Source organism: Mesoplodon densirostris, chromosome 5 (assembly GCF_025265405.1).
Source record: "Mesoplodon densirostris isolate mMesDen1 chromosome 5, mMesDen1 primary haplotype, whole genome shotgun sequence".
Classification (NCBI taxonomy): domain Eukaryota; kingdom Metazoa; phylum Chordata; class Mammalia; order Artiodactyla; family Ziphiidae; genus Mesoplodon; species Mesoplodon densirostris.
This window is the reverse complement of record NC_082665.1, coordinates 130,330,546-130,907,261: the sequence shown is the minus strand read 5'-3', so window position 1 is coordinate 130,907,261 and position 576,716 is coordinate 130,330,546. Positions and strand designations below refer to the sequence as shown.

The 576,716-nt window shown below is 41.0% G+C and overlaps 2 protein-coding genes, 2 non-coding genes and 1 pseudogene across 9 annotated transcripts; 4 read left to right on the top strand and 1 right to left on the bottom strand.

Annotated features, from left to right (window-relative positions):
* Positions 1-92,847: 92,847 nt before the first annotated feature.
* On the top strand, positions 92,848-92,979 carry LOC132491488 (small nucleolar RNA SNORA11). The gene has a single exon (XR_009532703.1). It is a non-coding gene; the product is annotated as a small nucleolar RNA SNORA11 (small nucleolar RNA).
* Positions 92,980-167,929: 74,950 nt separating this feature from the next.
* Positions 167,930-555,141, top strand: THRB (thyroid hormone receptor beta). Of its 6 annotated transcripts, XM_060099497.1 has the most exons (12): positions 168,021-168,111; positions 168,442-168,534; positions 236,333-236,397; positions 322,896-322,967; positions 445,315-445,378; positions 478,953-479,213; positions 523,743-523,843; positions 528,765-528,912; positions 532,150-532,355; positions 541,345-541,491; positions 546,833-547,091; positions 551,263-555,141. In XM_060099497.1, the coding sequence occupies exons 5-12, from the start codon at positions 445,357-445,359 to the stop codon at positions 551,502-551,504; spliced, it is 1,386 nt and encodes a 461-aa protein (XP_059955480.1). In that variant the 5' UTR covers positions 168,021-168,111; positions 168,442-168,534; positions 236,333-236,397; positions 322,896-322,967; positions 445,315-445,356; the 3' UTR covers positions 551,505-555,141. The 6 variants fall into 6 exon arrangements, with proteins under 6 accessions (XP_059955483.1, XP_059955480.1, XP_059955482.1 ...); XM_060099500.1 differs by lacking the exons at positions 168,021-168,111; positions 168,442-168,534 and adding an exon at positions 167,930-168,006; XM_060099499.1 differs by lacking the exon at positions 168,442-168,534.
* Positions 445,522-445,633, top strand: LOC132491501 (U5 spliceosomal RNA). The gene has a single exon (XR_009532711.1). It is a non-coding gene; the product is annotated as a U5 spliceosomal RNA (small nuclear RNA).
* LOC132491301 (ubiquitin-like protein 5) lies at positions 538,403-538,768 on the bottom strand. The gene has a single exon (XM_060100176.1). The coding sequence runs from the start codon at positions 538,723-538,725 to the stop codon at positions 538,504-538,506; it is 222 nt and encodes a 73-aa protein (XP_059956159.1). The 5' UTR covers positions 538,726-538,768; the 3' UTR covers positions 538,403-538,503.
* Positions 555,142-571,491: 16,350 nt separating the features above from the next.
* Positions 571,492-572,005, top strand: LOC132490559 (histone H2A.N-like; annotated as a pseudogene).
* The last annotated feature ends 4,711 nt before the right edge of the window (positions 572,006-576,716 follow it).

Sequence of the window (576,716 nt, the reverse complement as noted above, 5' to 3'; positions counted from 1 at the left end):
TATTTGCCATTCATGGCGAATGTGATTAGCAACCTAAGAATATAATAAAATTTCTGTAATATGATAAAAGGTATCTATTCCTACCCCGAAAAAAAAAACCCATAGCTATGGATAAAGAAGATTTGGTACATATATGCAATGGAATACTACTCAGCCATAAGAAAAGAATAAAATAAACAAATGGGTGCTCAAAACCCAAAGGGAGGGTTTCCCTGGTGGCACAGTCGTTGAAAGTCCGCCTGCCAATGCAGGGGACATGGGTTCGTGCCCCAGTCCGGGAAGACCCCACATGCTGCAGAGCGGCTGGGCCCGTGAGCCATGGCCGCTGAGCCTGCGTGTCCGGAGCCTGTGCTCCACAACGGGAGAGGCCCCAACAGTGAGAGGCCCGCGTATTGCAAAAAACAAACAAAAAAACAAAAAAACCCAAAGGGAAACTCCAAAAAAAAAAAAAAAAAAGAATGTCATCTGCAGCAACATGGATGGATCTAAAGATTATCATACTAAGTGAAGTAAGTCAGACAGAGAAAGACAAATATATGATATCACGTATAGGTGGAATCTAAAAAAATGATACAGGTGAACTTTCTTACAAGATAGAAGCAGACTCACAGACATAGAAAACAAACTACGGTTACCAAAGGGGAAAGATGGGAAGGAGGGATAAATTAGGAGGTTGGGACTGACATACACACACCACTATATATAAAATAGATAACCAACAATGACCTACTGTACAGCACAGGGAACTCTACTCAATATTCTGTAACAAGCTATATAGGAAAATTATCTGAAAAAGAATGTATATATGTATATGTATAACTGAATCACTTTGCTGTACACCCGAAACTAACACAGCATAGTAAATCAACTATACTCCAATATAAAATAAAAACTAAATTATAAAAAACCCTATAGCTAACATCATAAAGTTAAAACATTGAAAGGTTTTTCTCTGAAATAGGAAGCATGGCAAGACTGACCCCTTCTCTTCAACATTGCCCTGGAGGGGACCTAACCAAAGTAAGGAGGCAATAAAAATCAAAAAGGAAGATTAAAGAATTGGGAAAGTGCTTCCCTGGTGGCACAGTGGTTGAGAGTCCGCCTGCCGATGCAGGGGACACAGGTTCGTGCCCCGGTCCGGGAAGATCCCACATGCTGCGGAGTGGCTGGGCCTGTGAGCCATGGCCACTGAGCCTGCACGTCCAGAGCCTGTGCTCCGCAACTGGAGAGGCCACAACAGTGAGAGGCCCGCATATCGCAAAAAAAAAAAAAAAAAAAAAGAATTGGGAAAGAAGAAATAAAACTGGCATCGTCTGTTGATAATACGATGTGTACCTAGAATACCCAAAAGGATCTACAGGCAAGTTATTAACATTAATAAGTGAGTTTAGCAAAGCTGCTGATACCATGTCAATATATAAAAACCAACTATATTCATATGGCATCAAACAGAACACCGAATTTTAAAAAGATATTTGTAATAGGTCTAAACTTTATAATACATATTTTTAACCAACGTACATGTGTAATTGTGATAAAATTAAGAACAAATCAACCAAATTATCATGCTAAAAATTTATCGTTACGGTTGTCATAAAATTTTCTTTTTAACAAAAGAAGAAAACTATCAAATGTGGAGTGCTTATCCCCAGAATCTCTGCTAAGCAATTTGTTTTATTTACTTCTCAAAACAACAACGTAGTAGAAGCATTATCCTCCTGTGTAGATTAGGAAATGTGACTGCAGTGTGGGAATCCTACTGGAACTCAAGTCTTTCTGACTTGGAAGCCCACGCTCTTCACACTGTTTAGTTTTTCTCAGTAATCTATGTAAGAATGGACAGTTCTCATTTATGTAAATACTCACATTCACCCAGAATATCCTTTTCACATTTTAATATGTTTTTTTTCCAAAACGCCAAGATCATTTCACCATAATGCTTTCCACACTAAATGAACACCATGTTTAAAGAACATGATGATGTATCAGCCAGGAGATAAAGATAAAGATGTATCAGCCAGGTATTTGTTGACAGTTCACCGATATTTTTCCCCAAGTAATTATGATGAGTCTTTGTAGTTTTGTCTTTATTATGAAGTTATTTAATTACATGTTTTCCAAAATTTACTCATAATATTCTGTACATTGATATCTTGGAAGGAGGTGAGGATGGATAAAAGACTCTAAGTACTAATGCCAGTAGGTTATCACTGTCCTGCCTTTTCTACAGAAATTTATTAAGCGATTTCACAAATAACCCACTACATCTATGTACAAGGTCCTAATTCAATCATTCATTCATTTCACAAATATTTATTAATGCTCCAGTCTGGGGATAAAATTGTGGACACAGAGACCAGGTTTCTGCCCTCATCCTAGTAGGTTCTTACATAGCTAGAAAAGCTACCAAATCCAAGTGTGGCAGGATTTCCAAAGCCACATAGGACATTCCCTGCAGTGCTTTCTGGATGCATAAACCACCTCTCTCTCAGCAAACACCTAACTGGCCAACTGATGATGCTACAGATTCTGTCTTTTCAGTTTGGAGTGAAATCTCATCATTAGAAAGAATGAATAATGGCTCTGCCAACTGATCCTTTGATTAAGAAGAATTAAATGTAAAGTAACTAAAAGGGGTATCCCCTAAGGAAAAGTCTTACAACAATCCCTGTTTCAGACTTCTACCTGGATCATACTTGAACAAATTACATAAGGAAACCTGTAGAAACATAAAGCGGAATTCATGTTCACACTTCAGTCATTTTGTGTGGAATAACAAGAGAGTGTTAACAAAAAGTATGTTTGGATTGTAAACAAATCCTAAGTTCTAGTTAATGAAATGCATGCTGAAGTATTTAGTGAGAAGTGCACTGAGGCATCACAACTTACTTCGAAATACATCAGAAAATATGATGCACTGATGGATGGATAGAGGCTTGGATAGATGGATGGATATATGATAAGGCAAGTATATTAAAATATTAATTGTGGAATCCAGGTGGTAAATGTCTGTGTTCACTATATAATTTTTTTAAACTTTTCTTTATGTTTGAAAATTTTTATAATAAAATGCTGGGAAGTTGTGAAGGACAAAATGTTAACCAAAAAAATCCATATTTTTAAAGCATATATTACTGCTTTTCTGAAATTAAAGTTTAACTTTTAATTATACAATATGCACAAGTACATTCTTATAAAAGATATTCAGGGGCCTCCCTGGTGGCGCAAGTGGTTGAGAGTCCGCCTGCCGATGCAGGGGATACGGGTTCGTGCCCCGGTCTGGGAGGATCCCATATGCCGCGGAGCGGCTTGGCCCGTGAGCCATGGCCGCTGAGCCTGCGCGTCCGGAGCCTGCGCGTCCGGAGCCTGTGCTCCGCAACGGGGGAGGCCACAACAGTGAGAGGCCCGCATACCGAAAAAAAAAAAAAAAAAAGATATTCAAACATTACTGGTAACATCTTCCTTGATCAACACCCCAAACCCTGGACCATTCTCTATAACTAAACCTTGTTACAAAATTCATGTACATGCTCCAGATTCGTATATGCATAGGGACATATGCTGGTCTTTCTCTCTCTTAAGTAGGCTACAAACTCTATGAAGACAGGAACCATTGTTACATTTTTCAGTTCTATACACAGTATCTAGAGTTGTATTTGACACATAGTAGGTGCTCAGGAAACATGTGTTAAATGAACATAAAGTCTAAAATCAGACTGATTAAATAAACCATAAACTCCAGCAAATAGCAGATAGTAGTAGTATCCTGTATACAATCACTTTTTTTGTGGTTTCCCTACACCGGTAGAAACTGCACATGGAGTTGAGTACAATACTGACTTGACAGAGTAATCAGCTTCTTAAGTTAGGTAGTTTAGTCACTTGCTCAGTCACACATTCACTGATGCAGGCAATAAGCATTCATTGAGTGTATCTTGTGTACAAGGCACTACGCTAAGCCTTAAGGTTACAACACGATTTTTCAACTTTCACACTATTGACATATTGAATTGGACAATTCTTTGTTCTGAGGGCTGCCCTGTGAACTGTAGGATGTTTAGCAGCAACACTGGTCTCTATCCACTTCTTGCCAGTAACACCATTCCTTCCAGTCATGACAATCAAAAATGTCTCCAGATATTAACAAGTGTCCCTTTGGGGGAGGCGAGTGCAAAATCATTCCCAGTTGAGAACCACTGGGCCACCAGAATGCTGTGGCCTGTCATGGGCAGTGGCTTCAGGGCTGTGTACAGCTGTCTTCCCTTGAGTGCACACACCACCCCCATGAGATCAGGACTTAGGCTACTGTATCTGTAAGGACTCAAAGACCATACCAGATCTCTCTGCTGTCTAGAAACGTATCTTTTTAGCATCATACACCAAAAAAAAAAAAAAATACCACAACAGTACACTTCCAGTCAATACAGCTACCATCTCACCCTTTTCCATATGTCCTATGCTTCTGAGGGAGTACAGATGGGCTAGAAGTGAGATCAGAAATTATCTTCAGTTCATCAAAAGGGAATTTTACTCTCTTCTGATGGGGAAAACTTCCTGGCACCTCTCTATAGAGTTGAATAAAATAAGCACAAGTTTGATCTTCACTAGGGCATCGTGGTATACACCTAACCTCCCTAAGCTATGGGAATGCCCTGAGGATCACTTTACAAACTGACCTCTAACTCCTCAGATACGATTCTTAAAGCACAGTACCTAGCATACAGGTGGCATATAGCAAACACTCAATAAACATTTGTTGAATGGATGGATGAATCACACTACATAAAATGTAAGACCAATGTGATACCAAACTATTACTATTGTCTATAGAAATATTGTTGACCCTGTTCTGTGATTAAAGATATATACTTTTTCTTTTAATTTGCAATACCACCAAATGTATTAGCTTTTTTCATTGGGCGTAGCTTACTTTTCCATGACAGTTAACCAACCTTCAAACAAATTTAATGAAGGATATATTTTAAAAGGTAATTAAAAAATAGAGTTTTTTGAAATCTGCATGCTAAAACCTAAAAGTTTTCATAAAAGATATTTCAGTTTAATTCCATCAAAGGGAATATTCAATTCTCTATTGTTCCATATCTCTGTAGAATGTTAAAGTGTGATTCATTAAAACCTCATTTGTTCATTATGAAAATAGAGTAGCAACTTATATTCATTGTAAATGGACTCGTTACAGGAGAAATTTGCAAATTATATTAAGTTTTTACTTTTTAAAGGAAACCACATATTTTATTTCCATTGAAAACTAATTATAACTTTCAAAGTCCTAAACTATATTCCCTATTTTACGAATTTTGTTTTGCACAAATCTTTCAAGTTAGTTATCTCTTACATAACAAATTATATCATGTATATCTGCCCAGCAAAATTATAATTTAATGACTCACATGAAGCTTGAAATAAAGGTAAAAATTCTCAATACATTCTATATTTAAATGCAATTTTCTTTCACTCTCTGATTTGTATATTCCTGCCTTGACCCTGGGGAACTGTGAAATCATTTTCTATTTTTGTACTGTCATATTTTAGACTCTCAAATGCAACACAGAATTCTAGCAGCCTGGTAAGCACTTTACATACAATGTTGAACCCTCTTTGGAGACATAAAATCCATCATCCAAAGTAGGTTTTATGTATTTCCCATGTAATAAGAGTCATAACACTGTTTATTACTGAAGACAGACCAGCACAATTTAGTTTCCCAAGGGAAAGAAAATAGCCCCATTTATTATCCATAGAGATGCCTCATGCAATAAAGTCCATCATACTTCAGTGGCTCTTTGAGCAGCCAGAAGATGTTATTGCTGGAGAACAATTTACCACCAAAAGCAATAGCACCAGGTTGCTTAGATATAGCATCAACTTGGACTGGCAATGACTGGGAGTGGGTGTCAAAGGATGCAGAGGGCCAGGCTCTCTTCGGCTGCTTCTTCCCTTCCCTGTAGCACAGAACTCCCCTGCAGACGGATGACCAGCAGTCGGAATTCTCAAATGGAAAGATCTGACCTTTTAAAGTTTTTATGACGTAGTTCTACAAAGCACCCCGGTTAAAAAAATGGATGGCATTTAAATAGTATTTGGGAACTTGATGAAAAGTTTAATGTTGGAAAAAAAAATCCCGAATGTCAGTGTAGCTTAATAGATGCTAAACTTAAACAGTAAGAGTATAACCTAGGCATTGCTTATAAAGATAACTAAAACCTTAAAATTTGAGTTAAAGTGTGGATGCTTTTGTCAATGAATGTTTATTGACAGAGGAAGAATAGATGATGTCAGACATAAATGACATGTAAACTTAGTCGACTGGGTCAGTTTAAAATGTTTAATTGTCTAGATGGTTAAGGTCAATACCAGTGTTATTTTCTTTGGCATGTATCTACAAAGTATCAGATCACATTTAATTATACTTCATCTTTATTTTTCTTCACAGGCCTCTTAAAATGCAACCTGTAGGTAGGAATAGAGTAGGCAGTAACAAGATGAACAAGAAAACTTGCTGGATGTGAAAGGTGGCAATGCTTCCATGACAGCTTCAAGGAACCTAAGATTTTTGTTTGTTTCTCTTTTATGAAAACAAAGAAAAAATGTAGCCAGTCTCAAGCCACAAAATCAAGTATGCAAAAACATACCTTAATCCTATGTTCTTGAAATCAATTTTCCATTCTGGTAAGGCTATTCGACCTCACCCATTCTAAGGCTCCCACCAGCTCCCCTGCCCAGCTCCAAAGGCTGAGCCAGTGTTTGGAGGTGCACTGGAAGGCACCCAGGCTTTGGAAAAGTTCCCGCATCATTATCAAACCAGTTTGCATAGTTTTCCTTCCAGATGCAAACTGTCCTGGTTCACACAACACCTCCTAGTCTGCAGTGCCTTTGGGGCACAGAAATATTTGCAGACCTGAGAATCCAGGGTTAGGATGTGGAAGCCCTAGACAGACCACATGACCATGCCCTGCTGAGGTCTGGCTACCTACCAGGGCGATGGTGAAGAGCATTTGCTCTTATTACCAGCAACACTCATTTTCATGGAATCTGGCTGGGACATCATCAATGGCCCCTGAATAAAGCAGTAACTAGCCTCCAAAGCTTGTCCCCATAGGAACCATGGCTCCTGGTATCCAGACCCTTGTGTAATCCCTTCTACAATGAATGGGGCTGACCTTGTAACTCACTGCAATCAACAAGACAGAGCAGGAGTGATGCTGCACCAGACCTGGCTTAAGCCCAAAGCATGGTTGACTTCCAGTATTGTAGTTTGGGGAGCCCTGTCTCAGCTGGCGGCGCCCTCAGGGCCAGGTCCCCAGAGCCTGCCCAGCCGTTGTCACTGAGGGAGCCAGGCGCCCAGGACCCCGCCAGCCCTCAGGCTTTTCCTTTAAACTGGAGAGAATCATTTGTATCGGATTAACAGGAGTATCTGCTGTAGCAAACACCCATCAGGTGAATTCCCAGCTCACGGCAACTGCCCTCCTGTGAGGACAGCCCCATCACAGAGGGGGACCTGAAGTAACGATGTGCAGTGTCCTGGCAACTTAACCCTGACCTCCGGCCACCTCCTAGTGGGGGAGACAACTGACCTAAGCTGGACCCAGTTTTGAAATGAACGGAAAGACCGAAGCTGGCGGAAGCTGGTACCTGAATGGCCGTGTCCGTACACGTCAGGGGCTGAGGCCTCCGTGGACCGAGGAACCCGCGGAGACCGCCGCCATCAGGTCACGGAGCAGGAGAGGTTCGCGCTGCTCCCAGGCCTGGGTCCGGCCAGCATGCGGCCGCGGCGAGGGCTCTGGGGCTCCGCGGGACACAGCCCCCAGACTGTTCCCCGGTCCCCCAGCTCCCCAGAGGGCCCGGGAGGCCAGGGGAAAAGGCTGCAGACTCCTCTCCTCACATTCTCTGCCGCGAGGCCCCCTGGGAGCCCGACTGTGGGCGGAACGGGGCTCCTAACCGCGCTCAGAATCTCGCGATAATGGCTTGGTGCCTTCCCAGCCCCTAAAACAATCCCCCCTTGTCTCTGATACACCTCAGTCTTGAGGAAAACAGTGGATATAATGTCTTGCATAGAGACGTTAATCATAAACCCGGCAGAGGAACTCGGTTTTAGGGGGACTCGGTTTCAACCTCCAGTCCGGTTTCATCCTTCTCCAGGGCTTTCGGAGAATGGGGTGACAATGGCTCTGGCTACTTCATGCTGAAATGGGGCGTAGTCCTGCTTCAGTTTGGGGAATGGACACTGAATTGAAAGTATTCCCCAAGTTCCAAGTCCTAGATCCGAGTCTTATATAACACTTGTATCTAAGTAGGTTTTAACCTCTAATGTGGTATGAACACGTACATAACGGGAGCTGTTGGCCACTACATGTCTCCTTTTTCTGCTAATAGTTACCAGTGGAGACCCTGAGGTCATAAGGTTGCAGCTGCCATCTGCCAGCAGACACTGCTTTGAGAATGGCTGGTGGCATCCCGAGTATGACACAGCTCAGAAAATTCAGGTTCTCAGCAATACAGGGATGCATCTGAAATAGCATCCACAACGGCCACCTAGTTTTACCTTGGATGTCTGAACCACAGCTATTCCATTTTTGACTTTCAAATGTATTCTCCTCCTCAATGGCCAAGGCAGATGTACAATGCATGTCCGAAAGGCCACAAAACGGGCTGCTCTGGTCATTAAAGTTTAAGGTAAATCATGTATCGGCCTGAATGACTTCCCCATAACTCAAAATATGTGCAGATTTTCCCATCATCTCCCTTTTTAATTGCAAATCCTTCAACAGACCGAAACATGCCCCCTGATGCCAGGGTGATTTAGCTGCTTGCCCTGGGTCTAGATCATGTTCTTTGGTGCTAAGCCTCCCTTCTATTTGCCTAGATATTTACGTTGGGGGGAAACTGATCAGATATTGCAAACAGGCTCAGAAGTACATTAATGGGGAAACACTTTATAAGCCATACATTTTGTCACTTACACCCCATTGTCACACAAGCATTGTACATGTGATTTTAGCAATAGACTTAAAGCAAGCAGTGTTCTCCACAGACATGCCACAACTCCTTATCAGCTCCATTCACCTTTCACCCACAGGATTTCACTCTCTTAAATAAGAATCAGGGAGTTCACTGGTGGCCTAGTGGTTAGGATTCCAGGCTTTCACTGACATGGCCCAGGTTCAATCCGTGGTTGGGGAACTGAGATCCTGCAAGCCTCGAGGTATGTCCAAAAAAAAAAAAAAGAAAGAAAGAAAGAAAGAAAAAGAAAAGAAAAGGAAAAAGTTACACCTGAAACTAACACAACATTGTAAATCAATTGTACTCCAATAAAAATTTAAAAAAAAGAGTCAACCATACTTTTCTCACCATATCTTACTGCAATCAAATTTTAAAGCTTTGATGGTATGGGTCACTTTTACAAATTTTTTCTCCAGTCTGGGCATTTTCAAACTATATATATTTACATACACAGCACATATTTTTAATTACAGCTTTGTTGATGTATATTTCACATACCATAAAGTTCACCCTTTTAAAAAAGTGTACAGTTCAGTAGTGTTTAGTGTACTCATAAAGTCATACATCATCTACCACCACCATTTAATTCCAGAACATCACCAGCCAAAGAAACTGCATTAGCAGTCACTTCCCACCCTCCCCAGCCGCCAGCCCCTGGAAATCACTAGTCTACTTTCTGTTTCTATAAATTTTCCTATTCTGGATATTTCACATGAATTGAATCATATGTGTGGCCTTTCATATCTGCTCTTCACTTAGTATAATATAATGTCTTCAAGGACCATCCACATCAGAGCATGTGTCAGAACTTCACCCCCCTTTTTAAGGTTGAATAATATTCCATCATACGGCTAGACCATATCTTGTTTATCCATTCGGCATCTGACAGACATTTGGATTGTTTCCACGTTTTGCGTCCTATGAATAGTGCTGCTATGAACATTCGTGTATAATGTTTTTGTGTGGACATGTATTTTCAGTGCTCTTAGGTTTATACCTAGAAGTGCAATCACTGGACCATTTGGCAACCCCAGGTTTAACTTTCTGAGGAACTGCCAAACTATTTTCCAAAGTGGCTTCCCCCAGCAATGCACCAGGATTCCTATTCCTTCACGCCTTTGCCAGCAGAGGTTACAGTCTGTCCCTTGGAGCAGCAGGTGTGAAGGGGTACACCATTGTGGTTTTGATTTGCATTTCTTGATGTCCAATGATGCTGAGCATCTTTCATGTGCTTCCTGGCCATTTGCAGATCTTTAGAGAAATGCCTACTCAAATCCTTTGCCCACTTTTGAATCAGGCAATTAATGTATGGTTTTCATACTTACAGGATACAATAACAATCATTATGGCCCAACACAGAAACCTCATTCTTCCTTGCACCCCAGCCCGTGCACTTCAGAGTGAGCTGACTGCATTTGAATCTTTTCAGAGGTGGTTCTGACCACCTAGAACACCTCTTCTCACCTCTCCAGCAAAGCCTTCTTGGTAATCTTTCTCTGATCATAGAGTGATAACTGACCGAGTTGCAGTGGACCAGCATCAGCTGTAGCCCATGGCTAAGAACTCAGGCTCTGCTGCCTGGTTCATACCTAGACTTGCTCAAGCCTCAGCTGTGCAAACCTGGGCACCTAACTCCTCAGTGTCCTGCTCCGGGAGACGGGATGGCAATGCCTTCCTTGTAGTGTTGTTGGAAGGACTTGCTGAGAATGTACACGTAAATCCCATTGCATCCTGTACTTGATCCATCCTTGGTGGACTTCCCGCTGGGCAGAGCACTTCCAATGGCAAAGGGGGTCAGAACAGGACTGACTTTCTTTTCTTTTTCATTGAAGTACAGCTGATCTCCGATTCTATGTTAATTCCAGGAGCACAGCATAGTGATTCAATATTTCTACCTGTTACAGAATGATCACTGTGATAATCTAGTTCCATCAGTCACCGTACAAAGTTATTACAATATTATTGGCTGTATCCCCTGTTCCTCAACTCCAGAAACCTTCGTCCACAGAGGAGCAAAACTGACATCACCTGGGAGCTCATTAGAAATGCAGATTCTCAGGCCTATCCCCATCCTTGCTGAATCAGAATCTGCATTCTAGCTATATCCTCAGATAATTCATATGCGCACTGAACTTTGAGAAGTACTGCCCTAAAGGACTGGAAAGCAGATAACTGGACAAAGTGGGAATGGGTTTGGTGGTAGAAGTGGCTGGTCAGGCCCTCACTCTGTCTGCTATACCATTCATTTACAGAAACAGTGCTTCTGAGTATGCATTTTACAATGAACAGAATGTTTGTGTTCCCCCCAAGTTCATATGCTGAAATCCTAACTCTTATCGTGATAGTATTAGGAGGTGGGGCCTCTGGGAGATAACTAGGATATGAGGGTGGAGACCTCATGAATAGAATTAGTGCCCTTATAAAAGGGACCCCAGAGAGCTCTCTTGCCCTTTTTCTGTCATGTGAGGACATAGTGAGAAGATGGCCATCTGTAAACCAGGAAGAGGGCCCTCAGCCAAGAACCTGATCATGATGGCACCCTGATCTCTGGAAAGCTCCAACTATGAGAAATAAATTTCTGTTCTTTATATACAACCCAGTCTATGGAAATCTTAATTATAGTAGCCCAAATGGACTAAGACAAGTTTCTAAAAGTATATGGACTTAATAAACCCTCCAACCTTTTAGGACCAAGGGTACTACTGATTTTTCCTTAATATTGGTGCTTTTTAATCCTATATGGTGGTTACTGAGGGTCAAGGCATATTTGATAGCATAATAAATGAACTGAAAGACTATTGTATTTTTAAGAAATGCAGTTTTAAAAATACACTTTGCACCTTCTGTCCAGTACTTTTAACAATAAAACCTGGGAGAGAAATCCTCTGCTGTGAAATGCAAACTTTCTTTTTGTTACTAACATTGATGGAGGTGTTAATGGTGATTGTGTTATTTTCTTCCTCTGCCTAGTTCGAACTTAAATGTAGGGGGTATGAGTCTCAGCTCACAAGTTTACGAAATAGCCTTATTTTGTTAGAACTAAGCCTAATTTCTGTGCTGAGCACTCAACCCACTAGACGGTAAGTGTGGTAGGGTAAATAATGGCCCCTCAAATATATCCATGTCCTAATCCCTAGAATCTGGGAATATGTTATCTTACAGCAAATACAAGGACTTTGCAGGTGTGATTAATTAAGGACTTTGTGATGAGGAGATAATCCTAGGTTATCCAGACAGGCTCAGTATAATCACGTGTCCTTATAAGCCAGAAGGCAATGGGATTATGGAAGCAGAGAGAGAAGATGCTGCGCAGCTTTGATGACAGAGAAAAGAACTTTGAGCCGAGAAGTGTAGGCAGAAATGTAGAAGCTGGAAAGACCAGGAAATAGGGTCTCCTCTAGAGCCTCTGAAGAAACACAGCTCTGCGGAGCCCCCCCCCACTTTTTTTTAAGGATTATTATTTTTATTTACTTATTTTTTTAAATTTATTTTGGGGGGGCAGTTCTTTTTCTTTCTTTTTTTTAAACGTCTTTATTGGAGTATAACTGCTTTACAATGGTGTGTTAGTTTCTGCTGTATATAACAAAGTGAATCAGCTATACATATACATATATCCCCATATCCCCTCCCTCTTGTGTCTCCCTCCCACACTCCCTATCCCACCCTTCTAGGTGGTCACAAAGCACCGAGCTGATCTCCCTGTGCTATGCGGCTGCTTCCCGCTAGCTATCTATTTTACATTTGGTAGTGTATATATGTCCATGCCACTCTCTCACTTTGTCCCAGCTTGCCCTTCCCCCCTCCCCGTGTCCTCAAGTCCATTCTCTACATCTGGGGACCCCTTTTAGACTTTCGACCTCTAGAACTGTAAGATAATACATTTGCATTGTTCTATGCTACTAAGTATATGGTAATATGTTACAGCAGCAACAGGAAACATACAGTGCTTTAAATTCAGTCTTACTGAGGATCCTCCCCTTCCAGAGGCACCCGTCAAGATCCTGGGGTTCTGTCGTGGTGCTACGATGCTGGAAGAGAGACCCATCTGGTCTTCAAGCATCCAACCACATGCAGCTGCTGACAAAGTGCCATTTCTCCCTGTGTGGCCCCTTCAGCCTCATGAATTCCTCTACTGCCTCCGAGCACAGAATCTGGAAGAAGCTACATGGATAACTGACCACCTATTTCCAGAGGCAGCAACATAATTTGTAGGAAAAGCAGGAAAAAATGTCATTAGATATCTTAAATATAAAACTGTTTTCTTCTTTCCACTGGCTTTCACCTTGTCATAGTGTATTGTATTTGCTATTTAATGCAACTCTAAAATAGAAAAATTTAAATGTGAAATAATTGCCATGAATATCACTATCTTCTTTATACTGTGCAATGCCAGTTTTAAGAGCAAGTATAGGAACATTTAATGCCTATGCACAATCCCTAAATTACACAATTTGTCATTTTCAGCTAGTACATACACATGTATTCTGTTTTTACTGGAACAATGGAAACCCTGCAGAAAACTAACTCAACTGCTTTTATTTCACTTCTAGATACGTGTACATCCTACCAACAGACTCTACCTTCAGGTTGCTGATGGGTCAGGAAGACTGAAAGGAAAAGGTACTATGGGTTGTCCTGTCATTTCCTTTCCTTCCATGTCATCATTTTCAGCCCAAGGGGTTGACTACCATAGGGACATATGCAAGTAGGAGAGGATGTGTCAGGTTGCTCAGATGAGGTCATTCCCATTTCTTACAGTACCACTGCCTACCTTCTGCATTTGAAACATGTTCTGGGTCTGATGGGGAGCATGGTCTCCCTGGGCTGTCCATGACCCCAATTATTCATTCACAGACTTAACACACTCACTCGCTTCGAGTCCCCTGGAATTTTGAGCTCTGGTAACACTGCCAAATGGTCCTCGACTCATGCATATGCTCTGTTTCCCCCCCAGATGTCACTTACAAAACACAAGTTCAAAGATAAAATCATTAAAGTTCTTCTTGAAAGAAGATAGCACCAGAGCATTAAACCAAGCCCATGGCTGGGAATCCCTGGTGACATAGTGGTTAAGAATACGCCTGCCAAAGCAGGGGACATGGGTTTGATCCCTGGTCTGGGAAGATCTCACATGCCACGGAGCAACTAAGCCCATGCCCCACAACTACTGAGCCTGCGTTCTAGAGCCCACAAGCCACAACTACTGAAGCCCGCGCGCCTAGAGCCCATGCTCCACAACAAGAGAAGCCACCACAATGAGAAGCCCGTGCACCACAATGAAGAGTAGCCCCCACTCACCACAACTAGAGAAAGCCTGCACGCAGCAACGAAGACCCAATGCAGCCATAAACAAACAAACAAACAAACAAATAAATTTGAAAAAAGAATAAAACAAGCCCATGGCTTTTCTGAGAGTTACTTCTGCTCTGGATTCTCACCTCTTCCCTAATGTTTCTGCCCAGGATGTTGGGCTCAAGGACCCTCTACTTCATTTCTCCCCCTCACCTCTTTCCCAAGTCCAAAGGAATCTTTACCTATTTGGGGAATGGAAGGTAATCCTTCCCCTTTATTATTTCTAAACCTTGTGTCTATGCCCAGAATCCTCTCCATCCCCTAAAGACTTAGGCCATTTGCACAGCCCTGAGGAACACAAAGGCTTTGTATGGCTTTGTCTCTGCCCCTACTCCTGACTCATTCCCAGGGTGGCCACCGTCCAGCTTCCTGGGATCTTCACTGTGTTTTCTGGATCCTCACTCCCTCTCTGGGCATGTCTGGTCTTACTTGCTCCCTAGATGGGATTAGTAAAGGTCACTTAGCCTAACTTAGCTTTCTTTTTTTCTGGGGTCTGTGGTCCTTAACATTTTGTTTCCAGTTGCAAAGTCACAAGCCAGGCTGTACTTCTTAGGACCATAAGTTTTCTGATGTGAGAAGAAGCCTCTTTAAGGAATTTTGCTCTCCAGGGCTGCTACATTATGGTTAAATAGAGCTGCGTAGGTCAGAATAAGCTGATTCTATGAGGCGCTGAAAATCATGTTATCTATCCCTATGACTGACACAACATAAATTCCATTATCTTCCTTCATGCATTCTTTTTATTTTATTATTCACAAAAAAATTTTAATTGAATTGATTTACAATGGTGTGTTAGTTTCAGGTGTACAGCAAAGTGATTCAGTTATATATATATATATATATATATATATATATATATATATATATCCAACACACATTCCTATAAAAACTAAATAAAGTAGTTTTTATTGAGAAGAACAGGTTTTGTTATTTCTTTTAGCTTCCTCAGTAAGTTGCCAGATTTCTTTCACACATAAATAACATGGACACCATTAATTATACACTTAAATGCTTAGATGCAAATGTATTTAAAATATTTTGTTATTACTGTCTAAGTAATTACTCAGAGGCAATGCAAAAACTGTATGTAATTGCATAGAATGAAGATATTTTTATTTTAAGGTTTCCTGTCTTGAGGAAGGAAACTGACACAAACTACTGAAGAAACACTTCTCTCCTAAAATATTTATCAGAGTGCCTATGAAGATTAAAAAGAAAAATTCCCCTGTGTGAATGTATGTGTATTTAGGTGGATGGACGGACCTTTAGAATCATTTACAATCATTTGTTTATGTAGTCACAGTTCATAGATGAAGGGAAAAATCCCTGGTGAAGTAAAATCCAGCTTAACTGCCTTTCTCTCCTGTATGATCTCATCAAAATTCTCAACGCCTGATTCTTCCAAATTACTTTGCACTTACATCGTTACCTGTTTATTTATTAAAATAAATTAAAATCCCAATTGGGAGCATATAACATCAAGAAGGAAAAGAACGCTTAGTTTTCAGATTACAGGAGTAACGATGACTGACAGTGGTGTATTTACGCTCCACTCCAGGGGGCGCCTTTGACATTGCACTCTGCGCCGGGCAGCAGGGCGACTCTGGCGTTCCCTCTCCTGTTAGTTCTTCACGTTTCTTTTTATTTCTAAATTTGGAACAGAGGCTAGGAACATGGCGACTGCTTAGTTTTGAATCTTCCTACTTCTCCTGCAAACCAAATAGAGCAACAAGGAGAACAAAAATAAAGCCATGAAATACATCTTCGGTGAAAGCAGGAGACAGAAAAATCCACAAACTCCAAATTATGTGTAAGCGTGGCCAAAAGAAACTAAAACCAGCAAGTCCTGAGCAGGAAGCTGCCAGATGTAGTGGGGAAGAACAGAGAGTATAGAGGAGGCCTTTTGGTATCAAATGTTGGAAATCAACAAATAACCCATCCTGAGTAAAACCTATTTGGACAGAAATTAAATATACGAGCATAATTGCTGGAGAAGGTGGAGAAGGGCATGAAAATTAATGAGTGGAACCCAGAAAAGGCAAATCTCAAAAAGTACTCCCTTTTGAAAAGAGAAGAGGCATGCCTTGGAAGAGAAAGTCTATGTCTCCTGGAAGATCAATTCCTTTGAAATGGGAAGAAAACTAAGCAACAGATCTTTCCTTTTCACAGCAACGTTTAATACCTGAGCACGGTGGCCTAACAACTACAAAATACGGTACCCATGAAAAGCATGTGCAAGCCCAGCGTTTTTACAACCAGCCAAATTGTCTTTTAAGAGCAAATATAGAAGAGTTTTGAACATGAAAATTAGAGTGGGTGGGGGAAGTGTGGGCATGGGGGGTGGTGAGGGTATGGTGAAGGGGAGGACCAGCCATATTTCACTGATTATTACCAGCAAAGGCTCAACTCTAAAATTTTATCATAATTATTGGATGAGAGACCTGCAAATGGAAAATTGCTGAGAGAGGTTATAAAAAGTTTTAGATAACCTTATAGCTTCTGGTAACCTGCAATAATAAAATAAACATGATTTACTGCTCCACACCTGCCAAGGATTACTCAAGAGGCAAAAGACTTGTTGACTTAGGATTCTTGCAAAAAATAAATTGACAGCAGTGTTTTCTGGATTTGAAAGAGGTCATAAACAGACTTGGGTAAGTGACTCACCTATTTAGTTTATGGCCCACTTATCTGTAAGGAAAATACGTAACGTAAAAGCTAAGCAGTAACAGCAATAGCTTTAATTTTTCTGATAATTAAATCTAACTATGAGTCTTAACTTTCAACATTACTGATACAACAACATCAGAAGTGTTCTTTTTTTCTTTTTAATTGAAGTATAGTTGATTTACAATGTTGTGTTAGTTTCAGGTGTATAGCCAAGTGGTTCAGTTATACATACATATATATCTATCTTTTTCAGATATTTTTCCCTTATAGGTTATTACAAAATATTGAGTAGAGTTCCCTGTGCTATACAGTAGGTCCTCGTTAGTTATCTATTTTATATATAGCAGTGTGTATATGTTAATCCCAAACTCCTAATTTATCCCTCCCCCCTTTCTCTTGGGTAACCATAAGTTTGTTTTCTATGTCTGTGGGTCTATTTCTGTTTTGTAAATAAGTTCATTTACATCTTTTTTTTTAGATTCATATACAAGTGATATCATGTGATGCTTGTCTTCCTTTGTCTGGTTTACTTCACTTAGGATGATAATCTCTAAGTCCATCCGTGTTGCTACAAATGACATTATTTCATTCTTTTTATGGCTGAGTAAAATTACATTATATATATATATATATATATATATATATATATATATATATATATGTCACATCTTCTTTATCCATTCATCTGTCGATGGACATTTAGGTTGCTTTGATGTCTGGGCTATTGTAAATGGTGCTGTAATGAATATAGGCGTGCATGTATCTTTTGGAATTATAGTTTTGTCTGAGTATATGCCCAGAAGTGGGATTGCTGGATCATATGGTAGCTCTGTTTTTAGTTTTTTAAGGGACCTCCATACTGTTCTCCATAGTGACTACAACAATTTACATTCCCACCAGTCAAAGATCATTATGACTGTGAGTATTCTTAATTCATGAAAAAATAGAATATGCTGGGTAGAATGTTGAAGAATGCCTTTCCAGTCAATGAGTTACATAGGAAAGAGATTAATTTTGTAATTTTCAACACTCATGTAGGAGGGTTCCCTTTTCTCCACACCCTCTCCAGCATTTGTTATTTGTAGACTAAGTGTTCTTGAGAATGCTTTGACAAGATAAAGGAAGTTTAGTTTTAAATGTTATTAAGTTCAACTGTGTTTGCAAGTCCAAATCTTTAGGTTCACATTATCAAAATTGGGATTTTCTCTTGCCTGATGATTTAAAACTGAAATAATCTTCAAGAAGATGAGAGCGTCTGACCTCTGTCTGAGTAAACGTTTGATGATCTTCCGGATTGTGTATCATCACAATTTTATCTGGGAAACTTGCCAGGTAACAATTATATAAAAGTGGCAATTTATTTAGGTATAAATGATTTTTAAATGGGGGACCTTCTTCATTTACAACTTATGCTTTTTGTCCTTCATATCAATTTACAGAATGATTTTCTGTCATTGTATTCAGCATTAAAAGAAGAAATATATACACGTCTTCACCTTAGTGCTGTTAACAAGAGCTCCGTGAAGTATTTTATCCACTAGTTTGTAACTTTGCAGGGAGAGGAGGGATCATGTGTGGACCCTTTTGAGAATCTGATGCTAGCTAGGAGTCCTCTCCACAGAAATATTTCCTCTTTGCATGGACTGTGCACATAATTTCAGGGGGGTCAGGGACCCCAATGCCCACATGTAAAGCCCTCAGAACAGGGACTTTGGGTTACGTGTCCTTAATCTAATCCTTCATTAAAACAGAACTGAGAAAAGAGGGTTTTAATCATGGATTTTTAGCTCATCTCAGCCACACATTTTAGTAGGCCATTTTCTTGAAAAATAATTCCCTAAAGAAAACATAAATTACATGAATTTTTATATCTGTTTGTCATTTTATGGTGAAAATCCCCTTTGGATATTCCCCTCAATTTGGAAGCTTCTGTTAGGCTGCAACTACACCCTCTCTTCTGGGCTTATCAAGAGATTTAATTCCTTTAACCTGTCTTCTGATCTTTGTATAAATGGTATAATATTTGTGAATGAACTTAGTAAATTGTAATAATCAATTTTTAGATACTGATAATTTCAGTGATGCATATTTTCTGAATTTGAGGAATAAAACACTCCATATTGCCTTTAACTGTTTTCTTTCTTTGCCTTTAACTTTAAACATAGTAATCCCACTGTAGCTGCACATTTCTGTTCAAATAGTGTCAATTAGCATTCTGCTAAATGACAATTTTCATAGTTTTATGAAAAGTGCTTAGGACTAGGGTTCATTTCTGCCAGAGGTATAAAGAAAAAACACTTACTTTAATGTGCAAACCACATGATGGGATGACTTTATTCATAGTAATGCCTGAGTGAAATAACAGCATATATATATAAACTCATTCTTTAACCTCAGCAACTGATGTTTATTCTGTACTTTATCCATTTTAATCAAAAAGAATAAAGGAATTACCTATCTATGATGGGAGATGGCAGAAAGAAGAGAATTTAATTATATCAGATTTTATTGTTCTAGGAAAAGAATAATATTATTTTGGAAAATATATTAACTCTTGTACATTGTTAGTATTATACTTTTATGTGTGTGTATAAATAAATATATCTGTAGGACTTAAGGTAAGATATTTAAAAAGATCATTATGACTGTGAGTATTCTTAATTCATGAAAAAATAGAATATGCTGGGTAGAATGTTGAAGAATGCCTTTCCAGTCAATGAGTTACATAGGAAGGAGATTAATTTTGTAATTTTCAACACTCATGACCTTAAGTGCAAGATGAGTCAAGATCACAGTTGGAATTCAACCAAGTAGAGCCAAGGTCCCAGGAAAACTGAACTTGCACATACCAGTCACCTCAGTAAATCACCTCAAGCCCAATTCAGGAAAAGGGCACCTTCTGCCTATCATGATACTAAAATGAGAAAAGCTTTATATAAATAACATGAAATGTGAACCAAGCACGGACAACAATTAGCCTTGTTAGCTTCATCTTGGGGCAAAGATTGGAGAAGAGACTGGGAGAGGTTTATGCAGCAGACAAAGGGCATGATTATAAGGGGTGGGTTTGGGGGTTTGCATAAAAGTGGTTAAACTGGGCCTGTGTTCAGAGAAGCTCTGGATGCCAGCTGTACTTTTTGCTTCTCCCACATCTTGGTTGCAGCCCGGGCGACTAAATCATGCAGTCTCAAATATGTGTTTGTCCCACCTATTCTATCTCATGCTATCACTGCAAGACGTTTATTCGTGGGTTTCTGCAAAAATTGGCTGGGATTATGGCAGTTTCTTTTACTGTCCTTTACCAGCCTCTCCCTACCCCCTCACCATATTCCTGGGGAGCTGAGCCCAAGACAGTGTGGGCACAGACCTGAGGATAAACTATCTATATTTACCATGTTTTCTCAGTATGCTTTTTTAGCAATTCTGTGTATTCAAGAAGGTATTTTTAAAAGGATTAAATGCATTTTTAAAGACAAAAGCTTTTATGAGAAGATTTTTAAAGTCACTTTACACAACTGGTATACACTGACTGCCCTGGGCCTATCAACATTAGTTTATAGGAGACAAAATTTAGAAAGCCATATTCACCAGAATTCTGCCTAAATATTTTCATGGAAATTGATTTATCAGCTTTCAACATAATGGTAGAGACATGGATGATTTGTAAAAATGAGTCTTGAAATTCTTGGATGTGTCTTTGAATTATGGGCAAGATGATCGTTTATAATTGTGTCCAGGAAGGTCATTTATGACATGTATGTAATGCCTTTGCGCAGAGTGAATCAGTTTGGGGAATGTGATAGATTTTAAAGTTGTCCTTATAATGTAAATTTTCAAAAACAGTATCTGATATTTGTATTAAGTACAGAAGATTCTGAGTTTAAAAACCACATGGAAGATAAGAATGACTGGTGAATTGTATTCATTTACATTTAAAGAATTCTGAATTAACTACTGCATTATCCTTCCTGTGTCAAAAGGCTACCAAGACTCTTATTTGAAAAGTGTACTGTTTCCTTCAAAAATGGCCTTAATCTCATTTAGTTGAAACAAATGAGATTTGTTAAAATTAAAAAATGTATTTCTTTTGTTTCCAGATATGACAGAGTAGCTATTATCAGACCAACACTTTTGTCGAGAACATCTGTAAAAACGTGTGTAACATGCAAATAAAACAAGACAAAAGACATTGGAAACAAGACAAGTCAGCCAGGGATTTGTTAAAACATAAGATCTTACAGCATGTTGTTTACAAAAGTCACACTGAAAATAAAAGATCAGAAAGACTAAAAATAAAAGGATGATAAAAGGTATAAGAAATATTAACCAAGGGAAGGCTAGAATAGAAATCTTCACATTTGGCAAAATTTAATTAAGGCAAAATATAGAATGAGAGATAAAAAGGAAATATTGCGTACTAGTAAAAGCCATAATAGAACAAGAATTTTAGCCACCATAAACCTATACTTGCAAAACAAAATAGCTTCAGAACATCTGCAGAAATTTAGAGAGAAAATATGTTTTCCAATAACTGTAGTTGAGGATATTTATACATTAATGTCAGAAACTTGGAACTCAAACAGACAAAAGATACATGAAAAATCAGAGCAATTCAATTAATATTCAAGGTATTAAATGTATATAGAACCCTGAATTTGAAAAACTAAAAGCAAGGAAAACATTCTTTTGGAGCACATGAGAAATGCTTGTAAAAATTGACTGCACATTAGGCCACAAGGGTAATTTCAATAAATTCCACAGACTTACTGTCATATTGACTATATTCTCATAATGCAGTAAAATTAGAAGTTAATATTAAAAGGCAAGATTTTTAAAATTCCTGTATGTGTAGAAACTAAATTATATATTGCAAAATAACCCTTGGACTAAAAGGGGAATGACAAAATGCTTCACATCAAATGGCAATAAAAATCCCATGTCCAAATGTATTTGACACAGCTAAAGCAACACAGAGAGATATTTATAGCTTTAAATACATTGACCAGGAAATAAAAGAAGTTAAAAGCCACAAGCTAAAACTTCAACTCAAGAAGTTAGAAAAATAGCAACAATGGAAATCCAAAGAAACATGATTGAAAGAAATAATAAAGATAAGAAAACAACAGAATAATATTTTTAAATCAATAGAAAATATTAAAATTAAAATATGGTTCTTTTAAAAGATTAATAAGACATGGCAAAAGTGGTCAATAAAACTGGAACATATGAAAATAAGTGAAATAGAAATAACCACAGATAAACATGTTTTAGATGGCAAGAGGGAATTTGTGAAAAATTATGTGCTAATAAATAAAATATTAAATGCTAATGAAAAGCTAGACAGATAAATCAATTCTTTTAAAAGCATAAAAAGTAAAAATCGGAACAGAAAAAGTACAAAGCCATTTCATTCATTCAATAAATGTGAGAATCAAAAAATTCCAAATAAAATGTAAACTAAATAAATCAAAGAGTGTAATTAATCATGATTAAAAGTAATTAATCATGATCAAGTAGGATTTATCCTGGGAATAAGAGAATGGTTCCCCCTCAGAGTATCAGTGTAACTCTCCACATTAACAGATTAAAAGAGAAAACTTTGAAGATTTAGAAACTGTCTCAGAGTATTTAGAAAAAGGTATTTGATAAAGTTCAACATCTATTTTTGAGTAGTAAACCCAAAACTCTCATCTACTCAGTAATGTTTATAAAACAAGCAAAAAAACATAGAGGAAATGTAAGTTCATGGATAAATCTCAAATACATTCTCCTATGATGGACAACAGGACAAGGATGGCCATTCGCATCACTGCTGCTTAAGTGCCCACGCATGCTGTGAATTAAAACTAAGCAGTCTAAGAATTGGAGAGTTAGAGATAATACTGTCATTATTTAGAGATGATAGTGATGATGCAGCTAGAAACCCAAATTGAATTTTTAAACTACCATACATAATGATAGAGTTTAGTAAAATTGGTGGATACAATGTCATCTTAGAAAAATCTGTCTACCATATAGATAACCAAATGAAAGTTACAAACAAAAATAAAAAACCAGTCTTGATAGGAACAAAAATTATAAAATATCCAGAAATAACAAAGAATATACAAATAGTCTAAGGAGAAAAAAATTTTAAACTAATAAAAGACAGAAAATTACCTTAAATGGGAATATATTCCATGCTATTGGATTGAATAATTTCATATTATAATAATGTCAATTTAAAATAATTTGAATCCATGGTAGTCTTATTCATAATAGCCAAAACCAAAAACAGATCAGGTAGCCACCATCTTTTTTAATTGAGATATATTTGACATATAACATTGTTTTAGTTTCAGGTATACAATGTAACCATTCAATATTTATATATATTGTGAAATGGTCACCAAAATAACTAGGTAATATCCATTACCTACACAATTACAATTTTTTGTGTGTGTTCAGAATTTTCAAGATCATTTTGATGGGGGTCCAGGGCTGCACAAGTTAGGTTTATGCATTTGCAATGTTCATAGAAAGGTTGACTTGTATTTCACTGTACTATGTACATTTTACCTAAAAAAATATAAATAACCTTAAATAAATCTTGAATTCTGATTAACAATATGCATGTTGAAGTGCTTATTGGTGAAAATGTTCTGATGTCTGTAAAAACTTTGAAATGCATTAAAAAATGAGATTGAATAAATAAATAAACAAATAAATAATAAAATAATATGAGTCAACTGCAATCCACATAAAAATTTCTTGGATTTTTCTTTGAAGAACTCGATAAACTAAAATGTAAATGAAAGAATAAGGCACATGAATAGCTAAGTTAACTTTGAAGGAGAAAGTAAATTTGTCTTACCACATATTAAGATTATAAGGCCAAGATTATAAAAACAGTGTAGCATTGGTTCAAGAACAGAGAAATTGACCAATAGAACAAAATAGGAACTTCAGAAAAAAACAATTTATGTGTATAAGAAAACTTTATTATTAAAATGAAATAAAAAACAAATATTAAAAAATAAACCCAGTATAGTGCCGAAAACACTGTCTTATCCATGGAGAAAAATAAAAATGTGTAGTTAGCTAATCTTATCAAGACAGACTCTCAATATATTGAAAACCTAACCATGAAAATTAAAACTTTTAAATTTACAGAAAATAACCTGGGGCATGGGTTTTGTGACTTGAAGTAGAATTAAGGAAAATAACTCAATAATTAAAACCCTAAAATTATGACTCATAAGGGCAAAAAGAGATTAATTTGATTATATCAAAATTTACAACTTCTGTTCAATGACTATGGACAAAGGCAACAGCCAATTGACAGACTGACAAAAATCATCAAGCCATCAATATCCAGAATATACAAAGAGCTCCTTTAAATCAATAAGAAAAAGAATTCAGCTTAAAAAATAAGCAAAAGACAGGAAATTTATAATCAAGGAAACCTAAAAGGATGGTTATCTCTGTGCTGGTTTTTGGTGGCAAGAAACTGAAGGCAATCATTAAAGAACGGATGAAAAATGTGGACACCTATTATGGAATTTTAAAATTCCAAAAATTTTCAGAAGTTCTTGAGTCACTAATGGCAGAAAAGACCAGAGGATATGAAGGGGTGTAAATTATAGATTTTTTTCTTAAAATTACAAGAGTGGGAATTGTGAAGGGAAGAAATACAGATGTATTACAGTACCTTCCATTTAGAGCGCATTTGATATATATTAAGAAACAGCTCCTATGTGCCAAGTACCCGGGATATAATTATATGCTGACTGTCAAATTGGTGTTTATGAGGTTTTATGATACAAGAAAAAAATAAAAGGATTCTTAGGATTCTCTGCCATCAAGATCATCGTTTTAGCTCCAAATTTTAAATATTTTTAAATTTATTGTTTCACTCTTTCCTTTTGCTTTTTTTCCCTTTAAGATCAACACACTGGTTTCTCTGCACCTTTGCATGTATTTGCACATAACCTCTATATGGTAAATAAGAACTTTATAAGAGTCTTAAGCTGGATTTTTAAATTATCAATAACAACTTTAACATTAGTATTTAAACATTATTATTTTTTTTTTTTTTTTTTTTTTTTTTTTTGCGGTATGCGGGCCTCTCACTGTTGTGGCCTCCCCCGTTGCGGAGCACAGGCTCCGGACGCGCAGGCTCCGGACGCGCAGGCTCAGCGGCCATGGCTCACGGGCCCAGCCGCTCCACGGCATATGGGATCCTCCCAGACCGGGGCACGAACCCGTATCCCCTGCATCGGCAGGCGGACTCTCAACCACTTGCGCCACCAGGGAGGCCCTAAACATTATTATTATATAGGTATAAAAACATATGCATGTATATACACTTGTATAACATACTATATTTTGAAAAGCTTTAAAGATAAATTGTTTCACTCAAAAGCATAGGAAACTTTTATGAACTTTTTTTAGCATTTTTATTTAAATAAAAAATTTTTAACATGTTTATTGGAGTATAATCACTTTACAATGTTGTGTTAGTTTCTGCTGTATAACAAAGTGAATCGGCTATACGTATACATGTATCTCCATATCCCCTCCCTCTTGTGTCTCCCTCCCTATCCCACCCCTCTAGGTGGTCACAAAGCACCGAGCTGATCTCCCTGTGCTATGAAGTTACTTCCCACTAGCTATCTATTTTACATTTGGTAGTGTATATATGTCCATGCCACTCTCTCACTTTGTCACAGCTTACCCTTCCCCTCCCCGTGTCCTCAAGTCAATTCTCTATGTCTGCATCTTTATTCCTGTTGTGAACATTTTTAAGTGTTTATTATAAAGCTTAACATCATTGTGAGTTCTGAACCTCAGGTATTTTCAACTTAGCTACAGAAAGAAAAGATTTCCAATTTTATAATACAAACATAGGTTTTACCTCTGCATGGACATCTTTTCAAGAACGTGTTTGCACTTATTCTCCCAGCTTCTTTGCAAGGGTGACACCATCGTTTGCTCAGGTTCTGACTGAACATAGTGCCACATCTAACTGGGCACCTTTGATATCATTAATATCTTTATTATTTTGAAAAGTGTTCATTACAATCAAGCAATTTTATATCATCTTTTTGAAAACTTCTGACAGATGGCAGTTAACTTCTTCTAGCCAAATAAGTATATTTTGCCAGTTTTCTGGTTGATGGAAATAGAGTGCTTAACTCTACAAGGGTTACAATTTTTGGAAAACTTCATACTGAACAAAGGAAAATGTACAAAGTAGGAACAAGCTTAACAATTAAAACATGTTGTTGAAATCATAGAGACAGAAACTGGAATGGTGGTTACCAGGGACTGGAGGAAGAGGGAATGGGGAGGTAACATTTAACGGCTGTAGCATTTCAGTTTTACAAGGATGAAAAGAGATCTGGAGATGGATGGTGGTGATGGTTGCACAACTTTATGGATGTATATAATACCACTGAGCCGTACACTTAAAAGTGGTTAAGATGGTAAATTTTATGTGTATCTTATCACAATAAAAAATGGAAAAAAAACCCTCATTGATCTAAAATCTCAAGGAAACTGTGCCACTAAATAAGGAGCTGCTTGCTGTTCTTCTGTGTTGCTATTAGTGCCTTGGCTAAATTCAACATCTCAGATTGCTATTTATACATTCTGCCATTTATATATATATACCTGAAGGGAATTGTTGAGTAGTACCAAAATAAAGTTTACAAGGACCTTAACTGTGTCATGAAACATCATGTAACAACTTAATACGTTTACCTTTAATAAGCTATAAGTAAACACTGTATAAACAAAATTATGCTAATTATATTGTAGTAATTTTTCATGGAAATTCCACTGATATAAAAATTAATCATTGTTAAAATTAAGCAGGTTAAAGTGTTATAAATTCTAAGATAAGCTATTTTTCCTGAGGTAAAATTGAAGATTTTGAATAGAATCAGAATATAGAATCAGAAAACAGGAAATGGTAAGGTATTAAAGAGGAGAATGAAAAATAATACTTGTATTATTAAATACATTTGGGGGAAATAGCTGGAAAAAAATTTACAGCTGATTTCTATTAGATTATTTCCAGAATTTCTATTTTTAGAGCTAATAACTTATAGTTTATCTCTAATGGAGTAGATACAAATTTATTTTCTAACTCGATCTCAACCACAATAGATGAATTTCAAGGAAAACTGATCAAGAAAAAAAAAAAACCCATTAAAATCAATATTCTGTCTGCTTATAGAACTACATGACAGTGTAGTTCAGGTGTTAAAAACAACCCTCTCATAGACTGTTATCCACTTCAAGCATGAAATTTTAATTTTCCAAAGGACCGAACAGGTTAAAAAAATTCAGAAACATATTAAACACAAATCTACCTCTAAGAATTCTGTATACTAAACTCTTTGGGGATTAAAAAAGACTCAAATATTGGCAACAGCATTTATCACAACCTCTTAGTAAAATAGAGAAATCCAAGTGTCCAATATTAATCCAAGTTAATATTCAACACTGAATTTTAAAATAGCTGTCTATTGATTCTACAGAACAAGAAAGGTAAAAAGCACACTGTGTTACTGTTAAGCCTGATTCATTTTGTTGTTGCTGTTATACACATAACATAAAATTTACCATCTTGACCATTTTTAAGTGGACAGTTCATGGGATTAAGTATATTCCTATCATTATGCAACCATCACCTCTCTCCATCTCCAGTATTCTTTTCATCTTGCACAACTGAAACTCTGGACTCATTCAGTAGTAACTCCCTACTCCCCTACAGCCTTGACAACCATCATTCTACTTTCTGTCTCTATGAATTTGACTGCTCTAGGTACTCATATAAGAGGGATCAGACAGCATTTGTCTTTTTGTGATCGGATAATTTCACTTAGCATAATTCCTCAAGGTCCATCCATGTTGTAGTATATGTCACGATTTCCTTCCTTTCTAAGACTAAATAATACTCCATAGTATGTAAATACCACAGTTAATTTGTCTATTTACCCATTGATGGACAGTTGAGTTGCATCTACCTTTTGACTACTGGGAATAATGCTGCTATGAACATGGGTGTACATTTCTCTCTCTTACACCCTTCTTTCAATTCTTTTAGGTCTATATGGAAAAGTGGAATTGCTGATTCACATTATCACTCTATGTTTAATTTTTGGAAGAAACTTCATTCTGTTTTCACTGCTGCTGCACCATTTTACATTCTCACCAACAGTACACCAGGGTTCCAGTTTCTCTATATCCTTGCCAATATTTGTCATTTTGTTTTTTTGTTTGTTTGTTTGCTTTTCTTTGTAGTAGCCAACCGAATGGGTGTGAAGTGGTATGTCGTTGTGATTTTGATTTGCACTTCTCTAATAATTAGTGATGTTGAGCATCTTTTCATGTGTTTATCGGCTATTTCTTTGGGGAAATGTCTATGTCCTTTGTCTATGTTTTAACTGGTTGTTTGTTTTTTGTTGTTATAGTTGAGTTGCAGGAGTACTTTATGTGCTCTGGATAGTAACCCCTTATCAGATATATGATTTGCGAATATTTTCTCTCATTTCATGTGTTGCCTTTTCACTTTGTTGATTATGTCCTTTGAGGCACAGGTGTTTTTAATTTTGATGTAATCCAATTTATTAATTTTTTCTTTTGTTGCTTGTGCTTTTGGTGTCATAGGTAAGAAATCATTGACATGAATCATTGACATGAAGCTTTTACCCTATGTTTTCTTCTAACAGGTTTATATTACAGTTTCAGCTCTTTCATTTATGTCTTTGATCCAATCTGAGTTAATTTTTGATTATGGTGCAAGGTAAGGGTACAACTTTATTTATTTATCTATTTTTTGCATGAAGATATTCAATTTTCCCAACACCACTTCTTAAAAAGACTGTTCTTTCTCCACTGAACCACCTTGAAACTCTTGTCAAAAATCACTTGACTATATATGCAAGGCTTTATTTCTATTCCATTGGTCTCTATGTCTGTCTTTATGCCAGTACTGCATATTTTGATTACTGTAGCTTTGTAGTAAGTTTCAAAAATCAGAAAGTATGAGACCTCCAACTTTGTTCTTTTTCAAGATTGTTTTTGACTACTTGAAGTCCCTTGAGATTCCATATGAATTTTAGGATGGACCAACTCAGGTTTTGCATGCTAAATTTCTAGTAAAGAAATGCCAATAAAATTACAGGAGCATAATAATGATAATTTTCTTCAGTTGGCAGAAACTGTAAAAAATTTGATTTTTTTAGGTCAGAATATTAATTCAGAACATCAACAATGAAACCAAAATATTGTAATAGTTGAGCATATAAAATGAAAAAACAAGTAAATAAAATCATAGCATATGCAATGAGTGAAATCTCTTAGAATAAGGTAAAAATTATAAATATTTCTGTATATCATTCTCAACATCTGTCATAAATAATGTAAAACAGATAAAAATTATTGGTAGAGTTATGGTTTCCTCAAAATATAAATATTTCATTTTGGGAACATCTGGGTTTTTTTTTTTCCAGTAGAATAACATGATCATACATACACAATAGTAAATAACTTCCATAACCAAATCTAGACAGAAATAGTCTGCGGGTCCAGGCATACAACATGCCAAAAAATGTATGTGGAAAACATAAGAGCTTATAACAAAAGATCCTAAAAAAAACCCAAACAAATGAAGAAAAAATCTTATAGGAAATTCTTTCTTGATTTTCTGCACATTTTAAAACCTGATAAGTGAACAATAAATCACAAGTCTCAACACCAGTCATTTTTTTTTATAGCTTGCAATGACTACACAATGAAATTTGATCTTTGGTGAATTATTGGAGTATAGTGAGTGAAAATACTGATTTAAAATGCATTTACCAAATATAAATTTGAACTATTACCAAATACACAATGGGGAAGTGGAAATGATGCTGTCCTATCACTGAAACTTCAACTAGAGACAGTGAACTGTGTTTTTTCTTTACAAATTATTGATGTTATTTAAAAGGTGTAGACTATAGAATGTATACTTTAGAAAGCATGACCAGATTCCTTTTGAAAGTTAATTGCTTAGGACTCATTTGGTGTAATGACCAAGCATTATACACAAAATGATGCAAGAATAAGAATTCAGTATACCTAATCACCTTGAATACATCAAAGCGTTAAGAAAGTATGCAAAGAAGGATAAAGCTAGCTGTCCGAGAGTATATTACTGATGATGCAGTGGGCTCCCAGTTGTGCTGGCAAGGTTCCTCCATCTGCTGTTGAGGCTGGGGGCTCTCAGAGCAGTACTCTCAGGTGTCAGCCCTCTTCCTGAGCTGCCTTTGCTGAAGAGACCCACCTCCTCCAAGGACAGACCTCCTTCCTGGGGCAGCCAACCCTCCAGTGCTGATCAACAGAGGGGTATGATGGCCAGCCTCTCTGGCTCCAACTCCAAACAACTATGAAGGACCACTCCAGTTCCGGACCCTGCTGTGTGGTCAACTAAGGCCTCGTTCAAACTACATCATGATCTTTTCCTTCTCTTCTTATCTCTTCTCTTCTCTTCCTTTCCTGTCCTGCCTTTTCCACCCTTCTTTCTCTTCTAAAGGTGTTCATCTGAAGAGTGCTTGACGATAAACTTTTTGCCTGCTAATCTGTCTCTCAGAGTCTGCCCAATTGACAATATATGCTAAACAAATTGTCACACCCTGACACTGACAACAACTTCTCCTATGTAGAAAATACTAGAGGAAAAAGGAGAAAGAAAACTCAGTTCTGTTGCAAGTCTGATTATCAACCTACATATGATACGACATCACCTTTAAAAGAAAAGTTTAAGAAACTAAAAGAATGTCATGACCTTTTCCATGTTTCAGATGACATGTGAAGTTTGAAGAATTCAAGTGAAGGTGAGCTAGTATTGCAACTATGTAAAAATGTACAATTTAATTGACTAACATACTGAGGAATGCATATTTATGAGATATTGAATGTATAAGAAATAAACAACTTTTAATTTAAAAAAGTCTAATATGATGCTTGTTAAAGTACTACAGTATATTTAGTGCATGAAGTTACCTGACATATTTGTGAATACTTTATAGCTTTCAGGATATATTTAACTCCATCAGTGGAGGATGTCTATAGCTTCTCAAAATTGGAATATATTAGAAATTATGTAAAGTTCTACTATAACTTTGCAAGAAAGACTGTTATATCTAGTCACTTTAGGTGTCAGAGTAACTACAGGAAGTCCCCTACACATGAACGAGTTCCGTTCCGAGAGTGTGTTCCTAAGTCCAATGTGTTTGTAAGTCCAACAACGTTAGCCTAGGTACCCTACTAACACAGTCGGCCATATCGTACTGTACTGTAATAGGTTTATAATACTTTTCACACAAATAATACAGAAAAAACAAACAGAAAAAATAAAGAAAACATTTTTAATCTTACAGCACACTACCTTGCAAAGTACAGTAGTGCAGTACAACAGCTGGCATACAGGGCCTGGCATCGAGTGAACAGGCAAGAAGAGTTACTGACTGGAGGAGGGAGAGGAGGTGCGAGATGTGAGAGCTGAAGGATCGTCAGCAATAGGAGACCGAGGGCAAGCTGCAATGTCGCTCACGCCTGATGTGGATGGAACGCACGTTGGCATCTTTGAAAGTTCGAAACTGGAAGGTTAGTATGTAGGGGACTAACTGTAAATTCTGAAACTATCATAAGGAATTTTATTTCCATGAAAGCAAGACATGTCAATATTTTAAAATGAATTGTTAAATCCTAAGACTTTGAATGCCTAATTATTGTGACTAAAATTTTGCATTTTAGGATGAGCTTGTGTTTAATAAGTTGATCTGTGTAATTCATATATAATAATACTGTTTGGTTATTATTGACAATGCACCAACATTTTGGGGTATTTTGGGACTAGTAGTGGCCTTGCTAATTACTGCGTATTTGAGATTTTTAAGGGGCTAATCAGGAATTCTATACTGAATGAGCTATTTAAATTAGTCACATCTTTAAAAGATAAAAAAATTAATTCCCACAAATTATACAACTTCAAGCCTTCAGTTACCTGTATCAAACTTTGTTCTGATACAAACACAATAATGTCACAGAAGTTGAGACAAATTAATTGTAATGGATTGTTATCATATGAGTCATAGTACTTCTAGGCCTTTCACTCATTTAGTCACCACATATTTATTTAGCACTGCATTAGTGCTGCATACTAAATTACCCCAAATGTAGTAGCTTAAGTCAACAAACATTTATTACCATACAGTTTCTGGGGGTCAGGATAAAGACACCTTAGGTGTGTGGTCCTGACTCAGGGTGTCTCCAGATGGCGCAGTTAGCTGTGGGTATGTAGCCTTCTCAAAATTCAACTTAGGCTAGAGACTCCTCCTCTAAGCTCTCTCCAGTGTGGATAGGCCTCAGCTTCTTGCCACATGGGCCCCTCCACAGGGCTTCTCACAACATGGCAGCTGGCTTTCCACAGAGAGGAAAGAACAAGTGAGAGCCCAAGGTAGCAATCGCAGTGCCTTACTACCTGATTTCAGAAGTGACATACCATGACCTCTGCAGTATTCTACTGGTCACACAAATCAACTCTGCTACATGTGAGCAAGGACTGACAAGGATGCAGATGCTGGCAGCCAGGTACCCATGGGGCCATCTAGGAGAATGGATCACATATCCCCTTCTATTGGCTGAGTAATGCATGAGGTACTGGGGAACATGGACATGAATCTGCCGGGAGCAAAACCTGCCCCTCCCTCAAAATGTGTCTCTTTGGCATGAGGATTAATCTAGGCTGATTATATTTAAGAAACAGAAAACTCAAGAAGTTTTTTTTGTTACTGCCCCCCTTAACTGCCTAAAAGAATTTAGATAGAGGGCCTGTTCCCAGAATAGTGCTACCACCAGAGATGGCTGCGAAGAATATGGGTTGGGTGTCCTGGAGGCATGGCCCAGAAAACGCTTGTTTACCAAACCTTTGCTTCTCCATTTCCATGTGAATTGCCTTCCTCTCCCTTTGAAGTCCCAAACCCCTACCCCTAACATCCTCTTTTGTCTTTAGCTAAAGACGGTATTTAAAGTGAGAAGTTCAGCCATTTTGGCCAGTTACTCACTTTTCCTGGGTCTTTTCCACATATGCATGCTATTAAACTTTTGTTTGATTTTCTCCTGTTAATCTGTCTCATGTCAATTTAATTATTAGACCAGCCAGAAGACCCTAGAAGGGTAGAGGGAAATTTCTTGCTCCCTGATAAATCCTTCTTTCATGGAGCTTCCATTTTGAAAGCAGAACTGATCTGAACAAATAATTATGTTTCTACTCTTATTAACCGTCAACTTAAAAAAATGCACAACGTGAGAGCTGCGAGTTAAGTTTTATTTGGGGCAAAATGAGGAGTGCAGCCCGGGAGACAGCATTTCAGATAGCTCTGAGAAACTGCTCCAAAGAGGCAGGGGGGAAGGTCAGTATATATGTGATTGTGGGGAAGGGAGAGTACCTGAAATCGAGCACATATTCTTTTGGAGGAGGTTTCTGCTAGTCACGAGGACCAGACATCACCATGAAGGATTTTAGTGCTTTTCTAGATATGAGGAGATACAAGAATTGGGCTCATAAAATCGGCTCCTGAGAATATCTAACTATCTGAAGACCTGTTCTGCCAGTTTCTCCCAGAGCACAGAGGGCCTCATTTCTGCTCTCCACCCTGAACTCCTTTCAGGGGGTGTTGAAGGTCAGCAGCTGCAGCAGCCCATGATTTAATCCTTGTAGCGGTAGGTGGCAAGCGCCAGTGGTGAGTGCCAATTGTAGTTGACAAAAACTTGTCTGAAAGAATGAGCTTATGGTGCTATAGGCAAGTATAACAGGGAAATCACTGAAGGCTTCACTGAGGAAGTGTCTTCTCAACTAATCCCTGTGGGATGAATAGGAGTAGTTGGGAAGAAGCTTTAAAAGCAATATGGGGGATTTAGTTTTGAGGAAAGATTGTGTCGAAATAAGCTTCAAAATTGAGAGAATGTAGAAGGAAATCTTATATGCTCCTCTTTAGAAAAAGATAGGATCAGAAACATGTCTCTCTAAGAATGGAAATCAGTTTCAGAACAATAAGTAGCTTGGGAGCTAGATTTTGAATGCTGAAAGACTCAAAGCAACTACAGGTCTGATTTGACTAAACTTGCTCATCTTAAGCTCCTGACTCCCAAGGACAAGGTAATAATTTTCCCAGTGCCAATAAACCTGTTAATTTACGATCTCACTACACACATTAAGGCCCTTGATGTAACTAGTTGTTTAAAATGCTTGTAAAACATTGTTTAGTTAATTATTTGAATCATAAAACCACAGCTATTTTGAATATTAATGACGGGTTAAAAGCTGTATCTGTTGTTGTAAATGATTCACAGGTAAGCTTACTGAGCTCTTTCTAAAGGTGTATTATACTCAAAGGCTATAAAAACACAATTTGCAAATAGGTCAGTAAAAGAGCCCTCCTATACTTATCTTCCTGCTACAGCAGAATTTTTTTTAATTAAGGCAATTTCTAAAATCTTTTTATCCACAAAACTGAGACTTGACACTGGGCAGGTGGGAGGACATGTGAAAAAATTTCTCTTCCAATTTATAAACCTTAGCAGTTTTTCATATTAAGTATTGCCATATTTTTAAATGAATACCTGACCTCCTGACCTCTCCACTAACATGAAAATTCTGCCGTGTGTGCACGTGTGTGTGTGTGTGTGTGTGTGGCACCCCAGAGACTGCAGTAGTTTTCAAAGGATGGCCCTAGACCACCAGCAGCAGCATCAACTAGGAGTTTGTTTAAAATGCAAATTCTCAGGCTTGCCCCAAACCCACCACTCAGAAACTTTGGTGGGAGAGTCCAGCAGTCTGCCTTTTAACAAGTGAAGTGATTCTAATACACTAAAGTTTGAGAATCACTGAGGTCTAGATCACTCGCTATTGTCAACTGTTTGTTATCATGTCTGTGACTCATCATGGATGATTGGGGGTCCGCAGTTCACTAACATATGAGCTCCACAGGCTGCTCCCATGCCCTCTCAAAGGTGCGGGCTCTATGAGTCAAGAGCAGTGGACTCCCTCATTTCCCCTGGGTCATCTTCCCTGTATATGTGACATATACATGTTAACAGACTTCTGGTTTTTTTCTCAAAAATAAAGAGATGATACAAATGAACTTATTTACAAACAGAAACAGACTTACAGACATGGACAACAAACTTATGGTTACCAAAGGGGAAAGGGAGGGGGAGGGATAAATTAGGAGTTTGGATTAACTAGTGTATAGATACACAGTACTATGTATAAAATAGATAACCAATAAAGACCTACTGTATAGCACAGGGAACTATAGTCAATATCTTGTGATAACCTATATGGGAAAAGAATCTGAAAAAGAATATAGGTATATGTGTAACTGAGACACTTTGCTGTACACCTGAAAGTAACACAACATTGTAAATCAACTATACTACAATTTAAAAAAAAAGAGAGGTGTTGACAACAAAGGATGATTCACAGCTCTCCCATGCTTTCCAAATATTTAGCATTAAATTTGGGAAAGATACCCTTTCTAGCACACAACGATTTAGTCATTTTCGGCCTAGGAAGAGAGGGAGATAAGGTATTGAAGAGGATCGTCTGGGCTGAAGGTCAGGTGCTCCGCACAGGCTAGGTGTGACCCTGAGTCCACAGTGTGGAATGACTCTGCACAGTTCTCCTCTGAAGGCCTCTGTTTCTTCACCTGTGAAAGGAATGTTTAACCACTGTGCGACCTTTTCCACAAATGTTCACTCTTTAAAGAGATTTTCTTCTTGCATTTAAGTATTCCTTTGATGTGATTTGATTCTGAGTTTATTCCAAATTCATATAAATTTTTTTAAGGAACTTTAATTTTAAAGGGAGATTTTTGTTGTTCTTCTTTTTAAGACTATAGATTGAATTAAAATGAAGGCCACTCCAGCACTGGCCCTTTAAGGCTCAATATATAAACCTAAATACAACAAAATCATATTTAGGTTTCGTAAAAACGATGTGACTTTTATCCTGACTACCTTCCCCAGCCATTTGGGAAATTAAGCCCTACTCTATCAATACACCCAGATATTTGGGTGACCAGCCTCCTGGTTGGCCCTGACGCTCCCTGTTTTGGTACTGAAAGTCCTGAGTCTCAGGATACTTGGTGACCCCACCAGTATGTTTGACTGCTGAGGAAGATGATCTAAGTTTTAGAGCTAAAACTTCTCTTCTTTTTTAAAAAAAGTCCAATTGGCTAACTAGGTTCATTTTCCCCTGGGTTGAGTAGACTTTAAACTAGGCAGGGCGGAACCAAAATGTGAAACACTGCAACTCAGAAGTGTGATGTTAGAAACTCGTCCCCTTCTTTGATTCCAGTCAGAAAATCCTACACTGTTGGGGGGATTGTAAATAGGTGCAGCCACTATGGAGAACAGTATGGAGGTTCCTCAAAAAACTAAGAATAGAGCTACCACATGATCCTGCAATCCCACTCCTGGGTATATATCTAGAGAAAATGATGACTTGAAAAGATACATGCACCCCAGTCCTCACAGCAGCCCTATTTACAGTAGTCAAGACATGGAAGCAACCTAAATGTCCAATGACAGATAAATGGATAAGAAGATGTGCTACATATATCCAATGGAATATTACTAAGCCATAAAAAAGAATGAAATAATACCATTTGCAGCAACATGGATGGATCTAGAGAGTATCATCCTAGTGAAATAAACAAGACAGAGAAAGATGAATATCATATGCTATCGTTTTTATATGAAATCTAAAAAAAATGATACAAATGAACTTATTTACAAAACAGAAACAGACATAAAAAACAAACTATGGTTACCAAAGGGGAAGGGGGGATGGATAAACTAAGAGTTTGGGATTAAAATATACACACTGCTATATATAAAATAGATAATCAACAAGGACCTACTGTATAGCACAGGGAACTCTACTCAATATCCTGTAATAACATATAATGGAAGAGAATGTAAAAAAAGAATATATTCATTTATATATATATGTACACCTGAAACTAACACAACATTGGAAATCCACTTTATTTCAATAAATTTTTTAAAATGACAAATAAAATAAAATAAAAAGTGACACCCAGAGAGACAGGAAGAGAGACTGATGCCAACCCCCTGGCTGCCTACAGAATGTCCCAGCAGCTTGGCCTCATCTGTTAGGAGGGGGCGGGGACCACAGCTCTCCGAAGTGGAGACGGTAGCTGGCACTGGCCCATCTTGGGTGGCCTGCTTGAAGTTTTTATTGCTTAACAGAGACACTGATAGCCAGATGCTCAAAACACTGACCTCAGTGGTAAAATTCCTAGTTTCCATGGGTGGGGGTGACAGTATGATGATGGTCCCGTGTCCAGTCACAGGTTTCATCTTGGCAGATGGCATCTGTTTATTCCTACTTCCGGTAGTTTCTAAAATGAGTGTGTCTTTCTTTCCCATATACTCCGACCATATGAATAACTTTTGGCATTCAATTTCCAATTATTCATAATCTTCACAGACTGTTTTCAACCCTCATAAGAGACCCTTTTAAATCAATGGTGGAATTAGTACATGGTTCTGTGAATAGTTGGAGGAGATCCGGGTAGTGGTAATTTCTTCACAAACTGCGTTTCCTTAGAGCACTGTACCCAGGGCTGAGTATTTTGAGTGAAGTGCTGCTTCAACTATGCTAATTTGATGAGTCATCTGATTTAAACTTGGCACGATAACTGCCATGGTGGAAAGAACACCTAACTCAGAAGATCTGAGTTTTTATTCTGATTTTTCAGGTCATTTAGCCAGTGTACATTGGCAAGGCATTTCATCTCTCTGGGTTTCAGCCTATTATCATAAAATGGTGAAATTAATCTTTGCTCTTATGCCCAGATATTACAGTATGAATTGGAAGCAGTATACACAATAGGAACAGTATAAATGAGGAAATTATCAAACCTTAGAATGATTCAAAACAATGAAATTTAAGATTACTGTGTTCCTTTTAGAAGTACAGAAGTCCTAATCTTTAGAAGTAAGGCAAAATAATCTGTTAATGTTTGATGGATTTTCCAAAATCTGGTTAATTGGCTCTACTTCAAAATTGCTCCTACATAATGAAGTTACAGGGTCAACTTGGACAGAATATTCCTGTTTGGGCATCTCTTCTAGGTAGAGAGAAAAAATATAATTGCTTGTGCCCATCCATTCCATTCTCATTTTATTTTTATTTATTCTTCCTCAAGGCAGTACCTGTAGCTTGGCCCGTGTTATTTCGAAGTCTGCACCTCTAATTTAATAGTGGTCATGGTATATGGGGGTGGAGATTTCACTCCGTGAAAATCTCGATGGGTCTGTTCCTTCCTCGTTGGCACCCCTGACATGTGTTCAGCCTTCCATGACTTGATTGCAGTCTCCATTTCAGGTTAAAATTTCCATTTGAAGGTGCAGCCACCCATGTTTTCACCTGGTAAGCACTTACTAAGGCTAGAAACAACTACAGTTTACTCTGTTACTGGGCAACTACGCCTGAGCTTCCAGTGAGGTTTCCCTCACTACCTGGAGAAGGTAAACCAGAACTTGAGAAGTTTCTTTTGGGGCTGGCCTGAGTCGGGAAGGGTACTAGTCAGGTATGTACAGCCCATGATTCCTCAAGAACCATGGCAGCTTCTGAGGTCTCCCGTGTGGGGTAACCCAGCCCTAACTACCTTCTGTCCTTGTGTGTCTCCACTCAGGATTCAAATTCCAGGCAGAGGGGATGTGGGTGGTGCAGCCGGACCCACGTGACCACTGCTGTGGGGAGGGGGTGGAGGACACATGACTTACAGGGGGGCGGGATGGGGATGGGGATGCCGTTACTCAAACCAGGGTGTGATGGAGAAGTTTCATCAAGCTTCACACACCCACTTTCCATCCTCAGATTCTTTACTTAACAAAACACAAGACAAGAGACCAGCACGCAGACCCTCCCAGGCAATCCTGGATCCCGAATCTTGAATCTCAGTGGAGAACCACTATCTTAAAGGGAGAAGAGTCATCACCCTTATTTCCTTCATGGATTCTCTCCTTAATTTTGGTAGGAAAAAGGAAAAGAGGAAAACTTCTTTGTGAATCTCAGAAAAAAAAAAAAAACCCACATAGATCATTCTTTACAGAATACAAAGGATAAGAAAAAAAATTAACACAGATTTTGAGGGGAGAAATACTGAGACTGCTGACACTGGTGGGTTTCCATTCTCACATTAAACTAAGAAGTGATTCTTCAGCTGGAATGGAGGTGTGATGAGGTGAGTGAGGAATATTTGTAAGACTTACTATCTGTTTTCCACTAGGAAGGTCATTAAACCTTTGTCCGAGCGTTAGAACAGCCAAATTTAGAAGCATGCATTTTAATGATTTTAATTATCTATAGGCACCTAACTGTTAGTTGAAATCCGGGATTTACATTTGAAATAATTTCTGTTTACTTCGTTTCTGATTACAAAATTAGTATGTGTTCCCTCTAAGGAATTAAGAAAATGTAAACAAAAACAAGAAAAATCTTAATGCTAAGAAGTAACTATCATTACCATTTTGTTTTATATTCTTTCAAGATTTTGTATTCGTATGTGCAAATATTAAAATTTAAAATATCTGTGTTTTTCTTTCATGTAACTATTACATGTCCATTGTCCAAAAATTAGAAAAATACCAAAACACATATAGTATAAAACAGACAACACTCGTCATTCCAACACTTAATGTGTACCCATGTATAGATACAGGTTTTCTCAAATAAAAATAGGATTTCCGGCTTTCAGATATCACCTCACTTTATAAAATGTCATCCATCTCTACTCCAGTGGCTCTCAACCAGACGCGATTTTGTTCAGGGGACATTTGGCAATATTGGAGACATTGTTGTCATCCTGGGGCAAGGTTACTACTGGCTTCTTCGGGATAGAGGCCAAGGATTTTGTGGAATATCCCACAATGCATAGGGCAGCCCCCAACCCCTTACAACAGAAAAGAATGACCCTCTCAAAAATGTCAATAGTGTGGAGGTTGAAAAACCCTGCCCTGTTCCCCAAGGTCTCCTTCTTTGCAGGTGTAAGGAATCAGAGAATCATTTCAGCTTCAGGGACCAATGGTGAGGATCTCTGGGATTCCAATCGATCTTGCAATTCCTGCCAAAAATCCTCCTTTCTCCCAACCCAAGAGCAAACTTTGCAGGGATCCTGATGGGTGGAGGTAACAAAGCTTCCAGAATCTCCTATAGCACATGTTTGCTTACCCTGACAAATACCTGGATTCCTGGGAGGACCAACAGGTGTGCAACTCTGAGCTGTCCTCAACACAGATGCTTGCACTGAAAATATCAGAAGCACTAGAAACCCTCTGCTATTGTTCCCCCTTTTGACTCCACTCAGGAGTCTATGTGGTCTCTATTTTCTGTACCACCCACTCACTGCATCGATTCCTGAGCTCCAGTGAGGGGTAAAGGACCACCTTCTTGTCCGACTGTGGCATAACAAGAAGGTCTGCTGTTCTGGCATGCCTTCCTTAGTCCCTATGCTGTCCTTCCTCAGTGATAACCTTAATTATCAAGTGATTTTCTTCTAAACATGTGTCAACCATATCAAGCTCTGGGACCCAAAGTTTACAAAGAACTACAAGTTTTCTTGTCATTATTTCTTATAGCTTATAGAGTTCCATAGACCTAACTTTTTTTTTTAAACGTAAGACTGTTTTCTCATCTAAGTACTTATTTCTGACAGGCCGTTGGTCTGTTTTTATTTCATGATATTTCTCATCAGTGTTACTGGTAAAATAGAATTTCATTATATGGATGGATTAAAATGAAAAAATTTCTCATTAGTAAATATACTGGACATTCTGTTATTTTGCTATTATAAACAATATTTTGACAAGCATCTTTGCCCATATACCTTTACGCAATATCTGATTATTTTTCTTTGATAAATTTCTAGTGTGGAATTATTGATTCAAAGTTATGCCCATTTTAAAGTCTAGTTGTAACCATATACAGACCCATCAAACTTGTGCAAAAGTTCCTCCTTCCCCATGTCCTTCCCTACTCTGAGTTTCATCAATCTTTTAAATCTTCAGAAATCTATTAGATGGAAAAGTTATTTGATTGCTGTTGTGAATATGCACAGTTTCAATATTTATTATCATTTGTATTTTTTGTGAAGTTTTAAATTTTTTTCCTGAGCTGGTATTTCATTTTTTAATTTGTCTTTTCTGTAGATACACACCGCAAGTATATTCTTGACGTTATTTTTTTAAACTTTATCATATGTTTTTTTTTCTGTATAGAGGTTAAAATTTTGTAGCCAGATCTACCAATCTTTTCTTTTTTTTTTTTTTTGTGGTACGCGGGCGTCTCACTGCTGTGGCCTCTCCCATTGCGGAGCACAGGCTCCGGACGCGCAGGCTCAGCGGCCATGGCTCACAGGGCCCAACTGCTCCACGGCATGTGGGATCCTCCCGGACCGGGACACAAACCCGTGTCCCCTGCATCGGCAGGCAGACTCTCAACCACTGCGCCACCAAGGAAGCCCCAATCTTTTCTTTTATAGTTTCTAGCTTCTGTGTACTGATTAGAGTGTTCCTACCCTCCCACCATTTCTACCTGTGGATTTGGGGGAAAGGGGTGCCTTATAGGGTTAAAGTAAGGCTTTAAGTTTCTGGTTTTGTTTGTCTTGGCTTTGTCTTGTGTTTTCTTTCTTCATTTTTATGATTGCCACTTGTCTCTGTATCAATTGTGGAATACTTTGTGTTTATTCATTGATTCTAAATGACCCTTTCTGTACCATTGATGTGTCTAAGTACTGTGCCAGCTAACATGTTGTATGGTAGGCAAGTCTTTCCTCATCTTTCTGCCTTTTCATTATTTCGTTCATTTAGTTTGCCCCAAGTATCCTTTATGCAAAACAGAAACAGAGCAAAACAAACAAAAAAACCCTCCACTGATTTCTATTAAAAGTTCAAATTTTGGTCAGTTTAATGGGAATTTGACATCTGTACAGTATTATGTTTTCTTAACCGATGCTTGTATGTAGATATTATAAACAGCTATTAAAAAGTCATCATAATTATGTAATGAATCTATTGTTTAAGCAGAAAAAGGAAACTGTGGTGGCAAAATGCCCTCCTAACATGTCAGACATGCCCTCTGTGCTCCCAGGCCTCCCTCTCCTCCCACCTGCTGCTGCATCTCTGAGCACTCTCCACAGCAAAGCACCGTAAAGCACACAGTTGCTAGCTGCAGGCTCTGCTTTCCAGGAACCTGGACTAAGACAATTAAAAAAGCCAACAGGTAATTATTGATAGATATGTATTTATTGCCATTTTAAACCTTGTTTTCCAGTTGATTTTGTATTTCTTCTTTGCTCCTTTCTTTTTCTGTTTTTCCTTTTGTGGTTTGATGGTTTTCTTTTGTATTATGCTTGTGTTCTCTTCTTTTTGTTTTTTGTGAATCTACTGTATGTTTTTGATTTGTGGTTACCCTGTTTTTCAAGTATGTTAACCCATTACTATATCTACTGCTTCCCAACCTAAGTGTCTATCAACAGATGAATGGATAAAGTAGATGGTACATAGATACAATGTGATATTACTCAGCCATAAAAAAGAATGAAATATTACCATCTGCAGCAACATGGATGGACCTAGAGTTATCATACTAAGTGAAGTAAGTCAGACAGAGAAAGACAAATACTATATGATATCACTTATATGTGGAATCTAAAATATGATATGAATGAACTTATTTACAAAACAGAAACAGACTCATAGACATAGAAAATTCATGGTTACCAAAGAGAAAAGAGGGTGGGGAAGGGATAAATTAGAAGTTTGGGATTAGCAGATACAAACTACTGTATATAAAATAGATAAACAACAAGGACCTACTGTATAGCATGGGAACTATATTCAATATCCTGCAATAAACCATAATGGTTTGAATATTATAATATATATATTCTTTTTCATATTTTTGCTGTATACCAGAAACTAACACACACTACAAATCAACTATACTTCAATAAGTTTTTTTTTTTTTAAAGCACCAACGGGGAAAAGAGTAAAGGACTTGAAAGGGCACTTCACGGTAGAGAAACCTCAAATTACCGATAAACCAATTAGTCACCAATAACTCAATAAACAAAAATATTTACTATGCTTCACTAGTATTATCAGGGAAATACAATTTGAAACCAACTGGAGAGATCATTACAAACACCAAGTGTGAGTAGGAAGGTAGGAATTCTCCCTCATGTTACCTTTAACACTGTGAAGTGTTACAACCACTTGACAAAACAGTTTAGCATGACTCAGAAAGGGGAAAAATGTCCATATCCCATAAGCCTGCGATCCCACTGTCAGGCATATACTTAAAAACACAAGTGCATGTGCACATCAGGAGATGCACTCCAAATGTCCACAAGAGCCTTATGAGCAATAGCCAAGTCCTGAAAACCAGCCATGTGTTCATCAACACTAGAATACACAGGTAAACAGTAGTACATTCATATAACAGCATACTACCCAGTAATGAAAATGAACAAACTACAACCACACACAACAACATGAACAAATTTCACAACCATAACGTTGTGCAAAAGACAAGACACAAAGGAATAATATGGTATGTTTACATAAAGCTTAAAAACAGGAAAAATGAAATAGTATTTTTAGAGCTACATATATAGGTGATAAACTATAAAGAAAAACAAAAGAATGATTATTCTTAAAAGTAGGATACTGGCTATTCTTTTTTTTTTTTTTTTAGTTTCTGTTTTACAACAAAGTGAATCAGTCATACATATACATCTGTTCCCACATCCCCTCCCTCCTGCGTCTCCCTCCCTCCCACCCTCCCCATCCCACCCCTCCAGGCGGCCACAAAGCACTGAGCTGATCCCCCCGTGCCACACGGCCACCCCCCACCATCCATCCACCCAACGCCCGGCAGTGTATACACGTCCATGCCTCTCCCCCGCCCTGTCACAGCCCCCCCATATCCCCAAGCCCACCCCCAGTAGGTCTGTGTCTCTATTCCTGTTTTACCCCTAAGTTCTTCATGACATTTTTTTTCTTAAATTCCATATATATGTGTTAGCATACTGTATTTGTCTTTCTCTTTCTGACTTACTTCACTCTGTATGACAGACTCTAGGTCTATCCACCTCATTACAAATAGCTCAATTTCATTTCTTTTTATGGCTGAGTAATATTCCATTGTATATATGTGCCACATCTTCTTTATCCATTCATCTGATGATGGACACTTGGGTTGTTTCCATTTCCGGGCTACTCTGAGAAAACCATAATTCAAAAAGAGACACATACCAAAATGTTCATTGCAGCTCTATTCACAATACTGGCTATTCTTAAAGGGGAGTAAAGGGAATACACTCTAAGACAGACATGAGGCTCGTAGGTTATTGCTAATATTCTTTATGCTCACTTTCAGCAATGGCAAGATGCATGTTCACTTCATTATTATTCTTTAAAGGTCATATACATTTTATATGCTTTCTGGTATGTGTATTACATTTTGCAATTTTTACTGAGAAAATCAAAGTACCCAGTCCACCACAATCTTCCCCAAGCGTCTCATCAGATGTGAGGCATCTGTTTCCTCCACCTTCTCCTTCACACTTGGAGTCAGACTTTCAATCTAATATAGAAAAAGAAACAACACCCAAAATAATTAATGCATAACTCTGTGGGTAGTGCATGCATGGTTTAAAGAAAGGCAATGGGAAGAGGGCTCACATCCTCTAAAGCAAATATCTCCTCAGCCCATAAATTCTCCAGATTTGGAGGACACAAGATATTTTGAGCAAGATTACTGCCTCTCAGTGAAAAGGTTTTAGGGCTCTGGACGCAGGTCAATCAGTCACTCCATGGTACAACTTCTGTGGGTTCCTTTAGGGGCCCAGGGAAGACCTCCCTCCCCCAGGGACAATTCTGGCATCTTAGACATCTTCTGTCAGGTTAAATTTATCCATAACTTAGACCAGATAGGATAATCCAAAAAATTTCTACTTCCAATATACATAAATAAAAGCCATAGGTGTTTTCTTACTTGGAAATCTTAACTGCAAGACACAGAGGCTGCCTCTCATTTATAAAACAGAAAAGGAGTCTATGAAAATAATACTGGGTATCTCACAGCATCCTTGTGAGGAATGGAGAGCCCTATCCAAGCTAAGCTTCCAGGATCAGTGCCCCAAACCCTGCAGCATAGCTGGCCTGGTGAGGAGTCCAGGACCCCTGCCACTGCCACCTAACAATGCCCCTCCTCAGATGGAAACTCAGGCTCACAATTACAGCCACCTCAAAGCTAGAGGCCTCTGCTGTCACCATGGTGGAGTCCAGATGGCACTGTCTTCTCAAGATGCTCACTCCCAAACAGAGGTCTCATATTCAACGCCTCTGACTGGCAGCACTTAGGGTACACGTACCAGCTACAAGGGAAGCTAAGGAAGAATTTTCTGGGTTCCACTGATGTACTGTGCAGGCAGAAATCATGACGATGTCTACTTCATGGTAGATGTCCGTGCTCTTTTGCTTGAAAAACTTTCTGTCTGGTATAACTTATGGAATCACAGAACTTCAGTTACTGCCAATTTCTAAATACATGATTGTTGATATTTTTAACTCTCCAGAAAAAGCATGAAATTACACCATCTGTTTTGCTCTTTTGTCCCTGGTGGGCAATATATTTCACAGAGTCCCCATGATTCAGAGGAGACAGAGGTGGGGTCTTTTTCTGAGTCTGTATGCATATTTTATAACCATTTTCCACATCACTTAGAAGGGGCTTAGTCACCAGAAATGTCCCATTCAACCATTTTGAAGGAAGTGGTTGGTGTGGAAGAGCCTTGCCTTAGTGAAAACCCACTTTTTGGTGATTCTGAAATCCTGGAGTTTCGAGGTGAGGGCTGGTGGAGAAGGTCACAGGCTGGATTGGATGCCAGCTTTATGGCTACAGCCATGCTTCTCTCTCACAAGCTGTTGTGTTTTGAAGCTATCAACAGCTTGGAGGAGGATTTAAGATGTGAAAGTCAGGCTACATTTTTTTCCTATTCTAGTTAGCAATTTGCGACATTTGCTTTCTACCCTGGGACCTTCAGCTTCAGAGGACACCACCTCTGCACATTTAAAACCTATTTTTATGTAGGAACATAAGGTACCTGGTGGGAGTGGAGTGGGGGGCAAGTAGCAGGGGGAAGGGAGGGAAAGCTGTGGGGATGTTTTTTCTTACTGGAAAACAATTTAAAGCAATTTTATCTATTTTTTGGTGTATTATTATCATCATTATTATTAATATTACATGTTTTACCTTAGAAACTGGAGTTCAGAGGTTGTCATTAATCCAAGTTGTAAAAATATTTTCACAGTAGGGCTTCAGATAACATGGGGCATTTTTCTTTATGTCCCATTTTAACTTTCAAAGCACTCAAGGCAAAAACTTTGAGTTTTGTGGGCTCCTTACATTCTGTAGTGTCTGATTTATAGGGATAGTAGGGTCAGGGTGCATTGAATGGGTGGTTGAGAGTACTTGTGGGGTGGGCAAGACTTCAGATGCAGGCCATGTCACCTGGAACCGATGAGATTAGGGAAAGCCTGGATGCAGTAGGGAAGAAGAAGTTTGATGGAATGAGCATTTTGTGAGAAGAGATGGTGCCCTGCTACTCACTTTCCTAAGACAGAATCTCCCTGTGTCCCCTTTTCAGACCACTGAGATGGAAAGTCAGTGTTTACTGGAAGTCACAGGGAAGTAGTAAAACATCTGTGTATGTTCCTAAGAAATATATTGAGTCCTTTGGCCTCCAAACAAAAATGAGAAAATGTGTTACCTAACAAGGTCATCCATGAAATAGGAGTTGGGAGCCGGTAGAAGCTTCTACTCTAGAGACTTTTAAGAGGAGGCAAATGAACCAATAAATTGATGAGTGGCATGTGAAGGGTTCAAATTATATCCTGTGATATATGGGAATTGAATACATGATATATCCACTGTTCCAATTCAGTGGGAAAGGATATGTGTTTACATGCCTATCCATCTGGAAGAAATAAAAGTAGTCCTCACACCATATGTAAACAAAAATAGCAGATTGATTAAAGATCTAATATTTTAATATAAAAATATAAAAAGAAAGTAGAGGAGATAATGTGGGTGACAAAAAAGTAACGCAAAAAACAAGACATCACCAAAGAAGTTGGCTAGTGCACATCAAAATGAAAAATTATATAGCAAAGATAATATAAACAAAATTTTTTAAATGCTAGATTGGGAAAAGTTATTTGCCACCCATATGATCAATATCCCCGATACATTAAAAGCTACAACATATTGAAAAGTAAAATACAAAAATGAGCAGAAGATATGCAATAAAAATAGTGGCTACAGCTAAACCTATGAAACATTGCTCAGTATCACTCTAGTTTGGGAAATTAAAACAACAATAGGATGCAACTTTTTACGAGGAACAAAAGCAAGTTATAGATTTTTTACTATATGTACAGTATAATATGTTTTTTCAAGAAAGGAAGGAAGAAAGGCCCTATCTATAGGCATAAATATGTTTTGAAGGATACATACCAAAATGTAAAATTAATTATCTCAGGGTCCAGGGGAGTTACTGAGCCAAAAGATGAGAGATTTAATTTTTCCCTTCATATATATTTGTAGTGTTTTACTTATCTTAATGAGGATTTATTAATTTTGTGATTAAAAAAATCCAACAATGAAGCACTGTCTTAAAATTAACTGTTGTGATGAATTAGGGCAAATAAAGAGTCAAGAAACCCTCCAAACTCTGGTCTGGCCAATTGATCATCTAGGTTGTACCATTCATTGAGATAAAGACGTTTCCAGTGACAATAAACAAATATTTTAACACAATAAATACCTGTTTATTTATACCAAAGGCAAATGTCAGTTTACATACTAAGATTCAATAAATATTACTTTATTTCTTTCAAATCAAACTAATTTTGACCTTGAGTTCTTCATCACATGAAGGGATTGGGACACTCTATATCCATCCTGGTTGGGCCCTGACCCCATCCAAGGTCTCACCAGACACCTGGAAAATGAAAGGGACTTGGAGACAGAAGATGTGGGTGGAGACCAGTCTTCCACCCTCCAGATGAGCTTGAGCATATGGATGCAGTTCTCTGAGCCTTGGGTTCCTCATCTATCAAATAGAATTGATTTGTCCTGGGTGGCTCACAGATGTGTCACAGGATCATGGCTCTTTAATTCAAATCCCAGAGCCTTCATGATCCTCTTAAAATGCCTTGCTCTGAAGCTCAGGGTAATCTAGAACTTGGCTGAATGACTGCCAACTGGACTGCATGAAGAAAGCCATGTCTTTGACAGGATAATGTGTTTACAATGAAATCTCAGAGGATCGGGGAGAGTTGAAGGACCTGGCGGTGGCAGAGGGGAGGGGGGTAAGGGCAATCTGTAATTCAGGTCTCAGAAAGTTAAATCATCAAATGCCTCAACAGACCTTCCTCGGACCTACGATCTCTTAATATCTCAGTGATTCCTCCAATAAAACTGTTGTATGGAAAGCGTTATTCTTAAAAAAGAAAAAATATAAATGAAATAATTTTGGGTTTTGTGCTCCTCACAGAAAAATTCTTGCAGAATGACTAAAGACTTCATTTAAATATCTTGGATAGCTCTTTAGAGAGAGTTTTATCATCCAGATCCTTCTCTCAAATGTCTTGGAAAATGAGGGGATGGCTTATGAAATGTTCAATGAATGTTTATAATAGCATTTCCCTGGGCTCAGTGGGCATTTCCTGGACGAGGGGCACCTGTACTTATAGTATTTGAATAATGCTCTGTCCCCACTGGTGGGGATGTAATGTCAGGGGAGGGTTATGTGCTGCTTAGGAAATAGGAGCTCTGGTTTTCTCCTAAATTGGACACTGAACCAGTGACTCTCCCTAGGTCTTTGTTTACCCTCATGGTAAATAAGACAATTCTACAACCTGACATTCAGATCATTAGTCTCTGCTGTCACATGATAATAGAAGGTGCCAACTCATGCATAGATTTTAGCTTTTGAATTGATTGTCTAGGTGTTGCACTTTGTATTTGTAGGCAACTTGCAGTTCCTGCATATCCTGGTTTGACTTCAATATCCATGACATGTGATTTTGTATTGTATGTGTTAGGGAATTGTTGCTTTGAAACTGAAATCAAAGCAATTATGCTCTTATTAGTAATGACCAATAACAGGGGTACCTGAAGCAGACTCTAAGGTATACAGAAAGGCTCATTGATAAGTTGTGACTTCACTTGACACTCTCTTACCCATTGTGACCCACTAGTGTACGGGTCAGGAAACTATGCCCCTTGTTGCTGTTGTTGTTGTTGTCATTGTTTTGGGTTTTTTTTTTTGGCCACGCAGCACGTGGGATTTTAGTTTCCCAACCAGGGATTGAATCTGTGCCCCTTGCATTGGAAGTGCGGAGTCTTAACCACTGGACCACCAGGGAAGTCCCTCAGAGACTCAATTTTTTTTTCACCGCTGTGGCCTCTCCCGTTGCGGAGCACAGGCTCCAGACACGCAAGCTCAGCAGCCATGGCTCGCGGGCCCAGCCGCTCCGCGGCATGCGGGATCTTCCGGGATCGGGGCACGAACCCGTGTCCCCTGCATCGGCAGGTGGACTCTCAACCACTGCGCCACCAGGGAAGCCCCAGAGACTCAATTTTTAACTGTTATTTAAATTAATTTAAGTTTATAAAGACACATGCAGCTGGTGGCTACCATATTGTAGAGTACAGCTCTAAACCATACCCTCAGAAAGGGATCCTGGGGGAACACTTGTAGTTCATTCCCATAAGCCTCCAAAGTCACGTGGAGCATTCCAGCATTGGTCTGAGCCTGGAAGAGGATATACCTCATGGGACATCCAGCAAAGTCCCTATGGGGTTCTATGGCTGGACTGCTCAAATTGTCCCCCAAAGCCTGAGATAGGCAGGGACATTGACTATGTGTGGGTACTCAAGGGCCAAATCCTCCCAAGGCAACTATTGGTCCCAGGTAGCAGTTGAGATATGGGGAGGATCAAGTCTGAGGATCTCTCCCAGGAGGGTGGTGCTCAGAGGAAATACCTCCATCCAACTGGTATATCCAACTGAGGGGGCCAGTCCATAAGACAAAGTCTTGCAGGCTCAGAACTGGCTCTCCCCTTATCATAATCACACAGGCCTAGGGACCAGAAGGCCGCAACCATGAGGACCTTTACAGGTTAGCCTGTGCAAACTTTCTATACATGGTTGCCGTTGCTGAGGTGCTTAGAGGGTGAGGAACTTATACAGGTACATGCAGGGAGTCAGCAAGGGGTGAACCTGGATCATTTTTTTCACAGTCTCACAATTCAGCATGTCCACCTTAACACAGAGCAAAGACCTCCCTCCATCCAGTCTGGCTCAGAGTCTATATCCACACTGAGACTGGGTCCCCCTGATCCCCACTATCAGCGCCTCACACCCTTTTGTTCCTAGTCTGGGAATTGCTATTAAAGAAGGCAGCAGGCTCTAGGTGCCTGATTCTTTTTTTCTTTCTTTTTTTTTACTGGAGTATAGTTGATTTGCAATGTTGTGTTGGTTTCTGCTGTACAACAAAGTGATTCAGTCATACATATCCATATATCCACTCTTTTTCAGATTTTTTTCCTGTATAGGTCACTACAGAGTACTGAGTAGAGTTCCCTGTGCTATACAGTAGTTTCTTATTAGTTATCTATTTTATACACAGTAATGTGTATATGTCAATCCCACTCTCCCAATTTATCCCTCCCCCACTTGCCGCTGGGAACCATAAGTTTATTTTCTACATCTGTAACTTTATTTCCATTTTGTGGATAAGTTCATTTGTACCCTTTTTTTAGATTCCACATGTAAGCAATGTTATACAATATTTGTCTTTCTCTTTCTGACTTACTTCACTCAGTATGATTATCTCCTGGTCCATCCATGTTGCTGCAAATGGCATTATTTCATTCTTTCCAATGGTTGAGTACTATTCCATTGTATATATGTGCCACACCTTCTTTATCCATTCATCTGTTCATGGACACTTGGGTTGCTTCCATGTCCTGGCTATTGTAAATAGAGCTGCAATGAACATTGTGGTACATGACTCTTTTTGAATTATGGTTTTCTCAGGGTATATGGCCAGCAGTGGGATTGCTGGATCATATGGTAGCTCTATTTTTAGTTTTTTGAGGAACCTCCATACTGTTCTCCATAGTGGCTGCACCAACTTACATTTCCACCAACAGTGCAGGAGGGTTCTCTAGGTGCCTGACTCTTATCTCTTCCCAGAAGAGCCGTGCCTACCATAAACCCAATGTATTAGTTTCTCAGGGCTTCCATAACAAATTACCACAACTTCTTCGCTTAAAACAGCAGAAATTTATTCTCTCACTGTTCCGGAGGCCAAAAGTCCAGAATCAAGGGCTGTGCTCTCTCTGAAGCTGCTCCAGGAAGACCCTGCCTTGCCTCTCCCAGCTTCTGGTGCTCCTTGTCTTGTGGCAACAAAATAGCAGTCTCTGCCTCCATCTTCACATGGCCTTCTTCCTTTTGTCTCTCTGTCTTCTCCTTTTCCATCTCTTAAAGGACCCTTAGGGTGGACCTAGGACCCACCGTAATCCAAGGCGGTCTCGTCTTGAGATCCTTACCTTACTCACATCTGCAAAGATGATATTCACAGGTACCAGAGTTTAGGATGTGGACATGTCTTTTTGGAGCCACTATTCAACCCACTATACCTAGTGACTAGGATCCTTTCTAGAAAGTCTCAGTGCCTTCCCTTATGTGGGTTTCAGCCTCTTTCTCTTCTGGTGCTGTCTTGTCTGTCCTCCAAACACATGGCAGAGGCTCTACGAAGCTTGCTCCCTGGAGCAGGGGAGCTAGAGCCCCTGAAAGGACTCTCTGGTTTCCTTTGCTGTGCAAAAACTTCTAAGTTTGATTAGGTGAGAGATGCCTTATCACTTTCCACGCTCCTCACTCCCTGCACTTTATTCCTGAATGTATCCATTAGTTTTCCAATAATCCCCTTCTAAGTCCAACAAGGCTGAGTGGGTTTCTGCTCTTTGTAACCAATAAACACCCGCAAAACATGTCTGGTTTAAAACCTGTTACCATGTGAAAACCAGCACCATGGGAAGAGTATCTTATAAGAAAGAGTCATTCAATTAGTTCGTTATTGAAAGAATAAACAGCAAAAAAGAACAAGATCCAATGAGCAAACTCTTCCCAGGCCACTGTAATCAAACAGACTGGCATTATGATTTATGAATTAATTGCCTATGCATTTTGTCAATACGAGTTGTTCTTCCCCTCAAGAACCTGATCCTTTGTGGATGAGTTCATAAAGTTATGCTTTTGAATCTGAAATTTGAGGTGACTGCCACAACAATCACAAGGACTTGATTAAGCATCTTGGCAGCTCTACACATTCTTACTACATCTGCTACCAGAGGCTCCGCCAGAGAGCAGATGAGAACGGGAGGAAAGAAAGACAGAGCGTGCTTGATCCTGGCTGAAACTGACCTACCGAAGGCTCAAGTTTAGACTTTTACATTCAGGTTATTATTTGTGTTTTGAGGATGCCGAAGAGCTAAGACGCCCTTGATAATATTTTGTCGTTCAACATCCTCCTCTTATCCCCTAACACAAATGAGGAGCACAGAGATTCAAGGGAAATACCCAGCCATGGTAATGGTAGATATATAACAGTTTATACTGTCCATTTTTTTATGGAAGAGATTGAATGTCAGAGAAAACTGATTTGAAATTTTGTTTTCTATAATGTTAAAATACACGTGGAGAAAACTGCAATGTCATCTTTTTGTGCCCTGTTTACAAAGTTCACATATTGGACAGGTGGGGAGGACAAGAGAAGCTTGGATACTTCAGTGCCAGCTTTTTCAATGTGACATTATATAACCAAGTATGATACATTAAGCTTTCCATCAGGGCAAACGTGTAGCACTTCAGAGAATTTGCTAAGCCTTAAATAAATCTTCTATTTTTAGCCTAGCCCCTAGAATTGAATTTTCTTTTCCCTTTCTCTTGCAATAGTTATCAGCAACTTTCTATGAAAGTTCTTTGATCTCATTAGAAGTCTTAGGAAACGTGAACTGATGAGAAAAGCAAAGACTTAAAAATCCTAGACACACGGGTTCAACTGTTAGCCTTAAACTGAATGTCAATTTTTGGATATGCAAAATTGTAATGGCAAAGCCTACTTACTAAGGAGATAAGAAGGATGGAATGAAATAGCATTTATCTGTGGTCTCCAACCTTAGGCTCTCATTACAATCACCTTTAAAATATCAGAATGTTCAGGCCCTGTTCTAGCCTAACTGACTCAGACACTGTGAGACGGGGACTGGAATCAATATTTTCTAAAACACTTCAGGTTTTAGAATCTTTAGGCATCCAGCACAGAGCAAGAACAAGGGCCCAGTTTTTAAACCACTTTTAAATTGAGATTTTTTTAGAAGGAAAAAAAAATGTGTGTGTGTGTGTGTGTCGTTTCCTGATTAGCGAACTCCTAGCGAGGGAGTAGGCTATAAAGTCTACTAGTCGATGAAGCTGGGAGTAGCTTATCTCATCCACATGCTTTGTTAGCAAGATTGCATCAAGTGGTACTTTCAGTTGACACTGAATATAATTAATGATGTAATTTCTAGTTGTTCCAGTTTAACTCCCTTAAAATTATATCGGGGAAACTAGAAAATTATGACACATTCCTGACTAAAGCACAATAGATGGGATTAAACTCCTATGGATACTTCATTTCCATTTGTAAGCAGCTCTCTGCAGGAGGCACCCTTTTGTTGTGTCACTAACCTTAAACCAGACACCACCATGCTGTACTCCTTCTGGCCCTAGCACACCTTTCCGGCCTTTCGATCACACAATACCTTGCTTAACATGTTGGTTCTTTCCGTAGAACCAATGGAAGTAGAAGAATGGACGTAGAAATTTCAAGAAGTAGAAATGAAGAATAAGTAATTAACAGATGATCAGATCTCTTCCTTAGCTTCCCCTTCAGTAATCTTGAGAACAAACTGGGTAAACAAGATAGCATCTAAAGAAAAATCACAAAAAGTGGACGAGCCTGCACACAGTGAGGGATGTGATGACCCCCTATCTCAATGATTCACTGAGGTTACGTCTCTTTTTCCCTTTAAAAACTTAGCCGAGCAGAATCTTTGGAGATGGTTTTTGGGGGACACTGAGTCCACCATCTCCCCAGATGGCCGACATTCTGATTAAAACCAACTTTCCTTTCTACCGACATTTTGCTCTCTCAGGTATTGATTTTTGAGCAGCAAGCAGCTGCACCTGATTTGGTAGCACTTGAGGTCATGGGTTATATTTCTTTACTAATGTGGTGTCCTCTTAACACCAGTTTAAAACCTCATGCAGCTCGAGCATACATAGGTTTCTGATTCTGTGAACTCCAGTAGTATATCCCCAAGATTAGACATCAAAAGTGTGATGCTGTCTTCCCTCTTCACCTTTCCCACATAGTCTCCTATAAATCAACAGATAAACTCACCATGGACCTGAGATGGATTATCCATGGGCTTTAAGTGTAGTAACTCATAGCCAGAATTGTATGAATGCAAACCCAAAGTCATCTGGGTTTATGATTTCTCTGAACCTAGGGGACCTCCAGTTCAGCAAGGTGTCCCTAGTTAATAGATTACACAAAAGGGAACTGAACTGTGAGTTTTGGTGAAGAAGCTCTTGATCTTCCTCTGATTCTAGAAAGAAATTAAAATCAAACTCAGCCTGTTAGAAATCTCTGCTTATCTCTAGTAATATACCATACATTGAGAATATCAAGTTTTAGATGTTTCTAAGAGAGATGTCTCCTCTCTCTCTCTCATCTTTACCAAGCCAGTAGCTCTTCCTTTTTAATACCCTTTTTAAAAAAAAGCACAGTCACTGTCTTCAGGAATATTGATTTTCTGCATGTGCTTTGGCACAGGAATGATTCCAAAAGCAAAGCACAAGCTTGAAACTCACCCAGGTCATGAACATCACATGTGATTCACAAAATGCTACTTTTTGCATCTTGAAAATCTTTAAATAAAATTCAAAAACAGAAATGAAATTATTGCTAGCAGTATCTATCCCCTACTAACAGCTAATCAGTATGCTTATAGAATAATTTAATTCAAGGGAAGAAATATCCCGTTTCATAAATCAATCTATTGTCACCACTTAAGGGAAATAAAATACCAGAGTTTGAATTTTCTAAACCAAATAGTTTTATAATTTCAGTTGCTAGGATAAGACTGTGTTTATATAGTGGTTTATTATCTCAAAGCACTTTGCAAATTATTTTACAGCTTTCTTGGTGAATGGATCTGATTAAAAACTCACTGTTGTGATAAACACTCCATATTATCCTCACATTTATTTACTGAAGGTGTTACTAGCAAATTGCCTAATCGAAACTCCTGTTCCTCTATAAACATTCCCTGTGCCTTGACCTTTATCCCAGTACTTGTAAAATGACTCCACTCTCATGAGCAGTATATTAATTGCTAAAGGAAAGGAGGAAGGAAGGAAGGAAGGGAGGGAGGGAGGGAGGAAGAAAAGAGAGAAAGAGACAGTGGGAAAGAGAAAGAGAGGGAGGGAAAGAGAAAGAGAGAAAAGAGAAAGGAAAAAGAGAAAAAGAAAGGAAAGAAAGAAAGGAAAGAAAGGAAGAAATAAAGAAAGGAGAAAGAGAGAGAAAGAAAGAAAGAAAGAAGAAAGAAAGAAAGAAGGAAAGAAAGAAAGAGAAAGAAAGGAAGAAAGAGAAAAACTATTGCTAAATTTTCTCAGTTACCTCTTCCAATCTAAACTTGCTAACAATCTCTAACCCTGCAATCTCTTCAATAGACTTATTTTCAGAAAACGTCTTTCTTCCTTACATCTTTATCCAAGTAACTTCTTTGTTTTTATTCCCCACCTGATAATATCTCTCAGCGTTTTATACCATCTCCATCTTACATTCATGGCTTTTTGCTGCCTTTTTTCCTGGTTATTATTCAGCACCTTCCATTACAAAGTCCTCTCAGCTCCATTATTTACTATCAGTAAGTGACATCATTAACAGATGATCAAACACAAACTCAAGGCGGTCCAGTTGACAATGGTGTATCAGCTTTCGTGATGAATGTCTGAGTTCATCTGCGCAAATTCGTGGTTTTAAAATACTCAGTCTCAATAGTTTGCAGCCATTTCTAAGACATTGGCCAACAACAGTCATCTTGTTTGATTAAAGGAGAAAAAGCTTAATATCTGTAGCATAGGCAAAAATGTCTAAGAAAACATTATTGTGTGCTTACAAAGGCCAGGCACTGTACTAGGAGGTGGGAATCAGTGGTGAATAAGAAAGACCCAGACCTTTCTCTCATGAAGTTAACAGCCAAGTGTAGGAGACAGACTTTAATAAGCAATGACATATTGTTCTTTAATTACGTGGTGAAGTTATGGGTAATGCTAGGGAAACGACAGAGTGCTATGAGAGTGTATAACCTGAGGGTCGAGCTTCCTCTGGTATCATGGAAAGTTGCTCTAAGAAACTGACATTTAGACTGAGCCCTGAAGGATGATTACCAAGTAAAAAGGGAGAAAAGGAGGGTTCCAAATGAAAGAATAGCAAGCTCCCAGGTCCTGAGGCTGGGGAGTAAGAGAGGTCACAAGAGAGCCAGAGCACCTTGAATAAAGAAAGCTTCAGATAAGCTGAACTGTGGAGAGAGGCAGGGGTCAAATCTGACAGCCCCCAGTGAGCAGCCAGTGCAAGATTTCAGGCAGACAAATGAGATAAGATCTGCATTTTAGGAACACAGCGGTTGTGCTGCAGAGAATGGATTGGCGGGGGCCCAGGGTAGAAACAAGGAGAACAGTCAGGATGCTGTTGAAATCTGGGAAGGAGGGGATGGTGAATTGGACTAGGTGGGAACTGTGGAAACAGAGAAATAGAGGATTCAGGAGATATTTAGGAAATGAAATCAGTAGAAGCAAATGGCAAATGTTTGATTCTTCTTTTTTTTAACAGAGGTCTTTGCCCACATTTTATAATTTTTTTGTTTTGTTTTATTAAATTTAGTTTTCATCTTATACTGGAGTATAGTTGATTTACAATGTTGTGTTAGTTTCAGGTGTACAGCAAAATGAATCAGTTATACATATACATATATCCATTCTTTTCCAGATTCTTTTCCCATATAGGTTATTACAGAGTACTGAGCAGAATTCCCTGTGCTATACGGTAGGTCCGTGTTGGTTATTTATTTTATACACAGTAGTGTGTGTATCTTAATCCCAATCTCCTGATTTATCCCACCCCACACAAATGTTTGATTCTATTGATACTACTTCCCAAACATATTCCAAATCTATATTAAATGTAAAGATTAAATTTTCTCATTAGTGTGTGTGTGTGTGTGTGTGTGTGTGTGAGAGAGAGAGAGAGACAGAGAGACAGAGATAGAGACAGAGAGATTGAGAGGGGTTGGGGGACCAGCATGGAATCAGTGAAGTCTGTATTTAACTTGGCTGTGAGCCGTGGTCATCAGCCACAGTATCTGCCCTAGACTTCCACCTCCAGAAGACTGTTGGTCATTAGAGGACTCTGAGGGGGAGATGGCCAGACGCTGGATGAATAACTCCACCCAATCCCACCATTAACACTGGAAAAATCATTTGCAGCTTGTGCTCTAGGGACCATGGTGGCATTACACGTGCACAGAGGAAGCAAGCAGCATACATAAGTACAAATAAATATTCTTATCTAACAGGATTGAACATGAAGTACTCTTTTTTTTCCTCCAGTTTCATTGAGATATAATTGACATACAGCCCTGTGTAAGTTTAAGGTGTACAACATCATGATTTTGACTTACATACATCATGAAATGGTTATCACAGTAAGTTTAGTGAATTTCCATCATCTCATGTAGATACAATACTAAAGAAATAGAAAAACAACATTTTCCCTCATGGTGAGAACTCTTAAGATTTACTCTCAACAACTTTCATATATAACATACAGCAGTATTTATTATATTTATCATGTTGTACATTACATCCTAGTCCTTAGTTATCTTATAACTGGAAGTTTGTACCTTTAAAAAATTTTTTTTTTAATTTTTGGCTGCATTGGGTCTTCATTGCTGCACACGGGCTTTGTCTAGTTGCGGTGAGCGGGGGCTACTCTTCATTGCGATGTGCCGGCTTCTCATTGCGGTAGCTTCTCTTGTTGCTGAGCACGGGCTCTAGGTGTGCAGGCTTCAGTAGTTGTGGCTCGCGGGCTCAGTAGTTGTGGCTCGCAGGCTCTAGAGTGCAGGCTCAGTAGTTGTGGTGCACAGACTTAGTTGATCCACAGCACGTGGGATCTTCCCGGACCAGAGATTGAACCTGTGTCCCCTGCATTGGCAGGCAGATTCTTAACCATTGCGCTACCAGGGAAGCCCGGAAGTTTGTACCTTTTGACCACCTTCATCCAATTCCCTCTCCCCCCACCACTGGCCTCTGATAACCACGAATCTGATCTCTTTTTCTGTGAGTGTGTTTGCATTTGACATGTAATTGACCTACAACAGTATGTTAGTTCCTGTTACACAACATAGTGATTTGATATTTCTACACATTTCAAAATGATGACCATGATAAGTCTAGTCACCCTACAAAGATATTACATACTATTCACTATATTCCCCACACTGTACATTTCATACCCATGACTCATTTATTTTGCAACTAAAGCTTATGAAGTACTCTCTTTTATCAAAGACATATCAGCTAAGGATTACCAGCTTTCCAAAAATGAGCACTTAACAAAGTTTGGAATGTAAATGCTCCTAGGATGTAGGACAACACAAATATACCTATTTCTCACCATGGGACCCTGCAAAATTACTTTTAACTCTCTAAACACCATTTGTTTCATCTGTAACATGGGGATAATAAAACCTATTTCATAGAATCCTTCTGTTACTTAAATAAGATAGTATATTACATTAGAAATGATATTAAGGCTCCTGGAATACAGTGGGTATATAAGAAATGGTAGCTAAGACTTTCATCCTGACAGTCATCACTGTGAATATTAATTATTACATTATAATTTTCCAGGCTGGCTAAGAGCTCCAGCTGACTAAATGTTGGATCGCTCAGTCTTTACCACATGTGTATTTTCAACCCTGACTCTGGTATTTGGGAATAACTAACTTTGGGAAATTATAAATCTGGTTGTTTAAAGCCAAGTTTGTGGTATCTTCCTGTGATCTCTGGTACATCCCCACATTTTCCTGAGAATCCTTAGAATTTTGATTTTCCTCATCTTTGCACTTTAGGTCAACGTCAAAAACTACCAAACAGGGCTTCCCTGGTGGCGCAGTGGTTGAGAGTCCGCCTGCCGACGCAGGGGACACGGGTTCTTGCCCCGGTCCGGGAAGATCCCACATGCCGCAGAGCAGCTAGGCCCGTGAGCCACGGCCGCTGAGCCTGCACATCTGGAGCCTGTGCTCCGCAACGGGAGAGGCCACAACAGTGAGAGGCCCGCGTACCACACACACACACACAAAAACAACTACCAAATATTACAATTTATGGAGCTTGTGCAGTGCTATGTATGTTTCCACCAGAAATTATGCTACTGAATGGGTTCTTCTTAAAATATATAATAGGTCTGAGTGGAAAATTTTCAGAACATGCTACTGTATCTAATAAAGACCATGTATGTATATATAATTTATATAACACTAGTCTGTTTATATAGTCAAGGTAACAGCTTATGAGAGTTTAAACCAAATATATATACTTTATACCATTTATATGTATTATATATATATACTTAATAATATACATTTTAGGTATGAAATTATTAAACTGTCTCATGCAATTACTAAATTTTAAATTATAATTATTTCATGTATTTTATTTGTAGAAATTAAAACAGTGATCAAAATTTATATTGGTATTTATATTTTGAAGTTTAATGTTTGATGTCAGATTCAAGTAAATAAATACATTATTTGGCTTTTTTTTTTGAAATCGACAAATACACAAAGATTTGTGGATATCCTTTAAAACAAGTTTCTATCATTTTATTTCTTCGTGCTTTACTGTAAAATGCCCATTTCCACTCCTTTGATTATAGATAACAAATATATAATATAACAAAGAATAATATAATGTAATCCTATTTTAAGAGGGGGGAAAAGTAAATGTAAAGTGATTTTTTCACTGAAATACATATATTTTATAAAATCATTGATCAGATGAGGATTATTCAGCAAAATAATAAACTCATTTTGAATATAAGCTATTTCCATGAAGCAATAAATTCTGGAGTCTCCCTGTCATGTTTATAAACATCCTTCTACACTCTAGTCCACCCAACTCTGACTGCCCAAACCTATTTTTTTCCCAAGTGATCTAGACCTCGCCTCTAATTCCTCATACACATAAAAAATCCTGTGTTCCACTCAGCCATAAAAAAGAACAAAATAATGCCATTTTCAGCAACATGGATGGAACTAGAGATTATCATATTGAGTGAAGTAAGTCAGAAAGAGAAAGACAGATACCATATGATACCACTGGTATGTGGAATCTAAAATAGGGCACAAATGAACCTATCTACAAAACAGAAACAGAATCATGGACATAGAGAACAGACTTGTGGTTGCCAAGGGGGAGCGGGGCAGGGAGAGAGATTGAGTGGGAGTTTGGGGTTAGTAAATGCAAACTATTACATTTAGAATGGATAAATAACAAGGTCCTACTCTATAGCACAAGGAACTATAGTCAATATCCTGTGATAAATCATAATGGAAAATAATATTAAAAAAGAATGTATATATGTGTATAACTGAGTCACTTAGCTGTACAGCAGACATTAACACAACATTATAAGTCAACTATACTTGAATTAAAAAGAAAAAATTCCCATGTTCCATTCTCACCAGACTCTGGCCTGGGAGGCCGTGGTGGCCATGGTTTCTAATCGGGTAAATGTGTCCCTTATGATGTATCAGCCAGCTAACATGTGACCCCTCCCAGGTGGCAACATGCACACTTGTCTTTGGTAGAATTCTAAGAAATGAAGCTGATGTAACTTTCAGACAATATGGCAGGCCAGGGAAATAAACATTTGGGGTCACACTGGTAACAATCCAGTACTGGAGAATATGTTACCTTCTCTTGGAATCCGCATGAGCCTTCATCATCTTTAGGCCTGAACCTTCTCCCCTAAGTTCAACCTGCATGCATCCTCTATTCCCTAGACTGCAGGTATTATCTTCATAAGCATGATCCCCAAATCCCTATCCCTAAGTTTAACTTCTAGTATGTTCCTGTCTCCAGTTTCTTACCACCTGCTGAGCATTTCCACATAGGTGCCCTGCTGGCACCTCAAACACAGTATGTCTAAAATGGAACAACCCTCCATTTCCTTATTTTAACTTTGTTATTTTACATTAATGGTATCTCAATTTTCCAGACAGCTAAGATTATACACTTGGTGCTGCCACTATGGAAAACAGTATGAAGGTTCCTTAAAAAACTAAAACTAGAGCTACCATATGATCCAGCAATCCCATTCCTGGGCATATATCCAGAGAAAACTCTAATTCAAAAAGATACATGCACTCCAATGTTCATAGCAGCACTATTTACAATAGCCAGGATATGGAAGCAACCTAAATGTCCATCAACAGATGAATGAATAAAGAAGATATGGTGTGTGTATGTGTGTATATGTGTGTGTGTGTGTGTGTGTGTATGTATATATATATATATATATATATATATATATATATATATATATACATACACACACAATGGAATACTACTCAGCCATAAAAAAGAATGAAATAATGTCATTTGCAGAAACATGGAGGGACCTAGAGATTATCATACTAGGTGAAGTAAGTCAGACAGAGAAAGACAAATGTCGTATGTTAATCACTTACATGTGGAATCTAAAATATGATACAAATGAACTTATTTATAAAACAGAAACAGACTCACAGACATAGAAAACAAACTTATGGTTACCAAAGGGGAAATGTGGTGAGGAGGGATAAATTAGGAGTTTGGGATTAACAGATAAATACTACTATATATAAAATAAGTAAACAACAAGGTCCTACTGTATAACACAGGGAACTATAATATATTTAATATCCCGTAATAAACCATAATGGAAAAGAATATGAAAAAGAATATATATGTATATATATATAACTGAATCACTTTGCTGTACACTAGAAACATCCACAACATTGTAAATCAACTAAACTACAACTAAGAACAAAAAGATTATACACTTATCATTGATTCTTCCCTTTTCCCTTCTTTCTTTTCTCTTCCACATACATTCAACTGCCAAGAGCATTAATGAAGTCACATGTGTATCAGGTAGAAACACACAATTTTAAAGGACTCTGGGCTGGCCAGACTCTATTTGGAGCTCTATGTCTGATTCTAGGTACCTTATTTTAGGTAGAATATTGACAAATGGAAAAGCATCTAGAAAATTGTAAATATTCAGAAACTGCATTACGTGGAAACAGTATGTTTGCCACAGAGAAGGGAAACATGAGGATGTATTGTAGTTCACGAGATGCCAAATTTAGCTGTGAACACAGACACCAAGATGCAAGTTTTCAAAAGAAATATCTAGAACTGGTTACAGGATACATGGCCTTCACCCAGACTGAGAATGTAAGCGAGCTAAATTATTGACTAAGGATAGAGGAATTGTGAAGCAAAAGAGAGTTATACTGTCAGTTTTAATCGCTCGTTCCAATCCCAGGCCTAGTGTATCATTTTCGACAGCTCTGTGGGGAGAACTCCACACGCATTCCCTACATCTGGAGGACAGAGGGGTGGTGCCTGATTTGTCATTTGGGAAGTTACAGTCCTCTGTGGCTGCCCAGCAAATGCCTAGGAAGTAACTGTGTTTAGGTCAAAATGAAGGTCAAAGGTATTCGAGACCCACAGACCAGATGAATTACCTGTGGAAACTGAACCTGACGATATACTGAAAGGTATTCTGACTAAGGGGGTGGCCTGTCAAGGTGAGGGTCCCCAGTGATAAAAGGCAATGACGTGTCCCATCAGGGGCTATAGTTGAAAGAGGGTTACCTGAACTAAAGGAATTGCATTAATTAGCTGCATTAAATGGGGAATCTCTAAATCCTTCTTACTCAAAGTATGGTCCATGGCTTAGCACCATCTGTGTCACCTGGGACCCTATTAGAAATGCATCCTAGACTTACTGACCCAGAATCTTCATTTTAATGAGCTCCCCCATGTGATTCATGCACACATTAAACTTTGAGACTTCGTAAACCACTACTGTACAGCACAGGATATTTAATATCCTGTGATAAACCATAATGGAAAAGAATATGAAAAGGAATGTGTATATATATGTATAACTGAATCACTTTGCTGTGCAGCAGAAATTAACAACATTGTAAATTAACTATACTTCAATTAAAACAAAAAACAAAAAAACCCCAAAACTCTGAGACTTAGGAACCAGTATAGAGTGGCACCAGTCAAGTAAGAACTTTCCTGTTCCCCTTAACTTTTCTTCCACTCACTGTTTAGAGCTCCATGTCTGGAAACAGCAGGTACAGAGTGGGGGAGATGAACGGTAGAGAGAGTAAAAGCCTGGCGCTCAAAAACAGGAGGCAGGAGGGTGGATAGGAAGATCTCCTTCCAATGGAAACTGAAGGACAGTAAGGGAGTTTGGGATCGACATGTACACACTGCTATATTTAAAATGGATAACCAACAAAGACCTACTGTATAGCACAGGGAATTCTTCTCAATATTATGTAACAACCTAAATGGGAAGAGAATTTGAAAAAGAACAGATACATATATATGTGTAACTGAATCACTTTGCTCTACACCTGAAACTAACACAACATTGTTAATCAACTACCTTCCAATATAAAATAAAAAGTTAAAAAAAGAAAAGAAACTGAAGGACCAATTAACAGATTTGATTGGATACTTTAAATCATAAGACTGTGCCTGTGTTTACAGCTTAACATGACTATAGAAAATTTTATTTCCTGAGATTGACTGGAAATGTCATGGGACCACCTTGGCAGGACAGAGTATCATCTCTAGAGCAAGCCTGAAAGGAAAAAGTTCTTGGGAGACTCAGAGTCTGGGAGTTTCTTGTTACCATTCTGCACTGGTAACACTGGTCTCCCGATATTTGGATGATTATCATGTAAAAAAAGCACTGAACATTGGCCAACTGGCACACATCACTCAGAGAGAGATTTTGCTTAGCAGACTATAAGAATCTTCTATAAATGTTAACAACTTCTAACCAGAAAAGAGATGCACATCATCATACTCCTGAAATAGCTCATGTAGAGGCAGGAATGACCCTCTGGTCCAGGATGTTATGTTGATAATTTCTCCTTTGGGTGGGTAATCGAGTTTACATTGACTCTTAGGGTCTATACATTGTGCTATAATACAGTCATGCCTTCAGGAACTAGTAAAGTCTGTGGGACTGTCTGTCCCTATGTTAGTGGCCAAAACTATTACTGACACTTCTTGACTTCTTATATCTCTGGCTCTTTACATTTTCCCATCTCCTCCCTTGATGTCAGCTTGTCAGCTATTAGATCTCACTTGCTTCCCACTCATTCTTGACTTGTTATTTTTAATCGTCGGCAGACAGCAGAAACATGTGGCCCAGCTTGAGGGAATTGTGTACAAACAAATCAAGCAGAACTGCTTGTGAGGTCCTTTTTTACAAATAGAGAATTTGTGTCATCTATGTGCTCACTCAGGGATCTTCTCTGTCTGTCCACTGGTTCTAGTGACCTCATTCAATAGGCAAAGCAGGTAGTCAGCAAAGACAATTGATTGCCACCTGTATGTTCAGCAAACCACAGGGGAAGTGGTAGATTAAACTCCTTTAGGCATCCTTGCGGTGCAGGTAGTTGAATAAGTGAATCACAGATCTTTGGGGAAAAATTCAGATTCTACTCATTGTAAATGATAATCACAAAGGAGATCCTTAGTCTCCAGGGCCTTATTCTTTCCATCTCTAAAACAGAGGTAATAATACTTAGTTTGCAGGATTGTGGGAACTAAAGGACCCAATGTTTGTGGTGCACCTGGCATGTTTATGGACCCAGCAACTTTTAGGTCTCTTCCCCCACTCAACCTCACCTTGTCTTTAACTCTTGGCACTACAATGCCCATAGGATAGAAATCAACCGAAGTACTTGTAGAGAGGGATGCAAAGCCGTGACATGTGAACAGCAGTTCAAAGACCTGCAGGTGTTTGCTCTAAATAAGACTCAGCCAAGGACTGTTGTCTTCAAAAGGTTTGGCGGAGAGGCTGGTGACAGAGAGAAAAGGATTTCCTCCTTTTATCCTGGACCCTATCCTGAGCCATCCATCCCCAGAGCTACCACCTCATGGCATCTCATAGCATCATGGCCTCTCCCCTGGGCCACTGCAGCCACCTGTACTGTGGTCTCCCTGGCTCTACTCTTGCCCCATCTTCCTCTAGTCCATCCTCCAGGGTCAACCTCTTAAAGACACCAAACTGGCTGTGTTTTCCTCTGTCTAAAATTCTTCAGGCCCCTTGGACACAAGCCAAGCTCCCAAGCACTCAGGGCCATCCGAATCTGTTATTTGGCCTCATTTCCCATTGTTCCATGGGTTCCTTCCCACTTACTGTTCACCCCCTACTTACACATACCTCACGTTCACCAAAACCAAACCATGTGAATTTCCCTAGAAAGGTTTCTATGTCTCACTGCTTTCATGTCTGCCTGCCTGGAACATCTTCTAACTTGCCCATGGGGTGAAATGTTCAAAATCGAGTCATCTTCTCTGAGAAGCCTCCCTGTTCTGTCCTCTGCCCCACCTTCCACCCACAGAATGAATCATTCATCTGCCCTACTTCTGTATACATCTACCCGTGAGCTTCCTCACCATGCGCGAACCTTTTCTCCACTCCCAGGACAGTGCCAGGGGGTCACCACATCAGCACCACAGCACTTAAAACCTCGAGCACAAGCTGAGCTGCCAGCAGGATGCCCCACAGTAAATGCAACCATTGCGGTGCTTCTACCTTGAGGACTCACTATCTTCCAGTTATTATGGTATCTTCCTTAGATACCATAATTTATAAAACCAAGCTCTGAGTTCCTTTGCTTTGGAAATGCTACCATAAGGTGGAAAGATTAGGTGAGAATCGAGCTTCTCAACTTCAATGTGCACAAGAGTCACCTAAGAAATCTTGCTAAAAGGCAGATTCTGAGTCAGAGGGTCTGGGGTGGGGCCTGAGATGATGCATTTCTAACAAGCTCCAGGTGATGCTGGTGCTGCAGGTATGTAGGGTTGGGTTTAGATTAAAGCAGAAAAACTGAAAGTCATTTTAAAAATCCAAGCCAAAAGAAATCAGTTCAATGATAATAGCCATGATAGAGAAATGAGAACTTCTTTCCAAAAAAGGTATTTTAATGCAACATTTCAGAAATCCAAATATTGAAATATTGAGTAAGACAGAAAATTTAAAACATGTATATGATCTGTAAACTTTTGACTGGTTGACTGAAATAATTCTTTTCCAGGAGTTGGGAGACTATGTGTGGAGGTGAAAGTTCAAAGAGACTAAAAGCTGGAAAAAAATAGGTAACTAAATGATAATTTCCAACTGTTAAATCTTTTCATTTGACTAGAAAAGAAGTTAAGTGAATTGCTTGTTTTTAAAAAGAAATAGAACTGCCTCTCCTCCAGGGGTTTCTATGGTTTCATTTAATACTTTGGCTATTAATAAACACATAAAAATGGGTTTTGAAACACAATAGACACTAATTAGGAGGAGAGTAACAAAAGGGTTAAATAATTTAAAACTGAAAAACTGGTTTATGCTCCTGGGGTCAATGACTCATACACAGAAAAGCTGTGCAAAGTATTATTCATTCATGTTGCCAGGTCTTCAAGTGATAAAGAAGCATTTTCAGATCTTCTGTCTTGGAAAATTCTTGGCTAGGTATAAAAAGATTGAGAGTCGGAGGCTAGGGAGTGTATAACTTACCAGACTGGAAAGACAGTGGCATTAATAAAACCATTCAGAGTACAAGAGTTTGTACAACTTTCATCAACCACATTTCTATTAATAAACTCCTATAGCAAACATCTCTCATATGGAACCAGTGCTGACATGAAGACTTTGGTCAGTAACACCGAACCACAAAGGACATCATTTGGAATGTCCAGACAAGGATGTAAGAACACCCTGAAATACCCAAAGAACGATACAAACTCCTTATGGGAAAATGCCACAGGCTGCTATCTCCCATCAGTAGCAGATATGAACTCCTTCATGAGAAGATGTGTACTTTGAACACCGCTCTGAAAGCTGAGAGTTTTTAAAAGACATGACTATTGTTCTGTTCTTTTTCAGATCTCCTAAGCCCACAACAGGTCTCTGCTCCAGGAAGAAGGTATTTGTTTACTCACCAGAGTCACGTATGTTTTCTCGCAATGGTCTGTTGACATCCACAAACACATTCACCATTGGATTCTAAAGTAAAATCCCTTCGTCCTTGATCTGAGCTATACTCTAGATGCCCATAATGAATCCCGTCATGATGATGCCAAGTGGGATTCTGCTCCAAACTTCTGTCATCTACTTTGGAAATCCTTCCAAATCCAGGGCCAGGAAACAATGATTATTTCTAAAAAGACTGAATTTACTTAATCGCGTCTTGACAGATGGAAAAGCCAAGAGCATTTACATAAGACCACATGAGATTTTGAACTGCAGATATCACCAAAAACACTGATTTTAGAAAAAAAAATGAAGGTAACATTTCTTTCCCAATACAAATGCAAACAAGTCTCCTTGATTTTTCTCCATCATCCAAGTCAGGAAACTAGAACATCTTTCCTCAAAGATCTGCTCCCAAAGGAACAGTTTATCAAAATTGAGAAAATAGGAGACTTGTCCCTGCTGCCTAAAGTGTTACACTTACCCACGTCATATTTTTCCCATTAGAAAATCTGGGTGCATTTTACTCTTTGGAAACAATCTTTTTCATTGTTTTCTTTTTTACTTTCCAGCAGAAGGTATTAGCACGAGTCTTTGTTACTCCACAGAAGAAGTGCTAGTGTAAATGCTTATTAGCTTAGTTAGTGACAGCCAGAGGATGAGGTCAACACCATGAATTCAGTCCTGGGAGAGATAAGGAAAACTTCGGTTCAATCTCCATAACCTAAACCTCCTGTCTTTTGAACACCCAAACCTGTTGTCCTCAAACTTCTGTACTTTAGAATCACTGGACCTCTCCCAACAGTTGCACTGAGTCAGTCAGTGGTGGTTTGATGAATTTGTTTTTCAGCCACGATCCCATACAGTGCTAATGCAGGTAGTTGAGGACCTTGCTTTGGAAAATTCTGCAAAGTCATTGGTCTGCCCAAAATTACATGTGTTGGGGACGCACATGACTGGGGAAGAGTAAATGCAGCTCATAGCAAAGCTATGGTCCCCATTGAACAAAAAGTTTAAAGAATGATCCGCTTGGAATACAAACAATATGTAGGATAAATCAGAAGGAAGATAGCTCTTCCTGATTTACATCCAAAAGTACCTGTTTGGAAATGAATTATATACTCTTTTTACCCAGTTCTTTGCCTTCAAGATTTTCCCAATTAGAGAACCCAGAAAGAGCTGTCAGTTTTATTCAGAATTATAGCAGTTGGTTTAAGCATTAGGCATCAACAGTTCCAGGAACTGATGGGCTAGAGGAATGAATGGAAAGCAATAACAGAAGCAATATATCAGAAGGGTTAAAGCAAAGTATTTTTAAACAGTTTATTATCTTGGAGTGGGGGAAGAGCGGGCGGTGGGTGTAGAAGCAGATACTCGGTCTGCTTACTTTTATCTGAGCTGCAACAATCCAAGGAAATGTCTGGATTTCCGGATGTTCCTCAGAAATGCTGGGCTTAGTGAATTGAGAAAGGTGCATGGCAACTTCCTGCATCCATCCTGTCTTTTCCAGCTGCTATTTTATCAGTGCAGCATCGTTTGTTTAGAAGGAGAATTAGCAATGCTTATCCTTCCAGGAGGAGTTTCGGCTTACAGGTGGGAGGTCAGGAGTTGGGTCAGGGAGGTGGGACTGAGGTTACAGGTGGGGCTGTACAAGCCAGAAGAGAGAAGGCAGTCAAGGACTCTGTTTCCACCTTAGGCTCCCTAGATGGTTGGAGGGGGGAGCTGCAGGGAGATGGGTGATGGAATGGGGGAAATTGGGCTTTTCAGGGATATCTTAGGTGGGGTTCCCCCAAAACATGCCCTAAGACAAGGATGTGGCACAAGAGCTGATTCAGCAAGTGGCCGCAGATGACCACCACAGAAAGAGGAAGCAGTCCTTTGGGGAAATCTAACTCTGCAGAATCCCACCAGAACTGTCCTAACCAAGGAGTCGGGCAGTGGGGCTATTTTCCCATCAGCTTTCTTCAGTCACTTGGATGAAGGTGGATCCAGAAAGTGTTACCTCCTAGGCATTTCTGGTCAGCCTCAATCAAGGATTAGGTGGACGCACAGCTGGAGAAAACCCCCAAGGAAGGAGTCTCGGGGAGCATCGTGGTTGGAATGCCCAGAAATGTGGGAGCTGAGGCCACAAGGGAGGGACACCAAGAGTACCTGTTACCGTGGAAGATACAGGATGGATTGTAAGTGAGTCAAATATTGAACTAGCCAGAGAGGGTATTCCACTTGCCCAGAAAAGATCAACAATGTCTTCTGTTGAAAGTAGGTATTCAACTTAAATTCATTTTTTTCCACTATTTTTTTCTATTTTAGAAAAAGAAAATACTTTCAGTGGTCAATCTTCCCCCATGGTTTTTCCCTTGGAGAAATTCTGTAGCCAGCTGTATAATTTTAATATGGCATAAAATATTATAATATAATACAAACATAATGTAATATTTCATTAGCTGCTGCCATGGTAGAAAATGAAAGCCACATTATTTGGTTGTTTGATAGACATAGCTCCTTCACTACCACCATCATTTTAAAAATGTTGTTGATGATAGTAATATTTAATAACAAATTAAATTGTTATTTAATAACAAGTTTTAAAAACTAGCTAAGGACATCCTCTGGGTAGTTTCCTGGTGGAAAGGCATTGTTTCCTCCGGAAGGGCCGTCTAGTTATCATTTTCAGATTTTGTTTCTTCCATATTAGCTTTGTAATTTTAGCCTAGGCAATAAATTATTTCAGCTTCTTCCTTCTTCCTTTCTTCCTTTATTTGTTTTGATTTGCTTTTAGGTTGAAAGAGTTGGGGAATTAGAAATCATCTTTGAGTTTCTCTGGGTTTCTGGTTTCAGTTTGGGTTTGGGTTTGGAATGGAGACGCCATTCCAGGTTTTCAGCCCTTCCCACTGGCCTCTTCCTGACCGTCGATGAGTTGCCTGACTGCTGTCATCAACTCATATCCAACAGGTGTATGTAGGGTGCTGACGGGAGCTAAGACAGCCACTCTGGGGACTGCCCGGAGTTTTATGTAGACTCTGGAAGAGCCTCCTTCCATTGCAGCCCTACACCTCTGTTACCAGACTGTCTGCCAAGGCAGCTCTGTGGCTGAGACGGGTAGTGGGTAGAGAAGCCCAAGGAGATGACTCACGTAACCCTAATCCACAATGAGAGGACCCCAGAGGATGCACTGGAGGGAAGAAATCACACGTCAGATCCCCCTAAATGGACATTTCCTAAAGGACTTCATTTACCACTCACTGCTCGGTTCCCATGGAAATTCCCCAAGACAACAAAAGGCTTGGTGGAGGCCGTATCAATTGGAGGGTCAGATTTTAGAGGGACGGTCCCAAAAGCCAGATCTTAGTAATCCCCATAACTCCTTGCAAATTCCAGAAGGTTTAAAAGCTGAAATGATTATAATGACTCCAATTTTCTCTGGGTACCCAGCTATAAAGCAGCTTCAGTGAGCCAAATGTACTGAGATTTGGTCATTCCACATCATTTCATTTTCCTGGATACAAAATTTTCATTTTGTTTAAATGCTTTCAATTTTTTTCATTTGCTTCTCTTAATAAAAATCTCAAGAGCAGACACATTTTATTCATGAGTCAGTCATTTCAGTGTTTAAAAGGGATCACTCTGAACATATTTTTCACCCTCTAGCATTTTTGATGCAATTAGATAAATCAGTGGCATGTTATTCTGAATAAACACCAAAGTCAGTTTCTGATGTGTTGTTCTTTCTTTCAAAATCTAGGTGATTCAGGATTGTGATTAATAAGGTTGTGAGGAATTGGGGTTTTGCTGTGGTAACGTTGCCCTACGTTGATTTGTCCTTGCTTATGAACTACTTTAGACTTTAGTTTTTGAATTGTGCATTGGTTCATTGATCAGGTTATATAGTCAGGCACCTCAAAGGCAAGGCCCCGACTTTAACTCAACGCCGCCAATGTCTACTGGATGTCTGTGTGCTGGGCACCTGCCTTCATCCCTTCTCTGCCTTCCCGTCTGCTTTTCAGCATTCATTCCCTTGGGGTTTAATACATGTGTTTGGCAGTCACACAAGCAAAGTATTAGAACCATCCTGTGGTGTCAGTGATTTGTCACTTTGTTTCTTTTACTTTCACTTCTCATGAAAATCTCCCCAAGTCCAAACATTGCTCAGACTGCTCTTCAGCTCTGCGCTCGAGGGGTTAGTATTTTCATCTTTCAAATATTATGGCACTTTTGGGTGCCAAGGATTAACAGCCAGGCCCAAAAGAATCTGTCTGCACAGCCAAACCGTGGAAGCACATGGGTATGTATGCTTCAAAGGAAGGAGATGATCTGACCCCTTTTATAATGTCCCCTGGTGCACAGATGGGGTAACCAGTATTGAGTCAAACTTTTTTAACTTATTCAAAAAACTGAGGAAAATGTTTCTTTTATTCCTTATTCTCTAATACCAATGTTAAAACTATAATATAAACAAGTACCCTATCTGGGCAAAATTTACCTGGGAACCTCAAAAAGCATAGCAGGCTCCCTTACTTTGCTGAATTATGTATGAAATTCTTTTGAGAAGAAGCATTCAGAGCCTCTTAGCAATAGGTAATAATATAATAATTCCACCTCTGCTCCAGGGAAAGGAAGAATAATCACATGGGCCATGTTATAAAACCCCTTTGCCTGTAAAGGATGTTTTCAAGAGTTTTCACAATGATAAGTCAGTCGTGTGGAACTTGAAACACATTTTCCTATAGAAAGTAAGTACAAATAGCAGTGTTTTCAGGTAGGAATTCCTTCCCAGAACTTCAGGAGAAATGGTTTTACAAGTTCCAAATTTCAAGAAAAAAACCGTTGAGAAATCAGGAGAAATAATTTAAACTCTCTGCAAGAATTACACCTTAATAATCAACACAGAAACCTTACTGGTTCTAAGAAATTCACAGATATCAAGTTGAAACCAAGAGAAGTGAGAGCTGACACTTAAAGTTGAAGGTCAAGGTTCACTTTTCCAGGAACCAGGACAGGGCCACATTAAAAAAAAAAATCAGTCTAATCAGTCATTCTGTCTTGTAGCTCTTGCCATATTGTGTGTTTACAGCCTATATGAACAGGGTACTTCATACAAATCCCATGGAAGGTGTTCCAATGAACAGTAAGTACAAGAAACAAAATAAGGCCTTAACTGGGCAGTTCAGACATGTGATTTGGTGTAGTGTTGTTAGCCTTGCTAGAAGATCTAAATATTACATTATTTGAATACTACCTAATAATGTTTGCTAGCATTGCCAGTGTTTAAATATCCACTATAGGCTATGATTCTTGGTAAATAGCTTCTGAACTTAATATTTCTTCTTAATCAAGTATTTTTAGATATCTATAATAATGAGTTTTAAGGGTATCAAGAACATTGGAGATATTTTAAGAATGACATAATTTTGAAAATTCCCAAGAATTCTAATTTCTTATTCCTGAATCCCAAATATTAATATAGGTCTGGAACTTGGAAACCTTAGTGGTTTGCTTTCGAGGTATCAGAAATAGACATTTATAGTATCATGTGCCCATCACCTCTGCCTTCTCCTGGGAACGACGCCCTTCTCCTCTCCTCCATCACATGGTCATAGTGGAAGCTGCCCCGTCTCTCACATGGCCATACGTGATCAGAAATGATGGCTGAGTTCTTCTCTGAACTTTTTCAGATTGCAACTGGGAAAAGTAGTCTATTGCTGTCTCATGGCAGAAGCTATAAACGATATAAACAGTACAGAGAAACCTCGATGAGAAGCATGGAGAGAAAGGGGAAGATGAAGATGTTCGAGGACTGAGTTCCTGTTGTCGGTGAATCCACCTCCACCTGTCTTTCCCTTGGGTTGTTTGTGCAACCTTGTTCTTGGCTATTATCGTGGTCTCCTCCTCTTTGCTTAAGCAGTTCAGGCTGGGTTCCGTTTCTTACAACCAAAGGAGTCCTGATTAACATATAGAGGGAACTTATTTAATTGCAATGTAGTTGATATATTTGACCTCTGAAAAGAAGTAATCATAATAAGTAACCTAATAGTTAATAAAAAGAGTGATTTTTTTTTTTAATGGCCATGCTGTGAGAGCTGTGACACAGTAACTCCCGGTACTAATGCCTTGGGGTAGAGTGTCAGAACTCAAGGCTAGTAGGGTAAGCTACAGGCTCCCTGAGCACTCTGTCTTCCTTTTTTAAAACACGAATTAGGCTCATTGTTTGTTTAAGCGTCTGTCTCACGCAGAGCCTTTAAGCAATGTTAATAAGCAATGTTAAGTGTCAGGGTTATGGCTGTTGCCTCCAACACTGTACCCCCAGGACCTCACACTACGTTGACACACAGCAGTTGCTCAGTAAATATTTCTAGAGTGAAAACTAGTGAACACATGAGCAAACAAAAGTGTGAGGGGTCTGGTCTGTGGGTCAGGAGGAGGTGGGAACTGGAGATTAATTAGACTTGACCCTGGTACCTTGATTGGAAAGGGGAAGGAAGTGGGCCTGTGCGCTGATCAAACTGAGGAAAAGCTCCGACAACATCACGATATCAGCTGCCTGAGACCCAAGGACTGTGATCTTGAAAGGAGAGATGAGAGCGTTGCCCACAGAGCTGTCGCCTACTCCACAAGCCCCTGGATCCAGGCCTCCACAGAAAGTCTCACTCAGGAGCTGGAGGAACCCTTCCCTCAGCTCCCGACGCCACCCCACTGCACGGCGAATTGGACCAGGGAGTCAACAGAAGTGCAAAGACTTTGCAAACAAAACCCCTTGGATTCATTTGAAAGCAAAAGCCACAAGAGGGCAGAATGGATGCTGAGGTTGGATTTGGCTGCCTGTCATGCCCTGGTGGCCTCTTAGTGACGGGATTGGGAGGGTTGACAAAAAAGCGATTGAAATTTTAACTGTGGGGTTTCAGCTTAAGTGAATTTTTTTCACACACATGCCAAAATTGATTGACTTAGATTGGAGGGTCTAGAGAGAGGATAAGCAGCTTCAGCAGATTAGAGATGAAGGAAAATATGTTGTAAGGCCGGGAGCTAGACAGAGGCCAGACCTTAGTGAATGCCACCCTGGGAGGTGTGTACATTATCCCTTACACTGCTCCTATTCAAAATATGGTATGGGGCAAGCATCTTCACCACCATCTTTTGAAATACAGAATCTGGGGGTCCAGACCTACGGGATCAGAATCTGCAGTTCAATAAGATGCTCAGATTATTTGAACTCACATTAAACTTAGAGCAGCACTGTTCTAAGAGATGTGGAGTCATTAAAATTTTGTATGGGAAAGTGTCATAAACACATGTGTGTTTTAGAAAGGGGACTGTACAGGGTGGATTAGGGGACAAGTATGGAAGCAGAGACCAGTTACAAGAATATTACAATAGTTTAGGCATGAAAGGATGTGAGCTTGACCATCAAGGTAAGATGAAAACAACATCTAGAATTAAGACATATTTAAGGGTAGAATCAGCAGAACTTGGGGGTTCATCAGATAAGGGGTCTGGAGTTGAGAGAGGGGAGAAGGTGAGGGGGGTAGTTGTGTAGGTCGTCTCCCAGGCAGGCTGATGGGGCAAATGTTGGCACAACCGTCTCTAAGCTCGAGAATATGGAAGCAAATAAAAGTACAGAAAGGAAGGATTGTCATTTTAGCTTTGGACATGTTGACACTTTGGTGTGCTGGGAAGAAAACGGAAACAGTCGTTGGAGAACTCATAGGGTCACTGTGAAAAGTAAATAAGGTATTGTAGCCAAATGATATGGAAAGTCATAAAACACTATATAAATATGTTAAATAGTTGTTTTAAATAACTTGTAGCTTTTTTTCCCACTGTGTTTATTCTGATTTTGGCAAGGTAAGAAATGAGTCACAGGCATAATTATTGTCCTTGTAAAATCCTAATTTGGAGCCTAACAGAGGACATGAAATTGAAAAAGCAGAGATAAAGGCAAGAAGTAAGAAACCTAGAAGATGGGAAACAGTAAATGGTTGTGTTAGTGCTGATTGAAAGAGGTAATGTGTACACAACCATAAGTCACTCAGAGTATGTAGTATTGACCTACGTTGTTTAGTATGGTAGCAACTAGCCACATGTGGCTAGAGCACATGGTGTGCCACTTGTCAAATTGAGATGTGATGTGAGTAAAAAATATATACAGAAATCCAAAGACTTAATATTAAAAAAGAATATAACATATTGTTGACATTGATTTCACCTGTAGCTTCTTGTGTATGTGGCTCACATTTGTGGCTTGCATTTTCTTTCCACTCAACAGCACTGGGGTAGAATATGACTATGAAACTGCCTGATACTGAGTGTGGGTTCTTGCACCTCATTTGCATACATTTACCCTGTGTCACGTGGACTGGCTCTCCAGACACTCCTGGTTCCACCTTGATTCCCCTCTTTGCTCATTGCTTACCACCAGAAAGTACTATAAGTAAGAAAGAGCTGGTCTATGGTTGCATGATTCTCTTGGACAGATCTTCTGTCTTCTTCCTACACAGCCTGTCCTTTGGTTTGTCCATTGCCATAAGTGACCTCTTGAAACTGGTTCCAGATGATAGGATTGGAAGGAAACCTCAAGATAATCTAACCCTACACCCTTCATTTATGCACAAAAAAATCCAGAGGTCCAGAAATATGAGTAAGTACACCTAAATTATGTTTTTTCTACTACCCAACACTTTCCCTCCAGAGAAGCTAGTTGACCTAAAGCAGAATTTTATCTTCAAAGACATTGGTATGTATAAAGATGTGGAAGGAGATGCGATGCTCATTTGAACACTTCTTTGAAGATGAAAATACTTGAGGGGATTCATTTTATGAATCCTCTGTTTCATAAAATGCATAGGAAGGCAGGTCATCTGGGGAGAGTTTGCTTAGAAGAGTATAAACTAATAATTTGCAGAGTGAAAAAGATATGTAGGGGAAAAAAGTGTGGGAAAATGGAAAGGGATTCAACAAGAGATAAACAAGGTTTCCAGGCAGCAGTGTAGGCTTTGTCTCTAACCATGCATCACAGTTAGTAGGTGTCCAAATAGAAAATGTTATCAAAAGAAGCATGTGGGAGGTTACTATCCTGTCTTCCCACCTCTAGAAATAATTGTTCATGGCTGGTAGCACTTAATTTAGTTATAGGCTAGGAAAATATGTGATACTTCTGTGATGCACCAGTAGTTCAGTCTCGTAATCAGACCATATTTCCTCTGGCTGGAAGCGATTTTCAAAATATAGGGTGTATTATGTTCCTGGAGCTGCTATAACAAAGTACCACAAACTGGGTGACTTAAACCAGCAGAAATTTATTGTCTCACAATTCTGGAGGCTGGAAGTCTCAGATCAACGTGCTGGCAGGGCTGTGTTCCCTCTGAAACCTGCAGGGGAGGATCCTTCCTTGCATCTTCCTGTCTCTCATGGTTTGCCGGCATCCTTGGCATCCTTTGACTTGCAGCTATAGCACTTCAATCTCTGCCTGTATCACTAGAAAATATTCTCCCGTCACGTGTCTGTATCTCTGTGTCTTTTCCCCTCTTCTCAATGACCCCAGTCAGATTGGATTAAGGGCTCACCCTGCTCCAGTAAGACCTCACCTTAATTGACTACAACTACAACAACCCTATTTCCAAATAAGGTCACATTCTGAGGCACTGGGGGTTAGGCTTTTAACATATCTTTTTGGAGGATAAAATTCAACTGTAACATAAGGTGTTCCTTCTTTGTACACGCAGTGTATCTGAATTAAAAGTTTACCTAAGACTTTGAGTCCAAACAAGATGCTATAAACCCATTTCTCTTTGCTCCTTCCTGTCTCATAAAACTATAAACTCTGAAAATAACAAAAGAGGCAACCAAGGTAGAACTCTAAAAGGTGATAAAAATAAGGCAAATTGGTTTGGGATCCCAGAACTGGAGGAGAAACACAGCAGCAGGATGTCTTACATTCTTCCACCCAACAGAAAAGGATGATGCAGACTCAACATTTTCTGACCCCAAACTAGCAAAGGAAGACAGTGTAGGTAGGCTTATTCTTCCTGAAGATCAAATAGACCCTCTGACGACACCACATGTACCTCCAGCACTCCTAGAATGGGGAATTGGTTGAAAGTTCCACTAACACTAAATGGCCAGGAGGAATGCTCTCCTTTTCTGGTTGGGCCTGAGACTCCCCTTCCCCACCAAAAGATACTGAGGGGGCCCAGCAGCACGAAGATGACTCTCATCACAACAAGCCTGGCCAGAAGTCTCACTGTCTCCCCAGGCCTGAGACTACTCCACCCAGAGACAAAGCGATGACCAGTGGGTACCATTAGGGGAGATCCTGCCACAACAAGAGCCTGGACTGAGAAATGTTCTTCATCTCCCACAGGCAGGAATTTTAATACTATTACTACCTAGCCTGGCCAGGGAAGCCTTTTTGACCACATGAGCCTGAGACTCCCCTGCCCTACTAAGAAAAACCTGGTGGCCCAGCATGGAGAAACCCTTCCCACTCCTTAGGCAGCATCAGTAGGGACCCATGGGGTCCCAGTGTCACCAGCTAAACCAAACAGACCAAAATAACACCATGGACACTTTAAAAATTAAACTGTCATTGGGACCACAGCCCACAAATGTAGGCGGGACCTGCAGATAAACCTAAACAGAGTGACTGCATGCTAAATTAAAAGATTTGAATAGGGCCCAGAGTTTCTTGGCATAATAGACAAAATGTCCAGGATACAATAAAAAAATTACCTGTCACACCATGAACCGAGAAAACTACAACTTGAATAAGAAAAGACAGGCAACTGATGTCAATACTGAGATAAATTTGTTGTTGGGATTATCAGACAAGGGTTTTAAAGCACCTGTCAAAAATGCTTCCACAATCAGGTATACGTTTCCTTGGAATGAATTTTAAAATACCTAATATCAGCAAAGAAAGAGAAGTTATTTTAAAAGTGCCAATTGTAAATTACAGAGCTGAAAAATTGAATAACAGACATTAAGAAAATCACTGCCTGGGCTTCATAGTAGAGTGATGACATAAAATAGAATCAGTGAATTTGAGGACATAAAAGTGGAGTTTTTGCAATCTGAGAACACAAAGAAAACTGAAAAAAAAATGAAGAGAACTTAGGAATCTGTGGGGAAATAACAAAAATCAACATTTGTATCATCTGAGTTCAAGAAGGAAAAGAGGGAGAGTGAGGCTAAAAAGTTAAAGAAATAAAGATTGAAATCTTTCTTAATTTGGTGAAAGACACAAACCTATAGATTCCAGAAACTGAGTGAATCCCAAACAAGATTAACCCAATTCCATGCCAAGATACATGATTATTAAACTTCTGAAAACTAAAAACAAAGAAAAAAATCTTGAAAGCAGCCAGAGAGAAATAACATATTACTGACAGAGAAATGCCTATTTGAGTGACAACAGATTTCTCATCTGAACCCATGGAAACCAGAAAGAAGTGGCACAACAATTTTCAAATATTGAAAAAAAGAACTGTCAACCACAAAATTTATATTTGGTTATATTAGTTTGCAAGGGCAGCTGTAACAAACTGAGAGGCTTACAGCAAAAATTTATTCCTCATGATTCTGGAGGACAGAAGGCCAAAATCAAAATGTCTGTACACCTCTGAGCTTTAGAGGATAATTCATTCTTTGCTTCTCCTGATTTCTGATGGCTCCAGGCATCCTAAGCCTAGGGCTGCATAACTCCAATCTCTTTCTCTACCTTCACATCTGTCTCTCTTTCTCCCTATTCTGTCTCTTATAAGGATAATTTTCAATGAAGTTAGGTTCCACTTGAATGATTTCATCTCATGATGCTTACCTTAATTACATCTATAAAACCTTTTTTCCAAATTAGGTCACATTCACAGGTTCTGGGGATTAAGATATAGACACACCTTTTGAGGACCACTATTCAACCCAATATATTTGCAAAACTATCTTTCAGGAGTAAAGGGGAAATAAAGACATTCTCGGATGAAGAAAAATTAAAAGATTTTCTTACTAGCAGACTTATCCTTAAAGATTAAAGGAAATTCTTCAAACAAAAATAAAATTAGGAAATAAAGAAACAAAGATTTATTCTTCATCAGGAAGCAAGAACCACAGAGACCAGAAATATGGTTCATACAATAAACTATCATTTTTCTCATGAGTTTTATGAACTATATTTGGTGATTAAAACAAAATACATAAACCATCTGGTAATCAATATAATGATATTTAAATTAAGTTAGGTAAAGGAACCTAAATGCAAGTGAGCTTTCCATACTTCCCCCACAGTGGTAAAATATTTATACCAGTAGTCTGTGATCAGTCTCATGTATGTATCGTGTTGTACCCAGAGCAATCACTCCGAAAGCTACACAAAGAGAGATGCTCAAACACACTGTAAATAAATCAAAATGGAACTCTAAAAATGTTCAAGTAACTCATAGGAAGGCAAGGAAAGAGAAACATAGGAATGGGAACCAGAGGAAACAAACCAAAAAAAGTATATAAATAAAATGGCAGGCAATTCTATGATATCAATAATTACTGGGATGTAAACAATATAAATACATCAATCAAAAAACAGATTAGGGCTTCCCTGGTGGCACAGTGGTTGAGAGTCCACCTGCCAATGCAGGGGACACGGGTTCGTGCCCCAGTCCGGGAAGATCCCACATGCCACGGAGCGCCTGGGCCCATGAGCCATGGCCACTGAGCCTGTGCATCCAGAGCCTGTGCTCTGCAACGGGAGAGGCCACAATAGTGAGAGGCCCGCATACCGCAACTGCCCCCCCAGAAAAAATACAGAGTAAAGAGTGGATTTTTTAAATGACGCAGTTACATGTTATTTACAAGAAACTCACATCAAATTCAACATAGATAGGTTGTAATTTTAAAAATGGAAAAAGGTATCAGGCAAACATCAATTTAAACAATAATAAAAGAGAGAATTCCTTGGCAGTCCAGTGGTTAAGATTCCACACTTCCAGTACAGGGGGCATAGGTTCGATCCCTGGTTGGGGAACTAAGATCTCACAAGGTGCATGGCACAGCCAAAAAAAAATAAATACAGTTAATGTTAAAAATAAAATAAAATAAACAATAATAAAAGAGCAGGAGTGATAAAATTGTATAGAACTAAACACACACATGAAGGATCCAAGTACAACTAGGGGAATATGAATCAGGCAGGTGGGCCATAGCCATATCAATATCCATATTTTGATATTTAACTGAGTTTTGCAAAATATCTCCAGTAAAGGAAACTACTAAAATGGTGCATGGGCTCATTTTATAATTTCCTACTGCTGCATGTGAATCTACAATTATCTCAATGAAATTTTTAATTAGAAAAAAAGTTTATCTAAAAACAAAACAGGGACTTCCCTTGTGGTCCAGTGGTAAAGAATCCACCTACCAGTGCAGAAGACGTGGGTTCCATCCCTGATTGGGGAACTAAGATCCCACATGCCGCGGGGCAACTAATCCCACATGCCACAACTACTGAGTCCGCGTGTCTCAACTAGAGAGCCCACATGATGCAAGCTACAGAACCCACATGCTCTGGAGTCCCCGCACCACAACAAGAGAGAGAAAACCCGCACATCACAGCTAGAGAGAAGCCTGCGTGCCACAACTAGAGAGGAGACAACATGTTGCAATGAAGAGCCTGTGCACTGCAACAAAAAGATCCTGCATGCCACAATGAAGATCCTGCATGCCGTAACTAAGACCCGACACAGCCGAAAATAAGAATAAATAAATAATTGAATAAATAAAGAATGGCCAAAGGGAATTGAACCTTTAAAAAAAAAAACAAATCTACAGAGCTGAAATGAAAATTCTTCTAGCTCTGTTTTAGAACAAGATGGCAAGAGCAGAGTTAGTGTTCACTTTCTCCCCCTTTATTTAAAAAGTCATACAAATCATATTGAGTTAACATTTATTTATTGTTTATATGCACCATCATCAAGAAAACATTTTTACCTTAAAAGTAAGCATTTTGATAAAGAATCTCTGAATAAAATAACAATAATATTATAAAGTATAACTATCTTTGTGGGATAGATGCGTTACAGCAATATTAAATAGAGCCAGAATGAGAGGCTGAAAGAAAGCCCAGTCTGTGAGGGTTTCTCAGGTTCCCAGCGCATTACTAATTTTGTTTTAAAGGATTCAGATCAAAACCCCTTACCTAGACTTGATATAGAGTGATAGATTAATATCTTTGCTTCTGTGTAATGCACTGAAATACAGATATCCATGTTTTATTCAATATATGAACCGAATCCCCTTTTTTCTCCAGGAATAATTCATAATAGAGAACCATCTTCACTTCAAATCTAAATTAATGGGAAACTAGTTTTGCTTATGAATATTGGTACTTAATCTGTTTTCCATGGTGAATAGTTTAATCTACGATATCACTTTATGGATTTTTGTCTCTTTAAATTATATTACCCTATTTAAATTATCATATTAACACAAGCATGTAACTAAAAATGCTCTAAAGATGTAAACCAAATAAACTCTGAGAATAATGTGTGCTGTCAAGACTAACGAGAGTCTGCCTTCTGAAAATGTTATGTGCAATAATGCACAGAATGAACAAGGAAATAATCCCACACTGCCCTTACTAGAAGGACTCGTGAAGTGAGTCAGGGGGTCCCCACCCCGATGCTATGGACTCCCCGAAAGAACCTGAAACTGCTCTATGGCCAATGAGCAGGACCGTCCAAGGGAGAGGTGGCAAATCTGCACTTTGTTTTTCTTTACTTAATTCTGATGCACGTGGTCTACTGAGAAAATCTGGGGCAATCAGTGTACTAAATCAGAGTCTGCAAAGTTTTTCTGAAAAAGTCTGGATAGTTCATAGTTTAGGCTTTGGGGGCCAAATGATCCCTCTTGAAACTACTCAACTTTACGTGAAAGCAGACAATATGGAAACAAACAGTTGGGACTGTGTCCCAGTGAAACTTTATATGGACACTGAAATTTGAATTTCATATAATGTTCACATGTCATGAAATGTTCTCCATTTGGTTTTTTTCCAGCCATTTAAAAATATAAAAACCATTCTTAGCTCTCAGGCTGAACAAAAATAAGTGGTAGGCAGATTTGTCCTGCAGCCTTGATTTGCTGAACCCTGTGTGAAATTATCAATGATATTAATACTTCCTTCATGAGTAATAATTGTAATTTACTTAATATTGTTTCAGATCTACCAGAACTCAGCATCCATTATAACTTTTTTCCTTTTTTTTGAGTTAATATTGTGAAAATAGCTCAAAATCTTATGTAACTTAAAAGTTAAGGGTAGAAAAGATTGAAATAAATCTGTCTACGTAGGCAGCATGGCCTACCAAGGCATTATCTAAATTCTCTGAATGACAAATAAGTGGTATTTTGTGGCTGAGTCAATCAATTTAAGAATCTCCAGTGATACTTTTTTAAAAAATTCTGTTCAGTTCTCCATTGTATCTGTATCATTGTAGTTACTACATGCTGTATAATGGTCCATTTCATGTAATGGAACTTTAACTGGTGTTGGTTTAGCTTGAATAGCTTTTTAATTAAAGTAAACCAACATTTGCTGCTTCATTGCCTAACAGAATAAATTGGGAGTGAGCATGATGCATGAATATGAAAATATGGATAATCTAAGGATGATGAATCAAGATCCTTCTTCCATATATTTTCTCTTAATGAAATACAAATGAGGCTTTAAATTGTTCTGTAAAACCACAGAGTAGGGCTTCTGCTGCTTCTTTCTTTATGCTACTGTAGTTAAATATTTAACCTTGAGACAAGGAATTCAAATCACCAAATGCAATCTAATCTGCAGCTAAACGGTCTAGATAAATTAAAAATACAGACAAGTAGGAGACGTGTAATTATTGAGGAGCTATTTGGTTTTTTTTTAACAGAATTCACATTAATGAATCCCAAAATTTATTCAACAAGCACTTATTGATTGCTTACTATGATTCGGACAGAGTTACAACACAGTTGAGCTCTGTCCTTGTAGACCTTGCACTTTAGTGGAAAGAGCCACATAAAAACCAAGAAATCAAACAGATAGTTTGTCTTATGGTGATAAATATTAATAACAGGGGGGAAATAATATGGTATGGGGATAGCCACTATTTTCTATAGAATAGTCAAGACATAGACTCTGTGGTCATGATATTAGAACATAAATGAAGTGAAGGAGCAAGCTATGTGGATGTTTAGGAGAAGAGCATTCCCAAACAGAGAAAATAACAAACACAAAGGCTCAGAGATGGGACGGTGCTTGGAATGTTCCAGAACAGCAAGAAGAGCCATGTGTATGGAGAAGAGTGAGAGAGGGGGGAACTTCACAAGGACAGGTCTTTTTCTCCGCTTTGGTCACTGCTATACTCTCTGCACATGAGACATATGTCTAACATGAGACAGTGTCTAACATATAGGAGGTACTAAGTGAATATTTGCTGAATGAATGGATGGATGAACAAATATATAAGAACAAGGAGAAAAAAGGGGTGTAGATGACATATGGCCTCATAAATCACTGTAAGAACTGTAGATTTTACTTAGATAAGAAGAACAGCCACTGAAGGTCTCCAAGCGGAGAATTGTCATGATCTGCAGGATTTTTAAAACACCACTTGATTTCTCAAAGAGGAAATCAAAAAATACCTTGAAACAAATGACAATGAAAACACGACAACCCAAAACCTATGAGATGCAGCAAAAGCAGTTCTAAGAGGGAAGTTTATAGCAATACAATCCTACCTCAAGAAACACGAAACCTCTCAAATAAACAATCTAACCTTACACCTAAAGCAATTAGAGAAAGAAGAACAAAAAACCCCCCAAAGTTAGCAGAAGGAAAGAAATCATTAAGATCAGATCAGAAATAAATGAAAAAGAAATGAAGGAAACAATAGCAAAGATCAATAAAACTAAAAGCTGGTTCTTTGAGAAGATAAACAAAATTGACAAACCATTAGCCAGACTCATCAAGAAAAAAAGGGAGAAGACTCAAATCAATAGAATTAGAAATGAAAAAGGAGAAGTAACAACTGACACTGCAGAAATACAAAGGATCATGAGAGATTACTATAAGCAACTGTATTGATTTCTAGCAGATTAAACTCTAGGAGGAAGGACAGAAGCAGGGAGAACAGGAAGAAGAGTATTTCAATAATAAATAGCAACAACAGAAGTATCTCCACATGCTGTGAAACAATTATTTAAGATATGAATTACAGTGGTATGTAAAACTGGAGCAATATTATATGTTAAACATGGAGTCAGAGCTCTATAGTAATGAACTGGGCTAGCTGAGAATTCCAGCTAGATTTTCATGGGACTGGGAGTACAGCAGGTGATCTGAGCTTCAGTATTGCAAACTTAGATTCTTTGATCAGTCACACATGGCTATCAGGCTCTTGAACTCAGGTTAACGAAATTCCCACCGAGAAGACTGTCAGCATATCCTGCAGCAACTAGTACAGGTTACTGGCATGAACAGAGCCTGAATAAGGAGAAGGACAGCTAGGTGGTTTCCAAGATGCCAATGATAAAGGCTTACAAAACCATCACTGGAATTATATCAGTATTGAAAGAGTTGTTTTTATCCATACTCCTCTCAGAGAGACTAGTCTTTAACGATAGTCACCCAATGAACCATGTCCTCAGCATTCATGATCTTGTGTATTCATCCACCCTGTCTTTAGATCTGGGCTGGGCCTGTGACTCACTTTTTACTAATAGAAAGAGGTGGAAATAATCCTGGGTGACTTCAGGGACCTGTTCAGAAGAAGTTTTCCTCTTTCTATCTTCTTCTCTCAGAACGTTCATTCTGGGGAAGTCATCAACTATGTAAAAAGTCCATCTACCCAACAGTAGAGACCCCATGGAGGGGCTTTACACCAGCTGTTAAGGCAGCTGGCATGTCTTGGACCCTCTAGAACAGACGAGCTACTAGCTGAATGCCACCGAGGGACCCCAGTCAAGAATCAGCCCACCCAGGGACTTCCCTGGTGGTCCAGTGGTAAAGAATCCACCTCCCAATGCAGGGGACTAGGGTTTGATCCCTGGTTGGGGAACTAGGATCCCACATGCTGCAGGGCAACTAAGCCCTCGTGCCACAACTACTGAGCCCGCACACCACTAGAGAGAAGCCCTAGTTGTGTGCCACAACAAAAGATCCCACATGCCTCAACGAAAATCCCGCATGCTGCAACTAAGACCCGACACAGCCAAATAAATAAGTAAATATTAAAAAAACAAAAAAAGAATCAGCCCACCCAATCCTGCCTAAATTCCTGACTCACAAAAATCATGAAAATAAAATGGTCATTGTTTTAAGTTTTGAGGTATTTATACAGCAACAGCTAACCAGAAAAATAGTGTGTGTGGTCAGTGATAAGAATAATTTAATAAACCCCTTGAGTAGAGGGAATATACCTATGAGGCATAATCAAATGGCCACTGAGGATCATTAAACCAACTTCTGATGAAAAGGGCTGGGTGCAGGTACCTACAGGCAGGGCAGTAGAAGAGAGGAGTCATTGCTACCAGAAGCCTTTATCCATCTTTCTTTCACAGCACAAAGTGCCCTCATGTGTGGGTCTAACCTGGTGCATCTACCATTGCTTCTCCAGTCAGGAGACCCATGCAGAAGAAAACAATCAGACTGATATCTTCTAAAACAGTATTTTCCAAACCAAATGATACTACATACTAATAAGCTGATGTGTTTTGCTCTTTGGATTAGCACAGGAGAGCAGATATCTTTATTGGAATAATTCTTCCATTTTGTCATTTGAGGTCAAAACCAGATGTTTGAGATGAGAACAAGATCTTTGAAATTCCCAGAAGGACAAAATTCCGACTGATCTCTAACAAGAGCTTATATTGTGTATTCCTAATTGGTTTAGGATGGAAATACTAAGAAATGGCTATTGATTGCCTTGTTTCCAAAAGCTGTATGAACTTTCATTCTCAATACAGGAAAAATAACACAATCGCAATGTGATTTGCCATCATCCTCTAAGATTTCAAGGAGCAAGGAGATTTTATGATTTTCTAAGTTCCCTCCAAGACATCCTTCATCAAAACTAGTTATGTTTAGATTTTTTTTCTCACTTACGGATCCAGTGTGTAGAAAACTTCTTAGTATGTAGTATCATTTGGTTTGGAAAATACTGTTTTAGAAGACATATAAGTAGAAAACTTCATTGAATCTTTGGTATAATTCACAAGGCAGTAATACTTAACAATAGCCAACTTTTAAGGGATGTCCATTTATGGCAAGCACTATGCTAAATAAGTCTTGTACGTGTCATAAGAGCGCTATAAGGTAGCTATTATTATAATTTACAGTTTATGTCTTAGAACGCTAACATTTAGAAAGCTTTAATTATTCACTCAAAGTTAAATAGAAGTGACTGATTGCTAAGTCTTTGCTCTTAAAATGCTGTCCTATGCATCATTACAATAAGGCAAGTCCTCCCTTGCTGCAAGAGTTTATCAAGATAAACTTTGGCCCCTAAAAAGACGGATTTTTTTCAGTTTAGAGAACCCTATTTCAGTCCTCAAAATATGAAAGATAAAACATATTTGTATGAATTATTTATTATCAACACTGGAAACTATGGAAATATTAATTTTGTATTAGATTACCATCACATAGTATCATATATAGTTGAAAAAGAATTTCTATTGATTGAAACCACAAAAGAGTTCACCCTCAGGAAAGCATTTAACCGAACTACTGATATTATACTCTTGGGATAAATATAGAAAAACAGTAAAATCTTGAAAAACATCCAAACCCATTTCAATATCATACGTGATTCTGACAGGATTCTCTTCATTTATTTGGCCTGTAGTATTGATGACATGCCCACAAAAAAAGGAAAAATAGCTATGACTGAAAATATGGATCTTATTTAAACACTCATAAAAATTCCTATTTCAACACCCAGTATCCTGGGTGTTTTGTTTTTATTTTTTGGTGGCCAAAAAACATAAATTTACTTCATGTGAAAACTGGTAAAGTTGGGCATTTCCATTTAAAAGAGTGTTGAGCTAGCCGCTTTGCCTTCCAACTAAATATCTTCGAAGTTAGAAAAGCTTACAACAATGATGAAAATGAATACTACTGATTGAAGGCCAGCGTCTGGAAGGAGTTCCTAACTATAAAGCTATGGAACTGGATGGAGAAAAACCAGAGTGTGAGCAACTGATGCTTTGTCCCATGGGGTAGAGCATCCCTTCCTGCTTAAAAGAGTGGAAAGAACGGAGTAAATACTTCATCCCTTTCCCACTTTCCCCAGCTGGACCTGGTGCAATAAGAAAAATGAGCAACACTGTCCTACATGATTCTGCCTTTCAGGGTTTCCAAAGGAATAACTTTTGATTTTTTACAACCGTACTGAAACTGTAGCTGCCAGAACATGGTAGGATGGGGACTAGGAAGGTGTTCAGCTGGAGGAGGGTTGTAGCTGGGCTGGCAGCGGTACATTTACCTCTAGTCCTAAGACACAAAGAGTACAGGAGGGAAAGCCTGGTATGCTGTGGACTGAATTGTGTTCCCCCAAATTCATATGTTGAAGCCCCAGCCTCCACTGTGATTAATTTTGAAGACAGGGCTTTTATGGAGGGAATTCAGTTGAAATGAGGTCATAAGAGTGGAGCTGTGATCCCAAAGGATTAGTGTCCTTATAAGAAGAGACACTGGAGAGCTTTCTCTCTCTTCCCTTCCCCCTCCATCCCTCACTTCCTCCCTACCGTGTGAGGACACAGTGAGAAGGCAGCTGTGTGCAAGCCAGGAAGAGAGCTTTAACCAGAAATCCAATCAGCTGGCCCCTCCATCTTGGACTTGTAGCCTCCCCAAAACTGTAAGAAAATAAGTTTTTGTTGTTTAAGCCACATAATCTATGGCATTTTGTTTTGGCAGCTCAAGGTGACTAAGGTGAACTATATAGAGGGAGTCATCTCGTCGTGTGTTTATCACTTTAGCCCTACAACGAATTAGGCAGTGATGGCAAGAACAGACTCCAGCTCAGTGCCCTAAGTGATCCCTGGTATGCAAAGAATTATGGAAATTTAGCAAATAACATTAAAGAGTACCACAACACATAAGGAAAACAGTCATGTTCATGAGTAGAAGATGTGATGTTGTCAAGATGCTAGTTTGAGGCATTCCAGAAAAGAAACAACAAGATTTTCTGTAGCTCAACAAGCTTTTTCTAAAACTTATATGGCAGAACAAAGGACCAAGGTACTCACAAAGAACACTCAGGAGGAAAAAAATCTCTTAGGAGGACTTGCTGTACATGATATTAAGACTCAGTATAAAACTAATAAGTAAGACCAATGTATTTGGTGCAAAGATAAACAAATAGAACTGCATAGGGATCCCAGAACCAGTACAACATGTACGTGGAAACTTGTTATTTAACAGAGCTGACATTTCAGATCAGTGGGGAAAAAAATAGATGGTTGACTCTGTGGAGAAAATGTGAAGTTAGATCCCTATCTCACACTATGTATAAAAATCAATTCCAGGTGGATTAATGATTTATACATAAAAGGCAAAATTTCAAAACTTTTAGAACAAAGATAGGACAGTACCTTTATGACATCAAGATTAATAAAGTAGAAAGCAAATCAAATGAAAGCCTAAGTAGCAATGTTAATATCAGACAGAATAAAGATCAAGGCATAAAAGGTAAAGAGCAAAAATATATGCTAGAAAAAGGAAAAGCATGAACATATGCACCTAAGAATATAGACTCAAAAAATGTAGAGGAATAACTGAGAGAAATAAAGTGAAAAATAGATACGTCAACAATTGGAATTGGAATTGAAGATTTCAGCATATTTCTCTCAGAACCAAATAAATTAAACACAGCAAAAATAGGGGGAAAATAGCTATCAAAACTAATGTATAGATCTATATGAAAGTTGACACCCAAGAAAGAGAGAAAACAGATTTCTTGTAATAGAGAACACTCACAAAAATTAATTATATAGAGTAACACAATGAAAACCTCAATAAAATAAAAAAAAATTAATATCAGGACATGGAGGGGATGAGTGAAATAGGTGAGAGAGATTAAGAGGTACACACTCTCAGTTACAAAATAAATGAGTCACAGGAACGAAACATATAGCATAGGGAATATAGTCAATAGCATTGTAATAACTTTGTTGACAGATGGTAACCAGGAATATCATAGTGATCATTTTGTAATGGATAGAAATACTGAATCACTGTATTTTACACCTGAAACTAACATAGTGTTTTAGGTTAATTATACTTCAACAACAACAACAAAAAAATGGTAACTATGTGAGTTCATGGATGTGTTAATTAACTTGATTATAGTAATCATTTCACAGTATATACATATATTAAATCATCATGTTGTACACCTTTAAAAATCACATTGTACAGCTAAGTATACACAATTTTTATTTGTCAATAATACCTCATTAAAGCTAGAAAAAAATTAAATTAAAAAAATTAATACCAAATCTATTATATTATCTGAACATTAGGAAAAAATTGGAGAACAATAACAAAACAATACATTTAAAATCTGCGTATGTATAGAAACTAAATAACTTGCTACTAACTAGCCCCTCCACCAAAGGAAAAAAATCATAAGGGAAGTCTAAAATCACTAAGAGGTGGAAAACTATGTAAATATTTAATCAAAAATTTTAGGTCAGGGCTAAAGTGATATGCAGTAGGAAATTTATAGCTGTTAAATGAATACAGCAGAAAGCAGAAAATATTTTTTTTAATTAACAATGAAGGAAGTTGGGAAAAGAGCAATAAAGAAAATCCAATGAAACTAGAAGGAAGGCAATAATAAAAACAAGTAAAATAATTAAAGAAATAAAAAACATGGAAATAATCATGAAGATTAATAAAATCAAAAACTGTTATTTTGAAAACATTAATAAGGTAGCATGCTGACAAGATAATTAAATATCCCATTCACTTATGAACATGGATCCAAAGTTAATTAAATAGATGATAGAACAATGTAATCTAGCTAATGTAATCAACAATATTGTTTTTTTAAAAAGCCATGAATAAGTAGGGTTTATCCCAGTAATGCAAGAAAGTTTTGATATCAGGAAATCTATCAGTGCAACATACCATAGTAAGGAATTAAAGAAGGAAAACGGTATGATTACTTCAATAGATGCTGAAAAAGTAATGGTAAATGTTTATCATTATTTTTTTATTAAAACACCCAGAAAACTAGAAATAGAGTGAAGCATCCTAAATTTGTAAATATCTGTATATCTAAAAAACAGTAACAAACAATATACCAAAATGGAAAAACCATAGACACATTCCAATAAAGACTGTAATCCAGAAAAGAATGCTGTCACCACAACCATCAAACATAGGACTTAAAGTCTTGTCCAATGGTATGTGCAAAGCAAAAGAAATAAGAGGTGTAAGCATTATTTCCCAGACATGATTATTTCCATTGAACACACAGAAGAATCAATAAACCTTTAAATTAATGACAGAGTACAGCCAGATTGGTAGGTATACAGTTATTCCTCTAACCCTTGTGCACTGTAGGTGGGAATGTAAACTGGTGCAGCCACTGTGGACAACAGTATGAAGGTGTCTCAGAAAACTAAAAATAGAACCCCCATAGAAGCCAGCATTTCCACTCCTGGGTATACATCTGAAAGAAACAAAAACACTAACTGAAAAAGGTACATGCATCCCCAGTGTTCACAGCAGCACTATTTACAGCAGCCAAGACATGGAAACAACCTAACTGTTCATCAACAGAGGAATGGATAAAGAAGATGTGGTACATGTATACAGTGGAATATTTACTCAGCCATAAAAAAGAACAAAATAATTTCATTTGCAGCAATATGGATGGACTTAGAGGGCATTATGCTAAGTGAAATAAGAGACAGAGAAAGACAAATACTGTATGATATCAGTTGTATGTGGAATCTAAAAAAATTCCACAAACTAGTGAATATAACAAAAAGGAAGCAGATTCACAGATATAGAGAAAAAACTAGTGTTACCAGGGGGAAGGGGCAACAAAGGGGGGTGGGGGGAGATACAAACTATTGGGTGTAAGATAAGCTATAATGATGTTGTACAACATGGGGAACATAGCCAACGTTTTGTAATAACTGTAAAGGTAAATTAACGTTTTAAAATTGTATAAAACATTTAAAAATTAAATTAAAAACTCATTCCTCTATACCAGCAATAACCAAATAGATGATAAGATATAGACTATAGATGAGAAGATATAGACTACAGACAATATAAGGAAAAATAAGACATGGCTCAAAATAGCAATTAAAAATGTAAAGTATGTATCAGGATCAAACAGGGGAAGATAAACGATTTTTAGCTTTTCAAATGGAGAAAATGAAAGTGGTGGATTAGTTTCAAAAGTGAGGGAAGAGCTGAAGAGCAAGATGGTACAGGGAGCAACTCAGACACCAGCGTCAGAAAGAACCCACTCCCACTGCTGAGTGGGGAAGGGGTGTATCACCAGGCAGCAGCTGGGACCAGGGTGGCCAAGGGAAACTGCAGCCTGAAAGAGGCAGAGGGAATCACTGTGGCTTCTCTCTCCCTCTTGCCCCCCAGTCTCCCAGCCCTGCTTCCGGTCCCCTCATCCATCCGAGTAGGAGCCAGAAGTCGCAGAGCAGGGAAAGCAGGTCTCATCTCCTGGCACTGCAGCTCCTTTCTGGTGGAACCACTTCACAGCTCTTGCCTCTGTGTTCACTGACAGCTTCCTGCATCACCTGGAAGTACAGGCTTCCAGCTCTTGCTAAGATCTTGATCCTCCCCATCTCTTTTTTGTTTTCCTTAACCCTGCCCACAAAACTGTAAATAGAATCTTCGCTAAACTTTTCAGTCCTCTGAGGGGCCATTTGTTTCCTGAATTAGAAATGCTAAGTAGGAAATGTTAACTAACACATAGTATACTAATAAATCAGAGATTCCTCACACTCTGCTCCTAAACTGTATTTTCCTCCAGAATCACCTTCCGCTGTCAGGAAAAAAAAAAAAAAAAAAAATTCAGCCCCTAGATGAACAATGAGAGGATTCTTTCCTAAAATTTGAAATAAGGTTTAATTTAGTCCATTAAAAATGCAACTCTCTGGGATGTGCTCAGAGCAGGGGGCCTGAAGAAATATGGCTGTTCTGTTTACAACACACCCGACAGGAATCTGGGTTCATTGTGATAAGGGGCACAAAACTTGTGGCCTTCCTATGAACAAATACCCAACACGTGTCCTCTGAACCTCCATATGGCTGCTGGGCAGGACCAGTGGGACAGGGCTCAACATTGGAAGGAAAACTACAGTATTTAGTGGGGGAGTTTGCCACCTAGAGCCTGTCCGGTCCATGCGTGGGTGGGCCATGGGTGGTCTTATAGACATAAAGGCTTCAAACCTCTCTTTTCAAGGAAAAGAAAAAGAAACAGAAAAAGAAAAATAGATTGTGTATGCCAATCTGGAAAAGGCAAAATTATGGAGACAACAAAAAATCAGTGGCTGCCAAGAGTTTGGGGGGAGAGGGGAGATGAATACACAGAGGACAGAAGTTTTTATGAGCAGTGAAAATACTTTGGATGACATTATAGTGACGGATGTATGTCATCCTACTTTTGTCCAAACCCATAGAATGTGCAACAGGATTCACTTCACTGAAGTGAGCCCTAAGGTGAACTACGAACTTTGGTGATTATGTGTCAATGCAGTTCATCCTTGGTTTAAAAAAAAAAAAAAAAGTACCACTCTGTTGATAATGGCTATGCATGTGAGGGGACGGGGTACATAGGGAATTTCTGTACCTTCCTGTCAATTTTGTTATAAACCTAAAACTGCATTTAAAAAAACTCAAAAAAAAATTAACACTCAGGGTAGAAGTTTTTGGCAAATCTTTTGTTTCACTTTTATATATGTATACATATTATATATGTGTGTGTTTGTTGGACTGTGATGTAAAATGTATTTTTTAGATCAAAAAAGTTCACAGGCCACTGTAGTTAAGTTATACTGGCTAATAAAAGCACAAATTAACCTCAAAATAAAAATGCAACTTTCTTTTCAAAACTTCTTCCTCCAGTTAGGAAAGTACTTCAACGGCACTTTGACATTTGTGTTTCCTTAAGCAGCACTGAAAGGGTGAAGAGCTTTAAAAAACAACCAAAAAATAAATAAAATTGTAAAAGTCCTCTGTAGGACACACTGCACCAAGAGCTTCCAATCACTGGTCTCCAATGACTATCAAACAAAAATTCTGTTTAATTTCTTTCACTGTTTTTCTCTTTTTTAATCTTCTTGACTTTGAATTTTTAAAAATGAATAATTTAGAGAAGGCTGAAGTTGTCATCAGTAAATTTTATTGTTCCTTCTTTAGATAGCTATACTATGTGGCATAAGTGCATTCATAATAGATATTTTCATTCATTACAGATATTCTCAATTTCTGAGCAAATTCCTTGAAAAGAGTGAAGAGTTATGTGTCAATTTCATAGAAGATATTGTGAATTAAATCATTTCTGTATGCAGGGAAAAATCCAAATCTACCAATATTAATGCTATGTGTCACTTTTAGTATTAAAGTTTTACTCCTATTCTTGAAATACTTCCATCTGTACTCTCAAGACCCTGCTACCAACCCAAACAGGTCCCTTATCTAAATTGTTTTTTCTACCTGTGTCATTGACTGGTATCTTGATTGTCAATTTAGATAAAATTAAATAGATTTTATAGAGTTTGGTGGTATATGTTCAGGCTACTTCTGGCAGAAATTTTACTATATACCTCCTTGGTGAAAGTTCAAGCCACTTAGGTCATAAAATGGACAAAAAAAAGTCTCTGGATCCCTTGTGAGTCTCTTTATTTCCTTAAGGGAATACTCTCAAAGGCCTTTTTCAGTGAAAAAAAAAAGTTGGTGATTAATTTTTTTAAAAAACTAACGCAGTATCTTCATTCTATGTTGTAAAATGTCTAAATTCAGAGTCACTTTCTTCATCACAAGCTGTATGTTCATCATAGAGTTTGATTTGTACATATAAGAGTAGCTACTAGATAGAGCTGAAAAATTTTTTTTAAATCTGTGAAAGAATAATTCAACCTTGCAAGTTACTCTCTATCATTACGAAGAAGAACTTCACCCAAGATTTTTCCTTATGATGTTTCATCACTTTTCCTCCAAGAAGGACAATAATTCAATTCTGACTTGAGAGATTCCAAGTAACTCCTTCACCTGTCTATGCTATAGAGTAGAGGAAGAATTTAAGGTTATTTTCCATTTTCTAGAAATGTGTTGTTTTTGTGTGTGTGTTAAAAATATCCTATTAAACACTCTGAGAAGACAGAGAAGCTAATGTTTCAGACAAGGTGTCCCTTTGAAGGGTGCCGCATCTGTTGATGTTTTCAAGGGCACTATGTCCTCACAGTCAGGAATCACACCCACAGTAAAATCTTACAGACCTGGCCCTATCTGTATAAGAAAACTGACTATTTTTTTTTTACTTGATTCTGTTGTTTCTGGCAAATACTCACATATTGTAGAAAATTACTTTACACAATTGGACTTTAAGTATATCTGTAATATATAATATTCACTTCAAAAAGCTATTGCCTGGTGTTTCTCAACACAAAGATCAGCAAGCATAATTTTTTATCTACCATACTTTAGCAAATGTTTAAATACGTATCTAAGTTCAAGGTCATAGGCTTCTGTGGCTAATAATCAAGTCACAAGTTGGGATAAGAGAAGCGTTCCCATCTGCTTCGTTCACTCCCAAGGTCATTGTGAGCAGCTCAGGGAAAAGCTGAGTCTGTTAAAGATCTTAGTAATTTTGGGTGGGGCATAATTTTCATCACCATCATGTGTTATTCAGCGATATAAGTGGAATTTAAGGAAACGAAGCCAGCAAGTATTGACTTGCATTCTAGAAGATTGTTAGTGAAAAAGTGGGAGGCAGAGGAAGGTAGAACACAAAGAAGTAAACATAGTCATAAAAACATATTATTTAAGTTTCCTGGAGAAGCGAAATTTCGATTTGAATTAGACTTAGAGCAAGGTTCTTCCACTATGGCCCTAATGACATTTTGGACTGGATAATTCTTTGCCTTGGGGATCTACCCTGTGCATTGTAGAATGTTGAGCAGCATCCCTGGTCTCTATAATCAATAGGAAACAGTAGCGCAGATTGTGACAAACACATCTCCAGGCATCGCCAAATATCTCCTGGAAGGACAGATCACTCCCAGTTGGGAAACAGTGGCTTGGAGAAGGGAATATTTCCTTAGATAAAGGAATAGATGAGTTCAAGAAAGTGACCATGGAAGAAAGGTAAGTGGTGGAGCAGCGTTCAAAACATACGGATGAGATCAAAATTACTTATGTAAGAACTCATATTGGAGGGGAAAAATGACAGAATAATAGAGGAACAATGGTAGAGGGAGAGGATGGGAGGATAAGTGAAGAGGTTTTAGATAAGAGAGGTGACAAGCTGAAGAAACTTCTTATTTGAGAAAAGTAGACAGAAGGGGCCCAGGTGGGAATCAAGAATTGAGATAGGAGTAGCCCCTCCTGGAAACTAAGTAGGAGGAGAACTAGTTGTCGAATGGGTCACGACTCTATGAGAACACTGAGGCTCTATGGACAGGAGTCAATCAGAAGAAATAGGCTGACCCTCTTGGAAGACTCAGCCAATCATAATTGTCCTCTCACCTTCTCCTGGAAAACTCAGCTTTGAGAAGTACAGCTAAAGGAACCGATTTTGTTATTCACCAGAAATTGGAAATTAGCAAAGCTCACAAGCCAGAAAGTCAAAGGAGAAAGTATTTCTGTGTAGCTATCACAAACATTAATTTCAGTGCTACACCAGAGAAGCAGGAAGGCTTAGGTAAGTAAAAGAGGGGTGGGAAATAAGGGAGGGGAGGTTTCCCAGTGAGGGAGAAGGACAGGTTCTGTAAGAGTATCAATGAAAGACAGAAATGGACATCATGGTCCAAAAGCTGCATATCAGAGCTAGGAATCTTCACCAGTTCCAGGTGAAACAAAGAGCCAGAGAAGCTGTTACAAAATGAGAAGGAGTCAACATATTGGAAAAGTCATAAAAACTGACACTAAAATAACAACAACAACAACAAAAAGTTTAGGAAAAGAAGGGTAGAAAAATAAATATAAATGATAATAACAGAAACAATGCTCTTAAACTCAAGAACATTTTAAACTTCCAAATAATTAAGTATGTTGACTTCTAAAAGAACTTTAATCCATCATATGTATCCAAAAATACTAAGTCAAAGTGTTCTATAAAGTTCCCACAAAATAAATTACTCAAACTTTAAATACAGTTAACAATTTTTCTTCAAATTTGGCTTCCTTTTCATTTCTCATTAAGAGCTGAAATCCTGCCAAACTTGAAATGTATAGTTTTACCTATTTTTAGTTAAAGTTTAAAAGACATTTTCATGATTTTTTTTCATTGCCTCCCATGCAAAACGATTTTGGATAACCTGTTCAAGGTTCCCTCAAATAGGCTAGGATTTTGTTCAAGCAAGAAAATTTTAACCTCACTACCATTCTTTAGTTAATTTTTCCAGTAAAAGTTTTTGTTTCATTTTTCTGATCTCTTCATCAGAGAAGTGGAGCAATGTGGGGAAAATAGTGTTTAAGTTACTTCTTTAAACTTATTCCTTTACATTTAAGTAAACTACTTTGACTTTTAACTACTGTTAATGCAACATTGAAGACTAGATTTCAGATGAGACTTAGCTATAGAGGTAAGAGCTGACCTCTAAACTAGGCAAGTAGGAAGGAAGCTAATATGATATTTCTGTTTAAACTGTGTCTATAAATGACTACTAAATCAGACTCTCACTCTTAAGAAATGCTTTCAATTTTTACTTTCTATAGTTTGTTAGAAAAACAAAGTCTATTGAATGTGCTTTTTAAGCTAAATATTCTCCTACCCTTATTCTGATTCTTCCCTGTTACCCTCCTTAACACTCATCACATTAATGCCAGTCTGTCTTTTGTAGTGATTTCCATTTCTTCAATTTTGATAAATACCAATTAATCACTAATAAATAGAGGTCATAATCACTAATAAATAATTCAAACTGGCCATTGCTACAACCAAAGTATGGAAACAAAAGCAAATTATCCAAACTGACTTACAGTTTTACTGAAGGTATGTTGACTACAGTAAGATCCAGAAATTCCACATAGAGATATATATCTGAGATAAATAAGTATGTATGTTCACCAAAAAGCATGTTCAAAAATGTTCATAGTAGTGTTATACAGAATATCCAAAAACTGAAAAGAATCCAAATGTATCTTTTTTACTGCAGTAAAAAAGGTTAAATAATAAACAAATTTGGCAATGTGGCAGGATACAAGATAAGTGTTTTTTTTTTTTTTTTTTTTTTTGCGGTATGTGGGCCTCTCACTGTTGTGGCCTCTCCCGTTGCGGAGCACAGGCTCCGGACGCACAGGCCCTGCGGCCATGGCTCACGGGCCCAGCCGCTCCGCGGCATGTGGGATATTCCCAGACCGGGGCACGAACCCGTCTCCCCTGCATCGGCAGGCGGACTCTCAACCACTGCGCCACCAGGGAAGCCCCAAGATAAGTATTTTTAGACTTCTAACAAGGGGTTAATATCCAAAATATACAAGTTGACATAAAAAATCAATGACCTGATTTTAAAATGGGCAGAGGACCTGAATAGACATTTTTCTAAAGAACATGTACAAATGGCCAACAGGCACATGAAAAGATGCTCAACATCACCAATCCTAAGGGAAATGCAAATCAAAACCACAATGATAGGGAATTCCCTGGTGGCCCAGTGGTAAAGAATCTGCCTTCCAATGCAGGGGACACGGGTTCGATCCCTGGTCGGGGAACTAAGATCCCACGTGCTGTGTGGCAACTAAGCCCGGCGCGCAACAGCTACTGAGCTTGTGAACCTCAATGAGAGAGCCCGTGTGCTGCAAACTACAGATCCCCCGTGCTCTGGAGCCCGCGTGCCACCTGGGTGCCACAACAAAGAGCCCTCGAGGCAACAAAAGATCCCGCATGCCTCAGTGAAGATCCCGTGTGCTGCAACTGAGACCCAACGCAGCCAAATAAATAAATAAATTATTTTTTTAAAAAAAGCACAGTGATACACCACTTATACCTGACAAAATGGCTATCTTCAAAAAGACAATGAACAACAAGTGTTTGTGGGGATGTGATGAAAGAGAACCCTTGTACACTGCTGGTGGGGAGGTAAATTGGTGCATCCACTGTGGAAAAGAGTATGGAGGTTCCTCAAGCAATTAAAAATAGAACAATAGAAAAATACAATCCAGCAATTTCACTTCTTGGTATTTACTCAAAGAAAACAAAAACACTAATTTGAAAAGATATAGGCACACCAGTATTTATTGCAGTCATTTACAATAGTCATGATACAGAAGCAACTCAAGTATCCATCGATAGATGAATGGACAAAGAAGAGCTGGCATGTATATGCAATGGAATATTAGTCAAACATAAAACAAAAAGAAATTCTTCCCATTTGAGACAACATGGAGGACATTATGCTAAGTGAAATAACTCAGACAGAGAAAGACAAATAGTATATGATCTCACTTATATGTGGAATCTAAAAATCAAAATAAGCAAAGCATAATGAAAAGACTCACAGATACAGAGAACAAGCGGGTATTTGCCAGAGGGGCTGGGTGTCAAAAGGGCAAAATAGGTGAAGGGGATAGAGTAAAAGGTAGAAACCTCTAGTTATAAAATAAATAAGCCATGGGTATGTCATATATAGCATAAGGAATATGATCAGTAATATTGTAGTAACTTTGTATGGGGAAAGATGTACTATATGTATCATGGTGATTATTTCATAATGTATTGATATTTAAATGTCAAATCACTATGTAGTGCACCTGAAACTAACATAATATTGTGCATCAACTATATTTCAACAATAATAAATAAATAAAAAATAAATATTATCAGACTCTGGGAAAAAAAGTGAAAAGACAACACATAGAATGGGAGATAATATTTGCAAAATATTATCAAGACCCAAAAGGGACTTGTATCTGGAATACAAAGAGAAACTTAAAACTCAACAATAAAAAAAAAACAGAAGTGAAAGAGTGGCATGGACTTATAAATACTACCAAATGTAAAATAGACAGCTAGTGGGAAGCAACCACATAGCACAGGGAGATCAGCTCGGTGCTTTGTGACCACCTAGAGGGGTGGGATAGGGAAGGTGGGAGGGAGATGCAAGAGGGAGGAGATAAGGGGATATATGTATACGTACAGCTGATTCACTTTGTTATACAGCAGAAACTAACACACCACTGTAAAGCAATTATACTCCAATAAAGATGTTAAAAAAATGTTAAAAAAAGTTTTAAAATAGGTAAATGATCCTAATAGATATTTCTCCAAAGAAGGTATACAAATAGCCAATAAGCACATAGAAAATGCTCATCATTAGTCATTAGGAAGATGTAAATTAAAACCACAGCAAGACTCCACCTCACACCTACTAGGCCTGCTATAACCAAAAAGATATACAATAGCTACTGCTGGTGAGGACATGGAGGGGTTGGAACACTCACACATTGCTGGTGGGAATGGATTATGGTGCAGCCACGGTGGAAAACAGTCTGGCAGTTGCTCAAAATGCTAACCATAGATAACAACACAGCAGTTGCCCTCCTATCGATGGACCCTAAGAAATGTCTACACAGAAACTGGTATAAGAATGTTCACGGCAGCATTATTCATAATAGCCAAAAAGTGGAAACAACCCAAATGTCCATCAACTGGTAAATGAATAAACACAATGTGGTACATTCATAAATTGGAATAGTATTCAGCATTTAAAAATACTGATATTATGCTATAACAAGGATGAATCTTGAAAGCATGGTGCTTAGTGAATAGAAGCCAGTCACAAAGACCACATACTATACAAATCCATTTATATGAAATATCCAGATCGGGCAAATCTATAGAGATGGAAAGTAGATTAGCGGTTTGGGAGGGGAGTGGGGAATGACTGCTAATGTGTGTGGGATTTCTTTGGGGATGTTAAAAATGTTTAAAATTAGATTTTGGTGACAGTTGCATAACTCTTTGAATATACCAGAAAACACTGAACTCTGTCCTTTAAATGGGTGAATTGTAACCTTTGTGGAATAAATGTCAATAAAGCTGTTTTTTAAAAAAAAAAATGAGACCCAGCTATGATATACACATTAGAAATGAATCTTACAGACATTTTTGTGAGCAAAAGAAGCCAGACACAGAAGCGTATGCACAGTATGAATCCATGTACATGAAGTTCAAGAACTGATCTGGGAGAATAAATTTTGGCCAAGAAAAGGCACAAGAGAGCCTTCTGGGCTGCTGGAAATGTTCTATATCTTGATTTGGATGGTTGTTACATAGTCATAGCCATATATATTTCATCAGTCTCTATTCAGTATTAGTACACATTATACTCTTTACAGTTTACAAAACATTAAAAGAAATAAATAGCTACTGTGTGTTAGCACTTTCTTGGTCAGCTAGATGTAGTGAAATGGTAGATTGGTGTGCTGTTAAGAAGACAAGATCTAGGGTTAAAAATCCTTTATTACAGTATTGGTTTCCCATTCCCTGACTAGGAGATCTTGCATAAGTTACTTAATATGTATAATTCTCTCAGTGTTAAAATGAAAATGATGATAACACCTGCCTGAAAGTTGCCTTGGTAGAGAAGGCATAAGAAAGTGTTTTATAAACTGCAAATATTAGTAGATTTATTATAACTTCATGGAGAATGCAAAATTCACATATTTTCAAATAAACATGTAAAGGAGTTTTCTAGAACTTTCTTAATTTAGACTCCTAGTATAACAACATTTACTAAATTATGCTTTGTACTAATACGATTAGATTATAATGAAGACATAAAAGAAATAGTCCAGTGGAACTCATTGTTGTATTTTTTGGTAAGGAAATTTTTTGCTCCATTTCCTAATGAAGATCCTTTCATGAAGATCCATAGGAGAAATTTCCATATTTTTATATCACCTGATAACTGATTGATTCTTTTTTTATTAATTTATTTATTTTTGGCTGCATTGGGTCTTCGTTGCTGTGCGTGGGCTTTCTCTAGTTGCGGCGAGCAGGGGCTACTCTTCATTGTGGTGTGCGGACTACTCTTCACTGTGGTGCGCGGGCTACTCTTCATTGTGGTGCGCAGACTTCTCTTTGAGGTGGCTTCTCTTGTTGCGGAGCACAGGCTCTAGGTGCACGGGTTTCAGTAGTTGTGGCATGCGGGCTCGGTAGTTGTGGCTCGTGGGCTCTAGAGCGCAGGCTCAGTCGTTGTGGCACACGGGTTTAGTTGCTCCGCGGCATGTGGGATCTTCCCAGACCAGGGTTCGAACCTGTGTCCCCTGCATTGGCAGGTGGATTCTTAACCACTGCGCCACCAGAGAGGCCCTGACAGATTCTTTGACTTCTGGAAATTGATGATATTTTTATCTTTAGAATGTCTACAAAAAAAAAAAAACATAGAGGAAAATGCATGGCCTGTGCCTAACAGGGAATGGGGCTTCTCTACATGCATTTTGTACATTGTTGTCACTCAGCTTTATTCTACTTTTCCTATTTGTATTCTCCCTTTGCTTCGGTTCTCTGACTTACTTTAACTTGTTTTACCACCTTGTATATACCTGGGAAGTCTATTTCAAGTCATCTTTAGAAGTGGATGTTATAATGAACAAACAACAACAACAAAATAATTTAATTAAATCATAATCCAATTTGTTAATTCTCCACTACACAATCCAAAACACAGATAATGATACAGTAAGAAATACCCAGATATAAGCACAGGTACCCTATTTCACAGAATTTGCTGAAGGAGGTTTTTTGGTGCCCTTTATGCTTATTTTAATATCAGAAGTCTACTGCCTGGACTGAAATCCTCAGAAGGCCAGGGATTTTGGGACCATTCTGTTTCAGTACAGTGCCTGCCTCACGGTTAGTACTTAATTAAGGCTTGTTAAATTAATTAGTACTGCCTCTAAAATGTAGTCTTTCACTTCCTCAGAGCCATGGCTACAATTACACCAAGTTTCTTTCAAACTACCATGAAAACGTAAGTTATAAATGCATGGTTTGTGTGAGAGGGAGAATGAAGGGCAAAGTACCTCACTGACACTGGGCATACCAGATATTCTTTTAGTTTTCTTTGTTGTTTGTTTGTTTTTTACTGTAGATTATAAAACCGTATGGTTCCATATGGAATTTTCCATGTAAAACACTTGTTAAAGTCTACAAATGAGATGCTTGATCATTCTTTCCTGACATAAGTATAAAGTATTACTATTAAGTAACATACAACTTAATTTTTTATAAAGTAAGTCATTCCTTTATCCTTTATATCAGGCAGTGATCTTGATATTTCAATTTCACATGAAGTATCCAGGTTGTATTTCATGGAAAAGATGGTGAAGAAATTTCTTAAAAAGACATATACGGATGGGAGAACAGGAGAAGAGAGAACAATAAAAATATTGTAAGCTGGGAAGCAGATGGATGAGCAGTGATTGATTTAGCAGGACTGGAGCCTGAGCTGGTAGCGGGGAACACTGAGAACATACTTCATCCCCTCCACAGAATTCTCAAAGGACGCAGACACTTTGAGAGCAACAGCCCCTTCTGGAGTAGGGTGCAGGACAGAGGGGCCTGGGTAAAGGGATTGAAAGAAGCAGTCACCCTCCCAGAGAACCCAGTGCTCCCTGACATGGAGGGAAACCCAGAAGACTATATCAATCTATTACCCTCAAGAGAAGGTAAATGGAAGGCCTTTGTACCAGGGATGCCAGGCATAGTTGAGGGTATAATCTTTGAACCAAAAAAGTGGGGATTAAGTGAAAATATGCCCCCTGAATATGCTGAAATTCCCAACCTTCAGAACACTGGCAGCCAGACCAGAATGTTCTAGACAGAAGATTAGAAAACTCTTCTCTGAGGAATCAACCAGGCCAAGAGTAAAGATATAAAATATTTACATCAGGATGTCCCAATAAACAAACAAGTAGACCACCCTATACTGAGACTAAATGTCAGCCAGCTCCACTCTCATGCTAAAAGTTTATAGTCAGCTTTTAGTATATAAAAATGCAACTTTTTGTATATTCACCTTTTACCCTCTCTAAATTAGTTTAATAGTTGTAGATAATAGTTGTTTGTAGATTCCTTAGAATATTCTACACAGTTAATCATGACATCTTTGAATAGAGATAGTTTTACTTACTTTTCAGATCTTTTTGCATTTTATTCTCTTTCTTGCCTAATTGTGAAGGCTAGGCTTTCCAGTACAATGTCGAATATAAGGGGTAAGAGTTAGCATTCTTGCCTTGTTCCTGATCTTAGGGAGAAAACATTTAATTTTTCAATTGTCAATACAATATCAGCAATAGGTTTTTCATATATACCCTCTATCAGATTGAGGAAGTCCCATTTTCTAATCTGATGAAATGTTTTATCATGAATGAATATTGAATTTTTTCAAACATTTTTCTACATCTATTGAAATGATAATGTGCTTTTTCTCCTTTATTAAGTGAATTATATTGATTGATTTTCAAACATTAAATCAACTTTGCCTTCCTGGACTTATTTGTTAACACTTTGTTAAAAATCTTTCTGTCTCTGTTCACGAGACTTACTGGTATGTATGGATGTATGGATGTATTTTTAGTGTTCTTGTCTGGTCTCAGTATCAGGGTGATATTGACCTCAGAACTGAGTTTAATAGAGCCATCATCCTCTATTTCCTGAAAGATTTTGTGTAATGTTGGTATTATTTCTTCCTTAAATGCTCAGTACAATTCACCAATTGAATCATCTGTGTCCGAGTTTTCCAGTCAGTTTTCTAGTCTTCTGTGCTTAAACACAGACATACAGACATCCAAGGAGTCCTCCTGATCTGAGCAGAGAATCAACTAGTAAGCTTTGAAGAAACATGTCTCAATAACAGAGGTTTGGATTTGATTGGTCTGTGGTGGTCCTAAGCATCAGTATTTTTTTAAAGCCCCATAGGTGACTTTGGTTATACTCAGAGTTGAGAAACTTGGCTATAACATAAAAGCTAGAGACAAAAACAACCAGAAAAGAGCAAACTGGAAAAAAATGGAGACTGTAAAAGGAAGTGACAACTCTAATGAAACCAGTACTGATATTATCAAAGACATCAGAGAAGATATTGAGACCATAAAACAATAATAAATAAATAAATACATTAAAAAAACTGATTTCAAATACTGGATCTCCACATTTTACTGGCTTTGTGGCCTTGAGCTATTTACTTCAGTTCAATAATAATAACATCTACCTCATGGGTTGCTGTGACTAGTAAATAATATTTGGAAAGTAGTTAAGAGAGTGCCTGCCACATGTATTAACTAGTAGTATGTAGCAGTTATTCTAGCTGAAACTCTTTTTACTGCTACTTGTTATATTGAGTCAAGTGGGAAAAATGCCACTGGCAGCATTCAATTAAATAAGCTATCTAAGTAGTGAAATTACTATCCAGATCTAAAGAGCAAACAATGTATTAGTCAGTGGAGAAGGGTGGAACCAGGGGAAAGGATGTAAATTTAAATCAGCTTAATGTAGTGATTATTCATTTCTAAAATGTGTCTTCTTTTATAAAAATGAGCTTGGAAGTTGCTTGCTCACGTTTCCTCAGTATTTGGTACAGGTTCAAATGTTCACAGAACCCCGGACAGCTAACAGCATCTGTGCAGGAAATCATAGAACAAACTAGAAGGGTGTCTTTATGGGTGATTTTCTTAAGCTTTAATCTGGCTTCATTTTCAGGATTCTCTAATTCAGAAACATTTACATTTTAAAGTAAAATAAACCACCATTAAACCTACAATTCTCTACCTCTGCTGCAGATTATTCAGATGTCTCAAGGCTACAGGGAGGATTAAATAATAATACATCTTTTGGTACATACCCTCAAAAAATGTTCATTGACATCATCATTGTCACCATTGTCAACATATGTCACCATTATGATTCAGGGTAGGACTAGCTAATGATGAACTTGAAATCCCTCACGTGCAATGTGAGAATGTTAGCTGGGAACAGCTCTGTATCTGCTCACCTCAAAAAGTTCACTTAGAATAGTTACTTAGGACTTCACAGTGGTTTATTTTCAGATATATTCTGTTTGTGGCCACTCTGCAGTGTTCACTGTGTTACAGAACTCAAGTTCATGTGCCTGACACACAGTGAGGTTAAACAACCCAAAACATCAGAGTCTGGAGCAGAGAAAGGTTTATTGCAGGTCCAAGCAAGGAGAATAGGTGGCTTGTGCTCAGAAAATCTGGAGCTCCCCGAAGGGTTTCAGCAAATCACTTTTAAAGGCCAGGTGAGGGAGGGGCATCCCAGGGTACGTGATCAGCTCGGGCACAATTCTCTGATGGGTTCATGGTGATCAATCCTTAGGAGCCAGAAAGTCTGGGGATTACATGCTCGTGATCATCAAGTAGTTCCTTTCTTCCATTTGGTGGTAGTTTTAGCAACTGAAAAACTCAGGAAACATGCATCAGATACTATTAACCAGGTACTTCAGAGAGGAGCTAAAGCAGAGGATATGGGAGAAGGGTTTGTCCCGGGGAGGCCCCATAGGGTCCTGCTTGGTTACAGTTGCAGACATGCAGAGTTTGCAGCCAGCATCATCTGGTCAGTCCCCATTCATTACTTACAACACTTTGCCTTGCAGAGCCAGCCAAAAAATGTGAAAGTAGCTTGTTCAAGAGTTACTTAGACTAAGAGAAGAGAAACTTTCTTATGTTGGACTTAAATGGCAAGATGCCTTTCCCTGGTAGTTTTTATCTATTGGAACATTGGAGGCAAGGAGGATTCAATCTCCTGAGGTGGCATAAATGTCAGCAGTGTTGTCATCTCACGTAACTTGACGTCTTTGCCAGGAATCTATATGCTGCCTCTGAACTCCTCATGGGCTATTAGACAGAGCAGGTATCAGCAAAGCTCCATAAACCTCAGAAAGAGCCTTGGCCGTCAATCAACTTCACTGGGAATTTTCAGACCTGAAATTAATAGTGCTTGGATAATCAAAAGAATGTGTTTCAGAATTGTCTTTCCCAGAAATTGCCAATAAAGGAAAATTATAAAATTCCTCAGGTTACAAAATACTAACAGGAAATGGCCCACTCTTCACGCTCCAACTGTGACCTGGGAGAATGTGGAAAGTCTAGAAATTGTCTGTTCCAAATAATCTCTTCTGGCAATCAAATAAAAGCATTGCTCATAAAAAGACATATTCTTAAAGGCTTGGTTAGTGTCCCTTGCAGGAGGTGACATCACTTTAGCACCTAAAAGGGAAAAATGATCAGTGGAGTGAGGTTATTACACAACAGGTATCTGGGCAAGTGCAGGCAATTTTCTTCTTTTCTTTATCTTTGTATTCTTAGGAGTTTCTGGCCTATTTAGAAAAAGTAAAATATAACACCAGGAATAGAACAATCATCTTAAAGTTAGGTGAAAGGCCTGAAACAATATTTTTATAGCTACTCAAATGAAAAATACAATTGTACATTCTCACATCAAGAATCTTAATTTTGAGATTTCATTTCTGCTTAGAAAGTATGTCTTTGGTGACTCAGAGTCCTTTTTCTCTGGAGGGAAACTTGTTAACTTTTAGATCCAATACTTTTCATTCGTGGATCTCCTTCCAGTGCCTGTGGGGGACAAACAGTTCCTACAAGGGCTCCCAGAGGGATACGCCCACCAAGAACTATCCAGAGTCTAAATCACCCAAAACACTGGAAAGTTCTAGAACCACTGTTTTCGCCCAAAGTTTAGAAAATGTGCAACTATTTTTTCCCTTCTACTCCTAGGGTGCTTTACTTATTCTTTCTGAGCTTTCATTTCCTCAGACAATCTCTAAGGAGAGGTTTCACTAAGATGAGTAGTTGCACTGCCATTTGGAAGATTCCCATCCAGTGGGAAAAAACTGGGGCAATACCTTTTGCTTGCATGACTTCTCTCATTGATAGCATTTTTCTTGGAAAATTATTAAGTAGATGATTTGACTCTTTGTACTACGGATATATCAAACATTGCCATACTTCCAGTTGTCTGACAAGAAGAAAAATCTTATTAGAAAACTTGGAAGGTGTTCCTTGCTTTAAATAGTGGTGGTTTTGTACATGGGCTGTAAATCAACATGGAAAATGATTCTTAATGGGCGGTTCCCTTAGAGAATGACTTCCTGTTTTGCTCTTCAGATAAACAGCAACTGTGTTTCACATGGGTTTGGCCAACAGTGCAAGGATTCCTTATGGCATTCGATTTGTTTGTAACTCTTCCACACTTGCCATGTACTGATCCCTCTGAGACTCACCAGAATGACAAACTAATTTCCAAAAACAGCCTTGCAGATAGCGGAGCAAATTTTTTTTTTTTTTTTTTTTTTTAGAGAAGCCAGAGGACATACTCCCACATAAAGTAAGAGGTCAGCTGGCCTGAAAAACAGCCAACTCCTGTTGTATAATGAAAGCTGACCCTGGCTCCAAAGGATCGCTTGGAGGCTTCCAGCAAGATTTCATCATTACACGGGCTATGGCATTTATATGGGATGGGCTAGTTTAATGAGCTGTTTCACCAGCTTCTTAATTTTCACTGCAAATATTTCTCCAGAAGCCAAACACTCCAATCCTGCTCATTTTGTGGGCTTGAAGTATTAATTATAACTTAGATTCTACAAAAAACAAGTAGGAAAGTCATAAGCTTCTATGTCTATTGGCTCCTAAATTGCTTGGCCATCACTATTTTTTCTACTCTGTTAGTCTCAGTTAGCAGGATGTTCAGCATTTTAGAGAATTAATATAATCTATAGATCTTGGAGTTTTCCACAAACTGAATTCCTTAAGGACCACCTGTATCATTTTACAATTTATGCTACTACTTCAGGGTTAAAAGCAAACAAAGGGGAAAGTTAATTACTCCATATGCATAGACCAAATTTAGTTCCAATCTCAATTTATGTCACTTAAATGTGACTTTTATGTCAAACTATTTTTATGACTCATTGTTTTTAAATTTTTATGTCAAATATTTATTCCTTTTATTAAAAGAAAGAGTAAACAAGAAATCTTTTACCATCTTGCACCAATTATATGAGAATAGTTTTTTCTAAACCTCCATTGTTATATATATATATATATATATATATATATATATATATATATGCTTGTAATCATTGTGTCCATACCATGTGATTGCTGTTTATTATTTAGCAAAGAGTTTTCTGTGTATCTCTAAAGTCCACATATTTTTCAGATTCATAGGTAATCAAATATTTTACTGACCTACCACAGTTAACTAACTCACTTCCCAATATTTAGACCTCTGTCATGACTTTTAACATATATGCACTATGATTATGTCATGTGGTAGTTTCCTAGGGCTGCTGTAACAATACCACAACTGGGCTGTCTTAAGACAACAGAGGTTTATTCTCTCACAGTTCTGGAGACTAGAAGTCTGAAATCAAGTTGTTGGCAGGGCCACACTCTATCTGAACCCTAGGGGAAGGATCTTTCCTTGCCCTCTTCCAGCTTCCGGTATCCCCAGAGGTTCTTCGGCTTGTGACAGCTTAACTCCGACCCTCACCTTGATCTTCACAGGGCCAGCATCCTTCTGTGTCTCTTCTCTTTTTTTTTTTTTTTTTTTTTTTTTGCAGTACGCGGGCCTCTCACTGTCGTGGCCTCTCCCGTTGCAGAGCACAGGCTCCGGACACGCAGGCTCAGAGGCCATGGCTCACGGGTCCAGCCGCTCCACGTCATGTGGGATCTTCCCAGACCGGGGCACGAACCCGTGTCCCCTGCATCGTCAGGCAGACTCTCAACCACTGTGCCACCAGGGAAGCCCTCTTCTCTTCTTTTTATCAGGACACCAATCATATGAACTAAGGATTCACCCTATTCCAATACAATCTCCGACTTAACTAATTATATCTGCAACAGCCCTATTTCCAAATATGTCACACTCGGAAGTTCCTGGAAGGACATGAAATTTTGGGGGGGACATTTTCCATCCCAGTGCATGTACCCTAAACCATTATTTATAGATGTGTAACATTCCCCATTTCCAAGGGACAGGAAAATAAAATGCTCTCACACTTTCAAAATACATGATTTCAAAAAAAATTATATATATGTGTGTGTGTTGTCCTATGTCTCCAACCTGTACTTTCTGTGAGAAAAGAATTCTGCTTTTTACATTGTTTTTTAAATCCTGATTATCCCACAGCCATAAAAATTCAACACTATATATTTGAGGGAATAAAAAATGTCTTACGATGATCATGAATTTAGTTTCATGTCCTCTAATCAATGCTCTAGAGACAACAAATTTTCCCACAGATTCCTATCTTTGATGGAGATTTATTATAAAATAAATAGTTTTCTATTCCTTAAAGTCTATAGAGGGGATCCCACATCCCCAAAGAGAAGAGAAGCTTATAAACAGGAAAAAAAAAACCCAACATTTGTAGTTCGCCCTTCACCTTTATTCAACATTCAACAGAATTTATTGATCTTTAAGAAACCCCCATGCACTCTCGTCAGAAAAGGGAACACTCACAATCTAACAAGAAGCAGTAGATTCTTCAATCTTGAGACTCTGAAAAGGCAAAGTGTCCAAGTGCCTCAGCTTTGCAAGTGTCCCATGATAGAGGGGGTCAGCCATATGCATTTCCGTCAACCGTCTTTAAAAAGGAGTAGACAGTGGAACCCTCATTCCTTTCTCCCCAATTCACCTCCTATCACCACATCAGAACATGTTTTCAAGGGTCTTGAAATAGCACAGGACAGTGTGTGAGCGGAAAGGAAGAGTGACACCACAGTTACTCTGAAGAAGATCAGATCACTGGTAAAATATTACAATTCATTGGGCTTTTAAGCTAAGATTTTATAAAGCAGTTTAACATCCCAGCAAATTTGAGGGTCAGATACAGAGATTTCCTATATAACCTCTTGTCTCCATACATAACAGCCTCCCCCAGTACCAGCATCCCCCATCAGTTGGGCCATTTGTTATAACAGATGAACCTACATAGACACATCATAATCACCCAAAGTTCATAGTTTACACTATGTTTCGCTTTTGCTACTGTACATCCTATGCTTGGACAAATGTATAATGACATGAATCCATCATTACGGTATCATACAGCCTATTTTCTGCCCTAAAAATCCTCTGTGCTCTGCCTTTTCGTCCCTTTCTCCGCCCTTCAATCCCTGGCAACCACTGATCTTTTTCCTGTCCCCTTAGTTTTGTCTTTTCCAGAGTTGGAATCAAAGAGTATGCCACCTTTTCAAATTGGCTTCTTTCACTTAGGAATATGCATTTTTAAGTTTCCTCTGTGTCTTTTCACATCTTGATAGCCCGTTTCTTTTCAGCACTGAGTAACATTCCATCATCTGGTTGTGCCACAGTTTATTTACCCATTCACCTGAAGCATATTTGGTCACTTCCAACTTTTGGCAATGCTGAATAAAGCTGCTATCATAACCTGTGTGCAGGGTTTTTTGTGGATATAAGTTCTCAGTTGCTTTGGGTAAATACCGAGGAGTCTGATTGCCGGATGCTATGGCAATAGAATGTTCGAGAATTATAAGACTCTGCCAAACTGTCTTCCAGGAAACCCTCAGCTTGCTTTGACAACACTGGGAAGGAACACGCCTGCACGGGAGTACTTTCAGGACTTCACAAATACCAGCAGCTGTTTTCTGGATAATGCTGATGGTATTTTGTAGATGACTACATCCTATGTCTGTAAGTTGCCATTTTTCCAAAGAAATAAAGTTACCCTGTAGCCCTGTATAATCACTGTGCATATGCTTGTACTACCTATCTTACTTCCAGGCAGACCCATATGTGAAACATATATGATACTTGTAATATTTTCTATTTCAAAATAATGGAATCACTTTCACTGGAAGACATTTTAAAATGCAAGGTCAGCGACCATGGCTGCACTTCCCCAAGTGCCACCCACGGCACTTCCAAAGACAGGGCACTTTCAGAATGAGAGGCCAAGATAAGACCTGCCACTCTGCAGGGAATTGGCAAAATGAACCTTTGCACAGTTGCTGGGGAATCGGGCTCTCCAAAAACGGAACAGCCAGTCTCTTTATTTTCCCTTCTCAATAAGAAAAGTAAATGCTCAACTTCAAGGTATGCAGTGTTCTATTTGTTTTGGAGGAGTTAATGTAAACTTTCCACGGTTGCATTGCTCAGAAGAAACAGAAAAACAAAAATCAAGAGTTCACCAGTAAATAGATGGCTTACAAGCAGAATTCTATAAAGCTCAGAAGTAACTATTTCCCTGATATTTCAGACCAATATGGAGCCCTTTTCTTAGACCATGAAAAAAAATGTATTCTTGAGTTATTCTGGTCAGCTTACTAATTCAGCTGGATCCAGTGTAATAGTGAAATAAATTTTACTTTCTTATCAGCAATTACGATGGCCAAAAAAAATCCAAAGCAACAAGAAGCTTGACTACTTGGTCAGGAACATGAGTTCCTACCTTCCCCTGTCCTTTTGTGGAAAACTGTTTCTCCACTCTGACACCACTTAAGTCACCATGTAAGTCTCTGGTTCCCTTCACTTAATTTATTTTGAAAACGTTTCCTCTTTTCCATTTATTTGGTTTCCCACCATTCTCTTCAAACTACTCTCTCAAAAGGTGCCAGGATCCTCAGATGCTGAAAGACTGCCATGCGCCACGTGACCCTAATGACTGTCCCCTCCTCCTGGAAGCTCCCCTCTCTCTTGGCTCAGGCCAGGCTGTCCTCTCCCTTTTCTTCAGGTTTCTCTGAGGATTTCCCCTGTGTGCTCTGCTGAGAGCTGGGTTTCTAGGCACACGTTTCTTGGGTTTATTTCCCCATACATGCTACACATGACTGTCAAGTGCCTTTTACGTGCTTGGCAATGTCTTAAGGTTCTGACTTCAGCCCGACTTTCCCCCTCTTCTCTGCAGTTATTATCTCTGCTATTTCACCCAGCCTCAACGCTTTAATGATCCACTCTCTTTATCTTCTCCTTTTTGGTCACTGCTTTAATATATAGCCTTATTTTTTCTTTCCTGGACTTTCACAAAGCTGCCTAAATAATCTTCCTGCTGACATTTTTTCTATATACATTTTTTAACTTTTTATTTTATACTGGAGTATAGTTGATTAACAATGTTGTGTTAGTTTCAGGCATATAGAAGAGTGATTCAGTTATACATATACATGTATCTATTCTTTTTCAAATTCTTTTCTCGTTTAGATTGTTACATAATATTGAGCAGAGTTTCCTGGGTGATACAGTAGATCCTTGTTGGTTATCCATTCCTGATGACAATTTTATTAACTACCATTCATCCTTTAGAGGGTATCTTTCCCCTGCCTTTCTCTCCTTCCTTTATTTCTCTTATGTTTAATATAAAATGTGTTTCAAAATTTCCCAAAATTTTGATAACTAGAAAGGAGAAGAATCGATGATAAGCCTTTAGTGTGCTTTCTGCCAGAATTATTTCAGGTATACATTTTTTATTTTTTTTAAATTTTTCTTTATTATTTATTTTTTGCTTTATAACAAATTTAAACAGTTATACATATACATATGTTCCCATATCCCCTCCCCCTTGTGTCTCCCTCCCACCCTCCCCATCCCACCCCTCCAGATGGTCACAAAGCATCGAGCTGATCTCCCCGTGCCATGCGGCTGCTTCCCACTAGTTATCTACCTTACGTTTGGTAGTGTATATATGTCCATGCCACTCTTTTGCCCTGTCACAGCTTACCCTTCCCCCTCCCCATATCCCCAAGTCCATTCTCTAGTAGGTCTGTGTCTTTACTTCTGTCTTACCCCTATGTTCTTCATGACTTTTTTTTTCTTAAATTCCATATATATGTATCAGCATACAGTATTTGTCTTTCTCTTTCTGACTTACTTCACTCTGTATGACAGACTCTAGGTCCATCCACCTCATTACAAATAGCTCAATTTTGTTTCTTTTTATGGCTGAGTAATATTCCATTGTATATATGTGCCACATCTTCTTTATCCATTCATCCGATGATGGACACTTAGGTTGTTTCCATCTCCGGGCTATTGTAAATAGGGCTGCTATGAACATTTTGGTACATGGCTCTTTTTGAATTATGGTTTTCTTAGGGTATATGCCCAGTAGTGGGATTGCTGGGTCATATGGTAGTTCTATTTGTAGTTTCTTAAGGAATCAGGTATACATATTTTAAAAAAGGAGTTGGGGAGGGGGAAATTTTTTCACCCTTCAAAAATTAGACAAATCTTGTCTATTTGAATTGCTCCAAAACATGAAAAAAAAAAACCTTTTGTCAGCTACAAATTGGCACTTGCCGTCCACCTCTACAAGGATTAAATCAAGCGCTGCTGCTGATTTTCAACACCCCCTGAAAGGAGTTCAGGGTGGAGAGAAGGAAGGAGGCCCTCTGTGCTCTGGGAAAAACTGGCAGAACAGGTCTTCAGATAGTTAGATATTTTCAGGAGCCGATTTTATGAGCCCAATTCTTGTATCTCCTCATATCTAGAAAAGCACTAAAATCCTATACGATGATGTCTGGTCCTCGTGAGGAGCAGTAACCTGCACGAGAGTAGCAGAAACCTTCCGTAAAAAAATATGTGCTTGATTGCATGTACTCCCCCTTCCCCGAAATCACATATATACTGACCTTCCCCTGCTTCTTTGGAGCAGTTTCTCAGAGCTATCTGAAATGCTGTCTCCCGGGGTGCAGTCCTCATTTTGCCCCAAATAAAACAACATGCAACTCTCACGTTGTGCATTTTTTAAGCCGACACTTTCAAATACTTTTCTTGAAGCCAGCAAAGTACTGATAAGAAACCTGACATAGATATCTCACCCCCCACAAAAAAGGAAAAGAAAAAGATCAATCTCACTTGTGGAAATTATGCAAAAATAATAAATAAAATATGAGCAAATATAAGTAGAAAAATTAAAATGGTAAATAAAAGACTGAAAAATGATTTAATAGTAAGAATTTTATTGAATTAAAATGACATGTTAATAGGACAAGGATAAATTTTAATCACTGTTTCAAATAATGCCAAATTAGACCTTTGATAAAATCCAAATTGCAGTCCTAACTTAAAAGAACTTTGAGAAAAATAGGAGCAAATGATACTTTCTTGACATGATACTAATTTCATTTTAGCATCATGCTTTATAGGTAAAAATGAGAAAAATTTCCCTTGATAACAGAAACAAGAAAAGAAATTTCAGTTTACTCTTGTTTGCAAAGTAACAATGCATTTACAGAAGAGAAATATAAGGTACAAATACAAGAAATAAAGTAAACTTAGAGCTATTTGCAGATGATTTGTCAGTATACATGAAAAATTTAAGGTTATCAACTGAAGGAAAATAATAGAAACATAAGATTTTATTCAGTATTTTTGCATAATTTTCACAAATGAGACTATCTGTTGTTTCCTTTGGAGGAGCTATCTATGAAATAGTGCTTGTTGGCTTTGCAAATAGAATTTGAAAGTGTTTCTTCTTTTTAATTTGGAGCCATTTAAATAGACTGAATTTATCTGATCTTGGAAGGTTGAACAATTCACATGTTAAAAAATATGAAAAGCAAAAGCCTATGTCTGATAAAAGCTTGGTAGGAAGCTAGTAAAGTAGTTACAAAACAATTATACAAAAGACAATATAATGGATTTAACAGTACTGTCTAAAATAGCAAAAGTCTAGGGATAAACTTCAAATGACTAATGCAGAATGTACACACACCTGAAGAAAGAGAAGAAAACTTTAATATTCTGCTGAGATTTATAAAGGTGATGAATAAATAGAAAAGTATATCTCGATATTGGTTAGAAAATGTCAAAAATGTAAAGGAATATTAATAGTTGAATTTCTAAATTTGATGGGATCCCAATGAAAACTACTAAGAAGTTTAGAATTGGAAGAAGCAGGGCTTTAAAAATATTGGGTGTGCAAACTAGTAATTTGATAGGTGATTAATATCTAAAATACATATATATCATGCAACTAAATAGCAAAAGAAAAATGCAGTTGACCCTTGAACAAGATGGGTTTGAACCGCATGGGTCCACTTATATTCAGATTTTTTTCATTAAACACTACTACAGTATTACATGATCTATGGTTGGTTGAATCCGAGGATACAGAGCTGCAGATATGGATGGCTGACTGTAAAGTTAGACACAAACTTTCAACTGTATGTGGGTCTGCGTCCCTAACCCTCTCATTGTTTCAATTGTGTCAATTGTCATATGATTAAAAAATGGGCAAAGGACATGAATAGACTTTTTTCCAAAGACATGCAAATGACCAACAGGTATATGCAAAGGTGCTCAACATCACTAATCATCAGGGAAATACAAAGCAAAGCCACAATGAGATATCACCTCACACCTGTTAGGATAGCTATTATCAAAATATCTAGAGCTAACAAATGTTAGTAAGGATGCAGAAAGAAGGGAACACTTGTACACTGCTGATGGAAATGAAAATTGGCACAGACACTTTGGAAAACAGTATAGAGATTCCTCAAACAATTTAAAAAGAAAGAACTACCATATGATCCAGCAATCCCCCGTCCAGGTATATACCTGAAGGAAACAAAATCAGTACTTTGAAGAGATAGCTGCACTCCCCTGTTCATTGCAGCATTATTCACAATAGCCAAGATAATGAAACAACTTAAGCGTCTGTTGATGGATGAATGGATAAAGAAAATGTGAAGTACACATACAATGGCATATTAGTCTGCCTTACAAAAAAGAATATCCTGCATTTGTGACAACATGGATGAACCTAGAGGGCATCATGCTAAGTGAAATAAGGCAGAAGAAGAAAGACAACTACTCTGTGATCCCACTTATATATACATAGGGGGAAAAAGCCTAACTCATAGAGATAGAGAGTAGAATGGTGGTTACTAGGAGATAGGAGAGAGGGAAATGGGGAGATATTGGTCAGAGTGCAAACTTTCAGCTGTAAAAGGAATACGTTCTGAGGATCTAATGTACAACATGAGGACTAGAGTTAATGATACTATAATCATAGTAATGGCAAACTTGAAATTTGCTAAGAGAGTAGACTTTAAGTATGCCCACCACACACAAAAATAAATAAAAAGGTAATTATGTGAGTTGATAGATGTATTACTTAACATGATTGTGGGAAATATTTCACAATGTATATTTGCATAATATCATCATATTGTACACTTTAAATATATGCAATTTTATTTATCAATATACCTTTAAAAAGCTGGAAAAAAGAATTTTTTTAATTTAAAAGTAAAAATCCTGGATTACTCTGAAGTTCATCTGGAAGAAATGAATATGTGAGAAAAGCTAAGAGAAACCTGAAAAGATAGGAAGAATGATGAAAGAATATATATATACATATACATGTATATACACACATATACACACACACACACACATATATAACTTAATCACTTTACACCAGAAATGAGCACAACATTGTAATTAAAAAAAAAGGAGTAATGAGAAAAGACAAGCACTGTCAGCATTTTAAAATCTTTAAAATCATAATATTTAAAATAACATCATACTGGTGGAGGAGTGAAGAGACACAGCAATGAAACAGAATCCAGAAATAGATCCAAATGCATAAGGTGATTTTGTCTATGATAAAGACAGAATTTTTAGCTAATGGAGTAAAGATGAATTATTTAATAAAGGGTATTTGAAAATAGACTAATAGTTGGAAAACTTAACTGGATTACTGTTCAATTCTTTACAACAAAATTAATTCTAGAACAATAAAAAATTTCAGTACTTTTTTAAAAAGACTTTAAAATAAAAGTCTTTAAAGACTTTTAAAAATAAAGACTTTAAAATACCTAGAAAAAAACAGGTGAACACCAAGAAGCCACATAGGCAGTTTTGTTCTATTTGGTAAAAAAATACACTATCAATTTTTCAGGCAAAAATACAATAAACAAAGTCAAATGACAAATGAGTCAAAGTATGTGTGTTTATAATACATTCAACAAAGTGCTAATTCTGAAGATATATTTGACAAAGTGTCATTTTAATAGAAAAAAGCATGGTATCTTTGTTTTAACTTTCAGTTCTGTAATTATGAGTGAAGTTGAGCTTCTTTCCATGTGTTATTGGCCATTTAGATTTTTGACCTGTTCTTATAATTTGCCCACTTTATATTGTACATTTTTATTGCTGTGTGGGAGCTCTTTGATTATTAACAATACTATTGGTCTGCTAGATTTCTTTGCTTGTATTTTTGTACCAGCTTATAATAGTACAGAATTATAAATTCTATCAAATCTGTAATCTCTTTCCTCATGGATTCTAGATTTCATGCTTGTTTAAAAAGGTATCTTTTCCTATCCATGTTAATAATATAATATTCAGCAGATATGTACTACACATGCAATATATTTATGTATCTTGTGATGTGAGGGGTCTAGGTTTATTTTCTTTGCAAAAAGCCATATATTCTAACACAATTTACTGAATGATCTGTCCTTTCTTCACTTCAGGCAAACTTTGTGTGTGTGTGTGTGGTACGCGGGCCTCTCACTGCTGTGGCCTCTCCCGTTGTGGAGCACAGGTTCCGGACGCGCAGGCTCAGCGGCCATGGCTCACGGGCCCAGGCGCTCCACGGCATGTGGGATCTGCCCGGACCGGGGCACGAACCCGTGTCCCCTGTATCGGCAGGCGGACTCTCAACCACTGCGCCACCAGGGAAGCCCAGGCAAACTTTTGATATATTCAATTGCTATACCTTCTTAGATCTGTGTAGAACTCTTTATTCTGTTGCATGAAATTATTTGTCTGTTTTCATGCCAGCATTATAAACATTAAATTATAGTAACTTCTTGTTTTCTATAATGTCCCAGAGGATGAATGCCACACTCATTCTTATTTTTCAAAATATTCTTGTCTATTTTTGCATAGGTTTGTTATCAGTTTTTGTTGTTGTTGTTTGTTTGTTCTTTGCAGATAAATATTTGAATCAGTTTGACAAGTTCTCCCAAAATTCCACTGGTGCTCCATTAGAATGTCATTGGATTTAAGAGATTAACTAAGACTGACATTGTTCCAATATGGTCTTCCTAACTAGCAGCATGGTTTGCCTATACATTTATTCAGATCTTCTTTCACATCTCCCTGTAATGTTTTAAAGTTTTTTTTTCCCCCAGAAAGGTCTTGTACCTTAAATTTATTCTTAGATATTTGGTACTTTTTGTGGTCGATGTGAATGGGCTGTCATTTCATTTTCTGAATATTTATCCCAAGTATAGAAGGAAGCCAATGATTTTGGATATTTAGCTTATGCCTCTTTAGTGAATTGTCCATGAGTTTTAAATACATCATCCTACCTCACCTTGTATTCAGTATATTACAACAATTAACCATGTCTATTGAACTATTTGTAATATCTCTGTGTCCTCCACAGATAATGTCTGATTTGCCTTTGTGTCGGTAAAACACAGAGGTGCTAAATAAATATTTATTGGTTTAATGAGTGGTGTTTCCTGAATATATATTCCAATCTGTCCATAAGCTGCAGATTGAATATCCAACTGCTTGCTGGACCTCTTTATACTGGTTTTCCTCTGGCACTTCACATTCAACAACTGTCACTAGACATCTCAACACCCTCCTTCTTCTCTCTTTCTAGCCCCTCTCTCACATCCAATCATATATTACGTCGTAAAAGTTCTACTTCTGTAGTGTTTTCACCTCATTAAACTGCTATCAAAACTGCTACTCAAAAACCTTCAGTGGTCAGTTCCCTACTGCCTAGCCAACAAAACCTAAATTCAGCATGGCATTCAAGACCCTCTCTAGGCTGCTTCCATCTGCTTTCCAACTCAACCCATCTTCGCTCCGACTGCCTATAAGCAGAGGCTGAGACAGGGATTCAGGTGTATGTGTGTTATTGGGGGAACTGGTGCTCTCAGGAAAAAGGAATCAAGGAAAGTAGGATGGGGAAGGAAAGGAACCAAGGAAGGATGTGGTCTCAGCTGGAGTCTAGCGTCAGCCTAGACTGCTCCAGAGCAGGAAATTCACAGTTAGTCCCACCTTGCAGCAAAGAGGGTTGCTCTCTTGTACCCACATGCCAGTCAGTCACATGGGCTGAAGGTGGGGCAGGGCGAGTAGGTAAGCTCTCTGTTGAGGTGCTTTCCATTCCCCTGAGGGTGGTTCTCTGAAAAAGGGCAGAGCCGTGACCTTATTAGAGCTGGGAGAGGGATGACCTGCTAGCGGGGATCTGGGCAGGGCAGCAACAGTATCTCTGGCCATCCCTAAACCTGTCTCACCTTGTTGCCCTGAGCACCAACCACTCAAGAATGCTGATGTTTCCTAAACATTCCCGGCACATCCATTCTTCCATACCTTTCCTGGAACAACCTTCCTACCTTGTCCAACTATAGAACACCTGCTCAACGTGTTATTATATTCCAAACACTTTTTCATCTGTGAAAATTCCCTGTCTCCTCAATTCATTAACCCTATGTTCCCCATGGGAGTTTCTTTGTACCTCTCCTGTAGCATTTACTTTGCATGCTTTTTTTTTTTTTTTTTTTTTTTGCGGTACGTGGGCCTCTCACTGTTGTGGCCTCTCCCGTTGCGGAGCACAGGCTCCGGATGTACAGGCTCAGAGGCCATGGCTCACGGGCCCAGCCGCTCCGCGGCACGTGGGATCCTCCCGGACCGGGGCACGAACCTGCATCCCCTGCATCGGCAGGCAGACTCTCAACCACTGCGCCACCAGGAAAGCCCTTTGCATGCTTCTTAATAGAGTTCAATGTTCACAATTTTTTTCTCCCAAATCGAGGTGGAATTCATTCATTTTATCTGCTCTCATTTTCTTCTGCTGTTTGTAACAAATAATTAGAAACATCTGCTTCCTCAAAAGTTTACAAACGCCTTTGGTGTGAAAACAGCCAAAGCCATCTTTTTTCATTAGTACCTAGTATGAAACCAAAGAAATGTTGAATTGAGTTGAATCCAGAATAATATCAAAAAAATAAAAAGCAACCTTCTTTTTCTCTGTGGCCCATCTGGCATGGAGATAAAGAGACTGATTTCTTGTTTGCTGCTCTTCTTTCATTTTGTTCTTCTCCTCTGTTTTATGATTCTACTAACCCTTTACTATAAACATTTTATTCACTGTCTAGTTTTTTTATGTACTGGCAAATATCATAATGCAATTGACTACCTTCTTTATGAGTCAATCTTTTACATCTTTTAATGGTCATAATTGAGAAATCAAAGGTTTTGTGTTCTGTTTTTAGAGTTTCACCATCAATTTCTTTTATTGTGTTGAGATCACTTTACCTCTCAGAAAATATGTGGTCCACAAAGTTGTTTGAAAAGCATTATCTTTTCAAGGACCTCTTATATTAGGCATTTGACATTGGCTTTTGATATAGATACAGACTTGAATCCTCACATTAAAAAGTAGATCATTGGGCTTCCCTGGTGGCGCAGTGGTTGAGAGTCCGCCTGCCGATGCAGGGGACACGGGTTCGTGCCCCGATCCGGGAAGATCCCACATGCCACGGAGAGGCTAGGCCCGTGAGCCATGGCCACTGAGCCTGCGCGTCCGGAGCCTGTGCTCCGCAACGGGAGAGGCCACAGCAGTGAGAGGCCCGCATACCGCAAAAAAAAAAAAAAAAAAAAAAGTAGATCATTTAGGAAAGAGATAATCGTTGCCATTATTTCCAACATGCTCATTCTATAGGCAGGGATGTGGAGATTCAGAGGTTACGATCAACTTTCACGATTGCTTAAAATCCTTTAATAGCTTCCCAAAGCCATAGGACAAAGCGCAGACTTCTCAATATGGCTTGCAAGGCACTCTATGACTTGGTCTCTGATTTATCACACAGTATAACTCCAGCCATAAAAAATGATGTATATTTTGCCATACTCAGTGCGTGCTCTGAGCCTCTCCCTGAGTCTTTAAAATACTCTATTTCCAATATCTTGGAACACACATCAGCACTCTCACATTCTATCCCATCGACCAGTTACCGCCGACTAATCCCTCAGGTCTTCAACTAGGTATGACTTACTCTGTGCAATCTTCCCAGACACCCCTAGGTCATTTAGGTGCCCTTTCTTCTTCAGATGCCCAAGGTACTCTCTGCTTATACTCATCATGATGAACTGTAATGCCTGTTTCCTGGTCTGTAATTCAAGACTGTACCTCCTTCACCCAGCATTATCCATCCTCCTTACTTTGTTCTATTGTTTTTTTTCATAACGTTTATTACCTTCTAACATACCATTGAATTTACTCAGTGTCCACTCCTGGCCATGATAGAGTAACTGGTATCGAATTAGCACTGCTGACATAAACACCTATAAAACTGGAAACAAATATATGAAACAAATATATTCATATATTGGACAACAGGCAGCACAGGGTTATAGTCCCTGAGAGAAGGAGAATTCCAAAGCGAGCTCCACCACATCCCTGGCTTTCTGTCTGGAGTCACTGTCCAGACTGCAGTGCAGTGGGGTGCAGCCCCATTAGAGCCTGGGGGTCTTGCTGGCCTGAGGAGAGAGATTAGACTTCAGGGCTGCTGAGGGGACTTGCGTTTGCAGGACAGGGTACTGGAGAAGAGGGAACTGTGCAGAGAAGGAATTCCAGAAATTTTCAGACATTCCCATTAGTCATTAATGGAATACCAGGCTGTGCACATGAGGACAAGACTCCACAAAGCTTAAGAAACAAATGCCAGAACAATGAGCTGAACACAGATTCTCGAGTGGCCCAGGGCTGAGAGTCATGGGAATTCTGACAAGCCAGTGACTCCCAGGAAAATATCAGGCAGGCTAGTATACCTGCAAATAGGTTTGCACAAGGAGGGGAGGAATGGGGACAAAAAATTTTCTTTTGGAAGAACTAATGGCTGAGAAAAAAAAATACAAAACCACCAATCCAAAAATCTCAATTAATCCTAAGCAATATTTTTAAAAATAAGAAGAAACAAAGAAGAAGAAAGACTATATCTAGGCACATTCTACTCCAATGTACAAACCAATGCAAAAAGAAAAATCTAAAAGAAGCCCAAGGTGGGGAAAAAAGACACATTTCAAACCGGGAATGATGGTAAGAATTACCAGTGACTTCTCACCAGAAACAATGGAAGGCAGAAGACAATGCTGTAATATCGATAAAGTGCTGAAAGGAAAATGCTGTCACCCGTGAATTATCTATCTAGTAAAAATATCCCACCAAAATGAAAGCAGACTAAAAATACTTCAAGATGAACAGATGCTGAGAGAATTTACCACCATCAGATTTGTTCTACAAGAAATGTTAAGAAGATTTTCAGGCTGTAGGAAAGTAATAGCATGCAGAAACTCAGATCTACAGGAAGGAATGAAGAGCACTGGAGACTGAGTAACTATGAAAGGGGGAGAGAGGAGACCCCAGAGGAGCAGAGTCTGTGATGTGAATTTGGAGGCTGAGTGAAAGACAGCATCCAGTACAAGAAAAGAGACAAAGGACTTCTTCCAGCACTGGGTAGAAGAAATAATAGATGAACTCAGAACTTCTGTTGTACCAAAAACAAGGACATGGTCAAAGAAAGATGGCGACATGTCAAAAGGACAGAGAAGCCAACTAGAAAACCAAAAAAATAATTCTGAGCAGCAAAATGAATCATGACAATCATTCATTATAACCCATTAATTAAAATGCGAAGCCACGAGTCCATACTGATATAAAGAAAAGAATGAATGAATTCAAAATTTATGAGGAGCTGGACATCTGCTTAGTGCAAAATATATCTTCATAATGTGCTTATGAATCATGAAGGAGAGAAAGTAACTTCACAGTAGTGTGGCAGACACCCTTGTAATCAGGTAACCAATGTGAACATCATCAGTAAGGGACAAACTGAAATTGTGTGCCACCTGATTTAATACAATAAGAACACAGTATCACCTCTGTGGCATTCTTGCCAAAGATGCATTCTCTGAACCACCTGAGAAAACATAAGGAAAAAAAATCAAAGGGCAATTCTATAAAACAGAACGAATGACCTTTCATCTTCGAAAGTGTCAAGGTTATGGAAATCAAGGAAAGACATAAAAACTAAATACAACAGGTGATACTAAGTGGACCTTTTGCTCTATATAAAGGATATTATTAGGACCACTAGCAAAACCTGACTGAGATTCGAAGATTTGGCGGCAGTAATAAATCAGTGTTAAGTTCCTGATCTTGATGGTGGTATTGTAAATGTGTAGGAGGATGTCCTGATTTGCAGGAAATGTGCACTAATGGAAAGTGTAATTGGACTAAACACTCCAAAAGGTAGAGATTGTCAGACGAGATAAAAAACCAACATCCTACTATACGCTGTGTACTAGAAACACACTTTAAATAGAAAGAATGTCTTCGACTATTATGTTCATTGTTTGTCTTCCCCCAGTAGTATGTAAACCTCACAAAGACAGGGGTATGGCACATAGTAGCCACTTAAAAAATGTTTATTGAGTGAATAATTAAGTACTCCTCTTGGACTTTAAGCTTGAGGACAAAGCCCATGTTTCTGCATCACTGTTTCCCCATGGCCTGGCAAATAGAAAGCCCTCAATAAACATTGGTGGAATTATAACGGAAAGTGAGGGTCTGGCTGCTGGCCACTCAAAAGCCAATAAAGAGGCAAGGTTGGTGGAAAGGAAAGTTTGCTTTATTTTGGAGGCCAGTAACCTGGGCGGGAGGGCGGACGCCTGTCCAAAGGCCAACTCCCCCCCACTGACAATCAGGGGCAAGAGCTTTTATAGACGGAGGGAGCGGGCTACGTGCAGAAACAGCACAGGCAGCTCTGACAGTCATCTTGCAATTGGTCATGCTGTGGTCTGATCAGGGTCCTCTTGATTGTTTTACGTACAGCATGCGGGATCTTAGTTCCCCAACCAGAGATCGAACCCGTGCCCCCTTATAATGGAAGTGTGGAGTCTTAACCACTGACCACCAGGGAAGTCCCAACTCTTGACTGTTTTAAGTACAGTTAGTCTTTAGTTCCAGAGTTGGTTTGTTCCCATTTCTTTGAGGCCAGTTCTCGGAATTGTGGCAGCTTATGTCATGGCTACAGCCTGGTCATCATGTAGTTAACGTCTTCCACCTGATGGGGGTTTTAGTATCTACAAGACAGCTCACAGGAGAGGGCTCAGAATATGATCTCTAGCCCTTGAGGAGAAAGTAAAGGTCCTTGACTTTGCTTAGTGACTAGACTATTATTATTTGATCTCCTTTGTCTGTTTTCCTCTGTTTCTGCATTTTCTCACTTCTCTGGTTAAACTTATTTTTTGGTTAAAGTGTTTCTTCATACAAAAGGCAGGCTGAGGACATGGGGGACACAGACCATAGGGCCCTGCTCCATTTCACAATGAATATAAGAATTAAGAACTAAGTCATCTGCCTTGCTGCTATGGAATGAGGCTAAATTCACATGGAATTTCTTGCTGTTTTTTTTAAGAAATTAGAACAAATAAAAAATTGAGTTAAGCCATTATCTATTAAAAATTATATGGCTGTTGCCACCCTACAAAAAAAAACTATAAATGGAAACATTTTACCAAGGTTTTTATTTCTACTGGAGTAGATATCCCAGGTATTGATTACCAGATGGTCATGATAATGACCGTGAAACTTCATTACCACTGAAAGTGCTGGGCCCAGCAAAACCTTGCTTACAGAGGTTTTAGGTTTCTTATAAGATATACTGATAACATGAATTAAAATATCTTCTTAAGTATACCGTGCCCTGATTTTATTCTTGCCTGGACTTTCATGCATGAGAAGAAAGAATTCACTTTCCCACTGCAATCCAATATATATTAAACCATTTTCTTTCATAGAAAATGCAACTGTTTTTAAAAACCAAAATGGGGAGTAATCTCAATTTCTTTAAAAAAAAAATCTTTGCTTGGCTGACTCTGTATTTTGTGACTACAAAGCTAATATTTGGCTCAAAAATGCCTCACCCATACTCATTTTTATTAATATCTTCTTTCTGATGTCGATCCAGATATTGAGAACAAGAGTAGTTAAATCAGGTTATAATAAAAGCATTCAAACTAGTGCTTAGCTAAGTGACCGGCAGCCTATCACCAAGACTTTGTTTCCATTGCAAACCATTCTACCTAAAAATTATTGCAGACATATCACATGATATTTTTTTCAAGGCTTTGTAGACTTCATTGCTCTTTGGTGTTAGATTTGAAGCTGGTTCTTTGCAGCAAGAACTGTGCCTCTGTGTATCACTCAAGTAACATATACTCTCTATTGGCCTGTCCCTTTCATTAGGCTGTCACTGCTACTACAGTGCTTTACAGATTACAGGTTTTTCCTAAAGCTCCAGTCTGCTCTCTTACCCAGTAATTGGATAGACAAATTCGGCTCAGCTCAGCAAGTCTGTACCTCTGCATGAAAAAGAAGCCCTGAATTGAAATGCAGTGGCCTTGCCAGTTCAGGATAAATAGACCTGCAAGGGGAAGTTCAGAAAATTTAATTCATCTTAAAGAGCATTTTGGGTCCCATTTCTACATCTTTACCAATCTAATTTCATAGTTTATGAATACATATGCACCATTATATATTAAAAATAAAAATCCAAAACATCGACTTTGTTGAAAAGGATTTCTAAATTTTAAATTTCAAAATGTTGGCTTAATTAAAAGTCGATGTTTTCTAACTTTCTGCATCCCAGTGTGTACAAACCTGCAGCTCATTTTCAGACCATGATTTTTTGTCATTATTTTCAGGACAAAGCATTGCTATAAAAGAGAAGCAAATTACATGGATGCTACGAGCTGCTATTTAATTTCAAAAAGTCTAAAATCTAAAGTTAACGTGTTCATAGCACACTTGCTCTATAATGAAACTTAAATCTGTAGTATTCTAAGTAATACATTTATGTTCAGTGTGGATGAGCTTATAACACCGTGAAAACCTCCACTTTTTCACTTCATAAATTTACTGCTGTATTGGCCCAAATATAATGCTCTGTTAGGCTGCCTTAATTTTCCAAAGAGAGGAAAATTTCAAGTTGCAAAATAAACTCTTGTCACATGAAACTTTCCATTTCTAGACCCTAAGGCAGGTGAAGGAGTAAAAATGTGCCCTGATACCCCTTCCTTCCTTTTGCTTTAGGTGGTTCCAGCTAGCGTTACTGATACTGAAATTTAAATACAATTGCTACCTTAGCATGCCAGCCAGTCTGTTAGAAGTTGCATTCTGTTTCTCTGCTGGCTCCGAAAAGGGGCTAGTGTCTCTCACAGAGTCAAGCATTGTTGGAAACAGAAAGCTATTGAAAACAGAGATCGTAAAACAGATTTAAGGTGATTTAATCACCTCCCTTCTCCAGTTCTTCCACCAGCCTCTCTCTCCTCTCAGCGTCTCCAGGGGGAGGCTCAGTGAAGAAGGCAGAGGGAACAATTCTTTGCAAAAGTGGGGAAGGCATTTGTGAGCTGTTGCTTTTGCTTCCCTGTCCATGCCAAATCTTGAGCTTGCAGAAAATCCTGACCCTCCAGACAAGCACCATTTTAAGTGTGAATCCTGGCTTTCCATTGGCTGTGGAGCTTTATACAAGTTCTTTAACCTCTCTAAACCACAGTTTCATCATCTGTAAAATGGGAACACTGTTCTCTGTTTGCTAGGGTTGTTGTGAGGATTAAGTGAAAAAATGTATATGAAACCCTTAGCACATAAGAAGCATGAATTCATATTAGCTATTATGACTACAACATTTGGAAGAACAGGGTGGTATATCCCAGGCTCTACTGTCCACTGAAAATCCATTTCCTCATCTCTGCCGCACAGCTTGGCTGTGTATCCGAGGCTTCTCGCAGGGAGGGGTGGTCCAACATGGCTGAGTTCTAGCAAAGATGAGAACAAAAGGTATTTGTGCCACTTTCAGCTCAAAGCTTTAGGTACCTGGCTTGCCAGCTGAAAGATACTGAGTGGTCTGGGCTGAGTGGTTAGGGAGAAGGCTGACCTGATGTCTTTCCTCAAATTGGCTACCTGAACAAGAATTTGTCAGGATAAAAGTGAAAATATTACATGAGATCTTTCAGCTCCGAAAAAGGGACATCACCTCCCGGCCAGCAGTGGCTTTCCCAGGCAACTGAGAAATTTGCAAGAGTGGTGAAGGTAAGTCCTCATACCTTGCAACCATCCATGTAGGGAAACCCACTAATTTTAATAATAATAAAAAAAACTTGCTCTGCTGGGGACAAGAGTAAGAATTGGCCAGTCCATGATCTGAGCACACACAGTGGTCTTACACTACCGTAGGGAGTACCCGAGACACATAAGAAGAGCTGAAACAACTCCAGGGTAAAAGCCTAGAGGAGCTGAGCTCACAAGCAGCACACTGCCCCCTCTCCACGACTTCACTAGTAAATGTTATCCCTGACAAACTCAGCAGAGAGACGAGGGGCATCAGAAAGCCAACCTCCAACTAACACCCCAGCCAGATTCATGTACCCACTTAATTGAAAATTAAAGGGAATCTCACCCTGAAAATGAGTAAGATGGGGCTCTTTTATGGCATACGCAGTGAAGTTGGAGAAAGCCAGCTCGATAAAACATCTTTTAAGAATTCTGACCTTAAAGAATCAAAAGCCCTTCTAGGGAACTTGCATTTCTCTTCATGTGTCTTTGAGATGTAAGTGTTCTACCTGATCTTCTTCTGCATTGTGTGTGTGCGTGTGTGTGTGTGCATGTGCGTGTTTGTGTGTACACATGCGTGTGTGTGTTTGTGTGTATGTGTTTTGAGCCCTTCGTCTCTGCCATCAGAAGGCACATGTATGGCATTCATTTGGCATCCAATCAAATAAGCTGGGATTCTGAGCAGTCTTTTATCTGATGGTAACAACTCTCAGCAGTTTTTTAACCATCTTAACCTTCATTGTATCAGCTTGTACAACAAAGGCCTTTACTTTCTTAGACGATTTTTGGGAGTAAACTTTCTCCATCCTATGAAAGCTACATCCTTCGCACTCTCTTGTAGGGAAGCCTCTTGCGTCTTATTGGTTTGAGTCACTATGAAGAGATATCTCATCAATAGCCAGAGGATGGATGTTTCAAATTGGAGAAACTTCTAAATTGGTAAATTTTTCAGAGCGCTCATTGTAAACAGCTGTTTTATTGGTGCCTATGGAGAAAAAAAACAAAATAAGATGGAAAAAGATATATATACATATATATATGTATATATATCTTTTATACAGGGCCTTTTATACAAAATAGATAAAATGGTCAGGGGATAAAAGAAAGGAAAGCTTCTAGGACTCCTTGTAAGAGCAAGACTTGTTGATTGGGTCCCAGTGGAAACTAAAGTCAAAGGTATAAAAATTAATAGAATTGAGATGAATGTTTATAAATATTGATGTATTAAAATGGGCTTTATATAAGACGGTTACATCTGTTTTGCTTAATTATATTGTGGGATAGACATGTTTCACTGAGGGATGCTTCCCCTGCCTGGTATTATAAGACAGGGAGGGCATATAAATCTGCCCCTCAGGAATTATTAATTAAACATAGTAAAGGGAACCAATAGGGTAACCTGAGCCCATACAATATAAAGTAAAACTGGGAACTAATATTCAGGGGCTAAAAAAATAATAGAGATTTTGCTCTGGGTCTAACCTGTGCACTCAGAAAGAGGGCCTTTGTTGAATACCTTATGCCAGCTTTCGAAGGCATGATAAATTAAATCCTAAAGTTCTAGAACATAGAACTCTTAATTTTCAGCTTAGTTGGACATCTCACTGATATAAAAAAGCAAATTAAAGAGAATATAATTGGGCAAATCAATCTTTTAATATCATTTATTTACGCGACAAACCAGTTCTATAGAGAATTAAAAGCAACTGTCTGTCTTGCTAATCTCTACAAATCAGAAATGTAAATACAAACCACAATAACCTGAGAGCCTGATTAGTTCAATCAGGTAAAACCTGAAGCCAGAGGGGGTGAAAAAAAGAGAAAGAGAGAGAAAAGGCCTTTTAAAACTCAAACTGCTGGAAAGGCTCCTTCACCCAAAATCTAATTCATAGCCTCCTAAAGGGTTTATCAAGGAAAAATACAAATTTTAAAACTCTTTTCCACAACTAGTAGAGCCTTAGTCATCTGAGCAAATAAATTTAACTTATTCCACCTGTTATAAATAGCTAGTAAGTTTATATTGTAATAATTTTAAGTTTTTAAAGTGAAGCTATGAGATCTTTAGTTTTTCTGTTTATATGTCTGTGTGTACAATATATGAGATGTCTCTACCTCTAGAAAATATTATCAAAATTAAATTTCTATAAGAACTTGATTTAATTGACTTAAAAGTAAGTGCTTACAAACTAAATATTTCTAAATGTTAAAGAAACTGGCCAGAATGAATTTCAGGTTCACGTGATCTAGGAAATATTCAATATTAAATTAATAGCTGGTATTAAAGTTAGCTTAAGCTTGCTGGTTTAATCAATATAAACATGTCTTACTTTTATTATACCTAGGTTTACTGAAGGTCAATAAGTTCATGTTACTTCTGTTACAGAGTTTGTCAGCAAGAAAAAAAATTAATTTGGTGTAGTGATATTTTCATAAATTATAAAATGAAGGTAGATGAGATGAGGGTTTTCAGGTGAATGCTTTAGGAATAATTATGTTTTGGGTATGTCTATCTAAAATAGTTTCTCCATCTCCAAACTCCAGGATAGGCATGGGGCCTCTGGGGTCCCAGGCCACCCACCACACCCTACCGAGCAGGATGTTGGCAACATTCCCTGTCAGTGATGAGCCAACCCTAGCACTTGTCACGCCCCAAATGCTGTGTCCTATGTGGGTCCCCTGCCCTTGGGACCACACCCACACTCTGCAGGTCCACGCTGCAGGGTCCTTCGTGCCTCAGGAGTAGAGACCACACAGCAAGCAGTTCTCTCCCCAACCAGCAGGAGGAGGGGAGGGGAGCAGAGGCACCAGGGGAATCTCACCCAGACAACAACACCCCAGAGGTTGCAGCGGGGACAGTGATGATGCAGATGAGGCACAGACCAAGAGATGGATCCAGAGGACCCAAAAGGCAGCTGGTCAGGTCCTGGCTCATCTGCAAGCCGGACACCTTTGTCCCTCATACACCCCCTTCCTCATACACCCTCTCCTTAAATGCAGATTCTTCAGATGCAAACAGGCAGAGCTTCAGACTGAAAGTCAGCTCTTCCAAAATAACCCAGCAGCAAACACTGCAGGATTCCACTCAAATGGGTGCCCTGGAGTCAACAACTCAGGGACCGAAGTGGACATCGTGCCAGGGGCAGTGGGAGGGGAAGGGGAATGAGAATTTCATGGTTGTGGAATTTTGGTTGTGCAAGATGAAAAGTTCTAGGGATGGTGGTGATGGCTCCACAAGAAGGTGAATATATCTGATGCCTCAGAAACATGCACTTAAAATGGTGATGATGGTAAATGGTATGTGATGTGTGTTTTATTTCACTTAAAATAAATCCTTAAAATAAAAAAAATTTTTTTAAATAGTTTCTCCAGATTTCTGGTGGCTTGAGTTTTGCTAAGTAAAATGATGTGAATTCATTGACTATCCAGATCCTTTCAAATAAGAAAAAATACTGAAACATTAATAGCTAAAGAGGTCTAAATGTAACCACTTTAGTCATCTTACAAGAGGAAAACTAAAGATATTTGGGGTTGATTAGACACACATCTTGTACCACATTTAAAAAGGAAATTAGGGCTTCCCTGGTGGCGCAGTGGTTAAGAATCCTCCTGCCAATGCAGAGGACATGGGTTCAAGCCCTGGTCCAGGAAGATCCCACATGCCATGGAGCAACTAAGCCCATGCGCCACAACTACTGAGCCTGCGTGCTGCAACTACTGAAGTCCACGCACCTAGAGCCTGTGCTCCACAACAAGAGAAGCCACCGCAATGAGAAGCCCACGCACTGCAATGAAGAGTAGCCCTGCTCGCCGCAACTAGAGAAAGCCCGTATGCAGCAACAAAGACCCAACACAGCCAAATAAATAAATAAAGAAAGAGAGAGATAAAATAAAGAAATAAAAAAGAAATTATACTATGAGAAGATGTATGCTTCTAGAGGTTATGGGATATTCCAGTCAAGAAATGCTGATATGACAAACAGTTCACAATTACCTGCTGCTTATTAGTTTTTGCTAGAGATTAAGATTTTTAAGGGTTAAAATTGTAACATGTAATTAAAGCTACTAAAGATAATAAGGGAAACATTTCACTATGCAAGGAAAGTAGGATGTGTGTTTTCAGCAAAAGAAGGTATGAGAAATTGAAACAAATTTTGTTAACGGGAAAGAATGATTTTGTTCCAGAGGTGGTTGTTTCTGGATGGAAAAATAAGTGACAAAATAATATGAATACACAAAGTTGTGGGAGATTTATAAAAAGGAAGCCCTGAAAAAGACTTTTGTACATGGTCAGGCTGGGATTAGGTTAAATTCAATTAGGTAAATGTATTTCGTTATTAGAAGTATACTGATGCAAGACTGGATATGGTTCCTCTCTCTGTTAAGAGAACAAAGTTTTCTTGGAATACTACTTTTGATAACAGACTGTGTGAGTTTCTTTGCTGATCTGTACTTGCCTGAAAAATCTTTTATTGTCACTTTGGTTAAGTGAATAAGTATTTTTTCACAGTGACCTATGATCCTATTTGACCACGTGTTTTGAAACCTTTTTGATATTTTTGACAAAGTTCCCAGACATCAAAATTATCAAAGTTCTTTTGACTCCCAACTAACTCTGGGATGCTTCAAAGGAACTCTGAGACAGCTCAGAGAGGAATGTCAATTGTCAATTGTCAATTGAGAATCATTGTCAAGTGACTGGGGATAAACCTTAGGTTATGTAGTATGGGTAAGTGTCATTAATATAGATATTCCAAAATTTATGTGGAATTCATAAAAACATGATATGTGCTGACAATTTATCAGTCATAATTCTATGACTAAGTTATCTTAAAACATTGTATGTCACAGAAATATCCAAGTTTCTTGTTGATTGCATTGTAATCAGATCTTTAACCATGCCATTTTAAGTCTTCTGTCGTTTATAGACAACCATTGTTTTACCCTGATGCTTTTATAAAATGAAGAAATTCAAGATTCATAAAAAGGACTTTTTGACAAATACAAGTTTCTGATAACTTTTTCAAAATACCACTGAACTGGGTCAGAAATTACAAAACTCTAATGGAAAACCTGATGACTTCATCCAGATCAACAGAAATTAATTTCATGGGACTGAATGAACTGATAAAAATGATTTATAATTTTATGACTTTTTCTGAAATATACTGGCTTTATCTTTGTTTTCCAGAAAAACCTTTCCTCTTATGCTATGACCTACAACAAGTTGATAGATTATACCTTTGTGAGCAAAGATAAAACATTTATCTTTTTCTCTCTACCTGATCCTTCCAGAATGTGGCTTCCCCAGCTGGCTCCCCTGTGGACTTGAAGTCTTACTGTGACCAGATTACAACTAAGTTATATTAATCATTGTTTTAACTTTCTCTCTCTTGTTATTTTCATGTTTATTTATTTCAAATTATTTATGTTTTGTGTATCTCTCTTCTGTGCTATGACTTTATTAATGTTCCTAGCTGTAATATTTATATCCTGTCTATTTTATAAGATTGTTTCTTACATTACCCAATGTGCAACCAGGCCTTTGACAAAATTAATGATGGCTAAAAGTCTTGAGGCAGTTAACCATACAAATAACTCTATATAGAATAATTGTAATAGTGCAACTCTAGATATGGGAAGAAGAAACAAGGGAAAACATTTCCTGGATCATAATAGGCTAGTAAGACAGGTGATCCAGAGAATTTTAGATTATCTACAGCAGTGGTCCCCAACCTTTCTGGCACCAGGGACCGGTTTCGTGGAAGACAATTTTTCCCCGGGGGTGGGGGTGGGGGGCGGGCAGGGGCGGGGATGGTTCAGGTGGTAATGCAAGCGATGGGGAGCAATGGGGAGCGGCAGATGAAGCTTCGCTCCTTTGATTGCCCCCACCTCCTGCTGTGCAGCCTGGTTTGTAACAGGCTGCGCACCAGTAACAGTCCAAGGCCCGGTTGGGGACCCCTGATCTATAGGACCTGATCCAAAAAATAACACCTTGAGTGGCCTATCAATAGAAACTTCTTTTGATCTAGGAATGAGCCTTCCTAGTGCAGTGGGACAAAATTGGTCATGAAATGCCTCTCAATCATTGGTCAAATTTATAACCAAGAGGAAGCACTGTGGACTAAGAATGCTGCCTGCCATATCAGTAAACAAAGGATGTAGAGGCAGTCAAGCCAGCAGCTAATGCAGGAAACCCCAGACTGTGCACCCTGAGGGGACTCAGGATGGAGAGAAACAAGATGCTGGCCCTAGATAGTTAAGTTGCATATCAAAGGAATGATTTCAATGAACTCAGACTTTGCATCTTCCCATACACAGAAAAGCACTAAATTTGTTAACTTGAGATGTCTAGTTTTCTTTAATTAACAGTAATCTTTAGATGTTCTGACTACCCGATTTTTGTTGCAAAAACTCCTCTATACCCTGGCTCGTCCCTTACCTCCTCAGAGCAGTCCCTCAGAGATATCTGAGGCTGTCTTCTGGGCTTAAGTCCTCAGAAAATCTGCCAAACAAAGCATAATTCTCAATTTTGGGGCTGTGCATTTTTTTTCAGTCGACAAAAGTTACTGCCCCTGCCACTCTGTTTTTCCCCTTTCACCTAGATGCAAAAAATTATAAGTCCTTAGGGGATAAAGAAGCCACAAGAGGGGTGAAGCCAGAGTCCCAGAATAGCTTCATGAAGGAATATAGCCACTATTACACCGCAGCCAAGAACAACTTCCCTGCACTGCTCTTTGTGTCATTATTTTGGGATCTGTTTGTTACTACAACTTACCTTGAGTAACCAAAACAACTGGATTCACAGTCAGGATTCACATTTTGAATACTCTTGGTCTGGTGGATTAGGAGTTCTCAAAACAAAACAAATAAGAAATTTTCAATTAATGAAAGGTCCAGCTTAGCCTGCCAGCTTCACATCTCCATATAGTGTCTCTCTTGAGCTGAAGTTTCCTCCAATACTGTTCATTCTGCACAGCTCCCAGGGATATGTGCTCCCCTCCTGTCTCCCGGACCTAATTTTCCTTAACACAGACAAAACAGGGGGCTGAGTGTATGCCATCAGATTTCTGATGCTAAGAATCCCCATAAAAGTATGCATGCATTTTATTAAGCATGAAAGCCCTGCAGATACTGAGCTTGGATTCTCTCCCATTTGGTTCCTGGTCTTGAGTGGTGAGTGCCATCTTGTTTCATCTGCCTGAGAGCAGTCCCACCCAAACATGCAGCTCCTTCAAAGACATACTCTAGTTTCCTGCTTCCGGGGGAATATAATTCTTCGTTCAACCCTCCCCACTGCTCTGGTCTGGGCACTCAGGACCTGTCTCCACTTTGAAGGATGGACTCACGTGTGAGTCAGAGGGGATTAAATGGCCCAATAAATGACATGGCCATTCCCAGCTCCAGTAGCAACCATCACCCATTTTCTAACGTGTTCCATCCATGAAGCCAGAGATAATTAATATCACAATGTGCAACGTTAATAAAGCTGTGCCTCATGAGTGAGTCCGTCTAGCTAAGGGCACTGTCAGAAATGTCTTCACAATATAGTTGGGATAAAACTACCCAAGCTTCACCTTATAGCTTGTAGGAATCCACAAAGGGGCTCACTCTTTCTCTCTAGCTCCTTCGTCAAAATTTCAGATCTGCTTGGCCATAAAACAAAAACTGTCCGTGATGAAATTGTTTGGTTTGACTACAGATTAATTAATAACCTAAAAAGTATCAACTATTTAGCAATCACAGGCTTTAAGTGAAATGTAGGAACCCAAACTGTGTAGCATTTCTGTAGCATGTCATCAATGACAATGCTAAATCAAGGTTGCTTTTTCAGTGTAAAATACTTTGGAACAAAATGGTAAAATCTGTATTTCATCACGCAAGGCAAGTCCTCCTGTCCTCAGACTTTTAGAAAAGTTAAGATTTCCCAAACGCCAGATGTGATAGATTCAAATGACCTCCAAGCCAATGTATAGCTGTGTCAAAGATTTGAAGATAGCGGAGGAGACTCAGTCAGCTATCAACAGACAATGCAAATTTGCAGGCAAGTTTGGATGCATTAAGTAACTGCCCAAGACCAGTCTGAAAGTCACTTAGGCTTTAGTGCATTCCTAGCGACAACAAGCTAAGATCACAACCCACTTTGCTAAAAAGAGTAGCTTCATAATGTCCTATTAACATCCAGGAATAAAACCCCTGAAATCTCATAACCAACAATATGGAGGAAGCCATTATCTGAGGTTTAAGCAACTGCGTCGTGCTATTTTAATTATGCATCACAGGCAAACTGTGATTGTGTCTTTGCCAGTATTTTATTAGAATGTCAATTCAATTGAATTACATCCCATGGGAAAGATTAGCATGGATTTTAGTACGGATGTGTGAAAGCGTTGCTGTGCTCAGGCCAACTTTTAAAAGTTGTGTGCTAATTAGAGTGAAAATGGAAAGAGAGGTGTGAGTGACACAGATCCAAGAAATCTATAGCCCTTCTTCGCTCCGTTGCATGGTAATTCTCACTGTGTTTGCAAATGGTACAAACTGAACACAAAGCCTGCCAGACATCAACACCACGCCGTGAGCATTAGGAGACGATTAAAAGGATCTGGGATGAGGAAATGTATGTTCAGACATCAACTCCTCATGAATCAAATTGTTTAATCTCTCTCGAAAGAAACTTAGGATAGCGGACTTAGAGATCTGGGGTCACCTGTGGTAACACCCACATTTTACTGAAGAAACAGATCCAGAAAAACGGGGCCACCTGACAAGCAAATGAGTGGCAGAGAAAAGGTCCCAGGTCTCCCAAAAGTCATTCCAAGACCCTCCTTTTCTGCTTTCATTATAATAGTTTCTAGACAGTGCTCCAACACTTTACATTTTGTCTTTTTTTTCCCTTTTTTTTGAAACCTGTAATTAAGGGGAAAATCTGAGTGTATAATACAAGCAGATGATTACTATCTTTGGCCAAGTAAAAATAGGACCAAGTAAAGGAAATGGGTAAAAAGAGGGGAGAGATGTATTGGTAAAATCTTTCCCCCCCCCCAGAGCAAACAATGCTTATAGGGGTTACTGGTCTTTGCAAACTAGCTGAGTCAGGCCTCTAGGAAAAGGCTGTGAGCTGCTTTGTCTGCAGCCCTCCAGCTCGTGCAGTCTCCTTTGTTTTTAATCCTTGGTGTCTTCAGGATTTACCCCTGGCTGCCCAAATGAAAATTATAATCACTTCGGAAAAACTCAAAATAGGATCCCCTCCTTTGTGGCGACTGGAAAATTAAGTGGCCATCCGATGACGCTTTCAAAGTTAAAGGGGGGAGCAGAATTGGCTGCCCTCGTGGCTAATCCAGCCTTTGTACTCTCCCCAGCCACCGACCCCAGGAGAGACAGGAATTTAGTTGGGGGGCGCGGGGTGAGGGGAGGTGGAGTTGGGCCAGGGGAAGAGAAACTTCTGTTTTTAGAAAGAAACTCTGGATGTGCCGCTGTTCCAACCACAAGCTCCAGCAACTCCCTTCCCCCGCCCCCAGCTCCCCGCCCCCGACCCGGGACCGCAATCCGCAGCACGAAGCCCAGGTGGGAGCCCTCCCCGCTGCTGCGCCGGTCCCGGCAAAGGCCTAGTGACCAGGTAAATGGTAGGTAGGTACAGGGGGATCTTGGAGATCGGAATCGCCAGCCAGCCGGGCTGGCCGCGCACGGGTGAAGTCAGGCCCGCGGAAAATACCTCCCGCTAGCGGCCGCTGGTTTTGAAAGCCCAGGGGCATTAAAGCGAAACTTGGCGACTCAAGAAAGCCTCCGCGTGACTGTCGCCAGTCTTTGCTAACACCCGTCCCCCACTGCCCGACTCTCCTGCCCCTTTTCACCCACCCCTGCCCATCCCACCCCGGCTCGGGGTTCCTGAGCTTCCCGGGCCACCCTTCCCTCCCCCACCCCTGGGTCCTGAGCCCCCGGGGTCCCCCAGCCCCGTGCCTCGCCTGGTCCCGGGATGGGGAGGAAGAGTGCTTTCTCCACCTCTGTCCTAGGTTCGGGCTCCGGGCTCGGGGCATCTGCCACCCTCTCGCCCCCAGGCGCCGGCCCGTGTGGCCCCCACCCCCTCGCCCATCTTTCCTCCCTCCCCCCTCTCCTCCCTCCGGGCCGTCCCCGCAGTCCGCCGGCGCCCGCCCCTCCTCTGCCGCGGGGTCACTCGGGGACAGGCGCCGCCGGCCCTCCCGCGGCCGAGCCCAGCCAGAACGCCGCGCGACCCCGGAGCCCTCCCCGGACCCCCGGCCCGACCCCGCCGAGAGCGGACCCCGGCGGCCGCGATTCCGCAGAGGGGAGCGCGCCGTGCCCTTGGCTGCGGGGACGCCGGGGACGCGCCCAGGGTGCCGGGGGCGGGGCGGACGCAGACGCGGGCGCGGGCGCGGGCGGAGGGGCGGAGGGGCGGAGGGGCGGAGGGGCGGAGGGGCGGAGGGGCGGAGGGGCGGAGGGGCGGAGGGGCGGAGGGGCGGTGGGTGGCCCTCCAGGGCCGGGAATCGTGCGGTTCGTTGGGGGTGCGCCCCCCGGGAGGGTCCTGCCCTGAAGCTCCCGGAGCCCCCGCCCCGGTCCTGCGGCCCCTAGAGGCTCGGTGTCACCCTTCTCCACGCGCGTCGGCCGCCCTGGGCGCAGCGCCGCCGGGCGCCGCCGAGGTCAACCAGGCCGGTGGACCCATCTCCCCTGAGCGGGCGCCAGACTCCAGGGCTCCAAGCCCCCAGCACTTTTTTTTTTTTTTAAGGTAAATGTTATTGAGAGCTCCCACACTCTCCCGAGCAGACCACCATGCAGTCGTTTCAACGTCAATTTTATTATAGTCTGAAGTGTGTATAAAAGGCGCACCGTGCGCAGCTGGACGAATGTTCCCAAACTGCACATACCTGTGTAAACAGCAGCCAGACCAAAACACAGAACAGGACCAGCACCCTCGAGGCCCCCTCAGCTCCTTGTAGCAGCTCCCCCATCCACCTACCTGCGTCGACCTCTATCCTGATTTCTAACACTGAGAGTTTTGCCGGTTTTCATGTTTTACATACACATGATCATAGACTGTGTGCTCTTCTGTGTGTGGTTTCTTCTCACTCAACAGCATATCATCATGTTAGTGAGATTCATGCCTGTTTTTGCCTCTGGTTGACGGTTCTTATTTCTGTATAGTATTTTCTTGTATGGATATACCACAATTTGTTCATCTATTCTATTTTCCGGGAATTTGGGGTAGCTTCCAGTTCGGAGGTTATTACAGAAAGTGCTGGTGTGAACATTCTAGTACACGTCTTTTGGTGACGTGTTTGCATTTCTGTTGATACATACTTAGGAATGGAATTGCTGGGTCATAAGAAGGCTTTTATGTTTGGTGTTGTGAAACATAGCCAAAGAGATTTCCAAAGTGCTGTACCTCTCACCAGCAATGTGTGAGAATTCCTGGGGGCTCCAAGACCAAGGATTTATGGAGGACCTACTGTGTGCAGTGAGCAGAATACACTGAGCCCCTATGCTGAAGGAGTTCCAGCAGAGAGACAGTATGCACAATGACAAATACCTAGACAAGCTAATGCCGGATGGTGGTTAAGTGGGCCATGCCGTAGGGGAGAGCACTTCAAATGGGATGGTCAGAGAGGCCTTCATGAGGAGGTGACCACTGAGTCTAGACCTCAAAGCCAAGAAGCAACTCTGCATGGAGACAGGCCACAGGCACAAAGACGCCCCAACTCTCTCCCTCCTTTTTCTGCTTCCAGGTGACTGGGCTCCCTGGACTTGGGGGGACCAGGTTGCAGTTTCCAAGGTCCTCACATTCACAGTACTGCTGGTTGGGCAGGAAAGGCCCAGGAAAGGCCCAGGCTGCACCACCCGTCTCTCCTGGCCTCTAAACTCCCAGCCACTTCTCTCCCAGGTCAGTTCCACCCTCGGCTGTATAATTAATGCTCATTATGCTTTATGCCTGCACCCCACATTTTGCCAAGTACTTTACCACTTGAAAAAATATTTCTGACTTCCAGTCATGGGTGAGGCAGCCTGGTGTTAGACACATGTGGAGTTCCCACAAAGGAAACAGACAGCACAAAAACATTAACATGCCCAAGGCCAAAGGGCAAGTCAGCGAAAGATCAAAGGCAGCTCTGGGCAGTTCCCCCCACCCTCCAGTCGCTGAGCTGAGGGCTTTTACACGTTGCCCTTTAATTCCCACAACAAACCCGTCAAGAGGGCAGCATTAGATCCATTTAACACATAAGGAAACTGAGGCATTTACCTGACTCACCTATAGTCACTTAGAGGAATCCAGATACAAACCCAGAATTGTCTGATTTTGATATCCAGTGTCTCAAGTCTGGTTCCCTAGAAACAGAGTCTATGACCAAGATTCCTGTTGAAGCAATTTTTGTAGGAAGTGCTTTCAAGAGAAGAGGAGGAACACCGCTGGTGGGAATGTAAGTTGGTATAGCCGCTATGGAAATCAGTATGGACGTTCCTCAGAAAACTAAAAATAGAGTTACCATATGATCCAGCAATTTCACTCCAGGGAATGTATACAGACAAAACTGTAATTCAAAAAGATACATGCACCCCTATGTTCATAGCAGCACTATTCACAATAACCAAGGCATGGAAACAACCTAAATGTCCATCGACAGATGAATGGATAAAGAAGATGTGATACATATATACAATGGAATATTACTCAGCCATAAAAAAGAATGAAATAATGCCATTTGCAGCAACATGGATGTAATTAGAGATTATCATACTAGGTGAAGTAAGTCAGACAGAGAAAGACAAATACCATATGATATCACTTATATGTGGAATTTAAAATATGACACAAACGAACTTAGCAGAAACAGACTCACAGACATAGAGATCAGACTTGTGGTTGCCAAGGGGGAGGGAGGGGAGGGGAGGGATGGAATGGGACATTGGGATTAGCAGATGCAAACTGTTATATATGGAATAGATAGACAACAAGATCTACCATATAGCACAGGGCGCTGCTATATTCACTATCCTATGATAAACCATAATGGAAAATAATATGAAAAAAAGATTGTATATATATGTATAACTGAGTCACTTTACTGTACAGCAGAAATTAACATAACATTGTAAATCAACTAAACTTCAATAAAATAAATTAAAAAAATATTAGAACAGTGGAAAAATGTAAACGTTTTATGGTTGTTTGAATTAACCATGTGGTCTGAAAAATGTTAGGAATAAATCACTTCTTTTAAAAAAACATGCAAAGCAAACACTTCTTCAATTACAAATAATTTTTTTTTTTTTTTTGTGGTACGCGGGCCTCTCACTGCTGTGGCCTCTCCCGTTGCAGAGCACAGGCTCCGGACACCCAGGCTCAGCGGCCATGGCTCACGGGCCCAGCCGCTCCATGGCATGCGGGACCCTCCCGGACCGGGGCACGAACCCGCGTCCCCTCCATCGGCAGGCGGACTCCCAACCACTGAGCCACCAGGGAAGCCCTACAAATAATTTTTAATTACAAACATTTTTAATGGTGAGTAGAGAATCAGGAAATATTCAACATTACGATCACCGCCAAGGCCATCTGACCTTAGAGAGTGGGTGAAGGGACAGGTGGGCTATTCTGGGTTTTTTGGTCTGTTTGTTCTAATAGTGTTTATTGTTCAGTGTAACATTGGTTAACTATAGTGTTTAGGCTGAATTTCCTGAAGTGATCATAGAAGGAGATAATCCATTAAAGTATTGGTTGCCCACAGGAAAAAGTATTTGGATTTATAATTGGCCAAGCTTACACCACAAAGTAGATAATTTATAATGCCATTAATCCATCCCTGACCTTGGTCTCTAGACTCTTCATAAATCTAGCTAGCCATAGAAGAATGGCCAAACGATAACTTTGACTCTAATTCCAATTTTCTATTGAATTAGTTGAGTTAGTATTAGAGCACGATGATATTTCCCATTTCATTTAGTATGCAAAACTTTCCTGATTTGATTTCCTGCTATTAAATTAGTGGTTAATTCTGTTAAAAACCTCTTGAGGGATATTAAAAAGAAGGCATTGAAAGTATAAATTTTATGAAAGCACTGTTTAAATTATGAGACATATTTCCTGTTAAATTTATTTAAATACCCAATTTCGCAAAAAGGTACCTATTCTTTAGAAGTATCTTTTCTCCTCAAATAAGGGTGATTTGAAAATTAACGGAAAATATATTTTTAAATTTACATTTCCTCATTGCTTTTCAACCTAAAATTCAAGCAGAAGGCTTTTAATACATATGTGTGTGTGTTTATATGTATGCATATGTAACACGATAAATCGAGATGTAAATATTTTCATCGATTTTCCTGCATGGGGTTATTTTCCCTGTAAGAAAGCATGGTTTATATAAGTTTTTCTGATATAAATTAATTAAATATACACAATTAATTTAAATATAGACTGTTTTGAAACTGTTACCCTTTTGATAAGTTCATGAATGCAGTAGACAATGATATACCATAAAGTACAATTTGTCAGCTTTTAAGATATGGGCTAAATTTGCTGGTTCAGATTTGGGCATACATAAGAAACCTGAATATTTAAGTAAGACCTACTCCAGTTTTACAGTTACCCAGAGATTTAAATAAGGCGGGATGATTGTCTATTGCAGCTCATAATAATGCTCTTAAATTTAGAGCTCCAAATACCCTCACTCACCAGTCGGCATGCTTCTCAAAGCTCCAGACTGAGAAACTGCAGCTGTGTTTATGTGGTAATTTAGAGCCCCTATTACATATGCAAGCAACCAGCCTCCATGGCTCAATCACAATGCATTCATTTTGCTTTTTTTGTACCAAAGAAATAAAATCAGAGAACTATATAGCATTATGACCAGCTTTAAAATAAAATCACAAAAATCAGGAGATTGAAAATTGCAGTCCTACAAAAAAACCACAAATCTTTTCCATTCCCTATTAAATAAAGTTCATAACAGAAATTCCAGATATATGTAGTTAAGGTGTGGTAGTCAGCTCAGCAAACATTTATTAAGGCAAAAAACCCATGTTACTTTCACAAGAGAAATTAAAACATGAATTAGGCAGGCCTCTTATCTTGAGGATCTTGAAGCCTAATAGAAGATATCTGGAATCAAATACTGTGTGTGTGTGAGTGTGTGTGTGCACACACATGTGCATTATGCACGAGTGCATAGGTAATATTCTTTATGGTAATATTTCTTTACCAATATGCATTGGTAATATTCTTTACCAATAAACAGACTCAGTTGGTTTCCAGATATAAATAAAATTCTGGACTATTTTCCTTTGGGGATATTACAGATCTGTGCAATTGTATTACTTATGATTCATATAGCCACGATTTCTAAAGTATCTGTTTACTGTCTAGATTCACAGTGACCCTAGTTCATCTCACTGTATAAAATAGCCAGATTCTGAAAAGTTGTGTAAAAATGTGCTTTTGTGTAAATGACATGATATTTTAATAATATTTAATGGCTAACTCAAATTTAAATTTTTAAAACTCATTCTAATTTAGATATTTCTGTAAAACCGGGCTTTCGCATATTATTTTTGCTTACCAAATATACGTGTAAATGGGATGAGGAGAATGCATTGGTTTATTGCCTGAAAAATTTTATTCTGAAACATTCAAACACTTTTTAAAAGGTGCTATGGGGCTTCCCTGGTGGCGCAGTGGTTGAGAGTCCGCCTGCCGATGCAGGGGAAACGGGTTTGTGCCCCGGTCCGGGAAGATCCCACATGCCATGGAGCGGCTGGGCCCGTGAGCCATGGCCGCTGAGCCTGCGCGTCCGGAGCCTGTGCTCCACAACGGGAGAGGCCACAACGGGAGAGGCCACAACAGTGAGAGACCCGCGTACCGCAAAAAAAAAAAAAAAAAAAAAAAAAAAAAATGGTGCTATGGAGAAGTGAAACTGTTAATTATATTGGAACATAATAAAGGCTGTTTCCAGTTTACTCTTGGGTTACATTTCAGATGTTAAGATGATTGGAATGCAGAGGTTTCTATGGGAAACAACCTTTTACATGCTGGAATTTCAAGAATACCGCACAAAAGCAATTAGTTTATCTAAGGTATGGCTCAGTAATAACTGTTCTTAAACTTTGTTTTCTTCAACATTTGAGTGCTCCAGAGGAGGGAGATGGACCAACAGCCTTCTTATTCCTCCACTGCAGTCGTCAGGGGTGTCACAATCTCTAAGTGCAGTGACTGCTAAGCCGGGGCTCCTAGGGTGATGGGCGAGGTGATGGGGACGAAGACCTGAGGGCTAGGACAACTGAGCTGCACAGCCCGGAAGGTGCATCAATGGTAAGGGACCTTTCGCTTTCTTTTCTGACCAGCTGTACTGCTAGTGTTACCGAATTGGTTGACTGGACTGCGCCACGGTCCGAGCCCAGCCCAAGACCCCTTGCCTCAGCGAGAGAGGTTCTTTTTCTGATGGGATTCGCACAGCCAGTAAGGTAACCCGTGCTGAGACTGGAACGGCACAAGCTTTATTCAATGGTCAAAGAATGGAGAAGCGGGAACCTAGTTCACAAATCAACTTCTCAACCCAATTCCGGGGGAGGCACCAAATCTATAGGAGAGTCGGGGTAAAAGGGAGGGAATTGGCAAGAGTGAGAGGAATATTCCTGAGTTATCCGAGAACAGGGGTGTGGTTTGGACTCGGAACTGATGCAACTCTCCTTTTCAGTCCTTGTAAGGACTTTTCCGGTTGTTGTCATGGCAACTGGCAACTCATGGCGCTGGTGGGTGTGTCATTTAGCTAATGTATTACAATGAGCACATAATAAGGCTCAAGGTCCACTGGAAGTCAAATGCTCTACCATCTTGGGCCTAGTAGGTTCTAACCAGTTCTTGTTTTTTTCTCTTTGCAGCTTCCTCCTGAAATTTAGATAATAGTAATTGGTTCCTATGTGAGGGAAGGGCAGGAGTATGATTCTGGAGCAACAGCCTTGGTAACACTGTCACTGAGATCAATGAAAGGAAAAGAGACATCAAGTAGAATGACTTCATCTTATGCACTCTCCAATCTCCAAACAACTAGATAGATGATGATAGATGGATAGATGGATGATAGCTAGGAAGAAGCTTTTAGACTCATAGGAAAAGATAAAGGGATATGTGCAATATACATCTGGTAGCTACAATCCTGATTTCAAAGTCAGACTACGTAAATTCTGATCTCTGATTTGCTACTTGGAAGTTGCATGATTTGGGGCAAGTACTGAAACCTCTCTAGGTTTCTGGTTCCCAGTCAGAAAAAAATGGAGGTAATCGTAGTACTGAATTCACAGGATGTGGTAAATGAGATAATCCATGTAAAGGGATGAGCACAAGTTAAGACCCTAGGAAGCTCCCAATAATCACAGTGGCAGCGGCAGCGATGTTTTCATGGCATACAGTTGAAGGCTGCAGGGATATGGAGAACAGCATATTCCAGTTTACCTGGATCAGTTCCAGTTTAACTAGATTTGTTAACTTGCCTAGGTCATTCAATTTCCTTGGGTCTCAGTTTCCTCAGGTAAAATAAGGGGGTAGGTCTAGATAAACTAGTGCTTCTCAAATTTCGCTGTGCATAGAATCACCTGAGGATATTGTTTAAAACGAAGATTTTGGTTCAGCAGCTCTGAGGGGGTGGGGATGAGAGCTAAGATCCTGCACTTCCAACAAGTTTCCAGAACGACCTGCTGCCTGTGTATCACACCTGGTAGCAAAGGTGTAGGTGGCATCCGGCAGGAGTCTCTTCCAGCTTTGCAACTGTAGTTTATAATTATGATCGTGGCCCGTTTTGCACATAAAGAAGGGATCAAGGATGCAGGTTCACTTGAGAGGACAAGGACAACCAGGGTATTATGTCTCTAGACTTCTGTTGGATCTTGGTAAGGAAGGCTAGGACAAAGCTGAAGGGTTGGGAGGGCGTTGGCTGCTGAAAAAGGTTGGCCAAGGGGGATTTTCCTGATGTGGTCTTCAGGACAGAGGTAATTTAAGAAGTGGAAGTAAAGAGGCAGAGAGGCTTGAGGGAACTGAAGGTGGGAGAGTTCTTTTTTCTTAATTCTGGAAGGCCTCATGGAATGGTAATGAAGAGTGAGAATTTTTGTTTAGTGTGTGTGTGTTTGTGTTTGTGTGTGTGAGATCAACCAGGCATGGGCTGTTAGACCAGCTCTGCAACTTAATGGCTGCCCTGGAGCAAATTGCTTAGTTTTTTCTTGACTTCATTCTCTCATCTATAAAATGGGATAACAGTACTTCATTGGGCTTTGGGGAGAATTTAATGAGAGAGTGCATAAAATACATAGAGATAGTGCATAAAATTCATAGCACAAGGCTTCAGGGCACAGAAAGTGTTCACAAAAAATTATCCGTTAAAACTCATTATCATCACGATCATCACCATTATCATTAAGTTAGGAGCACTGGAAGGCTGAGCATTATCACCCCAATTTTATATATTTTCCTTTCTACAGCCGTGGTTCTCAAACTTCAATGCACATCAGAATCAACTGGAGGGCTTGTTAAACACAGACTGCTGGGCTGCACCCCCAGAGACTCTGATTTAGTAACAGGGTCTTGGGTGGGACCCAAGATTCTCCATTTCTAACAGGTCTGAAAACCACACTTTAAAAACCACTGATCTACAGAATTACTTCCTATAACTGGCATGATTAGGAAATGAAGAATCCCTGGCAAGTGAATTTTCCACATAAATGAAGCTGACCTCACATGAGATACTTTCTTATTTCTATCCATTTTTGATGAAAGTTTTTAAGTATCATTTTTATTCTTATGTCTGTGAGCAAGGGCCCTTATATACAATTAAAATCATCAAGTAGTTCATCTGGATTTCAGAAGGGATGAGAAACTGTGGCCTTTGACTTATGAATGTAAAATGAACCTGAAGGAACAGTTGTAGATCCCTAAAAGAGATAGTGGTGATACTTACCAGTCAGCATGATTTCCCTAAGAGTAAGTGTCTCAGGCTAACCTTATTTTCTTGTTATGATTTCTAGATTGGCAAATTGGAGAAGGGATGCAAGTGTAGAAATTGGACTAGCCAGGAATATCAGCCAATATCAATCTATTTTGAGATAGAAGGTGTCGTCCTGAGTAGATGTTTCTTGAAGAGTATCAGCCAATTCTATCCTTAGCCGTGTCTTACTCTTTCTCAACTTGATTGAAAAATTCTGAGTCAGAATATAACATATTACCATTCCCATGGGGGTTAGACATAAGTGAGAAAACCATTTGACAGGAAAAATAAAGGGTTTGAAAGTCTGGCAGGGGAGGGGAGGGTAGACTATGAGTGCCCCCACCCCCCAATCCAGAAGTCTGTGGTTCTCTGATAGGATCACTTCTTATGGTAACTGTGGCATAATATCCAACATAGGTAGGTGACTGCCTTAGAGTTTTTGGTCTTTGTTGACAGGATGACAGCAAATGAACTCTAATTCCCAGTAACACACTCCTTGTTGCCCACCCAGTTTTTACCCCTTCACGTATGTTTTCTCTCTTCAACCTGTTCTTAGACGGTTCCTTCCGCTCTACAGAGGTATGTGAAACCAGTAATGAGACTTGATAAGAAATATAAATGCAAGGAGAGTAAGCCGATCAATGAAGAACATAAGTGACCATTTGTGGGGTTTTGCTTTAGGGTCTCAGAGGGTGTTTTCTGTTAAGTGTATGTTCTAGAGGAATGAAATCATCCAAACTTTGGCCTCCAGAGCTGTCCTATGTCACCATAAGAAGACTCAACCATGTTTTCAGTGATCATTCACATTTCAGAGCAAATTGTGTTCATTTTATTCAAAGGTGACTTCTGAAAAGGTGGCTGCAAATGAACAGAATGTGAAATAGCGTAATGCTCTATATTCTGCTTGAAAATATTTGTTGTTCAATTAAATTCGGTTGGGCCTCCCTGGTGGCGCAGTGGTTGAGAGTCCGCCTGCCGATGCAGGGGATACGGGTTCGTGCCCCGGTCTGGGAGGATCCCATGTGCCGCGGAGCGGCTGGGCCCGTGAGCCATGGCCGCTGGGCCTGCGCATCCGGAGCCTGTGCTCCGCAACGGGAGAGGCCACAACAGTGAGAGGCCCGCATACCGCAAAAGGAAAAAAAAAAAAAAAAAAAAAAAATTCGGTTACAAGCTCCATGTTAAGCCAACTGTCCTGTATCCGTATATGTATACATACCCTGCATGCAATCCCCAAACTCTCATTTGCTATTGCCAAGGAGATAACCCCTAATGACAGATGGGAAAATGTTTTAATTAGAAAAGAGTTCAGAAAATAGGTAACTAACAAGGACCTACTGTATAGCACAGGGAACTCTACTCAATACTCCATAATAACCTATATGGGAAAAGAATCTGAAAAAGAATGGACATATATGTATATGTATAACTGATTCACTTTGCTGTACACCTGAAACTAACACAACATTGTAAATCAACTATACGCCAATAAAAATTTTTTTTAAAAAAGAAAAGAGTTCAGAGGAAACCTAAATAAATCATTCTCATTTTACTTCACTACTTTGTTCCACATCTGCTTTCCCTGGGTGGCACCCTAGTAGTGAGGACCTTCTTAACTGTACATCAGCTTTACTTGGTAGACTGTCTGATGGGCACTTATGTCCCTTAATCAGTGAGTATCTTCAGTCAAGGCTAGGTTACGGTCTGACAGGTTTTTCATTTATCATTCCTAATGACCTGTAAGTATTTCACTGACTTGGGATTTTATTTCTGAGGTAAGCATTTCGCTGACTAACCATGGGTCATGTAGGCATATTAACAACTCCCTGCTCATTTATCCTCATTGGGCAGCCGACCTTCACTGAGTAAACCACGTCCTTTTGGCTCTCATGATTTCATGATGTTGGCAGTAGCAGTAAGTATGCATCACTTTCTCTAATCCACAACCTGAGAAAAAGAATCTTCTTTGTAGAGTCCTTTCCACTGAGTAATGAGGTAGCATGTCCTGAGAAAAAGAACCTTCTCTGTAGAGTCCTTTCCACTGAGTAATGAGGTAGCATGTGAGCAAGGCAAGAGAAAGTATAGAATGATGAATTTAAATACACAGTTTCTGTATTGAGACATCTATAAAAGGGAACGAGGTGAGACTACAAGATATTTAGATCCATTCTGGGGTGCTGTGTATTTCCCAGGTTATTAATTTCTTTTGCTACATTTTTAGGGACTTACTGTCAAACAAAAGAACTGCAGGTGATTCATAATTAGTGAATGTGCCTTTTTTAACTTTGCAGCAACACTTGTAAAATCATCTCACTTCTTGGTACATTCATTTCTGTCTATTGGGCAGTTTGTGAGAAGTCTGTTATTTAAACAGATTTTTTAAAATCTGTTTGCTGATTTTTTTTTCTTTTCCTCTATTTTGAGGAAAACATTAAGTTTTTGAGTCAACTAAATAGTTTTAGGATAGAAACGGATTAAATAATATGTTATTAATAAACTGCACATTTTCTCTGTTCTCTATCAGGTGCTGAAACATGCCAGTAAGCAGTTTCTTAATCTAGAAAATCATTTCGGCAGCAAAGTTCAAATTTTCTGACAATACGGGAGAAGAATGGTTCTCAACTGGGGATGAGTTTGCTCCCTAGGGGACCTTTGGCAAAGTCTGGAGACAGTTTTGATTGTCACATCCTGGGGAGGGGGCAGGGGAGGGGAGCATGAGGTGGATGGATGCGCTGCTGGCATCTAGTGGGTAGAGGCCAAGGATGCTACCCAGCTCCCTCCAGGGACTGCAAACCACAGTGAAGGCTTACCCAGCCCAGAACATTGAGAGTGCTGAGACTGAAGAAACCGGGCCTGGAATCTTTTTTAAATATAAAGGCAATGGAAAACTATTGAGAGAGTCTGAACTTTACATACTGGATCACAATCCTTTTCAAAGGTGAGAATGTAGCAACCCTGAAAGAGGAACTCAATCTAGGATATCAGAAGAAAGGAAACATTTGTTCCTTTGGGTTCCATATCTCATTAAGAAACACAAGTACGTGAACCTTTCCATGACATCGAATCATGAAAACTAGTGTTCATTAGTTCCTACAAATCATCTTATTTGTTATTCCTAATTTTAAGATGCTATAAAATCAGGATATGGCATCACCATACACCAGGAAATTTGTTCTTCCCTTTTCTAATAGTGCATAAGCTGATGGTTAAAGATGGTCTTGAACTTGTGAAAGTATATCCTATCCTTCTTCTGCTTTTTATCCTGCTTATAGAGCACAGCATTTAAAACAGGGCGATAATTTAAAGCAGATGTTTTTCTAAATTATTTTTTGTTCAAATCCAGCAATATGATAAAAGAAAAAAAACTGGGAAACCTTGATGGGGCTTCAGGATAAAGGATTTTATATCTTGCACAATGATTTGAGTGTTCTCTTCTTTTTCAGGACACATTCTGGTGGATTCTCTTGCCATTTCCTTCTGCCTTACCTGTTGCTTTACCCTGATTCACTCTTGGTTTCTCATAGCATATGTTATATATATATTCTACTATGCCTATGATAGTCTTTCCTTGACATTTCTTCCCACTGGCCACTGCCATATATTATAAAAACCCTTTCTTATAGCTTAGAGGTTAAGCAAATTATCTTAGGTAATTTGCTTAATTTCTTACAAGTCTCAGTTTCCTCATCTGTAAAATGGGAATAATACTACTATCTCTCTAAGAGGGTTGTTGTGTAAATAAGTGGAGCTTAGAAGGTGTTGGGCACATAATAGATGCTCATTAAATAATAGCCATTATTCCTTTTTGAAAAAAAAATTGGAGCAGGATTTGAAACCATATATTCATTAAATATTTACTAAGCATTTTCTATGGGTTTGGTCCTATGTTAGGTGCTTGGGATACTTCAGAAAACAAAACACAAAACTTGAAAACCCTGCTGTCATGGAACTTACACACACACATATACACACAAAAGCAAACATATATGTACATGTAAAAAAACATGCGCGCACCACGATAACATAAACATTCTGTGACTCTTCCCTTACTTATTTCAGAACTTAATTGAGAGTAAACATTCTTCCTCCGATTGGCCAAAATCGCACGGCGAAGAGCAATTACAGAATTTGAAAGAAACGCTTTTCTTTTGAATACCGTTTCTTTCAGGTTTTAAACAAAATCAACATGTATTTTAAAAATATATGAAGTTGGCCTGTCTTGAGAAGAAAATCACACAAAATGGCAATCGGTACAAAGCCAATGGGGAAGGAGGGAATCGACTAATGATTGAAGAAGAAATGTATCCACAGAAGATTTACTTATTGCTTTTGAAGGTGAAAATAAACAATTCATAGACTGCAGACAGACCAAGTGAATGACAGTGCAACACAGTTTCTAAAACACACCAAAAAGGGTATAAAATCTCATCCAAGAATCCATGAGCCTTCCACGACTCATGGTAGAAACTCTTTTCTTCTGCCTCAGGGCTTTCCCCACGTCCCTTCACCTTGCGGTCTCCTACCTACCCGTCAGCACTTAGCTGCAATGTCCCTCTCAGAGAAGCCTTCCCTGGCCACCCCGGCTGAACTAAGCGCCTTCACCCATCATCCTTCTTTATGACACCTTCTGTTTTTCTTTGCCTCTCTACCTATATGTCTATCTATGTATCTGTCTATCTTTGTATCTATCTATTTATCTATCTGAGTATATATATATATATACATATATATATATATATATTTTTTTTTTTTTTTTTTTGTGGTACGCGGGCCTCTCACTGTTGTGGCCTCTCCCGTTGCGGAGCACAGGCTCCAGATGCGCAGGCTCAGCGGCCATGGCTCACGGGCCCAGCCGCTCCGTACGCATGTGGGATCTTCCTGGACCGGGGCACGAACCCGCGTCCCCTGCATTGGCAGGCAGACTCTCAACCACTGCGCCACCAGGGAAGCCCTGGGTATATTTTTAAACGTCTTTCTAGTCCACTTGACTCAAAGTTCTACAAACGGAAGGATTATCTTAACTTTGTCCACCGTGATCTTTCAAGAGCCCAGCACCTGATCCCAACTTTGCCCTCAATGAATGTTTATGGAGGAGATAAAAGCTACACACTCAAGGTGTATTGACTGCTGTCAGTGAAAATAATCAATAAACACTCTACAATAAAAATAGAAAAGAGTTTTATTTGAGCCGAACTAAGGACTATAGCCCAGAAGACAGCCTCTCAGATTACTCTGAGGAACGGCTCCAGAGAAGCACGGTTTTCAGCACAGTTTTATATCTTGTCAGAACAATGAACATCAAAGAAGTCAGGGAGACATTCCTTCAAGGTTTCAAAAAAACAAACCAGCACGTACACAGCAAATCAGTAGGGCCTCAGCACCTGGGAAGGGAAGCTTATCACTGAAGGGGTTACCAGCACTGGCACCCCAGGAAGGGAGGCATTTCATGGGCATTCTTCACTTCTGGCCCATGCACCCTTTTCTTTTATAATTAAAGCAGATGTCCAATTATGTTTGATAGGCCACAAACAGGGTGTTTTAGGTAGCATAAAACTCAAGTTAACTTGTGCGTAAGCCAGAATGACTTTCCCATAACTCAATATGTGAACATTCTTTCATCACTGCCAAGAGTGCCGAGATTGTCAAAGCATGCTTCCTACCGTTTGCTGTGATAAGGTGAACACACCCTACCACCTTGTGCTGTGTGCAAATACATTGCATTATTTGGCCTCGGTCATTTTTTCCTGTGTATGCATGTGGCATAAAAGGAAAGTGAACTCCAACCTACAGTATGTGGCACAGTTATGCCAAGACTATGCCACTCCACACCGTGACCTTAGCTCTTGGCTTTTGGTATCAATCTCTGAGGCCATGTGGGAAAACTTTGTCTAGACTTGATACAGAAAAATTCCTGGTATGATGCCCTAAGCCGAGCAAAGAACCAGGGATAGGTTAGGAGGGCCCTTTGAAGTTATTGCTCAGTTACAAGAGGAGAAGGAAAGGGACCTGTGATTGTTCTCATTCAAAACTTCTCAAGCCAGATGTCTGGCTCTGTGCCTCTGAATATCAGCCATTTGCCTCAGTTACATCCTAGCAAAGTGACATTGCTAATCCTCCCCTCAATGGGCAGTCAGTTTTTCCTTCCCTTCAATCCAAATTGAGCAAAGGACTCACTTTGGCTGATAGAACTTTAGCAAATGTGACATAAGCAGAGACTCAAAAAGTGCTGTGCTTTGGGGTTTGCTCTCTTGCTGGTCTTTGGGCTCTGAGACCACCATGTGCAGGAAATGAAAGACCACTAGGAACAAGGCTGATCCATAATGCCCAAGGGCCGCCCAGGCTGACCAGGCTGCCAACCACCAGACATATAAGTGAGATGACCATAGATCATCCAACTCCAAATTAAGGAACTGCCCAGATAACCCACAGAATCATGAAAAATAATAAATGATATTTTAAAAAGTCATTAACAGTGGGGTGGCTTGTTACACAGTAGGAGCTAATTGATACAGTCAACTCACCAGTGACATATTACCGTGTGACTGACCAAGGAGGCATGTCTGATGGCCAGAACTGAGAGGTTGGTAGAGTTTGTTGAACTCACTAGTGCCTTGAGATTGTCCAAAGAATAAAAAAGGGACTTAGATGCAAAGTTTGGGAATCACTGCATTCTAAAGCATTTTCCACTTAGAGATTTGCAAAATAAATTACTACATTAAATATTCTGAGGAATCATGCAGTTTAAAAAAAAAGCTGCTAAAAGAAGTTTTAAAGTCTCCTCACTTTCCAAACTTTTATGACCTCTTTTAGCATTATCATTGCTGACACCCTTCTCTGAACAGAATAGTCAGGGGACTGGACAAGAACTGTGAGATCTGGGTTATGGCCCAAGACATAGTATTTACAAACCGTAGAGTGTCTTTAGTGAATCTAACTTGGTAGAATTAGGTAAAACGAAAGATATAATTCCTGCCCTGAGTCCCTTCTAGGTCCTTATCCACCTGTTCATGTCACTTGGGATGGAAATTCAGATGATGCACTGACACTTCGTGCTCTGTACCATATTCTTTTCTTTTTTTTTTAATTTTCTGTCCACGCTGCATGGCATGTGGGATCTTAGTTCCCCAACCAGGGATCAAACCCGTGCCCTCTGCATTGGAAGTGTGGAGTCTTAACCACTGGACCATCAGGGAAGTCCTCATACCGTATTCTGTTCTGATGCCAAAACTGAAGTGACAAATCATTCATTTCAAAGTCTTTTTTGAGGTCCTGCTGTGTGTCAGATACTATTCTGAGTGCTGGGGATACATTAGTGACCAATTCTATCTATGAGAGCTTAATTCTAGAAGAGGAAGTGGACATGAAGTCTGGAAAGAAATAGCTAATATAACGTCAGATGGGAATAAGGACTTTGCGAAGCAAAACTAAGAAAGGGCTGGAGCATTGTTCTTAAACTTCAGCTTGCATCAGAATCACCTGAGGATTTCTTAAGAACCAGACTTCTTGGCCACATCCCCCAGGTTTCTGTTTCAGTAGTTCTCAAATGGGGTCTGAGAATTTTCATTTCTAACAAATTCCCAGGTGATGCTGATGTTGCAAGAAAGGAAAGGTCAGGAAAGGCCCGTCAGAGACTTCCCTGAAGTGAGAGAAGAAACCACGGAGAAGTTTGGCAAGAGAATTTTAGGTGGAGGGCATAGCACAACACGTGCATAGGCCCTGAGGCAGAACTGAGCTTGTTATGCTGGAGGAATACCAAGGACTAATTTTCCTAATGTCCACAGGTCCTTCACAGGCCTGCTAGGCCCAATGCAATTGAGCTTTCAGCTGAGTGTCTTTAGCTCACATTTAGAAATACTTAAGAGGAAAAAAAGGAGCTTTAGGACTTGAGGAGTTTAGGTTATATAATATGCCAAAACAAGAAGAGGAAACTGCTCATGTGTCATGTTTCACTTGTATAGGTCCACTGGTTTCAGTCTGGACACCAGAACTGGGTATCACTTAAATTCACAAAGTCCCCACTTCCTTGCCTCTGGCTTGCTGAAAAGGTCTGTGATTTTTCAGGACAAGACTTATCTCAACATGGCTCCCTCTGTATTTGTGGGTTTCTCTAGACAACAGTGCCGATGCCGGTGCAGTCCGTTACTTTGAATGCTCTACATTTGGGAGAAGGTTTTCACACTCTTTATCTCATTAGAGCCTCACAATTCAATTTCATGCAGAAACTATCATTCCCATGCTACAGATGAGAAAACTGAGGCTTGGAGAAGCCAAGACTCAGAACCATTTCTTTCTTTACTCTTCCTATGGTCTTCTTTCTGAATGGCAAACTGATTGTGCAAGCTGTGACAAGTACAAGGTAAGTAGTGGAGTAGGGCAGGGTGGGGGGACCGGGGCCAAGCCCATGACCTTCCCGCCACTGCCTTTCTTGAGGACATTTGGTCTCAGGTCTCTGCCTACCACTCGTGTGCATTTTTTCATCATCATCTTCCATGATAAAAAGGAGGACTAGGGACGTCCCTGGTGGCGCAGTGGTTAAGAATCCGCCTGCCAATGCAGCGGACATGGGTTAAAGCCCTGGTCCAGGAAGATACCACATGCCACGGAGCAGCTAAGCCCGTGCGCCACAACTACTGAGCCCGCTCACCTAGAGCCCGTGCTCCGCAACAAGAGAAGCCCCCAGCAATGAGAAGCCCACGCACCACAACGAAGGGTAGCCCCCACTCGCCGCAACTAGAGAAAGCCCCGTGCGGAGCAACGAAGACCCAATGCTGCCAAAAATAAATGTTAATTTAAAAAAAAGTTTTTTTAATAAATAAAAAGGAGGACTAAACTTCACTGAGCACCCAAGATCCAGGCACTTGATTCAACATGTTTAAAGTGAGATTTTAGTTAATCTCCTTGGCAAGGAGGATTTTTTCCATCTTGTAGGTGAAAATAACTGAGGCTCAAGGAAGTTAACTAATGGGTCTGAGGGCAATAATGTGAGTGGCTCCACATCACTTCTCACGACTGGTCTTTCCTCTAACCTCAATAGCCACAAAGGCTTCTTTCAAACACTCCACTGAAGCCCGAAGGAAGAACCAAGAAGTGGGTACACACTTCTTGGTAGGAATGAGACACCTCCTAGTAGAATAGTTTCGTGGCAGTCAACCCAACAAGTCACTCTTTTTCATGCTCAGAGGTAAAAGGGATTAAAAAATTAACCTAGAGGGAATGACCACCACCTCCTTTAAAAAACTCAGATGTTGGGCTTCCCTGGTGGCGCAGTGGTTGAGAGTCCGCCTGCCGATGCAGGGGACACGGGTTCGTGCCCCGGTCCGGGAAGATCCCACATGCCGCAGAGCGGCTGGGCCCGTGAACCATGGCCGCTGAGCCTGCGCGTCCAGAGCCTGTGCTCTGCAATGGGAGAGGCCACAACAGTGAGAGGCCCGCGTACTGCAAAAACAAAAGAAAAAAAAACCCAAAAAACTCAGATGTCCTCATATGAAGAACTATACTTCATCATTATCATTGTCATTATTATTTATTTATTTATTAAGACTTCATCATTGTCATTATTATTTATTTATTTATCAAGACTTTATTTTTGAGAGTAGTTTTAGGTTCACAACAAAACTGAGGGGGAGGTACAGACACTTCCCATATACCAACAGCCTCTTACACAGGCATGGCCTCCTCCATTGTCAGCATCCCCCATCAGAGTGGTACATGTGTTATAATCAATGAACCTTCACTGACACAACATAATTACCCAAAGTCCATGGTTTACATGATGGTTCACTCTTGGTGTTGTATGTTCTATGGGTTTGGACAAATGTATAATGACATGTATCCATCATCATAGTATCATACAGAGGAGTTTCACTGCCCTACAAGTCCGCTGTGCTCCACCTATTCATCGCTCTCCCACCTGCCAACCCCTGGCAACCACTGATCTTTTTACTGCCTCCATAGCTTTGCCTTTTCCAGAATGTCATACAGTTGGAATTTTACAGTAAGTAGCCTTTTCAGCTTGGCTTCTTTCATTTACAAATATGCACTTAATGTTTCTCCAAGTCTTTTTCTGGCTTGGTAGTTCATTTCTTTTCAGTGCTGAATACTATTCCATTGTCTGGATGTACCATAGTTTATATTTTTCCCTACTGAAGGCCATCCTGGTTACTTCCAAATTTTGGCAGTTATGAATAAAACTGCTCTAAACAATTGTGTGCAGGTTCTTGTGTGAACATAAGCTTTCAGCTTCTTTGGGTAGATACCAAGGAGCACGGTTGCTGGATCATATCTTAAGAGTATGTTTAGTTTTGTAAGAAACCGTGAAACTATCTTCCAAAGTGCCTGTACTATTTTGCATTTCCATCAGCAATGAATGAGGGTTCTGTTTGCTCCACGTCATTGTCAGCATTTGATGTTGTCAGTGTTCTGGAATTTGGTCATTCTAATAGGCGTGTCATTTTTGTTTTAATTTGCATTTCCCTGACATAAGATGTGGAGCATCTTTTCATGTGCTTATTTTCCATCTGTTTTTCTTCTTTGTGAGGTGTCTGTTAAGGTCTTTGGCCCATTTTCTAATTGGGTTGTTCATTTTCTTCTTGTTGACTTTTAAGACCTCTGTATATTTTGAATAACAGTCGTTTATCAGATATGTCTTTTGCAAACACTTTCTTCCAGTCTGTGGCTTGTCTTCTCATTCTCTTGACATTGTCTTTGGCAGACCAACAGTTTTTACTTTTAATGAAGTTCAGCTTATCAAGTCTTTCTTTTGTGAATTGTGCCTTTGGTGTTATAAAAAGTTATGGGCATATCCATGGTTATTTAGACTTTCTCCTGTTATATTTTGGAGTTTTATAATTTTGCATTCTACATTTAGATTAATTATCCACTTCAAGTTAATTTTTGTGAAGGGTGTAAGGTTTGTGTCTAGGTTCATTTTTTTGAATGTGGACGTCCAGTTGTTCCAGCACCTTTTGTTGAAGAGACTATCTTTGCTCTGTTCTACTGCTCTTGCTACTTTGTCAAAGGTCAGCTGATTATATTTATGGGGATTTCTTTCTGGGCTCTCTATTCTGTTCAGTTGATCTATTTGTCTATAGTTTTGCCAGTACCACTGCCCTGACTACTGTAGCTCACTAGAGTCTTGATATTGGGTAATGTCAGTTCTCTGCCTTTCTTCTATTCCTTCAATATTTTGTTAGCTATTCTGGGTCTTTTGCCTCTCCATATAAACATTAGAATTAGTTTATCATTATCTGCAAAATGACAGCTGGAATTTTGATGGGAGTTGCAATCCATGCATTGGATTGCAGATCAAATTGGGAAGAACTGACATCTTGGCAACATTGAGACTTCCCATCCATCAGCATGGACCATCTCTCTATTTATTTAGTTATCTGATTTTGTTCAGCATCATCATTTTTTAATGTCATGAACAAGTGCAAGAATGAGTAAGAATCATTGAAAGAAATGCCAGAAAAGAACATTTGATGATCTGAATTTTTAGATTTTCTTGCCATTAATTAATTAAATCCAAAGTGATGCCAAATTCAACCTGTAGTTTATCCAAACAAACAAATAAAGCTTCCTGTCATTCAACTTACATATCTAATGGAAAATGCTGTTAAAATGACTGGGATAACAAAGAAACTGCTTTCCTTTCTTCCCAATAGACACTGCCCCCATAAAGTGGAGAATAATATCAGATTCTGCTTTAAAAAATTAAATTTCCCAGGTTCTTAGTTTAGTTAATGAGTGCAAAAATACTGTTAAGAAGGAGTAAGGAGCTTTCCATAAAATAAAGGTATTTCTCTGGTCCTTAAATAGGAATGAAATTGCATTCACTTTAAGAAATTAAGAGCTGGAAAGGATTTTAGGAATTACTTAGTCCAATCCTTTGCATTTATTTATGTGAATGGAATGACCAGAAGAGAAATGAGTAGGTCAAGATAATACAAGTAATTGTGACTATGGCTCAGATCAGACCAGCTCAGTGCCAAATCCAGCATTTGGAGATTTCTGGATGACTGTATTTTCACCCATTGGAAAAAAATTTCCAGGCATTCTAGAAACTGGATACGTTGGTTGCAGTTAGGAAATGCTATGGAAAAAAATATTCACAAAAAGATTTTTTCAGAGAACTGAGTCATTTCTCTCAAAATACCATCATTAAAGGCTAGAACTTGTAGATCAGCAAAGGAGTCTGTCACCAGAAGATATTATTTCTGCAAGTCTGAATTCAGCCATGTATCTGGTTTGTGCTGCGTCTTTGCCAAGATAAGAGCATCCCTCCTCTTTCAGAGAATTTATATCCTTTTCAACGAATTGAAGCCCCACAAGGGGAGGGATTTGTCTACCCTGCTCACTCTTCTCTCTCCAGAGCCTATAATAGTGCCAGCCCAAGGGTAGGCAGCTTGGAAACATTGTTACAAATTTCTGTTGCATTAATTAATTTATAAAGACGTATCTTCAAGCAAAGCTTTTAGGCTTTGGCATTTTTCTAACTTTTCCAATATCATCAATTTATCTTTTTTCCAAAATAACAGATCATTCTCAATGACCACCTGCTTTGTGTCAAACTCTGTGTATAGCATATCCATCTACTGTCGCAGTTATTCCTCACACCATCCCTAGAAGCAGGCATGGTTACCTTCCCCATTCTTATAGATAAGGAAGCTGAGACGCAGAGAAGCTAAGTTACCTGCCCGAAGTGGTCAGAAAAGACACAGACCTGGAGCTCAAATCCTTAGCCAGCCATTATTTGGCATGACCACAGTGGTAGGTTTTGTTCTAAATCTGCATAAATGGTAATTCAGGTCTTTCTTATCTTCTCTGCCAATTCTGGCTTCAATTGTTTGCTCCAAGTGTATCATCTCTAGATGTTCAAAATCTGTTCTAAGGTGCATCTGTAGCAGCTGTGTGACTAATATTTTACACAATGCTTTGTAAATTTGGGATGAGGCAGGTTTATTGCAAAGTGCTATGATACATGGAAATAGGAAATGTCTTTAAGGCTTGTATTGTCCTCAATTTGAGAATCTCATTTAAACTGACAAAGACAAGTAAATTCGAAGTTCTGATGGTCACTCAGGGATTTTAAGAAGCTGGAAATAGCCCATAATCCTAAGCATTATATTATATGTGTTATTGTTTATAGATGAATTAGTTTATTCCAGGAAAATGAGTAAGATTCACTTTATTCCCTTCCTAAATAGAAAGAATATTTTCAGCGAATTTTCAAAAATTATATTTCCACTTTCAATGCATATAAACATAACTCCAAAAAAGAAATATGCTTAATTGACATGTTTGGGGAAGATGTGTCTTGAACCACTAGATTTCTTCTGTGACTGACAAAGAATTTAACAGCGTACTATATTTTTGTGTGCTCACAATGTACATAGATTATTACAGTCCACTTAGCGATTACTCAGCTCATCTTAAACATCTTTCAGACCGCTGAAAATCAAGATTTAATTTAGAAGTGTTTTGGTATTCTTACCTTCCTTTCCCCATTCACTTTCTTCCAAATGCACTTTAATTTATCAGCATCTTCATTTCTACATAGGCTTTTAGTCTGTGGCTTAGTTCATAAGAAATGATTGGTAGCTGCAAACAGAGCTTGTAATTGCTACATAAGGCAACACTAGTTTTAAATATTCATTATTTTGAACACTTTCATACTTGTGTTAAGGATAATATCTATTCACTCAGTGTAGACCTCACATGACTTTATTTGACTATTTTATTTGTGATAACTGTAAGAATGAACAGAAGTCAGCAAATGCCAATTGCCCGTTTCCTAGCTGCTCATAACCGTGCTAGTACCTCAGAGAGCCTTAATAGAATGATTAAGAAATGATATATGACCAGCAATTCCACTCCTAAGCATAGCCCCAAGAGATATGAGTGCATGTATCCATAAAAAGAATTGTTCAAACATAGCTGCTTTATTTGTAATAGTCCCAAACTGGAAACAACCCAAATGTCCATTAATCACAGAATGAATAAACAAGTTGTGGTATATTTATATGATTAAATATAAAATAGAAATGAAAAATAGAAAACCTTTCTAATCCACCCAATAACATGGATTGATCTCAAAAACGTTACACTGAGTAAAAGAAACCAGATATAAGAGTATGATTCTCTTTGTATGGGGTCCAAGAACCAGTGAAGTTTATAACCGATGATAGCAGTCAAAATAGCGTTTCCTCCAGAAGGTAGTGGTTGTCAAGAGAGAAAAGATACAGGAACTTCCCTGGTGGTGCAGTGGTTAAGAATCCGCCTGCCAATGCAGCGGACACGGGTTCGAGCCCTGGTCTGGGAAGATCCCACATGCTGTGGAGCAACTAAGCCCATGTGCCACAGCTACTGAGCCTGCGTTCTAGAGCCCATGAGCCACAACTACTGAAGCCCGTGTGCCTAGAGCCGGTGCTCTACAACAAGAGAAGCCACCGCAACGAGAAACCCGTGCACCGCAACGAAGAGTAGCCCCCGCTCACCACAACTAGAGAAAACCTGCGTGCAGCAACAAATCCAGACAAATAAATAAATAAATAAATATTTAAAAAAGAAAGAAAAGATACAGAGAAACTTTCTGGCTTGCTGGAAATGTTTTCAATCTTGTCTGGGTGGCGACTACACAAGGGTATAAAAATATAAAAATTCATTAAACTGAACACTGAGGATCTGTCTGTTTTACTATTATGTAAATTTCATTTCAATTAAAAAATCACCACTGAACTTTTTTATAACACAGCATTTTGTTTTAGAGCTTTATGCATGTTGATATGCCTAGGCCTGTTTCATTATTTGAACTATATCTGTTTAAAGCAAAGATGGTTTATGCCCTGGTGGAGTTTGGTTTGATGGGTGTGTTGGGATAACAGTAGCTACTGCAACAAAAAAACCTTCACATTTCAGCGGCTTCACACAACAGAAGTCGATGCTTCAAACACTGTCCAGGTCAGTGTGGATGTTCTCGGACTTTTCCATATGGCGATAAAGGGACCCAGGCTCCTTCCAGCTTGTGGCTTACGACTTCCTGCCCAGGAGCCTCAGAATCTTCTATCTCCCATTGGAAAACAGGGGAGCGAATATAATTAGGACATTTTCTAGGTTACTACCTGGTGACATGCATGTTTTATTTAGGTCTCTTCTGATTGTCCCAGGGCACAACAGCCCCTTAAGTGAGGAGCTAGAGGGACATCTCGTGACTCCCAGGACCAGCTCACATTTTCTGGATCCACCACTTCCTCTCCTGCATACACGAAGCATGAGGGGCTGGTTCAGAGCAGCCTTGGCCACTAGAGCCTGGGCCTGAGCTTGAGCAAATTATTTGATCTTCCTATGTCTTAGTTTCCACATCTGAAAAATTGAGTGCATAACAATACTGCTTCACAGAGCTCCTGGGCAAACTTTAAAAAAGATGTGAAGTATTTAGGACAATATTGGGAACATAATACAAGTTTAATAAATGTCAGCTGTACTGTATACTCCTTGCTATAAGTAGCCATGCCAGAATGTCTACTTACCCTTCCACATGTCCTAGGCTTCTACCATGACAAAGAATCAACTTCTTTCCCCCAGCCAGCTTTACGGGCATGGATTTGTGCAGTCACATGGGGCCCCATGCTTGGGGCCTGGCACTTAGCTTAACACTCTGTTTTTACCATCTTGAAATTGCTAGTAATTTTATCTTTGAACTTGCATTTTGTAAGTGAAGTCTGGAGCAGAGGAAATCCACACAATATACATGTCCATTATGTTCTTCCCTGCTCAACTCACATCTGGCATGCTTGATGCCCCTTGAACACAGAATTCTGATGACTTCATGATGTCTGGGAGGTGAGCAAAACTCAGACCAGGTACAGGATAAGCATGTTACATCGACAACTAAGTGGGACAACCCCAAGAGGCCATGCTTTCCTTTCCAACCAGAACGTGCTTTGAATGCAAAAGAAAGACAACAACCAAGGAACCCTATCTTGTCCTTTCTTACTTGTTTTCCTTCCCTGTAATAGCTAACCATTTACTCTGAAATGCAGACATAGAAGGAAAGGGCAACCCATAGTTCCTCTTCCTTTCAGTTCTTCCTTATTCATCAGTAAGTCAGAGATAGAGTGTGGGTAGAATGGGCATGCATCAAAAAGCCAAGACGTGGAAGCAACCTAAGTGTCCACCAACAGATGAATGGATAAAGAAGATGTGGTACATATATACAGTGGAATATTACTCAGACAGATAAAAGAATGAAATAATGCTATTTGCAGCAACATGGATGGACCTAGAGATTATCATACTAAGTGAAGTAAGCCAGACAAAGACAAATATCATATGATATCACTTATCTGTGGAATCTAAAAAATAATACAAATGAACTTATTTACAGGACAGAAACAGACACACAGACATAGAAAACAAATTTATGGTTAGCAAAGAGGAAAGGGGGGGAGGGATAAATTAGGGGTTTGGGATTAGCAGATACACACTACTATATATAAAGTAGATAATCAACAAGGTCCTACTGTGTAGCACAGGGAACTATATTCAATATCCTGTAATAAACTATAATGGAAAAGAATATGAAAAATAATATATATATATGCATAACTGAGTTACTTTTCTGTACACCTTAAACTAACACAACGCTGTAAATCAACTCTACTTCAATCTTTTAAAAAAGCATTTGAGTCAGTTTTGTGCTGTGTTTCAACTGTTCTGATAAGTACGAAACACATCTGCATATGTGAACCGCAATGTACATGTGCATAGACTCGCTACAAAGCACAGATTGTGGTGATTTCACAATGAGTTAAATGCTCTTATATTTTTCCTTAAAACTAGCATTGCACGATCTAAAAATGAACAGCAAAATTGATGCTAATCATTTAGAATGCTAATGCTTATTTTTCTTTACTTAGAATGATATTAAATAGCAAATAAAAAATACCATAACCTTTCCAAAGAGAACACATGGAAGAAAGGAGATAGCGTTATATTTTGTGTCTTTCGTGGCACTTTTTTTTCTTGCTTTTTGAATAAAGGGCACTGTATTTTCATTTTGCTAATAATACAGCCAGCGTCATCTTTCCCTCTCTCCAGCTTCTCCCCAAAGTTCCACCCAGGACCTTCTGCAGAAAATCTGATGCAATCCCCCCATTCTTCCTCACCAGCAACGATCTAGCAATTTACTTTTATATATTTCCCATTGCATCTTCACTCTTAGAGTTAATATTGAACATGTCATCTCCCCTAATAGCCTGTCTTTCCTCTGAAGGGTAGGGACGAACTTTGTATTCTTATTTGCCTGGCCATGGACCAGAATCACTGGGGCCCTCATAGCCAAAATAAATTCCAGGAACTCACGATGAACAGAGAGAATCAGGAGCTCCAGGGCTGGGTCATTTGGTCACACAGCTAGCTTGAGAAGTAGTTGGATGAATGAGAGAATACCAATGGTTCTGGTCCCTAGAATGGCACGTCTTCCAGTTCCAGTTCCAATACTCCCTGGTAAAATCTGGTTCATCCTTAATGGACTTTAAGGGCAACCTTGTTCAGTGAAATCTCCCAAATTTTCCCCTCCCCTCACACCACATCTCTAAATTCCCTAACCTCAAGTTCCTTACCATATATTAATTATCTTCAACACTAATAAAATTTTAATTGAATTGTACGTCTCTGATTGGACTCTGCTGGCACTGAGCGCACAGCAGAGGGAGACTAGGGTGAAGCCACTGAGGCCTTTGCCTTGAGTGCAAAATGTAAGAGAACATCAAAAAACCCAGTAATCGAGAAATGATATTTTAATGCCATATTTTAAACATCAAAACGAATGCAACAATTATCCATGATGAACAATGTATCAAAATTTTCAATCAAGAGAGGCTTGGACCCTGTGTTTGCACCACTGGTCTCATTGGCTTCAGTGTAATCCCAGCCCTGTTGGATCCTATGTTGGATCTTGTTGGATCTTCTTACCCCAGCAGTTGGATCTTCTTACCCCAGAAGTTGATGAATACAAGAATATATGAATGAATCGCTTCCTTGAACCAAGTCACCAGCTTGAAATTTGTAGACCCTGGTAATGAGGATGGCTATGGTGAAAGGTGAGCATAGGTCATGAAATCAGCTTTAGAACACGAGACCACGTGCTCTAAAATTTGAATATTATTTTCTACCTTCAATCAGGTCCCCATAAAAATTCTCCTCCAATGTACCCCTTTGTGTAAAATTAGAAAAATAAATGCCATGTTCTGTGAGTAGGTCTTCCTCACCATGATGCAGCCTGAAAGACTGCCCTCAGTGGGCCGATTCAAATGGAATCATGCTGTTTCAATAACATTGCCTTAAAATTGTTCTCCCTTATTGTTATATAACATTGCTTCATGAATTGCTTGAATAATGCCACGTTTATTTCGCTTTCATTTACTCTTTATTTCAGAAGTTTCCAGGCCAAATGAGATCAGAAAAACAAAGCCATTTGAACAAAGGGAAGCAACAGGTTTTGTTATATTTCATTCTCTGTGTGATGTTTCCTACTTAAGAAGGAAGTTAGCTCCAAGTTATACTCAAGAAGAGAATGCAAACTATTATATATAGGATGGATAAACAAGGTCCTACTGTACAGCACAGGGAACTATATTCAATGTCCTGGGATAAACCATAATGGAAAAGAATATAAAAAAGAGTGTGGATATGCGTAAAACTGAGTCACTTTGCTGTACGGCAGAAATTAAACACAACATTGTAAATCAACTATAATAAAATTTAAAAAAAAAGGCTCCAGCGGATTAGGGCCTATCATTCACCTTTGTGAAGGAGGAGTGGCATCACGCCGCACTCCCCCCCTGTCCCCCTCACCTCCCCTCCTTGCAAAGTTGTTCCAGCGGCTCCATGGCCCCTGCGAAGACCGGCTGTCAACTGTGGGGGCCTGTCAGGGCAGGCTTCTCCGCCAGTGGCCAGCTTTTCACCCACAGTTAGCCACCAGGGGGCCGCCTGTTTGGATCAAATGGTGCAGACTCCACAGCTTTCCTCCAAACCAACCAAAACATCCCGGGCAGCTTTGGAGCAAAGCCCAGGAACTTAGCTGCAAAAGGAGAACAACTTCTCTCCAGCTACAAAACCTGCAAGTCCTAGGCTGCAGCCTTGTTAAAAGAGTGAAGAATAAAGCACGGATTTCTTGCCAAGGACCCAGGGGAAATAGAGTCCGTGGAGTCTGAAGGGAGAGGTCCCTCCCTCTCGCCAGAGAGCCTTGGGGTCTGCGACTCCCTCTCTCTCGATCCGCGCGCTGAAACTCTGCACCCAGCAGCAGAAGCAGTTTCTGAATTCTTGACCGTTGTGGTATGGTAGTTCACGCTGTCAGTAGGCTTCTCATCCGTTTCCCTGGGACGCTCACAGGAATTGGGAATAAAACACACGTCACCGGCTGGAAATTAGAAAACTCTCCAATAAATCATTGTTCAGACAGTTGAGGCTAAAAAAGCCTCTGTCAAAACGGTTCGTTATACTAATTCTTGTGTATATTGAATAATGAAGTCGGAATTATTTTGATATTATCTATAAGAAAATCATTGTACTCTGCCGTCAAAATAGGTTTATTGTAACCCTAGCCTCCGACCGATGACGTTTTAATCTTCTTGGGTGCTCAGGATTTTCACAAGCATGCTTCCAGCCCAGGACACAGCAGCCTGCTTGCTTTTCTCCTAGCCTGCACCCTTGGCGTTCAGGACTGGGGGTGTGGGGGGGTGGGTTTTAGAAGCTCATATTTGACCGGGGCAGGACTTTCCAAGAGTATAAATTATTTTTTTCTTCCGGGTTTTATTTGTCCATGTCCAGGGCAAAGACAAATGAACAGGGCGGCCCTTCTGGAACCTGCGGAGGGTCCCCACCCTGCGCCCGTCTCCCAGGATGTGCCGGGTGGTGTGCAGGGGGTGTTTCCTTCAGGCGCAAGCCGGGTATTTTTTGCAAACTTTATTCCCGGGGGTGGCGATGATGGGGAATGCCAGACGCCCAGCGGGAGCGAGGCCCCGGGAGGAGCCAGATCGCCGTGTCGGCCCGACACGCGCCACAAGTGGTTCGCAGAAGGAGGGAGGAGCGCGGCGGCCCGGGCCAAGAGGAGCCCGTGCTTCTGGAAGTCACCCTTCCTCGGCCCCGTGTCCCTCGTCCCCCCGTCCCTTCCTCTTTGCCGACGAGAGGAATGACGCCCAAGCCCGAACCGCCGTGCGCACGCAACCTGGTGGGTGGACGCGCGCCACCAACACCGCCGCTACATCGCCACCCGGGGAGGACTCCCAGGGTGGAGGGCACGGCCGGGACGGGGACGAGGGGGAGCCCGCACCTGGGGCGGCAGGTGCGGAGGCGGCGAGCCGGGCGTCGCGTGAGGGGCGCGCTGGGCAGGGGGCGCGGGCCGAGGAGCGGCGGACGCGTCCGAGCTCCGGACCGGGGCCGGACGGGGGTGTCGCGGGCCGGCGGGCGGCCGGGCCGGCGGGGGACGACGGCGGCGGGGCGCGCTGCCGGGAGGCCATTTCCTCGCGGCGCCCCTGGGGGAGCCCGAATGGCCTGCTCCCCGCCGCCACCGCGCCGCGCGAGTCGGACCGCCGGGCGGGCCGGATGCGAAACCAGGTCACCGGTTGGCAGACGCGGCGCGGAGGGGCGCCGGGGCCGGAGGAGGGCAGCGGCCGGGAGCCGGCCGGGCGCGCGGGCCCGAGAGGCGGGGACTCGGCGGCCGGGCCGCGCTCGCTTCCTGCGCCTATAAAAGTGGAGCGGCCCGGGCGGGCGGCGCGGCCCCGGCTGCGGCCGCCCCTCTGCGCCCGGGGAGTTGACATTCTGCAGGACTCGCGCGACGTCCCGTCGCCGGCGCTCCCCGGGACCCCGCCGCCGGGAGGAGGGGGCGGAGGAGGGTGGAGACTGCGGGGCTTGGCCAAGGAAGGCGCACATCCTCAGGCGGGCGGCCGTGACGCGGCGGGGATTAACTTTGCATGAATAATGTGAGTGCGCTGGGGAAGGAGACCTTCTGCTCCCGGGCTCGGGCAGCGCCCGCAGGCGGCCTTCCCCGGGCAGGGGCGCCCGACCCGGCCGGCTGGAGGACACCGGTAATTTGGCCGGAGGACGGCGCGGAGGCGGGGGTGCGGGGGAGGGGGCGACGGTCCCCGCCGTCCGGGGGGTGGGCAGGAGGGCGACGGGGGTGTCGCGGGAACCCCACGGGGTGGTAGCGGCGACGCCGGGCGCGCACGCGCGCGCGGGCGGGCGTGGGTGGGGTGTCAGCCGCCCTGGTACCCGCCTCCGGGGGTTCGCGCCCCGCCTGGGGGGAGGAGGTGCCCTCTCCGCCCGGGCACCGCTCCGGGAGCCGCGGCGTGGGCAGCGGCGGAGCGGGGCGGCTGGGGCGGCGGTGTTCCTCAAACCCCGATCCCGGCTGTTGACAGCCTCCTTGTGACATGGAGTTTGGCATCCTCAGCGCCGAACCGAGTGGAAGTTTCCATGATGAGGAAGTTCTGTGACACGAGGGTTCGGAAAAGGTTGGCAGACACCGGGGCTGGTGGTGGGGCGGGGGTGTGTGTGTGGAGGCGGTTTAAAGGGACTGTGGGTCCCCCATCGCCCCTGTTCTCCTGCCCCGGAACTCCGGGCTTTGAGAGGGGACCGATCCTGCGGGTGGCGTGCGCTGGTGCCCGTGCCTGGCGACTTGGCTTCTCCCCACCTCCCCGGGGAATGGGGGGCGACGTCGCTCGCCTCCCGGTTCGCGCTTCTTGCTTCGCTTCTCTTGACGCAGCATCTTCTCCTGGGCCCCCTCGAGTCGGTTCCGGTCCCCGAGTTGTGCCAGCTGCTCGGTCGCCACCCCACCCCGGGCACCCTTCGGAGAAGGACTCATTGGGGGAGTTTTTACTCCAGGTGGATTTGGTCCTTCTCGGCTGCAGTTGTCATTTGTATTTGCCGGCGACCATTGTAGGCTCAGTATTAGTGCTAATTCTTAAGCCTTCTGATTTGTTTTAATGGGGGCGGGGTGAGTGTTTTGTTTACGGAAGGCTCAGTGTATAATTTTTCCCCAAATGGGAAATTTTACAGGAAGGGTCTAGAAGCATAACAGTTCGTGAAGTGAGTGAAAGAAAGAGACAAGAGCTTACCTGGGCAGAAAAGTGCAGACTCTACATCGGCGCCGCTCCGCACACGTTGAGAATTTGTGAAGATTCAAACACTAAGCCTCATCAGTAAATAAATGAAACAGAGTCTTCCCCTTAGCATGTTATTGTTCTTAGGTGCCAGTGAAAGTCATTTTTAAAGACCCGTTTTGAAGTTCAAAAAATTAAGCATTCCTTGGACAGCGTATTAATACCATAGCACAGCAGTTTCTGATAGTGATACATGTATTGGGTGATGCAGACCTGCTGGACAATAGCTTTGCATTATTCGGCCTTCTTTTAGTTTCGTATGCGTATTTACATTTCAATAATATATAGCATGCTCTGCATTGCAAGGTAATACAAACTGCGTTTTAGTCAAAATATTCCATGATTCATTCTGAATATTCACGGTGAGGTTATGAAACAAGTCAGGGACTAGGAAACATGAAAGAAAAAGGTGTTTTGATGAAAGTTATTTTGAGCAGTGGACGTTTTCAGGAGTTTTCATGCCAGTTGGCTAAGCGTTTTAATTGACTCCAACAGAAATTCAATACTAAGCGATTTGTTTGGGCTGGGATATGGGATATGGGAAGGTATTGGTGAACAATCACTTATTATTTGTGCACGTTGAAAAGATACTATCAGAATCTTATTTTTAATGAATTTCAAAGTTTTATTATGTATTGGAAGTGGTATCATCTGCTAGTAAATATGATTTGATTCTCTTTTCCAACACGTGAAATAAATGATACTGAATTTAGCCCTAGACTTTTTTTTTAAATGAAGCAATTCCTGTTGGCATTACAATGCAAAGGCATAATTTTATTGACATTGGAACATTATAAAGTAACTGACCGTTAAAAGAGGAATAAACATTCCATTTTCCCCCTTTTAGATTCTTTGTAGTAAATCCTACCACAGAGATGAATTAAGGCAACTTCCTTTTCATTTAGCATCTTTGGGGAAAGGAGATTTCTTAAAATTTCCTTAAGAGCAGAGAAAGTTGTGGATCCTTTTCCTTTCCTGGGCTTTTTGCAGTTGTTTGAAGCACAGGGTGTGTGGAGTCACAAATGGGATTGCACCTTTCTTTTTTTAGTAAGCTCATCTTTTTGATGGAAATCAGAGTAAAGGTGATTGGTTTCTTCAGCTCCTTTTTGTCATTTTATTGTAAGATTATGTGTTACTTCTTTAAAAAGCCCTCCCCTGACCATTGGAGCAGAGGCAGCCTCCCATTCCTTCTCAAAGCCATGACATTGTTTTTTGCTTCCTTTTTTTTTTTTTTTTTTCCTTCCTTGGTCTTATTTTCCATCTGAATTGTTCATTTCAGTTGCTACTTGTTGATTACCTGTCTAGACTATAGAGTCCTTGAGAAAAAGAATCTTGACTGTCTCGTTCACTCGTGATTCTCTGGCATCTTGAACAGTGCTTGGCACATAGTAGGTGCTGGATAAATCTTTGTTGAATAAACAAATGGTTGTGCCCAAACACTGTGTTCCAAAAAATACCTGACTAAGCATCTAAGTGGGTACCAATTGGATGCGCCAAGATCTGTGCCTGTGTATGTGTGTGTGTATGTGCCATGTATATATGGTTCGATTTTTATCTGTCTCTCTCTCTTTTTTTTTTTTTTTTTGGATACGAAAGCTAGCCCTGCTCTATGTAGTGACAACGCAGAGAGTTATTTCTGTGAGTTCTTCCTGGGGGCGTTTGCCTTGAGTACATGGAAATCCTCAGCAGCAGTTTGTCTTACATGGTACCTTGATTCCCTGAAGACACTGACCTTCAGCTCCCTGGGTTTCAGCAGAATCTTTATGAGTTCCAGAGGCATTGTCAGTGCGGAGAGTGAAATTCCAGGGAACAGACATCACTGGGTGATAGCTGCCTTCTCACTCAGCAGGTTCTGGTGGTGCCTTTGGCCTTGGCAGCCCTAAGGGGACCAAGGGCATGTCGTGGTATAGCTGGTCTACAGAAGTAGATGTTGGGGAAGGGGTGAACGGGACTGTCAGGAACCAGCACAAGATAGAAATATCCCTTGGTAGTAGATTAGGAAGCAACCTAGTGGTTACCCTATGGGTAAGTTACGTCAGGCAACCTCTCCCCTTTTCCGTTTTCTGCACTTCATGAACAGATTCTGAACCTGATGATTGTGGGAAATATTAAACTATCTGAGTTTCCAAGTGACCGAGGTATGACACACAAGGGGTCATCTTCAAATGAGCTATTCATGGAAACTCTTGTGACAACTGAAACTAAAAGGAAATTACAATTGATGGTTCTGGTCATTTGTTTTTGTTTGTAGAGTATTGACTTCCAGAAATGTGTCTCAGTAAATGCATAGTAAAAATCCCGCAAAGTGATGAGACCGGTAAAAATGGCAAAGGAAGAGAGATCAAAATATTGTAGAGGAGTACAGATAATCAAACTGAAATCGTAAGTGCTTATTGCTTTTCAGTATTTAATTTAACTCTGAGCTTCTCAGTAGCCAAGTTAACAGAAGAAAATGGGGAGTGGGAGCACTGATGTGGCAGGTAGGCCTTGAAGCTGTAAGGATAAATCAGATAACATTTGTAGAGTGCTTACCATGGTACATGGCAACTAGTATATACTCCTATGAAATGTCAGATCATATAATGGCCAATACTTGAACTTCATTTCTACAGAAAATGAAGTAAAATTCTTTATATGGTCAAGTCTTTTACCAACCCTCAAGGGAAAAAAATGCAGAAGGCGTAATAATGGAAAGTCACCCAGTGGGACTTTATCTTTGGGGGTCTGAGGTCCCATGGCCCCTGCAGAGGAGATTCGGGACGCTGTCCCCTGTGCAGAAATAGAGCTCAGAAAACCTAGAGGAGTGAATGGTTAGCATGGTCTTTAGGCTGACTTCCTCAAATATCCAGTATCTCTGCCAAGCTTTTAAACTGGAACAGTCTGGGGGATGGGACAGCCAGGTACTTGAAAATGACCCTATGGCCATAAACCTCTCTCAACGGGTGGCCTCCATGCTTTGTGCTTTAGTCTGTACAGTTACCACCCTGCAGGGCAGTGTGTTTGTTTTTGTTTCATTTCTGTCTTCCCCTCTGAACTGTGGTGATGGGCTATGGGTTTACTCATCCTTGACTTATAGCACCTAGCAAAGGCTTTGACACATGGGCACAGGGAGAAGCTCGTTGGAAGAATGAATGAGACAGGGAGAAGGGGAGACGCTTCTCTCTCTTTTCTGATAGTGTATCAAGTGTCATCTTCTGTCTTAGTTTTGCCCATTGTGAATGTTTGCTGCCTGGATTACATTGTATGTCCATATCACAGCAGGGTAGTTTGCGAGAAGAGCTTGTTCTGGTGTCTGAGCTGGTTGAGCAATAGATGGCAGGTGAATTCCTTGCTTTATTTAAAGTCATTTTCATTACTTGATTTGATTCCTCATTCAGTCTACAAAAATTTGTGTACATTGTATGTGTCTGGGCCTGTTTTTGCAGCTCAGCGTGTAGCCTAGTGAGCTATGAGACAATATGCATATGTTAATGCAAAGGGATTCTGAAGTGGTCTCCACTGTGATGGAATGGGTATGCCTATTGGGGTCCCTCATATGGCCCCCTAGGTGAAATAAAGTTCTTTTAATCTGAGGATGTGATGGTTTTGTGAGTTTTGTCGCCCATGTGTATTAGCGTAAATTGCAGTGCGATTCGCCCGGGACTTTCTTGGGATTCACGCGGTGTGGGGTTGAATACATTTAGGCTGGTGAGTCTTCTGATTAAGGGTGTTCACTCTCCACCTTAAGTTCCCAAAGTGTTAGTCAATTACAGCATTTAAGCAAATGGGGGAGGGGAGACTATCCAGATCACTGAGTCACAGATAACATATTTCTATATCCTCCTCTCGGGAATCTGGCCAACTGACAGTGAGAATCGTGATCTACATTTAATGCTAATGTTGCCTGTCCATACTGTCCTAATTTCCAGGGACTTTGGATCTTTATGTACTGGCAGCTCTTCCTGTACAGAACTATTTTTACTGAGTAAGAAACTGAGCTCTGCTGTGAACTTAAGTATCTTTTTCCAAATGGCAAGTCAGGAGAGCCTGGAATTTGGACCCAGGAACCTTTACTCTGTCCCAGGAAGCATACTGTAGCCTTTTCATCATGATAGACACTCTAACATATACATTTACTTATACATATACATATGTATACATGAATACAACACATACAATAATATGTATATCATGATATGCAATATGTATATAACAGTATAGTAATACGTATAATAACATATGCACACATGTGTGTGCCTGTGCGTCTGCGTGTGTGTGTGTGCGTGCTGAGAGTGGACTGTGGATGGGGCACATATAACAATTAGGAAAGGACTGATCTGAAGTAATTACTCATTCAACTTCCTCTTTCTAATAAAAGAGATTTTAAGGATCATGGCTTCTCTTCTGGGATTGAGAACGTAGGGGTTTATTCAAAAAGTCATGAGCGATAACCTGATGAAAGCAAAAGCTTGGACAAAGGAATGTTAATTGACAGCAGGTATGTCTTCTTCATCTGGGAAGTACACTTGTGTGATTCCTCTGGAGACCCAGGAGTGTTCATGATGAGGAGAGTGGAGAAGTCAGTCCTGGTTTGGGCGGCAGACTGTATGATTGTGGCATCCAGGGCCCATTGAGTATTCTGACTCTTGTGACTTGTGTTGTTCCGTGGTCCTCAAGATGGTTCAGATATACTACCCCCTCTTTTGTTTCTCTTAAGGCTCTGTTTCCCCAGATTTCAGCCATGGTTGTACAGAACAGGTGCTCAAAAAATCATGATTGATATTAGCAGTCATGACATTCCTGGGTTTGGGTTCGCTTTTTCGTGTTGCTCTTCGATATGTGGCAATGTCTCACCACTTGCATGTCCATACATGCAGAGTCTGCCTCTGTGACAAGTGTGTGTCATGTTCTCACAGACAGTGAAAAAGGCACTGCTCGTCTCTGGCGTCAGCTGTGGTTCCCATGGCAAGAAATGCCACAGTCATGCTGATGTCCCCAGCTACACATCCTGTCATCACTTTTAGGCCTTCTCCCTACTCCTAAATGTTTTGGCAGATCCTCATCAGATTTAACTTTTTATTTGTTACTCTATGGAAAATCCCAAGTTTAACAACTTAACGCAAGCATTCCCAGAGTCTACTTTTATGCTTTTGTGCATGTGAATCTCCAAGAGGGAGAGCAGGTACCAAAACTTATTGGGTCAGCATATTCTGTGTGTGTGTGTGTGTGTGTGTGTGTGTGTGTGTCTGTAAAACCACAAATGGCTAAAGTTCAATGCAGAAGGTTGTGAGGAATAGTTCATAGTACTGCACTTAAAAAAATTAATACAATTTGTTTTAACTTCTACTACATTTTATAATAAGTGATCACTCAGAGGAGCTAGCCCCACAGCTGAAACTTTGTGCTCTTCTGTAGAAAATCTATCAGTTTGCATTCAACACTGATTAATGCCGCCATTGTTGAAGTGTTTGTGATTATGTAAAAATCAGGCTAAATTGCTGTTACTTTAAAAATATTATAATCATAAAATATATCTTTCCTTGACTTCATATTAATTTACGTAAGACAGAGAATGGTTTATTTCTGCCATATATGTTTCTGTTTACTTTTTTGAATTTCACCTAAGCTTTATTGTAATTTCTACCCCAAGCATCTGGAAATCTAGAATAATGTATTTATATCGGAATTGTAGTTACAACAAGGGGAAACATAAGGTTGTGTATTCTTGTATTATTTGTCTTTTATATAAAAAAAAGAAACCAGGGGAACCTTATACAGGAAATCTTTTTAAAACAATTTAAGTTATGGCCTATATGGATGATGAACATATCAGTTTTTCCTGCAGTGTAGTAGTTGTAAGGGAATTCTTGAAAAAATATAATGCTAGGCGTTTGGCTTATTAATTTAATCTCACTATAGATTCTTAAATATGAGGTATTGCTAAGGTGAAGGTATCCTCTGGAATGTACTCTGCATGCATTCATTTACTGTTAATTAAGAATGTGTGTTCAGATTTATCTTTATTGAAGTTGTCACGAAAACCAACGCGTAAAATAAGGAAACTTGTTTCTTTTCTCCTGGAATCTGTCCATCCCTCCACCCATTCATCCATCCATTCCTGCATCCATCCATCCATTCATCCATCCCTCCACCCATCCATCCATCATATATGCATTGGGCATCTACTGGGTACCAGGCTCTATAGTAGGTTCCAAGACACCATGGTGAACATTTAAAAATCCTTGCTGTAGAGATACTCAGAGTCTCCTGGGTCAATCTACAGGAGTTAATTTAGTGTAGACCAGTGTTTTTCAGCCTCTGAACTATTGACATTTGGGGCCCAATAATTCTCTCCTTTGAGGAGCTGCACTCGTTCCTGTAGGATGTTTAGCAGTATCACTTACCTCTACCTACTAGATCCCAGTAGCTCCCCCGACACGCCAGTTGCAGCAAGGAAAAATGTCTCCAGATATTGCCAGATGTCTCATGGGCAGGAAAGTCACCCCCACTGACAACCACTGGTGTCTAGTTAAGAACCAGAGCTGCAGAGTGGGGATGTGTGGATTCATGTCTTGGCTTCCCCTGGCTTCATTACACCTGCTCGGTTTCCTCATCTATAACATGTGAAGATTAAATGAAATAGTGTAGCACTTGACCTGCAATTCAGTGTTCCTAAATATTAGCTATTTCTAGTGGTGGTAGAATTAAGGTTTCAACAGTTACAATCAACGACAATATTGATAAGTTCTGTGATGGAGTAAATACAGTGTACAGTGGGGACCCGTAGTCCGGAGTGGGGAGAGTTCTAGGCAGTAAGAACACCATATACAAGTGCATGAAATGGGATAAAAGTATGAAGCATATGGGAAATTGCAAGGAGCTTAGTCTGACGTGCACAGGGCAATAAATGAAGCCGTAGGAGCAGGTAGAAGCCACATGATGAAGACTTTCCAGACCAAATAAGGAAGATGGACTTTCTATCTTGACAGCATGGAGAGACTAAGGAATGGTCAGCACATCCGATTTTTATTTTAGAAGGGCTCTTTGGCATAGGTCTTGAGTGGGACAGAGACTGGAAATGGTGAGCCCAGTTAGAAGTTCTAGAATAAAACACTGAGAGAGGATGGCTGCTAGAACAGAGGCAGTTATATGTTGCTGTGAAGTCTTTGGGAACAGATTTCCTTTTCTCCAAGATGTGGCAAATTTTTAACATTTAATTCCAATAAGGCATATTTTTAGCAAGCTGGCTCTACATTTGGGGGAATTTCAAGTTTAATTTGAAAGCAGATTACATGATAGGTTCTCTTTAAAGTGTTTTCAAATGAAGCTTAATTTAAAAACTATCTCACAGCCTATTTGTCGCTGTTATTATTACTCAAGGATTTCTCTGCTCTTAAGTGCTGATTTTTCTAACTGATAGGGATTTTATTTCTTTAATGATCGAAATTAGAGATGGGTGGAGAGTATGAATCCATGAATGAATGAATAATAGTGACCTTATAGAAATACCACCTAATTTAGAATAAAAATATTTTGGACAAGTCTCTTCACTTATCTGAGCTTTCATTTCCTTAGTCATGAAATGGTAAGAGTAGATAAATGAGGTAATTTCAAAGTTATCCTTAGCCTGGGCATTATCAGGATTAACTTCTTCATATTGCAAATTTTAGTTTTTAAAAATACTGCAAAATATTTTACAAAAGTAGACTTGGAGTCAAAGATAGCCCTACCTGGGGTAATATAAAGTCAAACAATGATTTCTTTTCCTTTTACATGCCCTTAGCATGATAACTTCTTATCATTGTTTGGTCTTATTTCTTAGTTATCCCAAACAGATTTTTTACAAATATTTTCTATAATAGGCCATATAATAAATATTTTCAGCTTTTCAGGACTACTCAGCTCTGCCCTGTAATGCAAAACCAGCCGTAGATAACATGCAAGTAGTCATGGCTCTGTACCAATAAAACTTTATTTACAAAAACAGAAGGTGGGTTGTAATTTGCTAACACCTACTAGCTGAGCAGGAGTCCAGTAGAAATATAATGTGAGCCACATAGGTAGTTTAAAATTTTCTAGTAGCCATGTTACAAATGAGTAAAAAGCAACCAGTGAGTTTGATCTCAATAGTATATTTTATTTCATCCAAAAATTATTAACATATAATCAATATGAAATACCAATGAGATATTTTGCTTTTTGTATTAAACCTTTAATATCTGGTGTATATTTTACATTTGTAGCACATCTCAATCTTGACCTAGCCACATTTCAAATGCTCAATGGCCATGAGTGGCTAGTAGCTGCTAGAACTGGGCAGGACAACTTTAGCCTTAAAAATCTATGGTTCTATCAAATTCCATGCAAAAATAAATTGTATACATTATTTCAAGTGATCGAGACACTTAGTTTTTCTTGCCACGTATATTTGTTAGGAAAACGCTATCTACATTTTGAAATAAAATTAAAAATGCATGGGGGCTAAAGAAAGTAGAAGTTTATCTTTCACCCACGTGAAGTTGAAAATTGCAGTTCCTGATTAGCTTGCGGACTCTGCTCTATGGCGATTCTGAGGAATCCTGATTCCTTTGGTCTTGGGCTCCTCCATCTCCAGTTCAAAGCTTCCAAGGCCATGTCTTCACTGCATCAGACGCCTGAGAAGGCAAGAGAGTGCAGAAACACACCAGCCTCCTAACTGCCTCCGCTTGGAAGTGACCCAGAATCATTTTGCTCTGATTCCACTGGTGAGAACAATCCCATTCCCACCTCCCGCTGAAGCAAGCAGATTGGAAGATACAGCCCCTGTCTCACAGCTGCTTTCCTGCGATGCCCCTGTGCTGTAGAAGGGGAAGGGGAGCCAGAATATTTGGTGGCCAGTGAACTGTCTTTGCCACCCTGTGTCATTCTGTTTTTCAGTTCTTCTGAGGCTCTCCTCACAGCACTGTCTTGGTACTTTTGGAGGCACTGGCAAGTGATGGAAACATCCCGATAGCAATGACATAACCCAGTTCTGGTTTTTGGTGCAGTACCACCCTTCTAGCTGACCCAGTTCTGTTTCCTCACTTCCTGCTCACTTTTACGGGGTGGGTCATTGTTAATCTGGCCACACCCGGCTTTCCCTTTTAGTCTTTGATCATCATTTTGATTTTCTTGATAGATCTATGTGGGTCATAACATGTACATAGTGTTGGGAGTTTACTGATCAATCCTGGTATAATTGGCACATTATTCATGTGCTGATTTTTTTTAAAGGAAACTAAAGTTTAAAGTAGAGCTATCAGGAAGCAGAGGGCAGAGCCGATTCTTGGTGTGTTGACAGAGGAATTGAAGCCATTTTCCTGGAATCATTTTGCAGAGCTTTAGACAGTTTAAATAAATGGCTCATTACATAATGTCTTGACTAAAAATAGCAATTTTCCTAGTATTTATTCTACTTATCATTCCTTACTACAATGGGGAACGCTCTTTTTTAGTCAAAAAGGATATTTGCTTGTTTTCTTCCCAAATTGTAAATGTGCTTGATCAAATATTCAGCCAGTTCTATAGAAGTGCCTCTGGTGAGGGAGATGTAAGAGGGGCATGAATAATAAAAGTGAGGTAAATGAAAAGAACAAAGAAGCTCTTTCCTTCGAACTTTGCATATTTTACCTTTGTGAAAACTTATTTAATTATTATTAAAATGTCTTAATCTGAGAGTAAGGAAACAGTTGCCAAGTGCACATGTGTTTTAGATTATGAAGAAATAAGACCAAGTGAATCAGAAGTATCATGTTAAGGACCTGTAAAAGGAAAAGAAATAATTGTTTGCCTTTCTATTACCCCAGGTAGGGCTGTCTTGGACTTCAAGTCTATTTTTGTAAAATATTTTGCAATATTTTTGAAAATCAAAATTTGAAATATGGAGAAGTTAATCCTGATAAAGTACCTCTCAGGTACAGAATCCAGCTAATTCTTTTTTTTTTATTATAGTTGATTTGCAATGTTGTTTTAATTACTGCTGTACAGCAATGTGATTCAGTTATACACACACACACGCACACACACACATATGTATATATATATACATTCTTTTTCATATTCTTTTCCATTATGGTTTATCACAGGATACTGAATATAGTTCCCTGTGCTATACAGTAGGACCTTGTTGTTTATCCATCCTCTATATAAATAGCTTGCATCTGCTAATCCCAACCTCCCACTCCATCCCTCCCCCAACCCCCTCCCCCTTGGCAACCACCAGTCTGTTCTCTATGTCTGTGAGTCTGTTTCTGTTTTGTAGATGGGTTCATTTGTGTCATATTTTAGATTCCACATGTAAGCAATATCATATGATATTTGTCTTTCTGACTTACTACACTTAGTATGATAACCTCTAGTTGCATCCATGTTGCTGCAGATGGCATTATTTTGTTCTTTTTTATGGCTGAGTAACATTGCATTGTATATATGTACCACATCTTCTTTATCCATTCCTCTGTCTATGGACACTTAGGTTGCTTCCATGTCCTGGCTACTGTGAATAGTGCTGCTGTGAACATTGGGATGCATGTATCTTTTTGAATCCAGCTAATTCTTGATATTCCATAATAAAGAAGAAATCATTTTCTCAGTAATCCCCAACTTGTTCCTGGCTCATCACTGGGATCCCTGGGGCTCAGAGTAACCTGCAGTGTGGGCACCAGTCATGTCCTATTTTAAAGTCCTGTCACAGAGCAGGGAGGAGAGACACCCTCCCCCCTTCCCTTAGAGGCCAATTGTGTTGTGGGGAGGGTGGAAACTGAGGGTCCTTGGTCCTGGACTAGTTGAGAGCTGGGGCACTGGAGAGAGATCAGGAGTTACGGGTGGGTGGTGGACGTCCCTACAGGTGCTGAGTTGCATGCCTGGCTTTGTCCCCTTCTAGCTCGTGGTCTCTCTGGCAAGTGACTTAACCGCCTTGAACTTCAGTCACCTCATCTGTGCAGTGAAATCATATTGGTACTTACTTGACGGCATCATAGAGGAGATTGAGTGGAATCAAGTTTATGGACTACTGAGCCCATCCATAGTGCCTGGGGAGTGCCCAGTACATGGGAAACAATTTTATCATCATATTATTACAAAAGTTGTAAAATTGATTGTGTTCAGTCAGCCTTCACCCTGGAAGTACGGAGCTTGATTGTGCAAAAGGCAGGAAATCAAAGAGAGAGACCCGAAAGTCAACCTGCAAATTTCCTTGATCATTTTGTATCATTAGTTATTCTTTTTTTTCAGTTTTAAATTGTTAGGATGTGTTTACTGGTAACAATCTCCTTTTTATAGATGTCCTGGCATTTTTCATCCTCAAGAGATATGTTCCATGGTCAATCGTTGAACTTAGGGAACCCTCAGGATCTGTGGAAAATAAGAATAATAGATGTAAATAGTTTATCTGTACCATTTTTAAAGATTCCACATATAAGCGATATCATATGAACCTATTTACAAAACAGAAATAGAGTCTCAGATGTAGAAAAGAAAATTACGGTTATCAAAGAAGAAACATGGTGGGGAGGGATAAATTAGGAGCTTGGAATTAACATACACACACTACTATATATAAAATAGATAATCAACAAGGACCTGCTGTATAGCACAGGGGAACTCTACTTAATACTCTGTAATGACCTACATGGGAAGAGAATCTTAAAAAGAGTGGATATGTCTATATGTATAACTGATTCACTTTGCTGTACACCTGAAACTAACACAACATGGTAAATCAACTCTTCTCCAATTAAAATTTTAAAAAACTAAAGAAGAATGAATGTTTGGTTACCTGCCCAGGACCGCAGCCTCTTGAACACAGAGTTGGCTCTCCCACTTGGATTGAATGTGATGCTGAAGCGGACCACCTTCCTGCCTCTTTTCATAACATCTACTCCTGTCTCTTGCTCTGATGCTGTTCTACTGTCCACAATCAAACTTCTGTCCCTTACGGTTTAATACCTATTTTTTCCTGCTTCTGTTTCAACACAACATCCTAATATCCTTCATTCAGGGAGCTCCCGCAGTCCTGCCATGATTCATTAGGATTGAGATCCAAAGTATCTCCGCTTCTGCCCTGCAGCATGCCCCTTTAATGACAGTTTCCCTCACCCCTTTGTCCAAAGGTAATATTACATGTTTAGTCACTTACTGTATGCATTTCTTCACTGCTCAGTGTCCAAACCTCATACTGGTCAGTGAGATGGATATTTCTCTGCTGGATTTGAAGTTCCAAGAGGGCAGGGGTTGTGTGTTGAACAAGTTTAGTGGAGTCTAGAAGGCAGGCCAAGTACGTAGGTGCTGAGTAATGCTTTCCTGCTGTTTTGACTAACCACATGCAGGCTGTTTTCGTATAATTAGGATGAATCTAATTTTAAAATGAACAACCGTGTGTCCTCAGATGAACCAGAATATACACTTACAAGGCGCTGCTGTCCTGCATTATAAATAAGGGAATAGGTTGTCCGGCAGAAAAGCTCTGCTGTTCTTTTCCCTTAAAAAAAAACAACAAAAAAAAACCCCAAAAAAACTCTCCACACATCAGAGCTGAGATAGAAGATCTTCCCATCCCCTCACCTAAGTTGGCAAGAAATCGGGGCCCCGAAGTGGATGTTCTTGGCAAAGATGAAACACAGCGAACATCCACAAGTTAAGAAGAGAGGCTTCTGACGATTTGTAAAGAAGCATCCTTAAGAATGGCTTACAGTGAATAGACCCTAAGCTCGGCGCCTGATTCCCATCCTGGGTGACAGCGGGACTTCCTCAGGCGATGGCTTCAGGTTTCTGCAGGGCCGTGTTCTGAGGCCGTTGGAAAGTGTCAGCTGCATTGCTGTTTACAGACCTGTTGCTGGTGTGGGGAGCCCCTTGCACACATTGCCGCTGTGGCATCCCTCAAGCTCCGAGCATTTTCTTGAGATTTTTAACATCTCAGAATTCCCACTACAGGGAAGACGAGTGATTTAACATCGCCCTGAGGGGGTTTATAGTTCACTTCTCTTCTTTGTCTAGCAAGGTTTTGAAATAGCTGTTTCATTTTGCTATTCTGTGGTTTTCAATCCCCACTGGTAATTCATTAAAGTTCATTTGAACCACGGCTGCCGTTGTTTTCATCTTTGGCTCTTCCTGGAACTAGAGTAAGACCCCTTTCTTGGAGTCAAGTGTTACTTATTTGAGTTCTTGCAGAATTTTGACTTCAGGGGCATTTGAGACTCATAGGGATTGTGCTTGCATTCCCTGCCAGCCTTGAGCAAAAGATGTGGCTTTGCCTGTGCCCTCAATGGGAGAGGAATGGGCCTGGAGTTAGGTTTCAGATGGTCTGAAAGAAGTAGGTCTAGAGCCTGTGGCTCAGAGGATCCCAATGATTCTGTGCTTAGGATTTGGGGATGGGAAGACCAGCCCCTCTGCTAGAGGGCTACTGTGGGCCCAGAGAGTTCTCACATCTGAGGAACCTGGGGCTCAAGTGGCCGCCAGCCTAGTCTCTCTTCAGAAGACTTGCCATTAGAGTTTGGGTTCCCCAGAAGCAGAGCCTGAGATGAGAATTGAAGTGAAAGTCATTTTAGGGGGAAGGTAAAGAAAACACCCATAGGAGAGTGGGGAAGGGGGCCAGAATGGGGATAGCAGTCAATAAGGAGGCATTATGAAACCAGTTACCACTGTGGGCACACTGGGGAGCCCTGGGAGACAGCGTGGATCATGTCTCACAGTTACCCACCCAAGAGGCAAGGGAGCACCTACTTCTTCACCAAAACCTGTCAGGCATCTGTTGAGGACTGCCTACAGAGACGATTGATTTCCTGGCATTTCAGGACTGCCACTTGGGCAGCCAACAGCATACCTTGAGGCAAAGGAATGCAGTTTTTGGCAGCTGGAAGACAAGCTCATGGGCATTGAAGTGGAGCCCATGGGGAGGGGGGTCAGGGCACCAGCATCGTCTGCTACACGTAAGCCTTCCTTGTCAGTGGCATATAACCCTGGAGGGCAGCCTGTAGTGCTCATTTCCACCCAAGGATCTCTGGCCTCTTTTGGACTTCTGCTTGGTACTCACAAGGCACAGACTGCCTTTAGTTAGAGCAGTGGAGCTGACCCCACAAGCACCTGGTTCAGGGTTGACTAGAGAGGGATCCAGTGAAACAGGAGGCACAGCCAGATCCCCACCTGTTTCCTTAGCCTCATCTCTCTCCCACACTGTCTCCCTTCTGTCTAAGACCTCGCTTGTTGCCCAAGATAGCCTAGTGGTCCTGGTGAGCATGTTCTCTTTCCTAATAGCTTCTGCTCTTGCCTCTACCAGGCTTTTTTTTTTTTTCCCCTTTTGTACCCCTGGAACATGGTTTCTTGACCTGGGTGCTATTGATATTTGGGGGCACGTAATTCTTGGCTGTGGGAGATGCCATGGGCATTGCAGAATGTTTAGCAGCCTCCCTACCCTCTACCCACTAGAGGCCATTAGTGTTCCACCCCGGAGTTATGACGGTGAAAAAATGTCTCCAGACCGTGATTGCCCATTGTCCCCTGGGAGGCATAATTGTCCCCATTGAAAACCACTGCCTTAGACCTCAGTTCCAAGTCCCCGTGCTTCCCTCCCCCAAGCTCCTGGCCAATTACACTTACCCGTCATCATTCATGGCCGGTGGGGAGAGGCATCCCCAAATCTGCCTCCTCTTCCACCTGCCCTATTCCCACCAGGAATCAGGAGTCAGGAATCAGTGCCCTGGTCTATGGGTCTGTCTGTCTGTGTGTCTCTTTTTCCTCCCTTCCCCTCGTTTCTCCCCATCCGCATGGTGAACAGCTGCAATTTGGAAGATTCCACTTTTCATTTCTTCCTCCCTTTTAAAGCTTCCTATTCAGTTCAGTGAAGCAAACACTGTAATGGGAAATCAGCTAATAACGTGAGATGTCACATTCAAAAACTTTTGTTCGTTCATTCTTTTATCAAACCCGTATCTGGTACCAACTCTGTGCGAGGTCCACGCTCGGGTGCAGTGGTGAGCCCATCCCCTTGTCCCTCCAGACGGGTCCACAAAATGCTTACACAAAGGGCAGCCTCACCAAAATCAAGACTGTTTTCATTTTATCAATACATGTATATCCCGGATTCCGGTGGCCTGAAGTACAGAAAGCCAGTATCGTACCCGGGACAGTTACAATTACAGTCAGTGTTTCCTCATGGGGGAATTCTAACTCCATGGCTTAGAATTTTGAAATCCTGCTTTGAACTACAGGATTTACCTCTGTTCAGAAGTATATTTTGAGTGCGGTCCCCCTTGACAAGCAGGTTTCACAGTTTAACCGGTGCCTGAAACAAAGTGTTAATAGATCTTTCACACTCCTGTTTGCCGGCATCATCTTTGCTGTTCCTGCTTTGTTGAGACAAAGTAGTTGTCCACATTTTGGGGTAATCCCGTCCAAAGGGGCTTCAAGCAATCCCAGAGAGGGTGGCCTTGCCACTGCTTGTTTTGGCTGAGGGTTGGTCATGGAGAAAGGAAACGGTGCAAATCACAAAGGGGAGGATGAGGAAGGCATGAGGATGCCGCCTTTGCAGTGAGTACAGCCTGTGGGGATGTTGGGGTCGTGCCCCGGCCACGGCTGCACGGCTGTGTGGTGGGAGTGTGTCCCACGTGGCCCTGCTCCTCTGGACCCGCACTTCTCAGCCTGCTGCCCCCAGACTGACTGGTGGTAAAGGCAGAAACTCATGCCCCAGCCCTGCCCAGCTAGACTCTGCATTTCACCAAGGTCCCCAAGGGGTTCACCGTGGGAGCTGAGCTTTTGTTCTACTTGCATCTCCACAAGTAAAAAATATGCAAAAGCATACAAAAGAGTTAACGGGGTAACCCTGGTGGGTATTGACTAACCCATTATACCCAGGTTATTGTTTTTCAGACTTGGTAATCAGCACGTTTAGTGGGCCGTGAGTCAACATAATGAGTCACATCAACAAAAGTTTTGGGTAAGAAAGACTAGAATAGAAGGTATTAGAGTAAATCACATGTTTTTGAAGCATTTTATTTCATTAAAAAAATGCAGGTACATGCACACACACAGACACCCCACCTTTATATGTATGTCCTGGGTCATAATAGCAAAATAGAATTCTGGCTGAGGTTATGGTAAAAAACAAACAGGCAAACAAACAAACAACCCTCCCCCCAAAATGAATGTATGTCTTTATATATATGCAGATCAGTGTTTTAAAAAAATAAAACCACAAACATGCATTTGATGAAGTGTGGCCCCTTAACACTCCCCAGAGATGATGAGACTATATTCCCTAAACCAGATTCCTGAACTAGTAAAATGTCTAAATAGCATATGTGAATGTTAAAGTGATCTCAATTGCACGTTAATGACAATAAGCATTTACCTTTCATCCTCAATTTCAAAAAACAACTCTATCAGAGAATACCTCAAAATCTTGAAAAAGACACCTTTAAAGAAAAGCTCATTTTAAATCAAGAAAATACAGCTGTAGGCTGATGGAAGGACATCCATTAACTGGAAGGAAATGATAATTTTGAGCCCCAAAGAAATTCCCCAGGTTATGAGAAGTACAGGGTATCCCAAAAGTGGTACTGCTGTTTTAAAGTTTAATGTCTTCAGAAGTGTGAATGCTACACACTTAACAAAAAATGATCTGAATGTTTAATCATTTCCATTTCTTCAACACTCATTTAGCTTTGCAGATTTTGAAAAGTCAGTTTTTACTTTTAACTTATTGTTTCAGGGGTTGACAGCTTCCATCAGAGAGACTGAAAAAAATTAAAATTAAAAATCTCATTGTCCATGGGATTGTTTCCTTAATTTCATTTTCAGATTGTTGATTGCTATCATATAAAAATACAGTGGATTTGGGGGGGAAAAATTACTTTGCAAAAGCCACAAAGCTCCATGAGAGTACAAGAGATGGGGGTAATGAAGCTTTCCAGAGCATTCTTGTCTGAATTTGTAGCATTAATCCTTCTGAAGATATTAAACACCTGGGAGCTGGAAGGCAACCATTTCACTCTTTGAGCAACCGCCTGTGTGAAGCTGAGGCCCAGAGACCTTGAGAGTCGGATTTCACCACGTGTGGGAGAGAACTAGTCCTGGGGCCTCAGCTGGGCACTGTGAAGGAGGGTGCTAATGCCAGGATGAGACACGGTTACAGGGCAGGGCTTTCAATCTCTCAGACAAGATTCGTGCCAGGATCCATGCAGAGCTTCCCCTCCATCCTTTCAGGCCCCTTCCCACCTTCTTCCTCATCCGCGTGGCCTCCGACTTTGCTGGAATGATTGTGTACCCAAGTGGTCCCTTAGAAGGATGCCAGGGAGCTAACTAAAGCAGTATTCCATGAAACAGGATTTCAAATATGCTTTGAGGGAACAGTTGAAAATGTGTTCTTTGTTTTCTTCTGTAATATGTCTGTCAACGCTATAGACGCTTTGCTTTATTAAAATTGAAAAAAACATGATGGTGTCCATATTCTTTAAGAATGCTGTGTTTGGGGGGACATTTAAAAAATAATTTTACATGTTGTAAAAGGTGAGAAAACTAGTGTTCCCTCTTTAACTAGGTGTAAGTGTTAAAGTAGGTGGTTTGGCTCATTTTTTAAAACCATCCTGTTTGTTTGTTCCAAAACTTTTTGCTAGTGCACAGCTCTTTGAGAATATATATTTATGTATATGTGTTCAAATTATATAATTTGAGTATATATGAACATATGTATTTTGAACATATGTTGAATATTTATTAAATATATCATTTGAAACCAATATGAGAAAGGATATTGGAGATACTATAAATGGTAGCATGATATAACAACTTCTTATGTTTATTTATTTCTAAATGGAATAAATTGCAATTCCTCAATATTGTGGTTTGATTTTTTCCATAAGTTGTGTTTTTACTTAAACAAATAAAACATTAATTTGAATAATATCAACTTGTAGTAGTTATTCATATTTCTCATAAAGTATTTTCAGCAATTTTTTTGCTTGTTTGAAAAAAAATCCAATATTTCAGGCTCTCACTTCTGGTTGCATGATGGTTACAATTGTATAAAGTAGCACTCTTGCCCTCAAGACTAATGAGAACATGACAAATTTTGAGGTCCATGCCAAAAGAACATTTTGTTTTTGGAACATTAGCTGTAGAAAACCACATATTAGTGGACTGGTTTTCCTTTGTGATTTATCATAGATGTTATGTTCATTCAGTTGAAAAGTACAGTTCATTGTATTAAGTCATTCTTCTATCTATAGCATTTTGGACAGATTTCATATATACACTTTTCAAATTAGTAAGAAAAGTACGTGTTTCAACGTGCACCAATCTGATATGACTCCACACCATTGAATCAACTGTGCCCATCTGTAAATGTCTGAGGCTTGAACCCCTCCCTATACCTACAGTTCCACAGTCAGCCGTACATAGTATGCATGGTCTGCACAGTCCTTGGTTCCATTCACAAAATCCGAGATTTTTTTTTTATGAAGTATCAAAGACAGAATCTTTGCTGGAAGCATTGTGTGTTTGAATTACTGTAGCTTTTCCTTTTCCACATAAGAAACCTGATCATTAAGAGTAGCCATTAATCCTACAAATTCTAGTAGGTCTATCATAGAGCTTAGGCAGTCAAATAGTTTTGTGCCAACTCAAGTAGGTTTTGTTGGCTGTTGTGTTTGAACTCGACAGTAGTGCTATGATTGATTAGTAATGTTTGCTATGAAATTACAATTAGTGGTGGCCTGGGTGTCAGGTATTTTCTTATCCTGTGTCCATACCTAAGGAGGGTTAAATCCTCAAGATGTGGTCCCGTTATGTTGCCTTTGGCTTTAGTTTTGTGCCTTTGAAGTGAAACTATGCTTGTTCTGAAGACTTGTTTACTTTCTACTCAATAGTAAATCAGAAAATTCATTTGAAAGTCAAGGACTATGTAAGAGTGTTTCCAGATCGGCAAGTTTAGTGTAATATCACAAAACAAAGCACACAGTGAACTTTTTTATTGTCTTTTTGGTTTTCTGAGTCCTGAGACTCAGATGTATAAATACTGCATTACCGATACTTTAAAAATTGAAATATCAAAATTGTTGGAACTCTTTCAAGAACATGCTCGGTTCTCAAAATAAAATTGAAGACAATATTTTCTATTATATATTTTTAATTTTTAAAATATTTTATTATTTTTGGCTGCGTCGGGTCTTAGTTGCAGCACACAGGATCTTTCGTTGTGGCGCACAGGCTCTTTTTTGCGGCATGCGGGCTTCTCTCTAGTTGTGGCGAGCAGGTTTTCTCTCTCTAGTTGTGGCACACGGGCTTCAGAGCGTGTGGGCTCTGTAGTTTGCAGCACGTGGTTTCTCTAGTTGAGGTGCGCGGGCTCAGTAGTTGTGTCACGTGGGTTTAATTGTCCCACAGCATGTGGGATCTTAGTTCCCCGACCAGGGATGGAACCCACACCCCCTGCATTGGAAGGCAGATTCTTTACCACTGGACCACCAGGGAAGTCCCTCTGTCATATTTTAAAATAGCAAAATTGTGTTTATTTGTGTAATTTATCATTTGGACTTCATGGTCTACTTTATTTCTCAGTTACAATACCCATCCTCTCAGGAAGCTTTGGCCAGCCCCTTGACATGGAGAACAGGAAGGAACTAGATTGTATATGAGAAGATAAGGCAGATGGGGGATCACAGCCGAGCTTCTGTTGGGTCTACCAAGCTAGGAGGATAGAAAATTTGGGAAAGAGGGCACAACAGTGAAAAATTGAAGTTGGAAGGTCAACAGAGCCTGTGTTTCTTATTTCATCAAGTAAAACTGAGTCTTTGTCAATCAGTGTGATTGGACTCCCTTGAAATCCGCCTGTGAGAAGACCTGAGTAGTGTTTCCTTCCATTATTATTAAACTGTCTCCCAAACCTGGAAGCTTATAATTGCTTACATTACATGAAGTGACAATAAGATCCTCAGGAATTAAGGATATGAAGAAAGAAGTCTATTGTACAGTTGGTGTTGGCATTCTTTCCATGGAGAGATGAATCACTTTCTTCAACAAGTCCAGCACTTGACTTTGTGAGGGCTGGCAGAGAGAGCAGTAGGAAACAAGTGGCTTTGTGTTCTAGCCCCTTGCACAGTTGTCTTTCCTTTGTAGGGGCTGGTATTCTTCAGGAAGAAATGAACGGTGGCCAGATATGTCTTCATACCTTAGAGGATTCTTGTAGAAAGGAACCAAGTGCTAGATCCCTGTAGATGTTTTAAGATGTTACCTTTCCAGTGGCTGTGATGTGTGTTGTTTTGACCATCATTAATTGAATTTAGTATTCTCTGGAATAAAGCGTGGGTTAAGAGGGTCTTGAAAATCATATGCACATCTTCTTTAATTTTCCTGCCATTTTCAGCCACAATAGTGTTAATATAACACAGCAGGTGAGGTATGAACCTTGGACAGACCTGAATATAAATATGGGTGTCCCCACTAACGTAGCTGATATGACATTAGGAAAACTTGCTTAACTTCCCTGAGTTTCAATTTCCAAGTATATAAAAATGTTAAAAAAAGAAAAGTCTGCCATGTAGGACTACAGTAAAGAGAGGGAATACCTGGAAAACAAGTTGTTAGTGTAAAATTAAAAGAAACTGAAAGCAGAGCTCTGAGTTTAACATGCAAGTTTTGAGGTATGCCTGCTTCTAGGCCACTTTCTCCTGGTTGGGGGAGAAGGAGGAAGAGAGAAAATGTAAGCTTAAGAAGAATATCCAAAGCTGCACTCATTAGGAATTTGTTTTTAGCTTTTATTCATGGTTTTAAAGCAAAGCTAGTCTCTCATGGTTTCCTCTTGGACAAAGTGGAGATACGCAGGCTGATAATAGTTAGGAAATTTCACAAGTTGAACAGCCATAGGCACGGCATGTTCTCATGGATTAATGTCAGGCCAGAGGAGGAAGTCTGCCAGGGACCTCTGGTTTCCGCCCCAGCTCTGGGTGGATGCTGAGGGTGACACCACAGAGACATGAATTATGTGCTTATCCAATGGTCAGGGGTCACAGAGTTGGAGGGAGGAACCAATATGCCCCACCACAGAATGTGGATTTAGAGACCTTGAGGGGCTGGAGCGGTGGGTCCAAATCAAGAAGGCCTAAAGGAGGATTTAAAACCACAACACTACATTAGATACATGTTTGAGGCCCAGATTCTAGGAGACCATTAATCGTCAATTTAGTATGAGCCGATAAGCAGTGTAATGTCTCAACTTCCACTGTGGCCATAAATTCCATGAAAACAATGGCTCTCAAACTTGAGCTGCATCATTGTCACCTGGAGGGCTTGTTGGCATCCAGATTGCTGGGCCCATCCCAAGAGTTTCTGATTTAGCTGGTCTGAATTGGAGCTGGAGAGGTTACCTCTTGAGCAAGATCCCAGGTGATGCTGAGAAAAACAACTTTGCTCAAATCTAGGGAGATTACTGTTATCTCCTGAAGTATGGAAGCAGTTTTGGGCCCGACTCTTTCAGTTAGGTCAAAAGCCAGAAGGATGGAAAGAATTCTGGCAACCAGGTAATATTAAGGGCCATTGAGGAAAGAAGAGCATATGGAGAAGAGAAAAACTTCAGGGATGTAGTAGCTGCCTTCCAACACTTGAGAGATTAACATGCCGAAGAGTCTTGGTTAAGAGTGTATACATTGGAACCAGATAAACCTGGATTTGATTCATAATTCTGCCACCCTTTTACATATTTAACAGACACGTCTATGGTGCCAAGTACCAGGCACCGCTCCAAATGCTTTACACATATTAGCTCGTTTAATCCTCATAACAAAACACCTTATGAAGTGGGTTCAGAGAGGTTGAGCAACTTTCCTAAGGTCACATAGCTAGGGAGTGGTAGAACTGGGATTTAGATGCAGAGTCACGTGGAGTCCAAGTTCATAAATAGCACATGACACTGCCTCTCCACTATTGTCTCCTCTGTGCTTAATGGCTGCGAATCCTTAGTGATACCCGCCACTTCTCGTGACTCAGTTCCTCCATCTTTGATATAGACACCATCCTTTTCTCACAGGGTTGTTCTGAAGAGTCAAAAGTATTTGTAGAGCATCTAGCTTGTGTCTGTTGTGTAGACGTCTGTGATACTCAAAAGTAGGCACAGTGGATAAAATTAGGGTGGGTCACAGTGTGACAGAAGTACTGAAACCTACCTGTCAGTTATGGGGTCCAGGAACGTGCCAGAGCATCAGCTTTGGGGGATTTCTCTGAACCAAAATGGCCCTCTGTAGGGACAGTCACAGATAGCATCCACACCTTGATGAGGAGACTGGACTAACTGATACTCTGACTTTAAAATTCTACAACTGTGTAAAACATTGACTTCATTCATTTGAAGTGTCAGTCTTCATCAGATGGTTTGGTTATTTCCCCTTTGCTCACTGGAAGATTTATGCAGATTCTCAAAGATTCTGCCTGTCACAGATAAGGCGGTTATCTGTGATACCTGCTCATGGCTTGTTATCACAGACACCTGCTCATAGCTTGTTGCTCTTCAACACTTGTAAATAAGTCAACAACATGTACTCTTATATCCAGCAGCTATTTCTTGCCTGGTTTCCTTATACCTCAGTTTTCCTTAGTAACAATATAGTTTGATTTTTGCATGTATCTGAAACCTTCATATTTTAAAGCAATAGTGATTATTTTCAGAGATATTTCATTATACTCCTAAGAAGTAGGTTGAATGCTTTCCTTGGTATACATGTACAAATATGATAAGGAATTCCAGACAGCCAAGGAGAAAAGCTTATCTGGGATGCCCTATTTTGTTGGGGAGTCGTACAGCTAGGGGTAGGACTAATGTTGATGCCAAAGACCTGTGACAGTGGAGCGCACTTGAAATGCTGCTTTCCCAGCTCCCATTTGGCTCCTGCATGTATGAGCAGCTCCCTTAACTGGGCTGAATCTGGAATTAATTCATAACTCATGAATCTCTCGAGTTTATTACATGCTAGTAACTGCACCAAGTAAATGGATAGAGCTGGTTCTAGAGGAGGACAGATGTCTAATTAGGCAATTACAGAGGCAGGGGGATACCTGCAAAGATAGAAGGAAAGTCTAGGTTCTGGGAGGTAGCTCAGTCTGAATGTCTACTGGGGAGATCATGGAAAATTTCCCAGAGGAGGTGCTGCTGGATCTGTTTTGAAGAATTAGTAGTAGTCAGACCGGCAAAGTCTTGGGTGTGTGTATGTGTGTGTGCGTGTGTGTGTGTGTGAATTAGATAAATGTATGCATACTGGACACATGACTCCCAGACCTCCTACCTCACTGGGTTTCCAGAATCCAAGCAGCCAGGTCTTCACGCTGCAGGCAGTAGTTTGAAAAAAGCATTTTTCTGGGAAATCTGAGCAGCCCAAGAAGACGGACTTAAGATATTGAATCAGGGGTACCCTGAATTATGTCCAATCATATCAATCTTCAAAGTAAAAGGTAAAGTTGAGAAAATCTCCTGGAAAGGAGAAGAAAATGGTGGTGATGGTAAATAGAAGAAGAAGAAGAAACAAGATAAATAAAGGATCAGTTTAGTCAGTCCAACATCTTAACAAGAGAAATATTGGGAAGAGAAAACAGGAAAAATGAACAGAAGGAACCCACTAACAAACTAATTCAGAAGGATGCACAAGGGCAGAGAGACAGATGAGCTGACTCTCATCCTCCCTCATGGGGAATAAATAGGTACTACCTGGAACTGAAATGTCATGTGATACAGTCTTGTTATTGTGAACGTGGAGGTAAAGCCTTCTTTTCCTTAAATAAATGAAAGAGCTTAGAGTGGTTACCTCTAGGGAGGAGGAAATGGGAGGAGGAGTTCGGAAGGAAGTTTTGCATAACAAATCTTATGAAACTATTTGATAGGGGCTTCCCTGGTGACGCAGTGGTTAAGAATCTGCCTGCCAGTGCAGGGGACATGGGTTCAAGCCCTGGTCCGGGAAAATCCCACATGCCATGGAGCAGCTAAGCCAATGAGCCACAAGTACTGAGCCTGCGTGCCTAGAGCCTGTGCTCCGCAACAAGAGAAGCCACCGCAATGAGAAGCCAGCACACTGCAACGAAGAGTAGCCACTGCTTGCCACAACTAGAGAAAGCCCATGTGCAGCAACAAAGACCCAATGCAGCAAAAAATTTTAAAAATGAAAGTAAATAAATAAATTTATTAAAAAAACTATTTGATACTTAAAACTATGTGCAAGTATAAATCTGAGAAAAACAAAAAACTTTTTTTAATGTCTGGTGTAAGAATGAACTAAACATAGATGAAGAAAAAAATGACTGAGCTTGAAGATAACAGTGATGAAGTCGCCCAGCATACAGGAGATGGCAGTTCAGACTAAAGGAAAACTGAAGTCCTGGACAGGGTAACTAAAAACAAATCCACACTGAGACTCACCCTGATGAGAATGCAGCCAATCAATTGTTAAGGGGATGGGGATAACATTACTTGCAACATAACCACTGTCTCCCAGCCAGCTAACCTCCTCTCAGCAATAGTAGATGCTGTATACCAGCAGAATGTGATTTTCAAAATACTGAGCAAAATCCTCAACCCCAAATTCTGTACTTGCTAAGGGAGAACTCAAAACTGAGGATAAATTAAAAAGATAAACAAGATACAACAGATAAACAAGACTGGGCTAATTAACCTTGCAGAAAGAACTACTAAAAGATATACTTGAACAAGAAGAGAATTGAACCAAGAAAAAAGTGTAGGTTGCAAGGAAAAACAGTGAGCAAAGAAACTGGTAAACATAATGGGAAATCTAAATAAGCACTGTTGTTAAAACAACAACAACAACAGTAATAGTAACAATTTTTGATGAGTGTCTGTAAAAAATAATCTAGAACTTAGCTTTGCACCATAATGGCATGGGTGAAGAGGAAGTGGAAATAATATCTTCCACAGTCCTTGTATGACTTTAGAGAAAGACAGAGATAATGATTTTCTTTAGATTTTGGTTGGTATACAAATTTGGGGATGACCTCTATAGAAATAGAATAACATCCAAACCAGTGGAGGGGAATAAAGAAAATTCAATCAATTCAATAGATAGCAGGAGAGAAGGAAAAAAAGTACCAAGGAAGAAGTATGGCCAACAGGAAACAACAACAAAAAATAAAACAATTGAAATAGGTCCAAATATATATTTAACCACAGTAAAGGTAAATGAACTAAACTCTTCAGTTTGAAGACAAAGATTGAAAGATTGCATAAAAATATGAGCTCCAACTATACACTGTTTACAGACATCCTACCTGAAGCACACTGGCTCAAAAAATTTGAGTGTAATGAGATGGAAATAGATATATCATGTACATATGAATTAAAGCTAAAGTAACAATATTATAGTAAGTAAATTAAAATATTAAGGTGAGACTTAATAAAAGAGTATGTCATCACCATTGATCATTTCTGCCAAAATTTATTATTTTTATTTTTTAATTTTTTCCATCTCTGCCAATTGTTCTTTTTTTTCTTCATGGAAAGGCATTTTATTTTAAATAAAAGAATGTGTACATGTGAATCCCAAACTCCTCATCTATCTCTTCCCCCTACCCTCTCCACTGGTAACCATAAATTCATTCTCCAAGTCTGTGAGTCTGTTTCTGTTTTGTAAATAAGTTCATTTGTATCATTTTTTAGCACCTTTATTGGAGTATAATTGCTTTACAATAGTGTGTTTGTTGCTGCTGTATAACAAAGTGAATCAGCTATATGTATACATATATCCCCATATCCCCTACCTCTTGCGTCTCCCTCCCACCCTCCCTATCTCACCCCTCTAAGTGGTCACAAAGCACCGAGCTGACCTCCCTGTGCTATGCAGCTACTTCCCACTAGCTGTGTATTTTCCATTTGGTAGTGTATATATGTCCATGCCACTCTCTCACTTCACCCCAGCTTACCCTTCCCCCTCCCTGTGTCCTCAAGTCCATTCTCTACATCTTCATCTTTATTCCTGTCCTGCCCCTACATTCCTCAGAACCTTTTTTTTTTAAGATTCCATATATATGTGTTAGCATACGGTATTTGTCTTTCTCTTTCTGACTTACTTCACTCTGTGTGACAGACTCTAGGTCCATCCACCTCACTATAAATAACTCAGTTTCGTTTCTTTTTATGGCTGAGAAATATTCCATTGTATATATGTGCCACATCTTCTTTATCCATTCATAAGTGTTGATGGACACTTAGGTTGCTTCCATGTCCTGGCTATTTTTAATAGATCTGCAATGAACATTGTGGTACATGACTCTTTTTGAATTATGGTTTTCTCAGGGCATATGTCCAGTAGTGGGATTGCTGGGTCATATGGGAGTTCTATTTTTAGTTTTTTAAGGAACCTCTATACTGTTCTCCATAGTGGCTGTATCAATTTACATTCCCACCACAAGTGCAAGAGTGTTCCCTTTTCTCCACACCCTCTCCAGCATTTATTGTTTCTAGATTTTTTGATGATGGCCATTCTGACTGGTGTGAGATGATACCTCATTGTACTGTTGATTTGCATTTCTCTAATGATTAGTGATGTTGAGCATCCTTTCATGTGTTTGTTGGCAATCTGTATATCTTCTTTGGAGAAATGTCTATTTAGGTCTTCTGCCCATTTTTGGATTGGGTTCTTTGTTTTCTTGATATTGAGCTGCCTGAGCTGCTTGTAAATTTTGGAGATTAATCCTTTGTCAGTTGCTTCATTTGCAAATATTTTCTCCCATTCTGAGGGTTGTCTTTTCATCTTGTTTATGTTTTCCTTTGCTGCATTTGTATCATTTTTTTTAGATTCTGCATATAAGTGATATTATATGATATTTGTCTTTCTCTGTCTGACTTACTTCACTTAGTATGATAATCTCCAGGTCCATTCATGTTGCTGCAAATGGCATTATTTCGTTCTTTTTTATGGCTGCGTAATATTCCATTGTATATATGTCTCATGTCTTCTTTATCCATTCCTCTGTGGATAGACATTTAGGGGTTTCCATGTCCTGGCTATTGTGAATAGTGCTGCTGTGAACATAGGGGTGCATGTTTCCTTTCAAACTATGTTTTTCTCTTGATATATTTGGCCAAAATTTAATGACCTGGATTTATCTCTATCTGTCCATTTGTATCAAAGGCACCATGTTTACCAAGTTTATGCAACCATATCTTAAGGGATTTCTTAGACATTTTTAAAGTGTCAACAACTCTTCCATAAAAGATACTATTTCTCAGATTACTTTATCAGTGTCCTATGTGGTGGCAATGTGACCTACGAATGTAACCTATCTGAGTAGTTCTGCACCCATGGGTGTTCATCAATACTTGGCAAATTGTTGGCAATGCTTGCTGAGTTCCAGCTTCCAAGTCTGTCTGTCTAATTCTTGGGAAGTAGTTTTTCTACAATGAGTCTCTAGGTCCAAATCAAGTATATTTTTGAAGCTACTTCTAATCACACTGAAAATTATCCAAGCAGCATATTTTATTTTTATTTTTTAAAATAACTTGTATTGGAGTATAGTTGATTTACAATGTTGTGTGAGTTTCAGATGTACAGCAAAGTGACTCAGTTATACATATATATCTGTCCACTCTTTTTGAGATTCTTTTCCCATGTAGGCCATTACAGAGCATTGAGCAGAGTTCCCTGTGCTCTACAGTAGGTCCCTGTTGGTTACCTATTTTATATATAGTAGTGTGTAGCATATTTTATTTTTAAACTCACTTCATGTAGCAGTAACATAATTACCTGTGTCTTTTAAAAGAGAGTATCAGCAGGTCTGTAAATATTATTATCAAATTTTAAAATGAGATGGTGTGAAGGGAGCCCTTTCCCACCTCCTTCAAACACTTTTTCTACTAACAAAGTTATGCAGAAATCTTAATCCGTTTAACATTCTGTTAAGGTTTCAGATACTTCTTCCTCCCCTCTCACCAGCCCTTGCTACAGAAAACAGCCCACGTTCTTACAAATCAGGCCAAAGCAATCTCTTTGTCCAGACCTGAGCCCCAGTGGATCCTGTGGTCGAGTCTCCCCTCTGTCCAAGAGAGAAGTCAGGTTGTGTAACCCTACCGCCGGGACAGGAGCGGGGTTACACGATGTGGGTGGAAAATGGTTCTTGCTCATGCACAGAAGCAGATCAGCTTTGGGGACAAGCTCCACTCAGCTGGGTGCCTTGCCCAGAAGGGGGTGGGGCTGGTAGCCTGAGAAACTGGGTGTTTTTCCCAGGCTTCTGGGTCACTGCTGCTGCCTTTCAATGCCCTTTAAAAAGCACCTCGAGGAAACTTCTCATTGGCAGCTGAGGAGCCCACTAGTTCCAGGGGAAGAATCTGAGCAGGAGGAAAGAAGAATGTTCTCCCCTCTCTATTTTGCAGGGCTCCTGGAAAGTGGGCTTTAGTGCATTTGTTTTAGACACGGGGCCAAAAGTAGCAGTTTAAAACGTATTTTGTTCTGTTTGGGTTTTGTGGCTTCAAGTAATCTGATTTCCTTGCTACTTATTACTGTAAAACAATTTTAATCACATACGTATTTTCCTGACATTTAGTAGTTTGGATCAGGGTGTGATCTTACCGATACCTTGCTCCCAAAATGCTGCAGGGGATAGTTCTATTTATTTCAAAGGACTCCACATCTGAGACTTTTCTTAAGAAAACCATCTACTTCTCATAACAAGAGTCTATTCTATTTGACTTGAGTCATTTATTCTGGGACTATGGCTCTCAATTGTGTGATTTTTTTCTTTTGCATTGATTTGTTTAGGTCAAATAAAATGTTAACCCATTTTAAAGGTACAATATGTACCAAATTTTTCAGCTGGTTTGTGAGTCTGTATTTATGCTGAGCCCCTGACCCATTTCAAATAATTTTTTTCCTTTTATCTTTTTTAATTATCAAAGGAATAACATCCTTTTTATTTAAAAAATCAACAACGCAGGAAATGTTAAAAATAAGAGGACTCCATCCCAGTGTCACTGTGTGGCACCACTTAGCATTTGTGAACTAGCCTGAGGAAAAAAAAAAGTTTTTCTGCAACACGTGGCCACGTATCCAGAATGCTAGAATGTCAGACTGGAAAGAGACAGATTATTTATTCAAACCTTCTCAATTTCAAGGAGCAATATTTGGCCCCCAAATGGGGAGGTAATTTGTCTGAGGTTATCATTTTATTTTTATTTATAAATTTATTTATTTTATTTATTTTTATTTTTGGCTGCGTTGGGTCTTCGTTGCTGTGCGCGGGCTTTCTCTAGTTGCGGCGAGAGGGGGCTACTCTTCGTTGCGGTGCGCAGGCTTCTCACTGCAGTGGCTTCTCTTGTTTCGGAGCACAGGCTCTAGGCGGGCAGGCTCAGTAGTTGTGGCTTGTGGGCTCTAGAGCGCAGGCTCAGTAGTTGTGGCGCCCGGGCTTAGTTGCTCCACGGCATGTGGGATCTTCCCAGACCAGGACTCGAACCAGTGTCCCCTGAATTAGCAGGTGGATTCTTAACCACTGCGCCACGAGGGGAGGGGAGACCCGGTTATCCTTTTAATATGCCTGTGTCTTGGCCTTTGAACCCAAGTACTTGGCATCTAGGACCCTTTCCGGGATATCACACTGCTGACAAGTTTTTTTGTTGTTGTTTTTTTTGTTTGTTTGTTTGTTTGCGGTACGCGGGCTTCTCACTGTTGTGGCCTCTCCCGTTGCGGAGCACAGGCTCCGAACGCGCAGGCTCAGTGGCCATGGCTCACGGGCCTAGCCGCTCCGCGGCATGTGGGATCTTCCCAGACTGGGGCATGAACCTGTGTCCCCTGCATCAGCAGGCAGACTCTTCAACCACTGAGCCACCAGGGAAGCCCATGCTGACAAGTTTTTAATGTGTAACCTTTCATTTTTAATATCTTTTATTATTATTCTGATCACAAAAGTAATAAATGCTCTTTGTAGAAACTCGCCTATCCTCTCGCCACACACCATTGAAATGCTGGTGTATTTTCTTCCAGGCATTTTTTTGTGCCATCTTTGTACAAAAATGGGATCAGGCTTCCCATGATTTTGTGCACTTTTTTTTGGCTTAATATATGATGAATTTATTTCATGTCATTGAACATTATTCCTTAAAATTATTTTTAATAGTTGCATGGCAATCTGTGCTATAGATGTACCATAACATCTAAGTTCCATTCATGGCCATTTGAGAAGGTACCAGTTCTTCAACGTGAAGAGTTTGTCTTGAACACAGCTGAATATAAATCCTTGCTTATTTCACATGCTGTCTGGAAACCCATGAGCATAGAAATCATAGTCGTTCTATAATTTAGGAAATTCCTGGAAGGCTGGTGAATCATTAAAACCCAAAGTTATTTCATGTCACTACATTAGATATCCTTTGGTTAAAGTAAATAAAATCAGATCACTTTAGAGAACAAATCTGTTTAGCTCTGACTTGGTGTAAGATGACTTCATCATTGTTCATTAGCCACATGTCTGTTTTATTAGCCAACTGCAAGAAGGATTAGGATAATATGCCTTATTACTTGGTAGATAAAGCCTCTGTCTTCACAGTGTATTTTATAAAGCTAATAAAACAAACAATAGTAATAGTAATCATAGGAACAGCTCCTACTGCTTGAGAGTACACAGTGTGGTAGCTATGTGCTGAGCTCTTTACAAACATTACACTCAGTCTTCACAGGGCCCAATGAAGTGGGCGCTTGTTTTATCCCCACTTTATAGAGAAAGGAGCTGTAGCTCAGAGAGGTTAAGTAACTTGCCTGAGGTAGCACAGTGAGTGAATGGTGGAAAGCAGATTTGAACCCAGGCCTGCCTCACTCCAAAATCCAAGATTGGGGTCAACCTCTCTTCAAGGAAATTCGGAGGAATTATTGTTTTTTTCTTGATGATTTAAATGCCTTTGTTAGCAGTGGTTCTTAACCTTTGGGGAACTGTAGAACCATCTGAGAATCTGTACTGTTGCCTGGAAAATGGTCTATTTGAAAAAATATGCAAAATTAAAAGTCAGATTTCAAGAGATATAGTTTCTAGCTTGAAGACTCCCACATTTGAGTGGTATCCTTTGAGTCATTACAATTTTTCAATCTTCTGGAATCTTCTGCTAAAATACAAATAACCCTGTAAGAGGAATACCTGGAGTGCTTATCAACTAAAATCATGGCATTTTTGCTGAGATTGACTATGTAAATGGAAACAAAGTTGGCAGGAAGCACTTGTTACATGCTGTACCTGTTCCTTATTTTTTCTGGAACCAGCCAGTTCAAGATGGGACCCCTAAACATTTTCGTAATGACACCGAATCATTACCACAGCATAGTTCCTGAGATATTATTTCACAGTCACATAATTAACTCTCAAGATATCCAACAATTATTGAGTGAAATATGAAGTAAAACCTTCATGTTTGCCCTGCTTATTAGATTAGCATAGGTTAAAGGAACAAAGGCAAATTATTTAAATATTAGTCTGTACAACATGTTAGGAAGATAAAAAGGAATCTGGTGCCCCCCCAAAAAAATCCTGAACGTTATAAAACCAACACAGTTGTTTAAACATTTTTTGTGTCACTACTCCCATCATTAATGCATATAATTGAGAGTAGATTGTTTTTCGGTGCAATTTTCCTGATCATGTCTGAACTCTCTGATGCTCCTAACGATGTTAGCTTTAGAATTTAAACCAGTGGATTCATTTTCTTAGTGTGATAGAAAACAGGAAAAGAAATAGTAACTTCAGCTTAATTTTAGGTAGGTAAATCACAGGTGGATAAGCCTGTCGTTTTGACTTTTTTGTTTTGCTGTGCAAATGACAGAATGCACCATGTAATACATTCTAAAATGCCACTAAGAAGACGTGCTAAATGAAATCTCTTTAAATTTGGGGGAAGCGGGAGCAAAGTCATGGGGACAGAGGGTAAGGTGTTAGGCAGGCACTGATGTATGTGGTTTGAAATGATCTCTTAGAATTGAATGGCTGAAATTTAATCCTTCTGCTCTATTGACCGAAGTGTATTTGGAAAGTAAAATGTGGTATTGAGCCTCCAAGAATACAAATAAATACATTCTCAATTAATATTTACATGATAAGTACTTACATAAAAACTAGGGGGCCTCCCTGGTGGCGCAGTGGTTGGGAGTCCGCCTGCCGATGCAGGGGATACGGGTTCGTGCCCCGGTCTGGGAGGATCCCATATGCCGCGGAGCGGCTGGGCCCGTGGGCTATGGCCGCTGAGCCTGCGCGTCCGGAGCCTGTGCTCCGCAGCGGGAGAGGCCACAACAGTGAGAGGCCTGCATACCGCAAAAAAAAAAAACAAAAAAAACAAAAAAACAAAACTAGGTACAGGAATTCTTTTCTCTTTAGAATATGTATAATACGTAACATATTTGAGGATTAAAGGCCATGCTGCATGGGCACCTGAGGCTCTACCTAAACATCATCTTTCTTGTGATGTTACTGTGGGTTTGGAGTCGGGTCCTTATTTTTGAACAATGTGAGTTTGATTCTCCCAGGGCTTAAATCACTCCTCAGTCATCAGGTGGGTGTTCATTCATTCTTTCAGGCTACCGATACGAGATTTACTGCACTGTGAGGGAAGGAGGGGACTCTTGACTCAGTCGATTTTACCATTTACAATAGGTTTGATGGAGGAAATTTAAAGTAAGAGCTACGTTATTAGCTGCCGATGCATGAACTAGTATCCTACTGAGGGGCCTGAAAGGGTTGAAAATGTTTAACTCGCCGAGAGGCAATGAGATTGCAGTTGGGGAGAAGGAAGTTCCTTTTTTTAATGCCCAAAGACAATTAAATGTACATTACAGACCATAACTTCAGTCTTCTGTCAAACTTGCAGGGTCTGGAGCCTGCGAAGCCAGCTGACTGGAGCTCCAAAGCAATCAGCCAGACACAGCTGCTTCCTCTTTTAGGAACAAAAAAATGACCCCGAAATAAATTGTCTAGCAGGTATTATCAGCCCAGAATGACTACTGTCATTTAGCCTCAGAGTGTTTTCTTTTCTTATAGCTTACTCCATTCCTTTAGCACCTCGCTCTTCAGATGTGGGACCTGGTCCAGCCCTGCAGTCAGCCCTGGGAGCTTGTTAGAAATGCAGCATCTGAGGCCCCCAACCTAGATCTGCTGGACCAGAATCTGCATTCGACGAGATGGCCCAGGGATTCATTAACGTCTGCCAAGCTCTGCTGTAAAACAGTGAAGCAATGACTGCAGGGTTGCCACCATTGTAGCTCCCAAATGGGCCCAACTTTTCTCTAAAGGCAGTGTCCTCACTGGGAAACCCAACCCACTGGCTTAGAGGAGTGTGAGACCAGAAAGCTCCTTTCCCTCAAGACTTCCTTCTCTCCCTCCCTCACTTTCAACCAAACAGTGTGTAGTCCAATAAAGCCTAACTAATCCCACAATTAGGAGAGATTTACCAGTTTGTAACACCAAAAAACCCAAACTCCACAATTCGTATTAATTTCATCCTCTTTCCCCCAAAACTACTTCTAGAATGACAAACAAATCAGAAATTAGATGGATTCACAATTCACCACCTTTGCCCCTTTACTCTCTGCCTAGGATGGATGCTAACTAGAGGCCAAATGGATAAAAACTCTGAAAGAGACTTATGAAATGAACCTGCAGGGTATACAAACTGGTTACTGAATGAGAGGAACACAGTTAAACACATGTACCACTACCATGTACAAAACTCTGTTTCATAGTCCCACAAAGTGGAGAGGAACCTGGTTTGCTTTGAAGACGGTTTCTATCCAGTGACAACCAAAACAGATGGAGTGAACATATTCCTATAAGCTTCAAAAATTCTTTCAACTTATTTTTAAATGACTTGCTCTGAGCGTCTAAAAGGACCGTGTGCTTTCTTTCTTACTGACTTATGTGAGAAGATAATAGTTTGCAGAGAAATTCAGTGAAGCTGCTGATAAAATGCTTTAAAAATATATTTCAGAGAGTGGAGCAGTAATAGTGATGTCAAAACAGTGTCCCCGAGTTCTCCAGCCCAGGCCTAGCACGGCCATTTCTCCTCATCAGCCAGACAAGATGGAATAGTAAAAATCAATCCTGTATTTCATTGACTCTCAGAATACAGTTCTCTTCATGGCCTGTTAACAAAATATACCCTTGGAAGGGAGCCAGACTTCTCTTAGGCAGTTCAGACTCTCTGAAATAGAGGAAAATTGCAAGGGATTGGTAGCAGAGGAATATAGAAGTAAAAAATTAACTTTTGGGGTCAAAATTCTTATCTAAACGGATTGACTGGTCTGATTATTTTTTGAAGTAGTGTGTTCATACCAGTGTTTAAATTGAATCAAGAGTAATGATTTAACTGAAGTTACGCTGTGTCATCAACTCTCAACAACACTGAGAAACCAAATCATTTTTGAGCTCACGTTCCTCACAGACAGAAGAGCATGTGGTGTCACTGAAGCCCCCAGCTGGGTGAGATCTCTTGGGGTCTCAAAAGCAAGGATGTGAGGAAGAAGAGAACATGGGAACAGAAGGGTTTTGCTGAGTAGGTGGAAGAGAAAGTTCAAAGTCAGGTTGAACACCCCATTTGCCTCCATCTCTACTTAGGACCTGAGTAATGGAAGTGACCAGCCCAGGAGCCTAATGTCGGTGAAGGCCTAACTCTTGATGTTAGAGACCCAAATCTAAGCTTCTTAGTTTCTGCTGTCTTCAAAACAAATGTACGCCTTTAGTGCCACCGTGCACGGCCAAGCACTCAGTCAATGCGTATTGAAGGAATGAACTCAAGAGGCCAAGAGCACTGTGTCAGCCTCATCCTTGCCCTCCTCATACTTTGAATGGAATTTCCTTTCCATGCAGGAGACTCGGTTGTGTAAACCTTTGGGCTGGGGCCACTTTGGCAAATGCCACTCACGACTCTCCATTCTGTATGCTGCTGCTGAAAAATAAGAATACAGCTTTGGGGGCTTCCCTGGTGGCGCAGGGGTTGAGAGTCCGCCTGCCGATGCAGGGGACACGGGTTCATGCCCCGGTCTGGGAAGATCCCACATGCCATGGAGCGGCTGGGCCCGTGAGCCTGCATGTCCGGAGCCTGTGCTCCACAACGGGAGAGGCCACAACTGTGAGAGGCCCGCGTACCGCAAAGAAAAAAAAAAGAATACACCTTTGGTCTAGAAAGCTCTGATTCTCCTTCTCCTTATCTTTATGATCTTGGAAAAGATATTTACTCTCTCTGGATCTTAGCTTCCTTCCTCTAAAGTCATCATCTCTTCATCTTGTCCCACTTTAGCATTCTAGAACCCTGGCCCTGTGATTTCAAGTCTGTCTCTAAACAAGGACAAAGATATGAGACTAGGAATTATGAGAAGTGAGGGAGACCATGAATTCTTTACGGGGAAGTTTCATCTAAAATTCATTACCGTGCTTGAAAGTAACTTATAGATACTCTTTAGTTAAGCCACACCTGCCCTTGTAAATGCCAAGCATAGGTCCAGTTTTAACGTGTTGTAAAAACTGTATTCCATCCTTTTTATAGCAGCTATATTGAGATGTAATTCACATACCAACGCAATTCACTCGTTTCCAGTGAACGGAACTTCTTCGTAGAGTTATGTAACCATCACCGCCTAAGTTTAGATCGTTCGTATCACCTCCAAAAGAAACCTGGTACTGATCACCACTGGTGCCTCATTCCCTCCCCAGCCTGAGGCAGCCACGGATCTTCTTTCAGTCGCTACGAATTTGCCTGTTGTGGACATTTCGTATCTATGGAATCATACAATGTGTGGTCTTTTGTGACTGGCTTTTTGTCCCTTAACATTTTCAAGGTTTATTCATGTTGTAGCATGTATCAGTACTTCATGTCTTTTTACTGCTGAATAATATTCCATTACATGGGTATACAATACTTTATTTTCCATTCATCAGTTGATGAATGTTTGGGTTGCTCTGGCTTTGGCTGTGATGCATAGTGCTGCTGTGAACATTTGTCTGCAAGTTTTTGTGTGGACATATATTTTCATTTCTCTTAGGTATATACCTAGGAGTAAAATTGCTTTGTCATATGGTAGCTTCATAGTTAACATTCTGAGGAACTGCCAGACTGTTTTTTAACATACTACACTATTTTACATTCCCCTCAGCAGTGTATAAGGATTCCAGTTTCTCTACATCCTCTCCAATAATGAATATTTTCCTCTTTTTTTCTGGATTATTACTATTCTAATGGATATGAAGTGATCTCTTGTTGTGGTTTTAGGTTTGCATTTCCCTTGTGGCCAAGGATGTTGAGCATCTTTTCATGTGTTTATTGGCTATTTTTCTATCTATTTTGGAGAAATGTCCTCATATTCTTTGTATATTTTTAAATCGTGTTGTCTTCTTATTATTGAATTCTTTGCGTATTGTAGATACAACTCCCTTATGAGATACATGATTTGTAGTTTTTCTCGCACTTCATATTCCATTTTTTGGATGCATTCATATTCTTTTTTAGAAGTATTGAAATCCTAAAGAACAGGTACCTTAATCTCAAGCCAAATAATTACCTATTGTACAGTGACATGAAGAATCTGTTTTTATTCCTAAAACATCTGTGACACAGCAGAACCATAGAAAATCATGTGCAATGGATGGTTCGCTGTTCCCTGATAAGAGATTTGGCACCAGTGGGAAAATCAATCTCTAACTAAGTTACAAAGAGAAATACGTACTCAAAAGATATATCATTGAAATCACCCATCGCTTATCATTAATAGATATTTATGGAACACCACTATGTATCAGGATAAATAAGAACAGTTGAGAGTTTGATCCTCATCTTATTGGGATTGATAGTCATCCCAACACAAGAACTTTTAAAAAACCTAGATATACTAAGACTTTAAAAAAATAATTCTTTAGAGATTTCCTTTTATTGTTTCCTTCTATGTCTTCTCCAAAGATTGAATATTTGGTTTAATAATTTTTGTTTACATGTTGGAAATAAAAATATGTAATACATACATACATACATACATACGTATTTTCTTTTTAAGAATCAATGATGTTAATTATTTAAGTGCCTTCTTCAGTTAACTTACAGAAGTCTTTAAAAGAGCTACCCCAGGATTAATTTATTCACTGAACAAATAATTGCACTGTTTATATTCCAGGTTCTGGGGTAGGGGCAGGGAGTAAGGTGGTGGATAAAACAGACCTTGATTGTGCCTCTTGGGGCTCACAAGCAATAAACAAGTAAAAACACAAATGAATGCAGAGTTACAAATTTTAAGGTTGCTATGAAGGAAAAGAAGAGGGTGCTAAGAGAGAGTAATATGGAGACCTATTTTAGGCTGAGGGGTCAGGAAAGTAGCCTGGGATATATAGAGGACCAGATAGACCAGCTAGGAGAGGAAGAAGACATTGCAGGAAAGAATGTGCTAGGTCCAAGGGAGTGCAAGAAGGCTAGTGGGATAGAAAGATAGGAAGTGAGAAAATCTAGGAAGAGCCTGTCCACATAGGGGGTTGTAGCCCACATTGAGGAGTTTGAATTTCATTCAGAAAGTAGTGGAAAGGTTCTAAAGGCTTTGGCAGAGGAAATGACATGATCTGACATATACTTTAAAACGACCATATTGGCTGCTTCATGAAGATTTGATGTGTAGAAATGAAGTAGAAGTAGAATCAAGGTGACCATTTAGGAGGCTTTTGCAGTTGCCTGAATGAGTAATGATGGTGGCTTGGACTAAGATGGGGCAATGGAAAACCAAGAAGGTGAATGGATTTGGGATTATTTTGTAGACAGGTCATCATGGTTAAGAGTGTGTGTTCTAAAGCCAGACGACCTAGGTTAGAATACTGATTCCCCCTCTAAGTAGCTGTATGACCGTTGGGAAATGAGCGTCTCTGTAACAGAATCATTTCATAGAGTTGTTGTGAAAATTGAGTGAGTTAATAATGTTCTCTATGCATCATAAGAGTACCTGGCAGGTAGTGAATGCTTTAGTCAGTGTTGTTGTTGGTATTGTTTTCCTATTTAAATGGATAGGTGTTGGCCATGGTTTAGATGGGGAAGTGGGGAGAGGTGTCAAAGACAACGGCCAGGTTTCTGGCCTGAGTACCCAGTGGTGGATGGTGCCAGGTCCTGAGGTGGAGGAAACCGGAGAGAAGCAGGGTTTGAGGAGAAGGAAGATCAAGAATCTTGTTTTGGATGTGTTAGTTTGAGATGTGCATGAGATATACAAGTGGGGACACCAGACAGCTGGAATCTGGTGCTCAGAGCAATGTCCTGGGCCAGAGATAGAGCTTACATTCAAGATCACACTCACTTGTACTGAGTAAATTTGTAAAACAGTCAGCACTTGGAAATAATTTAACCTCTTCCTCGACTGGCCAGTGCAGGACTTGGCTATTAAAACAACGCAGTGATCCTGACTTTCCTTGAAGAGGGGGCAGATACAGCAAAAAAGAGTGTGGAAATTGTCATCAAACAGACCATCTTTTGATCCCCCACTTACTATGTAGATGAACAGTTACAAGTATTGGTGATGGATTCAATGGGATGGAGAGGGGGGATTATGGACAACTCCCAGGTTTCTGTCTTGAGTGCCAGATAGCTTGCAAGGCCAGTTCCTGAGATGGAGGAAAGTGGGAAGAATGTTTCTCGAAGCCTCTGCTTCCTCAGCTGGAGATTAGTATACCTTCCTCATAGGTAAGGACAAAAAGAATGTACCTAAGATACCTAGCATAGTACCTGGCACATGGGAGATGCTTTGCGCTCTTCTTCCTTTCTTATCTCAACTGCGAGCATCGCAACCACCCTGCCTGGATCTGCTGCCATTTTCCAGTTAAGATGGAAGGTGGGAGCAGTGGGGGGACAGAGCAGCGCCAGGAATAGGGTGAGGTAAATGAGACATTGGCTTTGGGCACCAAGAAACAAAGTAAGTAAGATAACTATTAGTTTAATGCAATAGTTTGTAAAATCAAAACACATGCCCCAAACCCATGATGAATAAAATCTATTTTTAATAAAGCAAGGGGAAGTATTCCCAATTTCTCCTTTTGCTTCAAGCCCCAGCACTCAGTATGGCACAATGACAAGGTGAAAGCAAAGAAGAAAAAGCTGTTTCTCCTTTCTTCCAACATTGGTAGCTAAGAGCCAGTCAGCAGACTTGTGTACTCCCATGATATCCCTAGATGCTAGAGAATATTCAAGCCGTGATACCGGGGTGTGGGCCTTCCACTAGCCCAGCCCCCTACCCCATTCTATCGAGTTCTATCAGGTGAAATGTGGGAGCCGGGCCCAGGCTCCTGGGTTCGCCCCACCTCAGTCAACGCAGACCCTCGTGACCCTGGGACTGTTGAGCAAACACAGAGTGAAATATCCTCATGCTCTATTAGAGCCTGGGGTTTAAAGGTCAGCTCTGTGCTTATCGGCTGAGTCTGATTCACTCCCTAAATGGCTCTCAGGGAGTTTCGTGCTTGCAATATGGACTGAGCAGATGAGCCTTTCCATGCAGAGAGGGGAGCTATTTGCTTTGCAAGGAGCTGTCTCCGCCAACAGGGAAACTGCAGGTCAGCAGCAGGTGGGAGATGAATGGAGGTGCCCTGCGACGAGCGCTTCCTTCCGACATATTGACTTAGAAAGCTCAAGGTACACGGGCATTGGTGGCTTGTGGCTTTTAGCTCTTTCCTATGAAAATCAGAAAACTTCCAACTGAAACAATTTGGTGATTTCAACACTGTCAGCAGGCAGGTAATGAGTCATGAAAAGACGGATTTGTCAAAGCCCGTATGTATCGTGCAGAAACCCATGGTGGGATTTTGAGCTTTCAGGTCACTTTTCCTCTAACAAAAGCTGGAGATGGGGAGGGCAACTTTTTAAAAAGTTATACGAAGGATTTTTATTTCAATTTAAAGAGAAGAATTCTCCTAATTTTTAAAATATTTTACTGCAACTGTAACATACCCTCGTCATGTACATGTATGAATGATTTGGGGGTGAGATAGTAATGAGCAAAGGAAAAGAGTCACATGGATTGCTCCAGCCTGCTGCTGGACACGGTCTGCATGTCAATGGCACTTTAAGATTGCAACATTTTGTTGGGTGACCTTCATACCAGTCCACTGCACGCACCTTAATCTCTCTCTCAAAAAAAGCTGAGCCTGCTATAGATTTGGTCAGTTGTTTTTGTGTGTGTGTGTGTGGTTTTTTTTTTTAACTCAGTTTTTCATTTACCTACTGCTTTATGACTCCTGGTTTAATTTGTACAAAAGGATGAAGTTCAGTATTACATAACTCAGAAACGCATCTTTGAGTCTTTAGGAAAAATAAGTGCAAGGGTTGCCATGGGTTGAGACTGAAAAACTTCATAGGTAAATCACGGGGTCCACTTTTAAGAGTACAAGAATGCTTCAGAACAGTTGTAGAATAGGTACACAGATGCACAAGGGGGAAGAAAATGCCATTTTTTTGGTAATAAAGTACCTTTCAGACTTTGAAACTTATAACTAAAAGTTCAAAAGCAGAATAAATGTTGGGACTGTTAAACTTTTGTGAAGGTTTCCAATTTGTAAACGAGGCACCTGTGGAGCTCTCTCACTGTCCAGTTACCTGCCCCTCTGTTTTTTGAGTATTATGTCTTTATTAATCAAGAATTAATACAAAGACTTTTCAGACTAGGAGTAAATATTGCATGGTCCCTGAGCTACGGTTGCACAGTATACCCATGGAAGTTTTATTTCTTAAAGAGTTAAACAAGATTTTCAATCGTCTAAGTAAGAATATTAAATAATTAAGTTGTGATACTTTGTTCAAGGGGGTCTAATTTCATCCTTCCCTCCCCCCCTCCCCTCTCCTCTCCCTACCTGTCTCCCTCCCTCCTCTACTTTGCTCATTTATTCTTCTCATGTACACTTGAGTGCTTAGACTACCTTATTTCTATCTCTATAATTATTAGTTTTAAGTCAAAGCAATTAGTCCCACCAAGAACCTGAAAGCCAAGTTAGTATCTTTTTTTTTGGTATGTGGGCCTCTCACTGTTGTGGCCTCTCCCGTTGTGGAGCACAGGCTCCAGACGCACAGGCTCAGCGGCCATGGCTCACGGGTCCAGCTGCTCCACGGCATGTGGGATCCACCCGGACCGGGGCATGAACCCGTGTCCCCTAGCATCAGCAGGCGGACTCTCAACCACTGCGCCACCAGGGAAGCCCCAGTGTCTTTTTTTAACCCCATACTTTTCATTTAACATCATCTTCTCTTTTGCCCCATAGTTACAGTAGTTACTAAAACTAGCATTTAGGAGGAAAGTCTCACCAATATGTATATTGCCTCCACTGAGTTTGGGTATTCTCATATGTATAGCATTTAGCTAAAAGGTAAGGCTAATATTCTTTAAACTGCCTACCCTATTTTGAAAAATCTTCACTTATGTCTCTAAACCAAATGTGAATAGTCACAGAATTTGTGGACAGGTATTGTGCAGAAAACCATTAACCTGACATTCAGTTTTCAGGAGAGAATGTCAAAAATTCCACTGCAAATTGGAGCTGTTGGACTAACATTGATCTATTAATAAGCAGGCAGAATAATTTAGCTACTTACCCTGCTGAGCTAAAATATAGCGCTGCCATGTTTTCTCCCATGGTGTTCTCCAGTGTGGGTTTACTTGGTCCTGGGAATTTCCTGTGGAAAAGCCCATTTCTGTCCATCAGCCATCGCCTGTTCCAGGGAATGGTAAATGGCAGTGGTACGGCATGCTGAATTTTAACGTGACGGTGGCCTGCCCTGGTTTCAGAAATGGGTCCTGCATATGTGAACCCATGAAAATAGTTGGGCGCAGTTTCAGAATGGAAAATTCCTTATAACTGGTATATACAGTGTTCACCATGCTTCTACTGAAACACGTCTTTAAGTAGCTTGCATTCAAGAATGGGAAACCCTCATTTCTAAAGACCTTTTGGTTTCTCCTTGACGTACCTTTGCTTTTCATTGACCGGCTTTGGAACCACTGCTTTGTTCCCCTCTAACTAGCCAGGTGCATTCCCACCACTGGCTTCTATCAAATTCAGAGTTGGGCCTGTGCCTTCACACTCAGGCCATTCCTTCTCTCACTCCCTCCTGCCTTATGTTTGTCCTTGACCTTAATTTGGCTGGTCGGTTTGCCATTCTCCACATTTGTCCCTCCCTAGCCTTTGTGTGGGCTCCTCTGTCATTTATTTTTAACTGGTGGCACGTGGCCCTTCCTTGTCACCTGCCAGGCTGCATTCTCCCTCCTCCAGAGCCAGCCCAGGTCTTGTCTTCTCTGGAAGGACCTTCCTCTATTTGAATCTACATTCTGTCCCCAGGACTTGCTCTTTTTTTTTTTTTTAGAACTTTTTTTAAAAATTAAAGTATTTTACAGTTTTGTGATTTACAATGTTGTGTTAATTTCTGCTGCACAGCAGAGTGACTCAGCTATACATATATACATTCTTTTTCATATTCTTTTCCATTATGGTTTATCACAGGATATTGAATATAGTTCCCTGTGCTATACAGTAGGACCTTGTTGTTTATCCATCCTGTATATAATACTTTGCATCTGCTAATCCCAAATGCCCAGTCCATCCTTCCCCCACCCACTCCCCCTTGGCAACCACCAGGCTGTTCTCTATAGGACTTGCTAATTTTTGACCATCTGAATACACATGTAGTCAAACAACCTGAATTTGTCGTAAACATTCAAAGACTAAGATTTTTGTTTCTTGTATGTTTTTTTTAAAAATAAATTTATTTATTTATTTATCTGTGCTGGGTCTTCGTTTCTGTGCGAGGGTTTTCTCCAGTTGCCGCAAGCGGGGGCCACTCTTCATCGCGGTGCGCGGGCCTCTCACTGTCGCGGCCTCTCCCGTTGCGGAGCACAGGCTCCAGATGCGCAGGCTCAGTAGTTGTGGCTCACGGGCTTAGTTGCTCCGCGGCATGTGGGATCTTCCCAGGCCAAGACTCGAACCCGTGTCCTCTGCATCGGCAGGCAGATTCCCAACCACTGCGCCACCAGGGAGGCCCTCTTGTATGTTTTGTAATCTCATGGCAGATACTTAATGGGGTATGTGTCAGTTCAGGAAATGAAATTCCAGGTGGTGGCCCTTGCAAGATGGGAGGTAACCAAGTCTATTTTCATAAAGATACATCTCTTAAGGCTGCTTCTGTATCTGATGGAACAAGCCAGGGAAAGGCCTGCTTATCTGTATATTTTAGCTTTCCTAATTGGTAACAGTTGTCTCTGGAAAATTGTTTATATGGATTATCCAAGGTGATCATTAATATTATTAACATTGTAAATTTCATTCTTTAATCTCTTTGGGAAGTATTTATTGCCTTTCTCAGAGTTAATCAATAACAGTTTTTCTAAGGGTAACTTTTTTTCCCCTATCTTAACCATTTTTAAGTATACAGTTCAGTGGGGTATTAAGTTCGTTTACATGGTGCAACGATCACCACCATCCACCTCCAGAATTATCCATCTTGCAAAACTGAAACTCTGTCCTCATTAAACAGTAACTCCCCATTTCCCCTCCTGCCAGCCCCTGGCCACCATCATTCTACTTTCTATCTCTATGAATTTGACTACTCCAGTACCTCATATAAGTGGAATCATATGGTATTTGCTTTTTGTGACTGACTTATTTCGCTTAGCATAATATCCTCAAGGTGCATCCATGTTGTAGTGTATGTCAGAATTTCCTTCCTTTTTAAGGCTGAAAGATATTTGACTAATGAACAGTTTTTAAAGAATTTTGCAACAGCATTTTAACCCCTGACTTGTGTTTGTATGTGGTTATGCTGATTATTTCACATATTCAAGTCTGGGTTTTTTTTTGTAGTTATTAGGTTATACTCCTTTGTTGGTGATCACTGAAATTAGATTAGGAAAGTATTAACTTGATTTTCCTTAAATTCTCAAGGTCCTAAGACATTCACAATTAATAGTGATTTTCTATTTTATTAGTCATAGGAAAAGATACATCTTTTCCATTTTTTTAGAAAGAAAAGATATTGTTTAAAGAATTGCTATTTTTAGTCACCAAAATATAGATTACATTAGTCATGTCTTAGAATTAGGCACATTTTAAGCATTTACAAAAATATAAAATAATTTTTAAATATACAACTAAAAATTTTCATTATTAAAATAATCATATTACAAAACACTTGGAGAAAAGACACTAGAAAAATCCATCTCTTAAATATAATTTACAATTTTAGTGTCTTTCCCTCCGGTCTTTTTTGCTTGCACATATTTTTATTTGCATGGTTTTAATCATGGTATAAGTGCCTTTATATCTCTAAGAAAGAAAAGCTGTCCAACAGAAATCAAGGCACCTTTACAAAGAGTATGAACACTTATTTGATTGAACTCAAAAGCACCATGACAGAAGCACAGTTAATGTGCGTGTTTGGACACTAAGGTTCTTTCTGCTGTTTGCATGATGAGGGATGATGGGGTGGAACTTTGCTAGAGCTGGTAAGAGCCATGCTGTGGTTGGCCATATTTATGGAAAACATATCTGCCTCTGGAAAGAGAGAAGGAGACAAGGACAAGTAGAGATGAACGATGGAGACCCTGTGGGCGTCTGGGCAGTGCTGCCCTTGCTCAGACTCTGAGGACGCCTCAGTACCCTTCCATTAAAGTTCCTTTTCTGATTAATGTTTGAAAATTGAGGTTCTGTTTCTTTTCACTGAAAGAGACTTGACTAATCCATCTTGCCTCTGACCTATCTCTGTCCTGTTTGGGTTGTCTGAATGATTTACTAGCTTTCTATGCTTCAAGCTGATACTCCTACTCTTCTGAAACTCACCCAACCAGCAGGCAGGTGTAGTTTCCCTGTGGCTCTGTGGCTGGGGTCTAAGAGGTACTTAAGAACTGCTTACTGAATGAAGTAGTCTCTTTTTAATTTATTTTTTTAATTGAAGTACAGTTGATATGGACAATTATATAATATAAGTGAATCTTTAAAAACTAATTTCAATGAGAAAGTAAGTTGCAGAAGGTTATGGCAAACATACAGTTTTTATAAAGTTTAAATATAAAATTAAATACTAGAATATGGAATTTTTAAATTCCAAAATCCGGATACTAGTTACTTCCAGTTGAAGAAGACTCAGGGAATCATGAAGTGGTATTCGGGGGGTCATCAACTGCATTGTCATGTTTTTTTTTAATTAAAAATATTTTGAATTGAAGTATAGTTGATTTACAATGTTGTGTTAGTGTCTGGCATACAGCAATGTGATTCAGCTATATGTATACATATATCCATTCTTTTTCAGATTCTTTTTCATTATAGGTTATTACAGAATATTGAATATACTTCCCTGTGCTGTACAGTAGGACCTTGTTTATCTATTTTATATATAGGAGTGTGTATCTGCTAATCCCAAACTCCTAATTTATACCCCTCCTTCCCCTTTGGTAACCATTAGTTTGTTTTCTAAGTCTGTGGGTCTGTTTCTGTTTTGTAAATAAGTTTATTTGTATCCTTTTTTTTAGGTTCCACATATAAGTGATATCATATGGTATTTGTCTTTGAATGAAGTAGTTTTGATGACAAATACGCTCTTTCCTTGAAACCTGTAGCAATCTTCTTGGGCCTCAAGAAGCAGCTACTTGTGTCTTCACAGTTCAAAATCCTGTGACACCATTAGGTGACCACTGAATATGAATCCTTCTATCCACATCTCCTTTTTGCAGAGAGCACTGACCACTGACAAATTCTAAGCACAAAAGTGATCAGACTCTTGGCTTTCATTGCTGATTCATCATCCAGTCCCCACCCATCCCTTCCCCTCCAGGGCTTGTGGTGCCTAGGACTTGAAACTTATATTAGGGGTGATGGCCATGGTTCACCCTAAAAGGAGGGTCCTGACATCACTGATTATACACAGGATAAGTAGAAGTAAATCAGAAGAAGTAAAGATATCCCTGTGTCATAACAGCTGATAATGAACTTTGAATTAATATACTAACAGGACAAGATAAAACAAAACATCCTCCCTCTGGCATCAAGCCTTCCCCATTACTGCAAAGAAGGGCATGACGAGAAAGCTCTCTCCGTAGGTTTACTGCAGCTGTACTTAGACCTGTCTGTGTTGTTGAAATCGTTTCAAGTTCAGGAGTTAGCTTTATTCTTCTGGCTAAACCTAGTTAATTGTTACAGGATGGTGGATTGTATAGAATATTCAGTAATACATAAAAAGAGTTGATGGATTTTCTCATGGTAATGTATTATAATTTATAACATTTATTAAATGCCTCAGATTGTTTTCCTACTTGAATTTAAAAAACAAATATGTAGTTCTTAGAAATTCCATTGATTTGAGTTGAAAATTAATTGGAAAGGGGGTGCTATGCTGGCTAATTTTATCATTAAAATACATGTTGCTGATGTCTTCCTATACTTTTTGTTTTAACATTACTTGATTTCTTGTAAAAACTGAAGCAATGTTTGCATAGTTGTGTCCCCTATAATGATGGGAGACTGGAAAGTTGCAAAAAAATACTTCGCAAGGATAACAACAGTATCAGTCGTTTGCAGCTGGACTAGAAAAGAATGTAGTGTATGCTGAACTATTACTTATTCCCTTTTGGAAAATAGTGGAGTAACTAATACTCTAACAATATTATTACGTGGTGGAGTGATGACCCCAAAGATCCAGCTGTACCACTACGATAATTTATAAATCAAAGAAATATCACCATCAAGACTTCAGACTTTGATTAAGATCAGGAGAGGGAAACGATGGAGGGGAGAAAGAGGCCATGGCAGTGAGCGTGGAGACTGTAGCAGTATACTCTGGCTTACGTCAAGTTAGGTAGCAAAAATCCTCTCTTTACCTTCCCAAAATGTCTTTTTTTCATATGAATGTGTGCCTGTCCCATCAACTGGAATATTAGCTCCATGAGGGAAGATGCTACAGAAGGTGGGTTTGTAAAGATATACACCTGCCCTCCAGGAACCTAACTTCCTGTTCGGTGAGATAAAAATGCCACCTACGAGGATAGCTAAAAGTACAGTATGTTTCAAGTGTCATAGAGATTCATAGAGTTTACCAGTTTGTTAAACTTGTTTATATTATAGGAAGTAGGTTAAACAGTGGATTCATCCCTATGGCCTAAGGCTCAGGGTTGCAAAGCAATTTGTTGCCATTAATGACGTTGATGTAAATAGATGTTGAAAAGCTTCTATGGCCAAGTAAGTTTGGAAGATTCTGGATTAATCAAAGTGAAAAAGACGACTCAGTCTTTAAGATGCCAAAGTACACTGTGAATTTCCAAAAGGGTGATACAGGATATTTGTCTAACTAGAGAACTCTTTAGAGTTGTGGAATAGCTTGTAGGACTTGCATTCACTGTAACACACTTTGGGAAATTCTGGCAAAAACAAGAACTGCTTTAATGGCAGTAAGCGTTCAGTAGGGCGGCATAAAGGAAGGCTCTAGAGTTCATTGAATCCCACTGTATTCATTTGCTGTTTCTGTTGTAACAAATTACCACCAATTCAGTAGCTTAAAACAACATAGATTTATTACCTTATAGTTCTGGAAATAAAAGTTCAAAATAGGTCAGCCAGGTTTCATTCCTTCTGGAGAATATAGGGAAGAATCTGTTTCCATGCCTTTTCCAGCTCTTAGAGGCTGCCCATATTCCTTGACTCATGGCCCTGCATCACCCCAACATCTGCATCTTTCATTACTGCTCCTTCTCTTGATTCTCCTGCCTCTTTCCCTTATAAGGACCCCGGTGATTGTATTGGACCTCTCCATCTCAAGATCCTTACCTTAATCATATCTGTAAAATCCCTTTGCCATGTAATGTAACATTTTCACGTGTTCCAGGATTAGGATGTGGACAACTCTGGGGACCATTATTCAACCTGCCATACCCACATTCTATTTCCCAGAACCCTAGGTGGCACCCAGTAAACATTTGGTGAATACCGTTAAGAGACTGAATTAAATGATTTTAGGAAAGCTCCCTGAATTATGCTGGTAAACGAGGCATGGACTTCTGGCATCATCATGGCAAGTGGGTTTTGCAAGAATTTTGAAGAGTGTAGGTTTTTTTGAGAAAAGTCTTCCCAATGTGGTTAGTGTTATGAAATGATGATTTCACAGAAGCAGAATGCATTGCTGCAGAAACACACATCATTCCCTCAATAATCACTCAGCATGCTGACCTCCCTCCAGACCTGCCTCCTGTGTTGGGATTGTTTTGTTGTGGCCAGACTTTAAGTGGGAGGAAGAAGGAGGTTGGCAGAGTCGAGTGGGAGAAGGCCAGAGTGGAAGGAGCAGAGAAGGAATTAGCCAGGTCTGATGGAGAGATGGTTCTGAGATGCCTTTGAGAAGAGGAGGTGTCTTATGAGACACTCCACGATGTCCCTAAGATAGTACAGTAACGTCAGAGGGACAGAAAAGGCAGTCTTCTTCATTTCCATTGAAGGCTATGTCCAATGTGTCTGGCTTCTTGTTTTTCTTGTCAATCATTGTTTTTATTTTTATTCTTTCAGAAATAAATTTTATTCTGGTGTTTATTGTAGAAAATAAATATTGCCTAGTCTAATGCTCAGAGATAGCCACTGTAACATTTTGGTATATTTTCTTTCAATTACTTTTCCATATATATTGTTACATTTTAGAATCAGGACCATGGTCTAGATATAGTTTTGTGTCTTACTTATGTTCACTTGACTGGGAGCATCTCCTCGTGGCATTAAATCGTCTTCAAAACATGATTAATTAATGACTGCATATTGCACTTTGGGGTGTATAACTGTAGTTGAACATTCATGCTTTGCATTCATCTTTTGCCATCTTCTTAGTTGCTTCTACATGATAGTAGATGAAGCCAAAGGACATGAACATTTTTATATTTCTTCTTAGACATGGTCAAAGGTATTCATTTACACTCTGGCACTGTATGAGAGTGTTTTCAGCTCCTCACATTAGCAGCAATAAGTATTAATCATTTAAAAAATTTTTGAATGTTTCTTGGACATTTATAGCAATTCTTTTGTGACCTTTTGATCCATGTTCTTTGCCCATTTATCCATCGAGATGTTAATATTTTCCTTAGAGCTTCCTATTAAAGATCCTTTGAGTCATGTACCACAATGTTCATTGCAGCTCTATTTACAATAGCCAGGACATGGAAGCAACCTAAGTGTCCATCTACAGATGAATGGATAAAGAAGATGTGGCACATATATACAATGGAATGTTACTCAGCCATAAAAAGAAACGAAATTGAGTTATTTGTACTGAGGTGGATGGACCTAGAGTCTGTCCTACAGAGTGAAGTAAGTCAGAAAGAGAAAAACAAGTACCGTATGCTAACAGATATATATGGAATCTAAAAAAAAAAAAAAAAAGCGTTCTGAAGAACATAGAGGCCGTACAGGAATAAAGACGCAGACATAGAGAATGGACTTGAGGACACAGGGAGGGGGAAGGGTAAGCTGAGAAGAAATGAGAGAGTGGCATGGACATATATACACTACCAAATGTCAAATAGATAGCTAGTGGGAAGCAGCCGCATAGCACAGGGAGATCAGCTCGGTGCTTTGTGAAGACCTAGATGGGTGGGATAGGGAGAGTGGGAGGGAGACGCAAGAGGGAGGGGATACGGGTATATATGCATATGTATAGCTGATTCACTTTGTTATAAAGCAGAAACTAACACACCATTGTAAAGCAATTATACTCCAGTAAAGATGTTAAAAAAATATACAAAGAAAAAAGATCCTTCGTATGTCACATCTCTGAAAATTATTTTCCTACTTTGCTGTTTTCCCTTTAATTTTGAATATTGTGCTGTGAGATATATGGATTTTTTCATGTTTATTACTACAGTCAAATCTAATATTACTTTCTGATGTACTCCACTACTTCTATGTTTGGAAATTCTTTGCTTGGCCAATAGCCAGTAAATAACCACCTATATTTTTCATAATATTTTATAATTTTATTTTTTAATTTAGTGTGTAATCCACCTGTAATTCAGTTTGACATATTGTATGAGGTAGAGATATAATTTTTTAACTATTCAAATAGTTACTTCAACAGCATTTATTGAATAATCCCTTTATTCTTTTTTTTTTTTTTTTTTTTCCCTTTGCGGTATGTGGGCCTCTCACTGTTGTGGCCTCTCCCGCTGCGGAGCACAGGCTCCGGATGCGCAGGCCCAGCGGCCATGGCTCACGGGCCCAGCCGCTCCGCGGCATATGGGATCCTCCCAGACCGGGGCACGAACCCGTATCCCCTGCATCGGCAGGCGGACTCTCAACCACCGCGCCACCAGGGAGGCCCCTTTTATTCTTTATTGAGTTGTGATTAAATCTATCTTTAATTAAATTAGTATATATGTTTTTATATCTGGGATCTTTATTCTATTTCTTTAACCATCTGTTAGTTATTGTAGCAGAACCATATTATATTTTGTATAGCACATTTCTATTTTTGATATGGTAAGCCTTAATCCCTTCACTATTCCATATTTTAAATGTACCTTAGTAACTATCATCTGAGTGTTCTTCAAGGTGAATGTTGGAATTAATTTTCAAATAAAAAATTCTGATATATCTGCATGGAATTATATACAAACTATGAATTATTTTGGAAGAATTTGCATCTTTACAATTTTTAATCATTTCATAATCCACCTGTTTTTTCAAGTCTTATTTGATGTGACAGAAAAATTGTTTCTTCACACAAGTTCTGCATATTTTTAAGGTTATTCCTAGGTATTATATACTTTTTATTTAATTATATTTGGGATTTTTTCTATTGATTTCTAATTGGTGGTTACTTTTATATAAAAGCTGTTGATTTCTTTTTATTGAAGTATAGTTATCTACGTTTCAGGTGTACAGCAAAGTGATTCACATATAAATATATATTCTTTTTCAGATTCTTTTCCATTATAAGTTATTACAAGATATTGAATATAGTTCCCTGTGCTATGCAGTAGGTCCTTGTTGGTTATCTATTTTATATACAGTACTGTGTATATGTTAATCCCAAACTCCTAATTTATCCCTCCATGCCCTTTCCCCACTGGTAACTGTAAGTTTGTTTTCTATGTTTGTGAGTCTATTTCTGTTTTATAAATAAATTCCTTTGTATCATATTTTTAGATTCCACATATAAGCGGTATCATATGATATTTGTCTTTCTCTGTCTTACTTCACTTAGTATGATAATCTGTAGGTCTATCCATGTTGCTGCAAATGGCATTATTTCATTCTTTTTATGGCTGAGTAATATTCCAGTGTGTGTGTGTGTGTGTGTGTGTGTGTGTATGGCATCTTCTTTATCCATTCATCTGTCGATGAACATTTATGTTGCTTCCATGTCTTGGCTATTGTAAATAGTACTGCAGTGAACATTGGGGTGCATGTATCTTTTCGAATTAGAGTTTTCTCCAGATATATGCCCAGGAGTGGGATTGCACTATTTTGGGTAACTCTATTTTTAGTTTTTTAAGGAACCTCCATAACTGTTCTCCATAGTGGCTGCACCAATTTACATTCCCACCAACAGTGTACCCTTTTCTCCACACTCTCTCCAGCATTTATCATTTGTAGATTTTTTTTTTTTTTTTTTTTTTTTTTTTTTTTTTTTTTGTGGTACGCGGGCCTCTCACTGCTGTGGCCTCTCCCGTTGCGGAGCACAGGCTCCGGACACACAGGCTCAGCGGCCATGGCTCACGAGCCCAGCTGCTCCGCAGCATGTGGGATCTTCCCGGATCGGGGCACGAACCCGTGTCCCCTGCATCGGCAGGCAGAATCTCAACCACTGCACCACCAGGGAAGCCCTGTTTGTAGATATTTTGATGATGGCCATTCTGACCAGTGTGAGGTGATACCTCATTGTAGTTTTCATTTACATTTCTCTAATAATTAGTGATGTTGAGTGTCTCTTCATGTGCTTTTTGGCCATCTGTATGTCTTCTTTGGAGAAATGTCTATTTAGGTCTTCTGCCCATTTTTCAATTGAGTTTTTGGTTTTTTTGATAGTGAACTGTATAAGCTGTTTGTATATTTTGGAAATGAATCCCTTGTCTGTTGCATCATTTGCAAATATTTTTTCCCATTCTGTAGGTTGTCTTTTTGTTTTGTTTATGGTTTCCTTTGCTGTGCCTAAGAAAAAGGAATCCAAATTGGAAAGAAAGAAGTAAAACTGTCACTATTTGCAGATGACATAATATTATACATAGAAAATCATAAAGACACAACCAGAAAACTGCTAGAGCTCATCAATAAGTTTGGTGAAAGTTATTGGTTTTTCTATATTGGTTTTGATTCTGTTTATTAATGATAATCATTTTTTCACTTAGTTCTTCTGAGTTTTCTTAGTACAGTCATATTACACCAAATAATGATTCTAATGCCTTTCTAAAGAGGATACTTCTTATTTTTTAACATGTTTATTGGAGTATCATTGCTTTACAATGTTGTGTTAGTTTCTGCTGTACAGCAGAGTGAATCAGCTATATGTCCCCTCCCTCTTGAGCCTCCCTCCCACCGTCCCTAAAGAGGATACTTCTTATTCCAGAATTACGTCTTATAGCATTAGCCCAAATTTCCACAGTAATTTAAAATATATTTAATGATATTCTTATCTTGTTTTTGATTTTAACAGCTAGCGTAGGTTTTTCCAACCATGTTAAAGAAATTTCATTGCATTCCTAATATGCTGAGAGTATTTTTAATCAAAAAGGGATTTTGAAGTGTTATAAAATGCCTTTTGATTATTTTGGTAAATTATCCTCTATAAGGAGAACATAATGTGGAAGTCAGATCATAGGATTTATGGCCAGGCAGACCTGGGCTCAAATTATACCTCTTCCTCTTAAATTGTATGTCACTGAGTGAGTTATTTGTTGTGTTCCAATTTCAGTTTCTTACATTGTTATATGAGGATAATAATATAAGTATCTTATAAGGTTATTGTGAGTATCCAATGAGAATTGCTTGCAATTCACCATACTTGATACAGAGTATCATGTTGTTTGAAAATTATTGTGTAATTTTTGCCTTTGATCTATTAAAATAGTGTACTATAATATAAAACTTCCTAGTATTTACTTATCTTTTTATTCTTGGACCTACTTGGTCATGATGAAATGTTTTCTTAACTCACTGCTGTATTCAATGTTTGTTTCAGATTATTGCATCAATTTTTATAATAATTTTGTCTTTAGTTGAATTTTTATGCTATCTTGTTAGTTTTGACATCAAAATAACTTCATATAATGATTAGGAATTTTTTTATCTTTTTCTGTGATTGGGACCTATGGGAATTATATTTTCCTTGAGAATGTGAAAGAAGTTCCCTGTGGAAGTTTCTATGCCTGGATTATTTTTTGAATGAGATAATGCTTTTACAACTTTTTAGATTATTTTTAAATTTGTAGTTGTTTGTTTTCTCTAATCGCTTGGTCTATTCAATGTGTCTGTTTATGCTTGTGCATTTCAGTGATTCAAATTATATCTAAAGATTATCTTAGTATTTTTAAAATAATAAGCATGGAGTTGAGCACAGTATTCACTCATAATTCTAAAATTTTAATATCTGTGTTTCTCTCTCTTTTTCTTGGTTTATTGTATAATTCTGAGGTTTATTTGACTTATTTTAAAGAACTACCTCTTGGATTTATTGATCCTACTGTTTTTTGTGCCCCTCACATCTGTAACATAATCTTACAGCGATTAGACTTTAATTTTTATATACTTTTGACTCTGCCACCTCAAAAGTAGTCATTGGTGGTCAGTGATCATTTACTGAGTACCTCCAAGGAACCCCTTCATAGAGTAGTTGGCATCTGTTTTCACTGCAAGGCTGGGAACTAAGGCAGACCATTCTGCCTGAGTTCACAGCCAAGCTCCACCACTAATAACCTATGTAATCTCCAAGTTACTTAAACTTTCTGTGCCGTAGTTTCCTCATCTGAGTGTGAGGATATGAAGCTCTGAGAACAGTCCCTGGCATGTAGTATGTAGCTTTCAGTTAGCTCTTGTCATTATTACATTTTAGAATAAACACTGTGATTGTCCTCAAGGTTACAGTGTATAGACAGAGTTGTGAATGGAAAACTCAAAGACAATTGGAACATAATGTGTTTTAATTTGTAATGTTTGGAGGGGTGTCCAGCCTTTAGAAGAACCAGACAATTTGAATAAAGGATACAGCAGGTATTTAAAGAAAAGAAAAGAAAACAGACGATGAAACTATAGTTAATCTGTTCAAAATCCAAATTGGTGGAAAAACAGCAGTTTCTCACGTGCTTATCCCATCTGTGTGGGTCCTCGCGTGTCTGCTGATAGCTGTCCAAAAGTCAGAGATAAACGTGTTTTCTTTTCTTTTTTCTTTTTTGTTGGAGTATAGTTGATTTACAATGTTGTGTTAGTTTCAGGTGTCCAGCAAAGTGATTCAGTTATACACGTGCATATATCCATTCTGTTTTAGATTCTTTTCCCATATAGGTCACTACAGAGTACTGAGCAGAGTTCCCTGTGCTATACAGCAGGTCCTTATTAGTTATCTATTTTATATGCAATAGCATGTATATGTCAATCTCAGTCTCCCGATTTATCCCTCCCTCCCCTTTCCCCCCGCTGTTAACCATAGGTTTGTTTTCTACAACTGTGACTTTATCTCTGTTTTTAAATGTGTTTTCTTGGGGGGGGGGCAGCAACTTAAAGGAATAGGCTCAAGTGTTTAAAAAAAATTTTTTTTTTAATTTTAGGGATTAGTGTTAGACAGGATGTTTCTTTTTGGAGAAGGCTCTCTAGTGATGCAAAATATTTTTGTTTTTTTCTGTCTGGTGTGTGAAGGGTATATACACCTCATCCTAACGGCAGCAGAACAAAGCGTAGCATACCTTTCTCAAGGTGTCATGTAGGCAAGTGAGGGGGTAAATTATCAACACGTGATTCAGGTGTGTATGTAGATGATACTGTGCTTTACGTGTCTTGCCTTGGTTCATTCCATGATACTGTCCTGGAGTGCTGCACTTCCTAGAATGCTTTCCTAACCTCTGCGACTTGCAACATGTTCCTGAACCTCCCCAAAGGGAGAGGCATCCCTCAATCCGCCTCCACTGCTTTTGGGATAAAGTTCAAACTCTGGGCAGGGCACAGAGGGCCTCTCCAGCCCCCTTTCCTGCTCTTGACCTTCCCTGTGCCTCCCCGTATTAATCACTGGGAGAGGTGGGAGTCGGAGACGAGTCCCACGCCCCGCCCCCTGTGCACGCCCCGCCCCCTGTAGTCCCCTTTCTTCGCTGTGAACAGGGCCTGGGCACATGATGGGATTGCCACTCGCTTAACTACTTTACACAAGACTCCATTTTAGCAGAATGCGGAGAGAGATTCTGCTGGCCTTGAAGAAGCGAACTGCTGTATTGTGGCCACACGGCAGGGGAGGGCAGTGGGCCTATAGGAGGTGAGAGTGGCCCCCAGCTGGCAGGCGGGTAGGAAAATGCAAACCTCGGTTTTGCAACGCAAGGAACTGGATTGCACCAATAGCCAGTGCACTTGGAAGGGGACCCCAAACCTCAGATGTTTGCAGCCCCAGGCAACACCTTGATTTCATCCTGATGAGATCTGAGCAGGGGCCTGAGCTAACCTGACCCATGGGCTGACCCACGGATAATAAATTGTGTTGCTTTAAGCTACTCAGTTGGTGGTAGTTTGCTGTGCAGCAATAGAGAAATAATGCAGTTAGCCTTGTCACCGGTTTTCCTTAGGACAGGGGCATTCCATGTGTCCCCATCCAGGGCTCCCATTGGGCATCTCTAGACTTGTCATCCTCTTCTCAATGGGAGAAAGCAATTTTTAAATTCTGAAATCATATGCTATATTTGGCCTTTGTCTCCTTGGATTATTTTTATTCATAAAACTATTACCAGCTTCATATTCTGTTTTTATATTCTATTAAATGAATGTAAGTGAAAATATTTTATTGAAAATTATTTTACATTCTTCAAAACTCAGCATATCAGAATACATAGCTGAAAGAGTAAACTCATTGTCAAATTTAGACTGGGTCTGGGAACAAGCGTGAATTAAGCTGTGGGAGAACTACAGTGGCTCCTGGGAGGGTAGTCACTAACGGTGGGCTATGAGAATCCCCCCCTTGGCCCTATCAAGGTGTTGTTTTATATCAATAATTTTAGTGAGGATATAGATTTCACATTTATCAAAGTTGGGGTTGACATGAAGCCTAGAAATATAGCACATACTTTGAGTAACAGAATTAGGATCCAAAGAGATCATTTCAGGTTGAAATGATGATGGGCCAACTCTAACAAGATGAACTGTAGTTGAGGAGGTGTAAAAGCCTATAGTTAAATTTAAAAAATTATCTAGAAACTAGGGATGGGGTGAGACAGACAGCATATGCAAAAATATTTAGATGAGTTGTTTACAAGTTGGCATAAATCAGTGGTACATTGGGGCATGTAATGGGGCCTGTTTGAATCATGAAGTTAATTTTAAAAACTCTATTAATTGAACTGCTGAGTACAGAACAAGAAGAATAGTCCTCCGTTGCATATGTGGGTCACACCACTGCTGCAGGGTTGGGTAGTTCTGGACACCTCTCTATGGGGTCAGAGACAAACTGGAATTTCTCCATTGGGCAGGAACCAGATGGGTGAGCAGATTTGACATACCATACAATATTGTGGAATAATCTTCACGTGGATATTTTGCCTGTGGAAGAGAAGTTATCTAAGGATTAGAACTTCCTTTCCATGACTTTGGTGAATGGAAGTTACAAGCAAATAGATTTTTGCTTAAATTTAGGAAGTAATCACTAACATGTACAATAAGCCCCTACATACAAACCTTCAAGTTGGGAACTTTCAAAGATGTGAACGTGCATTCGCATGTCCCATCACGTAAGTTAGTTCACGTGTCTGGTGTACACTGTCACATGCATGCATCTTCTACAAGTGGTTGTGCTTTTGTATGCTGTACTGTACAGTGCTGTAGAGAGTACAATAGTACAGTATCTTTATTTTAAGCCCAGGATGTCTGGAAGCAAGCGTAAAAGCAGCGGTATATAGCTGATTGCGTTAGTAGGGTACCTAGGCTAACTTTGGTTGACTTACGAACAAATTGGACTTATGAACGTGCTTTCAGAACAGAACTCGTTCGTATGTAGGGGACTTACTGTACTTAATACCAAAATAGACTGGGCTTCCTTTGGAAGTTACTGAACCCACTTTCCCTGAGACGTACAAATAGACACTGGGGTGGAGGAAAGTAGATCCGTGGAGTCTTTTGCGTGCATTGTCATCATGTGACAGTGATGGACCAAAAGACACCAACATACATAGTTAAAGGCTAGAAAGCTTCATTAGAGGTAGAGTACAGAAACTTAGCTATATGGTTTCATACAGTCGGAGGTGACACAGCACGTTTCTAGGCAGAAGGTTGGCTCCTCCAGGCTGCCCAGATTCCCCATGAGAGGGCATCTGCCTGTGAATTAGGCCACCGATGTGGAATGCAGATTCTTCTAGGTGTGAGAAGCTGCCTGTAGCAGGTGCTATTAGTGCACCCCCAGACTCCCTTCACTGGGCCGTGTGCCCATCCTCCAGGGGCTGCCAGCTCCTCACATCTGCACCCTCCCCTGTAGCATTGCCCCTGGCTGATGACACCTGCCTCACCCAAAGAGGCCTGGGAGGTGGTGGCCCCCATTCCCGGGGGCAGCCCTTGGCCTACGCCTGGCTGACACAGAGCTGGGCCCGCGCCGTCCCCTGGTCTGTGTGCAGGACAACCTCTGAGGAGCGATTCAGGCTGCAGAGCTTCTGGTGGGTCAGGCTGGCTTGCCCTGACCCACATCGTCACTGCTTTTCCCTCCGCCCCATCACACCTCCCTCACTGCCTCACATGTTCTCCTAAGAGCCCTGACTTGCACGGGAATGGTCATCTGAGGCTCTGCTTCTAGGGGTGCTTATCCAAGACACCACCTTTGCCTTCCTCTGGATCATTTGTAACCTCTTGCCCCTCTGCACACAAGAGCTTCTGCCTTTTCATCTGCCCTCTTACCCGGTACTGATAATTCGGCCAAGACATCACTTCTCCAGAGTTCCTATTCTGGGCATGGGTGAAGAGAAGGTCATTTTGCCAAAAGCATCCCCAGCAGGCTCAGGCTTTCCAGCCTGAGGACCCTCCGGCAACACTGGAAGAGATGCCCTCTGAGGGCCGGCCCCACTGCAACATCTCATCGTATCACTTTGTCCACTAAAGTGCTCCACATGCGTGAGCGGGCACACACACACACACACACACACACACACACACACACACACACACACACACACCTTGTTTTGCTCCCTCTCTGAATGGCAGTGCGACCTGACTCTCTAATGCCGGTGAACAGATCCGAGGCTTCACGCATCTGGCAACAGTGTTCCAGGGGTTATCAGCCGCCGTGTGTTTCTGCTCCTTGTTCTTCTCTCCAGACATCCTTCCCGTGATGCGCTGATCACCGGCGTCTGGCGTGGCGTGTGGGTGATGAGGAAAGAGTCCTGGTGTGGGAGTCTAGACTGACGTGTGTGATTCCTGACTCTGGACTTAAGCTGACAGCCACGTGACCTTCCAGTCAGTTAGATTTTCTTGTCCCAGTATCGTTGTATATGAAGTGAGGAAAATGTTCTCACGCACCTGCCTGACAGTAGACCAAGGGAGGTCGTGCATCTGAGGGCGTCTTAGGAAAGTGTAGAGCGCACGACAGACATGAGTTATTCAGATGCTGTATTAAAATGCAGTCCTGCCCGTGAAGAGCTTGCAAAATAGTGGGAGAGCTGAGGTAGGAACGTAAATAAAAATGATTTAAGGTGGAGATGATCTGTCCACTGGGAGGGACAGAGTTCTGTAGGAGTTCAGAGGAGGGTTCAACCCATTTCCTGTTGAACATTTGTTCTTTGGGTCCAAAAGTATGTTCATCTTCTTCCCTGTATTTCCTTTCTGGCTTTGGCCATGTAGACAGCCAGGCCTTGCATAAATCCAGAGAAAGAACATAGATCTTTTACCCCTTTTTATGCTTAATGGAGAAAAAGGGCCTGGTCCATATACACATATGATTGATGTAGGGACTGAATCATTTCTTTAGAATTAACCCTTTGCAGTTCGATTTAAGGGTGTTCATTTTCCTGTGGATTTTACTACAACAGCCAGATGTGAGAATTGGAAATTTTTGATATGGATCTGTTTTTAGTATTGATTAACTGATTGTTTGATCATAATGTGAGCAGGTCCACGTTATTATAATTATACTTACAGTGCCCAGAGCAGCTCAGAGAAACTGGACAGAGACTGCACTTGATCTTCCAGGCTGCCCATCCTGCGAATAATGGATACTCCAAGCTTGGAATGGCAACCTCAGAGAATCAATGCTCCAGGGTGGTGTCAGGTGCCTGGGCTGTGGAATGCTTTCCCGATAACTTGTATTCTTCTTATTTCTGACAGCCAGGCTCAGGGTGAAACTAAAAAATACTAATTGCTCTCATTAATCTTCTAATTTACACAGGCAGATATATTTTTAAAAACTCAGCAAAATAGAGATGAAGATATATATTTTTAAGGAACCTGACCCGCGAGTTCTGACTCTGCCTTTCTTAGTCCAGCAACGGATCCAGCCCGTGTTATTGATGCCACGTGTTCAGAAAGGTCGCCCTCCTGACCTGAAGGCCTGGGCGAAGCACCTCCAGGGGTGACTGGCCTCCTCACCACCCCACACCCTGGGGCCCACGACGCTGGCCCTTCCTCTCTGTCACCCAGTCTCCTGCCATTCTTCTGCTGCTCTTTCCTCCCTTAGAAAAGCAGCAGCTTTTTGATGTCCTTTGCATATTCCTTATGATGAGAAAAGCACAGTCCCCTGTACTTACTCCCAGATACTAACATTGCCATTCCAACATCATTCTTTTCTCTTCCTTTTCATCGGGCAGGGATTCGGTTGTTTCCTGACTCACGCTGGGGTCAATCCAGTCCCCTTCTCAGCACATCAGGGTCATTTTTATTCTCTCCCCAGCCCTTGCTCTTAAGAGCGTATTTTAATGATTATCCTGTGTATAAGCATTTATGTGGTTCTTTGATTTCTCTAGTCACTTAAGCTGTAATTAAATGAACTTACTTACAAAACAGAAATAGACTCACAGACATAGAAAAACCCTACGGTTACCGAAAGGGAAGGGGCGGAGGGAGACATTAGGCCTTTGGCATCAACACATGCACACGACTGTGTACAAAACAGACAACAGAGACCTACTGTGTGGCAGAGGGAATTATATGCAGTATCTTGTAATAACCTAAAGCGAAAAGAATCTGAAACAGAATAGATATCTATTTATATATTTAACATATAGATATAAAACTGAATCACTTTGCTGTACACCTGGAACTAACACAACATGGTAAATCCACTGCACTTCAATCAAAAGGTTTTTCCTGCTCTTATGAAAGACAATTAATTAGACTGAGGCCTAGTGGTCTACTCTTTTTTTTTTTTAACATCTTTATTGGAGTATAATTGCTTTACAATGGTGTGTTAATTTCTGCTTTATAACAAAGTGAATCAGTTATACATATACATATGTTCCCATATCTCTTCCCTCTTGCGTCTTTCTCCCTCTCTCCCACCCTCCCTATCCCTCCCCTCTAGGTGGTCACAAAGCACCGAGCTGATCTCCCTGTGCTATGTGGCTGCTTCCCACTAGCTATCTATTTTACGTTTGGTAGTGTATATATGTCCATGCCACTCTCTCACTTTGTCATAGCTTACCCTTCGCCCTCCCCGTATCCTCAAGTCCATTCTCTAGTAGGTCTATGTCTTTACTCCCGTCTTACCCCTAGGTTCTTCATGAACTTTTTTTTTCTTACATTCCATATATATGTGTTAGCATACAGTATTCATTTTTCTCTTTCTGGCTTACTTCACTCTGTATGACAGACTCTAGGTCCATCCACCTCACTACAAATAACTCAGTTTCGTTTCTTTTTATGGCTGAGTAATATTCCATTGTATATACGTGCCACATCTTCTTTATCCATTTATCTGTTGATGGACACTTAGGTTGCTTCCACGTCCTGGCTATTGTAAATAGAGGTCTACTCTTGCTAAGCAGGTTGGGGAGGCTGAGCAGACGGCCCGCGGAGCACCTGCGTGCGTGTGCACCGCTGCCCGCTTTGGTTTCATTGCTAGGTCCACGTGCTCACTGTTTCCCATCTTGCTTGTAAGCTGGGGACGGATTCGATGTTCGGTGTTTGAGTGGTTGTGGCTGGAGCCGGGCTCTGCTCCTGGCATCCTGAGACTATGGGAAACCTCCGTCCCCGTGGCTCCTCGAGGGAACGTGGCGAGCTCGGATCTTGCACAAGGCTCCTGCTAAGCATAGCGAGTTAGAGTTAGGGCGAGATGCGGACTCCCCTCCTGCGCATGCGCGGAGGTCTCACTTGCTTTCGGTGGGGCGCTGGGCGACCCAGTCTGCCCTTGAGCTTGTGGACTCCTCGTGCCCTTGCCCCACTGACCAGTGCCCTGCCCTGCTCATTGCTCTACGTTTGCTCTCCCTGTGACCCTCTGTGTCCCTCTGCCCACACATTTCCTGTCTCCTTTGCCTCGCTTGGCCTAAGTGGCTCTACTCTCTAGTGTTCTGAGCTTTTCTTCACGTCCCATCCATCCAGTGTCCTGAGTTGAGCACCTGTGGTTTAAACTTTGCTCTCTCGCTCTCCCCACCACCTCCCCCTTGTTTCCGATGACTGGCCAGTGGTATCGCCGTGCACCTATGAGCCAAGCTGGAAACCTCCAGGCCATTACGGACTTCTCCCCAACATCCAGGTGTTGCTAGTGAAGGCTGCTCCCATCCAGCACCTTCCCTGCATCCCCAGGCCAGAGCCCCTATCCCAGGCCTAGGCTACCCCAGCATCCTGGATCCCTCTGCCCGATTTTTATTTTTTATTTTCCAAAAAAAGCAACCTGAACACACCCAGTTCCGTAGGATAAGTGAACTCTACACGATAAAATTCAGAAGCCCGGGAGGGACCTAAGCCCCCTCTCCTGCTACTGTCTGTCCCTCCCTTCTACAGGCCAGACTCACAAACTTCTTACTGTTTTTACAGGAGGCTTTTCTGCCTTTGCACTATCATTGTTTTTTTCTCCCCAAAATGTCCTCCTCATTTTCTCTAGCTAAGATCTATTCTTCTTTCACAATGATTTTATGAAGTTTTCTGGATTTCCTCGGGTTGAAGTAATTGTTCTGTGGGGCGGCTGAATGTGGTCCATGTCTCTATCAAGACATCTAACCCAACACTGAGTTTAAAAAAAAAAAAAGAATTCTTTGCATTTGCAGAATAATTTATAGATGGCAAACCTTTCTCACAGACTTTCTCTCCATGGTGAGTTGGAAAAAGCAGAGATAGGAAAGAGAGGTTGTGTTCCACGGCACTTTGGTGCCTGTTCTATTTTGGTCATTTTTGATGCACATGTCCTGTTATCTACACCTTTAGCAACAAGGAAAGTGTGTCAAACGTCCTGCCACTTCGGAGGATAAGAGCCTGGGCAGAGCGCTTGGTGAGAACGGCCAGCCAACTCTGTTCTGGAAAGTGATAGCCTTGCATTAAAGACAGAAGGACCCAGGGGAAATCTGTATGGACTCTTAGAGCTAAGCTTTTTTGCTAAGAACCTTCTTTGTAAAACATTGAATACCTTTTTAAGGATAAATTTAAGCTAGGAACTGCTCCACCTCTTTTCATCTTTTTGTTTGTTTGTTTGTTTGTTTGTTTTAATCATGGAATTAGGTCTGCCTGGTTAATCAGTGCCCAGAGCAAAGGTAACTTAGGGGCAGTTGGCACTAGATAATTCAGCCACTGGCTAGAGGTTCAACCAGAAGAGAGGGAGAGAGGGTGGACTCAGAAAGCATTTATTGGGCTACCTAAAAGAGCATATAATCATTGAACTTTAGAGCTTGAAAGGATCTAGTCTCTACTCATGGCTGAGGAATGACCTGGAGAAGACAGCACCTGTCAGGACCCGCACCATTAATGGCTGTGAATGCCTGGCTCCCATCCAGAACCCTTTCCCAGCCTCATCAATATACACAAAGGTATAAAAATGCCTTGTGAGGGCAGATAACTAAGGGCACACTAATACAGTTGATTGTGAGACTGAACCTACATTGGGGGATAAATTAGGTGGATGATAACAGTAATAGAAGCCAAGAAATTCTTTTAAAATTAATTTTTATTGGAGTATAGTTGCTTTACAATGTTGTGTTAGTTTCTGCTGTACAGAAAAGTGAATCAGCCATATGTATACATACATCTTTTTTTAGGTTTCTTTCCCATTTAGGTCACCACAGAGCACTGAGTACAGTTCCCTGTGGGGTACAGTAGGTTCTCAGTTATCTATTTTATACATAGTAGTGTATATATGTCAATCCCAATCTCCCAATTCATCCCACCACCCCCTTCCCCCTTTGAGAAGCCAAGAACTTTTTACTGGGTTATCTCATTGGATCCTCACCAAAACCCTGTGAGAGGATGTATTCATTTCCTATTGTTGCAGTAACAAGTTACCACAAGTTAGTGACTTTAAGTGACACAGATGTATCAGTATGATCTTAGAGTCTGGAGGTCAGAATTCTGAAATGAGTTCCACGGGACTGAAGTCAAGGGGTCTGCACACCTGGTTCCTTCTGTAGGCTCTGCGGGGAGCATCCATTTCCTTGGCTGTTATAGCTTCTAGTGGCCACCTCTTTTCCTTGGCTTATGGCCCCTTCCACCATCTTCAAAGGACATTATTCCAGTCTCTGCTTCCATCATCACCTCATCTTCTCCTCTGCCTCTGCTTCCTCCTGAATCCCTCTTCTAAGAACCTTTGTGATTATACTGGGCCTTTGTGATTATACTGGGCCTATCAACTAATCCAGGATGATCTCCTCATCATGAAATCCTTCACCTAATCCCATTTACAAAAATATGGTACCATAATCACAGGTCCCAGAGACTAGAATGTGGATATATTGGGAGGGGGGCATTGTGCAGAGAGGTACTATTCTATAGCTGAGGAAACTGAGGCTCAAAGAGATTAAGTAACTTCCATAGAGTTAAATGGTTACTAGGGACCACAGTCATTCATTCTTTACCACTATCTCTGAAACTGAATTACAAGGAGGAAAAAATAAATGATATAACTAAGCTCAAGGTACATATGATCTAGTATTATTAGATTTTTAGACCAAAATTATACTAAGCCTGTGGTCTGCATTATAAAATATAATCCATTATAAGGAAAAAGGTTCTAAGCTTTGTTTTTCTTTTAAAGGATAACATTCCGTAACAGCTCTAGGTAATTCTTGAACTATAATAGGCCATCCTCCAGTTACTCATCCTGCTAGCTGCTGTGAGCTGGTATTTTAATTTTCAAAGCTTCAGTCAGCTTCAATATATTTCTACCCATTAGTAATAAGTGGCCACTCTGTATGCAGAATAAAGCTAAAAACGTTTAAACTTGACAGCATTTCTTTTTCAGTTTTGAGGTCATCTACCTCATTTTTCTGAATCTCTCTCTTCTCACAGTTGAGTGGCTCAAGTTCAAATCTAGTTAGCCATTCATCTGTAATGGATTTTCGACATCCTCCTGTCTACATTAGCTCCCCCTAGAAACTCTCCAGTTTGTCAAATACTTCTCACAAAATATGGTTCCTAGGATTGAAGATGATATGCAGCTGTAGTTTAATCATACTGAGTACAGTTGAGATTTTCTTTTCCCGTAATTGGAAAGTGTACCTCTGTAATATTGCCTTATTGACATAGAATAAATGGAAAGTTGGACAGACCAGCCCATTTCCAGAAAGACAGAAAGAAACCATTTTAAGCTGCAGCTTGACTGATAACCCACTTGATATCCAAAGAAAGAAGCAAAACCTTCCTTTACACCTTGATCACTTGTAAGTGCTACTTGGTCAGCTTTGATGGGGTTAAGAAGGCCTGCTTTCCTTGTATGTGTGTGTGTGTGTGTGTGTGTGTAATAAGATGTAAATATTTATAACTAAAATAAATTAAGGAAAGGACACACACACACACACACATAGGCTATGAAACTTAATAATGAAATACATCTCCCATGAAATTATTGCCCAATTTAGGAAGTAGGACATTGCAATATAGTTGATATTGACTATATACAATGTTCCTTGTTCATCCTCTCTCCTATCTCCCTCCACTGAGATATACTATTATAAATGTTATGTTTATCATAAGGAATTTTTGTTTTATTATTTGTGTATATCTCCCTAAATAATAGATATTTTAACATTTTGCTTGTCTGTGGACTTTATAAAAATAGTAGCATGGGGGCTTCCCTGGTGGCGCAGTGGTTGACAGTCTGCCTGCCGATGCAGGGGACATGGGTTTGTGCCCCGGTCCGGGAAGATCCCACATGCCGTGGAGCGGCTGGGCCCGTGAGCCATGGCCGCTGAGCCTGCGCGTCCGGAGCCTGTGCTCCGCAACGCGAGAGGCCACAGAAGTGAGAGGCCCGCGTACCGCAAAAAAAAAAAAAAAAAAAAAAAAAAAAAAATAGTAGCATGCCATATATAATTTTCCATTAACTTGCTTTTTCATTCACAATTGTATTTCTAAGTTCTATCTATTATGTAAGGCTAGAATTTGCTCATTTACCCTTGCTGCGTAACATTCTGTTGTGTGAACATATCACTTTATTTGTTTTTCTATGGATGGACTCTTGGGTTATTTCCTGTTTAAGGAGTTTATTTCCAGTGATTTGCTATTACAAACAATGCTGCTGTGGATTTTCTTGAACAGGTCTCTTGGTGCATGTGAGTAAGGGTTTCTCTAGGAGTAGAATTGCTGGATCAGAAGGTAAATGCTTTCTTTACTAATTCAAAATTAGTTTTTAAAGAAGTTGAACCTATTGACACTCCCTCCAGCACTGTGGTAGAGTTCTTGTTGCTGCACATCCTTGATAACATTTGGTAATGTCAGGCTTGTAAAGTTAAACCATCTAAAATGTATTTTATTGTGGTCTGAAAAAGCGTTGCCTTGATTTCTAATGAGGTTGAATGTCTTTTCATACTTATTTACCATCAATGTTTCCTTTTTTTGGAAATGCTGTTCATTATCAACCCCCTATTTCTTAGTTCATAAGTGTGTGTGTGTGTGTGTGTGTGTGTGTGTGTGTCTACTATGGTCAGATTTATCAATCTCTTCTTTTATGCCTAGTAATTTTTGAATTTTGCTTAAGAAATCCTTCTATCCCTATTTTATATTTTTTCTAAATGTTTAAAAATTTTACCTTTATATTTAAGTCTACAATGCATCTGGAGTGGATTTTTCTATTCTATTGCATGAGATAGGGATCCAATTTCATTTTTCTCATATGAAAAACTGTTATACTAACATAATTTCCCGCCTTGGTTTTCAATGCCAAGGCTTTCATAAATTAAAATTTTGATTATGTGAGACTGCTTTTGGTCTTTCTATTCTATTTCATTGGACCATCTGTTTCTGTGTGAACACCTCAGGTTTGCTTTCCTTTACCTCTTTTGTTTTCCATTCTTCTGCCCTCCTCTAAGGATCCTGGATCTTTCATTCCATAATTCACTTATATCCAAGGTCAGCCAGTTTATTAGGAGCATCCTGATAGATTCCATAGAGTATCAATAGCAGAACAAACAAGGCTATCTCTTGCTCATGGTGATATCCTCTCATAGCACATGCCAGTATGTTATAAAGTTCCCATCGCCACCAGGGTGACCATGGCAAACAGGAGTGAAGGGGGCAAAGAATATGTACTGTCACTCTTTCTCTAAGATTTCACTACAATTTCTTTTTCATATGTGCCACCATATCACTCTGTTGACTCAGTTTTTTTCTTCTAAACAGCTGTCATCCAGGTCTCCCCCAACTCTGCACCCTGTACTTCCTAATTATGTTTTATAATAAATGCAATACTTTATATTTTCTTCTCAATTTTATCTAATTCATTTTATCAGATCATTTTATATACATGATTATATTTTTTCAACTACTCACAACCATTCAGTGATGATAATCTTATCTATCTGCATCCACATCAATACAGTTTTTGACAGGAGAAAGCTCAATAGCTCAATTGACGTTGATTAATTAATTCTCAACTGTTCAACTCATCTATTCATTCTTTGTCATTCAGGTCACATCCTACTATCTTACCCCAGGATACCTTACAAGACTTTGTCAAGCATCTTGCTGAAATAGGTATGTGATGCCACTGGTATACCTTGATGTAAATGCACATAAAGTATAATTTAACATATTTGTTTTATCATATTGTCAAATAGCACGTATCATATATCATATATTTCTTTATGTCTCCTCCCCAACCCATTGCTACTCTTTATTGATTACCTTATTTCACTTTCTTTCAATAATATTCATAAACCATGTATTTAAGTATAACTTCTAGAATTACGGGTGTTACCGGTATGATATTGTTTCCCGCACCCACTTTTCTCCCCCCACTGCCCTCAGGTCCTGCTTTTGATAATCAAGACAAAATTTACTTTTCTCATCTACAACAACGAGAAAAACTTTTTGTAGGTTGCTTGTTTCTCTCCATTACTTCTGAAGATCTAATGCATCTGAGCCTAGAGACATAAACACAATTAGGTACTCACTTTCCATCTTCTCATTTTTTTAGTCTACTACTAAAATTAACCATTTCAGGTCTCTTCTTTACAGTTTGAGGGTCATTCTTCCTGATAAAAATGACAAAAGCCACAGGGAGAAGGACCGTTTTCCTTCCCCTTTGTCATATGCTAACATTGCACCATCTGGCTCAAGCCAGGGGTCTAGCCCTTCCTGTTCTTCTTGCCCTGAACATAACCAAAGTGCATTTTTACTTACTCAGCATTTTCTTTGCAAGCTTCAGCTCATCCTTTACTCCAGCTTGATTGATTTTATTCTGACATGTGACCATGCTGCTGACAACCAAATTGTGCTAGGGAAGGTGAAAGAAAGCTTGTCAAGACTTAGTGAAGCTGAACCTTAAACAAACACCAATCTTGCTGGTTACACTGGTAATTAATCCTGCTGAGAGCATATTCCCAAAAGAGGATTGGAGACTAAGAGATGGGTTTGATCACACGAGATAGAGACACCCATCAACTCTATGCCTGATGCTGCTACCATATGGCAAAGAACATTCTTTACAATATCTGAAGGATGTCTCTGAAATAACATCTATGCCTAAGAATAGCAGTACTGTCCATTGCATTGGTTTTCAGTAGCCAATGCCAGACACATAGTAGTACTCAATAGAAATTTGTTTATTGACAAAATGAGAACAATAAATATTGGAGGAGAGGAAAAAGGATTATTTCCTTCAAGTCACATGAGGGACTAAAGTTGAGAATATGGATTTAATTGGACTGATTAAACATTTTTGGACTGATTTGACATTTTTCACTTTAAGGTTCTGGCCACTTTGATCCACAGGGAAACGTTAGTGGTGAAAATATAGAATCTGCTTCTTGGAAAATGCATTGCTTAGACAGATTAAAGACACATAAGCTAGAGAAAGTATGCAAATCTTCCTTGTTTGAATGGAAGGAAAAGGAAGCAATGGAAGGAATTAGTGGAAATTTTCAAATCTTAGTCTCTTTCTGATATTTTTGATAAAAGCCACTGGGAGTGAGTCAAGAAGGAAGAAGACTAACAAGTTCAAAACATCCGCCAAAAAACAACTGATATTTTCTCTTGAATATTAGTAATTAAAACTGTTTTAATACTCTCAGTTATTCTCAGTTAAGTTTGCAGAAAAATGTGTATGTGTGTGCGTGTATAGGTGAAGAGAGAGCAAGAAAGAAAGAATCATTTTTCTTTCCCTAGGGTTCAATAGTTTAATATATAATGTAGTCCAGAGCTTTGCAGAAATGAGCTTGTTTAACAACTCCTGGTACTGGATGTAGTAATCTCTAAATTTGCTCAAGTCCTTTTGGAAATAGGCATGGTGGAAATGATAGATTACTAATCAATTCCCTGTGTATTTGTATTGATTGTATATCTCACTATTCACACTTGCTTAAACATTCATTCAAATTGAGACCCTTTTTTGGTTAAAAAAAAAAGTACACAATGATGTGAACTGTGTTAACTGGTGACTAGCTGGAAGGGAGAGGTTTTCCTCAGCCACAGATCCAACTTCAGTTCAGGGTTTGCTATTTTTAATCACAGAACTTTGAAACTTAATTCAGTTAAAGAGGGAGGAAGTTGTCAGGGGAGGGTAGCTAAAAGTTCATGCTAAATTTACTTAGAACCAGATTGCGTTCATTAATATTTATACGTCTCTGGTTGGGAAGGGCGATTACGCTCCTTTAAAAACACTGGGTATTCATTATCCGCGTATCGCGTGGCCTTCTGATCAGGGAAGGTGGGTTTTCATTGTGCGATCAGTGGAGATACAGATGGAAACCATCTGGTGCCTCATCCCTTGTCTGTCAAAGCCTCGTCTTGTCTCTCACATGTCAACGATGAATGGAAGGATTTCAATCTCGAGCTGAACAATGCAGCTCGAATCCCTCAGCTAGCCAAGGGGTTCTTGGCAAGCGTTGATGGGCTTAATATTTTAAAGAAACCAGCAATCATTTTAATTCATTAGTTGAGGCCTGTTGTTCTAGGCAGTGTTTTTGATTTGTATTTTGGGCATTGGCTTTGTTTTTGACTCACAAGCATATTCCATATGGGCATATTTTCTTTTACACAGTGTAACTCGTGGGGACAAAAGTGGGAGTTTTATCAGATAAAATGACCAAAATGCTGAGAGTTCTTTTAATCATCTTCTGTATTGATTATGATTCATATTAAGAGTTATCAAAATTTTCCTTGTTAGCTAAGAGCATAAATCAGAGGACACAGAATTTAATTAACCTAACTATAGACAATACGACTAAAAATCCATGCATTTCCTATCTCAATTCCTTTGAGATAAGGAAACTTGGTGCAGAGCTGTCTTAGAGCACCTTGGGTCCACACTCTAGTGGCTGGCTGTCTGCCTGTGAAGGTGACTTCTGGGATGGAGGCAAAGTAACCAACCCACATGGTTAGCTTTGACAGTCATACTCCAGCTAATAAAGAACAGGTTGGTTTTCCTGCATTCCACATTGAGAAGAAAGAGGTGAATCACCAAAAAGCAAGTTGATGTCAGAGCCTTATTCAGAAACTCATTTCCAGGGTACATCCTGGGGTTGGTAGAGATTCAGCTCAGCTCTTTACACCTGCCAAGACTGTGGTGGCCATTACAGCAGTTATAAGCCCACCACTGACATGAGTGTGGAGAGTGGACATATGTATACATATAACTGATTCACTTTGCGGTACAGCAGAAACTAACACAACATTGTAAAGCAACTATACTCCAATTAAAAAAAAATTCATAAGCTTGAAAAAAAAGATTGTGCATTTCACTATATGTAAATTTTACCTTAAAAAGTAAATAAACAGTTCGTAATATGCAAGAAGAAAAAAAAGAGAGAACACATAACAGGCAAATTCTTTTATTTATTGTAATGATTGTTGTGTTGATACCTAGTGCTTATTACCTGCCAAGTACTGTTCTACAATGCTATATAGACTTTCATTCATTTAATCCTTGCAGCCACTCCAATGGGTAAATTCTATTATTATCCTCATTTTACAGATGAGGAAACTGAAGCCCAGAGAGATTAAGAACTTGCCCAAACTCCATAGCTTTTAAATGGCAGCATAGGGATTCAAATCCAGATAGCCAGTCTCCGAAATCTGTGTGCCTATCCTGCAAACTATCTCTCACAGTCACCATTGGAGGTAGAGGTCATTCTTGTTATTTCTGTTTCAAAGATGAGGAAACTAAAGCACGTCCTTTGTCTAGGACATATAAATTGTAGCTGTGGAACCAGGACTCAGACTTTCTGAATCCCATTCTCTTTATACAATGGAAAATTCAGAACAATCACTATGAGGCACCACAAGAAACTCAATCATTAGAGAAGTACTGTATTTGTTCAGGGTAATACAGTCCTAGGAAAAAGAAATATACTGATTCTTTACAGATTTACAATAATGTAATTCAACCAAATGATTATAGTTTATTTTTGACGAACTTGGAATTGAAATCAACTCATTCTGATGCTACTCAGTTGAGTGTTTACTGTATTTTTCTTGCCTCCAAATGTTGGTGAACGTAATCCTTAGTACATAAAAAGCTTTTTCAATTCAATAGGAAGAAAACTGAATAGTCACATTTTTTAAAGAGTGGACAAAGAATGAAAATAAATATAAGTGGGCTATAAATTTTTTTAAATGACAAAAAGATTTAACCTCATTAAAGAATAGTAGGAACTCATCCTTTTACTAAAGTGGCACAGATTAAATAAAGTGGTGATATATAGCATCACCCTATGGTGCAAGGGAATTGGCTAAGGATGCTTTTTTTTTAAGGACAATTTTTCAATGTGTATCAATAGCCTTAAAGGGTATATACACTTTGATCTATGAATACTGCTTCTAGGGACTGATGCCAAGAATGGCATCATGAATGTGAACAAAGACTTTTGTTAGGACTTCCCTGGTGGCGCAGTGGTTAAGAATCCGCCTGCCAATGCAGGGGACACGGGTTTGATCCCTGGTCCAGGAAGATCCCACATGCCACAGGGCAACTAAGCCCATGCATCACAACTACTGAGCCCACACGCCACAACTTCTGAAGCCCACGCGCTCTGGGGACCGCATGCTGCAACTACTGAAGCCCACGCACCTAGAGCCCGTGCCCTGCAACAAAAGAAGCCCCCGCTCGCCACAGCTAGAGAAAGCCCGCACAGCAACAAAGATGTAGCGCAGCCAAAAAACCCTGACTTTTTTAATAATCGAAGAAAACATTATTTATAAAAGCAAAAATATGAAACAACTGCTAAAGTTTTGAGAAAATATATTTAGCACATTCCTGTGATGGACTAAAGGCAACTTTAAAAATATGATGTCTAAAAATATTTAGTAATACAGTAGGATGTAAAAGATGTAAGTGAAAAAGCAGGTTAAGAAGGTTATAAAACAATGTGTACAATACAATCATTTTTTTATGAAAAGTAACTTGATATCAAAATGTTAATAATGTTATTTCAAAGTAGCAGTGGAGTTATTTTTATTCTTTATGCTTTTCCTTTCTGTTACAACAAAAAGTGAATTAAAAATCAGAAGTAAAATAATACCTTTTAACTTAAAAAATTTTTTTCTACTAGATTTTTATAATCCTGTAAAAAATGCAATGTTAATGAATGTAACAAGGGCTCTAGATTTATGGACATTTTTAATTAGGTATTGAGGCACAATGAAGGGACATAGAGTCAATTAGCCCTTTTTATTAGAAATATATATTTATGTATTTATTTATTTTGGCTGTGCCAGGTCTTAGTTTTGGCACGCAGGATCTTCGTTGCAGTGTTTGGGCTTCTTAGTTGTGGCATGCGGACTCTTAGTTGTGGCATGTGGGATCTAGTTCCCTGACCAGGGATCGAACCCGGGTCCCCTGCATTGGGAGCGTGGAGTCCTACCCACTGGACCACCAGGGAAGTCCCCAATTAGCCCTTTTAATTTGTATCACATAGCACAGCGGTTCTCATGAGGTTCACCTTCTGATTCAGGAGGTGTGGATGAGGTCCAGAAATGTTCATGTCTAAGAAGTACCCCAGGGCCCAAACTGTTTCAAACATGTTCTCAGTCATAGCTGGATGTCAGAATCCCTTAAAGAGCATGAAAAAACCCCCAGAACAATTAGGTCAAACCTCTGGGTCTTGGACTGGAAGAACTCCAAGTGCTTCTAGCAGTTGGCCAGGGCTGAGAACCACTGCTGCCACCGTACTTCCAAGCCACCATTTTAATCCTGTATTAATTTCAGAAATTGAAAAGCTGAAGCCCTCTGTCTGCAATTAACTGAACTCTAAATACTTTGAAGATCCTTAGTCACCCAGCAGGTAGTTTGAGTAGAGTGATTCTCCATCAACATTCTTAAGATATCCCTGGAAAGCACTTTTACAAAATTTCTCTATTTAAATATCTTGTCTTCTGCTGGATTGGAGTAGAGAATTTTCCTCTGAGAACTTTTGTCGTCAAGTAAATAAAGGTTTTCTTGGAGTAGGCCATATATACCTGGGTGTTCGTTCTTTTTTTTCTTCTTTTTTAAAAAATTTTTATCTTATACTGGAGTATAGTTGATTTACAATGTGTTAGTTTCAGGTGTACAGCAGAGTGATTCAGTTATACATATACATATATCCAATCTTTTTCAAATTCTTTTCCCATATAGAATATTGAGTAGAGTTCTCTGTGCTGTATAGTAGGTCCTTGTTGATTACCTATTTTATATTTAGTAGTATGTATCTGTTAATCTCAAACCCTAATTTATCCCTCCCCCCGCCACCTTTCCCCTTGGGTAACCATACGTTTGGTTTTGGAGGGTTTTTTAGTTCTTTTTTTTTTTAATATAAATGTTTATTTATATATTTATTTATTTATTTGCCAGACCACACAACATGCAATGCAGATTCTTAGTTCCCTGACCAGGGATGGAAACTGTGCCCCCTGCAGTGGAAATGCAGAGTCTTAACCAGTGGACTTCCAGGGAAGTCCCTTAAGTTTTTTTTTTTTAAATGTCTGTGATTCTTGTCTTTTACAATGAAATCAGATTCAATAAACAGATTGTCCTAAAAAGTACTGATGAACATAAAATTACCCAGAATCATGTTTGATACACTACACTGGGTACAGTACACAGTTATATAGCACTAGGACATACCTCTTTGGAAACGGTAGGGCTAACCCAGTATTACATGTCTGCTTTACATACAAAGCAAGAGTCTGACACATGGATGAGCACTGATACTTGGAAGTCAGCAATGGGTACTGAAGTGCATTGAATCAGTTCCAACCTCTGAATACATTGTGCTCCAAATGTGAATTATAGGTTAATTCTTGAGAACACAGAATTTACTTGCCTGTGGAAATAATGGTTAAGTCCCCTTTTTCAAAACTCAAAGCCGGGGCGACAGGAACCAGGCAAACTGGTAGCAGAGTAGGTTTTTCTCATCATCCACCATTTCTTTACCTCCTAAGTGTTCTCTCTTCCGCTGCAGATGACCCCTCCCAGCTGTGTCAGTCATTTATTGCTTTATAACAAACCACCCCACAACTCAGTGGCTTCAAATAAAAACTGTTAGCTATTTCTCACAATTCTGTGGGTCAGGACTTCAGGTAGCATTGGCCGGGCAGTTCTCTTGCTCCATTTGGTATTGGCTGGGGATCACTCATTCAGCCTATTCAGCTGTGGCCGGGCTGGGCTAGAAGCTCCAAGAAGCTTTTACTCAACTGTGGGTGACCTGGTGTTTCTCCTGGGGCCTTGCCACACAGCTAGTTTGGATGTTCTTACAGTGTGGAGGTCTGAGGGGACTCAGAACTCTCACATGGAAGCTGGCTTCCAAGAAGGAAAAAGCGGAAGCTGGCTTCCAAGAAGGAAGAAGCAGAAGCTTCCAGTCCTCTTAAGTCTTGGACTAAGAAGTCCGAGGACCCAGCATATCATTTCTTCCACGTTCTATTGGTCAAAGCAAGTTACGAGGCTGCCCCAAATGTAAAAGGGAGGAGAAGTGCATCCTACCTTCAGTGGGGGAGTGGCGTGTGCTTATAGGGAAGGAAAACATTGGTGGCCATCTTTGGAGATGGTCTTCTGTACCATCCCTTCCCTGTTGGATTCTGGAGGAGGTTAGGATGTGAGGTCCTAACTCTTCAAAGTAAGACCCACCAATGTGGTCATGTCCCCAAAGCTCAGGGGCATCCAGAGATGCAAGAATTCCTCAGCAGCAGCTAAAAGAATGGTGAATTCATGCCTATCCCTCTTTTAGCTCCTGTTTTGTCATTAAAAAGTCAGGAATCTGGGCTTCCCTGGTGGCGCACTGGTTGAGAGTCCGCCTGCCGATGCAGGGGACGCGGGTTTGTGCCCCGGTCTGGGAAGATCCCACATGCCGCGGAGCGGCTGGGCCCGTGAGCCATGGCCGCTGAGCCTGTGCATCCGGAGCCTGTGCTCCGCAACGGGAGAGGCCACAACAGTGAGAGGCCCGCGTACTGCAAAAAAAAAAAAAAAAAAAAAAAAGTCAGGAATCTAAGTTTGCATCTGTGGAGGAAATGGAGGAAAATGGCCATATCAACGTTAGTTTCAGCTGTATCCGAAACCCCAAATAACAGTGAAGTAAACAGAAGTTTATTTGTTTCTCCTGTGAAGTTCAGAGGCAGGCCCTGCAGTGCTGGCATAGCTTCTTTAAACTCACTGCTCCACCCTCAAAACAAAATCGGAAAAATGGCAACTCTTCCATAACTACTGCACAGATCAAATCCATATCCTTCATTCGGATGATCCTAATTCCTCACTCTTGGGTCTTTGACTCTGGGCAGTTATCCATCCATGCCACCAAATTTCCTGAATGTCCGCTTTTTATGGAAATGATGCTAGCATAGCATACAGGCTTCGTGAACAATTACAGATAGAATTTCAAGCCTTATAAAATTTTCCAAGCCCCCCAAAGCTACGGAGTTTCTCTTGATTTCTCAGGGTGTGAGTCACAAAATATTTGCATCAGATTTGCCTAGTGAGCGTGTTTAACGTACAGATTACTGGGCCCCATCCAAGACTTTTTAAATCAAATTCTTTGAAGGATAAGACCCAGGAATCTTCATTTTCACAAGTGTCCTCAGTGATTGTGTGTGTGTGTGTGTTGAATTTGGAGAATCATTGCCATAAAACATTGGGTAATGTTTTAAAACTTGCAGTATTTTCATTTAGCACATCATCATCTCAACTAAGAAGCCACTTTGCAAAAGGTGCTACAAAGAGGGTTATAAATACATGGTTTAAGTAAATTCTTCAGTGTTCAGTGCGGGGGGAATCTAAATACATAAAACTTAAGGGCAAATAAAGCCTTTTAAAAAAAGTTTCAGAGTCGTATCTTAACCAAGTAACACTAGATATGGTCACAGAAAAATCCTTTTTTTCATCCGCATAGCTTTGGGGTGTGTGTGTGTGTGTGTGTGTGTGTGTGTACACATAAATGTGCAAACCATGAAAAGGGAACAGGGTTGCAGGAGTCTACAACAAAGATTGAAGGGTAGCATCTACCCTAGGAACAGCCAACTTCTGGGAGATAATTAGACAAGTTGGCATGGGTTCGAACAGGGAAGAAAAGGGAAAGAATAGGACAAACGTTTAATGACCTTGAGAACACGAACTCCCCCTCAGACAGTCACACGACAGCTGGACAGTATTGGCTTTGGACCAGGCAACCCAAGTGTGAATCTGCCTCAGTCACTTACCCAGTCCTGTGGTTATGCATAAGTTACTTAATCCCTCTAGATCCCCATTTCTTCATTTGTGAAACTGGATGATGAAAGAACCAACATAATCAGTGACACAAGTGATGGGGAGAGTTAGCAAGGAAAACAGCAGGAGACGTTGGCATGAGATGGGCACTCCGTGGCACCCATGGGAGAGGGGCCAAAGCTAAAAAGACTCTCTTGTGAAATGTAGCTAATCAATATTGCTAGTTTTAATTCATATTAAATATTGCATATTTAATTCAAGAGTGACCCAAACCAAGGCCACCCATGCTTTTAGAGTTTCTGGCTGTAGAAGGATGGTGAGCCAAGAGTTAGAATATTTGTAGGTAGAAGAAAACTTCAAGGGGAGCTAATAACTGAAACCCATCATTTTGACTTTTTAGTTTCTAAGAAATAAGTGACAGATCATTGGTGATGTTGCTCTAGTTTTCTATACTAGCAAGTTATTCTTTGCTGGTTGCAGTCAGAACATGTGAGGATGACACTAATTCACTCAAGAAATTATTCTGACTCAATGGGACATGACCTCAATTTCACCCAATTACATTTTAAATCTAGAGGAGCCCTAGGAGATAATTTAGGCCTATTTTTATAAATATTTATTGTTAAACCAGGAAGAAATGACTCGCCCAAGGCAGGTGGTGTCTTCGTGATTCGACCATTGTTCTTTCTCCTCTGCCGTAATACTTTGGCCAGGGATTCTGGACCAGCCCTTTCTTTCTTTTTTTTTTAATTGAAGTATAGTTGATTTATATCACTGCGCCAATTTCTGCTGTACAGCAAAGTGACTCAGTTACACACATATAAACAGTCTTTTCTTGAAATATTCTTTTCAATTATGGATTATCATAGGATATTGAATATAGTTCCCTGTGCTATACATCTTGTGGTTTATCCATCCTATATATAATAGTTTATATCTGCTAATCCCAAACTCCCAGTCCTTTCCTTCCCCACTCCCTCCCCCTGGCAGCCACAAGTCTGTTCTTTATGTCTGTGAGTCTGTTTCTGTTTTGTAGATAAGCTCATTTGTGCCATATTTTAGATTCCACATATAAGTGATATCATATGGTATTTGTCTTTCTCTTTGTGACTTATTAGTATGATAATCTCTAGCTGCATCCATGTTGCTGCAAATGGCATTATTTCGTTCTTTTTTATGGCTGAGTAGTTTTCCATTGTATATATGTACCACATCTTCTTTATCCATTCATCTGTCAGTGGACATTTAGGTTGTTTCCATGTCCTGGCTATTGTGAATAGTGCTACTGTGAACATAGGGGTGCATGTATCTTTTCGAATTAGAGTTTTGTCCAGATATATGCCCAGGAGTGGGATTGTGGACCAGCCCTTTCTTAATCACCAGTAATAAGTGCCTACAACTGTTCTATGTTTAGGGGCCACTGCTTTGAACAGCACAGACATGGTTAAGCTCTTAGACTGCTCACCAGCTAGGAAGACCCATTGAACAATTCACTGAATTTTAACCAAAAGGATTATGGGAGAGTATAACAAAAGGATGTCAGGGAAGACTTCCCTGTTGAGCTGAGCCTTAAATGAAAAGGTAATTGGTCAATAAAAAGCAGGAAGGGAAGGAAGATTTAATGGTATGAAGCAAGGGAGATGTAATGGGAGTAACCAAAGAACCAGGAGGTCCTGAAAAGCCAGTGGGGCAGGAGAAGAGAGAGAGGGAAAAAGTAGGGCAAGGTGAGATCAGAGGGGTAGGCAGGAGCCGTGCTGAGAAGAGGGACTCTATCTAAAGGGTTAAAGAGAGTCATTGAAGGGTGCTAAACAGGTAAGAGACCACGCATGCAATCAGCGTGTTTGAGCACTGACTGCAGAGTGGAGAGCGATGTGGTCGGAAGGAGGCTTACAGGGGTGCCAGCGGATAAGAACAGGCAGGAATCAGGTATGCTTTGTGCCATGTGATTTACTTAGCAGAGCTTTGTTTCATTAGGGGATTATTAACATTATTTTTTTAAATAAATTTTTTATTGGGTAAAAACAATACATACTTATTGTGGAAAATCTGGAAAATAAAGGAAACATAGAAGAACAAAATCACCCCAAATTCCACAATTAAAGTCAAATAGCTTTTTATACTTTGGGAATATTTCTTTTCCAGTCTTTCTTTCCTAAGTTCATTTTTAATATATGTAATATATATAATATATATATATAATATCACACCAAGATAAGAAGTTTATATACCATTTTTACAAAAATATTATTAGCATTTTTGAGTGCTCATTGTATGCAAGATTCTGAATAGAGTGCTTTTGCAATACTACCACAACTTAATCCTCGAAATAACCTTATGAGATGGGATCTATTATTGTCCCCTTTTATAGATGAGGAAACTGAGCCTTAGAAAGATTAAGCCACTTTTTAAACAGCTTTACTGAGGTGTAATTGACATACCATGAGCTGCATGTATTTAAAGTCTACAATTTGATAACATTTGACATAGGTATATCCCTGGAAATCTTCACCATAGTCAAGATGATGAACTTAAATGTCACCCCAAAGTTTTCTCTTCTCACTTAATTATCCCTTCTCCCCACTGCTCTCATCCCTAGGCAGCCATAGATCTGCTTTCTGTCACTATAGATTAGTTTGACTTTTCTAGAATTTGGACTCATACAGTATGTATCATGTTTATTGTGTGGCTTCTTTCACTCAGCATAATTATTTAAGATTAATCCTTGTTGTTGTATGTACCAATAGTTCATTGATTTTTATGACCTAGTGGTATTCCATTGTATGGATACCACAATTTGTTTATCCATTCACCTGCTGATGAATATTTGACTGTTTCCAGTTTTTGACCTTTACAAATAAAACATCTATGAGCATTAGTATACAAATCTTTGTATGGGTATATGTCTTCATTTTTCCTGGGTAAATACCTGAGAATGGAATGGCTAGGCCATAGGGTAGGTGTTACTTGTTTTACATAAAGAACACACAAAACCCAATAATAAGAAAACAAGTAACCCAAAATAAAAGTAGGCAAAAGTTGTAAACATACACTTCACCAAAGAAGCTATGCAGATGGCAAATAAACACATGAAAAGATGCTGAACATTATTAGTCATTAAAGAAATGTGAGTTAAAATCATAGTGAGATACCACTATACTCTGATCAGAATGGCTAAAGTGAAGAAGACTGACCATTCCCAGTCTTGGTGTCTCCCATACTCTGCTGGTGGAAATGTAAAATGGTACAAACCCTTTAGAAAATTGTTTGGTAGTTTCTTAAAAGGTTAAGTGTAAACTTACTGTATAAGTTTCCTATGGCTGCTGTAACAAATTACTATAAACTTGATGGATTAAAATAGCAGAAATTGGGCTTCCCTGGTGGTGCAGTAGTTGAGAGTCCGCCTGACGATGCAGGGTACACAGGTTCGTACCCCGGTCTGGGAAGATCCCACATGCCACGGAGAGGCTGGGCCCGTGAGCCATGGCCGCTGAGCCTGTGCGTCCGGATCCTGTGCTCCGCAGCGGGAGAGGCCATAACAGTGAGATGCCCGCGTACTGCAAAAAAAAAAAAAAAAAAAGCAGAAATTTATTCTAAGTTCTGGAGGTCAGAAATCCAAAACCAAGGTGTCAACGGGGCTATGCTCCCTTCAGAGGCTCTAGGGAGATTCTGTTGTTTGCCTCTACTGGTTCCTGGCGGTTGCCAGCATTCCTTGGCTTGAGGCTGCATCATACCAGTTTCTGGTTCCATCTTCACATCACCTTGCCCTCTTCTCGGTGTCTGTATCCAAACTCCCTCTGTCTCCTCTTATAGGGAAACATGATGATATTTAGGGTCCACCTATATAATCCAGCATATTCTCTCCCTCTCAGGATCCTTAATTTAAGCACATCTTTTGCCATATATGATAATATCTACAGGTTCTGGAGATTAGGACATGCACATATCTTTTGGAGGACTAACATTCAGCCCGCTACACCTACCATAAGCAAATTTTTAACCTCATGTTATAACACAAGCGGGTTCTCATTTTATTAAAATTCTTTGTAAATATCTTTTCAAATTTTCACAAAGTATTTTCCACATCAGTGGATGGATGCATCACAGTGAACCATCACTTCAACTATTGAACATTAAGGAGATTCAAAAGAAATTCTTTATTTAAAATAATACTGCGGCAAACATCTTTATGTGTAAAGCTGTTTTTCTCTATATTTTGAGATTTTTCCCCCTCTTAATCTTCATAAATGAGTTCTGTGGGCCAAAAACTATGAATATGAACTTATTTGTGTATCTTCTAGAAGGGTAGTACCAAGTTATAGTCTATCTAGAATATAAGAAAGCCTCTTTAACTGCTCCTTCCTATTTAAAGTAAAAAAATTTTTTTTGCAAACTGATAAGTAGAAAATGGTATCTTAATTTATATTTCTAATGAAGTGAGATGTTTTCCTGTATTTTTTAACTTTCTAAAATTTTCTGTCTTCTGCTCAATTGTCAACTTGATAATGCTTTTTTAAAAATGATCTTATATGAACTCTATATAGTTAAAAATAGTGACACTTTAAAATTTGTGTTACGAATGTCTTTCTGAGTCTGTGGTTTGCTTTTGAATTTTGACAAGTTTTGATTTTGAGGGGTTTTAACAAACAAAAGGGTAAAATTATCTTACATAGGGACATTTTCCTTTGTATTTCTCCTACTGTGGCATTTTGAGAACATTTGAGAATTTGAGAAAATTGTCCCACATTCAGAGAGCAGATAACTATTCATCTAATTTTCTCCTAGTTTTTAAAATCTATCTGTACTTTTATTTTGATATATGAAGATAAGTTGAGATAATAACTAAGTTTTTCTCAACTCCTAAATAATTACCTCAAAATCACTTTTATTGAATAATCCATCTCTTTATTGTTGATTTGTCTTCTTTATCTTTTTTTAAGGTTCTCATATCAAATAGAGTCTGTTTGGAGGACATTTATTCTATTCCATTCGTCAATTTTTGGCCAATACAGGAGATTTATATTAAAATTTTAAAATATATTTTAATATCTAGGCAAATCAGGTATGAAGTTATATTTGTCTCTAATCAGAGAAGACTTTTGCTTAAATACAATGCTGTCATTGCATGTTATAAAAGCGAACAGGCTAGCACATAAATTATCTTGCCAATAACTTAATGTCAGCCTTTACTTCTGTAAATTAGCACATATATTTTTGACTCATGATGGAACACTCTCTGAATATAATGTTTACATCCTTCCCTCTCCTGCTCCTATCTTATCCCCAAACTCATGGCCAGATGAGTTAGTGTATTTAGAAGTGTCCTTGGAACTTTTAAGCTATTTGACAAATACACTTTCAGCATGCTGATTTTCTCCCCCTCAGCCACAGAAATGACCAGCAGCTGCTCAACTAATCATATCCCCGCATTCTGATTTGGTTATTTAAATCAGGGTTTCTCAACCTTGGCACTATTGACATTTGGGGGTAAAAAAATTCTCTGTTGTGTCCTATACACAGTAGAATATTTACCAGCATCCCCCATCAGTTGCCAGTAACACCATGCCCTCCCTGCTCCATTTGGGACAATCAAAAATATCTCCAGATATGGCCAAATGTCTCTTCTGGGACAAAATTGCCTGCATTGAGAATTATTCATTTAGGTCAAAGTAGTCAGGTGGCATGCAGCATAAGAAGTGTATTTAACTTTTATTCACTTATTATCATTTTTTGGTAATCTTAAGAATACAATCAGGTTGAACCTAGAGCAATCTAATTCACTGCACAATGGTTCACTGTCATTGGGCTTAAAAAAATCAACCCGAAGGCATTCTGCTTGTCCATGTGACTTAAACATGACCCTAGTAAGAAGAATGACATTATGATTGCTCAAAATAAAACATCTCAGAGATCTCTTTCGGCTCATCCCTCCCCGCCGAACCTATGTTGATGGTAAATTTGAAACGTTGTCAATTTGATAACCATATTGGTATATGTAAATGAATGATGCCCTGAGTTTTAATCATACATTTTGATATTTAGAAGACAGCCTGAACTCTCTGTCCATAATTCTTTGACTCATCTTGCCTTTGATTTTAGCCTATAACCATGGCTGTCTGAGCTGGTTAGTTCAGAGGGGTTTTACAAGATGGTAATGAGGCCAATGTTGCAGTTTCAATTAGCCTCACAGAAGAAAAACCCAGCTTCACAGAAGCAGACTGAACTGCTAACCCGGCCACCACTCTCAGCCAACAGCCGAAAGGAAGATGAGAACAGAGGTTCCTGCCGACTCAGCACTCCCAGGACCGTTTAGCCTGGACAAGCCAAGGTCACTACTCATTGGTGGTGATGGGCCATCCGTGTTGTATCCCTCCACCAGTTCACTGCAGAAACAGACGACGAAGAGCACCCCGTAAATCAGAGCTGCCTTGACAGCCAATGTAGACCATCGGGGCAAAGACTTCTTTATTCTAAAGTTTTGGGAATTAACAAATAGGACAGCCACAGTTTTGAAAGGTGAACACCTCTTATTTTTGTTTTCAAATTTATAACTTTGGCCATCTGTTTGAAGTATGTTTTATCCACTCATGAAATTATCTTCTAGAGGGATGGGTGATCATACACAGAAATTTGCCTGCTGCTATGCAACTATAACAGTTAACACTGGCCATTTTTCATTGGAATGGGAAGACTTTTATAAGTATTGAAATGGAGACTGAATTTCACTTGCATTTAATATGACTTTGTATTGGCAAAGGTATTGTAACAAGGATCCCTAGCACCAGTTTCCCTAATATTAGTTTTTTTATGTAAAACGTATCCTCCATGGAGACATGGCCCTCTGCATCTGCCCTGCATTCTAATGATTGGACTCAATTCTGCTTTTGGAATATTTGCACTGTTCCTAGTAAACTGCCCATATAGTAACGGATGCAAGTAAATCTTGGACAATTTGGTTTATACTCTCAGTTCCAGCATTAAGGTACATCTGCTTTTTTTCCTTTTCCTCTGATCTTTGAATTCTGATCATACTCTCCAATCCAGGCCACATTTTCCTGTAGGGAGCTTCTGGAGCTTAAAATCATTTATATAATGGTCCTTTCTCATTGCTGCCTGAATTTTTCTTCTGGATTGTCAAGAGATCCATAGGTATTTTCAACAATGTGGGTCGATATTCTGGTGATGAACAGATATTTAATTTCAAGCTCTTCCATTCAAAATGCATTCATCAAAATGCAATCAGCTTTGATAGACAGTGAGAAAATAGCTTTTAGATATTGATATTAACCTCACCTTATCAAAGATCTGCTGAACATACTGACTCTCAAATGAATAATAGTGGACAAACCAAACAGATTGAACCTTGACTGCAAGAATATCTACAGATGTTTCCGTGGATTGCTTTTTTAGCACTGAATTCATATGCTTTTTTTTTAATTGAAGTGTAGTTGATTTACAATGTTATGTTAGTTTCAGGTGTACAGCAAAGTGATTCAGTTGTATATACATATATATTATATATATATTCTTTTTCAGATTCTTTTCTATTATAGCTTATTATAGGATTGAATATAGTTCCCTGTGCTACACAGTAGGTCCTTGTTGTTTATCTCTTTTATATATAGTAGTGTGTATCTGTTAATCCCAAACTCCTAATTTATCCCCCTTCCCCTTTGGTAACCATAAGTTTCTTTTCTTTCTTTTCTTTTTTTTTTTTTTTTGTTGTACGCTGGCCTCTCACTGTTGTGGCCTCTCCCATTGTGGAGCACAGGCTCCGGATGCGCAGGCTCAGCAGCCATGGCTCACGGGCCCAGCCGCTCCGCAGCATGTGGGATCTTCCCGGACCAGGGCATGAACCCGTGTCCCCTGCATCGGCAGGCGGACTCTCAACCACTGCGCCACCAGGGAAGCCCCATAAGTTTATTTTCAAAGTCTGTGAGTCATAGGAGCATATGCTTTTTTGAATTGATTTCTGTAATGCAGTGACATGGATACCACATTCTCTGTTACCATTAGAGTTGTATTCAGAATCTCTTGTTTCAAAATACATGACGTTCTCCTCTTGCTAGGAATTTTAATATTTATCTATTTATCTAACATTCCTGGGTGTCAGGCACTGTGCAAAGTACTTTAATAAATTATTTCATTCAATTTTTTACCATGGCCTTGTGGCATACACTAGATATTATTATTATCCTCATTGTAGAGCTGAGGAACTGAGGGGTAAATATTAGCCCATGGTCCAGGATCAGATAGCTAACACCAACACATGGCAAAGCCAGAACTTGAATTTGATTAGTATGAATCCAGAGCCCATACACTTAACTACTATATTACACTGCCTCCCAGAAGTCATTATCACAGAAATGTGTATTTTTTTTTATTTCCAAGAATAATAATAAGATTTTCTTTCTGTTATTACACTTGATTTAAAACAAATAAATAAACATGATACTCATGTCACCCAAACCTGAATTCCTACAGAAGTCTTGTCTGTGCTAATTTAACTTGCAGTGGAGCCTTCATTCCTCTGTTTTTCTTAAATCAGTCTTAAATTTGTAGCTAGAGGCGTGTTCATGTTTTGAGTAATTGTACTTCACTCCCTATGACATTGTGGGTACTTAGAACATGTTCAATGATGTTTAAAGAATGCAATTTACACCACTTCCTTTGGAAGACTATAAATTAAAAAATGGTAGAAAGTGTCAAACCATAATTACATCGAGGGTTTTAGTAACCTCATAAACCACAAGAACGAAATACCAAAAAAAATTTTTTTTTCAACTGCCAGCATCAAAGTTTCATTTGCTGATTCTATTTTTGCAACATTGATGGAAGTAATCCAGTTAGGTTGACATTTTTATAGAGGATGTTTTAATGTTCAAATAAGCCGTGTTATTTCACCATCTTTATTTTCTTTATGGAAAAGGGTTTTTTTCTTCTGTAATGATTTGAACTATGAAATGAAAATGTGTCTTGTGGGTTGGATTATGGCTCCAGAAGATACATTTTAGTTGATAGAAAGGTCTTTGCCATAACCACAGTTGATGTTTACAGATACACACCCCTTCTAATTTTTAATGCTGTTGCTGTATTTCTTAGTGAATCTAATCACAGAAAATGTGTCAAATGGAAATGGAAACTTGGTTTCAGACATATGCTTGGGTTTCTGTTAGCAGGAAACAAATGTCCAAATGTGATTGCAGACAAGATCACATACGTGCTCACACATGCACTCACGTTTGGATCCAACTGGGAACCTGGTGACACACGGACACTTAGAGCCAGATACTAAGCATATGTGGAAATTCGGTGTGATCACAACAGCAGAATGCTACAATATTTTTTCATTCAATCTGATGCTGGAAGAGAATCCAAATGACAGCAAATCATAAAACAAATGTCATTCTCTTCTCAGAGCATGATGTTTGAATAATGGAGAAAAAAATAGATCAATTTGTTTCAGTGTGACTTTCTTGTCATTGGCAAATTGATAGATACACTTCTGCTCTTCAAGAGAAAATAGGCTGACAAAACTTTCATGGTTGAGATATGTGAGATAAAATTGCTTATATCTGATGTTTCTCTCCTATAGGACAAAATATATCTATCACACACCAAAAAAAATAGTATCTGCAAATTCATATAGTTCAATATGACAGAATAATATTTATTATGTTCCTTTTTTCCTCAAGATTTCTTTCTGTATTTTTTAAAAAGATGGCAATTTTAGGGCCTCCCTGGTGGCGCAAGTGGTTGAGAGTCCGCCTGCCGATGCAGGGGATACGGGTTCGTGCCCCGGTCTGGGAGGATCCCATATGCCGCGGAGCGGCTGGGCCCGTGAGCCATGGCCGCTGAGCCTGCGCGTCCGGAGCCTGCGCGTCCGGAGCCTGTGCTCCGCAACGGGGGAGGCCACAACAGTGAGAGGCCCGCATACCGCAAAAAAAAAAAAAAAAAAAAAAAAGATGGCAATTTTAGTCATGTAAAGAGGGCATAACTAAAGATGTGGCATCTTATTTGGCATAACTTAAAGGTTTAAGTAACTTTAAACCTTACTGATACACATATCTTGTGTGGGAGTCAAACTTTTTCTAGTTTTATTGAGATATAATTAACATACAGCACTGTAAAAGTTTAAGGTGTACACAGAATAATTATTTGACTTGCATACATCATGAAATGATCACCACATTAAGATTAATGAACATATGTCAGCTCATATAGATACAAACTAAAGGAAAAAGAAAAAAACTTTTTTTTCTTGTGATGAAAACTCTTAGTATTTACTCTCTTAACAGTGCTCATATATAATGTACAGCAGTGCTAATTATATTTACCATGTTGTACATTACGTCCCTAGTGCTTATGTATCTTATAACTGGCAGTGTGTGCCTTGTGACCACCTTCTTCACCATACAAAGATGTTACATTTTCAGTGACCCTCCCCAACCCTGTACATTTCGTGCCTGTGACTCATCTATTTTGTAAGTGGAAGTTTGTACCTCTTAATCCCCCTCACCTATTTCATTCATCGCCCCAGCCCCCTACCCTCTGGGCACCACCTGTTGTTCTCAGTATCTATGATTCTGTTTCAGTTTTGTTATTTTTGTTCATTTGTTCTGTTTTTGTTCATTTGCTTTACAGATTCCACATGTAAGTGAAATCAGGGTATTTGTCTTCCTCTATCTGACATATTCCACTTAGCATAATACCCTCTAGTTTCACCCATGTTGTCTCAAATGGCAGGACTGCTTTTTTTATGACTGAGTAATATTCCATTGTCTACAGATCCCACATCTTTTTTTATCTATTCATCTATCAATGGGCACTTAGATTGCTTCCATATCTTGGCTATTGTGAATAACGCTGCAATGAGCATAGGGGTGCATATATCTTTTCAAATTAGTGTTTTTGTTTTCTTTGAACAAATACCCAGAAGTGGAATTTCTGGATCATACATATGGTTGTTCTATTTTTAGTTTTTTGAGGAACCTTCGTATCATTTTCCATAGTGGCTGCACCAATTTAAATGCCCACCAACAGTGCAGGAGGGTCCCCTTTTTCTACATCCTTGCCAACATTTATTATTTGTGTTCTTTTTGATAATACTTATTCTGACAGGTGTGAGGTGATGTCTCATTGTGGTTTTGATTTGCGTTTCCCTGATGATTATTGATGTGGAGCATCTTTTCATATGCCTATTGTCTATCTGTCTGTCTTCTTTGGAAAAAATGTCTGTTCAGGCCCACTGCCTGTTTTTAATCAGGTTGTTTGTTTTTTTGATGTTGAGTTGTATGAGTTCTTTGTATATTTTTGGATATTAACCCCTTATCAGACCTATTGTTTGTAAATATTTTCTCCCATTCAGTAAGTGGCCTTTCTGTTTTGTTGATGGTTTCCTTGGCCATGAAAAAGCTTTTTAGTTTAATGTAGTCCCATTTTTTTATTTTTGCTTTTGTTTCTTTTCCTGAGGAGACTGATCCAAAGGAGTACTGCTAAGACCGATGTCAAAGAGCTACTGCCTATGTTTTCTTCTAGGAGTTTTATGGTTTCAGGTCTTACATTTAAGTCTTTAATCCACTTTGAGTCTATTCTTGTATATGGTGTGAGAAAGTAGCCCAGTTTGATTCTTTTGCATGTAGCTGTTCAGTTTTTCCAACACCATTTATTGAAGAAGCTGTCTTTTCCCCATTGTGTATTTTTGTGTAATTGTGGCATGCGGGATCAGTAGTTGTGGCTCGTGGGCTCTAGCACTCAGGCTCAGTAGTTGTAGCACACGGGCTTAGTTGCTCTGCAGCTTGTGGGATCTTCCCGGAGCAGGGCTCAAACTCGTGTCCCCTGCATTGGCAGGTGGATTCTTATCCATTGGGCCACCGGGGAAGTCCCTGGACACATTTCATTATACAATATTTAAGATTCTGTTATTACACCTCCACTGCTCTCAGAAAAGTCTTTAACGATTTGGCATCTGCCAAGCCCACAGTGGTAGATATGAGTTTTCAAAAATTCTAATTTTCATTTGCCAGCTCTAATTGGGTCATGGGCAACAACTACTGCCAGTTGTTTTCTTTGAAGTGACAGACTCTTTACCCAAGTCTGAATAAACACAATTGGTCTCTCACTCATCCTTTCAAGAAAAATGATGTTCTATGGAGAAAGCAGGTAGTTGAGTTCACCATTCAGGCCATCTATATTGCTAAGTTTTCTCCAACATGGCTTTACCAATTTACAGCCTAATGTAGTTCTTAACTGGTCCTCTCTACCCAGTATCAATTTGGCAATGCTTGTCAAGCACTTCAAGAGAAGACATAATTTTTGAACCAGAATTTTCAGTTCTAAGAATTGGCCATTAGAAGCAAAGGTGTTTTTTTTTCACAGAGTTGCTTATTGTATTATTTGTAGAGGGGAAAATCTGGACAATAGCTTCTAGATGTTTAATAATAGGTGATTAGTTACATATATTGTAATACTTTTCATGGACTATTATTTTATATCCTAATTTTGTTTAATGTTATTTTATATAATTATATTAATCAAAATGGGTGATAGGAGTACAGTTAATTTTTCTTTTCTTTTTTGTGTGTGTGTATATTTGTGTTTTTGAGGAAACGTGTTATTACAGAAAGGAAGGAAGGAAAGAAGGAAGGGAAGGAGGGAGGGATGGAGGAAGGAAGGAAGGAAGGGAGGGAGGAAGGATGGACGGGAGGGCTGGCAGACCGTAGGTTAGAGAACAGATCTTGAAACCTCATCCCAAACTAAGTGTCAGGTCAGGCCAAAAAAGTAGAACATTTCCCAAACTTGACACTGCATTGTTGACATTTGAGAGCTTGTTGCAACCCTCAGGGATTTTGATTCGGTGGGACTGAGGATCAAGGAGACTGAAATATATAGACCTCACACCTTAAGAAATACTAATTCAGACACTAACTGCTTTGATCAGATGAACCTGCAGTCATGAAAAATAAGGAGTCTTGTCATTTTCAATATTCAGCAGGCAAAAGAGATGAACAGCGTCTGGGGACAGTTCTGGGGGTGCCTCTCTTCCCAGAGGCCTGGAGCTGAAGGCCGGAGCCTCGGTAAACACATCCTGAAAGCCTGCCCCAGCCTTTGCTTTCTCCTGGGCTCTGGCAGCCTGCCCTGAGGCAGACAAGGTCAAGCCTGCAGGTGGCGGCCCCAGGTGTCCATGCTCAGTTCTCTCCCATCCCTTCTTCCTTTGTTCTCTGGCACCTGGGTCGCTTTCTCTGTTGACCAGAGCTTCCCAACTCTGAGCATCAGAATCTTGTCAAGATACATATTCCTGGCCCCCAACCCCAGAGCTTCAGATTTCATAGGCCTGGGGCGGGGCCCAGGAATATGAATTTGTAATAAGCTTCCAAGTGATATTGAAGCTGCTGGCCCTGGGGTGCACCGAGGTCAAGCCAGTCAGGGACTCGGGCTGAACAATCGAATGTTAGCCACTAGAATTCCTATCAGATGCCATTTAGAAATGCAGATGTGGATTGAGATTGACACATAGACACTATTGATACTATGTATAAAATAGATAACTCATGAGAACCTACTGTATGGCACAGGGAGCTCTACTCAGTGCTCTGTGGTGACCTAAATGGGAAGGAAATCCAAAAGAGAGGGGATGTATGTATATGTATAGCTGATTCACTTTGCTTTACAGTAGAAACTAACACAATATTGTAAAGCAGCTATACTCTAATAAAAAATTTTTTTTAATTAAAAAAAACGAAATGCAGACGTGGATGCAGTAGTATTAACAGCATTACTAGTGGTGGTGGTAATAACTAGAAGAAAAATAGCAACTGTGTTAATAGTAAGATTAATAAAGAAATAAAAATAACTAAGAACACTTTTTCTTCCCGTGTTTTGACAAAAGTCTTGAACATGGTCTTGCAGGAACAGAGACGCGATTTCTAATGCAAAAGATGTTATGAAATCACGAATTTCAAAAATGTCTCTTTAAGTGGATGTTACATTTTCAGTGAAGGCAAGGTCTTGAAAAACATACCAGACCTTATGATCCAGAAAAAGCTATTTCTTTTCCTCCTGCAGGGTATTATTTATCTTTGGCTAATAGATTCAGCCAAGCCATTTTTATAGCCTCACATGTTATCAAAAGAAAGTGTTTTTATTGCTCAATCCGACTACCCCCTTTCTTAACCTACTGCATCAATCCTGCCTTTGGAAGCCAAGTATAAACTGAAGTCTAGATAAAAGGGATTTTCTTTTAAACCCCATTTGTGTTTTTCCTTTTTGTGTTAAATTATGAATACGGTAATTGGCAGTTAATGAGACGTAAGTGCTGTAGCCTCAGACACTTTGGGTTACTCACGTCTCTGTACCATTTTCCTCTGGCCCTCATTTTCCAAACACCAGACCTATAATTATGCCAAAATTTATCCAAGCCCGAAGATATTTTGTTTTTCCTTTTTGCTACCTACAGACCATAAAATTATGGAAAGCAGACATGCGAAACTAATTTTAACCACCAGTGAAAATTTTGAGGGGTGGCTCAATAAGATATAATTAAAGGTGTATGAATCATAGATGTCAGAGATAATGAGACATACAGAAAGCATCTGATTCAGCTGTTTGGCTGAATGTATCAACCCCATTTTGCAGATGAATTAGCCAAGGCTCCAAAAAAATAAAATATAGGTGAAGCTGGGAATTTGAACCGGAGGTCTATCTGACCCTAAAACTTGTGCCTTGTCGAGGGGGGGTAGCAGCTATTTTTTGCCTCTCTGAAGAGTGTTTTGTTTTTTTTATTGCACCCTACCTTGAACTCTTTTTTTCATAAGCTCTAAAGCTCTGTTTATAGTTGATTTGTGCAGTATCTTTCAATGACCATGTCCTTGCAGCAGATATTTTGATATACTAAATTTACACATACACCTGAGTGAGGAAGACACAGGCATTCTGTTGTGTGTAAAAAAGAAGTCCAGGTCTCATGTTTATGTTGAAAATGTCAATCTTTGTTTCCACTCAAGTGCTGATCTTTCTAAAAATGTCCCTGATATTGAAGGACATCCAAAAGGCAGTAACTTATTAGAACCTTGGGTTCAGATTACAAATGCATCTGGCTAGCTCTGTGTTAAAGTTCAAATTACCTCAGAATTATTTTAAATATTTGTATAGGAACACTGATTAGTTTCCTAACGTGTTGCCTCATAACCACCTACTAATAACTACCTTGGTCTCCAATTGCTAACTGCAAGGGCTCCAGTGAGCTCTCGGCAAAGCTAATTGCTTCAATGTTTGGAGCTGTCCTATGATGTCTTGACTCTAGGACTTGAAAGCATTGATTCAGAAAAGAAATTTGAAACCGATTTTGAAAACTGACTTTATTCTTTGCACAGAAAGGTTGAAAAGGAAGTTCTGATGAGGTAATTCCTTCCCTCCCCACCCCTTTTTTTGTAGTTACTATTTCCTGATGATGTACATTTAAACTGGAGACCAGTAGCATGATGTAGGGAAGAGAGTGACCCTGTAGGAGTTAGGGTACCTGGGATTTAGTTCTGGCTCTTTCAGCTCATGACCTTAGACAAGGCATTGAGTTTGGGTGTTGGTTTCTATAAATGAGAGAGTGACACAGGCCATCGCAAAGCTGTGCGTTTAGCCAAGAGAAGCTAAACCAGCGCGCAGACAACAGATCCAGGGATGGTTAGGCAGACCCCCGCCTCCCTTCTTTCTTACCTTTTGGCAGGACTGGCTTCATGGGCTGCAACCCGGGCAGTGACGCTGGGCCCGCGCTCTGCAGGGCTCTGTGCCTGGTCCACCAAGCTTTACTGTCACTGTCTTGAAAGTCTTACTAATTTTTGAACAAGGGCCCTGCATTTTCATTTTGCTCTGGACCAGACAAATCATGTCTCTGGTCCTGCCTTTCAGTAATACATTTCTTGCCAGTGTGTCTACCAGCTGAAAAAAGGTGTCATGACCTCAAATTTGCCACCTTTGCCACCACTGTATCATTTGGGTAGACTGGGAGAGTAAAATATTGGCAAAAATATAAATGTGGATTTTTTTGGTTCTTTTCAGTGATCAGAGTTTTTGTGGGGGGTGTTTGTTTTTCTAAATTTTTTAAACATTAAAAAAAATTTACAGAAGTAGAGTCAATTTACAATGTTTCAGGTGTACAGCAAAGTAATTCAGATATATGTATATATGTATATATATGTATATATATATATATATATATATTCTTTTTAGGATTCTTTTCCATTATAGGTTATACCAAGATATTGAGTATAGTTCCCTGTGCTATACAGTAGGTCCTTGTTGTTTATTTATTTTACATGTAATAGTGTGTATGATCTGAGGGTTTTTTTGTGAGATAAGAATTTATTTTCTATAGAGAGGACGCAATGCTGAATAACTTGGGGTGACTTCATCAGCATCAGTAACATATATAGTAACAGAATGAGCCAAACACTGTCTGGTTTCTTCAGTGACCTCGGCTGAAAATGGGTACATGTTTAATTTCATAATGCACATTACTCTGCTCACAGGAACAATCTAGCTGTTTAGTGCACTGAAAAATAATTGTTCTTGCATGGTCATGTTAATATTTAGAACTCTGACTCGTAAAACTTTAATGATAAAATTGTAATAACTGATTTTAATACAATTTCTGATTTTTTGTACCCTGAAGTTTATTCTGTGTTGCTATTATGTGGCTTTGGCTTCATAGTTAATGAAATACATTTAACCCTTTGTGTTCACGGGGTCCTGATCTGAGTTTTTGATTGTCTACATTTTCCTTCTTCCGTTCCTCCTTGTCCTAGCTCAATCCCATTAAAAAAAAAGAGTTAATTACTGATATTTACCACTAAGTATTTTCAGTCTCTCCCCCCAACATCATTCTCACTGGAGCCATGTAATCACCTGTAGTACAATGTAGAGGACCCTTGACAGACTGGAGAGGAGGCTTCTTTTCCACCAGCAGCAGCTTTGCTCTGAACAAGTGAGCTTCTCTCCCCTTTAAGGCTAGAACAGCCAACTTGGATGGGAAGAGGTCAATTCTATGTGAAAGGGGCTTGCTGTATGCGCTAAAATGCACATTCACGTGGGGCCGGCTTGACTGTACACATTAACACTGATAAAATTGACTCTGTGATTACAAGGAAATATGCTTTCTTGGTTATTCATTATCGCATGCCAGAGATGAAGGAGCAAAAGAGACAGAGGGAAGTGCTTCTAGGTACCCACTGGATGTGGTTTGACATTAGGTGTCTGCTTTCAGAAGCTTGGAGGAGGTCTCTAAGCAACTAAACAGCCAATTGACATATTATATCCCCAATAATAAATAGCTTTGATGGGCCACTCCAGAGTGTGTTAGTTCGAAGCATTGAAAATGCCAAACCAATCCTCAAACACTTCTTTTTTCTTTTACAAATGCCGTGTTCATAAACTTCCAAAAGGCTGTCTTTTTGCCCTCAGTCCACAAAGTTTTATTCTATTTACTTAAAACTTGATAGTAGCTGACTTCTAATTATATTAACAATATCTGAATGTTTTTAAGTATTTAGTCTTTTCCCTTCATAAAACTGAAATTAAGTGACCGTTTCTATGCTCTAATTGCTGCCCTGACTTCTGACTTAGAGATTGGAAGGCATGTCATATTTTTTTCTTTAAATCACATAAACTGGTGTTTTGATTCACAACCATACTTAAAAACAGGAAAGAAAGAATTGGTCAGTTTTTAAAGGAAATGCAATTGGTCACTCAACAACGTTTTCTATCTGGTATTGATAACCAGCAAAACAATAGTCCCAGCTTCCTTTTTTGGGTCCCTTGTATCCTATGCATTGAATCGTTCCCACAGTGAATCAATAGTTTTGAAAGTGTGGGATTTTAGATGAAAAGAACTAAAGTAAAACTCCTCAAGTAATCAGGTAAATGGTTTGGTTCCATGCATTTTATTTCAGAATGAATAAACCTTTTGAGCACTACTTTACAAAGATTCCAAAGTAAGAGCCATGGAAGCCAAAACATACGGTTACTTGTGAAGTGAGAAGAAATCAGAAGTTCAGGTATCCACCCAGTGGGAGCATAATGTTTCTCCTCTGTGACCTCCAGGAGGGGAGGTCACCCACTCAGCTTCTTCTCATACGTGTTGGTCTCTTCTGTGCAGTGATCTTAAAGGTCTCTGGGTCCTGCCCACAGAGATTCTGATGTAATTAGTCCAGAGCGTAGTCCGGGCATTGGGATTTGAGAAGTTCCCCCTCCGGTGACTTTAAGAAGCTGAGAACCAAGGTCTAGAATGAGAAGTTTTAAAAATATACAATTAAATATATTAAGCATATAATTTAATGTATAATTAAATATATATGAAACATATTAATATAATATATATAATGAGCAGCCTTACTAAGATATAATCACATACTATACTATTCACCCATTTAAAGTGTACAATTCAATGGCTTTTAATATATTCACAGAGTTGTACCACCATCACCTCCACCAGTTTTACATTTCCATCATTCCCCACCCCAGAAAAATCCATTAGCAGTCACTCCCCATTTCTTCCCCACCACCACCCCAGCCATAGGTTAGGCAACCACTAACCTGCTTTCTGTCTCTGTAGATTTGCCTATTCTGGACATTTCGCATAAATGGAATCATATAATATGTGGCCTTTTGTGAATGACTTCTTTCATTTAGCATAATGCTTACAAGATTTATACAAATTATACCATGTATGACAGATGAATGGATAAAGAAGATGTGGCACATTTATACAATGGAATATTACTCAGCCATAAAAAGGAATGAAACTGAGTCATTTGTAGTGAGGTGGACGGACCTAGAGTCTGTCATACAGAGTGAAGTAAGTCAGAAAGAGAAAAACAAATACCGTATGCTAACACATATATATGGAATCTAAAAAAAAAAAAAAGGTTCTGAAGAACGTAGGGGCAGGACAGGAATAAAGACACAGATGTAGAGAATGGACTTGAGGACACAGGGAGGGGGAAGGGTAAGCTGGGATGAAGTGAGAGAGTGGCATGGACATATATACACTACCAAATGTCAAATAGATAGCTAGTGGGAAGCAGCCGCATAGCACAGGGAGATCAGCTCGGTGCTTTGTGACCACCTAGAGGGGTGGGATAGGGAGGGTGGGAGGAAGACGCAAGAGGGAGGAGATATGGGGATATATGTATACGTATAGCTGATTCACTTTTGTTATAAAGCAGACACTAACACACCATTGTAAAGCAATTATGCTCCAATAAAGATGTTTAAAAAAATTCAAAAAAAAATTATACCATGTATCATTATTCACTCCTTTTTATTCCATTGCACAGATATACCACATCTTTTTTATCCATTTGCCATTTTGTGGATATTTGGGTTGTTCTATATTTTGGCTATTATGAATAATGCTGCTACAAACCTTTCTGTACACGTTTTTACATGCACATTCTCTTGGGTATATATTTAGGAGTAGAAAGTACTGGGTTTTATGGTAACTTTATGTTTAACTTTTAAGGAACTGTTATTCAAAGCAGCTGCACCATTTTCCGTTCCCATCAGCAGTGCATGAGGGTTCCAGTTTCTCCACATCCTCTCTGACACTTTTGATGATAGCCAAGAATGGCCAGTTTCTGCATACACAATTCAAACACACATCATTAGGAAATGGGCGTGAAATAGTATCTCTTTGTAATTTTGGTTTGTGTTTCCCTTATGGCTAATGATGTTGAGCATCTTTTCATGGGCTTATTGTCCATTTGTATATCTTTGAAGAAATGTCTGTTTAGATCCTTTGCCCATTTTCTAATTGAGTTACTTGTTTTCTCATTATTGAGTTGTAGAAGTTCTTTATATAGTCTAGATCCAAGTTCCTTATAAGAACTATGATCTGCAAATATTTGGCTTATCTTTTCACTTTCTTGAAGATCACCACTGAAGCACAAAAGTTTTTCATTTTGTTGAAGTCAATTTATTTTTGCTCTGTTGCTTGGGCTTTTGGTATTCTATCCAAAAAGGTTTTGCATACCCCCCAGGCAATAAAAAATTTTCTCCTATACTTTCTTCTAAGAGTTTTACAGTTTTAGCTTTTCCATTTAGGTCTGTAATTCACTTTGAGTTCATTTTTCTATACGGTGTGAGGAAGGGGTCCAACCTCATTCTTTGGATGTTGCTATCCTGGAATGAGTTTTTGAAATAGCCTCCTCACTGATGGTCAGTGCACATCTTGCTGAAAATCAGCTGTGTGATGAACTTCACTGCACATGGGACATCTTTACGAGAAATGAATCACCAGAGAGTTCCAGCTTCTTTCTGCTCTACCCCAGTGAGCCCATACACCAGGTGAAAGCCTAAAGGCACACCTGGACTACCAGAGAACACTTGTACCCAGTCTCTGGACTGAGGGCTCCCTACTGGGGGGGGGCACTTAGGAATTAAGGGAAGAGTAATATCAATCATGAAAGGCCTCTGAAGGAGTTGAGTGCCCTCTTCTGCACTGATCCACACAAACCCACTTAAACTACAGTGTGTGACCTCTAGGTCAGGAAGTGCCTGGCTGGATACTATGGTACTATTTGAGGATGCTTCATTGCCTTGTGCTCTTTCCTGTTTGAATGAAAGAAGGACCCTTCCTGATAATAGTGAGTCAGAAATGATTTCCAGGAGGGTTATGAAAATGTCTTACCCGAAAATGCTTAAAAAAAGAGTAGATAGGGAAATTCCCTGGTGGTCCAGTGGTTAGGACTCGGTGCTTTCACCGCGGTAGCCTGGGTTCAATCCTTGGTCAGGGAACTAAGATCCTGCAAGCTGTGTGGCACGGCCAAAAAGAAAAAGAAAAGAAAAGAGTAGATAAACCATCCCTCCAGAAGGCCCTTGAATGAAATATTGTCCAAAGTAGAGGGGAGTATCACCCATCCCCAAAGTTCCGTGCTGCTAGGTGGGTGACAGGTAGGAATAAGAACAATTCCACCAACAAATAGGGAAACCGCTGACAGTCAAGCCACTAGACCGTGAGCCCAAGTTTAGAACAAGTCAAGTTCCTTCTGTCTCTTCAGCTCCACAGGTATTGATTCTGGTGCACAGAGAGAGGTTCATCTTCCACAAACAGCCTCTCTGTGCTTGTTTAGGAAGGGAACATACATGACAAGGGTCTTACTTCGTACTTACTGCTAAGCTTTAGGTGGGCACATTAATGTGTGCTTTGGGGGACTGTATTAAAACTTCCATCGCTTCCCATAAATTCCCTTGGGAAATCCCATTTTATCCCAAGAAAGCAGCAAGGATTCACATAGACCTGGGTCCAAATTACACAATCTGGGTAATTTCCAGTGAGCTATTTAAATTCTTTGAGCCTCATTCTCCTCTTCAAATTATAGGAATATAAAAAATATTTATTCATGGTCATCACTGGATAAACTGAGATAACAAATGTAAAATCCCTGGCCCAAATTGTGAGTTATATATATTTTATTCCTTTCTCCCTTTCAGTACCAAAGAGAGGGTGGGCCCTCAGTTTCAAAACTCACATTTTGGGCCTTCAATCCAAAGAATTACAAGGACCGTTAGTGAAAATGGTAGTTGGATTTATGCTTGGACACGTCAGATCCCTCTCCTTTATCATTCTGTTCCTTCAGTGGTCTTAAAGCCCTTGGCAGGCTATAGGACCTCACTTCATGGGGCCTTCCTGCTACCCTAAGAAAAACACTACTACTCTCCATGACTTTGGTGATCCATCTGCATTCCAGAGAACTACCCAGTGGTTTAAAACAGCAGGTATTTATTTTCTTTGGTCTGAATATGCGAAGGTGAAACACAACTGCCTTTTTTCAGAAAAGCTTTCTTGGTCTATGTCATTTGGTTAGGTTAAGTGCTGGGATGTATTATGACCTTGTCTGTGTACTAGTCTTCACCCAGTGACCCCAGAGATTGTTTATGCAGATATTTGTTGGCCACATAGCTGAAACTAAGCCTGAGCTTCCCTAAGATGCATTTTTGGGGGGTTCATTGTTCAGCAGGAATATTTGTTTGTCAGTAAGAAGGAGCATTTATCATGGCAAGTGTGTGAGGCTCTGTACAGAAGAAATTACTCTAAGGAGGCATGGGATCTGGCTTGGTACTTCAAGTAACCTCAGGCGTTTAACCCTCTCAAACATTTCCATTGCCTCTGCGTGATATGGAGGTCCTGATCTTTTCTTCCATGGGCCTCCCTGTAATGTCCTAAAGGTCATCTGTAAGATACCAGGCCTGAAGGATTTCACTCCAAGAACAACATACACATTCAAGTAGTGGTGTCTCTCTTATTTGTATTCCTGAACCAGAATTCAGTCCAGTTGGTCTCTGGAAAAAACTCAGACGTTTCTCTAATGACAATGTGTCAAAAATTGGGAACAATGAATTTAAGAACTAGGAATGAGTAAGCATCCAAAGAAACAGTAATTCAATAAGGAATTTGGCATTTATCTTCATTAGGCTACATTAGCATGTATGTCCTTTCTTAAAACTCTGTGGATATATGTAGAGATATTAAAAAAAAAGTAGAATAAACTACTTATTTTTCAAATCAAGAGAAATCAGAGGTATATATAAATTCCCAGAAGTACATGTTCCAAACCTCTGAAAATCCTTTCTGGAATTTGGCCTGGTATATATAAATCTAGACGTGTGAGTACAAATGTTACTCATATAGCTATATATGTGTCAAGCCCAAACTATTTGATTTTGCAGTGCAGTCAGTTATAACTTAAGACATTTAAATACACTCTCTGTTTCTACTGGAGTTCAGTGCATCCCCCTGAAAAATGTAGGACTTTGCTTTATAACAGGAGAAAAGAAGCCATGGAGAGTTATTTGAGGATGATTTACAGTCGAATATAACTTTAATTTTTTAGGTGGAGAAATCCACCGTGTTACTTTAGATTAATTTTAGCATTTTCATCTGGAAAACAAATTAGCCAAACCCTTAATAATTCAACAAAATAAAATACTACATATTTTTCCAAGACTTGGAAGAAATAAAATGGGGATTCTCCGTTTAAGTAAAACCTTATGTGTGGTTGTAAGAATCAAATGAAAAGATGCACATAGAAGTGCTTTGGAAATGGCAACATACTCAAGCAGGGTACCAGGAGGGTTCCTAGAGCCTTGTGGGAAGGAGTCTGGCTTTGGAACCATGTGTCTCAAATCCAGCGTGACTGCTCATGTGTGAATTACTTAGTCTCTATGTGTCCCAGTCTCCACATCTGTAACATAGGGATCACAGTAATTCCCATCAGCACATGTAAAATTCTCAGGATAAAGCCTGGCATATAGAAAGTGCTCAACTAATGTTGGTAATGATAGTGAAATGAGGATGATGCAAATGTATTGGGGGAAAATGAGAGGACAAGAAGAAGAAGTATCTGTTTTTGAAAATGGGAGATAGACCCCAACTGTTTAAAAAGGAGTAAACAGGATACTAGAAGCAAATTAGGTTTGGAATTAGAACAGAAAGGGATACACAGTTCATAAATATATTCCAAGTTGAGATAATTGTCTTTCTTGGTACTGGTAGAAATATCATTAGCAGCAGTTAAAATAGTTAAAACATGAAATATTTTGAGCAATCATTGCACATTTACTATGGAGCCATGAAGGTGCAGTTTCAAAACACAGGAAGGGGGACTTCCTTGGCGGTCCAGTGGTTAAGACTACGTGCTTCCACTGCAGTGGGCACAGGTTCAATCCCTGGTTAGGGAACTAAGATCCTGCAAGCCGTGTGGCCAAAAAAAAGAAAGAAAGAAAGAAAAAAACATAGTAAGGAATTATGAGATGATGACTTGGGATAATAAACCCTTATATTGTCGCATATATGGGCTGACAGCCTTATTCAAGAATGGTAGGCAACACAGCCTGACTCCAAGGAGAGAGGGACATCTCTCCACAAGACCTTTTCCAAAGCTGAACCCTAGTTATTCTTTATGGCTTCGACCATATTTTGCCCCCCATTTCCTAAAACAGTGGCTAAATATTCCCTACAGGAAAGCCAGAGCCACCTGGGCTTTACCTTCCCGTGTCTATGACGCATGTCATAGCAGACATATAACATGGAGAGCAGCTGCATCACTCCCCAAAGAAGCTTCCCAAGGCCAAGCAGCTCTGCCCACTCACCTGCCCCTCGCCGTGCTCCACGGCTGCCTCTGCCTGGCTGGACAACGCACCTGGACTCTGCCTGGGACGCCCTGTCCCTGCTTGCTGCCACAGGGGCCGTTTCACAGGCTGGGTGAAACGGCCCCTGAACAGATTCAGCTCTGCTTCTCCAGCAGCTGAGGGAAATGGCCTGCAGGGCTGTCTCAGATCTGCCAGAATTATTCCAGCAATGCTTGGCAAGAGCCCAGGCTGTTAGTTCTTCACACTAAAAATGGAGAATCGGGGCCAATATTCTTACTAGGATGGTCTTAATTCCAAGAATTTAAAAATAATATATATATATATACACATTACATATATATATATACATATATATACACATTACATATATATATATATATATATATATTTTTTTTTTTTTCAGGGAAAGGATTGGGAAGCAGCTGGGTAGCCAGGCTGAGAGGCTGGATGAAAACAGAGCAGCTGTGTTGGTCTTAAGCCCTAGCTGGCTGCATAACCCTTGATTTCTTTGAACTCTAGGCCCGAGGATTCGGGGCCATAAAACAGAGCTAACAAGTGCTGAACTATCTGATTTCTTATGAGACATCAAGAGTAGAGTTGATTGTTAAGACGTTTGCAAATGGACGTTATTGCAGAAATGCTTATAATAATAAAAGGCTAATTATAACACTTCCCCAGGTTCTGGGACTACTGTAATGGGGAAGATAACACACTCAAGACCCAGCACATCCATCAGAGAGCTGGCGGCATATCTACCAAAGTAAATACTCTGTTATATATGGTGATATTTCATCTGCTGACCGGCGTAATAAGTCTTGCTGGACAGCAGCTTCAGTTTAAGATAAGCAAAGCAAGCCTGGGAGTATTTTAAAGCCCTTTATGCATAGGTATATATACCTAAAGTAGGTTTCAGCCAGAGAGTAGAGGGGGCATCTCATGCCTCTTGGTATCTTCCTGGTGTCTTATGATTAATAAAAGTCCTAGCATTCTGCCTGGCACACGGTAACTACCGAGAAATCATCAGTTCTGTCCCTGCTCCCTAGCATTTTGTCATCAGCGGGAGATGGCTTGGCAGACGGGCCATGGGGAGAATTGAGTGCCAAGAGCACACAGTCTAAACAAAATCAGGGGGACTTCCCCGGAGGTCCAGTGGTTGACTTTTTCTTCCATTGCAAGGGGTGCGGGTTCGATCCCTGGTCAGGGAGCTAAGATCCCACATGCCACAAGGCCAAAAAACCAAAACATAAAACAGAAGCAATATTGTAACACATTCAATAAAGACTTAAAAAAAAAACATGTATTACATTAAATAAATAAATTAACAAAATCAGTGGGTTTGGTAGACAGATGCAGTCTGGGGATGGTATCTCTAGTTCCTCCTTCCAACCAGATTGTCGCCTCTGTGGCACACCTACGAAGACATTTTTGAACTGTCATTGGTCACCTTTTATTCACTGAGAGCTACAGAAGTACCAGTAGACCCAACTGTGTCTCTTACAGACACTCTAAGATGGAGATTCCCTTTAGGGAGCACCGCTGAACAGAGTTCTACTTGTTGAGTATCGCTTACTGCGGCAGCAATTTTTAGAAACACCACCAAAAGCCTTTAATCCTCTCTCCGTTGAATGTATCTTTGGGGTTGTTTTGGTTGTTAAAACCCACCTTTTGGCAGAGAGTGGAGTGAGCCAGGAAAAGGGAATTGAGGTAGGAAACAGGGTGTAGAAAGTTCCTTAGAGAAACCCTGGGCCCTGTGTTACACCTTGCATTCCACTAGAGAACCACGGGGTAGAAACAAAGCACAAATCTGGCTGAGAACCTGAAAGGCAAGTTTCAGCAAGAGCGAATTTTTAACAGCTGCAAAGAGGGGGGTAAAATGAAATTCTGACAACCTTAACTACACTTCCTTCTTAAAGCATTGCTATAACAATAAAAGGTGAAATGTCAACAGTCACGTACTATTCTGTCTAACAATAGTTGATAATTTTTCCTCCGTGGGAGCGCTTGCCCTTGTGTAGTTTCAACTCTGTATTTTGACTGGCTGCCCAAGGACAGCAATTACTTAAGCCCTTTACCTGCACTTGGGCAGCACAGCTAGGACCTGTTGGGCACTGCTGAGTCCTCCAAGGTTTTGCTCTTGGTGACTTCAGCCAAGCAAATGAGTCCTACGATATGGGCTACCTACTGCCTCTGCCTTTTAAACCACTCCAATTACCTGGATTCATCTCTGAGCCTTGCAACCAAACTAATGGCCACGCCTTCAGAAAAGGAGAACCCAACCTCTTTCTGTGTGTCCAGAAAACATCTTCCTGCATCTGAAAGTCACACAGGGTCTCCCTCAGAATATACTAGAAGCATAGGCTCTGCTCATGGTTGGCACAAGTGGTGAAGTGGGTCTTCTATTTAATTTTGTTCGCTTACCAAGCATGCTTGGAACAACTGACCTATTCACCCACCTAGCACATCTGCTGGGGGAGAGCTACCGAGATGACTACCATACAGACCCAGCCAGCAAAAAGCTTATATTCTGTGGGAAAAGTCAGATGATAAGACTTATTGAGGGAAACAAGCTGAGCAGGGAAATAACCTGCCTCGAAGTTAGAAACTGAAATATCAGAATCACAACTCCAGTGTCCTCAGGGCTGGGCCGCTAAAAGAAATGAACGAAGGGCACTGGAAGGACATGGGGGTGGGCTGCACAGGCACCATCCAGTGGAACACCATCCCTCAGCTCCAGGTCTCAGTGCCACGTGCCAATGCTGGCCCATTGTTGCCAAGCTTTCGGCCTTTTCACAAGAATTTTTTTAATGTTGATAAGTTCATGATTTTTAACCCCTGAAAAGTCAACACCAAACTTTCTAGAGACCAAACTTGGCTCACGGGCCAGTAGTTCTTTTTCTCTGAGTTATGGTATGTGCTGTCATCAAATCCTCTCCCATCTTCATTGTCTTTGGCTGTCACTGGTTAGGTTCTGGGAAGCAGATTCTGAGACAGAGTTTATCCAGGAGGCAGGTAATTGGGGTGGGGTACGGTGGGCGGTGTTCTCGAGATTAAGACCTCTAGTAGGAAAGAGAAGGAAGAAGCTTTGGATAGAGAGAAGTTGAGCTGCAATGCAGTCTCAGTGGAGGTCTCCTTCAAGGAGGACAGAACCCGGGATGGCCTTGCAGAGCTGCTCCAAGTTGGAAGATGGGGCCAGGCCTTTATACACTGCATAGACCAGTCATTGGATGTGGGTTGCTTTGGGAAGGGGCATGACTTTGAGGCATGAGGTTCTCTTCAGCTAAAGGAATATCCATAATATCCATCACGGCCAATAGCTCTCCTAGAAGCTGGGGAACCAGGCCTTCCTCCCTGCACGGGGATCCGGGTGGTACATCACAGCATCCATCACAGTGGTAGATAGACTTTTCTGCATGTCTAGTGTTGTTTCTGCAAACAAGGTCTCCATCGTCTTTGACCTGGTCTGATATCATGCCTTAGAGAAGAGATGCTCTCACGTTCACTGCTTTTCCTTTCAGTCCCATCCTTTCTCTGAACCTGTTTCCCTCCCTACTTCTTGCTGGCCTGTCTGCTTCCCATAGAGGCTATTGGAACAGAATTCCTAAATCCCCTGAGGAATTCCTAGCCCCTTGATCCAACCCCAGAGCTGCACTACTGAGGCCTATAGTACGTATTGGGGACATTTGTAAGCACAGAGGCTCAGTCTAAGTATATGGAGACGGAATAGAATGACTCACTCATTTTTTCAACACTTGCCTTTTGATGGCCTACTGTGTGCCACGCATCGAGCTATTCACCTTGAACGCAACATGATCCCTGTATGCAAGAGGCTTGGGTTTTATTTGGCAGTGCAGGTACATAAGCAGACAAATACAGTGATGGGGGCCCTCATCGGGGTCACCACGAGTGTTACCTTGGAAGGCCACTTGGATTAGAGACCATGATAATCTTGGTGAAAAACAATTCACTGAGGCAATGCCGATTGGGCCAGAGAGGGTCAGGTTATAAAATGTATCAAGACCCCGGGGATACTAGCACATGTGAAGAGTGGGGAAGTGAGGACCCTAACATGCTGTCCAGGTTGCAGACCTACGTGGTCGTAGATTGGGAAGATGTGAGTGAATGATGGGATAACTGAGGAGAAAATGAAGACCTAAACATATGCTGCTGATAATTAAGGGGTCGTTTAATACTTAATAACTGTTTATGGAATGTGTTCCTCCCTGTGAAATAAGGCAGGCAGTCATTAATAACTCTCATATATGGTCATTTTTTGATAAATGTAATTAGAGGCATGGCCAGTGTCCGATGGAAGGACAAAGGAGAGGAAGGCTTTAATTTCAGTTGATGAAATAGGAAACTCTTCTTGAAGTCGATAATAATGATTAGGATAATGATATCAGTGGAAATAATAGCTTCTATGGATGCTTGTTCAGTATGAGAGTTGTGTTAAGTACTTTCTCATGTCTGTCTCGTTTTCACTCAATTCGTCCTCTCCACAATCCTGCAATACAGATACTGTATCGTCATCCTCTCTGTGTAAAGAAGAGGAAACTGAGGATCTCAGAAACATTAAGCAATTTGCCCAAGAGTGGATGACAAGAAAGTGGTGGCCCTGGAATTTGAAGCCAGGTTGTCTGAAGCCAAAGTCTGGTGTCTTATCACAAATCTATACTATCTCCTGCTTGAAACTGATCTGGAAATAAACATGGGAGAGGGGAGCATTCAAACTGAAGTAACTGTCTTTCAAAGATAGGATGCTATTTTGCGTCTGAGGGTAAGTGCAGGAGGTTTGACCAAATGTGAGGTACAGAAGTGGGAACATCATTTGAAGGTTAAGTTTGTGAAATTAGATGATTGTCTCTTCATAGATGGCTTTAAATGCTGAGCTTAGGAGTTAGGGGTTTTTGTTTGTTTGTTTGTTTTTTGCGGTACGTGGGCCTCTCACTGTTGTGGCCTCTCCCGTTGCGGAGCACAGGCTCCGGATGCGCAGGCTCAGGGGCCATGGCTCACGGGCCCAGCCGCTCCATGGCATGTGGGATCCTCCCAGACCGGGGCACGAACCTGTGTCCCCTGCATCGGCAGGTGGACTCTCAACCACTGTGCCACCAGGGAAGCCTGAGTTAGGGTTTTATTCTATGTGAAGTGGGGGACCAAAGAGGGATGTGAGCAAGGATGTGGTAAGGGCTGCACTGTGAACAATAATAACTGTTTGGGAAGGGGGGGTTGATAAATGGAGACACTGGAGGTGGGTGAATATACAGAAGGAGGAGAAGGGAGCCCCTGAATGTTGGCGAGGCTCTTTGTCAGCAGGACGAGGACAGGGCAAGTAGAAGGAAATGGAAGAGAGAGGCTTTACTGGAGGAGGGAAGGAAAGGATTTAGTCATTGCATCGACTCAGGTTTTGAGTTTGTGATATTGGGACCATGGGATGCAGATAAAGCTGGATGCAGAGAGAACATGTGTGCAGTTTCATGTTGTGAGAATGGAGGTCTGGGCCTTGGGAGAGGCTCTGTCTAGAAGTCTCGGGAACCTCCACTTAGAGGGTTTGTTGGACACTGGGGTTTGGATGGGGTGGGTTGGAGGTTATTGAAGAAAAGGCATCTAGGCTGAGAAGTCTGAAAGTAGACATTGAAAGAGAGGGTAAAGAAGGTGATTTTTTTTAAAGTCGTATTATGCATCGAATGAGTTGCTGCTGAGGCCACAGGCTGTGAAAGAAGTGTGTGAACTTTCAGCTTTAGGGTAAGAATTAATGTTTAAGATTGGGTAAAATGTTTCAGAAGGGCAAGATTGACACATGATGATTTATCTCAGAATCTTCCGAAAGCCCAGTAGGTCATGTCCACGTGGGAGCACCGTCTGACCATGGCCAGTGATGAACTCGGGGAACCAATGGTCTCTGTCGTTTGTTGGCTACTCAGTACATACATCTTTCTGTTAAACCATCATAGTCTGCGATTTAGTTCTGACTTGTTTAAAGTGTGGATTATTACTTTTATTCTAATGACATTATAATTACAGGTTCATTTTTACTATTCAAAAGGTACAGTTTAAAACTCCAAGGATTTAAGGCAGATTTTGCTGGATATAGAAGGAGGAAGGTATTCCCCAATATTTAAAGAGGGTGGCAATACTTACAGCCCTTCCAGTGCATACAAATCGTGTGTGTGTGTGTGTGCACGTGCGTGTGCAAATTGTAGTGTATTTTATTGTTTTCTGGGAATTCTTTAATAATTTGGGTGCTCCCCTAGATACAAGTGGGAATGTTAAAGCCAAGACTGAAAAGAAATTTCTGTTGCAGAAATTTTCACCTTAGTTGATTCTCCCAAGTAGCAGGCTGGTCGTCAGTTGTCTTTTTCTGATTATTAATAAAAATTCAGCATTTCAAATTACATTCTCATTCTCCAGCAGATGGGGCCCCATCTTTAGGACATCTGCAGAAAACCATTTATGATAGAATTCTTGTCATACCATAAAATTCTTATTAGACCTTAGAAATGACAATCAGGTTGTGTCCTGTTTCTTGCTAAAGATTACTCTCCCCTAGCCTTCCAGAAAACAGTTGTACCTTTACTTAAATTCTATTTTGATTGAGGTATTATTACATTCACACAGTGCACAAATCAGAAATGTATGGCTGATGAATTTTTGCCTGTGTATATGCCTGTGGAACCACCAGGCAGATCAAGTGATAGAACATCAGCACCTGGAAGGCTCCCTCCGTCATGCACTCCTTAAAGGTGACCTCTATTCTGACCACTGTGACATTGGCCAGGGACACATGGGTTTTAAGTGCAATGCTTACATATCAATGAATTCTGAAATGTGCTTATTTGCCTGTGCTAGGAAATACTCTTGACTTCTTTCCAGAGGTCACTTGTACAAGAGGAGCTCTTACTATTTGAGTGACTAATCCTGAGGCTTTTGCAATCAGAAGTGGCACACTCTATTTATACCAAGGGTGGAAATGATACTCAGGGTGAATGATTTTATGGACTTCTGCCCTCTAAGGGAGGTCCTAAGTTCTCACCATTTTCACGGAATCGAATCTCTCCTAAATTTTCTCCTCCTCTCACCATCCCACACACCCACGGGTTCTAGTTGGTGTTATCTTTTTTCTTTTCTTTTTTTCAATTTTATGGAGGTCTACTTGATTTACAAGGTTGTGTAAATCACTGCTGTACAGCAAAGTCATTCAGGTATACATATATATACCTTCTTTTTTAAATATTTTTTTCCATTATGGTTTATCATAGGATACTGAATATAGTTCTCTGTGCTATAACAACAGTGGGACCTTGTTGTTTATCCATTCTATATACAATAGTTTGCATCTGCTAATCCCAACCTCCCACTCCAGCCCTCCCCACCCCCCACTCTTCTTTGGCAACCACCAGTCTGTTCTCTATGTCCATGATTCTGTTTCTGTTTTATAGATAGGTTCATTTGTGTCATATTTTAGATTCCATATGTAAGTGATATCATATGGTATTTGTCTTTCTCTTTCTGACTTATTTCACTTAGTATGATAATCTCTAATTGCATCCATGTTACTGCAAATGGCATTATTTTGTTCTTTTTTATGACTGAGTAGAATTCCATTGTATATATGTACCACATCTTCTTTATCCATTCATCTGTCAATGGACCTTTAGGTTGTTTCCATGTCTTGGCTATTGTGAATAGTGCTGCTATGAACATAAGGGTGCGTGTATCTTTTTGAATTAGAGTTTTGTCCAGATATATGCCCAGGAGTGGGATTCCAGGATCACATGGCCACTCTAATTTTAGTTTTCTGAGGAACCTCCGTACTGTTTTCCGCAGTGGCTGCACCAACTTACATTCTCTAGTGAGTGTTATCTGAATGAGATTTCTTTATAATTATATTAATCAATTTATATTATATGAGTAATACTGTATAATACTTCATCTTCTCCTAATCATTCTTATGTTCCACTCCAGAACTTCTCAGAGTTCTTACAGTTTCCAACACATAAGAATACAGAATTCAATAAATGACCAGGCAAAATCATCCCTCTTATTGCACGATTCAGGAAGCCTGAAAACAATACAGGATGGTCTTGTTTTCTTTCTCCTCCCTAGGGCTCCTTCCATAGGGTTGTTCTATGATTGTGCTGTAAGTCCAAACTTGCCCCTGTTTAGAAACCAAAATGAAACGTTTGAGGCTCATTTCTTCAACAAACTCTGATGAATGAAGGGGTGATTTGTGGTCACATACTAAGGTGGCAAGACTTGGTGTGGCCCAGACTGCTGGTGCCTCTGAGACAATTCTACAGACTAAACCCACATCAGAGAGAGACTAGCAGGAGTTAAGTAGAAATAGAGGCCAAGAAAGATCTCTTTGGTTATTAATGTCAAAAATTTTTTCCCTGATTGTTGAGAGTATGCCTTTTTGAATTGTTGTAGGAGCTGGTAGTTCCATCAAGAGAAGATGCTCTAAGGTGAATTGGGTTAAAGAGATTTCTTTATTCATTAATCAAAGTCAAGAGAATCTTGTTTCCTCCACATTGTTCCTTTCTGTGAAAAGACAATGGCAATGTGACTGAATTCCCCACCTTTTTTTAATGAGAAAAAAATGTGTGTTTGCATGAGTATATACCTTTCTTTAATGAGAAAAAAATGTGTGTTTGCCTGAGTATACAAACACACATAAGAATGCTTGCGAGAACTGTTTACTCTACACTTAAAATAGACCTGAATTGAGTTGGCAAGAAAAGAGAATTGTGTTAATAAGAAGGTTTGTCAAAGTTACAATTATAGTCCTAGTGACAACATATTAAGAAACTACTTAATTACCCACATTGACTGAAGGAAAAAATTTTAAGGTACACTTGATCTCATGTCATCAACAAGAAAGTAATAGTTATGTTATGGTAATTTTTTTATTCCATGTACCTAGTAAAAATGTAAACAAATGCAAATATTTAAAAGAAAAAGTGAATCTTTTTACTTTTCACTCCCATCTATTCCCTCAGCCCCAATCCCTAGATAATAGCCATAGCTAATAGTTTCTTCCAGATATTTTTAATGCAAGTACAGAATGGAAGGATGGAAGGATGGATGGACGGATGGTTGGATGGATGGGTGGATGGACAGATAGCTATATAGACTGAAATACATACTTATTTATTTCATTTCTAAGTCACCTACTTTGTTGAGGATTCAATGACGAGCAAAAACAGATATGCTATCAACTTTCCTAGAGATTATAGTCTAGCAGAGGAAAATAGGTATTAATCACACATAGGTAAATGTATAATTATAAATTAAATGCAACCAAAAAGGAGCATGCAAGTTTCTCTGAGGAAGTGACAATGGGGCTGAAATCTGCGGGAAGAATGGAAAACTGAGTTAGATTAGAGGGGAATGTTCCAGAGATAGACAAAGGTATGTTCAAGTCTGTGTGCCAGGAGCACCAGAGCCTGTTCAGGGTGGCTAAAGTTAGACTGAGCAAGCGTGGGGAGAAGTACCTAGTTGGACTCCAGTTAGGAGGCTATTGCACAGCGTAAGGGAAGGAACGAAGGCAACTTGGACTAGCCCATCGTTGAAGAAAAATGGAAGCATTTCATGGTATTTTGGAAACTAAATTCCACATGATTTAGCGATGGATTGGATGTAGATGGTAAGGAAGGAAGCAAGAAACAGATACTCTTTGTTTGTTGGTTTATATACGTGGAATTATCCTACAGTCATTGTTCTGATTCTGCATTTTTTTCTCTTAATAATATGTTTTGGACAGTCCTCTACCACCCCTCTCCCCCCACCCCCAGTTTCAGTAACATCTTTTTAATAGGCTCACTATATTTCATGATACGAATGTGTCATAATTCTTTTCACGAGTACCTCCTTGCTAAATAGAGATTGCTTTTGTTTTTTGTTTTTGTTTTAATTTGGGGGGAGGTATTTCAAACAATAGTACAATTTAAAATAACATACTTATACTGTACATTTGTGTTTGCAGACTTAGGCAAATATGATGTGCTAAATTCCCACCAGGGTAATTGTTGGGTTAGAAAATGGTACACTTAATATTTAATAGATATTTTCAAATTGCTCTAAAACAAGTTTACAGCATTTTATACCATCACCAATAATTTGTGAGACTGTGTGGTCCCACATACCATCAACAACTTTAACAAAGTTTTTAAGTTTTGCCAATCTGATCAGTACTAAATCTCTTTGTGATTTGTCTTCCTTTAAAATAAGTTTGAGTGTATGTGTATGTGTGCGTGTGTGTGTGTGTTGGCCACTAGTACTTATTTTTAGTGTGACCAGCTTGTTCATAATATTCATCCATTTGTCTAATGATATTTTGCTTTATTTAAAATTTTTTTATTGAGAACATAAGTTCCTTGCCTAACAAATAGATAAAAATAATTCAAATATATAATCATCACTGTAGATGCCACAGATACCAAAAAGGCATTTAACAAAATTTATCAACTATTTTCCCCCGGATTTATTTAATAGCTCTCCAGAGGTGGTGTTCTGGTCTTTACTTTGTATTCTGAACTCTACTGTCTCTCTTTTCTGTTCTTTCTTCTCTCTTTGCATCTCATCTTTGATTCATTCTTTCATCAAATTCATCATTTTTAATGTCGTCTATGATGCAAAGTATTCGTTATAGAATTTTTCTTCTGTTTCTCAAGGCTTTTTTTCTAGAATGTATCTTTCATCAGTCTCTATTTGATACCTTTCTCTCTCCCTCCCTCTTTCCTCTCTCTTTTATTTCCCCTATGTTTTTTGGTTTTTGCATAGTTGCTATGCCATTGGTTTTCGTGTTTCTCATATTCATGTGGGACATGCTAGCTAGACCATCTCTTTTCCCAAATGTTGTATCCATGAACCACACTTATCATCCCTTCTGCTCTGAGACCTGTTTATATTCTCTTAGAACTTAAGTTTGAAGCCTGGGTATTACTAGGATTTTACTTTTGCTCGAAGGCAGAGAAAAGGATTCAGCTGGGAGACATGGACTGTAACAGTTGATGAATTTGGGCTCTACTCTTTGTTCTGCAGCTTTATTTAACATTTCATACTGTTATATTTTTTAAGAAAGGACATAGTCTAGTCCTAACAGTGGGAACCCTTGGGTGCAGACTATGCTGTAATCTGGAAGGAGTTTTTGGAGCTTTTATTTTGACAGAGACATGCATTTACTTCCCCAGCTTCAGCTCCCCCTTCCAAAGAGTCGTTCTCACTTTAGGTGAGTCACTATCATGGTGGTGAGTCAAGACTCCTACTCTTAAAGCTTATTCTGTAAAATTATTGTGCCTACGCTGCCTATTGACCCCTCAGAGTGCTGCCCTCTGAATCCTGGGGCATTTGTGAGATTTCCCCAAAATTTGTTCAAGTCTCCCAGAACTGCTTTCTTCTCTTAGAGTTGCTTTGGAGTTAGAGAGTAATTGCTTTTGGGTCTCTACACTGTTGTATCTCTTTTTCCCTGATCACCATCTTTAAAATATTGTTTTGCTAGATTGTATTTCTTCCTTTGTTTGAATGTTGTTGTTGTTTAATGTTTGAAATTTTTATTCCTTTTACTAAATTTGGAAGAAGGGAATTCTGGTTGTGTGACAATGGCTACATCTTTTAGCCTTTGGGGTTCAAAAGTTTTATCTGCAAAATGGGAACAAGGAATTCCTACCCTATCTGCTTTGGGGGGTCAAATTAGGTAATGTATTAGAAAGCACTTTGTGATAAGCAAACTAACATTACACCACAAGGAACTAAAAAGGAAACAAATTAAGCCCAAAGTTAGCAAAAGGAAAGAAATAATTAAGATTAGAGCAAAACTAAATGAGATAGAGTGTAGGAAAGCAGTAGAAAATATTTTTTAAAAAACTAAGAGGTAGTTCTTTGAAAAGATTTTTTTAAAAAACTGACAAACCTTTAGCTAGACTACCAAGAAAAAAAAGAGAGAGGACTCAAATAAGTAAAAATTATAAATGAAAGCAAAGACATTACAACAGATACCACAGAAATATAAAGGATCATAAGAGACTACCATGAACAATTATAAATCAACAAATTGGACACCTAGAACAAATGGATGCATTCTTAGAAATATATAACCTACCAAGACTAGATTATGAAGAAATAGAAAATCTGAACAGACTAATTACGAGTAAGGAGATCGAATCAGTAATCAAAAACCTCCCAGCAAAGAAAAGCCCAGGACCAGATGGTTTCACTGCTGAGTTCTACCTAACACTTAAAGAAATATTAATGCCAATCCTTTGTAAACTTGTCCAGAAAAAACTGAAGGGAAGGAACACTCCCAAACTCATTTTACAAGGCCAGCATTATCTGAATACCAAAGCCAGATAAGAACACTACAAGAAAAGAAAACTTAAGACCAATATCCCTGATTAATATAGTTGCAAAAATTCTTGACAAAATATTAGGAAATTGAGTCCATCAGCACATTAAAATGATCATACACTATAATAAGCGGGATTCATCTTGGAATGCAAGAATGGCTCAAAATAGGCAAACCCATAAAAATGCTACATCACATTAATAGAATGAAAGATAAATATACAGTCATCTCAATAGATGCAGAAAAAGCATTTGACAAAATTTAACATACTTTCATGATACAGACTGTCAACAAATTAGGTATAGAAGGATTGCACCACAGCATAATAAAGGCCATATATGACAAGCCCACAGCTAACATCATACTCAATGGTGAAAATGGAGAGCTTTTCCTCTAAGATCAGGAACAAGACAAGGGTGCCCGCTCTTACCACTCCTATTCAACATAGTACTGGAAGTCCTAGCCAGAGTAGTCAGGCAATAAAAAGAAATAAAAGCCATCCAAATAGGAAAGGAAGAAGTAAAATATAATCTTATATATAGAAACCCTAAAGACTTCATTAAAAACTGTTAGAATTAATAAACAGGCTCAGTAAAGTGGCAGGGTACAAAACCAACATACAAAATCAGTTACTTTTCCATACGCTAACAACAAATAATGTGAAAAAGAAATAAAGAAAACAAGCCCATTCAAGATAGCATCAAAAAAAATAAATACTTAGGAATAAATTTAACCAAGGCAATGAAAGATCCATATACTGAAAACTGTAAGACATTGATGAAAGAAATCTAAAATAAATAAATGAAAGATAAATAAATGGAAAGATATTCTGTGTTCATGGATGAGAAGAATTAATATTGTTAAAATATGCATACTACCAAAAGCCATCTATAGATTCAATGCAATTTCTATCAAAATCTCTATAACATTTTTCACAGAAATAGAAGAAACAATCCTAAACTTTGCATGAAACCAGAAAAGACTCCAAATAGTGAAAGCAGTCTTGAGAAAGAAGAACAAAGCTGGAAGCATCACACTGTTCTACAAAGCTATAGTAATCAGAGCAGTGTGGTACTGGCAAAAAGCAAACGTGAAGATCACTGGAACAGAATTGAGAGCCCAGAAATAAGCCCACACATATATGGCCAACTAATACTTGACTTCAATAAATGGTGCTGGGAAAACTGGATATCTACATGCAAAAGAATGAAACCAGACCCCACCTTACACCTAAATTAACTAAAATTAACTAAAATTGGATTAACTAAATTAACTAAAAATGGATTAAAGGCTTAAAGGCAGAAACCATACAAATTGTAGAAGAAAACATTGGGAAAAGACTCCTTGACATTGGTCTTGGCTATGATTTTTTGGATATGATACCAAAAGCACAAACAACAAAAGCAAAAATAAATAAGTGGGACTACATCAAGCTAAAAAGCTTCTGCCCAGAAGAAGGAATGATCGGCAAAATTAAAAGGCAATCTACAGAATGGGAGAAAATATTTGCAAATTATATATCAGCTACAGGGTTAATATCCAAAATATACAAGAAACTCATGCGACTCAAAGGCAAAAAAAAAAAATTGATTTAATAATGGGCAAATGACCTGAATACAAGAATACCTCCTTTTATCATGCTTTGCTGTGTTGAGCTTCAGAGACATTGCATTTTTTTTTTGAAAATTGAATGTTTGAAGCAAACCTGCATCAATTAAGTCTATTGGCACCATTTTTCCAACAGCATTGATTTTTAATTATGGTGTGTACATTGTTTTTCAGACATAATACTATTGCACACTTAACAGACTATGGTATAGTGGAAACATAACTTTTATATGCACTGGGAAACCAAAACATTTGTGTGACTTGCTTTATTGTGATACTTGCTTTATTGTGGTTGTCTGGAACTGAACCCACAATATCTCCAAGGTGTGTCTGTAGACATTTTTCCAAAGGGAGTATACAAATGGCAACAGGTATATGAAAAGGTGCTTAATTACACTAATCATCAGGGAAATGCAAATCAAAACCACAGTGATATATCATTTCACATCTGTTATTATGACTATTATCAAAAAGACAAGAGATAACAAGTGCTGATGAGGATGTGGTGGAAAAGAGAACTCTCATGCACTGTTGGTGGGAATGTTCATTGGTACAGCCACTATGGAAAACAGTCTGGATGTTCCTCAAAAAACTAAAAATAGAGCCACCATATGATCCAGCAATTCCATTTCTGGGTATATAGCTAAAGGAAATAAAATCAGTCTCAAAGAGATATCTGCACCCCAATGTTCATTGAAGCATGATTTATAATAGCCAAATGTGGAAACAACCTAAGTGTCTATTGATGGATGAATGGATAAAGAAATGTTATATATAATCTGACCCCTCCCTAACTCTCTGTTTGTCTCCTGCTACTCTTTTCCAGTTTCCTGCAATTTCACACACACACACACACACACACACACACAAACACACACAATGAAATGTTATTCAACCAATAAGAAAGGAGAAAATCCTTCCATTTGTGACAGCACGGATGAAACTTGAGCGTATTATGCTAAGTGAAATTAAGTCCGACAGAGAAAGATAAATACTGTATGATCTCACTTATATGTGGAATCTAAAAAAAACCAAACTAACTCATAGAAACAAAGAATAGATTGGCGGCTGCCAGGGGCAGGGGTTGGAGGAAAGGGGTGAAGGTGGTCAAAGGGTACAACCTTCCAGTTATAAGAGAAGTAAGTTCTGGGATCTAATGTATGTGAGTACAGTTAAGAATACTCTTTTGTATACTTGAACGTTACTAAGATAGTAGATCTTTAAAGTTCTCACCACAAAAAAGTAGCTATGTAGAGTGATGGATGTGTTAACTAATCTTATTGTGGTAACTTTGTACACTCAGACTTACACAATATGTCATGTCAATTATATCTCAATAAAACTTGAAAATGTAGCCAAAAAAAAGATATGTTGTGAGCTGTAAAGTTCTTTAAAGATGTAAATTATTCTTACCATTATTTGCCTAGATGGGACACACAGAGACAAAAGTAAAGACTAGGATGATATATTCTGAGCACCAAAATGATAGAATGTGTGTTCATATAGTTAAACATTTAGGGCTGGTATGTAGAGTGAAATGGACCCAAAAGGAATAGGAATTCTGAGACAGACAGGAGTAGGGAGGGTAGAAACAAGGAAATGGTGGATGAGGACACCTGGTATGTTTAGAGACCACTGAGTCTCACAATTTCATTGAAATCACAGGAAACTGGAAAAGAGTATGGGGAGACAAATGTCGAGAGTTAGGGAGGGGTCAGATTATATAGGCCTGACCCAGGAACCAGGAAGTTATTATGAATGTGGGGTAAAGTCTGGATTTGGCTTTGAAAACCTTAGGAGGAAGCTTACACTCTATGTTTAGGGGTGATTCTCTGGCCATGACATGCAGGAAACAATGAAGATGAGGAGACACTGGATAAGGGTGTTCCATATGAAGGTGAATGTGCATCTGGTGTTTTTCACTCAGACTGTCAGGTGTACACTTGCTGTACCAGAGTAGTGACCCATAGGGACCCCCTTCCCTCCAATGCTGCTTGTGAAGAAATGATGGTAAGAGTTGTCAGGACCTTGACCAAGGTTAAGGAAATGGGCAGACAAACGAAGGGGCCAGTGGCAGGATATGAAAAAACAAACAAACAAAGAATTGGTAGAACTTGATGCACTCAGGTAGGAGGTGGGAATAAAAAGGAGAGTGTGAGAGGTGGGTCCAGATTTTCTGCTGGAGAAACTGGGATCATAGTGGTGACAGTGATTTCAAAAAAGAGATATGGGGGAAACTGGAAATAATATGGATGAGGAGAACAAAAATGAGTTTGCTGTGGACTGTTGAGCTGTAGGTGTCAGTGAGGCTGAAGACGGATTTACCACTCCTAGACTTGTACGATGGCATGAAGGAGTTGTCCATCATGTTTATCGGACATTTATGGACTGTGCCCAGCACTGCGCAGCCAAGCGGACGTGACGTGACCTATGGAGCTGGGCCCCAGAACCCTGTGCCAAACAGGAGTCACCTCATCGTGCTGTCCACTCCTAGACAGAACAGATAAGCAAACACCCCAACATGTTCTCTTATAGCTCAAAACCCTTCCCACTTCAAGGTGTTCCTCTGGGCTTTACACACGGGTCTCTTTTCACGTCAGAGAACATTCTCAAGACTTTTGTCCCCTTGGGGGCTCGACACCTAACAAATAGCAGTTGACCTTCCTTATCTTGCTCAGTTTGTGGCTTTCTGTGACCTAATTGGCCACCTTTCTCAATAAGTTGTAAGAAAAATAAATTACCAAATACTACCGATAGTTGTAACATTTAGGGTACAGTTATGAAAATTTGCACATTTCAATGAGATGATGATTATAAAATGCTTTCAAATGATTCTGGCATTAAAAGCAGACAAAAAAGACTGGAAAAGATATAATCAATTGTTAAAAAACAGTTACATTTGACTTGCAGAATTTTGATATTTTTTCTTTTTTGACCATACCACGTGGCATGCAGGATCTTAGTTCCCTGACCAGAGATCAAATCCGTGCCCCTGGCAGTAGAAGCAAGGAGACTTCACCACTGGACTACCAGGGAAGTCCCTGGTTTCTTCTTTATATGCTTATCTCTTACCTAGAAAAAAGATTTTCTCTGTTATCCAACTTAAAAAGACAAATGAAGATAAAACTGATTTAAAAAATTTTTATGAACGAGTTTTCTAGAATAGCAGTTACCAATAGGGAAAAAATTCAGACATGTTAATTAATGAGTTTTTGAGTTCAAAATTCTCAGTTCATGTATTTCCTATCCCTGGCACCTTCCTCGTGTCTCTTTGAAGGCCTTTCTCAATGGTTCCCCTTTGAAAGAAGAAAGACTTGGTAGCCCATTGTACTAGGACCGTTGTCACCCAGTCTTGAAGAAGTGACAGGCCATCAGGTCAGCAGACAGAAACCCAGTATTTTTATAGATTGCTTGGCTTTGTCTTCATTTATCTTTCTGTTTTCTCACTTCTTAAGAACTAACCTTTCCCGGATCACAAGGCTGAGAGATGAGTGGCATTGTCTCTTTTCAAATACGATAGGAATCTCCCACTAAACATATGTTTTCATTAAAACAAATCAGAAGCTTCCTTTCGATCTAAAGCAAGTGCTTATTCACTATGGGACTTGCAGATCCTAACAAATGCATAGATGGCCAACAAATATAATTTCACTACATTTATCCAAATATTTGCACAGTCTTTTCTTCTTTTTTTTCATAACATCAGTCCTAAAGCATCGTGTATAATTTTATGTATTAGTAAGTGGAGATGTTAAGGGATTAGATCAAAATCTTCAAAAGACAGCAGGATTGAAGGAAAAGAATAATCCCCTTACCTGATTTAGTCTGTGCTTCATTCTCACTGAGTTCCTCTTGAGCCTATGCTACTGGATGATTGAATTGGCTTAATTCAACCTTGTAAACAAAAGGAGAAAACTTGGTCTAAGAATTAGCAAATGGGGGCATTGGGAGACTATATGAGCTTTTTCTTACTTGGTCACTGGATTCCTGTATCTCTCATCTTACACCCTTTCTTTGTTGGCTTGAACAAGACACTTTTATAAATCAGCATTAACCTGTTATCTAGCTGACTTTGGAAAGTCCCTTATTTCATAGACTCATGAAATTTTGTAGCTAGAAAGAGCCCTAGAAGGCCTCACTTCTCAGTTTACGGGGCCGGGAGGGCGGGAGGCTGGGAGGTAAGAGATTTGCCAAAGATAATACAGCTCTTTAACAAGGAGCCAGGACTATCCATTTTCAGCTATCAGATGTTGACACTGTCACCAGTAAGTTACATTCTGAGTCACAGTCTGCACGGTCTAGCATACGTGCTACCCTGAACCTCTAAGGCCCTGTCTGAACTGTTATTGCTTCATAATCTAGAACGAGAACACTTCTGAATCTCACCCTACCAAGTTTGCAACATCCTATGGATGCAACTAAATCCTAGGGCCCAAATGACATCGTCGTGGCTGCATCTCTGCTTCCTCTTCTCTTGACCAAGGTCACTTCACATAGCAGGTGGGATGCCATCAGCACCCCTACTTTCACATCACACTAGTTGAATGCCCACATTTTCAGGGGATAAGTACCAAAGAGGACTATCATTGGCCCAACTTGGGTCATGTGTACATCCCAGTGTCCAAAAAGTAGGACATTCTATGTCTCCTGGTCACTTGGCCACTGGTGAGCATGGAGAGCCCTGGCTAAACCAAACAGAATGTGTTCCTTTATAGGAAAAAGTCCTCTTGCTATACATTTGTGTTCCTGGAAGTAGGAGAAAGACATGCCGGGCAGGCAGAAACAACTATCCACTTCAGGTATCGACCACACAGCAGGTGCACTAAAGCTTTTGTTTGATGGAGGCAGTCATGGATGTGACAATGTGAAAACATTGGCTTTTGTCGTTCTTTAGAGAGGGATGAATTTTTACTAGTCTTCTGGGGGATGAGCTGGAGCTAGCTTTGGCTTTAGGCTTTGTTGGGGACAATCTAGAGTGGTCATTACTTTAGGACTAGAGCTGTCCTTCTAAGGTATTGCATCTTGGGGGTCTTAGCTGAATCTTGGGAGAGTTGAGCAAGGTCTCTTTCCTCTGGCTGGCTGGAACCCTATCTCCTGGCAGTGTGCTACCTTCAGAAACTCTCCTTGGGCTTCCCTGGTGGCGCAGTGGTTGAGAGTCTGCCTGCCGATGCAGAGAACGCGGGTTCGTGCCCCGGTCCGGGAAGATCCCACATGCCGCGGAGCAGCTGGGCCCGTGAGCCATGGCCGCTGAGCCTGCGCGTCCGGAGCCTGTGCTCCGCAACGGGAGAGGCCACAACTGTGAGAGGCCCATGTACCGCAAAAACAAAACAAAACAAAACAGAAACTCTCCTTACAGAAGAGCTGTTTTGTCTAGACCTTGGCTATGCTCTGCTGAATATTCAGCTAAAAGCTCAACGGAACCTCTCTGCATATTTCAGGAGTTCTTTCACTCTGCAGCTTCTTCAATACCCTGCCCCACAAGTTCCTGCCATATCTGCCACCCAGATCTCAGTTTCCTCCACTCAGCTGCTCTCTGCTTGGACTTCCCTTCCCTGAGCTGCGGCACGAAAAGTGCCCCTAGGCAGAAAGCCAAGAGAGCTCATCTCCCGAATGCACTATCTGTTGTCCAGTGCCTGAAACTGTGGCTTTAAGACTTGGTACAGTTTTTTTGGGGTTTTTTTAACATCTTTATTGGAGTATAATCGCTTTACATTGTTGTGTTTGTTTCTGCTGTATAACAAAGTGCATCAGCTCTACGTATACATATATCCCCATATCGTCTCCCTCTTGCATCTCCCTCCCACCCTCCCTATCCCACCCCTCTAGGTGGACACAAAGCACTGAGCTGATCTCCCTGTGCTATGAGGCTGCTTCCCACTAGCTATTTATTTTACATCTGGTAGTGTATATATATCCATGCCACTCTCTCACTTCATCCCAGCTTACCCTTCCCCCTCCCCGGGAGGGGAGTCCATTCTCTACGTCTGCGTCTTTATTCCTGTCCTGCCCCTAAGTTCTTCAGAACCTTTTTTTTTTAGATTCCATATGTATGTGTTAGCGTATGGTATTTGTTTTTCTCTTTCTGACTTACTTCACTCGTATGACAGACCCTAGGTCCATCCACCTCACTACAAATAACTCAGTTTTGTTTCTTTTCATGGCTGAGTAATATTCCATTGTATATATGTGCCACATCTTCTTTTCCATTCATCTGTTGATGGACACTTAGGTTGCTTCCATGTCCTGGCTATTGTAAATAGAGCTGCAGTGAACATTGTGGTACATGACTCTTTTTGAATTATGGTTTTCTCAGTGTATATGCCCAGTAGTGGGATTGCTGGGTCATATGGTAATTCTATTTTCAGATTTTTAAGGAACCTCCATACTGTTCTCCATAGTGGCTGTATCAATTTACATTCCCACCAACAGTGCAAGAGGGTTCCCTTTTCTCCACACCCTCTCCAGCATTTATTGTTTGTAGATTTTTTGATGATGGCCATTCTGACTGGTGTGAGGTAATACCTCATTGTAGTTTTGATTTGCATTTCTCTAATGATTAGTGACGTTGAGCAGCCTTTCATGTGTTTGTTGGCAATCTGTATATCTTCTTTGGTTGGTCCAGGTTTATCGTTGCTAACGTCCATTCATCCCTTAGAGCAGGTGTGATGCTACAACTGAAGCACAAATAGATTTGCTCCAACACCAAGCTCGGCTCTATATGCAAGGCTACTTTATATTCACAGCAAGTTTCCCCAAAATGCTGAGGACAAGTTTAAGCCCCTGTAAATGAGTTATGGGAGCTGGTAACTAAATCTGGGGCCAATCCTTTGTGAAAAGATAATAATTCTTTCCTAATTTATGTACATTTCTGTAAATTCTAATATTTATTTATCTCTTTATTTTCTTTTAAGTGGGGATACAATCATCTGTTGAAACAGCTTTGAAATAAGAGAAAGAGAAATGGACTTAGAGTCAGAATATCTGGCTTCAAATTCCAGTGGACCTCAACATCCTTGGGCTTGAGGTTGTCTGTAAAATGGGGGTGAAAATACCAACTTTTTAGACTTGTAATGATAATGTTGATAATACTTTCCAGACTCTTGTTATTTTCTGTTAATTGTAGTATAGGAGACTAGACAAATTTAGAATTAGGTGACATGGAAACGTGTTCTTGAAGTAGCTTTTTTCTTTTTTTCTGTATAGCTAAATGTAATATTAATAGAATGTTTGACCATAAAGCATTTCAGAGCAACCAAAAAAATTATTACTTAAAAGGAAGACAGTGTATGCCACTTTAAAATATGTCTGTTAACACTTGGCTTTGCCTTAGAGAAGTTTGCATTTCTTTGCTATTAATCCCTGAGTCATAAAATCTGAGCCTTTGTAAAAGAAAAGTAAAGCAGAGGGAAAAAAATGTGTGCAAAAGAATTTGCGTATTTGAGTTTTGGATCTCTAGTGTTTAACAGTTTCATAATCCAGGTTTATAACTTGTTGAGAACAGCAGACTAACTATTTTAAGTACACTAGCTTTGCTAAAGATTAACTTTTTACATGCCTGGCAAATATGGTCAAATTTAAGCTTTGAGGGTAATAGGAATATTTTCCATCACTGACTGTTTTCTGGATTTTTAGTAAGACACTAACACCCATCCTCTTGGAGTGTGTTAAGTTCATCTTCAAAAAAAGTGATTTAAACATTGTATCTTAGTGCACATACTCTTAGAGGAAAGTGGAATAACTAGGCCTTGTAAACCAAAACTTCATTTTATCCTCACATTACTTTTTATACCTGTTTGTATTCATTTTATATTCTCATTGAAATATAGAGAAAAATAAAATATTTAAGAGTCCTCATCCTAACATACATAGTCTGACCTGGATTCCACAAATGCTTTAATTCACAGTCATTTTATATGATTTGAAAATTTTATCATTACTCAATTTCTTTTTAAATCATAGTATCAATCTTAAAGACATTTTATTCCAGCAAGAAATTATATAATATTTTATTAATCTTAAAAAGGACATTATAAATGCATACACACATAAGCAAACATATACTGAAACACTTTACACATACATACATACACATTCTTAAATATTATAAGGCATAATAGGAACAAAGAATTATATATATATATATTCTGTCTCTACATACTTTTCCATTGTAGCTTCAGGGTGAATATTTGTTTTAAAAACCATGTGCTTTGGTATTAGGTCTATCTTTACCTATAAGCTTATGATGTTGTCTCAGGAAATATTTAGTGTCTGAGATTCGTTAGGAGCAGACCTGAAATTAATACAGTTTTGTGCAGATTAAATCTATACCATTTGATTGGGCACATCCCTGGTGTCTTTTTTCTACTTAAAATAGTTGAATGACTTTGTCTAATGACGAAAACGATCTTCTTTGCTTCTTTGGTTTTTCATCAGCAGTTCATCAGAAGATGACTGCAAGACTGTAGGTCTGATGACCTGGTGTCTGTTTCTTGTGATGCCCAGCTGCCTTGTCCATTTTCACTGAGGGCTTGTCACAGGTCTGTGTGGCCTGTGCACGTGTCACCCCAGCAAGCGTGGAAAGGCAGCTACGTTTGTGTGCTTGTTTGTGCAGCCGGGAGTCGTGTCTGGCCTCCAGGGCATCCGCTGAAGACCCTGAGTGCCTGGACCATTTGGGAGGTCATATGAAAGGAGCATCACCAGTGGATACACGGCATCCCCTTGTTTTCAGAACAGGTCAGAAGGAGGCAAAAGGACCTGTGCTGACTTCTTTGCAGTGTGTTTGTACATAGATTATCACCCCAGATCATGGGAAAGAGCAAGCCAGGAGGCTCCCTTTGGTTTACGAGAGTCAGTACCTCACACCAAGGAACCTTGTTTGAAAACTAACAGTCTAGACTTTGGTCTTTGCTGAGGTTTTCCAACTCTTTTTTAAAGTCACAGAACTTTTTTCAAAAGAAATCTTCATCTGACACCCAATATGTAAAACCGATGAATGCTTTCATTCACATCTGGTTGAGAGGATACAGGGTTTTTCCCCTTATGCCTTATCCCCTTCCCTGGCCCTGAGAAGACCCCTAGGCCCCTTGAGACTCCATGAAGCATACTCTGAAAACCATGGCCCAAACAGACCTGTAGGATGTCTGTTGGCCCAAAACATGCCCACTTCTCACATTGCTTTTGATGGGAGTCCTGAACTTGCTGCCACGTTTTCAGAAGTCTTTGTTTTTCACAGTGATGGGGGAGGCATCTTGGTGCTGCAGTGAAGTCCCCATTACTGAGGGACTTGGAGCATGTGGTCTGATTTCCAGGACTTTGGCACCCCCATCTATAAAACGAGGATGGCCAGGCAGGCATGGAAGATCCTTGGAGATCTTTGGCTGAAAGATACCCTCTCAGTGGGATGGGACTGAAAGGGGCTGTTGCTGTCTGATGCATCCCAGTATACATGTGTCCCTGGATCACTTCAGGGACAGCTTCTCGGGTCCATTCGGTTGTAGCTGGGTAGGGTCATAACAACTGGAGCTCACCAGTGTCTGCAGAAGAAATGTCTAAGGCTGAGTTTCCCATCAGGAAACTTCCCATCAGGTACTTCCTCTAGCCAAGTACCTTGGGCTAGAGAGGGGTTTGAAATTCTTTTATTATTCTTTTAAAGTTTTTATTTTATATCGGAGCATAGTTGCTTCACAATGTTGTGTTAGTTTCAGGCGTACAGGAAAGTGATTCAGTTCTACATATACGTGTATCTATTCTTTTTCAAATTCTTTTCCCATGTAGGTTATTACAGAATCCTGAGCAGAGCTCCCTGAGCTATACAGCAGGTCCTTGTTGGATATCTGTTTTAAACATAGCCGTGCGTACATGTCCGTAAATTAACACCGTGATGGCATGCTTAGGAACGGGAGAATCCGTATGCTGGGGCTTGTGCTGACAACTTCCCACTTGTCTCCCCAGCTCCGCGGACACGGTAGCATCCTGTTGGTAGCTTGAAATGGCTGTGGGATACTTAGTACACCTGAAAATCAGCCAGTGCTATAAATTGGGGCTTTGTTTTTTTCTGAGAGCTGTTTTACCGGCACACCATGAGTAGAAGGATTTGAATTACAGACCCGGCACTCCTCCTCAACACTTTCTGCCTCAATTTTCCCAACTCGTAACCTTGGAAGACAATACCCTCTCTGTCTCGCAGATCTGGTGGGGAAGTCCAAGTGTATGTGAAAGAACCTTGAAAATGAAAACAGTGCCAGGAGAAGTGGCAACGCTGTCATTTCCAGTGATTACTGGAAAGACAGAGAAAGAACATGATGAGTGTGAACTGAACCTATTTTCCTTCATTAAACAGAACAAGTGTCATCAGAGCAGATCTTAAAAGCGCAAAATTATATCTGCTTTTAAAGAAGCATACATATCAGGCATAGGTTGAACTACCTTGAAATGCATTTAAAGCCATTCTTTAAAATGGAACTGCAGACTGGTAAAGAACAAACACCTTCAGCACTTCCCAGAGCTAGAACCACTGGGTCCTGAAGGGGTTCTATTGGGTACAGCCTCCAAGGTGCCCTGGTTCCAGCCCGGAGGATGCTGCTGCCTGCTGCAATTGCCGTGACACAGCACAGGTGAGGGGCTGGAAATGATTTTCTCCTTAAGGAAGGTGGGAGAAGCTAGACAGTCTCTGACTTTGTGGGTAACCCTCATCCAGCCAAACGAGGATCTGGATGAAAGGGTGGCCATAGATAATCTTCTCACTGCTGGAAATTGCTCCAGGGGCTTTCCAATTAAACCTAAAAGAAACCCCCTACCCCCAATAAAACAGTTTACAGACAAATGATTATTATTAATAAGATGATGACATAAAATCTCTACCAAGTAGACTTCAAAGAATGTGGTCTTCTTCACCTTTTGATTGAGCCTTATCTCCTGTCCCAGAGCACATTTAGTTAAAACCTTTCTCTTTTTCGTGGACCAAGACCCTGGATGATGTTACCCTGGGCCTCTAGGGCTCTTGGGTCAAAATATTTTCATGAGTGGTGTAGACAGACAAACCTGTACCTTTTATTTTGTACTTTAATTGTAAGCTAAGTTTATCACTTTGAAACTGTGTTTGTCTTAGGTAGAATTTTTAATCTCTTTATTGCTCATAAACATACTGTAAAGGTTAAGCGCATAACATTCGAACTGTCTCAGGGCTCCATCTCTATACCTGCTCTTTCCCTGACCTTGTGCAAGTTTCTTATCCTCCCTAAGCCTCTGTTTCTTCATCCATCAAATGGGGCTAAGAATAGTCTTTCCTTCCCTGAGGCTCTTTTGAAAATTACACACAAACAGAGCTCAGTTAATGTAAAGACATTAACCTCTTTAAAGAATGAGTCAAATGGTCACATGGCCTAAATTCAAGTGGTAACCTCAGTTAGGATCTTGATCATGGGTTCCCTGTAGAGAAACTGGATCCAGAGGGGCCAAAGCTAAAATTACACTGCCTCCCAGCTAGGGGAGCCCCAGAAGTCAGTCTGAATTTGTCAGCTGGCATTGAGAAGATATGGTGATGTGGGACCTTAAGCGAGGCATTATGCCTGGTGAGATTCCCTGTCATTATCCATGCTGTTTTACGGGGCTTTCCCCAGACCAGTGGGGTCCCGAAAGAATCTTCTGTAACAGTGGAGCACCGTCCCTCCGTTCATCACTCTGCAGACAACTAGCTATGCTGAGTGTGCATTCCTCACTGCAGAGCCTCCTTCTGTTCCTTTGGGCCCACACAAGTGCACACATCACACATAACCGCCGTGATCATCCTGGCACCGCACCACAGTAAAGCCAGTGGCACCCAGGATATGTGAAATAATGGAGCCTGCCAGAAAGAAGAGTCACCCATACATGTTTTTTCCAAAATAAAGATCCCAGCACAGAGGCGCACCAAGGGCAAGATGGTGGAAATGGTCTGTCCTGGGCGCTGCAGGCAATGAGGGGCACATTGTCTATAGAGAATCTAAAAACAATAATAAAGCTGATGAAATGTCAGTTGGTTCTGGTTATCATCATGCCCTGTTCTAAAGAATCTCAGAAATAAAATACTCCCCTTGAAAAATATATTGTGTTGATCTAAGTTCTAAATTACTGTTGAGTTTTAGTAATATGTATTTCAGTTTCAAATTAGCACATTTTATGATTTATCTTTTAATAAACATAAATTCACATGAAAGTTAATTTGGAGAACTCCCAGGTATCCAGTGGGTCCCAGCATACAGGACTCAGCTGCACGCCTTAGTTTACAGAGTTAGTTCTTAGAGGTTTGAAGGATGTTCAGAGCTTTGAGCACTGTTTATATCTCTAACTCTTGTGGCAGTATGTAGTTAGCGTTCAAATAGCTCCAGAATAAACAATGACAGCCCAAGGACCACAGTCAAAGAAACAGAAGCTGAGTTACTTCAGTTCTACCATACTATGTGACCACCTGGAATTTTGATTTGTGTTTTAAATGTAAAACGGTGAAACAGAGTGTACACTGTGAGTTGCAATATTTTTGCTTGGTAAGTGCAATTTTTAAGTGAAAGTGAAAGTGAAACATGAAATATATTGTTTCACATTATGATTGTGGTTGAAAAAAGTGTTGCTGTTTAGAGGAGGGGAGTGTTACAAATGACCCAGCCTGGGGTACAATACTGCCCCGTTGTTAAGTTCAGACAAATGGATAGACGTCTATCATCCGATGTCTTACAAGGGAAGTTGATTTTACTATTTTCTCTTCATCCTTCCTTTCTGCACTTGTTCCCAAACACAGAGCCCCCTGTGGTGGAAGCAGGGTGTGCAAACAAGGTACTTTGAAGCAAGTAGAGACCTGAATTCAAACCTCAGCTCAGCCACTCAGCAGCTAGCAGGCCTGGGATGCATTGCTGGATCTCCACTTGCTCTTTTGCAAAATGCAAATACAGCCTGGAGGCAGAGTCATGGCAATTACATCAGATGTCGCATGGAATGTGTCCACTGGTGCCTCACATGGCAGATACAAGGGCATCTCTTCCCTCTCCTTCTTTCTCCTTTAGGGCCTGCACCGGCATTTATCTGTGTCTGCCAGTGTTCTTAGGATTACCATTCGTTCAAAGTGATAGCTACATGATATTTACAACACCTTACATATTCAACAACTAATACGTGGCCACTGTTTATCACCCAGTCTGTCGCTCTGAACCTCTCTTGACTCCACTTGAAAATGCAACAGTTAAATGAGTGAATTTCTGAGTTACAGCTCAGGTCTACAACGCTGTGTAAATCCTGCTGAATAAGGGAAGTCTTTCTTGCACATACGAAGTGGGAAGGGGACATGCCCAGACATTGTGAATTCAGGTGTACGTGAACTTTTTGACCATTGCTGGGGGAACAGCATAGTTAAGGTAGCCACCGGCAGTGTGTCGAACCACAGCTTTTACTGGCTTCTGCAGTAAAGGGCATCCATGCATGAAGAAAGGAAAAGGGACACGACTTGTTCGAAACAGATTATTTCATTTTTGTGGATAGTTCAGTTGACATTTGAAAAGATATTTTCAGCTTTTTCTCAACCTTTCTTTCCTCTCCTTCCGTGAAGCTATAGTGTATCTAATCTTCTTTGGTTTATACCTTACATTAATTTTCCTGATACCGCATGTCTTATTGGTGGTACACTGTGTCCAACTGGATAAAGGCTATTCTGCCTTTGACCTAGCTTACAGGAGTTGTATACAGGTCAAATTAGACAACACATAGAAAAGATTTTATAAGTCATAAAGCAGTTATATTGTTAAACATTATTATTATCATCTTATGTAGGGGTTCAGTAAACTATGACCCACAGACCAAATCTAACTCTTTACCTGTTTTTGTGCTAATGTGGGGCTATTCTACTCCCTTTAAGGATGCTGGTGTCAAGCAGGTCTCATGTTTAACTCCCCCTTTGTATTGCCCTCCAGGTTTATGCTTCTGATCCTGGTGCTAGTTCAATATTTGACCCCATGGCATCTGTAGTTTATTCATCATCTTACCCCTTCTAGATTTTCTGCAAGCCCAGCAGAACTGCAAACACTTTGTTCATTGTACTCTGTTGGTATTGCTACGGGAAGTCCTTCAGAATATCTGACACAAGTGGAAATCTTCAAAGCATGTTACATGCCCTAGTATGCCTACTGCAGATGAGAAAACAGGAAACTCAAGCAACTGGTGCACAGTCTCTTGGCTCTAAATGGCATAGCAGGACTTGAACCCAGCCTATCTGAGCCCAATCCAAAAGAAGGCCTTCTGTACCCCAGAGCAGCCTGATCTAGCAAGCCTGACTGGTGGGGAACCCAAGGGATGGTTATTTCATGTCCCTATTCATCCCAAGGTGGTTGACAAAGACCACAGGGTCTCCACCCCTGGCTGCAGTTTCCAGCTAAAGTGCAATGAATCTTTGTTTTATATGTGAAGGTGTTTTTCCCCATCCCTTCTTCTGAATGGACCAGGTCCTTAACCACAACCCTGACCTCTTCCCATGAGTGAACACTCCCTCCCTCCTCAGGGTCCTCACCGAGCTCTGCCTGCACCCCTCCCAGTGGTCTTGAACAGTGCACTTTCCTCCCAATCAGCTGAAAGTTCTTTGGTGGCGAGGACCCCACCATCAGAGTCAGCTTTATGCGCTCGGCCTCAGCTCACTTCCTGGCGAGCAACTGGGACTCAGTACACATTGGTTGAAGGAATGGTGAATGTGTCATCGGTTCTGTAAATGCTGGCGAGCGTTGTTTAAGAAGGGCAGCTGTGCAAAAGTCACAGAAAAAAAGTGGATGTGAACCCCAAGGCCTGATGCATGTCAGTGCAAACAACGTAACTCCATGTCCTTAAAACGGTCAGCGTACCCATGCTTCCAGGAAGTAGGGAGCCTGACAGGTTGGTGGGCAAAGATGTGAGTGATGGACCCCAGCAGCAGAGGTTGCCTCAGCTTCTTACTCCATGGCTACTCCCTGGCTGTGACTTTCCCCAAGTCTGGGGCGGGGGGAAGGTGACGTGGAAGAGGAACTCTGGCTTGCCCAGCTCCCCCAGGTCTAGTCTAAATGGGCACTTGTGTCTGAGTCACGAGGAGGTGAGAAAATGGCCACAGTTAGGACACGTGGAGGATGCTAGTTCTACATGGATTGAGCCAGCTGTGACCCAGTCATGGTTGAGAGCAATTCATCCCATTACGTGTATCTCTGCTTCCAAAAAGTAGAACTGGATAGAGTTGTCTTTAAGGGCTAATCTCTACATTGACTGACACCTCTAGATTAGAGTGAAACTCTGTCGGTAGAATTACATGATCTGGTTTTCCGAGAACAGTTCCAATTTCAAATGTCTCCTCCCATTTTATTTAAGTGTACCTATACTTGTCAGTCACATTTTGATTTTTAGTTTGGAAAAGGCAATCATATGTTTCAATATGCAAGTAATATCTACCCAGCCCAACTGCTTAATACTGGAAGTAGCCAATTAAACAAATAATTCTGACCTTCTGAATGCATTATATAGGTTTCTAGCCAATAAATGTAGTTGAGGTCAAAATACCCCTCATTAGAACTTCTTATTTCCTTCTCTTCTTTCTAGGTGTACCCAATGTGACAAAAGTACTTAAAGTTTCTTTATATTGCTTTGCCAATACATAGAGATTATTGATGAGGAGAAAAATATACTCCAAATGAATCTGTATATCTCATGAACTTCCAGAAACCATATAAAAATATTTAGTCACTAAGGAAAGAAATATAAGGCATAAGAAAATAATGTGTGCTATTAGATGAGATGTGCTAATAAGATGTGCTATTACTTTACACCTGTAAAGTAATAGCACATCTTAAATATTGCCTGGTACAATCTTAAATATTGCCTGGTACAATTACTTTACACCTGTAAAGTAATTGTACCAGGCAATATTTAAGATTTTAAAGTTCAAACTCTTAAAAATAAAATTAATGTTTTTAAGGAAATCAAATTAATTTTTCTAACTGGTAAAGGCGATCCATATGATAATTGATCATCTTGTTTACAATTGTCCTATTTCTTTTTGATTCCCAAGTTTATAATAGTGACTATTAATGGATTTGCTCTTTACAAAAGAGGTATCTTATCTATAGCCCAAAGATAAACTGCCCAGACACCTTATAAAGAAGCCACATTATTAAAGTAGTTTAAGCAGTTCTAGTCAGTTGAAAAGCTTTGGTTTATTTGTTTTTGTAAAGTCCAGCGACACAAAGTTGGCTGGAGACTGTGGTGTTCATCGCTCCCCCTCTGCAGGCTGTCAGCTTCCAAATGGGGGCAGAGAGAACGTCCTTTCTCGCCCGGGCCTGTTCCTGCATACTCCTGAGCACCTCAAGTTCACAGGCATGACCTTGACCCCATGGCTCTATGTGGAATGGTGCCCTCTTTCAAGTAACTCTTGGTGAAGGAGGCAGGAAATAATGCTCCTGGATAAAAGAAAAAGAAAAAAAAAAGATCAGACTAATAATGTGAGGGTTAAATGATTTTTCTTATAAATACAGGGCTTGGAAATATGTTTTTGAATGAGGCCGTTTACCTCTACTATGCTAGACATGGAGAATCCTTCACTTCTGGCATATTCTATGTCTGGTAATAAGATACTAGGGTGTGGGGCTTCCCTGGTGGCACAGTGGTTGGGAGTCTGCCTGCCAGTGCAGGGGACATGGGTTCGAGCCCTCGTCTGGGAGGATCCCACATGCCGCGGAGCAACTAAGCCTGTGTGCCACAACTACTGAGCCAGCGAGCCACAACTACTGAGCCCACGTGCCACAACTACTGAGCCTGCACTCTAGAGCATGCGAGCCACAACTACTGAGCCCACGAGCCACAACTACTGAGCCTGCTCTTAAAGCCCGTGAGCCACAACTACTGAGCCCACGTGCCACAACTACTGAAGCCCGTGCACCTAGAGCCCGTGCTCTGCAACAAGAGAAGCCACCGCAATGAGAAGCCCATGCACCACAACAAAGAGTAGCCCCTGCTCACCGCAACTAGAGAAAGCCCACACGCAGCAACGAAGACCCAACACAGCCAAAAAAGTAAAAAAAAATTTTTTAAGTTAAAATAAAAAAGATATTAGGCTGAATGCAATTAGAAAAAAAAAGCCCTTTCTGGTGTGGAAAATACAGACATAGACGTATACACGTCTGTGAGCTCTTATCTCACTGAAAAGTGATGTAAGTTGCTTATTTTTTATTTCTCTGAAGCAACACCAAAAATTCTTTAAATAGTTAAATTATCTCCATCAGGTTTTCCAAGGCCTACTTTTTTTTATGTTTGTCATAAAAGGTATAACCTGCAGTGGCCGATCTCTCTTATTTGCTTGTTTCTGTCTTTGTAATTTTTCACATGAGCACTCTCAGTAGCCCTTTCCCTAGGGAGCAGTGTAAGTCACTTCACATTATTAGTATGTCTTGTTTCAGGCAGGTGACAAAGCAGAAAGATTTGGGGCTCTAGAATCAGAACTGGGTTTGGATTCTGATTTGCTTACTAACTAGGGAATGTGAAACAAGTTATTGAACCTTTCCAAATCTCAGTTTTCTGATCTGTAAAATGGAGATAACATCTACTTCATAGATGGACTGTAAGGATTAGAAATAACTTGTGGGAAGTTCCATCTTGAAGGCTCTTACTGGATGTCAGCTATTATGATTAAAATAGGCAATGCCCGACACATAGTAGGCATTTAGAAGAGGTGATTTCCTTCCATCCTGAAGCACTGCACTATCACTTAGGCTGGCTTGAGCAAATCAGTCCAATGACGTATCAGATGATTGAGGATACTGATGGGAACTCTTCATTGCAGCTGATCTTATTGCTATATGTCTGTTCACATTTTACTCATGCTTCTTTGTTACATTTCTAAAATGTCCCTCCCTCTCACTGGTTTATTTTTGCTACCACCATATTGTTTTCAAATATTGATTTGCCAAGTATCCCTAAATAAATAGTTGAGAGTGCAAGGCCTTTATAACTGAAACCAGTATCTAGTTTGTTTCAATAAGGCTTAGGTGGAATTTTCATGTTTGCAGTTTAAGCAGTCATTCTGGATACTGGTTACTTCCCTGGCTCTATCTGTCCTAGTAACAAAGTCGACAAGGATTGATATAAGGAATGAAAAATGATCTCAAATTGTTTAAGGGTATTTATGTATATTAGAAGGCAGAATGATGCCGCATTTTCCTAATTTCTTTGTTCTTAGCATCGAAGATCAGACTCTTCCACTAGCAAAATACACATACGTGATCTTTCTGGAAATTATAAAATTCATTATTTGAAGTTAGTGAGCTTAAAATGTCAAGCCACCAGTTTATTTCTTGTCTTTAAATTGTATTAGAAACTTAAGACACACCTCATCCATCTAATTCATCACTTATTTGCCAAAAGATGTTTTCTGCTTGTATATCTCTTCTCAGACAATTTTCAAAAGGTGTTTGAAAACTTTTTTTTCCCCTGAGAAAATGTTTCAGTCTTCTCTTCCTTGAACTTCACTTTTTGGTTTGGCCAAACACCATGTAAATGAATGGCTCATGGACTAAGCACTTTGACTCACTGAAAGCTCAGCCTCAAGTAGATTGCTTAATATTTACCAAGTGCTCCCAAGGCTTCAGGCACATTCAGCCTCCTCAGGCATCCTGTGTTTGGCATGAGTTGAATTCTATCTGACTTATTCTCCAATGGGGGAGCACTGGAGTGGTCTTTAAGGCTGAGTTAATGGGCTCTCTGCAGAATCCTTTAAGATTCCTGACAGGTTTGCATTACATGTGGTCATTTCTTACAGTGTCTTTGGACTCAAATTCCTGCAGCTGGCTCATACTGGATGAAATTCTTAAGCAATTTAAGGTTCAAAGTGGCCCTTAACTTACTTACCCCAAGGAAATAGGACTTGCTAAACCTTGATTTATTTCCCATCGCCGTAATACTCCAGAAGGTCCACCTTCTCAACACATGATCATTCAAGAAATGGCATCAACTACTCTAAGAATTAAGAATTACCCTAACCAGAGGGAACACAAATAGTTTTTCCTTTTCTCACCAGCTTCCAGTAATTGCCCTAGTTCCAACTGCACCAAATACAGCTCCACTTCTAGATTTTATTTGTTGCATTTATTATTTCCCAAGAAAGGCCCAGAACTGTTAAAATAACAAAAGAGTGGGCCATGAATTGTCTGTTGTTTCTTTCTAAATTAATCTGTAAAATAATCTGGTCACAATAAAATAGTGAGATAATTTTTTAGATGGAGGGTTGACTGGCTCTGTGGCTTCTGATATTCTTGTGAAAAAATAAGTGCGTGAGAATGGACAAAGAGAGGGGCCCAGCCTTACCCAGATGTTAAAATCACTATATTAGTACCAACACAGGAATAGACAGACAAATTATCAGAGCAGACTAGAGATCAGATATAATGTAAATATTTATAGGAATTGGGTATATTATAAAGATGACATTCAGAGCAATGAGAAGGATGAATTGTTCTTTAATTCATGTTGGACCAACTAGCTAACTATTTGGGAAAAAATAACAAAGCTGACTACATAGCCAAAGCTGACTACCTTTGCCAAAATAAATTCCAAATGAATCAAAGATTCCAACATGAAAACAAACCATGAAACTACCAGACAAGTTTTTAAAAATAACTCTGGAGTGCATAAAGCCTTTTGAAGCAAGACACAAAACATAAAAGCTATAAAAGACAAATATGTTATGCTTGAGTATATAGTAATTAAAGTGCCACCAACAAAGTTAAATAACAAGCACCACGCTGGAAATTATATGAGCAGGACAAATGACAAAGACTTATTTAATGACTCTATAAAGAACTCTTATGAGTCAGTAAGAAAAAACCCATAAATCAATAGTAAAATGTGCAAAGCATTCATTCATTGATTCCTTATTTATTGAGCACCTACCAAAAGCCAGTCAGTACCTTTGTCTGTGCTAGGGACACAGCAGCAAATAAAACTAAGTTCCTGACCCCATGGACCTGCCCTTCTAGTAACAGATACAAATGACAAAAAGTGAACAGGCAAATACATTCACAGCAGCAAATAAAACTAAGTTCCTGACCCCATGGACCTGCCCTTCTAGTAACAGATACAAATGACAAAAAGTGAACAGGCAAATACATTCTATTTCAGGTGGTGATAAATGCTGCAGAGTTAACTAAAGCCAGGCGAGGAGGTAAGAGTGATGGGGAGTGGTTGCTAGTGTAGGAGGTTTTTTCAGAAAAACAAGTGGCAGAAACGAGAGAGAGAAGTGTATGAAATGATGCATACAGTTAAAACATACTCAGTCGGCACAGCACAGCTTGTAGTGCAAAAGAACAGCTAACAACCTAGAAGTACTTCATTAGAGAAGTGCTTAATAAAGTATGAACAGAAGAAGTCCAAGGGAATGCTATGTAACCCGTTTAAAAGGAGGAAGTACATTTGAATATATCAATACGGGAGAATTCAAACCAAAAGCTGAACAAAGGGAGCTGGAGAGATTCATCATATGATCCTTCTTCTATGGAAAAAAAAAAAGAAAAGATGCACAGATACCTATGCATGTGTGTGCAAGGAACATTTCTGGGAGGATAAGCCAGGCTCTACCGATGGTGGCAGCTCTAGGAAGACTCCCTTTCCATGGTATTGTTTTTAGCTCCACATAGGTTTTATACCTATTCTCACAATAAAAGAGACAGGGGTGCCAGCACTGGAACAATGTTAAGTCTGAGGAAGTCACCTCACCTTTCTGTTCTTCCCTTTCCCCAACTGTGAAAGGAGGCATTAGGGCTTCCCTGGTGGCGCAGTGGTTGAGAGTCCGCCTGCCGGTGCAGGGGACACAGGTTCATGCCCTGGTCCGGGAAGATCCCACATACCACGGAGCGGCTGGGGCCGTGAGCCATGGCCGCTGAGCCTGCGCGTCCGGAGCCTGTGCTCCGCAACAGGAGAGGCCACAACAGTGAGAGGCCCGCGTACCGCAAAAATAAATAAATAAAAGGAGGCATTTGAGCGAAATGATCTCTAAACGTTCTTTTAAGCTCGGAGATTTAGAGCCTGAAATACTGGTGTTTTTGATATATTATTTTCTACTAAGATAGAAAGAGAACAGAAAAGCAACTGGGAGAAAAACAGACTACAGCATTGATTCGGGGCTACCATCCCATTTGCTTTACTTAAAACCTCAGGCCAGGTTCCCCAAACCAAGTAAGAGCCTTATGTTTTGGTTACATTATTGACCATAGGTCACTGAGAATAGTAGCTAGTGCTGAAAAATTTTAAAACATGAACTGGTGTATATTGCCAAAGGATAATTTATTCTTTACCTTCCCCTGGTCCATCTGCTGACAAGAAAGGCTTTAGGACTGTGGCCATGAGAGCCCGTCTTTGCTGTGGGACATCCGGCCTGAGTGCAGGATGAGGAAAGCCTCAAGCACTCTCGGGTTTGTTTTCTTCTGTTTGCATATTCATTTGACACCGTCATAGCTGACTCAGCCCTCCTAATGACTTTGACCATGAATTCACATTGGGTTGAATTTGTATGAATAACGTCATCTTTATTTTTTTAAATAAATTTATTTATTTTATTTTTGGCTACGTTGGGTCTTCGTTGCTGCGCAGAGGCTTTCTCTGGTTGCAGTGAGTGGGGGCTACTCTTCGTTGCGGTGCGCGGGCTTCTCACTGTGGTGGCTTCTCTTCTTGCGGAGCACAGGCTCTATGTGCGTGGGCTTCAGTAGTTGTGGCTCACGGGCTCTAGAGCACAGGCTCAGTAATTGTGGCACAGGGGCTCAGTTGCTCCGCGGCATGTGGGATCTTCCCGGACCAGGGCTCGAACCCATGTCCCCTGCGTTGGCAGGCAGATTCTTAACCACTGCGCCACCAAGGAAGCCCTGCATAACATCATCTTAAAGCAGTAGGGTCAGAGCTATTTATTGCCTAAGGATTCAAAGTGTTGCCTGAGTCTCAAAACCTTCTTTTAAGAATTTATTTCACTCAGCAGTAGTAGGAGCTCAGGGTGCTTGAAAAGCAAGCAAGAAAGGACTGTTCCTTTTTACATCCCTCTGGAGGGGCCATTGATGGACCCATGGCCACCATTTCTGGAGGACTGAAGTTCTGTGGGATCTTAGGCGCCCTCCTGCAGCCTGGACACTATCTGTTCTTATCACAGGAGCCCACGGTGGACTTCAAGGGATCCATAAGCCTCCTAGGACTGTCTGTAGAACCGTGCAAGTGTGCAAGGGCACCCTCTGGAAACAAAGCGAAGCAACAACAACTGAAAAATTGCCCACATTAGATTCCCCAAGGGACCCATGACCCAGAAAAGATACGCAATGTAATCAGTAGGCGTTTCTTTAGGGTATAGAAAGACTGAGAGGGATATGTGGAGGCCCATTCTGTAATACTATAAATCTCTATTTCTCCAAAATTGTATTGAATTTAAATGTGCCCATGCAAGGTAGACTGTGTACCACACTAATGATCAAATAAAGAAACTGAAAATTGGGCTTCCCTGGTGGTGCAGTGGTTGAGAGTCCATGTGCCGACACAGGGGACACGGATTTGTGCCCCGGTCCGGGAAGATCCCGCATGCGGAGCAGCTGGGCCCGTGAGCCATGGCCGCTGAGCCTGCGCGTCCAGAGCCTGTGCTCTGCAACAGGAGAGGCCACAACAGTGAGAGGCCCGTGTACAGCAAAAAAAAAAAAAAAAAAAAAAAAAAAAAAAAAAGAAAGAAACTGACAATTAAAAAAAAGAGGAAACACAAAATAATACTATAACACAATCAAATAATCGATCGTTATCAGTATGTTTAGCTCTAAATTATTTACTCATTTTCTGAGAATTATGTAATTCTAACTTGCTGACAGACTGTTTTAAACACTGAATAGGGGAATTCCCTGGTGGTCAGTGCTTAATACTCTGTGCTTTCATTGTTGAGGACACGGGTTCGATCCCTGGTTGGGGAACTAAGATCCTGTAAGCCGCGTGGCACAGCCAAAGAAAAAAAAAACAAAATACTGGATAAACTATTTTACTCTCTTTAAAAAAAAAAAAGATCAGGGACCCATTTGCTGTCCACGTGGCTGAAGATGGCTCTCAGCTCAGGCACCCTCCCCCAGTGCAGGTGGTTAGGGCACCTGGGCAAGGATGGGGAAACAGACTCCGGCAGGGTGATCTAAAGGAAGAGGCTGGAGCTTAAATTCTGCCTCTCACCTACTTGCCTGTGACCTTGGCAAAGTGATTTGGAGACGCTGAGCGTCAGTTTTCTCATCTCAAAAATGGGCCCAAGCATCCCTCGCTGCTCTGGTGTAAGGTGCTAACATCCTGGGCTGCAGAGACCCTGGCCTCTGAGAAGCAAGTGGGCAGCCCTGGCACGTCCTTGTTAGAAACGCAGAATCTCAGGGTCCACTTCGACTCACTGAGTCGGAATCTGCATTTTAACAAGGTCCCTACGGAGTCTAGATTAACTGGTATTTAAATTAGACTAAAATAAGATTCGTGGTGATGTGTCTGGCATTCAAAATGGATGAAGTTTCTAGTCCTGGTTTTCATCTCTCACATCACACTCCTCTGACTGCTTCACCTGGAGGTGACTGTATTTCCATAAGGCATCTTTTAGAGAAGGATCCGCATACAAGTTGCAGAATGTGCTAGCAGCTGCAGCCTAGTCTAAACCAACCCCCACACAAGCTGACCTAGGAGGCAGGGTATCTTCACCTTGCCATAGGCTGGAGTGACCTAGAGCGGGCAGACGGTGTGACGGGCTGAGAAACAGACCTCGTGAAGCCCTTCATGATCACAGACTCCTGGGACAGAGGTCACCAGAGCTACACCTTCAAGCCAAGGGTCAAATACAAACAAGCAAACAGATAAAAGGAAAGGAAATGATGAGAAATATTCCCCTCATCCCAGAAAGCAGCAAGGCCAGTCACGAGGCAAAAATTTAGGAGTTTCCAGGATAAACCAGACTCCTGTAGACATTAAGATGACTGAGATTATAATCCCCAAGCTGTCACTGGGGTCTGTGTATGTTGATGTGGTGTGTGTGTGTGTGTGTGTGTGTGTCTACGATATGTGTGTATATTGCAGGGCATGTGGTGTGTGTAGGGTGTGTGGGGATGAATGTGTATGATGTGTGTGTATGCGGGGTGTGTGCATATGTGGTGTGTAGGTGTGTGTGGTGTGTGTATATGTGTGTGTTTGGTGTGTGTATGCAGGGTGTGTGTGTATGCAGTGTGCATGTGTGGTGAGTGTGTATGCGGGGTGTGTGGTGTGTGTATATGTGTGTATGGTGTGTGTATGCAGGGTGTGTGTGGTGTGTGTATGGTGTGTGTATGCGGGGGGTGTGGTGCATGTGGTGTGTGTGTACAGTTTTGCACATCCTTTCTCTCTTCGGTGGAATGTTCCGAGCCTCACTTCCCAGATGACCCCGCCCCCCAAGTGGGCCCTACTCTCTGCTAGCGCTGGGGAAGAATTCCAGGGTGGAGAAAATGCCGGTTTTGTCTCATGAAATATCTGTTCCCCACCTTGCTGTCTTTTTTGGCCTCACTCCTAAATGCTTCAATGTGTACTTCCTAAGAACAAAGATAGTGTCTTACATAACCCAGTTATCAAACCCAGGAAATTCAACATTGATATAAATACTATTATCTAATCAACATTCCATATTCAAATTTTATCAACTGTCCAATAATGTTCTCGGTAGCAAGTTTTTCCCAGTTGGGATTTGCTCCACAATATCCTGTTGCATTTAGTTGTCATGTCTCCTTACACTGAAACAGGTCCTCAGCCTTTCTTTGTGTTTCTTGATGTTTGGAGGATACAGGCCAATTCTTTCGTAGAATTGGATTTCTGATGTTTCCTCAATGTTAGATTCAGGTGATGTCTTTTTGGAAGGAAAGCCACAATAGTGACCTTGTGTCCTTCTCAGAACACATGAGGTCAGTTCATTCCACTAGTGGTGATGTTAGTTTTGATCACTTAGTTAAAGTGCTGTCTGCCAGGTTCCCCCACCCATCCACCCCCCCCACCCCCCACCCCCGTAGGGTTACTACTTTCCTCTTTGGAATTAGCATGTTATTTGGGAGGAAGTATCTTGAGACTATACAAATACCATTTCTTCCTTAAATTTTTCCCCACTAGTTTTAACATCCATTGATGGTTTTCTAACTCCGTCGTTCCTTCTGTATTTATTAGTTGGCGTTCTACTCTGCAGAAGAACTTTTACTTCTCTCCTATTTATGCATTCACGGATTTATGTATATCAGTGTGGACTTAAGGAGAAACCCTTCCCCCTTTGATTTTGAGCCTTCTGTGGTCTCCTCCATCCAGAATCTCTGAAAACCAGCCTGAGCATCCAGAGCTGGGAGCTGCCTGGGGTGGTGCCATGGGACATGGATGCACAGCCCCAGGGGATTTGTAATATGGGTTCCAAACCAAGGTCTTTATTTAACCTGGAAATTTGGCTTTCTTCACTTTTACTCGCAGGTTGACGCTGAAACCCCTTCTCTGAGAGCAGAAACCCAGACAGAACACAGCCATGCTCTCTTCTCCTCTTCCATTCAGGCTCCCTTCTCTCCCCTCCAGTGTGTCTGTTCCAAAGCAGTAGTAAATGTCTCAGCCTGAGGACTGGAAAAGGCCCCAAGGTGTCGAAAAGTTTACCTTCCCATTATAGACCAGAAAATGCAATGGGTAGGTCCTAGTGACCCTGTATGCCTTGTGTTTCTCCAAAGTAAACGAGTTTCTATCCATTTTGTGATAGCATCTGAAATTCCTTTAACACTGTTTATTTAGGAACTTTAATTGAGGGCAAGGGCGTAAGGCTGCCAACCGTAGGTGGTACCCCATTCACATTAGTAAGAAACTTTTAAAATTTTAGCAGAGTTTAGTGAGGGATTGGGGTAGCTTTGTTGCCAAAGTCTCAGTATTTACAATTTGCTTCATGGACTTGCTTTATTCGATTTTGTTTTAGTTAAATTAAGGAATAAAAAACAAATTTCTTAATTGGTTAAGTGGCTTGCTAGTAACAAGATTTTATAGGAGTTCTTTTCTTTTTTCTAACTTTTTATTTTGTATTGGAGTATAGTTAATTAACAATGTTGTGTTAGTTTCAGGTGTACAACAGAGTGATTCAGTTTTACATATACGTGTATCTGGGTTTTTTTTCAAATTCCTTTCCCATTTAGGTTGTTACAGAATATTGAGCAGATTTCCCTGTGTCACAGAGTAGGTCCTTCTTGGTTATCCATTTTAAATATAGGAGTACATGTCAATCCGAAACTCCCTCACCCTTCCCCCCTGGTAACCATAAGTTCGTTCTCTTAGTCTGTAAGTCTGTTTCTGTTTTGTAAATAAGTTCATTTGCATCAAATTTTTTAGATTCCGCATATAAGCGATATCATATGATATTTGTCTTTCTCTGTCTGACTTACTTCACTCAGTATGACAATCTCTAGGTCCATCCATGTTGCTGCAAATGGTATTATTTCATTCTTTTTTATGGCTGAGTAATATTCCATTGTATATATGTACCACATCTTCTTTATCCATTCCTCTGTCGATGGACATTTAGGTTGCTTCCATGTCTTGGTGATTGTAAACAGTGCTGCAATGAACATTGAGGTGCATGTATCCTTTCAGACCATGTTTTTCTCTGGATATATGCCCAGGAGTGGGATTGCTGGATCATATGGTAGATGGGAATGTAAATTGGTGCAGCCACTGTGGAGAATAGTATGGAGGTTCCTTAAAAAAGTAAAATTAGAGCTACCATAGGAGTTTTCTTTCTGACCATATGGAATTATCCATCAGATATACAAAGTCAGAGAAACAATTGATAAAACAGATTAACCTATCTTTTTCCTCCCTGAATCTGCCAGTGCAACAATAAGCCTTTGGCAGTATCCTATACTGACCTGGTATGCCAGCTAAACTAATTGTGACTATCCTGTGGTCCCCGCTTGAGGACAGTAGCCTCACTTCCTTGTACTGCCTTCATTCCTTTTCAAATAGCTGTAGAGATTACTCTATTGCTCACTGTCGCCAGCTGGATGCCAGTAGTTGCTGTAGGGCTGGGGAGCTATGCCAAAGGGAACTCATCCATGTATGTGACATTTACATTAACTGAGTGGGCTTTCAGATTGGTCATCTAAACCTTTAATGTTATTTATAAGCTACGGTATTAAACTTGTCCACACAACCCACATGAAAAATATATATATCAGAAAAAGAGGTTTTTTTAAGTTGGTCTTCCTTCATGGAAATATGTTCAGAGGGTAAGAACCCATGTTTCATTCTTCTTTTTGTTTGCATAAGATTTTTCTTTTTCTTTGCATAAGATTCACTGAGGCATCCAGTCTTCCTGTTCTCCATGTTAAGTTAGAAATTTAACTCCTTAAGTTGTCATTAAAGAGAAAATGGACAAAGTTTCCAGCTATTTATGAGTCAGCAAATGAACAAACTAGAATTTATAAAGAAATGCATCATTACATTTTTTACAATAACTTTCATCTAGCTGTAAAAGCAATCCATGTGTACAGTGGAAATTTTGAAAAAAAAGATAATAAATAAAAGATAAATAAAAAGAGATAAATAATAAATGAGTTAAAAAAAGATACTTAATATTCACTCTTGAGTTCACTAGCTAGTGTTATAGCTCCTCAACATTTTGGAGTGTTTCTTCCAAATCTTTTTCTATGCAAATATAATACATATATGCTTTAAAATGGTCAAATTCATATTTTGTATGTGTAGTTCTTCAACCTGCTTTTTGAATTTAACATTTTATTGTGGTTATTTCTCACACTGTGATTTGTGAGTATTAGTTTTAATGGCTGCCCAATTCCTTTTTAAAAGTCTTCCCCGCAGTTTGAGACTTAGAGACTGCTCTGACTTCATGCTACTAAGGCAAATATACCTCTGTAGACATCTGTGCATGTAACTCTTAGTTTGCATTTTTGGTTATTTCCTTGGGAGCATCCATGCTCTCTTGGGGCTAAAGCAGAAACAAAGCCTAGACTCCACGTCCTAGGAAAGAATTGATCCATTTCAGTCCTGTTAAATTCCTCATGATCCTTTTCTGCTAAAGGAAAGACCAGTCATGTTCACATCCCTCTTTACCCACAACCTGTCCTCACAAAAACAACATTACCAAAGTGGACCATGGTGCTTGGCCCAAAACATATTTTTCTTTCTTTGGGTGTGGAAGATAAGCCAAGATGGCAACTTGCCCAAAAGTGATCCAAGAACCTTTTGTAGGGAAAGTTTTGTTTGATAGGACCTGAGAGGATGTTTTAAAATAAAAGTTTTATTAAGGCGAAATGTGTTCCTGGGTTAGAAAGATAAGGTTTCTTCTCACATGCCTGGACTAGCTCCTTCCAACATGTTTGCTAGTTCTCCTGTAGACACACAACTTCAGTGACCTGAGAAAGACTTTACACCCTGAAAAGAAAGATAAAGGAAACTCAAGAACATGAACTCCTTTATCACAGAGATGCACAGAGATGCTCACACCATTCTTCATTGTCAACTGTAGAACCCTTTGTTCCTCTTTCAAAAGTGTCTTTGTGTTTCTTGGAATGAGCTGGCTCTCTCTCTCCCAGCTGTCGGAAATGCAAGAGAACTTCATGGAAAGCAAGAGTGTATATTGTTCCCGAAAAGGTTAGAGGTGAGCTCCCGTCACATGGTCATCGTCACCATCTGCTTTCGCCGCAGACATTTTTGCAGTGGTGGGACCACAAGTGTTTCTATTACAGGTATTGAAGTTCCTGTTCCCAGAGAAGCAGGGCCTGGCAACTTGGGAGGACCTTTCCTCTTGTGGCTGTGCCCTGACTGATTTACTGTGTGACTTTGAAAATGTTTTATGAGGGCTTTTTCTGGAAAAGATGATGACAGCTTATAAAGATACAGATACCATAATAAGTAAACATAAGTTATAAAGGATAAGAAAAACCAAGAAGCAAAGGAAAACAGGGATAGACACTAATAATGAGCTGCAGATTAGGTTAATATGCAAATCTGTACCATTGTACATTTAATAACTTTTTACTGAGTGTCTAATATTTGCCAGGAACTCTGGAACACATTTTTCAAACTTAGCTGCAACACATTAATGGTCCATGAAATCATTTAAGTGAGTGACCACCATTTTTAACGGAATGGGATGTGAAGGACTAGGATAGAATACAATAGAAAATATCAGAGGTCATTGCACAAAGTAAGGATATTATTTACAAAAATATAACTGTACACTGGGTCATGATACAAAGTGTATTTCTTACTGTAGCCATAGTAAAAAGAAAATTTGAAAACCACGGACCTGTGGGTATGCACAAATTTATGGCTGAGTTTTCCAGAAGCCAATGGGAATAGGGAAACGTTATACCGTTTTTGCTGCTCATTTCCTACAACTATGCAGAAGGAAAAAACTTTTTTTGCTATCCTTCACAAAGAGAAAAAATGAATGACATACTAAATAACCTCCTTACAGAAAACCCTGGTAATTTAAGGCTATTTCTTTCAGCCTCCCCCCTTCCTCCCCCCCATATAAATAACAGCATCACTCTACACTCTACAAGATGTCTGAAATTTACCCTGATGTGTACTTTAGGTCCTATCACGCTCCTTACCATGTATGTCAATGTTCTTAGGAATGCTAAGTAGGAAACGGTTGATATTTCTTAAAGTTTTGTAAACAAAGTTATTTTTTGAAGCAAAATGTAGATACATTCCATTAAAACATACAGTAAAATGCATACATACATACATGCATGCATACATTGTAGTAAAAATGATGGTTACTTACTAAGGTGGTTCCAGGGACCATTAATGTGTTGCAACTAAGTATACAAGTCATTAGCATACAGTTTGATACATTTTCACAAAATGTAAACACCCATGTAACCACCATTTAGATCATGAAATGGAACAACTGACAGGAAGGAGAAACTCTCCAACTTCCCCCCTTCAGTCTCTCTTCCAAAAGACTGAACTTAACTGAGTTCTAAAGCTACAGATTAATTCTGCTTTGTTTTGAACTTTACGTAAAGGGCTCATGTAGAATGTATTCCTGTGTCTGACTTACTTTGCTCAATATTATGTTTGTTAGACATTCCATAAGTTGTGATTTATATATTTCATTGTGGGCACATATCCATTGGTGAATAGCTTGTTTACAGCTTTGGCTATGATGAGAAGTGCAGCTATGGACATTTTTGTACAGATCTTTTGGTGAACATGTGTACACATTTCTGTTGAGTTTGAGGATGAAATTGCTGGTATATATATATATATATATATATATTCAGCATGAAGAGATATTATAGTGTCTCAGGGCATGATCATACATGTGCATCCCTGGGCCTGGTGAAAATCTACCTGGAGATCCACCAGTGTTTCAGTAACAAGTACAAGCACACGCGTGTCCTTTTCGATTCCTTTGTCTTATTTTTATTTTGGAAAATTTGGAAAATATAGGTAAGTATACAGAATAAAATTTAAATCACTATAACCCAGCCACCCAAAGATGACCACTTTTAGCAATTAATTGTATATCCTTTGAGCCCTTTTAGATTATAGATAACACTACGTGTTATAGTTAACACTACGTGAACATCTTTTTCACTGAGGCTTTGTATATATATATATCCATAATCATTTATTTAAGATAAATTCTGGGAAGAAGAAATGCTGAATAAAGAACGTGGGAAACCTCAGGCTTTGATACACTCACTAATGTTTTAATAGTTGGATGAGTAGGGGTGTGGGGAAGGGCACACAGAAAACAGATGAATGTCAAAGAAGTCACAGGTAAGAAAGAATATACTAGCACCAGAGGACTGGCAAGAAAGCCTCCAAAGATTCTCTGCTATGAGGATTCTATAGTACCTGTTCATTTTTTTTTTTGTTTAGAAAGAGGAAATAGTTTTTAATTCTTTAAGAAATAGCTTTCTTTTGGTAGGTGCCACTGAATTTGGAGCTATATAGCCTTTTACTGTTTGTTTCTACGGTTATCTATGTTGCTCCAATTCCAATTGTGTGCACTCAGTCAAAAGAATCATTGCAAAATTCTCTCTGGTCTGTAATCAGACGAACAGCCTCAACGCCCGATTCTGCTGTTGCTCCTTCGTGAGTAGTGGTTTCCCTGCCGTGCTTTGTTTGCAGATCCCCCGGAGGTGGTTCTCCAGAGGGATGAATGGCATCTTTGTTCAAAGGGGCCAGGAGAGAGAATCATCTAATTCTACCAAAGACAGGAGACAGTAAACCGATCCTGCGTTTCCATTGCTGTTGGAAAAAGAACAGTAAATGACAGCAAAATTGAATAACGAGATACTTGCACGGTATAAATGACCCAGCGGAAGAGATGTGATGAGAAGGAGAGTGAGGATTTGATCTCTGCCTTTCAGTTTTCAGTCATTGTCAACCACGAAGTACAAAAATTGGCTCAGCAAAACTTAGTTTCATCCAGGATACTAGACAGAGAGCCAAGAGATTTTTTTCTCTGCTAAATTGCCCAGGATTGATGTTTTGTGGATATGTTTACATTGGTGAATAAAGTCAGAGCACTTTATTTTGCTACGTTGTGCTTTTCAAACAGTGGGTTGGGTCCTATTTGTGGGTAATGAAATCAATTTCACAGGTTATTACTAACTTTTCTTTAATGAAATAGTATATAAAAAAGAATAGAATAGGATAGTGTTGAATGGAATAGAAAATATCCAAGTACATCACATAAGCAAGAATACTATCTTATGGGACTTATATTTTAGTTAGCTATACAGATACACATCTAAATATATGAACATGTGTTATAGATTAAAACAAACTTCTCATTATGGGTCATGGTCAAATAATGAGTGCTGGGAATTTTTTACATTAGAGACTTTTTTTTTCTTCTCTTTTTCTGGGAATATTTTTGTATATACACAATTTTCCAAAAGTTGTTTCTTTGGAATTGAACAGATCAAACTTTGGGGTTTGGGGTTGAGGGGACCAGGAAACATCTTCATGTTAATATAGACAACAGTTACCTTCTTGTTGATCCAAAGTACAAGTAGAAAAAACTTGGCTTATCTGAAGCTGTCTTTATTATGGTCCTTTATAGAAGGCAACTCTGATAATGACACCTCTTTTCCAATGTCAGATGGAAAACACCCAAGGTTAGAAAACTGTCATGGTGGCATTCAAATACCAACCCAAGGGTCAACATATTAATACTCTGAGAAAAGGATGGCTCATGGTAACACGATATACCTACTTGCCGGTGATTGCAATTAAGACTTTACCAAACAATGAATCACTAGTAGCTGATTATGATGACATGTGCTGATTTTAAACATTTACTATGATCATTCAATAATAGAATAAATTTTCATGTATGCAAACATTTTCCCCCTAATTCAGCTTCATCCAAATCTGTATTTAATTGCTTTGAGTTAACATTAAGTGGACTCACAAACTTGGGTAAGATCTAGCAGGTGGCCCAATTGTATGTAAGTTTCCCATGTGTGGGAAATACACCTATAAGTATGTGTATACAGATCATACGAGTATATAATACCTTATGCTAAGTGATCCATTCATTGGTACTTCATCCTTATGAAACCAAAGAACGGTCAATACAATAAATAAAAACAGTCACTCTAGAAAGCAATCACTCTAGTGGCTGCCTGAGGAGCTATTTCAGAGGGGTTTGGAGATTGGGTTTGGACTCAGCAGTAAGGAAAGATTGCGTTTGATTAGTAATATCTGTGACGACATGGAAAGGGGACAGTGGTGATATACATGCCATGTGTTTATCTTGGAACTTTTCAATTGAGTGACTCTTTACGGTACCTTGGAAACATGAGTTGCTTCCTCCATTTCATAGGGGATAGAAAGGAATAGCAGATGGAGGTGGCCCAGAATTAAACCTTTTTATTTTTTTTTCTGTACCCTTATTTAAAAATAGAGGTATAGTTGATTTGCAATATTATATCAGTTTCAGGTGTACAACACAGTGATTCAATATTTGTATACATTGTACTTCATTTACAGAATTAAAGCTTTTAGTCTCTCTTGATCTTGTTTCATTTCTGTTCATATTTATCTAGATTATTTTAGATAGTGTCTTACAAATGTTCATGTCGTTTACCCCTTTCCATTCCCATTGCCATGGTTACATTTTTGATCCTCATTAAAATGATGACTAGAGGAGCTCTCTAGATGACTGTCCTGCTTCTAGCATTCACAGTGTTGGATGGGGTCAAGCGTCACGGGCTCCACTGAAAACCATGTGAAAGCTCTGTCCCATCTCTCAGAAAACTGAACACTTGCCCAGACTCCTGCCAATGTGTTCAGGAGGGCTGTGAGCTCTGTGAGGTCTACGCTTAATTACAGATCCCTAGTCTGGTTCTCTCCCTCCCATCTACCCCTCACGTTTTTATCAGAGTAATATTTCTAACACACAATTTGGATCATATTACTATCTTCTCAGAACCGATTCATTTCCCGTTGCCTTCAGGACAGAAAGAAGTCCAATCTGCTTAGATGGGTCTCCAAACTCTTTTTTTTTACCAAAATATATTGGGCATATTACATTGTGGAATGTATATAACATGTTACACTGGCACATTTATATATAGTAAGATAATTGCCATCGTAGGGACAATTAGCACCTCTGTTACATCACATAGTTTTCTTTTCTTTTCAGGGGTCCCAACTCTTTCAAGCTCTCACCTTTGTAGCCTCCTTGCCCCCCTCTTCTCCCCTGCACCTTCCTCCCAAATACACAACCTCTAAACCTAACCAGAACACTTGGTCTTTCCCTCCATGGTTCCTGCACTTTGCTCCCACTGGTGCTGTTACCTGAATATCCTTTTCCACCTGTTCAGGCCCTTTCTAACCTTCAAGCCCAGTGTCTGTTCTCTCCATTATTTCTGCAGACAGAGCTCTCAGCACCGATGAATGCCTTGTGATGTCTTGCCCGTCATGGTGAACTGTGTGCCTATTTGCCCTCAGGTCCCTTGCTTGCCCTTCCCTGGTGTGACTGACCTGATGGGGAAGATAAGAAGGATGACAAGCCTAGGGAATTGTGGGGTTTTTTTGCTAGACTTTATGTGTTTACTCTCTTTATATTATATAATAACCTACAAGAAAGTAACTGAGAAGGCTGGCTAGCAAAGGCAAATGAAAGGTGGAAGGCATATGAGATGCAAATTATTGGAGTTTGAAGTTACAAGTCAAAAAAACCCAAAAAAACCCCCCAAAAACAGGGCTGTCCAGGTTCCTGACTCTGGGGTCAGCCTTGGAAGGCCCTGAGGGAAGAGGGAAGCCAGGTGTTCCTTTCTCACACTCAGACCATCTCTCTGATGGCAGATCGTCTCCTCTGGGGCTTCAGCTCCTACTAGGGAGGGCTTCTGAGCTGTCAGCTTCTGCGGTGTGGCCCTGTCCCCTGGGCTCCAGCACCGACACTTCTATGCTTTGTTCCTGTTGCTCAGGGACTTTCTGCAATGACTGAGTTCCTGGATGGCTCCTGCTTCCCCGTTTGCCTTCACATCTTTCCTTCTGTGTGATCAGTTCCCTGCATTATAGTCCTTCTGTTGAAATCCTTAGACTACTTTATATTTTCCTAGTTGAACCTTGACTGAAACAGCTGGCATTTGGTGGATAGTTGATGAGTCTGATTGCCTAAATTTTAAACTATCTTCTATGGGGACATCTGTTTTTTGAGAGAGCCAGGGGTAGGTCCTATATTGGTTATATCTAGTACACAACAACATTTTGTACAGTTACCTGGGAAAGTAACACATTACCTCAAAACTCAATGGTTTGAAACACTTGGCATTCATAAGTTCACAAGTCTGAAGATTGGCTACTGGCTGGTCCTTTGAGGTCCGGCTGGGCCCACTCGTGCATCTGTGGTCAGCTGGGTGGTTCTGTGTATCTTGCCTGGGTGCTGTCCTATGTGTGGGGCTTGGCTGCTCTAGGCTGATCTAGGATGGCCTTGGCTGAGACGTGAGTCAACACCACTCTGTGTTTCTCAGCCATGACAGGCTAGCCCAGGCATGTTCTCACGGCAGTTACAGAGGAACAAAGCAAACACATAAACATAACAAGAACTTTTTCAAACCTCTAGATGGAACATACCTGCTAACATTCCATTGGCCAAAGCAAGTCACCTGACCAAAGCCAAAATCAAAGTGGGCAGGCATATCAGCTGAACCTCTTTAGTAAGAGGAACTGCAAAGTTACATGACAAAGGGTAGGGACAGGGAGGGCCGAAGATGTGACTGTGAATACAATGCAGTCAGTCTATATCAGGATCCACAGGTTTGATGAGAGAGCCAAGACCAAAGAAGTAGAGAGATAGATGACATTAATGTATCGCCATAATAGTAACCCCCCTTTTTTTTTTTTTTGCGGTATGCGGGCCTCTCACTGTTGTGGCCTCTCCCATTGCGGAGCACAGGCTCCGGACGCGCAGGCTCAGCGGCCATGGCTCACGGGCCCAGCCGCTCCGCGGCATATGGGATCCTCCCAGACCGGGGCACGAACCCGTATCCCCTGCATCGGCAGGCAGACTCTCAACCACTGCGCCACCAGGGAGGCCCATAGTAACCCCTTTTAAATGAAAATTTTGCAATAAAATACACATTGTGTATTGGCTAGTTTGTTCTGTAGAGTTCATTTGTACATAGTTACAGACTGAAGAACATAGACCAAGTAAAGAGCCATTTATAACTAACATATTAATAAACCAAGCTAAGGGGACTTTATTTATCCTTAACCTTCAATTCGCATTAATTGGGAGCAGTCATGGGAAATGGGGCCAACCTTACCTCAGGTCACATGGCTTAACAAAATGAACTGTTTCATGCCCAGAAATAAATGCCTTCCAAATATAAATATGAATCAGTTACAAAACAGAATATTTTGAGTACAAAATAACCACACTGTTAATATATTTGTGTCCCAATTAAAAATGTGTAAGGAACACGCATTCTGGGCTAAAGTTGTCCCAGGGAGTGATTCTCATTTTTGCTTTGAATCTTGTGTAAACAAACCGGGCAGCCTCCTTTAAGCCATGAGCAAATCCACGGCTCCCTGTTTTCTAAAGAGAAGAAGAATTAAAAATGGGAATGTTTAAGTTGGAAAGGTCTGGGGCTTGACCTTGCTGCTTTAAATTTCATTTCCTTCATTACTAGGAAATCACTTTGAGTTTGTCTTCTTGGAGGACTCTAATTTGGTTTGTTCTTGATTTGAGCCACACCATGAAAGAGATGCTGTCTGTTTGTATTATAGCAAAACTTGGAAGCCACTTCAGTGGCACTGTTTTCCAGTTGTCTTCTCTGCTGTTTTAATCTTTAAACCTGAGCGTGTTCTCAGTAATTCACAATGAAGCCCATGACATCCTACTGCCTGAGCGAGAATCCCAGTTAGCCTCTTTTTCACTGGCTTTGGGCATAATTTTAAATCTTTCTCCGAGGGCTTCCCTGGTGGCGCAGTGGTTGAGAATCTGCCTGCCAATGCAGGGGACACGGGTTCGAGCCCTGGTCTGGGAAGATCCCACATGCCGCGGAGCAACTAGTCCCGTGAACCACAATTACTGAGCCTGTGCATCTGGAGCCTGTGCTCTGCAACGAGAGGCCGTGATAGTGAGAGGCCCGCGCACCGCGATGAGGAGTGGCCCCCACTTACCGCAAGTAGAGAAAGCCCTCACATAGAAACGAAGAGCCAACACAGCCATAAATAAATAAATAAATAAATAAATAAATAAATAAATAAATAAATAAATAAAATCTTTCTCCGACTCTGAACAATGGGGTTTCCTCATCTAAACAATGGGGTTATTAGTAATACCTACCTCATCTGATCATTGTGAGGATTAAATTAAGTGAAATTAGGTGAGATAATTAGCATAACCCAACCCACAAAATGTGCTTAAGAAGTGGTATATATTAAACTGCTTATTGTTACTAATTATTATGTGAGAATGTTTAGGTTGTTTTCACTGAGTCAGGTTCATGTATATTCTTCAAAGTATAAATCAGAATTATACCTTCAAAACATAAGTTGAGGTTCAATATTGTTTACATATAAGGCACTGATTGTTTTTAGGTATTAGTGACAAGGGTAGCGGTGCATATCTATTCACATTTAAAACCACAACAGTTACAAACAAAAGCTTCTTTCTGGCTTGTCAATTTAGTCTTTGAGAACGCTTTTAGAATATGCTTCTTTTTTTCTTTTTTTAATTGAAGTATAGTTGATTTACTATGTTGTGTTAGTTTCTGGTGTACAGCAAAATGATTCAGTTATATTTTTTCATATTTTTTTCAATATAGGTTATTACAAGATATTGAATACAGTTTCCTGTGCTATACATTAGGACCTTGTTGTTTATTTATATATAGTAGTGTGTATCTGTTAATCCCAAACTCTTAATTTATCCTTCCCCCTCCCCACCCTTTCCCCTTTGGTAATGGTAAATTTGTTTTCTATGTCTGTGAGTCTGTTTTGTAAATATGCTCCTTAAATATCTTGGTCTTCAGCCTTAAAATATTAGAGCTTCCAATGTTCTTGCAAACAGTACAGTGATACTGACAACTTGGGATTTCAATATTTACGACAAAAGCAAGTGGAGAGAGACTTTGAAGAAAACAAATACCACCTCAAATTCTTCCTTAATGTTGTTTGAAAAGGGAGGAAAATTAATAATAAGCAGATCAATTTTTAACAAATATGTTTTACCTTTCAATACACTGACTGTCCACTCTGCATGGAACCATAGCAGAGAAGACAGAGCAGCATCTTGGGAAGCTCAGAGTGGAGTTGCAGAGAAAATATGCACATACATACATACATATGCATGCACACACACGTAACCAGCACACAGTTTAATGGTATGACAGGTGCTTTCATGGTGTTAGGTGGAAAGGCAGTGACTGAGCTGAGACTTAGTGCAGTCAGCATGGTCAGTTCACACACATGATGTTGAGAGTCTAAGTGTAGAACGATAGATACACATATGTAGGTTCATATCATATAGGTAAATGAAAAACACACAAGCACTGTTCATTGTCCTGGATACTCATCCTGTATGTAAATGTTTTAAAAAAAGGTACTGGCAAGATACAAATTCATGGTCTGGCCTTGGAGTGGGTTGTCAAGGAGATTATACCTATGCTCTATTTTATTTAACAACAACAAAAAAAAGGGGGGGCTTCCCTGGTGGCACAGTGGTTAAGAATCCGCCTGCCAATGCAGGGGACATGGGTTCGAGCTCTGGTCCGGGAAGATCCCACATGCCGCGGAGCAACTAAGCCCATGCACCACAACTACTGAACCTGCGCCCTAGAGCCCGTGAGCCACAACTATTGAAGACTGCATGCCTAGAGCCTGTGCTCTGCAACAAGAGAAGCCACCACAATGAGAAGTCTGCGCCCCGCAATGAAGAGTAGCCCCTGCTCACTGCAACTAGAGAAAGCCCGCGCGCAGCAACGAAAACCCAATGCAGCCAAAAATTAAATAAATGAATAAATAAATAAATTTATTTTAAAAAAAAAAGAGAAGATGGGACAAAATGTTGTCAATGGTCCATTCTGGGCAGAGGGGACCCAGACATTTGTCCTGCCAACCTGTGCTTCCCTATGATCTCTAAGTTTCCCACAAGAGCAACTACAACTGTGGGGCCACAGCCATGGAAAAAGAAGCCCCTCGCTTGCTGGGCAGACAGACACTTGGAGATGTCGTCTGCTGCAGGAACAGATGCCCTGGTTTCTCCTTCATCTGTTTACACCTGGGGGAAGAGTCCCCAACAACACCGCACTTGACACCATCTAGACAGCTCCGTAGCTTCTTCTCGGGTCCCCCATCCTGACGTCTCACAGGGGCACAGCCCCGGCTGAGATTTGCTGGGACCTATCCTGGGAACCATCCTCTGACACCCAGCTGGACCCTTTTTAGCACAAAAGTTCTAAATTGTTTGATTCACATTTTCCTTTTAGTCCTCTTCCGAGGCTGGGAATCCAAAACCCCGGAGTCCTGTGCAGAAAAGTAGGTTCTTGGGATCCACAAACATTGTCTCATGCCTATAATGTGTTATTACAATCCTTGTGTTAAAGTCCCTTTCTCTGAAACCAGCTCCCCTTTGGAATGAGATTTTATCTAAGTCTGTTTGCATGTATTCAAAATCAGAGACAGCTCTGAAACCAGACCCCATTTAAACATAGAAAGAAGAGCAGTGGCGAATTAAGCAAATGTTGGGGGAGTTTAAAAAAAAAAACACCTATTTATCTTCTTGTGTTTCCTTTTTTCCAGATCTGCATTTTCCCTCCCATTGGCCGTCCTGCGTGGGTACCAAGTTCCACACGGGATTTCATGGATTGTCAGGTCAGATGTTGGGCTTGACTTGGCTGTTTGCAGCTTCTTGATTTTATGATTGCCACTTTTCAGCATTATGGGAATGATCTTCTAGTTTATGGCATTACTGCTGCCGTTATTTAAGATGGTTTTGAACTGTGTGGGTAATCAGATACGTGATTTTGTGATTGCCACTTTTCAGCATTATGGGAATGATCTTCTAGTTTATGGCATTGCTGCTGTTGTTATTTAAGATGGTTTTGAACTCTGTAGGTATTCAGGAGGAATATACAACATTCGATGGGTTAAAAATAAACATAATGGTGAGAAGGACGCTTCAAATTCATTTGGGGGAAAAAGGAGTAATAACTGGACAGAGAGAGAAAGGAGCGCATTTTTCATTTGTTATGTGGAAAAATGCTTGATGGAGGACCACAGTCCTTTCCAATCTCTCTTTTCCTTGAGCGCTAAAAAAACCAAAAGGATCAGCTCACCCTTGGTTAGAGCAAGTCAGGTAGGGCATGTGCACCTGTGCAGTGAAGACCCTCTTCCATTACTGACAAGCCCATACAACTGCCCTCCAGTCCCCAGATGTTTTGGAAATAGCAGGCAGCCTGTTCAGTTTGGAACACTAGGATGTCATTTGGAACCCAGTTTGTTTACATTATTATAACAACAGTTGCAGTTTGTCTCTGCAGTTAGGGTTGTGTCAGCACTTTCCTTTCTGTGTTTATTATTTTTAGCAGTTAAAAGCTAACCAGGAAAAATGGCTTTCTGGCGGTGAGGTGACATTCCGGCTGAGCCAGGGTCTGTGGCGTCTATAGATGCACTGGCTGGCTGTGGAGTCGGGCCTTTTGAATGCTGCCTTTGTGCTTCCATCGCCAGGGCCTCTGGCCTATTGTCCAGCCGCCTCAGTTGAGGTGGCACTATCTGATTGTAACCGGTACTAATATTACAGTGTTCGGTGCCCAGACCCTCCCCAGGGGCCCCCAGTCTGGCGGCCTCTGTCTCCCAGCTCTCTCTCCAGGGGACCAATCCCAGCTCTCATATCAGAAACGCTATTTGTAATTTATAGAAGGTTCCAGGGAAAAGGATCGGTAAGGATCGGCTAGCCCTGCAGTTCTCTAACTTTTTTATTTTTATTTTTTACAAAGAACCCTTTACCCAAATGCAATCTTCCAGTGAAATGCAATTTGTAAGACCTGGAAAAGTACAGCTGTTCTGTTTGAAGGAGAGAACCCCAGTTTTCAGCCTCCACTCCACCCACCCGCAATCAAGGTGGCTTCTCAGGTCCCCTCCCCCAACCAAGAAACCTATGACTCCTCAGAATACTTGCACACTGTCTTCACAGGGCGAGCCCCTCAATTTACAGAGAAGGAAACTAAGAGGTGATTTTATAGATGCTTAAAACATGAGACATTAAGCACTAAAAAAGTACACTGCATTCATCCGTTTTTATTTAGTTCTAAAAAAGGCACAGCTAATCTACGTAATAGCAATCAAAATAGTGGTTACTTTGGGGAGAGACCAGATTGACTGGGCAGGGATGCAGGGAATTTTTCTGGGGTGATGGAAATGTATGTCTTCATAGAAGTGTGGGTTACATGGCATTTGTCAAAACTCATCTCCTTTTGCTATACGTAAATTATACCTCTGTTAAAAAATTAAAAGAAGGAAAATAAAGCAAAGAAAATTTAACTGTTTTGTGAATGAAAATACTGAGAGCTTCCTGAAATACTGAAAATACCAATGGTCTTTCTTAAAGCTATGTGCACTCTTTATTGAGTGGAATCTACAGTCATTATGCAAAGTTGCAGAAGACAAGAGACCACGCTGCTTTTCCAATTATTGAACTTTCTTTGTTCAATAATTACCAAAACCAGAAAAAAAAATCTCAGAGAATTTCAGACAACAGAACCCCTGAATACCTTCTGGGGTCTTCTAGCCAGTAATGCAGCTAAAGGATGATGTATGGGATTCCTGGCGGTGGAAATCCCGAGTACAATACTTGATTCATGCATTACTTTGACACGTACTGTTGGTAATGCTCGGGAAATTGTTCATAATTTTTTAACCTTTGCTCCTTCATCTGAATGCTTTTTCGGGACCTGTGAAATACAAGATTGCTTCTTCTATATCTTATCAGAGTTGAACTTCTGGTGACACGTTGGAATTCAGGCCTTTAGTGACACCTCTATCCTTGCAATAAATCATCTGGACCCTTTAAAAATGACTTTTCTCCCCTGGAAATACTTGGAGCCAAGTCTACTTGAATTCTTCTATTTGTGTGTTTTAGAAGTCCGGCAGTAACATGGAAGGTCATTATTTGGGTTGAAATGCTGCTAAGGCCCTAAACCCGGGCAGATAGGACCCTGTGGCCAACTTGCCCTTTAGAGCCTCATGAGGAGAGCGGGCTGAGAAGAACAAGGAGAATGCTTTTGAAAAGGAAGTGGTGATAGTGTTGGGGGATAGTAAGAGAGGGCAAGTGAGGGTCACGTGAAACAAGGGCAGAAAGGATTGAAAGATATCGTTGTCCCTCTGTATCTGGGGGGAGTAGTTCCAGGACCCCACATAGACCAAATGCTCAAGACCCTCAAGTGCATAAAACGGTGTAGTACAGTCGGCCCTCCTTATCCGTGGATTCTGCATCCACAGATTCAACCAACCCCGGATTGTACCTGAATGTTCCAGCCTCTGAGGCTGTGTGACTTTTCTTCAAGAAGAACAAACTGCTACTTTAGTGATTTCCCAACAACGGGCCAAGATCTATTTCATTCACAAAATGGATCCACATGACCAAAAATTTAGTTCACTAATGAAGCAATGGCAAAACAGAATCATTTGTAAAAGGAACATTTTTTTTTAAACCCACACATACTGCACTCTGCCTGCACGGACACACAAATGTCCTCATCAAATCAAATTTAATTCAGCAAGGTTTATATCCAACCAATTTAGTTTAATGTGCATAAGAGCAGAAGTGAAATGGCACAATGGAAGAGTTTGAACAGGATTTGCTTTTTTGCAATTCAATGCCCATTTGAAAGGAACTGTTTCTTCAAGTCATTCATTGAGTCAGCTTATCCAAATGGCAAGTACCAAGAAGAATTGTATGACTTCTCCATTCCAGGGACTTGGAGCAAGTGATTCTCCCAGGGCCAACGTTCTTGAAATGTACGTGTGTATGTATGTGTGTGTGCATTCATCTGCAGGTCAAGGAGCGTTTGGAAAATGCAATGTGTGTGTAGTCAGATTTCAGTTATTTGTGAGAATGAGAGTAAAACATCAATAACTGAAGTCCAATCAATGGATATTTTTTCCTGTTTACTTTTAAAAATTAGCAACCTGGACATTTTTAACCCCTGAACTGCTTATGAGGTCTGTGAACAAGTGGGAGTATATCCTGATTTGAGTTTTATCTTCTTCTTTCTCCCTCAACTATTTTTTCTATTGGTGCTGTTGGGCTAATAACAACTAAAAAACAGGATGAAAGAAAAATAGCAAACACCTTAATGTGCATATTATTATTATTCTCAATTTCCAGACAAGGAAACTGAGGGTAAAGGTTGAGGAGCAATGCCTGAAGATTTTGCTGTCATAGTGGCAGGGCTGGGCTTGAACTCAGATCTTTCTATCTGTGAGCCGCTGTCTTAAAAAGAGAAGCAATGGATTGAAACTAATCATCATATTACACTGGCTGGAGCAGAAAAATACCTAAATTTGTGGAGAGAATAAACTAGTATTTGGGGCCTGCCCATAGCAGAAAATCTTAATAACAGTGACAAACACACAAAATTTTATTTTTCTCTCCAGGGCAATTGGGGGTGGTTCTCTTATCATCAGGGACTCAGGTATGTTCTATCTTTCTGTATTTCTATTCTTAAGCATATGACTTTATCTTCAAGGTTCCTTCCTAGGTCAAGATGACTGCTGGAGCTCCAGCCCTCACACATAAATTCTAGGCAGCAGGAAAGATGGGAAGAAGGGGGCAAAGGCACCCATTTCCAGCTGGCTTTCCTCTCTAGGAGGGCTTCCCTGAATTCCCACTTCACGGCTTCTGCCTACAATCTCATGTACCGACTCCTGGTTGCAAAGAGTCTAGAAAATGTAGTGGGTACTTTGCATCCAGAGGTGAAGTGAGATTTGGTTGTAAAGGAATAGAATGGAGGCACCTAGCAGATTGGTCACAATCAGACAGCTATTAAAGGCTTTTCAATTTTGGAGAGGCATGATCAGGATGGTGCTTTAGAGGAACTGATCTTGTAGCCAACTGGTTGATGGATAAAAGGGGGAAAAATGAAGGACTCCAATTTGTAGTGATGAGTTTTGTATTACTGAGGTGGCACTGGGGACAAGAAAGATCAATGTGATCCAATTTGTGAAGAATGCATTGACCAAGGAGAATGTATTCACTAATTAGCCGTGCAATTCAAAACTGGGTTTCAACAAACACACACACACATGTTTGTGAGGTGTGTGTATGTGTATAAAAATACATAGTATATACATATTCATATACACATATGTATATGTGTATGAATGTGTATGTGTATATGTGAGTAAATATATATACATACACATATATATATGAATGGAAACCAGGGAAAGACATTTAGCTAAACTTCTAGGAAACAGGATCCAGATAAACAAAACAGTCTCGTGTTGTCTTTATATGCAGAAAATTGGCTGGAAATTTAATGATGCGGTCTATTGGCAATAGATAAATAATGCATAAACAAATATATGCAGGCATACACACAACAGAAACAACATAAAACTTTTCTAGGGCTCCATACCACCAACTGCAATAATTTTTAAATTTTGGCATCCCTAAACAAAGAAAAGGGAAAAATTAAAAGGAGCTAAATTATAAACTTTTAAAGGAATAAGAGGTGAAGGCATTGTAAACATAACGAAGAAGTTATTCTAAGAAGCCAAGCTAAAGGAAGTAGGAAAGTCAGGGCGGAAAAAAAAAAGTTTTTCTTTCCCTCTTCTCTCTCTTTCTCCCTTCCTTTCTTTCTTCCTCCCTCCCTCCCTCTCTCTCTCCCTCCTTTCTTCCTTCCTTCCCTCTCTCTCTCATTCTCTTTCTTTCTTTCTCTCACTCTCTCTTACTCTCTCTTTTCTTCTTCTTTAACTTTAAGAGGGGTAGAATCATGCATTTGGTAACCATACATTCATAGAGTTTTCATTATGAGCTCCCAAGTGTGAAAGAAGTTCAATTCCAAGCCATCACCACATCACTTTTGTTCAGCCAATGAGCAGCAGGTAACATCTTGCCATTTGTGGATGACAAAATCAAAGCCTGCCTGTGGTGCTGGTAGGATGGAGCCAGGCCCCCGGCATGGCTGTTTTGGAAGTCCTCACACCCGTGGTACACGGTACCGCCACATATACAAACACATCTTGCCTATGTAACCCACAGGGCTGGGCAAAAATGACCGAGTTTGTCAGTACAACTTTCTTGGTACTGTGTGTTTGACATCTTTGGCTGCAAGGCAAAATGAGTTTTCATTTTAGCTTTTTAAGTCAGCTGAATAAGCAGAACTTGATTTTCTGATTTAACCCTCCCTGATGGCATTGTGCAAAGCTAGCTTGAGTCCTGTTTTTCCCACCGCACGTTGGAGACGAGTGGGTCGGCGGGGCCCCAGCTGTCTGCTCTTTCCTGCATCTTCTCAGGAAGCCTGTCGAGGCAAGTGTTGTAATTTCTGCTGTAACGTCCTGGACAGAGTCTCACATTAAAAAGTAAATGCCTATACACTTAACATAGTAAAAGAACAAAAACATGCATGGGAAAAACATGCCAACTAAAATAGTGGCTACTTGGCAAAGAGAAGGGAGGGAGAGGAGAGAGAGAGGGACAAAGGTCATGGTGTTTTCTTACGTTTTATTTCTTATGAAGAGACAGATGAAACCAATAGAGCAAATCAGAATGGTGGGCCATGTGTATCTGTAATATTTTTATATGCCCTTTTAAAAAAATTTTATTTTATATTGGAGTATAGTTGATTAACAATGTTATGCTAGTTTCAGGTGTACAGCAAAGTGATTCAGTTATACATATACATGTATCTATTCTTTTTCAAATTCTTTTCCCCTTTAGGTTATTACAGAATATTGAGTAGAGGTCCCTGTGCCATACAGTAGGTCCTTGCTGGCTATCTATTTTAAATATAGTACTGTGTACACGCCAATCCCAAACTCCTAATTTATCCCTCCTCCCCACCTTTCCCCTTTGATAACCATAAGTTTGTTTTCTATGTCTGTGAGTCTGTGTCTGTTTCATAGATAGTTCATTTGTATCATTCTTTAGATTTCACATATAAGTTCTATCATATATTTGTCTTTCTCTGTCTGACTTAACTTCACTCAGTATGATCATCTCTATGTCCATCCATGTTGCTGCAAATGGCATTATTTCATTCTTCTTAATGGCTGAGTAATATTCCATTATATATGTGTGTGTGTGTGTGTGTGTGTGTGTGTGTAATATTCCATTGTATATATGTGTGAATGTGTGCACTGTTTCGTAATTTTTAAAACTTTTTCTTTTCTTTCTTTTTTTAGGCTATAGACATTAACATTTTATTTATTTATTTTTAACATCTTTATTAGAGTATAATTGCTTTACAATGGTGTGTTAGTTTCTGCTGTATAACAAAGTGAATCAGCTATACATATACATATATGCCCATATCTCCTCCTTCTTGCATCTCCCTCCCACCCTCCCTAGCCCACCCCTCTAGGCAGTCACAAAGCACCAAGCTGATCTCCCTGTGCTATGCAGCTGCTTCCCACTAGCTATCTATTTTACATTTGGTAGTGTATATATGTCCAGGCCACCTTCTCACTTCGTCCCAGCTTACCATTCCCCTTCCCCATGTCCTCAAGTCCATTCTCTACATCTGCGTCTTTATTCTTGTCCTGCCCCTAGGTTCTTCATAACCTGTTTTATTTTTTTTAGATTCCATATATATGTGTTAGCATACAGTATTTGTTTTTCTCTTTCTGACTTACTTCACTCTCTAGGACAGACACTAGATCCATCCACCTCACTACAAATAACTCAATTTTGTTTCTTTTTATGGCTGAGTAATATTCCATTGTATATATGTGCCACATCTTCTTTATCCATTCATCTGTTGATGGACACTTAGGTTGCTTCCCTGTCCTGGCTATGGTAAATAGAGCTGCAATGAACATTTTGGTACATTACTTTTTTTGAATTATGGTGTTCTCAGGGTATATGCCCAGTAGTGGGATTACTGGGTCGTATGGTAGTTCTTTTTTTTGTTTTTTTAAGGAACCTCCATACTGTTCTCCATAGTGGACATATCAATTTACATTCCACCAACAGTGCAAGAGGGTATCTTTTCTCCACACCCTCTCCAGCATTTATTGTCTGTAGATTTTTTGATGATGGCCATTCTGACTGGTGTGAGGTGATACCTCATTGTAGTTTTGACTTGCATTCCTCTAATGATTAGTGATGTTGAGCTTCCTTTCATGTGTTTGTTGGCAATCTGTATGTCTTATTTGGAGAAATGTCTATTTAGGTCTTCTGCCTATTTTTGGATTGGGTTGTTTGTTTTTTTGTTATTGAGCTGCATGAGCTGCTTGTAAATTTTGGAGATTAATCCTTTGTCACTTGCTTCATTTGCACATATTTTCTTCCATTCTGAGGGTTGTCTTTTGGTCTCGTTTATGTTTTCCTTTGCTGTGCAAAAGGTTTTAAGTTTCATTAGGTCCCACTTTTTTATTTTTGTTTTTATTTCCATTTCTCTAGGAGGTGGGTCAAAAAGGATCTTGCTGTGATTTATGTCATAGGGTGTTCTGCCTATGTTTTCCTCTAAGAGTTTTATAGTGTCTGGTCTTACATTTAGATCTTTAATCCATTTTGAGTTTATTTTAGTGTATGATGTAGGAAGTGTTCTAATTTCATTCTTTTACATGTAGCTGTCCAGTTTTCCTGGCACTACTTATTGAAGAGGCTGTCTTTTCTCCATTGTATATTCTTGCCTCCTTTATCAAAAATAAGGTGACCATATGTGCATGGGTTTATCTCTGGGCTTTCTATCCTGTTCCATTGATCTATATATCTGTTTTTGTGCCACTACCATACTGTCTTGATTACTGTAGCTTTGTTGTATAGTCTGAAGTCCAGGAGCCTGATTCCTCCAGCTCCATTTTTCTTTCTCAAGATTGCTTTGGCTATTTGGGGTCTTTTATGTTTCCATACAAATTGTGAACTTTTTTGTTCTAGTTCTGTGAAAAATGCCAGCAGTAGTTTGATAGGGATTGCATTGAAACTGTAGATTAGTTTGGGTAGTATAGTCCTTTTCACAATATTAATTCTTCCAATCCAAGAACATGGTATATCTCTCCATCTGTTTCTATCATCCTTAATTTCTTTAATCAGTGCCTTTTAGTTTTCTGCATACAGGTCCTTTGTCTCCTTAGGTAGGCTTATTCCTAGGTATTTTATTCTTTGTGTTGCAATGGTAAATGGGAGTCTTTTCTTAATTTCACTTTCAGATTTTTCATCATTAGTGTATAGGAATGCAAGAGATTTCTGTGCATTAATTTTGTATCCTGCTACTTTACCAAATTCATTGATTAACTTTAGTACTTTTCTGGTAGCATCTTTAGGATTCTCTATGTATAGTATCATGTCATCTGCAAACAGTGACAACTTTACTTCTTCTTTTCTGATTTGGATTCCTTTTATTTCTTTATCTTCTCTGATTGCTGTGGCTAAAACTTCCAAAATTATGTTGAATAATAGTGGTGAGAGTGGGCAACCTTGTCTTGTTCCTGATCTTAGTGGAAATGGTTTCAGGTTTTCACCTTTGAGGACGATGTTGGCTGTGGGTTTGTCATATATGACCTTTATTATGTTGAGGAAAGTTCCCTCTGTGCCTACTTTCTGCAGTGTTTTTATCATAAATCGGTGTTGAATTTTGTCAAAAGCTTTCTCTGCATTGCTTGAGATGATCATATGGTTTTTCTCCTTCAATTTGTTAATATGGTGTATCAAATTGATAGATTTGTGTATATTGAAGAATCCTTACATTCCTGGGATAAAGCTCACTTGATCATGGTGTATGATCCTTTTAATGTGCTGTTGGATTCTGTTTGCTAGTATTTTGTTGAGGATTTTTGCATCTATGTTCATCAGTGATATTGGCCTGTAGTTTTCTTTCTTTGTGACATCTTTGTCTGGTTTTGGTATCAGGGTGATGCTGGCCTTGTAGAATGAGTTTGGGAGTGTTCCTCCCTCTGCTATATTTTGAAAGAGTTTGAGAAGGATAGGTGTTAGCTCTTCTCTAAATGTTTGATAGAATTCACCTGTGAAGCCATCTGGTCCTAGGCTTTTGTGTGTTGGAAGATTTTTAATCACAGTCTCAATTTCAGTGCTTTTGATGGGTCTGTTTATATTTTCTATATCTTCCTGGTTCAGTCTTGGAAGGTTGTGCTTTTCTAAAAATTTTGTCCATTTCTTCCAGGTTGTCCATTTTATTGACATATAGTTGCTTGTAGAAATCTCTCATGGTCCTTTGTATTTCTGCAGTGTCAGTTGTTACTTCTCCTTTTTCATTTCTAATTCTATTGATTCGAGTCTTCTCCCTGTTTTTTCTTGATGAGTCTGGCTAATGGTTTATCAATTTTGTTTATCTTCTCAAGGAAGGAATCAGCTTTTAGTTTTATTGATCTTTGCTATCATTTCCTTCATTTCCTTTCCATTTATTTCCAATCTGATCTTTATGATTTCTTTCCTTGTGCTAACTTTTGGGAGTTTTTTTGTTCTTTCACTAATTGCTTTAGGTGTAAGGTTAGGTTGTTTATTTGTGATGTTTCTTGTTTCTTGATGTAAAATTGTATTGCTATAAACTTCCCTCTTAGAACTGTTTTTGCTGCATCCCATAGGTTTTGGGTTGTTGTGTTTTCATTGTCATTTGTTCTTGGGTATTTTTTGATTTCCTCTTTGATTTCTGCAGTGATCTCTTGGTTATTTAGTAGTGTATTGCTTAGCCTCCATGTGTTTGTATTTTTTACAGATTTTTTTCCTGTAATTGATATCTAGTCTGATAGCATTGTGGTCGGAAAAGATACTTGATACAATTTCAATTTTTTTAAATTTACAAAGGCTTGATTTGTGACCCAAGATATGATCTATCCTGGAGAATGTTCCATGAACACTTGAGAAGAAAGTGTATTCTGTTGTTTTTGGATGGAATGTCCTATAAATATCAATTAAGTCCATCTTGTTTAATGTATCATTTAAAGCTTGTGTTTCCTTATTTATTTTCATTTTGGATGATCTGTCCATTGGTGAAAGTGGGGTGTTAAAGTCCCCTACTATGCTTGTGTTACTGTCAATTTCCCCTTTTATGGCTGTTAGCATTTGCCTTATGTATTGAGGTGCTCCTATGTTGGGTGCATAAATATTTCCAATTTTTATTATGTTTTTCTTGGATTGATCACTTGATCATTATGTAGTGTCATTCTTTGTCTCTTATAATAGTCTTTATTTTAAAATCTATTTTGTGTGATATGAGAATTGCTACTCCAGCTTTCTTTTGATTTCCATTTGCATGGAATATCTTTTTCCATACCCTCACTTTCAATCTGTATGTGTCCCTAGGTCTGACGTGGGTCTCTTGTAGACAGCATATATACAGGTCTTGTTTTTGTATCCATTCAGCCAGTCTATGCCTTTTGGCTGGAGCATTTAATCCATTTACATTTAAGGTAGTTATCAATATGTATGTTCCTATTACCATTTTCTTAATAGTTTTGGGTTTGTTATTGTTGGTCTTTTCCTTCTCTTGTGTTTCCTGCCTAGAGAAGTTTCTTTAGCATTTGTTGTAAAGCTGGTTTGGTGGTGCTGAATTCTCTTAGCTTTTGCTTGTCTGTAAAGGTTTTAATTTCTCTCTCAAATCTGAATGACATCCTTGCTGGGTAGAGTAATCTTGATTGTAGGTTTTTTCCTTTCATCACTTTAAATATGTCCTGCCACTCCCTTCTGGCTTTCAGAGTTTCTGCTGAAAGATCGGCTGTTAACCTTATGGAGATTCCCTTGTATGTTATCTGTTGTTTTTCCCTTGCTGCTTTTAATATTTTTTCTTTGTATTTAATTTTTCATAGTTTGACTAATATGTGTCTTGGTGTGTTTCTCCTTGGATTTATCCTGTATGGGACTCTCTGCTCTTCCTGGACTTTACTATTCCCTTTCCCATATTAGGGAAGTTTTCAACTATAATCTCTTCAAATATTTTCTCAGTCCCTTTCTTTTTCTCTTCTTCTTCTGGGACCCCTATAGTTCAAATGTTGGTGTGTTTAATGTTGTCCCAGAGGTCTCTGAGACTGTCCTCAATTCTTTTACTTCTTTTTTCTTTATTCTGCTCTGTGATAGTTATTTCCACTATTTTATCTTCCAGGTCACTTATCCGTTTTTTGCTTCAGTTATTGTGCTATTGATTCCTTCTAGAGAATTTTTAATTTCATTTATTGTGTTGTTCATAATTGTTTGTTTGCTCTTTAGTTCTTCTAGGTCCTTGTTAAATGATTCTTGTATTTTCTCCATTCTATTTCCAAGATTTTGGACCATCTTTACTATCATTACTCTGAATTCTTTTTCAGGTAGACACCTATTTCCTCTTCATTTGTTTGGTCTGGTGAGTTTTTACTTTGCTCCTTCATCTGCTGTGTGTTTCTCTGTCATCTCATTTTGCTTAACTTACTGTGTTTGGGGTCTCCTTTTCGCAGGCTCCTTGTTTGTAATTCCCATTGTTTTTGGTGTCTGCCCCCAGCTGCTAAGGTTGGTTTAGGGGTTGTGTAGGCTTCCTGGTGGAGGGGACTGGTGCCTGTGTTCTGGTGGATGAGGCTGGATCTTGTATTTCTGGTGGGCATGACCACATCTGGTGGTGTGTTTTGGGCTGTCTGTGACCTTATTATGAGTTTAGGCAGCCTCTCTGTTAATGGGTGGGGTTTTGTTCCTGTCTTGCTCGTTATTTGGCATGGGGCATCCAGCACTGGATCTTGCTGGTCGTTGAGTGGAGGTGGGTCTTAGTGTTGAGATGGTTATCCCTGGGGGAGCTTTGACCGTTTGATATTACATGGAGCTGGCAGGTCTCTGGTGGACCAATGTCTTGAACTTGGCTCTCCCACCTCAGAGGCTCAGGCTTGACACCCGGCTGGAGCACCAAGACCCTGTCAGCCACACAGCTCAGAAGAAAAGGGAGACAAAAAATAAGAAAGAAGGAAATAAATAAAATAAAAAATTAAAATAAAAAATAATTATTAAAAATTAAAAATTAAAAAGTAACAATAAAACCAAAAAAAAGAAGAGAGCAACCAACTCAAAAAACAAATTCACCAATTATAACAAGCACTAAAAATTATACCAAAAAAAAAAAAAAAACGGACAGACAGAACCCTAGGACAAATGGTAAAAGCAAAGCTATACAGATGAAATCACACAAAGAAGCATACACATACACACTTACAAAAAGAGAAAAAGGAAAAAATATATATTTTTTTTTAAAAAGGAAGAGAGCAACCAAATCAATAAACACATCTACCAATGATAATAAACTCTAAATACTAAACTAAGATAAACATAAAACCAGAAACAAATTAGATGCAGAAAGCAAACTCCTAGTCTACAGTTGCTCCCATAGTCCACCGCCTCAATTTTGGGATGATTCATTGTCTATTCAGATATTCCAGAGATGCAGGGTACATCAAGTTGATTGTGGACATTTAATCTGCTGCTCCTGAGGCTGCTGGGAGAAATTTCCCTTTCTCTTCTTTGTTAACACAGCTCTGGGGGTTCAGCCTCATTTTCTGTTAATTACTGAGGTTAAGAGACGTAGAATCTGGTATATCCCATTTACCAACCAAAAGAGACCGTTAGTTTTCTAGTTTAAGCTTGGCCTCCGTTCATTTGTATCTTGGATCTGTGGGCTACTAATTATGGCCACTTTACTAAATGGTATGGTTCATATTTTTATTGAATATGTTGTTAATGAAAAGCAACTGTTTTCTTCATTAAAATTCAAAGAGAGTTGGAGTTGAGGGTAAAAAATTAGCCCATATGCAGTCTTCCATATGCATATCATGTTTCATAATAAAAAGGAGTTAGAATGGAAGAATTAACTGTAAGAGGATGGGAAAATGATATCTAGTAACAACTAGCAACAGAATTCCTCTAAGGAAGGAACTGTATTTACTTGGGAAAATACCTTGACCAATGTGCTTGGAGATGGAAAAATAAATCTCCAAGGGATATGGATGAGAGTGGAACTGTTTTGCTAGAGGTGAGAGGAGCTTTGGTCCATTGCTCCAGAGAGAGAAGGGAGATGGAGATAGAGATGGAGATGGAGACAGAGATGGAGGATATGGAGATGGAGGTGGAAATGGAGGTAAAGGTGGAGGTAGTGGTGATGGGGTGAATGAATGAATGACCAATAGTGGACAAAGGGCCAGAGAGATGACAGAAGCTGCAAGGTAGTGAAGTGACTCCTTCTCTATGACCCCTCATATCCTCCGTAAAGAAACTGAAATGTTTGGTGGTGATAGATCTGTTATAGAAAGAACCTACTTTTGACTCAGGTCATGGGGTGAAGCTGAGGCAGTTCAGGTGGCCACAGAGGTCTGAGGTGGCTGGGGAGATTGTAGAAATCTTGCAGAATGAGGGTTCAGGCCAAGGTGGAAGGTGGCAGAGGTAGGTCTTTTATCTACATATGTTGCATATTATGGTGATTTAGAGTAGTGCATCTCAAGTTTTAATGATCATACTGTCAACTGGGAATCTTGTTAAAAACACTGATTCTGAATCAAGACATCTGGGGCAGGGTCTGGGATTCTGTATTCCTAACAAAGCTCCTGGGGGAAGCCCATGATGCTGGTCAACAGACCACACTTGGAGTAGCAAAGTGGCTCCAGGACCAGATTTCCCAGGTTCAAATCTAGTTTTGCCACGTATTTACTGTGTGACTGAGAGGAAATTATTTCACTTGCTTTTGCCCGTTTTCTCAACCATGACATGGAGGCAGTACCTTGTAGGGTTGCTATGAAGATTAAATAAGTTAATGTATGTAAAATGCCTAGAACAGTGAGTAACTAACAGATAAAGGAGCTATATTAGGGTTAGCTTCAGCTGCAATTATTGTTGTTATTATTATTATTACTATTATTACTTACTTACTTGGAAATGAAACCTATCCTATGAAGAGCTGAGAATTTCTTAAGACTCAGTCTGTTGCAGCAGCACAAGCTTGGACTTTAATATGAGACAAAGGTGGGTTCAAATCCCACCTCCATGACCTGGATCATTCACTCCCTTCTGCCCTTGCAGTGAATTAGTTTAAATTCCAAAACTTGCTGAAAAGTTACCTAGGCATTCATGCTAATTTTTTTCCCTAAAACTTGAGACTACGTAAGAGTGCATTTCGTTGGGACTCGGAGGCCAACATTACCATCCAGGGAATGCCTCTCTTCGGCATTGCATTTTATAGATATCTCTATTATCGTTGTGTTATATTGTGAATACCTGGTTAGGTGCCCATTCCCCCTCCCCATTCAGTTGAGCCTGGCTGGGGCACAGGCTGGAAATAATCTTCTTCTCACCCCTCCACCCCCTACCCCGCCAGCACCTGGCATGGAGTTTGGCACATGGCGTGTGCAAACACTCAATTACTATGGCAAAAAATCATCTGCTTGTAGTCAAGAGAGGCAGAAAAATCATACATTTAAAAAAATCATATATTCATTTCATTTTGACTTTCACTTAGTCTACTTCATCATTTTTTAGAATTCACCTACACCAAGGAATTTATTATCAGCATCAAATACATGGCGGTACACATACTTACTTGGATTGATAAACAATGTATGTTTATCAATGGAAGGATGGAAGGATCCATAAATGTTTGTGTTTGCTGTGAATATAAATTATTTTTTTCATACTTATCAGATATGGAATGAGAGAGATATCTTCCACTTTAAGCAAACCTTACATGGGAGTGTTTGTATTTACAGAATAGATAAATTGAAGAGCAAATATTTATTTAGCAAAATTCTTCTTTGCATAAGGTTTCAAGATAGCTGTTTTATGTAACTAGTCACTGAATAAACTTAGATGTGTTTCGCACCCAACATTATCAGCCACCCAGCTGGGGTGTCAAAGGGGCTCATTCGTAGAGATATTCTAGGAACAAAGGAGCTAAATATACATTTGACAGAACTGCTAGATAGTAACTTGATCCACTACAAGATTCTAAAGTGGTTTGGTGATAGGCTCTCAGACTTAATTTCTAAATCCTTCTACTTAGGTAATTTCTACAACTGGTAATGTGACTTCTGGAGTATTCTAGCAGAGGTTCTCAAGAGAATCCAACCCTACTTATGTTCAGCTATTGGTTTCTGGTCACCCAGATTATAGAATACTGGAGATGGAAGATTTCCTGGAGATGTAAGATTTCTTAGAGATGGACTCTTTTGCTTCTCAAAGTGTGGTTATGGTCAGTCCCACTGACACCACCCACGAACTTGTTGGAAATGCAGAATTGCAGTGCTCTCTCTAGACCTAGTAAATCAGAATCTGCACTTTGACAAACTCCCCAGGAGATTCTTATACACAGTGAAATGGGAGAAGGCTGAGTCCATCTTCAATGCCCTCACACCCCACATGACTAGCTGCGTTGAATGATTGTTGTTGTCCCTGCCCTAAGAACATTCAGAAACAAAACAGAGTCATTAACAGCTCCTGTCTTGGCTAGGGGAGCAGTTGCCGTTTTAAAGGTCAGAAATGCTATTCCCAAGACCAAGAAAGAACAGGATCCAAAAAATATGTTTAGCAATTTCAGTTGCCTGGGGCCCGAGTTTGTTAGAGCAAGTCAGCTTGTTAAGGAAAACCTGGTGGTCACTTTATCTGTGGGCCACCCAACACTCATCAAAATGAATGGATTTCATTTTACAGAAATTTTGGACACCAGTAGCACTGCTTTTAAAAGATTTGGGGGGAGTAAGAAGTGGCGTGAATGGGCATGAATGTAGTGCTCACGAGGAAAATACACTAACAGCTAAATTCACTCATGAGTTCCACATCCATACTTGGGAGTGATGCATTAAACAGCACACAGACAGTGCTTGCATTGCAAAAGGCGGCAAAATATTAGGAAGAGGAAATGGAGCTAATGGCTTTGATCTTTTCTGCAACAGGTTTATGCAGGACTCTGTAATAAAATGAACATGAGAATATACCCACATTTTGTTCAGCTCAAGAAGGGTCAAGCTCCTATAATAAGAAGTGTCTTTCAGTAGAATGTTCTAGATGAATCAAATCCTTGATAACAACGATGGAAAAGAAAAAAATTAACGATAATATTCCTTTGCTCCTGGGCAACACGGATTTGGCCAAAAAGTTCGTTCGGGTTTTTCCTGACGATGTTACAGAAAACCCGAATGAATTTTTTGGCCAACCCAATACTCTAAAGCAATTAGGTTTCTGTTCAAAAGGAAAATCTGAGGAGAGATTCTGATGTCCCCAAGATCTGAAGACCCAAAGAGGAAAGCTGCCTTCTGGAAGCTCCAGGCAAAAAAAAAGGAGCTTCAAGAATTGCTCTAAAAGACTTTACACATTTAATTACCCCTAGGAAGGGTCACAAGACAGAGGTGGGAGCTGGACCTGGCCCAAAGCAAATACAATAAACTCTTTGTTATTTGGTGCATGTAGATTAGATTAACAAAAAATAATACTTAACCCATTTACCTACTTTTCCCATGAACTTTTTGAAATCCTTTGTTTGAACCTATGGAAACTATGGTTTTGATTTGAAAAGATAAAAGGGTTTAAGCTTCTAATACTGGTTTATTATCCTGGCTAACTGATTAAGGGGACCAAGTGAAATACATACTTATACCATTGTTTCTATCTAAATCAGTATTTTACAAAAGCTCATTTTTTTCTCCAAATTCACCTCTAGTTTTTTACTGTATAAATGCTTTAAAATATATTCATAGTTGTAATTTCTTGTGAACTTCTGAGATCTATTTTGTTTTTACCACTCTTATGCTGTAACCCAGTGCTGTCCACTAAAAATAGAAAGTGAGCCACAAATGCAAGCACGTGTGTAACTTGAAGTTTTCTAGTAACCACATTAAAAAAGAAAAACAAGTGAAATTTATTCTAATATTAAGTTTCACATAACTCAATATCCAAAATATCATTCTCACAAATAACCAATATAAAAATCATTGAGATATTTTACATTCTCTTTTCCATGCTAAGTCTTTGAAATGCTTGTGCATTGATCACTTACAGTACATCTCACTTCAAACTAGCCACATGTCAAGTGCTCAGTAGCCACACATGGCTAGTGGCTTAGGAGAACCTGAAGAAAACTAAGGACTTCCTCCCAGAAAAATTCTCACCTGTACACATCCCCCATAAACTTTCAAGGGATTCATGAACTCCTTGAAACTGCCTTGGACTTCCTGTCATAAAGTAATCCCAAGCTGCCATAATTCCATCACTAATCTCACAATTTTTCTTAATGTTGATCATTGGGGGGTTATATAAATTATTTAAAGAGAACATTTTAAATCATTTCTATAGATGAAAAATGTGTCATTTTCCAAAAGATAACTGTAACAAAAATATTTAACTATTTTTATTATTTTTGTAATTAAAGTACAGTTGATTTACAATGTTTCAGGTGTACAGCAAAGTGATTCTGTTTCATATACATGTATGTATGTATGTATGTATGTGTGTGTGTGTGTGTGTGTATATATTCTTTTTCGGATTCTTTTCCATTATAGGTTATTACCAGATATTGAATATACTTCCCTGTGCTATACAGCAGGTTCTCGTTGGTTACCTATTTTATATATAGTAGTGTGTGTCCGTTAACCCCAAACTCCTAATTTATCCCTCCCGCAACATTTCCCCTTTGGTAACCAGAAGTTTATTTTCTATGTCTGTGAGTCTACTTCTGTTTTGTAAATAAGTTCATTTGTATCATTGAAAAATATTTAACTATTAATTTGCTTTCATGGTTCATCCACAGACCTACCTCCTAAATTCATCTCTCCTATCACGCACACCACTTAGGGCTGGGGGAACAGATGAAGAACTTGCTCTAAGCCTTGTCTGATACAGCACAGGAGTCTCTGGAGACCCAGTGCTAGGTCACTATAGCAACAGAACTGGTTGAGCTATCAGGTCTGTACAGCAGGATGGGGATCGGAGGCATACAGCTTGCTCAGGGTCATTCACTGTGGCATGGTTCATGGACAATAGAATGGTGGGGATTTTTTTCCTTCTACTGATAAATTTGCTTCTCTGACTCTTGCCAGGAGATAGATCTTAAGCTCTGCCCTCTTGGGATAAATGGGGCTGGGAAGGTGAGGACAGGAGAACTGGGGTGTTGACTCAAATGAGGTCTGCTCTAGGCTTAAAGACATGGGCCTTTGCTCTCGCCATCTTTGCTAGCTTCCTTCAGTCCCAGTCCACTGGGTGAGGCCCCGTGGACAGAGGGGAAAGGCAGCCAATAACTGGTCAGTTGACCTTCCTGCAGCATTGACCTCAACTCCAGGCTGCAAATTCAAATGCCAGCAAAAGCTGGGCAGGTAACTTAAATGAGTCACTTCTTAAGGAACTGGAAATTTGAACTTTTTAAAAAATAAATTTATTTATTTTATTTTATTAATTTTATTTTTGGCTGTGTTGGGTCTTTGTTGCTGTGCATGGGCTCTTCCCTAGTTGCGGCAAGTGGATGCTACTCTTCGTTGTGGTGCACGGGGTTCTCATTGTGGTCGCTTCTCTTGTTGTGGAGCACGAGCTCTAGGCATGTGGGCTCAGTAGTTGTGGCTCGTGGGCTCTAGAGCGCAGGCTCAGTAGTTGTGGCTCATGGGCTTAGTTGCTCCTTGACATGTGGGATCTTCCCAGACCAGGGCTAGAACCCATGTCCCCTGCATGGGCAGGCGGATTCTTAACCACTGCACCACCAGGGAAGCCCCTGGAAATTTGAACTTTTGAGTGAAATGCCCTGTTCCTTCAAATGCTGACTCCTTTATTATTATAGTTGTTGTTGTTGTTGTAATTTTATTTAACACTGTATCTACTAATCAGAACACTGATGCAAAGTGGACTAGGCCAACAAGATGCCACCTGAGCCTTCAGCCAAAACATCAGTGGCGGTTGTCCATCAGGAACTGCCTCCGTGCATTTTGTTGATCTCACAGTGGGCGGGGTGCTGGGATGCCACTAGCCTTGGGGACCTCAGTATAAGGAGCAGTTCTGCACCCAAAGATCTGTCCTGCCCCAAATGCTGTAATGCCCCAGCTGAGAAACACTGAAAGAGTAGTGGGACTTCTTTAGTTCCCCATAGGGTATCCAAGTTCAACTCAGGTTTGGGGCCAAGGCCCTCTTTGGTAGCGAGGAAAAAATGTATTTTCTGGGAGCATCTATTTCCTTTAGGTTGCACAGGTGTGACAGACACAGTAGGTTTCAAGGACTGGAGGTTCTGACCACCTTTGGCTTCTCTCACATTTCTGCAAAGCTTTGCAAAAAGACTTTAGAGACAGATTTTCTTTCCCCTTTTCTGGCTTTTGTATGCTTCCACTCTTCAGAGTTTTCACTTTTTGTGTTTAAAATGACTTTCAAACAGTGGGAACCCGAGGAAATAACTTGATTCAAGGTTTACAACTAAGAAAAGGTCTGGGTTGCAAAAATCCCATTATAGTTCAGCTGAACTCTTTATTCACTCATTCGCCCAGAAGGAGTTATGCTACAAGTATGACCTCCTGAGAGGGATACATCTTCACTATTCCTTGGTTGAACAAATTGAGTTTCCACTAATTCTCTGTCCCACACGCACTCCAGTTCAGCTGAAGTGTTTGTTGGGTTTTGTTCAGTAATGATCTCCTTCCCTGAACCAAAGAGGGTCTCTACGATCCATTGTCTGAGATTTGTATGAATGATGGAGCCTCATCTAGGCTTCTGGTGGTCTCTCACCTATCTATCTATCTATTTATAACTTTTTAGTGAGTATCACATGCATATGCTAAAGTATGTAAGACTTGATGAGTTAATTAAATAGATATCACCCATGTCACCACCACTCAGAAGAGGACACAGAACTTTTCCACACCCCAGAGGGCTCTCTTATGCCTCTTCTGCCCCCCCCCATCAGAACCACAGGATTTACCTGTGGTTCTGATAGGGGGTATTTACCACTATTCTGATTTCCATCACCATTGGTTCATTTTTTTACCTGTCCTTCAACTTCCTATACGTGAAATTACATAAATACTCTTTTGTATTCGACACCTTTTGCTGAATTGAGACATTCATGCATATTGGTGCGGGTATCAGTATTTTATTCTTTTTATCGCTGAGTAGCATTGATTATGTGAATGTACTACAATTTGTTTATTCATTCTCCTGTTGGTAGACATTTGGGTCGTTTCTGGTTTGGAGCTGTCTTTTGGAGAGCATATGCATTTCTCTTGGATATATACCAAGGAGTAGAAATGCTAGTTCGTAGGGTAGATGTATGCTTAACTGTATTAGGAACTTTCAAACAGCTTCCCAAACTGGTTGTATAAACTTTCAGAACCACCAGCAGAGTATAAGACTTCTAGTTGCTCCAATCCTCTCCAACATTTGATAATGTCGGTCTTTTTAATTTTAGTAATTCTGATGGGTGTGTAGTGATATCTCATTGTGGCCTTGATGTGCATTGTCACCTACAATAAGTGAGTCAAAAAAATTATTAAAGTTCATGAAGAAGCTTTTAAAGTCTTGGCTCAGTCAACTACACATGCAATATTTATTAACCCTTTTCAGGAATGCGAATTATTCCTCCTTCCTGAGAGATGTGGTACCTGATTGTGCAATCATTCCAACTTTCTCAAAGGTGAAAATGCCTCAGCCACACCCCTAGTGCAATATCCCCAGGGTACAGTCCTGATACATGGTGTACACCCAGCATCGCCACCATAAGCACCTGGCAATGAGTTTGCCTGTTCCGTAAGTACCCAATGCACATTTATGGAGCACTTACTTTGTTGCAAGCACTGTGCTGGGCATTGAAGAAGCAACGGGCACCAAGGCACAGTCCCTCTCTTGACAGGTTCACAGTCTAGAGAGGGAGACAAAGTGAGTAGATGATTGTCATGCAGTCTGAGTGCTTTGAGAAATGTGTACGTTCAAGGGGCTTTGAAGCCCAGAGTAAAGGAGCTTGGAGAGATCAAGGAAAGTCTTCCCAGAAAGAGTGATAACTGAAGCAAGGGTTTCAGAAAGCAGAGGGAGGGCACCCCAGGCAAGGTGGCTACAATGCAGAGGCGTGGAGGTGAGCCCCTGGACGAGTTACCAGCACTGCCAGGGCAGCTGGAGCATAAGGCTTGTGCAGGAGACGCAGCCAGGACGTCTGCAGGGCCAGATCATGCAGGGTGCACGTAGGCAAAGGTATATGTTACAGAGTCTCAGCCTAGAGAATCTCCTTGGTTTACCCACAAGCAAAAAGAATCAGGACTTCCCTTTGGCTGTTGTCTCTGAGTTTGGACTTCTACTCACCTTTTGAAGTTAAATTGCATGATGGTCAACGGCTTTCTACCTTCTTATCTGGACCCGAACACACTTTCTATTAAACAGTTTGCAAAGAACATGTACTTTCTCATAGATGGTAGCCTGAGAATTGTATTTTCCCCACTAGGTTTTTTTTTTCCTTTGCCATCCAGACCCACATCCCTTGCCCGTGCAATAGCCCTGAATGTGGCATACACCCACTTTCAGTTTTCTTGCAGAATGGAGTTTTCATCTCAGTGTTAATATCTTTCCTTCTGATTGGAGGAGACAGGCAGACATTTACATTCCTAATCAAGCATCTTCTCTTCTAAACCAAGTCAGTCCTAATCATGTGCAAAACCTTCTCCCTCCAGCACAGCCGAGGAGGCCATGGGGTATCAGAATGACTCCCTTCCGCTGTATTAAACAAACTCTCATGGAACGTGTCCCTTCCCATTTTCCAGGCGGTATTCAAACCACGTGACACATAGCAATTCACTTACTCCTCACCCCCACCTGAGAGCAGGACAGTATCCGTGGACAGATGGGAAACTGAGGCAGCAAGGGGGGTGGGAACTTGTTCAAGTCACAGACAGGATGTGAACCCACACATTCATTCTTGTCAACACTGCACCATGCTGCTGCTGCTTCCTGGTGAAATCTCCAGGAGAAACTCAGAGAAAAAAAAGTTCACTCAGCAAACATTTATTGAGCAACTGCCTGGTGGGTGAGTCAGCAACACCTTTGCCCCAGGAACTCATTGCCTATTTGACGAGACAGGAAAAAAAAAATGTTTGCAATGTATTGTGAACGCAGGGAGGGAAAGAGGCAGGGAACTAACTAAGCCTGGGGACAGGAGGGAATGGCTTGAGCTTCAAAGACAGGTTCAGCCCTTGTGGGAAGGCGTGAACCGAAGGGGCGGCTGTCAGAGGCCAGAGAGGGAAAGGGGTTTGGAAGGGTCACGTGTGCTGGGGGTGAGAGATGTGAGGTGTACAGGTGAAGGTGAGCATGGGAGACGGGACAGGGGGAGGAGCAGCTCTGGGGGCTGGGTCGGAGGGTCTCCTTTGCAGGCTGGAGACCAGAGCTCATCCAGTAGCCAGTGGGAAGCCACTGAGGGTGTTACATAGAGGGCAGAAGTGACGGACCACCTTCACTGTTGTAACCCAGGAGAGGATGAAATCTCATCATGTGGGCATTTGGAATCTAGGAGTATCAGGTGGCTTGGCAGTAAAATGTGGAGTCTGAACTACAACATGCAGAGGGGGGACATGCAAGGGAAGGGGACAGACAGGGAAGAGCAAAAGGGGAGGAAGGGCTTCCCTGGTGGTGCAGTGGTTGAGAGTCCTCCTGCCGATGCAGGGGATACGGGTTCGTGTCCCGGTCCGGGAAGATCCCACATGCCGCGGAGCGGCTGGGCCCGTGAGCCATGGCCGCTGAGCCTGCACGTCCAGAGCCTGTGCTCTGCAACGGGAGAGGCCACAACAGTGAGAGGCCCGCGTACCGCAAAAAAAAAGGGGGGTGTGGGGAGGAAGAAAGGGAGAGAGTGAGAGAGAATGATGTTTGCTGAAAGGGAGGATTGGGGAAGAAAGGAAGGAAAGCATGAAAGGTGGGAAAGAAAGAAAATATGTCAGGACCTTAAAAATACCTCATGGTAACGTTACTGGCAAAGTCTACATACGATTGAGGCTTTGGGAAGTATTTTCTCAGCCAGCGTTTGTTTTGGTGGCTCCTCGACCATTACTGTCATGCCTCTATAACCACCCATTGAGATGACTAATATCTGCAGATAGTTCGTCAGGCTTATGTAGGGCTTCATTTAGGGGCCTTGCCTTGGCATGCAGACAGCTTCCAGACTTTACACACCAACAGAAACATGTTATCTGAAGAGTGCAAGAAAGCAAATTAAATTCATTGCTCAGCACCCCAGCAGCAAACAAGCACTGCCCTATGGGACATTTTCAGAATAATGCTTTTCTTTAAAAAAAAAAAAAAAAAAAGAGAGAGAGAGAGAGAGAGAGATGAAGCCATTTGAAATTCAGCCTCACCAGCCTGAATTTCCCAACCCAAGGAAACTTCCAACAGACGGGAATCACAAGCCTTATTTCAAGCCAAATTATTCTTGTCCTCTTTGCCAGTGGTAAGCAGAGGAATTAGTGGAGGGAAGGATTATGTGCAATTATGCTGATCGGGCTGGGCAGCAATGGGAGAGAAGTAAAAGTTCTCATCGTCTCAGGACCTGTAGACATGGATAAGGTAGCATGTCAGGTGTTAGCTGTCCAGGCAGCCTCCTGGTGTTAGAGGAGTCTCCTTTCACTGGGGGTTTAGGTTACCACCAGCTTTGTGCATCTTCCTGCTGCAGGACTGGCTTCTGGGAGCAATCCCAGAGCCAGAGAACAGCCCCAAGTCGTGAATTGTTTGTCTGGGAGGGTCGTGACGCCAGCCCGGCGTCAGTCCATGCTGGCATCTAAGATGCACGTCAAGAGCGTCTAATTGGGGTCTCTCAGCCTCAGAAGTGTGGGACATGGCTGTGGGTTCCAGGCAGTTTCTGTGCTTAGAAAGCCTTCATTCCACCTGGCTTGGAGATAGAGGAGGGGCAGATCATGCTGAGGCTGTGGAGATGTCAGCAGATCCTGAGAGCCCGTAGGACCATAGGGTAAGTGTCCAGCACCCCATGACGGATGCTCTCGGTGTGGATGCTACAGGGATTTTGTTACAATTCAAGGGTAGGGTCAAAGCCTGTCCATCTTCAGGGCACAGGCTTCCAATGGCCAACTTTTCTTAAAGTTCTAATGTATCATTGCTGAGGGTGAGATTACACAAATGTACTTACCAGTATTTTTCATCTATCTTGAATTGGAGCACAAAGACAAGGCAAAGAAAATATCACTCCTGGATTTCAGGCTTTTTTTTTTTTGGTGGAGGATGGGGGGAAAGAAGGTAATAAAGGGATATAGATTATAATGCTGTGTTTTCTAAAGTTTAAAATTTTTTAAGAGATTTGTAAAAGAAAAACTATCTCCTTATTCTTAAATAGAATATTGAATGCATATGTGAATAGGCCATTGTAATCAGTTCCTAGTGCCATACTTTGAGGGACACTGAGTGTCCTCAACGGCCACATCTGAGGGGACAGCAGGGTGTGTTCCATGGAGGTTGCAGCTTTGGAGATGCTCCATGTTCTGCAGGAAAGGTGGGGAGACCTGGGGGTGTTCAATGTGGAGACAAGGCTGCTGACGTGATTGCAGCTGTTTTCAAGTAGAAGGATGAGGTACAGAGTAAGAAGACTGCTTGTCCTGTATTTCCCTAGGAAAAGGGTTTCGTCCTTTGGGGAAAGACATGACAGACCTCTCTGACAACCCGATTTTTAGAAAACCACATAGGCTTCCTCCCCAGAAAGCGCACTTCTATCAAAGCAAAATTGACCCATGATTTCAGGGATTTCATGGAACCTTATATAAAGTCCATGTAAAGAATTCCCATTTCAGACAGTAGGACTGACAGTGAATGGAAATTTCAGGATTTGGTTTGAGCTCAGGGAGAATTCTCAAAGAGTCTGGCAAGTGCTCCAGTGGAACTGGGTTTTTCAAAATGGGACTTATTCCCCCATCACTGGACCTGCAAGAATGGGCATGTGAGCTTTAGACTCACCGAGATCGGGATGTGGATACCGGTGATGCTGTTTCTAGCTGTGCATCTCCAGACAAATTAGTTACCCTGCTAAGTATCCCTCCACTCCAGTGGGGAAGTGGAAGTCAAATCTATCAGAGTGGTTGGAACCATTCAATGACAAAGAGTATATAAAATGCCTATCCCAGTACTAGAGAGGAGGAAGAGCAAAAATTAACTTCTCTGAGTAATTCTCAAAGAGGATGGGCAAGAAAAAGCCTAATTCCTGCCTGTGGATAAGTTCTTTATAATTATGTTCTTTTTTTGTTTGTTTGTTTGTTTGTTTGTTTGTTTGCGGTACGTGGGCCTCTCACTGTTGTGGCCTCTCCCTTTGCGGAGCACAGGCTCCAGACGCACAGGCTCAGCGGCCATGGCTCACGGACCCAGCCGCTCCGCAGCATGTGGGATCTTCCCAGACCGGGGCACGAACCCGTGTCCCCTGCACCGGCAGGCGGACTCTCAACCACTGCGCCACCAGGGAAGCCCTATGTTCTTTTTTGACTTAAGAATATTTGAGGCAGCATTTTAGCTTTGTGTGGGAAGTTACAATAAATGCCTAACTCCAAATATGTACCAGATTTATATTAAAAAAAACTTTTTAAATGCATTAAAAGGTGATATTTTGGTATCTTAAAGTTTTTTGGTTTTTTAAAATTAATTAATTTATTTGTTTTTGCCTGTGTTGGGTCTTCATTTCTGTGCGAGGGCTTTCTCTAGTTGCGGCGAGCGGGGGCCACTCTTCATCGCGGTGCGCGGGCCTCTCACTGTCGCGGCCTCTCCTGTTGCGGAGCACAGGCTCCAGACGTGCAGGCTCAGTAGTTGTGGCACACGGGCCCAGTTGCTCCGCGGCATGTGGGATCCCCCCAGACCAGGGTTCGAACCCCTGTCCCCTGCACTGGCAGGCAGACTCAACCACTGCGCCACCAGGGAAGCCCCTAAAGGTTTTTTTTAAAGCATTCTAACCAAAGTATGAATGAACATTATAGAAAATGAAAGGGACTTGAGATGATTCAAAGTGTTTTCAATGAGGAGGAACTTACCCTGCATTTCCATTTAATAGAAGAGGGAATGAAGTTGCATTTTCAGGCAACACTTAATAATGAGAAAGAAAAGTTAACTATACATCAGGTGAAAAGTGATGCTAAATAATCACGGGGTATAGAGTAGAAGCTAAATGCCTGTGTTTACGATTCTAGAAAGGAACATAGTTTCCAAAACCCTTTTGTAATGGGCTTCTTATAATGTCCAATGGGGTATGAACGGGAGGTTATGAACATTTAGTCCCATGGGAGGTGGGATATTCTTAGCAGCTCCACGGAACAGCTCCAGAGTATTAGCTGCAATGTGAATCATGCTTCATTCCCCAAGCAGCAAATTTGTGTGGCACACCTACTACAGCCAGAGCTGCTCCAGACATTACTGGATGGGAAGGTGGTGTGGAGGTGAGAACAGGGGTGTCCCTCCCCTACAAGGACCATAAGCCAGGTTGGGGAATTGAGCACATGCTCCTAGAAGAAAGAGTGGTGCAGGCAGTGATTTCCCAAGTTGTTGAGAGGAAAGAGGGAAGGTGTGTTGAAGTTGATGACAGCCTTCCTAGAGGAGGTGAGAACTGGGCTGAAAATTAGTAGGAGTTTCTGTCTTTCCATCTCAGTAAATGGCAGCTCCAGGCCTCTGGGTGTTCAGCCCAAAACCCTAGAAATCATAGTTGCTTCCTCTTTCCCTCACCCCGAAATCCAAACTCTCGGCCACTCCTACATCTTCTACCTCCAAAACACATCTTGATGCTACACACTCTCACCATCTCTGCTGCCGTCAGCCTGGGTCAAGCCGCCATCATCCCTCTGAAATGCTTCCATAGTCTGTTAACTGGACTCGCTCTCTCCACTTTGGGCCCAGCCTCGAATCCGTTGTCCGTAAAGCAGACGGAGCGATGATGTCACCACTGCAATGTAAACTCTCCAGAGGTTTCCCACTGGGCTAAAAATGAGGACTTTGCTCCCCACCATGGCTGACTAGGCCCTGTAGGACATGGCCCAGCTACACAGATCTCACCCCCGTCCTTCTCCCCTTAGCTCACCATGGTCCAGCCACACTGCCTTCCTGTGATGCTGTGATCCAGTTAGATGCACAACAGAGAAAACAGAATGTGAAAATTACTGAAGGCCATCTAAAGAGATCAGCTCAAAATTAGTAAGAAAGCTGGGTTTTATAATGATTCTGCCACACAAATGTGGACGTGTAAGTAGAAAATGTCAGCAGCATGGTTTGATTTCAAAGACCCCTGGGGAAGGCTCCTTTTATATTTCAAAATGTATCTCCCCCACCAGCTTCATTTAATTCTTTCCCAGGCTAATATATTTTATTAAATTCCCACCAAGAAGGACCACCAATGTTTACTATGTGCCAGGTACAGGAGCTCTAAGAAAAGGAGACATTAAAAAAAAAAAAAAAGAAAAAAAAGGAAGACATAAAGACCTACCTTCTTAGTGCTTTCAGGCCACCAGGGGACACAGACCATCATAACAAAAAATAATCACGGTGAAGAGTTTAACGAGAGGCCATGAGAACACAGGGGTAGGACGCCTAACCCTGACTTTGGAGATCAAGGGAAGCTTCCCAGGGGAAATGTCGTTTTAGCTGAGACTTAAAGGAGTGGGTGTGGGGCAGGAGGCAGAGGCAAGTGTTCCAGTGTCCTTGGCAGGAGAAACGGTGCACGCGAAAGGATCGTCTTTAGGGGTGGCATGACCCTTTCATGGAAACCAGGAAAGTTTAGCATGATTGGGACATGACGGGAAGGTAGGGCGTGAGGGGGTAGAGAGAAGAGGAACCAGATATTAGAAGTAAGCAGTGGTCTGTGAACAGAAAGCCTTACGAGCCACCAGAAGGTCTTCTGGCCGGTCAGTAGCACATGACAGGTTTCAAGCAGTGGGACGGCATGATCTGGTATGTGTTTTAGAAAGCTCACTCCTCTGACGAGGAGGCATCCGGAGGTTGGCAGGCCAACCGAAAGGCTGTTCTATAATCCAGAAGAGAAATGATGTTGGTATGAACCCACAGAGAGGCAGAAAGAATGGAGAGAATCCGGAAGAGATTTAGAAAGGATCCTCTGAAAGACTTGGGGATAAACTTAATGCAAGGGTGCATGAGAAAAGAGTAAAAAGAATGATTCATTGTGTGGAAACCATGGGCAACCTCTCCCAGGCTCCCAGGGGCTAAGACAGGGATACAAGTGTAAAAGGAGCATGGGGAGGAGATGGGGAGAAGTCACTCCAGAGAGTGAGATTCCTTTCTTTTTTTATCTGAGGGCAGGTTTTCTTTGTGGTGTGAGCTCTGTAAATTCTGAAAATCGATGGCTGGAAGAGTCTATGAAAGGTGGAGAGAGAAGGTACCTTAGAGAATCATCGAATCCTTAATTTCAGGTTCTTCTGTCATTAATATACAATATTAAAGAGAAATATTGAGTCTGCTAGGGAATAGCAAGGTCCTTTCCAAGTCCATTATACTGGGATACCTGTGTTTACATTTCTCATGATGAAGGTGTGCCCAGAATCTTCTCTGCTTTGGACAAAGGTGATTGCAGCCCCTTGGGGAATAAAACTATTTCCTCATCCCATCTGGCTTCACATCCCTACAGAAGTCCTCATTTACATTTTGCATGAGTAAATGTCTGGACTGTGCAGTGTTTTATGAGCTTCGTGGACGTGTGAATGTGGGAGAGACAGACACAGAAAGATGACAGTAGATCTGCTTGAGACTCCACCCAATTAAGTTAATTTCTGTGACATCATCCCACTTTAGTTGAAGCCTTCTGAAATGATTCTTTCTTGTTTTACCTGTGATTTAAACTCCTATTAAACAATGGACTTCCATGAGAAAGAGAGTTCCTTTACAGCAAGGTTTCCCAACCTCTGGGGCTCACTCCTAACATTTGGGGCTCACTCCTGACATTTGGGGCTGGATAATTTTTTGTGGTAGGGGCTGTCCTGTGCATTGTAGGATATTTAGCTGCATCCCTGGCCTCACTAGATGCCAGTAAAGACCTGCCCAGGCCCAAGCATGGCAATTAAACATGCCTCCAGACATCGCCAAATGTCCACGGATGGGGGTACCAAATGGCCCCAGTTGAGAATCATTGTTCAGAGCATTGGTTCTCAAAACGTTGTGCTCAGACCAGAGCATCCACATCATGTGAAAACTCATTAAAAGTTGTGGTACATATATACGATGCAATATTACTCAGCCATAAAAAAAGAATGAAATAATGCCATTTGCAGCAACATGGATGCACCTAGAGATTATCATACTGAGTGAAGTCAGTCAGACAGAGAAAGACAGATATCATATTATATCACTCATATGTGGAATCTAATTTTAAAATGATATAAATAAACTTATTTACAAAACAGGAAGAGACTCACAGACATAGAAAACAAACTTATGGTCACCAAAGGGCAAAGGGTGGGAGGGATAGATTAGGAGCTTGGTATTAACATATATACAATATTACATATAAAATAGATAACCAACAAGGACCTACTGTATAACACAAGGAACTCTACTCAATATTCTGTAATAACCTACATGGGAAAAGAATCTGAAAAAGAATGATTACATGTATATGTATAACTGCATCACTTTGTTGTACACCTGAAACTAACACAACATTGTAAATTAGCTATGGGGGCCAGTGATCTGTGTTTAAGAAGCCGTCTGGTTGATTCTGATCAACACTAAAATTTGGAAAGCACTGCCTTAGAGCAAATGAACGGTCATTAAAGTTTCACCGGAAATAGTTATTTATGTAAAAAAAATTTGGTGGGGGATAAGGGAAGATTTCCTCTCTTCCATTTTTCTTTCCTGTTTAAGAAAAGAAGTAAAAGTACATCATTTTACTTCGGCAAGGCAAAGATTATTGATAATTAGTTCCCTATCAAGGAGAATTCTTATAGGTAGGCAAATAATTTTTAAATCACATGAAAAGTTTGTTACTCTGAACAGAATTCTTTTTTCCTTAGTTCACAAAGATCAAATAATAATAGCGTGATTGGGTATCCGATTGACAAAGAGAGATTTTAAATAAGCACATGGAAAAACTTTCTGCAAGTTGAAAGAAATGTGATACAGAACTTCCATTTGGGGCAGCAGGCATGCTGTCTGCCCAGCACCCTACAGCATTTGGAGAGCAAAGGCAGGTATCTGTGTCAGGGAAACCCTCCCTCTGTTTTCTACACAAAACATTAGATTGGATTTTAAAAATCATTTTATCAGAAAAGGAAATGACGTTCCACTTAAATAATTATTTTTAAAGAGGCAAGTATGCCAAAATAAGGAAGATAAATTTAGTAAGACTTTGTTCATTAATTCATTCTTTTTTTTCATGTATTGATTAGTTCAAAAAATATTTATTGTCGACTGGGTAACAGTGAATATGACAAATATTTATTCTCTGACCTCATGGAACTTACTTTTTTTGTAATCAAATGAAACAGACAGAAAGCAAGGAATCCAGTAGTTCAAATTTGGGGTTGTACCCTGTTCGTGGATTATGAGATCAACTTAGCTGTTCACAGATAGCTTTCATGATTGTTTCTTTAAGGAACAAACTAGAATGGAATGAAGAAAGTGGACCTCATTTTACCATAGTTCTTAAGTGTGTTATTTCATCAAGCTGTCATTTCAGTTGTATGTGTATGTGAGGGCATAAATCAAAGTCAAACATTTCTCTTGTTTTTAATTTATTAGTTTTGGGGGGTTTTTTGGCCACACCCTGCTGCATGCGGGATCTCAGTTCCCCAACCAGGGATCGAACCTGTGCCCCCTGCATTGGGAACACAGAGTCTTAACCACTGGACCGCCAGGGAAGTCCCAAAGTCAAACATTTCTTGTTATGAGTTTTAAAAGTTTGAAGACTACTGAAAATTTTAAAATAAATGAAACGATTTCAATTGTAATACATGCTGTGAAAAGGCTAAGGGGCGAAGATAGAAAATCACAAAAAGTGCCAAGTGCAGAGAGGTAGGACCAGCATCAGCTGTGTGGTCAGAAACGGTGTCTCTGTTGAAGGACCCCTTCCACCTGTACCCAGTGAAGAGAGGGGCCCTGTGGGACAGAGGAGGCAAGCCTTCCAGACAAAGGCAAGACCAAGTGCAAGGCTTCTGTGGGGGGCTCAGTACCCGGGGTATGGCAACCTACGTGGCAAAGAAAACAGACAGTTCACCTCCTTCCACCTTAGGAAGGAAAATTCTAAAACTTTGGGTTGATAGAGTTACAAAAACAAAAGGGAGACATGAACCTAGTCCATAAACACAGATAGGTCTCACTTTAAAGACATGGAAAATCCCCAATTCAAATAACTCATAGAAAAAAAACATACATTCAGTTAAAATTCAGCAAATATTTATTGAGTTTTTACCATGGGCAAATAATTACACTAAGGTGAATTCGAAGATAAACAAGAGTTTTAAGATGGGAGTGTAAGAGTTTAAATACAAAAGCCAAAGATCATAATTTACCTATTAATAAAACTGTCAGCCATCTCCTTTTCAAGAATATCGATTCCACATGCCTGAAATTTACTTTCCTCTCTTTGGCTTTATAACAAAGACTTCATTCACTCCAGAATAGTCTCTGCCTAATTAGATAACAGAATGGTTTCTGCCTAATTAGATGATCTGCTCTGATATATATTTCAAAAGCTAGGGGTGTTCTGTATCCAATGGTGATTTTCTATTCTAGGACCTCAAACAAAGCATTGCAACCTAGGACCTCTGTAACACCCTAATCCTGCACCCCAAGCCTCTCCGATTCTTTCAGAGAACCCCAAATTCAAAAGCCAGCACTTCGATAGGAATTATGCCTGTGTTTGTAACAAAATTCCTATTGCTGTGCTTCATATGATCAGCATCTTTATTTATTTATGTATTTATTTTTGGCTGCGTTGGGTCTTCGTTGCTGCGCGTGGGCTCTTTCTAGTTGCGGTGAGCGGGGGCTACTCTTCCTTGCAGTGCTCGGGTTTCTCATTGCGGTGGCTTCTCTTGTGGAGCACGGGCTCTAGGCACACAGGCTTCATTAGTTGTGGCGCAGGGGCTCAGTTGCTCCGCGGCATGTGGGACCTTCCCGGACCAGGGATCAAACCCGTGTCCCCTGCATTGGCAGGCGGATTCTTAACCACTGTGCCACCAGGTGAGTCCCGATCAGCATTATTTTAATCCCCTCTGTCTCCTTGCCCCCTCACTCGGTTCAACTGCCCAAGCTCCTTGACAGTCCTATTAAGCATCATTTACCCTACCTTCCTGCCGACTGTCAGCCTGCAACGTCTTCAAAGCTCAACTTCCCACTTTCTTTGCCAGATGAGCAGAATTCACAGAGGCTGCAGCAGTGACCACAAAAGCTATTTCTGTAGTTGACAGCATAGACTCATGGTCCTACCTTGACGACAATGGACTGTGGAACCACAGGCCATTGGTGAGTGGTCTGGAAACTCCAGAGACCATATTTATAATTTAGCTCAAAGCAACTAGAATCCAGGAAAAACTTAGAGGATACACAGCAAAGTCACAGGGAAATTTGTGAAGGGTCCCGTAAGCAAATAGTTTAAGACACAGTCATTTGCAGTCATATCAAGAACCTACTCAATGTCCATATTCTTTGAAGAAGTATTTGAGAAGCTTCTGGAACACTTTTGAAGAGTTTTCCTAAGTAAATAACTCAGAATTCAGAAATAGATTTTGGATCAGAAATGTTATTTGTGGCATTATTTGTGTTTGAAAATCAACCAAATAGCCTTCAATAGGAGAATGTTAAATATATAATGCTATATCTTTTTAGTGGACTATTTAAAGTCATTGAAAGTGCTATTTTTGAAGAGAGGATAGCATAACAAGATGGTTAAAGTTAGAGGGAAAAGAATAAAAATCAGAATTTATGATACAATTTCACCTATATTATATATGCATAGAAAATGCATAACAGATATATAGAAAAACTAGAAAGGAAATAAGAGTTCAGATATCTAGATATACTACTAGTCATTTTTTCTTATACTTTTCAGTATTTTTAATATTTTTCTAGAATAGCATGTATTTCTTTTAGGTTCTAAACAAATAACCATTAACTCAAACATTATCATGCTATTTCTCCAGTAAATGTAAAAATAATTCATGGTTTCAAACAGTATTCAGCATACATATGGCACTGCGTAGGCTATCAAAATTTGCTTGCCAGGGCTTCCCTGGTGGTGCAGTGGTTGAGAGTCCACCTGATGATGCAGGGGACACTGGTTTGTGCCCCGGTCTGGGAAGATCCCACATGCTGCCGAGCGGCTGGGCCCGTGAGCCGTGGTCGCTGAGCCTACACGTCCGGAGCCTGTGCTCCGGAAAGGGAGAGGCCACAACAGTGAGAGGCCCACATACCACAAAAACAAAAAAAAACAAAAAAACAAAAAAAAATTTGCTTGCCAACATCCATGAGTATACACTTGTTTAGTTTAATCACAAATTATTGTCAAGTAGTCAAGCAACATGAATGTTTTATAATTTATTGTTGGTTGTGCTTATAAAACAATCAAGAACTCTCATAGGAGATTTTCATTCTTTACTGTGAGGAAAAAGAGAAGGATCTGTAATCATACTTTGCTTTAAGAATGTGACCTTTTTTTAGAACCAGATATAATAGGATAATAACCCACTCATAATAAATAATGTGCCTCCCTATCTGATTACTAAATTTTGTCAATTAATTGTAGGAAAGTAAAAAGAACTATTTGTATATTACAGATAGATTTTAGCTCTCTTTAGAAGTTTTATCAGCTCTTCAAGCCTTGCATGGTTACAAGTTATAAGGTTATATATTATGATCTACAAGATTAATGTGCCAGTTCAAGGACTTTGAGCTATGGACTGGAAGCAGAGGGTTTAAGGCTAATGAACACTTTGTTTCTTCACTCAACTGTCCGACCATTTGCTTTGCCCTAGATAAAACAAGACCAGCTCTTCTGATCACCTTGAAAACTTGGTGATACACCCTCCCCCATCCCTAGAGGCCACATTAGTCGTCTATGAGCAGGCACATACTAAGAAGACATGCACTCCTCTGTTTTGGAGAATTTTCCCCTTGTTCTTCAGCCCCGTTTATAATTTCTGCTTTCAGGGAGTCTGTATTTATGGCCTGTGTGCTGCTTCTCAGTGTGAGGAACCAGAGCTTTCTGTGGAAGGCTGCTTTGTCAAGGACACTGTTGGCAAGTTTCTGCTTCCTCCTGTGGGTGGTCCAGCACAGGTCCGTTATGTGCCAGGAAATTTAGATCCAGGGAGCTCTTATCTATTACAGTGACGAGCCTCCTGGAAATCAGAATTATAGGTAACTAATATTCCTTCTGTGTGCCAAAGTAAACCCCAAACTCTTAATCCCCAAATGACAGGAGTTTTAATATTAAAATGTTTTTTTCTATGTACCCTATGTAACGATTTGTTAGTCTCTGGGCCAACACAATACAAACATCATTGAAGGGCTTTGATTTTGAAGCACATCTAAATGAACAAAAGGAAGAGGTATGTTATCTATTGGAAAGGACTTTTCAGAAGGAGTCCATGGGAGAAGGAGATAGACTCAGATTTCCTGGGAGCCAATTCAGTCTGAGAAAAAAATTCTACAAGGTTTAATAGAAGGAAACAAAGCAGGCTTAAAGCAAGGCAAACCTGATTTTGAATTCTGTATAGAATCGGGTATCCTTGGGCAAGTTCCCTATATTTTCTGGCCCTTTCTTCCCTCATTTAAAAAAAAAATGGAGTACGGGACTTCCCTGGTGGTGCAGTGGTTAAGAATCCACCTGCCAATGGAGGGGACATGGGTTTGATCCCTGGTCCGGGAAGATCCCACATGCTGTGGAGCAACTAAGCCCGTGCGCCACAACTACTGAGCCTATGCTCTAGAGCCCGTGAGCCACGACTACTGAGCCCGCGTGCCACAGCTACTGAAGCCCGCGCTCCTAGAGCCCATGCTCCACAACAAGAGAAGCCACCGCAATGAGAAGCCCGTGCAATGCAACGAAACGAAGAGTAGCCCCCACTCACCGCAACTAGAGAAAGCCCGCGTGCAGCAACAGACCTAACTCAGCCAAAAATAAATAAATAAAATAAATAAATTTATTTTAAAAAATAGAGTAGAGTTCCCTGTGCTATACAGTAGGTCCTTGTTGGTTATCTATTTTATATATAGTGGTGTGTATATGTCAGTCCCAAACTCCTAATTTATCGCTCCTCTCACCTTCTCCCTTTGGTAACCATAAGGTTGTTTTCGAAGTCTGTGTAATAACCTATATGGGAAAAGAATCTGAAAAAGAATGGATATATGTATATGTATAACTGATCACTTTGCTGTATAGCTGAAACTAACACAACATTGTAAGTCAACTATAGTCCAATATAAAATAAAAATTAAATTTAAAAACTGGAGTTCATAAGAACTACTTTCCATGGTAGATACAGGAGGAAATAATATAATGTATGTGAAACACCAGGCTTCTGTGGTATGCATTTCACATACTTCTTCATCTCATTATTAAAGCATATTAAATGCTTCCAACCCATTGTAGTTTGTTCACCCTTACAGGGAAAATGTACTTCTTCTCATTTGGTAATTAGAATGCAACATGCAACTGCTCATGTCTACCTTAGTTTGGGATCAATTGCCGCCTATAATCCCTACCAATATATAAACAGGTACTAATCCTGATACTTGAAACTTTGACCTTGACCACACCGGACATGTGAAGCAGGAACCCCAGGACCAGGGAGGAGGTGCTGCATGCACGTTCCCACCAGCACTACCCTATCCAGCCCACACTCCATCTGCTCATTCTGACCTCCAGCCCCCTTGTACTCCAAAGAAATGACTTTCCAGGTAATCATAGAGTGAACACCTGGATGTCTCTATACAAAGAACAAATTTGTTATGCAAAAAATATATATTTTGTGGGAGGGGAAAATTATGGAGAAGGTTTATTATATTATGTTTGGAAGATAGATTGATGTTGAGAAAAAGAAAGGAGAGCAGGTAAATTCAGGAGACACATTCCTGAAGATGAAGCAACTTTTGTAGCCCGTTGTATGTAAAGTGTATGCCAGCTACATCTATGGCAGTGGTTCTTAGAATTTAGCAATTGAGGATCCTGAGTTTCTGATTCAGTAGGTCTGGGGTGTGACCAGATAATTTGTATTTCTAACAAGGTTCCAGATGCTGCTGCCCTAAGAAACAAGCTATAAGAACCACTGATCTATATAATTCATATAATGAATTTAGGAGCTTTTCATCTTTTTCACTCATCTGGAATAGTTTCAATAGCATTGGTATTATCTGTTTTTTAAAAGTTACTTGGAACCCAACTGTGAAATTATTTAATCCTGGTAATTTTTCCCCCTTTTAAATGATAGACTTTTAATCACTGTTTCAATCACTTTTTATTAATTTTTTTTTTTTACTTCTTGGCTTAGTTATCCTATTTTATTTAAGAAATAATGCATTCCCTCTAGGTTTTCACACCTATGGCAATAGGGTTAAATATAGTACTTTCTTATAATTATTTTAATCTTTTTGTGTGTGTTTCCCTCTTCCCTCAATCCTAATATTTTCCTCTCTTCTTTCCTCAGTCATACTCATGAGATGGTTATATATTTTATGAAAGAACCAGCTTTTGAATATATTTGTTCTTTCTATGATGTTTGTTTTCATTTCATTTATTTCAGTATTTATCTTTATTAATTTCTTCTTCATACTTTATTTAGGTTTATTCTTTTGTTCTTCATGGAATTTCTTAGTATGAGTACTATGTTCATTTATTATAAGTCTTTTAGTAATGAAGCTATCATAGTTATAAGCTATACATTTTCCTCTGAATATAGCTTTAGCTGTATTCCATAAGTTTTGGTAGGAAATAGATGGTCTCCTTTGCATTGGTTGTAGATAGTTTATAATTTAAATTTTGCTTTTCTCATTAATCCTAGAGTTATTTTGAAAGTTTTTTTCAAGTAGTTAAGATTGACTAGTTATTGCTTTATTACTTAACATCAATTTTATTTGCTTATGATCTAAGATTATCATCTATTATAATATCTACTTTTTAAAGTAATTTAAAATTGTCTTTTTAGCCTTGTAATTTATATTTTATTAATGTTCCATTATGATGCAAGTTCTGTGCACAAATCTATTAGATTGTGTGGCTTACGTTTTTCAAATCTTTATGTCCTTTCTTATATTTGGGCTTCTACATCAGTTCTGAAAGTTCCCAAATCATTTCCTAAAACCAACATAACTTTTCTTTCAAAACCTGATTAACAAAATACAGACCAAAAAAATGGGGCCAATTTTCACTTACACATGTAGGTGCAAACTCCTTAATAAAATATTACCAAGTAAAATCCAAAGGCATCTCGAAAGAATAATACACTGTGACCAAGAAGGACTTGTTCCTAGAATATAAACATGGTTAAAAATAAGGCAATTTATCAAAATAATTTGTCTCATCGTTAAATTAAAGGAAGGAAAAGAAAGATAGTAACAATACATGTGAAAAAGGCATTTGTAAAATTCAGCCCTTTTAAATAAAAAACCTTAATTGCTTTCTTTTTCAGTTTTACTTAAATGTGGTAAAGACTATCCACCAAAAACTAACAACAAAATTCCAAACGGTGAAATTCTGAGGTTCTTCATATTAAAATCAGACCTAAGAGAGTGTATCAGTGATCTATTGTCACAATAATGCTGTAACACAAACAACTACCAAACTTCATGGACATATAATAATGACCATGTCAGTAGCTCACAGTGGTGGGGATCAGGGGATCTGAGCTGGGCTTGCGAGCACATCCGTGGTCAGGTACCAGTCATCTAGGCAGCTCTGGGCCCCCGACTAGGCTTGCTCACGTATCGGGGGCTGGCTGGCTGGGAACTGATGTAGGATGGCCTCTGCTAGAACAATTGGGGAAATTTTGCTCTGCACGCATTCTCCCCTTCCAGCCGTCTAGGGCAGGCACACTCCTGTGGTGGTGACACAGGAGCAAAAGCAAGCCCAAAGTCAGAAGCACTTTTCAGGCCTCTGCTTGCATCCTATTTGCTAACATCCCATGGACCTACACACTCATGTGGCTCAGCCTAGACTCAGAGTGTGAGGGAGAGGCAGAGGCAGAGGGCATGGATACAGGGATAACTGAGATTGTCTTTGCAGTCGTCTACAGACAGGGATCCCTGCTTCCACTAATATTATTCATCATCATTTCCGAGGTTCCAGTGAATTTAGTGGGAAAAGGAATATTTAGTGTAGGTCACGCAACCAGAAAAGTAATATTATCCTTTTTTGTTGATGATGTGTTTGTATACCTACAAACGTCAAGGGACTCCAGGAGAAAACTGCTATGATGAGGAATGATACTTGACAAGGTGATTGGATTAAAAATAAATGTAGATGCATAGCACAGAGAACTATATTCAATATACTATGATAAACCATAAAGGAAAAGAATATTAAGAAAAAAATATGTATATATGTATAACTGAGTCACTTTGTTGTACAGCAGAAATTAACACAATATTGTACATCAATTATACTTCAGTAACAAATAAATAAATGTAAAAAGATCAGTAAGTCTTCTTTATTAACATTCATTCAACAAATATTTATTGAACTGAATGAATGCCACGCATTTGCTTGGGAGGGGAAATCTCCTGTCTCTACCCTCTTGAGTTCTGGTGACTTGGACTAATCATAAAATCAACACAAGAGAGATGAACAGGAGAAAAAGAAACACGTTTAAATTCATGTGCATGGAGGTCTCATAGAAATGAGACCTAAGAAGTGGCAAAAGCAGGCAGCTTTTATATTTTTTTAGACAAAGAAGCAATACCTTTGTGAACAATTGACAGGACAAAGAAACTTGGGCTTTGGGTGCTTAATTACTGAAGACTGTAAACAGAGTTTGTGCTTGAGAAAGTAAATTCGAGAAGTAGCGAGGTTTATTTACACGTGCTTCTCAGCTCCAAATTCCCCATCTCTGCTCAGTAGGTTGTCCTCCCTCCAGATTCAGGAACCTGGCGCCTTTCATATGAGTGCTTTATTTCCTGCTTTCAGAAAGTCAGAAAGGAGGGTCAGAGTGTTCTTCTTACGTTGGCCATTCCGTAAGTAACTTTAATTCAAAATAATCAATATGCCAATGAGGCACATTTGGGGGAGGGCTGCCCTGGGCCCCAACACAGTCATCTAGTCCCTGGAAATGTAGTCACGAAGGAAAGAGAGAAAATACTTTTCCTCACGGGGCTGACATTTTAGTTGGTGGAAACAGAAAATAAACCACAAATGAGTAAATAATAAGTCAGATGGTGACAAGTGCTGTGGAGAAAAATTAAAAGCCAGGGAAGAAGTATAGTAAATACATAGCAGGCAGGGTGGGTGACAGGCAGTGGTGTGCTCTTTCCTATGGGGTGATGAGGGGAGGCCTCCCTGATACAAATAAATTGGTATCTGGGCAGAGACTTGAGGTGCAGGAGGACACCTGCCTTGCAGAGACCTGGGACCAGCACATTCTGGTCAAAGGAAACAGCACCAGCCGGGGCCTTGAGACAGGGCTGTGCTTGGTGTGCTTTATTTATAAGAGCTATCCGTTACGAATGGAGAAGTCATTGTCGCCCTAACAATACACTGTACAACATTTAGGAATGAACTTTCATGAGAAATACTAATTTGAAGAACAGAAAACAGTATCTGCAAAAACCTTAGAAAACTGTTTTTAAAACAAATAAAAACAGAGGAGGCAAACTTGCCTACGAAATACTTGAAGGGATTGTGATCAAGACAGCATGATATTGGCAAAGGAATAAACAAATCGATCAGTACAACAGATTGGAGAGTCTATCTAGAGCCAAAGGTCTACTCCTACTGGCGAACATACTCAAAAGTAAATTATCGATGGAATAAACAACAAAGTCCTACTGTACAGCACAGGGAACTCTATTCAATATCTTGCAATAAAATATCATGGGGAAGAATATGAAAAAGAATATCTATAGACCTATATATGTATAATATATATATAGAACTGAATCGCTTTGCAGTTCACCTGAAACTAACACAACATTATAAATAGCTATGAGTTATTATAGATGGATAAATGTACGTTCAAAGAGTAAATGAGAGATGGATAAAGGCGCACGTTTTTGAACTGAGCAATAAACATGTATTCATTTTCTGCTGCTGCCGTGACAAATCATCACTAACATAGTGGCTTAAGGAAAACAAATTTTGTGCCTAACAGTTCTGTAGGGAAAAGTCTGACATGGGTCTCCAGGGCTAAGGTGTCAGCTGGGTTGTATTCCTTTCTGGAGGCTCTGAGGGACCGTCCATTGCCTCCCCATTCCCAAGGTTTGTCCACACTCCTTGGCTTGTAGCCCCCTTCCTCCTTCTTCAAAGGCAGCAGTATTGCATCTCTCTGACAGTTTTTCCACAGTCACATCTGGCTCTTACCACACCTGGAAAAGGAGCTCCCTCTTAAGGACTCTCATGACTGCATTGGTCCCACCTGGAGAATCCAGGCTACTGTCCCCATCTCAAGGCCTATACGTTTAATCACACCTGGAAGGTAGCATGGAAGGTAGCATCGTCACAGGTTCCAGGGATGAGGTGATGGACATCTTTGGGGACCGTGTTTGTGCCAACCACAGACATTTTAAAGGAAAATATTTTTATAACCCAGACGTCAGAGAAACGTTTACAATCAATAAGACGCTAACGCTGTACCATGTAATTTGTCTTAATCATGTCACCCAACATGCCATAAACAAACTCAACAGACGTAAGCTAGATGTATTACAACATGTGGCAGACAAAGGGTTAATGTCATGCATTTTTACAGCGTTCATCAGAATTGATAGGAAAAAACAACTTTGAAAAGTGGGGAAAAGCTCTGAATAGTCAATTTACAGGAAATCAAATTCCAATGGCCAGTAAAACCACGGGAAAATATGTTCAATCTCAGTAGTTTTCAGAAAAACACAAGTTTATGGTAACAATGAGTATATTGGTTCCCTAGGGATGCCATAGCAAACTGCCACAAACTTGGTGGCTTAAAACAACAGAAATATATTCTTCTCACAGTTCTGGAGGTGAAAAGTCCGACATCAAGGTCAGGGCCATACCCCCTCTGAAGACAGATTCCATCCTCTGTCTTCCAGTGCCTGGTGGCTTCAGGTGTTCCTTGGCTTGTGGCTGTATAATTCCAGATTCCACCTCCTTCTTCACACGGTCCTCATGTCTTACCCCTCTGTGTCTCTTACAGGATACCTGTCACTGGGTTTAGGGCGCACCAAATGATCCAGGAAGATCTCATCTAGATATCCTCAGTGATATCTGCAAAGACCCTTTTTTATTTTTTCTTTCTTTTCTTAGTTGACATATAGTTGAATCACAACGGTGTGCTTATTTCTGCTGTACAGCAAAGTGACTCAGTTATGCATGTATCAGTATATATACATTCTTTTTTCAGATTCTTTTCCATGATGGTTTATCACATGATATTGAATATAGCTCCCTGTGCTCTAGGTAGGACCTTGTTGTGTATCCATTCTCTATATACTAACCTACATCTGCTAACCCCAACCTCCCACTCCGTCCCCCCCCAACTCCCTCCCCCTTGGCAACCACCAGTGCAAAGATCCTTTTGTTAAATGAGGCCATATTTATAGATTCTGGGGATTAGGACACGGACATACCTTTTAGGGGGGCCACCATTCAGCCACTACAATGAGATATTATCCATCCCATCAAATTGGTTATTCACCACCGTGGTAGATGGAGAGATTGGGGGGTGGGAGGGAGTATTGTACCCTGCTGTGGTCTGGTGAATTTTTGAAAAGCAAACTATTAGTGCAAAAACACATACATAACATGTATTACATGACTCAGCTTCTGGGAAACTAGCCCATAAAAATAAAAGCACCAGTATGCACGATTTTATACGCAAGAATGTTATTGCATCATCATTGCGGTGAAGGAAAGAAGAATCTGGAAACAAAATGAATGCCCGGCAATTGGGGAATGATTGAAAAAAATTGAGGTACCCCTATTTTATGGATGTGTATATGTAAGAGATTTGAGAAATACATGGGAGGAAAAGTATCAGCTTTTATTACAGGCAGAGTGATGAGTAGATCATGCCAGAATTCATGTTTAAGTGGAAGAGATTACTTTCTTTTGAGCCACCGTACCTGGGATCCTGTAGAGATGTCTTGATTCCCTGATTCTTGGTATCACAGAGCGAAGCCACGTGTACCCAGCTGCCGTGGTCTCCGTCGCTCGGGCTCAGGTAGGAGGGCGCCCTGGCTCCTCTCTCAAGCTCCTGGAGCCTGTAAGTATACGCTGAGCTCCCAGAGTAGCAGAGTGTTTTGGTTGTGCTCTCCCTGAGGTACCGTGAGAATACTGTTTTGTGATTTGACTGGACAGATTTAGAGATGTAATCAGTGGCTTTTGACAGAGTCACTGCTGACTGAGAAAATTCCTGCGCCATTTAGTCCAGGAACTGAGAGTCAGGGTTGGGCTGCGCGGCTCAAAGCTGCCTTGCCCCTGCTTCCTGCAATTCCACCAGAATATTTTGAGCAGTGGGAACACACTGACAAAGGTACACAGCTTCCTCCTCCAGAAAAAAGCCACATGCATTTAAAGGTATAAACTTCTGGTAGGTTTGCTTTTTTAAAAAAAAGTCTCCCTTGCCCAGAAACCTCATGGCTTCCTGGAATCTCGTTTAAGAATTCAGATGTCCTGATGATAAATTTCTAAATACCGTAATTTCAGCCAATACTGTTCACAAGTAGGAAAAAGAGGAAACTTTCTTTGATCGTAGGAACTGTTTTAAAAAAAAACTGTGGGGAAATGCAGTACACCTGGTAATCGATGGAAACCTGAGATCAGATTGTTAACATTCCTTTCAAATTGTTTGCATCCTCTATAGAATGGAGCGTCAGGTCTGTACCAACTCCAGAGTACTTACAAATACTTAGAAATAAATTACTGACATCAAATCTCTTGAAAAGCACCCAAACATAAATAACCGACTCTTCTTCCTCCAGGAAACTGCCCAGCTAGGCTCTTGAAGGTACATCTTACTTTTATTTATTTATTTATTTATTTTGCGGTATGTGGGCCTCTCACTGTTGTGGCCTCCCCTGTTGCGGAGCACAGGCTCCGGACGCGCAGGCTCAGCGGCCATGGCTCACGGGCCCAGCCGCTCCGCGGCATATGGGATCCTCCCAGACCGGGGCACGAACCCGTATCCCCTGCATCGGCAGGCGGACTCTCAACCACTTGCGCCACCAGGGAGGCCCACATCTTACTTTTAAAGAACCCTTAGGTATAATGCACAATTCTTAATATCTTCTATATTTTTATCTTAGTCTGCAATGAATATAAATTGCTTTCCTAATCAGAAAAAAAAAAAACGCACATTAACTAAAAACTCATCTATGTGATTTAAGAATGATAGTCCATAAAGTATTGAGGGAATGGACTTTTAAAGAAGCAGCTAAATGAGTAACAGTCCATGGTCCGAAATTCTTAGTGTGAATGCCTGGAGAACTTTTTTATCCTGATCCTTATAGGAGGTTAAATTCTCAATTGGTTACAAATGTGGGAGAGAGTGTGGCACGGAGGGGCCTTTCACGTAAGAGGGACTGACAGCCTAATCTTGGCTACTCACTTCCCAGCTAAGGCTTCAAGCTTTCCTCAGTTAAGTGGAGATGACAGCAGCTCTTACCTCTACAGAGTTGTCACAAGGCTTAGGGTGCACGTTATAAAGTGTTGGAAAATTGTACCCAGTAACTCACAATCTGTGAAACTCTGGGAAGGTATTCTTCCCTCATTTTCTTCTTTCTTATTTTATTGTTTTTTTTTATTTTATTTGTTTATTTTTAAATTTGTATGGGGCATAGTTGATTTAGTTTAGTACAATGTTGTGTTAGTTTCTGGTGTCCGGAAAAGTGAATCCATTATACATATACATACATCTACTCTTTTTTAGATTCTTTTCCCATAGAGGTCATTACAGAGTACTGAGTGGACAGAATTCCCTGTACTATACAGTAGGTCCTTATCAGTTATCTATTTTATATATAGTAGTGTGTATATGTCAGTCCCAATCTTTTTTTTTTTTTTTTTTTTTGGCCACACCATGCAGCTGTGGGATCTTAGTTCCCCAACCAGGGATTGAACTCTAGCCGCAGCAGTGAAAGCGCCAAGTCCCAACCGTTGGAACGCCACGGAATCCCCTCTTGTTTTTAATCACCATAAAAAGAGCAGTACTAGGTATATCAGGCCATTTGCCCTCAAAATACTACTGACCTCTTAACTCTCTCTCAATAATTATTTGCATCTAAATAGGCCAACTCTCCTGCAATTTGATAATGGAAACAGATCAAACTTTCAAAAGCAGAAGGAATGTTAGAAATCAGGTGTGTGGTTCCTGGGGGGCCTGGGGGCGCCCTACGGTAGGCTCCTGGGTGACTGGGGAGCTTTGATGCTGTGTGCTGATGACATGGTTTGTACACTTAGAGTCTGGGCATGTGTCTCTAAGCGTGTTACACTTTAATAAAACGTTGAAACCAAAAAAAAAAAAGAGGGCCTCCCTGGTGGCGCAAGTGGTTGAGAGTCCGCCTGCCGATGCAGGGGATACGGGTTCGTGCCCCGGTCTGGGAGGATCCCATATGCCGCGGAGCGGCTGGGCCCGTGAGCCATGGCCGCTGAGCCTGCGCGTCCGGAGCCTGTGCTCCGCAACGGGGGAGGCCACAACAGTGAGAGGCCCGCATACCACAAAAAAAAAAAAAAAAAAAAAAAAGAAATGTCCCAGAAAGTCCTTAGTCTTTAATGGCCCATATTCTTTTATTTTCATCTTTCTCACAGTTCATATGCACACCAGAGGAGAAGTTGAAATTCAGTGCTTTAAACAGAGGTTTTCAACTAAGGGCAGGCATCAGACTGGCTTTGAAATTTTTTTAAATTAAAGGTCAAAATTCACCTCTGGAGATGGTGATTCAGTAGGTGTGGAGGTGAGGCCCAGAAATCTGTATTTTTTTAATCTCCAAAACTAGGAACGACAGCTCTGAAGTCTACAGCAGAGGTTCTTAAACTTTGCTGCATACTAGAATCACCCGAGGAGTTTAAAAATATTGAGGGCTGGGTTACCCCTGAGCTTCTAATTTAATTGGTCTGGGCGGGGGGGGTAACCTGGGCATCCAGAGTTTTAACAGCTTCCAAGATGATTCTAATGTACAGCAACATTTGTGAACAACTGTCTAAAACAGAGGGAAGGAGCTTGGAAACAACCTCCTGTAGGGATTTATCAACAGCAGGTGAGAACAGCATCATTTGTCAAGCCAAATCTGCCAGCATCCACCCACCATTTACGCTAGCCGGTGGCTTTCACATAAGGCAGATATTTATTGTATGTTTCTATAATGAGCATGTATTTGATTATAGGGCCTTAATAATCCTATCTGGGTCATCATCCTCCTTTTAGCCTGTAAATTTCTAAATGGCAGAGGCGGGGGAAGGGTAATTGCTTGTACAAGCACCTAAGTGCTGCAATTAAATGGATGATCACAATAATGAAGAAATGTCTTCCTGAAGCGGGCCAGAGAGGCCCACACCACCCGTGTATATTTCATCTGCCCCAATGACTTCACTGTAGGAAAAGGAAATGTAGGAAAACAAACATCTCGGAGACTAAATGTCTCTGTTTCCCAGAGGTCAGCATGAGACTCTCAGAAGTGAGGTTTGTATGCCAAGATTGTTACTCTGGTGATGAAAGATGATTTTGTTTTGATGGGGAAATCAGCCTTGTGAATGACTGTACTTGCTGTTTATCCAACTTCCTAGTTCTTTGCCTCCTTTCTAAACCATGGATTCTATACCTTGCGCTTCGTACGTTCAGAACACTTCTTTTTTCAGACAGGCCTTAGAATTTCCTTGACTATAACCAAGAGGTCCGGCTGAGTGGGATGGGAAGGGATAGACCTCTTATCCTTTATCAAGGAAGGGAAGTTGCCCCTTGAAATGAGCAGATTCAGAGCCCAAAGTTCGAATCGTTTTACCTACTTGAGAAATCATGTAGTTACAGAGCTAGTTGGTGAGAGATGGCAAAATCACCACTACTGTCTTGCTCTGATCCCTGAAACTGAAACATTGAGTTTATGGATAGCCCTAGTCAACGGACAGCCCTGAAGAAGCCACGCCCCTTGGTCAGAATGCCTCCCTCCATCCTTGCTGCTTTAATAAACTCCTTACCACCCTCCATGGGGTACCTCCTTCCTGAAACCTTTCCTTGCTTAATCTCTGCTCTGTAGTCTTAGAGCACACTGTGCACACATTGATCAGAGGATGTGCACAGTGTGTTACGACTATTTAGCCCCTGGCCAGGCTCCTCTGTTAGACCTGGGCTCTTTCTAGAAGAGGAGAGAATCTTACTCATATTCCCAGTTTCGGATCAGTTCTGGGCCTTAGCACATGGTAGGAATCACCCCCACGTAATTACAGGAGATGATGTGTGGCAAACAACTGGCCCCTCCTGACAATGTGGCCATGTTGATTAGCAGAACCTTTGGACAATAAAGCTTCTAACTGAAGCTGACATTATCCTACAATAGGAAGCCACATCAGTGCTGCCTTTTGACTCGATAAATGTCAGCTCTCATCCCATCCAAATAATTCCTGACTGGCCAACGGGGCTCTAATGGAAGATCAAAGAAGCTCTTAAGACCTGGCACTCTTCTCCATTTCAAGACGTGGGTTAATGCTGCAGGTTAATTCTGAGCTCTTGACTCTCCGCGGGAATGGCAATGGAGGAGTACCTGACCTTTAATTCTAAGCGAAACATAAAAACAATGGAGAGGTTGGGAGGGTGGGAGAGTGAATGTAGGGAAGAGAAGACGAAGTGGAAGGTTGAGGTGGAAGGAATAAACAACATTTACCTAAGAAGGGATCTGTGCTGTCTAATACTGCAGCCACTAGTCACAGGTGGCTATTGAATTTAAATGTAAAGTAATAAAATAAAACAAAATTAAATATTCAGTTCTTCAGTCACACTAGCCACATTTTTTTTTTACTGGCATATATTTGCTTTACAATGTTGTGTTAGTTTCTGCTGTACAGCAAAGTGAATCAGCAATACCTATATATATATACCCCTCTTTTTTGGATTTTCTTCCCATTTAGGTCACCACAGAGCACTGAGTAGACTTCCCTGTGCTGTACAGTCAGTTCTCATTAGTTGTCTATTTTATACAGAGTACACTAGCTACATTTCAAGTGCTCAACAACCACGTGTGGTTAATGGCTACCATATTGGACGGTGCGGGTATAGGGCACTGCCATTATCAGAGTAAGTTCTACTGGACAACACTGGATACTGTGTTTCCCTTGCAGATGGGAAACCTGACAACTGGAGAAGTTCAGTGATTGGGCCCAAGGACACACAGTAGGCCCAGTCCTGGGACCCCAACCTCAGGAACCCCAGGCTGGCCTCATAACACTCCATGCTGTGAGATGTGCCCACTTTCACTGTTTTTGTTTGTGTGGGTCAAAGAAAATGCGGGAGGCTAGCAAATTTCAGTTGATTTCCCAAAATAGCCAGCCATTCGGAGCTGTTCTACTAAGCAAACTTACCGAAAGAAAATTTGTAAGTAGAAAGCTCATGGCATAGTAATTATCTTAAATGGAAAACGACTTCTGAACAAAATTTGTCTTTATACTTAAAATGCTAAGTTATGTGGCCATCAAAGCACCATCTAATCACTCAATATCAGGTGAGGAAGTTGCATGCAAATCAGGACCTCAGTGCATACACTTGTAGCCATTTAACTGCCGTCTACTGTACAGTAATTACGTATTATTGTGTTTTTAAATATTCGAAAAAGAAAAAATGAACATTTGCATCTTTTGCATATACATACTTGTGGTTAGGGCTGTCAAACATCATGCATTGATGTGAATTATTTGGCTTTTCAAAATGTTTCTTATATGTGTTCAAATTTGTCTCTGGTATCTTGAGCTGGTTTCAGTAATAGAATGATGTGTCCACGCTTGACCTCCTGTAGAGAATATCAGATTTCTTTATACATTTAAGTTGGGTTTCCAGAAACCGAGGAGGTGAGTTTTCAGACCTGGGGTAACATTGAAAATACCAGTATGTGGGGAATGTGTGTTGGTGTCATAGTTACGGGGACATTTTTTGGACGTGGTATTTCAGAAAGCTAACAGGATTTTATTGAACTCACAGGCAATTCATCTTCATACGTTTGAGCGAAGACATGTCTATCCTGTTTCTTTTAGCACCTTGGGTGATGGTGCTGAGAGCTAGACTGTTGTTTAGAAAGTAATATCCAGCTGGTGTTAAGGGGAAGTTTCCTCTCTATTCCCCAGGTCACATATCAATAGTGTTTGAGTTATGGACAGAAAATTACAGCATTCCAGACCAAAAGTGACTTAAAGGAGCGTTATCTCACAAAGCAAGGACTGCAGAGGTTGCTGGTTTTAGAGTTTGTCAATTCTCTGGTGGGACTAGACCATCCCGATGCCATCTTGTTGCTCTGCCCTCCCCGCCCCTACATGCCTTTCATCCCCAGGCTTGTCCCCTCAGTGTCACAAGTTAGCACATCTCTGGGCATCCTGTTTGCAACTGCGTCCGAAACCTGGAAGAGAAGCAGTTTCTCCTCACGTGTCTTCATTACAGGAAGAAACACCTCTTCCAGAAACCTACCCTGACACACACACACACACACACACACACACACACACACACACACACACTACCTCTAGCAAACTGCGTCTGACATCTCACTGGCCAGAATTGGGTTATGTGCTTATTCTTAACTATCAGAGAGGCTGGGTGTTTCAGCTACTCAGTGATGTACAACAAACCACCCAAAACTTAGTGGCTTTAAACAACAAGTTCTTACTTCCTGTGATTCTGGGGTCTGGCTGGGCTCACCTGGGTGATATTTCTGGGTGGTGTCTGCTGGAGCTGCAACATCCTAGGTAACTTCTTCACCCACATTTCTTTTAGCTTGGCTGGGATGACCAGACTATCAGGGGCTGGCCAGACCTTTCTCTTTCTTCACGTGGCCTCTCCATGCTGCCAGCTTGGGCTTCCTTACATCATGGCTGCCTCAGGGTAAACTGACTTCCTACACGGTGGCTGACTTCTGAAAGAATGTGAAAGTAGGAGCTGCAAAGCCTGTGAAAGTGCAGTCTCAGAAGGCACAGAGTTTCAGTTCTGCACTCCAGTGATCAGAGCAAGGATCACCTGAACGCAGAGGGAGGGGAAATCCACTCCAGCTCCTGATGAAAGGAGGGGCGAAGTCAGACTGCCCAAGACGGGTAGGATGGAGGAATTGTGTGGGATCAGCAGTTAGTACAAACTGAACTTGATGATTCAGACTTCCCTGCGGCATCCGCTTTGCTGCCCTGGTCGTAGCCTGGACACAGCCTATTTAAATGACCTTTGAGAACACAGTGCTAGCATTGCCAGGCTCAGGAAATGATACCATGCACCTAAATTCCATTTGAGAGAACTGAGTTAATCCAGCCTCATTTTCTCTAAAGTTGAATTAGTAAAAGAATAGATTACCATATATTTAAACAGAATAAAAATGTGCCTGGGACTGATAAACAAATTCAGCAACATGGCAAAATGATAAGATTTGATCCATTGAAGTGGCATGTCCTTGGGTTTTGTTATATTGACTTTCACACTTTTCTGTATGTTGAACATGACATATAATTTTAAATAAAAATAATAGAGTACTGTAGTGAGCTCGGGTGTCCTTAGTGAGAAGGAGAAGGACATTTCTAGGTGATTTTTCATTGCTCTCTCTGACTGAAGGGTCTCTCTTCCCAAGGGCACAGCCCCAGATGGGAGGGCCCTGCGTATGATGGGAGAGTGCCAGTGAGGGTGGTTCCAGAGTCTAGGGAAAGCTCAACAGCTTAGTTAACAGCCTGTCTTGACACAGTCTCAAATCCATGCAGCTGTCAGAATGTCTGGAAGCCATCAAACTCTTACAGCACCAACACATAATGATGCAGGAAATGTTCAAAAGTAACGCACCTGATTTGGGGTGAAATCGACTAAGATTTTACACTTGATTATGGGACAGGCCAGTGAGTGTGGTAATTACAAAAAATTACGAGAAACAAACACACAAAACTTGACAGCTGAGAAATTCTATCCAATGGTATACTTTTTTTGAAAATTGGTAAAATTTGCTAAATTTTAAATAAATTAAAATATTTAACTTTGGCCAAATTTCTGCTTTTCTATTGAAATGGGTCAATGTGGTTTACGGGGACACTGAAGTTTTACATGATCTGAGAACCATAGGTCAGTGAAAGGGCCAGAAGGCAGGGGAACTGGTCCAAATTTGAAGCTAAAATCCCATGTTTATAGTATTCTGGTATTGTTTTATCAGAGTGTACTTACAGTATTATTTACAAAAACAAAACCATGACACCTGTTACCATTATGGTTCACTAGGGGAAACTTCTTACAGATGGTCTCATTCAGCCTTCACAAGCCCTCTGTGAGATGAGACAGTGAAGATCCCCATTTTACTGATAGGGAAACTGAGATTGAGAGAGATTAAGTAAATTGCCTGAGGTTGCACAGCTAGTAGGAAATGGAGCTGCATTGGGACCCAGGACATCCTGACTTCAAAGCCACTACAAGATATTGCCTCTCAAAGAAAGTCCAGGAGAGCGCCTCAGCCTGGCTTAGCAGGCTCAGGACTTCGGGATGAGTTTGCTCCCCCCAAGCCAGACATCCCTCTTCCACAGCATTTTGTTGGTTTTCAAATCCAGACAGCAATTGTTTTCTTTAGTTCATTTACCCTGTGCTCTTGAGTCCTCCTTCCTCATTCCCCACTCCTTCAAATTCTGCAAAGGAAGTAATTTAATCAATCTACATAAGCGTGCTGCCAAAATCCTTTTTTCCAGACTTGCTGGGGAAACAGTTGGATTCCAGCAAGCACAGTTTTACATCTCAATGAAACACATGTTTCAGGAGTGGCTGTCCTTTAATGAGAGAGAGGGAGGGAGAGAGAGAGAGAGAGAGAGAGAGAGAGAGAGAGAGAGAGAAAGTACTTACATACATACACAGATGATAGATAGAGATAGAGATAGAAATGGATAGATAGATACAGTGATAGAGATGGATAGATAGATAGATACATACATACATAGATGATAGATAAATATAGACAGATAGAGATGGATGGATATATAGATAGATAGATATGGATAGATATATACATACATACATAGATGATAGATAGAGATGGATAGAGATAGAGATGGATACATACATACATAGATGATAGATAGATATAGACAGATAGAGATGGATGGATGTATAGATAGATAGACATGGATAGATACATACATACATACATAGATGATAGAGATAGAGGTGGATAGATAGATGGATAGATAGAGATAGACAGAGATAGAGGTGGATAGATAGATACATGGATGCAAAGTTAGATACACAGATAGATATAGACAGATTGAGATAGACAGATAGATAGATCATACCTATATATATCTTTTACACAAATGGAATCATCCTCTATATATCATGCTGTGACTTACTTTTTCCTTAACTCACAACACTTTGACATTTTTCCATACCTCTCTATACTTTATTTTGCTCTACGTTACTATCTTTTTAATAGCCACATACTACTAGAATGATTAGATGTTCCAAAACGTACTCACTGGGTCTTCTGTTAATGGACATTTGTTTCCAGACCGTTGTCATGTCACACAAGCCACAGTGAATGTGTATATAATATATACATGAATATATATATGAATGAATGTGTCCATGGGATAAATTCCAAGAGGTGGGATTGCGGGGTCAGAGGCCATATGCCCTTAGAATTCTGACAGATGTGACCCACATGCTGGACTAACTCATGCTCTTACTGACAGCGTACGAGGGAAAGAGCCGTGTGTTCACAGGGGGACGGATAGAGCTTTGAGAGCAAGTTTGCAACTTATGTTCAAGGCAGGTCCAAGCAGAGCCCTCATAAAGGAGATGACAGAGCCCAGTATTTAAAATGCCTTTCTTCTAAAGTCCTTGAACCACTGTGTGGTGAGGATTCCGTTGAGTTTCCTTGAACTTTGGGTTCATGAACCGTTTGGCATCTAACCTCCTGTTGCAGGAGGAAAACGGTCTTGTGGATCTCCCTAGGAGTGAGCGAGGTCCCCAGAGGGAAGCTGAGAGTCGTGACGTGTAAAGGAAAACACAGGTGACCAACTGATGTCTTTTGCTCAATTAATCACAAGTGAGCAGGACAGGTAACCCATCCTCATGCAGCATGAAAGGCTAGGCTCAGTTTTATGACATCCCGGGTCCCTTATGCCACTTACCTACAGTCAGTTAGCCAGAAAAATTTCAAGAGAACCATTTTAGGGGCCTTTCTTTCATGCCTGAGAGCAGAGAAAAATCTTAGCTTCTAGGGCCAGATGACAGCTTTGGAATCTCCAAGTGAAGGTTCTAAGGTTAGTCACTGCCGTGCGATTCTGCTGCTGTGACTGGTTTGAACACCAGCCCAGGATCAACAATTGCTGGAAAAATCAGGCCCCGCTTGTCAGGAAGAATGTTTGTTTCCATTTCTGATTAATTGGGGTATTTTAACCACTTAATGGTGCACCATTGTCTCTTAGAGTAGGCATTGAATTGAGTTGTCAGAAAGATAGCACCTTTAATGATGAAAATACTTTGAATATCTAAGGAAGAACTTTGATTCATAACCTTTTTGTTTCAGAATGTTTTTGAATATAGTTTTCGAGGTTTCCAGGGAACATGCCCAGGATGTGATGCTGACCTGAAAGAATATTTTGTCGACCAGATGCCTTTTGTGTCGATTCCCACATTTCAGAAGGGCCCAGATCAGACAAGCTGCACCCTGAGGGCCGCATGGCCCATGAAGAGAGACGCATGCATTGCATTTCATTTAAGTAACTTAGCAAACTTTCTGGAAGATTTCTTTCCCCTCCTTCCTATCTAAAAAGAAACACAACTAAGCACCAAATATTTTTCTTTCTGCCAGTGTTTTGGGATTTTTCTTGGCTCATTTATTTTTTAGCTCAGACATTATGGAAAACTTGATTGCCTTGCAGACACATTTCTGGGCGGCTGAAGAAATAAAAAGGAAGTACAGCTTGGTTTATTTCTTTTCTACTAGGAAATAATCTCCAAAAGAATAAAAATGCTGTCTGCCACAGTTAAAAATCAGGGGAGACAAGATAAGCATTGCCTTGGAATATAAGGAAGTTGTTTATGAGAGACATTGAATGTCTTTGCTGGGAGGGAGGGGGATAATCCGTAGGTAAAGTAGCAGAGATTTTAGATTTTTCAGCATGATAGGGAAAATCCCCAAACTCTGAATTTTTGTTCCTTTTACTGTAGCTTAAATAATACTTACACTTTGCTTCATTTCTGAAAGGCAAATTCGTATTTTAATTATTGCCTAGTCCCCCCCACAAACAAAAACGATGGATAGATAGATAGATATACATACACTGGCTATTCTACCTGGAGGGAGATTGGAAAGCAGGTTCTTTGAAGGTGGAACCATACAAAATTGCAATTTCTATAGGTGAAAATGACCAGATCGTGGTCATGTTTTACAGTTCAACCTAATAGAACACTTTTGCTTGCATTTACTAAACATTTGGAACTTGGTGCAAATCGTCAACCATGCAGTTTATGAACAATCACTCTCAAAATGAAGTTGCATACCTGGAGATCTAGTTGATGCTTTCAATCCTATGTGCTTGATTTCTTTAAAAATTCCTTAGTCTTCATGCAGCTAATAAGCAACAGTCATAAACCCTTGTTTGTCCACTTGCCAACCCTCCCAGTTGGCCAGCAAGCCTCTGGCTTGAAACCCCATCCTGGGCTTGTGTCCAGTTTTTCTGAGTCTCCTGGTCCCCTCCCTTTTCTTAGCCAGCACTCTGGACGACAGTCAGAAATCAGAAGGGCTTTATTTCCCTAAGCAAGTCACTCCTTTCAGCGTTTCTGGCATGGCTTTGGCACAGTGGCCTTCAAAATGATGACCACAGTCCACAGTAAGAAATACGTTTTCCATAATGACTGAGCCTGCAAGCAGCGTGTGTCTGCAAACTCAGACGAGAGCTTCACAAAACAACCCTCACTCTTAGTAAATGCAGTGAACTCTGCTGCCTTCCAGTCTACTCTGTTTCATTTGTCAAAAGGTGCTTCTTGCTCCCCCACTAAATTGATTTCACAACCCACGGATGGGTTGGGACTCATAGTTTGAACAACACTGCTATAGTGTACTTGCCTCAGCCTGGGAATTTTAAGTTTGGCAGTCAACCACAGGCTTGCTTATATCAGCAGAAAAAGGCAGGACTATTCACTGCTAGGAACATGGTAAAAATAAATAAATAAATAAATCCTTCGGTGGCTTTCAGGAGACTTTTAATAGCCATGGAATAAACAGGTATTAAGTTGATTCATGGAAGAGTGTCTCAACCAAATAATCACAAGGGGTTAAAAATCTTGCTACCACGCACTCTCAGAAGGTAGATGGGATCCCACAGACTTTAGCTCCAGATCTTTGCTTCCCAGGACAGCTGACAACAAAAGAGGGTGGCCTGCTTTCCAGGTAGTTAGGAATGCAGATATTCAGATACAGGCAGTAGAGGAGAAAACTCATGATGTTGATTTAGAAAGTCTGGCTTTGACTGCCCATCATGATTCATTTCCTGTCGGGACCAGGAAATGAGTCTTCTGTGGGTTTCCAACCACTGGCTGCTTCATCCAACTCCCAGCTTCACCCAGCCTTCCTTTTACTACCTGGGGCCACAACTTGCTCTCTCTGGCCACCTAGGTGAAAACTTGTTTTCTAGATTTGGGACAAACTGAAAGACGTTCTTAAAACCTGAGGGACATCCTGCATCTGGTGCTCCTGATACCATGACGTATTCCTGTCCCAACTCAGAATGCTATTCAGTACAGCTTCGGAGCCGCAGCTATTGTGAAAGCTCTAAGTGTACAGAAAATCCAAGACCAGTGCCTAGTCAATTCTGTGCTTGGCAGTTTTCTGCGAGTTAATGTTCCTTTCTCCTCTTGGTCTTTGGCTACTGAGGTCTCCGTTTTAAGCTCATGCCAAAGTAGGATGGGAATGTATCCAGTGACAACAGAAAGTGGACCCGATCAAATCGGCCCAGGAGCCTGAATTTTCATTGCTTCCTATGAGGCAGTGTCAAGTTTAACTTCAAAGAGGCCACTGAGAGCTTCCAGAAGATGGCGGAAGAGTAAGACGCGGAGATCACCTTCCTCCCCACAGATACACCAGAAATACAGCTACACGTGGAACAACTCCTACAGAACACTTACTGAACGCTGGCAGAAGACCCCAGACCTCCCAAAAGGCAAGAAACTCCCCACATACCTGGGTAGGGCAAAGCGGAGAGATTCCCGCACAGAGGAGCGGTGCCGAGCGGCACTCACCAGCCCGAGAGGCTTGTCTGCTCCCCCGCCGGGGCGGGCGGCGCTGGAGCTGAGGCTCGGGCTTCGGTCAGAGCGCAGGGAGAGGACTGGGGCTGGCGGCAAGAACTCAGCCTGAAGGGGGCTAATGTGCCACAGCTAGCCAGGAGGGAGTCCGGGAAAACTCTGGAGCTGCCGAAGAGGCAGGAGACTTTTTCTTCCCTCTTGGTTTCCTGGTGCGCGAGGAGAGGGGATTAAGAGCGCCGCGTAAAGGAGCTCCAGAGACGGGCGCGAGTCGCGGCTGAAAGCGCGGAGCCCAGAGACGGGTGTGGGACGCTGGGGCTGCTGCTGCCGCCGCCAAGAAGCCTGTGTGCGAGCGCAGGTCACTGTCCACACCGCCCTTCCGGGAGCCTGTGCAGCCCGCCACTGCCAGGGTCCCAGGATCCAGGGGCGGCTTCCCTGGGAGAACGCACGGCGCGCCTCGGGCTGGTGCAACGTCACGCCGACTTCTGCCGCTGCAGGCTCGCCCCGCACTCCATGCCCCTCCCTCCCGCCCGGCCTGAGTGAGCCAGAGTCCCTGAAGAGGCTGCTCCTTTAACCCTGTCCTGTCTGAGCGAAGAACAGACGCCCTCCGGCGACCTACACGCAGAGGCGGGGCCAAATCCAAAGCTGAGACCCAGGAGCTGTGAGAACAAAGAAGAGAAAGGGAAACCTCTCCCAGCAGCCTCAGAAGCAGCGGATTAAAGCTCCACAATCAACTTCATGTACCCTGCATCTGTGGAATACATGAATAGACAACAAATCATCCCAAATTGAGGAGCCAGGAGTCAGTGCTGTGCCTCTGAGGTGGGAGAGCGAACTTCAGGACACTGGTCCACAAGAGACCTCCCAGCTCCACATAATATCAAACGGCGAAAATCTTCCAGAGATCTCCATCTCAACACCAGCACCCAGCTTCACTCAACGACCAGCAAGCTACAGTGCTGGACACCCTATGCCAAACAACTAGCAAGACAGGAACACAACGCCACCCATTAGCAGAGAGGCTGCCTCAAATCATAAAAAGTCCGCAAACACCCCAAAACACACCACCAGACGTGGACCTGCCCACCAGAAAGACAAGATCCAGCCTCATCCACCAGAACACAGGCAGTAGTCCCCTCCACCAAGAAGCCTACACAACCCACTAAACCAACCTTAGCCACTGGGGACAGACACCAAAAACAACGGGAACTACGAACCTGCAGCCTGCAAAAAGGAGACCCCAAACACAGTAACATAAGCAAAATGAGAAGACAGAAAAACACACAGCAGGAGAAGGAGCAAGATAAAAACCCACCAGACCTAACAAATGAAGAGGTAATAGGCAGTCTATCTGAAAAAGAATTCAGAATAATGATGGTAAAGATGATCCAAAATCTTGGAAATAGAATAGACAAAATGCAAGAAACAGTTAACAAGGACCTAGAAGAACTAAAGACGAATCAAGCATCGATTAAAAACACAATAAATGAAATAAAAAATACTCTAGATGGGATCAATAGCAGAATAACTGAGGCAGAAGAACGGATAAGTGAGGTGGAAGATAAAATAGTGGAAATAACTGCTGCACAGCAAAATAAAGAAAAAAGAATGAAAAGAACAGAGGACAGTCTCAGAGACCTCTGGGACAACATTAAACGCACCAACATTCGAATTATAGGGGTTCCAGAAGAAGAAGAGAAAAAGAAAGGGACTGAGAAAATATTTGAAGAGATTATAGTTGAAAACTTCCCTAATATGGGAAAGGAAATAGTTAATCAAGTCCAGGAGGCACAGAGAGTCCCATACAGAATAAATCCAAGGAGAAATACACCAAGACACATATTAATCAAACTGTCAAAAATTAAACACAAAGAAATCATATTAAAAGCAGCAAGGCAAAAACAACAAATAACACACAAGGGAATCCCCATCAGGATAACAGCTGATCTCTCAGCAGAAACTCTACAAGCCAGAAGGGAGTGGCAGGACATACTTAAAGTGATGAAGGAGAAAAACCTGCAACCAAGATTACTCTACCCAGCAAGGATCTCATTCAGATTTGATGGAGAAATTAAAACGTTTACAGACAAGCAAAAGCTGAGAGAGTTCAGCACCACCAAACCAGCTTTACAACAAATGCTAAAGGAACTTCTCTAGGCAAGAAACACAACAGAAGGAAAAGAACTACAATAACGAACCCAAAACAATTAAGAAAATGGGAATAGGAACATACATATCAATAATTACCTTAAATGTAAATGGACTAAATGCTCCCACCAAAAGACACAGACTGGCGGAATGGATACAAAAACAAGACCCATATATATGCTGTCTACAAGAGACCCACTTCAGACCTAGAGACACATACAGACTGAAAGTAAGGGGATGGAAAAAGATATTCCATGCAAATGGAAACCAAAAGAAAGCTGGAGTAGCAATTCTCATATCAGACAAAATAGACTTTAAAATAAAGACTACTAGAAGAGACAAAGAAGGACACTACATAATGATCAAGGGATCAATCCAAGAAGAAGATATAACAATTGTAAATATTTATGCACCAAACATAGGAGCACCTCAATACATAAGGGAAATATTAACAGCCATAAAAGGAGAAATCGACAGTAACACAATCATAGTAGGGGACTTTAACACCCCACTTTCACCAATGGACAGGTCATCCAAAATGAAAATAAATAAGGAAACACAAGCTTTAAATGATACATTAAACAAGATGGACTTAATTGATATTTATAGGACATTCCATCCAAAAACAACAGAATACACATTTTTCTCAAGTGCTCATGGAACATTCTCCAGGATAGATCATATCTTGGGTCACAAATCAAGCCTTGGTAAATTTAAGAAAATTGAAATTGTATCAAGTATCTTTTCCGACCACAATGCTATGAGACTAGATATCAATTACAGGAAAAGAACTGTAAAACATACAAACACATGGAGGCAAAACAATACACTACTTAATAACGAAGTGATCACTGAAGAAATCAAAGAGGAAATTAAAAAATACCTAGAAACAAATGACAATGGAGACACGACGACCCAAAACCTATGGGATGCAGCAAAAGCAGTTCTAAGAGGGAAGTTTATGGCAATACAATCCCACCTTAAGAAACAGGAAACATCTCGAATAAACAACCTAACCTTGCACCTAAAGCAATTAGAGAAAGAAGAACAAAAACATCCCAAAGTTAGCAGAAGGAAAGAAATCATAAAAATCAGATCAGAAAAAAATGAAAAAGAAATGAAGGAAACTATAGCAAAGATCAATAAAACTAAAAGCTGGTTCTTTGAGAAGATAAACAAAATTGATAAACCATTAGCCAGACTCATCAAGAAAAAAAGGGAGAAGACTCAAATCAATAGAATTAGAAATGAAAAAGGAGAAGTAACAACTGACACTGCAGAAATACAAAAGATCATGAGAGATTACTATAAGCAACTCTATGCCAATAAAATGGACAACCTGGAAGAAATGGACAAATTCTTAGAAATGCACAACCTGCCAAGACTGAATCAGGAAGAAATAGAAAATATGAACAGACCAATCACAAGCACTGAAATTGAAACTGTGATTAAAAATCTTCCAACAAACAAAAGCCCAGGACCAGATGGCTTCACAGGCGAATTCTATCAAGCATTTAGAGAAGAGCTAACACCTATCCTTCTCAAACTCTTCCAAAATATAGCAGAGGGAGGAACACTCCCAAACTCATTCTACGAGGCCACCATCACCTTGATACCAAAACCAGACAAGGATGTCACAAAGAAAGAAAACTACAGGCCAATATCACTGATGAACATAGATGCAAAAATCCTCAACAAAATACTAGCAAACAGAATCCAACAGCACATTAAAAGGATCATACACCATGATCAAGTGGGGTTTATTCCAGGAATGCAAGGATTCTTCAATATACGCAAATCAATCAATGTGATACACCATATTAACAAACTGAAGGAGAAAAACCATATGATCATCTCAATAGATGCAGAGAAAGCTTTTGACAAAATTCAACACCCATTTATGATAAAAACCCTGAAGAAAGTAGGCATAGAGGGAACTTTCCTCAACATAATAAAGGCCATATATGACAAACCCACAGCCAGCATCGTCCTCAATGGTGAAAAACTGAAACCATTTCCACTAAGATCAGGAACAAGACAAGGTTGCCCACTCTCACCACTCTTATTCAACATAGTTTTGGAAGTTTTAGCCACAGCAATCAGAGAAGAAAAGGAAATAAAAGGAATCCAAATGGGAAAAGAAGAAGTAAAGCTGTCACTGTTTGCAGATGACATGATACTATACATAGAGAATCCTAAAGATGCTACCAGAAAACTACTAGAGCTAATCAATGAATTTGGTAAAGTTGCAGGATACAAAATTAATGCACAGAAATCTCTGGCATTCCTATATACTAATGATGAAAAATCTGAAAGTGAAATCAAGGAAACACTCCCATTTACCATTGCAACAAAAAGAATAAAATATCTAGGAATAAACCTACCTAAGGAGACAAAAGACCTGTATGCAGAAAATTATAAGACACTGATGAAAGAAATTAAAGATGATACAAATAGATGGAGAGATGTACCATGTTCTTGGATTGGAAGAATCAACATTGTGAAAATGACTCTACTACCCAAAGCAATCTACAGATTCAATGCAATACCTATCAAACTACCAATGGCATTTTTCACAGAACTAGAACAAAAAATTTCACAATTTGTATGGAAACACAAAAGACCCCGAATAGCCAAAGCAATCTTGAGAACGAAAAACGGAGCTGGAGGAATCAGGCTCCCTGACTTCAGACTATACTACAAAGCTACAGTAATCAAGACAGTATGGTACTGGCACAAAAACAGAAAGATAGATCAATGGAACAGGATAGAAAGCCCAGAGATAAACCCACGGACATATGGTTACCTTATCTTTGATAAAGGAGGCAGGAATGTACAGTGGAGAAAGGACAGTCTCTTCAATAAGTGGTGCTGGGAAAACTGGACAGGGACATGTAAAAGTATGAGATTAGATCACTCCCTAACACCATACACAAAAATTAGCTCAAAATGGATTAAAGACCTAAATGTAAGGCCAGACACTATCAAACTCCTAGAGGAAAACATAGGCAGAACACTCTATGACATAAATCACAGCAAGATCCTTTTTGACCCACCTCCTAGAGAAATGGAAATAAAGACAAAAATAAACACATGGGACCTAATGAAACTTCAAAGCTTTTGCACAGCAAAGGAAACCATAAACAAGACGAAAAGACAACCCTCAGAATGGGAGAAAATATTTGCAAATGAAGCAACTGACAAAGGATTAATCTCCAAAATTTATAAGCAGCTCATGCAGCTCAATAGCAAAAAAACAAACAACCCAATCCAAAAATGGGCAGAAGACCTAAATAGACATTTCTCCACAAAAGATATACAGACAGCCAACAAACACATGAAAGGATGCTCAACATCTTTACTCATTAGAGAAATGCAAATCAAAACTACAATGAGATATCATCTCACACCAGTCAGAATGGCCATCATCAAAAAATCTAGAAACAATAAATGCTGGAGAGGGTGTGGAAAAAAGGGAACACTCTTGCACTGCTGGTGGGAATGTGAATTGGTACAGCCACTATGGAGAACGGTATGGAGGTTCCTTAAAAAACTACAAATAGAACTACCATATGACCCAGCAATCCCACTACTGGGCATATACCCTGAGAAAACCATAATTCAAAAAGAGACATGTACCAAAATGTTCATAGCAGCCCTATTTACAATAGCCCGGAGATGGAAACAACCTAAGTGTCCATCATCGGATGAATGGATAAAGAAGATGTGGCACATATATACAATGGAATATTACTCAGCCATAAAAAGAAATGAAATTGAGCTATTTGTAATGAGGTGGATGGACCTAGAGTCTGTCATACAGAGTGAAGTAAGTCAGAAAGAGAAAGACAAATACTGTATGCTGACACATATATATGGAATTTAAGAAAAAAATGTCATCAAGAACATAGGGGTAAGACAGGAATAAAGACACAGACCTACTAGAGCATGGACTTGAGGATATGGGGAGGGGGAAGGGTAAGCTGTGACAAAGTGAAAGAGCGGCATGGACATATATACACTACCAAACGTAAGGTAGATAGCTAGTGGGAAGCAGCCGCATAGCACAGGGAGATCAGCTCGGTTCTTTGTGACCACCTGGAGGGGTGGGATAGGGAGGGTGGGAGGGAGACGCAAAAGGGAGGGGATATGGGAACATATGTATATGTATAACTGATTAAATTTGTAAAATAAAATTTAAAAAATAAATAAATAAAAGTCAAAGAGGCCACTGAAGGTGTTCTCCTTCATCCTTTCATGTGCCCCATCCCGAAAACATTTGAAGGCCATCATGAGAGGGAAAAAAAAAGGATTCTTGGGCATTCTACAGGATTGCAAAAGAAAGCTCCACATCTCTCCCACTGTTCTTATCTCTCCCGAGAGGGTCAGGAAGAGTGTTCCAAAGGGTATCAGAACCATGCAGGGTGATTCTCATTCCACCTACAAAACAGGACATGAGTGGAACTGATGCTTCCCTACAGCTGCTTTTCTGCTTTCTCTAAGCTGGAAGAACCACTCTTGGCCTGCATTGCGCACAGAGTGGACGTGAGCATCAAATAAAACAGTACACACGAAAATACTGTGACAAACATGAGGGCAAGTGCTCGGTTCTCTTCTGTTTCAATCAGTCCAGACCTAATAGGGGGTAGGGGTGGAGGCAGGGTTTTTTAAGTCCTCATAGCCCTAGGAGTCTGATTTTTATGGTGAAGGAACAGGACTTGGATCTGAATAAAGAAAAGGGGGCTAAATCAGCGGCACTAGGTTGGGGGAAGCCAAGCAGAGAGATTCAGTGGCAAAGGAAAGAATATGAAAAGGAAACCTGTCTTAAGGGGCTGTATGACCCCACCCCCCCGACTCCCTCATTGCATCTGCAGGCTATGCTGGATAGTCCAGAAGCTCTCAAGAAGAGCCTGGATTTCCACCACACGCTGCGTGGTCTTTAAAGAGTTGCTTGACTACCTCCATCTCATGAATGTTGAATATTATTCATTGGCATTTACCCAGCTTGAACTTCTGTCAAACTTGATCTTCAGCTTCTTAATTTACACTGAAGTTGAAAGTAAGAAGGGCCATTTAAGCCCCAGTCTTGTGTTCCTCCTGGCTAGTGGTGAGAATGTGCGTTTCCTGATACTAACATGATTGTTTAGCAAAGAAAGAAAGGTAAAGAAAGGGATTGAGAGTGGTGTTTTCATGGGAAGAGAGAGATGTTGTGATGAGGAAATTTTGTCTCGATATAAAATTTCTATTTCTTCTAGTTATACCATGGTATTCAGCCTTGAAGCCATTGCGGTTTCAACAGGAATAAACATAGCTGCTAGTGAAAGGCATTGAACTTGACATGGTGAACTCAGCCTCAGAGTAGACTGACATCCTGCAACTCTATCTATAAGTGATCTAGCTGTTTGTCCAGATGCAGAATTTTGAGATGTTTAGAGGAGAGAAACCTAAGAGTCGAGGCTGGAGTATTAAACCATATGCATTAAGTCAGCTGCATGAAGTCATTCCTCCCTTGCCTCTTAGCTAATGATGGCAGCAAGGTTGAGTGGTAAAGAAATGGAGCACGTGGGATTTCTTTCTTTGCATCCATTGGCATCTTTTGAACCACAATGAAAAATAGTATTTAAAATGGAATGCTTTCTTTAAATGAAATAATGCCATTTGCAGCAACATGGATGGACCTAGAGATTATCATACTAAGCGAAGTCAGAAAGAGAAAGACAAATACCATAGGATATCTCTTATATGTTGGATCTGTCAATAAAATGCGACACAAATGAATTTATCTACGAAACAAAACAGACTCACACATATAGAGAACAGACTTGTGGTTGCCAAGGGTGGGGGGTGGTAGGGGAGGGATGGACTGGGAGTTTGGGATTAGCAGAGGCAAACTATTATCTATAGGATGAATAAACAACAAGGTCATATTGTGTAGCACAGGAACTATGTTCGATATCCTGTAACAAACCAAATGGAGAAGAATATGAAAAAGAATTTTTATATATATATATATATATATATGTATAACTGAGTCACTTTGCTGTACAGAAGAAATTAACACAACATTGTAAATCAACTCTACTTCAATAAAATAATTTTGTTTTAAGTAATGTTTTCTTTAGAGAGTTACTATTTTATAAGAGCATGTTGGTCCTGGTGAACCCTGTGTTGCTGATAAAGGCCTGTAAATGAGAGGGGGCTTGTCTTAGTCAGCTCTGGCTGCTATAACTGAACACCATGGATTTAGGTGGTTTAAACAACAAAAAAATTATTCCTCACCATTCTGGAGGCTGAGAAGTCCAACACCAAGGAGCTGATAGATTCAGTGTCTGGTGAGGGCTCTCTTCCTGATTTACAGACGTCTGTCTTCTCACTGTGTTCTCTATTTATGGCTTTTGCTTGGTGCATGCCCTCAGAAAGCATGAGATTTCTCTGTCTTCCTCTTCTTATGAGGATGCTAATCCCATCCTGGGGGTCCCAAGGTCAGAGCTTCAACCTATAAATTTGATGGGGGGGGGACACAAACCTTCAGACAAGACATAACTCTAAAAATGAAGATTTTTAAACGCTAAAGATCTTCTGACCTCAATGGTCAATGTAATGCAAAATTACTTTTACTCTAGACAAATTGTGGATAATTTAACAATTGTTAAAATGATGGCAGAAGTACCGTTTTCTGGGGGCGTTTTAGTTCCATTTGAGACCTAGGAAATAATCGGGCAGTTAGGGTTAGATAGTCAATCTTCTGGAAAGAAAATAAAATACATGTGGTATGAGAAATTGGCTCTGTAGCTTATGAGGAAGAAAGGTAATAAGAAAGCATCTTTCAGGCAAGGCATCTTGGTGTCTGTAACCACTTTTGTGCCGTGGACCTCTTTGGCCATCTTGATGAAGCCTGTAGACTTCTTCTCAGAATAATGCTTTTAAATGTGTGAAATAAAATACATAGGATTACAAAGGAAACTAATTGTACTGAAATAGAGCTTCATCCCTGGGCCCTTTGAAGACTGTGGTCCATGGACCACAGATTCAAAGCTCTGCATACTTGAAGCCCCGAAGATGGGTAAAGGAGGGTGATAAGGTGAATAGAACAACATTTTCAGTGCATAATAATGATGATTTTACCAGGCAACGTGAGGATGAAATACAAAGTTCTGACTGATCTGAAGGTAGTATAAGAGTCCATCGCAATGTTTAGGGAGAGAGCACCTGAGAACAGCCAAAACTGGATCTGCAGAATCTATAGTTTTTCATGGATTCTTCTATTTCATTATTCTTCTATTATGAACTTTCCAGGTGTTTTTCAATATTAGAAGTTTTTATTTTTCTCTTAGACAAGTCCACATGTTCCCTTTTCCTAGTATACATTTTTTCAGTTCTCTACTGATAGAATCAAGGTACCAATCAAATGGTGTCCTGTGAAAGCTGAAAGTCTGTATGTAAACATAAGGGACAGATAGAGCATCTTCATGTAGTGAGCAGTTCTGAGCTCCTACCATGCCAGATATGTGCTGGTTGCTAGAGTCATTGGCCATTTGAGATGAGGTTCCTGCCCAGTGAGAGACAAGTAAAGAGGCAATTTCAATACCGTGCTGTTACTGATTATTTTTAAGCTTGTTTTCTCAAATGTTGCAGCTTCAATAGAGGGTTGTGATATAATATCTCCTCCTTTTTCACAATTCTGGGTTCTTTTTAAATGAAAAATATAGCATCCTTTTGTGCAAAGTATAATATTATTCTGCCTGTTCAAGAAGCAAAAATGGACTTTTCCTGAGATGCCGACCAGGTCATCCATTCCCCTGCCTCTGGGCAAGACGTTCTCAGACTTCACGAATATTATGAAATCTGCTTGGGTTTTTTTAATACATTATACAACCTCTCTTAGCAACTCTTATCCATTTTAACAATGCTCAAATTATTTCCCATTTCTCTTCTCCCATTTCTTTATAGCATACTTTATGCCTTTTTCTATAAATTCTGAAAATGATGATTAGCCAGACACCATAATCATATATATATATATATATATACACCATAATCATATATATATATATATATCATATATCTTCTTGAATAAAAAAAGAATGAATTAGTAAGAGAGTGAATAAGTGTACTTGCAAGGCATTATGAATCTTTTCTATTTTGTGCTCTGTGATTCTGGTCCTCATAATTTCTCTGCCTGTCTTCCGTGTTCCAACATCATCAAGGATTCCTTTCACCCACCTTAAGTCCCCAAACCCCTCTTAAGATGGAAAGAATAGAACTAGACTTCTGCCTATTTGGAAGGAAAATCAAGCTTAATAAAAATATATCCATGCAATATCCATGATTGGTACAGATATCATAGCACAATTATCGTCAAGTGAATGCATTATTAATGTCATTACCACTTAATTGAGAACATTGATTGTTTGATAAGTGACAAAGGGCTGACTTATTGTAACAAATTTGAATTTCAAAGAAAGTGCCAGTAATTCCCTACACCTAGAACTTAAATGTGACATTACTTTTGGCCACTAAGGAAAAGGACATCCAGAGGCAGTGGCTGAAATTTGGGACAGCACATTGATGACTTACTTTTAAAATTTCGTAAGTGGCTTAATTCTACACATCTCTCTAACTGGGCCTTGTTGGTAAATGACATAAATATAAACTCAATAACTTTCCACTCAAAATTTTATATAAATGAAAAAAACTCACATAACTCAGAGATTTTTAAGCTTGAAAATAAATATAGAGGTTATACAGAGTCCCCAAATCAGCCTTAGCAGCACCACCTAGGAACTTGTTAGAGATGCACATTCTTGGGTCCTTCCCCAGACCTACAGAAACAGAAATTCTGAGGATAGGGCCCAGAAATGTGGGGTTTAACAAGCTCTCCCTGTAATCTTGGTGCACACTGTAGTTTGAGAACCACTGATTTAGATTGGCACTATTGACATTTTGATCCAGATCATTCTTTGTCGTGGGCTGGCTGTCCTGTGTATTGTCAGATATTTAGCAGCATCCCTGGCCTCTACCTACTAGATGCCAGTAGCACCCTCTTCCCAGTCATGACAGTCAAAAATATCTCCAGGGCTTCCCCGGTGGCGCAGTGGTTGGGAGTCCGCCTGCCAATGCAGGGGACACGGGTTCGTGCCCCGGTCCTGGAAGATCCCACATGCCGCAGAGCAACTGGGCCCGTGAGCCATGTCCACTGAGCCTGTGCGTCCGGAGCCTGTGCTCCGCAATGGGAGAGGCCACAACAGTGAGAGGCCCATGTACCACACACACACACACACACACACACACACACAAAATATATATATATCTCCTGACTTTGCCAAATGCCCCCTGAGGGGACAAAATTGTTCCCTACTGAGAACCACTGCTCTAGACCACCCTCCAACCTTGATTGACAGTTACTTCTGCTACAGATGTGAGATGATTTCTTTCCCTTCTCCCTTTAGAAGCCATGGAATTGGTAACTCATCCCACCTACCATCAAAAAAATGACTACTGAAAACTTAAACATTTTAAATACATTTTGTTTGAAAGTATTCATATACTTTTTATAATTAATTATATGAGACAATCATGTTTTTAATAAAGTGTGGTTGATTGCTAATCTTTTTTCAGAACTTCACTCCAACACCTATCACTCAGGTTCTCTGAGCACACAGTCCTTTCCCTCCCTGACCACCCACAATAACTACCCGGGTGTGCCCTGCACATTTCCTCCATGTTTTAATTGGTGTTGGACCTCTCACTTCTGTACTCTGCATTGTTCAAGGTTATCCATCTTTGTATCCTCAGGACTAGCCCAGCACCTTACACACTGTGATAATAATAATGACTAACCTTAACTGCACAGTTGTCATGTCCCAGGCACTGTGCTAAGTGTTTTTAAGTTCATTTTCTCATACCACCACCAATGAGGCCGGTTCCTCCGTTATTCCTGTTTGCAGATGAGGAAAGTGAGATTTATAACATTTGTTCAAGGTCAAAAAGCCGAGAAATAATGGAGCTCCTTGGCCTCAGGCTGTTAGTCACTGCACTACTGTAAGTGCTACCTACATGTCTGGTGAATGCACTCACTCCTTAACAAAGGACGAATCAACCAATAAATAAATGAATGATTGACTTGGTTCTTTAGAGCTAATGATGGAAGCTTTCTGATGAATTGCCTAAAGGTTCATTCATCATCCAGTTCTACCATGTGTCAATTATTACAGACTAACTGGCAACGTTGGGAAGAATGGTTTAGAAACAGCCAAAACCAGTACGATTTAGTGAATTCATATTCAATAAAGGCAGTTGAGTTTGACCTTAAGTCTCCAAGGGCTACAGTGGCTTCCGTCAGAAGGCTGTCTACAAGAGTTAGGAGGCTAATAAAAGAAACAGAAGGATAGAGGGAGATTTCCCAGACTCTGCGCTCCCCTTGGGGAAGTGGCAGTTCAGGGGTGAGGACAAAGCCCACTGATGTGTCCGAGTCCACTAGTTCTCCAGCCTCTGCCATCAGAGCTCCCGGGAGAGCATTTTCAAAATGTAGAGGGTTGTGGAGGTGAAGCAAGACCTACTGAATCAGAATCTCAAAGGGCATGGCCTGGCCTTTGGAGTTTGTTTTCAAGTCCCCAGGGACCTCAGCTGCCCAGTGGCCCTCAGAGCGACTGTCCTGCATCGTCTTCTCCCAGGCGGTTGCTAACATCTAAAGAAGCTGGCAGAAAAGAAGCCCACAAGAATCAGTCACAGAGTCAGGCAGCCCTCAAAAAGCCAAAGACACGTGCTTTCATCCTGCTCAGATCAGAGCCAAAGAAGAAATAGGAATATGGGGACTTCCCTGGTAGTGCAGTGGGAATCCGCCTGCCAATGCAGGGGACACGGGTTTGAGCCCTGGTTTGGGAAGATCCCACATGCCGCGGAGCAACTAAGCCCATGCACCACAACTACTGAGCCTGTGCTCTAGAGCCCATGAGCAGCAACTACCGAGCCCCCGAGCCACAACTACTGAGCCCACGTGCCACAACTACTGAAGCCCACGTGCCTAGCCCAGTTGGTATTGTTCAACTGTAAAAGTTTCATAAAATCAGAAGCGTTTATTAATGCATGGGGCAAACTGCCAGAGAGTTTTTTTTTTTTAAAAGTTTAACTTAATTTTATTCATTCAGGACTATAACATTTTATTTATCCTTGTGTGAATTTAAAATGACTGCTACATGTCGCCTTCTGTATTCCCTTTCCAAACAAACATTTATGTTTGTGTTGAAACCCAAGATACAAACTGCCTGTTTTGAAAATATTTGGAAGAGGAAAATATTACACCAGCCATGAACCAAGTGGTTTGCTGGGAAAAGCAAAGGACGAGACCTGGGAAGATTTCACGTTCTCTGATAAGAGCGTATCACTCAGATCCCCTGAGTCTTGGTTTACAAATCCATAAACAGTGCATTACATGAGAGCAGAGAGAGTGCTTGGAACTGAAAATAAAGCTGGTCCTAAAGTTCCGGTTAGAGAACGTTAGACATCAAGACTGCTTTGGTCCTCGAAAGAATTCTATTCACAAACCGCTGGACTTGGAGATGGTGCCTGCTGGCCAAGGCAGAAGCCTAGCGGTCCTCTGATCCAGGGCTCTCAAACTGCAACCTGTGACAAGTAGTGAGCATGAAATGAGTGAAGTGGGTCGTATCCAGCCTTTTTATAATGCAAAACCATAGATCAGAATAGAACCTACCATAATACATCTCTCATGGAAAGATTAAATACTCTTTCATGATGCTTTGTTTTCCGGTACGTGGCTGGGAGGTGTGGCAATGCGAGATAGATGTCTTATTATAGACCATCTAGTCCAATACCTTCACTTTACAGATAGAAAAAAAAATTAGACCACAGACATTATGTGACTTAAAGTTGCACTATTATTTAATATAACTTGAGAAAATAAATTATTATTTAATATAACTTGAGAAAAACAATTTAATATAACTTTAAAAAATCAACTCTATCCTTTAAAAAACTCAGTTGTTCCCCAAATCTTAATTCTACAAATGAGGACACAAATTTTCCTTAGAAGAAAACCCCAGAGCTTATTGGAGGAACAATAGCATCTGTTCCCATGGGCTCTTGGAAGAATAGCTTTATTCTGCTCAATGAACCGGGCTCTGTGTTAAGTGCTGTGTATGAATTACATCATTTCAATCTCCCACAATAAGACAGGTGGTCCCCCTTTACAGATGAGTAAACAGAGGTTCAAAGAGACTGCAGTCACTCCACTAAGTGGAAAGGCTGCTGTGTGAATTCAGAGCCTGAGCTCACTTGCTTGGTGGCACTTTCTCACTTTCTCCTCAATCCATAAATAGATGGACAGATAAAGAAAAATAGATTGATACCCAAATTCTAATATGTTTGCATATATTTAGAGTTTAGATATTATATATCCTAAAAGTACAAACCTGATCAGAGAGTATAAAGACTCGGAGAAAAAATCAGTGGAAAAGCAAACAATGTAAGGTATTTGAGTGAAAACTTTGCTGGTAGTGCAATGTTCTGTAGGGCTCAGCGTTTCTTAAAATTTAGTGAAGCAAAACCACTAACTGGGAAAGCAAAAACGTGGTATTTTTGCAGTGATTTAAATATGATGAGTGACTTCCCTAGCGGTCCAGTTGGTAAGACTCTGCCCTTCCACGGCAGGGGCCATGGGTTCAATCCCTGGTCGAGGAACTAAGATCCCATATGCTGCACGGCCAAAAAAATAAAAATAAAAATAAATAAGTACGATGAATCTTTGCTTCACTTTCTCGAGATAGGTACCCTGTGAATTTCAACTTCTGTGTATGTCACACCTAGGATATAATATTTTTTTAAAGGAAAATTGCCACTTTATTAGGGAGGCAAATCCTATTAAATGAATACATGCCCAGGAGTATTCCTGTGACAGAAGTCATGTTATTCCTCAATGGTTATTATTTTAAAGTTCTTCCATAGGCTGAAAATCTTTAATATTTAAAATGTACTATAAAATTATTGTTCACATATACATCATTTTATATATTTGGAATATACACTTATTTGGACATATCACAGAGACATTTACACAAAAGTAACTACAGTGTGTTTTATTAGTGACTGAAGAATTTTCAAGAGTGATTTGATCATGATAATAGAAAAAGAGAAATGGGCAGGTTGGAAAGAAGGAAAGAGAGGAAAAAGGAAACAGAGAGAAGGAATGAGAGTCATCAAAACCGGTCATTACAAAGGCCTTACAAATTACTTAGGCACACATTCATTCCTGGTTTCTTGAGGTAATTTGTTGGAAAAGTAAGATAATATTATGCATGTATGTAACCCACAAAGAAAGAGGACACAAGTGAATCTATAGAAACTTAAAAATAGTTAGCACTAATTTGCTTCCCCAGTTAACCTTATTGCTTACCCCTTTGATTTTTGCTCTAAAGTTTATAATGTCAGTCCATATAAACAGTGTTTCAATATAGTATATACCATTAGGCCCGTGTAAGTACCATCAGATGCACAGAAGTAGAGATTAGGAAAAGTCATTTGCCACTCAGACTCAATTACTGAATAGAAATAAAAATAATTTAAGGCTATGCTCTCCCAATTACTCTTAGGAGAGCACTCTGAAATTACAGGGCAAAGGAGAATGGTGAAAAGCTCCAAAGATAATCTAGTCCATCCCATGCCTCCAGTCCATCCTGTCAATCTTATTGCCAGAGACACCACTGCCCCTCAAAGTGTGGTCCTGAGGCCAGCAGCATCACCTGGGAGCTTGGGAGAAATGTGAACCTGACTCCACTGCAGACCTGTTGGGTCAAAGTCTACATTTTAGCAAGATGCTCAGGGGAGTTGAGTGCCTGTTAAAGTTTGAGAAGCATTGGGCCATAGCCTTGTAAGAGGAAAGAAATCCAGGGCTACCCTGGAACAATTGAGATCCAAGGTGGAGAAAAAAATCCAAGATGTGGTTTGGTGATCATTGTGGGACATATGATATACTTGGAAGACATTTGGTGACACCCTTACAAGTCAGAAGAAAAGGAAATTAAATTGTCTCGGGAGAGATGAAGGTTAAGAGTCAGATAGAAGGAAACCTGAAATGCTTTATATCTGACCCATAGAAGCATGTGCGAGATCCTTTTAGGTGGATCAAGAGATAGCGTTTTGTTTCTATCACGTTCATTTTTCAAGGACCTCCTGTTTATGGCAAATGATACCGGTTTTCCACTTACAGTGGTGATCGAATTTTTTCTTTGTAAAGAAGTTTATTTCAGCTTTTTAAAGTGGGTCAATTTAAAGAACTATAATAATTAAATAATGGGGCAGATGGATTGCGGGTGGAACACGAGTGACTAGGAAGCAGGCTTGCTATCTAGGTCAATATCACATTTCACAGATGAGCACCATGTTTAAAAAGAAAGAGGGGACTGCCAACCTTTCTATTTTGCCAAATAAAGATATTTGAAAAACAGAGCAAACCAACTTTTACTATCTGCTCTCACCACATAAAAGAAAGAATATTTTTAAAACCTCGAAAGCAAGAAAGCAAGAGTAGCGAAAAAAGGATAGACCTTTCCAAGGAAATATGGTTGGGAATCTTAGAAGGATATGTACAGACGGTCCAAAGTCCTTGCCAGACAAGTCTCAGAATTTAGTTTAGTTTTTTTTTGGGGGGGGGGGTGGAGATGGGGTTCTAGAAAGTTATGAAGGTAGTATTGTGGCATCTGAGGGGATATCCCATACCACGTCAAACACATTAATATTTCTGTAGTGAAACATGAGTATTCACACTGAATTGATGAAGATTTATAGAACACCCATATGAAATCAGGTCAGCTTTTACCACCAAATAAGTTATGAAAAAACTTTCAGTTTTCAGACGGTTTTGGATTTTGAAATTACAAATAAGAAATTGCGCTCGTGTATGCCCTTTTTCTTCTCATTTTGCCATGAAGCAGGGTGCACTCCACCGCTCACAGGCACAGGTCCGAGAATCATGACCCGTGAAGTGTGTGTGTGGCCTCTGCTCATAATTTCTTCTAATTGTCCAGTTATAACCATAGCCCTATGGTCATGTCATGGTCATGAGGTATATTAATTCATGTGATATTCTACGTGATAATTATTGAGGAGACTTCCAAATGATCAAATGTAAGTTCTATGAGGAAGGAATGTCTGTTTTGTTCACTGATGTATCCCAAGCACTTGAAGGTGTGCCTGATACATTACAGGTGCTCAGTATTTGTTAAATAAAGGAAAGATTTGCAAGTTAACAACCCATGCAAATACTAAAATTACCATTGGCAGCTCATGGATATAGAGAGTTAAGTTATGGGGTGTGTGTGTGTGTGTGTGTGTGTGTGTGTGTGTGTGTTTAGTTCAGAGCAATCTGTTTCATTCTTTCTGTGAAAAAATACATGTATATGTGAATGCTTCCCACAGGTTCTACTGTTGTAAACAGAATTTGGCTAAGGGAATCCAGATGATGATGTCATACATTGAATCATCTGAAACTGAGTCAACACGAATAAGTATTGGGGACTGATGGTTATTTTTTAAAGACAATATTTAATTTTCTTTGCTATTTTGGATACATGTGGTCTAAAAATAAGTGAGATTTCAATGAACTTTTAATAGGAAAAAGGACCATGAACACAGTAAAATCATTCAGCATAAATAATAAAATAATGCTGTGAAATTTTTAAAAGAAACTGCTTAGCAACCAAGGATCTGAATTGATTTTCATGGTCACAACAAAATGTGGCTTCAGCTGGATGAAATGTGATGGCAAAAAAAATAAAAATAAGATAAAACCTAGTATAATCATGACTTAATTGTTCCAGAAAGAAAGTTAGTTTGGGTCTCTTCCCTTGACTCCTATGGGTATGGTTTTGATGAATGTATGATTAAGCAAACAAAAATTCTTTGCCAGGGAAAAAATTATCCCCAAGAGTAAAGCAGTATCACTCTCTTTGAAGTGAAGGCAACATGTTAGCACATCGTAAATTATTGAAAATTTTTTCAGAACTAAGAAAATCTTGCAGGCACTTACCAACCACATTGTATAGTGAAATTTTACATGGTTCATGATCCTACTGATCCAAAAATTATAGAGCTCAATTATTAATAAGTAGCATTACCTTCTAACCCTAACAAGCCCTTGACCATTATAATCATAATCATAAACAATCATAATGATTGATTGCATTTGCCAGGCCCTGTATAATAAATATTAGTCATCTTACAAACTTATGAGGTTAGTATCACTGCCCCCACTCCCATTCTACAATTGAGGAAATTAGAATTCAAAAGGTGTAATAACTTTCTGAGTTTATACCACAGTAAGTGGCCAGCAGGGGTTGCAATCCAGATCCATCTCATCCATATACTGTCCACTGTACCACACCACCTTCTTTCAGCAACGTTTGCCATGTGAAACACTTTGAAAATCTGTGGCTCTCTGGTGTAAAGGTAACTGACACCCAACAGCAAGCAATTCCAATGATTATAATGCACGTTTCTGCATTTTTATCTTTTGCCACTGCTTATGACAGTAAACGTACCCACGAAGTCAAGAGAATGCATCTCAGATAATAGTCTTTTCTACTTACCATTCTTTTCTTACTTAGTTACTGAAATTGTTCCTTCTGAAATAGATTTGTGGGGTTTCAGTTGTCCAATTAATTGTTTTCTTGTACTATGTGATATCTTATTTTTTTCTTTTTTAAAAATTTTTATTGGGGTATAGTTGATTTACAATGTTGTGTTAGTTTCAGGTGTACAGCATAGTGATTCTGTTATACATGTATTCATTTTTTTTTTAGATTCTTTACCCATATACGTTATTACAGAATACTGAGTAGAGTTCCCAGTGCTATACACACAGGTTGTTGGCTACCTATTTTATATACAGTAGGGTGTGTGTTAATCCCAAACTCCTAATTTACCCCTCCCCACCACATTTCCCTTTTGGTAACTGTAAGTTTGTTTTCGAAATCTGTGAGAAAAAGAATAGATACATGTATATGTATAACTGAATCACTTTACACCTAAAACTATCACAACATTGTTATTCAACTATACTCCAATATAAAATAAAAAGTTAAAAACAAAAAGAAATCCATGAGTCTGTTTCCATTTTATAAATAAGTTCACTTATATCATTTTTAAATTAGATTTCACATATGAGTGATATCATAAATAATGAAACACTTAGTTATAGTTTTGCCAGGCACTACCAGAAAGGAAGTACAGAAAATCTATAATACAACCTAATTTATTTTAAGCAAAGACTCTCCATATGAACAGATCAAAGAAGGAAAATATTGTCATAGATGTGAAGTGTAATTAAAACCATAAATCATCAATTCATTCCTTTAACAAATGCATTGAGTACCCTGGTATGTATTAGAAGTTGATAGAAGTGCTTGGGAGTATATTACATTTGACTTAGTAAAACGATGCTGAGTCCTTAAAATGAAAAGAGACTTTAAAATATCCTGTTAAGGCTGATGTTTGAAATAAAACCATAAAGGCTAGAGATTGCCCCTTCAGTCACAAAATATGTGTAACCTAGAACATCGCTGTATTGTTTGTTCCCAAAGTTTGAACTCTGCACCCCTGGGGGTCCAGGGGATGGTTCTCGTTGGGCCCAGGATGACTGTAGGCAGAAGAGAATGTGGCCTTGACCTGAGCCCGTCTCTCCATTCACTGCCAGTCTGATTAGACCCAGGCCAAAGCCTCAGGGCTGTGCTCACCACCCTTACCAACCCATAGTTCCTGCCCATCTCTTCCCAAGAGTGATCAGGCCTCAGGGCACTGGCTGTTCCTCCATAATTGTATCTACCTACAAATTAATAGCCTTATTTCATATTCTATATTTTTGATAACCTAGACAGGATTTTTCATTTAGACTTGTGCTCTAAAATTGTCTTCTTCAGGGACTTCCCTGGTGGTGCGGTGGTTAAGAATCCGCCTGCTAATGCAGGGGACATGGGTTCGAGCCCTGGTCCAGGAAGATCCCACGTGCCATGGAGCAACTAAGCCCATGCACCACAACTACCGAGCCTGCTCTCTAGAGCCTGCGAGCTGCAACTACTGAGCCCGTGTGCCTAGAGCCTGTGCTCCACAACAAGAGAAGCCACCACAATGAGAAGCCTGTGCACTGCAACAAAGAGTAGCCCCTGCTCACCACAACTAGAGAAAGCCCACAGGCAGCAACGAAGACCCAACACAGCCAAAAATAAATAAATAAATAAATTTCTAAAAAAAAATTTTAATTGTCTTCTTCAAAAAATTTAAGTTTAGGGGCTTCCCTGGTGGCGCATTCGTTGAGAATCTGCCTGCCAATGCAGGGGACACGGGTTCGAGCCCTGGTCTGGGAAGATCCCACATGCCGTGGAGCAACTGGGCCCGTGTGCCACAACTACTGAGCCTGCGCGTCTGGAGCCTGTGCTCCGCAACAAGACAGGCCGCGATAGTGAGAGGCCCGTGCACCGCAATGAAGAGTGGCCCCCGCTCGCCGCAACTAGAGAAAGCCCTCACACAGAAACGAAGACCCAACACAGCCAAAAATTAAAAAAAAAAAAAATTTAAGTTTAAAAAAAAGGTGTAACTTGATTTGGAGGGAAATATGCAGCACAGTTGTTCTTCAGATGTAGCCAAAATTATGCAACTTGTACTTGAACGAGTAACATTTGGAAATGTTGGTTTTAAAGAAATGGAGCTGAGACACGTGTCCTGGCCCTCTGTCCTCCACCAGCGAATCTTCTAAGCTGGACCCCCTGAAGACCTCAATTTGGTTTTCCTAGAAAGTGTGAGAGTTGAGCCAGATAAACCTTAAGAGTTTCCCAGTTCCAAACTTCTGTGCAGGTGACCAACCGTGAGGATGACCCAGGACCAACATTTAGCTCTTTAGTGGGTCTTCCTAGCAAACGGGGAGTTCATTTCCCCCAGAATGACACTGGGCTTCTTTGGGGGACTTTGACTATGTTTAAAACAATAGTTAAACCTGCTAGTTTTCTACCTGTAGAATGCCTCCATTCCAAAGAGAATAAAATAATGGACACCTTTTTAAGGGAAATGACTAACGATTTTGTCTCAAGAGTCCTTACCGTGAGGCTTCCTGAGGTGTATGACCTGCTCTTCTGATTGCTCCATCCCATGAAAGTTGGAAAAATAAAGGTTCCCAGGCCGGTGCTCTATCTCTGTTTTGGACTTCCCTCGTTTCTTTTCCTAATATTTTAGAAAGTTGGCGTTTACAATTATGTCTGCTCAATACTAATTTTAGCTAATAAAATGCAAACAGGTTTTGTTATGTCATGCCTTCCTCTAACCCTAGCTCTGCACACCCGCTTCAAAATAATTCCCACTTTCTCTTTTGACTTAGGGCCTTCTGTGGCTCCTTCAGAGTTGAGATGGGCTGTGTAAAGAGTCAGAACCCCCAAGCCCATGTCCCCTGTGGGTCCATCTTCCCCCTATTTCCACCTCCCTCTGATTTAGCTCAGGCCCCATGGACCCTCCTTCGTATAGATATTTGTGTACTTGTTTTATCTACCCTAAAGAACTGACAGCACCTCAGGGCAAGATTAAGGAGCAACACTTTTACAACCCTCAGAGCCTTAAATGATGTGAGAGATGAGTGGCTATAGCAAATTGAATCTAAATATTCACTCTGTTGTTCTCCCAAATGATGAGAAAGAGGGGGAGAGGAGAGAGAGGGAGGGGAGGGGAAGGGAGGAGAGAGTGAAGCTGATGGGCAGGGAGGGAGGTAAAAGGTAAGAAGTAAGGAAGCAGAGATAAAATGGTTCACAACATGTGGTGCCTGGACCACCAGCAGTAGCATCACCTGGAAATTTGTTAGAATTGAAGAATGGGGGCATTACCCATCCCTGACATACAGCGTCAGGAGCTCCAGAGGTGGAGATCCAGTGGTCTGTGGTCTGACGAGCCATGCAGGCGATGCTGACGCAGCTAACTTTGAGAATCACGGGTACAAACCTTCCTCTCACCTGTTTTCTCTATGAAGTCTCTTTCACTCTTCCAGGCCAGTGCTTATCGAACTTCAAGGTGCATGCAAATCACTGGATCTCGTGAAAACTGCAGATTCTGATTCAGCTGGTCTTGGGGCCGCCTGAGAGTCTGTATTTCTAACAAGATCCAGGCGAGGCTCTCACTGCTGTTCAGTTCTAGAACAACAACAACAACAACAACAATAACACCAAATATATATATACATACATATATACATATATATATGTATATATATATTCTTTTTCAGATTGTCTTCTCTTCTAATGAGAACCTCTGCTTCTATCTGGTAAAAAATAAAAGTATTCTGTTCCTCCCGGGTCCAAGTCAGAAGACTGTTTCTTAAAGCATATCAGAGATGCTTTCTGTTTGCCCTGGTAAAACCCCTTTAATAACCTCACACCACAGTGCGGGTTCCCACAGCTGACTGCTTTCCAAATTTAGCCAAACTCAGGAGTGGACATTCTAGAAAAGTCCAAATTTTGTTTTCATTACTGTCTTTTCCCTCCTTTTCTAGAGCTGCAAATCTTGGGAAGTGGAATAGGGGAAAAAGAACAAGTTCTGACTTCTTTGGTTGTTTCATAAGCCACATGCATTACAGGTTGGTGTAAATGCCCTGGTTGAAACACAACCAGTGATGGTTTGATTTTGTAAAAGAGAGGATTTTACTTGGGCTCCAGCATCAAATATCTTCCTGGGATATAGAACTTTTTTTTTGGCTCAGATCCTACTCCACTCAATTATACTGATTAACTAAAATCTCCAATAAAAATGTTACTCAGAAGAAACGGTGACAAGTTATTATCCATGCATGCCTAGAGAGGGCTGTATTTTGAACATGTGTCTCTAAAAGAAAAAGTTCTTAGCCAAGAGCATCCAGGGGAGAAGATATTTTGAAAAAACGAAGCTTGCTGACCCTCTTGAATCGAACAAACAAACTTTATCAGGGGGTCTCAAATGGTAGAATTCTAAACAATTCCATGCAAGTTAGATGAAAATTCATACTTTAAATAATCAAAGGATGTTAAAGAAGAAAAGAACCTTCGAAATAAACTAATCATGACTCTACATTTTACAAAGAGCTCCAAAGAATGCAGAGACTTGTCTAAGAGCTCCTGGCTGTTTGGGACACAGGCGAGGCTAGAATTCATGTCTGCCAATTCCCAGCCCGGTGCAATTTCCAGGACGCCATCTGACTTAAACCTCCATGTCCCTGTGAACTGACCCATCATTAGCTGCTACTCCAGTTCCTTTTCAGACCCTTTCAAGAATTGCATGGATGCTAGCAATACTTCTATTAAGCCCCGGCTGGAAGAGCTGGGAAGTATCTAATTTCTAGGCAGCCTGAGTAATGGCGTTATAGATAGATGCTCATAATGTTAGCACCCAAGACTGCAGGCTCACTTGATTAAATGGCAACATGGATCCCTTTACTTTCTTGTTATTTTGATAATTAGATGGTATTTCCAGCTCATCTTTGTCCTGACACTTGTATTTCATTTTTTTTAAACAACTATTTTATTTATTTATTTATTTTTATGGCTGTGTTGGGTCTTGGTTTCTGTGAGAAGGCTTTCTCTAGTTGTGGCAAGCGGGGGCCACTCTTCATCGCGGTGCGCAGGCCTCTCACTATTGCGGCCTCTCTTGTTGCGGAGCACAAGCTCCAGACGCACAGACTCAGTAGTTGTGGCTCACGGGCCCAGTTGCTCCGCGGCATGTGGGATCTTCCCAGACCAGGGCTCGAACCCGTGTCCCCTGCATTGGTAGGCAGATTCTCAACCACTGCGCCACCAGGGAAGCCCTGTATTTCATTTTTAAAGTGAGTCAGGGAGTGAGTAATTCATTGTAGTTTTACAGAACAAACTATAACTGTAGATCATTAAAATTTAAGAAAATTTCTCCCTATGCAGTAATAAACCTAGTTAAAGTGTCTAGCACATCATGCATGCTTTTTATGGCCTGTGTGCTTTTCAAAGATGTGAAGCAAGACAAACTGTGGAAAAGGGAGATGCAATACTGCCTTAGGGTTGCAGTTTTAAATGTTTTGCCATTTTCAATACAACTGTCTGTTACCTTCTATGTTTCCAAGATATAAAACTCTAGTCTATATGATCACATTTTTAAAAATATTTCCTTTTCATTTCCTAATGTGAGTAAATACCACCCATTTGTAAGAAGTTAAATAACATTAATTGTGCAATGCTCAAATACATAAGATGTTGCAAAAAAGAAAAACATGTAGTTTTGGAAGAAAGTAATTCAGAAAAAGCTGACCAAAGAAGGATCAAAATTATTGTATAAATCATAAATGTATATATCAAAAATTAAAATTTTTACACTTAATTTCTTACTCATTTAGCATCTGTGCTCAAATTACTTGTCAAGGTGAATAAACTAGAGCTGGAACACACAAGCTGTTACCCTTAATCAGAAATAATTTAAATATATATATTTTAATATTATATAATATATTGTTATTTAGAATTTCATTTACATAATTTATGTAATACATTTAACCTTATTTCTTATATTTTTCTGTATATATATATATATATATATATGTGTATATATATATATGTATATGTATATGTATATATATATTCATTTTAGTAAGCTGTGTCTACCCGGTTGACTAAGGGGCAATGTTGACTCCTTTTTTTTTTAATTGTATTGGATTATAGCAGATTTATAATGTTCTGTTAGTTTCAGGTGTACAGCAAAGAGATTCAGTTACACATATACATATATTCATTCTTTTTCAGATTCTTTTCTCGTATAGGTTATCACAGAACATTGAGTGGAGGTCCCTGTGCTCTACAATAGGTCCTTGTTGGTTATCTATCATATATAGTAGTGTGTGGATGTTAATCCCGAACTCCTGATTTATCCCTCCCCCCCTACATTTCCCCTTTGGTAACCATAACTTTCTTTTCAATACCTGTAAGTCTGTTTCTGTTTTGTAAATAAGTTCATTTGTATCATTTTTTAAAATTAGATTCCATATATGTGTGATATCATATGATATTTGTCTTTCTGTGTCTGACTTACTTCACGTACTATGATAATCTTGGTCCACCTATGTGGCTGCAAGTGGCATTATTTCATTCTTTTTTATGGCTGAGTAATATTCCATTGCATATATGTACCACATCTTCTTTATCCATTCATTTGTTGATGGACATTTAGGTTGCTTCTATGTCTTGGCTATTGTGAATAGTGCTGCAATGAATATTGGGGTGCAAGTATCTTTTCTAGTTATGGTTTTCTCCGGGTATACACCTGCAATTTTGACTCTTTCCTGGGGATAATATTAGTAAATCATTAAGACTTCAATTCCTCTCCCACTTGCATTACATGTTTCTGTTACTTTAATTCAAGTCAACAACATTTATTAGCGAGAAGGCAGCATCTCCTTGTGGAGATGCTTGTGGAGAAATGACTAAGACAGCCACTGATTATGAAGCAACATGTCAATATTGTCATAATCCCATGTCCTTCCGAGGGACAGACTGTCTCTGTTGCTCTCTCTCTCCCTTCCCCCCCTCCACCCCCTCCATAGTTTCATGCTCTATCTTTTAGTTTTCTTCATGCTTGTTGAGGAAGCTCTGTCCAGACCTTCTTTTTAATCTAGTAGAGCATAGGGAATTTTTCTTGACTTTTTTCCCACATCATCTACCTTTGTCTTCCTCTCTGAGTACAGTTGTGGGCTGAGTATTGGCTTCCAAAGTCTTTTCTATGCAAGAACATGCAAGTGTGGAAGCCCCAGTACAGCAAGTCGCCTTTGCTGGGGACCCGGGCTCAGCTCCCTCTTCTCAATCCCATTTGATCTCACAAACCAGGGTCTCCTCCACCATCTGGAGTGGACCCATGACTGTCGGCTTCAGCTCTTTCCCTGACTTGGATCAGAGCCCAGCCTTTGCCAGCATCCTGTGATCATACATAAGAGCTACTCTTTGCTAAGGTGTTTTGCTTGACTTTTCCCAGGACTACCTCTGCCCCTCCCTCGGATCACTACTTTCCAAGTCTAAAGATATTCTGAGATGGTCTCTGGGTTCAGTATGTTCACCTTCTTTCCTCTGTATTGTCTCAGGTGGAGGCATGGAGTTACAGTGCTCTAGTCCTCTGCCCAACACCTTTGAAGATGAGGTTATGGAGTTATACTCCTCTGTTTGTTTTGTGGCTGCTGGCAATATTTTATTTTGGTTTGTTTTATTTTAATAATTTTTTTCATTCCTTAATTGTTAAAGAAGGGAGACCCCATGATCCAACTTCACACAGTGATCTTTTCTCCATATCACCTCAAAAATCACATAAGCTTCTCTACAAAAATGGCACAGATTTGGAAAAGTTTAAATGAAGATTAAAACTTCCATACCAAATATTTAATTTCATTATTGATTTTATGATTATAAGAGAATGTAATCGTTGAAAAAAATTTGATATAGAAAAGTATTGTAAAGGACACATTCTCATATCATTTGGTGTGTTTTCATTTAGTATTTTGCTTATCTGTGGATAGTTTTTAAAAATTGGATTTACACGACATATGTGGTTTTTTTATTTTGTTGTTTGTTTTGCCTGTAACAGTATGCTATGAGCATTTAGCATAGCATTAAGTAGTCTGGGGGAAAAAAAGGTTTTAATCATTTGGAAGCATGCTAATATATTTAAATAATCCCCTATTGTTGGACATTTTTGCTACTTATAATTTTTATTAACATTAGTGCTGGGATCTATATAAATCTGGATGTATTTCCTTTAAAATATGTTATTAATAGTTATTATAAACCATCGTTGTTATACAGTGCTATAAGGGAGATAAAGAGAAATCCTGCACAAGATTAATTCTCAGGACATAAAATTTTGAATAAATTTAGTTCTGTGTCTCTTAGTGCTTGTTCCTCATAAATTTAAGGTCGAAAATCATGTGAATTCTGGTGACTTATTTAATGAAAGTCACTGAAGCATTTCCTAAGTTGTTTTTTCATTGTTTTCAGAAAGTATCACTTTCTCTGCCTTGATCAGTGCCCTTTGTCTTTGTCTGCAGAGTTCAGAGTAGCATAGTGATTCAGTGCACAAACTCTGGGGTCAGAAGGACCTGGGATCTATTCCCAACTGTGTCTCTTGTGGGATCTGCTCCCTCCACCACACCTCCCTCTTCCCCCCTTCTTTCATTATGGTCCAATGACAGTGACTTTTCTTCTGTCCCTCAAGCCAACCAAGATCATATCCAGCTTGGCCTCTGATTCCTTGAGACATAACACTCTTCCCCCAGTCTACTCATGGCTGACTCTTTCCTGTTCAAGGGTTAGTTCTCTGCTCAGATAATGTTCCTATTAACTTTCCCCTGGAGTCATTCTCTATTCCATTACTCTGCTTTATTTTCTTCTTAGTACTTCTCATCGCTTAAAAGTATCTTAATAATGGCTCTAAAAATAGTAATAATAAAATAATGGCTCTGACTGATGGTTTTTATTAGCTTACTTCAGCACCCATAATTCTCTTCTACCCACCTGCAGCTCTGGCGCCCTTCTGCAGTGAGGGATACTGCCCTCTTGTGGACTTTTAGGATATTGCTACTAAAGGCACAAAGTAGTTTCATTTTTTGCAACCACAGGTTTGTTTTTTGGGGACCCGGTGTGAGAGTGGGCTGGACTCCAAGTGTCAAGTACCTGAGACTTACTGATTTACAAGTGGCAGATGAATACATTTCTAATCTATCTGAAACAGGAATGCCTTAACATGTGAAAAAACCCTGGTGTAATAATAATAATAGTTACTATTCAATGAGTATTTTCTTAGCACAAACCATAGTGCCAAGGGATTTTCATATATTATCTCATTTAGCTTAAGCATGGTCAGCTGGGAAAACAAGGCAATAACTTGAGACATATAAAGAAAGCGTTCCCAAGCTTCGGAATAAAACTGGTTCTCTATGTCCAAGCTTTGTCTGCAACTTTTGGGGGGAAAATTTTTTTTAAAATGACAATGTGGAATAACAGTTATTTTGTTCAGCACCAGAGGAGCCTGAGTTCTTGACTCAACTCCGATGCTGACTACTATGTATCATGTAGAGATTCGTTTGTCTTCTCCAGACCCAAATGCAGAGGCTGAGGGCCCTTTCAGTTGTGAAGTGCTTTCAGCAATTATGCTCAACAAGTGCCAAGGGGGTCAAAACATCATTTCTTCATCCTTCCCAGGAATGGTGGCTCTTATATCCTAAGACTAGGACATCACTGGTGTTTGTTTATTATATGCCATGTTAACCATCAGTCAACACCTGAAAATTCTTATTTTATAACAAAGTTACTTCTTTAAAGCCCCTAGAGGTAATCTTTCACTTATGAATGATAGCTATGTTTTTAATGTAATTAACTATTTATTAATATAATTATCCATGCCTATGTTTAACTCAACAAAAATCTATTCTGTAAACATGTGTTGAGTACCCACTCTGCCCTGGCGCTGGCATGAAGGAAATATCAACAAAAGAGGTATCTGTAACCCGTCTTCGTGAATTCTACTATCTAGTGTGTCATGACATCATTTCCAGTATCATCTTCAAAAATAATTGGGGGTAAAATGCCAAAATGTAAATGCTGGGAAATTAAATATATTAGTTATATTATGCATGTTGATGGCATCATAATATAGGTCTTAAAGCATCTGCTTTGGGGTCTGACAAATTTCTTTTCAACTTCTTATTTTTATTAGGTCTTGAGAGAAAAGAAAATTGGAAACATTCCAGCAGGCAAGTCGGGATTGGCAAAATGCCAAAAATGGCAAAGTTTCTTAATATTATACCTAAATGGTTGTAAGTTATAAAAAAGCTGCAGAGTAATATCATCTGTTATGTCTGAAACTGAAAATAGAATGCTTTACCCATCTATATCATGCTAATATCCACTGTCTTTCTGTTCTGGGCCCAGATACTGTAGGAGACAAGTTCAGTTTTAACCCCCCACCTAACTTGGCTGAAAGGAGATTTGCCAGAAATAAATTCTGCAAATAACTATGCCAAGTAACTGCTATGTGCCTAGCACTGTTTGGGGGCACAGGAGATAGAGCAAGGAACAAAATAGAGGGGGGAAAATCCTGTCCTCGTGGTGTTTACAGTCTAGTGGGGAGAAATAGGCAATAAATAATCTAAAGAAATAAATCATATTTCCAGAGAGCGCGTGGTCCAAGGCAGGAGTGTCCTGGGGTGTCCGAAGACCAGCAAGGAGGTCAGCTAGACTGGAGTGAAGTGAATGAGGAAGAGAAGCAGGAGGTGAAACAGAGGTCGTGGGGGACTTTGGTACTTTGGTTTTTATCCAGAGTGTGTTAAGAAACCATTGCAGGGTTTATGCAGAGGGGTGAAATGAACTGACATATAATTCAGCCAATGGAGTCCACCAATGCATGTTTTTAAAGGATCACCTCTGGCTGCACGTTGAGAATAAAATGTTGGTGACAGGGATGAAAGCAGGGAGACTGGGCTATTATAATAATCCAGGTGAGAGATGATGACAGTCATAATCAAGGTGGGAAGAATGTTTTGATTCTGAATCATTTAGAAACATGATTTATAGTGATGAGGAAGACAGTGGGTGGAACGAGTTCATCTGAGTTTTGGGGCAGGGGATGGGGAAATGTGGAAGTTTTGCGATCTAGTTTTAGACATGTCGAGTTTAGTGTGTCCATTAATATAGACAATTGGATATACAAGGAGAGGTATATATTTGGGGATGGTATCTAAAGCCAGGAGACAGAATGAGATCAGCAAGGGAGTGAGTACAGATGAAGAACCAAGGATGTCCAAGGAGTGAGGCTTGGAGCATCTCAATGGCTAGATGAAAAAGAGCCAGAAAAGACTGAAAAAAAAAGTGGCTGGTGATTTGTGAGGAAAATCAGGGAAGTGTCTTACCCTGGAGGAAAATAGAGGAAAAAGCTTCAAGGCAAGGTAGCAATAAGCTGTGTCAAATGCTGCTGTTAGTCAAACCGAATGATGCCCAAGAGCTTACCATTGGATTCAGTGATCTGGGGACCGTGGGTAGCGTTGCCTTGACTGGGATAGGGTGTGTGAGTGGTAAGAGTCAAGGCTGATTGGAGAGGAAGAGGGGGAGAAATTGGAATCAGGGAGTGATTACTGTATAGTCTACAACCCTCCTGCTGTAAATGGGAGCAGAGAAATGGAGTGGAAGCTAAAGAAGAAAGTGGGGTCCAGAGACAGAGACATTTTTTCACTTTTTCTTTTAATTGGAGTATAGTTGCTTTACAATGTTGTGTTAGTTCCTGCTGTACAGTGAAGTGAATCAGCTACATGTATACACACATCCCCTCCCTCTTGGACCTCCCTCTCACCCCCGCCCCCATCCCATCCCATCTAGGTCGTCACAGAGCACCGAGCTGAGCTCCCTGTGCTATACAGCAGGTTCCCCCTAGCTATCTATTTTACACAAGGTAGTGTATTTATGTCAATCCTAACCTCCTAGTTCATCCCACCCCCCTTCCCCCACACCCCGTGTCCACACATCTGTTCTCTACATCTGCATCTCTATTCCTGCCCTGCAAATGGGTTCATCTGTACCATTTTTCTAGATTCCACATAAGATCCAAGAAGTCACATGTTGGTTGGTCAATAGTTTGATTCAATAAATGAGGGGCAAGTGACGAGGCTGGAAGGAAAGGGGAGAAGTGGTGGAGCAGTGTCCCTGAGTGGGAGGACTAGGGATGGAGTTTACAAGTAGAGAGGTTGACCTTAGCTAAGACTGTAGCCACATCACCTACTGCAGTGGTTCTCAAAGTGTAGGTGCAGATCACTAGCATTTGCATCACTTGGGAATTATTACAAGTGCAAATTCTCAGGCCCTGCCCCAGATCTCCTGATTCAGAAACTCTGAGGTGGCGGCCCAAATAGTACAGATGCTAATGCTGGGAGTGTGGGAAATCCTCTTCTGGCTACTTCTATTTTCTTAGGGAAATAGGAAGGACATTAGCTGAGAGTGAGGATGAAGGAGAAGTTGTTGGAGATTTGAGGAGACAGGAAAGGTTTGCAGTGGCTATCCAGAATGGGACGGTTAGTGATCTAGGGAATATAGTGAAAGTGCCTGAGGGTCACAGTCCTGTGTCTACACTGAGACAGTCAATTTGACTGTGTCATTTTCTCCAGCCGTGTCCAGCGGAAGTGGACAAGATAAAAGAGAAATCCAGAGGAGGCATAAATGAAGAAAATGACTAACCTCTTATAAATATGAACTTTATAAGTAAACACTGCTTTCCAGCTTGGAAACTGTACATTTCCTGAAGACCAATTTACCTCTTATTCTTAAGGTCCAACGTCCAGCCTGGAGGGCTGACCCGTTTGCTTCTTGGTGGAAAAGCAATGTCTGCAGTTTTGCCACCACTGCAGTTTATGAGTCCCAGGTGGTGCATCTGACTCAATAGTCAGATGGCAAACTAGTCAGAGCAGGGGCGTGCACCCAAAGAGCACCCAGAAAAAACCGTTTCTTCAGTCCCTCCCCTGCCCACCATATTCCTATTTGGACAAAATTATTATTTAAACCAAAGCTTCCCAGTCATGAAAGACCACATATTGTACGATTCTGTTTATGAGGAATGTCCAGAATAGGCAAATCTCTACACAAGAACTAGCTTAGTGATTGCTTAGCGCAGGGGGAATGGGGGGTCGGGGTGGGGGGTGATAGCTAAGGGATGTCAGAGTCTCTTTTTGATGTGATGAAGATGTTCTAAGAGTGACTGTGGTACATATATCTGTGAATATACTGTAATCCATTGAATTGTACACTTTATGTGGGTAAACTGTATGGTATATGAATGATATCACAAACTTGCACACACACACGTTTAATTACTTATCTATAGAGATGAAAATCAAGGACTTATTGAAAATAAATCAAATCATTTAAACATATAACTGAATTCTTTTGCACCTATCTTTAAACAAATAGAAGAGCTTCCTTCAAATGCTGAGGAGTTTCTAATATATATATTTTTTAAAAACTTATAGTCTCTGATATGGAAAATAACTTCCAGTAGTTCAGCTTTTATTTCCTTTAAAAAAAAAAAAAGGAAAGGAAGAAGGAAAGCCAAGTCCTGCTCTGTGGTGTTTTGTTGTGAAAAACTTGGACTAAAAGCTGCTGCTACGTCCATTTTTCAAAGCTAGATCCTCTCTGAATGATCAAAACAAAGGCTCCCAGGCGTCTTAAGGTGATACATTCCTCTTTTGTCAAAGTGGCATAAGCTGTTGAGAATAAATTCATTTCTGCTTCTGTCACTTTCATAACTGAGCTCTAACAGTGTCCTTTATTTCACTTTTGCATTAACTTTTTTGCTCTAAGCTTGGGGAACCACACTCCTTTTCATGCTATTGTTGACATGTGCAGCTTGTCCCTGTTTTAAAACATGCTGGCACTTACTTACCTCTTGTTCCCGGTGATTTAAAGTGACACAGGGAGCTCAGCTCGGTGCTCTGCGATGACCTAGAGGGGTGGGATGGAGGGGGGCAGGGAGGTCCAAGAGGGAGGGGATATAGGTATACATATAGCTGATTCACTTTTTTGTACAGCAGAAACTAACACAACATTGTAAAGCAACTATACTCCAATGAAAATAAAATAAAATATTTTTAAAAATAAAGGGACTCCTCAGTCATCCATGTCAGCCAATTTGTCTTTGAGTAGCAGAGTCCCAAGACCATGGAGTCTTGTCTTCCAAGACAAGATGTGTTTTTGGTGGATGTTTATGAAGAAGTTACTGGACACTCCCTGAGCAGCATGGGACTCAGCAGCTGGAGCAAGAAGGAAGCATTAGGAGGCCAAGTTAGCTTTTCAGCCAGTGGCTCTGTGACCTTGGGCAAGCCACTTCATTCTCCCCTTCCACATCTAAAAATAAGGGGCTGAATCAAGTGACCTGTGGGGTTCTTTCCAAAGCCGACCTCTAGAAAAGGTATGAACTTCTGGGAGGTGGAGAGCTGGGACCCCAGAATCTGAGTGACCTTGCTGGAATTCTGGTTTACTATTTACTGGTAACCGCATCCTGGTTTTTCAGTCTCTCTAAGGCTGTCACTTCCCGGCTCAGACCTGCTGCCTAGGTACCGCCTGTGAGTTACGTCTCACATGGGGCCAGGGCTATTGGTATTCACAGTCATGATGCATCTGTACTCAACCCAACACAGAACCAAAAGAGGTGGCCCCGCACACTTTCGGGCTCCCTGGGGAACAGGGCTGGCACGTGTGAGATTATTAACCACGCGGTACTAACTACAAAGCACCAGTCCAGGAAGGGCTGGATGATGCCGTGGAGTTTCAGGCAGCGGAGTTCAGGACCGGGAGTGTTGGTTGAGAGAAAACGTAAGTGAAGCTCTCCTTGTTTGTTTCTGTCCTGCTGGCTCTCCCAAGTTTATTTTGGTTTTGAAACCAGGCCCTCCCAGGGGAGCTAACCGAGAGCAGACCCTTCAGCCTCTTCCTGTCTCCAAGTCTCCAAGCCTCGGCCGGGGGGGCCCACTTGGTCCTGAGGCTTCGCCCGCCCCGCCTCGCTGGGTGCCCTTTGTAAGCACCGCCCCCCTTCCCGTACTTGATCTCTAGACTGAGTCCTGCTTCCTAGCCTCCTGCCTTGCCCTTCCTTTCCTCCTTCTCTGATCCGTTCAAAGGAACAGCTCTCCAATCCTTTAGTAAATAAAGCAATACAAACAGAGGGTTTTGATTTCTACAAATCTTATAAAGATCCATTTCATTCTGCCATTAAAACTAAAGATATCAATAGGAAAATCTTGATAATCTAAGACGGTCTCTCTCTGAATGTTGAGGCCATTCATGGAAGTTTAGGGCTGGAAAGAGGCCTTAGTATCATCTAATCTGGTCTCATCATTCGATAAGTTGGAGAAACTGGAAACCCGAGATGGATGTCCCCAAAGTCCCATGACAAGTTATGACTGTCACAACCGATGACCTAGGGCTCCCAGCTTCCTGCCCACAGCTTTTTCTGGCCTGCTAAAAAGTCACTGAACACTAAACAACAAGGTCCTACTGTATAGCACGGGAACTATAGTCAATATCCTGTGATAAACCATAATGGAAAAGAATATGAAAAAGAAGGTATAGATATATATGTATAACTGAATCACTTTGCTGTACAATAGAAATTAATACAACATAATAAATCAACTATACTTCAAAAAATAATTTTTTAAGTCTAAGACTTTTTAAAAAAAAGTCTCCCACTACTATATATAAAATAGATAACTGACAAGGACCTACTGTACAGCATGGGGAACTCTACTCAATAGTTTTTAATAACCTATAAGGGAAAAGAATCTGAAAAAAACATATATATAGCTAAATCACTATACTGCATACCCAAAACTAACACAACATTATAAATCAACTATACTTCAATAAAAATTAAAAAAAAAAAACAAATACAGTTCTCCTCTGACTCATTCAACACAAATGCCCACAGTGATTCTTGAAAGGTAAATCTAATCATTTCCACTTCCTTTACTTGAAAGGCTTTGACCTATTCCAACTTAGAATAAATGTAGAATCCCATCTATGGCCTGAAAGACCCTGCCTGGCCTGGCTTCTGTCTGCCACCTGGCCCCATCTCATCCCATGCTCCCTACCCTCTGTCAACCAGAAAAAAAAAATTGCAGGAGGCTATAAGAAAAAAAGAGTTTATTTGGGGGTCTTAAGAAATGCAATTCAGAAGACATGAATTTGGATAAAACCGAAGTATTCCAAGGAAGAGAAAGAGTCAGGGACTTACAAAGGTATAAGCCATGAGGGTTACTCTGACACAAGAAAGGAAATATTTGTCCTTACAGGATGGCTCTCACGAGTTGTTTTAGCGTGAGGGTCTGCTAAGTATCTTGATTTTTATTTTTGGTACTGCACGGTGTACTCATTTTATTTTATTATTTTTTTATTGAAGTATAGTTGATTTATAATGTTTCGGGTATACAGTAAAGTGACTCAGTTATACATATATATATTTATGGGTATAGATATAGATTCTTTTTCAGATTCTTTTCCCATATGGGTCATTACAGTATATTGGGTAGAGTTCCCTATGCTATACAGTCAGTAGGTCCTTGTTGGTTATCTATTTTATATATAGTAGTGTGTATATGTTAAGCCCAAATTCCCCGTTTATCCCTCCCCCACTTTCCCTTTTGGTGATCATAAGTTTGTTCTCTATGTGAGTCTATTGCTGTTTTGTAGATAAGTTCATTTGTATCACTTTTTTAGGTTCTGCACATAAGTGATATCCTATGATATTTGTCTACATCTGACTTACTTCAATAAGTATCTTGACTTTCTGGCAGATGTCTACACGTGTTTCATCCATAGTCAAAAGGGCAGATTCCACCCAGGCTGAGACACGTCTAAGTCCGTATTCCTCGATGGCCTCCCTGTTCCATTTTGGAGAGCTCTCTCAGCAATACCGACTTCTTTTTACTTTTCCTCTCCCACCTCCCTCTTCTGCCGGCAGCAGCCTCCCCCCCCCCCATGTATGGGCCAGGCTCTCCCTCCCCTCCCCAGAGAGCCTAGTCTATTCCTAGTCTTGGGGTTGCCCCCTCCCCCAATTCCAGCTGGGCCACTCCTACTCACTTTTTGATCTCATCTCAGTGGGCACTTTTAAGAATCTCATCCCACTCACCACTTCTAAGACTTCCTTAAGTCAAATCCTGCATTTTAGTCTTTATATTATATTATATTATATTATATTATATAACATAGCTGTAGTTTTATATTGAATTAGTTATAATTAATAATAAAAATTATATATTTTATTATAATTATAATAAAATAAGATAGAATTAATTAATATGTTAATATAATAAAATAATATATTACCAAAATAATATAATAAATATATTGATAATTAACATACCACTAGTTATAATAATAATATTATAATTAACTAATATATAAAGATAATAAAATAATAGTATAATAATAATTAATAACAGCATAGCTCTAATTTTACATTGAATTGCATAAATGACTTAATATCTGTTCTCTCCCCAAAGCTGGTAAGCTCCATAAGGGCAGATATTCTGTATTGTTTTTATTTGCCTAGTGCCTAGCACAGTGGTTGATCAATATTAGGTGCTCAATAAATATTTCATGACAGAAATGGATAGAGGGAGGGAGGGAAGAAAGGGTGGATGGGCAGGTGGACAGTCATGGCATGTTTGAGCTAAGATGTGTGCTTTAGCATAGGTACTAGATTGATGGGATGAACATTGTGCCAATTTTCTATTCACTAAGAGCAAGGGGAACAAAAGCATTTGACAATGGGATTGTTGAAGTCGATACCTGGGACATCTCCAGGCTGTTTTTGCACTCTTCCCATGGACACTCTATTTTTATGGGAATGTAGTAATAATAACAAGTGCAGTGCGTGTTTCTTAACTACCACAACTATTTCTCAAATGCACACTTGTGGCTTCTGATTCATCCATGTTGTTAGGGAGGAAAACCCAAGCTGTCACAGGCTTATGAAAAGCCCTGCATTCTTCCCCACTGTGATTCTTCATGACTAATGTCATTAAACGACCACAGAAACTAAGCCGTTGGTCACAGGAAAATAAAAATGGTGTTGTGCTGGTTGTGTTTGGCACAAAGCCTTTGTCGGGGCAGATATGCATTTGCATGTTGAGGACCCCTAGAATGAACTGCCTTATAGCACTCAATCATGTCCAAGGAATCAAGCCCTTATTAAAAAAAAAAAAAAAAAAAGAACACCCTAGGGACTTGCAGTGGTTAAGAATCCGCCTGCCAATGCAGGGGACATGGGTTGGAGTCCTGGTCCAGGAAGATCCCACATGGTGCAGAGCAAATAAGCCCGTGGGCCACAACTACTGAGCCTACACTCTAGAGCCCGTGAGCCACAACTACTGAGCCCATGTGCCACAACTACTGAGCCTGCACTCTAGAGCCCGTGAGCCACAACTACTGAGCCCACGTGCCACAGCTACTGAAGCCCATGCACCTAGAGCCCGTGCTCTGCAACGAGAAGCCACCTCAATGAGAAGCCCGTGCACCACAACGAAGAGTAGCCCCCGCTCGGCACAACTAGAGAAAGCCCGTGTGCAGCAACAAAGACCCAACAGCCATAAATAAATAAATAAATAATTTAATAAAAGAAAAAAGGTCTTAAAAAAACAGCACCCTATAGCAATCAACAGACTCCAAAGTTTTGAGCCTTTTACTAAATTCCTAGGCAACTAGGATGCTTAGGTTGACTCCTACACATTTAAGTTCATGCTCTTCAACAGTTATCTTTGAAGAAATAGAAAAAAAAAGTTTAATTTCAGTGGCACTGCCCTTACTCTAAATATCTGCATCTCTCCCTTGGGACTGCCCTCAAGACCAGGAGTCTATGCTTAAACACATCCTTAGTCTTTTGAGGGTAAATCTGACTTTTTGAAATCCCAGCATTATGAAGAATCAAATCTGGTGAATAAAATCAGACATCAAGCTGAGTAATAACATTTGGTCCAGACAAGGTTTAAGTCCAAAATGATACAGGTTTTCTTATGTGGCGAGCAAAAACAAAAAAGCTCTAAAGAGCCGACTGGTTTTCTGTGGGGAGTTCCAGAAATGTTGCCAGAAATGGAAAACACGCAAAGCTTCATCAGAGGACAGGGCTTACAAGTTTGAAGTGTTTGTTTTAAAACTCAATCTCATTTCTTTAGAGATTTGAACCGGCTATCCCAGGGGCCAGCCTTGGTCAGCAAGATGTGTTTTATTTGGATAATATGGTGATTTATTTTAAAATTTAGTCAAGATTTTAGAATCAGGAATTTTCAAGTACAAATTTTGGATTTCTGGTGTCCTCTGAAGATCTGGCAAAACTGAAAGATCTGGGTACTTCCCTGACGGTCCAGTGGTTAAGACTCTGCACTCCAAATGCAGGGGACACAGGTTCGATCCCTAGTCGGGGAACTGAGATCCCGCATGCCGCGCAATGAGGCCAAATTAAAATAAATAAATAAATAAATAAAAATTAAAAACCTGAAAGATCTGGCAAAGCTGTTTCCACGACCCCACATGACCATCCCCTTCTGGAGGGAAGTACCTGCTGACCCCTTTCTTAAGGAAGTAGCCAGGTCTGGCCCCTCACTGCTATGATGACCCGCCTGATTTCACTATTCGCGACTGAATTCCCACCCCCTTGACTGTTTGTTGTTCTATGTGACGCTTGTTTAATTGTCTGTGCCATCTCTCTAGTCTGAAAGTTCACCAGGGCAAGGAGTTTTTCTTGTGTTTGTTCACAGCTCTGTCCCCAGTGCCTGGGGCCTAGCTGGCACTGATGCATAGCTGTTGAATGAATGCATGAATGAATGCACAAATGCATGTGTCGATCCTATGGGCGGCTGAGTTTACAACCCTTTCTCCAGCGTCATACTTAGTAGGAGAGAAGACCGTTGCCTACCTTTCAATAGATCGAGAGCATTTTACAGCATGTCTACTTTTCATTTTATTTTCTATATGATTTATTTTCTGCCACAGCATTCTCGCATTCAGTCTTCACAACAATTTTGTAAAGTGTGCATTATCTCTGAATTTTCCCTCGAATTCTTCTACCTTTATATGATATTCACTTTTATTCATTTTATTCTTTTGAACAGATACTAAAGTCTGTGCATGGTTCAGAATTCAAAATGTATTAAAAAGTCTGCAGTATTGAGGACATGGGGAGGGGGAAGGGTAAGCTGGGACAAAGTGAGAGAGTGGCATGGGCATATATACATTACCAAAGGTAAAATAGATAGCTACTGGGAAGCAGCCACATAGCACAGGGAGATCAGCTCGATGCTTTGTGTCCACCTATTTATAAATAAATAAATAAATAAATAAATAAATAAATAAATAAATAAATAAATAAATAAATAAATTAAATAAAAGGTTAAAAAAAAGTCTGCACTGAAGTTCCCCTCTGCCCACCACGGTTTTATCATCAGGTTCTCTTCTCATAGGCTGGCAGTGTTGTTAGTTTCTTGTGTGCCCATCCATAGAGGTTCTTTGCATACACATTTATATTTTCTTCTTTCTCTTTATGTTCACAGATGGCTTATACCATACACACTGTTATGCACTTTGCCTTTCTCACTTAATATTTGTCAAAGATTATTCCATATCAACTCATGCAGAATTTTGTCATTCTTTTTTTTCTTTTTTTTAACATCTTTACATCTTTTTTTTTTAACATCTTTAGAGTATAATTGCTTTACAATGCCGTGTTAGCTCCTGCTGTATAACAAAGTGAATCAGCTATACATATACATATATTCCCATATCCCTTCCCTCTTGCGTCTCCCTCCCACCCTCCCTATCCCACCCCTCTAGGTGGTCACAAAGCACCGAGCTGATCTCCCTGTGCCATGCAGCTGCTTCCCACTATCTGTTTTACATTTGGTAGTGTATATATGTCCATGCCACTCTCTCACTTCATCCCAGCCTATGCTTCCCCCTACCCATATCCTCAAGTCCATTCTCTACATCTGTGTCTTTGTTCCTGTACTGCCCCTAGGTTCTTCAGAACCTTTTCTTTTTTAGATTCCATATATATGTGTTAGCATATGGTATTTATTTTTCTCTTTCTGACTTACTTCACTGTATGACAGTCTCTAGGTCCATCCACCTCACTACAAATAACTCAATATCGTTTCTTTTTATGGCTGAGTAATATTCCATTGTATATGTGTGCCACATCTTCTTTATCCATTCATCCATCAATGGACACTTAGGTTGCTTCCATGTACTGGCTATTGTAAATAGAGCTGCAATGAACATTGCAGTTCCATACAAACTAACTAACTTACTAACTAACTAACTAACTAACTAATGAACACTGTAGTTCCATACAAACTAACACTGATGAACATTGTGGTGCATGACTCTTTTTGAATTATGGTTTTCTCAGGGTATATGCCCAGTAGTGGGATTGCTGTGTCGTATAGTAGTTTTATTTTTAGTTTTTTAAGGAACCTCCATACTGTTCTCCATAGTGGCTGTATCAATTTACATTCCCACCAACAGTGCAAGATGGTTCCCGTTTCTCCACACCCTCTCCAGCATTTATTGTCTGTAGATTTTTTGATGATGGCCATTCTGACTGGTGTGAGGTGATACCTCATTGTAGTTTTGATTTGCATTTCTCTAATGATTAGTGATGTTAAGCATTCTTTCATGTGTTTGTTGGCAATCTGTATATCTTCTTTGGAGAAATGTCTATTTAGGTCTTCTGCCCATCTTTGGATTGGGTTTTTTTTTTTATATATATTGAGCTGCCTGAGCTGCTTGTAAATTTTGGAGATTATTCCTTTGTCAGTTGCTTCATTTGCAAATATTTTCTTCCATTCTAAGGGTTGTCTTTTCATCTTGTTTATGGTTTCCTCTGCTGTGCAAAAGCTTTTAAGTTTCATTAGGTCCCATTTGTTTATTTGGGTTTTTATTTCCATTTCTCTAGGAGTTGGGTCAAAAAGGATCTTGCTGTGATTTATGTCATAGAGTGTTCTGCCTATGTTTTCCTCTAAGAGTTTTATAGTGTCTGGCCTTGCATTTTGGTCTTTAATCCACTTTGAGTTTATTTTTGTGTATGGTGTTAGTGAGTGTTATAATTTCATTCTTTTACATGCAGCTGTCCAGTTTTCCCAGCACCACTTATTGAAGAGGCTCTCTTTTCTCCATTGTATATTTTTGCCTCCTTTGTCATAGATTCGTTGACCATAGGTGTGTGGGTTTATCTCTGGGCTTTCTATCCTGTTCCATTGGTCTATATTTCTGTTTTTATGCCAGTACCATACTGTCTTGATTACTGTAGCTTTGTAGTATAGTCTGAAGTCTGGGAGCCTGATTCCTCCAGCTCTGTTTTTCTTTCTCAAAATTGCTTTGGCTATTCAGGGTCTTTTGTGTGTCCATACAAATTGTGAGGTTTTTTGTTCTCATTCTGTGAAAAATGCCATTGGTAGTTTGATAGGGGTTGCATTGAATCTGTAACTTGCTTTGGGTACTATAGTCATTTTAACAATGTTGATTCTTCCAATCCAAGAACATGGTATATCTCTCCATCTGTTTGATTCGATGATTTTAATTTCTCCGTCGAATCTGAATGAGATCCTTTCTGGGTAGAGTAATCTTGGTTGTAGGTTTTTCCCTTTCATCACTTTAAATATGTCCTGCCACTCCCTTCTGGCTTGCAGAGTTTCTGCTGAAAAATCAGCTGTTAACCTTATGGGGATTCCCTTGTATGTTATTTGTTGTTTTTCCCTTGCTGCTTTTAATATATTTTCTTTGTATTTAATTTTTGATAGTTTGATTAGTATGTGTCTTGGTGTGTTTCTCCTTGGATTTATCCTGTATGGGACTCTCTGCACTTACTGGACTTGATTGACTATTCCCTTTCCCATATTAGGGAAGTTTTCAACTATAATCTCTTCAAATATTTTCTCAGCCCCTTTCTTTTTCTCTTCTTCTTCTGGGACCCGTATAATTCAAATGTTGGTGCGTTTAATGTTGTCCCAGAGGTCTCTAAGGCAGTGCTCAATTGTTTTCATTCTTTTTTCTTTATTCTGCTCTGCTGTAGTTTTTTCCACTATTTTATCTTCCAGGTCACTTATCCGTTCTTCTGCCTCAGTTATTCTGCTACTGATTCCTTCTAGAGAATTTTTAATTTCATTTATTGTGTTGTTCATCATTGTTTGTTTGTTCTTTAGTTCTTCTAGCTCCTTGTTAAACGTTTCTTGTATTTTCTCCATTCTATTTCCAAGATTTTGGATCATCTTTACTATCATTACTCTGAATTCATTTTCAGGTAGACTGCCTATTTCCTCTTCATTTGTTTGGTCTGGTGGGACTTTACCTTGCTCCTTCATCTGCTGTGTGTTTCTCTATCTTCTCATTTTGCTTGACTTGCTGTGTTTGGGGTCTCCTTTCTGCAGGCTGCAGGTTCATAGCTCCCATTATTTTTGGTGTCTGCCCCCAGTGGCTAAGGTTGGTTCAGTGGGTTGTGTAGGCTTCCTGGTGGAGGGGACTGATGCTTGTGTTCTGGTGGATGAGGCTGGATCTTGTCTTTCTGGTGGGCAGGACCATGAGTGGTGGCATGTTTTGGGGTGTCTGTGACCTTATTATGATTTTAGACAGCCTCTCTGCTAATGGGTAGGGTTATGTTCCTGTCTTGCTAGTTGTTTGGTGTAGGGTGTCCAGCACTGTATCTTGCTGGTTGTTGAGTGGAGCTGGGTTTTAGTGTTGAGATGGAGATCTCTGGGAGAGCTTTCGCAGTTTGATATTACGTGGATCCAGGCGGTCTCTGGTGGACTAATGTCCTGAACTCGGCTCTCTCACCTCAGAGGCACAGGCCTGATACCCGGCTGGAGCACCAAGATCCTGTCAGCCACACGGCCAGGTACATGGAGAGTTTCTTGCCTTTTGGGAAGTCTGAGGTCTTCTGCCAGCATTCAGCAGGTGTTCTGTAGGAGTTGTTCCACATGTAGATGTATTTCTGATGTATTTGTGGGGAGAAAGGTGATCTCCACGTCTTACTCCTCCACCATCTTGAAGGTCTTCATGTCATTCTTTTTTTACATTCATATAGCACTCCCCTGGGTGACTATCAGATGGTTTATTTGCCTAGGCCCTATTGATGGACTCTTAGATTTTACACATCTCCTTTTACAGGTGTTCAAGATATGGGTGTTACAGGTTTTTAAGAAGTGAGATTGTGGGTACTTTCTATATTTTGTGCCATAATTAGAAAGTCTTCTCTGTTTTAAAGCTTTGGATCCTCTCATTGTTTCTTCTAGGACTTTCATTTGTTATATTTAAATCTTTCATCCACTTAATTAACCAAGTTGTCTTATAAGGTATAAGTTATGGATTCAACTTTGACTTTTTTTCTAGATGGTTTACTGGTTGTTCCATCTCCATGAATTAAAGAAGCCTTTTTTTATCATATTGTCAATTTCCATATATATTGAGGTCTCTTTCTGAACTTCAATGCTGCTCCATTGATCTGCTATATATATTCATGCACTAATACTGCATTGTTTTAATCATTAAGGCATCATACTATGTTTTAAAATCTAATCAGGTTAATTCCATCCCATTACTCTTCTTTTTCAAAATTTTCCATATATTTACTATTATGTCAAGATAATATTCATATAATGTTCCTTCCTTGTGGGCTTTTAAGCCATCAAGAACAAGCAGTGAATATTATTATGTGCCATTTTAGCATCCTTCAAGATAAAATACTTTTTACTCAGTGGACTTACTACCGTGATTAGCAATTTTAGTATTGCTCATATCAAGCCATCTTTCCTTTCCTGAAAATATCCCATTTTTCTGAAATATTGCTCTTTTAATTTTTCTCAAGAATTTTTTGATATTTAATTTAAGACTTTTGCATCAATATATATAAGTGATCTGGGCAGATCACTTTTTCATATTTTTATATCATAATTACACTGGTTTCACAAAAATCAATAGGAATGTTTCCTCTCTATTTGTGCTATCAAAAAGTTTAAATAGCATTTTTTTGGTCTATGAAATAACCCGTAAATGAAATCATCTGAATTTCATACTTTCAGGGCAAGAATATGGGAATTCCTTGACAGTGTTTATTTTTTCCATTATTATTAGTCTATATGGAATTAGCTTTTATGGATTTTGCTATTTTGTATTTTTTGAGAAGATCACTTAATTAGGGTTTTAATTTATTCGCACAAAATTATTCATTCATCTATTATAATTGTTCTAATTCTCAGCATCTGTAACTAATTTCCCTTTCTATTTCTAATTTTTTGAATTTTTTATTTCTTATTTTTTAATTAAGTTAGCTGGTAGTTCATCCATCTATTGTTTTGTTTTTGTTTTTTTCAAAGAATCAACTTTTGAATATCTTTACTTATCAGTCCTGTTATAATATTTTCTTTTTTTAATATTTTTAAAAATTATTTTATTTATTCTTTTTTTTTTTGGCTGTGTTGGGTCTTCATTGCTGCACACAGGCTTTCTCTAGTTGCGGTGAGCAGGGGCTACTCTTCGTTGCAGTGCATGGGCTTCTCACCGTAGTGTCTTCCCTCATTGCAGTTGCAGGGCTCTAGGCACACGGGCTTCAGTAGTTGTGGTGCATGGGCTCAGTAGTTGTGGTTTGTGGGCTCTAGAATGCAGGTTCAGTAGTTGTGGCGCACAGCTTAGTTGCTCTACGGCATGTGCGATCTTCTGGACCAGGGCTCCAACCCGTATCCCCTGTGTTGGCAGGCGGATTGTTAACCACTGCGCCACCAGGGAAGTCCCAATATTTTTTAATTCTATAAACCTTCTGACATTATTAATTCTTTCAACATTTCTTTGTGTTCTTTTTCTAACATACCTAATGTTAAATGCATAATGCATTTGAATTTTTTCAGCTTTATTAGTATGATTTACAAATAAAATTATATATACTTATTTTTTATATATACTTATTATTATATATACTTACAATATGATTTTTTAAGTGTACAGTGTGATGATGTAATATATGTATATGTTGTGAAATGATTACCACATCAAGGTAATCAACACATCCATTAACTCACATAGTTACCATTTTTTGCGTTTGTGTGTAATGAGAACACTTAAGATCTACTCTCTTAGCAAATTTCAAGCATGCAATACAGTATTCTTAACTATAGTCACCCTGCTGTACATTAGATCTCCAGAAATGATTCATCTTATAACTGAAAGTTTGTACACGTTGACCAACATCTCCCCATTTTCCCCACCCCCATCCCCAGGCAACCACCATTCTACTCTCCAATTCCATGAGTTTGACCTTTTTAGATTCCACATATGAGTGAGATCATACAGTATTTGGCTTTCTGTGTCTGGTTTACATCATTAGCATACTATCTTCCAGGTATTATTCATGTTGTCACAAATGACAGGATTTGCTTTTTTATGCCTGAATAGTATTCCATTGTATGCAGGTCATATTTTCTTCATTCATTCATTCATTGATGCATACTTAGGTTGTTTTAATATCTTGGCAATTGTGAATAATTTTGCAATGAACATTAGAATGCAGATATCTCTCCAAGGTATTGATTTTGTTACCTTTGGATATATATCCAGAAGTGGAGTTGCTGGACCATATGGTATTTCTATTTTCAAATTTTTGAGGAACTTCCATAATGTTTTCCATAATGCCTGTACCAATGTACACTCTCACCAACAGTTCACCAGGGTTTGATTTTCTCCACATCCTCACTGACACTTATTATCTTGTCTTTTTGATAATAGCCATTCTAACATGTGTGAGATGATATCTTATCATAGTTTTGATGAGCATTCCCATAATGATTAGTGATATTGAGCAACTTTTTATACACCTGGTGTCCATTTGTGTGTCTTCTTTGGAAAAACATCTATTCAGCATCTCTGCCCATTGTTTTAACTAGGTTACTTGGGGTTTTTTACCATTGAGTTGTATGAGTTCCTTATATTTTTGTATCTTAACCCCTTATCAGATATATGGTTTGCAAATATTTTCTCCCATTCAATAGATTGCTTTTCATTTTGTTGATGGTTTCCTTTGCTGTGCAGAAATTTTTTAGTTTGATGTAGTCCCACGTGTTGATTTTTGCTTTTGTTTTCTGTGCTTTTTGGTTCATATCCAAAAAAAATACTGCCAAGACCAATGTCAAGGAGATTTTCCCTATGTTTTATTCTATGAGTTTTACAGTTTCAAGTCTTATATTTAAGTCTTTAATTCATCACAAGTTAGTTTTTGTGAGTGGTGTAAGATAAGCATCAAATTTCATTCTTTTGCATGTGGATATTCTGTTTTCCAGCACCATTTATTGAAGAGACTATCCTTTCCCCACTGTGTATTCATGGCCCCCTTGTCAAAAATTAGTTCACCATATATGTGTGGGTTTATTTCTGGGCTCTCTATTCTGTTCCTTTGGTCTATGTGTCTATTTTTATGCAGAACCATACTGTTTTGATTACTATAACTTTGTAATATGGTTTAAAATCAGGAACTGTGATGCCTCCAGTTTTGTTCTTCCTTTAAAGATTTCTTTGGCTATTCAGGGTCTTTTGTGATTCCATACAAATTTTAGGATTGTTTCTTCTGTTTCTGTGAAAAATGTTATAGAGATTTTGATAAGGATTGCATTGACTATATAGGTGGCTTTGGATAGAATGAACATTTTAACAATATTAATTCTTCTGATCCGTGAGCACAGGATATCTTTCCATTTCTTTGTGTCTTCTTCCATTTCTTTCATCAGTGTTTTATGGTTTTCTGTGTAGAGATCTTTTACCTCCTTCATTAAATTTATTGTTAAATATTTTATTTTTGATACTATCATAAATGGAATTAGTATTATAATTTCTTTTTCAGATAGTTTGCTGTTAGTATATAGAAATGCAACTGATTTTTATATTTTGATTTTGAATCCTGCAACTTTACTGAATTCATAGATTAGTTCTAACAGTTTTTGGTGGAGTCTTTAGGGTTCACTCTATATAAGATTATGTCATCTGCAAACAGAGACAATTTAACTTTTTCCTTTCTGATTTGGATACCTTTTATTTCTTTTTCTTACCTAACTGCTCTGGTTTGGACTTCCAGTATTATGTTGAATAGAACTAGTGAAAGTGAGAACTCTTGTCTTGTTCCTGATCTTAGAGGAAAAGCTTTCAGATGTTAGCTGTGAGCTTGTCATATAGGACATAATTATGCTGAGATGCATCCATTTCTTACCTCATTTGTGGAGAGTTTTTGTCATAAAACAATGTCAAAATTTGTCAAATGTTTTCTTCTGACTCTATTGAGATGATCATGTGATTTTCATTCTATTAATGTGATGTATCACATTTACTGATTAGTGTAAGTTGAACTATTTTACCCATCACAGGAGTAAACCCCATGTAATCATGTTTTGTGGTCCTTTAATGTGCTGTTGAACTCAGTTTGCTGATATTTTGTTGAGGGCTTTTGCATCTATGCTCATCAGGGATATTGGCCTGCAATTTTCTTTTCTTGTAGTGTCCTAATTAGGCTTTGGTATCAGGGTAATTTTGACCTCATACCATGAGTTTGGGAGTGTTCCCTTCTCTTCAATTTTTGGAAAGATTTTGAGAAGGATTATTGTTAATTCTTCCTTAAATATTTAGTAGAATTTACCAGTGAAGCCAGAAGATCCTGGGCTTTTCTTTCTTGGGAGTTTTTAAAATACTGCTTCAATCTCTTTACTTGTTATTGGTCTCTTTCGATTTTCTATTTCTTCATGAGTCAGACTTGGTAGGTTGTAAGTATACAGAAATTTATCCAATTTGTTGGTGTATGGTTGTTCACAGTAGTCTCTTATCCTTTGTATTTCTGTGATATCAGTTATAATGTCTCCTTTTGCATTTATAATTTTCTTTCTGTCCTCTCTTTTTTATTTTTTGTTAGTCTAGTTGAAGGTTTGTCAATTTTGTTTATCTTTTCAAAAACAATCTTATTTTTGTTGATCTTTTTCTATTGTCTTTTCCAGTCTCTATTTCATTTATGTCTGTTCTAATCTTTATTATTGCTTTCTTTCTGCTAACTTTGGCCTCAGTTTTTTCCTCTTTTCTTAGTTTTTTGAGGTATAAAGTTAAGTTGTTTGAGATGTACTTTTTTCTTAATGTAGGTGTTTATCACTATAAAATTCCTTCTTAGAACTACTTTTGCTGCATCCCATAAGGTTTGATATGTTGTATTTCCATTTTCACTTGTCTCAAGATGCTTTTTGATTTCCCTTTGATTTCTTCTTTGATCATTAGTTGTTCAGAAGTGTTTTGTTTAATTTCCACACATTGGTGAATTTTTCATTTTTCTTCCTGTTATTGATTTCTAGTTTCATAGCATTGTTGTCAGAAAATATACCTGATATGATTTCAGTCTTCTTAAATTTGTTGACTTGTTTTGTGGCCCAACATGTGATCTCTCCTGGAGAATGTTCTTTGGGCAAGTGAGAATAGTGTGTATTCTGTTTATATCAGTTGAAATGTTCTGTATATATCTGTTAGGTTCATTTGGTCTATAGCGTTCATCAAGTCCACTATTTTCTTATTGATTTTCAGCCTGGATGATTTATCCATTGATGAAAGTGAAGTACTGAAGACCCTACTATTGTTGTATTGCTGTCTATTTTTCCCTTCGGGTCTGTTAATAGTTGCTTTGTATATTTAGGTGGCCCAATGTTGGGTGCATATATATTGCAATTGGGTGCATATATATCCTCTTGATGAGTTGTTTAGGAAAGAGTTTTCTTGATTTCCAAGTAATTGCACTTTTTTGTTTTGTATGTGCCTGCTTTTCTTTCTTTTACCTTTTTAATTTTCTAAGTTGATTATATTGTAAGAAGATTATTATTTTGTCTCTAGTATTTCTACTTATTTCTACTCTTGGGAATTTTCTTTTCACCTAACATGGGTCACATTTTATAATTATTCAGTTTTTACTCTGTTATTCTATAATTATTATGGGTTTTTAGGTATGAAATTTGGTATATAATTCTAGATTAACATTATTAATAATATTATTCTGATATTCTTTATTATCTTATATCCACTTAATCTTTCAAGGGATGCAAGGTATGTTAAAATCTCCAACTACTATTGTGTTTCCATTTATTTTGCCTTGAACTTTCTTCATTTTAATTACATATGTTACTATACTATGTTCCTTGGAGTGTAAAGATTCATAACAGTCATATTTTCTACTTGATAAATAATTTTAAGGTAGATGGAGACTGAAACATTGGATCAACAGGCAGTTATTCTACATTAAATTTATCTGAGAAAATATCATATTTGAAAATTTCTCAAGGGGCACAAGGAGTTGGTGACAAGTGTACCTGTGAGAGAGTGAAGAACAAATGCATGTAATAATAAGATGTTTTATTAGTCAGGAAAAGTGTTTGGTATTTTAACTCCTTCTTCCCAGAGTTTGGTTCTTCTGGTTATGAATTTTGTGAAAAAGGGCAGCAGTTGTATCTTATTCATGAATCCAGCAACTAGCACAGTGCTTTGCCTTTGCTCTTGGTAGGCACTCTGGTAATAGTTGTGAATGAATGAGTGAATAAATGAATGAGTGAATGAATGTAGAAGTAACAAAATACCAAATATATATGGCAGACCAGGGTAATTAGTACCACATTTGTGCCATCTATTAGCCAAACATGCCAATTCTTACAGAGCAGACTACTGTGTTACATATTTCTTCAACATTTTTCATAGACTAACCCCAGGAGCCAGCTCATAATATACTAAGCATTCCTCCTAAATGTACACAGATTTCTTATTTACTTTATGATCACAACTGAGAAGGCATAACAGACATAGCAGAGATGGGAGCCTGTAGTCATGGCCATTGTCTAGTTTCTGGGTCAGAGGTGAGCAACCCTTGCCAGAGAGATCCAATCCCAAAATGGAAGAGACAAGTTGTCCTTGTGATGAAGCAAGGTCACACCCCTCTTGGAGTTGACTTCCTCATGTTGTCATGTGAAAATTCAAGAGACCAAGTGTGGATTAAAAATAATCTTTTTTTTTTAATATGTAGAAGTATGGGGTGGGGTGGGGGGAAGGGCGGGGCAGAGACCAGAAAGAGTATGTGAAAATATCAGTGGTTAAATCTAGGACAGGTTTTGACTTTTTTTCTCCTTTATACTATCTGTGTTCACAAACATTTCCATGTGAACTGGTGTTATTTTTATGCTAAAAAATGTTTTTTTAAAAAAGTCAATCCTTTGCAGTCTTCCATTCTACTACCCTTTAGCTCAGGGGTTATAACTTCTCACACATGCTCAGAGGAGCAGTCCTGTGGAGTTGACACTCAAAGTACTAAGAAAGGGCTCCAACCGGCTGCTGCTAGAACCTCTGCAAGATGCAAAGACTGCTCCTGGAAATGCTAAAAGAGACCAGTGGCTGCAGCCCACAGCTATTGCTGGCAGGGGCTCCCAGGGGCATGAAGAAGAGAGGGAAGGACCCTCTCTCTTCTCACCTTCCAGCCTCCCTCTGGTGCCTCCTATGGGTGGAATCAAATAGAACACCCTCTGGCCAGGCACTGTGGGAAAGAGTTTGCCTCAGAATCACACAGCAGAGAATGGAAGGGTGGATTTGGAGCTGGGTAGTGACAGGTAACAAACTGGCACTCAGTTTGCAGGTTGAAAAGTCTGTGATTTTGTAAATTGCAGTCAGCCAGCTTTATCCATTATACGATTCCGCCTTTCCTTCAAACAACTGCTGATGTCCCGAAATTCCAGATATCTCTTGGCTTTTCAAGAAAATCACCTCTCCTTTATTAAGGGGATATTCATTGGTAAACCCTTTATAAACTTTTCTGGCAGCATTAATATGAGATTGAGCCTGGTAGCACGTGAGGGTCAGTTCATTTTCACACACTCCTACCCAGTTGGTACATTGATAAGGCTTATTCTCATCAACTCAACCGCAAAATCATGGGAATAATATCCTCCATCAAATGGAGCAGTGATTATTAACAGAACTACTAATTTTATGAACAGCCATGTCACCTTGATTGAACTCAGAAAATGTCTCATATCTAACAAGAAATGTTTACGTGTCACTTAGGTAATAGGTGTCTCACTCATCATGGGCTGGGTGTGTGAGGGAGCTTCAGGCTCATCAAGAGTGAACTTTTCAAATAATGTGGGTTGGGCTGGTCAAACTGTGTGTTCTATATGTTAAAATTTTATCGACCTGATATTCTGAGCTAGGAATTTCATGTTTTTAAAAAATATCCCGTAGGTGCAACTATTGCTCAGCTTTTGCCTTCACAGATAGTGACGTGGACAATTAGTCATCAGGACCTTCCATTCAAAAAGATTTAAGCTCAGAGTCTTCAAGAACACACTTGGCTTAGACACAGAACTTTGAGCCTCAGTTTCCCATACAGCAGGGTTTATCTTTAGACATTTAACATCTGAGCTTCAGTGTCCCCATTTGTAAAGGATATAATAAAATGAAGTTGTGGGCATTGAGTGAAAAGACCCATGTAAAAAAGCATCGCAAACACAGGTAACCTTTATTCTTGCAAGGGGCAGTCAAGTATAGTAGTTTAGAGCAAAATGTCTGGATCCACAGGACCTGAGTTCAATTCCTGGCCCTCCCACTTAACAATCTTTAGAAACTTGGGCAAGGGCATCACATCTCTTTAAATTTATTTATTTGTTTGTTTGTTTGTTTGTTTTTGGCTGCATTGGGTCTTCATTGCTGTGCGTGGGCTTTCTCTATTTGTGGCGAGCTGGGGCTACTCTTCGTTGCGGTGCATGGGCTTTTCATTGCAGTGGCTTCTATTGTTGCAGAGCACGGGCTCTAGGCACGCGGGCTTCAGTAGTTGTGGTGTGTGGGCTCAGTAGTTGCTGCTCACAGGATCCTGAGCACAGGCTCAGTAGTCGTGGAGCATGGACTTAGTTGCTCCGCGGCATGTGGGATCTTCCCAGACCAGGGCTCGAACCCATGTCCCCTGCATTGGCAGGTGGATTCTTAACCACTGCGCCACCAGGGAAGTCCCAAGGGCATCACATCTCTTAAGTTTAGATCCCCTACATCACAGGTTGTTGAGAGTAATAAAGGAGGTAGTATATGTAGGACACTTAGCAGAATGGCAAACACTCAATACATGTTAGATGCTGTTACAGTTATTGCCTTTATTTTTATCATTATTATTATCCTACTTTTTATGGAACCATATACACATGTGCAGGATATACAGTGACTAACAGAGTAACATGTTAACGTAAGTACCATTATCGTCTTTCTTCTCTACTCAGTTTCATTGAACACACAAGTAGAAACTCTTTAGATTTCTTGTAGATTTTACTATAAAGACAAGCGCCATGTTTGGTCTAGTTGGCTCCTGCCTTGGAACTGAGAAGATGTAGCTCCAGGAAGACATTCATGCATTTCATGTAGGATCTGCATTATTTCTTGGATGTTTTAGAAACTGGCTGATTTCCCTTTCTCTGGAAATCTTTGTTGTCAAATCACGTGAATTTATTTTTCCTGAAAATCACACGAATTTATTTTTCCTGAAAATCACACAATTCGTTTTCGCAGGTAAAACCAACAATACAGGTTGATGACCAAGGCCCACTCTCTTTCCTTTTCATATAAGAAAACAGGATAGTGCATCTTGTTTACAGTAAACAATGACTCTAGCGATGGTTCAACTGAAGTGTTCCATCTCATAACTATGAAAATCATTTGGGGACCAAAAAATATGTTTTTTGAGGGAGAGTAGATGTTGTGAAAAATATTGACTTAAATGTTCTCTCGCTGAGAAAGCATTAGCTGAACTCCCAACAGAGACCATTCAACTGGGAGCCATCAATTGCTGCAACACTGCTTACAAGAGTCCATTTTATAAATGCTGCAGTCCCCAGAGAAGTGAGTTATCCTCTTAACAAATCTCTTTTACACAGGATCACACAGAGGATATAAATCCCAGGCTTTCCTAATGTTACCAATTATTTTATAAAAAAAAATTATACCCTGACAAATGTATGTCTAATACTGTGCCCTTTTTATAAGTTACAACCTGCATGAAGTAAGCCAAGTTCTCAGCAGACGGCAAGGACCCTTGGGGAGCCCTCCACCCTCTTCCACTTTTCTTGTATGAACTCATTTAATCCTCAAAACATCTCTGTAAGGGTCATACCATCTTCTTCTTTTAGGACACATGTTCAAACGATATTAAAACAAGCTGATGGATGGGACTTCTCTGGTGGTCCAGTGGTTAAGACTCCGCTCCCAATCAGGGGGCACGGGTTTGATCCCTGGTTGGGGAACTAAGATCCCGCAAACCGCTCAGCCCGGCCTAAAAAGAAACTAAATAAGTAAATACAACACACTGTTGGAGATATCCTGCCCAGGCATCCAGATTGCATTGTCAGGGTGATTTCAGCCCAAACACCTACACTTTGGACAACCCCCATTCTGAAAGACCCTCCGTACACAACTGGATCTGGACCTGGAAGATCACACAACCCTGTGCAGGATGGAGTGAGGATTTGCAGAGCATCTGTGCTTTGTAGAGTCAGGTTTTCTTAGTTCCTCTTTCCCTCCCACACACTTGTAGGGTCCTCTGAGCTTCTGATAGAGTACCAGATACAACCTCCTCCACGTAGAATTGTTTGTGGGTGCTCCGTCATCTCTACCGGGGGGTGCTCCCCAGAGGGGAAGGAGTAGGGCTTAATCATCTTTGTGCCCATCGAGGAACCCAGCTGAGGGACACACATCTGGCAGCTGGGATGGCTCGGCGATTTAGAGCACTAGATCTGGGTTGACATTCTGATTCCTCCTCTCAGCAGCCGGAGGGAAAAGCTTCTCTGTCCCTCTAACCCTCTGTTTCGTCAATTAGCAGAAACAACTGGACGTGTCTGTTCCTCCAGACAGCCTGGTGATCAGTGACACAGTGTCTGTGCCCTCCTTGGGAATTCTCTGGAGACAGAGCAGTCCCCAGGGCTCTTCCTAGGTCACACCACTGCTCACATCTTAGGGATTCCCTAGTGAGAATGTTGAAGCCAGGACTCTGGGTAGCCTCCTGACCTCAGTTCACCCAGACCCTCTGTGCTTGGGTGAGCACACGTCAAGATAGCGAGCAGACAGACACACTGTATATAAAATAGATAAACAACAAGGACCTGCTGTAGAGCACAGGGAACTCTGCTCAGTACTCTCTAATGACCTATACGGGAGAAGAACCTTAAAAAGAGTGGATACGTGTATATGTATAACTGAATCACTTTGCTGTACACCTGAAACGAACACAACGTTGTAAGTCAGCTATACTCCAATCTTTTTAAATGGTTTTAAAAAATAAAATAAAATAACAAATAAAAATTTAAAAAGGATTGTGAGAAGAGAAATGGGCAGATGAGCAGAAGGGGGTGCTCCCCCTCTTAGCCTAACAGGGTTTGCTCTTGAGCTCCTGGAGGGGGGGAAATGGTCCTCAGTGAGCTGTCCGTCTCCATCTTTTTTTTTTTTTTTTTTTGCGGTACGTGGGCCTCTCACTGTTGTGGCCTCTCCCGTTGCGGAGCACAGGCTCTGGACGCGCAGGCTCAGCAGCCATGGCTCACGGGCCCAGCCGCTCCGCGGCATGTGGGATCTTCCCGGACCGGGGCACGAACCCGTGTCCCCCGCATCGGCAGGCGGACTCCCAACCACTGCGCCACCAGGGAATCCCCGTCTCCATCATTTTAATGATGCCACTTTAGGGCCGTGGTTCTCAGCCTCGCCTGCACATCCGAATGTCCCAGGCAGCTTGACAAAACTCAGGCCTCAGTTATGAAACACTAATTGGGTTGGGATGCAGCCTGCGTGCTGGGACTTTGCGAAGCCACCCAGGTGATTTGGGTGTGTGGCTCAGGGTGACCAATAGAGCTTTAGGAGCTAAGCAGTCCCACCAGTTTGACTTTGCAGCTGGGAAACAAAAACCCACAGCTGGCCTCGACTGCTATTGGCAGAGCTGTGCTGAGAGACAACCAGAGCCCCACTGCTATGGCAGGCCCAGAAGTGGCCGTGCAGACAGTGTGCAAACGGGGCCAGGGGCTGGATGGAGCCCCCCTGGACCATCAGACCTTGAGGAGGTCAAGCCCATTCTTTGACTGGATGCAAACATGAGCCTGAATGTGATAGCCGGGTCCTGCCCTGCCCCTGACAGAGGGTGGGTTGTACTATATCAGGGCAGAATGGAAGGATCAGGTTTGAACCTCAGGAAGTGGGTATGTGATTCACCCAACAGGCATTTTTTTAAGAATCCTAGTTCCAGTGTGCCAGGCATTGTACAAGGAGCAGCTAAGAAAAAGATAAGGTCTGACGGTCCATGCCAAAGCCAAATGGCTCAGCGTGATCACGCCATATAATATTTCAAAACGTGTTATTTGCGGGAAGGCTTTAAATAAGCCAAAGGGGAGGCGGGACCCTTCGGTTGCATAGTTGAGCTGTTGGCATTTCTAACTCAGAGGGATGACTAGAACATTATTGTGTTGCATCGGCACAAGTACAGCAAGAAAAAATAAAGACGCCTGGAGCCAGCCGTGAGCCAAACATGAATCAGCAATCTCCTTCTATTGTTCGGAAAATAATCATGATGCTGGGAGTTGGGCATTCAAGAATCCTGCAGAAATGCCCCTCCCCCCAGCAGGAAACAGACCCTGGTTGAAACATGGCATCTTCATTTTGGCTTCCTGAGCTGAAAGGAATGTAAAAAACTTGGAGAGGATTCAGGGGGAGCTGAAGTGTGAATATGGAAAATACAACCCAGAAGAAACGAGATATGATTTAGACGCAGCATTGGCAACCTCTCAGAGGCGGCTCACCAAGCGAGTGTTGATTCTCTCTGACAGCAGGAAGTAGGGCTCCCCCGGCTTCGTTACCTAGCGAACGTTCTGGGCTGATCACTGGGCGAGCTGGTGGGAGAGGGCACTGAACACCTTCTGATCTGTGGCAGTGGGCAGGGGGTTTTGAACCCCAGCTGCACCGGAATCATCACCTGGAGACCTTGTAGAAACACAGCCTGCTGGACCCCCCTCTCAGAGGTTCTGATTCAGTAGGTCTGAGGTAGGGCCTGAGCATCTGCATCTCTGAGTCCCCAGCTGATGCTGATGCTGCTGAGCTGGGACCGCACTGGAGGAAATAAGTCATGGGGCAGGAGCAGAGGGTGAGTGTGGCTTGAGTGCAGAAGTCCAGGTGCTTCTGTGCTATTGATGTGTTGGTGCTACAGTGGGTCCCTCAGTGCATAGGTAGTGGCTTTTAATCAGCAATGTACTTTGGATCAACCACACTGGCCATGATTTTGCCACCCGCCAAGGAAGCATGGCCGGAGGGAGGGAAAGAGAGTTCTCTGCAGGCCTGCGGCAGTCAAACAGGACGTAGTGTGTCCAGTGACTCTGAACCAATGAGCGTGTGTGGCTTCAGAGGTAAGAGAGTGACAGTAGGGTGACCCATCTCCACATTCGGCTTATACTCCAGTGCTTCTCTCATGAGCGGAAGTTCTCAACAGAATCAGCTGGGAAGCCTTTTCTAGGTACACATTCCAGGGCCCAGCCCCGGAGATGGTGAGCAAGGCTTCTCAGCTGATTCTGCTGTGAACCCCTCCCTTGAGATGAAGAACTGCTTCTCCTGCAGCCTCCATGGTCGTGCCCCACCCTTACAAGAAAGCAGAGTGCAAAGCCAGCCTCTTCGAAGGTGCAAGACTCCTTCACCTCGTCGGGTCTCGCTGTCACTCTGTTACTACAGGACTTGAGGGTCTCAAATTCCAGGAGGCACACTTGAAATGCGAGGGGGTCTTCAGAGAAGGAAACTGTCTGGTCACGGAGCTGGGGGCCTGGATCAGCCCCTCTTCTAGACCAGGTTGACTGGGCTGGTCCTGAGTGGAGAGGTGGGGATACCTGCCCAGCGTCAAATGTAGCCCACCAAGATGGTGCCCCAGTGCCTCTGACTTGTTCCCAAATGGTGTAGGCTGGTGGCTCCCAACATGTGATTCCTGGAAAGCACAGTCCAATCACCCAGGAACTTGGACATGCAGACTCCCAGTCACCCCTACCCGACACCACCAGCCCTAGACGGGCTAAATCAGAAACTCTGGGGGCAGAGCCCCGGCCATCTGTGTGAGGAGCCCTCCAGGTGTTTGCTGAACTTTGAGAACCACTAGTTTAGTTCATAGGTAGCTTCCTTGCTACACATAAGTCAGAAACAGAACAGGATAGAAAAGCAGGCGACCCGCCATTTATAGATTTATTGAGATCCTCTTACAAGAATTCCGGCGTGTGTAACATGCTCATTCGTCAGATTCTCACCGAAGAACTTAGCATCCAGCCACTTTCTCAGCTGCCTTTGGCGTTCCTGCACAATTCCCAGTGATAACGCAGCTTATTGCATCCCCCTCCTAAGACAAGGCAAGGGCTGTGTTCCTTTACTTTTTAGAGACTTCATCACAACTTCACCATGTGGTAGGGGCTCCAGAAGCTCTATTGGATGATGGTCCAATCTTGTTTATGCCCACAATGAGCTTAAATCCAGCCAAGATTTCATTCTCTGTTCTCTCCTCCACAGCTTACACCAGGCTGACCCACTGAAAGGTCAATATGAAACTGAAAGGCCAAATTATGTAGCCCTGAGTTCACAGAGAGTGAGGGCTAAAAAGAGATCAGCTAACCACACCCTCGAACTTTCCACAGATTCCCAAAGCTGTTACAGCCACGGTCCCCAAACTCTGTACCAAGGCACCCTGGGAGTGCCACAGCAAACCCAGAGGAACACAATGGAATGTCTAATTTTTGAGGGAAACACAGGCACAGCTATCAGACGCCATGAAAATACTACTATTAGGCTGTTTGGAACTATTTACTTAATAAACAGAACATTTGTTCCTTTTACCTGGGGTCACTGTGAAGCAGTTTCTGAAACAGTAGCGGTGCCAGGAAAATTGAGAACCTCTGTGCCCTAGAATCACTGACCATGGGAGGGGGTATATTTTGACTATACACTTTCTAGTGGCACATTTAAGGGAATTCATATTCCAAATTTAACTTAAAAGTCAGGAGGGAAAAAAAACCTCTAACCTAAATGGGAATAGAATTTTGAAAAAGAATAGATACATGCATATGCATAACTGAATCACTTTGCTGTGCACCCATAACTAACACCACATTGTTAATCAACTGTACTCCAATATAAAATTTTTTAACTTCATAAATTAAAAAAAAAGGGCAACTCCATGAGTCTTTTAAGGGCTTCTTTTCTTTCTTACCTTCCTAGGTAGATCTATTCACCCCAATTCCCTGACTCAACCCTTAACCAAGGTTCCTGTAATTAAAAAAAAAAAAATCACCTTTCTTCATGACTTAAATATAATGGATTAATTCTTACAAATTTGAACTGATAATTGCTCTGATGCATTCCTGAACATCACCTTTAAAACACATTGTTGAAAGACAAAATCTAAGCTGTGTGTGCACTGTGCTCGCAGGAAACCGTTGACTTTGTCAAAATATTCATCCTTCGCCAGGCAGCATTAAACGAGAACCCACCGAAGGGGAAAATGGAGATTGTACAACGTTTATGATGTCTATTTCTGTAGATACTCTCAATGCAGACGCTCTCCTTCCACTACATTTGGCATTTAAGAAGTAGTGAACAATTATAACTATATTTATTAGGAGCATTTTATTTGCATCTTCAAGGGATTTGGGGGGGCAAAGCAGTCTTCATAATGTCTCCTCTGGAAGAATATTCTTTCTATCCCAGGGTTAAAAATCTGCAAGGAGCTCAGGGCAGATTCCAGAGGCAACAGAACCCAAGCTCCATCTGGGCACTGCCGTCGCCCTGGGATGGAGATGGTCAGGGGTCAGGCAGTAGAATCGTTTCTTGGGAGGCTGTCGAGGGCGGGGGATGGAGTGGGTTCTTGTTTGTTGTTGCCTCACTCGCCATCAAACTCTTTTAAGAAATCAATGATACATCATTCACTTCCGTGTTGCCGTTTTATTTTCCCACGCGTCTGTCGTTGTCCCTACCCGTGCCCTGGTGAGTCACCTAACCACAAGTAAACACTCCGGCATCTGGTGGTTCTGCGTGGTACTCTTGCCCCTCAGGCATTATGACGGATGCATCCCAGGCCCCTTTACACTCATGCTCGTTGTTGTCTTTGGCGCAGGGATGCTGCACTCCTGTCCACCAGGTGTCAGCAGAGGCAGTTTTAACCGCTTGCTTTGGCCAACAAGACATCTGTTGAGGTTGTTTCTCCTGTTGCGTCGGGCGATTCCCTCAAACTACCCATCTGCTTCCTCTTAAGAGTCTTACTTCTTGGAAGCATTCAGAGGTGATGGCCCACCTCTAGAGAAAGGTAGCTAGGAGGAAAGTGTGTTATAAACATAGCAGGCGGCGAGTCGAGGCTTTCAGAGGTGGCCTCATAAAACTTTTTCTGGCTGGTTCCTTCTTGACTTTTCTATCACTGCGTTATGTGGCTAGAAATGGTTCCAAGTTTCACTCATCGTGACACTGAATTAGACATATCAGAGAGTTTTAGGTTCACAGGGGACTTGTGTGTTTGTTTGAAAGCCCACTCGGACCCCAAGAACCCCACTCCTAGCACTGCTGACCTAGTCTTCAAAGCAGAAACAGGATTTTTGTCAGGCTGTGGCCCCAGCCCCTTGCACGTGAGGATGCAAGAATAACACCAAGCGCCAAGCACATCTGTTCTATTTCATCCATCCATTCCCTTTGAGGTGGATGACCTTACCCACCTGGGGACGTGTCTCTTGACCTCCCCCGTGTCATTCTGTTGACAAATGTCAGGGCCCATGCTCCTTCCAAGCCATGGTGACTTTGCCCAGGAAAGAGAAGGAGAAAGAGAGGGGAAGAGGGAGAGAAGGGGGCAGTGATTTGTCGTGGACAGAGGTTAAAAGGAAGAGCAGAAATGAGCCACAGAGTGGGATCGTTGAACTTAAATTAAAATCCTTTTACCGAGAACAAAAAAATCAGCCACAGCAAATTAAGCTGTTTCAACCACAGAGCCTGGCTGTGTTCTCTCTCTACTAAAGGCAAAACACTTAGAGTGATGGCCGAAAATCTGAAAAGGAAATTACAGCTTTACCACCCAGAGTTTACTGATGTCTCTGATGTGGGGCTCTAGGCTCCCGCCACGCCCAGCAGAGAGGTTGTCACCCTGCCCCATTCTCTAACAGGTGATCCACTGGGACGAACACCTGGGCCATGTCACAGGGCAGAGCTATGACTATTTTCCCACATCTTTATTAAGTAACTCACAGTCTTATGTTCCATTTTAATCAGCCCGATCCCTAGTCTAACTGGGCTGGCTTTGTAAATTTTTTTCTCGCACTGAATTTTTGATACTATACTCCCAAATAGGGTTAGTTTTACCAAGTGGAAAAAGGTGGATCACAATGTTGTATGATTTGAATACCCCTGGCCTCTGTTCTCTTCTATGTGAGAAGTGCCTAAGTTATTACCATCATCAGAAATTCAACCATTATATATTCACTTCACTGGATCCTAGATTTACTCTTAAAATGCAAAGACCTCAGGGAAGGACAACTGTGGCTGTATCTGGAATGCTGTAGAACTGGATACAAATTCTTCTGTGTACCCAACCTTCCTTGCTCCCCGTAACAAATTTAAATGAACTTGAAGGGGAAAAAATTCACAAAAGGTAAAATTCAGACTGGGAAGACGAGAATGGCAAGGGAGAGAGGAGCATTTCTACCTCCACCTTATCTTAGGGTCTACGGAGGTGGGCTTCTGTGCTGTTATGTCTTCTAAACCACTTCAGGGCACCCCTAGTGGCCAGATAATACCTCCAGTTGCCCACACCTTAGGGATGATTGCGATTGGCCAGGAGATGACCGGGTGTAATAATAGTGACTATAATAATGAAGACCTCTTCCAGTACTGTAGGTCGGTGTCCACTTTTACATTTACAGAGCATTCTCAAATTCCCTGGTCCTCGTCGTAACCTGAAGGGTGGGAGATTGTGATTTCACTTCACAAGGGCGGCTCAGAGCGTGAAGAGACCCGGCCAAGATGTGCAAGCTGCTGACCTGAGACCCAAAAGCATCCGAATGACTCTCAGCCCAGGGTCTGTCCTCCATACCCTGGGACTGAACTTGTTTTTACCAACAATTCCCAAGCATCAGGGACAAAGCTGTGATGGGGGGAAGGGAGAAAAGCAGACACTCCAAGAGGGAGAGAGAGAGCTTCATGACCTCACTGTCCTCCCAGGTGAGGGCAGCCCCTCCGAGGGCACAGCTACTTGCCTGCACCCAGGCAAAGTGGTGGCAAAGTGTGGGTGGGGGGTGGGGGGCGAGGACTCCAGCTCCATCCCACAAACCCCGCAGTGCCCAGCGTCCCACAGACCTAGTCAAAACAGTGCTTGCCGTGTAAACACATCTTCAAGACCCATCCCAATTGGAGGGTGTAGCTTGGCCCTCAACTCATGTCTCCATGACTTCTGATGTGAGGTCTATGTAGGAAGCCCATGGTATCCACGTGTGTCAATGCCAAGTGAGACGGTGTCCTATCTACCTCTAAGAGTCCACCCAGTATTAACGGTCTCAGCGTGGAGCCCGTAATAGCCAGTGGCTGGAGCATCTGACCTTGTAAACAGAACCAAGAGAGTTGCCTGTGAACATGACCCCTGCCCACCCCACACGGCCCCCTCTTGGCTTCTTGGGGCCACCCAGGAAGTACCTGCTGAAGACGTAACTGATGACCCCAGTATAGCTCACCATTCAGACGCTCTGAGAGCCAGGGAGAAGCAAACGAGGACCACAAACGCCCTCCTCGGATAAGGTAGATGTAGAGCCGTGAGGGGGGTGCATGTTTCATTTTTTAATTGAAGTAGAGTTGATTTACAAGGTTGTGTTAACTTCTGCTGTACAGCAACGTGATTCAGTTATACATATATCTACATTCTTTTTCATATTCTTTTCCATTATAGTGATGCATGTTTCATTTTAATTATGTGCAGACTATATAAGCAATGACTCACTAGGTCTGTGTGGAAAGATTTTCCAAGGGGGAATTTTCACAGTTGTCCCTTCAGTGTTGTGTTTTCTACAGAGAAAAAGAAAACACAAGGGGACAAAAGGGCGTGCGGTCAGGGCCAGGGCCTTTGACAAGGTGGGTGGGCTTCTCTCTGGCCCCAGTCTAACTTTGTGACCTTGAACACTAAGACAGGAAAGTAGCAAGCATCCCACGCCGATAGGTCAGCATACTGAGGAGTCCCCCTCTGCACCAAGGCAGAGTTATCCTCTCAAATCAGGGCACTCCCTGAAGGACCTTCCATGGCTCCCAATTTTCCATGGGACAAAGTCCAAATTCCATAGCAAACCTCCCAAGACCCTGCATAATTTGAGGGCATTTCCTAGTTTTTCTACACAAGGCTCATTTCTTGCAGAGTAGTCAGTGGGCCTCAGGGGTACAAGGAGGAGAATAAAGCACTAAGTCCTTCACTGGGGAGAGGCCTATTGCAAAGAAGAGCCTTCAGATACAGGGTCACCTCCACCTTGAAGCCTTCCCAGGTTGCCCCAAGTAGAAATGACCTCTCCTTCCCTCGTGGCCCAGTCTGCACTGAAGAGACACTTCAGCTGAAACCTGTCCACACGTTGCAGTGTTTTAGCATGATTCTCTCCCTCTGGCAGATTAGAAGCCCCACATGGACGGGTCCAACTGTTGTCTTCGGACAAAGCCTGGGGCAGCACCTAAACAGAGTAGGCCCTCAATCAAGGCCTCCAGGCTAATCAGCCACATAAACGAATATAGTGTGAAAGGAATGTTCTCGGTGTAGCAGCACTTTCCTAAGGACTACGCTGAAGACCTCTCTCCCCTCAGTTGGTGCTGAAATGCTGCAGCTGTTAAAGGACACTCGGCTCTGAGGGGCCAGGTTACAGACCCTTACTGGGTCTCACTGGAGGCTCTTCTCTGCCTGGGAGAAGCAGGCCTGTTATAACGATGACCTGCAGGCTGTGAGTGGCCCCCAGGACAGGGACAGCGCTGCAGTCAGCGCTGCTCACATCACCCCCGACCTCCTCGCTGCCGGCCCACTCACCCACCCAAAGGGGAAGCCCTGTGCTCGCTTTCCTTTCCCCACAGGTAGAACACTCCGCTTTCTTTCTTTTTAAGCTGTTTGGACTTTGTTTCCTCCTTTGACGCCGTGACCCGCTCGATGGCTCCAGAGGGGACCTCCTGTGCTTCCCTCCTCCGCACAGAGCACTGGCTGACACCCGCCCTGTGTCCCGGGCAACCCCGAAGCAGCCCCGTGATGCCTGTCCACTCAGAGCGTTTAACTACTGTTTAAAACTCGAGAGCTCTTTGCAGGAAAATAGCACTAAATAATATGAAATACTAGAGTCCTGTAGGAATAGGAACCGAAGTGCAAGATTAACACTATAGGAGTGGGAATAGGAACAGAAGTGTATATTAATGCTATAAGAATATTAACAGTTTAATAGAGTATAGTAATACTAAAGTGCTATAGGAATAGGAACAGGAATATACTATTAACGCTATAGTCATGGTAACAGTTTAGTATAGTGTACTAATACTAAAGTGCTATAGGAATAGGAATGGGAATATACTATTAAGGCCATAGTAATGGTAACAGTTTAGTATAGTGTACTAATACTAAAATGCTATAGGAATGGGAATATACTATTAAGGCCTTAGTAATGGTAACAGTTTAGTATAGTGTACTAATACTAAAATGCTATAGGAATGGGAATATACTATTAAGGCCATAGTAGTGGTAACAGTTTAGTATAGTGTAGTAATACTAAAGTGCTATAGGAATAGGAATGGGAATATACTATTAACGCTATAGTAATGGTAACAGCTTAGTATAGTATACTAATACTAAAGTGCTATAGGAATAGGAATGGGAATATACTATTAATGCTATAGTAATGGTAACAGTTTAGTATAGTGTACTAATACTCAAATGCTATAGGAATGGGAATATACTATTAAGGCCATAGTAATGGTAACAGTTAAGTATAGTGTACTAATACTAAAGTGCTATAGGAATAGGAATGGGAATATACTATTAATGCTAAAGTAATGGTAACAGTTTAGTATCGTGTAGTGATACTAAAGTACTATAGATAATACTTTAGTACTTTCCTACAGTAGAAGGAAAACAGTACTAAATAACAAAATCAGTACTAAATTTCGTGGTGGTAACAATATTTTTTAAGCTTTAATGAGATGTTTTTCATCTTTCTGTATACTTTCCGCTTCACACACAATACTTTCTGCAGTTCTGATGCCTGTTCAATTGAAAATTTGAAAACAAAGATATGTTTTAAGTGTTGGTATAGCAAGAACATAACTAGGATAAAAAGGACACGAAACGCTTTTGCCACATTCGTATTCATGCTGTGTTTGAATGTCGGTATTGTCAGTCAGGATTCCGCTGGTTGCAAGGGGCAGAAACCTGCCTGGACCTGGCTTCTGCAGACGCGGGCACCGTCTTGCTCAGGAAGGGTTGAGGGGGCCGCAAGGACACAGCCGGGCCTCAGGGAGAGCTGAAAGCAGAGCTCTGAGGCCACAGCATTCTCTTGTCACCCCAACTTCTCCATGAATGTCAGGTGCATCCTCTATCTCACCTTCAGACCGGCTTTGGCCATGTGGCTAAAAGGCATGGCGTCAGACAGTTCAAGAGTTTTAGTTTCTGATAAATTCTGCCACCAGAGCTGGAATACATAACCTACCCCTCTCCCTCCCTCTCTTTCCTCCTCTCTCCAAACATCCCAAAAAAAGACATCATGTTAGCCCCTCCCAGGTCTTGGCCCACCTCAGCCAAAGGTGGAGAACTGTGGTTGGCCCAGCCAGAGCCAAGTTCCTTGTCCGCTCCAGAATACTCAGGAGCAGCATCCCAGGAGGATGAGGCCATGTCCACAGGATGGGAGGGGAGTTAATGGCAGCTCAGTTTCTAAGAACGAGAGGTCTAGAGAGTCAGTACTACAGGTGTGATCCGCACTCTCCCTTTAGGGGGTCTTAGAACCTGATTCTCTCGCTCACAACCCAGCTGCACAGTTGAAGGGGACAGAACAGACGGCTTGTGGCTGGTGACCCTTGAAATGTTCATCAGTAGCAAGAACGCATTTTCCTAGTGATTAATCCTCATCTCTTCTACCAGATGCCAGTTCAGCAATCTCATACCATGAGATTCAACTTCCATTCATTTTATTTTATTCACTTATTCAGAGCATATATTTCTTTTTTAGTGTTTTTTTAATTTATTTTTGGCTGCGTTGGGTCTTCGTTGCGGTGTGCGGGCTTCTCATTGCGGTGGCTTCTCTTGTTGTGGAGCACAGGCTCTAGGTGCACGGGCTTCAGTAGTTGTGGCTCGTGGGCTCAGTAGTTGTGGCACACGGGCTCTAGAGCACAGGCTCAGTAGTTGTGGCGCACGGGCTTAGTTGCTCCGCGGCATGTGGGATCTTCCCGGACCAGGGCTTGAACCCATATCCCCTGCATTGGCAGGCAGGTTCTTATCCACTGTGCCACCAGGGAAGCCCCGCATATATTTCTTGAGTGCCTGTTTTGTATCGGACACTCTGCTCATGTGGAAGATATAAAAATGACTGAGACATAGTCCCTGCCACAAAGAGGTTACAGTCTAGTGGAAAAGGCAGCCTTGGAAACATGTGGTGACCACATATGTTGACCAAGGTGTGACCATCAAGGTATGCATTCAGTGCTGCAAGATTCGATGTGGAGACAGAGAGGGAATGGACGCATATATAAACCCATATTGTAAACACAATCCCCATGCTTCCTCTTCTCCGATCAGTTATTAGCATCAGGATGTTCCCTCCCTCATCCAATGGCTTGTGTTTACCCAGCACTTGCATTCACATCCTCTTCACACCTCGGAATCATCAGCCATGTGAAGCAGGTAAAGCAAGTATTATCTTCGTCATTTTGCACATGAAGAAATCACGACCCCACGGCGAGTACATGACAGCCCTGGCCCTCAAAGCCATGCCTAGGGCTCCGGTACAAGGCCAGAGCCACCATGCTGCACTGCCGACCGCTGGATATAGAAACCCTTCTGGAAAAAGAAACCTCATCCTGACCTGTGCCCAGCAATACGCAGAAGGACCCACGTTCAGCAGCCATCTGGTTCATCATCCGCGTGTGTCCTTCAACCCTCTGCCCTCTGTCAGTGCCTCTGGTCTCTGACCCCCACCGAGTCTCCATCCCCATCCCCGTATGAGGCCAAGTCTGTCTGCTGCTCTCAGATCTCACCGATACAGTGATGAGGAGAAGGGACTCAGCACTGACCAAGGAAGAGTCACACATACGATGTGAATATGGATTCCATTCTCCAGAGCAGTGTGTCTAAGACTTCAAAGTGTACATCAGTCATCTGCAGTTGCATCTCGTCCAAGTGCAGATTTGATGGAGCAGGTTTGACGTAGGACCCAAAGTTTCTATTTCTAGCAAGCTCCCAGTGATGCTGAGGCTGCTGGTCCACAGACCACACTTGGAGAAGCAAGGATCTGGATTGAGGATGCTAACGTATCTCAGCCGCTCTTGGGAAGAACAGCAAGTCACTCGGCTGGTGCTTTCTTAAAAAACTTGAGATGGAGAATAGACAGGTGACCTTGAATAAAGTATTATTATAAAGACATGTTTATAGGAGGAACCCTGAGATGAAAATTAAAAGGTCTTGTAAACTTACGTGTATCACGCAGCCCACCTGTGCTTCACTTTCCCTGAGTTGAAAGTAACAAATCACCTCCAGCTAATTAATGCATGTGATGTTGTTTGGAACAAAACCTTATGGAAAATGCAGGTTATAACCCATGGTATTTTTCTTGTCTTTTTCTCTATAGGAGATGTCAGTGAAAAAAAGGGTCCAGAATGATTACTAACCCATGACTCCCAACAGTATGACAGGTATCTGTTTTATTTTCTTTACTTTGTGTGTTTCCATTTTTGTTCCGCCCAAAGAGAAATATAGGCTTCCTAAAAGACCAACCTAAGAGTCTTAGCAACAGTTATTTCCCAGCCAATGAGTGTTATTAAATGCAAATATATCCATGCTCTGGTTTCTTTTCAGCTCGTATAAATCTTTTGCCTTTTACTAAAGATTTCTGTGGAGAGAGGGGGGGAAATGCAAATATATCCTGTGACTACATCCCAACAAACGTGCTTCCAGCTTTTTCGGAAGCCTTGAGATGCACCATCACCAGAAACATGATGGGAGGAAATGATAATTCACAGTGAAATCCTAGTTTTCAGCCTTCCCAAGGTTACCCTCTCACACCCAATACTTTTACCTGCCACATTCATTCAGATCAGTAAAAGAAACGGCTCTATGTACTCAGCGACCACTGAGTCAGGCATCTTCCTGATGGCATATTCAGCAGCAGAGTCAGAATGGAATACGATGAGAGCACATAAGCTAAAGTGCGCTAGAAAGCAAGGGACAGAGGTGAGACAGAATGCCCCCTGAGGAACAGAAGGTTGCAATAGCACGGATTCTCTGTTCAACGCACAGAGCTGGGGTTACAAACTCACAGGCCCCAGGGGCCAGATAGATAACGCCCATGCCCAAAACAGCTGGCTGTCAGGAAAAACAAACCAAACAGGAGAACCAGGCAAAAAGCAGGGAGGGAACCCAGTGTGTCAAGAGATTTCAAATTTTCAAGAGAAGCTGGAAGCCAGATTTGGAATGAAATATCCCCATTTCTATTTGGTTTTTTTTTTTTTTTTTGGTTTTTTTTTGGCCACGCTGCACGGCATGCAGGATCTTAGTTCCCTGACTAGGGATCGACCCCGTGCCCTCTGCAGTGGAAGCACAGAGTCCTAACCACTGGACGGCCAGGGAATTCCCCAAAATCTCCCCATTTCTAAATGCAAGCAATTGACATATAAACATATCAAGGATTCATGGGCCAGTCAGAATACGCCTTCTGACTAAAATTAACCGTGGGCTCTCAGGTTACAACTACACCTTCCAGCCCAACCCCAAGCCTAGGACTGTTGTTTGGTTACCATGGCAGCAGGGCAGGTACCCATAGACCTCAGCCTTCTGCAAGTTTACAAGCCTTAACGTAATGACCATGACCTTACATCTCCCAGAATCACTGCCTTGTCTCTCGACCCACTGATACTCGGTTTCCTGGTGCAGCAAAAAGATAGAGCGCCTGAGCAAACTGGAATGACTCACACCTGTAGGATAGCCTCGGAATCCCATCTCATCTTCCCATCTTATTTCTCAGTAACAGGCACCAAAACACACCCTCCGCCATTTCTGTGTCACTGCCAACTTGACCACTGTAGCACGGAAAGCCATGGACGATACATAAACAAATAGGCGTGGCTGTATCTCAATAAAACTTTATTTACAAAACAGGCAGCAGGCCAGCTTTGGCCCAAGGACTGTAGTTTGCTGACTCTTATTCTAGGGGCCAGGATAGTTGTTGAGCAGAATCCCCAGGCCAAATCAGCTCATCTCCAGGACAGAGCTAGAAATCCAGGCTCACTCTAAGACGGTTCTGGATTAAGCCAGCTTTCAGCCCATCTGCGGATGTGGGATGATTTCCCTGCGGGCTGGGCTGGAACCAGCTGCCCCCCCCACCCGCCATGGAAGAGGATGCTTTTGCTTCCCAGCATTTGCTTCATAGCATAGAAACTAACAGCAATTCTATTTTCAAAAGAAATCTACTCCACACATGCATATGCTCAGTCTATGTTAATGGGCTCAGCTGAGAAAATCATTGCTTTAGACTCCCTTGTTTGTGGATGAAATAAAACAGTGTCCTTTTCCCTCTGTCTTTTCCTATGGTCTCAAGCTGCATGTTTATTTTAAGAAACCTAAAAGGAGACCATAATAAAACTGTAAGTCATCAGAACTAAGTGCTTGCTTTAAAAGCATAACTTAAAGGGCAAATATGCATATTTTCTTTTTGAAACACATAATATGCAAATATGCATATTTTCTTTTTGAAACACATAATGGGTACTATTACTGTTATGCAATACAGGAAATCAATTAACCTTTATGAAAAGAAAACCAATTTTTAAATGAACAGGAGTAAGAACATTGAATGTGTTTTGCCAAAACCGAGCAGACAAGCATTTTCAGATTAAAAAAACGCCTTCAGCCACTTATGAAATTTCTGTATTTTGCATTAACTCAAATGGAGAATGGTTTATTTTCTGGGGCTATTTAATATCCACTGCAGTGGAGTCAAGTCCTGCTAAAATGTTCTCGTTCCTCTACCTTAACCTAATTTGACATTAGGATTGTATGAAATCACTCACCGAAAATACTGATTCTTAGAGGAAAGGAAGGAAGTGCCTTGATACCATATTTTATTGGTCTGGGATTAAGCACGGCTTCCTAGGGAATCTTTGGGGGACTCTGCTAACATTTATGTCATTATAATGAGCTCCACTTTGCATAAAATCATGATTCGTCGCATAGGGGAGTTTGTTCTAAGATATGAATACCTAAAATTTTAAATACCCAAATGAGAGGCTTTTAGCCTTGACTGAAAAGGGAACTAAGAACTTGGACCCCTCTAAATGTGCCTGAAGAGGCAGAAACAGGCTCTATTACATTGGCCCTAACCTGGTTCTAGGGAGTTAGTATGTGACATAAAGTCACCCCTGTGATGAACCTGCCATGTGATTAACATAGACCTCACTCAGCAGTGTGACCTGCGCCTCTTCTTTGTGACTTGCTTGTTCATCTAACTTCCCGACTGCGACCTTTGCCTTCTCCTTTTTCTTGCTCAAGGCATTATATTCAGTGTGTCCCAGGGGCCAGGGGAGGAGTGTCTGCAGGATGGAAAGGACCGGAGCATTCTGTAGGTGTCCCAGTGTTTTCACTGTGTGATCCTCAGGTTGTTTGCGTGCTTGATTTGTGTGTGTGTTTGTATGGGTATAGTTCCTTTACAATGTTGTGTTAGTTTCTGCTGTACAACGAAGCGAATCAACTGTATGTACACATATATCCCCTCCCTCTTGGATCTTCCTCCCCTCCCCTCCCCCCAGCCCACCCATCTAGGTCACCACAGAGCACCAAGCTGATCTCCCTGTGCTATACAGCAGGTTTCCACTAGCTATCTGTTTTACACATGGTAGTGTACATATGTCAATCCTAATCTCCCAATTCATCCCACCACCCCCGGCCCTCCCTGTGTCCACACGTCCATTTTCTACATCTGCGTCTCTATTCCTGCCCTGCAAACCGGTTCATTTGCATCATTTTTCTAGATTCCACATATATGCGTTAATATACGGTATTTGTTTTTCTCTTTCTGACTTACGTCACCCTGTATGACAGGCTCTAGGTCCATCCACATCTCTACAAATGACCCATTTTCACTCCTTTTTTCAAAAAGTAAAAAAAGCAAATTTGTCGTTGGTGGTAGGAGGTCATGACGGGGAGGGTTCTTTACCCTTCCCAACATCTTGTATAGGTGGGAGGTTGGAGGCCACAGAAAAGGCAGTAGATAGGGGCACATGCCCCACTCTGAACAATATAGAAGTATCTGATTTAGATGCTTTGTCAAAGCCCCTTGTCCTGATTTGTTAAGCATGATAAAATTTACATTTCTCACTATGCCTGAGGTTGAAATTGTTTTGCATATCTATTGGCCACTTGTATTTTTTTTCTTCATCCGTAACTTACTTGCTTGTTCATATATAGTGTCCAGTTGCCCGTTGCGGGTTTTATATTTTTCTCATTATTTGTAGAAGCAATTTATTACATATTCAAGATAATAACAAAGCAAGCCACCTAATGTCTCTAGAGGTTGACTTCCTTGTCAGTTAAAGGAGAAAGTGAGAAATTCTCCCTCCACTTTGAAGATTAGGTCGCACCTCAGATTTGAACATTTGTAAATCACATTTTCATAAAGTCGGGCATGGGTACATTGAAGGTTGGGTGTAGAGAAAAAGGGCACCCTGGAGAAAGTTTTTTTGTGTGTTTTGGGACTATCCTAATGTATAGGTTTTTCAGAGTCAGACAAATCACCTAAGTTGGGGAAGCTCAGTGTTTTATTGTAAAGCCCGTGTCATTTTCAAAGGTGGCCTTTCTAGTGTTCCTGAGGCTTTTCGACCCCTCCTTATGGCCACTGCCTTCCTTCCTTCAGAGACAGAACCACAGTTGTGCTCTTGTTCCACAACCTATGGAGAATATCTCCTCACGAGGCCAGAGCTTGCTCACAGCCAGATAATGACGCCACTCAAAGATAATGAATGTTAATGGCTTGCGTGTTGTTAGCATTTCCCATCAAAAATGCTCTTCTAAAATGGGATTCTGTTCACAGCTACTTAGTGACCCATCAAACCCGTGTTAGGCTTTTAATATACCATTATCATAAATAATGTTATAATGAACCACAGTGTACATAATGTGACACCTCTCTGATTATTTCCTCAGGATAAATTCTATGAAGTAAAAAAAAAAAAAATGCTGGGTCAAAGGGACTGAACCTCTTTCAAAACCTTTTCTGTTGCCAAATCGTAACCAGGTTACTGGACCAATCAGCACTGTAGTGTCCATTTAATCACATATCCTCTAACTTTGGAGTTTTGTGGTAGTTTAATTTTGAGAAAGGCAATTAATTAGGCAAAGTTTTATCACAGATTTTATCAAAGTTTTTCAAAACTTTACATTTTTCTTATTGATAATAGATTTGACTACATACCCACACACACACACACACACACACACACACACACACACGGTTGGCAACTTAAACGTCTTCTTTGTAACTTACCTGTGTAATGAACTTTTCTACTGTACTATTAGTCTTTTTCTTATGATTCATATATTAAGGATTTAATTCACTGTCTATCATAAATGTTACAAACTTTTTCCCATTTTAGTATACGTCTCTCCTTTTTGTTTATAGCAGTATTTGATCTTTTCAAAAATTTTTCTTCTCTTGAAGTAATTCCATACTAACCGAAAGGTTGCAAGATGAGTTCAAAGAATACCCAAAGTCCTCAAATGTTGACCTTTTATTACATTTGCTTAATTCTTTCCCCTCTCTCTTTCTATCTCTATGTATATAATTTTTATTTGGTACCATTTACAGATAAGCTTGTGAACATGATGCTATGGCATTTTTGACATACAGAAATTTTTAGTTTAGATATAGTGAGCTCTCTGGAGATATCATTTTAGGATTCCTGTCTTTGGTTTCCAGCTGAGAACGGGGCTCAGTGGGTCCTTGGGATGAGTTAACACTTCAGTGCCAACATGTAGTTCTTTGCACTTAGACACAGGGATGACTGGTTAAGAGGGAAGGTTGTCTCAACAAACACCCTTTCTGCACCAATGACAGACACCCCCATGGTACCCTTGCCCTAGCCTGGGGGGGAAGGGAGGGGAAACCCGGCAGTGCTGGCTGTCCTTCCTTCCCTCCTGCCAAAGTCAGGAGAGCCACACCCAGGTCTGTGTACTGGGCACCCGGCAAGGGACATAACACAGAAGCCAGATGTGGCTCGGCTGCCTTTCCCCACGTTGCTCCAGAAACCAGGAGCTTGGATCATTGATTTATATACTCCTGGCATAATTACTCCGAAAAGGCATCTGGAGGCTTATTTCACTTTGTTCCGAATTCCTGTTTCCCCAGTTGTGGCCAAAAATAAAATGTGGCCTTGGATTCCATAGAGCCAGCTATGCACATTACAGTGTGGCCACAAATAGTTTTGGAGAAAGGAAAATAGCGACGTGCCCAAAGAGCTAGCTCTACTGTTGGTGGAGCCAATCACAGAAGGGAGCTTGGCTTTTATTTCTTGGGTATCTAACCACCTGAAGCAATGGGGACCTCTTTGCTCCCTCCTCTGCTTGGTGCCCCTTCTCAAAGTAACCAAAATCTCACTGCAAGTCAGCTAGAAAGGAAAGGCCAGGCTTCCCCCAAATGCCTTGAGGGCGAGAGGAAGGCTGCTGCAGACAAATCGCACAGAGGACCTTTAAATTCCTCCCTAAATGTCTCTCCCCATCACTCCTGAGGTAACTGCAGAAACCCTAGGTCCCCTCCTGGCTCTGGGGGCTGCAGACCCCACCCACTCCTATCAGGAGCCCCGCCCTCTGCCGCTCCCTCCTCCCACCCCATCTCCACCTGTTCATTCCCCTTGGAGGTGGTGGCCCGTCGCTCTATCTCTCCCATCTGCATCCCCCTGTAAGGCTCTGCTCAGCAAAATAAACAGATCTTCCTTTCTAAGGAACTCACCTTAGAAAGCAAAGGAAGGGAGAACCATAATTGCTTATCATTGTACATTTTCCCCCATCGCACACAAATTAGAAGAGTGAAAGTCCCTGAACGGGGTCCGGTCTGGGGAAGAGAGGAGACCAGCATCTCAGTTCAAGATTTCCTCCAGCGTCCACCATACAGGGGAAAATCAAGAAAACCACACACACAAAAAAGAGAATTTCTGTGCAGCTAACACATCACCCTTTTCTTTAACACGAAAGCAAATACAGAAGGAACAGTGATACTTCCTACAATACGAATGGGTAAAGGAAGCCAGACCTGGCAACATCATCTACCTAAGGAAGAGCTGGCCTTCTGGACTCTGTCTCTGTCCCTCTCCCATCCCTCACCTCGTTAAGTTCCTCAACTTCTCCTGGAAGAGAAACTTCCTACTGAAAAACATGGGGCTTTCGGAAAAACACCAAATTCATGATATCTCACCAAATTCAGCCAGATTCGTGAAAATCTTCCCTCAGAACTCCTGGGGACATGAAGACATTTGCTTCTAGACCAACTTCACTTTCCAAATTTGAGCTGCAGCCAGGGGGCCAGGAAGGTGACATGTCAAAAAAAAAAAAAAAAAAAAAACAGGGCTTTTGGGACTTCCCTGGTGGCGCAGTGGTTAAGGGTCCACCTGCCAATGCAGGGGACACGGGTTCGAGCCCTGGTCCGGAAAGATCCCACATGCCACAGAGCAACTAAGCTCGTGCACCACAACTACTGAGCCTGCGCTCTAGAGCCCGCAAGTCACAGCCACCGAGCCCATGTGCCACAACTGCTGAAGCCCGCGTGCCTAGAGCCCGTGCTCTGCAACAAGAAGCCACCGCAGTGAGAAGCCCGCGCATCTCAATGAAGAGTAGGCCCCGCTCGCTGCAACTAGAGAAAGCCCGCACGCAGCAACGAAGACCCAAAGAAGCCATAAATTAATTAACTAACTAATTTTTTTAAGTTTGAAAAGAAAAACAGGGCTTTATAGAGTGAAAGGTGGGAACACGAAAGTGAAGAAAAAAATTGTCATACAGAGTGAAGTAAATCTAGAAGAGAAAAACAAATATCATATATTAACGTATATATGTGGAATCTGGGAAAATGGCGCAGATGCACCGGTTTGCAGGGCAGAAATAGAGACACAGGTGTAGAGAACAAACGTATGGACACCAAGGGGGGAAAGCGGGGCTGGGGGGATGAATGGGGAGATTGGGATTGACATGTATACACTAACATGTATAAAATAGAGAACTAATAAGAACCTGCTGTATAAAATAAAGAAAGAAAAGAAATGTATTTCCTTATCAACAACCCCTGTATCCCCCCAGAAGCCACCCTTTACAATATTTGGCCTCTCCTGGACCCCTACCCGGGGCCCCACTCCCTGCTCCTCCCCACCTCCACTGTCACCAGCATCACTACTATCACCACCACCACCATCACCCCTCAGTAACCACCATCTCCACTCTTTCGAGCCCCCTGTAACCAAGAACTGCCCGCACCTCTCTATTCGGCTTATGCTGACAGTCACAAATATCAACCCTAACCTGTCAGGTTCTGTTATGTCAGGACAGATCTTCCTCTCTGTTCACCCAAGTTCCTTCAAAAGAACTGAAAGTCATTTTTCCCAACAGGAATTTAGTCCCTGATGAACATGTGATGGTATTGTGTTTGCAATCAGCCAAGAGTTTCTTCTCTGGGCCACCCCCACCTGTCCCCTACCCGCAACTGACAGTCCCGGCTCAGGTTTTACCTCCCTTGGCTTTTCTTTTACATCTTGGCCATCATGACATTCTCGCTCTGGAATTTTCTGTGCTGTAGAAGGGAAACTAGTGTGGACGTCCAGCTCCCCAGCCTGTAGGATGCAGGTGCCTCCCGTCATGGTGCTGATGCTGAGCTGAGAGTCGTTTTCTCCACCCCTCACACTTCACACATCAGGAGGCAAAGGCGAGCACGGTGAAGTGACCTGCCTACGGTCACCAAGGCAGACAGTTGAGTGTTTGGACACTGTTCCCAAAGCATGGGAAACTGACTTTTTTTTTTTTTGGCGGTACACACGCCTCTCACTGTTGTGGCCTCTCCCGTTGCGGAGCACAGGCTCCAGACACGCAAGCTCAGCAGCCATGGCTCACGGGCCCAGCCGCTCCACGGCATGTGGGATCCTCCCGGACCGGGGCACGAGCCCGTGTCCCCTGTATCGGCAGGTGGACTCTCCACCACTGCGCCACCAGGGAAGCCCAGAAACTGACTTTAAATAGTGATCAGGTCTAATTTTCTTTTTCTTTTCTTTTTTTTCTTTTCAATTTTATTTCTATTACATTCCCATCACCATTGCTTTCTCTTTTTTGGGGGGCCGTGCCACGTGGCATGTGGGATCTTAGTTCCCCGAACAGGGATGGAACCCGAGCCCCCTGCAGTGGAAGCGCAGAGTCTTAACCATTTGACCACCAGGGAAGTCCCACCATTGCTTTCTAAGTGTCTCTTTAAAATGCTGCTATACAGAGTCACTTTATTTATTTATTTTTACATCTTTACTGGAGTATAATTGCTTAACAATGGTGTGTTAGTTTCTGCTTTGTAACATAATGAATCAGTTATACATATACATATGTTTCCATATCCCCTCCCCAGAGTCACTTTAAAAGACATTTTTCTTATCTCACCGTACAACCTTCCAGAGGTCCAATCTTACAGAACTTTTGATTGCCCACCATTTTCTTTTTGGTATTAAAGATGACATGGGAGGAACAAAAAATAAGCTAACAGTGGGGTTGACATTACATTACTGAGGACTTACGTTCTTAACTGAAGCTCTTAGTCTTTTTTGCTAAGTAGTGTGTATATAACAAAGCTCCAAGGAAGCTGGATTCAGCAGGCTTCCCTCAGTCTCCAAGGAAGCTGGATTCAGCAGGCTTCCCTCAGTCTCCAAGGAAGCTGGATTCAGCAGGCTTCCTTTCTGGGGGGAGGACCTACCCTTGTTCTGCTCTGATTTGCCTGCACATTCCAATCACCCTGTGGACCCAAGATTCAGTATTCTTTTAAAACTGTCCAGGTGCTCCTGAAGCACAAGCCAGTCTGAGAACCACCATCCGGACACAGTGGTTCTCAGGCCAGGCTGCCCGTCCAGGTCCCCTCGGGAGCTATTTCAGAATACCACTGCCTGCGCCCCACCCGAGAGATTCCAGCTGAGCTGGTCTAGAGTGGAGCCTCTGGAGTCTTTGTTTTTTTTAACTCCTTAAGTGATTCTAATGTGCATCCGAGTGTTGAGAAAAGAGCAGTTGTTCTCAAACTGGGTGGTGGGGTATCAGAATCACTGAAAATTTTGGTTACAAAAAAGGCAAAACCAGCTCTGTTCTACAGTATTACCGAATGACAAGGACCTGGGCTTCTGGGTTCCTTAGTAGCTCTCCAGGTGACTCTGATACACACAGAAGCTTAAAAACCACTGATCTAGTGGTGTTTTGTTTTGTTTCATATTGGATGTGTTTAAGCAAATGTTTGTCTTCTAACATTCGTTCTAACATTTATAACATTCTGGCATTTCCTCTGACTACCTACAAAAGACATCTAAAATATCACCCGTTAATCTAGGGTGAACCAGGACAAACTGAGATGTAATTCATGATGCTTTGCTCTGGTTGATTACCTGGCGTGCCTTGTCACTTTCACCCAGGAATGACAAGACCACAACGCCTGCAATCCACATCTGGCTGGTGGACTGCAGCATCTCATTTACCTCGAAGGCCCATCAGGGTAGGAGCCCCTCCAAATCACATGATCATAAAGTCCTTCAGGGATTCTCTCCACGGGCAGCATTGTTCATTGCAGGAATGGAGCTGCCATGAGGAAACTTATTTCTCTGTCCTGCAAATTCTTGCAAATGACCGAGTTAGACACTGAGCTCAGAAGGCCACCCCATGCTTCTTTAGTGAGTAGTTTGAGTTGTATGGAGCTTTTGGTTATGGGAGGAGTTCTCCCCCACCCCCAAGAGGGTTTTTTTTAACATATAAATTAAATGACTACCATTTTAAGCCTCAAGAGAATGTAGCTGTCTGGGGAACAGCCCCATGGTGTTATGGTTCTCAGTCTGGACTGCACGTTTGATTCACTCAGGAAGCTTTTAAAACTCCCGACACGAAGCTAAAAATGCTAAACTTTTCTCAAAGGATGTGGTAAAGATGGAGGATGGATGTAAATCCTCTAACACAGGGTAGGGCCCGCTGAGACTCAGCCTGGAAGAGCCATCCTCAGGCAGTACCTGGCACAGGTAGGCACTTGACATTAGTGACTGTCAATTTAATGGTGAGAAATGGCCCATAGAATTACTGCACCACAATGGAAGAAAACAGATATAAGTGAATGTTTGTAGGTTTTCAAAGGTTTGTTGTGCAGGTAAGCTTACATTTTCCCTGCTTTGCTTCGCTCACTCCCATAATTCCTGCCTTCTCTTTAGGGTCCCATTCAAATTCCACCTCCTATTTAGGATTTCTTAAAAGAACTTTCTGTACCACCTAAGGCCTTTGCTTTTTCTAACAAGTGAGAGCCAAGAAATACTTTTGTTATTCTTTATTATTTTATGGAAGGATATTTTTAATGGAGTCATCTAAACATAACATTTGAAGCAAACAATTCACGCAAAAGGAAGTAGATAATTTTTAAATACAATCTCTTCCTTTCTACAGTCGCTAATAAGATAAGCATCTTAAAACACTGGCTGGCATTATTAATACTTCATTTTCCATGGGCCTAAGTTCCAATACCAGCTGAGGCAAAGGGCCTATAGCACACAGCATCTTTCTGGATGCCCACACTCCCCAGGAGGTAGGGTGGAGCGAGATGTAATCACAGGAGGGGGAGGTGATAGCAGAAAATGGGAGGGGGACCCACATCCCCCTGCAGCTGCCAATAAAAAGAAGTTTAAAAAAAAGAGCACTGGTTTCCCACCCTTCGATCTCATTCGACCTGTGCAGTGTCAAATTGTGATTCCCATTTTTCTGCCAGGACCCTTTGGTTAACCCTTAACTTCCCACCTCCCTTAAACCCTGTGCTTTTAAACATTTTACCTGCCAAATTGCATTTTTCGGGTAATAGAATTCATCGCCTATTTTTAGTCATCAAAAACATATATAATCTGATATTTTCAATGAGCAGGATGAAATGACCAATGTTCCCATATGACACAGATATACAGAAAAAATATGTTTATTTTTCAAAAACCAGAAGGCATAAGATTTTTCATGAAAGTGGCACAGGCTGCATCCTATGGTTGTATAATTTCCCTTGGGCCTTTTCAAACTTTTTAAATTGTTCCTAGTTCGCCCAATACTACTTTTATGAACCTCAAGTTAAGGGCCATTTGAATGAGAAAACTCTGAATATTCTGTACTCCAATTTTCTCAACTCTAAATAGGAATTATGCTCCTATATTACTCAGCTAAATAAAACTGTAAATGAAGGCATCAGAATACCAATTACTGCTGGCACTCCCTTTAATCAAAAAAGCCTTTCAGTATTATTATAAAATCATTCTTCAAAGATTACGTCTACGTAAATGAATATAAAATAGCCTACCCATACTCAGTAATGCATAATGAAAATATTCATGAGCATTTCAATCCTGTGCTCCAAATTGGATCAATAAATCATTGGCATACATCAGAACATTCGTAAATTCTTTGAGTTTTTTCCAACAGAAAATTCTAATTAAATTTAACCTTAGAACATCTAAGAGGTTGGATTTTAGGCATATAAAGGTAACTGAGAAGTAGTCCTTACCTTGGAAGGGCTCGCGGTATCAAGAGATCAGTGTCTTAACACGCCAATACACATCTTTCAACATCGAAAAAGACTTAACAGAGGTTTAGAATTAGAAGAAATCTCAGAGACCATCTGACCCAACACCCTGAAATCACAGGTGGAGAAACGAAGCCCCTGAACTTAAAGGAATGTGCTTCTGGCCACACAGATGGTTTGATGGTTCTCATAGACATTCCTCTCACTCTTTCAGCTTCCAGTTGACTTGTTGCATTTGTAAAGGATTGAATGATATCATAGATAAGAAAGCTGTTTGCAATCCTCAAAGGCCTATTAGTAAAACAGTGCTCCGGCTTTAGCAAGATGAACCCTAAAATCTCAGTGAGTTCATACAACAGAATTTTACTTCTGACTCATGTTAAATCCGAAGCCACGTGTTCTTGCTTGGTGGGTAATGTTCCTGTGGTCCTTTGGGAACCCAGGTTCCTTCCTTCTTCCATCCCCACTTACCTCTAGGACTTCAGAATTCTCTCCATTCAACAGGAGAAGGGAGGAAAGAAAATGAAAAGATGCATGGAGATGCTTTATAAGAGGGGCCTGGAGGTGGTGGCCAATGCTTTCATTCTCAACTGCAAGGGTGGCTGGGAAGTGCAGTGCAGCTGTGTGGCCAAGAAGCAGGCAGATGCAGATTCTGATATGAGTCTGTGTCACAAAGGGCTGTACAAATGCATGAGAATATTCTGGAAGTGAGTGAGCTCAGCAAGGACTTGGTCTTTATATTAAAGTCATCTTTGTGTTCAAAAAGTTGTGACAGGACTTCCCTGGTGGCGCAGCAGTTGAGAGTCCGCCTGCCGATGCAGGGGACACGGGTTCGTGCCCCGGTCCGGGAAGATCCCATATGCCGCAGAGCGGCTAGGCCCGTGAGCCATGGCCGCTGGGCCTGCGCGTCCGGAGCCTGTGCTCCGCGATGGGAGAGGCCACAAGAGTGAGAGGCCCTCGCACCGAAAAAAAAAAAAAAAAAGTTGTGACGGACCTCTGCACCTCCTCCTGGTACTGTCAGCCTCTCTAGACAGGGCTACAATGCCCTGTTTTGCCCGCCTGTTCTAGTTGCTTCTGGAGTTGGTGTGGTATAGTGAAAAGAACATTGGAGTCCTGTGTCCTTGGGGCCAAATCCCCCCTTGGCCACTTATTAACCCTGTGAATTTGAGCAAGTCGCTTAAGCTCTTGGAGTCTTAATTTCCTTATTGTCCAACGGGGGCAGAAAGCATCCTAGCACTGCAGTGAGAATCTAAGTAAATCAGTCAACATTTATGGGGGTGCTCCTGTGTGACAAGTTCTGTGGTCCCAAGGGAAGCAGCAGAGATCAAAAAAAATTTTTTAAGGCACAGAGTAGTATGCATACAGTCATTGTCCCTGGTGGGCACTCAATACACCTGAGTTCTCTGGCCTCCCCTCACCACCCTCCTCTGCACACACGGCAAAATTTTTTTTTTTTTTTTTTTTTTTTTTTTTTTTTTTTGCGGTACGCGGGCCTCTCACTGCTGTGGCCTCTCCCGTTGTGGAGCACAGGCTCCGGACGCGCAGGCTCAGCGGCCATGGCTCACGGGCCCAGCCGCTCTGCGGCATGTGGGATCTTCCCGGACCGGGGCACGAACCCGTGTCCCCTGCATCGGCAGGCGGACTCTCAACCACTGCACCACCAGGGAAGCCGTCACACTGCAAATTTGATAGGACTTTTTATTTCTTTTTGGCCCTACGCATCTAAGCCGGGAAAACACGTTCGTCCCTAGAAATTCTAAGTAGCATAAATCGGTGACTAACAATGCATCTGAGAGATGAAGAGGTCCCGTGGAGAATGTTTTTCTGTTGTTTGGGACTGAATTGACAGGGTGATGATTCCATGAGGCATGTTTAAGGTACAAGGGCTTAAAACATAATGATTTGAGCTACCAAAAAATCTGTGTTCAGTTCCAGAAAGAGTAAACAGAAACATGAAAGCAGAGAGCAGCACTCCAAGGCTGGTGGCCTTTACATCACAAAGCAGCCTTTACAACTCAGAGAAGGAGGATCTTTAGAGGTGCTGAGTGGGTCCCTGAGGGCAGCAAGCCCCTCCTGCTTGCTGACAGGTCAGGAAGAGCGTTCAAGGTCCCCAAGAGAGGGAAGGTTTCGGTGTCCGCATCCCAGTGACTCGGAGACTTTGTCTTCTGGCTGAGGTTCTCTCCTGAGACCCCAGAGGAGCCCTCCACTTTGGTCCTTCTTGATTCCCTGTCTCTTGATTCCCAGACCTTGTTTTATTGCTTTTGATGATTCCTCAAAAGGACAGTGGAGCTTTCTATGTGTTTGTTGGAAAGCCTGCCTGTTTTGTACTTGCTTCATTCTTTCCATGAAGCTCTGTTTTATTTCTCTTTGTTTGCTTTTATCTTTTTCTTTTAAATGCGGAAAAGGCTGGAGGGGAGAGGGAGCAGGCAAACAATGAGGACAACGTGTCTCCAAACCAGGAAAGTCTATCCATCTCGACTCCGGTTAGCTCTGCACCAGCCATTGCTAACACCCCAAACCGTATCCACCTGCTGACCCCTTAAAAGGCAGCAGGGGCCCGAGGGCACAGGCCTCTGGTTGCATCCACCTGGGATCCAGTGTGGCCCTACCTCTTCAGCTGTGACCTTGGGCAAGTGGCCTTCCCTTTCTGAATACTCAGTGAAACGGGCATGACCATTACCGATCTCGATACTAATGTAAGGGTCAAAAGAAACAACATGCTTAGCACCACGGCTGGAACACTGTGAGCTCAAGTACTAAACAATAAACGCCATCTTCGTGGCATTTAGTATCACTACCACCACCACCTAGATATCTCCAGGTCAAATGCACCACCCCGCCAGGAAAGCTTAAACGGACAAATGCAGCTATCTTGTCGTCTTGCTCAAGCACATTTGCTAAATCCCATAACCAAATGCCATCCAGCTTTCCCCAGCAACCCATCCCACAGTCCAAGAAGTAAAGAGTCATGGGAGTGACTCAGAAATAGGTCTTCCAGTCCCACTTTCCAGGCCTGATCCTTGAGAAGTGCCCATTCATTCCAAACATCCCTTTAGGATGTCTGTGAAAGGAGACATCACTGAAAATCTATTACTAAAGCTTCTAGAATCTTTTGGCCACAGCCTGCCTCCATAAGACACCCAATTCTATTGTTCTCTCCTTTCCAGACAAGGATTTCTTACCCAGTCCCTTCCCTTGGAGGAACTCAGGAAATATTGACCAGGCCTGTGATTCGCCTAATCTCTGCTTTGGGGAAGGGCAGTTGTAGCCGTGGTGGATTTTCTCTCCTTTCAAACTACGAGTCCATGGCATGTTTAATTAATAGAGGCTTAAGTTTCCAAATTTCCAAGATTCAGAATCTGCTGTTTTTCCTGACCCTGTCAAGGATTTGCCATGTGCCACAAATTAGTTGAAGAAAGGCCGTTGATCTCCACATGCGCTGGCCAAGAGGACAAGAATTCAATTGTCTAGAGTGGGCATCCCTGGTGGCGCAGTGGTTGAGAATCCACCTGCCGATGCAGGGGACACGGGTTCGTGCCCCGGTCCAGGAAGATCCCATATGCCGCGGAGCAGCTGGGCCCGTGAGCCATGGCCGCTGAGCCTGCGCGTCTGGAGCCTGTGCAACGGGAGAGGCCACAACAGTGAGAGGCCCACGTACCGCAAAGAAAAAAAAAAAAAAGTCTCGAGTATGGGGTTCCTGGCCAGGCTGTCGGGTGCACAGTTCCCAATCTGTCTTGTCCGTCCCCATCTCACCCTCTTTCTATCTCTCGGTAGCTCTTTCTGTCTAAGGGTCCGCTCTGCTTGGGCCCCTTGTAGCTTTTTACCACTGTCCCCCACTCCCACCATCGATGGCACGCTGCAGTGCCAGCATTGCTCACCCCCATAGAATACCATCGTGGGCCAGCCCCCAGGAGACCACTGGTTGAGAAAGTCTGCCCGTTATCCTGGGACAAGGACCACTTCAGCCCAGTATTAGTTCATCCTAAACAATCAGCAGCTGCCTTCATCCTGAGTCCAGATTCGAGACACGGAACCAGGAGCTGCTTGTTCTGGAAACAAGGAGGTCGCTTCATCAGGATGAAGGCTACCTGCCCTCACCCAGCTTCACCCCGGACAGTCTCAGCACTCCCTGTGTCACAGGGGAGGCTCCTGATGGAACTTGGTGTTAGGAGCCGGTACACTTGTGGGAGGTCAGGCTTGGTTTTGCTTGTGACTCTGTCCAAATGGCCTCCATCAAACCAGGCCCCCTTCTTGGACTCCCGTTTCCTTTTCTATAAACGAGGTGTTTGAACTGGTGTGAGCCCTAAGGTCCCTTCTCAGCTCCAGCTCTTCTCTGAATTTTACTATCCAGAGCCCATAAGATGAAGACCAATTGAGCTAATTTGCCTCTGAAGTTCAGCGTGGATTAGTGCTACCCATCCATCTACCATATACGTCCCCTAGCTCTCCAGAATCTGGAGAGCGAAGTAAAGTGAAGTCGCCCCAATGTAGGTTTGGCAAGCCAGGATCACTTCCGCTTCACATCGTCACACCCTTTGCGTACGGAAGGGCAAAATCTTCTGTTTCTGAGCTTTAAAATGAGAAGAAATGACTCTGACGCTCATCTCCACGGCTAATTACTTTGCTCAGGCTGTGTCTGCTTCGCTTGCTTTAAATAAAAGCCTACGCAGCCTGCCGTCCAAATATAGGTCCACAGCAGTCCAGAGAGGAGACAGCCTGGGACTTATGGCAACGAGGGCTGTTCAAATACCCAACAAATGGGCCCTAGCGTATCAAACCCACAAGTCAATATTAGAAATGAAGAGAAGGTAAATAAGCTCTGTTTGGGGCACAGGAATTTTTTTATAGTGTTTCTTCCCTTGCTGGAAAGCAACTGTGATCAATACCAAGTATAAATAATTGCTTGTAATAAAAAAGTATTCAGGGAATTCCCTGGCGGTCCAGTTGTTAGGACTCTGCACTTTCACTGCCGGGGGGCGCAGGTTCAACCCCTAGTCGGGGAACTAAGATCCCACAAGCCGCATGGCACAGCCAAAAAAACGTTTAAAAAAAAAAAAAGGTATTCATGACTATATCCCCATGGACCCACATCACAGATTTGTTTATGTATGTTAGGACTTTAAAAGGTGAGCAATGCTTTGCAAATTTCACCATCTCACCCATCTACTAAAAATAAGTGCCTGCATTATTAGGGCACTCTCGCTAAAATTTCCCAGATTGGAGCTGAATTTAGATTAAATTCATGAGTCACTTAAACTGCAGCTGTTCCTGCGAGTGCTGGATCTATCAGCCATTCACACCTTAGTGTGTATTAATTCAACTGGACTGTCCCTCCCTGGAATCAGTCACACTGACCGTGGGAGGAGGGTAGAAAGGAGGAACCCCAGTGCCTCACTCGGGTCAGAGGAAGAGAATTTTTTTAATTTTATTTATTTATTTATTTTTGCTGTGCTGTGTGCGTGGCATGCCGGAGCTTAGCTCCCCGACCAGGGATCAAACTTGCGCCCCCTGCAGTGGAAGCGTGGAGTCTTAACCACTGGACCGCCAGGGAAGTCCAGAGTAAGAGCGTTTTGAACCAGAGGCCATGAGAACCTCGCTCACCTCACAGTCTTGCAGGCGGGTTTCTTAACCTCAGCACCATTGATTTGAGGGTCTTCATAATTCTCGTGGAGGGTTAGCCTGTGCATCGTAAAATGTTTAGCAGCATCCCTGACCTGTCTCCAGACACTGTCAGCTGTCTCCAGGAAGGCAAGATCCTGAGTGCAGACTGCCAGCTTAGGGGCAACCCTGTAGGTGCTCATGGCAACTTCAGGCTGTGACGCTTTGTGAGTCAGTATGTGGGTCCACTGAGTGACCCTCGTGTGGAGGTAACATGCAGAATGGGATTTTTCTTCCAGAGCAGCTTCCTCACTTTGGCAGTTTACTTCCTCATCCCCACCTTGTCTCATCTTCCAGGCAAATGGACCCCTAGAATTGAGGCAGCTGTAAGCAAGGCAGCCCCAAGAAGTGAGCTGCCCGTCCATCTTGGGGAGCAAGTGTGGATCATTTTTGATACCTTCGACTTTGCTTGCCACACTGTCCCAAATAAATCCAACCATGAGGATACGCAAGAGAACACACGCTCTTTGGTTGGAGAGCGCGTTGGTTCCACCACTTTGGTAGCTCGACTCCTTCTGCAGGGGCTGCTATCTGTGGACGCATACCAGACACACGGGATAATTGCTAACAGCACAATATTTGTTCATCTTTTGGTTACTATTTGGTCAGAAAATATCTCAGGCCAGACTTTCAGAAAGTTGGAAATGTTTGCATCTCAAACATCTCTTGTTCCATGCTCAATATAAGACAAGCCTGTTCATTTGGACATCATGTGCATCCTACATTTCGAAAGAAATATGCTCTTGGATTCCATTCTTTTTTTTTTTTTTTTTTTTTTTTTTTTTTTTTTGCGGTACGGGCCTCTCACTGCTGTGGCCTCTCCCGTTGTGGAGCACAGGCTCCGGACGCGCAGGCTCAGTGACCATGGCTCACGGGCTCAGCCGCTCCGCGGCATGTGGGATCTTCCCGGACTGGGGGCACGAACCCGCGTCCCCTGCATCGGCAGGCGGACTCTCAACCACTGCGCCACCAGGGAAGCCCCTCCATTCTTTTTTTAAGGAGAGATTTGGCTTCCTGAAGCCATGTTTCCTGAAGAGCTAGATGAACCTCTCTCAAAGCAATATGTACGCTGAGACGGTCCACTGTCATTCCCTAGGATTTCCCATTTGCCATCAAGCCAAGCTTGGCCCCTCTGGAGGAAGATTCCAAGCACAGCACTGCCCTTTAACTAGCTTCGTGACTGTGGGCAAATGTTTTTCTTCTCTGGGCTACCATTGCCTCACCTGCAGAATGTAACCTAGGGAGTATGAGAAGAGCTCCCCGTTTACTGTCTGTAACTTTGGACAATATCTTTAGCTCTCCCGGCCAGCGTTTCCTCATCCATGAAACGGGGCTCATAACACCATCTCCTTCACAGCGTCGTTCTAATGAGTAAATAAAGCACTGTGTGCACCGTGCCTGGCACCCAGGAGACCTTCTAAAAGGGCTACCTCTCAATATCATAAACTCCAAATGAAATTGTCCCGTTGTCAGTTCTAAACCATCAGGTGGCCTTTTAACCTTTGAGATGGGCAGCTGGGACACAAGTCAGTTCTTCCTTACCTTGGTTGTTCGTTTTTGTCTTCTTTCTAAGTTTTTTGGCCACTTGGAGGCGGAGCCGGTACTATCATAAACATTAGCCTTTTGAAAAAATCAGTGTGGGAATGAGAATCATGCCCTGCACAGCTGTCTTGTGTTTGGTAAATTTACTGGAAGACAAAATTCTTAATTAGAAAAACAGCTCCTAATGTTTGAGGTACAGAGTGAAAATGTCAGCATTTGAAACAGTGTTGAGATTGAGTGATAAATCCTTGTTGTATACCAAAAAAAAAAAAAAAAAGTATGTTTTGAATTAAAAGATCATAGGATGAAGAATCAGAAGACCCACCCCAGCACTTCCCTCATCTGGTGACTTGCAGCACGAACGGGACCTCTCTGAGCTTTTGTGTCTTTATTTCAAACCTCTAACTCCGTGTTTCAGGCCACAGAATTTAGTTCTTCTGCCTGAGATGGTCACCTAAGTCATCTTGTGTTGGTTTCCCATAACAGGGAGAGGTGTGGCGTGGTCAGTTAGACCTCCTCGGGTTTGGATCCTGACTCTGTCCCTTACTCACTGGGTGATCTTGCGCTTGTTGCTAAGCCTCTCTGTGCTCCAGTTCCCTCATCTAAAACCTGAGGATAATCTTGCTGCCTCACAGAGTATTGTGAAGATTAAATCTTACATCTAATCTCAGAATGGGTGCCTGGCATCTAGTAAGCCTACATTCAATGTTAGCTATTTTATTATTTTGCTGGATATCTCTAGAGAGGAAATGAAATGAAAGGAAAGGAAATTATAATCGGAAATCTTTGTGTTTGGATTTTTCCATTTCATGAAGCAAAGTTACCAACTAACCATTTAGGAAATAAAGGCATAAAGTCACGTCCCCGAAATTGGGTCATTTGTAGAGACGTGGATGGATCCAGAGACTGTCATACAGAGTGAAGCAAGTCAGAAAGAGAAAAACACATATCGTATATTAACGCATATATGTGGAACCTAGAAAAATGGTACAGATGAACCGGTTTGCAGGGCAGAAATAGAGACACAGATGTAGAGAACAAACGTGTGGACACCAAGGGGGAAAAGTGGCGGGGGGTGGTGGTGGTGGGATGAATTGGGCGATTGGGATTGACATGTATACAGTGATGTGTATAAAATGGATAACCAATAAGAACCTGCTGTATAAAAAAGTAAATAAAATTCAATTAAAAACAATAAAAATAAAGGCATGTCCCTTTACTTTCCCTAACCTGCAACCCATCAAATACTACTTTCCCCTCTGATTCCTGGATAGGAAAATCATCTCTCTCTGCAGTAAATATTTAAAATCCCACCAAAGTTTAAACTGGCTAAACCACACGTTTAACAAATCCTGTCTACTTTGTATGGAGACTGTGCCCTAGAACAGAGTGTCTTAGACATCAGTGTGCACGTGAATCACATGAGGATCTGGTTAAAAAGTAGATTCTGATTCATCAGTTCTGGGGCCAGCATCCCACATTTCTAACAAGTTTCCGATGACGCTGGTTCTGTGGGTCCTCAGACTACGGGACAGTAATAAGGCCTCTTAGACATTCACAAGCCATTTGAGGATGGAGGGGCCATGGGGCACGCCTGGCCCTCGCTGGGGGCCAGGCAGGTTGGAGATGGGCAGTCCTTCTCCAGACTGAAATATTTCCTCTGTAAATGAAGGGCGTATCTGCCGTGATCTTGAGCCTAGTTACTCCTTTGCACAAAGCAATATCTGGAGAAATGGTCATGAGATTTTATGAAAACCCAGAGGAAGGGACCTCTGTAGGCCTGTATGTTACTTTATTTTTTTAACACCAGCGTATATGTTTGTCCAGTTTGTTAAGCCCTGAGTGTAATTCATTGATAGAATTTGCCTTTTGCTGCCAAGTAATAAGACTCCTTTAAATTGCGATGTACAAAATTGTTCTGATTACCTAAGTCATATTTTGTCTTTTTATTTGATAAATGGTAAATCTCAAAATTTGTTCTTGATCCACAAATTATGTCCCAGTCCTAGGTTCCAAAGTTAGAAAAGATTCACATTCTTTCCTACTTGTGGAAGGTGTATTTCAAGTTTGGGAACATAAAATGGGGCCAAACTTACAGGCGACCTATGTTTTTTTCAAAACTGTGGGTTCAGACTGGCAACAAGAATAAGCACTAAGACCTGAACTTTCGCACAGGAGAAATCTAATCCTGGCAACAAACATCTGTTCCCTTTACTGTGCATTTGTGGCTCTTTAATATGAATGTTTCTGCAACAGCTGTAGCCTTTTTAATATCCTAAATGGAATCTCTGTGGCCATTAGAGTAATTACCTCCAAGTTTGAGTCATCTGACCTGAGGATTCTCTGATTAAATTCGGTATGAATTATGGAAAAACCAATGACCATTCCCAAGGGAGGATTCCATTGTGTTCACTGGAAAGTCCTTTCCCAGTCTTTGGGGCCTGTGGTTGGTGTTCCAGCACTCAGCTTGTTCCCCTGTGGGTTAATACTTGTGAAATGTTGCTCATGACCCTCCTCACTGCCACGTTTTCATGGGGTGAAACTCCAATTGGAGTTTCCCCGTGGTCTTTGAACACATGTTGTTTTGTTGCTTGGTTTTTAACTTTGTTTCAAGCTAAACTTTAAAAGAGATGAATGTGCATCCCATTTAAAGGTTCTAAACACACACTTGTAAAAATTTTTAATGGTTTTAACTTACCAAGAGATGACCATTGTAGTTTCTAGTTTCAGAATACTTACTTGAGATTTCTATGGCTATGTTGATTGTTTTTCATGGAGATAGTGATTGCCTAGTAGAATAGGCAGGAAAACTGGAGAAGTGAGACCAGCCAGATAAGGAAAAGATTTGTTTCTGTCTTAGCAGTTCCCAGATCTCACTCACTTAATGGACTGAGGATCACTGCCAGGGAAACAAGAGAAAACCGCTGCGATAGCAAACTTAAATTCGCCTGCATGCAAGGGCAGAGAAGGCCAGGCTCAACAAAAGGGCAAATTAATAGGCAAGTGCTCAGGAAAAGAAAACCAAAACCACACAGCAATGGAAAGCAGCCTATCTGAACAAAGAGACTAATTTTGCAAGACTTTGCCTACAAGACGATATTTCTGAGGACGCGTTTCAGGTAAACAGACAAAGGCTGAACAAGGGCCTCAGCAATCTTGTTTATAAAATTTCAGGAGTGAAGCAGCTGATGAGTAAGCCCTGACTGGGATGTTTGAGCACATTACCCCTGCCTCAGTATTTCTTTCATTCATTCATTCATCCATTCATTCATTCTGTACATACATCAATGTAGTGTTAATAAAAGCTTTTCTCTCTAAATTTTCAAATAAAATGTCATTATTTGTTTCTCAAACTCCAGCGCCCAGTTTCTTTAGAGACCTCTGCTCCAGATCTTGAAATAGCATTTGGAAAGGGGAGGAAATAAAGGAAGAGAAGTTTGGGGGAAAGAGTGTAGGGGCCATAGGAAAGGACACTCAGCTGAGCCACAGGAAAACAGAACAAGCACAGAGGGGAGAAGGATGCTCCCACTGGGCTGTGGAGGAGAGGGATGGAGATGGGGAGAGCTGCCCATTCAGTTCAGTTTCAGTCCAGGCAAAGAGCATTCAGTGGACCAGACCCCAGTGCTGTGTGCTGGGCAAACAGCTAAACAAGCCATGGTCCCAGCTGTTAAAGAACTCACAAATGTAACAGGGAACTAATAATTATTGTGCATTTTAACCCATCCTAACGAGAAACACAGGAGTCAGTTAACTCACCTCCACCCTTATTTCCTCATTGGTTTAAATGACAGACACAATACCTGTTTCTTGATATTGCTATGCATATAAATGAGATAATGTATGAAAAACACTTAGGAGGCTACCTGGCACACAGTAGGTGCTCATTGAACAGTAATTTGTATTTATGGAGCCCAGTCTAGTAACCTGGCATATAGTAAGTGCTCAGTACATTTTATCCGTGTTACCAAACTCAGGTCTAGCTGCTCCGAGCTCGAAAATCAATACTCAAGAGGCAAGGGTTGGTAGAAACGGAAAATGTTGCTTTTAATCACAAAGCCAGCCATCTGAGGAGAAGGTGGACTTGTGTCCCAAAACCAACTCCAAAGATACTACTTGGCCATGAAAGTTTTTAAAGGGAAAAGGGGAAGTAATCTCAGTTAATCATTGAGGTAGGAGGTCAGACTCTTAGGCTCCCACTGTGTTCAGGCTTGTCATCTCATGATCTTCCTTTAGATGCTGTTTGTTCTTGAGATGACTGAAGGGGAAGCTGGGGAAGAGATCTGGTGGTCTGATAATTACTTATTCTTCAGTTCTACTTCTTTGATCTAAAGAAAGAACCAACAGGTTAAGCAAGGTATTGTGTGATCCAAAGATTTGAAAAGTGTGCTTGGGCCAGAGATGAGTAGACCATGGGGGCGCCTGGTTTAAGGTTGGTGACAATATAGAGGTGACTAGACAAAAGGGACCTCCTGCAGAGAGCTCCTTCCTGCAAAGTGCTCTTTCTTGCCAAAAGCTGCTTACACCAGCATTATTACTATTATTATGCATGTAAAATACCTTGTACACAATAATATACATGGTTTCCTTCCTTCCTTATTCTCCCTAGTCACAAGTCCTTTAGAAGCCAGGGGCCTGGAAGGCCCTATCCTCAGCTGTGACCCATTCCCTTGTGTGCCTTACAATGATCAGAGCATTTCATTCCATTTTGCAGGTTTAAATTGTAGAGAATATCAAGGTAGTCTCTGGTCCCAACCTCCAGGGCTAGCCAAGTCTTTATATTGGGAATACGAATATATATCAGTGAGATCTCAGAAACAGTACACGATTGCATGTTTTTAGAACAAACAACGAATGTGTTTCAAAGGAAGAGGAACTCACCACAGGCTGGCATAGTAAGAGAGGCTGTGTGGACAGTGTCCACCCTTCCTAGTGTCTGTGTCATCCTGCCCACCAGGAATGGTGGCTTTGATCTCCATAATCATTAGTAGGAAAATAGGAAGGAAGCCCTGCCAGCACTTGCATTTCTGCTCAAAGCTAGGCCTCGTATATATGTTGCTTCATGTCATCTTCACACCCACCCTATGAGGTATTTTCACCCCAGGTTACTTAGCAAAGTTGTGTCACCTTCCCTGACAGTTCTTGAAAGTAGCAATAGTGAATATCCCTTAAAAAATAGTCCACAATTTGATTTTTGTCTATTTCAGAGAACTCTCCATTTCTTGCCCAAATAGTCCAAATTTACAAGTCTCATGGCTTCTACTGGGGAAGCACCACCCGCCAGGGCCTTCTTAAATGGAAGTAAATTGTGCCCAAGGCCATACAGTTTCAGGTCACTCTTGAAGATTCCCAGGCCAGGTAAAGAACGCCACCCTGGGCAGATCCAAAGGCACCAGGAGACAAGCCCGCAGCCCGTCCTCTGGTGGCCGGCCCACCCCATCCCAGATGCTACTAGACCAGGGGTGCTGTGCCAGGTCAGGGGGCCTGAGAGGATGGCCCTGACACTCACCAGCCACACAGTGGCACGTCTATGGAGCTCGGCCACACACGTGGCCTGGGAAGCAAACAGTGGGCTACACCTATGGCTTGGGCAGAGCATTCATGGGGTACAAATGCCAAAGTAAAAACAGCGAGATCACCCAGCCTGGCAGTGGGAGGAACAGAGTCACCCGGCTGCCCTTTCTGTCTTCTCTGAGCACAGAGCACCCCGCAGCCTGTGCCCCAGCATCTATCCCTGGCGGGGCCACCTTTGCTGCTCATGCTGAGAAGTCTGGCTGACTTGTCTCGCACAGAACACATTACTGTTCTGTGGGTAGAAATTCCTGGATAGATAAGAGTCTGTGTGTGCTCTGTTCAGCTTCAGGGGTTTTTTGACCTGCCTAGATTACATTCAGTTATTTCCAAATAACATTTATTGAGGTCCTGTCATGTTAAGACACTGTGCTTAGAGCTGTGGGATTTGAGAGATGGATATATTGACTAGGGTGCAGTAAAGGAGGAAAAATGTGGGGATGCCACTGACACACAAGGAGGCCGTGATAAGTTCTTGCCCTTGCAGAGGAGGCAGGACAAACAGGACAGATATTCCAGAGAGAGGTCCAATTTTCTCAAAGTCACACAGCTAATAAGTGGCAGAGCCAGAATCTGAACCTTGACTAGCTGAGCCCATGGTCTTATCCACTATCCTATCCTGCCTCTAAAAAATCAGAACAGCTTTCATTTTCACCTTTGGGGACGATAATACTGTTGGTGATAGAAAATAGCATTGAATTGGTTTTAATAGTAATGAATCCACCTTGTGACTAACCAGTGGCTTCTGGATAAGAAAATAGGCAGAGTCTGTGCTTAGGTAGCAATTTTCTCTTTGCAATTATCAGATTATTGGGGAACAAGAAATATTAATTGTTATTCATTGACATTATGCTAGGCAATGTAAGTGTAACCACACAAAAAAAAGAGAAAATTATACATGTATATAAATGGTTATATCACGAGGTAAAAAGTAGCATGTAGAGGAAGGGAGATACTTTTTAGAACTATGGAAGTTTGAGGGTGGATGGATTGGTTCAAGAAAAGCTTAAACAATGAGCCAGGTCTTGAAAGTTGAATAGGGATCAAACCTGTGTCCTCACTATTAGGTTGCTTGACCCACCAAGCTAAGCAAGCCGGGTATGATGATAGTGAGGAGGCCGAACGGAAATGCCTGCTTCGCCAAAACATCTCTCTGACCTGCCCTGCACGGTCATCAGACATCCAGCTTCAGGCATTCATTCCTGGGCTATGGTCCTACACTCTTCAAGCATCCTCTTTAAATCACAACTTCTGCTGAGAGGGGGGACTCATCCCAGGTTCCAAGCCATTAAGCTAGTGGTGTGAAGTCATTTGTCAAACTTCTTTCTTCTGGAGACGTTCTTTGAGAATCACATTTACAAAAGACTTGAGTTTGGAGGATGGGGCAAAGGAAAGAGATCATTTGAGTGCGTGAGTAAAGAGCAAACATTTACCGTTTACAATGTGCCATGCACTGTTCCGAGATTTTATGTACGAACTTATTTAATCATCACAGCAATAGAATGTTCCCATGTTGCAGGTGAGGAAACCAAAGTACAGAGAAGAGAAGTGACTTGCCCAAGGTCACTAAGAGATCTGTGAGTAGGGGATTCTCCCACAGTGGTGACTGAGCACCCAGAGGACTGCATGAGAATAGCAAGGACTTGGGAGGAGGGAGAGAGACGATCAAAAGGGGGTCAGAAGGAAGTGGGAGGTCATCAAAAACAACCTCACCTACACACACGTTCTGTTGAGGACCAGGTGGTGATGGTAGTGGTGTTGATGATGGTCATGGTGTTGAGAGTAAAGGTAAGGTACCTGTATCCACTGAACATAGAATATTTTATTAGGAAAAGTAACACATTGTTTTATTAATAGTATTTTTCCCTTTGGATAGAAAGAGATACATACGATCATGTATACAATATAGATTAGGTGGTTACAGCACTGTGTACCCCTGAAGAGCACTTAATTACTAAATACATCCACATACATCATTTCATTTGAGCCTTAGAAAAATCCCAGGAACAATATTATATTGCCCTTTTGCAAACGGAAAATCTGAGACTTAGGGACAGGAAGTGATCTTCCAAGATTAGACCCATCAACCACTCCACAGAAGGGTTGGGACGCCGATCTTCCAGCCCCCTCCCTGCCTCCCTGCACCAAGGAGTACACGGGTGCAACACATTCGGTTTTTCTTTTTTTTTTTTTTGAGGTACACGGGCCTCTCACTGCTGCAGCCTCTCCCGTTGTGGAGCACAGGCTCCGGACGCGCAGGCTCAGCGGTCATGGCTCACGGGCCCAGATGCTCCATGGCATGTGGGATCTTCCCGGACCGGGACACGAACCCATGTCCCCTGCATCAGCAGGTGGACTCTCAACCACTGTGCCACCAGGGAAGCCCCACATTCGGTTTTTCATTTTCAGTTACCTTCCTGGAGAAATGCAACCCTGAGAGGTTCTGCATCAGGGGAAATCTAACCTTCTTGTAAAAGGGGGAGGCAGCTGGATCCTGGTGGTTTTCTTGGTACAACGGAGGGTGGTTGTATAAGGGTTGGGAAGGGGACAGTCCAGGCATAAGGAAGAGCTTCTGCAAAGACCCTGTGGTGGGAATGAGCTTCCCAGGTTTGAAGCCCACATGTCCAGAGGACAGAGAACGGGGGCAGAGCCACGGGAGTGGAGGCTCAGCAGGACAGGCTGACAAATCCCACAGAGCCCCGCGGGCTGCAGTAAGAGCTGAGGACTTCCTTCCAATATTGATGGGGAGTCACCAGAAGATTCTAAACAGCAGAGCAATCTACTCTGATGTATATTTCTAAAAGCTCACTCTGGCTGCTGCGTGGACCAGAGCTTGGAGGTGGCTGAGAGTGAAAGCTTGGAGACCGGTTGTGACTATCAATAATTGGGAAAATTGGACAATAAACATAGTGTATAAAGAACTTTCAAAGTATTCATCAAATGATAGCTGTTAATAGGTCAATGGCGACTTAGCAAACTAAGGCAAACATATCAGTTAACAGTACAAAAGATAAGAAAGAGCAGATGAAATGCTTCTTTAAATTTTAGTTTCCCTGTCAATCAAGCAGTAGAACACTGTGTACTTCCGGGATGTTCACGGAGATGAATCAAAGTGTCTAGCTCTAGACCTGGCCCATAGTAAATGTTCAGCCAAATACGGGTCTCCTCTTCTACGTGACTCCACAAACAAAAGTCAGTTGCTGTGTCTGAGCATTCCACAAGGCTGAACTTATGGGTTGGAGTCAAAAATTTAAACGAAATCAGAGACCTCATACTTAGTTGCCTGATGCTCTACGATGATAATTCTACATGCTCACTAGGTTGGCAAAGCGTATTCTATATACATCCGCGTAACACAGAATATGGTTCGGGGGTCTCAGTGCCTCATACTGATGGCCTTTTAATGCAAACTCCACACTCATAATTGGTGCCATGAAACCCCAGCCTACTCAGCAGACCCTTTCTGAGCACTTTGTCATAATTCCATTTCCTTTGCCTTAGCACTTTTCTAAGGTGTAAGCTTGCTTTCATGTCCTGAAATACTTGCATATTTTCATACAATTCTCCTTTTTTGATGGACAGGTTTATTTTCTATTATCTTTAACGAAATTTCCAGAGATAGGACGTAGGCAGTTCTGTTCATAGGATTTATGTTTGCTTCTTTTTGCAAAAGAACCCTTTAGGTCAATGCTGGGTCATTCGAGCCACTAGAATTATGGTCATCTAACACAGATGCAATCATTCAAATCTAGATGCCCTCGAGACACACAGGTCAATGTGTGTCTAGTTATTTTAGTAGCAGTTCACATGCCCCTATCTAGTTCTTTTCTTTGATTCTACTTATTTATTAATTTGCATCATAACTGACAAATTAATTGTCTTGATGTCTAGACTATGAAATATTAAAAGCCATCTGTTAGCTGGGATCCATTAAAGAATTCATTCTTCATGTGAATAATAAGATATGGTCATTTCCAGAATCTCCCTTTTAAAAAAAAATGTATTTCTACTACTGCGCACATTTGTGTCCCAGATAATCCTCAGAACAACGGGCTTTTTGACTATTTACTCAGATCCATACCTGCAATCTACAAGATAACTCCAGTTAACATCTGACTTTTAATGCTTCAAGCAGTAGATCCCAAAGCAATTGATGAATGTTTTAATTATAATGCGAATTTAGTCCAGGGCATGTAAAACCTTCCAGTCTGAGAAGGGAACTGCACCCTTATCTGATATCTGCCAATAATTTGTTTTCTTACCTTAGATTTTCTTAACCCTGTGGATCTCAAACCCTACTGGGTATCAGAACCATCTGTAGAACTTGGTAAATATACAAATGCCCAGGCCCCATCCTATTTCAATAAGCCTGGTCTCCTGCCATTTTTTTTTTTTTTCGGTATGCAGGCCTCTCACGGTTGTGGCCTCTGCCGTCGCGGAGCACAGGCTCCGGACGCGCAGGTTCAGCGGCCATGGCTCACGGGCCCAGCCGCTCCGCGGCATGTGGGATCCTCCTGGACCGGGGCACAAACCTGTGTCCCCTGCATCGGCAGGTGGACTCTCAACCACCGTGCCACCAGGGAAGCCCTCCTGCCGGCTTTAATAGCGCCTCACCTGACTGATATTTACCAAAATTTGAGATTCACTGATGTAGTCTTTTGAGATTTTAATCCTTCTAAAAAGAAATATCTCATTGGTTTGAGGTTTGGGGGAACCAAAGGATACAGAAATAGCAGGAAATCCCTGAAAACCATCATTGCCAAGCAAACATGGAAATAACACAGTTCTAAATGTATGTACGTTTTTTTCACATTGAAACTATACAAACACTTGGTAAAATAATACCTTGTTAGCTTGATATTATACGAAATTAAACCCTAGCAGTCTTACTGGCGAGGTACAAATTGGTCTCCAGCTGCCTTTTCTGATAGATTTTGATGAGATTGAAGGAGAGCCATATACCTACCAGGAGGGAATGAGCTCTGTCACACCAAAGAGAAGAGGTTTTTGCAAATTCACATCTCACCTAGGTTTTAAATTTTTTGCCATTTTCTGAAATTCTTTAGGGGGTATGAAGTTGCATTCAGCATGTTCCTTATCAAGCTAAGAACGTTCTGTTATAGAGGGTTTTTTCCCTTTTTCTTTCTTCCTTTTTTTTTTTTTTTTTTCTTTTTCTTCTTTTAAATCTGAAGGAAAATGTTCAGGGCTTCTCAACACTAAAGAGAAAATTTGGGGTTAGGCCAGTATTCAGTCTAGTGCCAAACTTACAGTGGAATTCAAATGCATATAGTAAGGAATTTATTCAGAGTGGCTATCCTAATAATCTTTCACTTTGCTCTATTCAACTGTCTTAAAACTTCCTGTTTCAAACAGCTATGTTACTTGATTAAAACAATGTTAAAATTTTTTGTCTCTGCTTTAATATTAAATAAACTAAATTTTTGTTTATAAAATTGGAGCATTGAAATCTCAACCAATCCATTAATAAATAAATAAATAACACAGTTCACAGCATCCTTGGCAGGCAGAATTGAAGGAGCCTGGAATCGTGTCTCATCCCTCCTTGGGAATGGAATAGGAATTATATATGCCCTTCTCTTCTTGGGAAGATAATCAAGAATCCTCCTTAAGTAAATCCCTCGTTTTCCCATGACCCAACCAGGACTTCTTAGTCCCAGATGTGCTGGCAGTGCCCATAAACCTGCCAATTAAACAACAGAACATCATTATCATGAATGTAATTACAGACAGTAATTACGAGCTCGTAAATGCCTCCCACGAATGGAGCCCTTTTCCCAAACCACCTCCGACTCTTTTCTTAGGAAAATGGAAGGCAATCCTATCCCCTGCCTCCCTGCAAAAATAACCTCACTTGCTTAGAAGAAATTCCCGCTCTTGCTGGCCCAGGGGACGTGCCGAGCAAGCTTTAATGGGCTGTGCTTTAGGGAGGAATGTCCCCTTGGGTGGGGTCCCTTCCAGCATCTCTCATCCACACACGTTGACTAGCTCCCTTCACTAGGGAGCAGTGACTACCCAGTTTGGCTGTATTTCTTAATTTCTGTGCAGGTAGGGGAATTAATACCACATTTTAAGAATTTCTGCAGAAAAATCAAATGTTGGAGGCGCTACAAAAAAACTGTGATAACTTTAACATTACTTGAAGTGGAGCATTAGAGACTTCCCTGGTGGCTCAGTGGTTAAGAATCCACCTGCCAATTCAGGAAGCCCTGGTCCAGGAAGATCCCCCATGCCGCAGAGCAACTAAGCCCGTGCGCCACAACTACTGAGCCTGCGCTCTAGAGCTCATGAGCCACAACTACTGGGCCTGTTCTCTAGAGCCCACGTGCCACAACTACTGAAGTCCGTGCACCTAGAGCCCATGCTCCGCAGCAAGGGAAGTCACCGCAATGAGAAGCCCACACACCGCAACGAAGAGTAGCCCCCGCTCGCCATCACAACTAGAGAAAGCCTGCACGCAGCAACAAAGACCCAACGCAGCCAAAAATAAATTTAAAAAAAAATAAAATAAAATGGAGCCTTACACGGTGCAATTTCCCAAGGAATTAGAGTCTGTGACAATTGAGTAGACATAGAAACATGCATGGGTGAGAAGGCTTTTCACTTCTGTAGAAACGAAATGAAACTCTTTTTGCAAAGTTAACCCTTGAATTCAGTGGCTTTATATTTAGCTCGTGAAAACTTTTTTTTTTTGGCTACACCGCGTGGCATGTGGAATCTTAGTTCCCGCACCTGGGATCGAACCCTTGCCCCCTGCAGTGGAAGCACGTAGTCTTAACCACTGGACCGCCAGGGAAGTCCTAGCTCATGAAAACCTCAAACCCTCATGGATACTAGGTCCTTGAAAGAATTCCACACAGATACGTTTCATCTGAAATGCCATACAATCTCCCAAGATCCTAAGCTATTTTTTTCTTTTCATGGAAAGTGAGACTAAGTGCCTGTAATTGCAACAGGAGCTGGCACGCTGGAGTCCAGACCTTTTGGATTTACCATGCATTGAATAACGCCCTAGAAACCGAGGAGAAAGAGCCCAAGTCTAGTTCACTCCCCTCCCACGGTGCTTAGCACAGCCCTTTGCATAGCGTGAATTTTCAGGGCTCTTCTCTGAATAAGAGCAAATATTACATCCAAAAGTGTTGTACAATTTTGTTTAAAGGGGGTCATTGGTTACTGGCCAAGTTAGGGTATTTCATGCTGCAGTATTTCCATTGACTGTGACAGAGAAATCACGTGTCGATTATTGCTATCTTGCTGTAGTTGTTCACAGTCTTCTCCTGTACTAGAAATAAAGTGGATGGGTATCGGGATTTCCCCACAGTAACCCCAAGACCAGGAAAGGTAAATGCAACTTCCAAAAGGGGCTGAGAACAGATGACACCTTTAGAGAAACCACCCCTAACCAACATCTCTGAAGGCATCTAGTAGCTTTACAGAGGGGGCTTGTGAAAAGCAAAAGCGTGTTTAACCCTTGCATTAAGTAATTTAAAATTCATTTTAAGTGTCTGAACAGCAGCTTTAAATTCCCAGTACTATGCACAGACCAGGATGGACTTGTGTCTCTGATATGGATATTCACGGTCCTTTGGCCCTTTCAGCATAAAAGAAATTCACTTATCAATTAGTCTCTCCATCACTGTCTATAATCACTTTAAAAGTAGAACTCTATATTTTTTTCTCATTTTGTCAGACAGTAGCCTATGAATTTCTGGAAATATGGGTGACCAGATGGATTATGGTTTTTAATGTGACTGCATCTACAAATTATATATATTAGCATACTCCTTTTTACTCTCTACTTTATAGCCATATTCAGTAAAATATTCAAGGAGGCAAAATTTGCCACCAGGGAAGGTTAGTGTGAGAACATTTTCATTATATTGTTCTATTGTTTCCCATTCTCTAGAGGGCAGACCTTCAAGTCCCTAGAAATTGAATAGAGAAAACAACATCGTATACATAAACCATAACTGCCTGTATTTCAACGCAAGAGACATGTGGCTTTTCATTCTATCATTAGGGCTCTTAATTTACCCCACAAATAAAGCACGATCTGCTCGGCTCATCTTATCTCCTCGCCTGTTTGGGACAACATTGAAACCATCGACACAGTTTCTCTTGGAAGAGCCAGCCCTTTGTGTCAGGCTGTCGGGAGTGGAAGGTGACAGAGAGAACAGAGTTGTCACTCTCACGTAGCCACGTGGCACGTCCCTCTTAAGCAACAGGGTGCCCCTCAGGTCAGCCTGTGATAACACCCAAGTCAAATAAGGCCGAATCCTGGACGTTTTATGTCCTGAGGCTCTGAAAAGTGTCCACGGCCAGCCCTGACCCTCGAGACCTCAAATGGTCGTCTAAGCAGTAACATAAATTGGTGTCCACTTGCTCCTGGGCCATTGCTGTTGGGAGCAGCGCTGGCGAAAGGGCAGCCTTCCCATGGAGGAGCTGACATCTTTGTAGGCAGTAAAATCGGGGGAATGTGTTGATTACTCCGACAGGCAATCCAGCGCCGGTGGCTCCATGCCCGAGGCTGACACCCTCTGCATCTTATGACCACTGTCAAGGGGAGGGGTGTGCGAACGCTGTCAGCCCCAAAGAACCGAGAAAGCACTTGCCTTCCAAACCTCCATCTCAGCCCCATCCTGACAATGCCAAAGCTCGTCATCTCGTGTTTTTCAACCTTCCAGAAAATGGCCTTCCAGCCTGGGACAAGCCGAAGCCTTGTCCACACGGCGAGCAGGAGTGGAAGCTTGTGGGAATGTCTGAAGCCTGCCTGCACAGGAAGAGCCCCCCAGAGAGGCACAGCACATTGAAAAATGAACAGTCGCCCCGGCATCTCATCCAGGCCACCTGGACCAGCTCCATATTCCATCTGGACCACGACGATGTGAGCGATCAGAGCGTCCCTAACGCCCAGACCTTCCAAACAGAAGAGAAGAAATGTAAAGGTAACCAGATTTTTATTAGACCCGAGTTGCCACAAGGAAAAGAATTTTCTGTTAAGTGTGTGCTCTGTTTCCACTGAGTCCACGTATGGTGTCCATGTGTTTTCCCCAGCTGCTCTCTTCCAGAGTTTCTTTATCCCGGTATCTTCTGGGAAGCATAAAATAAGTGGGTTCCAAAGGAAAGCAGTTAATTTCAGTTTCATGTTGGGGCACTTGGGGAGAAGACATTTTTCTTTCTCTAATTAGCAGGAGGGTTGTTAGTTTTGGCTTCACTTCTGTTTTCGAAGCTAAGTAGAAACAGACATTGATATCATTACATAACTACTTGCTTTGAAGCATGTGTGTGTATGTGTGTGTGTGTGTGTGTGTACATGACTTTTCCCAATTGTGCCAGTAGCTAATGGGATCTCAACGTCTACGTTTAACCTAAATAGACAATTCATGTTCAAAAGAGAGGTTTGAAGTTGTTTTCTTTTACTTGTTAAGTCCTGTGTCATCATCCTGAAAGGTGAGATTATGGTGTTAGGGGGTTGTCACCTCATAAAAAAGTGTTAAACTGGCCTAAGTTTCTGATTGCATTAGATTTAACTGGTCTTTACCTCAAGTCGCCTCCACCCTGACAGATGTCTTTGTGTTGATCGCTTTATGGTCTTAGGGCTTCCCAAAATCTTTGCTTCTTAAATCAATTTGTGTCTTTAAATGTCCAAGTTCATGTGACCTCCCACTCTTTTCCAATGTAGCATTTTTTAAAATAAGGTCTTTTTCCACTTTCTTTAAGGACTTTGACTCATGATCAAGTTATTTTTTTATGGAAGTGTAGTTGATTTACAATGTTGTGTTAGCATGATAAAGTTTTAAATGGTGTATTTGAAAATCTGCCAATCACATACCAAGATATATTCATGAAAGTTTGTAAAGACTCCTATATATGAGCCATGAACGACTTTTGCAAAGTGTTCTAACTTGAACATAAAACATGATTATAATCATCCCTCTCAAAAAACTGCTGGTCCTTTAACTTTTCTGAAAACACTTCAGGCGCTCCTTGGAACCACCAGTAGACCTGTGAAGCTGGGTGTGCGGATTGTTTCAGATGAAAATAAGATTATCTAAACAAATAATAAAATAGTGGTATGAGCTCTGATTTCAATGCAGTCAAAACCATACATGTTCTCTTGGGGAAGATTTGTGTTTGAACTGTCTCTCATCTTTATTATTTAGGAGATTTGAGAAATTGAAAGGGATATTTAGAAAAAGAGCAAAATAAGTTTATCTAAAAAAGTCAGGATATAAAACAGGTGTCCCTGTGTGTATGTGCACACTTGTTTGAAATGCAATTGAGAGTTAGTCTTAGAACTTGTAACCAGGTTGTATCTTCAGATTTTAGGAGCTGGCGTCAAGACCACATCAGTCCTTGGCTCACAGTGAAATGCCCTGGTTTACAGGAAACTGCAGTGTCCTCATGATCTAAGGACCTCACAAACTAAATGTGACTTATTCCTAATTGGTACCCGTATTCATTCATTCATTCATTCATGGGTCCATCTCCATCATTTGTGAGAAATCTTGGCCTTGGATATGTAGAGTTTGCGACACTGTCCAGTTTCCAGTTTGCTGGTAAACCTTGAAAGCAAAAGGAAAGAGTTTCTATTTGGATCCAAGACCCTAAGTGTTGTAAATACAGTGATTAAGATCACAGATTTTTGAGTCTGCCATATTTGGGCTAGAATCTCAGCCTTTCCACTTTCTGTCCTTGAGCAAACCTATGTGATTGTTGATAGAATTGAAGAAGATAATGGATTTAAGCACTTTAGCACAATATCTCCCATAGTGCTCTCTAAGCAGCAGCTTCATTCTTGCTGTGATCATTATGATCAGCTCTGCATCATTAAATCACATAAATTCCTTGGGCTGCGCTGAGTGCCTGGTGAGGGATGAAGAAGGAGACCAGGGCAGGTGGGTGTGGGGTGCAGCGTGACGTCGCAGGGGGGTTAGACTTGATCATCCATTTCGCATCCATTCAGCTCTCTTTTGCTGCAAGGTGGAGAATTGTTTACTAGGAAAATATAATTAAATTAGTACATGAAAGTCCTTCCTCCAGATTCTAGTTTTAAAAGGAACGCAAGTAAGGTAAACACTCCCGTAGTTTCTAGAGCAACAGCCAGGGTTCACACTGGCATGGACGTGAAGCAATGCCTTGGTTCAGCGTGAAGATGCTGAGGAAGCCTACTGTCACGGCCAAAACTGTAAACTGAATTTCACTCGTTCCCAATGGACTCCGGTATTTGACGAGGTGGTGGTGAGGCCAGGGAAACAACTGGAGTGGTTGCTTTTCTTTTCTGAGTTGGGTCCTCTCCATCTACTCAGCTTGCCAGCCACCTCCTCACAGGATCTGTGAGAAGAGCTCTATTTTGACATCCATCCAGGCTGGGCATTGATTTCCTGGCTCTCTCTGTCTAGCCTGCAAGCATATCTCTTTCCTGGGCTACCATTCCATGCCTGCGTCCCATCTGTGTCTATTAAGTGCCTACTATGTGCAGGAGATTGTCCTTCATATCCTTGAAGAAATAGCAGCAGGGCCAAAAATCCATCCAAGTACCCCCATTTCAAGGACTCCAAATGGAATTGATGAGAACCAAATGACCCTTAAAGATACAGAAGGAGTCTGCAGTGAAGGAGCCATAAGAACAAATGGGCTGCTTGAAGTTCTGCAAAAGCCCATCTCCCAAATCAGTGATCTAGCCAGTCTAGACCAATGCGCCTCTGAGTGTGTGTGTTTTTAAATTAATTTTTATTGGAGTATAGTTTCTTTATAATATTGTGTTAGCTTCCACTGTACAGCAAAATGGTTTGTGGTTGGGTACCCTTCTGCCAACTATTACTTCCTACCCGGTTCTACTGATGCAAGTACAGAAACCGAGAAAAAGCTTTAGAAACAGTCATAGCCAAATAGCATCGCCACTGGCGTTCAAAGGCATGATCAGTGGATCCATCTCACTGAACAGGGTAGAGTCTGGTTGGATATTGTCAGACTCGCTTGGTCAGTCACGCAGGGCCAGAGCTCTGTATAAAAATCTTGTGCAGCAGAACCAAGGGTTGGGCCATCGTGGACTGGATATTTTGTAAATTATTTGAGATTTACTGATTTATGCTTTGCAGTATTCTTCTTCTTTTCTTTTTTTAAATTTGTTTTTGGCTGTGTTGGGTCTTCGTTGCTGCGTGCAGGCTTTCTCTAGCTGTGGCGAGTGGGGCCTTGTTGTGGAGCACGGGCTCTAGGTATGTGGGCTTCAGTAGTTGTGGCATGTGGGCTCAGTAGTTGTGGCTCGTGGGCTCAGTAGTTGCAGCTCGTGGGCTCTAGAGCGCAGGCTCAGTAGCTGTGGTGAACGGACTTAGTTGCTCCACAGCATGTGGGATCTTCCCGGACCAGGGCTCGAACCCGTGTCCCCTGCACTGGCAGCCGGATTCTTAACCACTGCGCCCCCAAGGAAGTCCCTTTGTAGTATTCTTAATGTTTTTCTTTAGGCTTATTTTTGGTAGGTACTGAATGCCTTCTTTTTCATTTTGATCTGAATACTGCTTTTATTTTAATCTGCATGTACCTGTGCTCCTATGTCCTACAACCATTGTAAGGAAATTAATTGGTAACACATTTAAATGATTAAATGAGAGCCCTGGAGGCCTGACATTCTGCTGCATATCCCACAATTCACTTCTGCTCTAGTGCCAGAGGCTATTTCCAGCCAGAAGCAAGTGACCCTGTTCCCCTCCCCCAGCCACGCTGCTCGCCTTAGAGTTTTTGTCACAATGTGAGCTAATTGCTCAACGGTGAGGACCACACCCTACTCCCCGCCCACCTCCTCCCTTCCCAGAGTCTGAGATGATGCTCCCAGCTCTCCAACCAGTGGCACTAGCAGCACCTGGACCTCTTAGAAATGCAGAATCTCGGGCCCCAGACTACTGAACTGGAAGCTCTGTAAAGGGGCCCAGGAATCTGTATTTTAACCAGCCCTCTGAGCAATTCTTAAGACTTGAGCATCAGGAAGTGCCTGAGAATACGGACAAGCTCTTAGTACCAGTAAAGGAAAATGTCTGCCACCTAGTGGACACTTGGGGAATGTGCATTTTAATTCCTTTCCTTGCCCGCACCTGGGGAGCCACCTGAGTCTCTCCATTCTTGATGGGTCCTCCCTTTAGACCTGGCTTCTCTTAATTGCCAACCGGGTGTTCTGCTCAATCACTCTGCCCAGGAACATCCCTCTGGGACTTGAACCCTTCTGACTGGAGCCCAGCTCTTCCTCCAAGTTCTTACAAGGCTTCTCTGCTCAGCCCTCTCACACCCTCCCGAGCTTCTCTCTGGGAACCACAGGTCCCACCAGCCCCACAAGGATGGGTCCTGGACAGATGCACGCACCCCTGTAGCTGGATCTTGTCAGCCCTGCTGAACCCAGACAGTCAGACCTGCAACCTGGATGTTTGCCCTTGATGTCAATCAGGGACTTTCCTGAAACACTGGAACCTGGTGGGAGAAACAAGGCAGGGAATGACTCATTTCCGGGGTCGCATCAGAATAAAAGATAGCAATCTGGTGATCTCACTGAATTTTCTCTGTAGGTCCGTTCTGTGTTTAGTATATCAAGAGAATTGAATCTCAGATACCCAGAAAGGCAAGAAAACATAGTCAAAATAATTTTACTAGGAAGTTACTTTCTCTCACTGTAAAAGCCTCCCATGTACGAAAAGAAAAAATTTCCCAAAAGTTCAACAAAAATGACTTTTAGAGATCGTTTGTAATTCCATCCTCCAAGGATATTAAAATCTTTATTATAGTTCAGTCTTTTTTTCCGTGCATATCTATGTTTTACAAACTTGGAATCATACGAGGCATACCATTTTTAACCAGGTGTTAAAGCTTAACAGTATATCATGAACATGTTCCCTTGTCCTTAAATATTCTCCTGAATCCTGACTTTTATTGGCTGTAGATTATCCTTGCTTATAGATATAATTTGTTAAACCAGTCCCCAAGATGTAGACAAATTAAAGCACTTTTTAAAGCAATTTCTTATGTCCGAGGGCAGACTATCAACACAAGCTCTTCAGAAGGAGGAAAAAAGTGAACCAAATCATGATGATCATTTTAAATGATGTATAATCCTCATTTACTGAAATAACAAAGTGTTCTAAAAATGAGAGACGTGAAGTCAAGTTATGGTGTGCATTATAATCCTTCAAGTTAGTCACATTTTCAAACACGTGATGGCTCTCTTTGTCCTTAAGTAAAATACAAGGACATCTTCAGGTAAATGAGTGTTTTAGAAGGTCGGGGATTAAAAAGCTTTAGCCCTCCCACCAGTAGACCATCTGTTCCATCCATTTCCACTCTCCTCTCTGCCCCTTCTCCCCATCTATCAGGAAGCATGGTTCCAGCTGAGATCTCCAGTGTGATTCACACACCTCAAGGGCATCGGGAAGCCTCAGTCATCAACATGAGAATAGGTGCTCTCCACCAGCTTCTGGCACGTGCCAGAGAGCTCTGAGATGTGATACTTCAAAGGCAAGGAAGCACACCCATCAGTAGCCCAGGGCAGACAGAAAGAGAAGGGCTAGAAAAGAAAGCCCAGACCACTTAATCTGTGGAGAATCCACTCACTAACTTTGTGAGGATGACAAAACAACTCCTGGGACCTCTTGGTGTTTTCTGAAGTGTAATAAGGTATATAATGCAGAGTAAAACTCACATGATTGTATAAGGATTTCTTATTGATTGCCTAGACTTTTTGCAATGGAACCTATATCACTCACCCTTTGAGATAATAAAAACACATTATAATGTGAAAAACAAAGAAAAGGAAAGAAAGAAAAGTCATCAGCTCGACTGGAGGGGAGGGAAACGGGGAACAGCCACGTCAAAAGAAGACAAACCTCAAAAATTCAAAGCTCTGTTCCACCCAACTGCAGTTTTCATTGAGATGCAGCGTGGAGCGGTGGGAGACCACGGGCTTTTCGAGGCCAATTTTGCAGCGTCTGTTACAGGAAAGCCTGGAGCCCTCCTTCTCCAGTTTTTGTTATCCTTTTGGACCTTGAAATGCATTGACGAACTAGATAAACGTAAATGAAGAAAAGCAGAACAAACCATCACGTACACAGCTAGAGTAGAGGCATAAACAACCGAGAAAAGAATCCATAGCAACAACCAAGGTATTTTTCAGACTCTTTAAAAAGTTTTAAAAATTAAACAAGAAAGCAAGAAAAGTATGAAGGAGCTGAAATGAAATTTGCACCAGGCAGCCTGGCTCAGACATCAGAGCTCTTTACCATCATACTTTTATAGCACAAAAGGGCGAGAGAATTCCAGGAACCCTAAGGAAGAAATCTAAAACCTTGGAGAAGATGCTGGTCTACAGGAGGCGAACATGTGGGGCAGTTAGACCTGCCAGGATGGAGCAGTGGGGCTCAGCACATACCTGGTTTTACAGTCTAAGGTCAAATGCTCGCACAGCCACTTACCAGCCATTTAACCTTGAGCAAAGTCACTTAGCCTGCCTGAGGCTGTTTCCTCATCTGTAAAATGGGGTCTCGCCTCTCTCATCGAATTGTGGAAAGAAGGAAGCTTAGGTGATTTCACAGAACACCATGAGTGCTCAATAAATAAGAGTTATTTTCTCATCATGAAGCTTAGAAACATTATGAGAAGCAGATAGGACATTAGGGGTATAGAACGCCCACGTGAGAATAACCACTAAGTAGATGCTAACAGGATTGAAGTTTTTAAAGCCAGGAATATAACGGAAGCAGGGGGAACAGACGCAACAGCCGAATCCTGTGATAATCCCAACAGGTAGTTTTCAGACGAAATCTGGGACAACATGGGAGGTTAACTTACTGACCTTGCCTTGAAGTTGAAAAGAAACTATTGGGAGAGTCAGCCATACAAAATTATGAGAGGTGACCACTGGAATTCAAAGTCCTTCCCTTCTCCCACAGATTGCCCCGAGTGCCCGTAATTCCATCATGGCCCTTTCTCTGTGGTCTTTCAAAATGCAAACCTCCTGGCTGGATATCTTATCAAGTCACTAGTATCTCCAAGTGGAGAATTGAGTCAGATTCCTTTCCTCCTCAACAGGATCCAATAAAGGCAATAGAAGGAGTGGGAAAGGGAGGAGGCCATGAGAGGGGTGAGGATCACAGGGAAACGGGTAAGAGAGAGAAAATAAAGAGCAGGACTCCCATGCAGCACTGTACAGGTCGTCAGGTTGTGCACTGTATAGTAGGAGTGGTATTCACCACAGACATGGTGCCCTGAAAACAAACGTCACCGCCTCACCGCTGGCCAGGAGCTGGCCCGGAATGCAGGATGAAAATACAGAGAAGTTCCAGTCACATTTAGACAAATGTGTGAATGGCATATTGATCATTGGCTATCAAGATATTCCAAGACTGATGTCCACACATACACACAAATATACATATGATTTGATAAATATAGCAAATCATCACCATGTATGTTTTAAATATCTTGCAATTTTATTTGTCAATTATACCTCAGTAAAGCTGAAAAAAAAAAACATTCTGAGAATTCTCGTGTTACACAGCTGGCCTACTGCACTGAGTCTTAGGGATGTCGCTCAGCACGTAGTAGGCACAAAGGGACTGTTTAGAACAGAAGACCATGGTTTGGTTCTTGGCTCTGACACTTTCCAGTTATTTAACTATGGACAAATCCCTAATTCTCTCCAACAAATACTGTAATCAGAGATTAGCCACAAAGAAACCAAGGACATCAACCTACATCCCATCCTAAATGTCCATCCACAGAGGAATAGATAAAGAAGATGTGGTACATATATACAATGGAATATTACTCAGTCATACAAAAGAATGAAATAATGCCATTTGCAGCAACATGGATGGACCTAGAGATTATCATACTAAGTGAAGTAAGTCAGACAGACAAAGGCAAATATATGATATCACTCATATGTAGAATCTATTTTTTTAATGATATAAATGAACATACTTACAAAACAGAAACAGACACACAGATTTCAAAAACAAACTTGTTACCAAAGGGGAAACGTGGGGGGCAGGGTTAAATTGGGAGTTTGGTATTAACACACACACACACTACTATATATAAAATAGATAACAAACAAGGCCCTACTGTATAGCACAGGAAACTCTGCTCAATATTCTGTAATAATGTATATGGGAAAAGAATCTGAAAAAGAATGAATATATGTATATGTATAACTGAATCACTTTGCTGTACACCTGAAACTAACTCAACATTGTAAATCAACTATAATCCAATAAAATTTTTAAAAATTTTAAAAATTAAAATGAAAAAAAGTAGGGAGTTCCCTGTTTGCCTAGTGGTTAGGATTCTGGGCTTTCATTGCTGTGGCCTGGATTCAATCCCTGGTTGGGGAACTAAGATCCCACAAGCCAAGCGGCACAGCAAAAAAAAAAAAAAAAAAAAAAAGTAAATAGAAATAAATACAAAATAATGGCAAAAATAAAATAAAGTATTTCTCCAATACAATAACCATATTTCCCCCTGTGGGAAAAATAGAGCAAAATACATTAAATCAGTACTGGCCCCCAAAGCCTAAGCTATGATCATCATGAAAACATAGCACCAGCTCCAGGATAAATTGCAAAATCAGTCGTCTTCTACTGCCTCTTTCAGTGTTCTTACTGAACCCTGGGCCAGCTTTCCCCAGGAACAGAGCAGGCTTCAGGTTATTCTCAGTTCTTTAGTAAGTCTAGGCTTCTTCCCCCTTCAGTTTCTGAAAACGTACCCATGCTCCATCATAAACGGCTCTTCCTGAAGGCGTTGGTGACCAGTTCTACCCTCTGTCCTTTCCTCTGCAGGGCAGAGGCTTTGGGTTTTGAAAACCCCAGAAAAGCAGAAAATCCATGCCAAGAGCAGACTCTGGTAGCACCATCGCAGACAAGGCAGGTCTCCTGGGGACCATTTCACCTGCATTTATCACCTGTGTGATGCTCATGATGAGCTGTCTTTAGAGATTAGTCTTGATTCTGGACCAATCCAGCCTCTTTGACTTGAATTGTATCTCTATCCACACTGCAAAGATACCAGAAATCCAGAACCAGCAGGGCTCTGGGAAAGAGAGTCGAGAATCCTCCATGATCCAGAGCCATCCTCCACGGCATTGGCTGAGACAGAACCATTGCCTCTGTTGAACCACTATCCTCAGGGCATTTGTCAGTATTGGCTTATACAAGAGACTTGACTTCGTTCAACTTTACCGCCTCTTAAAATATAGAACTGGGGGGGCTTCCCTGGTGGCGCAGTGGTTGAGAGTCCACCTGCCGATGCAGGGGACACGGGTTCGTGCCCCGGTCCGGGAAGATCCCACATGCCGCGGAGCGGCTGGGCCCGTGAGCCATGGCCGCTGAGCCTGCGCGTCCGGAGCCTGTGCCCCGCAACGGGAGAGGCCACAACAGTGAGAGGCCCGTGTACCGCAAAAAAAAAAAAAAAAAAAAAAAAAAAATAGAACTGGGGACTTCCCTGGTGGTCCAGTGGTTAAGACTTTGCCTCCCAATGCAGGGGATGGGGGTTCGATCCCTGGTGCGTGAGCTAAGATCCCACATGCCTCGAGACCAAAAAACCAAAACATAAAACAGAAGCAATGTTGTAACCAATTCAATAAAAACTTTAAAAATCATCCACATTGGGGCTTCCCTGGTGGCGCAGTGGTTGAGAGTCTGCCTGCCGATGCAGGGGACATGGGTTCGTGCCCCGGTCCAGGAGGATCCCACATGCCGCGGAGTGGCTGGGCCCGTGAGCCATGGCCGCTGAGCCTGCGTGTCCGGAGCCTGTGCTCCACAACGGGAGAGGTCACAACAGTGAGAAGCCCGCATACAAAAAAAAAAAAAAAAAAAAGATGCACATCAAAAAAATAAATAAAATAAAATACAGAACTGTGTTGCCAATATGGCTACTTAACTCAATTAGCTATACTGTGAACTCACTCAGCATGAGTTACAGTATTGCATGTGGGCTGACGGTTTATTAGTCCAGATGGCAATATTCAGTGACTGGCAGGTTTTACCCCAACTACGCTACTCACAGTTGCCACATAATATGCAGCTACAAAGGCCATACGATCATAAGCCAAGCCTCAGAACTAATGAAAAGATACTTATTTGGCTCCGTTTGCCCAGCGCTGGAAAAAACGTCTTATAATAAGCCTAAGATATAAAACTAAAGGTCAAAACTATGTAAGTAAAAGAAGCTCCTGCCCTTTAAGGGAAGAAAAAAATACATGTTAATTTTTGCAGGAGTTTCAATTGACTGCGTTTCCAAGGAAACAGTTATCTGAAATGGGTTCATCTCATTTAATATTTATGGCCGGACATAGGGATAGTCCTTTCTTGTTATCCCTTTCTGGTTACACATGATATGCTCATTCTTAACTTTCTTTTGAAGTGATCATTCTATGTTTGAGTCTCATTTCTTCCACAAATAAAGGAAATAAATGCTTATTCTTATGATGTTTTAAAGTATTTTGCAATATTAAGAATATAAGCCTTTAAGAATGAAGAATATTAAGAACAGTGGTGATCACCACTAAAAAGTAAGAAAATAACTCTAATCAATCTGACACACTTTTCTCAGATGAATCAAAGGCTATTGAGCTTGGCTTCTTGTTTTATTGCAAATTGGCTTACTTTTCAATTTTTGTTCTTCCAGTTTTATTGAGATATAATTGACATACAGCACTGTATAAGTTTAAGGCATAACATTTTTTGTTTTTTTTGTTTTGGTTTGGTTTTTTTGTGGTACACGGGCCTCTCACTGTTGTGGCCTCTCCCATTGCGGAGCACAGGTTCCAGACACGCAGGCTCAGCGGCCATGGCTCACGGGCCCAGCCGCTCCGCGGCATGCGGGATCTTCCCGGACCAGGGCACGAACCCATGTCCCCTGCATCGGCAGGCAGACTCTCAACCACTGCGCCACCAGGGAAGCCCAGGCATAACATTTTGACTTACATACATTGTGAAAGGATGACCACAATATGTTTAATGAACATCCATCATCCCTTTACAGAGACAAAATTAAAGAAATAGAAAAAATATTTTTCTGTGTGATGAGAACTCTTAGGATTTGCTCTCCATAATGTACAACAGTGTTAATTATATTTACCATGTTGTACATGACATCCCTAGTGCTTATTTATCTTATAAATGAAAGTTTATACCTTTTGACCACCTTCATCCAATTCCCCCTCCCCCTTCCCCCCCGACCCGGCATCTGGTAACAGAAAATCTGATCTGTTCTTCTATGAGTTTTTTGGTTTGTTTTTGAAGTATAATTGACCTACAACACTATTTCAGTTCCTGGTGTACAGCTTAGTGATTCAATATTTCTATACATGTCAAAATGATCACCACCAGATCTGCTTAGTTTTGGGGTTGGTTTCTGTTTTTTTTTATTATTTTATTTTATTTATTTTTGGCTGCGTTAGGTCTTCGTTGCTGCACGTGGGCTTCAGTTGCCGCAAGTGGGGTCTCCTCTTGTTGCAGAGCCCGAGATCTAGGCACGTGGTCTCAGTAGTTGTGGCTCATGGGCTTAGTTGCTCTGTGGCATGTGGGATCTTCCCAGACCAGGGATGGAACCCATATCTCCTGCATTGGCAGGCGGATTCTTAATCACTGCACCACCAGGGAAGTCTTGTTTTTCTTTTTTTAAAAAATTAATTAATTAATCTATTATTCATTTTTAGTTGCATTGGGTCTTTGTTGCTCTGCGCAGGCTCTCTCTAGTTACGGCGAGCGGGGGTTACTCTTCGTTTTGGTGCATGGGCCTCTCATTGTGGTGGCTCCTCTCATTGTGAAGCACGGGCTCTAGGCGCGTGGGCTTCAGTAGTTGTGGCACACGGGCTCAGTAGTTGTGGCTCGTAGGCTCTAGAGCGCAGACTCAGTAGTTGTGGCGCACGGGCTTAGTTGCTCCAAGGCCTGGTTTCTGTTTTTAAGCGTTGAATTGGAAAAAGAAAATTGGTGGCGGGAGACCATCTTGTCTTCAAGTTTGAGTGAGTTGTGTGCTTTCCTGGAAGATATGCTAAGGCAAACCTATAAATTCCTTTTTATTTGATTTTAATCTCAGCTTTACCAAAAAGTGGAAGTGGTGCAGAGAACTCCCATACACCCTTCACCCAGATTCACCAACTCTTAACATGTTGCCACATCTGCTTTATCATTCTGTGTGTGTGAATACTATGTGTTTGTTTGCATATATACATATTATTATTTTTCAGAACCATTTGAGACTAAGTTGCAGACATCATGCCCCTTTAAATACTTCAGTGTGTCTCCTGAAAGCAAAGAAATTCTCTTAGAAAACCGTGGTACAATGATCAAAATCGGGAAATTTAACATTGATGAGTACTATTAGCTAACCTACGGACTTTATTTAAATTTCACAAACTGTCACTCCTCACCCCTCTCTCCCCACAGAGGAGAGGACAAGGCTGAGAGCAGGACTGAGAGGGGACGTGTCTCTAGATCCTGACTTCATTCCCGACAGGGCTTGCCACCGCTGTTCCTTAAACCAGCTTGTTTTCCGGGCCAGGACCAGGCCAGGACTGTGCCTTTCGTTTAGTTTTTGTCTGCCTAGTCTGCTTTAATCTGTTCAAAACCTTTCTTTGTCATGGCACTTGACATTTGTGAAGAATGCAGGCTGATTATTTTCTAGAATGTCCCTCAGTTTGACTGGTGTTTCCTCATGATTAGAATCAGATTATGCATGTTGGGCAAAAATACAAAAAATAAAAATAAAAATTGTTGTATCACCCGATGTTTGTTCCTATAAAAATTTAAATTTAAGTATGTGATTCAGAAATAGTTTCCAGTCTTCCAAACCACCTACATCTTTGTGTGAGTCCTATTGTGTTTATTTTTCCCTTTTTCTTTTCCATTATGGTTTATTACAGGATATTGAATATCGTTCCTTGTGCTATACGATAGGACCTTGGTGTGTATCCATCCTATATATAATAGTTTGCATCTGCTAATCCCAACCTCCCCCAACCCCCTCCCCCTTGGCAACCACCAGTCTGTTCCCTATGCCTGAGTCCTCTTGTGAAGCATCCATTCAGTGTTCTAAGGGCAAATGTCTCAAGAATAAAAGTTATTTGTTTCTTTGTAACCAGTGACCTTTTTAAGGTTGGAATGACAGGATGATGCTTACCTGGGGGTCACCTCTCTTTGTACTGGGACAGAAAGCAGGTTCTCTGCCGTCTGAAGGCTTTTCTGAGGATAGCAAATAGATGGCTGCCTCTTCGCTCTCTTCTCATGTTTAACTGGACTTTCTTTCCTTTCCACAATTCAAACCATAGTAAATTACAAAACAACTAAGATTGGGGTATATTTTAGGTTAATCTTGATACCTGTAGTGTATCTTTCTAGACTATTTTGACATTTGAAATAGAATGAAGAATTTTGATTCACCAGTTCTAGATTTGGGTCTCAGGGTGCCAGCATGAAGTAGATCCTATTTTTGAAAACGTTTACAAATCCTCTTTTATTCCCCTCATCCTTCAAGGCCCAGTTCAAATATCACTTCCTCTGGGATTCTCCACTCACAGTGAATCATTTCTTTCTCATGCTGTCATGAAATTTAATTAAAGTACTTCCTGTGCTCTGCCGTATCATATTGTGGCTTTAAACATGCCTGTTTGACCCTCCAGTGACTGTGCTTTTATCTTGATTTACATCAGAAATGTTTTTAGTGTGTTCTCTGTGCCTAGTGCTGTACTGTATGCTGAGAATAAGAAGTTTGATGAGACACCCTGCTTCCTGCATGGGATTTCCAAATAGAAATGTTGGAAGAGCTTTGAGTTTAGACCTGAAATGAGCAGCAACCCTGTTTATGACCAAGCAATGATGAAAATTCTATTGGCTGGCATTTATCTTAGAGAAAAATAAAAAAGAATCTAACCTACATTGTTTTGGAAATAATAATTCCATTTTCTTCCCTGTTCACCTAACACTGGTGGTACTAGGGTGTCAGATACTGCCTTCTGCGTATTGATATGTTCTTTTAGTTGGGTTGCAAACTTCAGAGGAAAATCATGTCTTCCTCCTATGGTGTATCTTCCATTAAGTCTAGGAAAATAACGTACACAGTATGTTATATAAATAATACTGATATATAAATGATGTGAACTTATTAATTTTCTATCTGTTGGCAAAATTTTTAATTACCTCAAGCCATTTATTTATAATCTCACATCTATTTTGTCAAAGCTTTGTTGAGATATATTTTGTGTATCATAAAATTCCTCTGTTTTAAGTGTACAGTTCCATAATTGTTAGTCTATTTACAGAGTTGTGCAACCATGACCACAATCTTATTTTAGAACATTCCCATCACCCTCACAGAAACTTTGAGCTGATTTATAGCTACTCTTCATTCCTGGACCCAGCCCCTGGCAACCACTCACCTGTCCGTACTGATTTGCCTTTACTGGACACTGCACAAAAGTGGAATCATACAATAAGACTGACACCTTTCACTTAACATACTGGTTTTGAAGTTCATCCATGTTGTTGCATGTATCAGTACTTTATCTGAACTTTTTACCTTTAATCATTCTTCATAATACTTACAAGTATAAGTGAAGAACTGGAGCCTTTAATGAACAAAGAATACACCTTTTGAAATTGACATCAATTGTGGCAGCATCTAGATTTTGCATGAGTTGTTCTTCAAGGTGAAAAAACAAAGTAAATGCAAATGACTCAATCACTCATTCATTATTCCTATTATTAGGGAAATTTGTTATAAAATTAATCTCTGATATGTTACTCTAGAATAAAGAAAGTATACTATAGCTGTTAAATGTCAAAACCATTCCACTCAAACAAGCATTCAACTTTTCAAACCAAGTCCATCAGTGTGAATTACAATGAAATAATCATCTTAACACATTAAATTAAGGGGAAGTGAATCTACGCACTGTGGGTGATTAAATTAAAGCATACATAAAATAAGCGGCTATGTGATATTCATGCAAAGCATAAATGATATTCATAAAATGTTAAAGGACATGTTTTTCTTCTCAGGATAGAGGGAAACAAGCATATTAATATAAATATATGAAGTAGCATTGAATTAGGCACATCTTTGGAAAAACAGCGAAATCATCACAGTGATCTTAGAATTTGTGTTGAAACACATACTTAGTTGCCTAGAACTTTCAAAACATAAAATAAGTCTCTACTTAGAAAAGCAGTGTGTGGAAGTGAGACAAGCAAGTTCTAGAATAGCAATTCAAGAGCTGAAATTTCAATACTAACATCTTCCCTTAGTAACTACATCATAGTGAGAAAACCATCTCCTCAGTTTTCCACTCTGTCAAATGAATGGAAATACCTCACCCACCAGTCTGGTCATTTGGTTATAAAGACAACACGCAGTAGCTGTTATCACCATTATTTAGCCAGGGCTCGAATTGAAGTTATACCAAAACGGAAATTTTATGGTATGTTTTCCAGATGATGATGCCCAAGCTTCATCAGACTACAGTCAGGAAAGATTTGCTTTCGAATCCGATGCTCATTCATGAAAAAGAGCAGAGATTCCACTGTTGGCTTAGAAAAGAGAAGAATTCAATTCTGATAACCATAGCCTAAAATATATTTTAAAAGCCTTACTTTTTTTTTTCAATCTCCAGCCTTAAGGGTGCCATTCTGTTTTCACTTTTGTGTACATGCATTTGTGCTTTGGTCTGGATGCCGATCTCCTTTTGAATATTATCTCATTCCTTCAAAGCACAAGGAGACTTTATGATTTGTCTTTGGTCTTAGGAAACAGCAGTCAGAATAAAACCCTTGATCTTCACGCTGGGAACTCTTAGATGCCAGACGTTGTGCTGGAATGTCCATCATTCATCATCACTCTTCCATCCATTGGAAATGCTGTGGAAGAGAGGCTTTGCCATTGCACAAATGTCTGGGAATTTTGAGCACTACAACGCATGACTCGAAAACTTAAATGGAACAAATCTTGACTTCAGGCTAAAATCAGATGATACATGATTTTCCAATATGCGAGAGAGAATTTCATGAACTAAGCATACATCAAGAAATATTTTGAACATATAAATGCCCTTGTCTGACATGGTTAAGTTTCTAGGCCCCTAAAGGAGGACAGTTAACAAGCTGTGAAGAATCACTGCCTGTCGGGTTATCATAGTCCTACAGTATGCACCCCAATGTAAACTACTGATGGCATAGAGGTAGGAAACAGGAGGCATATTTTATATCCACATACCATATTCCAACACGTCATCCTGTTTACATGGAGAAAATGCATCATAACTCACCATCTGCAGGATTATAATTTTTAGGTCATTCAGCCATGGTCCACTCCCATCCATTTGTTCATGTGTTAAGCAATTATTATATGCTTACTGTGAACCCCTAAATTAACTTACATATCGAGGAGATAAGCACTATCCTTTTATCTGTAATTTATGCATTGACTTTAAAAGAACGAAGGTAGAAACATAAATGTAAATAATTATTTCACCTTTAGTGCATGGAAAGGAAATATTCTTAGTACAGGCACAGTATTTTGGAAATGAACATGGGGTTTGCAGCCCAAGAAACCTGTATTGAAATCACCCCTTATCAGCCCTATGACCTTGGGCAAGTACCTAACCTCTCCAGGTCTCAGTTTCCTCATCTCTAAAATAGGAACGATGATATGTACCTACAAAAGTGTCGTGAGGCTTAAATGATAGCACCTCTATGCAAGGCATTTCACAGGGCTTGGATCACTGTATGGAACAGAGATAAGGTAGGGGAAGGGCACAGGGTGTGACCAAGGCATCGGGAGAGGTGCTATTCAGCAAAACTAGAAATGCCAGAGTTCAAGTTGTCTGAGTGAACGGCAAGAGAGAGGAATAAAAAACAGTCCAGGGCCATGTTATGAAGGACCTCTAAGGCTTTAAACTTTTTCCTGAAAAGTGAGTGTGATTTCCAGCCAGGATGAGGGTAGGAGAGGGAAGAGGTGACATGCTTTCGATTCTCCTGGACAGCCAATCCCCCTGGGATTGAATTGGAAGGTCAGAGTAACATTAAAGACATAGAAACCTGTTGGTTTCGCCGACTTTTCTCTTAAAGAGAAGTGGTGGGGAGTTTCCTGAAGACAGTGGCAGCCTGAACTCGTCCGACCTTTGTGATCAGATGTTGGGGAGAAGCCAGAGAGAGATGAATAAGCTGCAAGGAAATATATAAGTGGGCAGTTTCTACTAGAACAGATCTGGGTTTGAATCCCGCCTCTTCAAATAACCAGCTGTGCCACTTTGGACAAATAGATGGTTTTTTTTAATCTATTAAAAAAAAAAAAAAAAAAACCGTGGATAGCCATGGCTGCCCTGAAGAACCATCATAAGGATTAAGTAAGACTCTTAGAGAAGTTCAGTCCCGGTGCGTGGGGTACCATGGAGGCATCTGGGGAGAGGGTAGGTGGCTGGCCACGCAGGCCTGGGGGCCACAATGAAGCACCACCAGTGCACGGGGCAGTAGTCAGAGATGTGGACCCTGATGAGGTCACCTGGTGAGAACCGCGTGGTTAGAAGGTTCGGGATAAACCAAAGGGAAAGCCGATTTTAAAGGCAGACAGAGGAGCAATGTCTCGAAGAAGACTGGAAAGAATTGACCAGAGATGGAGGAGGCGTATGATGTAGAAGTTTCTGGAACACCATCAGCACGTGTGGCCATGGGGATAAGTGAAAGCAGGTACGATACTATTGAGTCCAGATGAAACGGAGCAGGACGCTATGGCCCTCCTCCCCATGTCCTCAGCCCACCTTTTGTCTGTGGAAACAATTTAGCCAAGGAATAAGTTTACTCAGACAAGTGAGAAAATACAGAAACAAAGGGAGACAGTCAGAGGAAACCGAATAATAATAGTTTAGTCATTAAGCAAAGTTAAGGACCTTTAGTTCTTCCTCAAGGGCTATAGATAACATTCTGAGCCCTATCCTGTGAGCTATCTTGCAGATACTAAAACCCCCATCAGGTGGAAGACCTTAACGACATGATGACCAGGCTGTAGGCATGACATAAGCTGCCACAATTCCGAGAGCTGGCCTCAAGGAAATGGGAACCAACCGACCCTGGAACTAAAGACTAACTGTACTTAAAACAATCAAGATGACACTGATCAGACCACCCCATGACCAATTTCAAGGTGACCGTCAGAGCTGCCTGTGCTGTTTCTGCATGTAGCCCCCTCCTTCCGTCTATAAAGGCTCTTGCCCACTGACTGTCAGTCGGGGGGAGGGGAGTTGGCCTTTGGACAGGAATCCATGCACCTGCCCAGGTTGCCGGCCTCCAAAATAAAGCAAACTTTCCTTTCCACGAACCTTGCCTCTTTATTGGCTTTTGAGCGGTGAGCAGCCGGACCCTCACTTTTGGTTACACAGAGACCCGGAGATCTTGGAAGTCATGCTCCTTGTAAAAGTCTCGAGTGGCAACCATAAAGTGTGCTACGTGCTATTATGCCCGTAGTGATTGGTCACCAAAGCCCAAAGTAGAGGCCGGGAAATTAGAGTTAGGTTGGCCATACAGAGCACCCGATTTCTCCTGGGTTAATTAGGCCTAAAAGATTTCAGATCAAGGACAAAGCCAATATACCTGCCAGGGCATCAGGAAACAGAAGCAGAAGAAAGGAGCTCTGAGAATCCAGGGCTCCAGGTGACAGCCAGTGAGCCTGGGGAAGTTGGCAGAGAACAAGCTTATGGACCACTGGAGCCTTCCTGGAGGGCAGTGGTTTTCAGAGTTTAGCGTGGATCAGAATCCCCAGGAGGGCTTGTCTACACACGCACTGCTGGCCTCACCCCCAGTGTTTGTGTTCAGTGGGTCTGGGGTGGAGCTGGAGAATTTGCATTTCTAAGAAGTTCCAGGAGATGGTAAATGCTGCTGCTTCAGGACCCGTATTTTAAGAACCACTGACCTAAGGATTTTGGAGTCTATTTTTTCTTCTTTGTGGAACTTCAAAGGACTGTTTTCTTTAACTCATTCATCCTTATAGATTGGCCTATTTCATCTAGTAAAAAGCTGCTGTGACTGGGCAGGTGGTGTCTTTGGCATAAATGTGTTGGGCAACCATTCCATCTGCATGAAACAAAACATACAACCACCAAACCTTAGACCTGGAAAGAGTATCCAAGTCAAGAAAGCCACCAGGACTGCCTTAATGAGAGCCTCTGTCTCCTTGGGAATCTCTCAGTTCAGTTACTGGGGCTGTTTCCGTCAGCTTGCGCCCCAAGGGTGTCTGGTTCCCCCTTCAATGTTCTCATCGGAGCCGTCTCTTTTCCACTGCACCAGGTCAGAATCCATTCCCTTTGTGCTACGAAACCATGTTGCCACTTTTTCAAGCACATTTTTGTAAAAGCAAATTCTGTTTGGTGATGGAGTGTGCCCAAGAGCACCCCCTCTCCTTAGTATCCTTCAGTAGAGCCCCCCCAGCCGGGTTAGAACTATGGAAAAGTTTTGATTAATTATTAAAGGAGAAAAATTAGAAAGGAATTCAGAGCACAAGAAGTTTTAAAAGAGAAGGGCTTTGAGTTCTCTTCCTCAAAATGCCAAAGCAGACTCCATCCCAAAGCCCAAAGGCTTGTTGTGGCCCCTGAGGATTTGCACTTCATGGGTCCATCCAGCTTTGTCTGGCCAGTAGTTTTCTTCTTTGGTAGAAATGAAAGAAAAAGACACTCGCCCTTGGCAGTTTCCCAGGCTCCTCCTCTCTGTCTTTGGTCTGTAATCTGAGAAAAAACACCATTCTTCCAGGTGACACGTCCTTACTAACAACTTATCTTCAACAGAACAGACTTCGGTGTTTCTCAAAGTATATTTCAAGGAACACTTGTAACTAGCATTACACAATACACAGGGTTCTAGTACTGGGTTTGTTCAGGAAATGCTGAGTTATATAGAGTCATAACAAAGTTCAACCATTTTCTCTGGTGAATCTCCAAGAGAAGGATATACAATTTCCCAAACTCACTTGACCACAGAACCTCTTTGAACTGCTTTTTCTTCAAAGCATCTCTTGGAACTGATATTTTGGACCACTTTGGGAACACCATCTGAATGTTAATCCAGCAGCCACTGTGTTCATTTAATAAGGATCAGAAAAGTACAGTAACCAAGCAGAGAGTGATTCACGCCAATGAACACATCTAGAACTGAGGAAGTAAAAAGTTCCAAAATGGTTAGTTTGACATGATCCTATTGACTCAAGGTTTTAAATAATTGAGTAGAAGTTCTGAGGAGGGAGAGTCAATGCCCAGCCCTGGGTCAAATCCCCCTAATTCCTTCCCTCCCTCCAAGGCAGTGCTTTTAAGCCTAAAGCACTAGAGTCAGTTGGGAAAATAAAGGCCCCAGCTGGCATAGGAGGCCTGATACACGCAAAGCAGGAGTGGGTTCTGGTCCCAATAACTACTGCCTACTGTGTGACAAAAGTCACTTTCTCCTTCTGGGACTTCGTTTCCTCAAAAGTCAAATAAAATACACATGGAATACAAAGCTCAGAAGTTCTAGTTGCAGTTTCCTAGGATCCTGTATAATCCTCTGTATAAGCCTCCATCATTTCCCAGCTGTCTTGGCGGGGGGCACTTGAAGATAGAGTGGTCCCAAAGTGCCCAGAGCTTGCCCTGCTCTCATCTCTGGGGTTGAACTAATTTGGAATCTTTTTTAAAGAGGAACAAGTCAGGGAATTCCCTGGTTGTCCAGTGGTTAGGACTTGGTTCTTTCACTGCTGGGGCCTGGGTTCAATCCCTGGTCGGGGAACTAAGATCCCACAAGCTGAGGGGTGAGGCCAAAACAAAATAAAAGGAAAAATAAATAAATAAAAACGTATCAAATTTTTTTAAATTAATGATAAAAACAATATCTTATTTGTTTAAAAAAAAAAAAAGAGGAACAAGTCAGAAGCTTCCACACACCAAAAGACAAACAGGGCACGCTCAACAAGTTATCCTGCACCCCTTTTGTTTCCCCCCACCAATATGTCCCCTAACATTTAGCTATGCTTTCAGCACTCAAACGGTGAGACCTAGACGCTCACCCCCTTATATCTACAAAGGGATCTTTCCTCAATCTGAGTGGCTCCTTCAGAGGGCAGGCGATGTTTCTACCCGTTTTACAGCCTCTCTTGGAGCAGAGATGTTTGGCAGTGACGACACCCATTCCTAATTCCAAACCTCCACGAAGGTAGGTTTCATAAACAGGTCTGTCTCTAGCGGCAAAATATAACAGAGCAAACTGGCTCAACGTGAGACAGACAGATGTCTCACTGGAAATTTCCAAGCCTAAGAGAGTCCATTAATTGCAACATGTCAACTTGTGTCTTGTTTTTTTAAAGTGCACAGAGCTTTGGGTGCGCTGAGAGTCCTCCACGTTTTTTCTGAGAGGTTGAACAACTGCTGTCATATAGGTGATGCGTGGCACGGGCCTTCTGCCTGCGATGGAGTCAAGAGGTCCCTGAAACGCAGAGAAAGTGACATGGAAGCTAAATCCTGAAGGACGAGAAGGGCCCTGCCCTGGAGAGAGCCGAACGGGGAGGCATTTCAGACAGAGAAGAGCACGGGCAGCAAGTGCCCCTGAGTCACGCAAGAGCAGGGCTGTTCGAGGAGCGGCAGGCACAACGTTTGGGCTGAAGTCAAGTGTATGAGAGGAAGCCGGGGCGGGGAAGGGGTTGATGGCAGGTGGAGAAGGGACACCTTCCAGTGAAGAGTTTGAATTTTATTCTAAATGCAGTGAAAAGCCACTGAAGATTTTAAGCAAGGAAGCGACATGATCGGGTGTGCTGTTTTTCAAACACAACTGGTTGCTGTATCAAGAAAGATTACCGGGCTTCCCTGGTGGCGCAGTGGTTGAGAGTCCGCCTGCCGATGCAGGGGACATGGGTTCATGCCCTGGTCTGGGAGGATCCCACATGCCGCGCGGAGCGGCTAGACCCGTGAGCCATGGCCGCTGAGCCTGCGCGTCTGGAGCCTGTGCTCCGCAACGGGAGAGGCCACAACAGTGAGAGGCCTGCGTACTGGAAAAAAAAAAAAAAATTGTTGATTTCTCCTTCTTGAGGAAAAAAAAACAAAAACAAAAACCCAGAGGTTAGCAGTTTAGGCTAGTGTGACAATCCTGTGGACCTCAGCAACCTAACCTCCTTCCAGCTCATTCTTCTGCCAGCACTAGAGTATGACTCTCATCCTCGTGGACCAAAATGATGGCTGGGGCTCCAGCCATCCCATATACATTGCAGGCAGCAGGAAGAAGTAACAAAGGAAAAGAAGCAAAAGGCATGCACCAGTTGTCAATTTAAATTGTCTTTTTAAGTTCCCTGAAATCTGCCTTACAATATTTCTTCTATTACATCTCATTGGCCAGAAGTTAGTCACACAGACACCCCCAGGTGCAAGGGAGACCGAGAAACAAGGGCCATGTGCCTGAATAACATTTAGAGGTTCTATTACTAAAGCAGAGGAAGAACAATCCCTAGAGTAGATACTAGAAGTCTCTCGTATCTCTACCTCCACTGCTGAAGTCCTACGTACTCTCCAAATGCCAGCTCACAGGTCACCCTTCTGCAAAGCCATCCCCAGCTCCCAAGGCAGAATCTTCCTGTGTTCCCATGTCATGGTCATCACGCTTCCTTGGATTTAGTTCATCCTGGTGGGTATCCTTGACCCATTTCCTCTAATTGACCAGATGACTCAAGGGCAGTGAGGCCAGATTGACATATGGAAGGTAAACTTTGAAAAACAAAAGGGAATAGGCAGTGAAGCTGCAACAGAAGAAAAAGGAGTGTCTCAGGACGCCCTGGTATCTGGTGAGGGGCTGGGCTTGGATGCCCAGTAGAACAGTAGTTCTCCAAGTTTACTGCCTGTGAAATAACCTGGGGAACTTGAAAAAGTCCTCACACTCAGGTTCCACCCCCATATCGATTAAATCAGAATTTCTGAGGGCGACCCCTAGGCACTGGTGTTTTTAAAGTTTGTGGGTTATTCCAATGTGCAGCCTTATTTGAGAATCAACACAGTTGAAAATAGAAGAAAAGAGAGAAACAATTCTCCTCCTTCAGAGACCTCGAGGGTTTGTTGTTTATCTACCAGTTTCCCCAGCAAGATTGTTAGTCTTATCTTTTTAGGTTATTTCCTTCCCGCCAAGGACAAAGGTGTATTTAGATAATAAATTATTATTGATTGAAGCACTTCTTTCTTTTTTTGTAATTTATTTTATTTTATTTATTTCTATTTTTGGCTGCATTGGGTCTTCGTTGCTGCACGCGGGCTTTCTCTAGTTGCGGCGAGCCGAGGACTACTCTTCGTTATGGTGTGCAGGCTTCTTATTGTGGTGGCTCTCTTGTTGCAGAGCATGGGCTCTAGGCACGTGGGCTTCAGTAGTTGTGGCACATGGGCTCAATAGTTGTGGCTCATGGGCTCTAGAGCTCAGGCTCAGTAGTTGTTGCACACAGGCTTAGTTACTCTGCGGCATGTGGGATCTTCCCGGACCAGGGCTCGAACCCGTGTTCCCTGCATTGGCAGGCAGATTCTTAACCACTGCGCCACCAGGGAAGTCCAACTGAAGCACTTCTAATGAGAATAGTGAAAGCCCTCCTGAGTTTATTTCAGTCAGTTTGATGCTCCGTGGGTCAAATAACTCATTAGCTTCTCTCTCAGTCACTAAATTAGGGTCATCAGCCAGAGATATAAGAAAACAGTCTTACTGAAACTCACCTCGTTTGTGACATATGATGTGTATTAATTGCTTTATTGGTTTCACAAAGAAGCAGGCCAGATCGTTCGTGAGTGGCCACACTGGGATTGCCTCCGTCAGGGTGTGAGGGGCCGTATTTCAACTTGAACTGCATTTCCAGCTAACAATCATCAGAGTCTCACACGTTTACTCTTAACAGTAACCCCACTTGATACAAGAAGAGTGCATTTCAGAAAGTTTGGTTCTGTTTTTTCCAAAAGATAAAAGTGAGTGAGGAAGTGGGTTCTCTTAAACGTGTTTTGAAACATTTTTCCTATTCAAAGATTTCTGGGAGAATTCAGGATTGTTTTCATTCAATCAAAATGCTCTTGACTCTCAGGGGTCTTCCAAATGTTTAGTGAAAATTGAGAGGGAAAAAAAGAGTTCTGCAGGAGTCGGTTCTGTCTTTCTTCGCTGCAGTATGTAGATCCAGTTCTGGGTCAGAAGAAAGCTCTGATTTTTCAAGCAATTTCGGAAAATTGTTTTGAAGTGTTCCTTTGTAATGAAATTTGAGATTCTGGCTTGACTTGGTCCTGTTACTGGTGGAAAGCAAAAAATGGCTTGGATTTGTGCCTTCAGTGAAATAGAAAGGGAGCCAGGAAATTCACTGGGCAAAACTGCAAAATTGGATGGATTTGACATGCAGCATCTAACCAGAAAAAGAGGTCTTGGAACATATGTGTTTGCCAGGAAAGAAAACTGCTTTATTGAAAGGTTAATTTTCAGATTAGTTTTGGGAAATTTGAGATAAATAAATGAGATCAGACAAAAAACATAAGGCCTGGATCCTTTTTCCTGGGGTTTTCAGAAAATAGTCATTGCTTCCAGTGAAATGTTTTGACATATTCAGTAGGGAGAAAATGTTAATTGTAATGTTATGTGTATGTGTTCTTAAAAACACTTGCAAATAAATCTTTTATTTGTTTTAAGAGTAACCAGAGAGTAAAAACACTGTTAAAATGTTAGCTGTGTTCTTCATTCCTTATGGTAAATTTTATGCCTTCTAGGATGTTGCAATTCATTTTTAGAGTCCAAATGTACCAATTTGGAGACCATTCCTTTCCTTGTTTTATAGTTCAGTTGCAGTTTTTCGAGGAGTCTTATGACTAAACATCCACCCAGGGGGCTGCCTGGGTTTAGTCTCTCATCTTGTCTCATCTGTTGCTTGTTCTCTAATTCTTAACCTTCTTCCCTTGAATCCACGGCTCCTTTATAAAATCATCAGCACTTACAGACTCATGACAATGGTCCACTTGACTCTGTGTGTTGAAAACACCTGCTATTAAGCTGCTTGGTGGCAGGGACCATGACTGACTTTCCGAATTGCCACCTCTGCTCCCACCACCTCCCTGCTTTGTACTGAGCAGATGCCCTATAGATGTTTGTTGAATGGCTGTAATACCCTCCTTTCTCCAGTCCTATGTGCCTGCCCAAAATTGTATGTTGCAATTGACTGGAGCTTTGTGTCCAAAGCGGAGGTATCACTCTTGAATATTACAACATCACATTGTCTGTGGTCCCTTAGGAAGGATATACCAAGAGGTATTTCACAGGAACCCAAATGTACATGTTACCTCCCTAGGCCAACCCTGCCAACTAAGTCTCCAGAAGAAAGAGAAAGAACCTCCAGCCTCAAAGAAAGCAGCTTCCGGGACTTCCCTGGTAGTCCAGCGGTTAAGACTCTGCGCTCCCAGTTCAGGGGGCCCAGGTTCGATCCGTGCACAGGGAACTAGATCCCATGTGCTACAACTAAGACCCAGCACAGTCAAATAAATAAATAAATAAATAAATAATTCCTTAATTTAAAAAAAAGAAAGAAAGAAAAGAAAGCAGTGCCCACCCTTCCTGAATCATGATCTAGAACATACATGCTCACCACCATCTACATGGAGAAAACACCACCACTGGTCATCTTAGCAAGCTTTTAAGCTCTAACTTGGTATTTGTTCACATCTTATATGGTGATTCTCCTAGAAAATGCTTTTCCCCTTTGGATCACTATCTTTAAATGTCAAGTGCGTGAATGTCACTTAAATTACAATTAAGATCGAAGATCATCTCAAAAGCAGAAATGAATGGGAATAAAATGATAGGTGTACGATCTGAAAAAGGATGGATATATGTATGTGTACAACTGAATCACTGTGCTGGACGCCTGAAACTAATACAACCTTGTAAATCAACCCTACTCCAATATAAAATAAAAATTAAATTTAAAAAATAGAGAAAGACGTAGCATACTATTAAAAAAAAATGATAGTTGCACACAGTTTCCACAGATGACTGTTAAGAATGCTGTTACCTTCTTAACTAACACAACATTGTAAATCAACTATACTCCAATATAAAATAAAAATTAAATTAAAAGGGCTTCCCTGGTGGCGCAGTGGTGGAGAGTCCACCTGCTGATGCAGGGGACATGGGTTCGTGCCCCGGTCCGGGAAGATCCCACATGCCGCAGAGCGGCTGGGCCCGTGAGCCATGGCCGCTGAGCCTGTGCGTCCAGAGCCTGTGCTCCGCAATGGGAGAGGCCACAACAGTGAGAGGCCCACGAACCACACACACACAAAAAATTTTTTTTAATTTAAAAAAAAGAGAAAGAGGTAGCATACTATTAAAAAAAAAAAGATAGTTGCCCACAGTTTTCACAGATGACTGTTAAGAATGCTGTCACCCACAATCAGAACAGGAACGCTGCTCTCACAGAGGGGTGCTCTGCATTTCGGGTGTCGGTACACCCTGCCCCCTCATGCACTTGCAAACACAACCAAGACAGAATGACCAAAGTGAAGTTAACTGGAGCTTTCATGTCGATTAGGCTAATGATGTAGAAAATCGCCAGGAACCAGGAGCAGAAGAGAACGTACAAGCACCAGCGGTATTTTCAGACGTGGCCTCCGTGGCGTGTTCTCAAAACTCGTGGGCCCTGTGTGTCATTAGGAAGATGGTTGGATCCTACTTGAAAAGCCCGTCGGTAACATTCGACAACAGATGTAACCTCTAACGTTTGTGTGAACTAGATTAATGTTCTGGAGTCAGTCATCAGGCTCGTTACTACTGGATTTTCTCTGGTCCGTGCTAATAAACTAGATTATTGATTTTTGGATTTTCTTTGTATCCAAGGATAGTCTCTAAGATGTCTTTATAATGTTTCATGCTTCAGTTGTCAACCAAAATGACATAACAATGAGTAATCATTTTCTAATCACGTTGAAAGAGGTTCAAAAACAGCATATAAAATGGATCTTCCCAGCCTCAGAGCCACAGAAACATCATTGCTGTCACTTCTCTGGCTGGGTGGAGGTCATCCCTACCTGCCTGCCATCTTCCCCAGGAATTAGCTGAATTCACGGCTTAAGACCTTTGATAGTCAGAAATCTGCTTTCCAATATGTTTGAATGGCAGGACAGCTCCAAAGACACCTCCACCTAAATAGGATTTTAGCACATCAGGTGCTGTTGCAAAGTACAGCAGGCTGGGTTGCCGTGTGGTGGGTGGTGTTTATTCATCTTCTCTTCTCCTTTCATGTGTATGGATGGACGATGCTCGCCGTATATGCCCAGCTCTCGGGGTGTATGGGCTGGGGATCTCATGCATAGAGTGTGTGTATATGTAAAGTAGAAACGGAACCCGGGCAACAAAATGAACTTCTGTGTGCAAGAACTCTATGAAGTACACCCAGCTGCCGGCAGCAACTGCTACATGCAGGCCACTGATTATTACGCGTATTTCAAAGACAGTCCAGGTTACAGTGGTTGCAACGCTCAGGCTGTGCCCAGTAACAACATATATATGGAACAGGCCTGGGCAGTGAATCAGCCTTATACCTGTAGTTACCCTGGAAACATGCTGAAAAGCAAGGACTCTGACTTGGACATGGCCCTGAATCAATACAGCCAACCTGAATATTTCACTGAAGAAAAGCCTACTTTTTCTCAACTGCAGTCGCCATCGTACTCTCAGAAAAAAGGTAGGGACCATCTTACTTCCATTTGATCCAAGTTTCCGTGTTTGTCTCTGGGGTGTTTGAAAGGGACACTTTGCATCCGCTTCGTCACATCTTCCACTTTGAACACTGAATGTTTGAAATTAAAAATAGCAGGAAAGAGAGGTTGCTAAGTGATCGAAAGGGGTCCTTGAACAACAGAGATTTCCAAGCACTTTTTTCTTCCTGTATGAAAGCTGGATGGAGTTGGTTTTTGAGGCTGTGTGTATGTTACCTCTAAAGCGTGGGTGCGCACGCGCGTGTGGATATATACTGCCCGTAGGGAATACTGTCAGCTTCTTTGCTAAAGAAAATACGTAAAGGCTTCCCCTTGGTGGACAGGCACTGTGGCACTTGAAGTGGGATCATTCTCCTCGGCTGAGGCGCAGATTTAAAAACTCATTTGACTTTTTCTTGGCACTTCAGAGTAAAAGTTTATTTTAGGTAACTAGTAAAATATTTCCGTGATCTTTTTGACAGTACTATAATGTTGATATGTTGGGATTTGTAAATGTTCTTTTTAATATATTTGCTTATCCATGTAAACTGTAAGGAATCTATTTGTAATCATAACAAGCTGTAAGAATATAAAATTCATAAATAAACTGATACACTTTATCTTGCCATTGTGTCCCTAAAGCTGGACATGTCTGCAATCATGTCAAATGAACTCTGTACGAAACAAAGTGATATAGCCTTCAAAATATCCAACATTCGAACAAGTGCAACATCCACTTCTTTTAATAGATACTGTGGCTTTCCAATGCTCTTTAATTTTCTATCAGTATAATCTGTCTTGTATTACCAAAAACTAAAATAAAAGAGGCAAACTGGCAGTACTCAAGGAACTTAATAGCAACTGCCAGATAGAAATGCTTTTGAAAATAGCTTAAATTCTAGTGCAAATATCCCAGAAACTCATTTTTTCTGTGAACAATCCACTAGATATCGCAGAGGAAACCACATGTACAGGTTTCCGTAATTTGCAAGAATATAAAGCCCTCTGATCTTCAAAGATGAATTTCTCTATGAAATTATCTTAAAACATAATGTTGTTTATTTGATTGTGACCCCTATAAAAATTATCATTTGCTTTTCTTAATGCGACTCCACAATTAAAAGTAGCCTGTTTTGAAAACTATTAAACAAAATTTTAAAAAACAAACTAAAACTAAAACCCCTTTTAGTTTTTACCATATGCTGTATTTGTATTTTCTGTGCTATTCCGTAACTCCCAGATATGAAATATGAAGGGAATTACAGCATAAAACATATTCAGAGTCGTTCATCTGATTTTCATTTAGCTTCACCTCCTCTTGAAAGGCATCAGAAGTTCTCATTTATTATAAGGGACACCCTAATGCGAATGTTTGAGGTAGATTGTGTGCTTTCTGTTTCATTTAATATTGTACTTAAAAGTAATTTGTCTTTGAAAAGCAGTTAACACTGCCTCATTAGACATGCCTGGATATGCCTTTCCTAATGTAGGATCTCAAGAAAATATTGGTCTGTCTCTGTATTGGGGCATTCCACTATTCTTAAAAGTTCTTGCAAAACTTTACAGGCTTTTACTCTTTCTTCTTTTGTCTTTTCACTGTATTTTCTTCCACTTGTGCTGGAGAATAGTTGCTTATAAAATGCTAAACCAGCGATTCTTTACTAATCAACTTGACTCATGAACCAGAGGCTAAGACACATTGTATGCATATATTGATGTAATTTCTCAAAGCCATATGCCATTGAAAGGCCACTGCCACCTGCCAAACTCATTCAATCAGAGCAGGCAAATATTCTTAAATGCGCCATTATTTACTGTTACAAGTCTTTAAGTAAATCCCAGTAAAACTAAACCCAGCTGTCAACTGTCTCTTAGGACAAAAGGTCGGACCCAACACGTTTATCCATATTGATCCATTATTGATTTTTGCTGTTGTTGGTGAACACCAGTAGTATCTCCTTAAGGCAAAATTAAGACAATAAACAGGTGTTCAGTGCGGCAGGCCTCATTATTCCAATTGGATTTTTATCTATTTTCATGAAATTCATAATTGCTTCGTCTGTGCTTGTCACTGTCACAACTCTAGACACTTCAATAATGCAACTGTCTTAACTTTTTCATTATTTTTTTAAGGATGGCTTATTCTCTAGCCTTTAGTTGGAGTTTTCTAGTATGTAGAGAATGATCATCACCTTGTTAAAAAAAGAAGTGTGTATAAGGACACATAGATAAAGTAAAGGAAGGCTACAGAACCCAGTGACAAGACTGGTTATCTCAATAACAGTCTTCAGAATGATTTAGTTCTCTTTGTGTTGTTTTTCTATGTTTTTACATTTATAGCCAAGAGGAGAAAAAGTTATCAGGCTCCTGAAGCTCTGAGAGCCTGAATTAAGGAAGAGTCAGAATGCAGTTCATTGAATCAAACTTAGAATAAAACTTTAAGAAGGGGGGGCAGTATAATTTTCGCATTGAGAGCGGCTGAAATGCAGGCTGTGATGTCTGTCAAATTTTCCTATAGTATACGAGAAAAGACATTTTTAATTTTTAAAAGTTAGGGACAAATAAAAAGAACTCGACCAATCCCTAAGAAGATACGAGCTCCTTATTTTTTAATCTTTCAAGTAACCTAGCCATGGTTTGTTATGTTAAAACCAGCCAACACAGTCAGTTCTGCTCCACACTTTCTTCCTGGCCCCAGCTAGGGAGGAAGGAGAGAGTAAGTTTAGAAATCAGACAGAGGGAAAGGGAATTGGCAGCCAGGGTGCTGCGACTTCGCCGTCGTGGCAGAGGTTTCAGCAGAGCTATAAGTCGATATCTTTTTTTTTTTTTTTGGCGGGGGGTGCTGGCTGTTTCCACCAGAAATTCCAGTTACATTCCAAAGTCCCCGAAGAGCTTGAGTCTGGCCGCTCTGTGGGCAGCTTGGCCAATTCGCCTCTGGGTCTGTTTCAACAGTATCCTTCCTTGGAGTGTCTGTCCTGTGCAGCCCTCCTCCACAGGATTCTTTGCTCAGCATTCTACCTACCATCTTTACAGGAATGGCATGTCCAAAAATGTACCTAGTGTGCTTGTATCCAAGTTGGTTATCATGTCCAAGAGGGTAAGAATTTCCTGGTTTTGAGCCAGGATCAAGGAGATGGCGCATGTTTGTCCTGTTCCGTTTGGGGTTTTGACTGCACGTGTCCTTGTTTTACAGCTGCATTCTTACTAGGGCAGAAAGAAATATTAATCCCTGAAGCAGAAACTCCACATAGAGCTGTCCTTTCTGTATCTGTTTTCATTACCCCTCTGCCTCCAGTCAGGAATCGAAGTCTTTTTTCATGGTCTGCAGCTCTGTTGACTGTGTGCGAATACTTGTGTAGACGTGAGAAATGGATGAAAAACAAGAGTTAAGCCCCAAAGAAATACGATCTCTAATTAGAATTTCCTTAGCCTCTTTTAAAGTTAAAGAAGGATTGCTATACAGTAGATTTGGGGATAGGGCAGTTCAACGGGCTGCCCTGAAAAAAATGTTACAGGAGAAACAAGTACCCTTAAACCCTAGAATCACACTCAGTCCAGTGAGAGGCAGGCAGAAAAGGAGACCCAAAGAGGGAAGATTCATGAGTCCCACTGCCATGAACTTGAATATGAAATGATGGCACACTATCTCAACTTCTCTTTCTCACCCCTTCCTTCTCGTCTTCTCCCTCCCTTTGTCTCTTTCCCCTACTATTTCCCCTCTACCTCTCTCTCTCTCTCAGTCTTCCTCTTTCTTCCCCAGTCTCTCCCACCCCTACTCTTCCTCCCTAGTTGAATTTGTTTAATTTAAACACATATATGATCTGTCTGCCCAATGAACCAAGTGTTGTAGGCATCATGTCTTTACAATGTAATACTTAAGAGGTTAATGCAACTGCAGACTTTTCTGCAATACTTATGTAAGTGTAAGGATGCTGATGTAAATGTAGCATTTCAAATTGGGCATTGCCACCCATATACTGTGAAGAGTCAACACCACTCCAGAAAATAATAGAAGCATTTTTTAAAAATACAAAACACATTTGTTGCATGAAAGTGCCTCTCAGGACCCAGAAATGCACAATAGTCATTTCCAAACCAAGTCCAAGTGCAGACAAAGCATGAGCTGACTCTCCTTTCTTCTCTTTCCTGAGAATCAGGTACCTGTCTTGTCAAGGCATGTCCTTCAGAGATTTCATTGTATGCCCATCCTCGGGCATCCACTGCCACTCCTCGAGATGAAAGCTAACAGCAAGAATCCAAGGTCTTATGAGAAACTGAAGTCAGGTGCCGGCAGGCTTGGGAAGGAATGTTGGAGCTGTTTATTTCCTGCATATGGGGTTCTCGTCCACCACCTCACATCCCTCCACAAAATCGTTTCCACAAACTCAAAGCTTTTTTCTCAGCTCCCAGCATTCAGGTGCATTCAGCCTGAGGTCCAGCCGCTCTACCATCTGCTCTGGGCCAGCTTTTAGGACCCCCTTCCTTGTCCTGATACCACCCAGTGCTCGCTTAGGCTCTACATTCTCCCTTTTCCACACCCTCATGACCACGGTGCTTCCGTGCGCTGTCCTTGGTACCAGGCTCATCTCAGCGCCCTCTCTACCGGCTGCTTTAGAGAATTTCCTCCATTCTCCAGGAGACTCCCAGAGTGACCAGTCACTCCACCCACCCCCATTCCTTGTCTGCAGAAACTGCCCGCCATGCCATCCTGTTCTCTTCTCTGCGGGTCCCCCCTCTTCTCCCCCAGACCCTCTGCTTCCGGTCCCTCGGTGGCAGTTCCTCCCTGCCCTCTCAACCCACCCTCAAACGTTCAGACCCTTTCCATGACCTGTTGGATCAAACACGAACTCCACCACCTCTTCCCTGCCCCAGAGAGTTCCGTCTGGATTCTGGTTTCATGCTTCCTCCCATACACTCTGTTCCAGAAATCTCAGCCAGTCTCCTCTCTCAGCCATACTGCGCCCCGTCCCTGAACCAATGATACTTTTTTCCCAGCCACACCCCAGTGTGCGCCCTGCCCTTCTCAGCCTGCATCACTTCAGGTCACTGATTCAGCTCACAGCTCATCAGGCTTTCCTATTTAACCAGCACCCTATTCTCTCCAAAAGCCCTACTCCTGACCAGCCCTGACTTCAAAGACAAGTATCCCTTGCATAATATAATAGTGCTGAACCATTTGTGTAAATCACTTCTTTTTGAGGAAAATAAAATATATACAATGTGTATTCAACCAGAGTTTCTCCATCTTGGCACGAATGACTTTTGAGGCCAGATATTCTCTGTCGTGGGGCTGAACTGCACCTTGTAGAATGTTCAGCAGCATCCCGGGCCCCCTCACCCAGTTGTGACAACCAACAGTGTCTCGAGATTTTGCCAAGTGTCCCTTTGGGGGGCGAAATCACCCTCAGTTGAGAACCACTGCATTAAAAGCACTTAATATTTAGAGAACATCTGAAGTAAAGGATCTTTTTTTTTTTTTTTGGCGGTACGCAGGCCTCTCCCTGTTATGGCCTCTCCCGTTGCAGAGCACAGGCTCCGGACACGCAGGCTCAGCGGCCATGGCTCACGGGCCCAGCCGCTCTGTGGCATGTGGGATTTTCCCGGACCGGGACACGAACCCGTGTCCCCTGCATCGGCAGGCGGACTCTCAACCACTGCGTCACCAGGGAAGCCCCGTAAAGGATCTTTTGTAAAGGTTCTTTCTGTCATGTGAAAAATCCCTCCTTGGCTTTCAAATTCAAGAGTTTAGATCTTTGTACATTGAATCGTTTCAAAATGGAGTACACTTGAACATACATATACATATATACCTGCAACATTGCTACTTACATATATGTGTTGGAGATGGTTCCCATGGTCTGGATCGGGTGCTTTTCATCTTATAGGCTCGTTCATGTCAACTCTGTCTAGATCGTAAGCACACAAAGGCGGTAACCTCCTGTGCTTCCCACTCTGTGAAGTGCACATTTACGCGACTTCAGGGATGTCTTCAGGAGCCCAGTGCAGCTTAGAACAACAATGACATCATCCTGATGACAAACCCATTTGCTCCTTCCCTTCCTGACATCATGCTGAAGAGCTGGTAGCCCACATTTTTAGATCTAGGGCCTTGAGTCTCATTCTGAATGGATATTCAGATTTTAAAAAGGCACCCAGTTTTTCTCAAACATGCAGGCCATGAAATAACTGTGGATGCTTCTGTGTAAGCCTGATGCCATAAATTGACTCTCAAAGCAAAATCAGAGGCAGCCACGGTGCCCGCTTCTGATGACCCTGTCTGCTCTCCCCCATCCCCATTCTTTTTTTTTTTTTTTTTGTCTGCGTTGGGTCTTTGTTGCTGCACTCAGGCTTTCTCTAGTTGTGGTGTGTGGGCTTCTCATTGCGGTTGCTTCTCTTGTTGCAGAACATGGGCTCTAGGCATGAGGGCTTCAGTAGTTTTGGCATACGGGCTCAGTAGTTTTGGCTCACGGGCTCTAGAGCGCAGGCTCAGTAGTTGTGGCCCACGGGCTTAGTTGCTCTGCGGCATGTGGGATCTTCCCAGACCAGGGCTCGAACCCGTGTCCCCTGCGTTGGCAGGTGGATTCTTAACCACTGCGCCACCAAGGAAGTCCCTCCCCATTCTTTAATATACTTTACCGTCCTGCTTTCTAACCCTAAACAGGTTAGAAAACAGGAACTGATTGGGAATTCCCTGGCTGTCCAGTGGTTAGGACTCCGTGCTTTCACTGCCATGGCCCAGGTTCAATCCTTGGTCGGGGAACTAAGATCCCACAAGCTGGGGCTTCCCTGGTAGCTCAGTGGTTGGGAATTCACCTGCCAATGCAGGGGACACGGGTTCAAGCCCTGGTCTGGGAAGATCCTACATGCCGCAGAGCAACTAAGCCCGTGCACCACAACTACTGAGCCTGCGCTCTAGAGCCCACGAGGCACAACTACTGAGGCCCGCGCACCTACAGCCCGTTCTCCACAGCGGGAGAGGCCACCGCAATGAGAAGCCCGTGCACCACATGAACGAGTGGCCCCCGCTTGCCACAACTGGAGAAAAGCCCGCGCACAGCAACAAAGACCCAACACAGCCAAAAAATAAAATAAAATAAATTAAATTAAATAAGTTTTAAAAAAAAGATCCCACAAGCCGAGTGGCATGGTCAAAAATAAAAATAATAAATAATAAATAAATAAAACAGGAAATGATCTCATCAGTACCAGAGTTCCAAAACTCCAATGACTATAAGCACCAGAGAGCTGACATTAATAACAGAGGCACAGTTGTTCCGTAAGGACTACTTAAATTTTTCAACCATCACACACATTGTTTATATGTCATAGGATAAGATTTTTCACTTCCATAAAGACATACATCATTTCACTTTTCTTGAATTACTTTTGTCTTCCCACTTTTGACAAAGATAAAAAATTCTGTGAAATATGTCTTTACTTATCAAAAGGCGATGCAAGAATAAACATAAATGGGAACTGACATTTGGCCTCAGAGTTGGGACACCTTAGGGAGGGGTGCTGACTGCAGAGAACTAGGAAGTCTCTCTCATTCTTAGAAGGTGGGCTGACCTTCTCTGTTCAATTGATTGTTGCCCTGGGAGAATTTGGGCTCAATATTCCCAGATCTTCTCATTTTTCACACGAAGCAAGGAATCTGGATTTTATGTGAAATCCTGGTTTTAAAAATTGGCTGAGATTTTTAAACACTCTGAAAGCCAAACACTGCAGATGGCCAGTGTGTGTATCCTTTTGATTAAAATTTTGACTGGCTAGTTATACCAATCTTTTCCCCATCTTAGTGATTTGCATCTTCAAGTGGTTTTAGCTCTAATTGTGGATTGAAAGGTTTTGTCAGGTCCTGAGGGTTGGAGTCTATGGGGACAGGGAGAAGGAAGGTTCGTTAGGGACTTCTTGTGTGTGAAACTGTATTATACCCAAGGTGAGCCCTAAAAATGAAATATTTTAGTCTCAGGAATTCTTGAGTCAGAAGAAATAATGTAAAACTTGCTTTGCCCCCCTTTTCTGCCCTAAGACTTCCAAGACGAAGGAAATCCAGAGTGCTTTGTCATCATGTCCTCTCCCCTTTTCTGGATTAACAACTCTGACCTGGTCCTCCTTCTGCTTCCCTTTCCCTCCCCTGCCCACACCTCACAGAGCTCTAGACTTTGAAGACTTGGAACTCGGGTATCTTCACCCCTCAGCCAGCCAGAGGGCAAGGTATAGAGCAAAGATGCTCAGTGATGCCATGCGGGGAGAGCGGAGAGACAATGCTGTTCTGAAGAAAGATTTCATGAATGGGAGCCTCTGGGTAGCTCTGCTGGGAATTTGAAGACAGCAATGCAAGAACACCTTTAAATTTAATGCTGCTTCAAGTTTGAACCCCATTTTGTACACACTGGGCCATACATGGTTGTTAAGTAAATGGATGGATAGATGGATGGGTGGATGGATGGATGGATGGACAGATGGACACATCTATGGACAGACAAATGGATGGATGGAGATGGATGGATCGATGGATGGATATAGTGTTTATCAGAGGGTTAAATATTAATGTGATGCAAAACGTTATCTAGTACCAAGAATTAAATGTAAAAAGAGTCAGGATTAGTATCTTAGGAAAAAGCTAAGCAATGAACTGTTCAAGATTTTTTAACTATATAAAGAAATGACATCAGGAAGAAGGTGCCAGTGGGGAAAAAAACTTAAATCAGAAGGGCCTGAGCTGTGGGATGATTTGAAGAAGTTCCATGAAAATTGGAAAAAAGGGGAGATGCAAGAGGGAAGAGATACGGGAACATATGTATATGTACAACTGATTCACTTTGTTATAAAGCAGAAACTAACACACCACTGTAAAGCAATTATACTCCAATAAAGATGTTAAAAAAAATTGGAAAAAAAAAACTAAACTTGCTCATGGTTTAGCTTCCTTCAGGGTGTGAAAATATATTCTCATCTGATAGCCTGACCCAAACCACTCAGGGTCCTTAGCACTAACTTCACCATGAATCAGTACCTTTCTGAACTGCCCAAAGGATTCCCTACCACCAATAAAAACCACTGCTCCTTTTAGATGCCAGGACTGGTTGTGCTAGGCAAGTGGTCTGACACAGAAGGAAAGATTAGCCAGGTTGGAAATGGTCTCTGAGCCCAGCTCCTCTCCACTTCTGCTGGACTGACCTGCCTAGGCAGCTCCGTCTCCTTTACACCTGCCACCAAGATCTGCCTTATGTTCTATTCCTAAGGCCTGTGTGTCTGCCAGCGTGACAAGGGATGGCCCAGTGTTTCCTAGGACCTGAGATGCTGTTATAATTCATTCAAAAGAGTTAAACTAGCCAGCCTTCTGATTTTACCCATTCGTGGGAAACCACGTGAATTGCATTCAGTGCCAACCAAGAAGCCAAGCTTGCTCCCTGTTGCATGATTTCTAGCGCAAATGCACACAACTTTCCTTCCACATACCAAGTCTCTCTGCGGATCAAATTTTTTTAAATTACTGTTACCGATGACACGAATAAACCTTGAAAACATTGTGCCTAGTGAAAAGCCAGTCACAAAAGAATACATATTGTACCATTCCATTTGTATGAAATGTCGAGAATAGGCAAATCTGTAGAAACAGAAAATAGATTAGTGGTTGCTTAGGGCAGAGCAGCTGGAGGAGATGGGAGGGCTAGGGAGCGACTTCTAAAGGTACAAGGTTTCTTAGGGGGATGATGAAAATATTCTAAAATTGATTGTGGTGATGATTTCACAACTCTGTGAATATATTAAAAGCCATTGAATTGTATGGTATGTGAATTAGGTCTTGATCAAGCTCCTAGCAAAAAAGGTAAAAAAATAATGTCAGTAATTTTTTATCACGTCAACCTATTTTACATGCAGGGTAATACTTAGCAATTAATCAGACATTTCCAAGTGTCCACTAAAAACATCTCCAAGTCCTTTGTTGAACAAACAGATGGAGTTTGCTTTCATAATAATAGGCTTGATAAAGTGTCAGCATGGTTTATTAGTCTAAGAAATAACGCATCTGAGAATATAAAAGCTGGGCAAAATACATCATCCTTGCACTATCACATATAGTCATGGGCCTTACCTGTTTTCGGGCATGATTAACCACGCTTCTTCAACAGTCACCTGGGACAGCTCGCAGTTGCAATTCTCAGGTGAGCAGCCAGGCCTCCAGGATGTGCTTCTCATATTTGTTTCCAGGCAGAACACAATACTGACATTCAATGAGTGTGCACTCCTGGTAGCATGCATTTTCCTTGGCTGGGCGTATTGGCCAGCATGTGACTCATTTGGGGAGCATGAAAAAGCAAAAGGATGGAGACCCTGAGACAGAAGAGCAAGCAGTGGTTAAGTTCTCTAGGAGAACTGGTTACCATGTGATGTGGTCAAGTACATTCTGTAACCTACCTGTAATCCCCACCGACCTATTCACTATGTGTGGGATTTTACTTGCTGGTGACAGTTATTTAATGATGGATAATGGATTTGGGTATAATGATTGAGGTATCATTGCTTGTGGTGACTGTTTTGGGTAAATAAGATGCTTCTGAGTTAATATTTTAGAGAAAAGAAAGAGATGGGTGGGGTGCACTAGTGAGATCGCATAAGCAACTGCTACCAACTTAAGTAGATGTTTCTGTAGACGTTTTGATGACTTAACTAAAGACATAGTTAATCACCTATTCATCCACCCACCAAGAAAATAATGTAGGAGAAATAAGAGAACAAAGCAAACCACCCTTCAGACTAGCAGTCAGAAAACAGAAGGAGGGACTTCCCTGGTGGCTCAGTGGTTAAGAATCCGCCTGCCAACGCAGGAGACAAGGGTTCGAGCCCTGGTCTGGGAAGATCCCACATGCTGCAGAGCAACTAAGCCTCTGTGCCACAACTACTGAAGCCTGTGCACCTAGAGCCTGTGCTCTGCAACAAGAGAAGCCACCACAATGAGAAGCCCACGCACTGCAACAGTGTAGCCCTGCCTACCACAACCAGAGAAAGCCCACGTGCAGCAATGAAGACCCAATGCAGACAAAAACAAATAATAAATAAATAAATTTATATTAAAAGAAAAGAAAACAGAAGGAGCCCATTCCACTCTTACATTGAATTATCACTGGATTCCAGGGTTCACAGGAACTTTAAAGGCCAAACAGTTCAACCATCTACATAAATTGTTGAGCTACAGAGAAGAGAAAACTTCAGTGTCCTACTGCCAACACCAAAGAGTAAAGCAGGCTGGTAGTGGTGAGGTAGGGGGAGAGATGGCAAGGGCCCTGCTTCTTCCTAACTCTAGTGGATATTCTCCGGCCCTCCCAAGGCATGTCCCTCAAGCAACACAGTGTCCAACTGCAGTACAGTTTGTTCTCAAACATGAGATTAGAAGGAAAAGACCTGCAGTTCTCTCTCCCTTCTCTCTGCTATCTGCACCTGATACCAAGGACTCAAAAGTCTTTACTCTGCTCAACTGTATATAACCTCTAGGTGTAAGAGATCAAGATGTAGCTTTCCTATGCAGATGGTGAACAGGCACGTGAAAAGATGCTGAACATCACTAATCATCGGGGAAATGCAAATCAAAACCACAAGAAGATATCCTCACATCTATCAGAATGCCCATCATGAAAAAGAACACAAATAACAAATGCTGGTGAGGATGCAGAGAAAAGAGAACATTTCTACACTGCTGGTGGGAATGTAAATTGGTACAACCATTATGGAGAACAGTATGGAGATCCCTTTAAAAAACTAAAAGTAGAGCTACCATATGACCCATCAATTCCACTCCTGGATATATACCAGAATAAAACAAAAACACTAATTCGAAAAGATTCATGCACCACAATGTTCATTGCAGCATTATTTGCAATAGCCAAGACATGGAAGCAACCTAAGTGTCCATCAACAGATGAATGGGTGAAGAAGATGTGGTACATATATACAATGGATTACTACTCAGCCATAAAAAAGAATGAAAATTTGCCATTTGTAACAACGTGGATGGACTTGGAGGGCATTATGCTAAGTGAAATAAGTCAGACAGAGAAAGACAAAAATTGTATGAGATCACTTACATGTGGAATCTAAAAAATACAACAAAGTAGTGAATATAACAAAAAAGAAGCAGACTCACAGATATAGAGAACAAACTAGTGGTTACCAGTGGGGAGAGGGAAGGGGGAGGGGCACGATGGAGGTCGGGGAGTAAGAGGAACAAACTATTAGGTATAAAATAAGTTACAAGGATATACTGTACAGCATGGGGAATATAGCCAATATTTTATGACTATAAATGGAGTATAACATTTAAAAATTGTGAATCACTATATTGTACACCTGTAATTTATATAATATTGTACAGCAACTATACTTCAATAAGAAAATTTAATTTCAAAACATGTAGTTTCCTGGGGCCTCCCTGGTGGCGCAAGTGGTTGAGAGTCCGCCTGCCGATGCAGGGGATACGGGTTCGTGCCCCGGTCTGGGAGGATCCCATATGCCGCGGAGCGGCTGGGCCCGTGAGCCATGGCCGCTGAGCCTGCGCGTCCGGAGCCTGCGCGTCCGGAGCCTGTGCTCCGCAACGGGGGAGGCCACAACAGTGAGAGGCCCGCATACCGCAAAAAAAAAAAAAAAAAATGTAGTTTCCTGACAACATGGATATGTATATTCCATCTGCCTTTAACAGCAGTTGCATGCTTTAATCATTGGTTTACTTTGTTATTTAAGTTACTCTGTGGGACTTCCCTGGTGGTCCAGTGGTTAAGGCTCCGCACTTCCAAATCAGGGGGCACGGGTTCGATCCCTGGTGGGGGAACTAAGATACCACAGGCCACGTGGCGCAGCCAAAAAATTAAAAAAGTTTTTAATTAAAAAATAAATCAAAAATAAAAGTTACTTTGTGTTTTATGAGTAATGTGTTTCAATGCACACACGAGCATATGTGCACACACAGTCAAACATACTAATCTACGATGTAGAAACCAAAATGCTACAGTGGTTATCTCTGTGGTAGAAAGTTGATAGGTTAGTCTGTTTTTTGCTAATTTATGTCTTTCAGTTTTTCTACAATGAATTGTATTACTCATGTAATTTTTTATTTAAAAACTCTGGACTTTATAAGGAACTAATATACGCATTGTTTTTGATTCCTAAAGACTGACCACTGGAAAATGTTAGTTAAGTCCAGAGTATTTCTGACCATTTTCACTATGACTCTCCCCCCAATTCTACACACTTGATAACTAGTTAGTTCTCTAGACACATAGCCCTGTTGGAATTTTTATGTTGTTTCTTTTTATGGGTTTCTTTATTCCCAAAACTGTATTTGGAATAAATCAATGCCTCGTGAGTTTTCCTGTAGATTTTATTAGTATTTCTCCTTAAATTTGAGCACCATCAGTTACCTAGCAGACAGTGGCATACCAGCTTGGGATCTGGGGTTTATGATCACATAAAGAGGAGACCTAACCAGCAAGCAAAGACTCTTTTTGAGTGTAATGAATAGTGGTTTTTATAGACCAAAGGAGACAGCTGAGCAAGGTGTATAAAATTCAGACTTCAAATCTCCCCTTTTGGTGATGGCACCTCCACCAAACTGGCCTGGACGTAGTGATTTTCATTTCTCTGCTGTGGGAGCATGGCATCTCCCTTAAGCTGTCCTTAGCCCCGTGTCACTCTAGTAAAACCAGTGATGAGAGCCATCAGAGAAAGCAGGACCAAATCTAGTTGATTGGTGAGCATGCGTGTCCCCAGATCACTAAGTCTTAGATGAGCTTGAATCTGGATGTCTTAGTGTTAATCTGAGTGGAATTTTGTTTTTTGTTTTTGTTTTTTTTTTACCAAAGTTCAAACTTTCTAAGGCAGTTTTCATGAGGCTGGAAGTTTGGGCTCCTGTGTCTGCATAGCCACCTCTCTCAGAAACCCTTGCCGAGCTCCTCAGCCTTCTCAGGCACACCTCCAGACTTCAACCTGCCTGTCTGCACGGTCCAGATGTAAGCCTCTTCCCTTGCGCTCTTCACCACTGGCTGACAGCAGCGATCTCGAGAAACTGTGATGCCATCCATCAGAGGAAGCAGGTGTCAAACACTGGGGTTTCAGCGTGAACGATACGATCCCTGCCATCTAGCTGGAACTGTAAAGCCTACAGTGAACCAGAGATCATGGTCTAAAGGGAGGAAAAAGTTCACAGGTTGTTAAGATGCAGATAAGAAAAGGGCTGCCGGGCTTCCCTGGTGGCGCAGTGGTTGAGAGTCTGCCTGCTGATGCAGGGGACATGGGTTCGTGACCCGGTCTGGGAAGATCTCACAAGCCGCGGAGCGGCTGGGCCCGTGAGCCGTGGCCGCTGGGCCTGCGCGTCCGGAGCCTGTGCTCCGCAACGGGAGAGGCCACAGCAGTAGAAAAGGGCTGCCACTGGGGCAGCACAAGGAGAAATGGGAGCACCCAACCTGGACTCGGGCCGGGGATGGGCAGGAAGGCATCTCAGAGACTTTCCCCCTTGTGATTTGGACACTGCCCTGTCCCAGTACTGACCTCATTATATGTAGATGATCTGTTATTGTCTATTTCCCCCAAAACACTGAGAGCTGCCCCAGGAATTAAGACTTAGTCATCTTTAGATCCTTGGCATGTTGTTGCCTGGCACATAGCACCCCCATATATATGTTTATCAAACGGAACCATCCTCTTTTATCCCCTCGTTTCTTTGATTTTTTTTTTTTTCCCGGTACGCAGGCCTCTCACTGTTGTGGCCTCTCCCGTTGTGGAGCACAGGCTCCGGACGCGCAGGCTCAGCGGCCATGGCTCACGGGCCCAGCCGCTCTGCGGCATGTGGGATCTTCCCGGACCAGGGCACGAACCCGTGTCCCCTGCATCGGCAGGCGGACTCTCAACCACTGCGCCGCCAGGGAAGCCCTCTTTGATTTTTAATAAGAGCTTTATGGAGAGATATTTCACATACTATAAAATCCACACATTTAAAATGTACAAAATATGTTCATTCAAAGCAATGGTTTTTCACTCAGTGGTTTTCAATATATTCACAGCGTTGTACAACCTTCAGCACTATGAAATTCCAGAACATTTTCATTACCTTGAAAAGAAACTTTGTACCCTTTAGTGGTCATCCCCCATTTTCCCCTCCCTCCAGGCCTTGGCAACCACTAATCTAATTTCTGTCTCTAGGAATGTGCCTATTCTAGATATTTCCCACAAGTGGAAGTATCTAGCTTCTTTCACTGCATGTTTTCAAGGTTCATCCTTGTTGTACCACGTAACAGTACTTCTTTCCTTTTCCTGGCTGAATAATACTCCATTGTACAGATATACCATATTTTGTTTATCCATTCATGATTTGATGGACATTTCAGTTGTTTCTACATCTTGAATTTTATGAATTATGCTGCTTTGAACCTTCATGTATGAGTTTTTGTATGCATACATGTTTTCAGTTCTCTTGGGCATATACCTCAGAGTGGAATTGCTGGGTTATATGTCACTTTGTGTTTAACCTTTTGAGGAACTGCCAGTGTTGTTTGGTTGTGCTATCATAATATCAGAAGTTTGCAGAATCCTTTTTTTTTAGATGGCCTTATTCATTCTACCTGAAGTTAACTGTCTATTTTTAGAAAAAGACCAACATAACTTATACTGGAGGGCTGGAAATCAGGAGATCTGGATTTTAGTCTCTGCTGTTAATTTCTAGTGTGAGCCTGAGGAAGGCCAAACCTCTGAAGGCCTGTTCACCTCAAAACTACCTGCTCTCCCAGGACCTTTCCAGCTATAAACTTTTCTGAATTTATTGCATGCTGCCTTGGTTCCAAAGTGGATCAAATCCCCTAAGAACAAGTTCAGAAATAAGCCTTTCGAAAGAGGCTGTGTTATGCAGAGCACCCCAAGTGTCTCCAATCCCAGCCTCTCTGGATCTCTCCATATAAGCCCAGGCCCAGGGATTCTCAATTCTAGATGTACATCAGAATCACCCAGAGAGCTTTTAGGAAATTCAATGCCTATGTTTCCACACCCTAAAGCCATTGAAATAAGATTCTCCGGGGATTGGTCTCTCAGATTCAGTATTTTTAAACAGTTGATTCTAAGATTCAATAATTTTAAACAGGGTGATTCTCAGGTCTAATCAGGAATCTATTGTATTACAGTGTTAGGAAGAAGAAAAGAAACTGTTTCCCCAGTTCAGTAATCTAAGTTAGTGATTGGGGTGTGAAAACGGGTACAAATCCTTTCAGGAGCAAAGAACAGGTTGCTCTTGAAAGATCTTTTATTTTCTTTTTAATAATTACCCATAATGTTATGTATAACAAAAATGATAAATCCACTTATAAATAAATTTTTTTTTAAAATCCCGGCCTCTCTGCCACATCCATTGGCTGCAAGAGCCTCCGGGCCTGTTCCCACTTGCACAGCAAGAGTGAGCACACCTGTTTCTAAGGCATTCCGAAATCCTGGGCCTAATGTTAACTCTGTAAATGTGAACTGAGGTCCTAGGGAAATATAAGATACTGAGAAAACGTATTAGGTCACTTTTTAAAATGTTTTCTTGTTCAATGTTTTCCTTACCCTGTATATTTAAAACTAAATGATCACAAGATGTAAACTGTAAAGCAAAAATTGTATCAAAACGTACAAAACAAGTCAGCCCTGCCTCCTCGTCCACCTTCCTCCTCCAGGCTATGATGTGTCTTTAACATGATATTGTTTTCTCACGCGTTCCTTCTTTCCTTCTTCACAGGCTACATCCCCAGTTACTTAGACAAGGACGAGCTATGTGTTGTGTGTGGTGACAAAGCCACCGGCTACCACTACCGCTGCATCACGTGTGAAGGCTGCAAGGTAACTGCCCTGGGGCCAGTGAGCCCCGATCCAGCCCCTCCCAGGAGTCCTCCAGAATGCAACATGAAGTTTAAGTTCCTGTTAGAGCCAAATCCCGACATTCATGGCCTGTGTTCATCCTCTTCATTTTGGGGGGGTGTATTCAAGAACTGAATTTATTTTTTTCCCAAATCAAAAATAACTAGATGAAATTTTGTGACAGTGTGAGGTCTGCTGTTTTAGACAGGGAGAAAATTGATAAAATGTAAAGAAATTAATAAAAGCCTCCCTTTGAGTTTAAAAATGCATAGATATTTTATAACATGCTATCGTCCCATGAAATAACCATTTCTCCTCCTGTTTTTTTTCTTGTTTTAAAACTTTATTGTGCAAGTGTATTGATACCTATACTATAGTAACAACATGTAGAAAATTCTCCTCCTGTTTTATCTCCACTGTTTTAAGGAGACAGAGTTCACTCCAACCACAAGCTCTTTGCCATGTGAATCTGAGAGAATTTGCTCACTTTTAAGGGTTCCATTAGGGAATATCTTTGAGGCTACTTAGATTCAATTATATTCTGAAATTATCCAAACTGGCTTATGGCACAGCCTGCAGTAAGTAAATTCTGGTCGTCCATCAGCTAATTACACGCTCTCCAGACCCATCTTCAGGAGACACTTGACAAGAAGGCACCAGTGATCAACAGTCAGTTTACCTCCCGAAATTGAACCTGAATTTGCCTCCTTACATTTTCATTATCAAAGTGAAGATGAGTTTCTGGCAAACACGTTTTGGTCCAACAGCCTAGCCTAGAAAATAAAGTCCACTGTAAAGGTAAACAAAGCTGAACCCAGTGTGTTCAGCTAATGCTTTATAAAGGAGGTAGTAAGTCAGAGAAAGGCTTTAATATTTTGTTGAATGTTTTATTTACCTTCTATATTTTAAACTAAATTATCAGAAGATATGAACCCTAGAGCAAAAATCGTATTAATGTTTATAAAACAAGTCCGTCTTTCCCCTTCCTCACCCACCTCACTCCCTCCTCTCCTTTCCTCCTTCCTGCTACCCTCTTTTCTCCTAACCTTTGACCCTAAACCACCAAAATCAACACGTTAGGTCGGTTTCATACTAACCTGTCTCATTTCCCTGGTGGAAGATTTTCCCTGCAAACTCCCTACTTTTTGTGCACGAAATTAGGAAACATGTAGCCTACTGATGTGTTGAGATGATCTATCCATTGAAAAGAGGTCATTTTTAAGATCTCAAGGCAAGACTTACTTTGGAATGTGATTGATGTAATATGTTCTCATTCATCCAGGCCCCTTTGATATAGAATTTGCACCTTTTAACAAAGACTGAGCTAAAGGTTGCTATTACATCTGTGGAAATAATGTCTTAAGGAGTTTAATGGAATTAATTACAAATAAGTTGCAGCTGTTTATTAACTGGGACACTTGCAGACTGTCTCTTGAAAGCCCAATTCTATGGCTTGCTTTGAAAGTAATAAAACTGCATGAGTTTAGATACTTTCTCTCATTCCAAAAGCTCACTAATTCAAATGGGTCTTTTTTCTAAATTAGCCCCAATTCATAAGGCTTTTACCTACCTGATTAGGCAGCATTGAGATTCTCTCAAATCAGTTTTTAATGACAAATTTTGAATTATGGGGGAGACTCTAATGATAATTCCATTTATTACTCAACTCCCAAAGTGACTCTAAAGACCAAATGTGCCTTACAGAGGACTTAATGATCATTAGTGATTGACTTAAACAAAGGAGAACCAAGCCTATTAACCTATTAATACGTGTCTCTGACTCACGTATGTCTTCATGATGATCAAGAAATCCACTATCCTCTTCTCCTAAGATCAGAGGATGTTTGGGGGCTGATTCAACTGAGGTTTACTTAAAAGAATCAATCATGTAGCAGAAAGCTAGATTTCTCAGCCCTGGTGCCTTTGTCTCGGGTCAGAATTCTGTTTCCAGGATAGCCCCAATCATAAAATCAGAAAGCCTTCCTAAGGAAGTTACACAGATCATTTAATGTAAGGACAGTGTCTTGGAAAAAGACAAAAGAGGTGGTCAAATGAAACACAGTTTTGAAAAATGGCCAAAGATGAAAAAAATTGCACTTCACATCTTGTTTACTCAAGCCTGTAATTTGCAAGTATTTCTACCCCATACTCGTAGTGTGTAGAGGGAGAATCTTTTTTGCCTGTTTCTGCCCTGAAGACAGTGGAAATCTTTTGGAGATGTTTCGTCTGTTGTGATGGGCCAGCTATCATGCATCTTTTGTAGAAAGAATGTTGATACTGCTCCAAGTAAATCACTTTTTAAAGAGAGACTCTAAGCTTTTTTAACAGCGGCCCGAATATTGAACTAGGAGGGTGACAGTTCCTTGTAGCACTGATTAGGACCACTAAGGAATGGATCCAGTTCTTCTCAAAATGCAGAGAAACGAGTCTGATGTCGATTTATAAAGCAAAACCTCCGCTCACCCACAAATCATCAATGAAAGATATGTTCTTATTCAGTCCCTGGGACATCTCTTTTGTCAGCTCACTGCTAAAAAGAGCTTTTTATAAGTAGATTCTGTTAAGTATTTTCTATCCAAGTTCACATCCAAAAATTAATTTTTGTCCCTTTTTAAAATTAAGGGACCTACCATCTTTAACATTTACTCAGATAAAGTGGTCCCTTCATGTGGGAAAATATGCTTTTAGCATAGCTTAGGGAAGGCCAACATCTTAAAAGGGATTTGGTCCATGAAGTGTCCGAGAAGAGTCAGCAAGATAAGCCACAGAAAAGATGACACTATGAACAGCAAAGCCTGCTACCGCAACATTTTTTCCAAACAAGCCAAGTATAAGTTAGTTCATTCATCCCTTGTAAAAGCTCAGAGTAGCCTTTTTGGAGAAATGAACGTTACCTCTGCATCTGGTATATCACCTGTTCCCACCTTCCTGTTGTCTTACTCCCCAGTAGGCTCCCACCACCCAGAACACAAGCCAGCGTGAGCAGATGGGGGAGAAAAGGTCTCCCAACATCACAGTAACGATTTCCCATCTTCAGAGCAGCAGTCAGCATGCTCACTGGAGGCCCCGGACTTAGGTCACTTTGCACCCTCCAGAAAGAGGATGCTAGACAGTCCTCCCTCCTCCCTGTCTGTGATGTATGTCTCCTTGCTAGAATCTCTGATTTCTTCTGTCTTTCAAGCAAGTGTAACCCTTGAAGGGTGGATTGGAGGGAGGGCGATGGGGTAGAGGAGAGGGGGCAGCTTGTTTTTCGTTCTGTGCAGACCCTGACATCCAAGCTTTGGCAGGACCGCCCACCTTGAACACCCGGGAAACACATGTCAGCAGCTGCCCTGTGTATGCTTTAGGGAATCTTAGGACAGTTCATCGACGTCATTCAGACTAATGGACTCAGTGTTTAAGGATGCAAAGCCGAATATAATATGACAGTTCTTCTGTTAGGAATTGAGCAATAGTAATATCAGGGGTTTGCAAACATGCCCCGAAACCAAACTCATGAGTTTCAGTTACTGCTCTCATTTTTCTACTTTATTCTGCTATGCCCAGTAGAAAATCCTACCTTGGACCTTTTCATTACAAGGAAGAGCTCCTGTGTCTGAGTGAGGAATATGCAAGTGGCATAAGTACATAAAGCCAGGGCAAGTTAGACAGGATAATTACAATTTGGGTTAGCCTAGATGACCTGGCATTTCCGTCCAATTTATGCAACAAAGTTGGAGGTCCCTTTAAGGTTTAGTGGACAACATCCTTCAAAATTTGTTGTGCCTTGCTATTCTACTAAACCATAAAACGATGTGGTTATTTTGAGGGGTGGGTGAGAGGGGACTGTTTATAATAACGTTCGTCTAAAACATTTAAATAATACAGTAAAATTGGACTCAATCTATATCATGTAAGCCAACTCCTGGGTTCCAGGCCGAGTTCCAGTATGTACTTGCCATGTGATTCGGGGCAAGTGATTTAACCTGTCTAAGGCTTAGTTTTTTAATCCCCACAGAGGAGATATTAAGAATACTGACCTCAGAAGGTTGTGGGAGAGGCAGAGGCCATGGCACTTGTCTGCGGCGCTTGGCAACGCGCCCCTCACAATACATGCTTTCCGCCATTATAAATTCCTACCAGACTTGAGTGTCATGTCCAGAAAGGTTCTCATATGACACAGCCCTGAGGATGTTATGTAAGTCACCAAAGCCTGGAACTGCATTGTATTCTCAGGTGGCCCTCTCCCATGCCTTGAGAGAAGAAGAAACATTGAACTTTAGGGCGCATGTCTACAGATATTGGAGAGAAAGGGTGCTAGGAAAGGAAAACTCCAGTGCCATGAGCTATGGGAAAAATTTAGTAAAGAACTTGGAATTTTCTCCTCCCCAAGGACTGTTGTTTCAAGGGCTATCTGAACTGGTCATGGCCATCTCAAGGGTCGAAAACCAGAATTAAACCAAATCTCTAAAGGCAATTAATGCATCCCTTTAAATACTAAATGATTAAATTAATTAATTCATAAAGCATCACAAGTATCCAGCTCTTATTTCTCCATTATAAAGTGTACCAAACCTCTTCAGAGCTTCATTTAGCAACACAATTATGGCATGAAAGAATATAATTTATTTATATGACTCATCATTTAGAAAACATAAACGCGAACATGAGATTTTCCCATTAGCCTTGAGTAAATGCCAAAAAGATAAGAAGAGACTCCATAGCCTCTGACATCTCCCTCAGATTTAGAATTATTTAGATTCACTTTGGGCCAACTGCCCTATATTTGAATAGGTAGAACTATAGGCCCGTACAGTGGTAAGGTCTAAAACCATTCATCACAGTCAGGAAGATACAAAATGCTGGAGTCACTTATTTCTAGAAAATATGAAATGGTTGTCTTGGGTCTTTCTTTTTCATGTAGGGTTTCTTTAGAAGAACCATTCAGAAAAATCTCCATCCATCCTATTCCTGTAAATATGAAGGAAAATGTGTCATAGACAAAGTTACAAGAAATCAGTGCCAGGAATGTCGCTTTAAAAAATGCATCTACGTTGGCATGGCAACAGATTGTAAGTAACCTTCTTCCTTTGCTTCATATTCAAGGAGTGTTGAGTGGGGAAAAGGTTGGCTCAAGGAAATCACCCAGGCAGGAAAGAAAGCAGGAACGCATGTGCACAGAGGGAGAGCATGCAGCATTCTCAGGGACCCTCACTCCCAGCCATAGCTGGGCCGTTTCCATCCTACCCTCCCCATCAACTCCTGACTCTGAAGGCATCCAGGTGATGGGTGAGGGACAGAGGTTAAATCGTCCCCATCATGCTTGCAGGACAGTCAGCAGTACTCTGTCTGCACAGAAGTTACAGATGAGAGGTCTTGTCCTTCCACCTCGATAAAGTGTAATTTTCCACACAACATTCATGTGGTGAGAAGCACAAGGACTCATATTTTTTCAAAAGCAGAGATAGGAATTTATTTTGTGGACATTTTTGGAGTCAGGGCACTGGTAGAAAACATCGTGTACAGAAATTTCTAAAGAATGTGAACTTGAGTGCTATTGCATGACTCATTCTGCAGTTGGTTTTTTTGTTATATTTTTAGCCACAAAAACATTCCAAGCTGAAGTCATCCTACCCAGTTTTCAAAGTGCCACAGCATATGGTGGTGAGATTAGCCATTGGGGTCTCTTCTCCCCACACTGTGCAAGGGATTTACACCAGTCACTTTAATTAATCTAATTATGAAATAAGAATCGTGTCACTCACAACATGTGGCCTCCCTTTTGCCAGGCATCAGGGTGTCTGGTTTCCACTGGCATAAATTTTTTTGCACATCAATGAAGGAGTCCAACTTTCAGTTTAAAGTAAAAAAAGAAAAGAAAAAAGGAAAGAAAAAAGAATGCAATGAGGATTTTTCCTTGTGAAGAGGAAATAGTCACAGCTACATTTATGCGATAAACAGGGTTCTCTCAGCTAGAACGACAACAAAAAATCTCTGGAACGTCCTGGTTTGCCCATTAAAGAAGACAGAAAGGGGCTTCCCTGGTGGTGCACTGGTTGAGAGTCTGCCTGCCAATGCAGGGGACACGGGTTTGTGCCCCGGTCCGGGAAGATCCCACATGCCGCGGCGCGGCTGGGCCCATGAGCCATGGCCGCTGAGCCTGCGCGTCTGGAGCCTGTGCTCCGCAACGGGAGAGGCCACGACAGTGAGAGGCCGGCATACCACAAAAAAAAAAAAAAAAAAAAAAAGAAGAAGACAGAAAGAGGAATCTTTTTAAAAAAAAAAAAAGAGAGGAGGGTTGTGTCTGGGCATGAGGCTGGAAACCCTGGTTTAATCCTTCACCTCTGGCTGAGTTCTTTGTCTTGATCTTTCAAAGGCTATTAGCAGTTGCCAACAAAATGCCTGCTAAGGTTCTATGGAAATGAGTGACCTGTTGAATGTCCATTGAACTGTTTTATTAAGAAGTTAAAGATATGAATGTTGATGAAGTTTAAAAACTCAGTGTTGATCTACCCTGGGTGGAAATTTGAGTGCACCGTGCGTGCTTGTGAAGCATTACAAGAGCTCAGGTTTTATAATCAGAAAAGCTGTTGGAGTCCCAGGCCTGCCACTTACTAGCTGTGTGCCCATCGGACTTAACTTCCGGTTTCCTTGTGTGAAGTTATCGCCAGGCCCACAGGTGGTTTTCAGGAATAAATTAGATAACGCACATCCAATGCCACGATCCCTGGCACCAGGGAAGCATTTGGGGAGTGAGGTTATGAGTGTAGCCCATTCCTCGTCTCCCTTAAGGAGTGAATCATGATGACTTCACAGGGCTCACCCATCCTGCCCACATGTCTAAGTGCTCCCCTGACTCTGATGATCTAATCACATCTCCATGATTGGGGTTTCATTCTTCTGTTTGTGGATTTGCCAGGCACTTCTGGTTCTTTTCCTCTGCTACGTTTGCTTTTTTTTCTTTCCCTACCAGGCCACGGTTTCCTCAAGAATGGCCCTAGGACAGTGATATTGTAGGACCACAGTCAGGGGTCCTGGGTCTTGCCTTGGCTCTGCCATGAACTTGCTGTGTGACTTTAAGGAAGTCATGATCTCCTTTCTCCTCTGTGAAGGAGGGAGTTGCACTAGATAAGAGCTGAGGACCCTCCAGTGGTAAAACCCTTTGACTCTGTAGTACGAAACCTGAGTCTTTCCATGCCACTGAGAGCCACTGAGAGTCTGGTGAAATGGTTTCATTTTGGAAATTAACCACAGAAATATAGGTTTCTTGTTACCTGCCCTTCTTATTTCCCTTTTGCATAAATGATAAAAGTCATGGCTCTACTTCCTGAGCATGTGTAGTGCATTGTCACACTGACACCCTTCAAAGTAGGTATTACTGATCCGATTTTTTTAAAGACTTTTTGATGTAGATCATTTTTACAGTCTTTATTGAATTTGTTACAATATTGCTTCTGTTTTATGTTTTGGATTTTTGGCCGCGAGGCATGTGGGATCTTAGCTCCCCAACCAGGGATGGAACCCGCAACCCCTGCATTGGAAAGAGAAGTCTTAACCACTAGACCGCCAGGGAAGTCCCTTGATCGGATTTTATATGATTAGAAATAAAAGCTCAGAGAGCCTCAGTAACCTGCCAAAGGTCACACAGCTAGAATGTGGTAGTATAGGGATTCAAACCCGAGTCTTTCTAGATTCCAAAGCCTGGGCTCTTTAATCACCTTTGAGGGTTGACCAGGTAGAGAGATGCAAAGTGAGTGGCTGTGAGGCCTGAGCTAGGCGCCGCCATACTCCAATCAGCCTTCAGGAAACGATTGAAGAGTTAGACTCCTTTTTCCTTTGAGGAAGGGATCGCCAGCCTCTGCTTACTGCTCAAGAACTTTTTGAACCTGCAGTTCTTCTTAGTAAGAGCCATTTGGGGGGCGGAGGGAAGGAACAGAAACCCTAAGAGTGAATTCAGATGATTGGCTAGACAGACACACCTGTGAACCTATAGGTAGGATGGGCTTTACCTGTCTCTGGTTCATTCTTATCTAGGGGGCCCCCCCTCTGCGGGGCTGAGATGCCCAGTGTCCAGCCCCCATCCCCCCCACCTGCCCCCATCTTTGTTCTAGAAAGCTGGCTAGGCGTCAGGAGTTTGGTGCTGGGGCTAGTGGTGGAAGATGGCTCGTCCATAGCAGTTTGCTGCCAAGGGAGAAATGGCCCAGGGTGACCCCCGCAGGCCCCCTGAGCGGGCTATGCACCGGCCCGAGCCCCCACGGGTCTGCCAGGTGTCTGGAGAGTGTCTGTTCTGTGTCCCTCCCCGCCCCCAGTGGTCCTGGACGACAGCAAGCGTCTGGCCAAGAGGAAGCTGATCGAGGAGAACCGGGAGAAAAGGCGGCGAGAGGAGCTGCAGAGATCCATCGGTCACAAGCCCGAGCCCACCGACCAGGAGTGGGAGCTCATCAAGACCGTCACCGAGGCCCACGTGGCCACCAACGCCCAAGGCAGCCACTGGAAACAGAAGCGGAAGTTCCTGGTAAGGCCCCGCCCCTTCCGCTTCCACGTCCACCTCTGCGCGATCCGTTTGGTCCTCAGAATCCGGGATGCTGGTGTCCTCGCTGCATCTGATTGACTGGAGTGGAGTGCAGAGCGGGGATATAAACCCAGGTCTGTCTGACCTTCTCCTGCCTGTGAGTCACTGAATTCGAATGCACTTATCTCTTTGCTTTTGCTGTAAGGGCAGCCCTGGATCAACGAATTAGCAAAATTCTTTACCTGCTAGCTTTCCCTTTTTATACCTATTTCTTCCTTCAGATGCCCATTTATCTACATACCTAGTCCCCTAAACTCACCACAAAATATCCCCTTTAGAATCACCCCTAGAATGAAGTGACTCATATCTCAAACGTATTTTTATGCCAACAGAAGTCAAAATGTTGAGTTTAAAATAAATTATCTCGTGTCCAGGAGGACAATGGGAATGAGGAGAAGGGATGGGGGAGGGGAGTGTAAAGAAAAACAGGCCTTTCCAGACCCTTGGAATATCAATGTTTGCTGTTTTTATAAAAACTAACCATCGTGAAAGTCCTTCCTTCTATTTCTTCTTTGGACTTCACAACGCTTTGGGGTAGGTAGGCTGGAATCACTATCCCCATTTTATAGGTACACAAACCAAGCCTTCAGTGTCTCGCCCGAAGATCACAATGCCAGAAAGTGGCTGGGCCAGGCTCAAAGGCCAACTCACGTCTGTTGTCCCAAGTTCCCAGATGGACTACCCATCCCACCACCAGCTGGTGTTTGGCCGTCTCGGAGACTGACCCAGCTCTTAGTTTATGACACGAAGCTTTATGAGGACCTCACTCAGTCCCAGCATCGGATATTCTGTGGGTCTGTTTGTATCTCCCGGGTAGGTGAGGGCACTCCTCATCTGAACAAGGAGATACAGTGCTATCATTGTCTTCACGCCTCAACATCACCACTATAATGGGCTAGTTTTTTGTTTGGTTTGGTTTGGTTTGTTTCATGAAGACGGTATAACAACAACCTTAAAGGAAATTTTTGGAAAGAAAAGCTTACCCATAATCCACCTGCCCTCCAATAATTACCTTCACTGTTGTTAACAAGCAGCTTCTAACACACTTTGTTGATGGCAGCCACTAACAGTTAAGTTAGGAGACACTTGGATGGCCCTGGCCAAATGACAGGTACCAGTGTAAGTGCTTTCCAGATATTAACTCCCTATGTCAACCAACCTATGTAGGTAGATGTGGTTAACATCTCCATTTTACAAACGGAGACAAAGAAGTTAAGGAGATTTACCCTCAATCCCCCAGCTAGTAAGCAGTGGTGATGGACACAGCCCAGCTCCAGGATCCATGCTCTTAACCACCACACTATGCAACGTGGTTGAAACGTGTGGTATCTTTTCACCAAGGTGACTGCCAATAAATTCTTTCCTCCCTGTCTTTACGGCCCATTCTCTCCCATGGAGAGGTGGAGTGTATTCCTCTCTTCCCTTGAGGCTGGGCTGGGCTGTGATTCCTTGAAGCAATGGATTTGGGCAGAGTGACTTCTAAGGCTGAGTTATAAGAAGGCTTGCGGTTCCGCACTGGTTATGTTGGAGAGGGACGCCATCTGGTCTCTCTGAGGGAAGCCAACTGCCATGTAAAAAAAAGTCCAACTACCTTGAGACCACCATGCTGTGAGGAAGCTCAAGACAGCCATTTGGAGAGATTCCCAACCAGCCCAGGCACCAGAAATATGAGTAAGAAAGCCTGCAGGTGACACCAGACTCTGCTGCCATTTCATGAGGGACCCCAAGTGAGAACCACCCAGCTGAGCCCATCAATCCACAGAACTCTGAGAGATAGTGAAAATTTGTTGTTTTCAGCCACTAAGTTTTGGGGAAGTGTGTTACACAGCAGTAGATAACCAGAATAGAGCCCAGTAAATATCTGTGTAACAAACCATCCAGTTCCATGGGCCCATCCTCAGAAACAGCACAACTAAGCCCTGTGTCTTAGCCACTTGACACATTTATGCACATCCCCTGCAGCAGGGTGACTCTCACTATTTATGCTCAGGATAAAAAGTTCATGCTTTTGAGGGGTGAATTATTCCTGCAAGGACATTAAGAATCCTTCATTAGGGACTTTCCTGGTAGTCCAGTTGTTAAGACTTCACCTTCCAAAGCAGGGGGTATGGGTTCAATCCCTGGTCAGGGAGCTAAGATCCCACATGCCTCCCGTTGGGGAGCTAAGATCCCACATGCCCGCCCCCCCCGCCCGGCCAAAACACCAAAACATAAAACAGAAACAATATTGTAACCAATTCAATAAAGTCTTTAAAAATGGTCCACATCAAAAAAACCTCTAAAACAAAACAAAACAAAAAAGAATCCTTCATTAAAGACAGCTTTGCTACATAGTATCCATGTCCTGAACTGGCTTCTGCACGTTCAGATTTGCATTTCTTGTGTGGCCAATACCACTTTTTTTACTTACAACACTGCTACGTATATTATTTCATTTATTTTTATGTGATGATTGCCCATCTTGTTCTGGAAAAGAACTGGAGGAGGCCTATTATGTTAATAATAGTGTGGCAATGTCATAAGGGATTAAAAATTATACATTGTCATAAAAGCTAGAAGTATTCATTTATCTGGAATGGGTAAGTAACTTACTTCCCAAAAGGAGCTTCTTCATCGTTTTTTACCCTAAGACCAGGACTCAAGTCATAAACAGAGATGGGTGGTTGGACCGGGGTTTCAAATTGATACGCCTGTGAAAATGAGTCCTTGGCAAGTAAGGAACTTTTGCAAAAGCCATGCAGATTTTCACAGTAATTCTAAAGCCACTCTTTAAAACTACTTCCAAGAATATTTAAGTCATTCTCCAATCCACTCAAATCTCTGATGGTGCAGAAGTGCCAATTCCTGTGTGGTGGCAGTGATGATGAAAAGTAGATGTGGACTGAGAGGGGGGCAAGAGGCCGGTGGTGGTGAACAAGGGAAAGCAGTCTCTCCACCAAGGCAGCTCACATCTGCACTCCCAGATGTGGAAGACATTGGATTGGAGTAAACTCCATACAGCGACAGTATTGTCTGTTGAACACTGTGTTGTTTTCACCCGCCAGAGTTCTTGGACTCCCTAATCAATAGAAATTGATCAGAGGCCAGATGAGGAATCCAGGCAAGGCTTTATTGGGGTCCCTGCTGCAGAAGGGGGGAGCAAGAACAAGTAGTAGTTGCCCTTGCTAGCTCCCTGAGGGGAGTCGGGGGGCGATCTGGTTCCTTATATGGGGTGAGGGGAGAGGTGGGGCCAGGGGTGGGGCCAGAGGGATGTCCTAGGTGGTCTGCCCACCCCTTGGTGGTGCTGAGTGCAGGGAGCATGCCCAGTACTGTGCTTTTGCTCCCGGCTCTTCAGAAGTGGCAGGTGGGGGTTTTTTTTTTTTGGTCTTTTTGTGTCGTCTTGTCCATAATTTGCCCCAACTGCACACGCACGCAGCTATTTTTAGTCCCTTATAGTTTCTTTGTATCTTCTTGCGGGAGGAGACCTTTGTCCCGGTGCAAGCCCTGCAGCAAAGGGTCCCAGGTCCCAGGTCCCAGGTCCCAGGTCCCAGCCTGTCTCATTGTTACTCTGCTCCCTTAGGTCACATGCAAAGGTATGGCTTTGGGTGGATTTCCCACCAGGTATAAAATGTGACCATCAGAACCAGGGTGGGCCTGCCCTACGTTTCCCCTGGCAGAGCTACTGTCTGATGACACAAATTCTCAATAATAGCCTCAGAAAAGGGGCATAAGCAGAAGGGTGATGCAGGATGGGTGATTTGACCACGTGTGGTCACAAAACAAGTGCAATCAAGCCAAGAAGGCTTCTGTCACCCAAAATGATTATAATTACATCAGGAGAAGGCAGCATAGTCTAGTAGTTATGTGCATAGAAATTGGAACCAGACAGCCTGAGTTTGTTGCTTGCCTCTGTTGCTTTTTAATTATGTGACTTTGGGTAAGTTACTTCCCATCTCTAAGTCTCGGTTGCCTTTATGCCCTTATCAGTGGTGTAAAAGTAATAGATATAAGTACTTGGCATGTCGTTAACAACCTCCTACAGACTTACAATGTGCATCATTCCTGCACCGCCACCCGTACCATCCTGTCCCTGCTCATCCCAGGAGAAGGCCCAAGGCCCAGGGACCTCTCATTACCATTTGTTCCCCATCACAAAGGTGCGGGGAGACACACTGTGATCACTCAGAGGGAGAGAAGAGTCCCGTAGTCCCGTCTGGCCCCATCCCCTCTGCATGTGCCAGAGACCCCAGCCAAGAAGCCCTCAGCTCTGAGACAGCCACTTGCAAAGGGGTCAACCGGTAGCACTTCCTACTCACCTTGAACAACTCTGATGCAACAGTCAGAGCACGAAGCCCCAGTTCGTCTCGATTTGTCATACCAGCCACCTCTAGTGCTGAGCTAGGGTTGAAGCCCACACCTGCACACACCCCTGAACCTCTCCTTCTGTAGGTCCCCCCTCCACTGCCCCAGAGGGTATGTGCTGGATTCCTTATTGACCTTCACCCCATCTCCAGTCCATCAGAAACCCCTGCCCTGGGCTCCCTAGATATGTCTCCAAGTCCCACTTTTCTCCATCTCTCCTGCTGCCCCCGTGGTCCAGCCCACTTCGTCTCCTGCCCAAACCACTGCTGCTGTTCTCCCGCCTCTTCCTTGGCAACCACATCCCTTCTCCACACAGACCCATAAATTTCGTCATGCTGCTCCCCTGTTTAAAGCCCTTCAGCGGTGCCCCATGGCATTTAATATTTGCCCATCTCCCCTCCATGGCCCTGAAGGCCCGTCACGATGGGACCCTTGCCGGCCTTCCATCCTTTATCTCATGCCACCTCTGGGCCTAACCACACGGGCCTCCTTTCTGACCTTGGGACTTTGCACTGGGTTTGCCCTCTGCCTAAAATGTCCTCTGCATCTGTGGAAGGCTGCCTTCTTGACATTCTGCAAGTTAAAGCTCACACATCACTTCTCAAAGGGGCCTGGCTGACCACCCTACCTCCTGAGCCCCATGTATTATTAGGTCATCTCCAGTCTTATCACAAACTAAAATTCTTCCATGAGAGTATCCTTTTCATTTATTGTCTGTCTTCCTTCACTGTATGAAGGTTCCTTGAGGATACATTCTTCATTGCTGTCGCCTCAGCATCTCGAACAAGGCCTGACCCCATAGTAGTTGCTCAACAAACATTGCTTGAGTGCATGTATAAACACAGGTTTGTTCACTCCCTCAATCCTCCACCATTTGGCCCAGTGCCGTCTACACAGTAGACAAAGATACTCAAGGCATATCCCCCCACCTTGAGAAGTTCATATCTTAGATGTGTACCCGCATAACTACAATAAAAGTAATAGTAGTAAGTGCCTAGATGCCAGATGAGTGGTTACATGGGCCACCAGGTGTATTCAAATGAGGTAGAATCATTTCCCACTGAGGCCATCTGAGAGGGCTTCGAGGAGAAGATAGAATTGGAAGTGGGTGGGATTTGGAATTGGCAGAGATGAGACAGAAGTGAGGACTTAGAAGGAAGCACAAGTGCAGAAGGAAGGCCGCCCCGAGATGGAAAAGCAGGAAGCAAGTTGTGGCAGAGACGGGAAGAGGTAGGCAGGGCAGGCTCCGGAGGTCCGTTAGGGCCCCCTGCCGACCCCTTTGAGCAGCTCAAGCACTTTGATCCACAGAGGCAAAAAGCAGGCTTCCCCACAGTCCCCAGTGGTGAGCCTGCAAGCCTCACCTATCCTCAGTCTCCGAGTTTGATCTCATTTGCATAAACACAAGTGTGTGTGAGCACACGTGTTCAGGGAGTGAACTATAGGTTACTAGCTGTAAGAAGCTATCCAGTAGATTCAATTGTGCCAAATATTTGTACTCTATTTTTAACATCTTCCAAATATTTTAGCAAATAATGTGTTGTCCTTATGGGTAAAAAATCTTGAGGGAAGTCACAAACAAGCTCAACTTTAATTGTATTCCTGATGTGTTAACTTGGGTCAATTCATATATATGGGGTTTTTTTTCAGCCTCTAAGTTTTTATTAACATGAGTTTTCAAAAACAAGCATCCATATTAGTGTGGGGGGCGAGGGTGGGGGAAGAGGGAAGGACAGGGAGAAGGAATTCTGCTCTATTGGTAATAAAGCTCCAGGTTCATCCCATCATGGATTTCATAGTCCCCCAGAGATACGTGGTCCTTAAAAATCGTGTACCACTTCTTCAATACGATCTTGTTCCAACGGGTGCCAGTTTGGGCTGCAAGCAGCTTCTTAAGGTCCCCGATGGTGTCATCAGTATTGCATTTAACGCAGACCTTCTTCCCCAGACGGTCGTTGCAAACAACCTCGATCATCCTGGCTGGAGCTCGAATCTCCTGGAACCAGAAGACGCCACACCAAGCTCCTATATGTTTTTTTCTAGTATCCAAGACCTATTACGGATATAAAGCTTAATAATGTAATAGAAGGCTTTTACTTTGTATGTGGTTTTACTTCTAGCAATTGTATTTTCCATTAAATACCCAAAGGCTTAAAAGTAAATTTTTTTCCTACTCTGATATTTATCAACAGGAAAGCTTGTAAGGTTGTTACATTTGGGCATTTAATTTTAGTTAAAATTGTCATATTTCCTTGTATAATTTCCCTCCTATTTTTCAAACCTTTAGAGGTATCACAGACGGTGATTCAAATGCCCCACAGACTCACAGATTAAATGGAAATTATTAACATCCATAGTAAGCCACTGAAGACCATTCCAGGCCAAAATTATGTTATTAAAATATTTTTATTTCTTTTCTTTTTTTAAAATATTTTTATTTCTTAAAAAGTTCACCCTATGTGTGTGTGTGTGTACACCTCCCTACCTTTTTAATGTGTGACCATGTTCCTTTTATCAGTTGATTTTCATAAGAGAGCTGTAAAGTAGACACGCAGGTGAGACAGGCCGCATTTCGGGGTGGCAGGGATTAGAAAGACCAGCAAGGAGGTCTGAAGGATGCCGGAAGTAGCAGTGATCAAACTTCACTGTGTATCAGAATCACGTCCAGACTTTCTGTGTACCTTTTCCCTTAGCTCAGTCTATGTGAGAAAGAGAGACAGAGAGAGAGAGAGAGAGAGAGAGAGAGAGAGAGAAGCTGTACATGTGATTATTCCATCAATTCTGTCTGCAAGCGGAGAACCAGTAGCCTTCCTAGGCTTTGCCATGCCAGCAGTTGCCCCAAAATATCGTCATTGATTCTGAAACAAGACAGAAACCAGCTTTCTTTCCCATCCAATCACTGCCCCCAAAACAAACAATAAAAAAAGTAAAATAAAATAAACAGAAGAACCTCCTGGATAATTCCAAAAAGGTCAATGCTGCCAGCATTTGTTATGTAATAGATTTAAAAATCCTTCCCCAGGCTGTACCCACAACTTTGACCACACTTTGGAGGGCCTGGGCTGTTCCTATTGACCCTGGTGCCCTGGCAACAAGAGAGTGAAAGAATCATCCTTGCTTTTCTTCCTGCTAAAACTTAGACGTGAGCAGTAACAGGGGAGATTGGGGAAGAAAAATGGGAAGTGGATTTCTCAGTGCTAGCCCAGTGGTTCTCAAAGTGTGGGCTCAGACCAGAAGCATCGGTGCCCTGGGAAGTTGTTAGGAACCCAGATTCTCTAACAGAGACCTACTAAATTGGAAAGTCTGGGGGTCATTCTGATGCACAGGAAAGTCTGGGGACCTTGGAGGCAGACCACGGTCTTGTCACCAGCGGTGCGCTCACCAGCCATTCAGCGGTGATGGCTCAGCAGGCTCACAGAGCCAGTACCCGCTGCCCTCTCTGCCCCACTTCCCGCGCCTCCCACCCTGCTGCCTGGTTCCTGCATGTGCACCGTGACTCTAGGCAAAGAGGGTCACCGTCAGGCAGGGTAGGATCCTCTGATCCCATCACAACTTCCTGGGAGACCAGAAATCAGTCCTGGCCTCAGGGGACCGTCTTTAACCTCCCTGGGTGCTCCTTTGCCCACCTGCCTGTCGGGAATTGGGTGAGAACCCCTGAGGCGGTCTTTGTCATCACAAGGACCAGTAAGGGTGACCAGGAGGACTGTCCCTGGCAGGGAGCACTACTGACAACAGCAGATAGTGGAGAGGCCACAGCATGGCAGTCACTGGACAGTAGGCCAAGGAGCTAGAAGGCCCCAGTGGACATGGGGGCCTGGCGTGTGCACAGCACCTAAGGGCTTGCGTGCGTGATGCTTCTGCACCAGTAGGTCTGGGGAGGGGGCTGGGATTCTGCATTTCCAACAAGTCTCCAGATGACACCCAAGCTGCTGACACCCACCCTGTGAGCAGCGAGGTGGTGGATGGTTGCGAACAAGGGCAAAGAAGTCGTACTAGTAAACTCGCCACTCTGCCCTCCAGTTTGCCCAGCGTACACAGCCCAGTCCCTGAAGGCGACCCAAAGCAGATGGCTTCCCCCAGCCGGCGGAGGCCTCCTCCAGCTGGCGTGTGGAGGGCTCGAGCCAGGCAAAAGGCATCAGAAGCAAGAACGAAGCCCCCGGGTGCTGTTGGCCAGGGCTCCCCATCCTTGCCCACGCCGTGCCCACCTCCCACAGAAAGGCACCCTCCAGAGTGTGCCGTGCTCTGAAAACGGCACCTAGAGCCCCCAGAACATAGGTCACCTCTGTGCACTCAGAAGCAGAACCCAAATTCCTGCTGCTCCTCCTTCTCTCCCTCTTTCTCTCTCTCTCACTTTCTCTTTCTCTCTGCAGCAACAATCCTGTGACCGTGATCACTGGGGGCCTTTGAAAGCAATGGCCAAGATAGGCATCTTTGCTCAGAGAACTAAGGGACGTGAAAACTGCAGGGTCTGTTAATAAAAGATGCGGAAACTGTACAGCACGTCAGTTCAGAAGAGATTTTCTGCCACGTGAGAACCGTGATCCGTGATCCCTTCAATGTCTTCATTTAAATTTTCCTTGTCTCATCTCCTCAGCCAGAAGACATTGGACAAGCACCAATAGTAAACGCCCCAGAAGGTGGAAAGGTCGACTTGGAAGCCTTCAGCCATTTTACAAAAATCATCACACCAGCAATTACCAGAGTGGTGGATTTTGCCAAAAAGTTGCCTATGTTTTGTGAGGTGAGCAGATTGCTTTTCCTTCTTCGTTCTTTTTCATTATAGTTTCCTCGATCTCCAGGAATACTGACTACGACGTGTAATTTAATACTAATTAGTCGGGGCTTAGCCATCTGAAAGCCACGGCAGTACAGAATGGCAATGCACTGTTTCGTGCGCCTCCCCACCTTCTCTGTTGGGTCGTCATCCATTAGCTTGTCCACATGAGGTCGACAAAGAGCCTCTCGACCCGCCTGGCTCCAGGCGCAGGAAAACATGACAGCCATCACTCCATCAGTCAGCACCTGTGATGTCCTGGTTGCCACGCCCAGGTTTGCCACGTTAAATCCAGTCCTGCTAACAGATCAGCAGGATAGCTCTAATTAACCCCATTTCACAGATGGGGAAAATTAAGATCAAAGAGATGAATTTCACCCACTCAAAGTGAGGCCCTGGTTCTTTTGAGTCTCCATCTGTATTATTTCCACTACGTATCCAGCAAGATGGCTGTGTGGTGGTTTCTTCATCCTCAAGGACAGGTGAAATGACCCTTACAGAGCAAGGATCTTAAAATCTCCTTAAGTCTTCCCTCTTAGAAGCTCACCCTTTCTTGCCCCACCTTCAGGGCACACTGAAGAGCTCACCCACCAGAGCTCATAGACTTTCCTCGGGACACTTCATCCCAACTGTAGCCGTCCTACCATGTGGGAGCTGAGGACACGGGCTCTGCAGGGGCAAGCATCCTGGATTAGTTATCAGATGTCTTCAAACCTTGGTTATCTCATCTTTAAAATAGGAGTCATAGTAAGATCTACCTCTTAGAACTATTAGGAGGCTTCAATGGGGTAATTTATGGGTAGTGCCTGGGTCATAAATGTTCCATAAATTTCAGCTGTTAATTTTGCTGTTCTTTTATCTATTATATTACCATTCTGTCTCTAACCTTCTTTTTTTTTTTTTTTAATCAAATGGGGTTGATTATGTTTTCCGGAGAATCTTTCCCTTCAAAAAGCCCCACCGAGGGCCAATCTGTTGCTCTTCAGACCACCAAGAGGTCCCAGAAAGATATCAGAGAGGGCCACATCCTGCCCCGGGCCCCTTATGGAAGCTACCTGAGTGCCAGGGAACCTAGTCTCCCCCAGAAGGAGGCTTAGTGTCCTCACCTGGAATGATCCCATCCCACCGTGGCCTCCAGTTCACGTGCGTCTGAGTTTGCAGTCATGGGAGCCCGCTAGGATCCTGAGAGACCTCAGACCCTAACAGGGACCCTTCTCGTGGCCATTTCTGAGCCTCCACAGAAGCCATACCCGGAAGGACAGAGCAGTGGGCTTCGGGACGCAGGGATCTATCTGGTCGTAGGCCTCGCTGAGACAGAGTATATGCCTCCTGCTCACCCCCAGCTGCAGGGTGCTGGGGGCCAGGTGCCACGCGGGCCGGCCAGCAGCCCCATAGTGGGGACCACTCGTACCCACCCCAGAGGAGTCGGTGAGCCCTGGACGAGGAACTGCGACTTGTATCTGTATTTGGTGTGCTTTTCCATGGCTCTGACCATTTTTTTAAATTAACATCTATTAAAGTTTTGGAGGCTGTTACAGAAATCATACGTATTCATTGGAGACCGACACAGCACAATAAAGGCAACAATTCATGGTAACACCACCAGGAGATAAACTGCTGACATTTTGAAGCGTAGTTCCTTTTCTCAAATCTGTGTGTGTATACACACGTACATATATACACACACATACATATATGGAATATATTAATATAGTTTGTACCATAATGAACGTTCTACTTAGGGAACTACCTTTTCAAACTTTTTACTAAAGAGTAAGGGGCACATATCATAAGGGTGCGGGGTCAATGAATTGTCACAGACCTAACACACCCGCGTAACCAGCACCAAGATAAAGAAACAGATCACTGCCAGTACCCTGGTGTCTAATGCCTTAACTTTCTACCCTCAGCTGTAGAACATAACATTTAAGTGTTCTTTCATGAAATAATATTGCTTAACTCTACAGTTAATTACTTAATTTGTATACAATTTTTAAAGGCTACTTTCCATTTACAGTTATTACAAGATATGGCTCTATTCCCCGTGTTGTACAATACACCCTTGAGCCATCTTATACTCAATAGGTTGTATCTCCCCCTCCCCTCCCCCCCGACTGGTAACCACTAGACAAAATAATATTTAATGACCACATAGTATGCTAAGGAATAGCTCTCCCATAATTTAGGTTATCTGCTATTACAGGATCTTTAGCTCACATCCAGTTTTTCACTAATATAAATATTCTGCAGTGAGCATCCTGGTACCTATGCCCAGTTCACAAAGCTGCCTATTTCCTAAGGGCAAATCCTAGAAGTGGAATTTAAGGACCTTGGCTACACCTTTTAGGGCTCTCGATATGTGTTGCCAAGTTGCCCTCTAGAAAGTGTGTACCCTCTCGCGGCTGTGCTGAGGACACCGGCTTCCTCTGACTCCAGGTACCATCTTCTGTTTCTGTGCACTGGGTTGAGTTTGTTTCCCTGGACCTCTCTTGGTCCTCTCTCTCCAGGCTGTGCCCTCTTTTCTCAGTCCCTGGTGTCTGGAAAAAACTCCGTTGAGTTTGCTAGCTCTACAACTTGAGCTAGCCTATCAGTCCTGTGTTCCCCTTTGAATACCCACCAGAAAATGTTTTTCAGAAAATATAAAGCTCATGGAAACCAGCCTCTGAGAGATATGTCAGTTAAAGAAAGAAAAGAAGCCTTCGCCACCACCAGCCACAAACACACCGTGCACTTATGTCCTTGGCGAGGCTGAGGGCTCAGCACACAACTTTTCAAGCATGAGTTGTGGCGAGCTTCTCCCTTCAAGTTTCCCTTAGGAATTTACGTCTGCTTCAAAGTCATGATTTCATCTCTATCAACCCTGATATTTTGTAGTCTCCAAACTGAAAAAAAATGTGGGCGGGCGGCTACTTTGACAGCAGAGATGTGTACATTTCTGGTGTTTGTGGCCTCCTGAGGGCCTTTACCCTTTGACACCCTCTTTGGCGTTCCAAAGAACGTTCCAAAGAAATGAACTGTGGAGGCCCTGAGCTACCTGTGGAGTGGGCTGGAGACCCCAGGTGGCCTCGGGGACCAGGAGTTTCATGCCAGAGGCAATCTGACGCATCTGCTGTTCAAATCGCACTCGCAATAGTTTTCTGCTAAGATCCATGCCAGCCTGCCAACCGAGGGCTTCGAAAGATCTGACGTCACTGCGGGCAGAGCTGCCAAAAGCGCACATAAGAATCACTTGTTAGAGTGCAGGGCACTGGCATCCCTGCCAATCAACCCGAGTGACACTCTCCCAGGAGCCAGGCAGAGTCTATGGGAGGCCCCTGCCTCTCTGCCTGGCAGGCCCTTTCTGGAGCGTTCTCACAATGGAAGTATTTTGGCAGGTGACTAAGAGATTGTTTGCCCACATGTGGAAACAGGCCTCAGCAGGATCCTGCAAACCCCTCTTAAAGGAAAAGGCATCTGGCCTAGTTTTTAAACCGTTGGTGATCCTTGACAAATCCTTATTCTGCTTTTATTGAAATTTTAACTCTTAGACGTAAGTTTTCAAATGAAAACTTCTACTTCATCTATAATCAGACTTGGCTATGATGATGGGGCCTGCCCAAGTCTGCATACTTTGTGACAGCTTAAAAAAAAGAAAACAATGGTTTTATCTAATGAGTCATTTCTCTTTGCTACTCTATGTCCCGTGGTTCTCAAGAGTCGGGTCCCTGAACCAGGTGCGTGGGCGTCACCTAGGAACTGGAGAATGCAGACACCAAGATGGCAGGGCCAGCAGTGTGTGTTTAACAAGGCCTTGGTGACAGTGATGGGGCTGCAGACAGGACCGCTGCCCTCAGCAGTAAAGCCAGTGTCCACCCACTTCAGCCAACTTTCCACTTGCCTGTGGAGGATCTAGCTAAGCTCTGGTCTCCTGTATCCTACCAGGCCCCAGGGCCAAGAATCTAAGGATGTAACTGAGGAGTACAAATTAGAGCCTAATTAAAAGCAAATCACAGTCATTTGTTTTTTAATGAGTAGATGGAGAGAATTCACATGAATGGATTCCAGAACCAAATACAAAATGCCTTTTATTCTGTAGAGAAAGCAAAGCAATTAGAAATTAAACAGTAAGGTGGGTAGGTTGAGTTAGTAAAAAATATGAAATATCACGTATTTTAAAGGTAATTCAGTAGTATTACTTTCAGTCTGACATAATATCTTAAATTGAACTAGTTAAGTGTTGCCAAGTGTATTTCCCAAAAGAGAACTGGTACCTGCTCTAATGAAGAGATAGAAATTACGTGTCATTACATGTTCGTTGTTTACGGAAACGCACACCCAAAGCCCTTCAGAGAGCAAGCTCTCCTCCTCTCTTGGCCTTGGATTCTGGCAGAGCTGGCTTCCAGCCCTTGCCTCACCCACAAACACTCATGGGACTCCCTAGCATGTCGCTTGATCTCTCAGCACCTGAATTTCCACGCCTTTCAGTAAAATTGGAATTAGAATATTTACCTCACTGCATTGCTGCGAACATTAAACAAGGTGATGCATGTAAATCTTAGCACGATGCCCAATTCATCAAAAACACCCATTAACTAATAGTCTTTCAAACTACTTTGATAATGGCACTTAAACATTCTCCCCCTCCAGAAAATCAAACTCTCATTTTTTATTATTTCTCTTCACAAAGTTTTTTTTTAAGTTTATTATTGATGTTGTTATCACGTTATCACAAATCCTAATTACCAGGGCAACCAAATGAGCTTAAAATGAAGTTACCACCCTGGCAGAAAGATCCATGTGGAGTGATTCTGGTGCCCGAGGTGCTAAGGAGAAAGTAACAACCTAGGAGCCAGGAGGTCTGGATTCTGGTCTCATCTCTGGCTCACTAGGTGACTGAGCAAAGCTGGGACATCTCTTGGCCTTTTAAGAGATTCAGGGAGCAAACTTGCTTCAAAAAACAGAGCAGGGCAGTTGCCAGCTAAACGGTGGAGTCAGCTGTTGACTGTTAAGAGTTACCAGACCAAAATGGGGGTGCATTCAGGCAGGTCTCAGTTGGTGGTGTAATAGACACCCCTGTGACCAGCACAGTTTCACATGTGACTGGAATATAATGCAAACGACCAAGATTAAAGTTGGTGAAGATTACGAGCAGTCTGGAGTATGAAAAATGGTTGTGGATGTCTGCAGCCGAGCAGGAAGGGAAGGCTATGGGCTCACAGAGGGCAGGACGGGTGCTGCTTGCGGGGGACTGTCCCCGTGGCCCTGAGGGTCCCGCGCACGCTTCCTAACTGGCAACTGTTCCTTGCTGACGTGCCCTGGTTCTTTTCAGCTGCCATGCGAAGACCAGATAATCCTCCTCAAAGGCTGCTGCATGGAGATCATGTCCCTTCGCGCTGCTGTGCGCTACGATCCAGAAAGTGAGACTTTAACCTTGAACGGGGAGATGGCGGTGACTCGGGGCCAGCTGAAAAACGGGGGTCTCGGGGTGGTGTCAGACGCCATCTTCGACCTGGGCATGTCGCTGTCTTCTTTCAACCTGGATGACACTGAAGTCGCGCTCCTTCAGGCCGTCCTGCTGATGTCTTCAGGTGAGTGTGCCCAGACTGGGCATCCAGAGAGCTCGCGCTTGTCTGGTGTGCATTCAGATCATTTGATGAGTTTCCGGTCCCCCGGTAGCTTCAGAATCACGTCTCGCTCCCCTCCAGCGAGCGAGCGAGCAGGGGTTTGCCGACGGCCTGGGACCTGAAGAGGGGTGTGGGGCTCCTGATGCTTTCTGCAGTCTCCCCATGTAGTGGGGAGGGAAAAGAGGAGCCATGCTAAAGGCTCGATGAAATGGTCCACCTTCAATAGACACTGCCCGGCCTGCCTGGGGCAGTTGGCCAACCCTGCCCCCTTCTGGTTTTGTGTGTACTGGACTTCGCACAGGGTGCTGGTGTCACTCGTACCCTTATCCCGTGTGGTGGGCAGGCTCTAGCAGGGCCTTCCCTTTTCCTCCTCTTCTGTTGTTCACCCCCTCCTGTTGAGTGTGTGAGAACCCATGACTTGCTCCACTTAGAATCTGGGGAATTCAGTGTCACCCATGTGACTGTGTTACATTATATTATACGCGAGTCACTCTTGGGAGCAGATGTGCTCTGACAACTCTCCTTGCTCAGGTGACAGGGAGCTGCTTGTGGCCCCTGGAAGCCGAGGGCAGTCTCCAGTCGACAGCCAGTGAGAAGCCAGGGCCCTCGGCCCATCAGCAGAATTATCCTTAAAGAAATAAAATGTGTAACTCATGTAAGGCCTCCCTGTGACCTCGAGTGAAGCTGCTAGGGTCTCTGGCCTTCAGTATCCTTTAAAATAAAGAAATTGAACAAAGTAAGTGCAGAGCAACATCATGTCGATTTTCTGTTTGGATCAAAAGTTACAGGATCGTGTGGAGAATTTATCTGGCACATGCAAAGAGAGAGAGGAGAGGGGGAACAGAAGGGAGATTCAGCAGAGCCTCAGAGCAGCAGCATTAAATATGAAGGAAAACACGAAATTAAAATGCACAAATTGCAATTTGAGCTGGATAGCAGATTCCAAAAGCCAGCATATTTTGTTTAAACTCAGAAGGGTGCATTGAGACAATAGCCCTGATTCTTCCTTTCAGATTAAGCAGAACCCTACTTAGAGTTTTACTAATACAGATATTTCAATAACTAGACACGTGAAGCATGAATGTATTTGATCAGAGCCACAACCTGAGGAGAACTGGGCAGGGGGATGGTAAGGCTCCCTGGAGCTGTGTGAGGAATTCATTCAGGTTTATACATTTCTTTTTTTTTTTAATTTTTCTTGAGGTATAATTGACATAAAACATTGCCTTAGTTTCAGGTGTACAAGATAATGATTGGATATTTGTATATATTTCAAAAAGATCGCCACAATAAGTCTAGCTAACATCCATCCCCATATATAGTTGCACATTTTTTTCTTGTGATGAGGACTTTTACACTCTTAGCAACTTTCAAATATGCAATTACAGTATTATTAGCTATAGTCACCTGTACATTACATCCCTATGACTTACTATTTTATAACTGGAAGTTTGTACCTTTTAACCCCCTTCACCCATCTCACCCACCCACCCCCATCCTCTGGCAACCACCAATCTGCTGTGTCTATGAGCTTGCTGGGGTTTTGTTTGTTTTTTAGATTCCACAAATAACTGTGATCATATGGTATTTGTCTTTCTCTGACTTATTTCACTTAGCATAGTACCCTCAAGATCCATCCATATTGTTGCAAATAGCAAGATTCCATTCTTTATGACTAAATAGTATTCCAGGGTGGGGTGTGTGTGTGTGTGTGTGTGTGTGTGTGTGTGTGTAAATCACGTCTTCTTTATCCATTCATCCATCAATGGACACTTAGGTTGTTTCCACACTTTAGCTATTGTAATAATGCTTCAGAGAACATGGGGGGTGCAGATATGTCTTTGACTTAGTGATTTTGTTTTCTTCAGATAAATACCCAGAAGTGGGATTGTTGGGTCATATGGTAGCTCTATTTTAATTTTTTGAGGAACCTCCATACTGTTTTCCACAGTGGTTGTACCAACTTACATTCCCCAAAATAGTGCATAAGCATTCCCTTGTTATTTCTTTTCTTTTTGATAATAGCCATTCTGACAGGTATGAGGTAATATCTAATTGTGGTTTTGATTTGCATTTCCTTGATGATTTGTGATGCTGGGCATCTTTTCATGTCCCTGTAGGCCATTGGTATGTCTTCTTTGGAAAAATGTCTATTCAGATCCTCTGCCCATGTTTCAAGTGGATTGGTTGGCTTTTTGCTATTGAGTTGTATGAGTTCTTTATATATTTTGGATATTAACCCCTTATCAGATATATGATTTGCAAATATCTTCTCCCATTCAGTAAGTTGCCTTTTCATTTTGTTGATGGTTTCCTCTGCTGTGCAGAAGATTTTTAGTTTTACATAGTTCCCTTTGCTTATTTTTGCTTTTGGAGTCAAATCCAAAAAATCGTTACCAAGACCTAGGCCAGGTAGCTTACCACCCATGTTTTTCTAGGAGTTTTATGGTTTCAGGTCTTATATTCAAGTCTTTAATCCATTTTGAGCTAATTTTTGTATATGATATGAGACAGGGGTCCAGTCTCATACTTTTGCATGTGGCTATCCAGTTTTCCCAACACCATTTATTGAAGAGACTGTCCTTTCCCTGTTGTATATTCTTGGCTCCTCTGTTGTGAACTAATTGACCACATATGCATGGGTTTACTTCTAGGCCTTCTATTCTGTTCCTTTGATCTATGTGTCCGTTTTTATGCTAGTACCATACTGTTTTGATTACTATAACTTTGTAATATTATTGTAAATCAGAGAGTGTGACGCCTCCAGCTCCATTTTCCTTTCTCAAGATTGCTTTGGCTATTCGGGGTCTTTTATGGCTCCGTACAAATTTTAGCATTGTTTAATCTATTTCTGTGAAAAATGCCATTGAATTTTGATAGGGATTGCATTGAATCTGCAGATTGCTTTGAGTAGCATAGACATTTTAACAATATTAATTCTTCCAATCCATGAGCATGGGATAATATTTCACTTTTTGTGTCTTCTTCAATTTCCTTCATCAGTGTCTTATAGTTTTCAGTGTATAGGCCTTTCACCTCCTTGGTTGAATTTATTCCTAGGCATTTTATTCTTTTTGATGCAGCTGGGAATGTTATCTGCAAATAGTGACAGTTTTACTTTTTTCTTTCCAATTTGGTTGCCTTTTATTTCTTTTTCTTGCCTAATTGCTGTGGATAGGATTTGTAATCCTATGCTGAATAAAAGTGGCAAGAGTGGGCACCCTTGTCTTGTCCTCTATCTTAGAAGAAAAGTTTTCAGCTTTTCATCATTTAGTATGATGTTAGCTGTGGGCTTGTCATATATGGCCTTTATTATGTTGAGGTACAGTCCCTCTGTACCCACTTTTGAAACCCAATTGTTTGCAGCCTAGATATTCCCCTGTCATCCAGCCTTCTTTTTACATGCTTTTATCATTTTTTTGAAACTGCCTTGATTCCTCTCCTACACCAGTGGTCCTCCCAAGACTTGGGAAAGTTTCCTGGGCTGTACATGGTCATGGTCTCCTCTAGCTCCAGCTTCCCACTGTGACTCTTCTCTGCACAGGGTGACCCTAGCGTCGCTCACGTCCCCTTTTCTTTTCATTTTAATTTCCCAAGACACTACCAACCCAGGGCTGCTATGGTAGCAACCAAAGGTATAAGGGACGGGAAGGTAAACAACTAAAATTTGATATTGTGCTGTTTTGTCTTTACCAGCGTTTCTTCCCATTGGACATTCCTCCTCTGGCATCCAGGCCTCCTGAGATCTTCACAATCTCTTTTCACACCTCTCTCTTCTCTGCATGTCCATGCTTGTCAAAACCCTTCCCTCATTATGCAGAGTATTTCAGCTCTCTAGGCAAGGCTTCTCTTTCTGTAGCCTAGGAGGGAGGCATCGCCCCTCACACCCAAGGAGGTGATTTGTCTAAACTAGAGACACTTATCTGAACAAAGCATTGACTCGCTTCATGTAAGTTACGCCACTCCCTGGTATCTTGGTCCCTGATGCCCCACAGTTCCGATAGCCTCCATGCCCATTCCTAGGAGTTGAAAGTCCCTAGATCAGCCCACTTCACACTAAAGGGCTTGAACTGGACCAGGCAAGCCTTCTCATTTCTGCCTCCAAATTAACCTCCATCTTCTTTCTTCCCCTCAGACCGCCCAGGGCTTGCCTGTGTTGAGAGAATAGAAAAATACCAAGATAGTTTCCTGCTGGCCTTTGAACACTATATCAATTACCGAAAACACCACGTGACTCACTTTTGGCCAAAACTCCTGATGAAGGTGACAGATCTGCGGATGATTGGAGCCTGCCATGCCAGCCGCTTCCTGCACATGAAGGTGGAATGCCCCACGGAACTCTTTCCCCCATTGTTCTTGGAAGTGTTTGAGGATTAGACTGACTCATTCTCATAATTCCAACAGCACTGCTGGGTGTCATTTCATTCCATTGCCTAGCTCTTTTTTGTTTGTTCCTTTATTTCCTTGTGTTGGGAGGGATTGTTTGGGGGAAAGGGGAGGTAGTCCTTGGCCTAGACATGGATGAAATTGCCCCTTGAATGCGGGTACTTGTAACTACTGCATTTTGTTCTCCAGTCCTTTGATGTGAATGCTTTGGAGGTTTTACAGTTGTGGAGGTGGCAGGGGACAATCATTAATTCACCAGCACCAAGCCATCACCAGCTCCCATCTGTCCCAGTCAGAGACTGGAGCAAGCAGAATGGTGCGGCAGAAGACTAAAGAAGACTTAAAACCAAGACAATATCGTCATCTTGAACCGATCCTGATTTTTGCAGCACTCAGATTAGCACATTGCAGACCCCCTTTGGTTAGATGTGGCTTTCAGCTTACTAGGGAAAGGTCTGAACAAATTTTTATCTATTCAAGAGCATGCTGTTTTCAGCACTCTTTATTCTCTCTTAGCAGCCTAACCTGGAATGTATAGGAATATTTGTTTCCCAACAATTAGCTGTCCTTTCACTACAATTGTTACAATCCTATGGTTTAATTCGAGTTATACAAGGGCATGACTCAAAGATGTGCAGGTGTTTGACTGATTGAGGCCAACTAGGAAAATAATTTCTTTCAGTAAGCCCAAAGAAATTCGAAGTCTTCACGAATGTCAGTGACTCAACAGTTTCCAAAAATTCACCTAGTGTTACCTCATAGTAAGAAGGCTTCTTACAGTTTAGGCTCAGAGAAAATTCCCACAAAAATCAAACCTATTTTACAGTGTTGTCGCTGTTCATGGACATCTGACCCCTCACCTCCCAAACTCCTGAAGTTATTCAGCCTGATTGCATCTCTGCTGAGCTGACAACACATCTCCCTATGGATCAACCCTTCTAACCAAGGAGCGGTAACAAGCTGAAATCTAAGTCTTGTTCTGGAGGGATGCCAGGGAGAGATTAGTGCAGTTACGTTCTAAGTTGGAGGAAATGCAGCGCTCTTAGAGCCTCCTCTCGTCCCGATGCTCTGAGGTTGCTTCCTTCTGGTTTTAGATCCTCAAGCTCTTTGCTTTACTCACAAGTGTGTCCTAGGCCCCTTTTCCCTCTGACTCTGAGGCTTGGCTCTCACCAAACAAAGCCTGGTGCGACCACTGACCCTCTGTCCCTCTGACAGCCTTGCCCTGAAAGACACTCAGCAGGAAACACCTGTACACCATGCACACGAACCCTCACTCACCCTCCCTGCCCAACCAGCCTCCCCAGTGACAAACGCTGGAGTAGGGTGTGCCCAGATGGCAAATGGTGCCCCTGGTCGCTTCAACGTCAGAAGATGGGCAAAGGATATACCCATGCAATTGAATGTATCTCATTCTTCACTGGCATGGTAGACATAAACTATTCCTCTGCCTGCCTTGTACTGCCTTATCCTGGAAGTATTTGGGAAAATAAGCCATATCAGTGAAACTTGCCTAAAAACCATGTGGATTAATTCTTTTTTAACTGGCCCAGAAGTCAGGGTGCCTGAGTTCTAGTGTGTGCTGTCAAGTGGTAGATTTGTGACCTTGAGTCTTGGTTTTCTCACCTGATGAATAGGTCATGAACTCTAAAATCCTCCCATCCTTAATATTGTACTAGCTTGGGGGACGGGAGAAGGGGGATCAGGTTCTTTTGATGGTTTCTTTCACATTCAAATTTCTAACTTTATTAGACAGAAATTGTGGCCCTCTTAACAGTTAAGGAAAGTATATTTGGTGTTGATTCAAAATAGGAATTTGACATACTTCTCATCAGTTATTTAGAGAAAGGCATGATGGCTTTGGGAAAGGAAGAAGAACAGCATTAAAAATCCCAAGTGTGACCAGAAATAATCTGGGAGGAAAATGATTTGTTTAAAGTGCTAAAGCAATTATACTGGCTTCTGGGGAGGAAGGAAAACAAGAACAGCACTATGGAACTTGCTAACCAGAGAAAGGAAATAGGTGGAGAGGTTGAAATTATGAACATGAAGCTCACGGGCAGACTACTGGCTTTGACTTATCTACAGTGTTTGGGTTCTGTTTTCTTAGGCAGCCTCTAGCCAGTCTCCTCAAGCCCTCATGTTAACATCTCAGCTCCCTCTGTTGACCCTCCTTGGAGAACTACTCTTTGAAACATAAGCGCTTCATCACCTTCTCTGCTCCGGGGCAAGTCTGAGAAGCTTTTTGGGGTGGGGCAAGTTTTCCCTCCAAAGGGAAGGAGAGAAAAGCAAGCAGGGGGATCCTGGAGGTTCTCCTCGGTCAGCAAAGTTCCCCAGGAAACTCCCCTCAGTTTGTTTGACAGAGATTCCCCAGTGCATCAGACACCCCCAGATTCAGTGTAGCTACAGAGCCTGATCTAATGCTGCACTGGAATACTTTAGGGATTAACATGATTGGCCATTGGCCCAGCAGTTTGGTAGATCGACAGCGACCCAACCAGCCCCAAGTAAGTATGTTTGACCCTTGGCTCCCTACATGACTGCCTTAAACAGGCAAACCCCTGATCTAAAACTCTTGTCGAAGGCTGACTACTTTATGCTGAGTAGGACAAGCCTTCAGGTACTTCAGGTTGAAAGGAAAGGCTATAAGGACTGAAAGCACAACCCCAGTGGTCAAGGTGACTCATTCCTTCTGTAACTGACTGAGGTACTTAGTGCACCTCAAGACTCCATCCTATAAAACTCGATTAGGAGAGATCTGCTCTGGATTATTTTAAACATTTTTTCTTATGTTGTCCAGACTTTCAAATCAAATGTGGACTGACTGAAACCCTTCCCAGTGGGGAGACATCCCAGTAGAGGAGAACACACCGTACAACTGGGATTCCTATTTATAAATCACTTAAATTTGGGGTGTCCGATGTGTGTGTGTGTGTGTGTGTGTGTGTGTGTGTGTGACCCTCAAGTGTACTTTGCTCTTCAATTAGACGTGAAGCGTTTCTAGAAATAGTGACAAAAGTTAAGATCTTTTCTTCTTTACGATTCTGCTCAAAACACCACGTGCCGCCTCCGAGCTTCTTCTAGTCACGTGAGCCTCGGTCCTCAATGGCACCCTTGCCGCATTGCTGCCTCAGCCCTGTGATGCCTCTCACCTGTGCCCCGAGAGACGCCTCTTCCACCTGCAGTGCGGTCATCGGACCGCCCAGCCCGGCTCCACCCCCGCGTCGCCTCTGAGTGAACAGGGGTGCAGGCTTGGTTCCTCCTCAGCCCCAGCCTCCACGAACTGCGGATGCCCTCAAAGCATGTCACTGTCCGTGATACATTTTTATTCTATGGACCTCTAACCCATTCGTGTCATGTTGACCTTTTGCTGCATGAGTCATAAAATATGAAACTGGTCTTATGGTTTTTGAAATGTAGCCATCATTTGTAAGGCTAAACCTTTTTCGTAAACTGAATTGAAGTGAATAACCAGGCCACAGTTCCTCTTCCAAAGGAGAACGCTTACAGACATTTGAATCTCGTTGTCCTTTCCAATGGCTACGGCATCAAGGTTCTAAAATAAGCTCGTAATTTTTCCTGTTATTTTAATAATATGGAAATATTAGCATAGTGTTTCTTTTGATAGGGACAGACTATAATCCATATTTAAATTTTATAGAGAAGAAATTTTATTGTACTGTGATGTAGATATTTATTATCCAGGTAAGGATTTGCCCGGTGTGTATTTTTTACAATTGAAACATTTTACTTTAATCTTTAAAAGAAAAATAAAAACTTTAAACACACACACACACACACACACACACACACAAACAGACTAAGGTAAAAAAAAAAAGGTTTGGCCTTATCACAGACGTTTTACTGTGCTGTACAAATGTTTGCAAATGCAAAAAGTGTGCATTTCTAGTGTGTTTCTACATTCATTAATGCCGCCTTCAAGAGCAATATTGTGCAGATAAAATGCTGTTTGTGGCTTTCTGTTGCACAGTTAAAGCTGACCCACCTTATGCACAAGACAATCAGATTTAAGTCTGTCCTCCTCAGGATGCAGATAATACCCATGTACGTTACGGAGCACAATGCAAGACAAAGGAAGACACTTTGATTACATGTGTATTGCTGACAGAGAAGATATCAGGGCATGCATGAGTTGACATTATGCCGCTCCTTTCTTTTGGTTCTTCCTAATTGGCATTTTTCATTTGATTATAGAGCCAAATTAGTTATGAAGCCTTTCTTCAGAGAAAACACCTTTTTTCCCCCATCATGTTTTCATGTCCTGAGAATCAGAAAAATTCAACAGAATAGGAAAAGATTTACAGTCATTGGAAGATTTGTTTTGCAAACGGTGTTAAGTGATATTGCTAGATCAGTAATATTTTTTTCAGCCTAAAAGTCTATTGAAATCTGTGATCAAAATGTTTTAAACTATCCAAAACGAAAATTTGTATATTTGGGAAAAGTGGATTTTTACATAGCTTTTGTATGCAGATATTAAATTGTAATTATGACTATAGCGGGCGTAGATAAACTCATAAGCTACAATTCTAAAAAAGAAAAAAAAGAAAAAGCTTATAATGGATATAATTTCCTGTCTCTTTCTTTAAATATTATTATTTTCTACATAAGCATGGGGTTGCCTACTCTTCTCATCTCGCTGCTTCCAAAGGAAGGAAAACAGGGATGTAAGGGCATTTGTTTCATAAACATCCACTAGAATTAGCAAATTTTCTTGGGAGGAGGGCATCGGGGGATGGAGGGAAGTAAAAGGCTAATGGGAGATATCCTCTTTGCAAGGGTCCATAGAAATGGGGTGAGGAGGGAAGAGTGAAGTTTTTGCAGCTAAAGGACTACATTCATCATTTTATCTCAAAATGTTCTAGAATATTATTAATGGAATTATACTACCATCAGCTATCAATATATGTCTCAATCCCCAATTCTCTGAACACATGTGAGTTAGGACTCTTGCTGTGATTGAGTGGCAAAAAAAAAGTGCCTAATGGGAATATATTGTCCATAATATCTGGAAAGTCCAAGAGTGAGATGGCTTCAGGCGTGGCTGGATCTGGGCACTTAGTACGTCAGGATGTGCCTCTTTCCATCCCTCTGTGCAGATTTCCCTTTGTACAGATTTCCTTCAGGTGGACTTCATGCTCACATAGCCTTTCCTCCTATGGTGGCCCCCGGTAGCTCCAAGATTAGCCTTCTAGCTCCAAACCAGTGGAAAGAGAGTTTCTCTTCCCCAACAGTTACAATGAAAATCCTGAGCCTACTCCTCATTGGCCCAAATTGAGTCATGTGCCCATTCCTGAGCCAGTCACGGTGCCAGGGAGGACAGATATGCTAATTAGCTTAATCCTCTGAAATCCTGGAACTGGGTGGAGGAAAGAGGGATAACGAGCCCCATCTAAACTGGACCAAGGGTTGAGTCAGGAATGGTTCCTCAAAGAATATTCTAAGACTTACTACTATAAGAAGTGGGAGGAACAGCAAGCAAGCAAAAGAACAAATGCCCACGGCAGTGGTTCAGTCTTAAAGTACATCCATTTTTGATTCAGCAACAAGTCTCCTGAACAGAGAGGAAGCTCAGCACGATTTGGCCAGGTCGTGCAAGACCATCTTCTAAGGGGCCAGATGAACCACTGCATCTCCGGATGGTTCCCGTGGGACTGGGGAAATAATTCATCTACCAGCTGTCTCCTCCCACTATCAAAATGGGATGGACGCCCCTCTGCCAGGTTGTACACGCCTGGCCACAGAGCAGCTCTGGAGGTGTCTCTTGCTTCGGGAGCAAAAGCAATCCCCCAAGTGGAGAAAGTTCTCTCCACTCCCACAGCTGGGCACAGTCCATCTAGACTGGGTGACAGACCAGGTGGCAAGTGGGGTGAAACAAATGGCCCAGGCCCTGGGCAGACAACCGGGGTTAGAGGATCTGCAATGATCTGATACAGGGCTCCTCCAGCCAACAAGTTCTATGGCTGTCTGGAGAAGCGGCACCAATTCCAAAGAGAATCGTGAAGCTCCACAAACAGCCAAACCTATATGTCACTGTACCATGAATTTGGATGCATACAGGCTTTTAATTTAATATAAACTGATCATGTAAATTGTCCACTTGGCTACATTTCCTAAGAGTAGCTGAAAGAACTCAATAGACCATTGATTTAATTATATGATATTAGTTGTTCTTACAAGGTCAAAATTTTTTTTCCATATAAATATCTAGCTGAATATTTTGTAGAAGCCAAGAGAATTTTTTTTATTTTTTCCGTACAAAACCTCACTTTGGTGCACACATGTTTGGAATCAATACATATGAAAAGTGAAGTCAGATGATGTGGCATGAAAACTCTTCTTTTTTAGGATAGACTGAAACCATCATCTTTACTTTCTTTTGACTTGTTTGCACTAATTGAAATGAGGGAGGGTAGATGCATGTAGAGTAAACCATCTTCAAGTTAGCAAGTCTGAAAATTCTTGTGCCCACAAATCCCAACAGATATAGAGACATGAAGAACACCCCTCAGTTTTACCCTGAATCCCACAAATATGCTGCAGTTTTTTGTGTTGTAGATATGCAGGTTTATTTGATGTCTAAGGACTTTATAATTTTCTGTATGGGCATCTTTAGCCTCGAAGAGAGCTTTGAGGATTTCTCTCCATTACCTGGAATCAAAGCCAAGTAGGGGCTTTGTAACAATAAATTATTTCAAAAGGTGAAGAACCCAAAACCAAGGATCATTCATCGGCACGTGAGCTGCTTTGTGAGAATCCAATTGCACGTTTCAGGAAGTTCACCTTCTTTTTCTCCGGTACTTTGGTACAAATAGCACTCATCATTTACTCTCCACTCCAGAATCCCAGCAGCCTTCTCAGAGGATGGGCTGGGCGTTGGTGCTGCCTTCTGGAATTCTCCACTGCCACAATGGAGTGTATAATAACAGCCCACCAGGTAATGAACACCTACTCAAAGTCAGGAATCATACTAGACCCTCTGTATTATACCTTTAATCCTCCAAGTAAAGGCACAAAGTAGGTGTTAGTATCCTTATTTGACAATGAGGAAATGGAGGCTCAGTGTGAATAAGCAACTCACCCAACATCACACAGTGGACAAGCATCAGAGCACATAGGGTCCCAAGATCCGTATTCTTTTTACAACCTGCACTATTAAGACCAGCATAGACTTAGCTCCTGAAGAAAGAGCAAAGGCAACTCTGCTCTGGAAATGTTTACCATTCCCCTTCCAAAGAAGTTCCCCTACCCTAATGCAAAAAACATGCACATCCTGAAGAACAGCCACCTGGTCTCTCATTAGGTGTTGTCTATTGCAAACTCACTCATTGGCGTTGCAACACTGAAGAGTAATTTCTCTTGGCAGGACCTGCTTATAACCCAGCTGACTTCTAGAGGTGTCAGTCTAACGGGAGGACATTTTGTTTGGCTAAGCATTTGGGGGTCCGAGTGACCAGTTAAGTTTGGGGAGAGCCAAAGTGCTCTGCATAAGGAAAGGAGAATTTACAGCAATGGAGGTTGAGGGGCTACAGAGGGGACACGGAGAAACACTTAAGATTCAAGATAGGACATCATGAGACAACTCCCTCAGCTTTAGATAATCAACTTAAAAATGTCAAATGCATGGTGCGGGTGAATTTCTTTTAGAAATAAATGAAAAGGGACATTCCGTTACCATCTTGATATGAAACAACAGAACCCCAGATCAAAGGGGATCTTGATAATACATTATCCCAGAATTCATGGGGGTTCCTTTTTTTTCCCCCCCAGGCCCAAGGAGCACTATTTATTTATTTATTTATTTATTTATTACCATCTTTATTGGAGTATAATTGCTTTACAATGGTGTGTTATCTTCTGCTTTACAACAAAGTGAATCATATACATATGATACATACATATGTTCCCATATCTCTTCCCTCTTGCGTCTCCCTCCCTCCCACCCTCCCTATCCCACCCCTCTAGGTGGTCACAAACCACTGAGCTGATCTCCCTGTGCTATGCGGCTGCTTCCCACTAGCTATCTATTTTACGTTTGGTAGTGTATATATGTCCATGCCACTCTCTCACTTTATCTAGTTTCAAAAAAATTGAAAGAACAGTTTTTCAATGCAATTTCACCTAGCTCCGAAGACAGAGCTCTAGCTGACATCTGGAAGATAGATTTATTTAAGGCTGCACATAGACATGAGGATAAGTAACTAAATTGAAGGTCCTTGTGGAACTTTCCACAGGAAAGCAATAAAAGCCTCTTTTATCCAACTTTCACTCATATTTGCAATTAAAGGAAGACAGCAAAAGTCTTAAACCAAATATTAGCAACCTAACCCAGATACATTAGGGAGAAAATTTTTACAATACTGGTAACATCTGGGGCTTCCCTGGTGGTGCAGTGGTTAAGAATCTGCCTGCCAATGCAGGGGACACGGGTTCGAGCCCTGGTCTAGGAAGATCCCACATGCCGCGGAGCAACTAAGCCCGTGCGCCACAGCTACTGAGCCTGCGCATCTAGAGCCGGTGTTCCACAACAAAGACGAGCCACCACAATGAGCAGCCCGCGCACTGCAGTGAAGAGTAGCCCCCCGCTCGCCACAACTTGAGAAAACCCGCATGCAGCGACGAAGACCATGCAGCCAAAAATCAATTAATTAATTAATTAATTTAACAAATATATATATATTGGCAACGTCTGAAATGTTATGGGATTAGTATCAGGAATATACAGGTAGGTTTTCCAAATCAATAAGAAAAAGACATGAAATGCAATGGAAAAATAGAATAGTCACAGAAGTAGAAGCCCAACTGGCTAACAAGTATACAAAGAGATCCCCTACCTCACTAGTAATCGGAAATAGGAAAATCGACACCACTTTACCCACAGAAAACGCCAAGTGTTAATAAGAATATGAGGAGATGAGGACCTCATCTCCTGCGGAAAGTGTCCATTTTTCCTGTGGCCAGTGACTCTACACGTAATTCCACTCCTGGCAACACACCCCAGAGTCTCACACGGATCTACAGGCATTGTCATCCGAGCATCCCAGACTTTGCAGTACCAGGGAGTTCAGGCTAGGGAAGCAGAGAAGAATACTGGGTGGAGGGCTTCCTATCATGGAAATCACCGTAGCATCAGCAACATTGAACCAGACCTGCATACAGAAACCCGTATGAAACAAGACAGCACCATACCACTGACGTAAACTACAAACACATGCAAAGGAACTCCATATTTTTACGGGGAATCATATGTAACCAAGGACATATATCAAGCACATTAGGCTGGGTGCCTATGTGGAAGACATGAGGAGAGAAAAAGAAATAAAGCAGGAGAAGGGTCGCAACAGGCGGGTGATTCTAACCATCATGAAATGAGGGGGATGCTAATCTCAAGTCCTGCACCTGAGGTCCCCCTCCCTGAAACTGCCAGGCTTTACTTATCTCTCCCCCATCTGTTCCATGAGTCACCCCTCTTACAGTATTGCCTAGGTGCTGATGGGCATTAAATGATGAATCCTGGTGAGGCACACAACCTACGGCTTCAGAACCCAGGAGATGAAAATAGCACTAGCCTGGAGGTGACTAGGGGAAGAAAAGAGAGAAAGGGGTAAAGGTCCTACTTAATAAATGGCTTCCAGCTGCCAAGCCTACTTTCCAGCGAACTCTAATGTGAAACTCCAAAACGTGAGAAAGAGACAAGGCTCTGGTTAAACAGCTCTGTCCATTCAGCCATCCCAAATCCCCAAAGCAAATCTGTCTCTAAGGATTCCCTAAATCTGCATCAAATTTCTGGAAACCTCTGATCTAGAAATGCTTGCATTCACAAGCCAAGTCTGGAGTGATGAATGGCAGGGTCAACTTTATTTAAAGGGCCAGGGTAGAGCCACTAATTCTCCTTAACATGAAGCAACAGTCTACAGAGAGACAGGCCTGGACCAAAGGATAAGCCTCCTGGGACAGGAATGGGAAACCTGAGAGATGGTCTCTTGTGGCCACTGCTTCTGCTCTATCCTTTTAAACCAAAATTAACACACCTCTTTCATTTTTATGAGTCTGGAACTGATATTCTATTTGTTTGTGCCACGTAAGCAGGTTAAGCAAATTTAAACTAAAATATTCCTGTTTCTTTTGAGTTCCTCTAATTCGGAGGGCTTATGAACCAGGAACCAAACCATTTCAAACGGGGAAATGATCCAAATGGAGAACAGTTAGCCTGCGGAAGACTTGAGACAGAATTCTAGCTCGCATGCAAGACACCTGCCAGGTAGAACAGGAAATCACCTTGTGCCGCGTTGCTTCCAAAGAGTGCAGCCAGAATGAATGAATGGACATTACTCAGCAGTTAATACTGGCCCAGAAGAAGAAAGAGTGATGTCACAGTTGAACTGTCTAAAGTGGAAATGGAGAGGACCCCATCACTCAAGGGGTTCAGGCCAAACTACACTCTCATCTGATAATGAGGCAGCACGAAGACCAGAAGGGTCAAAGCCAGTGACCTCTCAGACCTCTGCTCCAGCCCCAGGCCACATCATGACCGCGTCCTAGAGGACCTGCTCTTCACACCTGCTCAGTTTCTAAGCTGTCCTTAAAACTATATTTTAGGTTCTCTGCAAGGAAACACGTGGGATGAACCTCAGTTAGATGGGACTTCTGGTGCCACTTACTTTGAATGTATAATCATCCCCTGCAAAAGCAGATGAGCCAGTAAAATAAAGTCTACCATCTGTCTCTCCATGTTTTTTTTTCAACAATCATCCTACTAGCTCCGGAGAAAACCTTCTCTGTGCAGCCACGAATCAGTCAGGCTGATTTGAAACGATCACCAGAGAGAATAATGTGCCAGAATCAAAGAGCAACTCTAAAGAGAGAAAAGAATACAGCAAATAAATTCTAGGATCGCCTGACACACTGGGAACATTATGTTGCCAGGGGTTCATCATAATTATGTTGAATACAACAGTGATTATTAAGCATCTCCGTCAAAACATAAATCTTGATTTAACTGCATCTGGTTGAGACTCTGCACATTGGTTGTTTGCCCAGGCACGAATTTATCTTGACCAAAATTAGTCTTAATCAGCTTGGCTTGAGTAATAATGTGGCCAAAAACCATAGCCAGAAGACAGCTTGAGAGGTTTCTCCAGCAATTTATAGATTAGAGAAGAGCAGAACTTTGAAAAATTACTTTGCAAGGAGTTGACACCTCTCCTGCATCTCAGAACACCATGACTCAGTCCGAGCAGTGTTAGCAAAAGCCATGGTTGCCCCCTGCGGAAAGGTTTCCGGGGAGTGAAGAGTGCACGATAGACAGTCAGGGCAGGAGGTCTGGACTACACTGAAGGTCTGCTGTTGGCAATGTTTCTTCTGCGTGCTGCCTTGTGAGATTCGGAGCTAAGAAGATGGCTTATTTTGAACGCCTGTCAAAAGCAGTCATGATTAGATTCTGACCCCTCCAAATCACAGTGGATTACAAGCAAGACTAAAAATGTGCTGGTGCAACTTTTTCCTTCAAAAAAGCAATTACGAGTCGCATGTTTACAAGGATGGGTGACATCTAGTTTGTCACAAAAACATTTCAGTTGCAATCAGCCTCATCTTTCCCAGGAATCCCTTCATTTCACATCCAAGGGCTGGCTTCTTTGGCTCCAGAAATGCGACCACACTCTCCCTGAAAACATGCACAGATATATCTCACACAGACGGGGAAACTGGAGCAGGAGGAGCGAACAAGCAGCACCACAATTCCAAAAGTATGGTGTCTGTGGCGTATAAATATAAAACTGGTGACCCCAGACATTCAAAGAATGTCTATTCTGGGCTTCCCTGGCGGTGCAGTGGTCATGACTCCGCGCTTCCACTGCAGGGGGCGCGGTTCGATCCCTGGTCGGGGAAGATCCCGCATGCCGCAGGGTGCAGCCAAAAAAAAAAGAAGAAAAGAAAGTCTATTCTTCACTTGAACCCAAGTATCTCTGAACCCACTGTCTAAAGTATTCTAAATATATTATAGACAGGATAGCAATGATTTTTTAATAGATCTTTATTGGAGTAAATTTCTTCACAATACTGTGTTAGTTTCTGTTGTACAAGAAACTGAATCAGCCATATGCATACACATGTCCCCGTATCCCCTCCCTCTTGAGCTTCTTCCCACCCTCCCTATCCCACCCCTCTAGGTCATCATAAAACATCGAGCTGATCTCCCTGTGCTATGCTGCTGCTTCCCACTAGCTATTTTACATTTGGTAGTGTATACATGTCGATGCTACTCTCACTTCACCCCAGCTTCCCCCTCCACCCCCCGGGTCCTCAAGTCCATTCTCTATGTCTATGTCTTTATTCCTGCCCTGCCACTAGGTTCATCAGTACCATTTTTTTTTAGGATTCCATATATATGTGTTAGCATACGGTATTTGTTTTTCTCTTTCTGACTTACTTCACTCTGAGTGACAGACTCTAGGTCCATCCACCTCACTACAAATAACTCAATTTCATTCCTTTTTATGGCTGAGTAATATTCTATTGTATTTATGTGATATGTGCCACATCTTCTTTATCCATTCATCTGTCAATGGACATTTAGGTTGCTTCCATGTCCTGGCTATTGTAAATAGTGCTGCAGTGAACATTGTGGTACATGTCTCCTTTTGAATTATAGTTTTCTGAGGGTATATGCCCAGTAGTGGGATTGCTGGGTCATATGGTAGTTCTATTTTTAGTTTTTTAAGGAACCTCCATACTGTTCTCCATAGTGGTTGTATCAGTTTACATTCCCCCAACAGTGCAGGAGGGTTCCCTTTTCACCACACCCTTTCCAGCATTTATTGGTTCTAGATTTTTGATGATGGCCATTCTGACCAGTGTGAGGTGATAGCTCATTGTAGTTTTGATTTGCATTCTCTTATAATTAGTGATGTTGAGAGTCTTTTCATGTACCTTTTGGCCAATCTATGTGTCTTCTTTGGTGAAATGTCTATTTAGGTCTTCCACCCATTTTTTAACTGGACTGTTTGGTTTTTTTTTTTGATATTGAGTTCCATGAGCTGTGTGTATATTTTGGAGATTAATCCTTTGTCCGTTGTTTCCTTTGCAAATATTTTCTCCCATTTGGAGGGTTATCTTTTTGTCTTGTTTATGGTTTCCTTTGCTGTGCAAAAGCTTTTAAGTTTCATTAGGTCTGGTTTGCTTATTTTTGTTTTTATTTCCATTACTCTGGGAGTCAAAAAAGACTTGCTGTGGTTTATGTCAAAGAGTGTTTTTCCAGGCTTCCCTGGTGGCACAGTGGTTGAGAGTCTGCCTGCTGATGCAGGGGACACGGGTTCGTGCCCTGGTCCGGGAAGATCCCACATGCTGCAGAGCAGCTGGGCCCGTGAGACATGGCCGCTGAGCCTGTGTGTCCGGAGCCTGTGCTCCACAACGGGATAGGCCACAGCAGTGAGAGGCCCGTGTACCGCAAAAAAAAAAAAAAAAAAAAAAGAGTGTTTTCCTCTAAGAGTTTTATACTGTCTCATCTTACATTTAGGTCTTTAATCCATTTGGAGTTTATTTTCCTGTATGGTGTTAGGGAGTGTTCTAATTTCATTCTTTTACAGGTAGCTGTCTAGTTTTCCCAGCACCACTTATTGAAGAGGCTGTCTTTTCTCCATTGTATGTTCTAGCCTCCTTTGTCGTAAATTAGGTGGCCATATGTGGGTGGACTTATCTCTGGGCTTTCTATCCTGTACCACTGATCTATATTTCTGTTTTTTGTGGCAGTACCATACTGTCTTGATTACTGTAGCCTTGTAGTATAGTCTGAAGTGCAGGAGCCTGATTCCTCCAGCTCCATTTTTCTTTCTCAAGATTTCTTTGGCTATTCAGGGTCTTTTGTGTTTCCATACGAATTGTAAAATTTTTTGTTCTAATTCTGTGAAGAATGCCATTGGTAGTTTGATAGGGATTGCACTGAATCTGTAGATTACTTTGGGTAGTATAGTCATTTTCACAATATTGATTCTTCCAATCCAAAAACATGGTATATTTCTCCATCTGTTCATGTCATCTTTGATTTCTTTCATCAGTGTTTTATAGTTTTCTGAGTACAAGTCTTTTGCCTCTTTAGGTAGGTTTATTCCTAGGTATTTTATTCTTTTTGTTGAAATGGTAAATAGGATTGTTTCCTTAATTTCTCTTTCTGATTTTTCATTGTTAGTGTATAGGAATGCCAGAGATTTCTGTGCATTAATTTTGTATCCTGCAACCTTACCAAATTCATTGATTAGTTCCAATAATTTTCTGGTGGCATCTTTAGGATTTTCTATGTATAGTATCATGTCATCTGCAAACAGTGACAGTTTTACTTTTTCTTTTCCAATTTGTATTCCTTTTATTTCTTTTTCTTCTCTGATTGCCATGGCTAGGACTTCCAAAACTATGTTGAATAAGAGTGGTGAGAGTGGACATCCTTGTCTTGTTCCTGATCTTAGTGGAAATGCTTTCAGTTTTTCACCAATGAGTATGATGTTTGCTGTGGGTCTGTCATATATGGCCTTTTTTATGTTGAGGTAGGCTCCCTCTATGCCCATTTTCTGGAGAGTTTTTATCAGAAATCGGTGTTGAATTTTGTCAAAAGCTTTTCCTGCATCTACTGAGATGATCACATGGTTTTTATTCCTTAATTTGTTAATATGGTGTATCACATTGATTGATTTGTGTATATTGAAAAATCCTTGCATCCCTGGGATAAATCCCACTTGTTCATGGTGTATGATCCTTTCAATACATTGTTGGATTCTGTTTGCTAGTATTTTGTTCAGGATTTTTGCATCTACGTTCATCAGTGATATTGGCCTGTAGTTTTCTTTCTTTGTGACATCTTTTTCTGGTTTTGGTATCAGGGTGATGGTGGCCTTGTAGAATGAATTTGAGAGTACTCCTCCCTCTGCAATTTTTTGGAAGAGTTTGAGAAGGATCGTTGTTAGCTCTTCTCCAAACGTTTGATAGAATTCACCTGTGAAGCCATCTGGTCCTGGACTTCTGTTTGTTGGAAGATTTTTAATTACAGTTTCAACTTCATTACTTATGATAGGTCTGTTTATATTTTCTAATTCTTCCTGGTTCAGTCTTGGAAAATTGGATTTTTCCAAGAATTTGTCTATTTCTTCATGGTTGTCCATTTTACTTGCATATGGTTGTTTGTAGTAGTCTCTTATAATCCTTTGTATTTCTGCAGTGTCAGTTGTGATTTCTCCTTTTTCATTTCTAATTTTATTGATTTCTGTCCTCTCCCTTTTTGTTCTTGCTGAGTCTGGCTAAGGGTTTACCTATATTTTTTATCTTCTCAAAGAGCCAGCTTTTAGTTTTGCTGATCTTTGCTATTGTTTTCTTTGTTTCTATTTCATTTATTTCTGCTCTGATCTTTATGATTTCTTTCCTTCTACTGACTTTGGGTTTTCTTTGTTCTTCTTTCTCTAGTTGCTTTGGGTGTAGGGTTAGAGTGTTTATTTGAGGTTTTTCTTGTTTCTTGAGGTGAGGTTGAATTGCTATAAATTTCCCTCTTAGAACTGATTTTGCTGCATCTTATAGGTCTTGGGTCATTGTGTTTTCATTGTCATTTGTTTCTATGTATTTTTTTATTTCTTCTTTGATTTCTTCAGTGATCTCTTGGTTATTTAGTAGCACACTGTTTAGCCTCTGTGTATTTGTGGTTTTTACAGTTTTTTTCCTGTACCTGATTTCCAATCTCATAGTGTTGTGGTCAGAAAAGATGCTTGATACAATTTCAATTTTCTTAAATTTTTCAAGGCTTGATTTGTGACCCAAGATGTGATCTATCCTGGAGAATGTTCTGTGTGCACTTGAGAAGAAAGTGTATTCTGCCACTTTTGGGTGGAATGTTCTATAAATATCAGTTAAATCTATCTGGTCTAACAATGTTCACTGCAGCACTATTTACAATAGCCAGGACATGGAAGCAACGTTAAGTGTCCATCGACACGTATGGATAAAGAAGACGTGACACATATATACAATGGAATATTACTCAGCCATAAAAAGAAATGAAATTAAGTTATTTGCAGTGAGGTGGATGGACCTAAAGGCTCTCCTACAGAGTGAAGTCAGAAAGAGAAAAACAAATAACGTATGCTAACACATATATATGGTATCTAAAAAAAAAAAAAAAAAAAAAGGTTCTTCAGAACCTAGCAGCAGGACAGGAATAAAGACGCAGATGTAGAGAATGGACTTGAGGACACGGGGAGGGGGAAGGGTAAGCTGGGACAAAGTGAGAGAGTGGCATGGACATATATACACTACTAAATGTAAAATAGATAGCTAGTGGGAAGCAGCCACATGGCACAGGGAGATCAGCTCAGTGCTTTGTGTCCACCTAGAGGGGTGGGATATGGAGGGTGGGAGGGAGATGCAAGAAGGAGGAGAGATGGGAATCTATATATATGTATAGCTGATTCACTTTGTTATACAGCACAAACTAACACACCATTGTAAAGCAATTATACTCCAGTAAAGATGTTAAAAAAAAATTTATCTGGTCTATTGTGTCATTTAAAGCTTGTGTTTCCTTATCTATTTTCTGTCTGGATTATCTGTCCATTGGTGTAAGTGGGGTGTTAAAGTCCCCTACTATTATTGTGTTGCTGTTGATTTCCCCTCCCATGGTTGTTAGCACTTGCCTTATGTATTGAGGTGCTCCTATGTTGGGTGCATAAACATTTATAATAGTTGTATCTTCTTCTTGGATTGATCCCTTGTTTATTATGTACTGTCCTTCCTTATCTCTTGTAACAGTCTTTATTTTAAACTCTATTTTATCTGATACGAGTATTGTTACTCCAGCTGTTTTTTGATTTCCATTTGCATGGAGTATCTTTTTCCATCCCCTTACTTTCAGTCTGTATGTGTCTCTAGGTCTGAAGTGGATCTCTTGTAGACAGCATATATGTGGGTCTTGTTTTTGTATCCATTCAGCCAGTCTGTGTCTTTTGGTTGGGGCATTTAGTCCATTTACATTCAAGGTTATTATCGATATGTATGTTCCTATTACCATTTTCTTAATTGTTTTGGATTTGTTTTTGTGGGTCTTTTTCTTCTCTTGTGTTTCCAGCCTAGAGAAGTTTCTTTAGTATTTGTTGTAAAGCTGGTTTGGTGGTGCTGAATCCTCTTAGATTTTGCTTGTCTGAAAAGCTTTTGCTTTCTCTGTCAAATATGAATGAGATCCTTGCTGGGCAGAGTAATCTTGGTTGTAGGTTTTTCTCTTTCATCACTTTAAGTATATCCTGCCACTCCCTTCTGGCCTACAGAGTTTCCACTGAAAAATCAGCTGATAACTTTCTGGGATTCCTTTGTATGTTATTTTTTGTTTTTCCCTTGCTGCATTTAATATTTTTTCTTTGAATTTAATTTTTGTTAGTTTGATTAATATATGTCTTGGTGTGTTTCTCCTAAAGTTTATCCTGTATGGTACTCTCTGTGCTTCCTGGACTTGGGTGACTATTTCCTTTCCCATGTTAGGGAAGTTTTCCACTATACTCTCTTCAAATATTTTCTCAGTCCCTTTTTCTCTTCTTCTTCTGGGACCCCTATAATTCAAATGTTGGTGCATTTAGTGTTGTCCCAGAGGTCTCTGAGATTGTCTTCAATTCTTTTCATTCTTTTTTCTTTATTCTGTTCCTCAGCAGTTATTTCCACCATTTTTGTCTTCCAGCTCATTTATTCATTCTTCTGCCTGTTATTGTTTCTGATTCCTTCTAGTGTATTTTTAATTTCAGTTATTGTGTTGTTCAACTCTGTTTGTTTGTTCTTTAGTTCTTCTAGATCTTTGTTAAACATTTCTTGTATTTTCTCAATCCGTGCCTCCATTCTATTTCCAAGATTCTGGATCATCTTTATTATCATTACTCTGAATTCTTTTTCAGGTAGATTACCTATTTCCTCTTCATTTATTTGGCCTTGTAGGTTTTTACCTTGCTCCTTCAACTGTGACATATTTTTTTGCTGTCTCATTTTTTTTTCCTTTTTTTTTATGAGTGGGATTGTGTTCTTGTCTTACTGGTTGTTTGGTCTGAGGCTTCTGACACTGGAGTTTGTAGGCCTCTGAGGGTGTAGGACCCGGCATGAGAGCCAGGCAGACTTCCCCAGCCAATTGGGCAGGGGAAATGCTGGGCACACTCCCCCCTGATCCAAGTCCCCAGGGTCCCTCCAGGCATGGGAACCCCTCTCTCCTCTCAGCCACCCCCTCAGGGGCGCCGGTCCTGTCCGGCCTCCATTTCTGTTTCTCCCTCAGTCTCCCCATGGCCTACTGGTTTGCTCGGGGGGTTCTTCCCATCTCCTTGGGCGCCAGGGTCCCCCACCAGCGTCCAGCAGGCACCCCAGGTGTGGGGAGATGCGAACTCCACATCTTCCCACTCAGCAATGATTCTTTTAAAATACATTGGTTCAAGTCACCTCCCTGGTCAAAATTCCCCAGTGGCTCCCGTGTCACTCAAGTTCAGGCCACCCCACAGTGGCCTGCAAGGCTCTCCGTGGCTCAGGGCCCCCCTGCCCCCCATCCTCTCTGCACCCCAGCTCACTCATGCTGCCCAGATACACTGACCCATCTTCTGTTCCTGGCAAAGCTGGAGGCCGTCCACACCGCAGGACCTGCGTGCAAGTCTGTCTGCCCCGCCCACTCCTCCTCCAGGTCTCTACTCAAATATTATCACCTTCTCAGGGACACCTTCTTCTTAACCAATAAAAAGGAGCTCCCTTCCCCTTCATTTCCCTTCACTCTCTTTCTACTTTAGTCCTTTTTTTTTTTTTTTTTTTTGGCTGCACTGTGTGCAGCACGTGGGATCTCAGCTCCCTGACAAGGGATTGAAGCACACCCCCCTGCAACGGAAGCAGAAAGTCTTAACCACTGGACCTCCAGGAAAGTCCCTATTCCAATGTCTTTTTCTTCACTTATCATGACCCGACATATATATTTTAGCTCTTTTTTTTCTTCTTCTTCGAATTGTCTACTAGAATGTAAACACCACGAAAGAAGGAAATCTGCTTTGTTGACTGCTAGATCCCTGGGGCCTAGGAAGCGCCTGGCAAGTAACATCACTCAGTCAATGACTGTCGAATGAATGAATAGAAAGGCCCAGCAGACCAACGGGACCAAGAACCCTTCTGCCACAAATGCCCAAAGAGGCAGGAGGGAAATTGTCCATCCCAGGATAACCCCCACCAGTTCCCTCTGCACGCCCAACTTCCCCTCTTCTCACCCCCACGCCCTACCCACCAGCACTAAGAAGAGGTACATAGTTGCTATTTGCAGGAGCAAAGGAGCCAACAAGGCAAGGGCGAGGCACAGGGAAAGCCAGGGGCAAGGAGAGAAGCCCTCCTTCTCCACGCCAGGTAACCCCCTCAGGTGAAGATACAAGAATGGCCCATGATCCTGTGGCCCAGGGACAAGCACGGTCCACATCTGGTGCATAAACGTCCTTCCAGACGTTCATATGTGCAGAGATACACAAGCATATTAATCACTTTTCAACTTTCAGGGTAGACTTGACTCCAAAGATCTCTAGGGGTTAATCCCAAAAGACTGTAAAATCCAAAGATCAGCTCAACAGAAGAGACAGGCAGAGGGCAGGTGGAGAGGCTTACACTTGAACAATAGTTTCCCTAAGCTTTCCGGATGCTGAGAGTTTCTCTGCTCCAAGGTCAACAAACATAATTGTTTTGGTTAAGTGTTGTGTTTAGGTAAGTGATGTCAAAAGGGTCAAACATGTTTTCATTCTCAACGTTTATGAGAAACACGAAGTGCCACAATGTAGCACTCAATTGTCACCGTCTTCCTGGAGACCTTTGAGAACTTAATGAGTTCATCCTTTTACACTAGGAGAGAGTCAAACTGAAAGAATCTTTCCGACGAATCACATTAAAATTTACTCCAGACGGCCAGTGTTCTGAGCTAGAAGAGTAAAGACAAGTCTTCCACATGCGCTTCATTTGCTTACATGGCCTATGATTCCCTAAGAAGAAGTCCACAATTTATACCCCAGCCAAAGAGAAGGATGAGCGGGCCAGCTCTGTCTCTGGGAAGAAAAGGAGGAAGAAGAAGAAGGAGGCACATTTTAGTTGCATGGGGAAAATGCTAAAGCAAAGCCACCCGGACTTCAGTGGGTGCTTCTGGATCTTGGATGCACTGGGAGCTCTGGAGGATTTGGTGGCTGGAATGGGTTAGCCTAGAGGCAGTTAGACTGTCCCTCTACATCCACAGAAGAGCCGTCACCAGCAGAGAGATCCTTTAGGCAGTCAAGCAGAGATGCTCTCTGAAGAGCTTGGGAATAAATGAAGTGAACCTGAATGGCCCTGTTGTTGAAAAGATTACACTTGTCAAAGAAAATTGGATCCGCTGGAGGACTGAGCTGGAAGATGAAGTATCTGAGAAGTACCCGCTGCAGTGGTGGTCTTGGTGTGACACACCTGGTCTCTGGGTCTTGCATTTTTAGTCTCAGACATAATTTGTGAAAAAAAATTAAAATAAAGGAAAGGCACTTTCAAAAACAAAAAAGAAAATTTACTCCAAATGTCTTTTAACTTTTGGACTTTAAATAAGAGATGAAGGTTTTCCCTGAATCAAAATGTATCTTCTTGCTTAATGCAATGATAAATTTCCACAGAAGCTGCCCAGATTATACTTCAATGAAACCAAAGATCCAGAGAGGTCACAAGGAAGAGATTGAAGTGACTTTCAATTTAAAGAGATTAGAGGTTCAGGAAAAGCAACCCTTCTGGATGTCAAAGTTGTCCAGACTCTCAAATCTTGACTTTGTTGATTCAGAACACCATTGTGCTAAGTGGCATGGAGGCATCCCCGTACCAGCATGTTCCTTTCTAAACTTTTTCTCCCCCTTTCTCTTCATGCTCTGCACCTATTCCTACCACAGAGTAGATACAGAGAAGGTTTATACTAAAAGTTATAAATGAATGGATGAATAAATATCTCTACATGTCCATCAGAAATCCCACTACCTCCTGGTAAATTTTTTAATACCAAGTTTGCATTTGTTATCTTATTGATTCATAGTAAAAACCAATGTGTGGGGCTTCCCTGGTGGTACAGTGGTTGAGAGTCCACCTGCCAATGCAGGGGACACGGGTTCGTGCCCCAGTCCAGGAAGATCCCACAGCCGTGGAGCAGCTGGGTCTGTGAACCATGGCTGCTGAGCCTACACGTCCGGAGCCTGTGCTCTGCAATGGGAGAGGCCACAACAGTGAGAGGCCTGTGTACAGAAAAAAAAAAAAAAAAAAAAACCAATGTGTGTAATTATTTTGCCAACAGTCTTCCCAGTAGACAGCAGCATATGGTGGGAAGATCATGGGTTTCTGAATATATATATAAATTTGAGGCTTTACTACCTCTTGTGCCCTTGGACAAGTTGTTTGACTTTCTTTTGCCCCAAATGTCTTGTTTGTGAGATGGGAATACTAGCATGTATTTTGTGTTGGGAGAGACAATTCTCCACAACTAAAGAAGAAACAATTCTTCCCCATTCTTGGCAGGTCAAGTTCTCACACTGCCATCTCTCTGGCTCTCTCCAGCCAGAAATGTTCTCTGCTGTTAAGGACTCGTGTGATGCCCTTGGCTCCACTGGGATAACCCAGGGCCATCTCCCCACCTCAAGGCCCTCAATCACAACTGCCACATAAAGGAACGTACTCACGTGTCTGGGCGGTGGGGATTAGGATCTAGACTGATTAAGACTTAGGGGAAGGACATTATTCTTCTGACCACACTCTACTTCTAGAAGCCTCCCAAGATTTGCTAATTCTCAAAATTGTTCAACTTGACCATTTCCCAGAAAGGTTACAATTTTTCTAAAGGTGAAAGTCAGGAAAAGTCATTTATTCAAATATATTTATGAGCAGCTCGTGCTAGGTGCTCCAGCCTCGAGGATGAATTAGTCAAGAAGCCTATCCTTAAGGAATTTGCACTCTACCATTGAAGGTGAGAAACATGTTATTCTGAGAGCATTGGGGGTGAACAGGAGTTCTGTAGAGCAGTGCTTCTCAAACTTTAACATGCCTGCATGTCTCCAGTTAAAATGTACATTCAACAGCACAAAATGGGGAGTAAGGCGGGTGGAAGGGGTGAGCACAGAGATAAGAGCCCCTGCGCAGAGAGGACGGATCCAAGCCTGACAGACCGGGGCCAATCCAATAGCCCATGCCCCGCACCTCAGCTTCTCAACTTAACAGATGCAGGTGAAGACACCAAGACAGAAAACCAGAATATTCCTGGGGCGGAAGAACGTGGCCAATCACTGCCAGCCATGAGCCTGCCACCGCTGCTGCAGCACCCGGTCTGCACGTGATGGGTGTGCCCGGATGAAGGCTCGCTCTCCCCGCATCCCTCCACTCCCTCCCTCCCTCTCACTTTTCCTCTCTCTCTTTCTCCTCCTTTCTCCCATCCTCTCATTCTCCCCTCTCTCATTCTCCCCTCCTTTCTCCCCCTCCTCTCATTCTCCTTTCTCCCCTCCTCTCATCTCATTCTAGCCGTGTACACACGGTTATATTTAAAATAGGTAACCAACAAGGACCTACTGTATGGCACAGGGAACTCTGCTCAGTATTCTGTAACAACCTAATTGGGAAAAGAATCTGAAAAAGAATAGATACATGTATATGTATAACTGAATCACTTTGTTGTACACCTGAAACGAACACAACATTGTTAATCAACTATGCTCCAAAATAAAGTAAAAAGTTAAAAAAAAAAAGAATGTATGGGTTTTCAATGCATTAACAGTGTGACTTTTTCACCAATAGAAATCACAGCTATTTTCATATCTTAGGATATCGTGTAAGCTCATCATAACCTTGAAATTATGGTAGTTATTAGACTTGCTGCTAGATCTTGTTATATATAATGTATATAATATATAAGTTACACATTATAATGCATAAAGAAAGAATCACATATGTTTTGCTATCACAAAATTTTTTGAAAGAATATATGGGTTTTCAAATTGAAAGGGCACACAAAGTGTCAAGAAGGATAAATTTAAAAAATATTTTAAGAAGACTAACACCTAGAACGTTGTGGTGATACTTCAGAAAACCAAAGGTAAAAAGAAAATCCTAAAACTTCCAAAGAAAATAAATAAGTAGACAAAAAAAATCCATGGCAATCGGATGGTATTGCATTTCTCACTGTCATACTGGGGGCAGGAAGACAAAGAAACAGTACCTTGAAACTATTTTCAACTTGTAATTATTACCTAGTCCTTTAAGAATGAGGAGAAAATAAATGTTCTCTAATATTCAAGAATTTAAAGTTTGTAACCTGTGAAACTCTCTCTGAAAGAAATGCCTAGACAACATGCTAGAGGAAAACAAAAGCAAGAACAAAAAATTAAGCTAAATGATGATACAGGGTAATAGCAGTTTGGAATTATATCACAATATGAGACTACGAGGAAAGGAAAGAAGGAAAAGAAGAAAAGGCACGAAAAGTTTCTCCTGTTTTTAAGAGAAGGAAGAAGATACTGGATAGGAAAAAATGTAAGTTTTAATATGTCTATTGATGGTTTTTAATTTTTTTTTTTTTTTTGCTGTACGCGGACCTCTCACTGCTGTGGCCTCTCCCGTTGTGGAGCACAGGCTCCGGACATGCAGGCTCAGCGGCCATGGCTCACGGACCCAGCCGCTCTGCGGCATGTGGGATCTTCCCGGACCGGGGCACGAACCCATGTCCCCTGCATCGGCAGGCAGACTCTCAACCACTGCGCCACCAGGGAAACCCTTTAATGTTATTTTTTAAACAGTAGAAAGGAAGGTGTATATAACTTTAATAATCCCTCTAAAGCAATACACTAACAAAAGAAGCTAAAAAAAACAGACTGGCAAATTTGTCTACATAAAAAGGTAAAACTCAGGCTTCCCTGGTGGAGCAGTGGTTGAGAGTCCGCCTGCCGATGCAGGGGACGTGGGTTCATGCCCCGGTCCGGGAAGATCCCACATGCCGTGGAGCGGCTGGGCCCGTGAGCCATGGCCGCTGAGCCTGCACGTCCGGAGCCTGTGCTCCACAACGGGAGAGACCACAACAGTGAGATGCCCGCGTACCACAAAAAAAAACCCGTAAAACTCGCGTGGGCCAAAGAAGCTTCATACTGGAGAAAATATTTGCAAATCATATGTCTAACAAAGGATTTGCGTCCAGAATATATCAAGAACTCCCAGAAATCGACAGTAAGAAACCAAAAAACCCAGGTTTTTGGTGAGAAAATTACAGAATAGTCACTTGACCAAAGAGGATATGCAGAAGGCAAACAGACACATGTACAGATACTCTACATCACTGGGCATTAGGAAAATGCACATTAAACACAACAAGACACCATGTCACATGCATTAGAGTGGATAAAATAAAAAATACAACACCAAATGCTGAGCAGATGCAATGCAGTTGGAACTCTCATGCACTGCTGATGGAAATGCAAATGGTAAAGCCACTTTGGAAAACAGATTGATGATTCCTTACACTGTTAGACATACACTTAACACATGACCCAGCAAGTTCACACCTAGATATTTCCCCATAAGAAATGAAAACTTAGTTTGCTCTACAACCTGTACATGATTGTTTACAGCAGCACTAGTCAGACAAAAACTGGACACAACACAAACGTCCATCAGTAATAGAATGGATGAGCAAATGGTGATATACCGGGGAGTACTAGACCATGAAGAGCAGGAAAGATCTGTGCCCACACTCAGTGATATGGAAGAATCTGTCAACACCACATTGAGCAAAAGAAGCCAGACATGATAGGGCACATCTTGTATGCTGTCATTTATACAAAGTACAAAAGGAGCAACGCTCGAAGGGAATGCAGACTGGTAGAGTACACAAGTCAGATGCTGGTAATAGTTTGTTTCTTAATCTGGGTGATCGTTATAGGGGTATGTTCAGTTGTTGAAAATTTACCAAGTTGTGTACTTACGATCTGTGCCCTTTCCTACAATAAATTACACTTGAACTTTTTTTTTTGGTGGTACGAGGGCCTCTCACTATTGTGGCCTCTCCCACTGCGGAGCACAGGCTCCCGACGTGCAGGCTCAGCGGCCATGGCTCACGGGCCCAGCCACTCTGCGGCATGTGGGATCTTCCCGGACTGGGGCACAGACCCGTGTCCCGTGCATCGGCAGGCGGACTCT

What these genes read in the sequence shown, in the direction of transcription:
- THRB (XM_060099500.1), top strand. Translation starts at nt 445,357, where the DNA reads ATGACTCCCAACAGTATGACAG. An exon ending in GACTCCCAACAGTATGACAG is followed by an intron (nt 445,379 to 478,952) that starts GTATCTGTTTTA and finishes TCAACCTTCCAG; the next exon opens with AAAATGGCCTTCCAGCCTGG. An exon ending in TCACGTGTGAAGGCTGCAAG is followed by an intron (nt 523,844 to 528,764) that starts GTAACTGCCCTG and finishes TTTTTCATGTAG; the next exon opens with GGTTTCTTTAGAAGAACCAT.
- LOC132491301 (XM_060100176.1), bottom strand. Translation starts at nt 538,725, where the DNA reads ATGATCGAGGTTGTTTGCAACGACCGTCTGGGGAAGAAGGTCTGCGTT.